This window comes from Phyllopteryx taeniolatus, chromosome 17, assembly GCF_024500385.1.
Source record: "Phyllopteryx taeniolatus isolate TA_2022b chromosome 17, UOR_Ptae_1.2, whole genome shotgun sequence".
Taxonomy (NCBI): domain Eukaryota; kingdom Metazoa; phylum Chordata; class Actinopteri; order Syngnathiformes; family Syngnathidae; genus Phyllopteryx; species Phyllopteryx taeniolatus.
The window spans coordinates 18716474-19293189 of NC_084518.1; the positions used below are offsets into that span (position 1 = coordinate 18716474).

The following is a 576716-nucleotide window of genomic DNA, read 5'->3' on the forward strand; positions in this document are numbered from 1 at the left end:
CACCAATACATTACTTTAGAGTCAAAATAAATTACAAGCAATTTCTAAAAATAACATTTAAAATGTTCTTTTGTCCTACTAAATTTGAGACCACTGCATTTACACTGGTTAATGTTTTTTTTCTCCACTTGAGTGTCAGCTAAAAATGAATCCTGGTACTGTACAAAAACTGTCGTTTTCTTGTGTTCCGAAATACACTTTGAATGTACTGAGACTTTTGTGAGGTCTTTTCGATTAATTTACGGCTTCTCTGCTGTGCGCAACGATTGGAAGTGCAAACAAAACACGACACGCGTCGTCAACAATGCCCAGTTATTGTATTGTACGGTCTTTTTAAGAATTAACTCAGCCGCGGATTCAAAATGGAGGCTGATAAACACACAGGCATTTTTGTTTACAAGCTAATTGCTAAGTGTCATTCAGTAAATTCTTTTTTTCCCCCCAGTGAACTGAATCAAACTTGTTGGTGTTGCAATACAAAATGAGCCACTGAGAACGAGAGTTGGCTAACTCCACTGTGGTAATTCTTAAGTTTATTATCTTTAAATGTATGTTATTTATTATTATTAGTTGTCATCTTTCTTTTCAGATATTTCAACTTAGACCGCTATTTCACTTTGGCGGCAGCCATTATACTTCTAAGTTGGAGACCTCTAAGGCAACCAAGCAATTTTATAACATAGAAGAATGATGTTGTTTCGCAGGAGTGTTTTGGTAAGAAATAACTCCATCGATGAGAGCGACCACTTTGAACAAAGCCTTTTATTTTGGCACCATTGAAAAAAAAGTCCATGGATGTCAGTTTTGGACTGAAGAAAATAAGCTGGATGAAATCAAACATTTAAATTCAAGCGTCCTTCCCTTCTCTATCTTCTTTTGTCTTTTGGGCAGAAAAAAAACCAAAACCAAAAGCTCAAATGTCAAAAGTAGCACACGTTTAACACTCAGCACACTTTAGATGAGAATGCAAAGACCTCAGGCCACACGCACGCACGCACACGTGCACACACACACACACACACACACAGGTTTAATAGTGAGCAACTGTGAAAAGTATTCAAATCAAAACGCTAAAACACAGTGTACCTTTGATTACACACTTGTGGAACAAATTCAAAATACCACATTTCCTCGAATAGTGGCCGCTTATTGCCGAGGTGCTTATATGAAGGAGTCATCCACCAGAGTGGAGGACTCTCGTGAAGACACAAAAGAAATCTTTGTGTTGAAACCAATTGTCACCATCCAATTATTTCAAGCTGTTGTTCCCTCCCTATATATCAGGTTTATTTGTTCAAGTATTATTAAGTAAATAAGGCCATTATTGAAGGAAAGACGGTAAAAATGAGGTGCACATTTTCGATGTTGGGACACGATGAATTCCTGATGGTCTTTGCATTTCGATGGGAGAAAAAGGCAGGAAAAAGGAGGCCATGTTGTGATGATGATGATGGTGATGTGCTTCTTCTTGCCACAAGTGTAAGGCACAGGCACACTTGCTCCTCTGACAAAATGTGCAAGAAACAAGTCGGGGTGACCACAGTTGCAGAACGGATCGCAGTCTAAACAATATCCGCAAAAATGAGCCTTCGGGAGCCGGGAGAGTGGCACAAGTGGGTGGAAAAAAAACAACCAAAAAAAAAAAAAAAAGGTGAAATTTTGGCACAAGAGAAGCTGATTTCACAGTTAAGTCAATTCAATTTTTTGGGTCGGGATTGTTGTTTTCAGCCAGACGGAATGTCGCCCGTAGCTTTGTAATTTGCCGGCACATTCGCTGGGCACGCTCCACATGAGATCAAAATTCCTCAAGCTTTTCGGTTTGTTTTGGGAATTTTCCTATTAATGTTTAATAAATGCTCCTGTATGCAATTAAACCTTTTTTGGGGGATCGGATCAGGAGGAGATCTGAGAGTTGCTGCTTCCAAGTTGGACTGAGCCACACTGGACAAGCAAAGTAGGGATTTATAATGCTGTCAAAGTGCTTAGCAAACGTAGAAGACCAACATGTCCTGCTTTAATGCGGACGCTTTCAAAATGTCAGTGTGCTCGCCATGTGCTAGCATGAGGAATTTCAAAACTGAATTCCCCCTTTTCATATCCAAATGTAAGCTAGCCACGTATCTCACTCTGAGTGCATCATGACATGCTTGAATCTAAAAAAAATCTTTGCGCGCGCTCCAGATTCTACGATGTGCAACCGAAATGAGGAATTTACCTTTTTTTTTAGCAACACATTTGAGATGGCCACCTATTTTTCTCAGGAGAATAACCAATGTCACGGAGTGCTTTATTGTGGACTCTTTCGATTTTACAGCGCTTTTGACATTTTACCATATTTAACAAGAATGAAGAATTCATTCATTCATCTTCCGTTCCGCTTGTCCTCACGAGGGTCACGGGCGTGCTGGAGCCTATCCCAGCTATCGCCGGGCGAGAGGCGAGGTACACCCTGAACTGGTCGCCAGCCAATCGCAGGGCACATATAAACAAACAACCATTTGCACTCACATTCACACCTACGGGCAATTTAGAATCTTCAATTAGCCTACCCTGCATGTTTTTGGGATGTGGGAGGAAACCGGAGTACCCAAAGAAAACCTACACAGGCACGGGGAGAACATGCAAATTCCACAGAGGCGGGGCCGGGATTTTAACCCCGGTCCTCAGAACTGTGAGGCAGATTTGCTAACCAGTCGGTCAGTGTCCCGCCGAATGAAGAATTTTTAAATTAATTAGCTGAATTCATACTCAAATTTGAGTTGGCAACCTTTTTGTCTCAGAGACATATCCAGCATCATGGAATGCTTTAATGCGGACTCTTTTAAAATTTCAGTGTGGTCTCGATGGTCTACTATTAAACAAGGATGCGGAATTTCAAAAGTGAATTCACTATGTTGCGACCCAAATTTGAGAGCGCCGCCTATTTGAGTCAGAGAGCAGCCAAGCCTCATAACGTGCTTTAAAGCATATTCTTTCTTTCAGTTCGCTCTCAAAGCTCGACCAATTTTTTCAAACACAAACTTGAGAGGGCCACCGTCTCAGAGCGCATCCAGCATCATGAAGTGCTTAAATGCAGACTCTGTTTTTACCATTCAACCCCTAAAACATTTGTTTGTATGAAACTATAAATTTGAAAATTCATAGATGACAACAATATTGATATTCCAGCAGTCAGCCAAGACTTGCATTGGGGCGGCCATCTAATACATTTGTTGAGCACCAAATGTTACAGGAAAAACTTTCAATGAATCCAAAATAATTCCAAAGCGAGGATGAGTGACATGAGATTGGGCGGGGCTTGCCGATCACTCTAGTGGTTCTGGTACTAGATCAGCGTCTATTACCTTTCATTGTTCATGTGATAAAACGTTTGTATGGGAGTTTTAGGTCACGCCATTTCAGAGCAATTATTCCTTGTCGATATTCCTGATGGGCCGACTCCGCCCGCATCAATACACATTAAAAAACAAAAAACAAAAACAAAAAAGTCTCAGTCTAGCGAATTGAATTCCCTAACGTAGAAAGCGACGGAATATGATGTAATAAATACAGTGTCCAGAGGCTTTTTTTCCCCCACTTATTTAGAAAAATACGGATCAGGGCCTTAAAGATCAGTCCGGGGACCGTTCCGTTTGAGACTCCATGAGTCAGAATCTCTCGTATCGTCGTGCTCGGTAGTCCTAGAGGCAGATGTTGCTACTGATTTGGCAGGTGGATCCGGTGCCGGCCTGGGAGAGGAAAAGTCTCCCGTTGGGGCAAACGCACACCTCGTAGACCGTCTGCCTGGTGCCGGACGACGAGGCGCTGGAGGACGCCTTACCCTCCGGAAGACGCATCAGGCGGATACGGCGGGCGTCCAAGGAGATCTGGAGGACCAGACGGAGAAGAAGAAGAAGGATGGTGAGCTCGGAAAAGTGAAAGAAACATGGGTAATCTCTATGTCGAGGAGCTTGACAGAAGGTCTACCAAGTTTTCATGACATGCTTTAATGGGGTCTCTCTCAATTTCAGTGCATTCTAAGATTTTGAACAGGAAGAGGGTGGGAAATTTCAAACTGAAATCACTTGCTTTTATACTCACATTTTAGCCAGCCGCCTATTTATCCAAGAGCATCATGAAGTGCTTTAATGCAGACTCTTTCAATTTCAGTGTGCTTGCAACACATTTTGATCAAAAATCAGGAATTTCAAAGTGATTTCATCTTTTTCATACACAGGTTTTAGCCAGTCACATATTTGTCTCAGAGACCATCCAGAGTCATGAAATGCTTTCATGCATTCTCCACATTCTACTATGTTGAACAGAAATGTGGAATTCACATTTTTAGAGACAAATTTGAGCCAACAACTTATTTGTCTCAGAGAAAATCCAGCATCATAACGTGCTTTAATGTGGACTCTTTCAAAATGTCAGTGCACACTTGACGTTCCACCACTTTGAACAGGATAATGGCTTTCACACTCAAATTTTACCTGGCTGCTTATTTGTCTCATGGAGCATCCACCATCATGAATTGCTTTAATGAGGACTATTTCAAAAATTTCAGCGTCTATGATGTGATAACCATTTTGAGCAGGAAGGGGAGGGGGGGGGGGGGGGATTTCAAACTGAATTCACCTTTTGTTAAGATTAGAAAAAAAAAAACGTAAAGAAAAGAAAGTGAAAATGGTGTTTCCTTTGAACCTCAGTTGAGATTTCAACTTGGCCTGTTCATCACATTCTCTCTCCAAAGGCTGGGTTTCTTCTTGATTGTTACCTCGGCCAACCTGTCCGCGGTTCACTGTAATTGCTCTCCAAGCAAAGTCTGCTTCTGGCCGCCCCCGTTGCTCACTTGATTTTTCATTTGCCCCCGCAAAGACGCTGCTGAATCAGTTGACCGGTTTGCTGGCTAAAAAAGCTGTTACTTAAATATATTTTGACTTTTCATATGAAGAAAGAAGAGAGAAATTTGATTCAGTGTTGTTTTTTGGAAACGTTTTCAAAATTGCACTATTTGGAAGTACATTTTGAATGTACATAATCATTTCATGCGAACAGCTTTAGTTCTAATAATAAGAAGAAAATGGTTTAAAAAGCATGAAAGAAATGGGGTGACCCTCAAAAGGATCACAAGTGAGCTCGAGCTTTGCCTGATGGAAAACGAAGTGTGAAAACAAAAAGGAAGTGAATGTATACAAATCAGAGAAAGGTGGTGGACAACAACAACGTTGCTCAAACTCTGCCTCGACTTTCATTTACCGTAAAAATCACTCAAAAGGCCTTGACTAGCCTTGTTTGTACTAGACCTCAAACGTCGCGAGCATAACTTTAGCAATTTAACTAACCAGCTAACAACCGTATGACATTGGCTTACTTTGCCCCCACTTCTCTCGCCAAGTCAGTTGCGCCCTGGTTAACTGAAGAGTCTAAATTGTCCATAGGCGTACATGTGAGTTGTGAATGGTTGTTTGTCTACATATACCCAGGGTTTACCCCTCTTCGCTCGCCAAACGTCAGCTCACAAAACATGCATGTTAGGGTAATTTAAGACTTTTAACTGTGTCCTGGGATCGATGGGTGGCTGGTCCAGGGTGAACCCTGCTTCTCTCGCCCCATGCTTGTCCCAATACTTTTGTGCAACCCCCCTTTTGTCCCTAATGGATTGATGTTCAAAAATGTGCTTATGAAATATGAGGTGTTACGCAATCATCGTTTTTAATCACAAATCAAAATCTTCCTTTGCCTTGTCTTCCCTCTGTCCCCTTTCTGTCTCTAACTCTGTGCTTCATGTACATTTTCCCCCCTCACTCATCTTTTCCATGCCGATCAGCCGACGCTGATAAAAGGATTTCCCTCCCTGGCGCTGCGGCAGTGGCGTGGTGTCAGATCTGTTTCATATCAGCCGAGGAGGATTAATGGAGAAGGGGGTGGGGTTGGGCGGGGGAAATCAAGAAAGTCTTTTAAAAAGTTAGCAGTGTACATTAAGACCTGCTGCTGCTGATATGAACGAAGAAGAGGAAGAGGAGGAGGGTGACCTTGACCCTCACTTTGTTTGCGCCAATTAGAAGTAAGGACTAAATACTAAATGGCACCCCTCATTTGTTTGGGTAAAAGCTGATTATTTACTGCCCTCTGTTGGGTTTGAATGAGTTCATCATAAACCTGATCGATAATAGCGGAAATCCATGAGTAATTTAAACTCACACAAAAAGGTTTGTAATTGCCTATAGATGCCACAAGATGGTGGTAAAGCACTATTATTCTATTCGTCAAACAATATTTTTATATTAGACATGGCTTTTGCCTGTGCACAAACACAGTGAATAATGAAGCATATGTTCCAAGGTAAGACGTGAATATGTGGGGGTTCACTATATTTCTCTATTTAAAAAAAAAAGCTAATATGTACTGCCCCTCTTTGAATGGGCAAAAATTTGATATTCTATGATAATATACTGCCCCCTGTTAAATTGCCAAAGAAGAATAACCTCTGTATTGGCAAAATGCATAGAACATATGGGCCTCTATTGGTTTCTCAAAAAGCCGCGAATGTAATGTACTGTAGCGCACCTCTCCGTCTTTGGACTCCAGTCGCAGCTCATTCCTGCAGATGGCTTGGATGTCCCCGGCCTCAGCCAGGATCTGGATGCCTTTGGGGGCCTCCATGAGCAGGGAGCGGGTAGGTGACTCCAGCCTGGAGAACGAAACAATCAACTCAGTCATCACTGTTTCTAGATATGCGATTCAAGAAAACCAGTGCCGTATGTGGAAAAGCAGCCCCAGAACATAACCTGCTATTCTGTCGGAGGTGCTATGACTGGCTGAGATCAAGCTTTCTGATACTTTCTGAAATTTTATTCTATCCCATTCCGGATGCAGTAAAGCAACCCGAGAACATAATCTATGATCCTGTTGGAGGATCCAGACTGAGATTTCTGACACGGGCACTTTTTGTTCTAGAATGCCTGTGAATGTTTTATGGCTGTTGTTACTCGTGATCCATACTCTTTGGTTCTCATTCTTCTTCCTTTACCTCCCTTTTCACTCACTTTTAGCATGGCACGGCGAACTTGTTAATGCAGAGGGCGCTCAGTTCTTCGACGAGGTTCTCTTTGTCCGCTCAGCCGCGCTCACAAAAGCCCAACGAAAGCAATCAAACTTGCAACAGAGCAGCCCGGATTGCCATTTAACCTGTAATTTGCTCCTGCGCTTATATATTTATAAGCCCGAAGTGTTCCCCGCGTTTGCGTCGGCCTCGGCGGAGGACGGCTGCCAAGGACGAAGGACGCAAATCAGAGAAGAGAGGGAAAGGACGCGGCAAACTCTTCTCATGTGAGTGACGTCTAACCATTTCCGCTGTTTCTTTTCACACGTCCCTGTAGGGCCCCTTATGAGCGTGCGGCATCCAAAGTTATTAACCTTTGATTCAAGAAGCAGATATGAAGTGTTGCAAGCATGATGAAAGCTTATCGATCGTTGAGGGGAAATGAGATTGGAAAAGCGAGAAAACAAAAGTCACGTTCACGTGCGACGGAGCGTGGTCGCAGATACTTACAAAAAGTGCCGATAAAAAAATACAACCCTAAGAGGTGAACTTAATTTGACCTTCTTTAAACTTTTGAAGGCACATGTACACTTGCTGAATGGCAAAATTCACAACAGGTGTTTGATCCACGAATCAAGGGTTCCATTTCTAAGGACGCTGCCCACTTCGACGCCTTTCTGCGACTCATTCAAGTCTTAACTGTATCTCTACTGCGACACGGCGAGGCTCGAGACAGGATGTTCTCTGCTCTCAAGTTGCATCAGCAGGTTGCAGGACAGAGACTGGAAGAGTCACAGAAAGGCATAGAAGCGGACCTCCTTGGGAACAAATTGTGCAAAACGTACTGAAAAACCAACAGTTAAAGGTGAAGTCAAATGTTTAGAGAAGGTCAAATTAAGTTTGTCTCTAAAGGTTACAGTGCACTTCCTGATATGAAACTTGTTGTGAGTTGCGTAATGCCGACCGTTTTGTCCGGAACTCGTCAGTATTCACGGCAGCATCTTGGAACGCAATCAATTTCTCTTCCCTCTTGTTTTGCAAAGTGTGAGATTAAAGTGTTGTCCGCATTTGCAACATTTCTGAACTCTGCTAATCGTTTTTTGTTGTGTTTTCTTTGGCGTGGGCTTGTGTGAATGCTAATAGAGGATGTTGAAGCGAGTGCGGGGGTGACGGGATGAACGCGGTTTCATCACACAGTGAGAGAGAGAGAGAGAGAGAGAGAGAGAGAGAGAGATCCTTGGAAAAGGAATTGAATTGAAAATAAAACCTGTGCATGCATGTGTGTTTGTATGTGTGTTTAATTAATCAATATAATTATGGAACTTAGATGATGGCAGAGGATATGCAATGGGATTTCAATTTGGAAAGCTGCGCAGAATTATAATCAGTAGGTCTTTTTTTTTTTTTTTTTTTTAAATCCGTGTGAACAAAACGCCTAATGAGGAAGCTGCGTTCATTTGTAATCAACAATGCTAGCGGTATATTATAATACCTGTCAAGTGAAAGGGAAGTTTACACCAAAATAAAAAGGACTAATATTGGTAAAATGCAGAGAAACGGCAATGATGGAGCCAGAATGGGCAGAACTAAGATGTGACAACATTGTGGTGACAGTTTGTGGGGCTGCTTTGCTACATCCGGCACATGGTGTCTTGATTCTGCGCGGGGTTAAATGCAATTTCAAACCTATCAAGATATTCTGCAGCGAAATGTGAAGCTCAAAGCGTCGAAAAGTTGTTGTTTTTGGATAACAGGTTTTGCTTTCTTGAAATCTTAAATCTGGGGTTAGGATTAGGTTAGGGGCTTGGGTTTAGGGTTAGGTTAGGGATAGGGGGCTTCCATTTGGCAGTAAAATTGGACCCCCAGTGTCAGTGATGCCAGCAATGCATTCTTCTAATATGACAACTTTTTTTCAGTAATGAGTGATGCAAAGTGTTACTAATTCCAAACAAATAATCAAATCAAAGGTATTTATCCTAATCCAGGGGTCGGTCACCAACCTTTTTGAAACTGAGAGGGGTACTGATTAAAACGAGGGGCTACCAGTTTGATACACACTTTTGAAATAATACATTTGCTCAAATTACCTTTAATAATGTTATTATTGTATGTTATTAATGATAATTAATGGTAATCATTTACCTGAAGACACTGATCATGTTTATGAATTTTCACAATAATTAGGCAACTGATAAATATCACTATTTTAATAAATAATAGGTTATGGTCTGGGGCTGCTTTGCTCCACCCGGCACAGGGTGTCTTAAATTGGTGCAGGGTACAGTGAAAACAGATTGTGTTCCACTTTAGAGGTTGCGCTGTGTTGTAATTGTGCCCTAAAAGTACACGTGACGACTTTGAAGCCCCGCCGCAGTTTGACTTTGAGCATCCTGTTGTTTGGTTGAAGGCCGTGGACGATAAATCGCGCATCCATAATTCAGGACTCCAGGGAGGGCGATCATCATCGCAGGTTGGAGGGGTTTTTTTTTTTTTTTTTTGCGACGCCAAACAAAACAAACCAAAAACAACTCCTTACTTTCTTTTATTGGCTCTCGCCCGCCGCCCCACGCGTCACCGCGCCTTATTGCCTCATAAATATCTGCTTTTTATCTTTAGCTCTGGATTGGCATCCATCACTGCGGGCCCACGCTGCCATTTTACTTGGGGACAAAGTCGTCGCTGTGATGCAAGGACACGCTCAGACGGATGCGTCGCTTCTAAAAGTGACAGCTCCGAGCGATTTAACATAAGAGCCTCCCGAATGGGATCTCTTAATGCCCGACTGCTACCTGGCCCATCAAAGCTGATGAGACTGACAAGTCTTACGAAACATTTACATTACTGACTTTGGACCAGCAAATGTTTATAAACGTCTCAAATCATTTCGGTTAAGTGTCCATCCGTTCAGCCACTCTCGAGGAACTGGAGTCTGTCCCAATTGATGTTCGGCGAGAGAAGCAGAGTACAGCCTGGAGTGGCCCATACGGTTGACAGTGAGGTGGGGTACACCCAGGACTTGGTGAGAGAAGCGGGCTTCCATCGAGACAAACAAGCATTCCTGCCCACATTCACACCTATGGACAATTTAGAGTCTTCATTTACCCTAATTAACTTGGACCTGACAAAGTTCCCTGACACAGTGAAAAAATACTAATAAGGTCTTTGTCATCAAAGGTTCTTTATTCCCCTTACGCTCGCGTTTCCTGGATGGCAAAAAGGCAAGACAAATAAATAAATAAAATAAAACCTTCGCCACTCTTTCTTTTGGCTTTCATCTTTTCTCTCATCTTCATCTTTTGCCGCCTACACTCGCGAGCTCGTCGGCGTGCGCAGTCTTTATGTTCCCGCTCGCCTACTTTTCAAATTCAGATCAAAAGACTGACAGGGATTGAAGCGTACCATTTCTCATACTAAGTACGAGCCACCCAAACAAGGCCAACCTGACACACAGGTCGCCTTTGGACGTGCTGGAAAGTGGTCCAAAGGACTTTGATCCGAGCTTTCTGACAGGACACAGCTGACATTTGGCGAGAGAAGCGGGGTACTTCCTGTCCTGCTGTAAACTTTCTTGGACACCGGGAGCGGAGGAAGACTCACCGCAGCTCCTTGAAGGGCTCGGCCCGCACGTGCGGCGTCTCCACCGACTTGCTGAACACGGCTCCCTGGGCGCCTGGAACAAAAACAACAAAATGCTCAATTTAATATTAGAAATAACTCAAATGTCATTCATTTATCACCCATAGTGCAAGAATGAGTGAAAAATGAGTCCCGTCACACCAGATGTCACATACTGTTAGCGTTAGCATTTTAGCGTGTTTTAAAAAAAAAAAAAAAAAAAAAATCTTCTTCTTCACCGTTTGCCTGCCTCGCACGCACCCCCTCTCTCCACTCACGAAGTTGACAAAATGCAAAAGATAATTCTTATATAAACAATCGGAACTAATTGTTTGAGTGCAAACTCAACTTTCTGTCTCACCGCTTGCAACGCTGGTAGAAAGGTCAAATAATTCACAGGTGCATGGTATTATCATCATAAAACAGCTTTAACGTTTAACTGTAGCGCAGCAGCATAAAAGGAACACGCTCAAGTCTTTTAGGTCTCTTAAAGCTGTGTTGAAAAATAATAAAATAAATCAAACATCCGCATAACAGCTTTTATCCCACGTCGCTCAGCCTGTCAGCCAGAAGTAGTGTATTGTCTTCAAAGTAGCGCTTTTTAGAGACACAATTAAAGCACCTCAATGCTTTTTATTCCAACAGATGGTTGTGGAGCTGATGAAACGTTATCAGAAAGTACACAAACGCACGCACGCGCGTTAACGATCATTTCTGTCACTTGCGAAGGAGTTTCATTAGCGTGGTAGTTCACGTAAAAAAAAAAAAGGCAACAAGTGTTGTACTTTTCGTAATGTGGACACTAAGCGCGCAGGCGAGCGTGAAGAAACAGACGGTGGCGGCTGGCGAAAAGGAGAGGGGCTTGTAAAAGTGCTGTTGTTGTTTCTGAAGGGATTAAAAAGAACAAAGGAATCCTTTGCTTGTGTACAGGACATTTGAAGGATAAAAACTTGTCTTAAAACTTGGATTTTGTTGACACAGGTACGTACTTAGTAGTAGTTCAGGATGATGTAAGAAATACAATCCATGGTGGTTAATTGCGTGAAACGGACCAAGAGAGATGATGTCATTTTAATATATTCACAAAAATGGACATGCCTGCTTTTGCATTTAAACTCGTTTTATGGACAAACACCGTTCACACTCCAAAAGGTTTCGCAATGCTGACGATGAACAAATTTGACTTTACATTGATGTTAAAACAAGAACAATTTGAATGTGAACCAAAGCGAGTAGTTTTACTTTATTACAATTTGATTATACAAACGGGACTTGTATGCTAGTTAGAATGAAGGTTTTATGAGGACAAGGCTGGAAAAATTGTATTTCATTTGCATTATTTCCTTTGAGAACAAAAGGGCGTTAAAGGTAGAACAAAACTTGGACGTCAACTAGCTCAACCTTCCTTTAGATTTAATTTTTTTCCCTGTCTGAGTTAAAAAAAAAATAATAATAATAAATAAATCATCCCTGGAAATATGTTGTCAGCATGAGTGCTGTGTTTGGACGTTGATGGAGGGTGTTTACCGGCATTAAATGTCAAGCATTATTGACACGTTTAGGCCGTCTAAATATTTGGCCGCCGTTGGTTTTTATTTGTATCCCACCGCGTCTCCCGCATTTTCCCTGCCGGCAAAATTCCACAACCCGTGAAGCGCTTTTTTTTTTTTTTTTTTTTTATTACGTGGTCGTGCCGACGCGTTCGCAGGTCAGGTGGGGAGAATGAATGAAGCTATTAAATATGAATGCATATGTGTGTGTGTTTGTGTGTAGTGTGTTTATAGGGCACCAAAGCCCTATATCAATTCTAGCCCGAAGTAGCTCAGCAATGATGAAACGTGACATAGTGAGAGAGAATTAAAAAAAATAATAATAATAATAATCCCCTCCAGGAATAACTGGTGATGCCACGGGTAAACAACCAACAATAAGCTCATTTGTACTCACAGTAAACGATCACAGTGCGGCTCAGCCTCTGACTAGCGAAAGTCGTGGCAAATACCAATGCAGCATGGCAAAGAAGAAAAAAAATACTAGCGCACCGCTAATCCTACAAGGCTAGCTAGCTACATCGGCTAAAATCAAGGCTACTTATCGTTGCTTTCATAGTGGCAAATCAACGACACTTATTAGATTTGGCATTATCTCAATGCAAGTCGAGCAGTAGCTAAACGTGCGAAGAACAGAGAAAAGGAGACTTCAAGAAGACAGTGAAGCATTGCTAACCGCTAATGCTAACAGAAATGTAAAGCAAGGCTGTCACTTGTGTGGAATTGATCAGCTTTTGTGGAATTGATTAAGTCGGGAAGTGGAGCGGCCTCACAGGAAAGCCACACGCTTACTCTGCAAATAATCACAGACTAGACACTGACACTTTACATTTCAAATTCAGAAATAGGAGACAAAATTAATAACCAAAAATGTTTTTTTTTTTTTTTTTTTTTTTTTTTTATAAATTGAGCGTTAATTTCAATTCATAGTCAATCAAGGAAGTGTAGGCAAAGGTCTAGTTTTGGTCCAAGTCTACATGTTGGAAACGTAAAAATTATGACGAAACTGAGAAAATTGACAGAAATCACGTGACTACAAAATTGTACCCGAATTGCAACGAAACCCTCCATAACTAATAATTGAATTAAGTGTTCATTTCCCCTATTGTCGATCAAAAAATAACTAGTCTCATTCCGTAGTTTGTGCACTCTTTTTTTCCCATGAGCCGCACTTTTGAATAATCTTCCCTTTTTTATTTTTGCAGTCAGGCCGGAGGTGAGGCCCCCAGACCTTTGCTAATAAATACACAGCGTACCCCGCCGAGGTGCTTTGCCACTAAGACATGAAATTAGGTAGACTTGTCTGTCATAACAGGACGTACGGAAACGTCTCAAAAACTCATCCCCGAACTGAACGAGAAGTAAGCCCTTTTGCTTTGAATCAGCCGTTTGGGGCAAATAGCGGGGCTTAGCCCCAAATTATTTATCCTATTAGAGCCCTCAGCACGCCATCTGATGTGGCATCCAATTTTTGCCGATTATCCCGAGAATTCACCTTGAAAACGTGGGCACCAGGGAAGAAAGAGAAAAGAGAGACAAGAAGGCGAATAGCTCCGCCGCAAGCCGTCACGTGGCGAACACCTGACAGTTCATCCCGGGCTGGCGCTGAATATAAATCATTTATCCTCGCTCGTATCACTCGGCGACAACTGTGTGTTGACAGCGACAGCAAAGCCAAATGAAAATACATCTTGTAAGAACATTTTCTTTTTTCTTGTCGACAAGTTCTCCCTCACTCTTGTTGCTCCCCTCCGCTCTCTCACATTGAGGCAGCGGCCATTTAATCACATGAGCGCCTCACAGAACCCACCGAGACCACAAAGGGCAATTTAGTAGGATATTGTACGAAAAAAAGGTCACTGTAATTCGGAGTAATTGGGGGGGAAAGCTGTGGTATTTCAAAGCGGTAATAGGAATATTAAAGAGTTCAGTTGCTGGGCCCATTTGAATCTACCAAAGCAGGTAAACAGTATCTCTGCATATATTAATGTGTCTGTTTTCCGCGTAGTAATAAAGATGAATTTACGTAATCTGGAGACGACAATTACCGTTCCGTCAGACCAGTGACTATCAAAGTGTGTAGTGGTACGCGAACGAGTCACTGAATTACATAGAAATCCAATTGTACAACTTTTAAAACTAAAATACAAAATCATACATGTTAGAACGAAGCTTGTAGCTATGCATAAAGCCCGTTTACAAAAAAAGTACTGCAGGCCTATGACAAAAAAAAAAAAAAAAAAAAAAAAAAAAGTTTCATTTTGAAGCAGAGTACAGTGCAGTTCGTTCAGTTGTATTTAACTTTTAAGTACAACACACTTATTTAATCAGTACAGTTTGTTTTTAACATTTATGTATTTTTTTGTAACTTTTATGTGTAAATCACGAGAAATGAATGACTCCACTTTTAATAAAGTGTTTAATAATACTCCCAACATTTACTTTGTAATAATAAAGTAATAAACACCTCTGGGATTCTTAATACATAATTAACAATTGCATGATCTATTAATGAGTCAATGTTTAGTAGAAGGTTCGCAATTGCCTATAGATGCCACAAGATGGCAGTAAAGCACTTTGTTTCTGTCAAAGTTGTGGCCTGACTAAAGGAAGCTCCTGCCTCGACTTCAACATAGTTCCTTTGCAGCAAGATGTAATGTTTGTAATATATTATTTGGCCTAAAAGAAAAAAACGCAAATAGGTGAGTGAATACTGAACCCCGAATATGCGGGGGTTTACTTTATAAACGCCGTTTTTTTTTTTTTGTGTCACTTGCTGCTAGGCGGAATTTACAGGGCTCAATCATGACGTCCTTGTAGGTGAAAAGAACCACCCCCTCCCCAAAATAAAAACAACACCTCAACTACAATGTCACTTAGAAACAACACTATAAGAGCTGTGTCACAAGTCTTTTCATAGATTGCTGCTCTGTAATGTATATGAAATACATATTGATACGAAAAAAGAAAATAGTGCTATTTAAAGGCCTCAACCCTTAAAGTGACGCAGAGGTGTGTATGTGTGTTTTGAATGTGTTTATTTGTGTTGCTTGTGCAGACGTGGCTGTGTGTACATCACTAATCGATGTATTTCGATAATGTCAAGCTGACATTGACACGATGTATCCGATCTGCGTGTTTAAACTGCACTTGGATTGACGGCTTACATCCGATTTTTGCGTTTACGCTGCATTCACTTTGACGGGGTGTATCCAATCTGTGTGTTTATGCTGACCTTTCATTGACTGGTTAGAAGGGCTGCAACGATGACTTGATCAGTAATTAGATTACCAAAGCAAAATCTCTGACACGAAGCTTCGTTCGCAGGGATCATTTTTTTCAACACGGACTAACGTTACTGCAGTCGCACGCACCACTTTGTGAAGAAATAAGTTGGCAAGGAGGAAAGAATCCGGAAAAGACAGAGAATGTCCAAAGTTTGGGATCATTTTACCCTTAACATGACGATTGAGTGCAATTTTTGTAATACGGCCAACCAACTGTAATCGCTCGTACATCGTACATTCAAAGACAAGTTCCCAAAGGGCACGACTCACGCCGATGAACTCAACAACAGTCAGCCAACTCTAAAGACTCATTCGCTGACCCCCACGACACTCGCCAGCTGAGGCTCTGCCTTTTAAAGCCATTCACACTCAAAGTCGCAGATACTACAGTAGAATGTGAGGATGACGACCAAAAGTCAAACCTGCACCTCACATGCACGTTGGATTTAATAATGAAAAAATGCATTTTAATCCAATTAATCGAAGGGATAATCGGTAGAATACTTCTAATTAATTAATTCTAAAATTATTCCACAGCCGCAGCCCGACTGGTTAAATCAGATTTTACGCTTGTACTCTCATTGATGGGGTTTATGTGGTTTGTCTCCACATTTCCCATTAATGACGCAAATCCGAAGTAAAGAATTGTGACTTGTGTCATTTGAGCCATCAAGCCTCATCACAGGCATAATCACTCGCCATCGGCGCCTCAGTCGCCGGCGATCAATGTAGACGACCTGCGGTTACGCATCGGCTTCCTCTTGCCTCGTCTTGCTCTCGTAAACACCGGGAGCCTCTTCCTCTACCCAATCGAGAATCGACAGAACCCACCTCGTCGTCTAATTTCCTCTTTCGCCAGACGATTTCATCGGTAGGGTTTCCAAAAGCGTGATCATGCGCGTTTCTTTTCATCTTCCTGTCCCTCCATCTTCGTATTCTCGCTATCACTCAATCCCTCAACCACACACCACATTATCTTCAATTTCATCAGTCTTTTTCTCCCGCCAACTTTGATTTCCCCCCCCCACACACACACACTCCCACTCCCACTTCATGCATGCCTTTTCATTCTCACTGCTTCTCCTCACTTACTGGCACAATCCGGATAAATCAGAACCTCATGAAGCATGTAAAGCTTCGGAGGGCAGCGGAACCGAAGCAACGTGGAAAAACGCGGGTGGATGCAAACATGAAACATATCCCAGAAGATTCAGAAACATTCATATTCCAATTGAAGTGGTTTTGCTGATCCATAGCAAGGCCATTCGTGGTGGAAGGTAAACAGATTATTACCAACAACTGAGTGGGTGAAGCTGCATTGGTAAAATGAATAATGAAGAAATACAGATTACCGGCTGAGCTGAATAAGCACTGGAGGAATTGTTTTGATTTATTTGTTAATGACTTTCTGGACTGCTCTGTCTTGATTCGCTACAACTACAAAGCTCAACTTACTGTGTATGTCGAACCATGGCAAAAAATACAGCAAACAAAATACCCCAAAGCGACATCTTTCAAATCGACACCTTATTCGCCAGGTAATTGAGTAAATGGCCACTATAAGGGGAATTATCATACGTTTTTGCACTAGTGCTAAAAAAAAACTGGTCTCTAACTAATATACATTGCCTACTTGAAGTGATATTGTAATACATTTGTAAATATGTAAATATTAGCCTTCTGGCTAATTCTGGCTTTTTTAACCATGTGTACTTCATGTGTTTTATGAAATTGCATTGTCCCCTTTCAAAAATAAACTGAAACTGAATATTACACTCCCAAAATTGGGCGACAGGAACTTTCATAGAAATACATAAAAAAGCCAAGAGTACCGATAAAAAGTAATATCTTTCTCAAAAAAATACATTGCCAATGAGCCACTTGGGCCGTTCAAGCCCAGATGGCCGAGTCCAGGAAGTGAATGTATCTTGCAAGGAGATTGATAACCTGACCAACCATCTGTTCCCCCCAAAATTTTCCCGTGGAAGACATTCCTCAGACCATTAAGATCACATCGACCCACCTCTAAGCTCCATCGCCCAAGCTGTCAAAAGATTTCATTCTAACACGCCCGTCGTGCGGTAAATCCTTTACCCCGTTTAAGAGCTGTCAGGGCAACTCTACAAGGTTTACCTTAAAACGTCAGCCGGCATGTGGTATCTGTCTTGGTTTTTACCAGTCTTGGCATAAACCTCATATAAACATGCTGACGAAAGAAAAAAAAAAAAAAAAAAAAAAAAAAGTCAGCCGGCAATGTGCTATTTCGGGCTGGATCTGCGAGAACGTATGATCAAAGCACAGCTGCTACAAAAAGAAGTGACATCTCTGGCTAATGGAAATTTGCAAGAGCAGACACAGGATCATATAATGTATTTAGCAGCATGGTGTTCTTCGCCCAAGCTTATTCTTGCACAGCTACTGCTGTGTTAGTCAGGAGATCTTAAAAAAACAAACAAAAACGGGAAAAAACATTTGTCGCCCACCTTACAAATGTTGATGATTGCCAATATTAACTCATTCCCAGCTGTGAACGTTTATATTCATCAAGCGAAATCCAACCGTTTACTACCACTGACAAATATATTCGTCATGTACATTTTTTTTTTTTTAACCAGTAGGCGTGGAGCAGGGTCTCGCCCGACTTGAGCTGTGAAGTTCAAACTTCCACGTAACAGTAATGACAAACGGCGGCCGGTAGATGGCAGCATTGCATCACTTTGGATTTGAGATCAGCACAGCTTTTGAGTTGAAGATATGGATTAGGGTGAATCTTGGCTTGTCGAGTCGATAACTTAGCTACTCCCCGACATACAAAGATTGTCTCTCAGCCAAGATGTATCACTTCCTCGGACAAACCGTACTACTTTCCTATTTAAAGTGCAAACGTTTTGAATAGATGCGTTAACGGAGGATAGGTTCCTCCCCGAAGTAGAACAGAATAGTTGAATTTGCGACTAGTGAACCATGAACGTGCAGTGGATTACTGTACTGTCTTTTAGACACTGTGACGCAGCATGTGGTTCATCGCCCAAGGTTATTCTCGTTCCAGCGACTGCCGTGTTAGTCGGAAGACTCGGGAGCGATTTAATGTCAGCCGATCAGTTAAGTGTCTGTCTGAACATTAAGCAACCGAGCGATTGGCAGGCATAAAAAGAAAGCAAGGAAAATTGCAAAGCTCCCTATTTCACCTGCGATTAAAACATGATAAAACAGCAGCATTTGATTGAGCAATTAGCATGCCGTTGTCTAACTGTCAGCCGCTAAACGACGTCGTTACGTCCATCATTCCAAAGCAAACGGCGGCGAGCAGGGAAAAGCGCATCGTCGGCGCAAAGCAAAGCTTTTGGTGGTTTGTCATCAGCGTCCACATTTCAGAGATGAAATATTGGAATACCCTTGAAAATGGCATCCCTTTGTTTCTCCACCCCTGGAATGAGGCTTTTCTTAATGGGTTGCCGCCATTAGCCGCCGGAAGCCAGGTTCTGCATGCCAAATTCTACACCACTCCCGAGCTGAAAAAGCAGCAGGTGGCCCAGTGGAGGGGAAATTGGCTGCATCCATCTGGCCCTCAGCTCTAACTCCTTCCATTCGCTGTGAAAAAAAAAATGACATCAATCTGTGATGGGAGCCACAGCTTGGAAGGTGTACGGCTCCCGGGTTTTCTCTTTAGTCCTCACTCAGCATTTTGCGGAAAAAGTTCAGTGACTCTCCTCCATATTCCTTCTCTGCCATGAGAGTGAACCCCATTTATCGCAGAGCATGTATTCCATACCCATCTGCCATAGGAGAAAAGCCACGCTGTAAGTGAGACCGTAGTACAGTGTATAAAAACAATACTTGTTTTAATAATTTACCCCTCCCAAACGCTTTAAACACATTTCAACTTCACTCGTTAATAGACACATTTAAAGTATTTCCTAGCGCCTGTTCTCTCTGTCGTATCGTTGCCCAGAAAAGAGGCACAGCACGCTTGCTTTCGAGCCGTTTATTTGTCAGTCCTATTTGAAATGTACTTATAAACTGGCATAAAACAAAACAACAAGTCATAATTTCATCTAACGAAGGTCAGCTGAATGCAAAATGTCGCGACTGGCTAAAGGAAACGAGCGGAGTTGCTAGGGTAACGAGAAACCTTCAAACAACTGCTACTTCATTATACACACTGAGCAGTCAGCGCATAGATAAACAAACATTTGTCTCCGCTCTGTGGGAACAAAGACCCTTACTAGAGTTTAGTTGAGGACCATCTCTGGCTCTTCTTCGTTTTTAATTACAATGCATTTCTTGTAGTAGACCTCAGTGCTGTGGCACAATGTGGAGCTACACTGAAGGCACGCCACTTCATACTACATATTTATACTGTAAAAGCTCATTAACAAAAAAAAACTATTGCTTCAAAATATAGCAGGACCACAAACAATGAATGGTGATATAGTGGGGGCGAAGACTGAATTCCATCTTTATCCCAGGGAGGATGAAGGTGATGGCGTGGCTCGGTGTACAGCAGACGAGGGTCTTGAACAGCACGAGTCCTCGAGGGTGGATCACTGGAGCTTTTTTCGAGATTGCACATTAGCGTGAAATATGTGGCGGCGGCCAGGCCATCGACTCATTAGGAGCGGGTCAAAGACAGCCGGAGGAGATGCCGTGACCAAAGACGAGATGACTAAATGAGACACGCTCGCTCAAAGAGAAGCTGGCGATGTTTTTTTTGAATGATGGAGTTAGTGTCCGTGACGGTGAACGGAATTGGTGAGTGAGCGGATGGAAGGACACGGTGAGACAAATAGAAAATACAGTGTACAGTTACGGTGCTTAACATATTTATTAGAACACCTGTCATACAAACGAGATTTAATGCAGACCTAAATTTGAGCCGCCAAATTTCATCACCATGCTCTGACCACGTTTTGACCCCAAAAAAATGTTTTTTACGCAATCTAGATTCATCTATTCATTTAGTATACTTGGTTTAAATTCGGTAGCAAACGGGAAAGATCTGTAGGACAACCTGATTTTTGAAGAACCCCCAGAAAAACCCAATTGCCCTAAAAATGGTAACTCCAAACCAAAATGGCTGACTTCCTGTCTACTCATGCTGAACCTGCCTGCCAAACATCATGTTGCTCGGTAAAAGTGCTCCCAGGGGCAACATTTTTTTATTTTGTATTTTTTTGAAGTTCCAGAGGGCGTTACTAAGCCATTTTTTTTAGGGTAGTCACACCTGACAACCTGGTCGACTTCCCATGCATTTTACAGCATGGGTTCTTGAGACTTTTTTGTATAGCTACTTAACCTGGATCTGTCTACCAAATTTCATGTTGCTCTATAAAATTGCCTTTTGGGGCAGAATTTTTTTCCCCAAAAGTGCCAGTGGGTGCTACAAAGCTGCTTTTCAGCAGTCACAGGTGCGACAAACTGGCCTTTCACAGCACCGGTTCTTGAGACCTTTTTTGTACGTCTATGTGTGCTGGACCAGCCTACCGAATTTCATGTTTCTTGGTAAAACTGCTTCCAGGGGCAAATCTTTTTCCGGATGGTGCTCCCGAGCCAATTTTTGGGAGTCACGCCTGAGACAAGCTGGCCGACTTCCTGTGCATTTGACAGCATTGGTTCTTGTGAATGTTTTATATGTCTACTTATGCTGGACCTGGCTGCCAAATTTCATTTTGCTCGGTAAAACTGCCTCCGGCCACTGAATTTTTCAAAGGTTCTGGGATGCGCTACTAAGCTAATTCATCACATAGACTTGCACTTGGATTAATGCAGCTGTACACTTTATGGAGTATGGTAAAAGCCTGAAAGATTATATTTGATCATCAAACATGTAATTTGGGTTATGTTTCTATAATGGTTAATACACCAGTGTGTATTAACCATTATAGAAACATAAAATAAATGAGCTTGGTAATTACAAATGCAATTACCAGACCTTACTACTTTTTGACTGAATTCTCGTCATCCTGTTTGCAATTGTGTGCAAAACAAAAGTCTGAATAAAAATCAGAAAAAAATCCTTTTCACAGAGAGGCAGATACGTACTGAAGTGCGGCAGTAATTCTCCTTTGTGCTGACACGCGCTTATTTAAATGCCCAGCTCAATCAATTCTTCAACTGAATAATCCCACACTTTTCATTATGTATTTCAAAAACAACACGTTGCTCCGTTTCACCGGTGGGCGGCGGGGAAAGAGGGGCTCGGTCGCGAAACAAAAACACGGTGACTATAATTAGAACAGTAATTTGTTTGCATGTAAGCGAAGCACTTTTGATTTCAGATGACACCCAAAAGCCTATTTGATCCATGAATGGGTTACCTTCGAACTCAGCTCTTTGTAAAAGGCAGAATTGTTTGAATACAGCTCATGCGCCTACATTTACAAAGAAGTTACAAATACAGCGAATCACCATACAGTGTTGACACACACACACAAAAATATATAAATATGGTGACAATTAGATGGAGCTGGGGTAAGCTGAGTTTGCATCAACAAGGAAAAATGCGCAGTAAACAAGCGAAGGTGAAGTAAAGCCTCTCTCAAACACAATGCGGATGACCTTGCTGTGTATTAAATGTCAGGAAAACATTTTTAAGTCTCAAGAGTACAAAACCGAGTGTACAACTCAAGTCACAAGTCACTGCAAGCCTAAAATTAAAACGATGCATTTGAAACGAAGACACTAAGAAAAATGGACTCTTCAATTGCTTGTATAGAAATAGTTGTGTCTCAGGAGTGCGAAATCACAAACCCAGTATGTCTACAGCTGCTCTGCGGCCTGAAAAAAATGGATGCTCCGCCATCTAAGCCTCTTTCTTATGACTCCATATGACTACGTTTGAGCCACACAAATATATCCACTTAAAACCTCCGGTAGGGGCTTTTGTCCAGTTGTGACAACGAGGCGCTCTTATGTGGCTATGCCAGCCCGAAGCCTCGGTCCACGTTGTTAGTCAGGTCGGACTCTTCTTTTCCTTTCTTGATGTTTCCAACTTTCTCAGCGTGACATGCGCGCACTGATGGCCGACATTTGCATTTTTGGGGCGTAGGCATAGCTTGCTAGCTAGCCGCATGCCGTAATTGTGTTGGATGGTGGAAAACAGTTCAATGCTATATCGGCACAATTGAGTAATACATAGTTCTCAGTTTTCATCGGGTGCCCCTCAAGCATACAAGAATCCTCCTAATGTTCTCTTCTCTGCGCCTAGACGACTTTCACAGTCACCTTGGAGATCCATCAGTAATGATGCGCCGGCATCGCCGCTGTCGCTGATGATGCCTCCGTGCCGGATGCTATAATGGCATTAGCACACAGTGCGCTCGCCTCCTCCCTCTTGATGGATGCTTCGTCATATGAGGAGGGAGGGGGGTCGTGAAGACAGATCAGTGCAGCTCATGATATCTATGAGAGTGATTCTTCAACTGGGGTCCACGAGCCGTAGCTTGGGGATCCCCAAAAGTCATTTGTAATAAATTATTAAGTCGTACGATTTGGAGAAAGTGCAAACCTACATAGGAGGGGTTAATAAAATATATATCAAGATATTACTCCTCCTGACGTCAGCTTTGGCTCAGTTAAAGCTCTGATAAGGTTGCTACGTACATGAATCTAAATGAATGATAATTACAAACAAAGTTGTCTTTTTTTGTACTAAATGGTGTATTTTTTAGAGTATACTGTTGTCTGTAGCCATAACGCGGTTCACTTTTTAGGGTCTCGCTATTTGGCAGATTTTTTTAAATATGTGTGTATGTGTAAATATATCATGGGCTTTTTCGCCACACCGCGGGATTTTGCACTGATTATTTTTCCAAACAAACTAATGTCACTGCAGACTTGCGTAGCAATTAGTGCGACACAGGAGGAAAGACTGCGAAAAAGACAGAGAATGCAAGATGTATAAAGCTTGAAAATATATAATAAAAGAATATATATATATATATATATATATATATATATATATATATATATATATATATACAGTCGCTACTTTGCAGTTTTTTGTCTAACGGCTGTAATGTTTGCAGATTTTTGAGAAACCTATCCTCCATTATTCGCTGAACAACTCTGTGTAAAAAAGTAAGCTTTAGCACTATATTCACTATAAGTCGCTAGCATAGATAGATCATTGTCGTAAATTAATAACTTTTGGAACAATCAGGTGAAATTGGATAATTTGCCACGGCACACTTTTTGATCTCTCACGGCAAAATAATGCGCCTCTACGAAAAGCCGTTTGAGCATTCATTTAGTTGTATTTCTGAAATTCGCTTGTTAAAATATGATTTTCTTACCTCGTTAAACTTTGAATTTAATACCATAATATTATGATTATCGTGGAAAAATACAACTTTGTTCTTGTATGATTCCAACTTTTTATCCTGATAAAAACGCAGTAAAGATAACTTTTTTCTTGGGGAAAAAAACACAACTTCATTCTCATAACTGCATTTCCTCCCAAAGTTATGAGTTTCTAATCGAAAGATTCCGTTTTATTTTCTAGGAAATAGACATTGGAGGGTCCTTAGAAATTCTTTAAGGACCCACCAGCTTCCCATTTTTCAGGCCAGCCTCGCAAGCCCCCGAGCATGGAAGGCTTGCGGGGGGGGTGGTGGAGGAGGGAGCTCGCCCCCACCCAGAGCCCTGTTTACAATCTAATCGGGCTTTGTGACCACCGGCATTGGGATTTATGTCAGCCATGAAACGAGGCTGGCGGCGGTGTCCTCGAACCCAGCGGCCAGCCATGTGTGAGGCGCACGCGTTCCTTTCCCACCAAACACACAACGAGGCGAGATTCCTTAGCCAGGAAATTGGATATCCTGCTTCGATAAAAGGTACTAAACCCCCATAAAGAGACAGCAGGTCTAAATCGATTGGGTTTACCTTTGCGAGTCTTCGGGCCGAGAGCACAGAAGCCGCTAGATCACAGCCACGTCGAATGTTACTCGTGTACTACAACCACAAACAATAAAAGTGGCGGGAAAAACCCAAAAAGGGGCTATTATGGGGGAGGGGGGGAAGCAAAGAGAGAGGCTGGTTGAGTGAGACAAATAAGTTGCTTCCTGGAACCTAAACATCAATATACACAACACTGCAGAGCAACCATCGAATAATATTAAGCAACGTGATCGCTGTATTACAATATATGTCAAATGAAATGGTAGTTTTACAGTACATGAAATAAAAAGGACAGCGAAAATGCAGCAAAATGGCAGAACTGAGGCCCGCCCCACACTAAGCGACACAGCCGAACGGAACGGACTGACTGTCCGCCACTTGTCTTGTTGCTATTTCCAAAAAATTGGAATCGTCGGCGAATGGCAGCGCTCCCGTTGTCTTGGTTTGCAACAGAGTTCAAACGGGTTCGTCAATATCCCTGTGTGAACTAGTTTTGTTTGGGATGGTAAAAGGTGGATTAAGGATTAATTGGATGATACACCAGTGACCTTGTTTGTTCTTTGGATTGAAAATCCTTTCTTGTAGCTAAAAATGGCCGTTAAGTGCGTATGCAAACATTACCTTGGTTGTCATGGAGAAAAGCTCTGAGAGGCGCACAGATTTGTTGCATTTTCTGTGCCAAAACAAAAAATAAAGACTGGAACTCGGAATAAAATGTGTACTTTCAACAACCGTCAACTAGGGGTTGAACCGATTAGTCGACTAGTTTAAAAGCTTGAAGTCGACTAATCCTTAATTGCATTCCCCCCCCCATCTTGTCTTTCAATTAGACAATTTGCGAAGGACTTTCGACTCAATTCCTCGACTTTGACTGGGCTTTCATCAAATTACAGTCAACTATAAAAACTATTTAGTTCTTCACCCCCTATAGTCAATGAAGACCATTCAACTTCTGATGGAAAATCAGGTATATATATATATATATATATAAATAAAAGCAGTAGTAAATCATCTTTAAGCTCATCCAAGTCTCCGATACATTAAACCTACATTGCACCAAGACTAATAGAATTCCAGAGAACATTTTTACAGAGCAGTCTTTGGAATATCTGAACGGTTGTGCCTTATTATTACGATACCCTGTCACCCTTCAAGCTCCTTAGCGTCCGTGTATAAAGCTAACATGCGGCTCCTAAGAAAAGAAACACACACGCACACACACGCGTTAAGAGCATTGGCCGTCGCCAGGGCTTTGGTCGCTTGACAGGAATCCGTTGCACATTGGCCACGCGCTCCAGATAACGGCGTGAAAGGCGCACCGCCGCCTCTGCACAGTAACTCGGCTGTCTTTTATCGTTTCATTACAGCTTAACGGCGTCCACTCCGGAGGAAGGACAGCGGCGAATAAAACGCGGCAGGACCTTTGACGGATGGCAAATATAAAAAGGAAGACACCTTGTCTCCATGAACTTACAACATGATCACGCCGTTGATGGTACAACAGCAGGAGCCAAACAAGAAAAGGAGGCCTCGCACGGCGGGAATAGCAAAAATCTGCGAGGAACTGAGGCCCCCGCTAAAAAGGTTTACAATTGCCTGTAGATGCCACAATATGGCGAAGAACTACTGTTGTTCGAATGAAACTCCTCAGCTCAGTTGAACGTAGTTGATTGGCACCAAGAGGCCACAAGATGGCGGCAAAGCACTACTCGTCTGATTGAAGCTTCTCAACTCATTTCAACATAGTCCCATGGCACAAATATGCCACAGACCTACGTTTGTCTGAAACAAAACCTCAACTCACTTCAACATAGTTCCTTGGCAGTTATATAGCAGCAAAGCACTACTTTTCTCACAATGAAACTCCTCAACTCATTTCAACATAGTTCCTTGGCACCAAAATGCCACAAGATGACGGCATAGCACTACTTTTCTCTTGCGTAGCTGCTTTAGAGCGGCTCGTAGTCACGACGACCCGGTGGGATATAATCCAGCCACAGAGGCTTTGAGGGGATATACTGTATTTTGCGGCTCAGCCATGAAAGATGCTAGACAAAGTAGCGTCTATTTTTCAGGTCGTGTTTTCAGCAAATTCAGCGGACTCGATTTTTCACGATTTTGAAGCTTCCTTTCATAGACTTTGAAAAAAACAGATGTTTGCAGGGCTCCCCTACAAAACCGATCCTGAAGCCAAGCCCTTGGTGAGAGAAGTCCTACCTGAACACTCCTGGATGGTGGAATCTATGTCTTTCGCAGTCTAAATCCAAGGCCATAGACAGTCGCTCTAATTTGTTTCAGTGACAAGGTGAAGGCCAAGGCAGAGACAAACGCTTTAAGCAACCGGTCCTTTCGGTCGGATCGGTAAATAACCCCATTTGTCAGGTAAATAAACCCCTTGAACCTCAGCATCAAGGTGACTGCTGCTCCCCAGCACTCCATTCCTCCACTCCACTGCGCCTCTCCGCAGGAGTCAAACTTTGAACACGTCCGCCCGCTGCTGATCTCCGAGGGGGAAACACGCCGCATGAGTGAGCAGCGCTTACTTAGGAAACGAGAGCTGATTCAGAAGGTGGTCGGCGCCACTTCGGGGAGAAGTCGCCTCGACACGGGGAAGCGCTTGTACTAAATGTTTCAGGTTTGGACTTAACGACAACAGGGTATTCGCTCCTGGAAGCTTTCGTGTCCTTAGGGTTTTAGCGAGCGTTTCTTTCAAGTGCTTCCGTTCAGTACGGTACCAGAGAAAAAAAAAAAAAAAAAAAAAAAAAAAAAAGAAAATAGCACTGAATTTTGAAGAAACAAAAAAAAAAAACCAAGTAGTTTTATAAAGTGTCTTTAAGGTGTGTAGCCTACTGAGTGATGTGAGTTAGTTTCTCTGCGTGTGAGCGTCTGGGCGTGAGTTGTGGCCTACAGCAGCTCCTCGTGAGTATTCTCATTTTGTATTTGTGTGTTTGACTCATTCAATCAATAAATGGATGAAAGGGCGTCAGCGACTGTCCCCCGGCGAATAGCTGAGGAATTGGAACGAGTTCGGCTGCAAATCGTGAACATTTGCAAATATTTGATACTCCCTTATAATGGCCATGAAAAAATAAGAAATAAGTTGGGCATCATGAAAAAAATAAAGCGAATAAGCAGGGGTTTCGGCAAATAACGGGGGATAGGTAAGCCCATAAAGAATGTCAAAACTTAAAAATTGATTGTAGCTTCAGTAAAAACATTTTTTTTGTATTTTCACTCACAAAGGCAGCACTTCACCAAATTCAGACTTAAACCATTCAGACTGCACTGGGTATTTGCAGGTGTACTATTAGGTCCCGAACATATCTCACCAACCCCCCCCCCCCCCCAAAAAATAAAATCAGTCACCAGTTTCAACATAAAATTGGGGGGTGGCGTCTCAAAGACCCATGCCGGGAATTGAACAGGAAGTTGTTCACTTTAGTTTGAAGCAGCCATTTTGGGCAAATTTCCAAGCTTTCACGAACCCTAAAATACCTGAAAAGGAACATTTTTGCAAGTGCGTGTAGTCCAAGTGAAAATGTATGTTTTCAGAAGCCTGTATCAGATTTTTTATTTTTATTTTTTTTACATCATTTTCAAGTGACAAGTATATATATATTTTTTTTTTTTGTGGGGGGGGGGGGGGGAAGATTACATAGCATTGAGTTGGCCTGGACTGAGTGGTAACCACAGCATTACCCCGTCTGCCCCCGTTGCCTCTCTATTTCCTTATTTAAAGGTCTATGCATTGCTAATGTAACTTATTTACACCTTATTTCATGGTCTATGCCAGAGATTCCGATACCTCAGTTGAACACCCTTCAGGGGGTGCGCGAAATTGGAAATAATGGCGCTCTGGTAGGCAGCACGATGGAGAAGTCTGCCTCACGTTTGATCCCATCCCCAAAACGTGTCTTGGCAGAACTCGAAATTGTCCATTGGTGAGGATGTCAGTGTGAATTTGTCTGTCTGTTACTGCGACCCTAATGAAGACAAGGTCCGTCGAAAATAGTGTGATGGGCAGTATTGTATCACATTGAGAAGATTTATGACTGGTGAGCAGGTCTGGCTCGGCTCCTCTCGCTGAAAGTCAGCTTGGGTCGTCTCCAGTTACCTGCGACCCTAATGAGGACAAGCGCGATAGAACATGAAAGGATGGGCGGTGTCGTATCGCATGGAGTAGATTTAGGCATGATTGACTGCAGACCAATGCGCAACATTTCTCTCGCCAAAAATCATCTACTGCTGATAATTATTCAACACAAATAGTGGAAGTAGTATAAAATCACACACCCAGATAATTTGTTTTCGTTTTCTGCCCATTTCTGAAATTCTGTCTGTAAACCCTTCTGAATGTTTCAGGATTGTGACCTCATAGTCTGCATGCGCCGATCCCCTACAGGAATCGTAACTGGGGAGCTTGGTGATGAAGTGCTGCCTCCACAAGTGAAAATACAACCGATGCGTTTACCGTCCTTCTGGAGGCTCGTTGTTTTGCTTCAAGTCGAAACCGCTCACCTTGTCGCAACCCCTAACCCCACCCCTGTTTGTCATGATCGCAGAAGAGACAGAACCTCCCCCTCAAAACAGGCTGATTTCAGCGAGGCTAAAATTAGAGCGAGACGAAAAGTGCAGCGCAGACATGTTAGTAAGTCACCTGGGAACTAATGTGGTTATTTAAGAAATAAATAAATAAATACATTAATTAATAAACCCTAATAAGACTCCTTGAACAAAAAGCAAAGAGCGGACGTGTTCGCTGCGATTTAAAAGTGGAACAATGCCGCGTCCGTCCCATTATCCTTCCCTCCATCTCCTCTGCCGCCATCTGTGGCTCGCCGACACTTTCCAGCGGGCTGACGCTAACGAAATATGACCGCGAAGGATGTTAAGTGCATGTAGATGAGCGGCCGGAATAACCGCTCTCATCTGTAAACGCGAGGCGCAAATTGTCTCAGGCGACGCCTCGAGGGTGATTCATTCACATTTTTTTTTTTTTGCAAAATACATTTTTACTCAAATATGAGCGCATTACGCTGGTGAAAGGATCGCCGTGACTGATGGGTATTTTTATGCAAAAGATTCAGTGGGCGGAATGACACCACCACTATATGTTGCAATACTATTTTTTTAATATATACACACACACACTCAGACGCAATATACTGTAACCGCAAACAAATGCGCCACATACATTATCCGGAGCAGTTAAGAATCAATATTTACTCAGAGGTCAGAATAATGCTGAATAGTTGAAGATACATGGGCCAGCATTACTGCTTATGAAGGCCCTGGGCAGATTACATTAACATGGCAACACATACAGGCTGAAATCTGATTGGACAAAAAACAAACAAAAAAAAACAAACCAAAAAAATGTTCATCCTCAGTCATCAGTCAGAACAAAACTCTTCGATCCACAACGTCATCCGACGGAAAAAAACGAGGTACGAACCACTCACCCATCACCCGGAGCCTCTCTGCGCCCACCACCACTTCCTGCTCGTCGGCCGAGAACAGAAGCTTGCCCGTCGTGGATTTGACCTCGAACATCTTGCCTCGCGCTTTGAACCCGCTGGATCCTAAACCCAACAAACACAGAAGGGAAATAAATAAATAAATAAATAAATCAGCCTCCAACACAAGTTTCACCGATCAACATAAAATTGGGTTGGCATGTCTATAACAACACAGTAATAATAATAAAGTAAAGTAAGTAACGCTTAGTAATATCTAACATTAGGTAATGTGAATAAAGTAATAATACAGTAATACAGGGCGCATGGAAAAGCCTCAAGGACACATGCTGAAATTGAACAGAAAGTTGGCCATTTTGGACAAAATCCAGGACTTGTACTTTGATAAACCCAAATGAGCCCCAGCTGCTCAAATACTGAAAGAAATAAAAGCCTTATTTTATTTTGACACGGCGAGATGACCAACCCCAAAAAAGTAGTTCTACAAAGGAGTAGAAAACGGCAGCTGATTGACACTCCCAATTGATTCTGTTGCTCTCCATTTGAAAAGGGCAGCGGGGGTGAGCGGGCGGTTGTTGTTCACGTCCCTTCCACACACCGTTTGCGTGTCAGAGTCAAAGGCGCTCGCCGTGCAGGTTAACGCGGAGTGATTTGTAAACCTTGCAGTTTGCCAGACTCTATCAGCCGCGAGAGCGCTACGTCGGCCGTGGATCGAGGCAGCCTGATGGCACACGAAAGGAGCGGCGCAGTATAGCATGAACAATTACAAAGTCCCACGTGAAGTTTTACAAGGAGACGTTGGTGGAAAAAAAACAACAAAGTTGAGTGGTACCTGGACTTAGGAGTTTATTATTTTTTTTTTTGTGACCAAGCTCGGAACTGCGTTCCCCATTGAAATGAATGGAAACGCCATGGATCAGTTTCAGCCTCCCCAAAACGCACCACAATTTTTTTCTTGTAATAAGGAAAACAGCACTCTGTAATATTTCACTTTCTAAAAACAAATAGTAATAACATGATTAAATAGAATGTCAATAATTAAACAGTATATGTATGCTGATTAATTCACTGTGGCTCCTTCTGATGTGTGCGACTGCCACCATCGGGCAGTATATTACAGTCGTGCAGACAAGCGAAAAACTACACACACGAAGATCAGAGAGGAAAACTTTTTGTTGTGTTGTTGCAGTCGGTGTCATCAGCGTTTTGAAAACATTTGACAAGTGAAAGCATCGTTAAGTATATTTTTATTCTCGGGCCATGTCATACCTGTTACGAGTTGCGTGAGCAGCTGGTTGTTGCTGTTGACAATGTTGACAGACACGTTTCGGGACGACTGCAGGTACAGAGGGCGACCCTGCGGGCGAACAATTTTTTTCATTTATTTTTAATAAAAACAAATTCGCATGGAGAGAAAAAAAAAAAAACCTACCAAGTATCATAACCAATTACAGGCACTTCTCCAATTTATCATTTCTCAGCAAAATAGTTGAAAAGACAGTTTGCATCCAGCTAATCTCACATCAAAGTTGTGAATGACCTACACAAAAACAAAACTCGCCAAAATTATCCATTCTTGTATTAGTTGACCTCTTTCACAGCGGCTTGAACGATGGGTTCTATTAACTGGTCCAGTTCTTAACTGGTTTAAAACCAACTTACATTACAGGCACTACTTCGTATGTGTTAGGGATTTTAGTCCAGTAGGAAGGACATCACATGGTGTCCCCCAAGGGTAAATCTTTAGCCCACTGTTATTTAATCTTACATGCTTCGACTTTAAGTCATGCGCAAATATAACAACTACAGTGACATGAAAAAGTCTGCCTGCTTCTCAAATTCTTTTTTTTTTTTTTTTTTTTTTAAATTTAGGCTTGCACATCTTCAGTGTAGCACCACCTGGTAGCGCAACATGCCGGGCAGCACTGAACTCTACTGGAAGTCATGCAGTGTAATTATTAGCAAGCAGAAAAGGCAGAAACGGCGCCTTACTAAGCTCCAGTAATAGTTTTTCCACAGAAGAGAGAGAATATATGCCTGTGAGTATTGTTGTACTGTATGTATGTTGACAGCAAGAGAATGAGAAATAACACTAAAGTGTGCTTTAATAAGTGTTCCCCCCCCCCCCCCCCCCTAATAGGTTTGTGTTTACAGCATGTGGAAGTGGTAAAACTACAGCAAAATTTTTTTTTATATATGGTCTCTCTATATCGCAAATCTTAGGTAGTTCTGGCACGACGGGGGGTTCACTGTAAACGTTTGGCGACCGCCAGCTTTTGATCCACCGTCCCACATCCTCTGCCGTCACCGAGGCAACAGGGCATGTTAGTCCCAACAGGACGTCGTCGTCTCTCCCGAAACATAAAGAAAGTGTGTGTGTGTGTTTGTGTGTCTGCATAGCTTTTATTTTAGGCACAGAGCCTTCATAAAAGTCTGCGGTTACGAAAAAAAACTCATTGAGCTGAGCACATTTGAAGGGGAAAATATGCCCGCAGATGTCAAGTGGAGTGTCATTTCAAGTGCAGCAAGGCCAGAAATAGTTTTTTTTTTTCATCTGTTTATTAATTTTGAGTCTTTGAATATCAAGTTTTTCAATGAAGAATTGATCAAAATTCTGCAATTCAAACGTTTCAATGTGTTAAAGTGTGAGCGGCAGCTGCTTGAGCAAGAACAACAAAAAGGGGATTTTTTTTCTGCTCTAACAGGGAGATATATATATATATATCAGATAACATGTCCCAAAAATTTCAATATTAAGAGGCTACATGTAATAATTTAAAAATACAAATGCCTTGTATTATAAAATCAATAAATGACATAATAAAAAAATGAATATAGGAAATAAAATAGAAAAGTGTAAAAAAACAAATCATATATATAAAAAATATAAATTAGACCACAAATATTTGCACACTACATCTTATATTTTTATATGGATAGATTTTCATAAAAAACAAATTAAATTAATTATAATACATATGATAAAACATGAAATATACAGTACTATACTATTAATTAGGTTGATCAAGTTTGTTTTTCAATTTAATCACATTCAATAGAATGATATAACCTTGATATAACAATGCAAAAAATGACAAGTAGGAAATAATAGAAATATAAAAATCATTTATATTTACATTCATAATTGCAAATTATAGAATGTATAGAAATAAAAATAAACAATGCATTTAATATATTATTATACCTTATTTGTTCTAGATTTAGTAATAACCATTATATTAAAATAAATCAAATATATGAATAGAGGAACTCAAATTAAAAACACAAAACAATGTATATATAATTTAATAATTAAAATTCATTACAGAATGCAATATATAGACAATAACCAATATTTGCATTTTATTTATTTTCATGTGGTAACTTTAATAATGACATAATATAGAATTATTATATTGCTAAAATATAAAAGTATCAATTAACATTTTTATTTATTAATATAAAACTAATGATACAGAAATGTAAAAAAAAAAGGAGACAAATGATTTAATAAATATATAGCGTAAGTTAGTGACTTACTGGTTTGGACTGGATTTCTTTGGCATAAAGAGGCTGAAGGAACTCCGAGTCCCCTTCCAGCTTGAGGCCCTTCTCCGTTATTCTCAGGTTGCCCATGCCGTCCTGCCACGGAAACAAACAAACACACACACACACACACACACACACACACACACACACACATTGGTCATATTGTGTTTAATATTTAACGTACGTCCATATTGTCACTTACGCATTTACACTCTACTCTCAGCTGTCTCTCACACACTGCAGCAAGAAAGGATATTAACCAGCGACTTTATATCCTGCCTTTTTTTTTTTTTTTTACATCACCTGCTGGATCAGTACAAAGATAAGACGGCGTGAAAGTGGAAATATTCTTGCTCCTCCCTCGGGTTCTAAGGGAGCACATGGAGATCAAGGCAGGTGAATCCCGACGTGGCAGAGGACGATTCTCCGTGTATTATATTGCAGAAATGGCTTATTGCCTCCCGATGAGAAAATACCATCTATAGTGGCAGGGGATAGTTAGCTACTCAACTGCAGATGGGGAAGGCACAGGGAAGGTTTCTAAACATAGACGCGTACAACATTGTATGCCGGAGATATGTCAAAATCTACTGCAACGTTTCTCGTTGCTATTTGGTGAAAACCCACACAAGCACAGAGGGGACACTGTTTTGGACGTTGATATTCGTCAACTGGAATCCAACCGTTTACTGCCACCGACGGATATATTCGTCAAGTACGTTTTTCCAACGGGTAGACATGAAGAGGGTCTCGCCCAACTCGTCTGTGAAATTCAGGTTTGTAAACCACAGTCATGATGAACAGATCCCCGTAGATGGCAGCGTTGTATCGCTATGGAATTGAAATCAGGACAGCTTTTGAGTAGAAGATAAAGATTAGGTGTTGAATCTCGGCTTTTCACATCAAAAATGAGGGAGAGAAATGCCAAAACGTTGGAAGACTGACAAGTTCGGGCACCTGACACGCCAACATTGTATGACAATGTCTGGTACAAATGGTATTTGTCGCGATAGGGAGTAGAAAGTGTGTGTCATGATCGTGAGAAGAGATGATGCAGTTTGTGAAGGGAATGAGGAACGCCACTGACGTTCAACTTGAGTCATGCAGTAAGTCAGCGTCACTAACGACACATTTCAAAGTTTTATATCTCTAAATGAATTATTTTGCCATCAAGCCCTTCACCAGTCGTGTTTTTGTCGTTTTTCTAGTTTGATGGGTTACAAAAGTCAAAAACATAAGCGTCAAAGTCACTGTTCTGCTTGACGTGTTTCCTTTCACAAAAAAACTAATTTTCCCGACTTAATAGTCAGAAACCGATATTTACTAAAGAATGGAACAAGTTCAACTTTTTTTCTGGCAAAAGAAGAGGATCAGGGCTTATAGTGTCACAGAACAATTTTTTGGGGGGGGGGGGATCTTGAAAATGCTCTAAAATGGGGAACTCTGCTTTGAAAACAGCTTGAGGTGAATTAGTTAATAAAGTTTCCCCTCCCCACGATGTATCCCAGTAAATAAATAACACTGACGTATGCTAATTAGCTGCATTGTTCAGTTCTCAGTAGTAAAACTTTTTATTTCGCCTTCCAATCCTAACTTTTTTTTTTTTTTTTTTCTTTCTTCTCTTTTGCGTGCACACGGCAAGGCGAGCGGCCATGAATAATTCACCACATGACAACGACTTCTTAGCAGGACACTCAGATGAGCAGCTTTACCTTCTTCTTCAGGGCTGTCTTCTAACGTCAACTTTGATCTTCTGAAAAAGTCTTCACCCTTGTTTGGGCTCCCTTGATGACAACTATGGTTGCCTCCTTGTCTACTCGGCTTTTTATGCCACCTGCCATCCTTTTGCCCGGGGCCCTGCGACTCTTCGTTTTCACGTTCATTCCAACCACAGCTGCGCTCAAATGGGTTGGAATTCAAAGAAATGCAGAAAAAAAGTATACTAAAAGGGTTCATTAAAAAAAATAACTTTCGTTAAAGGCTGTTAGCAAATCTAGGGAGACTTCGGATGGTTCTTTAAAGCAGTTTTCAGTCAGTTCGTCACGAAGTGGACAATAAAAATGATCTCATCTGTCTTACAGCAGCTTCTGATAAGGGCTCATTTACTCGAATTCGCTAGTAGGAGTTTGTCAAAGTACATGCTCTGGAATTCGCTTCAAACCAAAATGGCCGACGACTTGTTCAATTTCGGACATGGGTCCTTGAGACTTTTTTGTGCATCCTGTTATGTGACATTTTAAACGGATACAGGTTTTTGATCTGGGCTAAATTGTGCGAATGTATCAACTCTGGAATTTCCCGAAATGGACGATTTGAGCCAAAACGCCAGACTTCCGGTTCAATATCGGGCATGGTTCCTTGAGACTTTTTCGTGCGTCCTGTTATGCCAGCCAATTTCGTGTTGATCGGTCACACTTGTGTCTGTGTGTACGTATTTGAAAAGACAGCTTCTGCTACAAGGACCGCATCGATCGTTGCCTCCACTGTCACCGCTGATCCTGATGCACGATTGGGAATTTGTGTCTCTCTGTGTGTGTGTGTGTGTGTGTGTGTATACTTGTCGCTGGACTACTCAGATTGATTGGCAACAGACGAGCCACAGCAACATGGACGCTAACGCAGCAGCTCGTATTCCCCCCCATAACCATTCATCATCCTTCTCCTTCGTCTTCCTTTAGATGCCTTCAGAGGTAAGGCGAGGTCTGGTTATCAATAATACAGAGCACTCAGGCTATTATTGAGTGTCTGCGTCGATATGCATCAAGCCCTGGCTAACCCGAGGCGAAAGCAAATATAGACTTCTGAAGGCCTGGGGGGGAAATATCACAATGACTCCCGACATTAAAAATACACCAGTCGACAAAGAACAGAGGATTTTCATAATTCACAATATTGAGATGGAGGCACGGAAACTAACCTAAACAATCGGGGAGCGTTTAATATACAGTGGTACCTTGACATACGAGTGCCCCAACATACAGGTTTTTCGAGCTATGCGGGACATTAATGGATTGATTTTTTGGTTTGGTTGTTTGTTTGTTTGATTTTTTGGCTGGAAGCTTTGGAGCTTTCCATAGCAAGTAAGGTACCATGATGCCCTGGCATGTGGGCAAGTAGAGCCACAGTCACCGATTCACTTACTGAACGAGACAAATGGTCAAACACACAAAAACAAAATGAAAACACTCGCGAGGAGCATGAGGGATACGCTAACAATGAAATAACCAGCCAAACCTCAACTTTGATCAAACCCGTTTGGGATGATGTGCCTCACAGTCAGGAGCTTGGGGTTCTAATCTCTCCGTTCTCAAGTTACCCGACCTACACACACACCCCGAAAAATTCTTCTCAGACTAAAGTCTCTCAGATCGAACGCTACTTCGCTCACCAAAATTCAACTTGCTACAGCTAACAATTGAGCAGAGATGTGAATACAGATAGGAATGTTAAGGGTCATTTTTCCGTTCTACTGCATGTTCAGTGTGTATGCCGCTTTTATCACCAAAGTCAGTTGGGATTTTAGTCTTGCGCCACCTTTTTGCATGGAAGACCTACTTTGGATTCTTCTCTCTCGTCGAGAACTGTGATAAAAATACAAAAAAATGAAAAAAAATCTATTCTCACAATCGAGATCAAAAGGTTTATTTGAGAATAAAAGACTGACTGGATGAGTCACCATCTGCGGCCATCTGTTCAGCAAGAGTTTTGCAAAAAGAAAAAGGGGAACACTTGTTTGTTATAGAATGTCAGTCAAATTGTCTGCTTCTGCCATTAAACCAGAGATGTTCTGTTTGTTTGTAAAGTATACAGTGGACCTCCGATATTTAGCGGCTCATCGTTTGCAGTCGTGTTATAATACAGATTTTCAGCAACTTTTTGTTGTTTTTTAACAGTACACGGACGGGCAAGTCCGAATTTAGAAATGCGCACCACCATCACAACAGCTGTTATTATCTTTTTTTTTTATACTGTTTGTACAATATTTTAGTGTTATCCATTGCTCTTGCTCGCTCTCAATATATTACAAAGTGTGTGTTTAAATGTGTTTGTCTCGTTATAAAAGTGTGTATCCGTCAATGGTATAAAAACATGCCTAGAGTGTATTTATATCTCGTAGATTTCACTTGAGGGGGTGGTCTGGAACGTGACCCCGTGATGGAGGGGGGAAGACTCAACATATATTACTGTATTGTCACATGTATAATATTAGTCAAGAAACCATTTTATTTATTTATTTTTTTTGTAATCAAAGTTAATAATTACAGGAACATCTATGCTAATTTCTATTAGCCAATCAATGTGGTTTTATATTTTAGGTTAGCATTAAGCTAGAGGACTTTGGTTTGGATCACAGGTGACATAGCATATGGCAGCTAACGTAGCAGTCGATATCATTACTCAGTGCTACACGATGGCTATCAGCGGAATTAGCTTTGAGATTGCCGCCTCGCGCCACACCCGAACGGGCCCGACGGAGGTCTTCGCCGTCGTACCGCATCATCCATCAATGAGATGAGAGTCGAAGAGGGGCGAGGGTCGACAGTCTGAGAATGAACGATGGGGCACACAGAGAGACAAACGCGCAGAGGCAGATTAGGGCATAGGGCCCACAAGTCGCGGCCCAAATGAGGAGAGATAAAACAACGGCACGGGTGAGGAGAAGGGGTGTGGGGGGGGGGGGGGGGGCTGTCTCTGTATCACTCTTGCAACCGGCCGATGACAGTCTGTTGCGGTCTTTATCGTCAGTGTACGTAGTGTCGACATGAAGTGGGTAGAAAATATCTCTACACACCCCTTTTCCTGCTCGCCCACCACCGATGATTTTGCGATGCCTGCAACCTGCGGGGGGCACGCTCTCTCTCTTGAATGTTGACCGGTCCCCATGAGGACAAAACACCCCCAAACACACATTGTTGTGAATAAATGGAGCCAAAGTGGAGTGATTATTAAGTCATTACTTTGGCTTAATTGGATGTGCTTATTGTTTTTACGGCTCATCGGCGAGAGAATGGCCGCTGTCGCGGCCACATTAATGTGTTTGTGTGTGTAGATGAAGTCATGCTCAAAACTGCAGCAAAGCCACTTGAGGGAAATCAAAGCCTCCTTCAGGAGCAAGTCAACTTTTTCCGTTAGCCAAACAAAAAAGGAAGCAAGCGTAATTATGAATCTGACGATCGTCTATTTGTGCCGGCCGACCAGTCCATATTTTGCCCCGCTTCTCTCACCGCGACTAGTCAGCTTTCCTCCCACATCGCCAAAACATGCATGTTATGTTCATCGAAGACTAAATTGTCCATGAGAATTAGAGTGAATTTGTCTTAATGTGCCCTATGATTGGTTGGTCAGCCCATGGTGCACCCCGCTTCTCTCACCAAAAGTCAATTAACTGGCCACCAGTACAGGTCGTACCCCATTTCTCTCTGCAAAAAGTTAACTCGAATCGGTTCCAGCCTGCCCATGAACCTGAAGAGGACGCGCAGGACAGAAAATGGATGGCTAATTTTCTTATTGCAATAAGCCCTTGAAGGTATGAAACTTTGGGAAACAAGTTTTTTTTTTTTTTTTTTTTTTAACGAGTTCAATACTATAAAAATCACTGAGCAGAATGTCACAATCTGAGGGAACGCTGAACAAGCTCGTTAGTCCTCATTAAAATCACTTGAATTTCGCATCCTTCACACTTTCAACATAAAATAAAAAGCTCTCTCCTTTATACTGCACCTTGAGTCTCGCTTTGTATGGTGAAATGGAACGTTTCTTTTATTAAAAATACAATTTTGTGCGGCGGCCACTAGAAATGCCTTGGAGGACGGCGCCGCTTCTGCGCCATTTTGCTTTCCACTTTTGCTGGTTTTCTTATGGAAAGGCCGCTAGGAAAAGAAAAGACATCAAAGTGTTTGCGCCAAGCGACCTTACATTCCTCTGATCCACGGGTGGGCAACCTACCGCCTGTGGGCCATATCGGGCCCACAAGAGCATTTGATCTGGTCCACCATGAAATTCCCCCCCAAAATTAAAACGAAACCTCAAAGGAACTGTATTTTTTATTACATATAAGCCCCCAAACCCTGCAACAAATTTATTTTCCTTAGTCAATCCCAGCTGACACTTCGCCAAAAGAAGCGGGGTAAACCCTAGATGGGTGGCCAGTCAATTCTGTATAAAGCTACTCCGAAGCAATCCGTTTCCTACAACATACAACTGGAATCTACGCCAACACACTTTTTATTTATTTATTGATTAAACTGATTTGCAGACTTCTATCATTTGGATTCAGTGGTTGATTACTGGCTGCCTTGTCTTTTGCCTGTATTGCTATTCATGTATTTATGTGTATGTACATATGTATGCATTTGGGTTTCTTGACTGTGAGCTGCGAGATTAATAAAGTATTTATCTATCTCAAACACAATTTCAACGTTTGCAAATTTACTCTGAAAAGCATTTTCAAAGGGTGATTAGTTTTACTTTATTTTCATGTAGTTTGCCGTTAACTTTGCTTCATACTTGAATGACAGGAAAAAAAATGCACATGAAAATTGAATGAAACATTTTCAATGAATGCACATTTTAAAAAAATCCAAAACAAAAAATTCATTTAAAATTTATGGCGATGATTATGAACAAGTTTACTCCAAAATGTACTCTAAAACATGCTTTCAATGTGTTCAGAATTGTTACTCTAAGTTGTATTACTTGCAGTTAACATGTCTTCATACATTTATGACGTGTACAAATAAAATACAAAATTAATGCAAATGAAAAAAATTTAAATGCACATTTTAGAAAATCTAAAAGAAAAAAAGAAAATATTAATGTTAGCATAAATTTCGATTGACACCAAATTGGCCCTGCTTATCGTCTAATAATGCTGCACAACTAACAAAGGCAAAATTCCCTTTACATTATTCCCGACTTTTGAAAACGTGCAAGTCAACCAACATCACCAAACAAAAAGGTACGGCACCGCAGCCTCATTTCAAACTTGTTTTCTTCCGAGGCAATTACATCCAAACAAGCGCGAGGCAGCCGAGTGGAAAATGGAAGAATTCGTTTCATCTCAACGCCACGCTACAAAGTTGTATTTTTCAATGAAATTAAAACAAACACACACACGTGCAAACAATCCAATATTGCCACGGTGACGGGTAATTATTTGTCAAATCCGTGTGTTCCTTATTGTTTTGTATTGAATCACTTTCTGTCGGCTACAATGCGATTGGCTCTTTTTCTCGCTGAATATAGCAAAGTTGCAGAGTCTTCCTTCCTGTAACTGCATGTCTCATTACTGCCTCCATCCCACACAGCAAATTGCACATGAACTCCCCTCCCGGCGTTCCTTTTGACGACATTGCCACTGACCATTTGACCAAAGCTGGGATGAATGAAAAGAAAAATACAAATTAATTGCCTCAAATGAGAGCCACGTAGCTCCAATCTCACCAGCAGCGGGAGATTTAAGGCCGCCGGCTGCCAATTTGCGCAGCTCGCGAGAAAGCTCGGGAGTCCGTCGAGAAAAAAAAAAAAAAAAAAAAGCGTGACTGCTCGACCTTGGCTGCAAATCTGTTATAATTCAATTATTTTACCTGCTATCTTTTGTTTATGCACCACCAAAAGAGTTATGTTTTTATTTTCAGTGCAGCTTTGTCCAGGTTCACTTTTTTTTTTTTTTTTTTTTTTTAAATATATACTACCAGGGGTTAAAATAAAATAAAATGATATAAAGAGTGGGAGAAAACTAGTATAAATAAATAAAAACACTTGATGATGATAAGTAAAATGGCCAACTTCATCAGTCCTGTGATGATAGTTCACTCAATTGTGTGCTGATCGGTGAAACTAGTGTCCGGGCAGTTTTTTTTGTTTGTTTTTGTTTTATGTGTATGCAGAAAGTAAAATGTCAAAAACAAGTTCCATTTCAATCCGATCCAGATTTGGAAAGCAAGTTCAAATCTAACACAAATTGCTGGTTTGTATCTCTTCCCAATGGTATCCAATTTGAAACCAAGTTTGTCATCTGAATGACGAATCAAAAACTCGAATATTAAATTAAGTTGAATTCGAATCTGATCCAGATTGCAAATTTGGCAAAAATTTAAATCCAACACGGAAAATCCCAATAAACGTGCTCAGACATCGGTAGCAAATTTGAACAAAATTTGCCGTGTGCAAGCAGCAAAATCAAATTGAATTTAAATCCAGACTGCACATTTGGCAGCAATATAAATCCAACATGGAAAAAAATCCGTCAAGATACTAATACAAAATGACATATGATTTTAAATTCAGAGCAAAATCATATCGCAAATATCACTCACATTAAAACACAGAAATAACCATGTCAGTAGCATGGAGTTCTGATAGACTTTCTGTTTCTTGCCCTTGACTTTACCATTATCCTCTGAGGCGGAGGAGAGAGAGAGGAGAGAGGGGGAAAAAAAAGGGGGGGGGGGGCGTGCTGCAATCCGATGGGAAATGACAGCTCTCGCTTCTCCTCCTTTCGCCAACAATCCGCCGAGAGGAGCGTTTATCTGCTGACAGCCGCCGACTGCTCTACCACTGAAAAGTGCCGCGGAAAAACACGCCTTATATATACTATCATCATAACAATTGCGAAATGTTTCACGAAAAGGGGAGCTGAGAGCCCAGAGAGAGAAAGGAAGGAATAAGTTGAGTTTTCACCAAAGACCGCTTGTGATTTTGCTAACTGCGTCCAGGCGTTATTTTACGAAAGCAACTTCCTGGTACTCTGGACACCTCAAACTCACAAAATTGATGTCTTTATTGATGATTTGGTATAATTTGTAGACAACCATTTCAGGTAGAATTACACGATCGATCTGACGGAAGTGTGGCACGCTACCGGTTGACGAGGGTAAAGATGGAATTATTGCGACAAAAAAAAACTTGTGACGTGCTAAGAATAAGTGGTCATTTATGAGTCATTATTGTAGGGGAAGGCAAAAATAAAAGGCAAAATTCTTCAGGGAAAAAAAAATAATAATTGTCAGACCAAATATCAGAATTTTCTAGGAAATTAAAACAATTTTCAAAAATGTCAAATTTTCAGGGTATTTGTTTTGTTATTTCGCAGAATGTGAATTTTTCAGCATTTGCTTTCATTTTTTAGATTTTTTTGTTCTGAAAAAAAAGTCAAATTTTCAGAACTTTTTCAGATTTGTTGGAAAATTCTTTTTCTGAAAAGAATTCCCACTTTAAGAACATTTCTGGTAATTTTGGGGGCAATTTCTTTCAGGATATATCGTGGTGCCTTGAGATATGAATTTAATTTGTTCCTTGACCACTCAAAAAAAAATTTCGGAAAGAATATAAAATCGTTCAATATAAAGAAAATCTGTATTTTTGCTTTGTTTTTCAGTGCTCAATATTTTTGGGAAAAAGTTGATTGAAGAAAAAACAACAGCGAATAAAGTCATATTTCAAAAATTGTTAATGTTAGAAAATATACGTTTGAGAAAAAGTTATTGTATGAGTATATTGTAACATGATTACAAAGTTTAGTATTAAGAATAACAACTTTTTTAAAATGATTTTCTCACCCAAAAATATTTTTCAGAAAATAATACATTTTGGGGGCAAAAGTAATATTACATGTATGTTTATGAAAAAAATATATTTGAGAAAAAAAGTCACTCATTCAAGAGTACAGTAAAACTACTAAAAAATATGACTACAAAAAAAAATCAAATAAAAAAAAAAAAATAGATGTACCTTTCTGAAGAACTAATTCTTTTTCAAGGAAAAAAATACGCAATCTTCTGAAGAGAAACCTTTTACAGCAAATTTAAAAAAAAAATAAATTTATGAGCGTTACGGCCTTATACAGTATTTGGAGAAAAACGACGGGTTCATTTGGTTAAAGACAACTTGCTGTCGGCGAAACCGTGCACAAGACTTCCGTCCTGCGTCGAACGAGTGTTTCTTGAAATAAAAAGGCTATTAGCATTCTCGCGCGCTTGCCAGAAGGGAACATCTGCGTCTTCCAAAGTTAGAAGTGCAGCGGGGCAAAAAATAAAGACGAATAGGGAGACGACCTCCCGACTCTCAGGTCTGATCCGCCGGACCATTCGGATGCTTTTGAAGGGTGTCACATTGAGCTGGGAGCTAAAATATTATTTTGCTCAAATATGCAAAAGCCTCTCGCATGCACACGCCATCTGCTCAGCCCACACCGAACATTACGACATTATGCAGTCGCCGCCCTTCGCGCTGCAAGAATACAGCAGCAATTGTTCTCGAAAAATGTCAAATTGTAACCAAAGTGGTTTTTTATACGTGTGCTCATAATTACAAATTTTCTTCTCGTACTTTCTTCTGAGCTAACTTTTCTCTAAAAATGATGAATTTGTCACCTAATGTTATGACTAGTCTCTGTAAATTCAAATTCTTGAAAATCATATGACTACAACTTGGTAGTCAGACCTTATTTTTGAAAAAGAATGAAATGAAAAATTACACAAAAAAAAATGATCATATTACGACTACAAAAAAAGGATCATATTATGACTATGATAATTCATTTCTGACTTTATTCTGATCAAAAATTCTGAATTTATCCTTAAATTTATTTATTTAATTTAAATGTTTTTATCGTCTCATTACCATTTTATTTCTAGAAAATTACGAAAAATTTATCAAATTACTACAAATATATACATTCAGACTTTTTTTCTCGTTGTATGATGACACATTTAAAATTCTATAAATCAGATTACCAAACCTTTATCTTCATTAAATTCTGATTTTATTCTCGTAAAAAAACTAACTTCATCCTTGCAAATCCTTTTTCTCGTACATTACATTTTTTTTCTGGAAAATTACAACAAATCTCATGTTAGTACAGCTTTAAAATCCTTAATCTCAGAATGTTTTTCTCATATTTATAACTAATGTCTGCAAACTCATTTTTTTAAATCATGTTGTTACAACGTTACAGTACATTCATTAAAAAAAATAAATCTATTGTTGTAAACGTATCTTTCCACATATACAATTTCTTTTTTTTAAAAATGCAACAAATTTATCATATTACTACAACTTTATAATTGATAAACCCTGATCTCATTCTTGCAAAATAAATATGACTGTATTCTTATTTTCTCGTAATATTACAACATTTTCTGGAAAATTATGGATGGCGTAATATTCTGACTTTTTTCACATTACCACCTTTTCCAGAATATATCAATAAAAAATTTTTTTTTTGCTGTAAAATCATTCCTTTTCATCTCATACAATTGCAAGTTCTTCCTTGTAAAATTGCTTTTTTTTTTAATAAAATCAAATCAAAATCTATTTTTGCCGTAAAGTCATGCCTTTTTATCTCATACAATTGCAAGTTCTCTAATTATGACTTTTCCATCCTATTACTTCAACTTTATTCTCCTGAACATACATAAATTTTTGTCATTATTACGGCTTTTTTTTTTTTTTTTTAATCATTTACAAAAATGGTATTTTGCACTAGTGTATTATGGATTTATTCTCATTAAATAAAAAAAAATGGATTGATTTTTTGTTTTTTTATTTTTTCCACCAATTGCCTGAATTCTATAAATGGACTGGATTCTGCACATTCAGATACTTCGGAAGTAGCGTAACGTTCCCTCTTCCGCTGGAATCACGTGATTTGAGATTCCACTCTTGTTTTCCGCCTCTGGCTTTCATGCCGTCTCTCCCGCTCACTGTGTCAACTCATCTGTCTCGCCCCTCTGTAAACCACAATGCTCACGATGACTCGCATATTACAAAAGCGCAACACACACAGAACATGCCAACGAACACACGCACCGAACATGCCATCACACACACGGCGATAGTGATGAATAAAACATGAGGTCCACTTCACAGCGGGGCTTTAATATGAGATCTGCATAAATCAGTGGGTACTTTCTCGTGGCACGCGTGAGGCGCTATAACGCTTCAATATGTCGGCCTGCGCGTTTCAAAGGGAGGCAAAAACGTTCGAAACGCATTAGCGACGAGGACGTCGTCGTTTCCGAGCGCCGCTCTCGCCCCAGGTGACGGATGACGAGCTAAAGATCGTGCCTCGTATTTCTTTGCGACAACAAGGCGGCCGTTTCATGGGTGTGTCACGGCTTTTAATCTTTGAAAATTCGTACAACCATGTAATACTCCTGGGGGAGGAGAAAAACAAAAAAGAAAAAAGTTTGTAAGTCGGACTTTTTCTGGGAAAAAAATAAGTCAAAGTATTCGGAATTCGTAGGATAATTTTTCTTTTTTTTTTTTCCCCCAAAGAGGCATCATTTTTCATGGCATTTTTATTTTCAGGAACAGTTTTTATTTAAAATAAAAAAAAAAAAGCCATAACTTTTCAGAAAAAAGTCAATTTTTGAGAAAGAATAAAGTCGTAATATTGCAAGAATACATTTCATTTTTTCAGAAACAAACGGTCACATTTGCAAATTTATTTTAAAGGTAATTTTCTAGAAAAATTCTGAATTTTCCAGGATATTTTTTTTTATAAAATCGAGACAGTTTTCAGTTGAAAGTTGGGGCAAAAATTACATTTCCCTCCTACACCCCCCCCCCCTCCCCCCCTTAAAAAACTTATTTTTCAGGAAAAAGCAAGTAAGTAGTATTTTTTTATTCATTTTTTTTTTTTTTTTAGAAAAAAGGTGCTGTGTTCGGAGAAGAAACATACAGGAAACAAAAATGTAAATTCTCTGTGAGCTGAAAGAAAAGAGAGGGGGCTATTTTGAGGTCGGGCTCGTCATCCGTTCACATTCATTTCAATTGAACCTGCCCCGACGATCATCGCTGGTGCAGTTGCATGAAAAATTATAAATACAATTATGAACTGCTGTAAAACAACATATGTATATTTATAGACTGTATTTGTGTGGCTGAGACTCGCTCGCTTATAAACCGGAAATGCATGTTGCCGTTCAGCTGAGTTGATTGAGTGGGTACCAACCACCAAGTGGGCATGTACTTGAATATTCATTTTGTCAAAAAATGTAGAGGCTATTTACAGAAAACATTTTGACTTATACAAAAATATTCTGATGGAAGGGGATCTTTAAAAGAACAAAAAAATAAATAAAAATGATTTGTTTTCTTTTAGCTACTGTATATGTGCAGCATTTGTAAGCGAGCAAAAACCAACGGGACTTACGATGGTGAAGTTCATGACCTTGAGGATCCAGATGGTGAGCGCCAGGTTGACGAGGATGAGTATCATCAGCAGCAGGACGAAGAAGTAAAGGCAGCGTTTCCTCCAGCCGTAGATTCCCACTTTGTACACTTGCGCTTGTTCTGAACTCTGGACATTGTTCCTATGACTGCACTGTTCTTGGGTCATCTGCCAGGGAGAACAGAACAGGATCAGGATCGATCACGGAAATGACGAATGAAAACAAATATGACAAATTGACTCGACAGGTTCAAAGCCGGAATGATTTTTGGTACTTGTGAGGTGAGCAAAAAAAATTTAAAAAAAAATATTATTATTATTTTTTTTTGCGTGGCTATTGCTATGATACAATATAAGTCATAATTGTGCAATATAAAGAATGTAAAGTTCTGACTTCAATCTCTTAAACGCATAACTATTTTTAGTTTTTTCTCGTAAATATTAAATTCCGACTTTATTCATGTTAATGTAGAAACTTATTTGCGAAAAGTAGAACTTGCTGGTAATTTTATGACTTCAGTCTCAATAAATGTTTTTTTTTTTTTTTTTTTGACTTCGTCTGTCTACTCTTTAAATTGCAACTCTTCCCATCCTGGCCGGCACGACGTGGCCGTAAACTTTGCTCGCGTGATGCACTTAATCGTCGAGTGCTTGACAAAAGTTTCGTTAGCGATCGCATTGACTGATCGTCCCATAAAGCCCGCAAAACGCTTCCGTGGCTCCTCAGCCCTGCCGATGCCATCCGATAGCGATTAATGATGATTCTAATTGTCTAACTACGCCGAAGTGGAGGCGCTTGAAATAAGCGCCTGAATAACTCTGCGGCTAAAATACAACCTCAGTGTTTTTGGCCGTCAAATGGCTTTTGACAAGCAGGCGCGTTAGCGGCTAACTGAAACAAATGGCACAAGACGTGAGGCCCCGGTTGTAGACTAGCTTGCTTGTTTCCATTCCGATTGGACGGCGGATCTTTTGTTTGATGTCTCGGGCTAAAGGACGGGAGGGAAATCACGAAGCGGGAGGGCAAAGCCAGCAAAGAAAATTCTGATTATTCGCACCAGGCTTCAAGCTTGGCAGTCTCATTTCCTGGGATTTAGTTCAACTCGTGTCCCCGCCCCGCCATGAGCTCTTCTTCACTCAAGCCTAATCTATGAGAAGAGGAACAAAGGTGTGGCAACGACTGCAGCGGGCCCTCGGCTGACGACCAAGCCAACATACGGCGTTTCCAGGTTAGCAATTGCGCGGAATGAACTCGTTTGTTCATGTGTGATCCATGAGTTCCCGCAGTACTTGCTTTTTCATTCGACTGTTTCAAGTGCCGTTCATATTTTTCAAATATTTACAGTATAACTTTACGACTGTGCTAGTGCAGGTTAGTGACAGACTACGGCGCATTCTGATTCGGGTTACAGTCGCCACTGCAATACCTTACTTATGAATAATCAAATGAACAACAACCAACATTTCAGACCTGCGAACACTTTCAAGTCAGTACAAATTTTGTTTGCAATTCTGAGTTGGACGCCTTTCAGTTTAGTACGACATTTTGCTACGAGTCATGCCGGCCAGCACTGAAGTCCCCGCAACGCCATCTGAAACCAAGTCGGCTGTAGTAATATCCCAACTAACGCTGACAGTCCGTAATAGGGCGTATAAAAACTTGGAGGCTGTTCACAGTGGGATGGGAAGTGCATATGGATTTCGAAGCAGCTCACCCTCGGCGCCTACAGCTCTTCTAAAGCGAAATAAATAAAGTGTTTATGCCACGAACCCACAAAACGTTCTTGGGGTAGACCTGGAAAAGAACAACCTCGTAAATGCAGGATTTGTAAAACGTTTCACTTTACAGACGACAATCCCCGTTTGCAATGAGCTGTAAAAATGACCATAAACGTAAAAAAGCCAAACACATGCTTTGTTTTCAACGTAAGAAAGACATTTTTATGAAATCCCTGTTGAAGGGAACGGGATGGAATGTTCACGAAAGCCTAATCCGTCAGTCGAGGAACAAAGATGCGGCGACGGCGACTTGGCGGACTATTTAGGAAGCGTTATCGCCGGAAGCGCTAAAAATACTTTCGGCGGCGTTAATCAGATTTAATTGCCGTTTTGTCTCACTCGGTTATTCGGTGTGACATTGTTTTCAAAGGCTCTCCTGAAAAGACAAAAAAATAAAATAAATAAAAAATCCACTGATGGAGCTCCAGTAAAAAGGATCACTGTGCCAAAATCAGCGATGGACGACAGGGGAGGAGAAGCTAATCAGAGGCAAAACAAACTATTGGACCTCGTTCATGCACTGCTGCGACACTTCTTTTTCAACCAACTAGAGACTGGAGAAAAAAAAAAAAAAACAGCAACCCCCCCACCCAAAAAAAAAACAACAACAACAAAACAAGTACAGCTCTTATTACGAGAGAAATGAGCTTCTTACAAAAATGTTATTGGCCGCGTCAGAGTGCCAAACAGCCAAGCAGCTGCCCGATTCAGCCCTTTTATGGACTGCACGTGGACGCCCACCAGCCAGGACCCGCCGCAGCCGACGGCCGCGGCCCCTCGGCAGCCGTACGAATACGAATTGAGCCAATGGTCGAGAGCCAGCGGCGCTTTATATTAGCGCACAATGTGCAGATAAACAAACCATTACAGAAATGATTACAAAGTTTTAGTGGGTGTAAGTTTAAGGTCACGGAACAACACCTCCACCAGCCAAAGAAACTGGATGAGTTTTCACTCCAAGAGTGGCATGCAAAGTTGGGTAAAAAAGTCAATTTGGGTGGGGGGGGCTAATGATTGGTCAAATGCAAGGATTACCCTCATAGACTCTTTCTTGACTGTTTGAAGCAGGAGAGTGATTCTCAGAGCGTGGTACACGTACGCACGGGCCGGTGTCAAGATTCTGTTATGACAACCGTGAGTAAAAATATTGCGGTTTCACAGTATCACGGTAGTGCAATTACCAATCTAAAATGTATTGAAATGTTGGGGTAAATAACTTTTTTTCCCCCCCATTGAACATACATTAGTAAACATGAAAAGACAAGAAACAATATAACTGTTTTCATTCAAATCAAAATGTAGTGCAAGAGTAGAAGTGGTTATTTCTCAGAAAATGAGAAGTTACTACTCTGCTCACGTCCGGTTTGTGAAATAACGGCAGGGTGGAAGCAAACGGATATTAGCCTTGCTATTTGGCTAGTTATCTGACTTGATAGCGAGTCTATCGTATTTATTCCACTAATTGTAGACACGCTAACTCTTGCAGCTGGTTGCAAACGTTCATTTCAAGACAGTGTTATAGTAATATATTAACGTAAAAACAAAAACAAAAAAAAACACGCTCCCTCTAGTGGTACGCAAAAGACTCACTGAATTACATGTTCAAACGCCATACAATGCTAGTGGTATAAAGTTTTGTTTTTTGTATTCACTACAGTAGATTTGTAAAGTATAATTCAGTTCCATTTAACTTTTAAGTCCAATACATTTGCATTTAATCTTTTCGAACTGTTTGTTTTAGGTACCATTTTTATTTAACCATTGTGCACTGGTTAAATAAAAATGGATGGATGATATCGCATCGAGCATCCGCAATTTTTATATGCAATCGATTGGTGACTAGGGACCAGTCCAGTCCAGGGGGAACCCCACATTAATTTAGTGGGCATATGGATTAATCCTGGTATTTGTGCTATATTTAGCTGACCTTTTTATCCCGTATCATATTCAACAGACGAAAAGTGAAACAAAAAAAAAATCTTGCAGAGCGACGCCACTTATTATTTTTGTGTGCTGGAGTTTATTGTGTTGTATTTTTTTGCGACTCAGCCAGAGGCTCCTTCCCTGCGCCAAGCATATGAGTGTTTACGGTTCATGACACAATTATGATTAAGATGTTAGCCTCTCACCGCGAGGTGAATGCGAAGAGGAGCCAAAAAACAAAAACGAAAAAGAGAAAATCAATTTAGCGTCGCTGTCTTTCTGCGAGGAGGATGGTGAGCGGTGTGCCATTGACCTGTCCTCCATGACATTTTAAAAGTATTATTTTTCATTAAAGTGTGAGATTGTCCTGAGGGGGGAGCGGGCAGATATAATAAACGCAACATTTAATTTCACTGTGGCCTTGTGCGATTAATTTTCAGCCACATCTTGATCATTAACAACACCATATAATTGCTTGGAGCCAGACCGATGCTTTCCATGCTCCAAAAAAGCCTTAAATAAAACACTCCTTTAATGCGGCGTGCGCTTGCAACAAAAACATCCACGCGTATCGCTAATTAATCGCCGCTGAATAGTAAACGAGGAGCGGAAAAGAAATTGGGTTTTAAATCATTTTTAAAGGAGGAAAAAGGTAAGTTGACGCATCAATCCCTGAGTGGAAAATGAAGGCAAAAACAAATTATCTTCATATCGCAGGAAATCACTCAATGTTAAATAGAATGTTAGTTCTGCTTCCTTACTTCAGCAAGTAGAGTAAGTAACAAAGAGTGGGGGGGGAAAAAAAGGGAGTAATTGACAGCCTCCTAAAAATGTAAAAAATGCGTGCTCCAGTTAAGAGGCAAGCAGCAGCGTTCTGGACCAATTGTAAACGAGTGAGGAAAGCCTGGCTGACACTAACATAGAGGGCATTAAAATAATCAAGTTTGGTGGTGACAAAAGCATGAATCAACCTCTCACAGTACTTAAAGGAAAGGAAAGGCTTATCCTTAGATGAAAATATCAATTGAAAAAGCTGGATTTGAGAACTGAATTTATCTGTTGATCCATTTTAAAATCACTGTCAATTTTTATCCTCAAATTAGTAACAGTGTGTCTGATATTGGGAGCAAGGGAACTCAAGTCAGGAGGGGCATTAGGGGTACCAATGGGTCCAAGCACTATGATTTTGGTTGTACTTTCATTGCAATTTAAAAGGTTTATAGCCATCCAAGCTTTAATGTCCTTCAGGCAATCCGGCAAGGTCGTTACACAATTAGAGACATTTGGTTTAAGGGGCAGGTAGATTTGGTTATCGTCTACATAAAAGTGGAATGAAATGCCATATTTTTTAAATGATAGCCCCCAAGTGGAGCAGGTACAGGTAGAAGGGGACAGGCCCAAGAATGGAGCCTTGAGGGACTCCGTTTTTCAAGAGGCGCAGCGGACAAGCGATGCTTACCAAGACGAACAGAACCGCTTTTATTGGACAGATAAGACTGCAACCACCGAAGAGGAGTACCACTAATGCCCACACAATGGTCGAGGCGAGAGGAGGATATTGTGGTCCGCTCTGTCGAAGGAAGCTGTAAGGTCTAAGATGAATAAGAATGGCATAGTCCCCAGTGGTAGTCACTGTAAACAAATCATTACAAACTCTTACAAGTGCTGATTCTGTTTCAGATTGGATAACCTTGTGGATGCCACGTAGGTATATATATATATATATATATATTTTAAAAAAAAAGACTGCAGTTGTCAGAGTACAATTTTCTCCAGTATTTTGAAAACTTAAGGGAGTTTAGTAATGGGTTTAAAATTGTTTAAAACTGTAGTATGGAGGTTAGGTTTTTTGAATTAAGGGTTGCACCCCAGCCTGTTTCAGACGTTTTGGTACATCAACTCTGGCAAGAAAAAAAAAAAAAAAGGCAAGAGGTATAACATTCATAAGGGAACTTGAGGGAGGAAGGCAGGATTTTTAGGGTTTACAGCTTCAACAGTTCAGTTCAGAAAGTTAACTTTTTTTTTTTTTTTAAAAAGCCCATACAAATGACTATAATTGTGTTATTTTGTTAGAATGTTTGTCTGCTGCTCACTCGCTAGCTTCTCCCCGTCAATTTATTTCCCGTCTGTTTTGGGGGGGGGGAAAGATTTTTGGAGGTTTCGGAGCCTGGGATACGTCCAACACGTCGTCGTCATGACGGCGGGGTGCCGGTTAAGACTAAGCCTGGCAAACTCACTTCTATTTCCCTCAGATACTCCACTCTAGGTGTCTTTGAATCCAGTCTCACCAAAGTTCAGCGGGAGACACTCCAGTTAAGCGCCACCCGAACGAGGACAAGTGCTTCTAGAAAATGGATGGCTGGATGTTATTACTGTGGGTGACATTTTTGATAAAGTTCATTTGCAGCGGTTGCCTGCAGCTGGCCGCTTTTTAACAAAACGGCGACAATCAGTACGTTTTCTCTCGACATTATTATCAAAGCCGCCGAAGAGCATTGCTAAAGCTACTTGGCGCTCACAAAAACATTTCCCGCACACGCCGCTGATTCGGAATAAACACGAAGAGGACAAAGTTACTCATCCATCAACCGTAAACTTGCATTCTCTCTTTTGTTGCCGCCGGGCCTGCGTTCAAAGCCGTTACCGGCTGACAATTTATTGCTTTCTCATCCTTTTTTTTTTTGCCGTTTTTATTGTTGTTTGAAAAAAATCAAATAAACAGCTCTATGTGGTCTGAAACTCATTAGAGTGTTGACTGTGATTAGGGAGGTGTTTGTTTTTGGTTTTTTTCCTACTGTCTCCAAGTATTAAACACAATGCGAAGGGCCAGTGCGTATGAGAATAAAACCTGTCTTGTTGATGGAAGGCGAGGAAAAAGCTGAATAAAATCCGCCCTGGATACCATTTTGACCAATCAACAAAAATCTTCTTCATCAGACGTTTTGGTTTGAAGCATCTACTTTTGGGGCAAATTCCAAATGAGCCCTAAAAATGAGCAGTTTTGGTGTAGTATAACGCATTACAATCACAGCGCAGTAACAGTGTAATACAACTAATCCATTCGAATAGCAGTAACCAGTAGTTTATTTATGTTCCATTTTGGAAGTCGCTCGCCCAACACTTTTGACCACCCACCGGCGCCAAAGTGTATTTTTAGCCAAGGGGGGCGGTCATGGCGATTGACTCGGGAGGCATGAGGACTTGTCTCCTTACTTTGAAGTTGAAGTGGGCTGAAGTGAGCTTCTAGAACGATCCACACAAGATTTAGAGAACTGCCGTGTCTTCTGCGAGAAGAAAGGTATCCCGGTCTCTCACAACTCCGGCCTTCCTTGATTTCGGGGAAAATCTAATGAAAGGTTCATTTCTTGTACGATATTGTGCAGAAGTCTTAGGCCATCATTCGATCGGGTGTTTTAGCAATGATTATATTCGATTCGGTCAGATCGATTATTGATTAACAGCGTTTTAAGGCACAATGGAGTGCAATACCAAGCTACAACCAGCAGAGGCAGTGTTGGTCTAACTTCATAACATTCAGGAACAATCTCTCATCCCGGTACAAACAATATTTAAAAATGACGATTAATCGATCATCATCATCTTGGAAACTATTTTCCACATTCCACTAATTCCACACTTTTTATAATACAATTCCCAAATTTAAGAAACATTTTACACATTTACCTCCTCCTTACACATTTCTTTACCGATTAAAACCATTCCAACATCAAAATATTCCGCTCTTTCAGGACATGTTAGGACCTACTTGTCACGTTCCAGAAATTGACAAATTTTCAACATTAAAATTCATAAATCAGCGATTTTATATACTGTATTTACCTCCTCCTCCTTACACATTTCTCGATCTAGTCAAACCATTCCAAGTCTCACATTCCGCATTTCAACAATTAAATCGATTCCACAGCATTTCAATTCAGCTTCATAGCATTAACACACTATTTCTACAGAAAGTGCATTGTCTAGTTGTCATTTTCTTTTTCTATCAGTGAAAGAAAAAAAACGATTAAAATTGGAAAGCAGATTTTTGTGGGGGGGAAAAAAAAAAAAAAAAAAAAAAAAAAAAAGACTATTTTAAGGTCATATTGCCCAGTTAAAATAATTTCTTTTGAACAGTCCGTAGCTTTCCCTCTTCAAATGTGAGGCAGACGTGCTAACCACTAGTACACCATGCTGCCCTGTATGTTAGCACAGATGTAAAAAACAAAACTAAAAAACAATCTACTGATTTTTCCCTGAAACCCAACCAAAGGCTTTTTGGAGGTCTGTGCTGTTTTTCCCAATGGTTTATTACAACTCAGCAGAGTCAGTTCATGTCCTTAACATTATTTTTTATGCAAAACACGCAATTCTGGATGAATCTTCAATGCACAAATTCCCCAAGCTGTCTGGCCCGTTTTATCTTCACCGGCGCCATGAATCCCACTCTCGACGTAACCCTCTCTTTAAAAGTCAGATTTTCCTGTTGTTGTATTTGCTTGCGTGCGTGTTCGTTTTTGGAAGCCGCCTGACTGATCATTGGTATGCGCCACGCCGCTTGCTAACCTGCTAAAACAATAACATTTGCGTTAAGTGCCCATCGTTCTGGCTCCACTGTCAAGCCGCCGCTTGATGCAGCAAACAAAGAGTTGTAAACCACGGCAACGCGCAGCCGCCCAAAGGATGAAAGGCCAAAATAACATTTTGATGTGATGAGGTTAGGGAGGGGGGGGAAAAAAAAAAAAAAAAAAGATATGAGTATGTATGACTGTTTAACATCCTCCAAAGGAATCGTCGTGAGCAGGCCTTTCAACATAAAGAATCATTACTATCAAACACGTTGTTGTATGCGCTGTATGTGTTGCTGCTCTGTGTGTTACAGTAGGAGTCATTTGAAGGTTCATTATTGTTATTATTGCAACATCTATGCTAATTTCTATTAGCTCATCAATGGTGTTTCGCATTATATTTTATATTTACTCCGTCTCTTCCGCCAATCTGCGGGAGCCGTGCGGCATTTTGTCACCTCAAGATTGCAAGTAAATTGTAAATTTATTTTTTTTAAGACAGTAACGATTGAAAGCCTGTTTATTTAAAAATGGTTTGCTGTAATGCTTCGGTACAGAAGGAAGCGGTCAGCCATGAAAGTAACTTTCATACAGATTCATTTCTGCCTATTACAATGCTTTGTCAGTTCATTATTTTATTTGTTGCATGACTCATGGCTCTAAGAGCTGTAAAAAAAAAAAAAAAAAAGAGTTTGGGAAGATGATGTAACCACAGTCATTTGCTATAAATTGTGAAGCTTTAAAGCCTTTTTGTCTGGTTGATGACAGTGTAATAAATCAGGGATTTGTTAGCGTATTAAAGTAGCGATTAAACATGATTTTGGGGTGGTGCTGTGTTGAGGTTAGTGCACAATGGTATATGGTAGCAATTTCGGGTATAATATCAACTTGAACAATGTGGTGGTTGGTAACTTAAGCAAGGTTCAGCATTTTTGCTTTTCCATACTGTAATTTGTAAGTAAGATGCAGTCGCGGTATCGCAAACTCAAAGCTGAAAGCACAAACGCTACAACAATGCTGTGAATCAGAATCTGTGTTCTAACATTTTTGTAACTTAGCATACAAGTCGTATTTTTATTTTTTTACAGACACTTCGGCGCAATCAATAATTGCATCCCCCCCCCCCCCGACCCCCAAAAAAACCCAAAACAAAACTCCACTTTAGAGACCTGCGTTTATGCAGTTTTACATTTTTCAGGCTCTACGGTGCAATTGTCATGTACTTTTAATGGCTCTACCTTTCAGTTGAAAGCTTTGCAAAATTGCACCTCTCAAGTGTCATGCTGTGTCGCCTCCAGGGTCGAATGACTGGATTGCCACATTCACCTTTTGCATGTTTTTTTTTTTTTTTTTTTTTAAATAATGCAGCCCCTGAGAGCCCTCCATTTACTCTATTTTTGACATGAAACGTCTCACTTTCTAGCTTAAGGTCACTACTCTGCTCTTTGTCCTCATTAGTAAGATTACTAGTAAGAGCACTAGTGGAACAACTGTCTTATGAGTCGCCCCCCCCCCCCCATAGAGGACACCATATAAGGATTAACTTCAAATACTAACCTTGTTTAATTCTGCCCTTTCAAAAAAAAAGTTGGCAGGGACTTCGGTTGGCAGAGGAGCGAAGACTATGAAAAACACGAAGGGGACGGAGACACGGGGTCGCGGGCTGGAAGGCCGCAACATATTTGGGGACAGGACTAAAAGTGTGTCGAGTGACAGCTGCCGACTGGAACGCTGGGGGTGGGGCGTTCGCTATGTGCCTCGTCTGCTTCAGACCAAGGCCTTTAAAACAATTGTGGGGGGGGGGAAATCAAGACACACAGGAAATCAGAGTGGGTTCTTGTCACCACTCTATAGGCAGAAATCTGCTGGAAATTTTTGGGGGGGATCTTGTCAGAAAAAGGAACATTTTCTTAGCGCTAATGGTAATTAAGGATCATTTCACTGGGAATATTTTGTCAAGTTTAACCAGTGCGGGTTCGATTCGGGACTCTACCTGCAGCAATCTTCTTTAATATAGGGGAATTGTTAATTGTAAAAAAAAAATAATAAGAATAATTAATTAAAGATTGAGTCACAGGGATGTTTCTGCCAAGTTGTGTTGTGATAAACAAGTCAGCAATCTAGCACCATCCAATCAATTTTTTTATTTTTTTAAGCAATAATGCTAATTAAGTATTGACGGACATGACAAGTTGTGTAATGTTAAACTCGTGCTGGTTGTATTCGGCACCCGAGCAGCCACAACTTTTTTCAAAATCCGGGGATTTTTCATTTGAACAAAGCAAAGCTCTGTTTTTTTACGCATATTAAACCAATGCAGGTTCTGCGCTGGCTGTGCTTACCAGTCGGCCACCATGTTTTTGTTTATTGTAACCAGAACAAGGGTATTTTTTAGCGCTAATACGAGTTAAGTATTGCTTTACAGAGATTATTGTGTAAAGTTTTGTCGCGTTAAACCAGTACTGGTTCTCCAATTCAGCATTCTGCCAGCCACAGTTTTTTCATCGTATCTTATTGAACTGAGCATATTTCCGACCCCAGATGCTTCAGATGGGTGAAGTCTTAAATTCTTTAGCGCTAATGCTCATGTAGGATTGCGTCAGAGGGACTATTTGGCCAAACGGTGTCACGTTAGTTCAGATTCTAGTCCGTGCTCTAGCAGCTACAAACTTCTTGACTACCCGGCAATTATTCTTCATATCAGAAGAAGGATCTCATGAAGCTTCATGTGGCTGGAGGCGATGCTTTCTGCACTTGTAGTCAATAATCACGATCCGTCTGAAACCTCCACAAAAAGAAAAGAAAAAGAGGATAATGAGACTTTAACAAGCCTACTCTTGTTTTAACACTTACTGTATGTCTATTCGAAGACAAGTCCACATAATATTGTAAATGAATGACGCAACAAATGTTCACAAACTTTGCCCTTCGTGATCGTCCTGGGCTAGAAAAGGCACATATTCTCTGTCTCAATTAGCTTAATCGAGCGTGGTTTTGGCCACGTCCTGTCTTGGAGGTCCGCGGATATCCTTGTTGTGAATATGGAGATAATGAGAGCAGAATAATGCCAAATCCTGAGGCATCAATTGGGAATTATTAATTATTTTTCACAACAGCTGCATTGGGGCACCTCAATTTTGAAAGAATGTTTTTTGAGAAGAGGTAAAAGGAGGGTTCCGTTGCCAACGAATGAGCCTTTACCCCCCCCCAAAAAAAAAAAAAAAAAACATCAGAAAATGAAGAAAATCTAGAAGTTCTGGAAGACACTGAAGGCTAATAAACTGACTCACAACTCACAAAATAAGAAACAAGGAAAATGAAAGCAGGTTTTTACTGCTGCACCATGGGAGGCGGGCGCTATTGGCAATAAAGAAAAAAGAATGTTGAGACTAGTGAGCAAAAACGAGGATGCACAAAATGATGTGCAAAAGTAAGAATTAAAGCAAGTTTTCAATGTTGTACAACGGGGGGTGGGGGGCGACTTCAGATAACGGTAAAACAATGTACACGCTAGCGAGCGAGCTAAAACAAGGGGGAAATTACGTAAAAGAAACTATGTTCTCAATGAAAGTGCTAACAATTGCATTTACAACACACAAAATAAAAAAAGAGCAAGATTAAAGCTGGTTTTCTTTGTTCACCATGGTAGGCGCTATAAGAGTCAAACTAGAAAAATGTAGAGGCTAGCAAGCAAGCTGAAACCAGGGGAAAATACCATCAGAAAGTGATAGCAAAAGGACTCAAAATGCACAATAAAAGAAACTAGCAAAATTAAAGCACTGTGGTACCATAGGAGGCGCTATTACACATAACGCAAAAAGAATGCACAGGCTAACGAGCAAGCTAATATATGCTTTCTGAATTTTGAAGTCATAATATGAAGAAAATCTATATGTTTTTTAAATGAATTTTGAATACTTTAGACCACATCAAGATTCCAGACTTGAACTCGTCCCAAAAAGCCCCTGGAGCAAATATTGGCTTTCCTCGGTAGGTCACTCGCTGCGCTCCCCGCAGCCAGCAGCCAGCAGCTTTACTCGTCAGCACTCAACCCCGTCTTACTTATTTATAGCAGATTCCCTTTCCCCAGAGAGACGACGCAATTGAAACCAAATGTGTGGCCGGGAGCCACCCCGTCACCCAACCAACCTTCCTCCCCTTCGCTGTACACAAACATGGCTGGAAAATGTGAGCAGTGGACTTCATTTCTTCACAAATCGCAGTAATTAGCTTGGTTTCATGTCTCCAGCCCACCGCACAACATGAGAACCAAGAAACCACAGGAGCTCAAACAAGTCAGAAAACTAACGACGTGTACTAATGGTGGAAGAAAATGATTTCTTTTTAAAAAGGACATCAAATCAGAAACAAGCAAGTTTAAAGCTGTTGGACAGCACGAATCGCTATAATAGACTATATAAGAAACATAGTTAGCGAGTGACAACAAGCTAGAATTTTAGTTAAGTTAAAAATATAAAAATAAAAATCGAATCATTCTGGAAGAAATCAAACACTAACAAAAGGGCTCACAATGCACAAAATAAGAAAGAGCTTAAACAGGTTTCAACTGTTGTACTGAAGGTAAAGCTAAAAATGTAGAGGCTAGCTAGTCAGCTAAATTAAGCATATGACAATGTTATAATATGTAAAGAATACAATATTCCTAACAAAAGGCCTCACAACATACAAAATAAGAAACAAGCTCGTTTAAAGATGTCCCATAGGAGGCGCTATTACAGATGATGGACAGTGTGGTTGAAGGATTGCAAGCAATCTAAAACAAGCGATCAAAATTAATCTGGAACAATACAACTGCGAAGAAAAAGGATGCACAAAATTAAACAATTTCAATTAAAGCAGGTTTTGTTTTAGGTCCCAGAGCGGAACTAAAACTAAGTATTCTATGACTGTTGCAACTTTTCCGTTCGAATCTTCTGGCTAGGAAAGAGTTAAGAGGAATCCAGCTCGGCCCACCTCCACGCCCACGACACTTTCCGAGCAAAAGCAAAACTTACCATGATGCCTGCTGCGCTTTTTCGCTTCCGTCCCGTTTCCTGTCAAGCTTCCACGCAATAATTCGGCTTGGGCTGTTCAAAATAGGACGTGAGCGAAGTGGCGCTCGCTGCAATTCTTTTCACTCTCTTGTCAGCTTTTTCCAATAACACAACGCCTCTTCCCCCCCCCCCCCCCCCCCCGACCCCCGCCTCTTTTCACTCTTTCCTAGACACCCGTGACCCAAACTGTCAGACTTTTTTTTTTTTTTTTTTTCCCTCCTCCCTTGCTGCCGAGTGGAGTTTTTGCAGACTGCCCTCTGCCTTGACTGCCAGATTTAGAAGCCACATGTGCTGGAAAGTTGAAAGGGGCCGAGCTTACTTGCCATACGTCGTCACGGCGACCCCCACACCCTTTTTTGCAATATTATGTCAACTTGTTTTTACACTTGTATGACAGATAACAATGGTCAAATGTAATTTGAAACTGCAGCGTGAAGAAAGTTTAGGTTTTGTTTCACTAATCGAAATGTAAAGGTTTCTTGTTAAATTAGATAGTGGAAAAACATAACATGGTAAAGTGGGTGTTATATGGGAGAATATTTCAAAATGGCAACACGTACGTTCGCAGCAGCTTCCAGCTTTGAGTTTTATTTGTATTTTTCGTACGGTCACCCGCTCCCCAAGTATGTTGTAACTGCACCATACAATGACAATAAAGGATTCTATTGTTTTTAAATCTCCAGATTACAGTCACTCGCTGTGCACAGCATACATTTGGTAAGAGAAGCGGGGTACACTCTGAACTGGCTGCCACTCGATCCCGGGGCACAAATAAACACTGCCGTTCACAACTATGGACAATTTAGAGTCGTCAAAGAGCCTAACCGAATTCCACACAGGTTGGCCTCCAGTATTCAAACCCAGAACCTTTCGACTGTGAGGCAGACGCCCTAACCGCTTGCTCACAAGACAGGAAAACTAGCTTTGGGGTGGAAACTGGATTAAACGTAGCTGGTGAGAAGACACCCACCATCAACTACATAAGAAAGCAGAGTATATATGCTTTATCTCATTTGCATTAGAATGGTAACACAATTTAAGAATGCACATTGTTAGGGGTGCACAGTGAGTCCTGCAGCGGGAGAAGCAGCGCTTTCGAGAATGCAAATTCCCAACAGCGACCGAGGACAAAGGTTCTCCTTCTCCCGTCTCCTTGGAGCTCCCACCCCCTGTGATCCCATTTGCTCCGCCAGACGGATGCTGACGGTTTGGGGGGGGGAGGGGGGCGGGCGTGCTTTGATGCTGCAGCCAGCAGACTCGCTCACTGTGCTTTTGTTGGACAAACAAGGGGAGGAAATGGGGGCTAATTTGAGCTGGAAATTGCTGTTAACTGCAGTCAGTGTGCTAGATGAGCTTCCCTAGTTGAGTCATTGTTGTCCTGTGACCCATTTGGCTTCAGAAGACACCTCGTAAAAGCACTCGCAACAACGCTAATTAACATATTATGCTTTTATTTAAAAAACAAAAAAAATTCTCAATTTAAAACAACAACCAGGTGTCTAGAGCTTGGTTTATGCGTGACGCATGTACATTCTGCGCGGAATCAGGACAACACAACTTTTGCATCATTTATACTGTGCCGCTTGCCCCCGCTGTTAAGCGCTATTCTCCCAGACTGCAGGCGGCAGTGTGGAGCATCTATGGCATATAAACAACACTACACCATAATAGAAATAGAAAACACTATTGTTTCACCCCCTGCTGGTAGGAGCTCTTGCTCGTCTGCCATGTTTTTCTGCACTGGACCGTTCGCGTAGTTCCATATTTTTGGAGGTGCGCGGTGCGGAAAACTTTGGACACGCTTCGTGAACGGGTGTGGTTGCTAAAATGACGGAATTTTGACACGCGGACCTCAAGCATAAACCAAGCTTGACTAATATAGTGGTACCTTGGCTAAGTTTTATTTGTTCGGTGCCCTAGCTCGTAACCCAATTTACCCCGAAAACAAAACAAAACAAAAAAGTTTGTTTTAAAGACAACCGCAAACCAAAAAAATGCCCATTCCTCATTTGCTAAAAATGAGCATAAGAATAGCAAACAGAAGCAGAACAAAGGGCAGCTGAGAGCATTCAGAAGCAACACGGAAAGCTGAGCAGTAGCCAACAAAGTCAGGCTACGTTCAAATCTTGCTAGTGGTTTGCAAACTGCAAACCTTTAATTGCTCCAATTTCATTTTAATTTTTTTTATTTTACTCGACCAATGGTGTATCTGAGGCATAGTCGACAGTCAAGTCAAGTTTAGCCATGGGTCTAAAAAACTGAGACCCCCAAAAAGACATTCAGGATTACATTTTCTCTCATGGAAGCAGCACTTCATCACCAAGACTTTGAAATACATTTGTCAAGTAGTGTAACAGACATGGCCAAACACAAAAACCAGTCCGCCCACCCCCACCACATGGAAAACTTCACCTAGCATTCAAGAATGTTTCGCTTATCACAAGCTAATGCTGTTAGCCAACACTTAGTTCTTTCTGCATCCGACAAAATCTCAATGCAGCTCTGCTTATCTTTTGATTTAGACTGTGTCGTCTGGCCATTACTTGAAAATGCCGTATTACCCCCACCCAGCCGAGCTGCCAAGTCATGGGCGGAGAAACTCAGTGTGGGGGCGGTTTTATGCAAAACAAATTGTGAAAATTGTGATCGGGTATGCACCTTAAGGTATATTTTTAAGGTCATAGTTGGGTGCAGTAAAAGAACAAAATGCACAGTATAAAGGGTTTTTTATACAATTTTGAGTCTTTAATGAACCTAGCCTTTTGGAATGCGGCAGGAAGACAGGACCAGGGACTCTGAACCCAAAACCTCAGAATTGTGAGGCGGATGTGCTAACCACAAGCCAACTGTGCTGCGGGGAAAAGATAGAAAATGACGCATAATAAACTGTAGTAAAGTGTCTACTAACGCGCCGACACAATTACGTAAACATCGTTAGCTGATTTCATGTAGCCTAACACCGTTAGTTAGAAAGTATTTTAATGCACCCACAAGTGGTCAAGAGGACAGACACAACTGCCAATTGCACTTTCAATCGCTTTATTGAACAAATGGTAACAAAAGAAACACAAAACCACCGTCATACACTAGCTGCTAGCGCCACAACTGACGCCCAGGGACTCAACATGCAGACTGGCTAACCTGAGCTAACAACAGCCATTTAAACTCTCATTCGCTGATTCTTATGTCACTCAAAAGGCCAGGCCCTGCAATTTAAAGCCACACACACTCAAAGTCACAGATGCCACCGTTTAGAACGTGAGGATGGTGACCCCATGTGGACAAAACCAATACTTCACATGCATATTTTGTATTGGTATTGTACATAATGCTTTAGAATGTATATAACACTCTGTTTCTACCATACATACTGTATATCCACTGGGTTTGAGTGTCAGGTGCCTAAACCTGTCCGACTTTCTCGCCCTCATAATCGACAAAATCACTGCCTAATCTTTATCTTCTACTCATAAGCTGTGCTGAGCTCAAATCCATAATGATAAAAAATTAATAAGGATCTGCGATATAGCGAGAAAACTTTTTTTTTTTTTTTTTTAAAAGCTGCCGGAAGAATCAGGCTTGCATCTGAAGGAGGGAAATGGCACACACACAAAAAAACTAACAAAAAACACAAGTGGAGTGCAGTTTGAATCCAATACGCAGCTGTGTTTATTCATGATGACATCTGTGCCACACTACATATTCAGCTGCTTTTGGCGAGAAAACCCCCACGACCACCACAAGCAGCAGACCTGTCCGGGCTCCTAATTGGCTGTGAACAATTATTATTATTATTATTTTTTTTAAATGTATTTAAAAAAAAAATTATTTTGGGTATCTGGGGTATAAAGTACTATTCCCGGCGAAAACAAGATTCAGCACATTTGCTGTGTATTTGTGTAGCATCGGCGACACAGGCGGAACACTCGCCCGGAGGGACGCCGAGCGCTGACAGATGAGTGATGGAGAAACAAAACGAGTGTCACTTCGCGTAACTCACGGAACTAGAGCGACTGCAGTGGCGATAATGTGTTCCCCGCGTTACAAAGACGAGCAACAATGCGCTCACCGGGTGACCCACAGGGAAGCGTGGCAACAAAACAAAAATCAATCGGACTAATTAGCGCCTTTCATTTTGATATTGGCGGGCGGGGCATTTAGTACCTGGGCCTTCCGTGGGGGATTTGCCGATCTTAATCCACCATAATATTAACAGCATGCAACTGTGCCATGTACATCAGCTGAAGCAGTTCAGACTCAATATTTATCTAATAACATGAAAAAAACAAAAAAAATACACACCACACTAACCAGAAATAGAGATTATTAACAAAAAGAAGAGAGGGAAGGGAAGGTCCCCAACTAGTAATAGTCACAGTGTGCCTGTGAATATTGTTGTATGCTCTGTTTGTATGTGTTGCTGCTCAGCGTGTGTTTAAGTCGCAGTTTTTTGAAGTTTTTTAGATATTGTGACGTTTATGCTAATTTACGTAAGCCCGTCTATGACGTTTCACATTATATGTTAGTATTAAGCTAGCGGACTTCCGTTTTGGTGTTTAAATATATGATGTTTAATGAAAAAAAAAAAAAAAAAAAAAGCATTAAAACATAAATAAATAAAACAAACTATTTTCGTCAAGTTACAAGCAAGAAGCTAACATAGTCTACATTTTTACCAAGTGATCTTTCCTGTTTTGCTGGGCAAAACAGTCGCGCGGGAAACTGCAGAAAATACGCCGCATTGACCACATTAGTCGAAACGCTAACAAACCACAAAAATTGAAAACAAAAATTTAAATAAAAGCCCAGCGCTAAGGCGTAGCAATGACACGCACTAATGTTAGCATGTGCACTACTTTTAGCACGTGCGCTACTTTGTCTGTTTGGCTACTTTGGTCAAGTGACTAGCAAGAAGCTAACACATCCGTCTTTACTTTGGGCTCCTATTTGTCTCACATCATCCAGTCCCATTAAGTCAAACACACATGCAAGTTAAAACCTCAAATGTTGGCATATATTTTTCACCGAAAAAAAAAAAAAAAAAAAAAAGAAATTCTTAAAGAGAGGAAGAAGATGCAAAAGCAGTTGGGAAAAGAAGCTCAAGTTCGATTCCTGTCCAATTCCAGCGAGAGTGGCCCCATCCACGTAGTTTATTTCCAAAAAGCAAATCGATATTTTCCATTTGGCTGAAAATCACCACCCTCCCCCCTATTGCCCACGCCATACACTTCATGATTTGGAACCAATTATTCCTATAAGTAATGGAGCAATCATGGCACAGCGCTCCAATACCGACGAGTGGATTCCACTAAGCCAGAATGCAAGAGAATGGCTGCGCTGATTTTAGTGCTGGAGTGTGTTGATTTTTTATTTTTAACCTCGTCATGATGGCGAAGTGGGAAGTGCCTGATTTGGAGGCTCAATCTCACGGGAAGTGTACAAAAAAACAAAACAAAAATAAAAACAATACGATGCGTACAATGATAATATATAAAATATATTTTACAGCAGTCTAAAGGACAGAAGCATTATGAATAATAATTACACTATTACTACTACATGTTTTCATTATTGTAATTAGTTTTTAATTGTGGGGTCCTATCGAATTTCAAGGTAAAACACTTTTTTAGCAGTTCAAATGAGAGAAGATTTGGTCTTGTTTGTATATTTAAAAAAAGAAAGTTTCAGTTCATTTTATAACAAAACATTTTGGGATCATTATTTACTATTGTTAGTTATAGTACTAATAATCATTGTTGTTATTGTTATTAGCTGATATTCGATTAAATTGCTCTGTCAATTTTTTCAGCCTTTCACGTTTCTGCTCAATTAAAAAAAAAAAAAAAAAAAATCTTAAAAAAATATGAATACATAGGTTTAGTTAATCATTGAAAGATTAATACTTATTTTTAGATCATTATTTATTAATTTTCGGGTGGAATTCGATCATCTGTCAAGCAACATTTGAAAAAAATATATTTCTTCTCAGTAACTAAAACATGTTAGTACCTGTTATAGCTACACTGTTACTCAGTTTTACAGTACTTATTTTATCCAGTGACCTTGAGTTTTACAAAAGAGCCTAATTAAAAAAAAAAAAAGTGTTATTATAATTATTTAAAGCAATGGACAATAAGCATAAGCATTTAGCTTCATTAGTAGCCACACCTCTCACACCCCTAATCTGTTTTTTCACTGTAATGTGAAAATTCCCCGTTCTGGGAGTAATTTTGTTCATTTGGCTTACTCGCGTCATTATTTTTATTATTAGCGGTGATGATTGAGCCCCGCGAACCCTACCTAGCAACACGTTTGCTGCGACCAGGAAAAGGCTTCTGCTGACATTTCCCCAGCAGGTTTCCGTCTCGCATGAATTTTTGATGAGTCGCAATGTCCTACCTGCTACAGGCGCAACGTAAGCAGAAATCCGCCCTAATTAATCATAACGAGGTTTGTTCCTGGGAAGCGGCCATGTCGACATACCAGGTTAACTCGTTAGAGTCAAGGCTGCCACGGAGTCAAATCCATCATTAAAATGAATGAAGCCAATATGCAATAGGCCGCAGACTCGTTTCGAATTGGCAATGTTTGCCGATACAATATTCAGCATCCTCTAAATACCCGATGAGCTTTCCATTAAAATCTCATTAGCCGGAAAAGTAATGATGATCACAGAAACGGGAACTCAACATCTGTCCTCGAAAGGAGTTTGATTGACATCAGGATCAACATCAAGATCATTTCATTATATTGCTTAAACACAAGACCTGAGCTCTCCATCCATTTATTTTATTATTTAAAAAAATTTTTTTTTTTTAAATAATACAGTTTTGATTAACAACAGAGTCTAGGTCGGCGTATTAAACTCAAGGCTCACGGGCCAGATCGGGCCCTTCACATCATTTATTGTGGTCCAGGAAAGTCAAATTTTTTGGGGGTTGAAAATTTCACTCCCAAGTCCAAGTCTCAAGTCTTTAAGTTTTTTGTCAAATCAAGTCATCAAAACAGTGCTTCAAGTCAACTCGAGTCCAAGTCATGACGACTCGAGTTCCCATGTCTGTTGGCGACGCTACCGATGACCTTGGACAATCCACGTGCTGACAACAACAAAGTGACAGTTGTCCTGTGCGCTTTAAGAGCAGACAGTGCTTCAAATTGAAAGCGACAAGTGTGCGCACGGAGACAAGCCCGGCAGGTTAATGATCGCTGCGCCGCCTCGGGCCCCCCGCCATCTGCCGGGCGTGTAATGGAAACCAGCCCCAGCCCGCCCTTTCCCTCCCTGAGAGGCTCACGAGGTAATTTGGCGACCGGGTGGCCGGGACGACGGGAACATGGGGAGAATGCTGATGGAAAGCCAGAGGTGCGGTGCAGCGCTGCGCGGGTTTGCCGTTAATTATGAGCTGCGGGTGACGGCGACACTAACGAGGGCCGCGGCGGTTGCGCGGCATGATGGGTGGCGGGTATTATACAAGTTTTAACGAGGGGAACAGTGGAGGTGAAGAATGCCCCAAAAAACTGCATGACTTCTAGAATGATTGCTGCCCGCTGAATTAGGCAAGATTCAAATGTTCTTCTATCGCGCTCTCAATACTGCGGTTCATCCTTCATGTAGACTTTCAAATCTACTTCAGTGTTAAAGTATTTTGTTGTTGTTGTTGTTGTTGTTGTATGCTCCGTTTTTACGTGTTGCTGCTTTTTGTGCGTTCAAGTACAAGTTTGAAGGTTTATCATTAATGTAACATCTACGACGATGATCATTTCCGTTAGCCTGTGTATGATGTCTCACATTATATGGTAGCATTGAGCTAGCAGACTTCAAACTTCCTAATGCCGCAACAGTGACTATTTTCAGTTCTTTACAACCAATAAAATGTTTTGATACTCTGTTGTGCGTAATTGAAAAATGTGCATTTCCTCCCCCCCCCCCTCTAAAAAATAAAATCATACTGTTACCGTTGGGAGTTTTGTTCATAAGCATTCAAATTATACTCTTAACCGTTGATGACTTGAAAATAAGGTACAATCAGAGAAAAATCTAGTTTCCATAATAATTTGGAACGCGGTGTATACGCTAGCATTAAGCTAGCAGACTTTCATTGGACATTATATTGTTTAGACTGAACATTTTGATGTTGAAATAAACAACGTCTAATTGTCTTTTGACAGTATGTGTCAGTTTTACAGTAAACTTCCACAAGAAGTGACAAATAAACAGCTGGAAGCAAGCACAAGTTGGCCTTTTATTTGGAGAACTGTGTGAACAAAATTCTTCGTTTCAGTTTACCGACGTGAGGGTTCGGCATGTGCCGATGACATTTTCCGCTTCTTCCGTCCTGGGATGCATCAACATAAACTGCTGCTTCGTTTGATCCATTTTCTTTTCTCTTTTTTCCACTACAGCCTCTTATCCCTTTTCTCCGAGGACCCACAATGCAATCTGTCCGAACCACCCCGACGAAACTGCCTTTTTTTTTCCCGCCTATCCCACTGTGTCTTCATCACTGCGCTCCAATGGAGGACGCCGAAGACAACGGCAGGAATGCGCTGCTCTTCATTTTTGTTCCCGTCAGGGAGTTTAGCCAGAAAGACGGATGATGATTCGCAGCAGACAACATTAGTCGATGAAACAGAGCGAGAGGGCTGACATTAAAGAACTCCCGGCAAATTACATTTCGATGCAGACTAGTGTCCTGCATTGCCACCCTTGGCTTCGCAAATGGGCGACCCCCCGAAAGTGGTGAATTACAGGTGGGTTCCTCGGGGGCCGCCAATAAATCTCTTAAGGCGGGGACTTTAATCACACACACGCCGTTTGGTTGGGCTTTCACCTTGTGGAGATGACTTACAGTTTTTGTGTTTTATGGTGAGTCAGTGCTCCACCCTCACGCAAAAAGAAGTTCATGTTTCGCAATTTACTGTCGTCCAACTATCGAGTGTAGTGTTCAAATTTGGTAGAAATTGGATAAAATCTGTAGGACGGGTTCGTCTTTGAAACAATACCTGACAAGCCTAAAATGAGACTCAAATGGTCTTTTCAAGGCATGTCTATCTTGAGTAAAAGTCTTAAGAAAGCAAAAAAATTATCAGAATAAGTGATTTTATGAGCGTTACTTAGCAAAGTTATAATATTACGTGAAAAAAAAAAAAACTGTTACAAGAATAGAGTCGTGATAGTACAAGGAATGTTTTCATTTTGTAAGAATAAAATGAGAACATTGTGGAAATGAAGCCGTAATTTTCCAAGATAAAGTGGTAAATTAGAGAATCAAGTTAATAATTCTGAAAATAATTAAATAAAAATAATAAAAAAACTATTTCATAAGAAAACTGGAGTAAAATTACAATGAAAATCTTAATTTAGAGAATAAAGGCAAAAGATTCTGAGTCAACTCTGGGAGGAAATTATCTTAACAGAAGATATTCTCTATAAAGTTGCAATTAAAATAAGTCCAAATATTACAAACAAAGTAGATTCACGGCAGAAGTTGATGAGAAAACCGCAGTAAAATTACATTAAAATGGTAATTTAGATAAAACTGAAAGATTACAAAAGTATTTCACGAGTTTTATCTCGTCAAATGAGAATACATTTGTCATTTTTGCGAGGAAAAAGTCATCATTGTATGAGAATAAAAAATACAAATATTTTGGCACAAACACGCTTCTTCCTCCTCTACGCGCTTGTAACCAAACAAAAACTCCTTCCAGCGGCTGAAAAATATTTGTATTAGACTATATGAATAGTAGATACACTGCAATGTTTTATGTAAGAGAAAATCCCATGTAACCCAATTTCCCTCATTTGCATTGCCTCCCCCCTGCCGAGACTTTGCCAATATTCAACGTTGAATAAACGTGCTATCATAGGAAATCGCAAATTAGCATTTTAATGCAATTATTCATTAGCATAGGCTAAGAAAGCAATATAAAACATGGATGGATGAATGTATTCCTGTATGCAGCTGCTTGCTAACTTAAGTCATGTGATCATTCCCTAACAACGCTACAACGCGAGTATTAAAACAGTTCGCCTCAGGCTAACGGGAGCGTAATTAAGCTGTGGGACTCATTTGTGCCGTTTAAAATGTTTGAGTTCGGCCGGCAGGGAGACGACACGCTCCAGTGATTCATACTGTATGCTCGCCGTCACATGATGCGGCATCATCCCCAAAATAAATAAATAAATACAAAGTTAGCAAAGCTGCTAGCCTCCTAGGAAAACCTCCAGCGAGTTCTAAAGTGGCTCTGGATCTCCGACCAGCCTACCTGATCATGCGGAGGAGAAAGTGGGTGTTAGGGATGTATTATGGAAATTTCCCCAATCGTGATGACAATTTGAAAACAATTCCCAATGGAGGCAGATAACATAAGATTGACATGGTTGTTTAATTTCACACTTGGGGTGGGTGGGGGCTCTTCTACAGATCACACGCAAGAAAGCAAGCAAAAGACAGATAGACTGAGGACATAGATTACTGGAACCATGTCCTGTTGACATTTTCACTCAGGGGTGCACTCACTTTTGTTGCCAGCGGATTAGGCAACTGCAGAGCAATGAATTCTTTTCACGGGACAGTAAATTTAGACCGCTATCCAAGCTGTACACTGACTACATTTTAGCAGTGTCTTCCCATCAAAAACATTACGCAAAAGTGAAAGTATGCAAAAAATTGACATCCACCCCCGACCCCCAAAATTGGTTTGCAGTTGGCTATAGATGCCGCAATATGGTCGCAAAGCACCTAAAACAGATAATGGTATTTTGTAGTTATTTATTTATTACGGCATGTAACAGCACATACAGAATAATCAGCAACGCATCGACACCATGCATCTAGCATGTACCCAATCATGAACCTATGTTACATAAACGACTGATTTCAGTAGTTCACTTCATCAACATGAAAAAAATCTTCACGAGGCATTCATAGCATTAGCAAGCATGCTAGCCTAAATAACACGCAAGCAGAAAACTGATGTGACATTTGTGAATAGTCAAATTCACAAATGTATTTGTATACAAGCAATTGAAAATTCAATTTTCCATAACCGTTCCTAAGCTAATGAAACAATGCAACCTTGGCGCAAATTAAACACCCGAGCTAAAGGATCTTCTTGCACGAGCGCTTTGTACTCAACTACACTTTCGAGTCAGTCCAACCCGACTCAAGATCCCGACGAACGCACACACGGAACGGCTTTTCTTTGAACATTTTCTTGACTGATCTAAAAACGCCGGTGAAAAGCAAGGTGAGGAGGAAGCGACGCGTGCAACAAGCGCCGAGATCACAGCTGGGAGCTTGGATCCCGTCGTCCCGGGAAGCGCATGTCAGAGATGTTGTCTTAAGAGCCCAATGAATCATTTATGAGTAAGCAAAGAGAAAGAGCGCGACAGAGGAAAAACACGGCAACAGTTAGTGTGAACAAGCTTTGAAAAAAATGCTTGTGTTCATTTGTTTTGTTATTTTAATAATCATGTTGTATTTAATTTAATGCTCATTTTTAGTCTTTTTTTAAAAAGTTTTTCTTTTACGTAACAATGACAGTGGTTGATTTTGAAACAATAAAGTTGACACATTCCGAAAATTTGTAAAAGTGGCAATTTCATGAGGATTTTTTTCAAAAATATTTCAACAGAAAAAAAATTAAGACATTTTTTAATATTAGAGAAAAACATACAAGACTCTTTTTTTTTTTTTATATAAACAGAAAATGTTTCAATTTCAAGTCAATGTGAAATGTGCTGACATCTTGTGGGACTATGTTGAAGTAAGTTGATGTCCATTAGGACAAAACTAGTGTTTTGCTTCCGCTTTGTGGCATCTTGGTGCCAAAAAAACTATTTTGAAGTGAGCTGAGGCGCTTCCTCTAACAAAAGTAGTGCTTTTCTGCCATTTTGTGAAGTGAGTTGAGCGGCTTCATTAAGAGAAAATTGGTGCTTTGCTAACATTTTGTGGCACCTTGGTGCCAAAGAAGTGAAGTGAGTGGCAGAGATTCATTTAGACAAAAGTAGTGCTCTTCTGCCATTTTGTGGCAACAATCAGAATAGTGCTGAAATGGGATCAGCGGTTAATTCTTCAAAGAGACCGTTTTCTTCGATGAACTCAGAGGAATTTGCACGTAGTTGGTTCAGCCTGAACCGGTTTGCTGTCTAAAGAAGAAATCCACGCAGACTGACAAACAGGATGATTCTCGGGAGGGCTGGGAAGTGCTCGGATCAGGGTCGGGCGTCGATAATGATGATGATGATGATGTCGGGAACCATGATGGACAGCTTATGAATAATGCAGATTTCCATAGGTATTCATTAGTGCGACATGCTTCAGTCGAAGGTTAGGAACAGTTTCGGGAGAGGTCATTTTCTGCTGCCAGTGTGCAAAACGAGGCTCGTAAAAGTCATGCTTGGAGGAGTTTGCCGTGGAAAAACTTGATCAAATGTCATCAATCAATTAATCAATCCAACTTTGATTATACAGCGCTTTTCATACATAAAACGCAACTCAAAGTGCTTTAAAATGTAACTCATTTTTGTTACGGGTCAGACTGTTTCCCTTCGAGGGCTGTTATGAATGCGAAACCATATGAATGTATCGTATTATTACACACAGGATACACATGAAAATGGTTGGATAATTAGTTTTGGAACACAAAGTCAAAAAATATGTGATTTCTAGTTTGCCGATTTCATCTATTGCGGAGGTGGTCCCGAACCTATCCCCGCAATAAACGAGGGATTACTGTAATTGTACACAGTCCAAAAAAAAAAAGTGCACATTCCAATTTATTTTTTTAACAGTGACTGAGTTTTTACTATCAGGGAGGAGGGAAGAAGAAAAAAAAAAAAAAAAAAAAAAAAAGCAAGAACAAGCCAAGAGCCGACGGTTTGGCGAAATTACCGATGATGAATGAAGTTATCAAGCAGGAGGTCTCGGGAACGGAATGGGAGTTAAATGAAGCTGTGACGCTCATACACTCCAACGCAGTGTGGGACAAATAGAGACGCAGTACATCTCAGACAACTTATGGAAGCATCTCCAGCGGCCTCATTACCGATTTCACATGAGCACGCAAGCCCGGGATATGTTGATTTGTTTAATAATTCAACCGCTGCGTTTGCCTCCGCTCAGCACGCAGCTGGTCTGGAAGCAGAAGTGCGTGTAGCGCGCCGCGCAGTGTAGTGTGTGCGGGCAGGCATCTTAGCGGCGCATTTGCAATTAAGCGAATACATCGGGAAACTCAGCTGGAAATCTGCCCGCGCTCAACAATATTTATCTAAACCTACCCTTAGGCATATTTAAAAAACAGCAATAATATATATATTTTTTCAACAAAGGATAAAGAATATATGCCTGTGAGTATTGTGATATTGTCTGTCTACAGGCGTTGCTTCACCATTTGCATTCAAATATTGATATTACTGAATATTACTGTGGTGTTTTCCATTGCATGCTAGCATTAAGCTAGTGGGCGTATTCCTAAGTTGTTTAGTCGTTTTAAATACGCAACGCGTAATTGTCTTTGCGTCATGTTTAGCTTGACAGAAAATGCACCACAGTATTAAACTAAACTAGAATGTCAAATTTATTTTTGTCATACATTATGTAATGGGAACACATTATGCTACATACAATATCAGTGATCAGATCATGTGGCTCAAGGTTACGTTGCACTCGGTTCCAGGTAGCTGTCGAAATGTGTACATTTGTGATCACGAGATGGCGTAGGTTTAGAATAAACAGAATATGTTTCCTCCGTGGTTATGACAGTAATGAGTATAAATATTTTCACAACTATTCTGTGACCTCAGTACAGCTTTTTGCTGATGAAAAACATACATCTACATTGTGGATTTAATGGGGATATTGTTTTTGTTCTAGCGATAAATGGTCAGGACACAGCCATTTCATTTTGGCAATGAAAACAAAAATGAGGCATTTTCGAAAATAATGTATTGGCATTTGCATTTCCATTGAAACATAAGTACAAACATTAGAATAGTAAACTATTTGAAGTGCATATTTGTCATATTTATTTTTCCAATGTCAGTGTATAGCTTTGCCCTTCATGTCCGTCTCTTTCAACGCTTTTCAATTTCAAATTCAAAGTTCTTTTATTTCATGCTCTCAACTTAACTCATTCCCTGCCAGCCTTCCTAGTTAACACTTGACTTCAAAAGCCGTCAATGGCAGTGAATGTGTTAATAATGTTTTGAATCCGTGTTAAACAAAAGCCGGCACTCGATGCCCAATGTCAGAGCAAATCTGATTTTGCACTTCTACATGACTTTTTAAAGGGAAAGGAGTACAAAGTTAGCGTGAAATTGGCTTCTGAGGATATTGGAACCCTAGAAACGTCACCCAAACTTTGTGCATTATTTCGTATCTTTCCTTTCCCAGCCTACATTTGCATCAAAATTACCCGAGGCTTTCTTGAAACAACGTAGCCACTAGCCACCATAAAATACAGTAAAATTGCCTCCGCGCTTCCTCGTGACGCACGAAAAAAAGTACACAATGCGAGCAGCCGATGCACAACATTTTGGTAGACAAACGCTGAGCTTGCTGATATCTTAACTCAAGTTTTAACCAGGCAAAATGAAGATGCAGATATCTGTAACTGGAGTTAAAGATATCTAAAATTCAGTTGCAGATATCTGCAACTGAATTTTAGACATCTGAAATGAGAAACTCCACACGCCTGAATCGTAAACGTGATCTTGGCAAAAAGACGTTGCGGCAATTTGGCGCATATACCGTCGCAGTTCTGTGAATGAAAACTCCAAATATCCAAAATGTAATTACGACTGCTAAGAAAGACGCTGATATCTTCAATTTTCATTCCAAATGATGACTTTTTTTTAAAGCTTTTGTGATAAATCTAACACTTCTAGCTGAGCTTTCAAAGGGAAAAGTGAATAAATGCTTGCATGAAAGGGGCTTTCAAGGATTTTCGGAAGGCTTTTACCATTGGCAAATGAATAGATTTAAACGCAAGCCAGGACCCGACACATAACGTTTTGGTCGAGAAACTATTACGAGCTTTATTCTTCTTCTTGTTAAAATGTTACGTGAAGACGCTTTCTCGGATGATTGACTGCCATAAAAATACAAAGTGCAAGCGGCAGCAGCTCTCTGGAAAGTTCACAGAATTTTCATCTCCAAGCGTTTAGTAAAAAGAAGCGGCACTTCTTCTACAATAGGAACAATCCCGGGGCGGGGGGTGGGGGAAGTGGGGTCTTGAAGATATCCTTCCATGAGCTTTAATTTGGTGAGTCCGTGGCTCTTTAAGGAAAAGGTCAAAATGCTAAATCATTTGCTCCTAGTATGCAACGCGTGGAAGTCGCCGGAGTGGAGTTCCGCTGAGCAATTAATTAGTGTCAGCATATGTACCTATAATAATAAAGCCTCATGGGAGGACTCTTCAGGCGGCCATTATTGTGCAGGAAGGGACATAGGGGGCAGCGCATTAAAATGCCAGAAGGCGTTTTTTTGGTGCTCCTTTGTCGGTCGTCACAGGGGCTATTTTTATCAATGTGTGGAAAAAGGAGGATGTTGAAGAGAAGGTCAGAGGATGGCGAGCAGCTTCTGTTCTGTTCCCACATCAGCTGCCATTATTTCCAGCCCAGACTCACTTGTTTCCCCCCCCTCACTTTCTTTTTGCTTTCTTCACCATCACTGTCAAAACGGAGACAGAGTGAAGTTAAATTCCGCAAAGTTGTCAACTCATGCCAAACTTTCACAAAACTTTGTGTGTGTGTGTGTGTGTGTGTGTGTGCTAAATAACACTCGACGTCTCAATTTTCCGACAACAGAACCGGGCCAAAAAGTGTGCAGACTTGGGAGTTCAACCTACATTTTGTGAAGGGGAAAAGAAGAGAGAAAGAAAAAAAAAAACGGAAATATTCTAACAAAAAAATAAAACACAGAAAAATTCTAACACAAATGGTATTGCTGCCGCGGCATGGTGGACGACTGTTTAGAGCGTCTGCCTCCCAGTTCTGAGGTACGGGGTTCAATCCCCAACCCCGCCTGTGTGGAGTTTGCATGTTCTCCCCGTGCCTGCGTGGGTTTTCTCCGGGCACTCCGGTTTCCTCCCACATCCCAAAAACATGCACGGTAAGTTAATTGACAACTCTAAATTGCCTGTAAGTGTGAATGGTTGTTTGTTTGTATGTGACCTGCGATTGGCTGGCGACCAGTTCAGGGTGTACCCCGCCTCCTGCCCGATGATAGCTGGGATAGGCTCCAGCACGCCCGTGACCCTTGTGAGGATAAGCTGCTCAGAAAATGGATGGATGGATGGTATTACTGCCTGCGTTATACTGCCCCCAGGTGGCCAACGCGCACACACCAGAAGGAGCAGCACAACGTTCACTGAATTGAAGCAAAAATGTCATTACATGAATTTTTTTATTAAAAGAATTTTTTTTTATATATATATATATATATATATATATATATATATATAAAAAAAATTTTTTTTTAATATATTATATTTATATTTTATATTTTCACAGAACTCAATATTCAAAATGCTCCAAAAACGGCTAGCAGTGAACGAGGGAATGAAAACACTCATTGACATTTGAACCAAGAAAAACCCTGAATTATGTTAATGGTGCCGTGTGAAAGCACACTATGTCGAGTTTTGTCTTACAGTGTGAAAGGGGCGTTTGAGGATATTTGGGACGCTGCAAAACTTCGACCAAACTTACTGTAGCTTCATATTTTGCATTTTTTCTCTTCCCAGCCCATAGTCACATCAATATTTACCAAAAGCTTTCTTTCAACAATGTCGTAGGTAAAAGTTTCCTTCCACTTCCATTGAGCAAAGCGTTTTTGATGCACGGGAAAAACAGCGGCGGCTTAGTCGTTTGAACGCTTTTAGGAAGAAGCTGATAAAATATGAAACGGGAGCTCGGGGAAAAAGTATGAAAAAGAAAAAAAAAAGAAAACAAAGAGTCGAATCGCAGAAATACGCTCGCGTGCCGAAACGTCGCCTGAGACGCGGCAAGTAAATATTAAATCCAGGAGATGTGTGTCAGTATTTATGTCCTGCGAGGAGATTCGTGGAAGCTTGCAGTGGAAAAGTTATTACTTTCTCCACCATCAAATATCCCCATACTTAAAATAGATGGAAGTAATGCAGCATTTTACTACAGATGATAGCGTTACTGTACGTGCCTTGCGATAAAGGGTGTAGCCCACTTGCAGTGAACCAGGAACCCAATTCAACCGCCATAGAAAATGGATAGAAAAGGCACGATGCATGCTTCAAGACATTACTAACAGAATTTAAATTCAAATTCAAAGCATTATTAACAATACAAGATGTTGTTTTTTTGTGTGTTTTTAAAAAAAAAAAAAAACATTTTGCGCGTTTTTAGATGGCGAATTCCTAATGAATGCCGTCATGCATTTATAATTCTTCTCATGTCTGGCGAGAAGACATTTGCAATTTCATTTGCTGTTGCTCAGCTAAATGCTCCCAAGGTGTCATCGGGACCACAATGCAGTCAGAGTGCGGTGATTATCTCATCTTTGACAAACAGGAATCAATTAGAGACTTTTGGGTTTTGTTTGGTTTTTGCAGCAATTTGCATATACTGTACGTGTGAATACAACTAGTTTACATTCACTTTTGACAGGACAAACATTTACTTTCTTCGATGGAAACAGGATCAAATCTATCGATGATACAAAGACAGATATAAAATAAGAGATATAAGAGAGCCCTCCACATATACTGCTGGGCCAGTGGCGAGTCCAGCTTTCATTACCATGACGACCGGGGGGCGGATCTTGGGGGTTGCGACTGCACGTGGAAGTGAAGCCCCAACATAGTTCCTTGGCACCAAGATGGCCACAAATGGGCGCCATAGCAATACCATTACCGGCCCGATTACAAAAAAACAGTGAAAAACTGAGTTTTTCAACAAATGACAGAGGATATGTTCATAAAAGAAATTTGAGAATAGGTGAATGCACGATTTGCTAATGGCAGATATGCGGGGAACCATTGTATATGTCTTTTAGGGTCACAAGTTATCCCCCCCCCCCCCAAAAAAAAAAGCAGTAAACACATTTGCAGCAACCAGCATATGCCAAATGTTCTTGCCAGATCAATCTGTCATATTTTTTTACAGCGTGTACGCCATAAAACGAAGCCCGATACATCCACGCTTGCAAATCTAGCAGATGTGACAGATTTGGATATCGTGCCTGCTGGTTTGATTTCAATAAATCCCTTTTTATTTTCTGTTGCCTCGGGAGGCACCTGAGAAATCCCGTTTCGTGCCGTTGTGAGATGACAATACGCTGCAGTGCACTCCGCCTTTGGGTTTATTCACCGGAGAGGCTGTTTCCTGCCCGGTTACGAGGCGGCAACTAATTATTTCGGTGATGTCAAATTGGCCGGCAGCTCGAACGCACGAAAGGCACCAAGCGCAGCGGTTCTATCGCTGCGATATTCACTCTCTGATGATTCAAACCATCATTCCGGAGTGAATTTTATACCCCTGATGGTGCAATAATGGCTATAATTGAGGCAGTTTTATCTCTGCGGGCACTCTGAAGATTAAAAACTGAACGCCTCCGAGTGCAAGTTGAGTAACTACTGTGTTTGTCCCACTGGGAAAGCGGTAAAGAATGGTCCTAAATGATAGAAAATGGTCAAAAGTACAAATTGGCAATAAAAGAGAGCGGAAATTTAGCCTCAGCATGCACTCAATTCATCAGAAGAAAGTGGAAAACTCCAGCGATTGCCATTAAAAATGACCTTTCATACGCTCAACATCTAACAAATGAGGGCGCACATACGAACTCAAGTGTCGAATGAATACTATTCAACACACAACAACGGAGCACTCAAAACACTCGTTGAACCGACTCGTCGAATAGCTCACTGAAAAGATATAATCTTGTTTAAGATACCCTACGAAACCAAGCTGCCATGCTTGTTGTAAACTCTGGGGGAAAAAACATTTTAGGCCGGGTTTGGCACCCCAATGAAAAGAAGCAGAGAAGCGATGGGTTAATTATCCTTCTGTAGTTTAGCCAACTGAAACAAAATGTAATGTTTGTTGTTATAGGAACACCCAACGGTTGTATGTTATTTTACCCTAACGGCAAGCTCTATCTTTGGGTACCGTACCTCTGTAGTTGGTACGCCACAGGACCAAGTCATGGCAATGGAAACAAAAAAATAAACAAAAAAGGCATTCAAATAAAACAAACCCACCCGTTGTTGGAATGAAGATTACAAAAAAAACAGCAGCCCAAATGATTGATGAAGTTATTTTGGTACCCTTGTGTATTGTACCCAACTAAACAAAGCTGTCATGCTTGTTATTTACTGGGCTCTTTTAAAAAAAAAAAACAATAATAAACAAAAATAACCACTTTTTTAACAAACCACTTTTTTTTTTTTTTTTTAACTTTAACAGCGTGAGCCAAACAGCTGTTATTTTGATACCCTATAAACGCTATCATTTTGGTACCATTCCACTGCAGTTGGTATCCCAAAGTGCCTTTTGTAAATGGAAAAACAGGACTCTTTCTGTACCATACCCAGTGTTTGGTACCCTCCTTGAAGTGCAAAACAGTCTGTAATGTAAGCAATCAGCTGCATATCTTCCAAGTGGAATGATTTTTTTAAATTTCTTTTTAAATTTCTTTTATTTATTTATTTATTATTTTTTTAAAATGGTACCACAAAAGAGGGGGAAAAAAAGAAGCTCACCTCAGCGTCCGAGTGTGCTGACTCGGCGTCCGGCGGGCTTTCCCTAATCACCCGAGACGAGGCGGCAGAGCGATCCGGGCGGGCCGCCGCTGAGCTGATCATCCTCTCGGGGGCCACATGGTCATTACGACTCCACCTTCGTCCACCGCCGCTCGTCTCCCGACGTCATCGCTTTGGAGAAAATGAGACGACAGGTGAAGCCGATCAGCAAAAAAACAAAACAAAAGAAATCACAAAGAAGCTCGGCCTCCCCGAGTGCTCATCGGCCTTGGCGGTTTCCGTGTTAAACGACCGTGATTTAGCCAATTGACAACGTTGCAGGCTTCACTCGAATATTAGAAAAAGTACAATGGCAATTAGTCACCAGCAGTGACATTGTTGTGATGACGCTGCTCCGTTTGACTATAAAAAGAAAACGTTGATGCCGCAACTTTATTGGCTTACTGGTGAAAACAAAGTCATGCTGCAGTTTTTTTTTTTTTTCACTAGGCTTTTTTCCCCACCCGTTTTGTGGGTCGCTGTTCTGTACAAACAACAAGTATCAGACATAGAATGACATGTATGTAAAGTGGTACCTTGACTTCAGCATTTAATTACTTCAGTGACCAAGCTTGTAACTCAAGTCATTTTTTTCCCCCCAATAGAAATCAATGGAAATGCCATTAATCTATTCTAGACCCCCACTCCCCCCCCAATTTTTTTTTTAAGCAAAATATCACCTTTCAGTATTGTATTGTACAAAAACATAAGTAAAATGTAAGGAATTAAACAGCTTTGGCATCATGAGTTCATGATTATATTCAATAGGGATTGTGCTGCTCCTTTTGGTGTGCATGTCTTAGGACATTTCCTCCCCCCCCCCCCCCCCAAAGGGTCTTAAAAATCTCCGACCTGTACCGTACCACTAAACACACTGCTGTCAACTGGTCGACAACGACCCCAAAAATAAATACATAAAATAAAATAATACTACGCATTAGGGTTTATTGCTCCGTAACTCTTTCATGTGGGTAGCAAAGGACACTATAATTCAACTTTAACACAAACTTATTTGTCCAATCTGGCATTTTCAAATCTCAATCAGTTAAAATCATGTCAAAAACCTAATTTAGTCAGGTAGTTCAATATAAAAAGTAAAACTCATATTATAGAGATGCACTTCACAAACTCAGTGTGAAATATTTTGTGATTTTTTTTAAATTTTCTTTTATTATTCCAGCTTGCAGCAAACAAAAACCCCAAATTCAACATCTCTACAAACTAGAATATTATGTGACAAACAATCAAGAAACAATGAAAATGATTTTTTAACACATTCACTGCCATTAACGGCTTTAGAAGTCAAATATCCATGTAAACTGGGAAGGCTGGCAGTGAATTTAATGTAAAATTTAGGCAGGAATTTGCCCTCTGAAAAGTATTTTCCCCAAGTGTTTATTGAATGTGTATAATGTATGAGCACTGAAATAAATGTACTTTTCTACCATATTCTAATTTATTATATTATTTTAATTTATTTAAAACTACTGTGTGGTGCAATAAACGTAAAAGTGGCCTAAGGCTGTAACAATCCCCCCCTCTTAGCTTGTGTTGTAAAAAAATAACATTGGATCTATTAGCATTACTCACAAGAGTGAATGCATTAGCATCTTTTGTGTAATTGGCCCAACGGTGAATTTTAACTACTTAGTGATGCTAATTTTTTTTTCCCCCACATTGAACCTTTCCAGATTCCCATTGTCTCCAAAACCTCTCTCAAAACAGCTCCTCGTCATTTTAATTGACGTTTGTAGCTTTCTAAAAGCAACCCCCAACCGACTCAGACTCTGTCCCGCTGTTAGAAACCGATCTCTTGGCTCTTAGTTTATTAATTATTTTGTTTCTACTCTGTATAAAATACTGACACACACACAGCGAGACACACACATGCACGTATGCCGTCGCCTAATTAGAGCTGGAGTGTGAATTAACGAGCAGGTCGGGGCAGGTTAACGAAGGGTGGCGCCGCTCTGCTCCGGGCTGAAATTAAAAACACCGTTTGCGAGCGGGGTCTCGGGTTTGGGTGACTGCTCTTCAAATTAGCATGCGCCGCCACACAGCAAGGAGGAGGAGGAGTCAAATTTCTTGCTTCTGAACTTTACTTGGCCTTCCGTTTTTTTTTTTTTCCACGCTGAGAAAAATAAAATATACACAGTGGGGAGGCGTGAAGACGCCAGAAACGAGGGGGTAATTCTCTGGCTAATTACTAACGAACTGGGTGTGTTTGTGATTTGCATGGCTCTTAGAGATGTCTGACGCTAACTCGCGAGATCATATCGCACACTAAAATACACATCATATTTCAGTGAGTCGTCTATTTCAGGCAGGTGTTTATTTTTATTAGGTGGAACGGTGCAAAAACGGCAACGGAGAGTGGCGCAGTGTCAATTAGAAGGACATTATTATCCTCATAGAATTTATGAACCGAGTCACGACTGTCACCACCAGTTTTTATTTTTTGGGGGGGAGGAGTCTATTTCAGGGAGGCGTTTATTTGTCTCACACTTACTCCGTTACTGCTTGTATTACCTATTTTGTGACCACTATAGTTTAGTAGTTGTTATGATTTCCTGATATTTTAAGAACAAGGAGGTGCCTAATTGAGGGAGGTGTTTATTTTTCCCCACCCAGTGGCAAATAGAAACACTGTGTCTATTGAAGGAAGGCACACTATACAGTTGCTTGCAGTTACTATTTCCTGGTGATGGGAAAAAGGAAGGTGTTCTCTTTTTGAGGAAGGTGTTTATTTTCTCTAAACGCCAATTAATTGAAACACAGCACCTATTAGAGTAGGGACCACTATACACTTACTTGTCATTACTTCCTGATGTTGGGGAAAAGGGTGGTGTCTATTTGAGGGAGACATTTTTTTTTTTTTACCTTATATATTGACTAATTGAAATGTGTCTATGAGAGTAGTGGCCCACGAGTTGAGGAAATACAGAACTGAATATTATTGCAAAACACATTAGCACAAATAAAGGCCTCCTTCCTAATAAATGCCATATCTCAGACGACAGAACGCCGCCGATCATTACTGAAGACGATACATCAGAATCAGAATCATCTTTATTTGCCAAGTATGTCCAAAAAACCCACAAGGAATGTGTCTCCGGTAGTTGGAGCCGCTCTAGTACGACAACAGACAGTCAATTGACAGAGAACACTTTTAAGACAAAGACATTGACAAAAAAAACAGTCACCGAGCAATAAAGGGTTAATAGTTATCTGGTAATGCCAGTACAATGTTTTTTGTTTTTTTTGTGACAATTGTGCAAAAGATGCAGAGTCCTTTAGCACTTAGAGCAGTTCAAATGACTAATATTGCAATAGTCCGGTGCAATGACCATTTTGCAAAGGGCATGATAAACTTTATGGATTTTGAATATCATGCAGTAGCTCCTTAATTCTAATTCATGTTGTCAAAAATATGACTCCAATTGGTAGTCAGCCGATACAATTAGAGGGGAGGCACTGAGACCAACGTTTGCATTTCATGTGCACAAGTGCAGAATGAGTGCAGCGACATGACACCCCGGCCTGCTCTGTCTAATTAACAAGGTAGGCGGCGCCGATCGCGAGCTGGCGGCCATTAGTGTCACTCTTGCTTCAAAATTAATGGAGGCAAGGATGAATGGGGAAAAACTGTAAAGGTAAAGGTTAAGCTTTCTTTCTTTGAGTATCTCCTTCATCTGTTCCCTTTCACACCCTGCCGCTCGCATCTGGAGTACCATACCAGTCATGTTACATTTGACTAGCGTGCATTCATTAGCTGAACGCTTTCTGCCTCCAACAGTAATAACCACGGCGCGTGAAAATGCAAAAATAAATAGCATGCTTTTAGCGATGAGTGGCGAGGCTGCTAGGTAGTCGTTCTCTTGAGACGAATAAACTTTTCCCATCTGAGTTAGTATAAGTGTTCCTGTAATTGATGCCGCGCCCCAGGGTCATCCCGCTTACAAAAAATGCACGCCTCTCTCAAAGAGACACGTGCCTTTTTTCCATCAGAAAGCAACTGTATAGTGGCCGCTCCCCAGTTAGTTACTGGGTGTGTCATGCCGCATACGAAAAATAAACACTTCCCTCAAACACACACCAGCCTTTTCCCACCAGGGGGGAAAAAAACAAACACAAAAACAAACAAAAAACGTTGTGTTTTGATTCACAGACTATATCTTTCGTATAATAGTCTCCCTTGAATTGACGCCGCAAGCCAATTAGTCAGTAGGTGTGTCGTTCCATTTCAGAAAAACAAATACCTCCCTCAAATAGACACCAGCCTTTTCCCACCACGAAACAAACTGTTTTGTCTTGGTTAATAGTCTCTATTTTTTAGTTTAATAGTGTCCCTCGAATTGACGCTGCACCCTAATTTGTCACTGCGTGTGTCGTTACACTTACGAAAAATGACCGCCTCCCTCAAATAGTCACCTGACTTTTCTCTATCATCAGGAAATAGTGCAGCAAGTAACTGTATATTAGCCCCCCCACTAATAGATGCTGCATTTTCATTTGTCGACAGTCAGAGAAAAAATAAACACCTCCCTCAAATACAATCTTTCACTTTGCCATTAAAAACATGGCAGGTGTAATTATTTCAGTTTGTAGGCCGGATTGTAAATGCAACAAAAACTCAATTGCTGAGCCCATTTACAACGCTGTTGCTAACCAAAACAGCAGCACCAACCAGGCATTTAGGACGAATTCAAGAGCAGAAACTTGAATCCGACCCTCGATTAGACGCCACACCACCACTTATTCGCCAGGTGTGTAATCCCTTTCGGATAAATAAACCGTTCCTCCCAACTCCATATTTACGTGACATAACTTGAGATATCCATGTATATTATACGTGTAACATTGTTTCATATTATTCTGCATATTTGTACAAATAAAAGCCTCCCTTCAATAAGCGCCTCTCTCGTGTTTTTATCTTGAGAGGAAGAAATTGAGGCGTCTATTTGAGGCAAGGCGGTGGCGCAAATTTCTTTGAGTGGACGTCGCACCTGGCGACGACGCAGGGCATCCAGCAGTATTTGCTAATGCGAGCACATAAATGGAGAGCAGCGCTAGGCGAGGCGTTTGCCATCACCACACAATGTGATTTTTAAAACATTTTAATAAAATCTCATTACAAATACTAAAAAAAAAAAAAAAAAAAAAAAAGAACAAATTCATGGAGTTCCTATTTTGAAAATTGTCATTTTAAAGTCATATTATTACAGGAAAAGTCCTGAAATTCAATCAAAAATAATTTGCTAAAAAAATGAAAAAATAATCTCAATTGACAATAATTAATGTCTCACCAAGTCATCGAACTGTTATAAAGTCAGAAATCCAATTTAGGAATTTTACGGAAATGAGTTTTAAATTACTTATTTTTTTTTAAACTTAACAAGAAAAGCACTAAAATCCTGAAACTATAATACTATTTTCCCCAGCAAATAGCATAGCAAAATGCTAACGATAATGGGTCATCAACCAGTTATATATTGAAATTATTTCAAGATACTGAGATCAGACTATTCCAAATAAAAAGGGAAAAAAGTAGTACTTTTATTCATCATTTCTTATATTTTTTCATATTCATTTATTTTCATGATTGATGAATGTTGTGTTCTTGCCCTTCCTGGCTGGGACCTCGGGTAATTCCTATTCCTGACGCACTTGCGTCGCGTGTTGCGTTGAGGAGTCGCAGCGTGAATTCAGTCATGGCTTGACCTTTACCGTCAGATGGAGATACGGCCTGAGCAAAAGGTAACATGTCAACATGTCCTCCCCCTTCGCATGCGCGAATGGTCTCGTTGGCCATGCAAAAGGTCTCCAAAGGTCTGTTTACAGGGGGCTAAAAACAGGGGTCAAATCGATGGGCGCTACGGCGGAGACGAGTGAGTCAGATGGGAGGGGAAGAAGAAACCGGTCAAGCTCGTCAGTTCCTAAAGTTGGAAACTTTCCACGGCAATTAACAATAATTTATGGAAATGAACACAAATAGAAGTTACTTTCAGACAGGAATTTACAAAATGTCTCTTAAAAAGAAAACTTCAACATAGTTAGGGATAGTTCTTAAATACATCTGATGCGCCTGAACACATCATCGGCGATGTAGCCTGGTGTCACAAACTGTTCTTTACACCCTATCCCCGAAGGTTGTGGGAACATCACGTGACCAAACCCGAAAAACAAGTCAACGGACTTGCTATGTATTATGTGATAACGAGGACAACAATGGCTCGATGACATGAAAGTATGAACCCAAACTTTCTAAAATTACATTTTTCTTATGGCTGGTGTCTTCGGATAATAGTTAAATACACATCGATATATATCATTTATTTCTACAAATATTATATGATACATGTCAACACGAAACATGGGATATCGTCATCCTTTGTAGCTCTTGAAAATAGATATTGTGGACATTTAAAGTTTTTACGGGTGCTTTTTTTTCTGGTTTCCCTTGCCATTTACCCGAGCCGGAAGGAAACTCTTCACTCTGTTTTGCCAAATGCGGCAGTTTGTCGGTGGCATCCCCCGGTGCCGCATCGTCAGTAGGGGAGTGAGGACACACTAAAACTGCTTTGAGAACCTTGAAAAGTAGAAAAGCGCTATACAAGTCAAAGTCCATTTCAATCTTTTAAAACACACACAAACCTTGACTTGATAATACAGGGCAAAAAAAAAAAAGATAACAGTTGCAGCGAGCAGCGACTCCGAGAAGCACTCGGAATATATTAGACTCATCACCAGACAAAAGCATTAATAAAAAAATTAAAAAAAAGGCATGTTTCGATCATCCATCAAGAATGAAGGTCACTTGTTTTGTGCGACAAGGTGCTATTCATTATGATCATGAGGAGAGTGAAGGGCAGAGCCAGGTGTAAAACAGGTGTCATTCATCGTATTCAGTGATCTCCGCCGTGTAGCTTGGTGGGATAGCTTTGCCCTAAAAAATAAAAAAATAAAAAAATAAATAAATCCAAGCTTCTCAACTCTTGAGTTTGGGAGGTTTGCATTCGCTTTGAAAAGAGGCTAATCCCTGAATCCGGGCTACATTTATCTGCTGGAGAAAGGCCCAGCTGACAAAAAAAAAAAAAAAAAACATTTAAGATGGATGCCTGTGGAGTTGAGGATGCGGAGAGTCTGAGGGTATTAAGAGCGTTATCTGGGATTTGGACGCATCCGGCACGGGCAGGCCGGGGACAGCTTCGAGCGTCGCAAGGTGACACAAAATATATCACGGGAACCCACAGAGGGAAGTGTTGACGAGATAGTCTTCTATCGGGGCAAAAGGCCACTGTCGCAATAGTTGCAACAAGCGTTGGAGCTAATAAAAAACATTTGTAACAATGGGGAGAAGGGTGTTCAGTAGCCAAGCCCAGAGTATAGCAAAAAAAAAAAACGCAGACTATGATCCCGATAAATTTTGATATCATTTCAAACTCAATGTTATCCCTTAAAATAAAAAGGGCTTACAGACTTGATTTGATTTTTTATTATTATTTTTTTTTAAAGTGCACATGTAACGTGCACATGTGACAGACTCACCGTAACTTCCCCTAACAACCCAGGCTAAACTTAGCTCCTTCCCCGACAGAAAAAGCTCGGCAATGATTTGTATGTTTTGACATTGATTCAGTAAGATGGACTCTTGTCGTGCCCATGTGAAATGTGTCACCTCACATTGTGGGGAATAAAATAAAACATGGAGTACACAAAAAAAAAAAAAACAGACAGTTCTGTATAAACAGTGAAAAAGTGCATGTTAACTTAAAAAAAATATTTTTTTCTTCCTGTAAATTGGGATGAAAATAAAAATTCTGCCCGGCACAGCTTACAAAAGACCGTACTTTTTGTCTATTTCCTGCGTTCCGGATATACACGGGAATCCAAAATCCCCCCCAGATGTCAGATTTAAAAGTCGAAGGCGTTGGCTTCATGCCACTGACGCTCGCTTTGGTCACAATTTTGTTGTGTTTTGTTCAAGTGCGGCCATCGTCCAGACGTTGCAAACCGCACACAAAGCGCCCCCTGCTGGCCAGGGGGTGGAATCGATTCGGAGAATTCGCTGAATGTTTATTGAATTTGGGAAGGGAATATTGCGGTGTGTCAATTAATTGATATTTCTGCCGCAGATGACGATTTTTGAATGATGTTTAGGGAAACAATTTATCCAGTGTATCTTGCTTCTCTCAACAAAAGTCAACTGGAAAAGACTTGTTCATAAGTAGACAATTTTTGCAACTTTTTAAATCAAAGCCTGCTAAATTCCCACAAGAACACGTTTTTTAATGAGCTTTTTTTGCCTGTCGATTCTCCCAGAGGCTTCAGGTTTGGTTTATTCACTTCAATTATTTTTGTTTTGCTGCGGTTTCAATAAAGGTGTGAAAATAGCAATCACACAAACTCTACGGCATATTTGGCCAAGAGAGAAGAAATACTGTGAAACTGAGAAGACTGAGAAAGTGACAAAAGCCGTTTCCTTGAAGAGAAATAAAGAGTCAAGAAGCTAGTTGAATGTTCTAAGTCAAGAAAAAGGGTGATTGTGAGTGATGGGGAGTCAAAAACAGACAAGTCGAGGCACAACCAAACTGCTTGAAGGCTTTCTGGATGAAAAGCATCAATAATCCTCATCCTTTTCTCTCACTCTCCTCCTCTTTTTCCTACAACTCGCCATCCTTCATCCCCGGGATGTTTGCCCCCCCCCCCCCAGACTCCTCTGCTTCGGAGGATTTTATCATTCTGGCGTTGCCCCTGGGAACTTATTCCGCTTTAAAATCATTGATGCTGATTACCCCGGGCCTTGTCATATTGATTTTTGAGATTTATTGTCGCTCGACTCCCCCTGCAAAAGGTCCACGGCTCCAGTGTCCCCGAGCTCGTCTTGACAGGGGGACACGCCAAAACTTCATATACACACACACACACAATCTAAAAATAGTCTCCCAAAAAAAAAAAAAGAATCGCATACTTTTGGTATTTTCTCCTCAGGTCCATTATTTGATGTTACAAAGCAACAGGGAGTCTTGGAACTTGTCTAATAAGTTCTGCTCTTGATCTCGCGGTCTCTCAGCGGTGCTATAAATTACCCACAATCCCTCACTCCGGCAAAGCAAATCAAAAGATGACATTGCTGGTGTGGCACTTCTGGTCCAGTCAGGCCCCTGGTTCCCACTTAGCGGTAGGATGTTAAATTTATATGACGTCGCACATATTTCCCGATGGCACCGCTTGGAAACAAACCCATTTGACTAAAAACAAGGCAAACGGCTTAAATGATCATTTGTGCCGTTTTCTCTACCGCCGTAGTTTGAATGTGTGAAGTGTGGACGTCACACTTCAACAGATAAGTTCATTAAAAAAAATAAATAAATAAAAATAAAAATAAAAAAAGTGGTGTAAATTCAGACAATTAACATGATCATTGAGGGACTGGCTAATAAATTGACTTTTGCATTGATCAGATTAATAGCACACAGTCTTTTGACGCTGAAACGAATAGCATGCTACTAGCAGGCTGAGTAATTAGGTTTTGCTAAATTACTCAAAGACAATTTTTATTGATACCTGTGAAAAAATGTTGACAACTCCCTGGACTGGTCGACAGTCAATCCTAGGATACGACTAATTTTGGACAAGAGAAGCCGTCTACAACCTGGACTGGTCAATTGCGGGGCACATACAGACAACCATCGTTCTCGAACACTGTACAAGTCTATAAAAGTCAGGTGTGACGTTTCCACACAAGAAGGTCTAAACTGGGGCATGAGCACGTTGTGTTTAAACTCAGGTGGAAAACGGAAAATGTAAGCTTTATTTTTATTTTTTTTGTAATAACGCTCATTTATATGGGCGCATACGATTTGTGACAACGTGGCTCGTACCGGCGGGGCGCAATGTTTTCCGCTGCTGGCACGCGGCGACTTCACAGATGGTTTGACCGCGAGCTACGAACATGCTGGCATGAATATACAGAAGGAGGGCGAGGAGGACGAAAGGGGGGAAGCCGGAGGCAAATGTCGGACAGCTGCTCAAACAACCATACAAACCCTGCAAACCTGGTACATTATGTGCAAAGATATATAATGCTACGTTAGCTTCTACTGGTAGCCGCCAACTGGCTAGCCGCCGTTACCCTTCTGATCAAAAGATAGGTGGGCATATGAGCGCGTGGCGCTTCACATGTTGACCAGGGGGCAGCAAGGCGGCCTCGTGGTTGGCACATCAACCGCACACCCTGAAACTGAGCTGAAGAGGTTTAACAGGACTTGTTCCGCACGGATGTCAAACTGGTGGCCCGGGGGCCAGATCCGGCCCGCCACATCATTTTATGTGGCCCGCGAAAGCAAATCAAAATTGATCATTGTATTCTGATGTAGTACCATTGCAAACATTTTTTTGTTACTAATCCCCCTTTGAAAATAAATGTAATGGTTGAAAAACATCTTTTTATAGGCTTCTGATTTCAAAACTGGCTATTCATCAATGTGTTGGGTATACTGTATGTAATTACAGTATAGGAGGTAAGCTTTCATTTATATGGGTTCACAGTTCTAGCGGCCCTACGAGGGAAGTCATAACTACGATGTGGCCCGTGACAAAAATGAGTTTGACACCCCTGCTCCTTCTGTGCATCAGTGTTGGTTCCAGACCAATTTTACTGGGGGGCAGGCTAGGGCCATGGGTTTTGTCAGAGGGGCACTAGTTGAAACTGCAAACTGCTACGCAACCTACCTATCTACACAATTAATACCGCTTTTCATGTAGCGCAGCAGTTCCTGCATCGGATGACGACATCGCTATGAAAGAGGCGACAGAAGTTTACTTCCTCGTCGTGAGCATTTAAAGGTTTGGCTGCCAAGTCAGACGCATTAGACAGCTTTACTTTTAAGATCTTTTAAAAGCCATTTTAGCAGCTGTGGCACACATTCAACAAAGTAAAAAAAAGAAAATTAAGGAAAAAAAAAAAAAAAAGTGAATTGAGTCCCGAAAAGCTGCTGACCTAATGGTTCGGAAAAACAAATAAACAGTCATGCGGTGAGGAGGAGGCATAAAAATGAATGAATTCCTCGCAGGGGTCACTTTATGTGTGTTGGCGCCTCGCTATATGTGCGTGCGTGTCAGTTAATGAACACTCCAGAGTTGAGGCAGAAGGCCCAACACTTTTTTTGTTTTGTTTTTTTAACAAGATGGTTTTACAGCACGCCGTGAATCTCAAAGAAAGCCATCAGTGTGTATACAAGCATATGTGCACCCGAGAGATTGCATGTGCATGATTTATAAGTGTCTGTGTGTGTTTGTGGGTGTGTCAGTTTTTACTGTGTGCGATGATGATCTTTCCCAAGCAAAATGGGGTGGGGGGGGGGGGGGGGGGGGGGGGGAGGACAAAATCACCAACCACTCCCCCAAAAAAGCGTGCAGCGCTGTCAAGTTAAGCTGAAACACGATTAGCGGCGACCTCGAGAAGCCCTGAAACAATCATAGCAGGAAGCTGTCAGGAGCTACTTAATACTAACATGCCCGATTAGAATTATTATTTTTTATTTTTTTATTCAGTGCTTTGACAGCTAAGAGGAAAGTGTGCTTTGTCATAATACTAATGGAAGACACAGCAAGGTGAAGGACGTGGTTGGTTAAAGCTGCCTCGCAGTCAAGGGTTTCGGAGTTTGAATCTCGCCATATTTACACGACAATGTAGCGGTACATCGTACAAAAATGTTAAGCAGCCAGCTTTGAATTGGAAAACAGTGGCGTGAGGCATTTTAGTGGCAACGAACTACGTTGAAGTAAGTGGAGGAGCTTCATGTAGTGCTTTGGCACCTATGGGCAAAACATTTTTAGGGAGGAGTCGCCGCCCACGGAATTTTGCTCGTGGGCGAACATGGTATCTCTATATCACCGAGTCAAAAACTAATAGAATGGCAAATAGGAAAGTAGTACAGTGGTGCCTTAAAATGTGTTTGATTCGTTCCATGACCCACTCGTAACTCAAAACACGTGTATCTCAAATCATCTTTCCCCACTGAAATGTATGGTAATGCCATTAATCTTTTCCAAGCACGACTTTTCTATTTGGTCAATTTGCAAATAGTGAATCAGGAATGCAGGAGAACACTGTATTAATATTGGGAATTATACACATTTTGTGGGGAGGGCCAAGCTATTAAAAAGTACATGTTCCGTAACGAATCCCCTTTAATGAGTCTTATTCCACCAATATGGACGATACATATTTACTCTTACAACAGATTCTGGATTTCATCCAAACCATGTTTACTTCAATTTGGACTCTGTTATTTCAGTTATTAATGTGATCTTCATAACAGCACAAAATAACCTTTACTGTAGCGTTTTATTTGTTGTTCTGCTGAGTTCTACTCGCGTTATTTTCCTGTTCGTTCTCCATTTCCCCGCTAATATGATTTGCAGATACATAATGCATTCAATCTTAGTGGCAAATTAATTCCTAATCACCAGATTAAAGTTGTTATGTGCCTTTCATGCTGCTGACCGGCCATGCAAATGACTTGAGAACGTCGTTCATCTGCAAATGATTCGCTGACTTGCAAGGTGCGCAACATGAGGGTCTGCAACAGGTGGGAAGGAGGGGCTCAAAGAGGCCCGCGAGCAAAAAAGGGCCGCATCTTAATGATGGAAATCACTGAAGCGTGATATTCCAAATGAGTGGTCACTGTCTTCGCCAAAATGACTTTGACTTCACCTCTCTTTTCTTGAGTGCCTGAATGTAATGAGATGTGCCTGCGCGTTAGCAGGACCGTGTGGCTAATTACTGAATGCAAAGAGACGCGTCTGTTGTGCACATGCGCATTAGCAGGACCGTGTGGCTAATTACTGAATGCAAAGAGACGCGTCTGTTGTGCGCATGCGGCTAATTACCGAATGGAATGAGACGTGCCTATTGTCCGCATTCGCGTGAGCAGGACCGTGTGGCTAATTACTGAATGCAATGATATGCGCCTGTTGTGCAAATGCGCATTAGCAGGACCGTGTGGCTAATTACTGAATGTAATGAGACACGTCTACATAGAAATTGGGGTTATGAAAACATGAAAAATAATACAATAATAATAATAACAGGCATATACTTATGGATCAATGTTGTCACGTCTCGAGAGTTACTCGATCACTGTGACGGAACGGCTCGGTACACATGATGGGCGGGTCTGTGGCAAAACCGCATCAAAGTACCAGTACCAACTATTGAATATACGGAAATATTACACAACTTTACGTTATTGCACATTTAGAGAATGAGTTTATTTTAACGTCAGATGACGTCTCAGTAGCTTCAAACAAACGGACCCCGGAAACTCGTACGCAACCTAACCTTTCCACCTAAACAAAGGCGGTGCTTATTTCCCTCCAGCCAATCCAAGGTCTGCATTGCCTATGACAACCATTAAGAACCCAATATAAGCAGAGCCGCTTTGATTGATACATTAATGAGTGATGAGAATGAACAAAAATCCAAATTTGCAATGTTATACTTGTTTGTGATCGTTATATAAAATTGTTTGAAAAATATACAAATAATGCAACACACTGTGGTTTACTTCCCTCCAACCACTCAAATTCTGCGCCGACTATGAGAAACCAATACAAACCCCAATATAACTTTGAATAACATTAATCTGTTTAAATTTAACATAAATTTGTTAGCTTTGTTACAATGTATCTCCTTCCTTAATAATGATTTTTAAAAATATATTTTTTTTTATCTCACTGCTGTTCTAATTCATCTCTTTTTGTGTTTTTTTTTTTTTTTTAATATTTATTATTATTTTTTTTTACTTTAGATTACATTGATCAAGTTGAATGCCTCAAAAGCGGGACGATTTGGAGTGCAACAAAAAAGTGAATGATAAAAAGTTTGCGATGATGTGACGATAACCATAGAAGCACAAATGGAACTTGTGACTTGGCTACAATGACCTTAGTACATCAAAGTTCCCTAACTCTTTAAAGATGTTGTTGGGGTCCACGTCTTGGCGCATTCAATAAACAACACTCCGCCCGCACGGCTTCATTAAATCTCCGGAATGAGAGGGTTAATAAGTGCGACTGTTAATTGTGGCCGTGGCGACGGCGGCCGGGCCCGTTTCATCTGCCAGCCGGAGTTCCAATTGTAATTGCTCAATTAAAATTCTGTCGCCGCGCTACGTCGGCCCACATTTTATCGCAACCGCATTACAAGCGCACGAGTGTGGCACGAGGAGATTTTCAATTTAGCGCCATGCCGTTCCTCCGCTTGCTGAATTATAGCAGACAGTAGCACGTTACGGCGCAATTAGAATGTGAAATAAAGATGATTGTCTGGAACATGAGAAGGATATTTTAACTATGGGCACCACTGCTTGAAAGCTAAACGGAATAGGGGGAGCTATCAAATGGCATGCAGCTATAAAGCATCATTGGGTTTAATGGGTCGAGGAACAAGATTCTAAGCATGGTGGAGTCCTATGTCATGTCACAGTTAGCCATCCCACTTCTGACACCGCAGGGGACGTGTTCTCAACATCTGAGGTCTCCTGTCTAAGGTTTTCTCAAACCAGGCAACACCACCAATCATGGATCCGACTTCTGACACCACGTGTCACAGAAATCTCAACTTGTTGCACATGTAAAGCAACATTAGGTTATATGAATTGGGTAAGACGAAGCTAAGAATGGTGGATTGTAAACAATGTCACGGTTAGCGATCCCACTTCTGACACCAGAGGTGTCGTCCCCCTCATCAGATTTGGTGGCCAATTCCACTACATCTCACAAGGACATATTCCAATGGCGCCACCGGTCGCAAGGGTACTGGACAGGTCACAGATCCCACTTCTGACATCATTTATCATGGAGGTCTCACTTTGTTGCAGATATAAATCATCATTGAGTTGAACTGGGGAAGATCATTTTAAGCATGGTGGATTGCTGTAACATGTACTGGTTAGGCATCCCACTTCTGATACCAGAGGGCGAGTGTCCTCAACACAGATTTGGTGGTCATTTCCATCTCGATGGAACGTATGGCACCATGGTCACTTATCCTAAAGGTCATCTCAACTGAGCACTCAACATATCCAATTTCTGACACCATCTCTCTAAAATATAGTGCCCTCAACACAAATTGTGTGTAATAGGCCAATATTTCACTGGCATCTATGGCACTGAGATTACCAGTCCCGAGGCTCTTATGTAGGCTCACTGCAGAGCCCACTTCTGACACCATTTGTCTAATGAGTGGTTCCCATCAAAATGGGGTTTCTGGCATATTCCAATCCATCTCACAGGTATCTATGGCACTGAACTTAACAGTTTGAAGGGTCTTCTTAACTAGGCACACCATGGATCACACTTCTGACACACTTGGTGTGTACAAATTAAAGAAGCACCATCTGATTGGATAGCTATTAAGCGTTGGGATCAAATGCTAAATGCTAAATCCCTTCAACTTTTAAATTTGGACCTAATTTGGGCCTTCTGGTCACGTCAAATCAGTGGACCTCTAATTTCAGTGTCCCCCTGAAAATCCATCAATGGCAAGCGCTGCTCCTCTAGTTATTAACCTCCTGTGCAGGAGTGCCTATTCTGTAACAAGCTCACAACTCACAGCCATGGACTTGCATTTTTAAGAATCCATTACAACCAGCAGAATTTGACGATAAAAGAGTTGTAATGTAAGATGAACCTTGGATGGACTAAATCTAAAGCAAAAATAATAAAAATAAAATAAGAATAATTTCCAATGATCTCAGCAGAACCGGACCCAAAATTTCAAGAAGCTAATGCTGTTAGCTGAGGCTAATCTGCATTCAGCAAAACGTGGCGCAATTCTGCTTAACTTTTGGCTTTGACCTGAATAGTGTTGATAACAAGACTGAAAACAAATGGCAATTGTCTGAAGCCCCCACTGATTAATTGGGGGGGGGCGGGGGGGGGGGGGGTATTACACCAATCTGCCTCACTATTACATCGCAGTGGGCAGGAGTGCAGAAACATTTGCTCAGACAGATACGGAAAGACTGGAAGAGTCACAGAAAGGCACTGAAGAAAAAAGCCACTGAGCTGAGAGTGTCATAGAATGTCATCAGCAGGAGGCAACAGAGAGACTGGAAGAGTCACAGAAAGGCACAGAAGTGGACATCCTGGGAAATTTTCATTGCTCAATTGTGAAGTTTGCAGTGCAGCTCCCTTGTTACAGAGCAGCAAGTTGTGCAAAAAGTGCTGAAACATTGAATAGTTGGGCATTCAAAAGTTTTGAAAAGGTCGACCGAAGTTCACCTGTAAAGGTTATAGCGCATTTTAGGTTCAACATAAAATCTCACCCGAAAGCCCAATAACCCTAGAATTTTGTGAGTAGAGTAATCTTCCTCAAGCCAAATCATATGACTCGAGTCTCCCACCTCTGATGCTGAGATAAGCGTGGTGCTTGAGAAAATCCGGTATCGATGCATGCCAACGATACCGCGCTCGGCGTCCATCTTTAGTTGTCCATTACACGCTGTACAACAAATGGGAAAAGTCTGGCAGTGAGAGAGATGTAAATCTCAAAGCGAGGAGGAGGAAGCAGGACATTGTTTATACAGAGACTGGAGAGCCGAGATCTGGCGGAGCGAGGTCGATCTTTATTTACACAGCGCGATTTACGGCGGCCTCGCGGGCGAGCCGTGTGGCACGGCGAGCCGCATCATTTCAAGCTCGAGTGCCCGCTGTGCCATCAAGTACTCTGACCCCCCGCCACCTCCCCCCTTTAAAGAAAGAGCACAACTGCGGAATACCAACAAAATCTCTTGACCTTTCCCTGCTATGTAGACACACGGCAACCTCTACGCCAACCACCTGCAGTGCTGAAACAACATTCAGAATATGGACTCTTGGATATTTCCCATGCTAGTCAGCTGCTTGGCTTTCACCGGGGGTCTTTGAACACATCACAAAGCAAGGCCAGGCGGGCTGCGCGGTGTTACCGTACGCCGCTGCACTACGTGGGGCATGCTGACAGTTTGCCACTTGGAATGCAACCCAGTCAAAACTGAAACGGCAAAAGAACAGCAGGATGGGAATTTGAATGGTTTTCTGCCCTGAGGGCAGCATGCTGGGATAGTGGTTAGCATGTCTGCTTCACAGTCGAGAGATGCTGGGTCCGAACCGTGGCTCAGTTTGTATGTTCTCCAAGTGCCTGCGTGGGTTCTCTAAGAGTACTCAGACATCCTCCCACATTTTAAAAACATCCACGGTAGGTTCATTGAAGAAGTAAAATTGCCAATCGGTGTGAATGAAGTGACTTGTCATTTGTCAACATGTGCCCTGCAACTGGCTCCAGAGAACCCGCGACCCGAAAGAGGATAAGCACCGTAGAAAATGGATAATTTTTCTCGACTCGTTGGACTGAAGAACTCATAACCTGGAAGGCAACACACTCCAGTCCTGTAGAGGGCGCTACACGTTACACCCAGCCATGGATGGATGGATCCGGGAGAGCACTGCCCACTTGGTCCCAATGCGAGCAGACTGTAACAGTGATAAACTAAGCTATCCAAAAATAACAGTCAAAAGACTAATTTGTTCTTGGTGGGTCACAGCCCCACTTTCCCCCGATGCAAGCAAACTGTGACAGTGCTCGTCCTCTTTAAAATTTAGTGTGATGTCATCCATCCACCCATCCATTTTCTGAGCCGCTTCTCCTCACAAGGGTCGTGGGAGTGCTGGAGCCTATCCCAGCTATCATCGGGCAGGAGGCGGGGTACACCCTCAACTGGTTGCCAGCCAACCGCAGGGCACACATAAACAAACAACCCTTCACACCTACGGGCAATTTAGAGACATCAATTAACCTACCATGCATGTTTTTGGGATGCGGGAGGAAACCGGAGTGCCCGGAGAAAACCCACGCAGGCACGGGGAGAACATGCAAGCTCCACACAGGCAGGGCCGGGGATTGAACCCCGGTCCTCAGAACTGTGAGGCAGACGCTCTAACCAGTTCTCCACCGTGCCGCGTGTGATGTCATGTCTATACTAATAATCAACCTATCAACCCCCTTCTAGCAGACCACTATTTTTTTCTTTAAAAGTCAGATGCACGGTACTATGATAAACAAGCTACAAGAACTTTACTTCGTCTTTCATACAAATATATACTGTGACGATATTGTAAAATATGAAAGTCATATATGGAAATGGATTTCAGAATTTTGTTTTGTTAGGAAGGACCAACAAAGGGACAATTTTGTTAAGTGTGTTTTAATAAGTTTACAGTAAATGTATTTAAAACGTGGGAGGAGTAAAACTGCACGCCAATTTATTTATTTATTTATTTTTTCCCCAGACGGTCTTTCTATGGCGTGTATTTTCGTCTTTCGCCAGTGGCTCTGGAACATATTCCCCGTGATTGTGTGTAGTTTTTGCATTATCTGGCTAACAGGCTTAAGAGGCCTGATCTTGGTGAAGGGCAGCCAACAGACGCTTGGGAAGGTTACAGGAAAATAATAGACGGCAAGGCTCTAATAGAATCTGCACGTCCTCACGTCCGGTCGGACTTCCTCCAAATAAAAACACACAACGGCGGCGTCAAGGGCACCGGTTCGTCCCATCTGAAAGTTAATTTAAGAGTTGAGAGGAAAATGGCGGCGTTAAAATGAAAAGTGCACTGGCGTCTGCGTAGACAAATCAAGGGATGGGTGTGAAGCGATCACCCCCACCACCCCACAGCCCCCGCGGTTTGAGTCGGTGACGAGGCAGGAAGAGACAGACGGAGCCAGCAAACAGCGGGAGATAACGCCTTGCGGGACACCACGAAATCAGAAAATAGGAAAGAAAAATGTATTTTGATGAGGTGGGAAAAAAAAGTTGTCTCATGGGAATGAAGTAGCATTTTTCGAAACAGGCTTTTTTTTTTTTTCAAGTTGCGGTATTTTATGAGAATAAAGTTGTAGCATTACAAGAAAAAAAGTCTTAATAGAATGAAATGGTAATATGAGTAAAAAAAAAAATTCTATATTATATATAGTTTTACATTATCAACAAAAACAAACTATTAATGCTAGAAGAATAAAGCTGAATTTTACATTTTAAAAAGAAAAAAACAATGTTACGAGAAAAAGTTGTCAATTTGTAAGGGTAAAGATGAAATACTATTGGGGAAAAAAGTTGTAATACTACAAGAGAAAAAAAAATCATCCAGATGTTTTTCATGAATAGGAAAAAAATGAATTTTATGGAGATAGTGTAGTATACGAGATAATTTATTTTATTTCTTTTCGGGAAAAATGAATAAAATCAGCATTTTTAAATAAAACAAAATTGGAAATGGATCACGTGCTGTAGTGACGCCTAACGGTACAAACTGAAATGAAAAAGAAGTTGGGGAAAAAAAATAATCATGTTACCAAAAACTTGATCACTTTATAAGACAAAAGTTGCAAATGAGACAATCCCTGCAAACGAATGGACGCTCCTCGCTCATTGTCATGCGGGTTGCGGTAAAGGTCAATGACTGCAGATAAGTCCGAGTTAATAGGTAACCATTGAAAAAACAAAAATCATCACACTGCAGTCAGTTCCTCCTAAGCAAATATTTTGCATCCCTCAACTCATTTATTGAAATGCATAAAATGGATCAGATGAAAGCAGCAGATCCAACAAATGATTTGATTCGAACTTTATAGCAAACAGTAGCTCGGCGTTGGCCTTGACAGTTAAAGTCATGAGTTTAAATCTTTTCGTAAAATATCTATTCATGAAATAATCAATGTTACTGGGGAATAAGAGAAAAATAGGTTTTTGTGAGAATAAAGTTCCAATATTATGAGGAAAAAAAAGTTAAAGTGAAAACAAATTGGCGTATTATCAAAAAAGGAATACTTGAGAGAATAAAGTTAGAATTTTAGGAGAAAAAATTTAATTTTGAGAGAATATAGTTATAATACTACAAAATGGAAGAGTACAAGAAAAAAGAAAAGATTTCTACAATAGTGGCAATATAAGAACAAAAAAATGGTAACGAGAAAAAAACGAGAGAATAAAGTTTATATTATTAAAAATAGATTTAATATTTAATATTTATTACATAGGGAAAAAAAGCTGTAATTTTTTTAGACAAAAGTATGAGAAAAGAAGTTGACCTTCAACATATATTACAGTATAATAAATATATGAAGAAGACTGCTGAGTTCAGTTTGCAGCAGTAATGCTATTTGCTTTTCACAGTGGATAAAAAATATATGCCTGTGTGTATTTTTGTATTGTCTCTCCACATGTGTTACTGCATCGTTTGTGTTCCAATATCCGTTACTAATAAACACTATTCTCGTAAGATTAGGACTTTTTTTTTTTGAGAATTTGGAGACTCCTTTAAAAAAATATGACTTTATTCTTTTGGATTACAATTCCTTTTCTTGCCCATTTACTCCTCTGTAACAATAGACCAGCGACCCTAGTGAGGATAAGCGATACAGAAAATGGATGCATGGACATTGTCAGATTGGTAGATTTCAAGGACATGCTTTCCCTTGAATCCAAGAAAAACATAAAAAAAACATACACTTACATTCACCTTGTGCTGCAGTTTCCAAAGTACAGTACCCCCCCCCCCCCCCCCCCCCCCCCCACCTCCCAGGCTCCTGAGGATTACCCCCCCACCTCCTTCCCATCTGCTGTACACCAGAGCTAAACGTGCGGCTGAGTGTGACTTGCCGGTGTTCCGATTGGCGAGAATCGATCGAACAAGTTCTTGTCGGGAGACGTCTCGCCCGCATCCCGGCGACATAGATCGGACTGGGGGGGGAAAAAAAACCCGTCAAACTGTTAGTGCGAAAAGAGCCGGGAAGAGCCGCATCCAATCGATTTGCGCACGGACGCTGTACCAATGCTCTCGTCTGTTCATTTTCCATGCGGCCCAAGAAGAGCCTCATCATAATTTTTGACATTTTACGAACTGCAGCTCTTTTCAAAAACAAATTGCTATATCCTGTCTAACATGACTTGACAAATACAACAACATAATTAAATAAGACGAGTTGTTGGAAGGATTCCAGTTGAAGAACATTAAACGTCCACAGCAGTGAAAAGACAAAATGGAGGATGTCGTGCGTTCTCGCTCCAGTGTTGCAACTCAGCGGCTCAAACTCCCGGCAGGATGAGTGAATGACAAATGCGGAACCGGAGCAGAGGTGACAGGGTTAGTCACTACTAGTCACTAGCCACTACTCTAGGCTGACGCAGTACGAGCAAAGCGGTGAAAGGGGCGAGCGAATCGTTGTCAATGTCGCCGCCGCCGCAAAAAGGTTCCTTCACGGATCGTTATGCAGCGTCAGGTTTGTTTACTGGAGCTCCGGATGTCTGATAGCAGAGGAAAATGAAATGAATGGAAATGCCATTAATCCGTTCGTCTCACTTCAATAAATGAACAACACAACGCAGCTTCCATTATTTGGTAAAAACATTGACGTTTTACAGCGGGAGCTAAAAAAAATGTCAGCGCTAATTCATATGTAACATTTTTGATTTTTTTTTACCGGGAATTCAGTAAATGCAGTTTGGCTGAGTTACGTCCCGCTACGCTTGGCTGATAAGACTTATCTCGCTTAGCCGGCCGCCTTATGAATGCTAAAGAAGTAGCCTCTGTTTTTTTTTCTCCATCTTCATTCAAAGTCTTCATCAGCAAAATGGTGATGAGCACTTTTCCCCCTTTTTTTTTTTTTTTTTTTTTTTTAATGTTGTTCTAATCGGCCTTGATGCCGAATTAATTAACATGACTTGAACTTTTTGGGAGGATTCTTTCAGGGCAAAAGGTTGGAAGTGGGAGGAAATTAATAAAACATAACTGACGTACTCAGTCTAACTGTGTGGATTGTGGCATATGTAGAGACCAAAAATGCCCACTTGTAGCCCACTGAGGACCACCCCCCATTCACCACCCACTGGTTTTGTTATACCGGGGTCAAGGATAAAACGCAGCAGGGTTTCCACTGAGGAGGCCAAATTACCTTCAAAGATTTTTCATGGCGCATTCAACTGGGACCAACGGTTACAAGAAATCTAGTCCCTAAAACATTAGCGCTATTTTTGCATTTTTATTCATCCAATTTTCAGCTTGTACTGCAGAGAATTTGAATAACAATCCCAATTGTGACAGAGTCCAGACCTCCACCAAGGTCGAAGCCCTGAGCGAACCCTCTACAACGAAAAGCAATAGGAACGTACCATTTCTACTGCGGGGCTGGGGTAACCGTTCCATTACGATTCAAACGATAAAATCTACAGACAAATTTGCACCAAATTAGTGTTAATTTGGGTTTGTTCATCCCTACGTTTGTTAGTTAGCAGGCTACTTCCCGGTTAATGCCTAGCGGCTAAATTTAGCAGTCCAGTTAATCACACAAATAGCCAAAGAAAAATCCAAAGAGAAGTTAGTTCATCGTATGATGAAGTAGGACGTTAGAACGCATCATTTGGATTTGTTAGACCACATGTCTGTTAGTGAGCAAGCTACTTCTTGGTTAGCGCCTAGCAGCTAATGCTAGCGCTCAATCCCCACGTCTTCAGACAACACCACCTGGTGTTATTAAGAGAGTTCTTGGCTAGCATCAGCAAGGAAACATTTGCATTTGAACCCATGTCTTCTTTTAACACGACCTCTGCCCACCTCTTACGAAATATAGTCAAGCTAGAAAGACGAATAAATCTTCTGATTTGTTTGTCAGTGTGTTTGGTAATTAGCAAGCTACTTTCTGGTTAGCGCCTGGCGGTTAAACATTGGCAGTATCTTCTGGAGTAATAAAACTGTACATTTTGTGGTAAACATGACACTACTTTGAAGTAAACATAGTTCAATTATGAATTAGTGTTTTCCGTTTTTCATATTGACTCGGCATAAGAAAACAGAAGTACTTTGTTGGAAGGAAACCTGTAATCTCCACTCCGCGCCTATCCGTCAACACCGTCTGAAGGAAGTCTCGCCCGCCGCAAACTCGAGCAACGCCGCCGCTGTCGCTCACACTGACGAGCTGGCTGAGTCTCTCGGAGCTCGTCCGATTGAAGCCGAAGTAACGAGATGCTGTCTTGTCGCACGGGAGTTTTGAAAAAAAGAGGCTCCGACGGCCTGACACGACTCAAGTGTCAAGGTGTCACCAACATGCTTTTTTTTTTTTTTTTTTTTTCCCAAAAATATTATTGGAAGGAGTGTTGGGGAGTAGCTATTTACATGTAACTTGATTCCAAAATTCAATTACAAAATTTCAGTAATTGTAATCCATTATATTACTGGATGAAAATGTGTAATTACATTACAGTTGCTTTTGGAAATTTCCATGATTACAATTTCAGCTACATTTGGAAAAACAGCCGCAAAAGCGCAGCTATATATATATATTTATTATATATATTTTTTTTTTTATCACTTTCTCCTAAAGATGACGCTTGTGAATTGCTCTCTCCGGTTATGCGTCATTCTGCTGAAGACTCAAACATTACATTTTATTCAAAATATGACTTCTCAGTATTACCTTGATGCGCCACCTTGTGGTGCAATCTATTAGTTTGTCTTAGATTTTGTTTAAAAAAAAAAAAAAAAAAAGCCAGTCGTGTACTAATTACACGGAATCATTTTCAAAATCGGCCTAAACCCCCAGCCCCCCCCCCCCCCCCCCCCGTGTCCAGGCTCGCGGCCATGTTGCTCTTTTGAGGATTTGTCAGCGTATGTCATCAGTCGAGCAGAAACGAGGCCGGAAAGGAGCACGCCACAGATATTCAAGAGAAAAAAAAAGAAAAAAAAACGCAACCTTTTTTTTTTTTTTTTTTCCCTGGCTAAATAAATGATTAAACACGAGCCGGATGTGCAGTGTGATCTAAACTGAGAAGCGAGGGGGCTTGTAAAAAAGAGAATCAGTATTCAACACGGGCTACGGCAATAAAAGCATATGATAATAGAAGCCGTGCAAATAAATGAGCCGCTCGCGATAGCGGCCGGCATTCCGATGACTGATATCGACCGGGCGGCCGGCAGGTGCATGTCGGGAAGCGGCGCAGGGGGCCCTCCGGGGGGAAACTAATTACCGCTGAAGGTGCGACTTTCCCCGCCTCCATCCGGGACCGCATTTTTACAACGCCGTTAAATCATCTGGCGCTGGCTCGCCGCCCGTGATGGAGGGGAAGCTCTTTGCTGCAGATTTAAAGCTCGGGATGGTGCCGAGATGTATATTCACTTTATGGTCATTAGCCCCAAGCCCTGGGAAAAGGCTGCCTTTAGCTTTCCCGCTTTTTGGCAAGGGCCCCAGATTGCACTATAAGAGTTACTATCTCAGTAGCGCCCCCCCTGGAAAGCAGCCCCTGACACAAGTTCGACAGATTGACAAAATTTGGTAGACATCTATCATAACAGGCTGCACGGAAAAGTCTCAAGGACCCATGCTGAAACTTGAACACGACATCCGCCATTATGGTTTGGAGCAGCCATTTTGGGCCCCATTCTAGGCCTCGAAAGTTAAGAAAAAAAAAATTGCTCCCTACACCAGTTTCAGCTCTTGACATGAACTTTGGTAGACATGTCTATCATAACAGGTTGCACGAAAAAGTCTCAAGGGCACATGCCCCAAATCTTCGCCATCTTGGTTTGAAGCTGCCATTCTGGACACATTCCCAAGCAGTCAGGGAATTTGAAATTGAACATTAATTGAAGAGTTTTTAACTGACTTGTGATTTCAAAACTAGTTATCCATCAATTTGTTGTGTATATGTCATAATATGAAGCCATCACGCAATTATATGGGTCCACCGTCATAACGGCCCTCCGAGGGAAACCATAACTACGATGTGGCCCTCGACAAAAATGACCCCGACACCCCTGATTTAGGGAACTGAGCCACGATTGGGAGCGGATATCCTCTGCAGGTGGGCAACGCTACATTGTGAATTCTTTTTGACGAGGTCATCTATGTGGGCGTGGCACGGCATCAAAGGTTGATGATAATATCGAGGAAAATGGGATGAGAGTGCGCCTTCATCAGTGCTTCCAGCTTTAACTATTATTTCTTTATTTTATTCAAGCTCCTCATTAGACACCCATGCTTGTGGCAACAATTTAACACAAATGAGCAGCAGTTGCATAATATTAAGCCGGTGTTGTCAAGTAGGAAATTAGTACAAGGAAAAGATTGATTCATGTACTTTGGTTTTTACTGATGAAAACAAAATGAGAACGAACATAAGAAATATTTATTACAGTGGAAGGTCGAATCCAATTCAACATTGTAATTGAGTGGCTCGGTGACGAAGTGCTGCCTCCACGAGTGAAAATACAACCCATGCTGTCCGGCCTCATTTCTGTTACCATACTAGGGGGGGATCACGTGCACTTCTCACACTCATTTATTTAGACTCATACCCCAAAAAGTACAGTGGTTATAAAGTCTACACACCCCGTTAAAATGCCAGGCTTTTTATAGCCACTGTAGCTGTGCTCGTGGTCGTCGTGGTAATGAAAGTTGTAGTTGGCGTTTTCACGCACTACATTAGATTGCTGCTAGCACGGCTAAAGTTAGATACCGTATTGAAATTACTGGCTGGAACAGGTGAAAAGGAAACAGCCCACTTTGTGAAACATCTCACTGTCAAATGTTCCTTAGATACTTCAGTGCACATTTTTGCGTTTTTTTTTTTTTTTTTTGTTTCTTGCTCAGCCATCGTGTGATAATTGGAAGACAGTGGCCCGAGGAGCCGCCTGGAGACAGAAAGCATATTTTGCCAAGGCTGGACAGCTGAGACAAAAAAACAAAAAAAGACACAGATTGTTCCGGGAGAACACAACTGTTGGCAACCCAAGGCTCGTGGACACATTGGTGCATTGGATCCAACCTTGCAGTTCTGAAAACTAATAAAACTTTCAGCACTAGAGAATTGAGGTAAATTTTGCAAATAACAGCAATAAAGTGAAACAAAATGAACAGCCAAACCATATGAAATCAAAAACAATTATACCAGTAAATAATAGAGTAATAATGAAAAAAAACAACAACTAATTATTAAGAGAGTTCAAAGCAGCTCACAGGTGAGGTAAAACAATTTCATATTTCAGGTGTCGAGAACACAACAGCCCAAAACTGACTCAGTAGCTCCCACTGGAAAGTTAGGAAAAAAAATTGCCCCCCGGACACCAGTTGCAACAATCCACGCGGAATTGGGTGGACATGTCTATCACGACAAGATGCAAGAAAAAGTCTCAACGACCCATGCATAAAAATGAACAGGAAGTCGGCCATTTTGGTTCGAAGCAGCCTTTTTGGGAGAAGCGCTCCATCATAAGGGCCTGCACCCTAGTGGAAATATATGTATTTTAGTGTCAATAGTGTCTCTTGGAAAGTTAGGGGGGGGAAAAAAATAATAATAATAATTTACCAAATCGACAGACAATTGGGTGTAGGCCTATCATAATCGCCAGGATGCACAAGTTTGCAAAAATGAGTGGGCTTTCAGGCAAGTTCACACCCCTACGGAGAACATTTAGATATTTGGCTCGATCCGCCCAGCATCCGTCTTTGAGTTCTGCGGATTTATACATTCAGCAAATATCGACAGGCCAGTTCATGTCGGCAAAGAATACAAATGGAAAGCAAATCCTTGGCTGTCCAAACAACGCTTGACAAGCCAAACAGATGCTAAGTTAGGCGGTTTGGATAAACAATAACAAGCTCCTTGATAATCTCGCAAAAAAAAAAAAAAAAAGTAGGATTTTTTCATTTTTTCCTTTTAATGCCGCTGGAGATAACAGCAAAGAATTCTCCAAAGAAAATTAAAATGCAAAAGATAGGCCTTTTCCGTGCGTCTTTCTGTGTTGTATGGTCTAGTCGTCTCGAATAAAAGGGACGCGGTGAGAAAACAAACACCTTTGGTTGTACAAATCCCGACTTTCATTCGTCCTCTTTGTGGAGGTGATTAATCAGCCGCAGTCTGTCTTTTTCTTCCCACTCCACACGTCGCAAATTACCTAAAAAAAAAAATAAAATAATCCCCCCCCCAAACGCGCCTTGTATCGGTGGATTTACAGCATTTTGCGCCGCCAGTCTTCTCCCCGCCCATCAATTGCGCATTGTCAACACAGCAGGAGTGCTGCCTATTCATTCCGGATGCCGCGTTATTACGGGGGTGGGGGCGCGCGTTTACAACCTTGACAGCATCACGAGACGGGAAGTGAGCTAGCAGCCGCGGCTAACAAGCGAATGTTGTGTGTTCATAAATTCTGACAAACGTGTGAACAGTAACATATTGTAAACACGCCCGAGTTAACTTTTTGCAAGACATTAAGCGGACTGTACGGAAACTAAATGTTATGAATTTGCAAAGGCTAGCCGCTAGTTTGATTGTTGGCATTGAGGTTTGACGCGCAATTAGCTAGGCTAGGCTCAAGTCAAAATGACATCTATGTAGTCTTTGCAAAACTGCTGTAGTGAACAATAATTCTTACTTTTACTAGCTGAGAGAATATGATACACTTCTTCGAAATTTTCATCAACCTAATTTTCTCGTCTGTTGTAGGTCTTAACATGCGCAAAACTCGCCACATTTTTGTGTGTGTGCATAATGGTGGAAAATACATGAATTAGGTATTTTAGGGGGAAAAAGAAAAGGAAAAAAAATAAATAAAAATCAGCACCAGTTTTATCAAGCAACATAAAACCCAACAGGAAGGCGGCCATTTTAATTTGGAGCTACCACGTTGCCGTCGAATTCCAGGGCTCGTATTTCATCGAACTCCTTCAAATCGTCCCAATCAATTAGAAATCATCCTTGACAGATGGCTGACACTAAATTGCCAAGCATTTTTTAATCTCAATCCAATACGTGGCGTCAAAGTTTGATTTCGAGGGCTTCGGCTCGTTACGTTGTTCATGTCCCAAAGTGTGAGTTATACTCACAAAATGTACAAAACAGCTTAAACATGAACATTTCTTCTATTGAACAAAATTGGAACTAAAGAAAATTACAGTGGTAGCTTGACTTACGAGTGCCCCGACTCCAGATTTTTTCAAGTTACGATTACAGTCAATTAACTCTGTGTTGTCAGTCAAAATTCGTGTTACAAGTGAGCTTTAGACAAAGCGCCGATCAAGTGAAGTGGGGGAAAAAAAAATAAAATTTAAATGGAGAACCACAGTCGCTGATACACTTTCAGCTGTTTATTGACCGGGACAAATACTTGAAAGCACCGAACATTCACAATGACAACACTCGCAAGGATCTGCTGTTAACCACAACTCATGCCCAAACGCTCACACACGGGCTAACCAGCCAAGGTCCTTATGTCACGCACTGGGCCACGCCCCTGAAAGGCACACATACAACAATACAGTTGTTGTGACTTTGGTTACAATGTTAATTACACTTGATTAATTGTTCATTTTTTTTTTTTTTTACACTTTAAAAATGACTGGAAATTATTTGGAACATTATCAGTAATCCTAGCGGATTCATATCATTTATAAATAATGACATTGGATATACAGTACATGAGAAAGGTTATGACGATTTTGGATCTGGATTGTTTTTGTGAAAATGTGAAGTTTGAATTTTCCATTGAATATAGCCCAACAAAAAGTCTTAAAGTCTGACACTTTTTCAAATACAATTTTTATTTCCCCATTTTTGTGTTATTTCCTGTCTGAAAATATCCATTTCACGTTTCTGGCTTAATTGTGAGTAACTAGTAAAATAAATGAAATACACAGCAGGTTAATTGGGCCCAAATTGGACATTTTCACATAGGGGTGTAGTCACTTTTGTTGCCAGCCGTTTAGACCTTGTCTGTGTATCAAGGGACAGTACATTTCCACTGTGATACTTGCTGTACATGGACTACTTCACATTATAGCAAAGAGTCATCTTTTCAGTGTTCCTATAAAAATAAAATAAAATATTGGTGTGGAGGTGACGGGTTGGATCTTTCCGTATGCTTGTTAAAAGCTTTTATTCTCCATCATCTCACCTCCCTCAGACGCACTAAACGTCTTTAATTAGAGTTTAGGACTTTATTTCCCCCTCACTCATTTAATTTCAGGTTGTGGCTTCCAATCAAAATTAGGTTGTTTTTTTTTGTTTTTTTTTTCTTTCCCTTTAAAACAGGGATTCTTTAGGGATTTGGTAGCTGGTAGAGGTTACAGGTTCCGGCAGAGTGACTGCAGGCTGAGGCAGCAGGAAGTGAAGGTTTCGGTGTTTTAATGAGCTCCGGCGGAGTGCTTCCACTCATTTTTGGAGAGGCGAGCTTGATCCACTTGGCTCGGAGGAACGGCAGATTGAACACTCGCGCATGCGGACAAACAAATATGTCCCTGTGCTTGGATTCTGTGATTTAAAAAACAAAATTTGTTTTTGCCACAGAGTGGTGCAATTTTGATTTCAGGCCTTGGATTTATCTTGTCATAGGAGCCTTACGCCCAGCTTCCCCACTTTCCCAGATTTGATTTTCCACCAGAAATTTTCAGTTTTCAGTTGAAAGAAAGAAAAACTATCACGGCAACTTTTAGAGAAGCTGCCGTAAATCCAGGCTAAATCAGAAAAAGTTTACTTTCACGCTGTCCAATCTTGACACTAAAAGTCAAGGAGTTGAGAAAATATTGCGTTCAGATGTTTCTACTGTGTGATAATGAAGAGGAAAATTCCCAAAGCCAGCACTAATGTGTATTTGACAAGGGGCTTCTGTATTTTCGCACGCTTAAGAATAAGAGCCTGTTACAGATGTAATATTGTTGGACACAAGAGTCTTCATTTTTCTTCCTCTGAATGTTGCAATTAAAGTGATTAAAGATATTTTCTTCTCAGCTACTTTGTTGTTCCAGAGCAAATGGGTGGATTTAATCAATGCCGCAAAAAAAGACTTTCACCGCTATGGCAATCGCTCCTTTTTTTTTTTTTTTTTTTTTTTTTTTTTTTTTGCAGAATGCTTGGCCACGTCGGCCTCGTATTATTGGAAGCAGGCGCATTTTCGGATCACCTTGGCCATTTCCAAGTTGGTAGCATAACGTTAGAATCATTGGGATATTCGGCACCCGAAGCTCGTGCGTAAAGTTCCACAACTTGCCATAAAACAAAATTGCCACATATTGGGCGCTAGGGCGGTGAGAGATCTGGGAAGAAGATTTTTTTTGTCTTTTAAGTGAAAGCAAGAGAGGCTCGCTCACTCACTCGCGGCACGAGCAGCTGCCACCGCAAGACTTGCTGACATCCCCGAAAGTTGCTTCACATCTGCTTGTCAAATCTCCCGGAATATCAAGACAAATATGACGGGCTCCGAGCTGGTGCATCCGCATATTGGATCCCTCAAAGAGAGAGTAGCCTTTGGTACATCATGTTTTAATAGCGAGCGTACAACCAAATCCATATATCATGACTCTTCAAGTCTAAAAAAAAAAAATGTACATATGCCTGATTTAAAGCCCTTGACGGGCTCATTCAGGCGTGTAACCCCGTGTTAAAATGGGACATTAGCAAAACAAAAACAAAACAACAACTATGAATACCATTTAATCTCCTCATTTGTTCTCAATTCCCTCCTCTGCATTTTCCAAACATTGATCCGAGACATTCCTCTGTCACAATTCATTCCCGTCAGGCTGCTTATTGCTTGGATTAATCGCCTCCTGCAGACTAAACGGCGCGCTCATATTCTCCGTGCGTGCGCTGCGGTTTGTCAAATTAACCGGGCTGTGTTGGTGGAAGAGGGAGGCCGAAAGGGACTGAGAGGGAACCCTATCGATTTTTGATTATGCTAGGCCACAGTCGGCCGAACTACAACACGTTCAGCCACTTGCCGGCATCAATTACATAGCAAACATTACAATGTATGCACGAATTACAGGCATATTAATTTAAAAAAAAACAAAAACAAATGGGAGGTCCAACTGGGACTGGTAAAACTGGAAAAATGATCAAAACTCTGGTGCAAGGAGGAAATACTCAAAGCTGTAAATTATATTTGAAACAAATTGTCCAACTTTCTGTCATTTCTAACCAAAGCTGGTAACGTGTTTAAGGTCAGAAGTACCATGTGCAAGAACCGTTTTGAATTGGAATGATATTTGACACTAAACGGCTGACAAAGTGACTGTGGTTAAATGCCAAACTTTGTCAATTTTAACCAAACCTCTATATTTGCCGTGTCAGATGGCAAACTGCTTGGTAACTAGTAGGCTACAAGACTACTCAGTACAATGAGGTACTAGTAGCTAGAAATGACAACAACAGAAAACACACATACTAATGTTAGCATGCTCTGGCTGTTGCTGTGCTCCGTTGCTTTTTTTCTTGATCTGGACCTTTTGAAAATTTGAGTTGAAGTAGAACATCCAACAACTCTGAACTGAAATGATGCCGACTCAGAATTTTACCCAAGAACTGGAACTCACACATCGAGGTCGGGGTACGCCTCGAGTGACTTGCCGCCTCGTGGTCTTTTAATTCACGCTGAACGACTGTGACTTAAGAAAATAAAAAATCAGGAGGTCATTAGTCAAAATCAGCCATCCGTCGAGCAGGTGGAATATGACCATCCGTCATCCAGTCGATATGACTCCTCGCACGCAGCTGCTGGTTTCTTCAATTGGGGCTCACTCGACCCCTCGGCTTGACGGGAGCCAAGGAGTCGTCTTTTGTGGAGCTCCCAGATAGATCCATTCCATTCGGTAAACACACTAAATTACGCTGCTTGGGGGCGAAAGCACGTAATACTAAACAAGTCTCCCGGCTTACATTTGACTCGCGCGTCTGCATGAGAATGATACGCCGGTGTTATTGTGCCAACGGAGATGGAAATCAAATAATGAATGAATTTTACATCCCGGCTCGCTTGATTTTCTCCACAGCTCGGAGGAGGGAGGGGGGGGGGGGGCACAACTGTGATATACACACAAGCTACAAACACACAAAATAACAGTCGGTAATGTAGTACGGTGGAGTGTCTCCCACAGCTGAAGTGGATGAGCTCCACACAATATGGTGTTATTAGAGGGATTTATGTGCACACACGCATAAAAGCCACAGGAGAGAAAGTGGATGTGTTTGGAAGCTGTGTGGAAGTCACTCTGTGGATTCAAATGGGTTTGACATTGGATTTCGGATTTAGACGGCATGCTTCTAGGTCTGTGCATTTCTGGTTCTGGCGGAGGGTTCGCGCTGCAGTTCATCTTAGAGTCAAGGTTAGGATTGAAAAGTTCGATTCAGATTCAAGCTTAGGGTTTAGGGCTGAGAGGTTTGGTTTAAGGGTTACATTTAGGGTTTAAAATTCAAGGATAAAAGTTCATGGATTAGGGTCTCAGGTGAAAGGGTTAGAGTAAAATGTAGGTTGTTGCGTGTTAGATTTGCATACAAGGGATATAGATTAGGGTTACATTTAAGAACGAGGGTATAGGGGGTAGGGTCGACTGTTTTGTTTGTGTTATTAGAGTGATTGGAAAATATTCTGAATTTCTGTTTCCATGCCAGTCTGGTATTCCGCTGAATAATCTTGCTGTAGCTCTATTTACCAAAATAGAATGATTTGGGTCTTTTCAGACAACAAACACTGGCCGAAGCAGACGAGTGCGTGCAATTTTGCCTCAATTGCTTCAAGACAGTCCAAGTCAGCAAAAAAAAATAAATGTTAGCATCCACTTATATTAACTCTACTACCTTAATTCTCAACATAAAGATAAAATATAGCTACCTCATTTGACAGCGCCAACAAACACTAGAAATGTGAAAGCATCATTGTAATTCACGTTCCACGAGCCAAAAGACTCCAGACGAACAACAATTTGGCTTCTTCGAGTACAATTCCATACTTTCCAGCAGCTGATGGCCAAATAGGTCATTTTTCCGCACCTCGTTCCATGAATTCCGTATTTATTGCGCAAATTGCTCTGCTGAGGTATGAGTTACCCTTAAAGCAACAAGGCCTTGATTTACTGCAATCAATTGCTCATCAGAAAATATTCCCTTACGACAAACATATCAGCGCATATGAGTTGGGAGCAGTTATTAACCAGCGATTCATGTTTCAAACTGGTAACTGCGGGAGTGTAATTCGATGTAAACCAACACCACTGGATCAGTGCCAGTAAAGCCTGGTGGGTACCAATATTGAGCTTGATCCCCGTTTAAGTCTTTTTAAGAAAGTGCAACATGGACAGCTTGTCTTCTTTTTAGGAAACGAATGAACCAATAAAAATATTTCCCTTTAGCGTCTCGCCATTGAGACATTTGTAGTTAAAGGACAAACTGGTCAATTGACATTCTAGCAGCATGAATTGCCGGCGGGTCCAACATGTGACAACAATCTGCAGTATTCTTCATACGGCTGGGACTTGGGGTAGGGTGGTAAGAGAAAAACTTCCAAAACAGCGCTCGAGCTCTGTGGGCAGCTGAGAATAAAATAAAATAAAACAATAAAAAAATCCAAATACATGTTGTGTTACGGTGTTCTTTTAAGTGAAAACAAAGAAACTCATTGTTCAACGCAGCGGGAATCGCAATGAAATGTTGATGAAGCAGCGCTAGCAAACGAGATGCTAGGCTATGAATTATCCACATTGCTGCAGGTTGGAAACTTCGCACGCTGGAGTGTATTTTTCAAAGTTATTTGCAAGTTTAAACCAGGCTACATGCTCACACACACACACACACGACTGAGATCCTCTCATCTACACATAGTGTGTGAGAGAGAGACGATCCTCCCTCATAGAGAACGGCGGAAAAGTTTGTCTGAGAAAGGCGTAAGTATAGTTGGAAACAGCCCGGAATTCAAGGTGTTAGGCATTAACCTTCTCCTCAAACGGGGAATTATCGGATCTCTTCCATATTCCGACAGGCTATAATAGACAGATGGATGATGATAAACTGCCAAGCCTCGTGTGCGTTCATCACACGTTGTGACTGTGGCATGCCGGGAAGATCGGGCTTCGCCGCTGATCATCAAACTTGAAACTTTTCATCATTACGTCGCCGCCAAAATGGATATAGTGAGTAGAAACCACAGTAGTTCATGGATTTTTCATACAGCTTTAAAAGTCTTAAATCTTATCGTGAGTGTATTCTTGCAAATGTGCCATTTTTTTTTTTTTTTTTTTTTTTTTTTTTTTAATTCAAGTCCCTGTGAAGGGAAAATATGTCTTGTAAATTTGACACTACAGAGAAATGTGTTCACATCCCTGCCAAATTTGAATAATGAGAAAAAAAAAACCCTGCAAGATGATTAAATAAGACTTCAAAATGGTGCAAAATCAAGCTGTTCTCGTCACGCTCAACTGTTGCGGGCGTGTCCGGCAAATGCGCTAAAACCACACCCACTACAACCTGGAAAAATTGATTGTACTTCGTCTCGCATCCTTCTTATGCCTACACACAATATTTGAGGCACCAAAGAATAAAAACCGCTGATAGCTTCTGGAGGCTGGAATATATCCCATCGGGCTTTTCCATGCTGAGACAACAAGGCGCTCTAAACCGGCCCCGGCCCACACTATGACTGTCAAGTCTGGCATATTTTAAAGTCCTCCCCGCCTCTTCGCGCTTCTCTTTTTTCACCATTCATAACACATTCATAAGCAATTTATAAACCATTTGCCCTATTAAGTATGATTAATGAAAGACTAACGCAGCTGTTTTTAGCTACCACTTCCAGAAGTACAAGATATGCTTGTGTGTACTTCTAATTAAACTGTGCTTTGGAAAATAAAAGCTCTTCCATTTTAAATGTTATTTCAAATAAGCTGCAGTCGTGTTGAACATCAAAAGACGTACTTAAGGCTTCCTCCGTCACCGCAGCAGATCGCATTAGCAAAATAAAGGCTGGGGCGGGACAAAACACAAATCGGGCTCCTTGTGTTGACAGGCAACAAAAACGACGAAGACAAATCCGCTATTTGGAATCGCCTTGCATTTTCCCCTCCTCGCGTTAAATATTCATGCTGAGCCATTTGTCATTGTTTATGTCGTCGTGTTTTGTTTTCCATTCATGCGCTTGTTTTGCTTGTCGCGTATTAGCTGCATCAATAGCATACAGTGGCGCCCATTTACTGTTATGCTAATTGTATGGCAAATTGTTTATTTGTACTGTATATGTAATTCTGATTCTAATTTGTACATTTTTTTGAGCGCTTATAAAAACTAATGAAACATTGTCCTACACAATACAGTGAACATTTATGTATTTCAGGGGTCCCAAACACAAGCCCCTTAGCTTACTCAGTAGCGCCCCCTGGAAAGTTTGAAAGCTCGACACCAGTTTTACAGATTGATGTGAAATTGGGTGGGCATGTCTCTATTATAAGAGGACACACGAAAAAGTCTCAGGGACACATCACCGATATCGAACAGGAAGTCGGCCATTTTGTTTTGAAGCAGTCATTTTGGCCAAATTCCAAGGCTCGTACCTACACCACCGAATGTGGGCTTGTTAACAGAAAAATTAGTTTTAGTGCTACCATGTTGGGCTGAATTAACTTCTGACGGCTGAAATTGGGAGCGTAAAACGGCGATTTCAGTTTAAAATCCTTCATTCCTGTTCAAAATGGGATCTCAAAGACATTGAAATAGTCCGCATTAAAGCACTTCGTGATACCGGATGGTCTCTCAATGGTCTAATAAAGTTGGTCGGCACTGTATATGTGGATTTTCCTTCTCAGTGCCTTTACAATAGACTCTGCCCAAGTGATTAGCGATATAACTAAGGTGTCTATGATATTCCCGCAGTATTCAACGTGCACACCTTTGCTGGCAATCCATCATTCATGCATCCTTGCATTTTTCTGTCACTGCCACTTGGATGTCTTCCAGTCAACACCTGCTCCTTCCTCTGCCGACCATTAGTTTATTTTATATCAAATGTTTGTTTTTCTTGATCTTTCAGGTTTTTATTTTTTTATTTTTTTATAAATAGTGGCTACAGTCGCAGACTACTGTAAAAGGATTCTGTTTTTCGTTTGGGAAGAGCATTCACTCACACAGACAATTGTTGTTACTAAGATAATTAAATCTCTAGAAATAAATTGACAAAATTAGTAATAGATTTAAAAAAAAAAAAAAAAAATAAAAAATAAAAAAGCGAAACTACTGAAAATTACCAAACGAAAAGCAGGCATGTTTTAGGTTTGTGGTTCAACAGAATTATCCCAAAAATGAAACTAATCTAAATGGCCTGGACAACAGAAACTGATGGTAGTGTTTGTCAATATTGACAAAATCCAGTCACATCAGTTTCAAATCATTTTTGTAATGATTGTGGATTTTTCATTCTTTAACAAAAGGAGTTAAAAGAACACTGTACCTACTGTGAAATAAACAGCAGGCTCAGTAATTCTGCAGCTGCGTTCCTCAATCCAGAACATGTGACGTTGGAGCACTTTCTGGGCAAAAATATCTGTCCTCCTGACATGCTAAAGAGTCTCTGAAATTGTTTGATCGCAGCAATTACCTCAAACTGTTGTGCAATAAAATGACCAACTTAAGATAAGTACCATCATTTCTGTGCAGTTATTTTCATTTGTTGATTTTTTTGTTTTAAAAGAATTTTGTTGAAGCATTAAGGTAGAACAATGCCTGTTAATTTTCATTAAATTGTGATTAATTTAGTCATTTTCAAGTTCATTTTTGTGATTGGGGTATTTTCTTTTACTAACAAAAGGTAATAAAAATGTCAATTTGTGCATGTTATTCTGCACAAAAACAAAAACTCACTTTTGCAAGAATTCCATATCTGCATTTGATAATATTCTCAAATTTGGGAGAAATTTAACTAAAATTCACCATTTTCATCTCAAATAATTTCTCAACCGACAAATCATTCCTTCAACAGAAAACTTGCCCAAAATCCCGCTTCCGAAGCGGTAATAAAATATGTAATAAAAAGGTAATAAAAATGTCAATTTGTGCATGTTATTCTGCACAAAAACAAAAACTCACTTTTGCAAGAATTCCATATCTGCATTTGATAATATTCTCAAATTTGGGAGAAATTTAACTAAAATTCACCATTTTCATCTCAAATAATTTCTCAACCGACAAATCATTCCTTCAACAGAAAACTTGCCCAAAATCCCGCTTCCGAAGCTAATTGGGAGTATTTCAACAAATTCACCAACTGTCAGGTCTCGGCACCAAAATTCCTACTTTAGCCCATGATTAGCGCTATGATTCGTTTGTTTGTGTGAAGCAGCAAGAAAACACAGACAAGAGCTCGGTTGGCGACAAATCGAAAGCAGCACCTCAAAAAAAAAAAATATAATGAATAAAAGCGCTGGACGTCATTTTTGGAAGGCATCTTGAAAGCCAGTCAAGCAAAGCGTTAACGCAAGAGGAGATATTAATAATTAACATTCATTGCTATTCCGCTGCATGTTTCATTCAGTCAGAAGTGGTTTTCAGAACAAAAACTCTTCGAACATGGAGTGAAAATCATGACCGAGTGCAGACAAGACCACAAAAACCTCAGGTGCCGGATGCAGAACAAATCACTTCAAAACGAAGTAACTCTTAGTAATATCAGCTGCTTCAATCTGACAATGTCCTAAACAATGTTCATCTTGTTCAAAATGATGACGACTCGATGTAGACTAGACCACAAAAACCTCAATACAAACAGCTTCCAAAAAAATCCTCTGTTGATCTCAAATACAAGGCAGAATATAAAAAGGAAACCACGACACATTCAATAACTTGATTGACTGCAGACCAGACCCCACCAAACGCAGGTGCCGGATATAGAAAAATTCAAACTAAACGCTTTTTTTTTTTTTTTTAATAAATGTGGAATTTAAAACTCTTCACACCTTAAGTAACTTGCCCGACCGACTGCACACAAGGCCGCAAAAACCTCAGGTGCCGGATGCAGAAAAATCCACTGCAAAACAAAACACCTTTTTTATATATAAAATGCAGGATATGAAATAAAAACTCTTCACACTTGATTGTTAATTAACTTTAGCCACCGCTTGCAGACAAAACCCAAAAATCTCAGGTGCTGGATGCAGAAAACTCCACTGCACAACCAAATGCCTTTTTTTTTTTTTTTTTTTTTTTTAAATGCAGAATTTAAACTTTTCCACACTTGACTGATAAATATCTTTCCCAACAGACTGCAGATAAGACCACAAAAACTTCAGGTGCTCGATGCAGAAACCTCCACTGCATAACCAAATGTTTTTTTTTTTTTTTTTTTTTTTTTTTTTAAATACAGACATTTAACTGAAAGCTCTTCACAGAGGTAGTTAAATACCTTGACTGTCTGCAGATCAGACCACAAAAAAAGGATCTCTGGTGGCAGATGCAAAAACGAACAGTTTTTAGGTTAAATGAAGAATTTTAAATAAAAACTCTTCAGTTGACTGTTAAATAACTTGACCGACTGACTGTAAACCAGACCACAAAAACCTCTTGTGCCGGATGCAGACAAATCAACTGTGAAACCAAACATTTAAAAAAATAAAAAATAAAAAAATAAATTAAAAAAAAAAAACTCTTCACACAGATTAAAATCACCTGACTGCCTTCAGAGCAGACCCCACAAAAACCGAGGTGCAGAAAAATCCAACCAAGTGCCTTGCCGCCCGTGTCAGCTGCCTCTTCCCTCTGTCTGGTGAGCAGAGACGACACAGTGATGCTCATTGCTCCAACTGCTGAATGATGCATAGCAAGCAGGACAGAGCAGCACCAGTCATGCCCAATCACACGGAGCACAAAGTGATGTTTAAGAAGCCCTGAGGTCTACAGACTCAAATCTGACAGACTTTAGAGTGAGTCCAAAAAAAAAAAAAAAAAAAAAGAAAACCTTACCTCTTAGTCCGATGCCAAAAATTGGCTGGGATGAAGCTGCGTGTTTGCGGTTTGATAAACTGAAGTCTAGTTGAAGAAGTCCATCGGGAGAGCGATCATTTCCTCCTCCTCCTCAAATGTGTCCAGTCTGCGAGCTGGAATATTCCTGGTCCGAAATGAGCATCCTTTCAGTCGTCAGAAGATCCAATTTTGCAGCAACATGCTCCGATTCTGGACAGGAGGCAAAACGCACGGCGTTCCGTCAACATCGCTCTCGTTTTTTGTTTTCTTTTAGAAAAATAAAATAATCACTACAGTTCCTCGGGTAGCATCTGGTCTTCCTCTCCGGGCTCCACAAGTCTGCACTGGGAGAGAAAGCGCGTGCGAGGTAGCGAATGCATGCGGGCATGTGTGTGTGTGAAGAAGAGGGCTGGAGTGCAGCAGGAGGCGGCGAGCGCCAAGTGGATCCGGTGAGCGATGAGGAGGATTTCTTAGGGAGATGGAGAGAGAGAGAGAGAGAAAGAGAGAGAGAGCGAGACTGACGGTAGAGATTACATTAACAGAGGCGGCTATGGAAAGCCGCTAGAGCGTTGATTGAAAGAATATGAATACTCTTACTGGCATTGGTCTGAAGAAAAAAAAAAAAAGTGGCATTGAACATCCCTATTCTCTAGTAACATGGAGTTGTCCTAGTATGCAGAAATGTCATGCAGTGGGGGGGGGGGGGATTGTTACTTTTAAGACGACGTCGTTCTACTCGTGCAGATCAGGGATTCTACTAGTGCGCTGAACTGTCTTACTAGTGAGAAGAAACAGGTTTACATAAAGCCAAGTGATATATTTATTTGATATCCATGAGAACCAGCTGAAGATCCATGTACTAGTACACTCTGTCCTCACTAGTAGATACTTACTAGTAGTAATTCTGCACACTAGTAGGACAACTTTGGATGTTTGCATGTTACTAGTGAGTGAGTTTTGTGTGGTCCACCTCTATCAACTGTGTCCCCGTGCGTGCGCGCCCGCACTTGGAAAGCTGGCGCTCTGACGCCACCTCCTCTTGCCAAGGATCCTAAACATCGGTACGAATATTTAAAGAAGCACACTTAAAAAGGGACTGGTGTGCACGCGCGCGCACACACACACACGCACAGACACGCGCGCACCTTAATTGAAGGGAGAAGTGTATCAAGATTGATACTTTTTAAAGCTTAAAGTGATGAAGGACAAAGGTCAAAATCGACTGTGGGCCCAAGTCTACTCTTTTATTAAAACTGGGGGGGGGGGGGAATAAAAATCCAAACCTATGATGTAACATTTCAAAGACACGCTTCTCTGAGCAGCCATCGCTATTATTAGCAGCTTGCTTTTCAGTTGGCCGTCACCAAAGACAAGACCGTTAAAATGGGGGAATAATTCATGCCGACTGGGTTGCTACGCACGTGAATAATCTTTGTGTCAGTCTAGTCATTATTTTTTTCTTTTAATTCAAACTATTGTGGAAACGAATGTTCCATTCGGTATGAACACCCTTTACTGTTTGAAAATGTACAATAGAGATTACTGGGAACAAAAAGGCAGCAAGAATAGTCTGCAGCGTTGTATTTGGCAACTGTACATGAGAATGTCAATACTATGTACTGAATATGCTAATGTGATTATTTTATTTTTTCTAAACTAGAAAAAAAAAAACAATTCTTGAAAAGCAAGGGGAAACTGCCAACGAGCGTTTTGGGGCATTGAAAGAATAAGAAAAAATACTAAATATGCAGGAGTCAATGGTAGCTGCGAATAAATAACTGATAAGCTGTTATGGTCCTCTGTTATGGTCAACTGTAAATTACACTATAAATATATAATTATTACATAATGGAAACTATTAAACCAGGAGCTAACTGAGGAACGGCAAGAAGCAGTTGATCCCCAATCCCAACCTTAACGAAGCGAACTCACGAATGGGCTTTCGGAACATTTGACACCGCTGAAACAAGCGAGGCCGGATTGAGCGGTCGCCGGCATCATTACGACTGCGAAAAGGGAGTCGATAAACAACGCTTTGCAACATGGCAAAATTAATTATGCAAGCGAGCCGAGCCATTGTCGGAGAAAGTCCTCGTTTTAAGCGGCAATCTTGGAGACGCCATACGGGGAACATGCATGTGCTTTTGATACAAGAGGCACTTTCATGCAAAATAGATTTTACATGCGACGCTATAAACGGACAAGCGATTCTCTATAGTTTTTCAGAGCATTGTGTAACTCACTGATGTTACACTCGCACTATGTGCTTCTTTATCAAGCTTTTGTGTAGCATACCGATTTCACACTTTTGTGTAACACAATGTCGCACTCTTACTCTGTGCTTCTTTTTCTGGCTTTTCTGTAGCATACCGCATTTGTGCCTTTTCACAAACTCATTGTGGGTGCTTTTTCAGGCTTTTACACTCACTCACTGTTATTATCAGGCTTGTGTGTAACACTGTTTCCAGGTTTTTGTGTAGCAACTCGATGAGACTCACTCCGTGCATCTTTTTCAGATTTTTATATATATAGCACACCGCAGGACTGCTTTCTCACACTCTTTCGGTGTGCATTTTCAGGCATGTGTGGCACTTTGCAATCACGCATGTCACGGCCGCGCTCTGGGCTTCTTTTTCAGGCTTTTGTGCAGCGCACTGCTATCGCACTGTCGTCACGCTAACTCTGCTCACTTTTTCTGGAATTTGCTTAGCACACTACTCCCTCACAAAGTCCCGCCCTTACTCCATGCTACCTTTACGGGCACTTTTTTCAGAATTCCACCTGGCAGAAATAAACGTGCCTCGTTTATGAAAGGCAAGCAATAAACAACGCTTTGAAGCACCACAAACAAAGCCCGGCTTCAGTGCGGCAGATTCATTATGCATGCAACGCTATGAATCGACGCTGAATGTATGTTCTGCTGACATTTGGGAGGAAGGGAATTATAGTAAAGTGAAATAAGGAAAAAAAAAAAAGTGCATTATTTCACACCCTGCTATAAAGAGATTCCCATTCTTTATGGTTGTACAGAGGATTGCGGAAACGAATCACCGGGACCAGGACCAAAGTTCCCTGATTAATTCATCAGCACGATTCCAGGCTAGACGCTTAAAAGGTCGGCGAAGCATTGATTGCAAACGGGGACGGGCAGTAGTAGCGCACTCCGGGACGGCGGAGTCACTCACCAGCGGTACATTAGCGCCGAGCCTCCCGTCGTACACTGGAGCGACTCCATCAACACGGCCCGGTTTATTTACCGCGCAGACGCCACTCGGGTCAAGTGCGAACACGCCGCCCAAAGAAACTTCTTCAGCTGATTTGCAGGAATCAAGCGTTTGGGTTGGTTAGAAATCAATCGCGGTTGCATGCAAAACCATTAAAAGATGACTCAAAGTATTTTGGGGGGGGGGGGGGGGGGGGGGAAGAAAAAAAGACATGGCAGTAAAATAGGCTGGTCGGTCAATGATTATTTTAATTGATGTATTAATTATAACAGTATAAAATAGATTAGTGTTTTTTTTCTTTTCCTTTTATTATTTAGAAAATTACATGCATGTTTGTGGAATGTGGGAGGAAAGCCGAGTACCCGGAGAAAACCCACGCAGACATGCAAACGCCACAAAGGAAGGCCGGAGCCCGGATTTGAACCCACAACCTCTAAACTGTAAGGCAAATGTTTTGTTTTTGGGGGTGGGGGGGAAAATCAAACCTTTTCTCCTGCAAACCCTTACCTGTTCATGAGGGGTTCATTACCTTCATCATCACGGCCTTTATTAGAGTTTCCGATGAGCCGCCGCATGTGGTCACACGTCATCCAGGGACCCCCCCCCAATCGCCTCAACTGAATTATTTCCACCGTGTCCACAGTAACCAGACAAAAATAAAATAAAATCCCCATAGATTTTTGGTATTCCGCTCAACGAGCAACAGAGCTCCTCCAGCCGCGAGTTCAATCAGGAGGGACAAATAACGCAAACCGATTGGATGGGAGCGGCATGAACAGACGCTGGTGTCGGCTTACCTCGCGATGCCATTTGTTCTTCACGCTATGCAGGCGAAAAAAAAACAACAACAAACAAACAAAAAAATCTAAAGTTCGTGAACAGACTACTACAGGTAGTTGTTTAACGCCAAAAGTGGGAGAAAGTCACAATGGTGGAAAAGGGTCACTGTGGACGATCAGTCACTACAGTTGACAGCAATTCAAAAGCTGCGTTTCTATATACGAGTCTTGATGGAAAAATGATGCATTCAGCCACTACAGTGTACAGAAAATCTAAATCCGGTGGCGAATGATTCAATGCATCAGTCACTACGTTGGACAATTGTTCAAAAGCTGTTATATGCGTGAGTATTAATGTGAAAATTACGCATCAGTTACTGATACTTGTAACCTACAAGTGGAAAATTATTCCAAAGCCACAATGTGAAAGTTGTGCATCAGTCACTACGCTTGTACGTGTTGCCAACGCTTGTGTTCATATATATATAATGTTTAAAGGTTCATAATTACTGCGACAAAGATGCTAGTTTCGTTAGCTTGTCTATGGCGGTTCACATTGTGCATTATTAAGATAGCAGGCTTTTGCAAGATAATGTGGTTTGGTTAAAATACGCAATGCCAAATTCTTTGTTCTGCGTTTACTTTGACAGTGAACTTCTACTGGGAGTGGCAATAAACATTTTTAAGCCAGCAATTGGCCTTTGAGGAATTGACAGAAAAAGTCAAGGTAGCAATGGATTTTACCGAAGGAGTCATCTCTTCTCAAATGTGGAGACTGAAAGGTAAAAAGTCATACCCATAAAATAAATACCCATGTAAAGATACCTGAAAAATCAACCTAAGTTGTACAGTGTTTGTACTTTGTCGCTTCTAAAACGCACATGAACACGGCAGCAGAGTTAGCGCTGCGCTTGTTGGCGAGCAGGATGGATGTAAGAAATGACATCTGAGAACTGCCTCCACTGTGAATAATCACAAGGAATCCAAATGGAAATGTCACACCATTTCCACCCTTCTATCCAAAATTATTCTAACGCCATTAAAAGCCCCATACCCGCTACGTTCAAAAACATCTGGGTTTTTTCGCAAATATAAATTAGCGAGCGGACAAGTCGCCGCCACGGTCAGATGGACGGATGCGGGCCGCTCGTTCTGCCACCTCTCTATTGGAGCGGGTCTCCATTTGCCAGATTTGTGAGGTAGAAAGCGAAGTTAATCAGAACCAGCGAGGCCACGAAAACAGAAAGACACGCGGAAGGAGGAAGAGTTAGATATATGGATCCAGACTCAGGAGAAAGCTGTGTGGTCATCCGCATAGTCTTATCAAGCCCTCAAAAAAAAAAAAAATATATATATATATATATATATAAATAAAATAAATAAATACATTTTTAAAAAAATCTATTTTACCTACCCCCCCCAAAAAAAAAGTAGGACAATGTATCTCACGATTGTTTTTGGCTGCATAAAAGACAGGCTTTCGTCACATACAAACACAAAGCACAAAAACAATGCCCTAATCACAGCACACAAAAACACATGCCATAAAAAAAGAAAATAACACAGCCAAAACAGTCAACAAAAAACTACCAACACAACATACAGCCACAAAAAAAACCAGAAGCCACAAAAACACAGCTGTCAGACAGACAAAAACACATACAACAGTAGAACAGCAAACACAACACAGGCACACAAAGACAACCAAACAAGCCACAAAAACCATCCAACAACACAAAACACACCACAACCAACAAACACCACACATGAAACAAAATACACAGACAAACAACAACAACAACAACAAAAAACAACCAACACACACCCATGACACAAAACACTGACAAAAACAGCACTCAATAAATTTAACAGGAAAAACCAAAAAACAGACAACACACAATACACCATTACATAAAAAACAACCACAGCAACGACAGGTACACAACCAAACATGCAACCTCAAAAACGCAAATACACAGCCAAAAAAACAACTGACAAAAAGACAACACACAACCACACACAAAATTGAGCAATCAGCTTTGAGTGGCGTATAAATCTGTCGCCTGTTAGCTTGTGTCGCTACATGCACCACATGCTGGCCTCTGGAGAGTGATGACGATCTGCTGCCTTTTTTTAGTTTCGCATTTTTCCTCTGAGGCTTTTCATTTGGTGTCTGACAAGTGGCGTCCAATAACAGATGTTCAAAGGGTTTAGCGGCGCACTTTCCGCTCTACTTCTGAGCGCTATCTAAGGGGACAGATGAGTTTTTAAAGCAGAGGTCGAAAGTAGTGACGACTCGTGCCCGCGGGAACTTCCGTGTGGCCTACATTTTCTGAAACGCCCCTAAAAGTGCGACAATTTAGGGGAAAAGCCACCTCAAAAGTCCAATAAAACCAAATGTGATTTGGTTTTTTTCTTAGTTTTTGTGGTTAACTTGTCCAGGGGCGGAAATACGGGGACCTCTGTCGGGATTAACGGGGGACAATATTTTCAGCGCAAATAATCACACGACACAAAAAAATAATGAACTTTGTAACCAACACTTATCGATTTTTAGCAGCATTAATTTGTTGTTGCAGCCCTAGGTGATCGCCTATCAAACAAACCTAGCGGGTTAGGCTCTTCTTTGCTGCCACATCATTGACATTTTGCTCAGCCCTCGTGGGAGCAGCTAGAGGGCATCGCTAACAAGCTAAGCATCAGACGCGCAGAAGAAACAAATGCCCGCTACACGCCAGCCGCTCACCACCACGAAGAGGAAGGAGGCGGACGAGCTCTCTGAAAAATGGGTCTTGCTGGCAGCCCAAAAGTCACAGAGGGAGTCAAGATAATACCAGAGCTAAATGCAAGAGCTGCAAGAAAAGCTGCATTAAATACATTTTTAAACTTTAGCACAAGTAGCATGATCTTACAACAGCTAGCATTTATTAGTTAGCTCACTTATTGGTAGCAAAATCCTATTGGTCATTCCTGGCCTAAAATGTCCCCAAAAAAAATAAAAAAATAAAATACATGGCCCTCAACTCACTTCAACATAGTTCCTTGGTACCAAGATGCCGCAAGATTGCACCGAAGCACAAAAAGCGTGAAAAAGTGAGTTTTTCAGCAAAAAATAAGTTGTTTTTAAAAAAGCCAGGACAACACCATAAATTATTTTCATTTGAAAATGTTTGCTCTCTTAATTAAAAAAAATTGTACATTTTAAAAACCCTAATAATTAATTTTCCCATCAATCTCCAGTTTAAAAAATTTTTTGGGGCGAAAAAAGGAGATGCATGCATTTCCTTCCATCATACATGAACAAAAAGTTGTGAAAATGAGCATTTTAACTGTACGTCATTCCGGAGCACTGTGACTTTGTCGAACTCGTGTCGAGATGTTGTGGTCATTAGCTTTTAAGCATGCGCAAACCCACCTGATTGAAGCCCCTTCAATGAAGTGTTGACTGAGTGCAATCCTCAAGTGCCTTTTGATGTGCAGAAGACAAAGTGCCATCTCGTCAGGCGGCATGACCCCCGCCCGCCTCCGTATAGCAGCAGCAGCTCACGACCCGCTTCTCTCATCTGAAAAATATCCCAGAAAAACCCGTCAACAACAAAGGGGATGAGGGAATTGTCAAAGTGTTGCAGCAGGATTGCAGCGCGAACATTTTCTGTCCATCTGTCCGTCCGCCTCACTTTCGTTAAGCTTTGAAAAGGAATATTTATTATAACTCTGTAGGTCCACCGGAATATTAACCATAAATATTGCTGCTTACTGAATCACTTAGTTGTGAAACTCATCTTCGTGTATTTTGTATGTCTGTATTATATTTTTTTGAATGGCCAAGGCACACAGCTGAAGGAGGACAATGTCAATCAATGGGCACCGAAATATGAAATTACGAAATCATTATTTTTACAAGAAACAAAATCGTAGATTTACCCGAATTAAGTTTTAATATTACAGAAGTTGTCACATTCCAAGAAAAAAAAAAAAAAAAAAAAAAAGGTAATATCACGAGTACTTTTGTAATGTTAAAGAAAAAGGTTATAAAATGATGAAAATAAAGTGTTAGGAATATATTCATGTGAAAAAGTTAATTAAAAAGCAAAAACGTTAAAAAAAGTCAGAACGTTACAAAAAAAGCCATACTGTTGTGAGAAAAAAATTAATCTTGTACAAATTCCTTGTGATGTCAAGAGGACAACAACTTATGTCAGGAAAAAAATAAATAAAAATCACAAGGCAAACGTTACTATAATACATTTGCAGTGTTGGAAGAAAAAAAGATGTGATGAGAATAAATTCATTGTTATGATTAAAAAGTAGTAATGAAGTGTATGAGAAAAGTCAGAAGTTGTGATAAAATTCATAAATGAGAAGTCATATCGTTATGACAGAAGTATTGCTTCAAGCAAAATGTCGGGTATTTGGGTTTTCGTAGTGTTGAAAGCAAAAGTGGAGGACTCGAGCATAGTGAAGCAGGGAGGCAAGACCGGAGTTTAGGTTCAATCTCAAGTCTCCAAAACAAAAAGGCAAACAAGGTATGTGGAAGAATCGAAATTAAATAAAAAAAAATAAAAAATAAAAAAGTCCTAAAAAAACAAAAATCAAGACTCAAATTAACAAAAGAACACAGCGAAACAAATCACTCACCACTTCGAACTACAGGGAATCTTGACGTGACGTAAGGCGACAGCAACAACAACAAACAGACTGAAAGAAAGCAAGGAACTAAATACAAACAAACTGACGAGGCAACGACGCACACCTGGACATGACAAGAGTGGCTGGAGGGAGCTGATTGGTTGACACGAAGAACAGGGCGGATGAGAACAGGTGGAAATGAAAACCTAACGAGTTGATAAGTCGTGCACAAAGGACACAGAAAAACATGGCTGAACATGAAACAAAACTAAATCCAGTGGAAACAAAGTCAACAGAAACGCCGATCGTGACACATAAATTGCAGCGTTACGAGAAACACTTGGAATGCGGCGAGAGAAAAAGACAAATGAGCATGAGAAATCGTAAGAAATGTAACAAAAATTGTTACAAGCATACAGTGTAGCGTTTCGAGAAACAGAGGGGGAAAAAAAAAAACAAAGGTAGGAGAAATTGGAGACCAAAGCGCTACATTCTTATTTTGTAACCTTCCATATTATAGTAGCAACAGCTGTTCTACTGGCTGAATGTTTCTCTCCACTAAAAACAAAGTGACGCGTCTTCCCTCCATTGCCTTTCCCGCAGCACCTCTCGGGGAAGTCGATGACTGGCTGTTTGACCTCGATAGCGAAGCGGCGCTGACCGATAAATCGTCGGGAGCAATGGCGCTTTGCCTTCGCCGGGCCAGATAACGGCTTATGTATGAGGTGGGATGCTTTCGCCTCGGCCGACGGAGACCATCTCGCTCGCGTGACTTGACGTGAATGATAATGACCGGTGAGTTGCGGCGCCGAACTGTCATTTGCACTGTCGCCTTCAGGGACTTTTGGAATTTACTTTCCATTCGATTACCTTTTGTTTTGCCTTCCCTTGTGAAAGTTTAAAAAAAAAAAAAAAAAAGATACAAAATCAGCCCCTGACACCAGTTTCACAGATCAATATGAAATTGGGTGGATACGTCTAGCATATCAGAACGCACCAGAAAAGTCTCAAGGATCAATGACTGAAATTTAACAGGAAGTCATCCATTTTGGTTTGAAGCAGGCATTTTTGGAAAAAAAAATTACGGGACTCGTATTTGGGTGAACTCCAAATGAATTGCATTTTGGGGGTCTCAAAAGGCCGAAAGGTTCAGCAAAGTTTGGAAGTGCGGGTTTGCTGGTGAAAATGTTTGTATGGAACCAAAGTCACACGGTTGGAAAGTTCGGAAAAAATAAAATAATCACCCCCACCACCCACCGGTTCGAAAATTGGGTAGACGTCCTCTTAAGAAAAAGTCTCAAAGGGAAATGCCCGAAATTAAACAGGAAATCGGCCGTTTTAGTTTGAACTAGCCGTCCTTCGACAAATCCCGACAGAGGAATTCACTCATTAAGTATTCTCAGATTTGTTATTAACTTACTTATTGTATTTTTGGAGTGAACAACAATGTTTTGATCTTCTGTTTGTGTCCCTTGCTGTATTCTCCGTTTGTGTGACAAATTTCCAGTGGGGGAGGGCAGCATCCATCCATCATCTTAGCTTCGCTGACAGTTGAGAAGAAGAGTGACACACTCCCATAACTGTGTCATGTTACGCCCGAAGGCGATAGGACACAGACGTGTCATCCTTTTATAGCCGCGGCTACCTTCGTATGATTCTAGCGCTATGGTGTTCGATGCAATGACGGAGGCGTTTTATTGGACGGCGCGAGTAATGAGGCCTAATTGAAGGATGACACCTCCGAGGAAAGGAGGTGTTCGATTGTTTGCTCGTCCGAGTGCTCACGGTCAAACCGGATGATCGGGCGCCTCTAAAGTAACGTTTTCCGGAGATTCCTTTGAAACGATCGTCCGCCGCTATAAACGCACCTTCAGCGTCTGCCTGCATTTATTTGACGGCAGTGAAATTTCCAGATGAAGGGAAGGTTGGGCTTGCAAAACAAGGACAGACTATTTAATCCTGAAGCGTCTTCGAGGGGGAATCAAGGAAATAAGTCTGGATTTGAATGATTTCTGATAGACTTTAAAACATGAGTAGTGAAATTGAGCTCAAAAAAAGTTCTCCAGTAAACCCCAGGTTATATCGCGGTTAACCAATTGTGCTCCAATATATGTTTTTAGTTTTGCCCTTAGCCTATATTGCAAAGCAAAAAAGTATTTGGGGGAATATAAGAATATTTTACTGAATGTCATTTACAAGCTTAATCACCTAGTGCAGGAAGACGAACAATTTTACAGTGTGCTTTTATTCCAAACATATATTTTCTTGTCACATCTTATTAACATTGTTGCCTCAAGCCCATTACTCATGCAGCAGTTACATTATGAACTGAAGCCTCTATTAAAAGGACTTTAGCTACCTTATCTTTTGCGCTAAATTAGAGGAGGCTAAATTGTTCCGTGACGGGACATTTCGCTTCGCTTTACCGATCGCTTGCCGTGTCCTCGCCTGCCTTCATCGCCGCCAGATTCATGAGGAACATAGCGCGCAGAGGAAACGTTTAATCCGTGATGACAGGCGGGAAGACGCATCGGTCCATCTGCTCTCGTGGAGTTATTGGATCTCTACTTTTGCTGCCAGTACGGTTCACACACAAGTGGTTTGGTCAAGCTCTGACTAAAAAAAGGTCAAAATGACCCGAATAGGGTCGCTTCAAGAATCCAGAGAATCTTGCCCATTTTTAGCCATGACTTTTTGTGTGGGTCGACTCGTGATAGACTTCACTGCCGAATTTCCTGATGCTAAAGGAAACTGGCTTCAGGGGCTGAATCTTTGAAAAAATTCCCGGTGTGCACTCCTGAACTGGAAAGAACCTAAAGATTGCTGCTTCGAACCAAAGGGGCCGACATCCATTTTTTTTTTCTGGGCATGACTTCTTAAGACTTTTTTTGTAGGGCTACTCATGATAGACGTGTCTACCAAAAGTCAAGTTTCTGCGTGAAAGTTTTTGAATTATTTTTTTTTAATTCTATCATTATGGTACAGACCCAAAAACGACGAAAATGACCCAAACATGGCTGCTTCAAACCAAAATGGCAGCCTTCTTGTGTCTTTGCAGGCATGGCATCTTGAGACTTTTTTGTGGCTCTACTCATGATAAGACAAAGTTCTGGGGCGCACGTCGCTACTGACCTGGAATTGGCCCAAGTGACCCAAAAAGTGCCCACTTTAAACCAAAATGGTTTCACGTTGCTAGGTAAAACTGGCTTTGTGGGCTGAATTTTCAAACAGTAATGAGCCGAAGTCCTCAAACAGAGACCATATGCCAGGATCTTGGGAAGTGTATTATTGAAACTAATGATGCATGCAGAACCAGTTTCGACTCCAAACCCTGATTGTGAAGCCATTTAATTGCTGTTGATGAACATGATTCAGCAACTTTGTAACAAATCAAAAGTGATTGACTTTGATTTAGTCAGTTTTTGGTCGTGTTTCATACTATACTAGATTATAGTGACCAGGGAGTACAACTAAATATGTTGTGTAAACTGTGCATAACTGAACTATTATTCATGCTTTTTTTTTTTTTTTTTTGTCCGATCGTGAAGTAACCTACATAGTACCGTGGTCCAACAACTCTTTTCATGACAATTAATTCTGATTTGCGTCAGTGCGACTGTCGCTGCCGAGAACAATTTTTCATTACGTTGGAACTAATGTTTGAATTATTCACTGGCGAAAGGCCTGCATTGAAAATGAGAAGATGAACAAGAAGGGAGGTCGTTCAAAGGCTAGACGGGCCATCATAATTCAACGTGGTCCAATTTCAAACAAAAAAAAGAATGTTTCATTTGTCAGTGGAGTCATTTCTCATCGCAAGCCATTACTGAGAGGCGGCATGGGCTAATTGAAAGTTCAGGGAAATTGCAGCATGGTTACGTGTCCGCGGTGAAAAACAATAAAGATAAAGGTAACGTTGAGGTTCTTGTTACATTGATAAGAGATTTGATCTTGTTGAAAATGACTTCCCACCATGCGTCTCGTGTACATCTCAGTCAGCATTAAACCATTGTCTAACTTTGATGCCACGCTCTGCCCACATTAGATTGCATAGGGGGAAAAAGCTTGGAGCGTCGGTCAATGGGCAATGATATCTGCTATCGTTTGGGGTTCGTTTTGGACGAATTCCCTAGTAGGAGATCATCAAAGTACAAGCCCTGGAATTTGCCCAAAAAGGCTGCTTCAAACCGAAATGACCAAGTTCCTCTTCAAATTCAGGCATGGGTTCTTGAGACCCAATTTTGTATCCATCAGTCAAACTGACACGCGGGCAGAATTTTATTTTTATAACTTTCCTGGGGGTGCTACTGAGTGATTTTGAGGGTGTTGTGCTTGGGACCCCTAAAATACATACCGTTTCATCACGATACAAACGGCTGCAGAAAATGGAGTTTTCGGGCATGTAAAGACTTCCAAAAGGCGATTCCTTGAGAGAATATTAATTATAATATAATATTTTTTTATATTAGTGTTTTGAACTGCTTTAAAATAATGGAATTTGCATTGCAAGTATTTACAGTCAATGTGATATGTGGAGAAGGGCATGTTGACTCACTCATGTAAATGGCGGTACCACAGTGAGTGATTCCTAATATTATGATAAAATCACCAGCGCAGGGATGCATGTAAAAATAGGTGAGTTTTCATTCCGATTCGTTAGGGGGACAATTGGACGAATTCCCTAGTAAGAGTTTGCCAAAGTCCAAGCCAAATTTCCCCCAAAATGCTTGCTTCAAACCAAAATAGCTGACTTGCTTTTCAATTCCCAGCAAAGGTCCTTGAGACTTTTTTGTGCGTCTTGTCATGATAGATGTCTCCGCCCAATTTTGTGTGACTCAGTGAAAGTGGAGCACTACTGAGTTTAGGGGGATCCTGTTCGAGTCCCCTGAAATACTTAAAATTTTCACCAGTATACAGTACATGGACTTTAATGGTTAGTCTTTTAATAAATAATCACGCACACTCAAAAACACACACACACCTACTCACACACAGAGACAGACACGCACGCATCCACACACACACCCGCACACACAATCAATTTATTGGAAATCATTAACGGAAGCCAAAATTATTGGTTGGTCCGCATAATTAAAACCCATTTTAATCGAATTTCCATTTAAGGTATTCCTTGATGAGTGGTCTTTGCTTTGCGGCAAATGTTCGGGTCTCCGTGAACGCTTCACCCACCTCGTGTATGTCAATAAGTGATTTGACCTTCTGCTGAGCAATTAACCTCCACTGTCTGCGCTCCTTTAATGTTTATGACCTCACTTTCCTGGGGGGCTAAAAAACTCACACACATAATAGTGAATTATGAATGTTAATACAAAGGTGTGGGGGGGGGGGGGGGGGGGTGCTTTGACCCGCAATTAGGTGGAGCCAAGTGAACTTTATGCAATTATGCAAGCGTCGATTAGCCTACCACGGCTTTCTGTATCAACAGACGTGAATTAATCTGAAGTGGGGTGGGGGTTGTCGGCTTATGTTAGCATGTGTGAGGACGCCAGATCTCCCTGGCGCCTCGCTAAATCATGCATACATCACAGCGGGACAACAGTGGATGCCTTGCCGCGGTGGTCTCCACAATCAAAACAAACAATGTTTCTGCTCTAATAAATTGGACTAAAAGAACAGAATAATTATAAAAGTGAAAATAAAAAAAAAATGTTTCCATTTTCCCCTTAGCAGAACAGAAAGTGTAATTATCGGAGTTCATAGCTGCTATTATTTACACAAAGATTTTAGAGATGAGCCCATTTGAACTCTGTTGCTAACAAAGGCAGCAGCACCTACAGAGGTAGCATCCCCTAGGAAAGTTTGAAAAATTCAGGCCCCAACATAGGGATAACTGATCGATATGGAATTGGGTGGACATGTCGATCATAACAGGACACACGGAAAAGTCGCAAGGACCTATGTCCGAAATGGAACAGGAAGTCGGCCGTTCTGGTTTGAAACAGGCATTATGAGTGAATTCCTTTCAACTTCTCCAAGGGCTTGCTGTTTTTCCATTATTTCCTATCGTAAGCAAAAATGAAAAATAAGAACACAAAAGACCTTTGCTATTGTTATTTCAAATGTCCCAGACACAATATCGGCACTACCGAGTGTCATTTGAATGAATGAATCGAGCCATGCTGCTCAACCTTGCCGGCTTGTTTTGTTTTTGGAGTTTTTGTTTGGCTTTAATCATATTTTTCTGCCTCTGAAATGAAAACGTCAAGTGAAGTTAAAAAAAAAAAAAAAAAAAAAAAAAGCGCCCTCCCTGACTCTTCAAATCCCATCTCTCTCCCTTCGTTGATATTTTCTGTATTTTCCCCAACTCAATATAAATATTCGGGGATTCATATTGTTGTTTCCCATTCTATTGCCAAGCCATTTTTTTTTCTATCAACCAGGCAATCTACCCTATTTCATATTCAGTCTGTGCTGCAAAAAAAAAAAAAAAAAAAAAAAAAAAAAACAGGGTAGGATATTTCTATTATAGCTTGCCATGAACAAGAGGGCCACCATTATAACATCATCCCACTCGAAACGTCATGTCAGAGGCCTCGTTACCTCAATTAGGACACTTTAATGCTACAAAACAATAATTCTTGCACAAATTGCAGGTTTCCGTCTCCAAAAGAACATGGCTTTTCTCCCCCGAGGCGCCGCTATCGTCACAGCAAACAGCGTAAATGAGATTGCAGCTGTCAATCAAGACTCTGAAAGGGAGAAATGTGTTAAAATTTCATCCGTGTATCAGAAAACAGGAAATAAAGTGTGACATATTTCTTCAGGCAAAGATGTATGAATACGCCCCAGCTCGTTAAAGGCATTTCCTGTTTTTTGACGGAAATTTATGAGACTCAAGGTAGAGTTCGATTTCATTGGAAACATGATTTTCATTCGGAAACTGCGGAAAACACATTACACCGAAGGCATCGGTCAGAACGAGAAGCGCTAACAAATGAAAAATGTTTATCCATGAGGAGAATGAGGGCAAATACAGCAAAGTGAAGACTGTGGAGACTAATAAACTGACCTGAGCTAACCTTAGCATCTGTGTATCACTGTCATTTTTTTTTTTAGCAATGTATCCTTCTTCTTCCCCCCCCGCCCGTAACTCATACACACTGTATCCCAGAGGAGCTAGAGGGCAAAGTGCAGCAAAGTGGAGACTGCGGGGTCTAATAAACTAAGCTAAACTAACCTCCATATGCATTTTTATCTCTGTCATTTCTAGCAGTATATCCTCAAATGTAACAATCTGTGGGACGAATGATGTTTTATGTTGTCCGTGAACATTTTATCATAGAGAAGCGAGAGGGCAAAGTGGAGTAAAGAGGAGACTGTGGAAGATAACAACACCGAGCTAAAATAACATCAGTACGCATGTTAATCTGTAATCTGTTCTTAAACGTTAAAATCAGAATGATCAATTGTTTTGCATCACTCGTGAACATTCTATCCAAGAGGAGACTGAGGGCAAAGTGCAGCAAAGTGGAGACTATGTTATATACAGTAAGTAGCCAAACTAACATTAGCATGCACATTAAGCTTATCAATCTCAAGCCTTGCATCTTCAAATGTAATAGCGACCAATCTCTCACCCAATTATGTTCGTGGTTACCTGGACACATTTTATCTGAGAGAAGACTGACGGCAAACTGCAGCAAAGTGGAGACTGTGGCTTTTCTGCACTAAGCTAACATTACCATTTATCTCTGTCCATTCTAGCTGTGTATCCTTAATTGTTACAATGGATTTAATGGGTACAGTAAACAGGCCAAATGTTTTTTTTTTTCTTTTTTTTAAAGCGTATCTTTAAACTATCCATATTATACAAGGAACTATCTCGTGATGTAATTCTACAAACCTTTACAAGCTGCTCCATTTTGCCAGCTTCATGAATAGCGATGATAATATCTCCAATCCAGGCCAGGCTGGCTGCAAAGGGGCCGCGATTAAGACGCCTCCGTGCATTAAATTGATAAGCGTCGGAGGACGGACCCTGGCGTCGTTCCCCAAACGGCGTCCCGAGGCTTAGCAAATATGACTTTTTATTTTATTATTTTTTTTATCTCAGGCGGCACGGTGGACGACTGGTTAGAGCGTCTGCCTCACAGTTCTTCAATCCACGTGCCTGCCTGTATGGAGTTGTTCTCCCCCGTGCCTGCGTGGGTTTTCTCCGGGCATTCCGGTTTCCTCCCACATCCCAAAAACATGCATGGTAGGTTAATTGACAACTGTAGATTGCCCGTAAGCGTGAATGTGAGTGCGTACTGTTGTTTGTTTGTATGTGCCCTGCGATTGGCTGGCAACCAGTTCAGGGTGTACCCCGCCTCCTTCCCGATGACAGGTGGGATAGGATCCAGCACGCTCGCGACCCTCGTGAGGAGAAACGGCTCAGAAAATGGATGGATGGATGGATTTTTTTTTTATCTCCCGGGCGTACTCGGTACCGGTACGAATGCAAAAAGAGCCACGACCTCAACGTAAGCCCACAGGAGATATTCATATATTTCTCCTCTGCTGCTGTGCGGAGAGATTAGTTTTTAAAGCTTTGCCTCACGGAGAAAGGGATGCGCATTTGCTAACACTTTGTCGCGAAATCATACACTCATAACGCAAAACAGTCGTATCGCAAATCATCTATCCCCATTGAAATGAATGTAAATGCCATTAATCCATTCCTGCCCCCCCTCCCAAAAAATACAAAATAAAAATAGCACTCTATAATATTGTAGTTCTATCGCACTAACGCATATTAAGTGAAACATATGGTAATGATAGAATGTGAGGAATTAAACAGTTTTTGACACATTTTTTACTTCAATCCAATGCATATTGTGCTGCTCCTTCTGGTGTGCATGCCTTGGCCACCCGGGGGCAGTATAATACAGACAAAGGAGATGTTACCACAAAGCTACTAAAGATGACAATAGCGGGTGTTTAGGCGTCATTCGTGTTTACATATACAGTATTATCTCTCTCGTCTTTGTCACTCTCTCTCTCTCTCTGTCTATATATATATATATATATATATATATATATATATATATATATATATATTTACCTTTTGTCCGAAGACACCAGTCATAAACAAACACAATTTTATCAAATTCGGCTTCAAACTATCATGTCATCAACCCTTACTCATGCTCGTTAGTGCAACATACACTGGAAGTCCGCTAACCTTTTTTCCGGGTTTGGCCATGTGAACATTCTACATATACCAGATAAGCTACAATACCACTCGTCATTTTTTGTAGAGGACGAAGACTATATGTCAGTAAATGTTGTTATATTGTCTGTCTACATGTGTTGCGCCACCATTTGTGCTGAAATATCCCTTGCTTAAAGGGTTCTAGGATTGTGACGACTGATGCTAATCGTTACCGCGGCTAAACGTAAAGGGATAAAGGGACGGACATAGCACAGAGACCTCAAGCTGGAATAAATAATTTAAACGGCTTTCCATAGCGAGGTGTCTCCACCCCTTTTTGCCTCTCATTACCTGCACCAGTGAAGGTCAGCCTGTCGACTGTGCCCAGGCGTAATCATCATCTTTTAGACAAACAGCCCGAATGTGACATTGGAATTAGCCTCACGTTTGGCTACATAACTCTTAATGTCACATTCAAGCCTTAAATTGCCAAAGAGCCCCTGGATGCTTTACACTTCGACTAGAGAGACCTCAGCTACGGCTACCATTCAAAATCAATAAGGTTCTCGGAGTCAATAATTAAATACACCGGTGCGTTGACTTACGACTTTAATTCGATCCTTGACCAAGGTCATAGATTCGTAACACAATTTATTCAAATTTCATTTCAGCTCAATTTTCCCCATTGAAAGGGGGTTTTAATGAAGAAAAATCACACTTTGTTTAAAAACCTTATAAAATAGGCCAAAAGAGAGTGTAAAGAAATAAACGTCTTTAATGAATTGCAGTTACAGTACGTGTTGATGTGTGGCTTTAGGGGGCGTGGCCTCGTGAGTGACGTCATCAGCTGGAGCAGAGTAGTTCGCTGTGAGCGTCTGAGCGTGAGTTGAGGCTTACAGCAGCGCCTTGCGAGTGTTCTCATTTTTAATTTGTGTGTTTGTTCCATTTAATAAACGGCTGACATTTGTTTGTCATTAGAGTTGTGTCGAAAGTTGAATTTCACAGACAAGCAAGCCTCTTTTCCACGCCCACCTGTTGTGTACTTGACGAAAAAATTGGTCGGTGGCAGTAAGTATTTGAATATTTTTCTCACTTCCCCCTAAAGTCCCTAGAATTCAGCCGAAACTCAAATTTTGGCTCACGCTCAAAAAACCTTGTTGGGGCACTTGTCGCGGTGGTGGTGTTGTATGGCGGCTGCTGTCGCCCGGCATAACAATGCCGTCATTTTAGCACCGTAAAGGTCACTTGCGCTCAGTCCGCTCTGGCCGATGTTCATCATCCCGAGTAAGCGCGACAGGCAGTCATCACGCCACCGATAGAACTCATCTGGTGTCACATGCATTATTCCGCCGGGCTGGCAGCCAAACGCGCTCTCCGGAGGTGGCTGACGGCCTCCGCAGGTCATCACATGCTATTTGGATGCCCGCTGTACATCACACGCAGGTGATGCTTTTTATGCGCTTGACCGAGTCTCGGTGTCGGTCTGACTGATGCCGACCGGAGCCTACCGAGGCACTCGCACGACGGTCAGGCCCAAGTTTTTACAGTTAGTAATCCAACTTTTCCAGGTATTTACATCCGGATCAAGCGAAAAAATAGTGCTGAATGTCTCCGCTCAGATTCCGATTTGAGTGTTTGCCCATGAAGACTACATCAAATCATGGGTTTGACACGGTCTACAAGTGAAGCTTCGGATTTGGGTTCTGCTCGTGAAATCTACATTTGTACCAGTTAGAGGCGTAACCAACATAAAAACCAGAGAGCTGCATAACAGATGAAAAACTGTCAAGATTCAGATTTTGGCTAGGAAGGCTACATTTAATCGAGTTAGAGGTGTAACCGACATAAAACTGAAGGGCTGTCTACGAGTGAAAAACAATCAATTGTGAAGCTTCGGATTTGGGTTTTACCTACATGAATAAAAGTTAGAAGTTCAACAACTATGGAAACAAGACAGCTGTGTAAGGGTATAAAATGAGCAATTGTGAAGGTTCACATTTGGGGATGTAGCTGCAAAGACTCCATTCATACCAAGATGAAAGAAAACATGAAATCCAACGTTCTCGCTACAGGTAAAAAGAAAAATAATAATAAGAATAATTGTGAAGCTTCAGATTTGGGTTTTGCCTCTGAATACAACATTGATACCAGAGGTGTAACCAACACAAAAAACAGAGTGCACGTCCACAGATGGAAAACTGTCAATTGTGAAATTTGGATTTGGGTTTTGACAGAGAATACTAGATTTGTACCAGTAAGAGGTTTCAGTTTTACCCATGAAAACTACTTTCTACACAACTACAATGTTGCGTGCTTCTCTGTTTGAAGGTGTGAAGGCAGAGTTCCCTGCACTGTCTGTCCACGGGCAAGCGCTAGAATGACTAGAAATGTGTTTTAGCTTCCATTTCAAATGTTTATTTCAAAAGATGAACAGTTATTTACACTGCGTACATAGTTGGTCACTTATGGAATCCATTTAGCGTCATATTACCATCATATTTTCAGTGGTAAATGTGTGTTTATAAGACGTAGCGTTCCTTTATATACATATACATATACATATATATATATATATATATATATATATATATATATATATATATACATATATATAATTCTTTTTTTTTCACTTTAATTAAAATAGAAAGACTCAGTTCCTGGGTCACCCTGGACAGGTATTAAGTCTAATGTTAATGAGTGGAAAATGAAATTAAAGTAAGAATATTCTGTCATAACCCGCAAATATAAACAACAGCTGTGTGTTAAAACGAATTCTTCTTTGATGTGGATGTGCCTGATATTCTCTGAACCTTTGGAAAGAGGAGCTTCAGGACGAAAAGCAGAGAAACATAAGTACTGAATCTCAAGACAAAGTTCAGGAGAGACCAATGTTACCAAAAGAAAGAAAGAAAGAGATGAAGTTTTAAATCTTAGATTAGCAGCCTTGGCAAATGGAAAAATGTCATATTTTTTTGTGTTATAAAAGGAGCATTGTACAGGTTATTGGTTACATTCATGGCGGTAAAAAAGTTTTGAATTTTATTTTTTGTTTTCATATATCACAAAAATCTGGCATTTGAACGGGGGTGTGTAGACTTTTTATATGCTCCATATTTTTCGATCATCACCCTTTTCCTCGTGGCAATTGGAAGCGAGTCATTCCTAAAATGTGACAGCCAAGAGTCTGCACGTCTACGGTATCATATGTTGATTTGCTTTCATTTCAAATCCACTCTGGTGCTGCCCGAATACTTGTGGCCCCTAACTGTTCCTCTTGTTATTGTCGCAACTCATGTGGGGGAATCAGTCACACCGTGCTCCGAGAGCGGACCCCTCAATGCATAATAGATGCGAATCTTGCGATATTCGAATACCCCCTTGGTTGGTGCGCGTGTGTGTGTGGAAATTGTCACTCTATCAGAGGATGGGGGCGGGGGTGGGCGAGCGGGCCTCCTCGGGAGAGAAATGCATTATGGATAACGCCACCACCAGTGACTGGGCCTTTGGCTGGAGGACGGTCCTTAAGGGCGACTGACTCTCTTGTTCGGGGCGCATAAAAGATGAATGGGGGCTGATGTAAGGAAATAAGGGGGAATAATAAAGTGGAGGGCGGGATGGATGGCTGCTACGGATGATGAATGTTGGCTTTATATCACGGGACTGACCAAATTCAATGTCGTGTGCCACGACTATGAATAGGAATTACATTTAGTTGACTTTCCAGACAAAAGCTCCCCGTCGAGATTAATTACAATGGTTTGTCCTACTGGCAAACATTTGGCATCATTGCTTTTCTGAAAAGTACAGGAAACGTTTTAAGTCACAACATTCGCAGATGTTAACCATTCTAATATTAAAGGAGCTATAGTTTAATGTTTAATGTTATTATTGTGTGTCTTTATACAGTACAATACTGTTGAGTGCAATTTTTTTCAATGAAAAAATGTTAAACATATTCTTTTGGGTGTTGTTTGGGGGGCTGCATTGTATTATGTATAATTGTATTTCCATTCATTTCAATAGGGAACGATTATTTGAGAGGCATTTTTTGCTATATGTATCTTAAGGCACCACTGTATATTGCATATATGTATATTGTAGCCCACTTTGCCTGTTAGCTACCTCTACTGCCAATGCTACCATGGCTTCCATCCCCATGACAGCCGTGGGCGGAGCTTGGGCACTGCAACCAGGTGTGCGACACCTCGCCGCGAAAATATCAGCCCAGATTGTGAAAAAAAGTGCCTGTGAAGACAATAAAAGTGTTTTTACTCAGGGAGGCAGCACTTCATACATTTGTCAAATTGTGTAAAGGTAGCACTGTACTCAAAAGTTATATTATGAGAAACCTACATGATACTCTTTATTCTCTTTATCGATCCCAGCAAACATTAAAGGAATGTTTCATGCGAGCGTATAATGAAATGACACAGATGGCGACACACATTGTGCAGCGGCCAAATTAGCTGAACGTAATGAAGAAGAATGGTGAAAAAGACGCTAAGTAGCCAAAGAGGCTTTTAGCTTTGTTATTTTTCTTGGTCCAAATTCACTCCTATACATTTATTAGCTGTCATAAACAACATGAATTAAATAGAGTAGAGTATGTACCTGTTTCAACTCATTGCAATGCTAATGGTGGGAAAATGGGCATCAATAAGGAGTACAGTTAAGAAAAAGGCACGGAAACAACAAAGACCGCTAAAGGAAGACAATTTAACATGACATATATCACATCAAAACGTTTACCACTATCAATGTGACCTATAACCTGTACAACTTAATAGGAAAAAAAATGAGAGAGGCAAAGTAAAAATAAACAAAAGCCTACTAGAACATCTGAACTTTATTTGGGGTGAAACAGAGACACTTTAAATGGTGGCAGGTGTGTGCTGAATTCCATTTAACATGAGTTGGAATGTGACAGGTTAATTCTGAACACAGTCACAACGCCAGTTGTAAGAGGGTGTGCGCACTTGTGCAAACACATTAACTCAGTTTATTTTTACTTCCCTTCTCAAAAAGATTTTTTTTTTCACTTAAGTTGTACAGGTCACATTGTTAGCGGACCAAGTTTTTGAAATTACTCATCTTGTTATTTTTACGACAGAAAGAACTAGCACTTGAACAGGGGTGTGTAGACTTTTTACATCTACAGTATTTGAAGGGGGGTAATTGGCTAATGTCATGTCTATAAATCAACAATCGAATGGCCAGCTAGCATCATTCGTGTTGTGTTGTGTGTGTGTGTGTGTGTGTGTGTGTGTGTGTGTGTGGAAAGAAAGTAATTAAGCATGAACAGAACAGACGCGATCAGATTGCGTCCGATCTTGCAAAGCGCCATGGATGCTTTCCAAGCTTTAAATTAGTCACTTGTGCCCTAGTTGTACATTTTTTATAAATTTATTTCCCCAACTTTTTATTTGGCCATCATTTTGGCTCTGTTACAATTAATTTTAGATCCATGAAATTATATTCATTTATTCCCAACAGTCTATTCTTACTTCTTTTTTTTTATCCACGCAAATTTCAGCATTATGTGTTGCAATGTCAGTCTAAAAGAATATTAAGAAAAATATTAATTAAATAATAATAATAATTTTAAAGAATAGTCTTAATTTTACAAGAAATTGTTCTTAATTATTACAAGAATAATAGCATCATTTTACAAGAAAAAAGGTTTTATTGTAAAAGAATGTCTGGAGGAAACTACTACTAAAAAAATAAAGTCTTAGTTTTTTGAGAAAGGTTGTGAAAAAAGTTAATTAAATATAATTTTAGGAGAAAAATGTTTCTCTTTACAAGAAAAAGCATGAATTATTACACAAAAATTAGGTAATTTAAATAGTTGTAATTTTATGGGACATTGTTTTTGATTATTACAAGGTTAAGGGTGACATTTTTCAAAGAAAAAACTTAAATTAGAATGCCACAGATGCGCTAAAATAAACAGAATTACAGAATTAGTCAGTCTTACAAGAAAAAGCTGAACTATTACAAGAATAAAGATGGAATTTTATGAGTAAAAAAGTACAAACTTTTCAAGAAAATTGTAAAAAGAAATGATATTTCTGCATACAGTACTAGGAGACAACTTTAGCATAGTAGTGGGACAACTATAGTACATGTTACTTGCGAAGCAAAACTGCATTTTTTGACATTGCGAATGTAACTGTAGTACTAGTAGCGCACAGTTGTCAACTAGTGCTCAGTTGTGCCTGACGAGTAATGTACTTGCCCCTACTATTAGCCCTACTATGAGCCAAAGTTGTCCAAAAATGTCATACATGTTACAAAAATTTAACTACTGGCTGCATGTAGTTGCACACTAGTAGTGTGTAATGTACGCGTAATGTACTAGTACTAGTATGCTCGAGAAGGATTCAGCGCACTAGTAGAAAGACGAGTGAGGACTTCTAAAATGTCCTTTTTGCCAAAAAAACAAGAGAAGTTCATCCGACCCCCAAAAATTCATGTTGTCATTTCCTCAAACTTGCAGGCCAACCACCGCACCAAAATTCAAAAAGAAAAAAAATCCCAACGCTAACGTGTTCAAGCTCCCGAACGGGGACGTAGCTGTAAGGTCAGGACGGTTTGTTGGATTTCATCGTATTTACCTCTGACTTTACCTGCCAGTTCACAGGCACACACACGCACGAGAGAGCAGACGCGGTAAATGTCAGCTGGCCTGCAGCCAGCAAAAAAAAAAAAAAAAAAAAAAAAGAGAGAGAGAAAAAGTCCCCCCAAAAAAAAAAAGTCTGTTGCTGTTAAAGTGAAGCTAGGCTACTAGTTGCCATCTCCACTTGGCTTGTGCAAGACACAGCGACCTGTACATAAAAGTTCATATTGAGAGATATTAATTCCGTGGAAAAAAAAAAGGTCCTAATTGGATTACCGGCCATTGAAAATTCATAATTGGGAAATTATGATTTTAATTAATATTTCGTGATTAAAACTTTGTTTTCAAAATATTATAACTGCATTATATTTTCTCGTAAAGAACGTTTCCCGTATAATTACAACTTTATTCTCGTAACATGACACCTTTTTCCCCCACAAAATAGGACAAATTAAGTCATATTTTGTAGAGAATACAGTCATATTTTTGTCTTTCTCATAATATTCTGACGTATGACTTAATGCCCCTGGTAGATTTGTTTTAGTGTATTTCCTATTACATGTTTTGAGTTGTATTCCTTGTGGGTTCTTTATGGAAAATGTGCCATTATAAAAGTGAAGCAGGTATGCTCCCAGGCACGCACGGGCCGGCGGAAAGTCTGAAAACACGAAGTAATCGGTAGATTATAGTTGTAAACCCTAAAGAGAGGACGGATGACTCCGTGGAGACGACTCCTCGCCTGGCGCCGAGCTCACACGCTGTGAAATGCGGGAGATATAAAGCTCGGAGGTAACACCTCGGCCAAAAGCACCGTGACCAAAATAAATGGGGCAAAGCTATTTAAAATGACTCCGGCTTGGAGTACGATGACAGCCTCCGGGCTCTCACGCTACCCAAAAAAAAAAAAAACGAGGGAAAACCCTGACCGGAGAGATTAATCAGTAACGCTTTTCCACACAACAATTATATGGGACTTCAGGTGGATGCCGTGCGGAATACAAAACAAGGGAAGAGACAATGCATTTGGAATAAAAATACAGTTGGAGTAGATGGGGAATATTGTTGCGTGGCTTTTCCTTGCAAGTCCCGAGAAAGTTTGTCGTCTAACCCAGGACTGAGTCAACTTTTGAGATCCGGGGCCACATTTGAGTTTTAAAAACAGACAGATGGAAAAACAGGACGAAAGGAAATATGTGTATGGGAAATAATTGTTCACATTTAAATGCTTTTTATTTGGGATTGACAAGTACCCATCGTGGGTATCTGTATCGGGCCGATACCGGCCTTATTTAAAGGTATCGGTTATTCGTAAAGACTGCTCATACCAGCCGCCGATACTTTAGGCAAAAAAAGAAAAAAGAAAAAAAGAACAAAAATCTTACATAGATTAAGTCCTCCTTGTCAATAGTTTGACACATCGGCAAAATAGAAAGAAGTTTGTGTGTGTGATAGATCATTGTGTTCATTGAAATTCTATGCATCGAAAGTACTCGATGCATCGGTACTAATCGGTATCGGTGAGTACTCAAGAGTGAATATTCATACTGGTATCGGTCTGAAAAAATTGGGTTTTGAATATCCCTATTTTCTCTGTGGTGTACCTTGCATCTGTTGCTAAAAGGTCAGCTAGCCTGTGACCATGAAGACGATCAGCGCCATAGAAAATGAATGAAGGGTGGACGAATGCTACTTTTCTATTGATTTTCCTGGAAATGTCGTCTTGTTCTAAACTGCTCGAGGCTGAACACGTCTCGCGTGACGACTTCACTGAACTTCTCTCTTTTAGCGTTGTTGGACCCTAACCCACATCTGCAAAGCTGCCGCACTTCCCCACAGAGGAGCTGTCATTCCGACTCGGTCGAGGTAAGCAACACGTGTCGCCCCGAATCATCCGCGAGGCTCCGAGCCTGACGGAACTCTCGCAGATGTGTCATCAAACCAAACCGCTAATGTTAGCCTTTGTTGCGCGTGACCCCCGCCGTTGTTCGACCAGCAAGGGGTCCTCTGCGGGGCTGCCGGCGGGGGGAGCCGAGTGGAATTATACTTTGATTCGCAGGCACCCAAGGGGAAATTTAAGAAAAAATACATACTGACTACAAAAAGAGAGGTTATTCCAGCCACAGCGAAAATGGAAGAATGCATGCTGACTAACGTCAAACTAACTCCATGTACAGTGCCGTGAAAACGTATTGGCCCCCTTTGCAAATTCTCATATTTTTGCATGGTTTCCCCACTTTAATGTTTAACATCATCAAAAAACAAACAAACAAACAAACAAATTTACAAAAGTCAAGTAAACATAAAGTGCAGTTTTTAAATGGTGATTGTATTTATTAAGGGGGGGAAAAAAATTCTGAACTACCATTTTCTCGAGAAAATCTGTGGTTGTTTTGTAAAATAATTGTTAAAAAGATGTTCCTTATATACTTGTTTTGCATTAAAATAAAGAGACACACTTGTTATTATTATATTAAATACGGTATGATTTAAGTGGTCCGGCCCTTTTGACATGAATTTGGCTGCACGTGGACCCCGAACTGCAATGAGTTTTTACACCCCCCTGCAGTGTACAGGATATATAACAAGTCACAAATTGATTGTGGTCTGCTGTAGAATGAACTCGAACACGTCCTTTTTATAATATAAAAGACATTTAGGTGCTGTGTAACGACTTTGGATTTCTTTCATGCCGAATGGCATGTGAGGCCGCCACACACACGCACGCACGCACGCATGCATGCCCACAAATGGCCGTAGATCCCGCGTTATGTCCTCCCGGCCGAGGAGAGTACACATGTCCGCTAATGACACGTGGGGTCCTACATACTAATGGGGGGCCGGATGGTGAGAGAGTCAAGAACTTGTTAAGTGGATTTTGAATGATGATGAAGGTCGATGCGGGAATTCAATTTGACGTTGAACGCGTGGGGGCAAAAAAAGAGGGTATCTGGAGACGGTTTGATGTGGAGCCCTGTTGAGGGGGATATAACATTCTTGACATTTTCATGTTCGGAAATGATTTTTGGACAGGATTTCGAAGGATTTAGTACAAAAAGGTAAGCGTGTTAGATATGTCTTTGTTACGACTCAAGGGAATTCAAATGTTTCTCATCAAATTACAACTTCATTTCTTTCATAATAATTCAACTTTCATCTCGTAAACATCCATATTTATTCTCACCATTGTTCTATTTTTTTTTTTAGGTCAAATTCCGACTTTATTCCTAGAAATAATCAAGCACTTTTTTCCCCCCTTAAATTAGGACTCTTGTCATCATCTGTGTTTTTGTTGTTTGGATTATATTTAGTTTTGTTTTCTTTTCTTCCGTGTTCATGTTTTGTCTTGTTCGTTAGGTTTCCGTTTCCACCTGTTCTCGTCAGCCCAGTTCCTTGTGTCGACCAATCAGCTCCCTCCAGCTACTTGTGTCTCGTCCAGGTGTGCCTTGCTGTCTCATCAATTTGTTTGTATTTAATTCCCTTCTGGTAAAATATCTGTCATTTCTCATCTCCCTCTTTTATTTTTAAGTCTACCTGCCAGGTTGTCCGTACCCAACGCCGACGCCGCATCCCCGCCCCCGTACGCGCTACATTGATTTTCTTTTACAACCTGTCCCGTAACGGCGCGGTGACACAAGCGCTCTTGTCATTGCAAATGTCAAGCGATCGGCTTGTCTTGTAAAGGTCAGCGGTTTTTTTTTATGGGATGTTCAACATATTTGAAAAAGGATTACTGCCACGTTGTCAGCGCAGTGCACCAAGTATCCGGCGGCACTGCGCCGTAGGCCGTTGCGTTAGATGACTGTAAATGTGTTTATCAGTGTTAAAGTTGATAAACCGTGAGGAATGGAAACATTATGAAGCCACGGTGTAGGAGTCTCCTGTAATATTATTGTTGGTGCTTTACAAACAGCATACAAATTGGCGACTTTCATCTTAAATTTTGTAGTTTTTACTCAGAAATTGAAACGTGTGATATTACAACTGAAAATGACGAAGTCTATTTTTGTACTCATTCAACTTTTTCTTTAGACTTTATTGTCATATGAGCACAACTTTCTTTTCATGATGATTGAGCTTTTTCTTGTAAAGCTACATCTTTATTCTTGTAATATGTTTTTTTACTTGTACAATCATAAAGATTTTTTATATTAATTTAAATATCTGAAGAAATTCAGTATAAAATTTAGTTTTTCCCTTTTTTCCCTTGTACCTCTAACATTTTTCTATAAATAATAAAAAAAAAATTTCCATAAAATGTTTTGTAATAATTCTACTTTTTTTGTTGTAAAGTTATGACTTTTTGTAATAATTACTTTTTTTAAGGCAAAAATTCAACTTGTTGACTATTTGTAAAAATGACAGTTAAAACTTTTTCTTCACAAAAATATATATTTAACTATGACTTTTTTTTATTTTTATAATGTTTTGTCTTGTAAAAAAATTACGTCTTTACCCCTGAAAAAAATATATAACTTTATTCCCATAATAATTCTACTTTTTTTCTCTGGAAATTACAATATTTTTTGTCAAAATAATTCACTTCTTTTTCCTAAGATAGCAACTTTTCCCTCAGATTCGTAAGTCTTAATTTATTATAAAGTAATACACTATGACCTTTTTTCCTCATAAAATGTTGTATTTATTTTTGTAATAATTCAATATTTTTTCTCTTCATATGAATTTTTCCCATATTTTTTACAATTCTGTAAAATTAAAACTTTACTTTCCTAACAATCTCGCACAATTCTGACTTTTCTTGTGATCCTACAGCCTTATTCTCGTAAAATTTGGACTTTTTTTCTCATAAGATTGCGTCTTTCTTCTGATAATAATTCAACTTTTTTTCTTCCCTTTTGCCTTCAAGATAGCGGTTCGTTCTCTTCGCAGATGTCTGCATATATGTTTTTCTTTCTTTTTCTCAAGCTGCTGGCACAACAGCATTCAAATAATGTTTCTCACTAACCCAATATGTGCATTACGAGTAGTAGCGCAATGTAGCACACTCATCAAGTATTTACGCGTGTCACCGGCCCTGCAAAACATCTTGCAAGGACGTGTTAAAAACTAAGAGCGTGTACATTTAAAATTTTATAAATTGCCACGGATGGTGACCTCTTTCTTTATTGTGATAGTGACGAGAAGGCAAACACAAAAAAAGGCAAACAATTCAAGTGAGTAGGCGCAGTGGTTGGGGGAAAAATAAAAAATAAGATACTCGTTTTATTCTCCAAGGACTTCAACACAAAAAGGAAAACAACTTATCTTTACCTGGAGGTATCAGAGTAGGCGCAGTGTTCTGGGGGGGGGGGGGGGGGGGGGGGGGGGGGGGAAATAAATAAATACTTGTTTTATTCTCCAAGGACTTCAACATAAAAAGGAAAAGAACTTATCTTTACCTGGGGGTGTCAACATGTCCATGAGGTCACTTGGGCGTTATTTATTTATCCTCTCGTCACTTTAGCTGGAAAAGCAAAACAACAATACAATTCAAGGATTCCATTTAAGCAAAACATGCTTTAGACCAAGTGAAAAATGTAAAGGAGGAGGAGCGATTGCTCTGTCACACCAAAGAAAATAACAATTAGAAAATGTAGCTGTGTAAATAACACACAGTGGGGCGACTGTCAAGACGGAGGCTAATTGGAGGAGCAAAAACCCGACAACGACAAGGTCTCGGATTCCCGTCGAGCTGACTGTCAGAGCAAAATAATATTCTGTGCCGCTATATTTTTTTGTTTTGTTTTGTTTTGTAAAGCATTTTTGGCTGTGTTGAAGGAGTATACAGGTTGATTGTGTTCATTAATGTTAGATGTGTTATCGCAGTTCCTTAAATCAGCACTATGGCAAAGCTCCACCCAGAAATTCATGATTTGCCTTTTTTTCCTTATCTTAACCTGAACTAAAGCAATCCTGTGCAGTACTGTGAAATTGTGAGACTTTTTTTTTCATAAAATGATGACTTTATTTTTTTATTGTAAAAATAGTACTTCTTGTAAGATTGTGTATTTATTCTCGGAATAATTAAAGTCTTTTCTCGCAAAATTACTTTATTCTTTCATTAATTCAAAAACATTTTTTAAATGTGTTTTAATGTAAAACTTTCTATTAAAATTGCAACTTTATTCTCGTCAAATATTGTCTTTATGAAATAATTATGATTATTTTTTTCTTTTAAAATGATGTCTTTATAATTTTAATAATTAAAGTTCTTTCATTTTTGTTCATAACAGTTTCATTATTTATCTTGACATTATTCCAGTCATTCTCTGTAATTGCCAAGTTGAATTGGCTGGCATGTTGATATAATTCTTTGAGGGAAATACAAACTGTGCTTTTACTGTCGTTATGGCCTCTTAGTTTTTTCTTTGCGCTTTCCTGACTCATATTTTGTCTTCTTATTGATACCTCCTCCACCTTTGTGTTGTGAAAAACTTCGCTCCTGTCCTTTGTATTAAAGAGAAATGTTATTACCGTTTAACAACTCTTACTTTTGCACCTACAGCAGGTTTAAACGAGGCTTTAATAGAAGCCTTGGTGGAGTATTGTCATCCAGCCAAGTCCATATTTATTTGGACTCCACGTGCTCGGAATGCGGGTCCCGGATCCAGCTGAGGAAGCCCAGCAGTTGTTGTTTTTGTTGTTGCTTCTCTTTTCCCCACTGGGCGCATTCGCATCAAGAAACTACAACAACGGAGGGCAAGGCCTCCTCTTGTAGCTCCAGCCTTCCCGCTTCTTTATCATCACTCTGTGCCCAGAATTCCCCGAACGGTTGCCGGCGTAGTGGGAACAGAGTAAGCTCGGGCGCATCGTGACAGTTCGGAATCGGAGGAGAGAACTCCCCCGCGGTCGGCCCTGCACCTGTCAGACGCTCCCTTGACAGCGGGAGGCGTGCGGGCGCCTTTTTACGTATGCGCGTTTGACAGCGCGCAGCTGTAATTAACTCTACGCGCGAACGATTCCCCCCCCCTGCCTCTCATCTGTCTAAGGTGTCAAATGCAAGGCATGGGGGGCCGTCACATCATTTATGTGGCCTGCTAAAACAAATCATGTGCATCTACATCAAGATGACTCTGTTCCGTTTACATTATGGGACAACTTGTAGTTTTCAGCATAGTTTTAATGCCATTATTTTTTTTAAATGTTACTTTTACTCCATTAATTTGACTGAGACTCTGCGCTGCACTTCTATTTGTATCTATTAATTATTGCTTGATCCTATTTATTTATTTTCGCGGGGGGTTGTATGAGAGACTTGTGCCTTGTGCAAAGTGACTCATTGACTGTACATGAAGCATAGCGGAAATATATATTTATCTTACAGACAATGATAAAGAACAGCTATGTCATATGCTGTTACCTGTGTCTGCCTAAAAATGTCCCGATTTCAGTCTACAAGAACGCCACTTCAAACTTGAAAAAACACATTGCAGTATCGCATGTAATTTTTGCCTGGTGAACCTATTGTGTTATTTAGTGTAAACAAAAGTTAGTTGACAACCATTTCTTGTGGTTGCGTTTGCCTTAATTTACTCCATGCTTAATGAAAAAGTTGAATGCTCTGATAGACTGAAAACAAGGATGCACACAACATTCAGAGTCAAGAGTCAAGTGAAAGAGTTTAAACCCAAATAAAAGGACTTTTACAGAGAAACGCAGAAAAAAACAGCAAGAATAGAATGCAGAAGAAAACAATTGGTGGAATATAAACAAGGATGTACACAACATTGTGGCCCGGCCCGACCACGTACCAGAGGCTAATGCAAGTAGAGTTTCAAACCAAATTATAAGGAGAATTATGGAGAAACAAAAAGAACTGAATAAGTAATTTGCCAGACTAAAAACTAGGACGCACACAACATTGTGGGGTGACCACATGTGAGTGTCTACTGGAACGCTAATCGTCATTAAAGACACCGCCTCCCACATCACACAGTATCATCTTTAATACCGCGCAGGGACCTGATTTACAGCATGCATTGTCGGTTCAGGTGGCTGTACTCGGGAGTTTGAAAGCAGGTCGATCGTTTATCCGGCGAGGTGTTGCCGACCCGCGGCGCCTGCTGCGAAGTAGCATAATATTGATCGTATCATTCGCACATTCGCACGCCTCTGCAGGTGCGACGGAGAAAAATAAACTCTGCTACGTGCGTATATTCGGTACCCGTATTAATAAGTACCACCTGTAGTATTATCGAGGCAGGTGAGCTGCTTGCAGCGGCACTCGGAACGTCGCACCCCGAGGCTCGTACTGAACCTCCACTTCCCTGCCCAGCGTGTCTTGCTCAAAACCAGGTTCTGTTGCATCATAGTCAAATATATATTTTTTGTAACAATGCTGCGGTACAGGAAGGAAATACAAGCGCACGGTGTGAGAAGAGATGACAGTTCGGTGATGCTGAGGAATTAAAATGAAAGTGTGTGCGTGTGTGTGACATCACACTGATAAACTTAAAAAAAAAAAGCCTGAAGCAATCCGACTTGTGACTGCGCTGCAATCCATATATGAAATGTGCATTCCCGTTAGCCATTTAGTTTTGAATTCTATGCAAAAAAGAACAGTTTGGGCACAGCTGCTCTTTGATGTCAGAAGGCTGAATTGTTTTCTTTTTTTCAGTCTCTTTCATGCATCACGTTTTGGGCCCAGTTGCTGGCTCTTTTCTTCTTCCCAGGGTTCGTCAATGTTTCGTCATTCAGCCACCTGTCTCCAAATCCTCGCAGTGTGAGCCAAGCAGGAAAAGAATCAATCAAGTGCATGGTGGGCTACAACTAGGTCCATGTAGCTTTTAAAACCAGTGTATTTAAGGATTAGTACTTGGTTCATGTGAGGGTTTAATTATGTATGTGGAGAGCCTATTTACTGTATGTCGCCAGATGATCTACAACGAGGTTTATGTAGAGTTTGAAACTCGGTTCATGTTGGGTTGAGAACTAGTTAATTGTAGGTGGAGGGTAAATGTAGCTCTATGTCCCCACAGTGTCTGCAACTAGGTTTAGCTAGCATTTAGAAATAGGGTGTCGCAGGGTTTACAGCTAAGTTGGTTTGTTGAGTGTCCACAACTATTTTTATGTCAGGTTTAGAGAGGTTTATGTAGGTTATATAACTACAGTAGGTTCATGGGGAGTCTACAACTTGGTTGACTATATTTATTTAAGGTTTAGAACTATGTTCATGTCGGGTGTAGATCTGCAGTATGTCTGCATAGGAATAGAACTACATTTTTGTACGGTTTAGAAATATGGTGCCCTGGGGTCTACAGCTACACCATGTAAGGCCTGGAACTAGTTTTGTGTCATGTCTGGAATACATTTGTATAGGATTTGGAGATTAGGTTAATGTAGGGTCCACATTTAGGTTTATGTGGAGTCCGGAACAAGGTTGATGTAGGGTTTGGAACTCGGTCAGTGTAGGGTCATTTTTCATGTTGATTCTGGAGAGAACTAGATTCTGTATTGTAGTCTTGACAAAATCTATGGTTTAGGAATAGGTATATGAAGGGTCTATTTACTAGGTTCGTATAGGGTCTAGACCTATGAAAATATATGGACTAGGACTAGGTTCATGTTGGTCTAGACCTAGGTTTGTGTAGGTTCTTGGATGAAATATATCAGAAAGCTGCACTCGTAACCCGGTCATGTTTGTGTTGTCTGTTAGCTTTAGCACTTGAGCTGTCCGTGCCTCATGTGCTTGGAAGCCTGAAGAGTCAAGCCCCCAAAGGTCCTTTAGGTTTTGTCAAGATGGTATACATCTGCAGTGTGTGTCAGCAGACGTGGTTGGTTGTGTATATTAAATAGCACCACTATGGGCCACGACGCGGTCAGACACACACGCACTGACATGCACACACGCGAGCATGCGTCAAAAAACAAATGTGCAAGTGCTTATTTAATCTAATCTGTAGCCAATTTAAGCTCCGCCGGACGCGAGGCGAGAGTTACTTGTTAAAAAGTGGATGTGACACATTCTTTAAACACGGCTGGAGGATTTGTCTGGTCGGCTCAGACCTGTTTAAAGGGAGTGCATGCACACAAACTGCTTCTGGCTAAAGACATTGAGATTGGTTACATTACAGTGCTGACTCCCACATAAACCTAGTTCAAGACCCTACAAGAATAGTTTTAGACCCTATAGGAACCGAGGTCTAGACGCTATTTTAATCTAATTCGAAACCCCACATGAAACTAATTATTGACCCTACATAGACATAGATCTAGCCCCTAAAGGAATCTAGTTTTAGACCCTACATAAACTGCATCTATACACTGCATTATCTTAGGCCACCACCCTACATTGATCGAGTTCTAAGCCCTTCATGAACCTAGGTCTAAACCCTTCAAGAACTTATTTCGACACCCCTCATGAACCTTATTTTAGGCCCTACATAAACTTAGTAATAGACCCTATATAAATCAAGTCTGGACCTGACATGAACCTAGTTCTAAATCCAAAATTGACCGGGTTCCAAGCCCCTCATGAACCTATTCTAGACCCAACATGAACTTAGTTCTAAACCCAACATAAACCTAGGTTCAGACCCTGCATGAAACAATTCTAGACCCTTTATGAACCTTATTCTAGACCTTACATGAACGTAGTTCTAAAGCCTACATCAACCTAGTACTAGACCCTACAATACCTCGGTTCTAAACCAAACATGACCCAAGTAGTCTTGACCATTTATGAACCTAATTCTAGACCCTACATGAGCTTAGTTCTATATTCTACATCAACCTAGTACTAGATCCTACAGTAACCTGGTTCTAAACCCAACATGGACCGAGTAGTCCTAGACACTACATGAAACAAGTTCTAAACCCTACATGAACCTAGTCTAGACCCTACATTGACATAGTTCTAAACAAAAACCTAATCGAGAACCAAAATGGACCTAGGTCTAGACTGTACGTAAACCTGCTCTCGACCCTACATGAACCTATGTCTAGACCAGTTTGACTAGACCATATATAAACCTAGTTCTTGATCTTACATCAACCTAATCCAAGACTTTTCATTAACCTAGTCCTGGTCTCTACATAAGCCTCCTCTAGACCATTCATTAACCTTGACTAGACCCTATACAAACCTAGATGTAGACCCTCAATTTAACCCACAACATAACAGGAGGGTTACAAAGTTAGCTTATCCCAGTTATCCACTTTGTCTTCGAAGTGTCCTTCCTTCCTAATATTGAAATATATTCTGTGCTTTCTGGCTGTCTGGGCCCCTCGCATGGCGCCAAGCGTCTTTGCCGTTGTTTGTGTCGAGAGAGCTCGTCACCGCCAAGAGCGATAAATTCCAGTGGTTTGCGGTGGGATTGAAGACCGTATCAGTTAAGGGATGGATAGAGCAGATAGAAAGTGGTTGGAGTTGAGCTGGGAGGAAGCTAACAATTTTCTGCATGAATCAGCAACACTTATCGCAGCAGTCCGGGGGGGGGGGGTAAATATGGAAGGTGATGCATAAAGACATCCTATGATGGTCCTTATCAGAATTGCTAAAACCAGTTAGCCTCAGAATACCTTATTTGAAAACTGTAAACAATATTTGAATTTGTATTATGATTTGGTCTTTCAAAGCATTTTCTAACTTGGACACAATATTTGCCTTTGATCTGTTTATCATGCGTAGCTAACTTGCATCAACCGCACACAAAGCCGATTTTCCACCAACCGCAAGAGAGACCGTCGGATAAATCATGCACTATGGCGCCTCTCGCCACAAAAGCTCTGTTTAAACTTTAATGACCAAACGCAGACATCTACATCATCATGAAAACACAACAGAATAAAACGTTCATTTTTTATGGCTGATACCGCGCCGCAAACTTAAAATGCATGAACGAGTTTAAGAATATGTCCGGTTTATTACCAGTAAAAGTTTTCACAGTGATGTATATTGTTGACATACTTTCCGATTAAGATGTTAAAAATATGTTCTCGCAGTGACGACACCAGCCATAAATCCAAAGTAGAAAACAAACAAGCATAAAACGAAGACAGCGACATCCTCACTCAAACTAAATGGGCGACTCTTCCGGGGTGGACGACTCGACGAGCTATTACTTTTCTCAGCCAAAGCGCGTATCGTTGCCCAAATATTGGACTTTTTGTATGAAGAGATAAAAGGCAAGATAATATACAAAGCAATAATGTGAATAAATTGATCCAATGGCATTGCTTCAAAGACAAGCGCTTACTAAGAAACATTCAATCACATTGTTGAGGGTGCACATTAAAATATCAAAGCTGTCGTTTTTATCAGAAACAATACAAAAACATTTTAGAGAAAATCAAAACTAAATAAAATTCACACCTGAGTTGCATAGTTGTATGTTTGCCAACATTTAGCAAAACCCAAGACAATATAAAAAAAATTGCATTGTAAGTAGCTACGACAACAATTTAGCCGACAATGTGGTGCTTATTCGCTAAACTTGAGGGCCGAATTTAAAAGTTGTACCGTTACTAATTATGAAAATGTTGGCAACACACAAAAATGTAAGTTTACAGTGCATTTGGACATACCATAAGTCGTTACAACGGCAATGTAGCCAACTTTGTAATGTTGTTTTCCACAAAACAAAAGACTATTAAAAGGTTGTACCTTCAGTAGTTCCGATATTTATTTATATTTTTTGCCAAAGTTATTGTGTTGTTTATTTGCAAAACTCAAGACAATTATCAAAATAATTCCTACAGTAAGTAGCTAGGACAACAAAGTGACATTTTAAAAATAATTTTCCACGAATTTTTAGACAACTATAAAAGTCATACCACAAGTAGTTATGACGACAATTTAGCTGACATTGTGGCACAAAACCTAGAGTAAAAAGTTCCTAATTGCGAAAATGTTACCAATATTTTTTGTTGTTTATTCACAAAAGTGAAAAAATGTTTTAAGAAGTTGTAAGTAGTTACAACATTTTAGTAACATTTTTTGCCATTTTACAATGGATTTAGTCGTACCTTAATTCGTTACCACAGCTATTTAGCCAACTTTGTGATGTTGTTTATCGCAAAACTCAAGCCTATTAAAATGTCGTACCGTATGCAGTTGCCAAAATTATTTTACCACCGTTATTGTATTGTTTATTTGTAAAATTCAAAACAATTATTACAATAATTTGTACTGGAAGTTTGTTTGTCTTTCAATATATAACTGGACACCCCAAAAACCTGGATGCTCCAGGTCCGATATTGGGCCTTTTTATAGGAAAACCGCCGTAAAGTTCGAATCAAACTACATTATTGGGCGGAAAACACTATATCAGCGATTGGTACTGTCTTTTCTTGTTCTCCATATACGCAGCAAACTAATGACTGGCTGGTGGAGAGCAGTCAGTTTCCCAGTCAGCCACACAAAAAGCCAGGCCACCCGCATTTTTGATATATGAGGCAATAACCTGTAACGCAATGAAGTCACCTCCAGACCCCGTCATTGAAATAATAATGACTTATAACACTGAAAGTACCATTTGAGTCTCCTTTTTTGTTATTTTACTGCAATATTTGATCGAGAGTGCAGAGGGTTTAAGTGCCAACACCCCACCAAACTCATAATTCAAAATCATTTACTTCAGCCAAGTAGATGGCCGTGTAATTCAAATGTTGATCTTGTCACTGTCGCGGAAATGTCAAATTTAAAAGGATTCACTTAATGGATGTGCCTTGACTCTGCCGTGACAACTTTTCTAATTGAAAATATTCTTAATGCAATAATAAATGACGGACAAAAATTCATCAAGAAACTGAATACATCTCAGATAATTGTTTTGCTAATTGGCTAATGGTTATATAAGTAACTATTGGGAAATGACTCTTTATACAGTATTAACGTAACTTTTAAATGCAAGATGCATCTTTCACAAGTTCCCCTTTCATTTAATAAAAGTTAGCAAAGGAAGCAGCAAGCATCTTACCCTTCTAATGCTAGTGTCCCTTTAGCATCAGTTGCTTTGCATTGCTCCGTTCTCCCTTTCCAAGTAAATCTTTTTATTATTGAGAATATTTTTTTTTAGCTAAGTGGCTATTAGTTTATAGCAGAGTAAATACATTTTAAAAAAAGGCATTTTAAAAAGGTTAGCGATATGCTTTGTCTCGGTCGCCTGCTAAATGGTTCTGCTATAGGAAGTGCTTTGACCTGTTTTGCCGAATTTGGTTGCGCTTGTACGGTATTGTTTTGGGAATTGCCTTGGGGTTTTTTTTGGCGCGAAAACAAAAAAACAAACAAAAAAATGTGACTGTTACTGATATATGATAAAATAAATATATATATATTTTTTTTTTTTAACTGACGCTAATTGTTCGTAGCAGTATAAATTACACTATTACAATTAGCATCCTATCAGAATAATGCTAGCTTTGCTTCCACTTCCCTTATGTCGCTTATATAGTTCCTGGTCCCTGTACTCGCATTCCGCCTCAAACTTTTTCACATATATTATCTGTTTTGTTGTGCAACAGCATGAAAAAGCACCTGCCTGTAATAAACAAGGCACTAATTAGCCGTCACATCCTAGCAGCCGCTGGGCTGCCGCTACATAACGTCAAACTGTAACTCAAAACGTTTGTTTGAAAAAGGCCCAAAAAAAGAAACGTAAATTGATGAAATGCATTATTCATCACTGTTGCCACTACTGCGCTGAATTGAAATTACATGGCGTGCAGCTCATCAAAATTTTAAACGTCATTTGTGATTAGTCGAAACAGTTCATTATGAGGGTGGATAGGCTGAACCAGGCTAACTTTGTGGAAGTTTTATGCTAATTGAGAGAATGTATTAGGATGGAATGGTTAAAGAAAATAAAATGATTTATAAGTTGGAAAAAACACGGTGGAGACTGGTTAGAACGTCAGCCTCACAGTTCTGAGGACCCGGGTTCAATCCCCGGCCCCGCCTGTGTTGAGTTTGCATGTTCTCCCCGTGCCTGTGTGGGTTTTCTCCAGGGACTCCGGTTTCCTCCCACATCCCAAAAATATGCATTGATTGGGGACTCTAAATTGCCCGTAGGCATGACTGTGAGTGCGAATGGTTGTTTGTCTCTATGTGCCCTGCGATTGGCTGGCAACCAGTTCAGGGTGTACCCTGCTTCCTGTCCGTAGACAGCTGGGATAGGCTCCGGCATGCCCGCGATGCGACCCTAGTGAGGAGAAGCGGCTCAGAAAATGGATGGATGGATGGAAAAAAACTAAACATCACAGGCTATAAAACAAGTTGCTCACTGTAATTGTTTAAAATTCTCACGGACGGCAATGCCGTAAGGGCATATGGCAAAAAATAGACTAGGTAAGAGGTCCGAAAAATTTGAATTCAATGACAGAGCATGTGATGGCGAGACATACTAAGGTAAAGGGACTCACAACCAGAGAGAATCAAAAACAGATAACGCATGGGGACACGACAAAAGGTCCGTGTGGTATAACCGTAGAGAACCTAAATTGGGACAGAGGACGGATGTCGGCGGCCAACACGGTGCAAAAACCGACGCCCACACACTGTCACGGTGCCCCCTAAAAAGGCTGACGATTACAATTCAGGACAGGTGCGTCACCGATGTCAACGCCCACCTTTGCTCACCCAGACACTGCAACACAAAGAAAAACAATTGGAAACACAGGGCCATGACAAAAATAACTTGGAAACAAATCGTACAAAGACTAAAACGCCCACTTACGATGAAAAAAGGTGAAAAATGTCATTTACAACCATTTTGTCAAATAATCAAATTTCAACAAAGATGCACTTGTTCTTCTTCTCTTCTAATTCACACTCCTGGATGAACTGCTTATGAGCTGCCATAATTGCCATAATTTCAACACGCGAAAACTTAGCCGCCGGCCTTTATTAAGTGTAAAAAAAAATAGATAAGCTGTATGTAATACAAGAAGCTGCAGAGAAAATGAACACCGCTTAACTTTTTTAATAACAGAATCAAATGAGTTGTACTGAATATGAGAAGAGAATATTTACCTTTAGTGTCTGCTTCCAGCCGTCCTACTTTCCCGCAAAGATGCAATTAGCTACGACCTACTTCGAGAGCGGGAGACATGATGTCTTTTTAAATTGCCGTATTTTTCCCGGCACGCTTGCCAGTCAAAACTGCAGGAGAGGGGGAAAAAAGAACTAGCATATAATGACCCCGCTCTTTCTGGGAGGTTAATGAACAATTAGCACATTTTCGAATGCTTTCATTCATTCAGGCAAATTCATTCAAATTATGGGTAATCAAACTGAAGGGAAACAAAAATAGAAACAAAGTTTAAAACATTGCAATAATCATGTTGATACTTTATGGACTTGTTTTATTTTTGTTTGTCTGCCAGACCTGAAGAGGGTGATGTATTAGTAGGTAAGCGACATGTTTAAACCTACATTATGTTACTATTTTTGAGATGACACAATGCTAATGAAGAGATGACACAATGCTAATGAAGCCTATCAGCTCCTGTAACATCTTGATGTATTTTTCAGTACTTGATTTTTTTTATATTTAGTGGACGCCTGATTCATTTCCTGCGCTGGCCCAATGAAAATGAAAGGACGGAAGACTTTGTATGCAACCATTCTGCGCGTCACAATCCTTCTCCTTATACTTGTTGCAGCACTCATTGCCCAGGTTTTTTTTTTTTTTTTTTTTAACACTCTATGCCAGAAAACTGTCAGAAGACCTTGTACGCCACCATTCCACTATTTCTGCGCGGTTTCCCCCCCAAAAAATGAACTAAAAAGCCAAACACGGTGTCTTGAGAAAAATGTTTGGAATGTGTTTTTTTAAATAAGATAACCTCTTGCTGAAGCAGCATGTGACTCATTATGCGAGGCTATTTCTAACGGCCTGTTCCAGCCTGCAAACACTTGTATGTTCGGGGGTTTCGTTGACGACTCTGAGGTTAACTTTTTACCTTCCTTTGCTAATCCTTGTTCCTGGTGACACTACCGCCATTAAAAGGCTCTCAAAGTGAGGTAGTGAATACGATGAGCCATATCGAGCGTCATCCGCTTTTCCCGGATGCTTGACCTCTCTGGCTTTCATATGACAATCATTAATAAAATTGTCGCCTGGATGCCTTAATCCGCGTGCTGTGATGAGGGCATCGTGTCGAAACTCCGCGGTGGTGCGTTATGATTGAAAGCTCTGGACTGCCGCTCACACGTTTGTTTGCAGATGATCCGGCGTCCTTGCTTTGAACTTGGCACTCGTCAATCAATTGCCCACTCCGGGGTTGTCTCGCAGTCATGGAGGCCAATTGTGTGTTTGTGTGTGTGAGAGAGTGTTTGCGTGTGTGTCTATGAGGTGAAGGCTTGACCAGTAAGTTTTTAGTCACTGATTGATGCCCTGTGAAAAGTTCAGGCAGCAACAGTATGTCCGTTTAAAAATGTGATTTAGTCTCACTGATCACTTAAGGAACAGAAATAACCTCAAGTTTAATTTAAATGTGTTCCGTCAAACCCCTTTAAAATATCGCATTTCACTAAATAGGGCACTTGTTCAAAGATATAATTTGCCTATATGCAATTTTGGCGTAAATTAGATAATGAAAAAATACAACGGAACACCGTAATAAACACTAAGAGTTGTCTTTTTAAGCTTAGAAGAAGAGGAGAAATTGCGTAGACCAGATGCAGAGTACATAAGGCGCTTGGACTAACATTCAAATGTGATCACGAACATATAGTTGTGTACAGTTATTCGGAACACAGCGTACGAAATCACCTCGGGCGATATACTTTACCATGCTGCTTGACACAAGATATTAACATATAAATACATGTAGCCGCCCTGATCACGTAAATTCCAGAAATTGTCATAAATGTGCTGCACGGAACGCAGTGTACAAGATCTTTGCACTAACAGGAAGATCACGTGTGGATGCCTCACTCTGGTAAATTACAGCAGGATATTCCCATAACTGTGCTCCATGGAACATAGTGTACAAGATCTTTAGGCTAACAAACGCAAGGCATCAAAAAAAAAACACTCTTACCTCGGTTATGTCGAGTTAACTCCGCGGCCAACCTGAAGAGCTTTGAGGACGCTCTATTAAAAACTCCCAGATGAGGCATGGAATAGAAAGATAATCAACATTTTCAGTGACGTGAATTGTCGGAAAACAAACGCCTATTTGCTATGCACGGGCACGTCATTTGCCATGGGCGACAAAGACTCCCTGTTTCTGTTGCCTTGGGCCACTATCACATGTTTACGTGACCTCTCGATGCCTGAGACGACATACTTAAAACGGTCCACTGGTTTTAGTGTGTTAAGGGCGATATTAGTGTGGTTCATTGCCACGTTTCCCAGAAACAGCAAAATGGAACATGATGGTCTCCTGCTTTTTAAACTGGTTTAAGATCACAGCAAGGGGTGAGAAATTGGTGAAGGGTGTTTTAAGTATGAAAAGCTACTAAGTAGAAAACTGCCAAAATCAAGGCTTAAAAGTTAATCAAATGTAATTTTATGAGGTTTTAGATTTGAGTTTTTTTTCATTATTTCATACTTAATCCAAAGCTAAGACAATATTTGTTTATTCTTTTCACATAGATAATGTCTCTGTAACCATTAAAAGATGCGATCCGTCGGCCGAACATTCCAGCTACTGATTTTTCGGTAAAAGCAGGCTGACAGACGTCATTCATTACCACGAGCATCTAACACCTGAAAAGTCAACAACGGCCTTGCCTCTCTTCTGACGTCCATTACAGCCGATTGGACTGTCGGTGCAAATGTGTCATGACTAACGCGATGGTGACTCCGAAGCTCATTAGGGGCAGGGGCCATCCATCGTCTTCTAAACAGCTTGTGACAGGCCGGAGTCCGGCGATTCCCCCCCCCCCCCCCCCCCCCCCCCCACACACACTTCCAAGGTGCCTTTGACTGTGTTTGACAGGCGTGGCTACAGTAATCAATGACAGAAGACTCGAAAGCAGATCTGATTGTTGCTGGCCGGCGGACACGGGAAGAAGTGACCAGATGCAAATAAAAACTAGCTCCTCGGAACCTTGGAGGAATTTCTGAATGTCAGAACCGCTAACAACCGATTTAAAGACTTCACGCACAGCGAGCAAGGAGGCCATGTAAGGACTTTGGTCTGTCAAGCTAGAAAACAAGGCTCAAAAGACAACTAAAGACGGGCATACACTAAATACACTAGATAGATACACAGAGTTTAAGTGCAGATTGAATGTACTACTTCCTAGAACAGTAATAGAGTTGCTAAAATCAGATTAGATAGGCTGCAGCTCAACCTAATGACAACAAGCAGTATAGAAAATGGATGAATGGTTGTATTGTAGATTCAAAGGTACTTGACGGCTGCATGAATGTCAGAGTTTGTGTACACCCGCAAATTGGGCTCCTCTCTTCTTCAGCAAAGAGAGGTCACAATGTCAGGCCAGACGTAGCGATCAGAGGGTCAAACATTACAGAGCACAGATCCATTATTGAGATCATGCCGTGGAGGATATTACATGATTAAGATGAGCTGAGATGCAGTGCGGGGTCACGAATGAGTGCACAAGAAGCTGGGTGCTTTAGCCTCATCAGGCCGGAGAAGAGTCCAAACTCCAAATGCAGACTGTGATTATGCACATTCATACTCAAATTTCATTAACTACCTCATTTAAATCAAGTTTTATTGCAAAACAATAAAAAAATTAAAAACACAAAATGAGGTCAAGCCCAGCTGTCCCTAAAGTACCATCAATTCCGGAATCACAAATGTGTCTGGAATGATGATGACGACCAATGGAAATACAAAGCGAAATTATTTGTTAACGCTTGTGCTACATTTAATTCCCTTTAATATATAGTTATACAGTAAATGATTTTAGAGCACCGTAGAGGCCTCTGCTAAGGCAAAACGGTGGCGCATGCATCCTGCCTCACCTATTTCCAGCGTCAGTGACCCCCCCCCCCCCCCCCCCCCCCCCCCCCCCCCCAAGGGTCATCCCACTTGTGACATCATTTTCACAGACCTCCAACAAGTCAAACCTTCAACAGGGATTTGAACGCTGGTTTAGTCGGCTCAACAACCTGAATGGAATCTATTCTTTGGCATGGAAGCCACACCATGTATGTCAGCTGGTCACCTATCCTAATGGTCATCCTACTTCTGACACCATTTTCAACATCACTCCAACAAGCACAAAACAGTAATGCATGTCTTCATGTCTTCATCACATCTCGGCTGGAGTACTGTAATGCATTTTACTTTGGAGTCAGCCAGCCCTCCCTCAAAGTTCTCCAGTTGGTTCAAATTGCTGCTGCTCACCTCTTAAGTGGAACACATCAGAGGGAGCAAATAACTCCTATTCTGGCCTCCTGACACTGGGTGCCTGTGCACTTTAGTTAACCCCCCCCCCACCCACACCCCACCCCCTGAGATCAGAAGATTATGCGATTTGTTTTCAAATCTCTAAATGGTTTCGCCCCGCCTTACCTCTCTGAACCGCTCCTCACAGTTATCCCAGTTGGGACTCTATATTTGTCACAGAAATTCATGTACGTTCAATCTGGATTTGAACTTGGCTGAAACTGTCCGCTTTTTAGCAAGGTAGCTAGATCGTATGCATCCTTGTGCTTCACACATCACCTGCGTCTATCACAGAGAGGTGACCGGTTCTCATTCCACTTCTGACACCATTTGGTACCGAACTCCTGGATTTGAACTCAGTTCAATTGGCTTGGATACATTTACCCTGCACACTGTCCACGCAATCTGGCGTGCTTGCCAGATCGTACGCATCCTAGTGCTTCACCCATTTCCAGATGCCCCAGTTCTGACGCCATTTGTCACTGAACATCTGCCCCAAAATTCCAACTCTCTACAAAATTTTGTGATGTCGTTTTTCCCCCCCCCTGTAACACTGGTACTGGCGGCACGATTTATGACCGGTTAGCACATCCGCCTCACAGTTCTGAGGACCCGGGCTCAAACCCAGCATCACCTGTGTTGAGTGTGCATGTTCTCCCCGTGCCTGTCAAAAATATGCACGGCAGGTTAATTGAAGACTCGAAATTGTCCGTAGGTATGAATGTGAGTGTGAATGGTTGTTTGTTTATTTGTGCCCTGCAATTGGCTGGCAACCAGTTCAGGGTGTACCCGGCCTGGGATAGGCTCCAGCACGCCCGCGACCATAGTGCATAGTAAGGATAAACGGTGTAGAAAATGGATGGATGCATGGACTGCTACTAGCTATCCAACAAACGAACCAACCATAAACTCACCTAGCGATCTCGTAATGATACCATAAAATTAAGTTTTGCGTAACCCGGCAAAGTGCACATAAACCCTTCTCACTATCAGGCTTCGACATGAAAAAAATCCTCCGACTAAACAGTCCACCCACTGTGCCAACATAAGCAATGCTCTGTGTTTATGAGCGTGTCAATGCCCGATGTCGGAACGTGAATCACAATCAAGAACACGTTCGGTAAAAAAAAAAAAATACAATTTTTTTAAATCTATCTCAATCCGAACCCCCTAAAAGTCAGCCATCAGTGCTCGTTGGCGCCTTTTTACGACAGAGAGCAGAAAATAGATCGCAATCTCCAGACATTTACTCACACTGCCGTAAAAAGATGGAGTATTTTAAAGTATTATTCTATCTTAAGTCATTACTTAAAGGGAGGGGTTTCTCCTTAATCAGCCAGCGACATGAATAACTACCGTCCATCCCCCGGTTTCTCCTGACCTTCAGCTCACTTCAAATGATAGATTCTGACACTCGCATGGTACTGACTGCCTGGAGCACTTTAATTAGTCAAACATTTGTTGATAAGAGGCCAAAAAGACCGCAGAAACACAAGAAATTGAAAGAGCCACATTATAGCCAAATTAGCTAAAGATCTACTGTAAATTTTTGCATCCGTCAAATACTGAAATGTAAATATAGAAAAAAAATTAGCACTGTAGCAGCTTGAAGCTTGTATGCTAGCTTTTATGGATGCTGCGTTTTAAAAAATTACTTTGCCGTCCTCAGGTAGGATCGTGCTCTTGTTGCGTTGAACCCATTGATATTGTTTTTTGTTTTGTCCGCATTTGAGATGCCCTGTTTTGTTGGTAGTCCTCGAATGCACCTTGTGCCCCTTCGGAAGTGAAATTGAAAGTATGTTTCTGCTTCTCTCCCGATGGAGCTACAAATAGCCTGTGTAGTCTACTCAGCCACTACAACTTTATTGTCGGACCTAACATTTATTTTTGTCTGTCAATGCCAAAAGGTGAGTTTAATGACTTCATATCTTTTGTGTAAAGCACGATTGTGCATATTTGTATGCCCCAGTTTGTGCTAATGTGTTATGTAGACTAGTATGCTAGCTAATGTTATTGATGAGCCTCATGTGAAGGCGGTTTGTTTTTGTTGATTACTTGAACTACTGAATAAAGTAATTTATTGATCATGGGTTTATGATTGCGTACAAGCCCGATGTATGGTGTTGGTGCTTTATGGTCCTCTCCATTGAAGTGCTTTGCCATCTCATCGCAATTACAAACGCCTCAATGTTAGGAAAGTATTTCTTTGCACTCATAAAATATATGTATGCCCGATGCCCCACTTAATTTTTTTTCAGAATTCATTTTCATGACAAAATTTCAAGGAAGTGTCAATTACTCTCAGATTTTTGCTATTCGCGGTCAGGCTCGGAATAGTGGGGGTCCTCTTTATTATGCGAATAGTGGGGGTCCTCTTTATTATCAGCATTTGCTTTTGGAGTCTTTTTACGATAATAGTTCTTTTGAGATTTAATTGTTTGTAGGGTGAGAAAGCGCAAAGCAGTAATGCCAAAGGTGGGCTCACTATTTAGCATTTTATTTTTGTACTATAATAGTAGATTTATTTGCACCTTACTGAACCGTTATTACGCCTTAATAACCAGTTCATAAAGCATCTATAAAGAATGTATTAGTTAGAGGCTATATGGTTACTGTATAATTGCCTTGTGAATGTTTAGACAGAACACAGGTGGACTTTTTGAGGAATAAAAACATGATTGTGAGCAAAAACACAAAGAAACACACGCGTTTCCTTAGCCACAATTATGGCGACTCCCCGCTAAAACAAACTTGTGCGCAGCATATTTCCAAAGCAATTAGGGAGGTAATTAATGTAGCTGGGCACCTGTAGCACAGGCGCAATCATGAGGGTGGGGGTGAGGCGGGGGCAGTGAAAAATGCAGCAATCAGATTAATCATGCAAAAGGAACAGACCAATTACTCACAAAGCACTCCAGCAACAGGTGATGCTTATCATTAAATTGGAAGGAGATCGTAGACAAGGATTTGCTTCATCACGCAGGACCTTGACGAAGCGACTGTATCGCGGACGGGTGTTTTTCGGGGCGTCGGGGAAGCGTGATGAACGAGCACGCGGGTGACTTTGCAAGGTAACACAACAACATCTGCTCCGACGTACTCGGGATCCGAGCCCGCCGAGTCGGAGAAAGTTAAGTTCTTCGCCCTTCTTCATCATTCAGGACGACTCCGACAAAAGTACCTCTTTTACATTGATCGCTTCTGAACGATCTGTTCGTCTTTGGAGGAAAAAGGTCAGGACGACTAAGGCGCAATGGGAAGAAAAGTCGAACACAGGAGGGTCGAAGCCAGTGGATCGTTTCGCCGATCATCACACTTCTGATACCAATCGTCACCAGTGGCAGCTTTTGTGCCCCAGACTGGAAGTCAAACAGCAGAAACAACTTTACTAATCATTCATAATATGCTATTTATCCTGCCCATATAAAATTATAAATGCATATATTTCGAAATATTTTACACAGTATTGTAATGTGGTGACCACCTGCAGTGGTGGCGCGGCACCCTAGCGCCCTCTACTGGCCATCTGCCACTGTTTGTCACAGAATTTATGATAAGTAGATATCGCAACCTCCATTTGAACCCTGATTCCATGGAAAATCACAAATCATGTGTCCCATAGTACATCCTGCTTCTGACACCATTTGTCTCGGAACTTCAATCTATAGAACACTTAACCTGGATTTCAACCCTGGTCCCTCTTTATGGTTGCCAAATCGCATACAAATTCGAAGGCGTCTCCTAAATCTCTCCCAAAGGGGTTACCTGTTACCTTACCAAGTTTCATCCTACTTCTGACATAATTTGCATCACTTTTCGCCTGGGTCTATTACAAAGGGTCTTCTGTCATAAACCACTGACACCATTTGTTACAGGACTATGATGTGTAGTACCCTCAACATAGATTTTAGCCCGAGTCTTTGTTTTTTTGTTTTGTTTTGTTTTTTTGAAAAGGCCAAAATGAGGTACAGTGGACCCTCTGAACTCAAATGGTTCACCAATCAAAAGCTTTTATCTGATGTGGGTCTGGTTTGTTTAATATCCCAAGACTTTTGATAAATTGTTCCTCAGTAGAGATTACGCACTTCAGTGGGAACAAATTGAAAATGATGTATGAGCAGTTTCAAGCTGGACCAGCGCAAAGCAACGGAGGTGACTGAGATTGATTGATTTCTGGCGTATTTGTTTTCTCTACACAATAACCTCTAGTCCTCGGTTGGCAGTGCCAGTCAAGGTTGGGCGAAAGTTATTATCAGGGTTGTCACAGTTACTTCTGATCCTAAGTGTCATCCCACTTCTGACACCATGTGCCTTGGGATGCCAACAAGTAGTATTCTCAATCCATTCCAATCTTTCCACTGTCTTACCGATCTCCAGTCTGTCTCAAAGCTGTCACTTGTCCCAAGTGTCATCCCACTTCTGATACCACGTGTCACGAAACTTTGCCATGGAGTACCATCAACGCATTTCAACTATTCTACTGCCTCACTGTTTGACTCACCGAGTCTATCACAAAAGAGGTCACCTGTCCCAAGTCTTATCCCACTTCTGACACCATGTGTACATAACTCTAAAAAGTAGTCCTCTCAACCCATTCCAGTCATTCTAGAGCCTCAACTAACTTTAGGGCTGAGGCAGAGTTTTCACCTGCCCCAACTGTCATCCCCCTTCTGACACCACGTGTAACATAACTTTGCCAAACAGTGTTCTAAAGCCAGATTTAACCCAGTCTGTAAACTGAGTTCAAATCCAGGTTGAAAGAATCAAAGAATGGTCTCTTCCTTTGTGTTAGACTTTTGTTATTACAAATAACTGTGGCTTCAAGAGGACCTGAAATGTAAATGCACGCGATAGAACCAGGGGGAAGCCAAGCGAACTGTAACACTACATGACTTTTCTTGCATGCCGCACATTGTCTCTGCGCTGCTGGGTTGCCACCGCCTTTGAATATTGAAATGTTATGCCTGATGAATGGAGAGCCGTGCAGGTACCCGGCAGGACCCTGACACGTGGCTTTGTAATATCGCTGGAGTCACGCGGCGCTAAAAGACGTGCTGTGGACGAGTAATGTGAGGGTGGCTGGCCTTAATGTCGACAATGAAACAGCCACACTTAACGCTAAAGACATGCTGCGGGATTACTGCTTGAATAACCTGAAACAGCTCCAAAATTCCAGGAGAAGTTAAATTTACATGAATAATAGTAGCTACTATTTCAAAAGAAGTGTGTAGTGATTTAGTGTTTTTTCTTTATCTCATGAATAAAAAAAAAATAAAATAAAAAAAGCCCAGACTCATTCAGATCTTTCCTCCTGTTGATTTCTGACATTTGCAGCATGTTTTCTTGTCTCTCCGTAGGACGGGTGGGGGGACAACATGCTTCGTGGGGGTGTTGCCGAGAACCTCGTCTGTGCTCAATTATTCATGTTTGCGATGTGTGTGTGTGTGTGCGATGTGTGTGTGTGCGCGTGCGTGTGTGTTCTCATGAAAATCACAGTGGACCCACATAAATGTTTCACCACCAGCAGCAGCGACTTCTGTCAAAGGACATCAAAGAAAAAAACTTTTGTTTGTCCTGCAGATTTTGGGGACTCGGTGTACTGTGTGCGCACTTCTTTAGCAGCTATTTTAATATTTAAGTGCCACTAACAATGCTGGTAAACTTGGTGTGCAGTTAAAAATAACAAGTCACCCACATTGTGGTATTGTGGTTCCTCAAATAATGCCCCAAAATTTACGCACCCAGTACACTCTCCAGTTGAGGCAATAAAATCCACTACACGAGGAAATACGGTTGATATCGGCAAGCCATGTAAAAAGTCAAATGTAGAGGTCTAACAACAGAGAATAAAGAAAAAATGGAAGGCCTAACTTTAATAAACCTGAATTCTATTCCAAAAGACCCACCTTGTTTAAACTGAGCTTCAAATGCAATTTAATCTTAGCTATATCGTCACCCACATTTTGGTCACTGGTATTTATTTACTCAAATAACCACCAAATAAATGCACGCCACACCTCAAACAGAAACATTTTATGCTCTGCAGTTGAGTAAACAAAATGAAAAATTAAAAAATTAAAAAATAAACACACCGTAAACACCTACATGCTGCATAAAGTGTTGAATGTGGTGGTCTAAAATGGAGAATTTGAAAAATAAACACCTTATTCAAAACTTTGCAAACTGTCTACATAAAGACCTAATATGTTTACACTGAGCCTCTGCACTTGATTTAACAAAATACCCGATAAGAGGTAATATGGTAAAAATCTACATGCTGCGTAAAGTCGAAAATGAAGAATAAATGCCTTACTTGAAGAAACTTTGTAAATTGTCTCCATGAAGACCAAATATATTTCAATTGAGCCTCAAACCTGAGCATTTTTGTAATTTTATTTTCGCTGTGCATTAAGTCACCCTCATTGTGGTTATGCTTTTGCATAGAATACCACATTTCCTTCAATAACACCCCAATACATACATGCCGTACTTCAAATCGACAGCTGATACTCCCTGCAGTTGAGTCAATAATATCTACTGTACAAGGAAATATGATAGTCATCTACAAGTCACATAAAATGTCAAGTGTCAAGCTCTAAAAAAAAAAATAAAAAAAAATACCTTAGTTTAAAATAAACTTCTGTCAACCAAATGACCCAATATGCTTAAACTGTTGCCTCAAACACCGAGCATGACCTTCAGAGTGCTAATTAACATTCTGCTAAATGACGGCTGTAAGTGCTTGCACTCGGAGAGACGGATCGTCAAGGGCAACAGCAGCGTCATGAATTTCGAGAGGAGAGAAACAAAATTCTTTCGCACTCTTTTGAAAGAAACGGTCGGCGTTTTTGCTGCCGCGCGGGACCAACCCGACCTTCCAGCCCGAGACGGAGGGCGCTCGCTCGATGAAATTGGAGCCGGCGAATGGTTTGAATGTGAACGTGTTACAACTCAGCTAACGGGAGCAACGCCTATACACATGATACTAGAGAGAAGTTATGGGATTATAGTTGTAATATTATAACTGTAATGTTTTATGAATATCGTATGATTTTTTAATAGGGTAATATTGGGACTTTTCTCTTATTATTTTCTTCTTTCTTACGACCTATTATGATGTTTTTGTTGTAATTTTACTATTTTTCCCTTATACAAATTAAACTTGTATGGTCATAAAATAAAATGTTCTTTCTTGTATGATTGTAGGTTTTTTTTTTCTAATAATGGCATTTTATTCCAATAAAACTTGAATATTATTTTAATCTTACATTGTTTCTGCAAAAATTAGCGGACAAAAACCTTTTGGTTACAATTTTTTTAATGTAATATTACATCTTTAGTCACTGAAAATTCTGAGAGCTTTTTTTTTTTTTTTTTTCTTGTAATACTATGACTTTATTCTTGTAACCTTTTGTCTTTTTCTCGTAATATTGGTGTATTCTAATGAAATTTAAAAAAAAAACATTTCATGTAATATTTTATTCTGAAGTTCTGATGTGTTGTTCTACACTGTTAACAGGTTTTCGCAATATTTTATATTTCACAGTAAAATACTGTATTGAGAATGTTATTGTGAAATCACCATTCTACTATTATTTCACAATATAATATTGTATAGTATTACTGTAAAATTAGATTTTTTTTTTTCACGGTGGCTGAAATAAAACGATTTACATTCTGATTAAATTGTAGCGACAATGAATTGTGAAGCCACTTGGTTCCCAGTACGCATTGCACCATGCAACGGTGAACTGTCGCAACAATAAGGATGTTAATACTTATCGCTCATATCGTGTTTCTTTTACATGCATGCATGTAGAATGACGGTCCTCCTCTTTTGAGGCTCTGCACGTACTTATTGGCCTGGTCCCTGCTGGTCTTCTCCTCCGTCGTCGTGAGCGGCGGGCCCTCCAGCGGCTTGATAAAGTGCAGTGGCAGTAGACCTTGTCCATGAGGCCCAACATGGCATCTCTGTTGTGGTAGCGGATGCGCTTCAGCTGCCAGGTGGCCTCACAGGCAAAGAGAGCGCACGAGAGAGACAGAGCGAGAGCATTAATGGAGATGAGGTGAAGAGCAACATTTAGCTCACCTAATGGTACATAGTCGCCATTTTATGATGCCTTGTGGGATTGTAAAAGTTCAAACTACCTTAATGAGGCCTGAGATGTAAATATGAGAGGACGAACAACATGTTAGTTGGTGGTGTTAGAATGCCATCTAGTGTACTGAAATAAAACTGCAGCTTTGCATAGTCAATTTGAATTTTGTATTTATATTTGATCTTATTTTCATGATCATTACAATTCTCGTCGTTACAAACCAGTATTTCTTTTTTAGGAATATTACAACTTTATTCTAAAAACATTCTGCTCTATCAAAAAAAAATTACTTTTTCATGTAATCTTTCCATTTTTCATAAAATTGTTTTTATCATAATCAGAGCACACTGTCCTCATTAAAAATGGACTTTATTTTACTCTTCACGATTATATTGTCTATTTGTTCCCAACTGTAGGGAAGTCACGACGTTAATTTGTTGACGAGGCCTGAATGAATGTTTCTCACCACTTTCTTGCACTACAGCGAAACCTCATGCTGGGGGCAATTTTGCAAGGTGATGGAACTTTGGTTTTCATTTCAGCCATTTTGTGCTTACAAGTCGAGGTGCAACAATTCGATGAATCGAGGACTAATTGATTATCGGATTCATCGACAACTATTTTGCAAATGGATTAATGGCTTAAAGATGATGTTCACATATAAATTGTCCTCTAAACAGTAAATATTCTCCTATTTCTGTAGTCCACCATAAAAAGCATACCGATTATCCTTGTGTTTCAATCACAATAAGACATTTGCAAACATCTGCTGTTACTCTGAAAAAAAATGATCAACATTTTTGCCTATTTTCTGACATGTTAAGGACCAAATCAGTAGATGCACTGTCAATTTGAAACAATGTCCTCTTTTTTACTCAGGTGATGGGATTATTATTTTTTATTTTTTTTAAATGGAAAAAAAATGCAAGGCTCTATCTTGTGGACATATTTGTTATTGCTCCCTCTTGGAGGAGGCTGGAACTGATTAATTTTATTTCTATTTATTTCAATGGGAAAAGACGTTTGAGTTATGACAACTCTACTGCCTGAAATTTTGCTACTTTATTCTTGTACTCATATAGTTGTTTTCCTTGTTAAAAAAAAACACTTTTTCTGTTTTTGTGTAATCTTACCACTTGGGATTTTCATCCTTTGCGGGTGTGTCGGGAACAAATCCCCTGGGATAAACGGAGTACACAAAAAGAGAAGCGCTAAGAGTGTCTCGAGTGATTTATTTACAAAAATGATTGCCAAAAACACACACATATTGAACGGGTGGTCTACAGACTGTGTATGACCGTCCTCCTCTTGAGAAGCTGCACGTACTCATTGGCCTGGTCCAGGCTGGTCTTCTTCTCCGTGATGGGCGGCGGGCCCTCCACCAGTTTGACAAAGAAGTGGCAGTAGACTTTGTCCATGATGCCGAACATGCCTCTGCCGTGGTAGCGGATGCGCTTCAGGTACATGCCTTTGCCCGTGTGAGACTCGGCTGCCGGGGCGGCCACACGGGCAAAAGGGAGAGCGCCAGAGAGAAAGCATTAACGGAGATGAGGTGACGAGGAAGGATCCACGGTTCGGTTCGTATCTCGGTTCTGCGGTCACCGTTCTCGGTTCGGAATGATTCCGAGGAAAATCAATGATGTCTTGTATGGTTAGATTCAAAGTGAAATTAACGCAGGGACGTATGATCACAGCATTTCATTGAATTATTATTGTTGTTATTGTCTTATTATTGAAATGATTTGTATGAATCCGAAATACCCATTTGTTCATTCTGTTGATGGCTCAATGCAAATATATCATGTTCAATTAAACAAGTCCAGATTTCACAGAGTAAAGTACATTTGTGACTGAAGATTGAGACATCATCATTATTTCAGTATTCATACTTTTCATGATGTTTGTTTGGTAGTTCACTGTGAGGTTTTTCCAATGCAAATTAGGTAGTCTTATATGATGCACATAGACTGACATGTTTCATAATTCATCCAATAGTGATGTGATTGCTATGTGTATTATTATCTACTGATGATAACATGCGTGAAGGAGCTCAGCTCATGCATACATTTCATTCTCTAAACCGCTTCATCTTTATGTACTTTGTTACCGGCAGCATTGATTAAGACTTCCAGTCAAGTATAGGTGTGTGTGTGTGTGTGTGTGTGTGTGTGTGTGTATGTATGTATATATATATATATATATATATAATGTATAATTATAAAATTACATTTCTCTTCTTGTAAAACTGTGATTTATTTTGTTTTTGTTTAAAAAAAAAAAATATTTGTAATATTACAAATGTCAGTAACTAGTAACTCTGGCAAATATGTTGCCACATTTTTTTTAAATAAAATTATGTATTTTCCCTCTGTAATATTCTTGTAATTTTTGCCATATTTTTCTTGTAACAGTTGTTTTTTTTGTAGAAATATATTTGTTTCCACCTTGTTAAATTACAACAGTCTTGCAATTTTACTATTTCTCCCCAAGAAAATTACAACTTTACTGTCTTATCAATACAGTTCTACTAATGATACACTAGTTCCGTTTATATATAGCTTTCTCCATTAAACCTCTTTCTTATTATTGCCACTGTTCAGTGATTGGCTGGGAGAAATCACACGTTTCTCCTGCCTCACAGCGAGCCGTGTGGTGTGACCAAATAAGGTAACCGCTTATTGGTGTCCCAATACCTTTGTCCTTATTGTGACACTCACCTACGTACAGGTTGGACTTGTACTCCACGTTGTGATTCTTCACTGCCATCTCCTGAGCTTCCAGGAGCACCTGGGACGTAACGTTGGAACTTCAATGAAAATGTGGACATTTGAATTTGCTAAACAACACGTGGAGCTCATCACCGACTTCTCTCATGATCTTGGCCCCTTTTTTGTCGTTGAACTGCAACTGCGCCACGGCCTCGTCGATGCTCATTCCTCGGATCTGCGGAGGGAACCATCACAGGATCAGTGACAGTGGATATAAAAAGTCTACACACCCCTTTTGTGACGTAAAAAAATTTATAAATGAGACCAAGATAAATCATTTAAAAATAAATAAATAAATAAATAAATGTTCCCACGAAATGTTGTTTCTCACCATTTTAGCCAGGTACCACATCTTGTCTTTACTGTACTTGATCTGTCTCCTTGAATGATGGATCTCCTGTATGTAGGAGGGTGACGGCGTGTTTCATATTTGACATTTACAACACAATTTCACGGTGGAAAAGGACATACGGCTGGTCTGCGAGGCTCGCCGGGCAGCTGAGGCGGATAAACAATCTTGTTCCTCCTCTCCCAGTTCTTTGTTTCTAGGGTAGTGCTGGTGTGGAGGCAACACAGCTGCTGAGGACCAACGGCTACTGTCGCCAACCTGGACACACGAATAGAAAAAGGGGCTAAAATGAATATTCAAATCTGAATTAGTTTTAGTTGAATGCATTTATAGCACTAGTTAGGGAGCAAGTGAGCTGGAGGCTATCCCAGCTGCGTTTGAGTGAAAGGAAGGGCACACCCTGGACTGGTCGCCAGTAAATCATACACACAAATACAAAGTGCACCATTGAGGAGGCGCCAGTAAATCATGCACACAAATACAAAGTGCACCATTGAGGAGGAATTAAAGGAAATTTTAATCCGATCTAACCAAGCTCATAAACGATGCAAAATAAACAAACAAAAACCCCAGACTGTATTTACAAATATAACAATACTTCCATCGTATACGGTACTCTACATAAAATTGCTATAATTCCTAAATAGTAAATGCTATAAATGTGTGAAACCGCTGCATTACTTCAATTAATGTTCAAAATGTGTGATAGTGAGTAACAATGTCGATTTGTCCTTCTGATAGCATTGCGTGCAAACATCGCAACATACCTCGGATGAACAAGTCCAAATATACTCCTTATTGACGCAACACCTGTAAATAAATCGTGAATAAAAATCTGATTAAAAGCACTTTATGGACATTTGATATAGTAAATGTTTTATTTTCCATACCGCATCCTGTCATGGTTGCGGCCATTTTGAATAACGTCACCGAATCGCCTTACGGCGGTGTCGTGTTTATAGGTTTTTTTTGGTCGTAACTTTATTGAAACCCTAGTCCAACGATATTTAACGCGTATATAAAAGACATTAGGTATAATCAATAATTCAATAAATACTTATAAATGAAAGAAAACAACCCATTAAAGACGTTACTTAGCTCCAAATGTGTTGTAACCAGGAATGTTTGACGTAGCCTGTCTTCCGTACATGGAAGGTTTTACGACACCGCTTCGACATACGGTCGTTGCTGTGACGCTACGCCAGTCTTTGGGCAACATGTGAGATGAGCTCGATTTTTGTGACTTTCCAAGAGACTTTTATATTCGGCAATCAGTAAAACGCTCATCATCATGCACGAACGGCTCCTTCCCGCATCTCCCAATTGGTACTGCTCCCGCTGCTGTGACGTCAGCTGCGGCGGCTTGCTGGGCGTTGGAGCCAAAAACTTCATCTACTTGATTGACGTGTCTGCAGCCACCTGCAGTACTCAAGGTGAGAGCATGCCCCATAAAACACATTCATATACTACTCTACTATCAACTCCGATTCAGTTGCTATTCTGGTTTGACCCCAGTGCATCTTGTCACTCAATGTTGTCTCTATAAAGACTGTGTAACTGGTTTTTTTTTTACGTTTCATGTTTCAGGTGTTCTTGTGGGCCACAGAGGCTTGGTGTCAGGCGTTTCTTTCTGCCAGGACGCTACGCAGAGTCACATCTGTGCCAGCTCCTCCGGCGATGGAGTCGTCATCTTCTGGGACACGAATGCTAAATCTGTGTTACGGGAGCACGCGTCTCATCAGGTCGGTTCTACCGCTCCGGGTCTAATCCCAGTCCCAGATAACGAGCGCCGTTTCATCCTTAGAGCGCCGTCTCGGCCTTGCACTGGTCCCCGCTGGACAAGAACCTGGTCGTGTCCGGGGACGAGAAGGGGATCGTGATGTGTCACCGGTACAACACGGGAGACACGGCACGCTTCTTCCCCGAACCCAGGACCATCGTCTGCCTCACCTGCTCCCCGCACACCTGGAGTACGGTGGCCGTCGGGTATGAAAAAGGGTTCTCGAAAAAAATACATAACCACAGCTGAAACAAAGTGCCGCTGACATCGAGACTTCCTGCAGGGACTTTAGACCAAACTATCAACAGTTTACAAACTAAAGTTATTTTTTTCCCCCCCTTTTGTCCTCAGGCAAACTACTGTACTTTTTAGTTGAATGCACATTGATACCTTTTCAAAAACAAGTACATAAATGTATGAAAATATTTTTTTTTATTTGTATTTGTATCTAAGACATCACATTGTTTTGGTTTTTGATGATTAGTATTTCATTATATATATATATATATATATATATATATATATATATTACTTTTTGACTTTTTTTAATTACAGTACAATATACCTCACAATTCTTTACAATTAAACTTAAAATTTTTGCACTTTAACTTTTCAAAAAAAATTTTATTTATATTTTCATTTTAATTCTACTACTACTAAAGTACAAAGTACTAGTACTTTAACCATTCATTTTGTTTTATTAAAATGTTTCATTTTACTTCTCCTGGCACCTTTTATTTTTTTATATATACAGTACAGTATACCTCACAGTGTTTTGTTTTTATTATTATTATACTTGAACCATTTTGGTTTTCTCTATTTTAATTTTCTTTACACCCTATCAAGTCTAATGTTAAAAAATATTTTACTTAATAATTTAATTCATAAAAATGTTTTCAGGTTGCATCGCAAGGTTTCTGATTGGCTAAAACGGCAACTAGAATGTTCAAGTATTTTTAGTGCCGCGTGTTGATGTCTTGCATGCTTCGGTCCACGTGAAGCTACAAAGACGGCATGATCGCGCTAATCGACGTGAGCAAGAAGGGGGAGGTGACGCGGCGTCTCCGCGGGCACGACGACGACATCCACTCGCTGGCGTGGTCGCCGCTCGCCAACGAGGACGTTCTCAACTGGAGAGCGGACGCCGGGGACGGTAACGGTGAATCATATCATTTTTAATTTCCTTCCCCCCCCCTAAATGTATGGTGAAATATACTGTATCTTGTGTATGTTCCAGCTTCTAACGGGGTGAATGCAGGAGAGGAGAAGGGCTGCTACCTGGCATCTGGAAGCAAAGACCAGACTGTGAGGGTCTGGAGCACGGCCACAGGAAAAGGTGAGATGTTTCTTCTTCAACCAGCGTTCACGTGTCAAGTGCAGTTTGGCAGCCAGGTGATGAAGCGCTGCCCCCATGAGTGAAAATACAATCGATGCTCGTCTTTATGGCTGCTCACTTTTTTTTTTTTTGCAAGTATTTTGTAACATTACTCGTCGTTGTCGCGTAATTACAACATGGCAATTTTTATACTGTTCTGTAAATGCATGTGGAAGCCGCAAGATGGCAAGCCAAGGACTGCTTTTTGTCCGAATAAAGCTCCTCAACTCACTTCAGCGTCAAGATGGCGCCAAAGCGACCCTGTTATTGCTTTGGCCTGAGCCCAAAAACAGCAAGGTTTTTCAGCAGATAACAGGATAGATTCCAAAAACAAAAAAAACAAACAAAATCTGCAAATAGGTGAATTTGCGAATGCCAAACTGTGAATATCCTGGTGAAAAATAATATAAAATAGTAGTCTATTTTACATATGTTTAACATTTTTGTATTTACTTTAGTAAATCATTTGTTAATTATAATGACACAGTTTTACATCTACAATTAACCTGGCCTGTCTGTCCATTTAAAAAAAAAAAAAAAGGCTGTACAGCCTTTAGTTAAACAGACAGACATACTGTACTTTTCTGATAACCAAGTTGTGGGTGTGTTTTTGGAGGTGTGACCACCTTAAAGCTGCCCTACTTGAAGAGACGAGGCTCCGCCGTCGACCCGACGCTCAAAGAGAGACTCTGGCTCAACGTCCACTGGCCCAAAGGACGACCCGCGCAGCTGGTTTCCAGCTGCTTCAGGTTTGCCCTTCCACATCTCCGCGCCTTCCGCGGAACCGGCGGTTAACGCGCGTGCTCATGCGCAGCGGCGAGCTGGTGATGTGGGACCTGACCCGGACGGGCAAGCAGAAGTGGACCCTGTTCGGCTCGTCCTCCGAGGGCCAGAACCACAGCAGGATCGTGTTCAACACCGCCGCCTTCACGCTGCCGGACGGCCGGGAGCTGCTCGTCAGCACGTCCTTGAACAGAGAGGTGGACATCGCATTTCCGTTTAAAAGAGCGCCAATAAATGCCTGCCTTTTCCCATTAGGAAAAAAAAAATAATAATACTTGTATAGTGGATATAAAAAGTCTTCCCATTCCTTTCGTTTTTGGCCTGTTTATTCCTGTTGAGGTGTTTATATGCAGCATTTTTTTTCTTCTTCTAACCTGATTCAAATCAGACTATTGTGCTCCATGGAAACCAGGCTAGTGTTGGCACAAACCATTTAGACTTTTGCTAGAAAGCAAAACAATGGCAGAAAAAGCCTCCTCGAACAGCTGAGCTTTATTTGTGCCGCTGACTCCCATTTCGCCAAAGTTTGAATGTGATTGGTTACAATGTTGCGTCGGTCCATTTCTATGCAACGTTTCTTTGTATTTTCTCCATAATGCGGCGGTACCTCGACTTCCGAGTGACGTGACTGATGAGCGCTAGATGGTTGCGGAGAACTCAACAATTCTTCAAAAAACAAAACAAAACGAGGCTTCAAGCGGTTAAATGTCCCCCCCCCCCCCCAGTTGAAGTTTACTGCCAAGCTAAACATAAAACGAAGAAAATTACACCTCGTTTATTTCACCAAACCACATTAACCTTGCCTTGTGAAAGTCAGCTAGCTTAATGCTAATACATAACGGAAATGCCATAGATGGGCTAGCATTGATATTGGCCATTGAATTAGTGCATGAAATCATGATGCACAAACGATGTAATTATTTTACATTCTATTAAATTGTTATTACTGTATGTTTTTATAAAGTACAGTATAGTAGAGTCCTATTTCTCTGTTTTTAAACATTGTCATCGTTTTTTTATTTTACGTATTAATTTGACTTTGTTGTCATTCGATGTACTCCACAGGTTAAATGCTGGGACCTGGCCGACCTGGACTGCCGCTGGACGCTGCCCACGCTGGGCGGCTTCGTGTACAGCCTGGCCTTCTCGCCCGTCGCCACCGGCTGCCTGGCGCTGGGCGTGGGGGACAACATGATCCGGGTTTGGAACACGCTGTCCACCCAGAACCAGTACGACGCCCGCTGCTACTGGCAGGGCATCAAGTCCAAGGTCACGGCGGTAAGAAGCCCTTTAGATGTCATTCATTTGTATTCATTTAAAAACACATTCAAATCCTTTTGATTTGATGACAATAATACAGGGTTTCCCCGCATATTCACAATTTGCTTTTCAGATTTTTGGGGGGGGAACGTATCCTCCATTATTAGCGTAAAAAGCTGTAAAACGTCAGATGAAAAGCACGTGCAAGTGGTTATGTTTGTTGATTGCAGCTGGCTTGGCATCCTAAACGCGAGGGAACCTTGTCTTTTGGAACAGACGACGGCAAAGTGGGAATCTACGAAGTCTTCTCCAGCAAGTACGAGTTTGTGAACGAATGTTTTGTGTTATTCAACACACGTCGCATACATTTATTGGTGACTTTGTGGTCTCCTCGCAGGCCGCCTCAGATCTCCAGCACCTACCACAAAAAGACGGTGTACTCGCTGGCCTGGGGACCGCCGCTCCCCCCGATGTCATTTGGTATAAGCGTCTTTCCAACTCCACCACCACCACAACAACAACACAATACAATAATAAAGCCAGTGAGAATTTTTTTTTTTTTTCTCACAGCTCTCTTCAGCCACCATTCTTGTAATTGGCTGCGTAATTGAACCAGCCACGTTCATTTAAGCAGCTTCGGACAGATGGTGTTTTAATGACTCCATCCGTCAAACCCTGGCTCACAAACCCTGAGTGTTGCCATGCCGACCATCTGCCGGGTGGCCTTTAATGGGATAAAAAGAAGCCTTTAATGTCAGCACAGGTCATTTGTCTTATTAAGTGTCTTGAAAGTTTTTAGCTTTTTTTATTTTTTAAATTTTTTAAACACCTGCCAATGCAGTCAATACAGGCATCCGTCTACCTTACGAGTGACTCGACTACAGAGTTTTTCATAATACGGTTCATTGCAAGGCCCATTTATTTAATTGTTTGTTGTCTTGAGTTTCCAGCAACAACAGAGTTTAAGCTTAAGCTTAATATGTTGTGTATTCAACCAAACCACAACAAGTCTGCTAGCTTACTGCTACCACACAATGCAAAATGCCATCGACGGGCTAATGAAACTAACTTGGTAACTTATAACCCTCTAAGCAACAGATATTTGAGCAGAAACTGTGCAGCAACACATGTAGACAGACAAAATAACAATACTCACGGGCATGTATTCTTTATCTTCTGCAAGAAATGACTCATTTTACTGCAGCTTACCTGGTCACTTAGTTGTGACTGTCTTCATGTATTTATGTCTGTGTAATACTGCCTCCTGGTGGCCAAGGCTTGGACACCAGAAGGAGCTGCGCAATCCATGAATTAAAATATGAAATCATAATGCATAAAGTGTTTCATTCTTTAAATTCTATTTGACATTATTACTAGGGCTGCAACTAATCATTCTTTTGGGAATCGATTCATCTGTCAATTATTTTAACGATCAATCGGATAAAAAAAATATTTTGGATTTACATCCCTTTCTCTTCTTCTTCCAAAAACAGGACTTTGTTTCAGATTGATACGAGTGCAGAAAATGCACAAACATAAACTGATGATGATTCAGTTACCGGTTTGGTTCGTAACATGTCCAGGAAATAGACAAAAATGTTGACCATTATTTTCCAAAGTAAAAGCAAATGTTTGTAAATGTCTTATTTTGATTAAACACTATGATAGTCAGTCTGCTTTCATGGAGGACTACATAAATTGGAGAATATTTACTGTTGAAAGACTGAAATTCTGTGGATTTGGACAATTTCAAGATAAACAAGTCCTCTAATCGATTATCAAAACAGAATAGATGATTTGATAATCGATTTCCATAGTTGTTGATTCATCAATTAACACATTCACTGCCATTGACGGCTTCAGAAGTCAAATATCCATGTTAACTGGGAAGGCTGGCAGTGAATGAGTTAATTGTTGCACCTCTAGTTATTACTGAATGTTTTTAAAAATGACTTTTTATGTGTAAATCTTAACATTTTTGTTGGTGTTATTTTGGGGGGGAGGGGGATTGGGGGTCTGGAACGGATTAATGGCATTTCCATGCATTTCAATGGGCAAAGATGATTTGCAATCTGCACGTGGTCAACCCGCCGCTGTCTCTCCCACTGATGCGGTGTATGTGTGACGTTAAGGTGCAGCGGAGGGCAAGGCGTCCCACAGCCTGTACAGCTGCGCCGGCGAGGGCGTCATCCTGCAGCACAACCCGACCCAGCTCAGCGGCGACGCGTGCGACATCGACAAACTCATCCGGCAGACCAACAACATCAAGGTGGGAGCGCACAAAGTGTTGTTGACCTCTTCGGGTTATAGCAAAGTGAACGACAAAAGGGAAGGGAAAAAAATATGAATGTTGACTGGACTAGAACTGCAAACCTGACCTTAAAGTATTTTCATTGTACATCCAGTTGTTACTGGTACTGCTTATTAATGATACGTGTACACCACCTGCCACTTAATTAGGTACAGCAGCACAATCTGCTGATAAGCACATGCCGGCAGATCAGCGACTAAGAAAGGACAAACGCCTTTGCTAAAACAGGGAACAATGTATTACAAATATACTGTTGTCGTAAAAACAGAAATGCTGTGTTTTTAAAATTGAAATATACGGTTAAACTAGTGAAAAATTATTCTCGTACAATTTTGATTTTACTATTTTCTCAGTGATGTTATACTTGAACATTTTCTTTTTGTGTAATAACATTTTTGACATTACAACTCTATACTTCCAATTTTATAGCATTTGCTAAAAATTGGACATTCTTGCAGTATTATGAACACTTTTTCTGGAAAAAATGCAAATATCCCCATAGTCAACTATTTTCCTGTTATATGACTTTTGTTCATGTGACGTTCTCATAAAAAAATGCTTCTACATTTTACTTTCTTCTGACATTATAAATGTATTCTTGTAATGCATTGAGACCCCGACTTAAAAGTGAGTGACCCGAATTTTTAAACTACGAGCCGTCGCGCTGCTGTTTTTTTTTATTTTTAATTTTTTATTTTATTTTATTTTTTACAATTGCTAGATGGTGTCAGCAAACGTCACAACAAGCGGGAGCAGTTTGGCAGATAGTGAACAATTCTTCGAATTAGAGTCAAATTAGACGGGCTAATGAAACTACCAACGGTGTTGTGGTTTTATAACTCTTTAAACAAAGGTTATTTGAACACAAACTTTGCAGCAACACATGTAGACAGACAATATAACAATTCTTTTTTTATCCCGTGCGGAAAAAACGATTAATATTATTGCAATTTACTGAGCAGTCTTATGTGGTGGAAGAATAAAAGTTTGTAAATAGTGACTTGTGTTTTGTTAACAAACAGCACAAGCTGTCTCCTCACACCGACCTCAGCTGGAAACCGGACGGCAAAGCGGTCGCTATCGGCAACGAGGACGGGTAAAGTGAACGGCGAGGCCTGGCTGCTTCCAGTACTGCTCAGCACCACCATCACCCCCTGGCCTCCCCGCAGGTGCATCGACGTCTACCAGGCTCCGTCCCTGAAGCTGCTGTGCAGCATCCAGCAGCACCACAAGGTCATCAACGCGCTGCGATGGCACCCCGACGACAACGCGCCGCCGGAGCTGCACGGCCTGCTGGCCTCGGGCTCCTGCAACGCCATCGTCTACGTGCACGACCTGCGCCAGGTCTTAGGTAATTGGAATTTAGAGGGAATTCTGGGTAGGAAAAGGACATTTTACATGGGAATTAAAAAAAACTTTTTTTTTTAAAACACACACAATATAGTGTGGGTGCAAGTGATACCCCCCCCCCCCCCCCCCAAAAAAAAAAAGTGATAGTTCACTGTCTTGAAGAAGTCCTAAAATTGTGCAAGTGTATCGTTAAGATGCATTACCTAAGAAAAGTTGTAATGTTAATGATAATTCATGTTGCAGAGAACCCTCCGGAAAGCCCGTTGGTGTTGACGGAGCCGTATCGTAGACTTTGCGGCCACACGGCCAAAATCACCGGCCTGGCTTGGAGTCCGCACCACAGCGCCAGATTGGCCAGCGCCTCGTATGACGGGACCGCCCAGGTCAGTGCCGCCGGGTACTGTGGGTAATACAACAGTAGTTGTGTGAGGGTAAACTCATACAAACATTTTATTCCTTTCAAATGTTGTTTTTGTTTGTTTTTTTTTTTTTTAAGAATTTCCCATGGAAACTGATAGTTTCTCATAGTAAAATAACTTTTTCCTTCATATTACTTTTTTTGTAGTAAAATTACAACTTTTCCCTCGTAATACTGTTATTTAACTATCTTCAAATTTTCACATTTTTCCATAAAATAATTTTTTTCCCTCATCACCTTGACTTGTTTTTTTTTTTGTTTGTAATAAATTCTTCCAGAAATGACTTTTTTTCTCTCATTTTATTTTGACATTATCGTATTTTTCACAATTTAGTGACTTTACTGCTCTATTGTATAGTTAAAAAAAAATAAAATTGCAACATTTTTACTGAAAATGTATATCCCAGTATTTTAAAATTGTGTTTGGTATTACCAAAGGAAATTTTAATCCTACTAAAGTAAGTGGAGTAATGCGGTATTTATTTAAATTAATTTTGCGTGTGTGGCGTTCAGGTATGGGATGTACAGCAGGAAGCGGCGCTCTCCAACTACCGGGGTCACGTGGGCTACCTGCTGTGCGTGGACTGGTCCCCCGTGGACCCGGATGTCATCTGGACCGGAGGGAAGGACTTCACCGTGCAGGAGTGGAGAGTCTCCAAGCAGGAGTTCACTACGCCGCCCAAAGGTGACGCTGTGCCAACGCCCTCAAAACCGTGAAAAGCCAGTGGTCCCGCCATTGACGGTGACTTCCTCTCAGGAAAGAAGATGGTGGACCTGAAGGAGAAGGCCAAGCAGAAGAAGAAGAACAAAAAGACAACCGAGGCATCGTCTCCAGGAGTAATCGGCGAGCGCGTTACGGGGGTAACCACGGCGACCAACGGACAGGAAGCCTCGGATGAAGCCGACGAGGACGAGGTCTGCTCTGCGAGCAGTCCTGTGCCTCCACCAGGTGAAAATGGCCCCCGTTCACTTCGTGTTGTTGAACCTTTTGAACCTTATTGCTAACGCGACATTTGTGTGGACTGTCCATTCATTAGCCAGCGGAGCAACTCAAAGGAAAACCACAACTGTAGTGAAGAGCAAAGACAAACAAGGTAAGTTAGACAAAAGTGTGTGTGTGTGTGTGTGTGTGTGACTGTACTGTGGACCCTCGCATACTTGTGGTTCGGCACCCGCAGATTCACCAATTTGCAGATTTATTTTTTTTTGTTTGTTTTTAAATTTTATATTTAAAAAAATTATGTTAGTTTTTTGGGGGGAACCACCCACGAAAACACTTTGGTTTACTCTCTTTTATTTAAAAATGTTTTGGGCTTTAAAATTTTTTTTTAAATTGCATTGCAATTATAATGGACCCGGCCCGGTCCCTATCCCCCACAAATAGTAGCAGGGGTCCACTCAGAATCTGCTTTTATTGGCCAAGTATGTTACAAGACACACAAGGAATTTGTCCCCCGGTGGTTGGAGTCACTCTAGTATCGCAACAAACTGCCACTATGACGAAATAGACGTTTTATTAGGATATAAAAAACACGTGTGTGGTGAGTCATTGAGCAATGAAAGTGTAACCGCTGATATAATGGCCAATGTTACGTGACCGTGTGTAACGTATGTGTAACATGCGTGTTTACGTGCGCAGACTCGAACGTTCTGAAGAGGAAGAAGGCTCGCTCCATCCTGCCCCTCAGCACGTCCATGGACCATCGGCCCAAAGAGGATCTGCTCCAGGATTGCCTCACGATGGCCTCCATCGCGCACGCCGCTGGTGAGCGTCTTGTTGGCGGGATTCGCCTCGTCCTCATCCTCCGAATGCAATCAGAATCTGCGAACAAAGTGCCAAGAGGATGTCGTTTCAACAACGAGACGTTTTTCAGGAGGTGTTTTAACGTTACTTATGGACAGTGTCAAAACAAAGTGAGAAGTAGGGACGGGCAAAAAAACAAAACAAAAAAACCTAATGACTCTGCTAAGTTGATTTAAAAAAAAAATAGATCGACGCAGAATTTCTACCTCGAAGCTCTGCCAGAACCAAATAAAGAAAAATAATTTTCCAGCCTGAAACATGTTTCACACGGACATTTATTGCAGATGGACGCAGTGTTGAGGCACTGATAAACTTTGCCAAAAATGACAGAGGAGTGACTGTAAGTGATTTCTTAAGACACTATTAGATGTGTAATATACATATAACATGATGTATGAGTGAGCGTAATAGTCATTGTTTTTTTTTGTTTTTTTAAACCTAATATGGTAATCGCTAGCGCGCTAATGCTAATTGCGAATGCTAACCGTTCAGCAAAGTCTGATTTTGTTGTTAGTTTAAGAATAGAAGACCAGCCCCCAGAGATGAGAATAAAACTCATGTTAGTAATAAAAAATTAAATACAATTTGCCTGAGGGTGGGGGGGATATTTATTTCGACGAAATATCTATACGATTCGAAAGAGATTAGCTGGTGACAGCTCTAGTGTGAAGCTTACTAACAAACCGGCTTGGCAAAAGTTTTGATTCTCCTCTGCTCTGTTTTGGCACGTTAGCGCCCCCTGCAGGCTGCGTCGCCGGCCAGGGCGAGCACGTCCATCTGGGCCTCTTCTCCGACAGAGCGGCCCTGCGTCGCATGTTCCACGTAGAAGGTGCGTTTGATTTCCACTTCCTCTCGGCTCAGTAAGACAACAAAAACAACAACGACAGTCGGACAATGTTTTTTTTTTTTTTTTTTGGAACATTTCATTCCAGAGGAGGCTCACGTGGAGGGCGGCCACGTGGAGTCGGCCGTCTACCTCCGGCTGTGGAGCGGCGACCTGGAGGGGGCGCTGCAGCTGGCCGCAGAGAGAGGGGAACTGAGCGACCACCTGGTCTCCATGGCTCCCATGGGTGAACGACACTTTGGCCGTCGACTTGTAAAAAGCTGCCGATCGCGCGCAAGTGTGTAACTTTTGGCCTCGGATGCGGTCCTTGCAGCGGGCTACGCGGTGTGGCGCGGCGCCGTGGAGCGCTACGTCAAGCAGCTGTGTCTGCAGGAGCAGCACCTGAAGGCGGCGGCCCACCTGCTGTCCATCAACCAAGTGTACGAGGCCGTACACCTGCTGCGCTCTCACAAGCTCCACAGGTAGATTATTGGCAGCCATTGCAAGGAGCGGTTTGGCGGTCCACTAGCTTAATGATAGCACGCAATGCAAAGCGCCATTGACAGACTAGTGAAACTAGCATCGTTGTTGCAGTAGTTATAATCCTACGAATGTAATTATACACTACTACAATAATGAATTTGTTAAATTGTCATTATGAACCAAAAAAAAAAAGTTTTTTTTTTATTTTATTTTTTTTTTTTTTACAAAGTCTCACTTTCCTATACAGCTCTTGTACTTGATCACATATTTATCATATACCTGTACATAAAATGTGAATATTTGTATTTTGCAGATAAATAGCTTCTTATTTATTTTATACACACATAAAATGAAGACTGCAGATTTTATTCCATTTTAATTTTTAACAGGTTTGTATTACATTTGAATTAGGTTTTTAATATTAACTGTTTCATTTTTAGATTTTATTTTTCTGGTTTTGTAATGTTCATTTCATGAGTTTTCTTACGTTTTATTTACATTTTAGTTTTTTTTGACAGGCTTTACATTATCGTTAGATTTTTTTTTTTTTTTTTTTTCATTTCCTACAGATTTATTACATTCATTGGATTTTTTTTTTCTTGGTTTGATTGATAACACTTGAATTTTAAGTTGGTTTTTTTTTCGTAATTCTTCAAAGGTTTTATTATATACACACAAATGATTGAAAGTTAAATACATTAAACTGTCACTCAATTAAATTAAGCCATAACCATATTAGATATAATCATTACAAATACTTTCAACGTCGCTTTTCAGGGAGGCGATCGCTCTGGCCAAAGCGCGGCTGCCCGAGGACGATCCCGTCATCAAGGAGCTCTACACCAGCTGGGCCGTCATGTTGGAAAAAGACGGACATTTCTCCGCAGCCGCAAAATGGTGTGTTTATTTTATTTTATTTTATTTTATTTTATTTTATTTTATTTTATTTTATTTTATTTTATTTTATTTTATTTTATTTTTATTTTATTTTATTTTATTTTATTTTATTTTCGTCCCCCAGTTACATCGCGGTCGGCGACAGCTTCGACGCAGCCAAGGTGATCGCCCGCAAGAACGACGTGACCTCGCTGAGGACGGCGGCACGTTTGGCGAGCGTGGCGGGCGAGGTCACGCTGGCCCAGTCGCTGGCGCTGCGCTGCGCCAAAGATTTGGCGGCCGCTCGGGACTGGATCACCGCGCAGGAGGTCCTTGCCTCACACCGCAGCCTGCTGGTCGGTGCCTGCGGGCTTTTTTTATATAATAATCATTCCACAGCAAAAGCCGGGCTTAAAAAAAAAAACAAATAAAGTAATGAAATGAAGAAAATATGACTTAATTGAATTTGGTTTTGTAGGTGAAAGGACTACAGTTGGGGTGGTAAGTTTTGAAAGGATATTTGGTTAAAAAACAAGCGAAAAATGAGGTAATAAAAATATTTGAATGAAATCTGAGAAAATAATAAAATACATACAAATATTTTTTAAATGTACGTGGCATGTCCTAAGAGTTCATGTTAAGTACACACACAGTATACCTTAACGTTCAATATTTTAACTTAATAGAAAATAATCAGAAGCACTTTAAAACTATTTTTCGATATTTTAATGACTGCCATAAAAGTAAAACATCCAAAAGTAATGTTTATTTTGAATGTACTGTACATAGTTTGAAAAACATCATAAAAGTCCAATGTGGGAGGGAAAAAATATTTTTTTTAAACTAAAAATATTTATTTCAAAAAGGCACAGCATAATGTTATGTATTTGTGTCATATTTGTTTATGTAAGTTATAATACTAATTATGTATGAGCATATAAAATTGTTTTGTGTAATAAATATTTGTGTAAGTTGTGTAATAATAATAATGACTAAATAAGAGCATTTGAAATAATATACAGAGGTCATAATTATTTTAAATATAAAAAGTAAGTCAAGTTTCATTAACAAAATATGTTGACTTAAGTTCTTTACATTGCAGTGAGCCGATTTGTAATTTTTTAAAAATCTTTAAAAAAAAATTTACATTGAAATCTATCCAATTTACTCACATAAGCACCTCACATATCGTGGTGCCTTCAGTGGCTTGGTTCCGAATGTGAAAAGTCATTGATCATGGTCCACCTTTGACCATGTAGTCTTCAAGCCCATATAGTAAAATGTAATGATAAAATGAAAATTATAATCATTTTAAAATAGTTTCATGAGTGATATGTGTCCATGTCGTTGTGCAGGTTCACAGGCTTCACCTCAGCGTGGCCGAGCTGCTGTGCGCCTCGCTCTCGTTCATCCTCCCTGGGATGCGCGGCGTCGGGCACGCATGGGCGTCGCCGGGCGAGGGCGGCATCCTGGAGTGGGCGCGCGACATCTGGGCCCAACAAATGGGCGTCTCTGGGGCCGACTCGGACGCCGGTCGCAGCAGCCTTAACGCTCTGCTTCTGGAACTCCAGAGCATGGAGAGCCCCACCCCCACCGCCAGCCTCCCCCTCACGCAGGTACCGCTTGGTGGGCCACAGGGAACTAGAGTGGGCCAACTTCAGTTTTGCTATTTTACAGGAGAAGGATCATCATAAGGAGTGATTTTAGTTTTGCGGTTGCCGCTGAATGGCTGCCACAAAACGTTGACTCCAAATCTATCCGTTTTTTATGATAGATGATGAATAACATCCATTCAAAGTAAAAAAAAAAAAAAAAAAAAAAAGTGCTGAGTGCCATAATAAGCTGCTTCCTCTATGTCAAAATTGTAACTAAACATAGATTTAGACGATTCATCTGAGGGATATGCCTTTTCTCTATTCAATCTGTACTTAAAAATAACAAAAATGGAGTTAGCCCACTCGAGTTTTCTAATGGCTGGATTTGACCCATGCTCCCGACGTGGAATGAGTCTATGATGCCCTCTCTTTCAGGTGCTGCTGTGTTTGTCCCGTCATGTGACCCGCGGCGTACTGTCCTGGTTGCTGGACGACGGCAGCGAGCTGGCGAAGGAGCTATGGCTGGCGTCAGCGTGGCTACGGGAGGCCGCCGACTTCCAAGTGTCGGCCGCCCTCTTTGGGATTCTAGCAAATGCCTTGGCGGTGGTCCATTGTAATCTGGATGAAGAAGCCAGAGCCGCTGCCGACAGCCTTCGGGCGTGGGCCGCTTACCACCGTCTGTACGAGTTCTGGTGGCGGCGCCCGGGCAATGATGTCATCAGCAACGGACTCCATCCCGAAGGATCACCGGAAGAAGAAACGAAGACGTCCGGTGAGCTGGACTTCGATGCTTCCTCACTTCTGTCCGAGGCTCACGCCGCCTGCCAGGCCGAGCGGCGGGCGACTGAGGAGTTGCAGGAGCGCCTGGCCGCCATGGTGGCTCTGCACGGACGCAATTTGGCCGCCCACGGAGAGCAAGATGCCGAGGCCGGACAGCAGTGAGTGACTTAAATCAATGGAAATGCCACTGCCAACATATGCGCTCGCATCAAGTTTGCACCCACAAGAAAAATATCGGCCGTACGACAGCTTGTATCTTAAGGCCTTACTGTTATCACCCTGGACCCAAAATACATTTGTATTTTATTACTTGACGGGATAATCACAATACTCTGTTCTAAAAACATAAAACTGTTTCCAACCCTCCAATCTCTTTTCTTCTCCTTCAGGCCTGAAGAAGAGGAGACTTTCCTCTCCTTGACTGCGAAGATGTCCAAACATCAACAACAGCTGACCGACATTCCCGACATCATCAAGGTAACCGGTGCAGGATGAATGGAATCACTTGATTTCACAATTTATTCCTAGTAGTACTAACAGGCTCGTTTTAACAAATCATTATCCTCCTCCTTGGTTCCGTTGTCTAGTCAAATTCTCGTCCAGATGTGGCTGAGTGCTGCCTGGTCCTCCTCCACCTCGGTTCTTCCGTCCCCGAGTGCCTGCGGGGGAACGCCGAAGACCTGCTGCGGAAATACGGAACATGCCGGACGCTGCAGAAGGTCTCCCGACGATTCTTGAACTAAATTGAGACTGTACAGCCTTTGTGTTGGATTAAAATAAAAAGTCATGTCAGAGCTTCCTTTTTGCACACTTAAAAAAATAAGGGAGTATACATTGGAAAATACAAAACAATTTAATGTACAACAGTTTAAAACAAGTCAGAACGTAAAAACAACGGTCACATCTTCACGCCGACAGTAGTTTGGCCCGGACAAAAAACGGACGCATGCGTTTAAAATGTTCTCTCTTAACATCTGGAGAAAAATTCTAAAACATTTTTTATTTCCTTTTTTTGAAAAATGATACATTAGAAATTTACAATGGGTGGTGGGGCCCTACCGGCGTTCACTTTAAAAACTGAGTGATCGCAACTTGGTAAGAAAAACAGGCGCTGGTGTTGTGGTCCCACGCTCGCTAACGACAACAAGCGAACCCAAAACGGAAAAAAAAAAATTGTTGGATTTAAAAGGTTTTTAAAACAAGTGCAAAAAGTGAGAAGCCGGGAGTCAGTGCTTATTGTTGCTCTCCTCCTGGCCTGAGCTGGCGATGCCGTTCTGGGGTTGCGTGGAGCCCGAGCCCAGGCCGTACAAGCGGCCGCAGTACTTGGCGTCGTCGATGTTGTCTTCGAAGAAGAGCTGGGGGAAAGCGGAGGGGGGTGGTCGGTGCTGGTGGTGGTGGTGCAACCCAAGTGCCACCCCCCCAGATGGAAGAGTGTGTTCTACCTCTTTCATCCTGAAGAAAGCCATGCCGGTAAGCAGCGAGTCAGAACCCGCCTGATGCTGCCGCCCGATACGCTTCAGCTCCAGCTGGTCGGCCACTTCCTGTAAGCCGCCCTGAAAACAAACAATAACACAAGTTGCTAATGTTAGCATAGCACCTTTGTTTTTCTTTCGACCAATGACTAATATAGAACGGCCTCCCCTTACTCCCAGGAAGATCAATTTGACTTAATTTTAGGGTAGCAAATTAAAATAAAACATTTTTAGACCACTGAAAGTAACCTAAAATTGTCCTCCCCTATCTATTGAAAAACAGTAAATAATTTCAAATCGACAGTGTAGAAAATGCACAACCAACCCGATTAAGATTTAGTTCGTGGTTTGGTCTGTAAAATGTCAGGAGAAAAGGTAAAAATGTTGATGACTGGTTTGCAAATGTCTTCTTTTGAATAAGTACAACTACAGAAATCTGAGAATATTTACTGTTGGGAGGGTGAAATTCTGAGGATTTTGGACTTCGCTGGCTCTGAACAATTAATTGATTGATTTATTAATTGTGGCACTTTAAAAAAAAAAATTTTTGTTTAGACTGCTGAAGTGAAAGTATAATTGTTTTTTTAATAGGCGTTTAACATTGTGAAACATAACCCTGGTAGACTGTGTGTGTGTTGGGGCACCTTGAGGTTCTTGCAGCTCTTCATCAGGTACTTGACGTCGTAGATGGCGGGGAAGAAGAGGTTGAGGATGTGGAAGAAGTCGTGCTCCTCCTCGGGCAGCCTGGCATCCGTTAGCAGCTTTACCAGGTAGCCGAAGTCGTACCCGCTGGCGGACGAGGAGGAGGAGGAGGTTGTTGTTGTCGTCGTCGTGGCGATGAAAGAAAAAAAAAAAAAAAGCAGATCCCCACCTGTGGAAGGAGAGCCACTTGACGTTGTCGCACAGCACCAGGCCCGACGTCATGAGAAGCTCGGCGAAGTAGAGCGTGTCGATGCCTTCCTCCTCATGCTTCTTGAACTGAAGACCGGAGTTCTGCAGAAGGTCGATCGAGTCCTGAGAGTACATGTCTTCTCTACATGGATGGATGGATGGATTTTCAAATCAAATAAGGAGAGACAGAGGAAAGTGTGTTTTTGCTTCTCCCCCCCCCCCCCCAGTGACTTTTTCACACGTCTGCAAATTGACGTACGTGAGGTTGAACTTGAAGTTGAACTGCCAGGTGGTGGTGCCGTGCGGGTAGTCGCCGTCCTCGTTCATGAAGGTCAGGCCCAGCTGGATGATTTTCAGCAGGTCCACGTTGCAGCGCAGCAGCTGGTACTGGTAGTCCACCGTGCTGCGGAACTCGCCGATCGGCCGCACCACCACGCCGGGGAACTCCGTGTCCTGGGGACGCCGTTGTGAAGGGTAAAAAAAAATAATAATTTTAATAAAAGTCGTCATTACACAGGATCCCACTTAAGGGTCGAATTTATGGGGAATTGAACATAGTCCGTAACCCCCCAGATACAAATCACAATCCATTGTTCATTAAAAAAAATACAAACATCTTTTGTTCACTAAAAGTTGTCCTGTGTACACAAAAAAGTTGAGCATATCAGCCTTTTGTTCACAAAAGTAATAACATGCAAATCAGCTTTTTTTAATTAAAAAGAAAATGATCTAAATCTAAACTTTTGGGTTCACATAAAGTTAAACGATCAAATCAGTCTTGTTCACAATAGTGACGAAAAATGTCCATTAGTTACAAAAAGTATATCAAAGTCTTTGTTCACGAAAAGTTCAAGGAGGAAATTAGTCTTTTGTTCACAAAAGTAAAAGACGCAAATGGAAGTCCTTTGTTCAAAAAAAGTTCAAATGCAAATCAAAGCTCACACACAAAAAAAATAAAGGACTTAAATCAAAGTCCTTTGTGCAAATCCAAGTCTTTGGTTCACAAAACGTTAAAGGGGCATAGCACTCTTTTGTTCTCAAAAAGCAAAAGATTCAAATATGTTCTAAGTTTACAAGTTGGGAAAAAAATGCATTGGTCCCTTTTTCCACAAAAAAAATGAAATGCAGATTAAATTCCATTATTCAGAAAAAGTTAAAAGATGGACTCTGTCATAGAAAGTAAAAAAAAAAAAAAAAAAGATGCAAATCAAAGGTCCTTTGTTCAAAAGTAAAAGATGACAATCAGTTGTTCGTTCACTAAAGTTAAAAAAGGTGTGCAAATTAATCTTTTAATCTCTCTCTCTTAATATTTAAATCAAAAACCTTTGTCACAACAACAAAAGTAATACTGTCCTTTGTTCACAAAAAATCTGAAAACATAACTGTGGACTAAGTACTCATATATAACCTTTGTATCTTGTGAAAATGATTTATTTTTTAGCATACATTACAAAAAAAAAAAAAAACATGACCAACAAAAGAACATTTTTAAGTAAAATGCTTTTACGGCACCCACCGGGCGCGCCTTCCTTACCATGGCGATGAAGTTGTAGCTCTGGACGATCTTTCGGATTTTCTTCATCTCGTCGTCCAAGTTGCTGGCCCACACCTCGCAGATGATCTGACTGGCGTCCGTGAGTGCGGCCGGCATGTTGGCGGCGGCTCACGACAGCGTCGACGATCCCCGCGGCACTCTGGGGGAGCTGCAAATAATATCTGCGGAGTAGGAGGAAAAGGAAAACAAAAAAAGACCTCAGATGTTAAAAGACCTCAGATGAAAAGGAAAACACTGGTGTGTGCAAATTCAAGTCTTCAACTTTCTGAAATGGCACAGACAACGTCAAACTTGAGCCACAATCTCCTACGAAAGCAAACACAGGTAATGTTAGCTGTAAGTAATACCAGAAAATCTAGTTTTGTCTTTCTCAGATGAATATTTTTGGAAAGAGGTTTTAATTCCACCTTAAATTGGCATTATTATGAGACCACCCAGTGCATGTTAAAGTCACAAAACGCTGCAGTCGCTTATAATCACAAGGATTTACTTTGTGGGAGAATTTAGTTGAGGGGGGGAAAAAAATTAAGATTGGAATTTTTTTGTTTGCAGGTCGTGCTCTGAAAGAGTTGCAGACGCTATTTTTGCCTGTCAAATGTATTTAAAAGAAAAATGAAATTAAAGAGAGGATGCTTTTTAACTGTTCAACCCTGTCATGATTTTTAAAATTGGTTTTGAAGTTCTCTTTCTCTCGTTCCTCGGTCTTGACTCCCAAAAGTCTCACAACACGAGTTTTGTTGAGTAAAACGTGCATGCGACGAACGGCTGCCATTTAGCTCATTAACTCTAATTACCATCAATTTTAACAGAGAACATAAAATGGCGTCCGATAACTTTATTTTCCTAATAGTGGTGGTGTTTTTCTTAACCAGTGCGCTTTGCATGATGGGTATGGTGCTTTCAGTTGTTTACAATTACCGGACGAGCTAACACGTTGCTTTGAATTGTGGACCAAAAAAAAAACTAAAACGAAAAAACTAACAAAATAACAAAAAAAAAATACGCAGCAATAATTATCCGTCAATAAACAACAGAAACTTATGATAGTAGTTAATTCAAAACGGGACCGAGTTTAGCACGAAATGCTTCCGTTTTATCGCCAGCGCATCCTCTCGCTACCGACGGCTCCAACGTCATTTGTCGCTAAACGGTTCCGGTTTTTGGACAGCAAAAAAAAAAAAAAAAAAAAAGCTGGAGTAGTAATAAAAAAATAAGGAATAAAAGGCTTTTACCAGAGAATTTCCTCGACGTAACCGTGGTCGAGCTAGCAAAGCGCCGCACCGCACTTCTTCGTGGTTTCCCTCCCGCGGATCGGGTCACTTCCTTCTTTGTGGTGCCTACAGCTTCCGGTTCCTGTGATTACTGCCACCTGCCATCCGGAGGGTGCAAAGCAACGTTTGAAAAAATTGTTTATTATTACAGCGACAGTATTTAAATATTATTATGATTATTTATTAATCAACATGAGAATTGTAATACGATCAAAATTGTGTTTCAAATGAATCAAACCCAAAATGTATCACAATAATTAATATTTTTCTAATATCCATTTTCAAAAGCGCTTATCCTGTTCAGGGTCGCTGACTGCCGGTGATCAAATATTCTAAATTCTCTTCCATATTTCTAAATCTAAAACAAGAAATTCTGCACATTCTTATATTTATATTATATATTACATTTTAATATTTATTATTAAAATCAGTTTTAAAATGTGGAAAAATATATTTTATTTATATTATATAAAATATCTATCGTGTTCATTTCATATCATTAAATGTATTTTTCCATAATGTTCATATTAATATGTAAAATGTATTATTCTGTCATGTTCAGATATGAAATCTTTGCAACAGTTATATTAACATGCAAAATTAACATGCAAACTGTATTGAAACATTTAAAATCTTTCTAGCAAAAATGTGAAATATATATTTTTAAATTTAGATTATATATCATTTATAAAAACATTATACAATATATCAAAATAGATATTACTACAGCTTACAATAAATATATATCTATTTTAAACATATACATAATATAAATACAGGTGTATATATGTATATATATATAGATTTTTTTTTTTTCAATTTACTTAGGAAAAACAATAGCACAGTGGATTTTATTTCAGTTCAGTGGTGAAATAAGAAAATACACAACAAAGCTTTTTCTCTAAAATGTTTTATTTTAAAGCACTTCACATAGATGAATGCAATGCCGCTCCACACATGACCTGACCACGAGGCTTCATTCATATATGACCACCTGAGCTTTGAAATTCTTGAGGGATTTCTTTTGTTTGTTTGTTTCGTTTACAACCTGAATGGGCGCTATTTACCAAGCATCAGTGGTTAATAGTTCTGCAGTGGCAAGTTGATAGTGTAGCTCATACCCCAAAAACATATTTAACACTGTATGACCAAAAAAAAAAAAAAAAAACACACAGGTCTCCTTCTCAGGCGTCAGGCATGTTCGATCTTCTCTGAATGTGTGAGATCTCCAGGATGGGCATCAGGAGTTGGAAGGCGTCCTGGATGTACGACGCGCTGTTGGACGCCTGCGAGAGGGGGAATACAGTTCAGCGTTTTACGAGCCACAAACCCCACCCGTCCTCTTAAATGTGGACACAAACCTCTAAGAAGACTCCTGTTATTAGCGGGTTGAGGACTTCTCCCTTCTCGTTTACCTAGAGAAGAAAATTGAAATGAATCACTTATCGTTGCATATGTACATATCTATCTTTTAATATTGATCATTCTACTCACCCCGGCTGCTGTTAAACAGGCGGTGAACTTCTTGGAAAGCAGCGAGACTTCTTTACACAACACGACAGTTAGCCTGAGCGTGGGAAAAGAAAGAAGACAAATACTTTTAAATGTGTTCATGCGAATGTAATGAAACCTGTGATTTTGTCCTTTCCAACTTCAACTCTTTTAATAATAATATACGGTTTACATGAGATTGTACCTTTTGGCCAAAGGTAACTCGTGAAAAATACTAAGTATTTTTTAATTCCTTGTTATTTACTGGATTTTTGGAATTTGGGTAAAATGGATTTCATTCAGGACTCAACACTTTTGGTTTGTTTGCTAGCAGGTTCTATTATTTATCAATTTTTGGACAAATGAGCAATTTTATGTAATATTCTTAGTTTCCGACAGGGGCTCACTGCACTCCAGTGGAGTAAATGAATGGCGCAATTTTGCTTTTTCAGAAGTGAAGATACCCTTTGCTGACTTTGGAGAAGAATGATGTTTTAATGGTACAGTATATAGAATATATAATCGGAAAAAAAATTAATTTTTTGTGGTTATTTTCTAACCTTCATGTTGTGCAAACAAACTGGAATAAAAAAAAATTGATATGTTATGCCAATGAAAAGACCTGATGTTGGTTAAAATCGTATGCATAAAAAAAAATGACAGACTACGTATGCGGCCAAGAATGGCCCAGAACAAGCTATTACAATGGAAAAAGGCCCGAGGATTAAAATATTTCCATTTTTTAACACATTCACTGCCATTGACGGCTTTAGAAGTCAAATATCCATGTTAAATGGGAAGGCTGGCAGTGAATGAGTTAAGGACAACAATGTATTTATTTTACTGTGACAGGACGTCCGCCTCCACGCCGCCGTTGGAGAGCAGCAGGCTCTCGCCCAACTTGTGGAAAAGCTCAATGGAGCGCGCCGTTAGCTCGGCCAGACTCCTGATGGCGGCGGCATTCACCTCCTGGGGACAAGAAATAGCTAAAAGTAGTACTGGGACCTAAATGAAATGAAATCTAAAGCCTTTGTAATGTATTGTGTTATAACATAACATGCATTATGTGGGACGTATGTGGCTGCGAACCGGTTAGTGGCCAGGTTGAGAATTTTGTAGCAGTTCACATCTTTACTCAGTGCTCCTTCTTATGAAGTCATTTGTTCACAAATAGTAAATATATTTTGTACTTCAAAAAATATTTAAAGTCACTTGGCCTCAAAAACAAAAAAATCCAATCCTTTGACAAAATCCCCAAAAGTCATCTGTCCAAATTGTCCTTTCTTCACAAAAAGGAAAGAAAGATGTTCACAAAAGTTATTCACTTTAAAAAGATTTAAATAGTCAAATGTCCACAAAAACAAAATAATTTCCTGTTTCTACAAAAAGTAAAAACAGATCCCAAAAAAGTCCTCTGTCCACTAAAACATCTGTTTGTTCAAACAAATGGAAAAAATGTGTTGCTAAAAAGTTGTTTTTGACTTTTAAAAAAACCCTCAAATTCAATCATTTGTCCAGAAAGTTGTAGTTTTTTTAAAGGATCCAAATGAAGTCCTTTGTTCACATTTTTAGTTGACAAACCATTCGCAAAAAAATTTAAAAAAATTTAAAAAAGGAAGTCATTAACCAAGAAAATATATAGTGTCGCAATAAGCTAACTCTTTAAAAAAATAGATAAATAAAAATTTTTTTTTTTTTTTTTTGTAAACACTAATAGAATTTAATGCTGCCTAAAATGAGGGATGCTGCATTTCCAAAAAATGTCGTACATTTAAGGCGTAAAGTACTTTGAATGCGCTCCGAATGTTTAAACGCTAGTGAAGCACTTGCGTACTTTGAGCACAAGATGGTGCCGTTACATTCGGGGTGGTTAGTGTGTCCGTACCCCCACTGTGAGTTTGGTCCTTTCGTCCTCGTCGCCCCGGTCGTCGTCCGCCGGTTCGCTCAGGTCCACGATCACACCGCAGGCGTCTTTACAAGCCTGTTAGGGCTCCGAGCCACACGCTATCAACTAACAGTCCAAGGAGGTTGTGAAATCTTCATTTGAGCGTTTATTCCATATCCTTGCCATCCATCTTAAAGTCCGTGTACTAGTACGCTTTTGTCCTCACTAGTAAGACAATTCAGCACACTAGCAGGATATGGACTAAATGCTTAAAGGGTTTCCATACAGGTTTTATATCATGAAATTATGGGCACCTTGCTGAGTTTTTCGGCCGTGGCGGAAACACTGAGACCCTCCAGGGCCTGGGCGAGCTCTGCCTCGAACTCAGAGCCATCTTGGTCTGGAATTACACACAAGAGTAGCCGTGATGCTAACCATGGAACGGGAAATGGAAGTTATGGCGACATTAGAATACGTTGTAACTGCTCAGTACAATGCAAGCCATCCAATTCATTAATTTGACCAAGTAGATGCTAACGGAATTAGCATGTATTTTAAAGCGTAATGAATAAGAGAGAGGATTGCCAATAAATGGTATATTGTTACTTTATTTTAGTTGTATTATGCTTACTTTTACACTTGTATTACTGTATAGCTCAAATTAAGTGACTTTTCAATTTTTTTGTAACGCGAATAGCATGTAGCTCAAAAGCATTGTAGCTAATGACTAGCGACAGTTTGTCTGTTTTGCATCTCTCAGGTGTCTTCATTGGGTCAGTAGTTTTACTTTATTTTAGTTTTATTTTACAGTTGCGAACTTCTATCAGGACTTTTTCAAGTGTAAAAGTCCTTTTAAAAACTGACTTTTATGAAATGTAATTCCTTAATTGAATGAAGGTATGTAATGCATAGAATTGAATCTACCGTAATCTACTGTCCATTAGTCAGTGTGTTCATCATGGTCTGTAGTTTTATTTGGTTTTACTTTACAGTGGTCAATTTATATATATATATATATTTAAAAAAATAATAATTTTTTGAATGTTTAAAATACTTCAGAAATTCTATTTTCATAATTTTTTTAGCTAGTTGAATTAGTTAACTGAATTGATTTCACTTTCCATTACCCGGTGTGTCCGTCATGGTGAGTAGTTTTCCGTTATATTTGTTTGTTAATGCAGTTTGTCTACCTTTAATATTTGCCTGACTGCATAGAACACGACATTCTTTTGAACGTGGACATTTTGAAACGGAAACAACCCGTGCTGGACTTTGAACCTTTCTTCTCGTCCACGTCCTCGTCGTCAAACTCCGTCATGGAGAAAGCGTCCTTGATGAGCTCCAACTCGCCCCTGAGCTTATGCTGCTCATTTCCCGACAGTGTCGTCAACACCGATTTCACCTGTCGGGGGGGAAAATAAAAAAAATAATGAAGAAAAAGTCCTTCCTTTCCTCGCCCTCTCTTCCATCCGACCTTGGACTCGCTTTCCCGAGACAGCAACTCCAGAGCCTCGAGGTGGGCCAGGCCCTGGTATTGGTCAAAGAGCATCCCGTAGTGAGCCACCGCCTTCTTCTCTGAGGCCGACGACTCCTCCGTTCGAAGCTCCTCTCGCTCCTTGGCCTCCCTCAGCACCTGACGAAAAGACGGAAGCGTCAGTCCTTCGGCTCTCGCCGTTCCACCTATCCGCTTTGTTTTGTCCACCTGCGACAGAGTGGCGTTCCTGATCATCAGTCCTTTGGTTTTCTTGAAGCCGGGGTCGCCCTCGGCGATCACGTCCATCGTCTTCTTCCCGATAAACTCCAGCGCGTCCAGGCCGCCGCTGATCACCGTCTTACCCTGCAGGCACGGGACCGTACTGTTACGCGAGACGATCGAGCGCCAGTCCAAGTTTTTATTGAAAACTCAACGCAAATAAAAGTCCTTTGTACAAAATAAAGTTTTCAAAAATAAAAAAGTCCTTTTTAAACAAAAACGTTATCTAAAAAGACAGAAACAGTCCTTTATTTGCTAAAAAGAATGTTTAAAAAAATAAAAATGAAGTACTTCATTTTTTTTTTTTTTTATTTAAAAATAGATTCGAATAGTCCTTTGTCATCAGTTTTTTTTAAAGATCAAGTATTTGTAAACAAAGTTATTATTTTAAAAATCCAAATAAGTCCTTTGTTTCCAAAGTTTTTTCATACGAAAAAGATCCCAAAAATGTTTTATAAAGTCTTGTTCACAATTGTTTTTTAATTGAAAAAGCTAAATGAAATACTTTATTAACGAAAGTATTTTTGATTAAAACAGTTTCAACCTTTGTGAATAAAAAGCAACAAAATAACCAATTAAAGTCCTTGGATTACATAAAAAAAATACAAAAAGACCTTTGTTTACAGTATTTTATTTTATAGTATTTTTTTTCAGTTAACAAAAGTAAAAACAAATCCAAATAAAGTCCTTCGCTCACAATTTTTTTTTATTAAAAAGAGATCCAAAAGTTCGTTGTTAACAAAAAGTTTAATAACAAACATCCAAATAGTCCTTTGCCCAGAAAAATCTTGTAAAAATATATCCCCCCCAAAAATATAGATGTAAAAAAGAAAGCAAATTAATTCAAAAAAAATTTCAAATAAAGTCAATTGTCCACTTTTTTTCCCAAACACTTCCAAACAAAGTCTTCAACTTGAAGTCGTAACTCCACAAGTGAGGCATGTGGCATCCATTTTGTGTCCAAACATGCCCTCGACCACAATGTTGTTGTCTAAAAGGACGCCACGACGGACTTACGGTGTTCTGAACGACGCTGCTGAGCGACGTGAGCATCCCCATGGCGCCGCCCACCGCCGTGGCGCCATCGCTGGCCGCCCGTTCCGTCTCGCCTCCTTTCTGCTCGTCCTCATCCCCGTCTTCCACGTCGGCCGACAGCTCGGTGGGGCTCGGGATGCCCAGCGACGTCTCGGCCTTCTCGATGACTTGGGTCAGCCCCTGGCCTGAAGGACGAATGTGATGTCATAGTACGTGGAGGTTTCTGGGGTTGTTTTTGAGGCGTACTCACCCACAGTGGCCACGGTGGCTGTGGCGGTGGACAGGATGGTTTTGCCCCAGTTGCCCCAGTAACCCCAGCCTCCCTGGGCAACTGCGGACTGACTGGGTGCCTAAAAGACAGGAGCGCAGTCATGCAGTCAAGTGTTTTATTTTGGTAGGTTTCTACTTCCTGTTTTCATTCCATAGAAAGCCAGAGGCAGTTTTGAAAAATCTTTCATTTTTTACATTTGTGAACAAAAGAACTTTATTCAGATCTTTTTAAAAAAAATTCAACATTTTAGATCATTTGTTAAATCAAAAAAATTCGACCAAAGTAAACAGATTCAGATTTGGCTTACTTTTTTGTGAAAAAAGGACTACTTGCAACTTTGTACTTTTTGTGACATTATTAGCCTTTTTTTCTTTTTTTGAACAGAGGAAGATTTGCATCTTTTTTTAAGAACTTTATGTGACTGGATTGGTATTTTTTTTTTTTTTGTGAAGAAATACTTTATTTGGAAGTTCTTGTTAAATTGCTAACAATTTGGATGTTTATTAAATAAAATGTAAACACAGGGCTGTATTTGAACTTTTTCAACCTTTTGTTAACATTTGGATTTTTTTTTCTTTCTATGAACAAAATGACAATTTGTATTTCCTTTTGACCAAAAGACTTCATTTGTATCTATTGCTAAATACAAAAATAGGAAACAAAGAACTTCATTTTTAGATCTTTTTGTAACTCTTTTTTTACATGCAAATAAAAGGATTTAGTTTGGAGTTGTATAGTAAGTAAAAAACAATTGACTATTTGGATTTGTTTTAACCTTTTGTATGTTGTTTGATAAATAAAAAAATGGAGAACAAAGAACAAAATTAAACATTTTTTTTTTACTAACAGATGACTATTTGGATCATTTAGTTTTAATCTTTGTGAATAAAGGCCTTGATTTGAATCATTTTGTTAAATCACAAAAAAATGTGAACATATGGCTTTATTTTAGAACTTTTTTAAAAACTTTGTGAAGAAAATACTCTATTTGGATTCTTTTTCAATTTACTTTCCCCCCCGCATTTTCCCTTCCTTACAAAATGAGTGAACAAAGGGCTATTTGGATTTTTGAAAACAAGTTTTGAGTTTCTTTTCAGAACCATATTGTAAATAAAAATATATTGATTTGGCTCTTCCGTAATTGACGGCTACCTTTGCCGGCTGCCCCTCCAGTTTAGGCGTCTCCTCCGCTTCGGCTTTAGGCTCCGCCCTCCTCCTGGCTTTCCTGGTGGGCGCCACGTCCGTCGACACGTCGGGCGAGGTCGGCGGGGAGCCGTCGGGCGTCTCGGCATCCTGAACCTCGCATGCGCTAGCTTCGCTGTCCGACATGGTCGAGTCGTAGCGCACGCCTGCCGTGAAAAAATAAATCTAAATACCCGGCATCTGTAAAGCTGACGTGTGCAATTAACGAGACAGTGTGGCACATTCCAGGGTTACATTTGATAAACAGGGTGGGCCTAAATTAGGTATACACGTACAGGAAGTAAAATAACTACTACTAATGAATATTATCATTAGTAGTAGTTATAATTCCACACCCAGACTTCCAAACTTCCAACATTGAAGCTTTAATGTCCCTTTGCGGTTTCATCTGAAATGTTCCTTTCCTTTTTCATTTCTTGCCGATGTCCGCCAAATCAACAGGCTCACACTCAGACCTTACAGTATACTTGGGCCCACCCTGTATATTTCACATGATACATATTACTGCAATATAGTATTTCATTTACGAATGTGCGTTTATTTGCATGCTAACCCTGTTGGATAGCTCCCAACGCTGTTAAATGTGTCTTTTGGACCATAACATGACACGCAGTATCTCTATACGTGCAGGTACAAAGTCCCATAAACGATTGTGAACGTTTGTTGAACCTTATCATTTGATGAAAACTATAGAAAGATGACGCCATCAGCCAGCCACGTGAGCAGTTAAACAGTGAACACTATTTGATTTATTTAACACGAATTAAACCAAGTTTCGGCCAGAGTTAATCGAAAACATATTAGGAAAGCTAACGGTTATGTATTAAAGCAGATTTGGTGGCTTTTAATGCATTTAAAAACCACTGGTCATCTTTTTAGGACCATCATTTTGTAAACAACAACTCACCTCGTCTCTTCCTCTCCAACTGTCAAAAGTGCAGATGCTAGCAGTTACGCTAGCCTCCGTGCAAAGTTTCCCTCTTACCAACAACAAAATTATATACGTCCACGGTACTAGTTGGTGAATCGGTATACTCTTATGGTCTTAGAGGGGATAAAGCCTCTAAATGTTCATAATGTTGCTCCTCTTTTTGTCTCCAAGATGGATTAGCCACGTCACGTTCGCGTCTACGCCAACAACGGCTAGGCAACCAAAGGAAATCCGGTAGGACATTTCAAAATAAAGGTTAAGTGATAACGTTTGAACCGAACTTCCGATAGTTGGCGCGAGAGCAGACAGTAAGTGCAATAATTAAGTAAATATCAATACCTAATACATGTCACTATGACTACAATTTATTGTGTAATTTCGAAAAAGGCGACGTTTGTCCGAGTGGATAATCTGACAACAGACCACGCCCACTCACTCGGCTACTATTGGCTACCTGAAGACAGAGGAAGGAAACAACTTCCGTATTTGCCTTGAGAGTTGCAAATGAGTATTATTAGGTAATATAATAAAATGAGTAATATTTAGGTAAATAGAAACACATTATGACCACATATGTACTGTATATGTAAATGCAAATATAACAATAAATTATTGTTTATTTTGGAAAAAACAACCAAGTTTCTCGATGGCTTTACCTGACAACAAGCCACGCCCACTCCGTTTACTCCACAATTTCCTACCTGAACGCGGAAGTCGACGACACGACCCAAGCGAACTCAGGTTGTTTTTTTTAAACTTCTAATGCTGGATTGACGTCAACAAGAGGATTAATGGGTGAAATACCGAGTCATTTTATACATTTACATAATTATTAAGCCTTTAAAATTGGAAATCGTTTGTGTCGGTTGAGGATTTTGATGATAAGGTACAAGTAATCAGTAACTAAGTCATTTACTAGCACATATTTGTGTGCGTGCGTGTGTGTGTGTGTGTCATTTACAGTGGAACCTCCAATTTCCCAAAATGGTCCACAACTGTAGACTTAAATCTGAGTATGCTCCGAAAGTATTCATTCCGAGAATTGTTTTGTTTTTTTCTTTGTCTTTTTCTTTTTTTTTTCTCGTGGGTTCTATATTATCTGAGAAGGGTGATGATAACTATAGACATGGAAGTGGGTCTTACTACGACACCGGACAGGGTCTATCCATGCAGACCACTATGATTAATGAATATAGTTAGTTACATAATCAAATGAAGCACAAATTCATCACCCCAGTGCTAACGTAATGCCAACTCTCAATTTCACATTTGTATTGAAATTTTATTTTAGTTTTAGGTTGGCGGCACGGTGGACGACTGGTTAGAGCGTCTGCCTCACAGTTCTGAGGAGTTTTTATGTTCTCCCCGTGCCCGCGTGGGTTTTCTCCGGGCACTCCGGTTTCCTCCCACATCCCAAAAACATGCATGGTAGGTTAATTGACAACTCTAAATTGCCTGTAGGTGTGACTGTGAGTGCGAATGGTTGTTTGTTTGTATGTGCCCTGCGATTGGCTGGCAACCAGTTCAGGGTGTACCCCGCCTCCTGCCCGATGATAGCTGGGATAGGCTCCAGCACGCCCGCCACCCAAGTGAGGAGAAGCGGCTCAGAAAATGGATGGATGGATGGTTGGAGGTTCCACTGTACATGCGACTACAGTGGCTGATAATGAGGGGTGTAAAAATGTCACCTGACCTGTTTTTGCAGGTTTGGCTCTCGTCGACATGCTAACGGCTAAAACCATCCCCGTGCTACTGCTCCTCTGTGTGCACGCGGTAGATGGCGCAGAGAAACGCTCGGATACGCAGACCGTGTCCGGCAGTGTCGTGCTGAAGGAGGGAACCGATGCACTGATCGAGTGCAACGTGACGGGGGTCCCCAGTGATGTCAGGTGGTACGGTCCTGGTGGACATCTGCTGGTCGAGGTCCCAGGTAGGAGGAAGTCCTCCATTGTGGCTTATCGAGAAAAAACAGCAACTTAACGTGACAGTGATCGCCGTTGTTATGTTACTACTGTTGGGGAAGTGGCTTATCAAGGAAATCGGACAATTTAATACCCTTTTTTTTTTTTTTTTTTTCCTGTTGGCGGGAAGTGGCGTATTGCGGAAACAGGATTTTTTTTTCAAGGCAACTTAATATCTTAGTCATCTGTTGTTTTGTCACTGTGGGTAGGAAGTGGCTTATTGAGGAAAGAGGGTAATTTAGCATCACACGGGTGGGAAGGAGCTTGTCAAGGCAATTGGAATTTCATCTTGTTTGTTTTGTCATAACTGTTGGGGACGTGGCTTATCAAGGAAACAGGGCCACTCAATTTAATTTTGTATGTGGGATGAATGATGTATCTTAACAATACAGATGGCGTTGGCTGTTTTGTCACTTCTGTTGTGAAAAAGACATATCAAAGAAACGGGGCAACTCAAATTCAGTCATATCCGTTGTTTTGTTGATGCAAGCGGCGAAGTGGCTTGGCAAGGAAGCAGGGCAATTTACCATCAGTAATCTCAGTTGTTTTGTCACCTCTTTTGGGGAAGTGGTTTATTGAGAAAACGGAGAATTAAAACTTGTTGTCTTTTCACGGCAGGTGTGACGTGGCTTATTAAAGAAACAGGGCAATGGGCAACTTAAAACCCGTTGTTTTGTCCCTGCATTTGGATTGTGACTTGAGGAAACAGGATAACTTCATTGCTTCATCCCTGCAGGTGGGAAGTGCCTTATCAAGGAAACAGGACAACGTACCGTAGCACTTGTTTTTGTCTGTGCGGTTGGATTGTGACTTGAGGAAACAGGGCAACTTAACACTCAAAACAGGATAACTTCATTGCTTCATCCCTGCAGGTGGGAAGTGGTTTATCGGGGAAACAGGGCCACTTTACAGCAAACCTGTCTCCATTGTTATGTCACTACTATTGGGGAAGTGGCTTATTGGGGAAACCGGGCAATTTCACTGCAGTTGTTAAGTGGCTTATCGAGGAAACGGCAACTTAGCATCCTAGTCATCTTTGCAGGTAGAAATGGCTTTTTGGGTAAACAAGAGTTGTCACTGCAGTTGGATCGTGACTCATCGAGGAAATAGGGCAACTTAACACCTGTCGTTTTGTCTCCACAGGTGGTAAGTGGCTTATCGAGGAGACGGGGGAACTCAACATCACGGCCGTCTCCTTCGAGGACCGCGGCGGCTACACGTGTGTGACGGAGGGTGGCAACTACAGTGTGACCATCCGCGTGGCCTACACCCACAGCGGTCTGGGCGTGTACTACGTGGGCGTGTGCTTGGCCGCCTTCTCCATGACCATGGTCCTCAACATGGCGCTGCTGGGCATGGTCCGAAGCCACCTGAAGAAGACGGAGCGGGCCATCAACGACTTCTTCCGCACTGAGGGCGCCGAGAAGCTCCAGAAGGCCCTGGAGATCGCCCGCCACATCCCCATCATCACGTCGGCCAAGACGCTGGAGCTGGCTAAGGTCACGCAGTACAAGACCAAAGAGTTTGCGCGGCACATGGAGGAGCTGGCCCGCAGCGTCCCGTTGCCACCGCTCTTACTCAACTGCCGCGCCGGCGGCGAGGAGGCGGGTGGCGGCGAGCCTGCAGAGAGTGGGAGGGAGGTACGTGACGACGGGGCGGCCGCAGCGGGGTTGATGGCGGGGGGTGAGCGAGCAAGCGAGGAAGACCACGCGGATGTGTCGGTTCACTCGGCGTGAAGAGGAGGAGGCTCTCGTCAACGAACTTTGATTAACAAGCATACAGTCGTGCCTTGAAATGAATAGAAATGCAATTAATACATTCCAGCGCAACCAAAAAAAAAACACTCACAACGATAAGAAAAGTTGCACTTTTCGGTCATTTTCCTGATCAAAACATACGGTAATAAAATGGCTAGATTGAATGTAAAGAATTAAAGAGTTTGTGCATCATGGTAATTCAATGGGCATTGTGCCGCTCCTTCTGGTGTGCACGCCTTGGCCATGGGGGCAAATTCAACCTCAATTCCAATGAAGTTGGGACGTTGTGTTAAACATAAATAAAAACAGACTACAATGATTTGCAAATCATGTTCAACCTATATTTAATTGAATACTCTACAAAGACAAGATATTTTAATGTCCAAACTGATCAACTTGATTGTTTTTAGCAAATAATCAATAACATAGAACTTTTTGGCTGCAACACGTTCCATAAAAGACCTGTATCCCATTGAAAATGGGTGGCGCATTATGAAGCGTAAAATGCGACAACGGAGACTGCGGACTGTTGGACAGCTGAAGCTGTACATCAAGCAAGAATGGGAAAGAATTCCACCTACAAAGCTTCAACAATGAGTGTCCTCCGTTCCCAAACGTTTATTGAATGTTGTTCAAAGAAAAGGTGATGTAGCACAGCGGTAAACATGACCCTGTCCCATCTTTTTTGGAACGTGTTGCAGCCATACAATTCCAGGTTAATGATTATTTGCTAAAAAAAACAATTTGCATTGATTTGGATTGTATTCTGTTTTTATTTATGTTTAACACGTGCCAACTTCATTGGAATTGGGGTTGTATGATACTTGTGTTCAAATTTAAGTTGAAAGGTTTATAATTACCTTGACATCGGAGCTAGTTTCGTTAGCCCGCTTATGGTGTTTTGTATTGTGTGATAGCATCAAGCTAGCGGACCTACGTAAGTCAACGGTAATGTGGTTTGAATAAATACACAGTTTGTAATTGTCTTTGCTTTGTGTTCAGTTTTACAGGAAACTTGCACCAGGAGTGACAAAAAAATGGCTCAAAGCCTCTTTTTTTTTTGAAGACGTGTTCACTACCTGTCAAACTGCTGTATGTTGTGAAGTTCGCTGCTTCGAGCAAGAGCGCGTAACTCCAAAAGATTGGGAGTTTTTCCTTATAAATATACAACTTGTAGAGGGGAAAAAATACTTCCTTAAAAAGTAAATAAAAAAATAAAATGAAAATAAAAAAGCTCCATACTGGATGTTTTGTGTTCTTGAAAATATGACTTTATTCTTGTAGAATTAGTTGTCCTTTTTTTCTTTCCCCACCAAAAGATTTTTTCAAATGTATTAGGGTAATTTTATAATGTGAAAGCAGACGCTCACACATAAAAAATAAATAAAAGACTAAAAACAACATTGAAAAGACTTTGAGGGCGTCTGTGTTGTGTATCTAATCGACCACAGAGGGCGCTGTGCCATTATGTATCAAAAGTTGAGTTCACGTACTGTAATACACTTTCAATCTGCTTTCCATTCACCTCTTTTTCTGGTAATTCTCCATGAAAAATGCAATATTTGGGGTCCATGTTATTCACTCCTCAAAAGAAAAAACGACTTTTTGTAAGTGAACGTTAACATCGAACACAGCATACCTCGAGGATCCCCTGCGGTTTTGGGAAATGAATGAAAAAAACGATTTACTGTAACCTCTCAAACCTCACTCAACATTTCCGACTGTAATTGGGGACAATTTGCGGTTGCGTTCTCGGACGTCATGGAATTTCTCCTTATTTTCAAGTGCTTGATGCGCACTGTATTTGCACTTTCTGTGCAAAACAAATGGCCTCATATTAGACTTCCGCATTAAGTTGAAGTACAGGCATTTTCTCCGTGCATTATTTGAAAGCTTTTTTTTTTTTGAAGAAGAAGAAGAAAACAAATGTTCCCATACCGGGAGTCGAACCCGGGCCGCCTGGGTGAAAACCAGGAATCCTAACCGCTAGACCATATGGGACCTGTTTGGCACTAGTCATTGAGGGATCTTATGTTCAGTTGTCTGGGGTTTCACGCCCCTGGTAGGGTCACCCATGTCAAAAAGGGTCCTAGATGAGGAGCCAAACAAAGTACGGAGGGTTGCCTCCCACCACCTTCGGGTGGGGGTACGGATCCTGACTGTTGTTTGTGCCGATGTCCCCACCCTTTTTGGAGTCCTTGGAGGGGGTACTGGAGAGCGCTCCTGCTGGGAACTCCATCATTCTGCTGGGGGACTTCAATGCTCACGTGGGCAATGACAGTGAGACCTGGAAGGGCGTGATTGGGAGGAACGACTCCTGAGGCAGCTGATGGGTACCCTCTGGCCAAGTGGAATGCGGCTTTGGTGGTCGCTGAATCAAAAACTCGGGTATGGGAGGAGTTCAGTGAGGCCGTGGAGAAAGACTTCCGGACGGCTTCGAGGAAATTCTGGTCCAGCATGCAGCGTCTCAGGAGGGGGGAAGCAGTTGCACCATCAACACTGTGTATAGTGGGGATTGGACGCTGCTGACCTCGACTCGGAACGTTGTGAGTCAGTGGGGAGTAGTTGAGAATCAGCACCTTCAAATCTGAGACCATGGTCCCCAGTAGGAAAAGGGTGGCTTTAAAAAAAATTCATTTTTACCTCGAGTCGAATCAGTGCTTCTACCTTTCAGTTATTTATTTATTAATTTTTTTTTTTAAATAAAAGTCTCTGTACTTTTACTTATGCACAGAGTGTGAGTACTTCTGTGCCTACCCTGGCTGTTGAGCATCAGGTTGTAGAGCAGCGCAAACGAAATCACAATAACCTTGGGCCTCTGTGTTGTTGACGCTCTCAAAAATAAATAGATAAATAAATAAAATAAAATCCATCCTCCTTCCCCAGACCTGTCGTCTCCGGAGGCGAGCTTATCTAAATAGAATTGATTGACCCCAGAGATCATTCATCACGCCAGGCCCGGCAACACAGAGATTTGAAGGATTTGAATTTTTCCAGCAGATGTCGCGGAGGTGAGCCACACATCGATTGGATTGGAAATAGCTTTTTGCGAGTGTGTGTGTGTGAGAGAGAAAGAACAATGTATGCAAATGAGCTATGCATTATGTAAAATGACATTTATATGAACTCAGGTTTTTTTTCTGTTCTGTTTGCTGTGTCGTCACGCTAAAAAGGAAAGAGGACGAGAACGAGAGCCTAAAGGATGACAGACGATGCGTTTGATGACATTTTCCTTCATTAGCTGAGCAGCTGTGAGTATCTCAGTCACGCGTGTGTGTGTGTGTGTGTCTGTGTGTTTACTCTCCGAATTTGTTGGCCTGATGATCCCATATATATGTCTATATCGTCCTCTGCTTCAGGTTGCACGGTCTTGAACATTGGAGGACAGCCAAATGTTAACATCCCGTTGATTGTTTTGACTTTGCAAGCGTGTGTTTGTTATGCTACGTATGGCTTTGATATAAACTTAATATGTCTCTTGAACAGAGGTGTGCAATTGGTCTGCCCAACAGAGCTTTTCCAGTGATTTATTTCGACCCCACAAGCATGTGATTGTTAAGCCATAGAAAGCTTTGCGAGTGATTTCTTTTGAATGTTATGCACACATAGATTTGTGGGTTTGTGAGTGATTGTTTTGACCTCATGAGTTTATGATTGCTATGTCATGCATATATTTTAGAGAGATTGTTCTGACTCCCAAAGTGTGTGATTGTTATGCTACACACAGCTTGGCGAGTGATGGTTTTGACATTGAGCTTTTGTTTTTGTATTTTTTTTACCTTTGCGAGTGATTGTTTAGGCTTTGCGAGTGTGTGGTTGTTAGTCCACATATAGCTTTAATATGTCTTTTGTCCACTATTATTTCTCACAAGAACTTGTGTGTGATTGTGATGGCACAAATAGCTTTGCCAGTGATTTGTTTCGACTCCACCAGAGTGATTTATATATCACACTTAGCTTTGCAAATGATTGGTTCGACTCCACGAGTGTCTGAGTGTTATGCCAAACGTAGCATTGTCGCACGTAGCTTTACGAGGGATTTGTTTTGACTCCACCAGAGTATGATTGTTTCACCACACATACTGTATCTTTGCAAGTGATTGGTTGGACTCCAAAAGTGAGTGACTGTTATGTCAGGCATATATTTTATAGTCATTGTTTTACCCAACAAGTGTGTTATTGCTTCGAGAGTTATTTGTGTTGACTTTGTGAGTGTGTGGTTGTTATGCCACACATACAGTAGCTTTGCGAGTGATTTTGTTTTAACTACATCAGAGTGCGATTGTTATGCCACACATAGCTTTAATATACATTTACAACTGTAGAAATGGCCATAGCCGTCCACCCCCGCTGTAGATTTCCGCTGAATCCCGTCCTTATCGTCAAGACGACAGTAGATAAGCCAACGAGATTCCGTCCCTTGGCGGGACCGTCAAATGAGATGTCTGGCTTTTTTTGGCGGCTGGGTTAAAGATCGGCTGGTGGCGAGGAGACAGACAGATTGACTGAATTGTAGAACGCATGATAAATATGCAGTCATGAAACTCATGAAATATTCATTGACCTGCCTCCTCCTCCTCCTCCGCTTCCTCCTCCCACTGTGTGCTTTTCTAACACAGGTGAGAAATAACACTTGGATGACACCAATGTAATAACTGTTACTATTCAGGCCTCCATGCAAATGGGGCTGGCAGATCCGCTTGTATTTACATAATTCACTGTCAGAGAGCCAGTCTCAGTATGTTCGGGTTTGCCAAGGCCCAGAATGAGCTGTAACATTCGGTCGAATTTGGGTCACGGCAACTGGCCAGTAAATGAATGTGAGTACATGAACTGCAAGCGTGTTTGATGAATTTATTTCCCAAAGGGTTGACGGAACGATGAGACTGTAATTTCCCCAACTAGGAAGTATAATAATATACATAGAATTCTTCTTAAATTGAATACATTCAGTTTTCCATGTTACAAAAAATCGACACACAACACTCCATAATAACAACAGGGAAAACTTTCTTTCTTTTGAAAGAAATCACGTTGTAGGCCTACATAGGTAAGTATTCAAAACCTTTGCGCAATACTTTTTTTGACGCACCTTTGGGATCAATTACAGCCTCAAATCTTTTTCGATATGATGCTCCAAGCTTGGCACAGCTATCTTGGTTTCTTATGCACACGTTTTTTGTTGTTGTTTTTGTTTTTAATAGGTTTGCAAAACCCTAACAAAAAAACAATTGTCACATTGTCATTATGGTGTGTTCTGTGTAGAATTTTGAGGAAAAAAATGAATTCTATCCATTTTGCAACTAGGTTATAACATTGCAGAATGGAAAAAGGTAAAGTGCTGTAAGTACTTTCTCAATGCACTGCAACCAATACAAAAACCGGAGCGCTGTCTTTGGGTGAAAAACAAACAATTGGGAAGCCAAGAGAAGAGGTAAAAGTCCATTTGTCAGTACTTTAAGAGGTCAGTGTATACAGTGGACACCCACAAATAGCAAAAAAAAAACAATGTAAATAATAGCTGTGGAAAAAAAAATCGGACAAAACGCAAATAAGCGGGTATCGGGTAAAAAACACCCACACACTAGTAAGCGGGGATTGCTGTAAATAACAGGGGATACGCCCCCCCCCCCCCCAAAGAAACTTTGAAAAATTAACAATCTTTTATAATTGCCATGAAAAAAAATATGAAAAAAACGCTAAAAAGGGGATCACATGAAAAAAAGTAAATAAGCAGGGGATTGGATAAAAAAATAAAAAAAAGTGAGTAAGCAGCTTTTCCGCGCATAACAGGTAACAGGTTGTCCAAATAAAATCAGCAAATAATCACACTCCCTTATAATTACTGTGTGTGTGTGTGGGGGGGGGGGGGGGGGGGGGGCAACATGAATAAGCAGGGGTTTAAAAAAATAATCAACGAATAGGTGACTTTGCGAACGCCAAAACCGCAAATATGTGGGGATCCATTGTAAAGCGCCTTTCAGGGACACTTACAGCAATAGTAGAACAGAATAGAATAGAATAGAATAGAATAGAATAGAATAGAATAGAATACATTACAACACAATAGAAAGCATTTATTGTCATTGTATGGTGCAATGAAACTGGGTAGCATATAAACTACACTAGTAGCATCAAACTAGTGTTTTACTAGAATGATCCAAATTAAAGGAAAATACCACCTCCTCGAAATCCAAATATGGTCCTGGCAAGGATGAAACGAGCGTCTCATCTGCCTCGCCGCCTTTGTTTTAGTCGTTTGGAGCAGTCGCCGGCAAACACCATCAATGTGCGTTTGCTCATTTGGCTGCAAACTCAACAGATTGACAAGAGAGCGTTTATAGATGGAAGAAATGGCAGCCGCGCAGGACCAGCAGCTTGCGTAAACAACGGTACGCGAATCCGCCTGATGGAAACGACGTTCAGGCAACTTACTGAATTTATTGAACCGAAAGCTATTTTCTTTATTAGGCACACAATCCACACATGCTCTGATGGAGCTTCGATGCCATTAGCAGTTAAAGTGGGTTTGCCAAGAGAGTCAAATCATCCAAAGGTCAATTTACCATTTAAAATAATAATTTTGAAATTCTTTCAAAATTATGGGAAAAATATTGAAAATTGTTACATAAATGTGTATTTCAATTATTATACACATGAAGCATTTATTCAAATTGACATATTTTTAGCCTAATAGCATAATTGCCTATGTCGTTTAACATACTGTCATGGTATCATAAAAAAGATACTGTTGTCCTTGCTGTAATGACCAACATTTAAAAAAAAAAAGACAGCAGCATAGTAGGCCTACGTTTTCATTAAAAAAATGAGCCGTTTTACTCCTAAAAAGTATATGCAATATTATTGTAATTCACCATAACATTTTCCAGTTTGAACATTAACACTTCACCTAAATGTCAATCAATTTTTTTGTACTGCTTATCCTAGTGAGCATAAGTGGTACAAAAAAATTAATGAATGGTTTGCTATTTAAGTCGATCGTGGGTGAGCTGGAGCCTATTCACTAAAATCAAATTTAAAAAGTGTTGTACTTAGTATATGTTTTAAGACAAACAGTTAAGATTAATGCAAATGCTTTGAACTTAAAAGTGAAAGACCTGTACAATTGAACTGTACTTCGGTAGTAATTATTTCGCATTCCACTAGAGCAGGGGTGTCAAACTCATTTTTGTCACGGGCCACATCGTAGTTATGACTTCCCTCGGAGGGCCTCTACGACTGTGAACCCGTATAAATGAAAGATTACCTCATATACTGCAATTACATACAGTATACACAACACATTGATGGATAACCAGTTGTAAAATCAGAAGCCTATAAAAGTATGTTTTTCAACTATTACATTACTTTTCAAAGGGGGATTAGTAACGAAAAATGCTTGCAAATATCTCAGTGGTATTCCACTAGAACAAAACTAGCAATTTTTATTTGGTTTCGCGGGCCGCATAAAATGATGTGGTGGGCCGGATCTAGCCCCCGGGCGACCAGTTTGACACCAGTACACTAGCGGGAGCCCGCGTGCCACACTTTGAGAATCTCAACCCTAGAAAAACAATAGTTGCTTCAAACCACAATGGCCGCCTTCCTGTTGCGTTTCAGGCATGGGTCCTTGAGACTTCTTCATGCGATAGACGTGTCCACCGAATTCTGTGTCGATTGGTCAAACTGGTGTCAGGGGCTGGTTTTCTGAGAACTCTCGAAATGACCATAATATATTCACACCATGCTCCGCCCACTTTAGATGGCATGGGCAAAGAAAATCTTCACTATTTAGCGTCATCCATCTGTCTAGGATACCTGCTTCTGATTGGTTTTCATTTGGGCATAGCTCCAGTGCGAGCGGCAGAAATAGAATTAATTTCTTTCCATCTTTCAAGAGGGGGGAGTCCTAAAATATATATATTTTCACAAGTATACACACTTTTGAAAAAAATGCGTGCGTTTTGGGCTCCCATAAGTCATTCGGGCATCAATTGGACAGAATTCCCTAGTAGGAGTGAAAGACATCAAATTAAAAATCCTAGTGTAGCATCTTAAATGTCCAAACGAATACATTTACGTACAATTATTATTGCAATGGCATTCTGAGCATGCTTCATATTCTCTCTCCAGTAATTGCTCATTTGCAAACTGAAGCTCTTTTTCTTTTTAACCAAGGACTGAGCTGAAGAATGATTGCCAGTACCTCTGCGAAAGAACTGCAGACGCGTCTTATTGTTCGGCTGAGACTTAATCAAGTGTGTGTGGATCCAGCTTTGATCAGAGCGTGTGTCTTTTGTTTGATTTTTTTTTTTACGTCCACATCAGCTGTCGGACAGGAAGGACAGAATCTTTTCATGTTATTAAATTGCTTTTTTGGCAAACCATCCATGTGGTGAAATTCCCTTTGACAACTCACTCATTACTTTTCTTTAAGAGAGGTGATTTCCAGGTATCTATTTATATCTCTAAATAATGGCATTTTCCCCACTATTCATGAAGTGTGTTTTTTGCCTAACCCTAATCCAGGAAAAATAAAATGCTTACATACTGTATACTAGTGTGTTGTCGCTGTCCAACCAAAAGCATGTACAGTGGGGCCTGCCCTTGAGATACGAGTGACCTGACTTAGGAGTTTTTCGGGATATGCGCAGTCCTTCGGCTGAGATTTTGCTTTGACATGCGAGCAAAAAATTGGCAGCCAACTCACCTGACTTCACAACAAGCAGCGGTTTATTTACTATTTATTGACACTCCCACTTGAAGTTTACTGTCAAACTGAACTAAAACAGATAATTACAAGTTGCGTATTTTAAAACAACCACATAACTTTGCCTTGAAATCAGCTAGATTAATGCTAACGCCAAATGGGAAACGCCATAGACAGGCTAAAGAATAGCATCGGTGTCGTGGTGTTATAACCTTTTAAGCCACGGACGGTGGAGCGCAAACGGCGAAGCAACACATGTAGATGGATAATATAAGAATACTTATAGGCATATATTGAAGCAAATGTTTTTTTATTTCTTTATATTTTATTTAATTATGTCATTAGTATATGATTTATAAAGTACAATATTATAGAGTGCTATTTGTCTAATTAAAAAACAATAACATTTTTTTTTTTAACAATAACATTTTTTCAATATATGCAAGCTCCGTATAATCTTCAACAACATTAAAACAATTAAAAACATACATAATTACATACTTCATTCTGTGTCGTGAGTCTACATGAGTTTCAGTTTTTAAATTGAACTACATGTACTGAAAGAAATAATAATTAAATAACAAATTTCAAACGCCATCAACAATTTCGTACGCTCCTCGAAGGACTCAAATGGTCCCTGTTGTATTGGGTTTCGTTTAGCAGCATTCGGATTTTGTGGCATGTGTGTGTAATACAAAAATAAATACATTGACAATGAGGCACAATCACATGCATCAGTTCACATATTCTCACTCAATTACAAAAACATAATTTTTTTTCCTCATCAACAAAAGAAAAACAACGTGAGCGTACAAAAGCAAAAGAAGAAGCAACGTGATGGATGGCAGCGAGGTGAGGCGAGGCGGTGGAAAGACTCGGGAGATCGACAATAACGAGGCTTTTTACCAACAGCTCGCTGTTTGTTTCTCTTCCAGGTGTTCGCCAGACGCACGCCGAGAGACACCGGCGGCCATGATTTGAACATTAATCACATGAACAACGCGGCACACCGGCGCAGCAGGCCTCGCGTGCTTCTGGATGGCAGGTGGCGGAAAAAGTGAAGCAGGTGCGTCGCAGATATTTTACACGTCTCAGTACCTGAAAAGAGTGACACGCTAATTCCTTCATTTCAAACACAAGGGAGAACTGCTGTGCAAACTTTTCTTGCATCTTTCAACACCTTGACTTTCACTCACAATCAAAAACAGGATTTTGATTTAACTGTGTGTGCGTCGATGTTGGGAAATAACAAAGTTTGTATAAATAGAGTAAAACCAAGCTATTTGCCAGGGATAGGGAGCAAGAATTGCCCCGAATAGCAAAAATCTGTGAATAATCGACAGTTCCCCAACACACAGAATAATCATTATAGCATCAGCACCATGCATCTAACATGGACACAATCATGAACCCATGTTACATAAACAAATGTATTTGATGGTTACATTTTTCAACGGAAACAAGCCACCTTCAAATGAGGCTTATCGTAGTATTAGCTAGCGTATTAGCCTAAATAACACACTAGCACAAAGTGATGTGGCATCACACAGCAAAAAAAAAAAAGGACATCTCAAACTCAGACAAAAAAACGCCATCGAGCCGAATATCAACAATACCCAGATTGCATAAGAATGTGCTACGGTAATTCTTTTTGGCGAGTCTTTTAGCAGATAATAACAATCTGCAAAGGATTTAGGCAAATTTGTGAATGCCACAAAGATGTACATACTTGTCTACTAATTACATGGCATTTTTGTTCATTTTTGTTGTTGTGGTGATGAATTATTGTACAGAATAGTTTTATACATAAATATAAAACTTGAAAACACAAAATTTCACAATAGCTTACTAAATTATGAAATACTAAATTACTGTTTGCACAGGTCTGGATTTTTTCATACATATTTCAACCTAAATCGTATTATTTTTCTCCTGATAACAAAGCATTTTCTTGAATATTGTACTAAATTATTATATATTTTCCCCCATGTATTTCAACCAAAAATGTATTGTATTTTTCTTAATTTAGGATGCAAACACGCACAAACACAACATTTCTAGGTGTGTTTGATATGGTCTGTGTTTTTTTTCCCCCTTCTTTTTTTGCTGCAGTTTTGCCATCGGGGGTAGGTGGGAAGGCATGCAGAACAGCTGCTCGATCGAATTATCACCTCTCTAATCGGGCCTGCCTGCTGCTTTGTAGTTGCCGCAGCTACCCTGAGGTAAACAATTCCCTGGAAAACAAACTTGCATGCCAACAGGAGTTTCACTTTTATGTCCTTGGAATACATTTTTACCATCAAAACAGTCGCGTTGGCAGGAGAACAAATTTTTGGATTGTCCTTCAAGGAATTCATTTACTGTACAACCAAGCTAGAATCCATTTTGATAAAACATCAAGCAGCCCATTCTTCCAATGCCACATCAATCAATGAAAAAGCAAAAAGCCTTACGGTCGTTATATTCACTTCTTCTGTTTGAAAGAGTGTAAAACAACCACCAGAATGTCATTAGTGTAGTTGGTATGCTATAAGAAATTAGTGTGGATAAATAATAGTATATGATAATAATATATTATTTAGTTAATTATTCAGTGAGAATAACTGATAGAAACTGAAAAAAAGTGGACCTAGAACAGAGCCCTGTGGGACTCCAGTATGCAAAACCTGACTTTGAGGGTTGTTGTGATGCACCTTTCCTAGTCATAGTCTCAATAACCCAGAAAAATAATCAATGTACAGGGTACCTTGACTTAAGTGTTTATTTCATTCCTGGAGCATGCTCGTAACTCAAATCAACTTTGCCTGTTGAAAGGAATGGAAATGCTATTAATTTGTTCCAGCCACACCATAAAACAACAATTTTTTTTTAAATAATAAAAATAGCAACAAACCAAAACAGTATTGTTTGTACTGTATAAAACATACAGTAGTAACGTAATAAAATCGAATGGAAATAAATAAATTCATTTTTTTAAATTGCTACATTGTTGCAGTTTGCTAGTGGCAGAGAGGCTGACGCTGACTTGTAAGTCAAATTTTTGCTCACAACACTAACCAAAACAAAACAAAACAAAATGACAAACGGATGGCTCGTATCTCAAAAAACTCATAAGTCAAGCACTCATAAGTCAAGGTACCGCTACATATTATACATGAAATAAAGATATGAATATTTAACAGAAACACAAGGGCAAAACATCTTCTGTCACAGCTATTACAACAAAATCATCCAGGAACACAGCCTGCCAACATTATTATCCATACCTAACATGTAATTGCATCAAATATGTATGATTTGTGCTCGCTTCAATAATAAAAATAAACAGAAGGACACCAAAATCGAAGCTTTATAATTGATGTTCTTGTAAATTATATTTAATAACACTTTGAAGGTTGGCCAAGTGATCAGCTGGTGATGAATAGCTCGCATTGAGGGTCTGCGGCTAATGGCCTTAATGCAGTTTTGAGTGTGTGTTTCACCAATAAGAGCTGCGTTCAGTGTACCTGCACAGTCTTAATGGACTCGGATTAGATGCAATTCGGGAGCCCAAACAAAAACTCAGAAAAACAACGTGATGATGACGCAAGGTTTTTTTTTTGTTGTTTTTTTTTTAAACCGGAGTTGCAATACAATGAAAATAAAATCTTAATTTTGCAATAATATAAATCATAATATTGCAAGAATAAAGTCGAAATGTTACGAGAATGAAAATGGAATTTTATGAAAAAATTCTAAATGAGACAAAAGTCATCTTTTTAATAACAAAAAAAATACAAAAATACAACTTTATTCTCGCAAATTTCCTGTTCTTCTTTGTAATTTTAGAGAAAAAAAGTTTCAATAATATGCAAATATTCATTAAATATTATGAGGATGAAGTTGGAATTTTACAGGGAAACATTAGTAAAATATAAAAAAATCCATAATCTATATACATTAAATATTTAAACTGTATCGATATTACGAGAATTAATTCATCATTTTGCAAAAAAATATATCATTTTAACTTTATTCTCACAAATTTAGAAATATTTACTATTTTGTTTTCTTATGTGCGTGACGGTAAACACTCCAAGAATAGAAAAAATATTATTATATTAAAATATATTAAATATATTAAAATATATAATATTAAAATATTAAGCAAATTTCGAATTTAAAAAAGTCATAATGATAAGCAAATCATGTCGGAAACCTCCTCCTGGAGGCGGAGCCACGGCGTCCTTTTATGGGAAAAAAAGTCTTATTACTACGAGAAATAACATCATTTTACAACTTTTTTCTTGAAAAATATGACTTTATACCTCTAGCACTGCAGCTTTTTTTCCCATGTTTTTTTTAAATATATTTTTTTTAACTTTATTTGAAATTTCCTGTTAGATCCTCATTATCATTCGTAGTCCGAGAGATATTAATTGGGTGATTTTGGTGAAGCAGCATGTGGATTGTTGCTAGTTTTCTTCATAGTCCAAAACAACAGAAGAGCAGGAGCGCAGTCCAAAAACAGCACTATTTTTTATTTCATGCCCCCACGAAAGGTATGAACATTAAAAAAAAAACCCATCAACAACATAACTGTTGAATATGCATAACATAACTGTAAATATGCAACCTGTACTGTATCAACGCATTCATTCCCCATGCGAGGCGCGGGAATTGGTCGATATTAAATTCCCCGGGAAAAAAAATAGCCTTCCTTCTTTTATTTGGTAGAATCAATAACACATGAGACGGAAAGCTAATTCCGCCACTTTTTCATCATAATTATTGACTGCGCTCGCCATCTGTGTTTTATTAGACTCGGCGGAGCTGTTTGAAATGCCGCTATGCAAATGAGGACAAAGTCATGTGACGTGGAAAAAATGGAAAATGGAATTTTACCAGAGCGTGCTGCTACATGTGATCAGATAATGTTTTAATGAAGCTGCATGTGGTTCATTTCCAAGTAAGATAAGATATCCTTTATTGATATCATAATATTCTGAGAATAAACTTTGAATTTTGCGAGAAAAAAACTTATACCACTAAAGGGAGTAAAGTCATCATTTTACAAAAATTACAGCGGAATATTACGAGAACAAAGTTGTCATAGCGCAAGAAACAAAAAGTGGCAATATTTGAAAAAAAGTCACAATTTAAAAAAAACAAAAAAGACAAAATATTACAAGAATAAAAAGAAGTAATATTCCGACAATGACATTGTAATTTCACTTTCAAAAAAAGGTGCCCAGAATAAATCTATAATTTGATGAGAAAAAAGGCATAATATTCTGAGTTATTATACAAGACAATTTTTGGGGAATATTCCAACATTGAAAGTTGGACACAGTATTAGAGCTTTACCTAACTTTTAAAACTAAAGCCTTATGCAACTTTTTTAAATTTACTTTCCTTCCCCCGCGTGCACAGTTTCCCTCTGTCTCCCTTAAAAGCATCATCATCCTCGTCATCCTCATCATCCCCATCACCGTCTCTGCTTCCTCGAAATCTGCTGCGGTGGAGCCTTTTATCGTCATATTCACACAAATGCAGCCGTAGATAAAAAGGGAAAAGGGACTCATTTGCATCTCTGCGCCAGACTTAAACCACAGGAGAGTCTCCAATTATCTCTGTGTTTTCATCATAAAGACAAAAAAAAAGAAAAAAAAAGAAAAAAAAAACTCCTGATAAAAACACCTTAGATAAATTCAAGGAAAAAGCATACACGGAAATGTTGCACCCAAAAAAAATGAAATAGGATTCCAAAAACCTAAACATGACTGTTTTGGTCATGTAAAGTCACACACAAATTGTATAACATTTTTAAACAAATTTTGCAACACTGAATATTTTTTCAGCACTTTAAAAAAACAAAACAAATCAGCTCCTGAGGCCAATGTTAAATAGCAACATGAAATTTGGTAAATGTAAATATGTAAATAATGATTAGAGCCACAAAAAAAGTCTCTAGAAGCCATGCATTAAAACAGACAGCAAGTCTTTCCATTTTGGCTTGAAGCGTCCATTTTAGGGTCATAGGGTCATTTTCCCGGCGTCCTTCAAACACAATTTTTATACAACTCACTTGCTATTAGTTCTACACCACTACTTTACACTACACACCTAATAGAATATATACAAAAGGCAAATCGGTACACACCCAAGCATTTAACTCAGCGTGTCATGCGGAACTGGAAGTGCGAGTGAATAATCCGGGCGAGCTAATCAAGCCAAATTCACTTGAATGAATCAGGCGGTTGGCAGCGGAAGGCGGCGTGACGCACGCAGGTGCACAAACACAATTATTTGCGGGGGGAAAAGGGGGGAAGTCATATCAAACCTGTTGAACTCTGCCGCTTGAATGCAGAAAAAATGACGCGCATGGGCGGAAAAGGCGGCCCCGATAGCAATTCATTATTCTGGGAAATAATGGAAAAAAAAAACGGTGTCGGTGCTAAAAACGGGAACGTGATTGACGTGCGCGAGTATGCGGCACGACGAGTTGTAAGCTCCCAAACGCGATTGTTGTAATGTGAGCAGACGTGCTTCTCGCCTCGCTCCTTGAAGAAACTTTCTAGCATCGTTTCTATGTCGTCTTGCCCTTCCTGCCGCATCCAGACTTTTTATTCAACTGTTTCCATGTTCTGTGTTCTTCCTCCTTTGCTTTTTCTTCATCAAATATTCCGGCGCTACAAAGCATAAAGATCTCAGAGGCGGAATCGTAACATCTCGCTCACTAGGTTAGGGTTTTCGAAATTAGGCTTTGAAGCCTGGGTCAACGTTTCAAAGTAGGATGAGGTTTTTAAATTAGGGTTTTAAATCCAGGTTTCAACCCTGGCTCAGAATTTCAAATCAGGTTATCCAGGGCCTATGTTATGGATTGAATCCAGGGTTAGGGGTAAAGGTCGGCGTTTCAAATTAGGGTTTCAAGCCTGGGTTAGAGTGTCAAGCCATAAATGTTAGGGATGTTCTCACTATTGAGATAGCGTAATTACAGTTCCCTTTTTCTTCCCCTGATGGGCATTTAATTTGGCCTTGCAGCAGCACCAGCAATAACGAAATAAATAAATACTTGGCTGAGCGGCGAGGCAATGTCGGCATTTGTTTGCAAGTGATGGACATTATTCCCCTCTTATTGTTTTATTTTTGCCAGTGAGTGTGTGCCAGCGAGCATGACTTTAATTTGGCCATCACGGCCAGACGTGTGTGTGTGTGTGTGTGTGTGTGTGTGTCGGTGTCATAACGGAAAGGGCGTATCGTTCCCGTCCGTTTAAATGGACGCTGTTGTTTGCTGTCATGTAAAAAGCTTTCTTGTTTAGATGCGTTTGGGTTGTCGTCATAACCCACAATTCTCGATGTGCTGTTTGACTAATGACAGTGTCGAATGTATTTACTCAACTGCAGAGTACCAGGCTTCTATTAAATAAATTAAGGTAGTGGCTCGGCCTTTATTATTAATATTAGCCTGTATTTTAAAATATAATTGCTGTTGTTGCAAAAATGATCTTGCTGCAAATAGTGGCTAGTTACGTATTAACTTGAATTGGGAGAAGGCACTTATTAGGGGTGAGTCCTTCATTTGTTGAAATGCATTATTATTTAAATAGTGGTAAAAAAAAAAAAAAAATGACGCGGTATTCATATACTTGTGTCGCCGACCTCCTTCCTATCATGGTTTGTGGCACGATATTACAGAGCCACGGTGTGACCACCATTTCACAGTCAGCTCCATTTACAGTTATCGCCATGTCGATTTGAAAACGACAGAGTAGCCTCATGATGTGTATAATAATATGTACTGTATATATTCTTTATACAGTAGCTACATTGAATTGGAGTGTCGATACTGGATGACCTTGCCCCTGAAAGCAAAGCTCAAGTGAATGCACATTTCATGCCGTGCTACACTGGCAATATAATGGTGTTACTTGGACACGTTCCTCCCTGTTGTCGGCGCCACGGTCTATTTATTGGGAAAATAACGGCGTTGTGTCGACGGGCTTTCAAAATAATCACCGGGATTAGATTTGGACCCGAGATGCCGAGTTTGCTGTTTTCTGCCACCGCCGTCGCCGGCGGGACGTTTCCATTATTTCCTACGTGGAAATTGAAGCATTACAACACACGCACATCAATATGCTAATACTCAGGAAAAGGCTTGGCGGTTGAGATAAAAGGAGGAGATAAATAAGATTTCAGATTCTCTGTAAGGTTTTTTTTTTTTCATGTGGAAGCAGAACATTCATTTTTGCGTTGAATCTTCCGTAATGCAAAGCGATGTGTTTTGTTTGTTTACGCCGCGATTGTCGGGGTTCAACACGGGGTTATGTCTTCTCAAGACGAAATAGCCTGCTAACGAAACAGTAAGCAGGCTGGCGAGTAGGCAAAGGTGTTAATATCTTCCTGCGATAATCGACATGCAGACTGCCCAAGATTGTACAAACAGTGACTGAAAAGCCACCAAATAATGGAAGAAACACGAGCCACAGTATAACCGAACAATACATGCGGACTGTCGAAATGACGGCCAAATAATCGAAAAACAACGTATGCAATACTGCCTGTGATTGACATGAAGACCACCCGACGATTGCAGACTTGACATTGACTGAAAAGCCGGCAAATGAAGATTCTGCAGCACAGTGCAAACAAATGAATACCGCCGAGACAATGAGCCGAGCGGATCTAACAGGGCAGTGAGCAGTATCCATGGCAACAAGAGTCAACATGTTTCCCGCCCTTTCGCCGGTGCACTAATGACCCATCCGTCCCACTTTATACGTATCTGTTGGGAAAAAAACCCAGGATGAAATTGTGCGGGACGAGCAGCTGCTGAGTGTTCCAGCGCTATAAAAACCTGGAATGTTGACACATTTCTTGTACTAGTATGACTTTATTCTTGTGTAATTGCGATTTTTATTCTTGCAACATTACAACTTGATTCCATAAATGCCTTTTTTTTCTGACCCTTTTTTTGACGTTGTGAGAATCGCAGAGTTTGAAGCGATTTTATATATTTTTTATTTTTATGGGTCTACAGGCAAGTCCGAATTTAGAGTTGTGCATGCATGCTGGGTTGTTTGCTCTGTTTGTATGTGTTGCTGCTTCATGTGTGTTAAAGTAGGTTTCTAATTACCGTAACATCTAGGCTAATTTCTATTAGCCCATCAATGGTGTTTCGCATTATATGTTAGCTTTAAGCTAGCGGACTAGTCAGATGAAACATATCTACTTTTTTATCATGTATCATATAGCGCTGAAATATACTGCGTTTTTTTTTTTTCGTAGTTTTTTTTTTTTTATAATACTATCCAGCCATCCATTTTCTGAGCCACTTATCCTCACAAGGGTCGGGGGAGTGCTGGAGCCTATCCCAGCCATCATCAGGCAGGAGGGCACAGTTAAACAAACAACAATTCGCACTCACATTCACACCTACGGGCAATTTAGAGTTGTCAGTTAACCTACCATGCATGCTTTTGGGATGTGGGAGGAAACCGGAGTGCCCGGAGAAAACCCACGCAGGCACGGGGAGAACATGCAAACTCCACACAGGCGGGGCCGGGGATTGAACCCCGGTCCTCAGAACTGTGAGGCTGACGCTCTAACCAGTCGTTCACCGTGCCGCCTTTTTAAATGCTATTACGATTTTATTTTAGTAACATTAAAACTTTTGTCCGTTGATATTACGTTTTTTTTTGCAGCTAATATTTGTATTATATGTTTGCATTAAGCTTGCGGGCTTTCCTGAAATGAAATAGTTTTATTTCCAGTAAATTATGTTTCAAAACCGGTTGAGGGTTTCCATCTTTTTGGAATGCATTAGGCGCAGTTTGTTTGTTGTGGTCGTTGTGGTGATGTTGATGCAGTACCCCTGCTGTCTGTAGTTTTCACCTCTCTTCCACTTCCACTTTTTTTCGTGCTTTTTGCTCTCCCAAAGCCCCTCCGGCTTCCAATTATCACTCATTTATTCTGTAATCTCTCCATCCAGGCGTAGCCTTGGTCCGCCTCCATATGGCCCAGGGCTGGGGTCGGGGGACGGGGGGGGGGGTGGGGCCAGCTGGCCCTTTCCTACAATGTCCGAACTGGCCAGGTTATACACACGCATGCACATGCGCACACACGAAATTTAGGACAGCGCAGCACATACCTGGCAACCGGTCAAGAACCTGCATAAAGAATGCCAGCGGAGCGAAAGAATACAGGTCTAATTGGACGTGGGCTACCTTCAAAATGACCTGTTTCCACACAGGGTGTACTCGCATTCATGCATGCAATCCCCGTGTTAATAGGAACACTCTAAATTCAACGTAACCGGATGGGACGGTACCATTTTTGATTCACAGGTAAGGAGGGTGGAACGGTTTCATTGCGAATCTAACAGCAAAAAGAGAAACTAATATGTGAAAAAGAATGTGTTTGTGCATTCGTATATTAGAAGGACACTTTTTGGTTCATGGAAAATGATGAGTGGCATGAAGCATGCTCTATTGGGTTGAGATCAGGCGACTAACTTGGCCTTTAAAGAATGTTCAATTTGTTTGCCTTGAAAAAGTCTCGGTGCTTTTGCTTTTGTCTTAGTAAGTGAAAGGCATGCTCGATTGGGTTGAGATCAGGTGACAGACGTGGCCGTTGCAGAATATTCAAATGGTTTGTTCTATTGGGTTAATGCCAGGTGAGCATTTAGGCCATTAAATAATATTCAATTGTTTTGCCTTGAAAACATTTTAAATTGGTTGGTCTTTCTGCCTTCACTTTTGTCCCTAGGAAGTCAAACGCATGCTCGATTGGGTTGTCAACAGACTCTGAAAGGCACAAATAGAAAATACGTCTACAATATCTACGTAGCACATTCACAAAATATTGACTTCAGGATCAACACATCTTTATTGAAGCTTTTGTTTTTAGCCGGTTGAAGTTATGCATTGGCCGACAAATCGGGACATGATCTATCTTACTGCCAATGACGTTTAGAATCAATCTATGCCTGCTTTTTAATGGCTTTTTACGCAAGTACTTTATTTGTAATGGCGCACGATTTCTTCTGTGAAAGTATTATTTTTACATGAGTGGTGGAATGATTTAGTGCATCTTACACCTCCGCAGTCTTCACGTCACTTCGACTGAGGCTCATCTGTATGGAAGCCCATTCGGCGGAGATATGAGCCACTCGTGCACGGGACGATACAGTCCAAATGAATTCATGAATGAGGGATCCCTCCGCCCCCCACCCATACTTCATCTTCCCCTTTATGCATTCATTTTCCCCGGCGGTTTTCTTTTGGCCACGAAAGCCCAGAAAACCAGCAACGCGATCGTTTCCATACTGATCGATGGAGGAGGATCCCCCCCCCCCCCCCCCCCCCCCCCTCCCCCCCCCGGTCTCGGCGCCTTTCATGCAAAAGCGGTGAGACTAGTGAATATGCCTACATGTTGCTGTATGCATTTCATTTTCAAGGGTGATATACTCAGAGAGAGAAGAGATTTCGTCCCACAATGCCTCCCGCGTGTGCTATCCGTCGATATTTATGAGAATCATAGTGTGGTCTCGTGTATATACATTTGTCTAGTGACATTTGAAGACTTTGATTTCAGAGGTTTTGAAAAAGCATACGTTTTCTGCGCCTCGCTGATACTTGATTTTCGCTTACTAGAGCCAAAAGTGAAGACAGAAAGACCCAATAACCAATTTTTGAAAGCAAATAAATGGACTATTCTTTTATGGTCAAGACCTGAACTAAATCCAAAAGAGATTTTTTTTTTTTTTTCAGAGTAAATGTAACAGTATTGTACTTCAAAGTGGAATACAACTGAACTGTACTTAGGAAATATACTGGACTGGATTAAAAAAAAAAAAAAAAAAAAAAGCTGAAACCAGAGTAACATTATTAAGTGTGAACATTTAATTCAGTGATTCCTCGCGTATGGAAGCCTGCCTACCACACTTTGAGAATCACTGCAACCGAGCATGATTTTAATTGGCAAAAGACAAAAAAGAAGAGAGTACAAGCCCCAAACTGAAGAATATTCAAAGGCAAACAAATTGAGTATTTGTCAATAGCCAATTGGTCACCTGACCTCAACCCAGTAGAGAATAATTCCCATTTACTGAAGACAAAAGTGAAGACAGGAAGAGACAATCCACAATCTGCAGAATTTTTGAAAGCAAAGAAATGGAATAATCGTCATTGGCCAAGTCGATTTGATCATTGTTTGATATATAGTTAGTACTTAAATTAGTGAGTAGTAGCGCTAGCTTGCAGCATTACACACAAGCCGCATTACCGATTTCCACGAAACTTTGGAGAGGAGTGGCACGCATCATGACATTTTTGCCGTAGATTAATTTTCACTTTCTGCCATTTCAGTCAATAGTACAGTCCAAATCAAAATGGCGTGACACTTTTTTTTTTCATTTAGCCTTGGCGGAGTTCTGCGCTGTACTGAATGGTTGCCGTCATTGTCCTCCCGCGTGAAAGATTACTGCATATTCAGCCAGATAGAAAGAAGGGGGGAAAAAAAGATTCGATAGCAAGTGTCGGATGAGCGCGGAGCTATAAAGCAAATTCTCCTTCCGCTCAGCACACCAGTCATGGCCGATTTGCCGTGCGAAAGTGTAATTCCTCTGGTGAATTACCACTCCTCGACCTTTCGCGGCATTACTAAAGGGCACTTTCACGCATAAATTTCCCACGGAGTGGCGGCCAGGCTTCTTTATCACCGCCGGAATGGATGCCGAATCACCGCTGGTGTTTCCTTTGAGTCCGTATAAGCCCTAATAAATGCACTATTGTCGCGAAACCTGTTGATTAATGGTGTCGTTTATGCGGGTTTACGGGCCGTTCCACAACCGGAGGACAATTTAGGCAACATTTTTTGAAAAATGGACCATTTACTTTAGAATGTTTTTGTAACGGTTTCCAGACAAATTGGTAATAAACCATCAAATAATTGGATTCGTCCAGCTCAACCATCAAACGATACACATTTTACGTTTTTAAACAATGTCACTGAATAAATCCTTTATAAATGAATAACGAAAGTACATTTGTATTTGAATACTAATTTAATTTTAGTATGAGTTGTTTTTCTCAACAATACATGCTAGTTAATCTAATTTTCCTCACGGGATTAAATATCTATCTATCCATCTATCTATCTATCTATCTATCTATCTATCTATCTATCTATCTATCTAATCTCTTTTAGTTACTTGCTATGCTAATTGGTCATGAACATAGCTGTATAATAAAAAAAGGAATAACTGAAATTAATGTTTTTGTCTGATAGTATAATTATCATGGTTGCATTGTTTTGAGTGACGCACTCCATTACGTCTGAAAATATTGGAAAAAAAATATGAAAGGCATAGCTTGATGATGTCATTCCTACTGAGTCATGTAGCTCACTTTTTTTCCCCTTTCTCAAAATGGCTAAAATAGTAACACGGTTGTGTATGTCAAGAGAACTTCAGAGCATAATTAGTACTATTTAAAAATGTGTCTCTGATCAAATAAATTGTCTTCACAACTACAAGGAAGACATCAACAACAACAAAAATACAAAAAAAGCCAATTTTAAACTTGTTTTGTCTATTATGATATGGGAGAAGAGGGGAAAAACCCCATTTTAGGAGGATACTAAAAAGTTCTTTGATATTGGAATTAATATTTAGGAAACATTTGGAGTGTAATTTACACAAGACGTGCATGTTTCCATATTCTGTCAAAGGATTATTTGAAATTTCATAAGGGGGGGGGGGGGGGGGAGTTGGGGACAGACGATGTCCTCCACTTCTGGAATGCACCAAACATTCAGTTCATTTTGTGAGCATGGCCACACACACAAAAATGTAATTATTTGAAGCGTTTAGGGCTAAAAGTGATGATCATAATGATGATACTAAAAGCCTCTGTACCGGTTGCTGCTCAGGTTGCAATTTAGCGCGTAATGAGTCGGAAGCTGGAGGGAAATGTACACTACGGCCTCCACTCCCAGGAAGGTGTGTAAGTCACCGGCTCGTCGTGGGGGTAATGTTTAATTGGCCCCCATTTATCGACCTTATCTGCAGCGGAACAGAACCAGCGGCAATGCGTCGGCGAACGGCCATCGGGCTCTATTAAAAAACACACAGTTGTATCCCAAACAGCGGTAAGCCACGTTTGTATTGGAAGCCAGTTTATAGCTCGATAGACCTTTTTCGCCATGACGTCACGTACTGCCACAATAGTACAGCGTGACAGCTGAAAAGAAGATGTTACGTGAGGTAAACAGCGGCTGGAATGTACATTTCAAACAGGTGAATTGATTCCGACATGGTGGAAACTCAGATATAGTTAACATGATCGTTGAGGGACTGGCTAATGAGTTTTCTGTTGCTCGGATAAGTGGCACGAATGTGGATGACGTCCAAACCATTTGCTTCCAGTGGTGTCACTAGGCCTATTTTAGGGGGCTGAGACCCCCCTAAAAACTTCTTAAGCCCCCCCCCCCCCTCCAAAAAAAAAAGATTTGGTTTTATGTGTTAATGCCGAAGTTTTATAGTTGAGTAGATGAGAAAATACGATATTTAGTCTAAACTTTTGGAATGTAAACACTCACAGAGATTTATGCATTAATTTGACCTTAAATAATTGGGGTTGTGCCCTCTCTACATTGTATGGCAAAGATGAAAACCTGACCCCTAGCCCCCACTAAACCCCCTGTGATGATCCATCATTGTCTCAAGCTGAAGCCCATTTTCCCCCTCTGACATTCTTAACAAATCCACATTCATAATCGAGGGTCCCTCCAACACGCACGCGAGCGAACGCCTCGCCCCGGTTAATCCAGACCTCTGGACGCTCAGCAGGGAGAAGAAAAAAAAAATCTTTATCGCCGGAACCTCATGGTTGTGACAATTCAATCGGTTCAGTGTCTCCACTGACATGAATTATGGATGAGTCTGGGATCTCTGGGATTTATGACCGCAGGCTTCGGAAGAAAATCATGAAAAAACGAGGAAAGCCTGACCATGATTGACTTGATGGGGAAATGACTGATTGATTGAATGACTGTCTTTGACTCGCATAAATGCCTCGTGCTATTTGAATGGAAAGGCATCAGGCACTGACTGAGCAGCAGGAAACTGGCGGAAAAGATGAGAGCGATCTTTCGCAATAAAAGATTCATGCCGAAGCAAGGAAGTGGGAGAGAAACAGTGGGGAGAAAATGCCCCTCTCTAAACCTAGTACAATCTGGTAGATTATTTTTTTTTAACACAATCATTGTTATTATTATATTTTTTATTTTACATTTTTAGCCATTTATGTGTGCATACTTTGGGCCTTCCACATTCAAATGTTAGCCTATATATTGTAAATAATTATAATCATATGAAAAATAATAAATACTACAGCTGCAGTTGGTGCTAAGAGATGTTTTTTTTGTTATATTTGTTTAAAGTTTTTTTAATTATATTTTAATCAGTGAAGTTCACATTTAATTTGGTTACCACCAACATAGAAAAAAATATATAAATACTCTCTATATTATATATATATATATATATATATATATATTTGGCCTTTTCGACCACCACAAAAGAAAACATACATATATATAACTATAAAATATGATATATTTGTAGTAATATAAACATGAAAATGTTTTAAAGTATAGTTATTAAAATAGTAAAGTATCTTCACCCACACCATTGGCCTTAAAAATAAAATGAAAATTAATTTATGACAATCGTCACAAGTTATCAAGCTGACAGATATTTTTCTTTATTTTTTTGGTACATTTTTCTTTTGGTAGTTTAGAAATATATATATTTTAACCTTTGGGGTTTCATAGTTTTGGCCACCACTGACAAAAACAAAGAAAGATATATTTAAAAAAATAAAACATAGATAATGAAAAGAAATGCTCATGAAAATCTTTACAAGCTATCACGCCACAGTAAGAGGTGGCGCTGTAACATGTAACCATAAATCCATTTTAGCCAATCAGACTTCATTTTCTGGAAAAAAATCCAATATTAATGGGGCATTCTTACGTCTAATAATATAAAATAATGGAAGTTGACTACTACTGAAGTGTTGTGATAATACTACTAAATACGTTGTTAATTAATTAAACCACCCAGGAGAAAACGGTACACCATATGACGTCATTAAAATGCCATACTAGGCAACATATTGCCTCGGGTTTCGGTTTTCCAGAGGTCGTTGAAGTTTTTTTCCCATTGTTGTTTTATTGTGGAAAAACACTACCGGAAGTGACGTCTGCTTCCGAGCGCCTATTACTTTGAAAGCGCTGCGCGTCGGCGTCTTGTCTCAGAGTGAAAGTTGTCCACAGAGGAGAGAGGAAAGGAGGAGGGAAGAGCAGCCAGACAGTCAGCCGGGGCTCGGTCACTTCCTCACGGCCACCGCTGCTACGTTCCCTCGGCTTGTTGTCCTTCTCCCAGCGATGAGACGGAAGGAGAAGCGGCTGCTGCAGTTCGCCGGGCTGCTCATCGCGGCTCTCCTTTTCCTCCCCAACGTCGGTCTGTGGTCCTTGTACCGCGACCGGGTGTTCGACAGACCGGCGGCCACCGCGGCGGACGGACCGGGCGGCGGCCAGCAGACACAGGTGAGAGGGGAGCCGGAAGTCCCATCTTTGTGTGGTTCGTGGCCGAAATCGGGGAACTCTCCATGGTGAACCATGGAACACTTTCACCCACTGGCCACGATATTAGGTACACCTTAAATGTGATCCAATACGAGATTAATGAAGAAAAGTCAGACTTTTTTGCTTCTTTTTTTCGGGGGCGGGGGTAATGTTTGTTGTATAATTTACATACATTTTTATTTACTGGCACCTATTCCAGCTGACATCGGGCAAGAGAAGCGGGGTATCAAATAATTGTCCATTCATTTCTGATAACTGGAACTTGACTTAATGATAAGAGAAGCGGGGTCCACCCTGGGCTGTTATGCATCCATCAATTTTCAGTCGCACTTGTACTCATTAGGTTCTATCCCAGCTGACTTTAGGCGAGAGAAGCGGGGTATCAAATAATTGTCCTTCCATATCTGATACCTGGAGCTTATTCCAGCAAAATTTGGGCAAGATAACTGAGTTCCACCCATTTTCTATACCACGTGTACTTATTAGGGTAGCGTGTAAGCCTGTTGACTTTAGTGAGAGAAGTGTAATATTGAATAATTTCCAGCGATTTTTAATAACTGGAGCCTATTCCATCTGACTTTTGGCGAGAGAATGGTAAATGGACTGCACTTTATCAACAGTGCAATATCGAATAATTTCCACCCATTTTCAATAACTGGAGCCCATCTCAGTTGACTTTTGACAAGAGAAGCGGGGTCATCCATCTATCCATTTTTTTGTATTGCCGGTACTCATAAAGGTAGTGGGTGAACGAGAGCCTTACCCAGCTGACTTGGCGAAAGAAGCAGGGTATATAAATTCCTTCTGTTTTTGATGACCGGAGCCTATCCTGGCAGACTTCTGGTGAGAGAAGTGGGATCTCAAATCATTTTCATTCCATATTTTCAGCTGACTTTTGCCAATAGAATCAGTGTATCAAATAATTTCCATCCATTTTCAATAACTGGAGCCTATCCTGGTTTACTTAAATTAGGCGAGAGAAGTGGGGTTCACCCTTGTCTGGGACAAAACATTAGAAACGGCAGATTATTATAATTTTTTTTAACTAATAAGGAAAAGCAATAATTTCTTTAGTCAATTACTGACTGCTGTTGAACACCCTGGAGCATTAGTTATTGAGCCGTTTACTGTAGCCTGTATGTTTTTAATGACGAATAATGAAAATGCTCCACAAAAAGTGCAGTTTATGAATGTCTTTCCAAATGGGAGTCGGGCGTGACCTTATCCCTAATAACTCTTTTAACGGCGCACATCTCATTTTTATTGAAAGTGTGGAACCAATTTCATTAACTTCCCGGAAAAAGAATTTTTTTCTTTTTCCCCGCTAAAGATTGCCTCGGTGGTCCCTGGTGATTTTTAACTGCCTTCATAGCTAATTTACGTGATATGCCATCACAGCAGAATTGATCCATTTATCAATTGGCAGGTATTCATAAATGAGCTTCTTTTTTTTTTTTTCTTTTCTTTTTTTAGGAACTCGCAGAGATTCCCACAGTTAAATTAAATCTGGGTTTTTTAATTATTTCCGCACAATGGCATGCACTACTTTAATTTGGATCCGTTTAGAACTTTTTTTTTTTTTTTTAACTCCACAGAAACTTCTCCATTGTCATTTAAAGTCAGACAATGATAGTTTGACGGGCTTCCTATGGAAAATGTGATAATGAAATAGTCTGCAAACATGTTGAACTGGAGTGGACTATTTTGTTGCAAAGACAATGTAGCGTTACGTAACAGCGCAATCAACCGTAACAGAGTGCCTGTGAAAATGCATAAAAATACGCTAATTAAACGCATATTGATGATTTGAAAATTCAGCTCAGTGTAATGTGGTGTAGCAGTGTTGCGTAACAGCATGACCTAAGAGTGTAATGTAACATGCCAACGTAACAAGGTAACATAATAGTTGAAGAACATAACAGTACAATGTAGAAATGTATCATAACAGAGCAATGTAATGCAATAGTGTAATCTAATAGAGTGAGGTAACAGTGTGACAGCATGACGTAACATAACAATACGTTGATGTAACAATGTAATAGCGCAATGTAGCAGCGTAATGTAACAGCGTGGCATAAGAGTGTATGGTAACATCGTAACGTAACAGTATAACTGATAAGCGTAACCTAACAGCATAACGTAGCAGCCTAATGTAACAAGGTAATGTAACATTGTAACAATGTAACAGCACAATGTGGCAATGTAATGTAGCAGTGTCATGCAACAGCGTAACATAAGAGTCTATCGTAACAGCGTAACATAAAAGCGTAATGTTATAGCATAATTTAACATATCAGTGCAATGTCGTAGCGCATTGTAGCAGCATAACATAGCACAGTGTAGCAAAGTAATGTAACAGCATGATGCAAGAGCGTAACATAACAGCCTAACATAAGGTAACGTAACAATGTAACGACATAACAGTGCAATGTAACTGCATAACGTGACATCGCAACGTGGGAATTTAACGTCAGAGTTTGACGCAACAGCGAAACGTAATAGCCTAATGTAACAGCCTATAGTGTAACAAGGTAAAGTAACAGTGTAACAACGTCACACCATAATATAGCAGCGCAAAGTAGTAATGTAACATAAGAGTGTAATAATATAAGTGTGACACAATAGCGTAACGCAACAGCGTAATGTGACGGCGTAACGTAAGAACATAACATAACGGTGGAACGTAATGGCGTAACATAACAGCATAACGTAACAGCGTAATGTAATGGTCTAAAGTAAGAACATAACATAACGGTGCAAGGTAACGGCATAACATAACAGCATAATGCAACAGCGTAATGTAACGGTGTAACGTAACGGCGTAACGTAACGGCGTAACGTAACGGTGTAACGTAACGGCGTAACGTAACGGCGTAACATAACAGCATAATGTAACAGCGTAATGTAATGGTGTAAATTAAGAACATAACATAACGGTGCAACGTAACACAACAGCATAACACAATAGCGTAACGGAAACGTGTAACGCAACAGCGTAACACAAATGCATAGCAGTTGGCATAACATAACAGCGCAGTATAGAGTGGCTGTTGCTCAGTTTGTAGAGTGGATCATCCATTGACCGAAGGGTTGGCGATCCAAATCCCGGCTCCAACTGTCCACTGTCGAAGTGTCTTTGGGCAAGGCACTGACCTCTAAGTTGCTGCCAGTGGGCCTGGCAGCACCCAGCATGGCAGCAGCCGCCCATTGGTGTATGAATGCGTGCGCATCTGGATGAATGCGTGGATGAATCTGTAAAACGCTTTGGGCACCGATGGTGTGGATAAAGCGCAACATAAGTGCATGACGCAACAGCAACGCGCAGTGGTTGGTGCAGAAAATGTTGACGTGCTTTTTTGTGATTCAAAGTCGTTTCGAGCAAAGTTTGAGGCAGCTTTTAAAAATGTTGCTTTGCCAATTTGGGAATGCTAAAGGTCAGAGGGGTTCTTGTTACGTTACAATTGTTATTGTCAGTGAAGGGTGTGCCTTTGGTCGTGGCTTGGCCAACATCAACACTCATTTTCTAGTCGGCTGCTAAGATGTTAAAGACATTTAAAAAAATAAAAAAAATAAAAAAAGCCTAATTCAGACGGAAGACTCTGCTCGGTGAAAGCCCCCCCCCCCCTTAGCCCACTCCCCCGGGGGCGACAGCGTATGAACGTAGTTCCTCAGCATTCTATTTCATCTGGCGTATCAGGCCGCGTCTCGTCGCGTTTAATCCGCTCTGATCTCGCTCGGCTGCTTTCCCGCGCTCGCCGTGTCATCTTCGAGTGAAGCAGACGCAAACCAACAAGGGGAAGCAAATGTGCTCTACAAACGGCACTAACAAGAGTTATGTGGGAAAAGGCTGAATGGGATTAGCGTATTGATTTTTAAAAAAACATTTTTTTTTACTAGCTACTCCACTGAAGTCGTACCGGCCCACCGGGATCAGCCAAACACAAGGCGGAGACGCGCCTTTTGTTCCTAATTTGTCTTTTGTTGCGTTGTTTACAGAACGTCAAGCAGAACAAAAGATGAATGGCAGCGATGGGAATCCGCTGTTTAAAAGTAGCCGAGCAGGGAAATTTCAACGTAAAAATGGACATAACGCTTCTATTAAGGAAAAATTTCCCCTGGAAATTCATTGGTTAGTTGTTCAGTTTCCCAAATATACGACGCAAAAAAAAAAAATGGGTAATTTTCTTTGAAAATGTACAATCTTTGGGGTGTTCAAATGTTGAGTTAGCAATGTACATTTTAAGTTCAGGAGCAAGGACCAACACTTTCTTATCTTTTTATTTGTCTGAAGTTTTTGTGCAACTTTTGAAGCTATTCTTTACCCAAAAATGCCAGTTCGAGTTTCAATATAGGCCATATGACCAAATTTTGAGGCCGCGGTAACAAACAACACTTTCTTACATATTTGAAGGACATTTTCCCAGAAAATTTTGGTTGGTTTCCAAACTATATGACCTTTGGAGTGTTCAAATGTTGAGTCACCACTGTATGTTATAATGTCAACGTAAACGACCATCAGTTTTGTACCGTTTGTTTCTGTGGGTTTTGAGGTAGATTTTCCAGGATGCGTGTTTTCGTGTGGCAAACCTTCTCAGAATATTTTGAAATATTTCCATAAAAGAACCAAGACATTTTTATTTACCTTTTTTTTGTGATTTGAAGCCTTGTTTGAAACGTTCACCTCGAATTACACACTTTTGAAGTGTTCATATTTTTAGTTATGAACTTATGACTGCATGTTATTGTTTTAATAGTTGAAGCTGACGTTTTCTTCATTTTTTTTGCGGTCTGAAACTTTTGTATGACTTTTGTGGCACTTTTTACAATTTTTACCCCAAATTTGTCAACCTTTGAAATATTGAATTTTGAGTTTCTACTGGACATTATAATTTTAGTAGCAATGACTGACATGTTTTTACCTTTTTCGTGCAACTTTTGATACAAATCTTTACCCCAACATTTTTACCCCGAAATATAAAGCCTACGGGGTGTTCACATTTTGAGTTACGACTGCACGTCATAATTTCAGTAATAATGGGTGGGGAACGCTTTCTTACCTTTTTCACGGTTTGAAGTTATTACAAATAATTGCGACACATTTTTACCCCATCAATTTTACAACCTTTAGGATATTCAAAGTTTAAGCCAACACTATGTTGTCATTTCTCTTTGAGCTGCAACAATTCATTGAATAACTAATAATTTGATTTAAAAAAAAAAAAAAAAAAAAAAAGATACTAGAAATACTATAGTGGAACGTGAGGGTGGCGACCAAGTGGGAAAAAATAATACCAACACCTAACATGTCCATGTTATTGTGTTTAATTATATAAAAAAGAAATTTGTACTCGATTAATCGATGGTATAATCGGTAGAATACCAGTTTCTAAAAAATATTCAATGGCTGTAGCCCTAATTTCGCTGTGGATGGCCCTAAAAGAGCTCCAAGTGAAATTTCAGCGCTGATTGACTCCCTTGCGCGAGAAGTGGCCGAACGCAAAGTCAGCAGTGGTGGGAGGGGGCGAGGTAATTGCATCTCGAGGGGTCAACGCGGATTTAGCAGCAGGTGAGGAAGCGGTGAGAGTGGTTGTGGAACCAAAGAGCGACCGCTATCTCTCAGTTGGTGGCAGAGAGGAAGCTGAGAAAGCAAAGTATCGAACCCGGCGGGGCATCGAGAGAAGGAACGAGATGCGGCGGTCTTATCGCTCTTACCGTGGGGTTTGGCTCCGTCCCGAACAAATGGCTTTGTTTGCGCCGCCTCTTTTGTCCCCGGCAACAGATGCGAAAGAGATTGCTCACGAGAGGCGGCTGCGAGGTAAACGCTTGATTCTCAGGAAGTCTGCGATGGGAGATCAAGATTTTTCCTGCCTCAAATTGAGACATAATGTGCGTTGAGGATAAAGCTGTAATGTTAGGATAAAAGTGTCATCATATAATAAGAACCATTACCATAAAAACTGTGTACTGTTGTGAGAATAAATGTGTAATATTATGAGGAAAAATATCATCAATTATGAGAATTAAATCACATTACCATGAAAATAAAGGCATAATCGTATATTGTTATAGTACGAGGAAAAGCCCTAATGTTAAAAAAAAAAAGTGTAATATTACCACAGAAAACCCATGCGGTTATGCGAATAAAGCTGTGATATTACAAGAAAAATATCGACTATTATAAGAATAAAGTCATAATATTACCAGAGCAAATGCCATATTGTTGTGATAATAAATCTAGAATATTTCAATAAATAATCATATTATGAAAATAAAAACATCGCATAAAAAAAAAGCTGTAATGTTACAAGAATAAAGCTTTAATATTATGACAAGTATATCATAATATTAAGATAAATACATTTTGTAATATTACCCAAAAAAGCCAGACTGTTGTGAGAATAAAACTGTAATATTCAGAGAAAAGTATAATTTTGTCATCAAAATAAAATCAAAAGATTACCGTAAATATAAAGGCATACTGTTATCTGGTAACATATGACAAAAGCCGTAATATTACAAAAATACAGTCATTATATTGCCACAAAAAAACAAAAAAAAGAGAATGAAGCTGTAATATTACAAGAGAAATCTCTATTATAAGAATAAAGATGCAATATTACAAGAGAAATATCTATTATAAGAATAAAGTCATAATATTACCAGAAGAAATGCCATATTGTTGTGATAGTAAATCTGTTACATTACAATAAATACATCATATTGTTAAAATAAAAACAATATTAGCATAAAATAAACATAGATAAGAAGAAAAATGCACTATTAGGAAATATATACATAAATATAGAAAATTGCCGTAATATTACGAACATAAAATCGTAATCTGACCAGAAACATTGCCATTATGTTGTGAGAAAAAAAATCTGTAATATTACAAGAAAAATTGATGAAAATAAAGTCAGAATATGACCACGAAAAAAAAATATCGTTGCGAATTACACTACTATTACAGGAAAATTGCCATAATATTATACAAATAAAGTTGTAATATTACCAGAAAAAAAGCTATGACCTTATCAGATTAAAGATGTAATATTACGCAAAACATATTTTCGTACTACGAAAATAAAGTTGTCATATTACGTTGTTAAAAGCCATACTGTTATGAGAATGAAGCAGGAATATTACTTAAACAAAGTAGTAATATTATGAAACTAAAGTCATAAAATTACCAACAACGTGCTGTTATGAGACTAAAGTCAAAGTTCAAATTTCGTTGTCCATTTTGACTTCTTTTTCGTTATTGTTCCATGCACTTCTGTGTACAGCATTTATTTGAGCGATCATTAAAAAGGAATGTTTATTTATTTTTTTTCATGCTAGTCAAGACCGTGTTTTATAATTTAGCATTAAAAGTCGCATCAAAAGGCGGCCGTGTGATCTCGAGAGGGAGCTTTCGATTGCAACAGTGTGAAGACGGAGTTATTTATTTTTTTTCTGATGTGTTCCAATCAGTGGCGGCGACACGTCATATGTTCAATTGTCTGAGGGGCACATCCTGCCGATGTTGTTTTGCGAGGTCGCAGCCAGTGAGAGTGAAAAGATGCGTCAGGTTCTTTCCTGGAATTGGTTGACTACTTTCTTGTCGAGGACATCCGCCTCATCATTTTTAATGAGCTCATCGCCGCTCAATCGAAATAAGACCACGGGAGGTCAGCGTTTTCCTTACAACAGTTCGACTAAAGGGGTCGGATTATAGTTTGTTTTCGTGTTTTCTTCCTTGTTTTTCTTCTTTTTCTTTTTTTTTTTTTTTGCTTCATGTGCTAAAATAGAAAGTACATCTTCCTTAGAAAATCAATAAACTGTTGCCTGGAGTTTAATTTGTTCCGTGACCACGCTTCGTCTCTCATATCATCTTTCCTTCCAAACAAAAAAACACCAACAACATTTTTTTTCAAAAAGTAAAATTGCACTCTACAGTATTGTACTTTCTAAAAACATATTGTAATGACATAGTTCATGTTCCAATGCCCTTTGACATCGCGTTATTCCTTCTTGTGTGTGTGCCTTGGGGGCAGTATACATAACATATCAATACACGGAGAAGACGGTCACAACTGCTCAGTAAGTTGCAGTAATATTAGGAGGTTTTCACAGAGCAAAATAAAGTTGTGATGTGAGGGGGGGGAAAAAATCCAACTCAAAAGGGTGAAGTTAAAGTTGTAATTTGACTAAAATCAAGTTGTAATATTGAAGGGGGGAAGAAAAACTCGGCAAAAAATGATTGTTTCAGCAATATTGCGAGAATTTTCATGACAGAAAAATCTGCAATATAGATGAGAACTACTGCAGTATGAAAAGTACTAGAAAAGTGAGGAGAATAAAGTCGGAATGTTACAATGTCAAAAAGTCTTAACATTACAAGAAAAAGTTGTAATATTATGACTTCGAAGAAAAAGTCATGATAGATTTCAGAAATATTGCGAGACTTTTCGTGATAGAAAATTAGATATGTTTAACAAAAAAAAAAAATCTGCGATGTAGGAGTGGACTACTGTAGTATGAACAACTACAACAACAAAAAAAAGTTGCATTGTGAGGACAATAAAGTTTTAATATTAAGAGACAAAAGTCGTCGCATTACTCAGTAAAGTATTTGGGGGGAAATGTTGCAATATTATGAGAAAAATTGAGTATTACAAAAGTAAATCTTGAAAACGTCTTTGTATTGATTGGATTATTTAATTGGATAGACCGCAATTAGTGGTTCTGATTAGCCGCTCAACAGACAGTTATATAACAAACTACATGGCCTTGTTTCTAGTATATTTGTGTTTTTCAGAACCCCAAATCACACTCCGGTGTTGCGTTTAATGCGTTGTGTCGTTCCTATTGCTGCAATGCATTCTGGTCCGTTGACCAGCAGCGTGGCTGCACAAATGACCTTTGACACCTCGACAGCAAACAAATAAAAAACACTATTCATACTATTTGCGGCCTTTTATCGTATTTCCTCGTTATTCAGTGATGATTTTTGTCCTGGGGGGGTTTCGTTGTGGACTGATATGATGCTGGATAAGAGGGAAAATACAAATTGATTTGAAGTCAGTTGAATGCCAGATTAATGTGTCTGCTGTGCATTAGTGCTGAGTGACTTTGTCTTTAAAAAAAATTTTTTTTTTTTTTACACAGACTTACGATTGTTGCCTGCATTTGAGGATGTGTGTGGTTGTGTGTGTGCGTGTGGCACACTGAGCCAGTGGGGAGAAAAAAAAGACAAATTCATGCTCTATATCCTCATGTGCCCCTCTGCCGGTTTCTTCCATCCCCCGCATTCCGCATCCCAATTTGTTTCCCATGCAAATATTTTTAGGGTCCTCTTGAAATTGCTTCATAGCGTTGTCGTTGTGGTTCTTAAGCCAAATGAGCTTTTTGCAGCCATATCCATCCCGGTTTTGAAAATTCAGCCCTCGAAGCCGGTTTAACTTGTCTATCGTGACTGTACGACGGACGACTGGTTAGCACGTCCGCCTCACAGTTCTGCGGTCCAGGGTTCTAATCCGGCCTTCCTGTGTGTGCCCTGGTGAGCCTAGTGAGGACAAACAGTTCAGAGAATGGATGGATGTCTGCCATTTTGGTTTGAAGCAGCTATTTTATGAATACTTTATTGTCCATTTCCAAATGTCCTTCAAAGATAAAGTTGTCTCCACAGATACATCGAAGCATAAATGCACCAAAGCAAAGTTTAACATTAAAAAAAAAAAAAAGTTGGCACCTCGCCTTGATTATTGAGCTTGCCCCCCAGCAATCAAATCAGGTAAAGGACCACATTGGCCACGACAATTACCCGATGAGGAGACCGAGTATTATCGATTACGAATGTTGATTGTGTTTAATGTGTTTGATTAAACTTTTCAATGTTCTTGACCACAGGGGCTAAACCAGATGAGGAAGGGCGCCCAGGTTGGGCAAGACGGCGTGCGGCGCGTGGACTGGCACGACTACGACGCCATCAGGAGGGACGCCGCGAGAGTCGGTGAGGAAAAGCGCACAGAAAAATCATTGTCTGAATGAGAGTTAAAGGAAAAAAATGGAATATTGCATGTCAAAAAATATACTATTTTTGTTGGGAATTTCTTTCAAGAAAGAGAAATTGGTACCAATTGGGGCCCTCAAAAATACGAAAAGAATTCTCTGGATGTTCTATTTCTGCCATTTCCAAGGTTCCTTCAAAGACAAAGTTGTCCTAAAGATTTTGTACCAAGAGTTTACTACCAAGTTGAATCCAGATATAGTACACAGATGGCTTCTCATCATGTCTAAGAAGTCCGACTTTTTTCGTCTTTATTCCAAATTAAACAGGCGGTTGATTTGTTAATAAGATGAAGAATATTTAGCTGCTCAGTTAGCTGGAATGGAATAGAGCTCCTGCAGTTCTTTTAAATGAGAAACTAACTATGATGGATAAATAGTGATGCTAAGTAATTGTCATAGAAAATAATGTCCATCGGGGTGGGTTATGTTTATTTATATATGATCTCTCTGAAAACACGGCCATTTGAACATTAGAAAGAATTTACACCGGTTTTACAAATTGACAGGAAATTCGGTAGACACGTCTAGCACAACAGAATGCATGAAAAAGTCTCAGGGACCCAGGCCTGAAATTGAACAGGAAGTTCGGCATTTTGATATGAAGGAGCCAGTTTGGGACGAAGTCCAAACACAATTCTAACTACATATTTCTTTGACTTTGGTTTAGTCTGAGTTATATGTGATCCGTCCACACGACGCAAAACAAAGCGTTAATTAGAGGAGTTGATCTCTGAAATGAGCTATTAAAACGAGGTCCTCGCTCGCTTCGCCTACTGCGGCAATGCCGACAGATCGTTTCTACTTAATGGAACACGGCGGCTCCGTGTAATTTAATGAACTCAGAGTGTGGATCGGCCTCGCTGCGCGTGCCCTGCTGCCTTTTGCACGCGTTGATGAGAGGCAAAAGGAACACCTCTATTTTTGACACGCCGCTTGAAACGAGCGCATAAAGACGGGACGATTAGGCCTGTTTTGTAGAAGTGTCATTATATCCGTGCATTCCTTCTTTTGTGGTGCTGTTACGAGGAAGTTCACTCGATCTTGTGGGTTCTTTTGCTGTTCTCCCGTAGGAAACGGCGAACAGGGAAAACCTTTTCCCATGTCCGAGGCCGACCGTGTGGACATGGCCTACAGGGAGAACGGCTTCAACATCTACGTCAGCGACCGCATCTCACTCAACCGCTCCCTTCCGGACATCCGCCACCCAAAGTGAGTCGTGTCGGTATCCTCGAGAATATTCCCAAAAAATACACGTAACAAATCATTTGTAACGTGAGACATTTTTAAACCTCATTTCTGAAATGACAGTTTAGCCAGCTCACAGTATCGGCAACATAGTTGTTCGGATTCCGATTGAGTGGTCACTTGTTGCTAGGCAGAATTCATAGGGCCCTTGAAAACGGCCAATCATCAAAATAATTATCAAACTTGGACGCCATGCTCAGGACACATTAGACTTCACGTGAAAAAAAAATCCTCGCTACTTAGCATCGCCCATCTGATAACGGGGTCTCATTTGGGCGGATTCCCGAGTAGGACTTTGTGCTGGAATTTGCCCCAATATGTCCGGCTTCCTGTTCAAGTTTTTCATGCGTCCCGTCATGATTAGCATATCGACCAGATTTTGTTTCGATTGATGAAACTGGTGTTTTCGAGAGGCCGCTACTGAGTGAGTTTTGCGGCGGGGGGCGGGGGGGCGGGGGGTTCCGTTCACTTGGTATTGGTCTGCAAAGAAAAAAAAAAGTGGTTAGTAAAGCAATTGTTTTTCCATTAGTCAGGTAGGAGTTTGATTTTGAAAAAAAAACCTTTCTGCCTTTGCCTCGCAACCGCTATTGACTCAGGTGTGCCACTTCAGGCATTAGGGACACGAGCTAACCCTTTAAAAAAAAATGAGCCAATACAAAATTCACCGGAAAGCTTTTTCAGAAAGAAACACGCTTTTGGTTTGGTTTAATGGGGCTGCCGAAAGGTCACAGATTGCTTGCGAAAAGAAAGCTGCGTTTAAAAAAAAACCAAAACAAAAACATGATTCCTACCTAAGTACGGCTTCATTGCAACAGGTGACACCCAAGCGCCGCTACAGCTACGCATAATCTGCGGTGGCCAACTAGCCACTAAAGCCAGGAAACCCTCAAAACTGCTTTGGCACAGTAAGACAAAATACCCTACGTTAAAAGACAAGCCTTTGAAATGTTTAAAAAGAAAAGATCGTGAACATGGACAACAGCAGTTATTAAGGGCCTCCTCAACAAATTTGCACTATTTTTACTTGCAGAGCACATTGCTGAGGCAAACAAGCCTTTTGCAATTGGGGACGAATCCATTCTGCCTGCTACAAAGTACATTTGCAGCGAACGTTTTGGCGAAGCTGCTGTGAAAAAAGGGAGCCAACGTCCCTCTTTCAGCAAGCAACATAAGAAGAATTGATACAATAGCGGCAGACGCTATAAGATGCAATTATTGAGAATAAATGAGTCACCATGGTACGCGATTCAGATGAATCTAATGATGGCGATACTGCTCATTTTTGTGCGATATATATTTTTTAAGAGAATGTGCATGAGGATTTGTTACGTGTACTATTTTTTTGCCAACCAGCACCACCAAGTCCTTGAACAATTGGGCTTCACATAAGACTTCACAGGTCGTTTTGGGACGGCGTACGCACGAGCAGAGCGCCTGCAATGATTGGACGGCTGTCGGGTCAGACAGCACGGATCAACGAGGTCGCTTTTAAATGTGAATCTTCACACTGCGTCATCCATAGGGAAATGCCGGCGAGCCGAAAAATGTCAGTAATGTCGTAATATGCTCTGGTCATTAGGACAGCAACAGAAAGGTCCACACTTTAGATAGCCTCCAGGTTATTTAAGGCTCACTATGAATTTGTGTCATATACTTTTATGGGTTAGAGAACAGTCCCTTCCAGTCGTATATCAGCTGTAGCTGTTTCATACATGACTTGATCGAAATAAAGTCCTCCTTATTCAACGGGCCTGTGTCTTCATTCACCATTCTCAACATCCACTTGGGGACCCGATCTAATTCACTTCACACAGAAGTTAGATGGCTTTCCAGAGGCAAATCGCTGGCTAGAGTTTTTGAGTTACAAGAGTCTCCGTGGAGATTTCGTTTATAAAAACAGTTGCCACTGGCAGATGTTTTCAGCAACGCTCTTGAAACTTACTTATACCTGTGTGACATTTTTACCTGCTCAACAAACTTATTCCCTCACTTTTGGGGCAAAATAACAGTTTTCAAGTCAAATCAAATTGGTGCTTTCAAAGCCAAACTCGGAGTTATGGGGACAGCGAGTAAAGGGATGTTTCAGAGAGTAGCAGGGATTATAGAAGAGACCGAAGTCGAACCTTCATTCTCCCCAGATGGTGCATGACCTCCTCTCACAGCTTTCAAAAGAGTTGGAGCATTACTTCCCAATCACAAAAGACCCAGGGATGCGAAAGAAATGGATCCGTAAACTGTCCGTGGACAAGCCAGGTGAACCAAACCTATCTCTACTTGAAGAACAGAGGTTGCAAATGATCGTGAAGGACGATCTATTTTTGAGACAACTTCAACATTTTTCATGCATGAAACTAGTCCGGCGGCACGGTGGGCGACTGGTTAGAGCGTCAGCCTCACAGTTCTGAGGACCCGGGTTCAATCCCCGGCCCCACCTGTGTGGAGTTTGCATGTTCTCCCCGTGCCTGCGTGGGTTTTCTCCGGGCACTCCGGTTTCCTCCCACATCCCAAAAACATGCATGAATTGGAGACTCTAAATTGCCCGTAGGCATGACTGTGAGTGCGAATGGTTGTTTGTTCCTATGTGCCCTGCGATTGGCTGGCGACCAGTTCAGGGTGTACCCCGCCTCCTGCCCGATGACAGCTGGGATAGGCTCCAGCACGCCCGCGACCCTAGTGAGGAGAAGCGGCTCACAAAATGGATGGATGGAAACTAGTCCGATGCACAAAAAAGGTTGGGTACCCGGCCCTAAAGTACATACACTTGCCTTTTTAATTAAGATAAATGCGATACTTGCAAAAATGGGTGAGTTTTCCGGCATGTTGAGGTTGAGGTCCTGGAATTCACTGCTGGAATTGGTACGGAAGGAATTGAGTCAGTCAACCCAAAATGATTCAAAAGACTCATTTTCCAATGAAATCACTAACCCTTTTTTGCCGAATCTGGCGCCACCCGCCCCTTTCACACTGCCATAAATCCCTTACCTCCATCTTTTCTCAAAGGACTGCTGTGCGATGATACCGTCGCTTATAAAAAGCTGGACTACCTTGACCTGAAGCGACTCTCATCTGGCTCTGTTGGTGCTCTGCATATATTACAGCCACAACGCAGACACGCCTGACAATGACCGGCTAACGCACCCCCAGACCACCCCCCCCACTCCCCCCCCCCCCCCCCCCCCCCCCCCCCCCATGCGGTGTCTGTTTGATTGGCGTGTTGCTGATGCTACCTTGTGACTGAAACGTTGGCCCGAGGTTTAATTGAACTGCGGAGACATACTGAATGTCAACAAATGCCCTCCGGTGTCTCCTTTGTTACAACCGGCTGTTGGGATTCACCGTGACAAACGGTCGCCTGTCTATCACGCCTCCGTCCTGTCTCAAATGATTTGAATGCAGTCCACATCGCGTGATTAGCAGCTTGCCACCATCACGCGCCAGTTGATCGCTGTACGTGTAACCCGTCACTGGGATGGCTGTGTATTTATCAGAAATCATGACATGACCTTAACCCTAACAAACGTATAACCCATAACTCTTCCCCTAATCATAACCCAACCACTTACCTTAAGCTTACTAACACTAAACCACGAACCCCTAACCTCTAATTCCTAACCCCAACGTTACTAACCCTAACTCCCATATCCCATACCCCAAAGTCTTAACCCCTACGCTTAACCTCAAACTCCAAACCCTCTTTAAGCCCGCCCTCAACCCTATAGCTTCAAGAATTCTTTTGTGTAGTTTGCCGCATTCTTGCGTGTTTTTCCCGATGCACTGGCTCCCTCCAATTGCAAAAACACGGGTAGGTTTATTGAAGACTAAATTGTCCAGAGGCCACCAGTATAGAAAATGGAGGGGTGGATGTTTTCAGTGTTCAATAAGCGTGCCATTGACTCTCTACACACCGATGTCGATCCACGACTGTTGCCCTTAAAGTCCGGCAGGTGTCGGTAGCGTGCATTTCAAATAATCTAACTAAATCAAGAAGAAGATGCATCAGTCGTCAAATGACTCAAAATACCAAAGCTCAAATCAAGGCGCAATTACTCGTAACTCTTCAACCCTGCGAGATACCATGCAAATTTCCGATGTACCAGAAGACTGATGAAATTTTGATGATGAATGGTTTGAATCAGTTAAGAAAATGTACAGTAGACGGAGAAGCGCTCTTCAGCATTCACACAACCAAACTACGATCTACGATTTTGCCAGTGATCAATTCTAATCAGGTTTACAACTTTGTGTGTAGTTGTAAACAGAAGCTGTACGCCGAGAAGCTGCCCAACACCAGCATCATCATCCCGTTCCACAACGAGGGCTGGTCGTCGCTCCTGAGGACCGTCCACAGCGTCCTCAACCGCTCTCCTCCGCAGCTCATCGCCGAGGTCATCCTGGTGGACGACTTCAGCGACAAAGGTACGTCGCGTACCCCCCCCCCCCCATCTTGATACATCGCTCGCCGATTAACAATTTCTGTCACGATCCTTCATTGATGGATGTGTTTACCTCCCGTCTCCACGGTAATGAGATGTTCCGCCGCCTCAGAGTCATTTAACGCACATCAGAGGCTGAAATTAAACCCTCCTGCTGCTCCCAGAAAGAGCCAAGCATGCGACTGTACAGCAGAGGCTACACCCGCGAGAGTTGCAGTTATACGCAGTTTTGGTCCAACTCAGAGTTGTACAACTTAAGTGCTGTCACGTTCATACACAGTCCTATTTTGTAAGACCTAAATAGGATTGCCGACACTTAATGTGACATGGTTGATTTAAATAAAGCAAACATTCCATTAAACCGCACCCCATTAGGCCAGGGCTAATGTGAGCAATGCAATAAACGAGAAGCACGTGGCTCCTCCTCACGTCATTAGACAGGTGTCATTTCCATATCAATAAAAAGCGGTCAAGAAAATGGATGGTTGGATGGATGGAATTTAAAGTACATTTCATTGCTGTCCACATTTTGTGTTTTTCTTTTACAAAATGTAGTTTTTGTTGTGTTTCGGACATTTTTCTTTTTCAATGTGGAGGTACCTGTTTTTCATTGGACGTCGCCAAAGGGATATACATACCATCGGTGTCCCTAAAAAGTTACTTACTTCTTTTATGAGTTTTTCTTTTAACTGAAATGAAGACATTTTGTCTTAGTCATGTTGGTGAATAAAACCTTGGAGATACATGAGTTTGACTGGAAACGTATTGTTACAGACTGAAGGAAATCATGTCTCTCCGATTTTTATTTGATTTCTTTATTTTCTTTTTGGTTTGTTTTGATCAAAAACGGGGACAATGACATTTTGTTGTGTTTTGTGGGGGGGGGAGGAGATACTTCCTTTTCATTCTCGAGACACACAAAAATGGTCAGGTGGGAATGCGAGAACATTACCGAGCTACATTGTCGTGGTTTAACCCCCCCCCTGCGGGCTGTCGGCTGTGATGTTCCCTCTCAGCGCTGCTGCCCTTTGATTAGATCTCATTCCAACTGTAATTAAGCCTCAGACACCCAAGCAAAACGTGAGCTTCAATCGACGCTTCTCTCCGGATGAGAGACTGCCTGAGGAACGTCAGTGGTAGATGGAGGGAGGTTGTGGGAAGGGAGGAGGAGGAGGGTGATGTAATGGTGAAGTGTTTCTGTGCGGAATGCCACGCAAATCAATGCTCCATTCTTGTGAAAGGCTTCCTGTATAAATAGGCAGGTGCTGCGTTATTGAGGAGAGAAGTGTTTTCATGATGGAGCTGGAATCTGCGATGGGCTGGGCTACGCAAACACAACCAATATGAAAGAGTGTACGACGAGGAGGATGACGACAAAGTGTTTTGCTCATCTTTTGTTGGTCGACTTTTTCCACCTTGTTTCACCATGTACCTTTTTTTACCCATTATGCTGTATAAAAGAAAACCTATAATAATTCTGCGAAACTATCAGACTAAAGGTACAAATTAGTCAGCTGCTTCAACTTTGCGGACGCCGTCGGTTTCTACCCTGTTGCCATGGTGACGTCCCCGTAACCGGGCACCGTTTCTGTTTAATTGAGTCGTCGAGTAGACACAGTAAAACATGCGCTAACCTTAACACCTCACCTTGCCTTTTTTGTTTAAACTTGAATTGACCTATTGAGGCCAACATATCCCACAATAGTTGCGCATATCTTGTGTAGAGGAAAGGAGTGGGAATTTTCCAGACTACAGCAACATGAAAATATTTAGTTTTGAGAGGCTGCAATCCTGAGGATTTGTACAATTTAAAGTTAAACAATATCGCTAAACGAAGGATGGATGATCAAAATAGTTGGCTATTAATTTGCTCATCGATTAGTCGTCAATTCATGAATGTAATGTTTTGCGTTATTTCACAAGACTTCAGTATACGTCGCAAGACTTTGACTTACGTCGTAAAACGTCAGTATACGTTGCAAGACTTGAACTTCTTGCTACTTTATCCAAAAATTGCAAATTATGTAATCTGGTTAAAAAGAAACATATAAGAAAATAACATTTTCAAGTGTTGAGTCTAGAATGAAATCCATTTAATACAAATGACGTCATCCGAGCCAGTAAATAGCAAGGAATTAAAAAAATAAAAAAAATAAAATTGAATTGGCCCAAAAGTAGAGGAACAAAGTACTTATTGATCACGGAATAAAAAGCCAATCGGCACAAATATTGTTTGCATGTCATCAAAAAGTAGAGAAGCATTAGAGAGAAGTCGCAGTTTGAGGCCTGGCAGGTGTCTGACAAACACATCTCAGCACTCAGCCTCAATTAGCGTCATCCTCCTCCTGTGCCGAGCGCGGCGAAAACGACAAAGTCGTCGGGCGTCTGCATCGGACGTTTTGACACATGGACAAGCATGTGACGTTCAATTTGAAAACGCTCCGCCCGTATGCATCTGGCACTGCTTGTCTTGTAAGGCCGGGGATTCAAGCGAGAAAGCAGACGCGAAACATCGTGGCAAGCCCGTCGGGAGAGAGCGGCGGGGGGGAAGCAATTGGGCCATCAATCTGCCCGTGGCAGGCCTCCATCATTGGGTAGCTCGTGTGTGAAGTGTGCCACAGCTGAATAAATATACACACGGCTACTGGCAGTGATGAACGATGCACGAAAGGTGTCCAGAATTAACCCCCAAAAGCGCCAGAGAAGACATAGAGGGTCGATTAGGGAACGTCTATGTGACCTCGATTATTTTGGAACTGAATAAAGGAATAAAACTCCTGCTTCGATTAATTAACGCAGAAGCTTTCCAAAGATTGAAAAGATTGAGAATGTACTTTTTTGATCTTCAACCTCCGCCGTCCTTCATAGTCAATTTGAAGCGGAATTATATTTCGACTTGACAAAGATGACTCATCACTGAAAGACTGACGACTGGTCGAAAATGTTGCAATTGAACGGTGGCATCACGTCAGCCATTTTGTATGACAAAGTCCTTCAAAATCTGCCACGTCCAAGTGACTTGACACATAAAAATACTCCCTGAAGATTGGCTGAAATGGAAACGTATGACTGGTTTTAACATTTTTCAGGCGTATTGTCATTTCATCATTCTTTTTGTTTTAGCTGGTTCGCCGCCTTCCTAAAGATAAGACGATAAGACAGATAAGCCTTCTCACGAGGTTTGCTGAAGCCGGGCGGATATGATGAAGTGTCATGGCAAATGTTGAAGTCTCGTGAGATATGCCGAAATCTCGTGGGATATGCTGAAGTCTCGTGGGATATGCTCACGGGTGTCTTAAAAGTCTTGCGATATGTCGAAGTCTCTCGATATGCTGACATCTCACGGATTTGCGGATATGCCGAAGTCTGATGAAAGAAGATGACGTCTTGTGAGGAATGGTGCAGCCTGGCGGCGTACGCTGTAGTCTCGCCGGTAAAGCGAGACATCCACTTTATCTCATGACATTTCAGCACAACTGCAAGACTTCAACAGAACTGTGAGACGTCAGCAAATCCGCAAGACTTTCATGTATCCCGCGAGTTGGGTTGTTGTACAGGCAACTCAAACCTTTTGAACTGACAGCGGAAACCGCTAATTACGATGATTATTTATTAGCGATAATGAAGCAGTCAGCGTATAAAGCACTGCCGTCCCTCTAGGACTGTAAATGACCAATCAGCAGTTGATGAACTGATTTTCACCTCCAAGATGGTTTCATTTGTGTTTTGGGTGAAGGCTTAAATGCTGAGGAAGCTGCTGTCAAGAGCCACTCGGACCGACACTCTGCCACACCGGCCGTGGCGACGGGAGATGATCGTTAGGAGGGTGCGAAAGCGGCGAGAAGACAAAAACAAAAACAGAATGTGGTGCATGTTTATTCATCAGTAAGCGGGAACGCTGTGTGCGTGTGCATGGCAGAGATAATGAGGTAATGGCGCTCGGCACAGTGTGGCGGCAAAGGCGGGAGGGCGGGATGCGACGCTACGTGACATAAGCAGATAATTGAGCTCCGGCGCTTCGGGGAGATGTCAGCGGGTGCCGATCGATGGTAATGTCTTTGTGTAGGGGCGAGGTACTTTACACGCGTGGTAAACAACACCCACCGCGTAGCCCTTGATGACACGTTCCCCTACCTACCTCCGCATTACATTAGAGAAGTAATTCCCAACCAGTGTGCATTAATTAGTCCCAAAATTGGTATTTTGTTGCTCCAAATAATCAGTGGAAAGTACAAACACGGTATTTCAAGTAGCTTTTTCAGTTATCTATACTTTGAGTTTTCATTTTCATGATGACTTTTTATTTTTAGTCCCTGCATTTGAAACTAGATATCCTTAGAGCGGTACCTTGACTTATGAATGCCCCCAATTTACGAGTTATGAGTTTGGGTTAGATTTAGCAAATGTCGTAAAGTTGAATTGAATTGAATTGAACGGCGCAAAGCACTGAGGATTTCCTCGTTTCCTTGTCCACTCCATGCTTGGTTGCTTCTGATGTGTCGATATACGCAATTGCGACAGTTCAGGAGACACAAAGCGGTGACACGCTATACCTTCGAGTGCTGCTTCTTGATTGTGTGACATAGACAAAGTATTGATTTCTTTCAAATGAGATGGAAGTCATGAAGCTGGCTTGTCAAGTCAATCTCCGGACTTCAACCCAATAGAGCATGCTTTTTTTGATTTACTGAAGACAAAAGTGAGGGCACTAAGACCCACAAACTCAAGACTATTGGAGGGATAAATATTTTTTAGGAAGCAAATAAATGAACCACTCCTGTCTTCTTTTTATTTATTTATTTTTGTTCTTGGTTTAACGCCAGCGCCCTGCAGATGAATTCTGAGCTCAATGTTCCCGCGCTGGGTGTCCCGTGTTAATCCCTTTGAGGAAACACGTGCGTCTGCAGGCGGAAAAACATAAATTAGACACAGCGTCTGGTCTCTTCTACATGACGACTGATCAAATTTATTTTGTCGACTGTTTACAAGCCCCGGTAGGTGCTGCTGCTTTGGTTAGTGCAGCGGGGAACTTACCTACCACCCATTTTTAACCAACCTTACTTGCCTACCTTCTTACCCACGTACATGACTACATCCCTCCTGTAGTTTCTTACTTGCCTACTCAAATTCTTGCCACCTACCTGCATTCAGGTCCATAAGTATTGGGGCTTTGACACAATTTTCATCTGTGGCTCAGTTGGTAGAGCAGATCATCCAGTGACCGAAGGGTTGGCGGCTCGAATCCCGACTGTCCGCTGCCGAAGTGTCCTTCGGCAAGAGATGCTTAGTGACCGACGCATCCGCCGGCCGACGTCCTAATAGAGACTAATTTGTTTGCCGACGTTTTCCGCGCCCTCATTAGCGTGATTAATCACCTCCTTGTGTTGGGTAAACACTTTGAGCCGTATTCCAATTTATTCGGGGGGGAAAATGAACTAATCACAATTAAACGCTGATCTCACCACCCCACCTCCCGCGCCCGCTTTCCAGGGTCTCGTCTCACGAGAGAATTAATTTTCCGCTCAGGCTTTGACACTCAGTTTTTTTTCCCCCTTGATTTATAGCGAGGGAACCTTTTTGTCCTTAGAGCTTTGTGTCTGCCGAGCCCTTTTGTCTTTCACGGCAATGTCACTTTTTATAGTGTGGAAGAAGAGTGTCCAACTTCTGGCCTGGGGACATTTGTGGTCCGATGCACTTTTTTTAATGACCGGCCGCATATTCTAATAATAAACTTAAACCAGGCCCACATCAAAAGATAACTTCTTTCAATTGAAAATTATACATATGGTAATCCCTCATTTATCGCAGGGGTTACAGTACATTGCAGAAAACCACAGCGATGGAAAATAATTTTTTGGTATTATTTAAAACAAAAACTAAAAATTACTAGTTTCCAATATGCAATTCAATGTCAGTCAGTGACACTTTAGTGAGGTGCAGGTGTTCTATTTGTTTCCTTGAGATCGCCATCCACACACACTACACGAGCACTCAGCGCACACATTCAAAAGGTGGGTGTGCTCTGCATGAACCCACGCAGACACAGTGTAGACGGGCGATTTCCTGGCTTAATCATGAGGTTCCTGCGGTATGGGCACCACAAAGTAGAATGAGCTAAAAGAGCGACAATGACCTCATCAATGCCTTTCAACTGTAACCTTTCTTTCCTTTCCACAGAGCACCTGAAGGCGGCGCTGGAGGAGTACATGGACCGCCTGCCCAAAGTGCGCATCCTGAGGACCAAGAAGAGGGAAGGTCTGATCCGGACCCGGCTTCTGGGCGCCGCCGCCGCCAAGGCCCAGGTCATCACCTTCCTGGACTCGCACTGCGAGGCCAACATCAACTGGCTGCCTCCGCTACTCGGTGAGGAATGAAATGTAACTTTCTAACCAAAACAACAGCACGGGAGCACATAAACAGAGTAAAAACGAGGTCCCTGTGCTTTCGTTATGTGGTGAATGTGTCTTCAGTTACAACTAGCATTCCATGAGACTCTCATAATGGCGTTTCTCTGAACCGAATTTATTTCGGGTGCTACATTCCAGACCCACCCACAATGGGTGAAAAGCCGCAATATATAGGGACCATAAAAACAAAATATATATATATATATATATATATGTTCTCGTAATATTAGGACTTCTTACCTTTATTCAACTATATTCTTGGAAATAAAATGCTTTAATACTTTTATTTTCTTGTGAAATTTGAATTTTACGGGTTAAAAAATGTATAATTTGTTTCTTGTAATAGTACTTCATTCTAATTAATAAAAACAAAAAATGATTTGGTTAATGTAAATTAAGATCTTAGAAACCTTTAAGCAACTGCTGCTTTACGTACATGAAGCAGCAGCACATTAAACCATTTTTTTTGGTTGTTTTTTTGTTTTTTCATTTTTCTTTTTTTCCTGGCCTGGCCAAGTAGATTTGAAAGCATTGTTATTGTCTTTTCAGACCGAATCGCTCAGAACCGGAAAACGGTGGTTTGCCCGATGATCGACGTAATCGACCACGACAACTTTGGCTACGACGCGCAGGCGGGCGACGCCATGCGCGGCGCCTTCGACTGGGAAATGTACTACAAGCGCATCCCCATCCCCGCTCGACTGCAGAAGGACGACCCCAGCGAACCGTTTGAGTGAGTGATGCAAAGGACCTTCGTATGAATTGAAAGTGCACACAGTAACCTTTCAAATGTGCACTTTTGAGGCTTTTCTGTTTTTCTTTTCTTTTTTTCTTTTTTTTTTAACGATTATCTGGAGCCAAAAAGCAGACAGTTTGACAGCTTTCATTGCCTCGGCACAAACTGCGGATGCCGGCTGACAACGAGACAAGGTCACTCTGATAAAAACGTTGCCTTTTCTGTCCTATTGACGCCTGGGAAATACATCTCTTGATACTAGGGAGCGTGGCTGACATTGCAGCAGTCGTGCAGTGGAGCAGCTGTTAGTATTAAAACGGGAAAAACAATCAAATCTGATTTTTGCACAATTTTTACCCATAAGAAATAATGCAAAAAGAAATATTCAGTTCCCTTCAGTAACAGTTCAACGTCCTTATAATGGTCATAGCAGTTTAAAAACTAATTTGAAATCTAAACACACTGGTTGCAAACCCCAAGCCAATCTTGAGCCCGAATCTAAACACAAATCCTGCCTTGAAACACTTATTTGAAACTGAAACCCTGGCTTGAAATTTCTAATTTGAAAACCTAACCCTGGTTTCAAGCCTTAAGCCAGGCTTGATTTGAAACCCAAACCCTGGTGAGAAGAGCTAATTTGAAACCCAAACCTAGCCTGGAAACACTAACTTGAAAACCAAACCCAAACATTGGATTTTCACCTTTACCCGGGCCTGAAACTCTCATTTGAAACCTAAACCCTAGCTTGGAACCCTAATTGGAAAACCAATCCCTAATTTCAAAACCTTTCTCAAGCTTGAAAAAAGTTGTCAATGCATGCAAAACATTGCATATATTGAAATGTAAAAGCAAAACAATTTCTCCCTAAAGAAAGAATAGAAATCTTCTATAATACCAATACAGTACCTTTAGAGGGATTACCCGTAAAATGCTACACTATTACCAGTCTAAATGTTAGCATTGTGCTACTAACCTGAGGCCTAGTTACGATCAGTGCAGCTAGGAGGCTAACCAGGCTAGCTCCGTCACTGACAACCAATAGGAGCGGTGCTTTGTCGCATCGTTGCGGGGACCCCGGCGGGTTGGAGTGGAGCCCCTCCGGCGGCCGATTGTCGGCGCCAGCTCGTGCCTTTAATTGATTTTCCTCAGGGAGCGCTTTGGCCAGAGCAGAGGGAGTACCTACTGGATGACGTCGACATCCAACTGATGAAACGCATGTAACCATGGTAACTGCGTATGTCTGATATTAAGGGATGCTTTGCTTGTGTCTGTTTATTGGGGATGCACACAATAGACAACCATGAAAAACGGTGAGACAATAATTGGGAAACTTGGCATTTGTTTTTTTTTTCCATTAGTGGAAATTGCATTTACACAAGCTTGGAACCTGAATTTGAAACCCAACCCCTGGTTTCAAATCTAAAGCCAGGTTTGAAACCCTAATTTGGAACCCAAACCCTGACTTTACACCCTAATTTAAAACCCAAACAAACCCTGGTTTGAAAGCCTTATTTGCAAGCCAAAGTCAGGTTGGACAACCAAACTCTGTCTTGAAATCCTAATTTGAAATCCAAACCGTTGGTTTGAAGCTCTACCAGGTTTGAAACCAAAACCTGTTTTGTGAACAAAGGACGTTAATTTTTGTGTTACACTTTCCCTTACATTTCTCACCCATGGCTAATGCTAAACGCTAACGGCAGCATCCTTCGGGGTTGACTCGTGACACGACAAGTTGCGCTTGAGCGACTAGTCCAGGAAGTTGAAGGGACTTTGAAGTGAAGTCGCGGGTGCGCCTGCTTCCCTCACTCGTGCGTCTCAGGTGTAGCGCCGGGCGAAAACAATAGCACGCCGGCGCGAGTGCTAGCTAACGAGGTGTGCGACCCGCAAAAGCTGCGGCGGGTTAATTGCTTCCTGCACTCTTCAAAGCGTCTTCCTATCTGGAGGGAACAGCTCCCCCCCGTAAACACTACACTCCATCTCTTGCCCTCAACCACTATTTTAAGATCTTTTGCCGGAGTGTGTGCTTTTGTACATGGTGAACCCACTCAAGAGGATCAGGATTAAACGCTTTGCAGTGTGTGAGCGTGTGTGTAGGTAATGTGTTTGTGTAATGTGTGTGGCTGTGTGTTTGTGCACATGTGCGTGTGGGTGTGTGTATAATATTTGTGGGGGGTGTTTTTAATGTGTGTGTATTGTGTGCATGTGTGTCAAATTCATGTTTGTGTGTGTGTGTAATGCTTGTGTCTGTAACATATACTGTATATAATGTGTGTGCCTGTAATTTGTGTGTCTGTGTGTGTGTGTGTGTGTTGCAGGTCTCCGGTGATGGCGGGCGGGTTGTTCGCCATTGACAGGAAGTGGTTCTGGGAGCTGGGAGGGTACGACACGGGTTTGGAGATCTGGGGAGGAGAGCAGTACGAGATCTCCTTCAAGGTAAGGAGATACAGTTGTACCTCGACTTACAAGTCAAGTGCCCCAAATTAGGAATTTTATTTTATTTTTTTTATTTTTTTGGGGGGGAGTTAAGAGCTTTAATATGAAAGTGAAATTCTGTCTTGAAACCCTTATTTGAAATCAATACCCTGGTTTCAAACACTAACCCAGGCCTGGAAGCCTAATTTGAAAGTCAAACCCTGTCTTGTATCCCCGTTTTCAAAGTCTAACCCAGGAAAAAAAAAAAAGAAATGATAGTGCGGTGGGGAAATTCCTGATTTTTCCCACGAAAAACATTGGAGTTTTCAAGTAGTCACAACAAATGATGACCTCTGTGTTAAAAGCTCTTTTGAGTTGATCTATCTGCCCGCCATCCCCAATTTCATCAAGCGCTAACATTTAGCTAGTGGCAACTGCGTAGCTCTTAAGTCTACTTACCTGAGCGATATTCAATTTGGCCCGCTATTTTTTTGATGAAGATCCCCATGAGCTGATAGGCTTCTCACTAACATTCTCCTGAGGTGAGGAGATTAGCGGACGCTCATGCTAATCCCTACAAACCCCGAGACACAGTCGCTGGCTCCAAACACAATGGGCTCCATTCAGAGATTTTTGTCGGCGCTGCGGTGATGGGAACATAGCGCCTTACCCGCTCACACCACCAGATAATGTCATTACTTGAAAGCGGCTGAAGAGTCATTCGTAATACTCGATTAGTTAGCCGCTAATAATAGCATCCATCCGCTAATAGTCAGTCGGTATGGTGTCGACTTAAAACGAGTAGACATTTTTGTTTATTAGTGATTACTCGTTGTTGATTTAAAATATATCTACAGAAATGTGCAAGTTTTGTGTGGTTACAATTTTCAGTTTTAAAAAAAATTGTCATTAAAAAATATTTTTATAAAAGAAATGACTGATAGTGACTGCTCGCATCTCGAAAGTCGAGGTACCGCTTTAAAACCTTTGTTGTTGTTCGTATCCGTTGTCGCGGGAGGGCGAGCGTGGTTTGCGAGGGCGACAACTGGAGGCCATTGACGGTCGTTCACGACCTGCCGCCAGCCGCCGCGCTATAATTATTATTATTTTTTAATTAGCACAAGAAGTGACTGGACATTGCGCATACTTGATGTTTTATTCATAGACGGAAACGCAACCAGAGACTAGAGACCCAGTCCGCTTTTTGAGCCCAGAGTTTGTCTTGCAGCTACATCTTTTATTCATGCACCTGTGTGTGCGTGCGTGTGTGTTTGTGTGTGTAATGCAGTGCTAATGTTAACACAGCCATGCCGTTACTGCTTATGCTGAAATCCCATTCACAGCCTGGCTTGAAATCCAAACCCTAACTTGAAGCCCAAACCTCGAGTTGAAAACCAGAACCTAACTTGGAACCCAAACCATAACCCAGTCTTGAAACCCTAATTTTAATCCCTAAACCTGACTTGAAACTTTTTCCTTTTTTTTTAATTCAAACTCTGTTTTAAAACCCAAATTTGAAACCCAAACACACCCCCATCCACAAATAAGTACACAATTTGATTGTTGTAACGTTACTTGTAGTCAAATATCTAGACTAACTATTGTTCTGCTGTGGTTCGCAACCACATTCCCCATGTTCGTTCTGTCCCCCTGTCTGTCCCCTAAAACCCTTTTCGGTCTGGCTGCATTTTCAATAAACATCAGAATAATCAAAATTTATTATTTCAGTATTTCAAACTCCCGTTGCGCAGCAAAACTGTTCCAGCACAAAAGGCATACAGAGCCACCATTTTGCATGGCCATGCAGCTGAACAGGACAGGTAAAAAAAAAAAGAAGAAAAAAAGACACACATACCTTTAATAAACACATTAAAAATAGAAGTCAGATATACTGAGAATAGGAATAAAAGTTAACGTACAATAAGATCTAGTAAAAATACGTAACACATCAGTGTGCAGAAGTTCAGGTCATAAGTGTGCATTGATTACTTTGTTGAGTTCAGGATCACCATGGCATTTGGAATAAATCATTTTTTAAAACCAATAGCCTTAACCCAAACTTCTGTTATTTCAAACCCTAACGCTACCTTCTATTTGAGACCATAACTCAGGTTTGAAACTTTAATTTGAAAGGCTAAACTTGTCTTGAAATGCTCAACCCCAAATCTTTTGTTAAAAACCTCGATGCTAATGCGTGTGTCTCTCTCCGCAGTTGTGGATGTGCGGCGGACGCATGGAGGACATTCCGTGCTCCAGGGTGGGACACATCTACAGGAAGTACGTCCCCTACAAGGTCCCCGGCGGGATCAGCTTAGCGAAGGTAACACAACGCACACCCACGCCAGCGTCCTAAGCCACACGATCACCCGTATCCCGCTCTTCCAGAACCTGAAGCGCGTGGCCGAGGTGTGGATGGACGAGTACACCGAGTACGTGTACCAGCGGCGGCCCGAGTACCGTCACCTGTCGGCGGGCGACATGACGGCGCAGAAGGAGCTGAGGAGCCGCCTGGCGTGCAAGAATTTCAAGTGGTTCATGAGCGAGGTGGCCTGGGATCTGCCAGAGCACTACCCGCCCGTGGAGCCCCCCGCCGCCGCCTGGGGCGAGGTAAACGCTCCAGTGTTGGAGCTTTATTTGGTGCACCCGTGGGAGTGGGAAAGCAAAACAGTGGCGGAAACAGCAGAACAGGAAAGAACGAGTGATGAAACATGTTTGCAATAAGAACAGACACCACGTGGTAAACATGACTCTGGATTGACTGGATTGTTTCAACTTTAGGTAGGGAGGTAGGTTCGATAGGGATGTTGGGGTAGGTAGGGAGGCGGAGTTTGAAGTCGGTAGGTAGAGGTTGGTCGATAACTACTACGTACGTTGTACCACATTGTCGTCGGTATTTTCTCCCTGTTGCCCATCTCCCGACTGACGTCCCGTTTCCTCCGCGTGTTCATCCACAGATCCGGAACGCGGGCAGCGGCATGTGCATGGAGGTCAAACACTTTGTGTCGGGCAGCCCCGTGCGCCTGGAGAACTGCGCCAAAAGCCGCGGCGACGTGGCCTGGAGTCACGGACAGGTGGGCTGCTCAAGTCCACCCGCCTGCGCCGGAATCTCGCTTTGGGATTTGCTGCTAAATTGGCTTTTGGCGCGCAGGTGTTGACGCTGGGTTGGCGAGAGGACATCCGTGTGGGCGACCCGGTGCACACCAGGAAGGTTTGCCTGGACGCCGTCTCCCACAGAAGCCTCGTCACCCTCTACGACTGTCACGGCATGAAGGGAAACCAACTGTGGCGCTACCGAAAGGTATGGAAAACCTTTTGAGCACTCCTTAATATCGAGCTTAAGTTCCGTGTGCTAGTATGCTCTTTGGCCTCACTAGTAAGACAATTCAGCGCAGGACTACAATGATTGCAGTGCTAGATGTTAATTATTGGAATTGTACAGTATGTCACTAGTAGGGATGGGCAAATACCGATAACTTGTATCAGTATTGGGTCGATAGCGGTCTTACTTATAAGTAGCGGGTACTCGTAAAGGCTACTGACACTTAACATACTAGTAGGACAACTAAATGTTACCATTAAGACAAAACTAATAGAGGGCATTTTGGTGCTACTTATAGGGTCCGAGAAGCTACAAGAGGGTGACACAAGCCTATTAGTTAGGCCGAGTCGTGTTACTAGTGCAACAATTGAGACGACAAAGAGCGTACTAGTACATTCTTTTTGGATGAATCCTCAGGATAAGAGCTTGTACCACCCGGTGAGCAACAGCTGCGTAGACAGCAATCCCGGCGAGCGGCGCGTCTTCATGAACACGTGCGACCCGACTTCGCTGAGCCAGCAGTGGCTCTTCGAGAGGACCAACGCCACCGTTCTGGAGCGCTTCAACCGGGGCACGGATTGACCCCGCCCCTGCAAGGTGTTAAAATTCACAGTGAAAACCTCGCAAGGGGCACATTCCAGAGCCACTTCTTCAATCCCATTTGAAGTTTACTGTAAAACTGGCACATAAAATAAGAGAATTATTTTGCCCAACGAAAGTCCCCTAGCTTAATTCTAATATATAATGAGAAACGCCATAGACAGGCTATCCCAAATTAGCATAGATGTTAACGGTAATTATAAATCTTCAAACAACTTTTTTTTTAACACACAGAACAGCACCACATACAAGTACTGGGTCTGGAACGTATCACCCCTCCCCCGCGACATACGGGGGGTTCGCTGTACCTCAGCTTGTTAAGGCACCAATCGGATTTTACCTCATTTTGCCCAGAGGAAAAAAACAGATGGCGAAGAACGAGCTGTTTGACAAACAGTCGAGGAAAAGGCTTCGCGAGGGGGCTGCTCGGTCCACCGGGCGACGATGACGTCCAGAATCCAGTCAGACCACAAGAGCTTGAGACCAGGAAGACGGTATGTAACTGGGCCAGAAAGGGGGACACAATATTTTTAAATGTGTGAAATAAAATTTTCAAAAAAACAATGTTATTCAAATAAATGACCCTGGCACATAAACAGCCTTTTACATGAGTGTACAAATTTCCTCAAATAACTGGCCCCTAATTTCATGGTCAGCTGAGCCCATTTGGACTCAGTCTCGAACCAAAACAGCAGCACCTACTCGGTGTCGGTGTCACTGCTTTGCAGAAATCATAAATCTTGACCATTTTTATGCAAACTTGTGAAAGGTAACATTGGGTTAGAATTTTTTGGGGAGGGCCTACAGTCAAAAATTCCCAGGGGATTAACAGCAGTGTCTGTTCCCAGGTGGTCCCGGAGGGGGCGGTTGGTCCCCGAAGACCCTCCGAAGAAGTTTGCTCTCTTTTAAAGCGCCAGTCCAAATGTTTGGAGAACTCTCTCGGTAAAAGTCTCGGATTTGGACGGACGTGCCGTAGTGTCTTCTTCAATCGCCGCCTTTGGACGCTCTTGCACAGGCTGCCGACTCTTTTCTCAGAGAACACGTTGATAGGACTTTGTATTTTGTATCCAATAAAGATATTGTTGTGTCTACTTGGATCTCAAAACTACTCACATGTACGAGGCTAATGAAGGCAAAAAAACAAACAAACAAAAAACAGTGAGTTTAAAGCGGCTCGGGTGCCCATTTGACCTGGTCCTCCCGTTCCATTTTGATACTTATTTATACAGAACAGTAAATGTAGCATTTTACTGGCAGTGTGAAAGGGGTTACTGGCCTTCGTTATAGCTCAGATGCTATCTTTGAAGCTGTCAAATTCCAATTCCGTTCCATTTCTAAAGACATGGAAAGCTGTCAAGCACACAAACGTACAATTGTTTACGCAAACATACAATGATGCAAACACAATTGGTGACTCAAGCCTGCAATAGATTAAACAAACGTTCACTCAATCATACAATTGTTCACACAAACATACAATTGTTTATGGAAACACAATTGTTAACACAAACATACAATGAATTATTCAAACACACTTGTTCACACAAACATACAATTGTTTACGCAAACATCCAGTTATACAAGCAGATTTGTTTACGCAAACCTGCAATATTTAACACAATTGTGCACACAAACATACAATTGTTTATGCAAACATCCAGTTGTTCACTTAAACATACAATTGTTTACCCAAACAGACAGTTGTTCACACAATCATACAATTTTTTTTTTTTACTCAAACATACAATTGTTTACACAACCGCAATTGTTTATGCAAACATTCAATTATGCAAATTGTTGACTCAAGCATGCACTAGATTACACAAACAATTGTTCACTCAATCATACAATTGTTCACACAAACAGACAATTGTTTACACAAACATACAATAGTTGGCAATCTACTGCAACGCAGCTTATGACAACAACGTTGCGCAATGAGCCACACGCTGCTTCACCGCCAAGTCTCTCCACTGTAATTCTGGAAAATGTGTCCGAGACGAGAGCGTGTCTAAGCGTCCTTGAATTCAAAGGGACCCTGAGCGGCGCGACGGTCCGAGTAATTAGCGCCGCGCCGCCATTAAGCGGCCCGCCGTCACGCGCTGATGGGAAATCACGCGCTCACCGGGGACCCGCTTTGGACGCGTGCGGGTCAAATCCTTTAACACGCCTCGCTGCGTTCAAACGGGGACGGATTGGAGGTGCGCCGCGGGAACGCTTTTAACCAGAACACATTAGCATAAAGTCCGTTTTGAAGTCCGCTCGTCGCTCTCTTTCACAAATTTCTCTCAAACACGATAGAAGTCGTGTTATTTGTATCATTTTAACATTTGTCATGAAAAACGACAAAGGGAACAACTTGTTCAAAGGTTGCAAATACAGCGTGTGCGTTGTGTGTGTTAAAGATGACACACAAGAAAAATATCTAATACTTCAAGATTTATGTCCTAATTGTATAGGGGAAAAGGGGTAATTTTGTGAGAATAAAGTAGCACTATTACAAGAAAAAACTATTGAAAAAGAATAAAGTCATTGTATGAGGAAAAGAAAATATTTTATGCGTAATAGTAAGAAAAAAATCTGAATTTTTACAAGGATAAATTCATAGTAATACGAGAAAAACATTTTTGATTTCCTGTGACTGAAGATAGTTTTACAATATAGCTGAAATGTTAGGAGAAAAAAAATCCTGTACATGGAATTTTCTGAGACTAATAAATAGTACAATATTGCGAAAATAAAGTAAGACTTAATTCGAAATTTTACGAGTAAAAAAAAAAAAAAAAATGAAATTTTGTGTGAACAAATTTAAATTTGTTTTTATTGTCTCAGAATAAAATGATATTACAATGATATCTCATTTTAACAGATCAAAGTTGTTGCGAGAACAAAACTTTTAGTTATGACAATAAAATCCAAATTTTATATAACTACAATCATGACAATATTATGTGGATTTATTTTGTTTGTTTTTAGCTCTACCAAGGCAATGTAATTAAAAAAATTCTTTTAAATGATACTAAACAGATTATCAGCAAGTGTCCATCATGGCATATAGAAACACGCAGTACCACGGAGGCGCTAAGTGCAAAGCTCACGAGACCAAGTGAATGAAAAGTCGTAATTGGGTGCTAATGAACGCTAATTAATGCTAACGAGCAACACGGCTCGTGGCAGCGTACGTCAAGGAAATTCAACGTGACACTTGCAATCAAGGACGGGCTACTTTCAAATACATGACATCCATCTGGTGTATTGAGGGCCATCCTAAATATGGAAATCAATGGATATTATGTGAAACAAGATGGCAAATTAGAAATCTTACAAGAAAAATAGGAATTTTACAACTCCAATTCCAATGAAGTTGGGACGTTGTTAGACAAATAAAAACAGAATACAATGATTTGCAAATCATGTTCAACCTATATTTAATTGAATACACTACAAAGACAAGATCTCTAATGTTCAAACTGATCAACTTGATTGTTTTTAGCAAATAATCATTCACTTTGAATTTTATGGCTGCAACACGTTCCAAAAAAGCTGGGACAGGTGGCAAAAAAGACTGAGAAAGTTGAGGAATGCTCATCAAACACTTGTTTGGAACACCCCCACAGGTGAACAGGCTAATTGGGACTGTTATGGACGCAAAGTTCCAAAGCCGGCATCTGTGATGGTATGGGGCTGTGTTAGTGCCAATGGCGTGGGTAACTTACACATCTGTGAAGGCACCATTAATGCTGAAAGGTACATACAGGTTTTGGAGAAACATATGCTGCCATCCAAGCAATGTCTTTTTCATGGACACCCCTGCGTATTTCAGCAAGACAATGCCAAACCACATTCTGAAAAAATCAAATTAAAAAAAGCCCTGTTATTTTGTAGGTTGTTTTTTTTTGTCAAAATTTTGCCAAAATAAAGTCGTAGTATTTCCATTCCCCCCCACCCCCCATAATATTCCAGACATCAACAAACACAAATACAATTCTTAACTTGGGACTGAGAATAATGTTGCTTGACGAGCCACATGCTGTTTCATCAAGACATTATCTAATTTGCACTGGTAAATTTCCATTACACGGGGAGAACGCTTTTTTCTCAGCCTGACCAAATATCCACTTTACATCAATTTTAATAATAAATCACATCAGCGAAACGATTTCCATCAATATCCGACAAGTTGCTTTCCTTCCTCCACCTGAGCTCCCTCCGAGGTAACCGGCTAACAATTTGTGATGAGGGATTTAATTTCATATTCCGTGTGTATGAGAGCACTGGCGCACCGCCGGGAAATCGGACATCCATTACGGAAGCTGCCGGCATTGCTTGATCCAAATTAAATTCCGTCTGCATATTTTCCGTCGCTTTGTACTTCCCCGTTAAAAAAAAAAAAAACAACCCAAAAAAAAAAAAAGGCAGGAAGAAATCCATAGAAAGCAAACTCTGAACGGAGTTTCACTTGTGTCCTTGGAGAGTAGTGCAAAAAAAGGTAGCACCAGAACAAAAGCAAAAGTTGTTCAAGAGCCCTCGAGATTTTTCCTCCCTGACTCGAATCACAAATGGAACGTGAACGTCTGGCTTTTTTTTTTTTTTTTTTCATTTTTCATTGCAGTCAATTGCAGGGACCTGACAAACTTTCACTTCACATTTGATTACACAATGATGTATTTGATTTGAACCTGCGCGATTTTTGGGCGATATACAGTACGATAGACTTCTTTTACCATGCATAACTTTTCGGCCATTCACGGTAGTTTTATTTTAACGTGCGCAATTTTGGGCCGAGATATGGGTATTTTTATTTTAATCTACAAAACTTTTGGGGAATTTACGGTAGTTTTAGTTCAACGTGTAACTCGTGGTATCTTAGACAAGAGAATTTTCAAAGATTCTCACGGGAGCCTTCTAACATCAATGCAAACGAGTCTTAATAGCAAATCAAAAAAAATCTCCTCCAACACGTTAGGAGAAATAACATGACATCCGTGGATGGACTCGGAGTCAACGTGTCCGATGGATTTGTTGGCGTCAACTCCCACCGAGGGCGATTAGCCCAGAGCTCCCCACGCGATACGATGTATTGATCGCACAGTCCTGACGTGTGGGCGTCTGCACTCTGCTCAGTACTGCAGTACTTTGACAAGATGAGGAAAAATGCTCGTTATGCAGACGAGGAATCCTGCCTCTGAAGAGTTATGCTTCTTTTCAACCAATTTGCCATTGTTGCTCTGCTGCCTTTTCCGGAAAAAAAAAGTCGTTCCCCCTCTCGTTTCCCCAAACTTTAGTGAGCCAAGGCACATATTTTACCTGAGGGAAAAAAAAAAAAAAAAAAAATCACAGCACACCCCCAGAAAAAAAAAAAGTCATAAAAAGTATGTGTACTGAAATAAATTCTCAATTTACTGACAAATGTACTGACTGTGTGTAAAATCTGTGAATGTTTCAATTGAACACAAAGCTAATATACACGCAGAAAGCCACGACTTATTTGTATTATGAATGGCAACAAGTGGTTAATTGTACCCTCAACTATCTCATGAAAGAACAATCCTTGTTCTGTCTGTCACGATACATCACCGGCATAGATAGATGAAGAAAGATACATTATTTGTGGTGAATAAATACTAATTTTCAGACCAGTTAGGTGAAATTGGATGATTTCGTTGGGAATCCCTTTTTTTTTTTTTTTTTTTTTTTTAAGGAAAGTGCAACATTAGCACAGCGCCGTACCTCACTAAAAGCAATGCGCACAGTTCACTTCTATTAGCATCGGCAGGTTGACGCAGGTTAAAAGAATTGAATATCTGGCAGCTGGCGGCCAATAGATCTTCGGCATGTCCGATGTGCCCCGAGCTAATAGAACAAGCTCGCCCAATTCCCCAGACTGTGAAATTAGCATAAGCGAATGTGGCTTAGCAATTCAATGGTGTCATCTCCACTCACAGTCAAAAAGATAGCACAAAGGCTCGCTTTCAAATTACAGGCCCGAATCACTGATTACTGACAAAAACCATACTTATTCATCTTCAGACAAAAATATCCAATTAAAATCTTTGTGACAAGACGCTACAAAGGATTTACAGCTTTCTTTTGGCGTTGTGTCGTCGATTGAAAAATTAGAGAGGTCCGGAACATCATTATGTATAGAATGCCTTCTTATTAACTCGCAAATAATCCCTCCAACGCGTCACAGGTTTAATTAAGACTACTGTAAACAACAAAAAAGTGTGCATGTTGAAATGAATGTACTATTTAAAAAAGAAAAAAGAAAAATTGCACAGATTAAAATGAGACTGCTGTAAAGCCTCCCTACATAGCGCAGGTTAAAACAGGATTGCCATAAATACGACAAAAAAAAATAAAAAATAAAAATAAGACAACACTAAAAGTCCCCTAAAGTTGTGCAAATTCAAATAAAATTACTCTAAATCCTAATAAAATTGCAGAGATTAAAATAAAAATGACCAAAAATTGAAGTTAAAATAACACTGCCATAAAGCCCGCAAATGTTTATCTGGTAAAAATTAAACTACCATAAAATTTAATTGTTCCAGTTAAGATAAAACAAGTGAAAATCTTCCAAAAGTTGTGCAGGTTAAAATAAGATGACCAAAAATCCCATAAAAATTGCAGAGATTAAAATAAGACAATGTAAATCCTCCCAAAATTGCGCAGGTTAAAATAAAATGACCCCAAATCCCCCAAAAGTGTGCAGGTTAAAATAAAATGGCTGTAAATCTCTTCAAAAATCAAAGGGAACAAAAATCCCCAAAGAATTCCACTAGATAAAATAACATTGCCAAAAATCCTGCAAAAATTTAGCAGGTATAAATTAAACCACCATTTAAAAAAAATAAAAAATAGAAAATGGGCAGGTCAAAATTAAAAGTAGCGTAAATCCTTGAAAATTTGTGAAGGTTAAAATAAAATGGCCAAAAATCCTCCCAAAATCCTCCAACAGTTGCGCATGTTAGAATAAAACTACAGTTAGAAAACTGAAATCTTAAAAACACCAAAATTGGCATAAATTAAAATAAGACAACCGTACCAACAAAGTTGTGTCGGTGAGAAAATGAAATGACTATTAATTATTCGAAAGTTGCACACTTAAAAAACATAAATCCCACCAAAGTTGCACACATTCCAAGCATTTGTCAAAATAATCCAGCAGAGCTTCTAGTGAAGAACAATCGGGATTCACTTCTTTGTCATAATAAAAACATTCCTTTTTTCTTTTTTTTTTTATTCATACCTGTGTGCTCACTGCCAAAACGTATCACACGTCTTTCTTCTCTCTGCTTTTCCGTGGAGACGCACCCTCGAGAAACCGCGAGAGAAAAAAGGGAGAGGCTTCCGTGTGCTTTGGCTTTTCAGCTTTGTTACACATCCGCGCAGGTTCACAAGAAGACTGGAATGAAAAGATCCGCATCGCTAGTCTGTATCATATACCGTTACGTTACGACGCGGCGTCCATTTTTTTAAATTTTTTTTATTTCAAGTGATGACATTTGACCTGGAATAAATCATTAAAAAATAAAAAATAAAAAATCTCAACTTTAATAAATAAAAGTATGGCGAGGCTTCAAACTGCCAGCAGTAATTTAGCCAAGAAATGAAAGCTGCTCAAATAAAAAATGTCTACAAGAAAATAAAGGAAAGAGCAACATGAATAGTTTGTCTTCTTTTTAGGAAAGTGGATTATTAATATTGAGCCTTCTTATTGAGATAGTGGAACATTAATATATATTCTTTTAAGGAGAGTCCAATAGTGGTAGTTTGTCTTCTTTTAAGGACAGTGAAACATTATTGGCTTGTCTTATTTTTAGTAAAGAGCAATATCAAGCATGTGTCTTCTTTTTAGGGAAAGTGAAACTCTTGTTTGTCTTCTTTTTAGTGAAGTCTAACATTGACAGTTTGTCTTCAACATGAATAGTTTGTCTCCTTTTTAGTCAACAGCATTGTTAATAGTTTGTCTTGTTTTTAGGACAATGCAACAATAATCGTCTTGTTTGTGGAAAAGTGCCTCATCAAAACCTTGGATTTACTTTATGAAAGTGCAACATTAGCTTGTCTTTTTTTTTTTTTTAGTAAAGTAAAACATTAATAGTTTGTCTATTTTCTAAGAAAGTTAATCATTATTAGTTTGTCTTCTTTTTAGGAAAGTATGTCTTCCTTTATATAAATAGTTTGTTTTATTGTTAGTAAAGTGCAACAGTAATAGTTTGCCTTTGCTGTTTAGGAACATTCGTTTTCTTTTTTTACGAAAATGTAGCATCAATAGTTTGTCTTCTTTTTAAGAATGTGCAACATTGATAGTTTGTCTTTTTAGGAGAAGTCCGACATGACCAGTTTGTTTTAGTGTTAGTCATAGCGTTGCGCTAAAATGTCCAAGCCATAGACACAAACAATTCTTGCGTGCGTGTTCCTGCGATGGAAGGCGCTCTGATTTCCTCCCCCGACTCGTGTTGCCATGTTGTCTTCCAAATAACGCTCCCCTCCCCCCGCTCGCCGACCCCACCGCCCCGTGGCTGAAGAGCATCTGTTTGCTCGGATAAGATTGGCGCGACGTTCCGAGTCTCCCTGTCATCGGGCTCGTTGGAAAAGACGTCGGCGGCGTACGCGCCCGCCGTCGCACGCCGCCCACCGAACCTCCATCCTGCTTCCAGAAACCTGCAGTCACCCAGATAGGAAGTGACAGCTGCACAAATGACTGGTGATTTTTTTTTTTATTTTTTATTATTATTATTATTATTTTTTTTTTTTACATATTTAGTTGTCTTATTACGGCACAGCAGCCACAGGGAGCTGACAGCCAACACAAACATAAACACCGAGGAGACGCTGTCAGCTGTACTTGTTGTTTGCCAACATTTGATTGACTTATTTCTTTATTTTGCTGGCCGACGTCGCAGAGGCACAGCAGTGTCAGTTAGCAGGTAGCGCTCATCTCTTTTTTTCTTTTTCTTTTTCTTTTTAACGCTTCGCTTACCGAGCCTGTTTGGTTAAAAGGCACAGGATAACTCGCAAGAACGACATCATCACCATATTAATGACTATCGTACTGTACAATGATTCCCAAAAGAGATCATCCTGTGACATCTTGGTGCCAGGGAACTATGTTGAAGTGACTTGAGGTGCTTCACTTAGACAAAAGTAGTGTTTTCCCATCATCTTGTGACATCTCGGTGCCAAGGAACCATGTTGAAGTGCGTTGAGATTCTTCATTTAGACAAACGTGTGCTTTGCGGCCATCTTGTGGCATCTCGGTGCCAAAGATCTCGTTTGGAGTGATCTGAGGCGCTTCATTTGAACAAAAGTAGTGTTTTGCTGTTCTCTTTGTAATGTAAGTTATGTGACTTGGCTCAATAAAGGTTTGGAAATACTGCAGTAATGAACACTGGGAAACAACTGAGAGTTATCGTTTGTGTCTATTTTTTGCAAGAAAGTAACCACGACCTTTTGTGTCGCTCAGCCAATTAATATCTTTGCTCTCCTTGCGTCCTGCTCAGCTGTGCCTCGTCTTTTCATTACCACGCATCACGCATGTATTAAGTTCCCCTGTTTCGGCTCAGTTCTTTTGGTCCATTGTTGTGTGTTGTCTGTGTTTTTGTCCTGTATTGATTTTGCTCTTTTTAGTTGTTGTTGTTTGACAATCATCTTATTTGTTTGTTTTTTGCACTCCCACCTTGTCATTGATTTTTTTTTCTTTTCTTTTTTTGTTCCCCACGTTTACAACAAAAAGAGCGCAACTAAGGCTGTATCTCAACGTAAGTGGAAATGTTTTTTTTTTTATGTTAAAAGGAACCCACAAAAGTTCAAGCAACATCCATGATTAGTTTGAAAAACGTGTTTTTGCTTGACATGTAGCCGTAGGTATTTGTGGGTCAGACTGTAAAATTTGGCGGCTTGGTGATGAAGTGCTGCATTAACGAGGGAAAATACAATAATTTGTCGCTTTTTGTCTTCAAACAGCTCTGCCCCAGTCGTCATGGTAACGCAAGCCATACTCGGCGTTGGCCCAGAAGATTGTAAATGTCTCTTAATATTACGACTTAAATAGGAATTGTTAAAATTTTTCCTCTCTAAAATGTACTGTTTCCTCAAAAATATACAACTTTATCCTCAAAATATTACGACTTTAATCGCAACATAACCTCCCTATAAAGCATCATTTTTTTGTGTCTTCCTTTAAGTGACTTTGTGCCTACCAAATAAAAAAACATCTCAAAGACTCGGCGCCTCTGTGGTCCGTGGTGACAGAGCCAAAGGAAGCTGCAGAAACTCAAAAAAAAAACAAAAGATAACTAAAAACAAAACAAAAAAAAACTTTTCTCTGCTCAGTGAGCTTGCTTGAGTGAGAAGCTGTGATATTTATGCAATTTTTCGCTGTGCCAAAAGACTCATTGAACCCACGCCTATGGCAAAAAAAAAAAAAAAAAAAAAAAAACTGCTGACAGACAACGACGATGACTAAAAAGCATGCCGCACTTCCGCCCACGTCAAGCTTCCCCAAACTTTCCCCCTTTGTGTTTTTTTTCTGTTTTTTTTTCTCTTTTCTTTTTAGTTTTCGAGCTTTGTCGTGGCGACGGCCCCCTGCTGGGCGGCGTGGTGGGCGCAGAGCGTGTCGGTTGCGGTTCCGGCTAATGAGAGACGCTTGACAGGCTTGCGCCGAACCGCCGCCGTACATATCCAACAACCTATTTTTGTTTGGATAGCATTAACCTCACTCTCACCCTCTGCTTGACGACACTGCAGGAGACGCAGGTGGGGAAAACAAATAAAAATAAAAAATCAACAAATGCACGTCGTGTTTTGAAGAAAAGGTTAAAACCTGAGTTTGTTCTTGTTTGGCCCGAAGGCTGCCGAGAGGGTGGGCGGATAACACAATACGGTGCGAGTTGACTTTATAGTTCAATTTGCAGCTGACATTTGAAGGCACGCTCGTCTCTGAATGAGCGGTGAAAGCACCCATTTTGTGCTATGAATGGACAAGCTAATCCGTTCGGTCAACTCGAGCTAGCTCATTAAGCAATCTCAGGCGAAAGGGAGTGACGATGAATTTAATTAATTATTGGATTGCAAAGCAACAGTATGGTCCTTTTTCAAGACGATATAAGTACTAGCTGTGTTCCTAAGCGGTAAAAGTCGATTCTTTATGGTATTAAGGCGCAATCGTTATGACAAGCTATCGTACCGTCCGAAACGGTACCGTCCACACTAAACTACCCAACAGGATTACTAATCATATCTAATGGAAACTGTTTGGACATTTTCCAAGACCAGAAAACTACTCGGTAGGTTCCCAAGCTGTAGAAGTCTAATGTTAGGTATTTGTTAGCTAGCTAGCTGCTCATGACTCGAAGATAACGCAACAGCGTATCCTCATGCATTATTTTCATGAACGCCTCCCATCTTCGCTCGTCAACAAGGTATCAAAGCCATGTGTTGTTGGTATGCTCAAAGGTCCCACTTTTGTACTGTCGACACTTCTATTCTGTTGGGTACTTTGGTGTGCATTGTACCATTTGGGAGTGTACAATAGTTTGTCACTGGAGCTGTACTGTGCTTTTGTATCTTTGATACTTCACTTTTAGGAGCATGCCTGTAGCTTTTTTGGTCTAGGAACACGTACAAACGGTTTCCTCGGTCCAATAGTTAACAGGATCGTGTCGATTCTAACTTCTGGGAGTGCAGCGGCTTGTCATTGAGCTGAACCTCATAGGTTTTTGTTTTGTGTACAATTGTCTTTTAAACCTGACCTTTTAAGTTTTTGGTCCTAGGAAAGGTCCAAAGCATTTCCTTGCAGCCTTGTCCATAGATCTTTTTTGTAAATTGGTATAAAGTGTGTGTGTGTGTCTTTTTTTTTTAAGGGGTACAATGACCTTGACATTTAAAAGCAGGAAATGCTCCAAAACAGTTATCTGCAAATTGATGTAGATTTTATCCAAAGGGAAAGACATGGAAAAATGGACTCCGACTGTTTCTGACCATGCAGAAGCTTCGTAATGAGCGCTACTTCAAAGAAATGCGCTCACTGTGTCTTTGTAGACATACGGTGCTGCCGGCAACCCCTTACAAACAACACTCGGGCGGCTGAGGGATGTGCAATTTTCATTTCTTCCTCATTTTCTCAGAGGCTTCTAGAAGGTAGAAAGCAGGAGATTTGGAGCAGCGGCAGTAGAGGGAAAGTAATAAAAGGCTAGGTCGCCGTGCACTCGGAAACGGCTGAACCTCCGAGTGACGCCGCCTCGCTTGAGGATTTTCACATCTTTCATAGAAAAAAAAAATAAACCGGGAGAGCAGAGGATAAACTGATGTCACGGGCATCAGATTGCAGTACAGTGAACCCCGTTTATCACAGGGGATACATTCCAGACCCACGCGCGACGGGTGAAAATCCACGAGATGAAGGCACCATATTTTTACCCTTCCCACATGCTTCCCATATTCCTTATTCCCTGTTCTCACTTTCTCGCTGTCAAGAAATGGGAGACTATCGTATAACATCACTTTGCGAAAGCTAAAAAAGGTTTTCTTGCTCACGCCGTCCTCCAAACAAGTGGCAAAGCTTCAAGCTGTTATTTGTCACTCTCAGTTGAGGCTTCCTGTAAAACTCACACACAACACAATAGGCAAGTCAACTTTGTATATTTAAACACCACAATGTTCATCCAACCATATCATTTCCTCTAATGAAAGTCCATTAGCTTAATGCTAACACATAATGCAAAACTCTCTCGACAGGCTAAAAGACATTAGCATAGACGTTACTGTAATTAAAATCTTTAACGAACTACTACCAACAGCTGAGAGACCAGGTGTGGTGGCGGAGCTATGTAAATTAGCCCCACTGTGATGTCACAATACGGCTAAATTCCTGTTCAGAAATAGGCAGATAGAAGAATGACTTTGTTGTTTAATTTCACACTTGGTGGGTAGGGCGGGCACTCCAGAGGTCAACTCGTTGTATAAAACCGTTTGCAGTATAAAGTCACTTTCTGATCACGTGTAAACCACAGGGTGATTTGCAAATAAAGTTTTGACTGGGCAACAGTCCAACATCCAATCAATCTGCTAGAATTCTGAACCGTCCTCAGATGAGAGCACACCATTTCTTCGCGATACGGCAAGAGGCGAAGAGTGACATTCAGTTGATCCGTTATCTGTGTTCACAGAGTCCGTGGCCTTTACGCTGTCTCGCCGTTCCTCTTCAGCTATTATCTTCGTCCATCCGTTGACCCCTCCGCTGCCGCGCTCAGAAATTGAGTTTTCATTTCATATTTTTCCCCTACGTCCTCCACCGCCCCCCCCCCCCCCCCCACCCCTCGCCAGATCAATAGCCAATTCTGCCGTCTGTCATCTCCACGAATAACCCTTAACCCTGTCAACTTTCAGCACCTGTGAATAAGTAACGTCGCAGCAAGTCAGCAGATTCTGTTTGGAGGGGGATTGCAGTGGGCAAATTTTTGGCAACAACAGCGAAGGCTTTAGAACCCGTACAGAACTCGAAAAGTACGTTTAGTTGTGCAACATATTATCCTTCTGACGAAAGAATCTCCTTTTTGGGGGGGCTACACGTGCCCCGAAACTCAACAACTGTATCTTGGTTTAAATCTAAGTCTGTTTTTTAGGCGTCGCAAATACCACCTCAAAGAAGAAGAAGAAGAAAAAGAAGAAGAAGAAGAAAGAAAAATAGCCCAGACACCAGTTTCCGAGATCGACATGAAATTGCGTGAAATAGGGCAAATGAAAAAGTCTCAATGGCCCAAGCCTGAAATTGAACTGGAAGTCAGTCATTTTGGTCTGAAGAGACCATTTTTGGTTAATTCCAAGGCTTTGACAAACTCCTACTCGGGAATTCAATCACAGGCAACGCAAAATTCCGAAGCTTTCTTTGCTTAAGCCGTCTAATGGGGGTCCGCGGAGCATGGCATCCAACTTTGTCGATCATTCGGAGGATTCGCGCGTAGCAGCCAGTTCTTCATTTGGACTTAGCCACTGACTCCTTCATGTACGTGTATACGTGCATGGCACATATACATTTAGCCCCGTGGGCGTCGTTCGGACCACGGGATGCATCCCCTTATATCTTTGAGCTTTGATGAATAAAAGATGCAAGCTCATCTTGGTCCGCTTTTCTACTGGACATGAAATATTGATACATTTTCCTCCCCTCTTGTAAAGACCAGCAGGTACCACGTGAGATTTGGGTCAAGGGGATCTACTGTGCATCATCTAGCTCTTTGCCATTTCAAAAAATTTTTTTTTTTTTTTAGTAGTATTATTACAAGCCATTTCTCTCCTGCCGGGCATAATTAATCAGCTCAGACTGATGTTTGCATTGTCTGAGAGCCTGAGGAATCGTCTCAAAAGAAAAAGAAGAAAAGTTAATGCCTCAGCACAAAGTCAAAAGAGATGAGAAGCTGAGCTCCAGGGGAGGCATTTATTTTCCTGTATTTCTTATCCACTTTAAAGCCAGACACAAATTTGGCATCATAAAGGCAAGGCTTTGTGTGTTTATGTGTGTGTGTAAAAACAATCAGACCGATGAATAAATCCACTGACCTCCACCTGGAGTTACGATTCCTCTGGGCCCGCAAACTCGGCAGCGTGGCGCAGCTCCTTGTAACGCAGCCGCGGTAAGTGAATTACAATGACAATTAGCATTATTCCGATAACATTAATTAGCCTCTTGATGCTAACAGGACCGCTTGTTTTAGTGTGGTGGTGGGGGAGCTGCCTTTCGCATTTGTGCGAGCAGAAACAAAGCTAATTACATAATCGAAACAACTAGAAAGCTAGTTTAAAGACAGGTTTTGGGTTTCCAATGGGGTTTAAAGCCTGGTTTAGGTTTGATCCAGATTTGGGGTTAGCGAAGTTTGAGTCGCAAAGGTCCAGCCTGGGTTAGGGTTTGTAAACCAGGGTTGTTACGCTTTTAAGAGTTTTAAAATTTAGGGTTGAGGTTTCAAGTTAGAGTTTCAAATTAGGGTTACCGGCCTCGTTATCGGTTTCAGAACAAAAGAGTTGGGGCTCGTGCTTCCAGCGTGGGTTATTGTTAGTGTAAAGCAAAGATGAGGATTTCTCGTATTGTATTTCAAGGCAGTGTTTGGGAATCAAATGAATGTTTCAAGCCTGGGTTATTGTTTCATTGGGTTTCAAATTATGGTTTCAAGACAGGGTTAAGAGTTTCAAATTAGTATTTCAAGCCTGGTATAGGTTTTCATGATCGAGTAAGCGCGAGGGCTAGGTTTTTTTTTTTTCAACTGTCCAGTTCCTCTTGTCAATAAAGATTCCAGTTTAAGCCAGGTCTTGGGTCTCAAATTTCAATTTTAAGGCAGTGACTGGGAAATCAGTACGGTTTCAAACCTGGGTTATGGTTTGAAACCAGGGTTTGGGTTTGAAATCAGATTTTCAAGACCTCGTCAGGGTTGGGGTTTCAAGCCTGATTTAGGATTTCAAGACTAAGAAAAGGTTTGGGTTTCCAACCTTGTTTCGTGTTTTAAGCAATGGTTAAGCTTCCATCCATAGAACTTGTTTCTCATTTCATTTCATTGCCACCAGCTAGCTTCTTCACATAACTCTTCTTTTTGCATCCATTATACATTATATTACTCCATTCTACATTTACTTTTTCCATTCCTGCAGCCTTTTGCCCAGTCCTCCAGGGCAGGTAATGTTTCCACTCCCTGATTTCCAGAAAAAGTAAATATCACTTCAAATGTGAGCTTTTTCAGGAGCTCCGCAGCGCAAAGGTCCGAGCATAAAATATTGAAAACAGCCTATTTCGCATTCACTCGCTGGCCGTCTCCAATGGTGCACTGCTGTGACCAATCTCCAAAACAGATACTTACCAGTCCCACGTATATATATATATATTTTTTTGCATCCGAGTATAGCAGACGATAATATGTTTGATTACACGCTACTCTGCATCGAGTAGCTGCCCAGCGCTACTCCCAAGTCCCTGGCGGGGAGGATTTTATGCCGAACTTTGCTCATCGTAATCAAAATAAATATAAGAATTAAAGGGGAAAGCTAAGACAGGATAATAAAACGGGAATAGTCGCTTCAAATTTGGTGTCAGAAATGGGATCTATCGGCTGACAAACAAATGTGTACGCATTGGATTTTTGACCTCGGCTACCTTAACCACGGTGTGTCTTTTATCATTTAAACATTTACACAGCTCTAGCTTGTTAACTGAATAATCTTGGACCAGTTTGACATGTACACGACATAGTGGAGAGTACGACAACTCCACTGAGATCTCTTCTTATTCATCTCATAGGAGACAACCAGCAATTGCTGGGACAAATTTGGTGTCAGAAGCGGGATCCGGAGACCGCGTTAATGGCTTATCGTCCGAGCTCGGTTCACGGACGCATCTTCCCACGGTGAGATGAATAAAACCTTTCAACCCAAACTTTTCTTTTGCTTGGTTTTGAACTTTTTGTCAGAGAAGCAATTGTGTTCCCGCCGTGTGTGTGTGTGTGTGTGTGTGTGTGTGTGTGTTTGTATATGTGGCCTAAAGCGTCCCCCTGTCTTTGTGTCCGTCCGGTCCATCTGGCTTTTCCCCTCCCCACCTCCAGAGTCTTGTTATCGCGGCCGTTCGGTCAGCCGAGGGTGGCAATAGAAACAGAGTAGATCGCCTATTAGCCTTCTTTCAAACAAAAAGCTAACAAGCAACACGAGCACGCGCTCATGGCGAGAAAACGCTAGCAGTCCAAGTCTTTTTAATGAGCCTTTAAAGAAAAGAAAAGGAAAAATGTAAGCACATATGACGCTATTGATTTTTTTTATTCTGACCAAGTGTTCTGAAAAGCTCGTCAAAATAACCTTGAGTTTCTACAGACGACAGGCGCTTTAATTAAAGGCCGCCATACGCGCGTGTGTGTGTGTGTGATCATTACACGGACGCCTTGAAAGAAGCCGACGGGTAATGAGGACTTTTTCCAACTGTCAAATTTATGGATTATACACGCAGGAGCTGTTTGCGAGGCAGCTTTGCTCGTGTCATGTTCACGTATGAAAATAATGGGAATGGATAATCAACCTATTATATTCTACTCACACTGAAATACGAGTTTTGCGTTAGAAGCGCTTTTTACTCGAGTGGGGGGAAAAAAAACAAATTAGCCTTTGACCCTAGGGTTAATTTCACCCAAAAGTCCATGATCACAAACGTTTCGTGACTAATGTAATGATATGTTACAATGTACTTCACCAGTAGTCCTGTCTTTATGTATAGTTTGTTTGTACGTTCCCTGCCAGAGTGCGGCACGCTTCTCTCGGCAAAAGTCAGCAAGTTAGGCTCCGGCTCACCCGCGACCCTAATCAGCGCGAGTGGTGTAGAGAACGGATGGATGTTTGACAGTCCACGTTGCGCTCCGCTTCTCTCGCCAAAAGTCAGCTGGGGATAAACTCCAGGTTGATCCTAATGAGGACACGCGCAATAGAAAAGGGACGCATGGATGGATGGACATGGACTAAATCATACAATACCAGTGGTGGGAAGGGAACTTGCTTACTGTATTTAAATAAGTTTTTAGGTATCGGGCATTTTTACTCAGGCATTTTTTTTTTCTGATGACTCTTTACTTTTACATTTCAGAACAGATATCTTTACTTTCTACGTCTTACTTTGCCAAAATAGGCTTGTTGCTTTTTTTTTTAACCTCCGATAACGACGACATGACGTGAAAAAGTATAAATGTTTCGTGGCCACCGGGAATCGGTACAATACACAACCAAGTGACTTAGTAAGCTGCAGAAATATTTGTCCTTTTTTGTTTTTTGGCAGAGGATAAAGAATATGTGCCTGTGAGTATTGTTTGATCGTCAGTCTACGTGTGTTTCTGCGCTATTTGTGTTCAACTGTCAGTTGCTTAAAGGGTTTTAAACCGCGCCATAGATGCTATACGTTAGCCCGCGTTAAGCTACTGGACGTTCCTCAGGCAAAGTGATGTGGTTGTTTTGAATACGCAACAGGTAATTCTCTTTGTTGTACTGTTTAGTTTAACTGTAAATTTAAACTCATATATTGAAAAGGTACGATTGTACATGGAAGATATATTTGTTTCTGTTTTGTTATTATCTAAATTAGCTTTTTTTTTGTTACTCAGTTGTTACCCAAAGTTACCTAAGCCATGGGAACACTTTTTTTTTTTTTTTTTTTATGAAAATCGATCCAATTCTTCTTAGCGTGAAATGCAATTCTTTTCTTCTTCTCAGTACGAGCACTCCTGTAAGTTAATAAAAGAGGAAAACCTACGCGTGCAGAGAAGTGTTTTTGTCAAGCCATCAAAACTGGTATTGTTCGTAATTGACAGTAAAAATTCATTTCAGTCTGCATTGTTTTGCTATTACTTACATAAATTCAGGAGTTGAATCAGTACATCTATATGTAGCAGGCTTCTTTTTTTTTTTAACAGGTTTCTGTACTTTCTACCTAAAATACAGAGCGTGTAATATTGCACTAACGTGCCTTTGGACTCGTAAAATGTATTCTATATTAATTATAAGCTCGTATTTTGTTTTTTAATGTGAGGATAAGAACCATGTTCCTCTCTGTGTCGCTCTCTCTCTGGTATTGTTTTACGAGTTGGCTCTGAGACAAAGCAAGATGTCTGCGATGGGTGGGGTCTCCAGTTGCATTAGGCAGATGATAACTGCCTGTTCACGTGTGTCTGCGGTATGTAATATAACCTCATCTAAGGAGAAATCGACACTTCTGAGAGCTTCCATCGGGTAGTAGTGAACTCTCCTTGCATGCAAGTTTTGATTAAATTGTATATCTCATTATTCCCAACGCGCTGGTCCCGTCTCTGGCTTCTACTAGGTTAACGGTTTTCCCTCGACAAACATGCCGTCATGAGTAGAATCAACCGAATCTGTAGCACTTACTGTCAAGGCTGCAGAGATTGCTCAGGAGCAACACCGTTGATAGAAATCCGTTATTAACTTCCCCCTGCTCCACTTTTGTTGTCGTTTCTTTAAATAATTTGTAATTGAATCTCGCACTCAACGGCTTATTTGCTAATTAAAGCACAAAACACAATCACTCCTGACATTTTTATTTCGACATTTTCACTTACGGAGATTAACGTTTTGTGCAGATTTCAATCTGTCGGATTCCCGCTAATTGCGCGCTCCGACGTGGGAGGTTATTAGGATTACATCTTGTGGAAGCGTATGTCTGCAAGGGGGCAAATGAGTGGTCTAGCGGAAATGGCGGAATTTATGCACTCTCAAGATCGGGACTGCAACACAAGCTGTGTTTTCTACCGCGCTCTCCACGGCTGGTCATACATCTGAATGTTACTTCGGGGAGCCATTGTGGTTGAAACAACTTTTCTTCTCAGCAGAATATTATTTTTTTTTTGTGCTAAACTTGGCTCGCATGCAAAGGGACCATTTTGATTTCACTAACCTAGAGTCGACTGTTAGAGGGAACTGAGACGATGTCCCCCAAAAGGTTTATAATTGCTTGGATTTGTGACAGCATGGTGACAAAGCACTACATTCGTCGTCGAAATGAAACTCCTCAACTCACTTCAACATAGTTCCTTGGCACCAAGAAGGAGCCAAAATAATCTTCGTATGATGCGAATTAGCCAAATTGTGACGTCACAATTCAACAAAATTGATTTTCAGAAATAGGCAGTTTTTTGTTTTTTTTTCGAGGGAACTGTATAGGATCTAGGTCTGAACCTTGTGGCACACCGCAGTGAAGACTTCAAGTTTTTAAATTATTATTATTCTACACTCGATGGCCTGGCAGCCACTCTTGAGACCCAGTTACAGTACTTATATACAAGCTATTAAAAAGTCTATTTGACATAATATTTAACCAGAACGTTACATTTTAAAATGCACATTGCTTTAAAATTGCTTGGTGTTTCCGAAAGCCTCAATTAGGCAGCAGATTTGCTCATAATTCTCGGCTCGTCTGCATCCGAGCCCATCCTCTAATCCGCAAAGAAATTGAAAATAGGGATTAGTCGACGTTTACATGCATTTATTCGCGTAGCCCGCAGACTTGTCGAGCACACTTTAGACACCACCAATCCACTGGAAACCGACTGCGTTTCGTCACGTGTTGTAGCGCGACCGCTAGCGAGACAAATGCTAACGAGCGATGCGCCGTTATTAGCGTTCTCCCGCAGAGAGCGAGAGGGTGCGTCATCAGTTTAAACCGCCAAAGTCAAACGCCTGACTTGGGCGTCTCGCATAATAAAGCAAGGGACAAGCGCAATATTTTCGCCAGGATTTAAGAGGTGGGAGGACGTGGGGATCGATCATAAAGTGCGCCTCTGACCCGCCGTGCGACGCCTAATTTCCTGTTCGCATTTCCATTTCCTCAGGTGTTTAATAATGCACTTCAAGCGGACGACGAGAAATGAAATCTTATGCTTTATGTATGTGGGTGTTGGTGTGTACCTGCCGCAGCCGGCGGCAGTTGTTGTGGCTTCTCTCAACTCCGGAGTGGTTTCGAAAAATGTGCATGTGCGAGTGTGCATATTTGTGTGTGTGTGTGTGTGTGTGTATGAGATCGCTCCATCTGAAAAATGCTTCCCCAAACATTATCAGTAATTCCAGAAGGCTCACACACAGCCTCACAGGACTTTATATTTTCAAGTCTAAATAGGCTTTGCCGACTTTCCCGAGAGGTCTTCTGGCATTGCCCGGCATATATTAAGGAAGTTTTAAAGGATTAAATCCCAAAATAGTGGAACATATTTTTTGGGAAGATGACAGTCTTGTGGGCAGCAAAATGACTTAGTGGTTAGCATGTCCACCTTGGAGTTTCGAGGTTCAAATCTTGGCTATCTTTCCCGAAAGGTCTTCTGACATTCTTCAGCATATATTAAGGATATTTTGAAAGAATAAATCCCCAAATAATAGAACATCTAGAAAGAAATTTCCGTTTTAGCACATCTGCGTTACGGTTCTGAGGTTTGGGGTTCGAATATCGGCTCAGACTTCCCCATATGTGTCCAGCATTTATTAAAGACGTTTTGAAGGATTAAATCTCCAAATAGTAGAACATAAAGTAAGGAATTTCCGTTTTAGCACATCTGCCTTTCGCTTTTGAGGTTCGGTGTTTCAATCTTGGCTTAGACAATCCCCAGAGGTCTTCTAGCACATAGAGGGTGTCCCAAACGTCCCACTTCCTCTTCTCGATTTCAATTTAGCTATCATTCAGACACACATGAGGTCGTCAGCATTTGGGCAGGTTAGGCTTTGCAGTTTTTGTGAGCATATCATTCCATTGCCTGGCTCGCCAATTGAAATTGGAGCAGCGTTGCAAAATTGGCACCTGGCGAAAGGTTTTTCTGTCCTCGACTACAGTTCAAGGCCCGTTTGAGATGTCCCACTACCAGTTTCTTGAAAGGGGATCTGTTCTTGACCGCCCACGCAGAACATAGCCTGATATTGCCACTCCTGATGAAAACACCGAGGTCCTAGAGCAGACATTCGAGCAAAGTCGAGGAAATTCTAACAAGGCTGCGCTGGAACTCAGCCTCAACAAAAGCTTGATTCAGAGGATGCTTCGGATAGCGAGCAATAAAGCTTTCATTTTAAAGTTGTTGGAAGGCTAGCTTTTGGAAAACGTGGTTAGGTGACAAAATGTAAACCGAATTTGGTGACGAAATCTTTTAGCAAGAACGAGACCGTATGAAGATGGCGGTACGTACACAATATAAATACACAAAGGAGAAATAATGACAGCACATAAATATTATTTATTTGTACCGGGGGAACGCTTCTTGCCACCTCGCAGAAAGGGTGGATGATTTTTTTTTTTTTTTCACCCAAGGACAACTTACAGTATGTTTTCAGTTGTGTTAGGAATAAATAAGATGGATGCAAGCGGCAAGGGAGCAAGCGGCGAAGCTGAGAATAAAAGTCTGGTTTTTGTTTCAAACTTTTGCCGAGGGTTGTTTTGTCGGAGCTTTGAGATGATGCATAACCTCCGGGTGGCGTTCACACTGATGACCCGACACTTACTTTGGAGCTCCTAGCAGCGCAGCGCCAAGGTGGCGAGTGTGTTGTGGGAGTAAATGAATCAGGAAGTCACTTTTTTCTTTTTTTTTTTTTTTTTCTCCCTGTGGAAGTTGTATTTATTGAGTGTTTTTCATGACCTGCTTTGACATTTGGCGCAGGCTTGTGCCGATACGCAGACCTTTTAGCTTGCTTCCAATCGATAAACCTTCGAATAAAAACATTTTGAATCGTAATATCGAGAGAATTGAATATATTTTTAAGGAAAAAAAAGCGAAAGTATTAAATTGTGGTATGTTTTGGCTATTAAAGGCAGAATATTTTGAGAATAAAGTTGTGTTTTTTTTCCGAAACAAAGAGGTATATTTTCATGATTAATGTCATAATATTCCAAGAACTAAGATAAAAAGTGGTATAGTTTGGCGATTAAAGTCGCAATATTTCGAGAAGAAAATTGCATATTTTCTTTCAGATAGCGGGTCTATATTGTCGAGATAAAAAGTTGTATATTTTCAAGATTAAAGTCTTTTATTTCACATTATACTTTTGTCACAATACCTTAATCACACGCATGATGGGAAATATTTGAAAATGCGAAGAAATGATCATGCGTGGTCTCTTTTAAGGCTTCACCGTAGGTCAACAACAGGGTCTGACCGATTCCTAAGGGATTTAGATTGAATCATAAGAGGTATACATTTCAAACGAATGTTCATCTTCCATTCTGCAATCTTCAATTGAAGGAACGAGGCCCGTGCCTTTTCTATCAAGCTGCCCTTGAGCAAGACACCGAACCTCGTAAAGTGAAAAGTCCCATCGAGGACACCGATAATGATTGCAATTCAGTCCAACCGTTTTACAGACCGCATTATTCCGTGTCCGTTTCTTTTATAGCCCAACAAACTAATTGGATACTAATTGAGCAAGACGTGCCTCGGCGAGGGCGACGCCTAATGACGCGAACGCACAATGCTACAAAGGACTAGCGTTATCGCTCTTTTCTTCCTTTCATTTGCAGAACATTATTACATGGATGCGTCACTCCCCCGAGGAAAAGCTATTAAAGTATAATAATACGGCTTTGCTCGCCGCTTAAAATCTCTCCTGCCAGCACTTTGTCCAGCCCTCCTTTATGACTATGGTGCGCGATGGTGAGAATAATAACCTCGGCCAAAGACTGTGTGGGTTGTTTAGCATTAGCACGCGGAACCATCAGGGCGGCATATGAAAAGAAAATAGAAAGATTGCGCTACGAGGTTAAAGACGTAATCATATGAGAATAAAGGTGGATATTTTTTAGATTATAGTCCTAATAATAGCTTATATTTACGAGATCAAAGTTGCAATACTACTAGAATACTGTCCTGATATTGCAAGAATAAATGTGTACATTTCTAAGAGTTGCATATTTTTTTAGATAAAGTCATACTTTTATGAGAATTAAGTCATATCGTCTCAAGATTCAATTTATATCACTAGATTTGAGTGTTAATGGAAAAGGTTTTCTATTTTTTTAGATTCCAAAAGTTAGATATTTTCGAGAAAGAAATTGCATATTTTCAAGATTAAAGTTGTCAAATGTTTCGATAAAAATTGCATATTGTCATGATGAAGTTATATATTCTCAAATTCAAATTAAAATATCGAATCAATTATTAAAATAATGGAAGAATCATGCTGTTTATGTTTTCAGATCAAAAGTTGTATATTGTTTAGATGAATGTTTTAATATTAGCAGAACAAAGTTGGATATTTTGTTTCGATAATACAATTGTATATTTTCAAGATAAAAAAACATATAAGGTTCCGAGAATTTGAAAGTTGCATCTTTTCGAGATAAAAAGTCACTAATTTTTGCGGATTAAAGTTGTACTATTACAAGAATAAAGGCTTATACTTTTTGAGAAAAAAAAGTTGTATGCTTTGCAGGTAAACTAGTCATATATTGTCACATCAAAAGTGGAATATTTGTAAGAGTAAGGCACCGTGTGACAAGATTTAAACCGTATATTTTCGAGATAAAAATTACTCAGACTTGAATCTCTAAAAAAAATGATTTTTTTGAACATAAAAACAATTTTGTATCTATGAAATATACAACTTTCATTTTCAAACATGTATAACCTAATCATAAAATGACAACTTGAATCTGGCAGTGCATAATAATCGTTGTTTCTTTTACAGGCGGCGCACATTCAAATCCTAACACCGCAAATAGTCTGTATTCCGTCCACGCTGTTCTGTTCCAGTGACCTTTTAGTTTGTCGTAGACAATAATGAGAAGACGTTCCTCGGAAAAGGGTTAGACCATTCTAGAATTAGGTCCAATTAAAAAGAAATGACATATACCGCCATGTCCGAGAGATAAAAACAAAACAGAACTTGACATTTCAGCGAGTCTGTCATTTGAAAAATGCCAAGCTGCCATTCATAATGGGGGCACTTTCTGGCGGGAGCGCGTGGCAGTCATTTTGACTCATTTGCTGCTCGCGAACAAATGGCGCGCATGCATACATAAACGGCACCTTGTAGCCGACGCCGCCTTAAAACTGATAAACACGACACGAACGGCACAAAAGGCCAACGCGTTAGCAGTCCGAGCAGAAGCCATGACACGAAACGCCCGAGTGTTCGCGGAAGTTACAGTCGTCGTTTGGGGATCAGAATTGGTGGTATGTTTAGGGTTTCAACTATGAAAATAGGCAATTATGAATCATTTTGTTCGCAGCAGGGCTTGGTGGCTATCCGCCATCAATATCATGGGGATTCGACTATGCTGGATTCGACTTTGTAATGTAACATTTTTCCCATACAGGTCTGGAGAGGAACACTAACTCTAACCAACACCTCGAGACTGGCCCCATAGGTGGCCCTTAGGTTGGTCTGGTTTCATTTATCACAAAAAGCGCTTCTCTTAATTCGACCAAATTCCAGGTAACTATGTTGTGCGGGTGTGGATTTAATGGCGACTTGCTACGTTAGGTCATACGAAGCTAGAAAGACAGAAGGGCCAAACAAAGTAGGAATAAATAATCACTGATCTTGAGTAAGACCACAAAGAGATCAGTTTTTCTCAAGTGGACAAGATTCTTCTTAGAAGTCGTATCTTCTGTATCGTTATTTTTTTTTTAAAGTTATGTTTCACTGAATCTCGGTCAAGACATTTTCTTTTATTCAGACCAAACTTCGGTCTGAGTTTCTATCAGAGGAAACTTTTGCAGTAGTTTCTCTGAAATGGACAAAACTCTGAATTTTTCTTCACCTTCAGTTTTTCTTCTGTGTTTTAATACGTGACGATCACGTCTCGCAGATTGTACGAGGGTCTGAACCAAAATTTCAGAACCTAAAAACCTTGTAGTCTTGGTCATCATGTTTTGCTCCAGCTACTTTCGTTCATTCAAAACTAGAAAGCCAGAGGGTCAAGGTAGGAATGATGGATTCCCAATTGTGTCAAAGCCTGGCAACAGATCAATCTTTTACTTGCACCTTCAGTTGAGTTCAGGTCTGTTCAGACCATTGGTCCGAAGATCTGAACCGAAGTATCCTCTACGTCCTCTAAGTCCTCTAAGTCTTGGTCCAGACGTCTTTTCGTCAACCCAAACTTGGGTCTGAGTTTCTATCTGAGGCAACTTTCGCAACTGCTACTTAAGTTAAGACGAAACTAGAAAGACAGACTGTGCGAACTAGCTAAGAATGAACAAATCACAATCTTGTCTAAGCCTGGAAACGGATCAGTCATTTCCTTGCACGTCAGTCTAGTTTCACCTTCAATTCTTCTTTGTTTCAAAGGCAAGAAGATCACCTGTCTACCCGCTGATCCGAAGGTCTGAACCAAAGTGCCCTCGACCTAAAGTCGTGTGTTTTAGTCAGACCAGACTTGGGTCTGAGTTTCTGAAACAACTTACCCACCTGCTACATAGTTCATGCAAAAATAGAAAGACAGAAGTTCCGAACATGTTCTCCAAGCCTGGAGAACGATTAGTCTTTTCTTCTCATTTCAACATTCTTCTATCTCGTTTCTGAGAGCCCAATCCATCAGACAATCGCTTTTAGACGGGACCAACTCTACAACGTTGATTGCACTGCGGATTTGTCTGTCGCAATAAAAAGCCAACATGGCCATTTGCGCTCTAATCTGCCACTATTGCGTTTCAATTTTGCCGTAATGATTCTCCCTGCGCTTGGGCACAGCGGGGAAATCCATCAACTCAGATTGGGTGCGTTTTACTGCTTTTATTTGCGACTCCTCTCCAGATGAATTTTGGAAATACGGAAAAAAAGTGATGATCTTTGTGACCTAAGGTGAACTTTCTAGCTATTTTGTGTACCAAGACACCAAGTTGCAGGATTGAAAACAGACAGATAACGAGACACAGCCACACACCTCGCCATTATTTCCTTAAACTGTTCTTTTCCCGCCGTCCTTTACCACACTCAACATTAGCCGTGGCCACCCAGACATCAGACAAGGCGAGTCTTATTGAGCTCAGCTTACCCCAACCCCACCAAGTTCCTTTAAGCCTTGCTCGCTTTTTTTTTTTTTTTTTTTTAACCTACCGAAAGCGTCATCATTAGCCGCGACCCTGCCAGACATCAGAAGCGGGCCTTCGTTAAGACAGGAGATTGGTGTTTGGTTTTTTTAAGGTGGCAGGTACGAGCTGTAAAAAGGTCAAGTATCAAGCGTTCCTTTTGAGTCTAGCACGCGATTGACAAAAGTACTTCAAGGTGCAACGGTGTACTTTTCTTAGCTGTCCTCAGCTGAGGAATAATAACTTGTTCCTGAGACTAGTTAACCCTAATCACTCCTCTTTGGACTCTTTTAATAGCTTCATCCCAAGTACATTTGCTACCGATGCCGCATGCAGTATCCAAATGGTCTGTTTGACCTCCAATTTGGTTTTTTTTAACCCCCATATGAATGCCTGGAAAGAGAATTAATTAAGCCTGTTCCCAGAGTCAAGTTTTGCTATTTTAAACCTGTGTTAAAAGTGCAGGGACTATTTTAAGTCACATTTAAATTAGTTGTGCAAGTTTTTAAGTGCCACTTTTGGCAATAAGTACATTTTAGCCACTTGAGATGGCAGGAATAAATCATGGAAAAAGAAGTATAATGAGCAAAACAAAAACAAAGTTAAAAAAAAAAAAAATTGCAGGCACACCTTTTTCTATTTTGATCCTGAAATTAACAAAAAAATACTTCTGTTTCATTTGTGTATATAAAGATTAAAAAGTGTTTTTTTTTTTTGCATCCAGAAAAACAAATAAAAAGAGAGGTACGTCTTTTTCTCCCATCAATTTGCGAGAAGGCCTCACAAAACCGTGACATCACTTAAGTTGTCTCGGAATCTTAGGCGGGCGGGTGTACACAACTCATAACTTCCTGAAAGGCAATAAACAAAAAGGTTGAGGTGTTGATCCGTTTTTTTAATTTCTTTTTTTTAATAATCCCAATAGACGTGGCATTTCAGTATATTCAGCTCCGTAATATGACTATCGATCACTGTTGAATGTCAAATGTTGGGAAATACACACACAATTATTGTCGTTCTCAGGGGTTTCCATCAGATATGTCGCCAGCGTCCCAAAGTAAAAACGCCAAACATTTCCACGCGCTCCCTGAAGGCATTTTGTAGGTTTCATCAGCACATGCAGTTGATCATTTATCATAACGATAGCTCGTCACCGTGCTTCTTCCTTGGAACTTTTGTACGGAAATGACAGGAGAGCCAAATGAAAGATGGAACATAAATCCCCGCAACTGTTGCGTAGGTTGAATTAATATAAATTCCCCAAAGTTCCGTAGGTTAGAACAAGACTACTGTAAATCCCCCTAAAGTTGTGCAGGTCAAAATGAGAGGACCGTAACTGGCCCCAAATTGCGCAGGCTCAATTAAGACTACCATAAATGCCTCAAATGTTGGCCAGGTTAAAATTAGAAGACCGTAAATTCCCCCCAAATTGTGCTTCTAAAAATAAGACTAACGGAAATGTTGCACAGTTTAAGACTAACCTAAGTACTCCAAAATTGCAAAGGCTAAATTCCCCAAACTTGACAAAATGTACACAAGTTAAAGAATGACGATCAAAAATCCCCCCCAAAAATTACCATAATTCCACCAGAAATTGCGGAGGCTAAAATGAGAATATTAATCCCTCATAAATATGGCAAATTAAAATTAAACGACCGTAGACGCTCTCAAAAGTTGCACAAGCTAAAAAAAAAACAAAAAAAAACACACAAACAAAAACTCCGCCAAAATTGCACATCTTAAAATAAGACTCACATAAATCCTCCAAAGTTGCACAGTTACCGTGAATGTAAGACTGTTGTAAATGCCCACAATAACATTGTGTAGGATCAAATAAAACGACTGTAAACCCCTCAAAGGTTATGGAGGTTAAAATAAGGCTACCCAAAATTCCACCAAAGCAGCACAGGCCAAAATAAGATGGCTGTAAAATCCCACAAAATTGCGCAGCATAAAATAAAAGTCGTACAAAATTACACAGGTTAAAATAAAAGTGCCATAAAACCTACAATAGGACTACTGTAACCCACCCCCCACCCCCCAATTTGCACCGGATAAAAAACGACGATAGAATAGGCCCACCAAATTACAAAGTACATTTGAGCTGTTTGCTAACCAAAACAGCAGGACCTCGGTAAAGGGGTTCCCGACCTTACGTCACGTGAAGATGGACACGTTCCAGTAAACTCCAACACGACTTTGTGTGCCTCGATTCTTGCTGTTCTCGTCTGATTCCGGTATAATAGCCCTCTTTTATATAGTTTTAAAGTCCACTTTCACTTGACATTTTAAACGCACTCAATCGATTGCGGCCACTCTTTCACAGCCCCCCCCCCCCCCCCCGCGCCCCCTCCCTCCCCCCACTCGAAGAGGACCAGGAAGAAAAAAACGGGAGCTCTCAAAGGCTCTTAAAAAGACGGCGGAAAATTGCAAGTGGGGACGAGGCGTGTTTGTGTATGATGTTTCTTTATAGAGATAAACAGAATTATCTGTTATCTCATTCATTGTTTTTATTGCACACACACAAAAAAATACAAAATTCCCGGGCTCGTACTGTTGCGAACTCCTATCAGGTAATATCCCCAAATGAGCCCCAATAGGAAGCAGCTATCCTAAACAGATAGGTGGGGCTAAATTGCTAAGTTTTTTTTTTTTTTTTTTTACATATGCCATCTAAAATGGGCAGAGCATACCGTGAAATTTTCACCATTATTTTGAGGAATTACCATGAAAAAGGGAGTGCGAGGGCCTGGGCGGGGGGGATTTGGAATAGAACGGACTAACTAACCCAGACAGAATTTATCAGGCTATTTTACGAATGAGTTTATTACTTTTTTGTACAAAGGCCAAGTAATTTTTTTTTTTTTTTTTTTTTTTTTAGGAGAGCAAGGCTTTTTAATTTTACAGTGAAATTTCTGTCGCAAAGCCAAAGTCAAAGCCCAAAAAAACGACAACCCAAATGGGCTCCATCCTAACCCCTCACTGACTTCATGTCCTTGTCAGTGCCGAAATGAGGGGGGGGGGGGGGGCGACATTGTTTGGCACGGCGGGGTTTTTGTCACGCCAGTCACAGCTGCATCGTGGCGCCGCTGGGTTACTCGGCTTTCTGCACGCCACAGACAAAAATCCGAAGAACAGAAGACGGGCCTGAGGATCCCCCCTCACCCCCAACCCCGTCCCCCTCTTCTTTTCAGGGTAAAAAAAAAATACAAAATTGTTGCGGCAATATTTTCTATATGACTGTACTGAGCGCAAATGCAGGTTTTGCAATACACAAGATCGTCTGAATAACACAACAGCCGCTGTCAAACGTACGCCAAACACAACAAGCCGCAAATGCACAGATGTTTCATCGAATTCAGTCAGTCGTGAACCACACGCTGCTTCACCAATACATCTGATCATGTGCTCAATTTTGATTTGGATAGTAGTCATTTGTCCTCAGGTTAGTAGTATAACGTTCGGAGAATTAACATTAGTGTTTTGATTCACGGGCTAACAGCCGCATCCCATTGTTTTACGGATAATACGTGTGCTACGTGGACTAGCTTCATCCCGAAAAAGAAAAATCGTAAAATATATCCTTGAAGTCCCTTTGTGCTGTGCTGTGATAGGTGGCCTGTATCTAGGGGGCGTGGCATGCAGAAAGCTCACTTCCGAGTGTTTTGATAACTCTGCAAGCTGCTTTTTCTATTCAAAGCAGGCTCCTCATTAGCAGCACGTCTCCCCGTGGAACTTAATGAGCTTGTTTTGATAACCAAAATGACGACCAAACTTCTAACTTCCACTTTTTCCTTCTGACGTGAATCGAACGAGGGAAAAAGTTGAGAGCGAGCCGCCGCCGCCGCCCCGCTCCACTTCTTCACTCGTGGCTAATGAGCTTGATTCCGAGTGCGAGAGGCAGCGTGGATGTTGAGGGAATTGGACGGCGGACTTTTTCCAAGCCTGGTTCAGTTTCTTCTTTCTGGGGGAGAAAAAAAAAAAAAAAAAAAAACACCCAAAAAAATGTCTGATAATAATCATACTCAAATAATAGCAAATATTAGGCTACTATTCTATTATAATGTTTTATAACTTAAAAATAAAATGTAACATTATACCATTCATTATTGTTTTTATTACTTTTTTTTAATTTGAATGTAATTACAACAGTAATCAAGTAAAAACATGATACATAACACAAGTTCATGTGAAGTTCATATTAACTTTTTAAATAAAATAAAATCTGAATCAATGCACGAACAATATACAGTACCTAGTGTGCCAACCAAGCACATATCTAAAATACACTTGCAATAGCAGCAGTACTGTGTTTAAAAAAAAAAACATGTACTATTAGACATTTTTTAATGAGATTACTTCATTTTTGTAATCATTCTTTAATTTATAGTAAGTATTTTTATTTAAATATATATTGTCAAAAACACTGTATTTGTTCAAGATGCACAAATAAAAAGACGAATAAATCAAAGCAAATACAGTTCATAAAACACACAAAAAACACCCCAAAAAAATACATTTAATATTGTAATTCCAACATTTCTCAAGATTTGTTTTATTTTATACATTTTTCTTCCCATTAAATGAAATAATAATATCAATCATGACGATAAAAGCATGAGAATGAAAAGCTTGCTAATCAATAACGCAGCCCAGTTGAGGGTGGAGTTTAAAGACAAAAAACGCTTATGTGCCATCATCGCTTGGCTGGAGGCCTCGGAAATAGTTCCACCATCCAGCGAGCTCAGAACGACATGCTGTGTCAACGCCAGAGCGTGAAGTTTGCAAGCAGTCGGAGAGGAAGCCGCCTCGGCGGGGGACGGCAGATTGTTTTGCGCCGGCGAACGAGGAAAAGTCGGATTGCCGAGGATGGAAAAATGCAATTAAGATGGGAGAGCCGATTAGAGCGCCGTGATTGATATGATAAGCGACTGTGGCGGCATTTTTGGAAAGACTTTCGGGCTGTAAATCAAATGACAAGGAGGGATGATTAACTGCCACGCTCGGTCTTTTTTCAAGGAAACGGGATCGGCGGGGAAACGCACACATTTCGTTTGGGCTCAACGCAAAACATAAATCATAACAAAAAGAAACATTGACAAGCATTAAGTACACGGATGAAGAACAGATGATCCGACCAAGAACGAAAACAAACAGAAGAACTTAAGAGACCAATACCACCCTTCACAATTGCGGATTGGCTTACGAGAAATATGATGTGTCCTATCGGTTGTGAGGAACCACAAATAACTTTTTCTTCGAGAACGATAGTGTATGTTAATGTCTAGGTTACGCAATGCATCATGGGGTAGCTAAAAGAGCAACCACCAGATGTATTTTTGCTAAAAAAAAATAAAATAAAAAAAAACCACTTACTGGAACCGTAGGAGACATGACAAGGTAGCATGACGTATCCTTGAAGACACAATCACAAACGTGGGAAAATGGATCAGAAGAACAGTCTTCGAGATCAGTAGAGCACAATATACGGTTGTGGAGATGAACAAAGTCTGGCAGACTTCTTGAGGAAATAACTTCGAAGACCAGTGTTCGAGAGGAACAGACTTACAAACGTGGTAGAACAGATCGCAAGAACAGGCTCCGAAACTGGTAGAACACGGTATACGGTTGTGGAGACTTACTGAAATTATGGCAGGTTTCTCGAGGAGACAACTTGGACAAGGTAGACCGAAGTTCCGGAGGAACAGATTCACGAGCATGTTGGAAGAACAGTCTTCCAGGACAGTAGATCGTGGTACACAGTTGTGGAGACTTAACTAGAAACCTGGCAGACTTCGTAAAAGAGCAGACGATCGAGGATAGCGAGAAGACGTGAGTTCCGTGAGAATAAATTCACAGCTCGGAAGAGCGATATTCGAGAAAGTAGTCGGGTTGACTTCACGCTTCGATTCCACAGAAAAGCTGTGAAAATGATGGGTTTATGAACAGGCAGTGCAAAAGTAGCTAATGCCTCACCGGCAGGCCAGGTAATACCTCAGTGCTGACAGGGAAGTCGGACCGGAACCCGTTCTTGGGGAGTGATGACGCAAGCCTACGTAAAGAACGCACGCTGACAAACGGCTTAAAAGACACGCGGTATCATGCCGAAAAGCCCTCGGTGAGACTCACCGATGGCGTCACCCTTTTAAGTTTCCGAAAGGCGCTTGAGTGTGTTTGTGTTCCTCACGTTTCTGGCTGCCATCACAGCTCCTCCAGCTGTAATGTATATTTCATGCTTTGTTGGCGCTTGCAGCATGTTGGGCCTTGGCCTCCATCAAACATTCATCCCCGCCGAAACACATTTCCATATCAAGGGACCTCCGTTCAAGCCCCATCTACTTGGAGCAGGTAAACCCTCCCCTCTTGGTCTCTTTATCGCTTTCTCCGTATGTCTCCCTTCCCACTAACACACAGAACGTTTTGCTCTATTCCTGCTTGTTCTAATCCTGTTAAAAGCCTCTTTTGTTTTTTTTCCTTTTGTGCTTGTTTTTTTTTCTCTCTCTCTCTCTCTCTCTCTCTCTCAATGCCGTACAACTCGGGGGAGGAGTTGCAGGGCAAAGAAAGGATAGGTGGGTCTTGATAACCAACAGCACAAACGAGTAAGCAGTGACGTAGGAGCAAAAGATTTTGCTGCCGGGCTGTGTATTTGGAGAGCCGAAAGGGTCCGGCGGATAAATGGCAGCTTCCAGGACTCGAGATTTTTCAAAGTTCAGTGGAACCACTATGGTGACAAATTCACAGCTAATGTAAGTCACAACATGGCGGGAGTGGGAAAGGTGAACTGCGATGGATGTAGCAGGGGTCGACTGTACTTTAAAAGCGAACAGCCCCAAACCTGAATTTTTCCAATTTCTATGCTTCCAAATATGCGTGAACAGTTTGTTGCCCTTCAAAGTTCACAAAGACGTGCTTGGATGAGTTTGGGATTGAGGGTGGGAAATAATTCAATCGGTCTCATTTTCTTTAGTCCGCCATTCCACCAGTTCCGAGTTCCCACCGCAGGCACGGACACACTCCGCTTACACCGCCAGCCGTCCGCTGTGTGGCTCCCTCTGGCTTCCCCTGCGGTTGGAGATATTTGATAGTTTGGGCGGAGGACACCGCTTGCTGCGGGGGACCAACGTGACCAACAGGAAGCGAGTTTCTCGACAAGTTCTCCGGCGTTATCAGTGCCTCGCCTCTAAAAGGTTCGCTACACCAGCCGACTATGCCAGGTGATAAGACAATACCGGAAGGTTTCCCCCCCCCCCCCGAAGCATATTTCATGTTATGATGTAACTGGAACAAATATCTGTGAATTTCCTCCAGCACGATGATACGGCGAGGTTACGATCCGTGCTCAGCTGCATCAAATCATTCGATATCTCAAGAAGATCTCGACTGCGATGGGAAATTTGCGGTTAGGGATAGTGTCACTACCGAAACCTAAAACCATATCAGAAGCACTGACCTACATTTACAGCCTAAATTCTAATATTTTTGTGGATGAAATTGTGTTAATTCATTCCCGAACAAGACTATTATCTTCATTTTGTAGCGATTCTCTTGGCTGCACTGCTTCCACTCTATGTATATGGATGTTGGAATTTTTTTTTTTTTTTTTTTTTGTCCAATCAGATTTCAGCCTCTGTGTGGCTATGTCAATATAATCTGCCTCATAATAACGTCAGTATTTTTCCATCCTCTAATTGGTTGGTCAGAGCAAAACCTGCGACAGAAAAGTTCAAAGTAAGAAAACACGTCTGTAGTGATGTCCACACTATATATAATACAAAAAAATAATAAAAAATCAGCATTTTTGTTGAGTATGATTTATTTAAATGTTGTATGTTTGTACGAGAAGGCGGCCATTTTACGTCGACACTACTACTGTAAGAAATTGCCATTTTGAGGGGTCGACACGTCCTCGGGATTCCATCGGTTCGTTACCAAACTTGCACGTATCCTAGAGAGACGGACGATGAAATTGCGAAGATTTTTCGCCTGTATTATAGGATGCGGTCTTCAGAGTGTGACGATTCAAATAAATTAGCCCGCGAAGCCAGTTCCGCCTCGTGAAATGCAATTTGGTAGCGGCTCACCTGCCTGACATCTCATGGCAATGTGGCATATTAAAGTTACGTGAGGCGTATTAAGGTTATGTAGTGCATAGTAACGTTACATGTGGGGAAATTACGGTTATGTGAGACATCTTTAGCGTTAACGTGTGGCCTATTAAGCTAACTTTCGAATTTTGGCATAGCAATGTCTCATGACAGACACAATCGACAAACGTTTTGGATTTTATTTGATGGGTGAATAAAAATAGTATTAAAGCAAAATAAAGTAGTTGAGCGGGTTTTCAAGAAGCAGAAGCACAAAGAATTTTTGGGCCACGATTGATACCGGATTTGTGCCAGCACTTTCTGTCAACTCTTCTTCAAGCAGTCAGGGATTATTTTCCTCTTAATATGCAAGGCCACCATTGATTTCCTAAAGCTATTTCAGCTCCCCTGGCCCGCTATCAAAAGATAGCGGAGGTCAAATCAACAGTCGTTACTTTCCAAGTACCAGACTCAAAGCCAGTCCTCCTCAGACTCTGAAGGATTATTAATCATACAGTGTTTCCCCTCATAGTTACGATTCACATTAGACATAAGTAGTGCTTTGCTACCATATTGTAGCGTCTTGGTGCCAAGGAACGATGTTAAAGTGAGTTGAGGAACATCATTTGGACAAAAGTAGTGCTTTGCGACCATCTTGTGGCATCACGAGGCAATTATAAACCTTTTTGAGGGTGGCGTTAATTACTCGCAGATTTTCGGTATTTGCAGCAGGGCTCATTCCCTATTCCTCGCGGGGACCCTAATTTCCATTCGCCCGTCTATGGCGTTTTAAAATGATTTTTTAGCATTAAGTTAGCCAGGACTTTTCAACACAATGATATGGTTTGTTAGAACATTTTGGTGTTTAAATATTGGTTTAGTTCTCTTTTATATGTGTGTCTATGATAATCACGGATGGTTGCCTTAAAAAAAAAAAAAAAAAAAAAAGGCTCATCTCAAGTTGTAAACAAAATACAAAAGATGTGATAGGACACGGAAAGTTGTACAAATGTGTTCAATTTGGCAGCTCGCGCTCACATCCGACACCTGACCGACACGTTTAATCAACTGCTAATCGTCCGGTAATCGAAACAGAGCTGTGCAAACATTAAAGAAAATCAGCTCAAGTGACACATGCCGCATGCCTATTTATAACTCGTCCACATTCTGTAGATGTTTATTGATGTAGTTTCCATGGAAACGTAACTGCAGATGATGCGTGAGCGCTGTAAGGGTTACTGAGTGTCCGTATTTGCAATCTGCTCTTTGTACTCCAGCTCAGTGGCTAGTTATGATTAAAAAAAATATACATTGATAACTATGATACAATATAAATACAACAAGGAAAATATAAATTCTGTCAAATCATTGGTTGGAACTGTAAACCTATGGCCAGCCAAACAAATGTACATATGTGGACGTTTTCACATTGGGGTGTACTCACTTTTGTTGCAAGAAGTTTAGGGTTAGGGTTATTTTGAGGGAACAATCATTTAGGTTTGAAATGATCAATAAAGGCAATTGTAAACATATTTAGGGTGGTGTCTACTATTTGCACATTTTGAATGTAGCAATGGTTCACTGTATACCGCTGACATTGCGTAATATTAATCCACAAATGCATGCAGGTCGTCACCATGTCAAGCCACTTTTTGACATTTCATTTAAATTGATAAATGCTAAGCTACTTTTCCTGGAAGCAAAATCTCATCCATAACCTCCCAACAGCTTTTGGCTGCGGCTAATAATTTCCTGCCGACCATTTTGTGTGAAGGTCAGAACAGCTTGACTTCCTGCTGGAACTTCACCCCCCTTCCTCATCTTGCCATGAATAATAAAATGACATTAATGAAGTGTGAGCATGTGCGCTAGGTTCCACCGCCTTCACATTATGAGGGGAGGTGGGGCGGGGGGGGGGGGGGGGGGAAGTGGACAAATAAATAATTTATGGGTAACGTTAGTAACATCAGCAAGACAAGTTGACCTTATCGTCTCACTTTTGCCAAATTGCGTCACAGTGTTGTGGAAAAAGTATTTGTCCCGCTTCTTTCTTTCTTGCATATTTATCAGACATAAAAAAAAAAAAGAAGTCCATTTTAAAATCTCACACGGACAATTGACAATACTTACAAAAAAAACAAAGTGTCGTCGTCAAACCGTCCCTTCAGGAGATGTCAGAGAGCATCTGTGGTGTTGCTTTGGTTTGTTTGCGCTTTGCTAATGAATTTACCAGAAGGACGTGGGAACAAGACAACACACCCAGTGTTGATCTTGCGAGTAAATATCACACGTGGCGGATTATTATTCCGAGCATTAGCGGGTTTGAGTCAACACGGCCGAGTCAATAGATGAGGACAGAGTGTGAGAGGCAGTGGAGGCAGGATGAATGCCTGCCACCAGATTATCAGCATTCTGTCACCGACAGATGCATGGATGCCATTTTTCTCGACTTGCAAAAAAAATGGATGCAGAGACAAACAAACGCCCTCGGTTAAGCGTTAGTGTCCATCACCGACACAGAAGGGAAAATGGTGGCCAGGAGCTGAAGGGAAAACTATAAGTCACAACTAAGTTATACTTGCACGTTGCAAGAAGTAAGAAAAGTTGTTGTGTACTTTGTACATTTGGGTATATGTCCGAAATGTATGTTTTGTTAAGTGTCATCTTTGCGGAAGTACCAGCGTGACAAATTACTATTTGCTGTTAAATAGGATTCTGATGCTTAGGTCCTGGGCCTGGCAACCCAGATGAGGACCTTGTCCTTGGCGCGTGGGCCAAACCCTGGAATTTGACAAAGACCCAGTGCCTGGCATCACGAGAACCTCTTCGGACCCTGAAGCCTGGTGTCTCGCAGAGGGGCCCAGAGGACTCCATTGGACCGGGACAAGGACCTTGTCCCTGGCAATGCCCCAAAATGACCTTGATGAACACCTCATGCTTGGCGTTCTGGTTGTCAGCCAACTAGAGTAGTGGATAGGTACCATGTCCTTTGTACAACGACCATCCCCTGGAAATTGATGACTTCCTGGGGCCTGGCAGCATTCAAATTTCTTTCGATTCTTGTGCCTGCTGTTTTCCAGAAGGGCCCAGATGACTCCATGGTACTTGACAGCCTAGGCAAGAACCTTGCCCTGGCAACCCCACAAAATGGCCATGATTAACCCATGGTGTCTGCATTCTGGGCCCCGTGGTTGCCCTGAACGTTGGGCCTTGTATCCTCACTCCATTTTTCCTGGCAACCATGATGAGCACCTCGTTCCTCACTATCCCCGAGAATGGTCTTGGCTGACCTCTGGTCCGACCTACCCGATTGCCCCAAACATTTGGTCTTACATCCTCTTCTCAGACCCTTGAGCCTGGCATCCCCCAGAGGGGCCCAGACAACTCCGCTGGGCCTGACAATCTAGACAAGGACCTTGAGACAAGGTCTCTGCCTAGGCCTTGAAAGACCCCTGGTGCCTGGCATCTCAGCCTCCCCTGACTGCCCCTGACGTTGGGCCTTCCATCCTGGGCACCTGGTTTTCAAGACCCCGGATAACTCCAGGTATTGAACTCTGGCCAGCTACCATAATTATGTTTGGTTTTGTTGGCCCTGCGACCCTTCTCTGGTCTAGTTTTAGGATGTCTACAATCAGTCTCTTGCACCAAAAATGATCCATGGGAGGTTCTCCGTATGTTTTAGGGTTAAGTAAGTGCAATTACTTCAATGAATGCGTTCTCAATGACCTCATTTCAAGACGTCTTGACTTGCACACTTGGGACCAATCCGGAGTGGCCATGAAGGGAAGTAGCTGCTAATTCGACATCAGCGCGGCCATTCTGTCTCACCGGCTCGAGAAAATTGGAAGGCGAGCGTTCGTTACTAATCGGCCGGTCGGCTCGGCTGGGCTCGAGGGAAACTGCTGTCAGACCTCACGACAGAGGTCTGCACGCTTCACGTTAAAACGGGGGGAAAAAATCCACTTCACAATAATCACAGGGGTCCTATCAAGTCGATGGCGGCATTCACAGCAAGTGTCTGTCACCGGCACAGCGAGCGATTTTCTTCTCCCGCAACCCATTTCACAGCGAGGGGGAGAAGGCGCGGGAGAGAGGGCGTGGCAAATTGGTGGCGAGTGAAAGGGAAATTTCCCAGGAGGGCCGCGACATATTGTGAAACGCTCCCGCTTTGGAACGTATCCAACAGATTGTCACTCAGCAGAGGGACAATTCCAGAACAATACGGCGTTCGCTCGGGCGGACAAATGGAAAAAATGGCGGGGGCTCCGACGGTACCGCGTAATGTGTGACATTAGATGGCACGGGATGAAGCAGCAGTAGCTAATAGTATGCTGCGAGACCATTGAGTCCTACGGCTTTTCTCTGTATTGACTCCATTGAAGGCGACAAGCTAAAATGCACACTCCACAATCTGATCAGTTACCTTAAAAGGAAGGGCTGGTCAAGCTGCAGGACGCGGGCCAATCGGGAGGGATGTTAGCATCGCGTCTTCAAGCAACTGAGGAAACAAAGTGCACTACTTGGCTGCAAGCAGGCACAGATGCAATATTTGCCACAAAATGCTATATTTTACCAGAAAGAATGCAATGTAATGCGAGAAAATAACATATTCGGGGGGAGTTGGAAGCAAAATTTTTCCCACCAAAATGCCATATTTTGGCATCTTGCCGCCAAAAACATTTGGTCATAACATTAAATGTTTTCCCACAAAATGTAATATTTGATGACAAAAATAAAATGCGATATCGTTCCACAAAATATTTGTTATCGTGTCACAAAACCTACTTTTCCCTCCATAAAATGCCATATTTTGTCAAAGAATGTCACAGTAAAATATTTTGTTTTCAACGTATTTCAACATATTTTACCCCCAAAAAATTCAATAAAATGTCACAAAAGCAATTATGTTGTTACAAAATGCAATGTTTTGTCTCAAATAGTTTTTGCTCACAAAAGTGCATTCACCCACAAATGCAATATTTTACTCAAAAGATCATTACTATTTTGCCACAAAAATGTAATATTTTGTGACACTATGCAATATTTAGGGCAGAAAAAAGATTTTTGTCACAAGAATGCTCCTTTTTCCTTCACAAAATTCCAATATTTAACCACAAAATGCAATATTAAACTAGTAAGTTTCTTTTTGTCTCAAAATGTCATATTTTCTTTGAGAAATGAAATATTTTGCAAAAATGAAAATTTGCTTTAAAAAAAAAATGTCATCACAAAATGCTGTATTTTGTCTCTCCCCCCCCCAAAAAAAAATGCTATAATCTTCCACAAAAAAGGAATATTTTGCAACAAAATGGAACATGTCATATCGTCACAAATGCGTCTTTTCCCCTCTTATGCAATATCTTTCACAAAATACAATACTTTGCCTCAAATAAAGGAATATCTTGCAACAAAATGGAATATTTAGTCAGAAAAAGGCAATATAGTCTTTTATCGGCAAGGCGGTGGAGCCGCTATTTCCCAGAAGGCGCCTGGCTTGAAGCCAGGCGGCGGCATCCATTAGTTTTCGTTTAATGAGATCCGACCAATTAATGTGCGTAAAGAGCGAAAATGGCAGTCAAAGCCAAGCTTAGAAGTGCTCGGACCGCGCGCCACCACCAATTTGAGCTATTAAAACGCTTAAAGCCATCAAAGCTGGGAATAAAAAGTGTCTTTTTTAATGACGTGACATGTTCGTTTACTAATTCAGGGTGTAGAGTTTAAATCCCTGTGTGCTCTGTGTTCAACTGCTCTGGCAGTTGAGGAGGAAATTGTACATATTACAACAACTCATACTACAACACAATGTACAGTAACTACAGTATCCTACACTTACTGTCATACTTTACATCATCATTGCCCAACAAAAAACATGAATGTGTAAATTCTCTTTTTATTTTTACCTGAAAAACAACAAAAATCATTTTTCTTTGGAGTAAAATATTTTCGGGGGGAATGGAACTAGGCAACTAGCGCCTGGTGAAAACGTGGTATTGAAAATAATTACGTTTTGCCACAAAAATGCCATATTTTGTCACAAAAGTGGTATCTGTTACAGAAAGACAATATTGTTGCACAAAATACAATATTTTGTCACATTAACATAACGTCACAGAAATACAATATTTTCCAATACTTTGTTACAGAAAATGCAATATTTGAAGAGTTTTCACACAAATGCAATATTTTTGTCACATACATTGAATATTGTGTCCACTAAAGAAAATATGTTTTTCCCCAAAAACCTATATTTTGCCACACAAAATGCATTATTTGAAGATTTGTCACACAAATTCAATATTTTGTCACAAAATGCAATATTTTGACAAAAATGCAGTATTTTGTCGAAAGAAATATCTAAGCAAAACAGCAAAAGTTTTTAGCAAAATGAATATTTTCACAAAAATGAATATTTTCATCCAGAATAACAATATTCTGTTACCAAAAAATGTAATATTTTGTCAATAAGTAACATTTTGAAACAAGGGAATATTCAGTCACCAAAAAAAATGCAATTTTCAGAGCTAAACAATTTTATTTTATTTTCAGAAAAAAGCTAAATTTGACCACAAAATGCAATATGTGTCATGGTCTGTAATCCCAAAATGAAGAAAATAAATAATGAAAAAACAAATTCAACAATTATTTTTTTGAACATAAGAAATGCATTCCTGTGGAACCAATGTACCATATATGCAAGTATATAAAGACTTTTGTAAGTGTAATATTTTGTTTTTAGCTTGTCAGTTTTCGCATGAGCTTTTGAGAGTCTTGTCTCATTTTCCTGCTTTGGCCTTGCCGCCACTTAACCTTAACTTGTTAGTGCTAAATAAAAAGGCGGCCGATGGTAATTACGGGAGGATGAGGTGAGTGAATGATCATCGGTCAAAGCCCACAACATCGGACAGACTCATCATGGCAAAAAAACAAAAAGCAAAAAAAAGATATCTCTTTGGTTAAATGCATCATTGATTATCCTGCGCGTGTCTATAAAAGAGCGAGTGATGGATTGAGCTGACTCGGCCGATCAATACGACTTTTGTTCCAGTTGCATCGCATACCGCAAAACGACGTCCAAGTGGATATAATATGCCCGTAGATGGGCAAAACAAATCCAAATAAAAGTGCTCCGCTATTGATTTGTTTTGACACTTGCTTCACTGGAGAATTGTCAAATCTAAAATTCAATTTATACAACGGTGCCTCGACTTACAAGTTGAATTGGTTCCGTGGCCACGCTCGTAACTCAAAACACCCGTGTCTCCCATTGAAATGCATGCAAATGCCATTCATCTGTTCCAGGCCCTAAAAAACACGAACAAAACTTAACGTGTTTTTTTAAATTGGGAAAATATTCAATAAGAATACAGTAAAAACATAATTAAGTAGAATTAAAAGAATTAAACCGTTTTTGCATTATGATTTCATGCATTCATTGTGCGTCTTGGCCACCATGGGGCACTATGATACATACAGTCATGCTCAAAAATATTTTTTAACTATCATTTTGACAAGTAATAATTTTTTTCTTGACTGACTGCCATGAAATCAGACTAAACCTTTTCTGTTTTAGCTCAACCAGGATTACCAAAATTATTCCTATTTGCTAAATGCCAGAATAGTGGGAAGGATATCTTTAGACAAATATATATAATTAGACAACACAGTCATGCTTAAAAGTATCGGCACCCTAGGAGTGCGACAGTACGTAATAAATATATGAAGAAGACCGTCACAACAGCTTGGAGAGCTGCAGTAATATTAGTCGTTTTTCACAGAGGATAAAGAATTTATGCCAATGAATATTGTTATTTTGTATGTCTACATGTGTTGCTACACTATTTGTGTTCAAATATTCATTACAAAGACCGCAACATCGACGCTAGTTTCATTAACCTCTTTATGGAGTTTTATATTGTGTGTTAGCATTAAGTTCGTGAACTTCAATAAAGCAAAGTTATGCGCTTTGGTATTTGTGATTCCCCTTTTTTCAATGTTTAGTTTGTTTCAAAATGTAGATGTTAGCCTAAAAATAGAATTTCACGCCAGGCTTAGCGGAGTTTTAGTATTTAAAAAAGAAATGTCATCTTACAAGAAGAAAGGTGCAATTTTGAGAAAAAGGTATAATTTTAGCAGAAAAAAATATATACATTTTAGCTGAATCATTAAAAACAAAATTTACAAGAATCATTTTTTAATTCTTTATTTTTAAATTATATGAGGAATTGTCATTAATTTTACACGGGATGGTCATAATTATACAAAAAGGTATAATTATACAAAAAGACCTATTTGTAAAGTTATAGTCATGCAAAATTATTACATTTCTGAGAATGTAATTGCAATTATACAAGATTAAAGTAGTAATTTTACATGAGTTGTACTTTTTACAAGATAAGCATAATAAATTCAGAATATTATAATCAAAGTCAACATTTTATGAGAATAAAGTTGTAATTTTAATGCAGAAACTCTTGATTTACAAGAAAAAAAAACATTAAAAAAGCTTCATTTTACAAGAAAAAGTTGGAAGTTTCACAAATTAAAGTGTGAATTTCCAGAATAATAAAACCATATTTTTTTTCTGAAAATGACTAATTTTACACAAGTCATAATGACACAAATAGTTGTATTTTCCCACTAAAACATTTATTTTGTATTTTTACAAAACTACTGTGAAGTCACAATGTTACATGAAAAAAGTGGGATTTTCACAAGAACAGTTTTAATATTTTTTTTTTTTTTAAGATAAAGAATGATGTGCACATGGCATAGTACAGTGAAGGTTGGGGGGGGGGGGGGATTATTTTTGAATGATTTTGCATGAAAGCAAGAGGTTAAATGGCCTCCGTCGGCGAATCAAATGAAAAAAAACGGATGCCGCGAGCTCCTGCTGCGGCGTCCGATGAGAAAAGTTTGGCGCTCCCACCAGCCATGTCCAGGGTCACACTATATGTCATTTAATTAGCGAGCACAATAGCGGCGGCGAACGTCGAGCGGGGACGTCGACCGCCTCGCCGCCGTCATCCATCAGGAAACGATGCCGGCGCTTTGTGTCCATCCGTAATCATCCTGCAGACAAAACAATAAGTCATCTGCTTTCTCGGTCGCCTCATCCGCTAAGGTTGCCGCGTTGCTTCCTGTTGCCGTTCAGAGGACGGCCAAAGTGGATAGAAAAAGTCTACACACCCCTGTCCTAATGGACAGGTGATTGTGATGTCAGGTAATACTAAGAAGATCAATCATTTCAAACCTTTTTCTAGCATCAATGTCACATCGAACCTGTGCGGCTCAAACAACTGATTGCTGTACGCGCTCTTATAACTGAGGGTGTGGCTGTGTTCAGAATTAACCAATCACATTCAGGGTGTGGCTCTGTTCAGAATTAACCAATCACATTCCAACTCATGTTAAATTGGAGTCAGCCCCCAAAATGCCCCCAAAAGTCTACTTATCTGTTCAAGTAGGCTTTTCCTGGCATTTTTTTGCTTGACTTTTATCTTCAAAAAATATACATATATACAATTTTTGTCCAAAAAATATAAAATGTTTTGCTTAAGAATACTTGAAAATAATGACTTTTTCCCTCCCCCAAAAACTTTTTTAGGTCAAATACATACAATTATTATTATTATTATTATTGTTGTTATTAGAAGAAAATACTGTCATTTGACATTCTACAACTTTTTATCTTGTAAAATATGCAGCTATTTAAGATATTTGACTCTTTATCTTCAATATATCTAAATTGTATCTAAAAATTACAACTGTTTTGTCAAAAACATATGACTCGTGAAATCTGGCTCAAAATCAATTTATAATGGGAAACGAGGGAAATGGTTAACGACATCTAACGTTGTTTTACTGTTTGATAGGGTGTCTTAGAAGTTGTTGTTTTGTTTTTTTTTTTGCTTCTTCTTCCTCGAACTTGAAGCGCATATCAATAATTAGATCTTTTATCTGGAGCCCACAAAAAAAAATAAAAAATCCTCCCGAGCTAATCTCTTTTCCATATCGTGTCTTTTAGTTTCTGTGTGTTTTGGCTGATACTGCCAGGCGATTACTTTTAATCAGATGAAGCTGGCAGGCTGGCTCATTTGCATTCACCTCTGCCACTACGTGACCGCACCCCCCCCCCCCCGCCCCCGCCCCCCACCCCCCACCCCCCATGCCCACCTTGTCCTCTACTTTGTCGTAGTGGTGATGGTACACAGATTCATAACGCATCCTCTCCTGTCGCAATCCATCCTTTTACTACTATGTCCTGCTCTTTTTCTTAGAGTAATAATAAGAGGGCGCGCCATTAGCGGGACGCAGACAGATCGCAAAGAGCCGTCACCCTTGAGTCGTTGCAGTTCTGTGCAAGTCGTCCATTACCAAAGCAAATTTGTTTCCCCATTGTAAATTATGGGAATGAAAATAACTGGGTGGGGGCAAAAAAAACCTGGTGTTCAAACGGTTAATATTGCGCTGCAGTGTTCGTCTCCTAAAAAGAAAAGTTATTTTCGCTGCTCTTTTCGAAAGAGAAGACAAACTATTGCTGTTGCACTGTTCTAAAATTAAGACAAATGATTGATGTTTTACTTTAGGAAAAATATAATTCACTTTTAATGCTGCACTTTCCTAAAAAGAAGACAAACTAGTGATGTTACACTTTGCAAAAAAAAAAAAGACAAATGACTGACGATGTACTTGCCAAAAAAGAAGGCAAACAATAGGTCTTGCACTTTCCTCAGAAGAAGATTATTAATGCTTGAGTTTCCTGAGAAGAAGACATTTTTGTTGCACTTTTGTAAGATTAAGGCAAATTATTCCTGTTGCACTTCCATAAAAAGAAGACAAACTGCTAATATTGCACTATTACACGTAAAAAAAAGAGACAAATGAGTGATGCTGCCCTTTCCACAAAGAAGGCGGCAAATTATGGAGGTTTTAGTTTCATACAAAGAAGACAAATGATTGATGTCGCACTTTCCTAAAAAGAAGACAAACTATTTATGTTGCACTTACTTAAAAAGACAGTTTCCTAAAAAAAATTTAAAAAAGCAAATGATTGATAGTGCACTTCTTAAAAATAATACAAATAATGGACATTGCACTTTCCTGAAAAGATTGGAGCTGGTTTTTGTTATTAAACATTTATTTTCTATTGCATACATTATTTTGTCTATTTGAGACTCTTCCATTTATTGGACAGTTTGATGCTCGCTTGATTGTTCTTTTTCTTTTTTTGTTCCCCAACTGCCCGCTTGGATCTATTAGCTAAGAACATCCATCATAAACGAGAGTTAATCGTTGCATATGAAAATAATAAGCTCTGTCCTTACGACCCGTAGAAGGGGCTCGGTGGGAGCTTCGCGGGATGTGGTGGGGCGGGGGCGCAGCTAGTGGATGACGGACCCTGCCTATGTGCAAATGGCCGCCGCGGTCTTCATTAGGATTCATCTCCCGGCGGCGAGGAGACGTAGACGCTAATCAAAGACGAGCGACTGGGCAGATTGCAGACCCGACGAGTCGAACAAACGAGCCGATAACGAGCGCTTCCTCCCGGCCATTTCGCATGCAGCTCTTGGTAAAAACCAATGTGGATGTCACTCCCGCTGATTCCTTCACTCAATGTGGAGTGAAGTATTTGAAATAGCGTGCTTCCATCAGGGGCCATGAAACCAGTTAAAAAAGACCTTTGACTGTGACACAAAACGATGTCACAAATTTGGATCGAGGACCTGCTTTACTACAGAATTGTAGATCTCTCTCACTCCAGTATGAGCGATCACCAATTTCATTCTGACTAGTTAGAATTCCTGTCCAAGATATCTTTAATTCACTATCATGATCGCCTATTTTGTTTTATTTCATGGGATCTTTTAGCTTTCTTTTGTTCCATGTTAGTTTTGTCTGACTCGTTAGGTTTTCGTTACCACCTGTTCTCGTTAGCCCTGTTCCTTGTGTCTACCAATCAGCTCCCTCCAGCCACTCGCCTCTTGTCCATGTGTGCCTCGTTGTCTTGTCATTTAGCTTGTGTTTAGTTCTCCGGTTTCTGTTCATCGATGTTGTTGTCACACGTCGCATTTTTAAGGAGCGAATATGTGGCCACATTTTGCATTTGACGTAAAAAAAAGACAAGGAAACACGGACGTGGACAAGCCTGTCGCACAAAAACCGTAAAGCCTCTATTGCAATGGATTTCTTGTCGTATTCCGCAGCCGCTGCTGCCGCGATAAGCCACTTGTTATTGTAATTATAATGATGATAATGGAATATTGTTACCAAAGATCCACTCTTAAACCAGAGTTTGTAGTTGGGTTGCTTTTGTGTTTTGAACCTTTTCTAATTAACGGTGTGCCTACATTGAATCAATGCTTTCGAGATGACAGCTAGTTGCGTTGCGCGCGGTCAAAAGCGCAGCTCTGTTTTTATCATTATAAAAATGCATTTCATAGCCTTTTATTAAAGGAAACAACACCTCCTAACCTGAAAGAATTGAGGCGCTATGTCTGGGGGGGAAAAGAATATTAAATAAAAGAATCACTTGAGCTACACAAAGCAGACAAAAGCGACGGAGTTAACAATGGATGTTAGTGGCATAATTGCCTGTCATTTTTGAATGTTTTGGGAAAACATGAAAAAAAAAAATCTCAACAAACAAGAAAAGTCCAGTTGCCTCAATTCAACTTTTGCGTATTACCAGGACCTGGATGACTGAGAAGCTACACAGACAAAAAGAAAAAAACAAATGGCAAAACCGAACTACATTCCCATAGAGTCTCATTAAAACACTGACACATGAGCCCAAGACAACGCAGTGGTAAACAAAACACAACGTAATGAAAGTGATGTGAAACAACCCAAAAATAAGAGATGTGCTTTTTGATAAATAAAAGCTTTCTGGCATCACGAGAAAAACAACCAATTTCAGCCTCGGAGGAGGTAAAAGTGCTTTCAAGCTCAGGAGTGAATTGCCATCATTTTCGCTAAAAGGTCCGCCGGTCTTGGTTTTGATGCGTCCGTCAACCAAATTGTACGTTCTTATCAATCAGTCAGGCTCGAGTGTAAAATGCATGGACGGCACTTCGGCGGAGGGGGGAGGGATTTAATGGGCCGGAGATGGTCAGTTTAAGGTCGAAGCAAAAAGCGTCCATCCGGCGAACTTAGACGTGGAGGCGCCGAAGCTGCCGTGTTAGTCAAACAAAGTTCCAAAAAATGAGCTCCGTACACCAGTTTCACCAGTCGACACGAAATTGGGTGGATGTGTCTTTCATAAAGGGACACACAAAAACATCTCGAGGAGCCTGTGCTTGAAATTTGACAGGAAGTCGGCCATTTTGATTTGAAGCAGCCATTTTGGGAATTTGCCCAAATGGCAACTTAGCACCCTAAAAGTGGCCGCCCATTCATTTTTCCATAGAAAAAACAAACAGTTACCAATGACTTGTGACGTTTCCCGGTGTTTACGACTTGGAAGTATTCCACAACAGGGTCAAGTAGGGGAGTCTGCTCTGTTCTCTGCGCCTCTTGCAAGAAGATACGATCAAAAGTCATTGGCTTTCGATGTGGTGATGCAGCATGTGGCTCATTACCCAAGGTTTATTTTTTAACACGTTGTAACTGTTAACAACTGCACGTTTATGATCGCTGTGTCATGTTTAGTAGCGATGTGACAGAGGTGTTAAGCAGAAGACCTTGTGTACTGCATTCTGTGCACTTTTTTTCTCGCATTTCTTTCCAGAATTCCACTAAAAATACGATTGCGGAGTGCGAGTAGTCACAGACTGCTCCGTCAATCCCGTATACATTAGTAATATCCATCTTTGGCCTCGACCTGAGCGTGTTGTTATGCTTATTGTGACATGTTGTCATACTTAAAAATTCAACGGGATGCATTATTCAGCATGCTCGCACCTTTTCGCTGTCTTGGTTAAACACTCGAAGCCTGCGCCGCATGGGATTTTATTTAATCCAGAAGAGGGGATGCTCTCATTAGGCATTATTAAGGATTCATTGTTTCCCATCATGCCTTTTCCTCCGGCCTTAACCCGGCAGGCTAAACGTGGAGGTCCATTATCCCTCATTATCATCTCACGCCAGCAGCGTTTATTGTTGCCGCCCTTCGCTCATTTAATCTGTCTTCGACACGGACAATGGGAGTCAAACACAATGGCTCGCCGAGACGGGATTGCAAGCAGGGTGTGCGTTTCTGTTTGTGTGTGTGAGACAGAGCCACAGCGCGTGTTCAGGGAAATGTAGTTGTTACGGGACGTAGTTTGTTGTACAAAGAGAAAACAAAGGGCGTCGGAATCAAGGTTTGCCGCTAACGACGACGAGGTTCCAGCACCTGCTAACGAGAAGGCAGAAGATAGCGCTACAATACGAATGACTGTCTTTATTGTGAGGACGACATGTTGTGTGGCGCAAACGTGCAGTAAACAACGCACGCTTATAACATGTGGCTCACTGCTCAAACTGATATTTTGTACGGCTTGTTCCAAGTGCAGTAACTTCATTGCATGTTTGTGATTAGCTTGATGTTTAGTGTACAAGGCCTTCCGGCTAACATTGTAGCTCCTGTCACGTTAGGACTAAACATCATCGCAAGACATGCTTCACTCAACCGTAAACAATTGTTTGTGATCACAAGTCGGTTCGATGTTCGGTGTACCGAACAAGGTCTTCTCACTAACTTGGAAGCTGGATCCCAAACAGTAATTCACTTGAGGCGAATAATGTTGGTGTAGATTTAGCTGTTAGCATTAGCACTGGCAGCAAAGCTAGTCATTTTGCTGTTATTTGAAATCGTGAACAGGAATCAAATGTGTAAAACCATTCTCGTTTTTCTGATGTACAGTATTTTGTTTGGGTTTATTTCCCGAAATCTTTGAAAGCGTGCGTATCCTGGAAAAATATGCATTATAAGAGTTCCAAACGCGACCCCCCCCCCCCCCCCCAAACTCACTCACAGTATCGGCCTTCTAGAAAGTTTGAAAAAAAATTGCCCGGGACACCAGTTATACGTATCGAGACTAGTGTAAATAGGGTTGATGTATTGATCATTAAAAAAAAGAAAAGTTAACCATTTTGCATTATAAGCAGCAATTTTGGGCGAATCCTAAGGCTCCTAATTTAGAAAGTTAGAAAATATCAGCCCCCAACACCAGTTTCACCGATTGCCACTAAATCGGGTGGACGTGTATATCATAACAGGACGCATGAAAACGTCTCAAGGACCCTTGCCCAAAATTTGACAGGAAGTTGGCAATTTGGGGTTAAAGCAACCATTTTGGAAATTCGCCCAAATAAGCCACGATCAAAAATACTACCCTAAAAGTGGAGCTCCGTTTATTTTTCGATTGACAAAACAATTACCATTGACTTGTACATGTACATGAAGAGTTTTTGTCAGAAATTAAAAACAAACACACTTGTTTGTCACCCACTCTTAAGATCATAGGGAAACAGTCGCAAGACTTAAGATGATTTAAACGTCGCTTTTTGATCTCGTTGTGTGTGCGTTGGCTCGGCGAGGCGGTCGATGATTTATGCATGATCCCCTTTCATGCACTTCCCCTCTTTCCTCAATGTGAAGCGCCGCATTAATATGTGAGTGTTTATATGTTTATGCTCCCTCCGTGTCTTCTCCCGGCCTTGAAATATGCTGGTGGAAATGAAAAAAAAAAAGATCAATCCAATATCGGTAGCGCTTACCATGACTGTACATAATCTGTTAGCAGGACATATGGAACCGAGCATTTAGTAAGTATTGGTCTCAAGATATAAATATCCTTTATTTTTCACGCTTTGATCAAGAGCAAATATGAATTAGATTGAAAGCTGACTTGCTAGCTTTGACTTCTGACTACATGATTTTCCGGCAAGGTCCAAGTAGACCTCAAAAGAGTGATTCGCATACAGGTGCTTCATCACCAAAATGGCAGACATCCTGGGTGCTTTAGGGCATGGCATCTTGAGACTTTTTTGGGGTGGGTCTACAGGTGATAGTTGGGCCGAGCAAATTTAATGTTACTACATGAAATTGGGTTCCGGGGCTGAGTTTTCAAAACAACCTGGGAGAAGCTACAGACCTGAAAATAACCAAAATGACCCTAAAATTGCTGTTTGAAACGAAGTACGAGACTTCCTGTGTCTTTCCAGCCCAGTGTTTTTATGATAAGACATTCATTCATTCATTCATTCATGTGGATAAGTGAAACTGGCTGCAGGGGCTGAATTTTCAGAAACGCACTTGAAGCGACCAATGTGAAAACATCCAAAATGATCCTAAAATAGCCACTTCCAACGAAAATGGCCAATTTTCTGTCTTTTTTTTTTATTTGTGTGTCTACTTATGACAGATGGGCATACCAAATTTCATGTCGTAATGTGCAACCAGTTTCCGGGGCTGAGGTTTCAAAGAAATCACAGGCATCGCCACTAGCCTGGCAATGGCCAAACTTCCAATACAAATGTCAGACTTCCTGTGTGTTGTCAGGCATTAGTTCTTGAGACTTTTCTGTGGCTCTATTCATGATAGACATTGCTATTGAGTTTCTCGGTGCGAAGTGAAACTGTCCAAATCTGCACCTCATCCATAACCATCACCTGCAGTAAAAACAGCAATGACACAGCTCACTGCTAATACCAGCACACGGTTACTGTAGTGCGCTTTCTTTATGGCACCTCTCACTTGGGAGGGATAAAAATCTATGACGTGAAATGAGGATGGACGAGGAAAGTGAGAGTCACGGTGGCGCTAATCGACCCTGGCGGCAATCTATCGATCGCCATGGCAACACCGGGTGACGGGGAGATAAGGAGCCATCACTCTGCCGTCTCGCCACTTCACCTGCCACCTCGGCGCACTCTTCAGTAGAGGTGTTCACTCACACGTAATAGATGGACACCAGTGGTCTCATCCGGGCTCGCAACACTCACCAGTCAATTAACGCTGCAACCGGTCGTTGAGCTAAAGAGCTAAAACAATAGCGCACCTTTCGATGGCAGAATATCAGCGTTAATTCATTCTGGAGAATGCAATTTCTGTCGAAATTGCGTGTGAATGTTGAAGAACCGACGCTGAACTGAAAGTGGAAGTTGGAATGGTTTGAATCAGTCAAGAAATGTGGGAGGAGGTGAATGTGTAAAATATGTCTTCATTTGGGAATTTCATTGTGAAAATGTGGGAATTGTGAAAAATGCGGACCCAACCAACTGACATACCCATCCATCCATAGACTTATATAGTGTACCTACTTAGCTAGCCCAACTCTACCTCCCTCTACCGCGCTACCTACTGACCGACCGGCCTACTTAACTAACTAGAGAGATCAACCTTCCCCTAACTACCTAACAACCCACGGACAAGGCACTCAACCTCTTCTACCTACCTCATGACCAACCTACCTCGACCAAACTCTACCTATTAACCTTCCTACTCATCGATCCATCACAGTTGCAAGGGTTAAACACAGATCGGTCGGTCATTCCGTTGTCGGGGATCGAACCGCAACACATGTTTTCGAGTCGCATCCATGCCGAGCTCTCTTTCCATTAGCCAGATTGGCGTTCGGAGCGCATCTGCGTTTATAGGATCACGCCGGCTTTAATGGACGGGTGAACACCGGGTAGAGCATCTGTGAGGCTGAGTAATGAAGGTACACACACGCACGCACACATGTAACATCCTACCAAGAACAAGCCTTCAGGGGATGACTGGTGGGGAGCGAGCTGAGATGGCGTGCAGATGTCGAGGACTAAACGTCGCCCGAGACGCCCCATCTAGGTCAACATGTAATCCAATGATACTTCCATTATCATTTTATGAGTGTATTCTGGATACAAACGTCCGTGGGTCATTATTAGGCACGCGCTGTTATGTGGGGCGGGATTGGCTGAACTACAGGAAATTGGCGTGACCTTGATAAGCTTTCAGGCAAACTGTCACCATCATAAAGCGTTAACCCTTACATACCGTTAGCCTTAAATGTGTCTCTTTTTTATGGGACAACGGTAACAGTGTTCACAGGAAGGAGAGCTGGATTTCTTTCTCACATCAACAGTTTTTTTTACTCATAACTAACACTTTTTCTCATTTTTTTTTGTTTTTTATCACATCGCAACTGCTCTCGCAAGTCGCAATGTTAGGTTATTTTTCTCCTGAGGACTTCTCACAGCATTTCAACTTTTCAACACATTTTTCTCATAACCGGAAAATGTCTTATTGTCACAACTTTTTTTGTTCCCCTCGCAAAATTAGAACTCCTGACTTTATCGTCAATTTCGTCTCATCGTCGATCAAGGCAACATAGTCAAACGTCTATCCTTTCGAGCCCTTTGCGTTGAGCAAAGTTATTTATTTGTGATTCACAGCACTAATCTGTTCCTGATTAGGATGGCTCACGCGCTGTCGCCCCAACCTGCCGTCTACCAGGCTGAGTTGTGACAATTCAATCTGTTCCGCGTCTTCCGCCATGAATTATAGATGAACCCCCCGCCCCCCATATCTCACGAAAAGCTGAGAATGAGTTGGGGGATTTACGTTGATTGAGCAGCCCTTCACTTTATAACCCGTGTCACCGGGCTTGAGGCGTGGAATCGCGATGCTTTAAAAAAAAACAATGTGAATTGCTGGTGGGTGAGTCACCTGGTGAGCTTGGTTGCCTGTGTCATTGACTGTCGATTGACAGTCAATTACCGGTGTGACTAGTAGTTGAGTGAAACAATAGTGCACCACTAGCGGGCAGTATTTTAGCATGAATTAGTATTAATGGTAACGGGTAATGCAGACGTAAACTTTGGCCTGCGGACATAAAAATGCCAAATAGGCATTTGTTTTGGAAAGGTACTTCCTCCCTGCCTACCATCGGTAGAAGTTGGTTTGGAATCGGAGTATCGGGCGCCATGCTGCGACTCACCGGGTGGGCCTGCTCGTGATTGGCGGCTTAATGGGGGAAGCCATTAGCCGCATCCATGAGCCGTCCTGTGATCAACAATTAGCAAGCATCATTCCACTCCAACACACAATGTCAGGTAAATAAAGCCTATTGATTGGCGGAAAAGGCGCCTTCATGTATAATCTGCCCGAGTGCATCCAGGAAACATTTCCAGAGATCATTAATGGCAATCGAAACAACAGCAACAACAACAAAAATGCTTTTAACACAAGGCCCTGTGATATAAAGTGCACGGTGGATTTAATTTCATGAGTGGAAGATGAGGACGACAACGTGGATTTTTACTGTTAGCATGACAACACAGAAAATACTCCTTTCATGTAAACAAAACAAAAAAATCAGTGATAAAATCTTTTTAAAAATCCAAATCTGGAAAAACGGCCCAATCTGCTATATGTGGAATATCCACATATATGTTTTTACGTCACTTCCGGTCTGCATCTGATGATGATGTCACCCAATATGGCGCCCCTCCCCCCCTTGAGTAATTATTCTGTTTAATTCTAACGCTACAATTGCAATATAAATCAGAGTACCATGTTTTGACTATTGCTGGCACATATAAAGTAGTCTTGCGTTCAACATTTTGGGGCCTAACCCTAACCTTTAGAAAGTCACTTTTCCACATTATGTCTTCTTTTAAAGTGTCATATTAGCAGTCCACGCTTTCAGACGGATGCAGACGTTTCTCCTCTTAGACCGCAAAGACTACACGGGGACGATTGTAATCTCTCCTCCTTGTTCAGTGCTTCACGACTCATTTCGTGCTCGTACAGCAAACCGGGGAAACAAGAGACGGGGAGAAAAATGACAACGGCGAGCAAGCGGAATGAAAACTCTTTAAGAGTAGAGACACGCATGCGGAGAATATGAATGAAGCAGATTTCAGTTGCCGGAGACACAGCACGCAAAGTGTTTGCCATTGATTTGCCGTTGCTTCCATTTTGGACGGGGCAGCGTGTTGGTCTACGCTCGTTGCACAATCTATCGGCCACCAACTGTGCTGTCATTCTTGACACTTTTACCTTCCTATATTTTGTTGCCACGTGACTCGCATTGATTTTTGTTTATTTGTGGTTCAATTTGTGTTTTCCTCCTCACTTGCCCAGCAACCGCCAATTGCGTGCAAGTTATTTGTTAACTAAACGTAATTAAAATTTGCAGGTTTTTCCATCAATCATGACACAATTACATGAACCCTTCATATGACATTCATTGAAGTCAATTAACTCAAGTCAATTATTGGAGTGCATTATAATGGTATTTTGAATTTGGATTATTATTTGAAATATACAGTGTCACAATTTTGTTTATTATAAAATGTTAATATTGCTTTATTTCATTCAAAAAAATTTTAAATGAAATGAGCTGTAGACAATTTTCAGAGTGCATTATAAAAGTTATGGTTGGATTAATTTAAAATGTAGATCATAATTACATGTTATTACAATAATATACAATCCGAATGTTGTTTTATTTGCTCACAAACCCTTAATTAAAAACTGCCACTGAAAAATATAGACCGCTCCAGCAAATCTTTAGTCTTTTGTACTTTATTTTACATACGTATAAATAATCAAAATTATACTTTGTTAGAATATTGTACTATCTGTTCTGTTTTATGTTATTATAGCCACTTTATCATAACTTTTTTCCCAATGTAAAATACAAATGAACTCAATTATTGAAGTGCATAATAAGAGCACTTTGCACTTGGATTACTTTTTAAAACTAGATATAATATTATATAATCTGAATTACAAACAACCTAACGAGGAAAATATTTACATTTTACAACGAGACTATTTCTTTTATTTACTTATTAACCTTTATTTATCCAGATAAGGCAACTAAGAACAGACTTTCATTTGCCATGTGGCCTGGCAGCTAACAGCAGATTAAAACAAAGCAAATATATATCATATTTCTTGAATTTAACCATTCATTTGTACAAATGTTTCCACTGATTTGCCAGGTTCCCACATATGGTTCCTTACGTGAAGCCCCGCGGGCAGTAGGTTGCACAACCCCTGTGGAACCTTTATTTCTTCTTTTGAAATGTTTCATTTATCTTCCAGAAGTCATGATTGTTACGTTTTGTTTTGTTTTTGCTCCCCCTTCCACCCCCACCCCCGCTTCTTCCCGGGCTTGGCTTCTCGCCCTCTAGCGGCAGACAGCCGGCGCCAATTCGGCGTCACAGCTCCGGGCTGACGGGCTCCTTCCGTCCCGCTGTCAGCTTGGTAGTTCCCTCCAGTCGGATACCCCAAAACGAGCCCGGACTCCCGGGGGTAGCCTCTCCTTGGTTCCCCCACCGCCGCGTCCTCCCTACACTTCTTCTTCTTTTTTTCCCTCCCGGAGAAATGAGGCGGAGGGAGAAAAGATTGCTGCAGTTCGCCGGGCTTCTCATAGCGGCTTTCCTCTTCCTACCCAACGTCGGCTTGTGGTCGTTGTACCGTGACCGGCTGTTCGACAACCCGCCGGACGCAGCGTTGGCGGCGGACGGTCCGGGCGTTGGACCGCAGCTCCAGGTGAGGCGGAGGCAGCGCGACCGTGGCGTCGTCGTAACGCGGATGTATATGTTGGTAAATAGACAGACTCGGAGGACTGCCAGTGTTAAGTTTTGGTCAGAGCTACTGATTTTCACCAACATTTAAACCCGCGGGGTGTTTGCGTGTGAGGGAGTTGGGTGTAGCGACGTGGGCCTTTTTTGTTTTGTTTTTAAGAAATAAAGCCGTGTCAGCGTGGCCGGTGAGCGGATCCGGCGACCAGGACGTGTCCGGGGTCCACGTAGCCACCGCTGAGCTAGTAAAGTTGAGTCAACACGAACACGGACTTCCGGAAGTTGCTGGTGGTGCGTTCATAGGTCGACAGTACAATGCAGAATTGGTTCAGGTGTGAGTGTGAAACTTTTTTGGGCGAAGACAACCCCCCTAATTTTTAATTACATTTTCGTTTCATTTAATAAGTCACTCATTTGAGTCAATTATCACAGTGTGTTATAATGGTAGTTTGTGATTTTGATTACTTTTTAAAATAGATAGGATAATAATTACATTTTAGTATAATGTTATATAGTCACAATTATATTTTACTTAGTTATTAAGATTTAATATTTACTTTTTTCCACAAAATAAATGGAAATCCACAAGTCAATTTTCTGCTCTCACTATAAGAGCATTTTCCGCTTTGATAGATTTAACATTACAGTTATTGTTAGCCCAATAACATAATTGCTCAAGTCATTTTTCATTGTTTTTGGACAAGATCAACAACAAAAAATCGCAACAAATTCAGCAAACAAGAGGCCAGTTTCCACAATTCAGTCATTGCGGATTACATTGACCTGCATGACTACACAGACATAAAGCAAAACACAAATTTTTAGCAAGCACATTGGTAGTTTTTATTCACATTTTCACAGTATGTTAAAAATGACTTTGCCAATTATGCCATTAGGCTAATGTGTAATGTAATATTATACAATATATATGTTTTAACATTTTGCTGATTTGCTAGATTAAATGTGTAATATAAAATGAAGTTGACATTTTATAACTGTTGCTTAATAACAAATAACTAAGTGATAAGTTTGCTTCCTTTTTTTTTTTCAGTGTGTTTGACAACAAGCCTGCTAGTTGCCTAATGGGGGCCCCCATTAGGGAGATTTCCAAATACGACATGTCATTGCAGTAGTGTCTACAGGGGTTTCCAGTTGTCGTTGATAGGGAGCAATATCAGCCGTCTCTCGGGGCATACTCGCCACCAGCCAGCAACAGCTCGTAAGGGCCCCATGAGGTGTTTTCCTGACACATTGTTGTTGCATTGCATTTGTTTTGTCTTACGGGGCCAATGTCAGCCGTCTCTCGGGGCCCCAAGGCAATTGCGTCGGTTGTCAGCCTTGTTTTGGCGTCTCTGACCACAACCCCAACTTGGGGCTCATTGTCATAGCAACCTGGCTCGGCCAGACTGTGGTTCACTACAAATGCTAATCAACAATGGCAGTAGTCGACCCGCAGTCCTTAAAGTATCTCAAAGCAAATATCAATGTAGATAGACTGGATTTACATTGATAGACTGGAGTTACATTGCTAGTCCAACTGCCCAATCCTGATTTAATGCATCTACTCTACCTGGTAAGTTTTGCTAAACGTTTTTGTTTTTCATATTGTCTCTCTACAATATATCGCAGATTTATAGCGGGGCGGTCTGGGACGTATCCCAATAAATGGGTTCACTATACACAAAGTGAATGTTTAAACAGTGAAATATGTCAGTTTGAGTTACATTGAACCTCCCCTGAACCCCCCCAAAACAAACCCTGGCCAGCCGACAATAGCAGTTCCTCTTATTCAAATGGGCCAAAATCTTCTCAATAGAGGCTTTCATGGAATGTGTGTGTGTTTGTGGGTGTGTTGGACTGGGTATTTGTGTAGCGGCAGTGTTGCAAACTGGCCTGACTGGAATGATTGTTAGCTTTTTGAGTGAGTTCTTCATAAGAAAATGTTGATAAGTGCAAAATATCTCAAAATATTAATGGGGGTTGAAGCTAATTTGCTGAGTTTGTGAGTCGTCACTTTTTCAGCACCCGTCGCCTCCGGAGTTGACTTGTCTGGATTTGATATCTCGCCTGACAAGCGATGTAATGAATGGGATTAACGGCGCGGAGAGCCTGTTACGTATGAGCAAACAGCACGATAACAGCTGTCGTGCTCTGGAGTCATTTAATAAATCAGTGATTGGGAAGATACAGTGCGTTTACAAAGACCTCTTAGATTAGCGCTGAATCACTCTCTTCTGCCACTCACTATTCATCAATCCGATTGTGTCAATCAATAATGTGAAAGTTCCGTAATGCTGTTTACGTATGCAAGGGTGGTCGACAATTGCCTTTCCTATTGCTTTCTCAGAGGAAAGTGGCCACTGCGTTTTAGAGTGTCACAGAATGTCATAGGCAGGTTGCAACAGAGATCCAGAGAGACTGGAAGGGTCACAGAAAGGCATAGAAGTAGACATCCTTGTAACAACACCTCTTGTGAAGTTTGCCATTGAGTTCCTTGTTAGAGAACAGCAAGTTGTACTGAAATTTCAGAAATTTGAGAATGTAGATTATCTGGTCAGGTTTCGGGTTCTTTCCATGTGAATTATAGGAATTTATGGGGGGAGGGTGCTGACGGACCTTCCCAATCGGAAGCTAATCGGCCACTGGCCAGGGTGTGGGCGGCTGCCAATCGTCTATGGGGGGCAGAGGAGGGTAGACGGGAGTGTCTGAAGCGCGGGCCGGTACCAAATGGCCCACAGACCGGTACCGGTGGTTGGGGGCCACTGCTCTAAAAATGGCTGGCAATATGGGGGACTCTGCTTTGGAAACGTCTGACAGGGATTGAGTTGAGGTACTGTAATGCCCGCGCATGTGGGCCACGAGAGCCATCTATTTTGCATGGATGTCCGCTTATTACAAAACGAAATGTTTATAGTTAATGCTTGATTATGAAACCTGTACAGTCAATTATCCTCAATTCTTAGTTAATTTCCATAAATCCCCTTGGAAACTTTCCAGATTGGATTATTCCCAAAATGGAAAACCACTTCCCGGAAATTAACTGGAAACGTTCCACCCCTTTGCAACTTAAATCAGCTTCCATTATTTTGGGAGGCTGGGTGGTTGCAAGCCCACCGGTGGCTTTTCCGTAGCCGAATGCGATCAGGTCATCGCCCAGTCGAGGGAAGATAAAGTGCGCTCTTGAAAGGGAAGTTGGCAAAGATTCACGGCCCTGTCACGGGCAAATGAGAATCATACACTGGAGGCTGCATTTATGAGCCGCACACTGTTGGCCGCATTGCTGCACATTCATCACTGCGGGGACCTTGTGCGTTTCAGCCACACTCAAGAGATAGATGTACTGTAGAATATTATGTAATTCAGTCATGTTTAATATCTATTATTACTTGATAATCAACAATAATGTAATATTTTTATAACAAAACAAAATTACACTTTTAGATGGATATACTGTTAAAAGAGGGTGGATGGTGCTCGGTGATGGACCATTTGTTTGGGAGGAGACCTCCAATCCAGGCGGACGTCTTTTAATTTTTCACTTTGTCCGGTCAGTTGGAGAGCAAGGTGAAGCCCCTCGGCGTTGCCGGAGTCGCTCGTGTCTGTGTCTGCTTGCCCTGTGATGGATTCCCTACCCCGCAGGCCCAACGCAGATAGCATGTGTTTGACTCGTCTGTCCTCTGGGGGCTCCCTCGGGCTCTTAGCTCGTGCGAGCAGCGGGGAGACGCTTGTCCTTCTGAACAAGACACAGCGCTGTTAGTTTATATCTATGTACTGTATCTCCCAAAAGAGACAACACCCGCCACATTTTTGGTACCTTGGTTTATGAGTGCACCAATTTACCAGTTTTTCAAATGACAAGACATCACTGTAGATATTTTGTTGTTGTTGCTTTGTGTTGTGAGCAAAAATTTGTCTTACTCTTAGTTGAGATTCGCTGTAAAATTAACATGAAACAAAAATAATTGCACTGTGTATTTAAACAAACCACATGTCAGCTAGCTTAATGCTAAGACAAATGCAAAACGCCGTAGATGGGCTAACAGAGCTAGCATCGCTATCGGGGTGGTTATAAATCTTTATAAACGACTGAAATTTTACCATTTTGTTATTTAAAAAATAAATAAATAAATTTTTAAAAAAAGCGACCTTACAAAAATGTTTTGGTGTTGTTTGTGAAAGTGGAATGGATTAATGGCATTTTCATTTATTTCAATGGGGTACATTGTCGTGAGAGATGCGTGATTTGTTTCGAGCATGGTGTGTGATCACGGAACAAACTTATCTCATAAGTCAAGGTGCCACTGTTATGTGTTTGTTGCAGTTTCCAGACATGGGCTCCCTCTGTACCGCAACATGCTGAACTTTTATTTGATTTCATATCTATCTGAGCCTTGTCACACAAAACACATCATATTGCGCACACATTTTGCCCTTTTCATGATTTATAGCAGGGAATATTTTCAGCCCCCTGACAGTGTGAGTGGGCGATCTCTATAGAAAACAAGTCTGTACCCAATGTGTCAGACTGCGATGCCCTTTGTGCGCCCGTCTTTCAGGGCACGGGCGCTCCAGACTTTTTTTCTTGGATCTCCAACAGCAGTCGGGAACGTTTGACCTGCGAGCAGCCTCGTTTTTCCTTCTTGGCATTCCAATAAGGCAAATTTTAAAGTAACTCGTGGTTCTAACTTCCTGTGAAAGTATTCTGGACTCTTGCCAGTGTGTAATACTTGCCCTTGCTCAAACAGCTACAAATAAAGATTGCACTGAACCGCTGTTAATCGATCCCCGATAGGTGAAAATCCACGATATAGAGACCATATTAAAAATAAAAAAAAATCTCAATTGTTTAATCCCTCCCAAATGCTTTAAACACATTTAAACACACTTAAACTTATTAAAACACACTTTTTAAAGTATTCCCGAGCACCTGTTGAAACTGTCAAAATGGGAGCCTAGTAGAACATAATTTGAAGAAATGAAAATAACATGATTCTCTGCACACGGACGCGAAAGATGAACCGCAATATAGCAAGGTTCACTGTGTAAAAACAAACGACAACAAAACCAGAGTGGATTTTCTCGACAGGGTGGGGCGGCAGCATCGGAAATTGAAGGAATCACATCAGCTTCCCATTTTTAATCCTGTGAGGTGAAGAGCAATTAGAGAAAAGTCTCAGAGAAGGATTTAAACTATTAAGTGCGGATTATGATAGGGGAGGTGAGGGTTAGTTTTTCACGCCACAGAGTTTAAACTGCGAAGGTCGCAAGTGAATAAGGTTGAAAATGGAGCAGAAATGACAGATTATCAATAATAATTAAAGTAAATGCCTAGAGCATTTTACCCTGTCACAGTCACCGGCACAATAAAAAATGGACCCATGAGCCATTTTGACCTCCGTCTTTAAAGGAGACATATATTTTTTTCTCCATAATTTAAAAGAGAGGTGCCTTTTTAGAGACATAAGGTATAATTTGATGTAAACAGTATATTATTGATATATTTCAGAGAGCTGAAGTTGGAAATCATAATAAAAAAGACAAAAATCCCCAGCCTTGGAAAGTTTCCCTCCATTTGCATTAATGCAACTAAAATAGTTTCCAAAAAGGATGGGATGTGGACACAAATGGCCAGCATAGAGGCTTGCGGGTTAAGTTTGGGAAACCCCTGTGCTTTTTGTCGTAATTCCAAACCACACTTCTTAACTCCTGTGGTTTTAATGCAAGTGCTTGCTTTGTGTGCACTCTGTCTGCAGTGCTCCTGTTTGAGATAAAGAAACCTAATTAAATCCCTGCTGTTAATCAAAAAACACATTTAGACTATAAATACTCTGCGTCTTCTATTTGCAGATTGTGGCGTCTCTTTGTGAACAACACAAACGAAAATAAATCGTCATTGTTGCTTGGTGACCTTTTTTTTTTTCCTTCTTCTTATCAGTCTCACAAGCTGACAGGCATCAGCCGATGCTAATTAAAGCACAAAATTAATTGAAGTGACAGAATTAATCAAATATGCTAGTGGGGCTCGAAAGCCTCTTTAGCAGTGGCCATCTAAGCCGGCTTTTGCAATGTACCAATGCAAGATGGAGTATGAATTTTAACACGCAAGACTCACTGTCTGCAACCATTTGTCAAAAGCAAGCTCCACTGACGTCGCGACGCATCTTATTATGTTAAGAGGGCAACCTGCATGAGCTGTGTGAACGCGCACTGTCCCGCTTTGGCCAGTTCTATCCTAAAAGCATAGGCAAATAAATCCTGGCTCTACCATTATGCCTCGGATGCGCCACTTGGAATGTATTGCGAAATAGGCTAAAGCTCTAATCAGCATTGTGCAAGGAAAGGATCCATCCGTTTTCTATAGCGCTAGTCCTCATTGAAGTGATGGTAATTGGAGTCTATCCCAGCCTTATAGGGACAAAGAACTTAAAACGAAGAGTGGTATTCCGTTAGGACTGATGTATTTACTGTCGCCCGTAACAACACAGACAAAGAATAATCAAGCATCGACACCATGCATCGAGCATGTACACGATCATGAACTCATGTTACATAAAGGACTGTATTCAGTAGTTCAGTTATTAACAAAACAAAGCACCTTCACATGAGGCTCATCAATAGCTTTAGCTCACGTACTAGTCGAAATTACATGCTTGCACAAACTGATGTGACATCACACAAATATGCAAGTTAGCACTTTACACAAATGGTTTATGTCATTAGACGCACCTTTTGGCGTTTACACACAATAATTAATGTTCGCAAAGTAGACTACCATGGCAATTATTAGCTGCATCACGAGAAAAGTAAAAACATAATAGTACATTAGCTATTACCATTGCTGGTATAGTTGTTTTATACCACCGTTGGCATGTGCTATATTTTACCATTGTTTGTATACAGTTGCTCACTTTCCTTACTATTGCTGGTAGTCTCTATCTGTTGTTCATGGTAAAGCCACCATAAGTAACTTTTTGTCATTTCAGTTATTGATTTGTGAACTATTGTTCTATACTAATGTGCGGGAACAGTAGGTCATAATAAATTTCTGCTCTACCAATGTAAGTCCTGAGTTTCTGGTTATATCTTCTATTGTTTATATCCTGTACGTGAGAAAAGAGGGTGAAGTGAGAAAAGAGGGTGGGATTTAATAAGTTTTTCTTCTTCCCACTCCCTTTCAGGCATGAATGGAAACATTTTCTTCTTCCTCCACTTGCATGTTGGTCTTTTTTTGTTGGCATCCAGTATATGAAACAAGTTATGTAATTGCAAATCTTCTTAGTATTCCTCGTGAAATGCCATTGCCTGAAATAAGTTTCAGTTTCACTCTTGACTGAATAAGCAAACTCGCGAATGCCGATCTGCAAATATGAAGGAATTCACTACCTTAGTTATTCCCCCCCCTTTTTTTTTTTTTTTTTTTTTTAAATACATTGGTAAACTCCCAAAAACACGTATGTTTGGGCACTCATGAATCAAGTTGCAATTTTATTTGTACTTAATCCCATCCCACCAATGGATATGGGGCATCTGTGCGCTAGCTCGGCTGCCAGCCGAGGTGCGTAGATTGCATCTTGAATGTGTTAAGCCTCTAGAAACCCGTGAGACAGAGAGAGGCCTTAAAAGTCATTTGCAAAGTAAACCGGAGCTGCTTGCCGCAGACTTGTATCAGCATGCGAGTGTCAGGTTGCTGGTGGTGGTGGTCCTGATAAAGCACCTCAGGAGGGAAAGGCAGGTGCGAGCAGGTATAAGAGGTGTTTGTTCACAGGCTGACCTTGTTGGAGAGCGTTTCCTTCCCCGGGGTCCTGGCGCCCAACAAGGCGGACGTTGACTCGCCGGCGGCGCGTGCAGAAGCTGCTCAGTATGCCGGTCAGGCCTGTTGCGTTTGCGCTTTGGCCCAGACCATCCAAACGAGAGACAGGTGCAGCGAAGCAAGACAGCCTGCGAGAATTCAGGCTTTTAATTACAGCGGAAGATGCTGGTGACTTATTTGTTTTTAAACTTTTAATATTTAGATGATTAAAAGAATCCCCCGACGCTAAATTGAGGCCTGCTCACAGCGGTTAGCTTCTCGAAGAATGGCTGGTGCAGTGTTGGCGTTGCCCTCTCGGCACCTCGCAAATGGCGAATTGAAACATGGTGTGGAGATTCGAATACTCCCGACGTTAGCCACGCTGGCGAATCAAAATCTCCCGCGTCAAAAACCCTGAAACCCTGAAAGTTGGAAAGTAAGTGAGCGTTTTTGGTGTTTGTGGTTAAGTTGCCGCCGTCTGACTACCGTAGGTAGTCCTTTGGTTTGACAAAAGGTGAGTCATGTAATTTAGACCACTTTGTCCTGCTTTTGAAATCTGTTACAATTATCTGACAGCTCAAGTTAGCCTAATAATTACTCACCACAAAGGTTTTGAAGATTGTTTTTTTATCAACTAAAATGTTTGAACTTGAGAAAATTCTCATATTTCCTGAGCTAGATTACATCCCTAAGATCCTTCTTGAGGATTATTATTTAACAAGTGAATCATCTCAATACTTTTGAAATTGATAATTAACCTTAAACACAGTTTACCATTTCGACCGCTTTTATATCTTGGCGATGAAAAGCCTCATCATCAAAGCACGTGATGTTGTTGCTAACTATACACGTGTGGCTAGAAATGTTTTTTTATACTGCTTAGCCACATTGGCTAAGAGGTTCCAAGACCCAGTGCCAGCCCTACTGGTGCTAGTGAGGAGTCAAAATTACATTTTGTTTTATTTTATAGCTATTCTAGGTATGATTCAAAAGCTTTGGAAGAGCACCTGTTTCTCACCTTGCATCTCTTGAGCTGAAGAAAGCTGAAAACCTTTGACTCAATGCGCTTTTCATCCACATACACACAGCATTTTGTATCACTGAAAAACAGACTTTTTGAGGAAAGATACACCTAGCGTGGATATTTTGCAGAACTGAGTTTTTCGTGTTTTTTTGGTTTTTTTTAGATTATGCAAGTGGAACATGTAAGAAGGATCATATAACTTCGATTCGGGCTTTCCTCCACTGGCTGCCTGTGCACTTTAGAGTTAATTTTTTAGATTTAGCTTTTTGTTTTCAAACCTCAAACCTGTTTTGCCCTTTTACCTTTTTTGAGCTGCTCCATCGCTACACTCCTGCCAGGTGCCTCAGGTCAGCTGACCAAGCTGCTTTTGGAGGTACCAAAGTGGAAGCGGAAGCTCAGAGGGGTAGGAGCTTTTTCTGTCGCTGGTTCCGAACTATGGAATGACCTCCATGTGCACATCAGACAACCTGTCCATTGTTAAAACTCGCCTTAAAACACATTTTTAATCCTTGGCGGTCACCTCAGTGTAAGACTTTAGCCCTTACTTTGGTCATATTTCTTTTGAATGTTTTTTTTTTTAAACTTTATTGCTGATTTATTGTTTGCAAGTTAAGTTCAACTGTGTATTGTTTCATGCTCACTTTTTCCTTATGCACAGCACTTTGTTTGAGCTGCCGTTGTTTTAAAAGTGCTCTATAAAGAAAGTTGAGCTGAGTCCTTGACAGGCTGCGATGGAGACAAAGGTGACTAGTCAGACTATTGACAGCACACAAACAAAAGAAGCAAGTCAGTAATCTATTAGTAATGGATGTGAATTTGACTGGCCTGGTTGCATCATCAGAAGGGTGTGGCGACAGTAGTTGAAAAGCTTCTTTGTGAGCCGCAGCGCTGAACATTGAACTCATTATCTGACCCTGGATATTTTCTGATAAAAGCGGCATTGGATGATTAGTAAAACATTACCTGGGCGACACAGTGGAAGAACCGCTGAACACCGAGCTAAGATATTTCCATTTATCTTCCGTGGCCACTTGACCCTGTGTTTAGTTTATCTTTCAAAAGGTAAATGTGGCAATTTCTGTTATCCTAGTGTTGTCTCTTTTTTTTAATCTGCTCCGACAAATTACAAATCTAATGCATTACTTGCTTGGCACTGGCCGCAAAAAGGTGATAAGGCGAACACCCATTGTGGCTGTTACATCAGTCGAGCATCATGGGAAAGCAAGATGGTCATACGTGGACTTCAACACAACGGCCCTCTAGAAAAGTCCATACTTGTATAATCACTGTACTGTACTGTTTCTTAGCCTTGAAATACACTAAATGCTATAAAAGGCCAGGGTATACAGTATGAAAGCCATATCTTTGCGGTATCGACCCAGTGACGGCTGATTGTACCCCTAAGGTACGATGATAGATGAATCACGACCAAGTTGACACAGGTCGAAATTATTACCGCTGTTTCCGCCAACTGCTAATGTTGGCTTCACTTTGCTCTGGTGCACTTTTTCTTATTAATATTATTATTATTATTACTTTTTTTTGTAATAGCGTTTCCATTGTAAAGTGTCCTGAAATATAAAACCGTATGAGATCCACCGTCCCACATTGAAGTACCCCTGTGGTTGGGAGTCAACTGGAATCCAACCCTTTACTGCCACTGATGAATATATTTCTCAAGTACGTTTTTCATTGGGTAGGTGTGGAAGAGGGTCTCGCCCAGCTCGTCTGTGTAATTCAGGTTTGTAACATCACTGTAAATGACTAACAGAGACATGGCGGCATTGCATCTCTTTGGATTTGAGATCAGCAAAACTTTTAAGTTGAAGATACAGATGGTTGATGGAGGAAATGGTAAATGCTATGTAAAAAAGTGTTGCTTGTTGTAAAGTCACCTACTACTATAGCGATCGTATTTCAGGTTTGCCTTCGCAATTCAAAGCAAAAAATCGGCCGATCGACGGCTTGTATCTCGAAAAACCTTTTAAGTCAGGTCAGTCGTATCTCAAGGCACCATGTATATGACCTCGCCTAAGGAGAAATGGGCAGACACTTCTTAGAAGCAGGCATCAGGTTGTATTTGAACTCTCTCCTTGTATGCAGGTTTTTATATATCTGTATCTCATTTTTGCCAAAGTGCTTGTCCTGTTTCTCGTCTACTTGAGGTTTAAAAAATGTCCTTTTAAAATTGAGTCCTTGACGCTACTGTGTATTAATGTAGGTCGTTATGGTGGAACTCGGAAAGCGAAGTATTTTTTGAGGTGTATATTGTTTGAGAAACCACTGCTTTAAGAGGAAGTTTATACCCAGGCCGTTAGTCTGGTTTTTGTGGTCAAGGATGTTTTGAAGATTGACATGGCAGAAATTGCACCATTTCTTGCTCTGCTAGACCATGGCCTTCCTTCCCTTGTCGAGCTGCTCACAAAAAAACAGCAGTGGATATCACCGTGGGTACTTACCAAGCTCTGATCATTACACGTCAACACACACGTACACGTCTTCTCCTTCCTGCTGCCGCCGCCGCCGCCGCCACGTTTTCGCTGACATTCATTGGTGATGTAAAACAATGCAGGAAAACACAAGCTGTGTGGGCGAAGGTGAATGAAACCAAGCTCAGAATGAATGCTAGCACAGTTGCAGAAATGGTGGGAACAATGTGCCAGCCGTCCGGTTCAGTGTTGTTATTGTTGGTATTCAAATTTTTCATGCCATCCTCAAAGCCTGAGTGGAAATAAGCAGAGATTTTTAACGTTAAGCGAGAGGAATTCTGGAAAATTGACTTAAGTGGTTTTATACAAATAGTTGGGTGCCTGGCAATCTGTCACTTGTGAAAAACTAAACAATCAAATAAATCTTTTGTGAGCTGAAAATATGTCTGCAAGCGAGTCATTTGGAGTTTTGCCAAATTGTCGCGTTGCAATTTAGAGCCCGCCCACCGGACTGCACGGGAGCACAATCATGTAGCCTAAAGCATAAGCAGAGCTTCACTATTGTCACAGATTAGTTTTAAAATTAACAGAGGTAACAGTAAAGGTGCAACAATTAATCGATTAATCAAGAACTACCCCACTTTCAAATTAATCAACAACTATTTTGATAATGCATTAATCGTTGAGAGACTTGTACTTTGGGGGCTTGGTGATTAAGTGCTGCCTCTATGAGAGAAAATACAATTGAAGTTTTTTGTAAATGTCGACAATTACTCGCCAGTTGTGAATCCTATGAGTTGCCTTGGCTCTTCCAACTCTGAAAGGCAGCGCCTTTGTTGACCTTTGTTTTGTCTCAGGCTCTGTCCAATGCCTTCTTTTCACTTTAGTTGGTAACCGGAGGTGGACATTCCGACAGAGTTTCAGCCAAGCTCCTCAATCCCAGAAGGTAACAGTGTAACAAGGATGATTGACACCTCGTCTTAGTCTCTCGTTGGTTGTTTTTTCCTCAGGCGCGGTGGTTTCTTAAAAATCAGATTGGTGTACAAGATGGGGCAGATACGGCTGCAGCCCCCCCCCCCCCCCCCACCTACTGTACTACTGGCAGCTCATCCTAACAGTATTAACAATAATGACAAAAAGCTTTTTTAAATTGCACACTTCCCCTTTTAAAAGGAATATTCGAATAGCCCGGAAGAGAAAATAAACTGGAGAAATTGCCGAACTGTCGTCTGTGGCTCCTTATTTTTTTTATCTTCAACCTGATTAGTCATGTTTGTTGCGGTGTTCTTCACAGGTGAACGATTCGTCACACGGCTTCGAGCTGATGTGTAAATTTACAACATGGGAGCAAGCCAGGGAACACACTTTGTATTTTGTAACCATTGTCTAGACCTCCTTTTGTTTCTCTCATTTGTTCAACTAAGAGTTATCTGGTGGCCCGATTGTTGTTAACAAGCATCCAAAGTAGCTGCTAAACCACTTCCTTCTGCCAGCTCCATTGATTTTGTTCTGCGGTTAGACGAAACACGGTACCCTGGGAGGATGTCCTGGCTTGGGAAGCTGCGCGAGACGATGCTAGCAGGATTAGGACCATGGAGACAACTGGTTTGTGGATCATTACGCAAGCCACATCTGTCCTCTGTCCTCTGCCCCCCACCCCCCACCCCACTCTCCCACCGAGCACCATCACCCCTCCCTCAGTAGCTCCCGGTCGGCCCATGCAAAGCTGGCGGCAATGCGAAGAGATAATGTCCTCCTTACAGACAAGAAAGTCAGGGGACGCTGAGAGAATGATTCGGGGTTTATCGTATTAGAGCAGAGCAGGTGACCAGCCAAAGAAGTTTCAACTGCGGATTGTAGGTGCACAAAGCAGGAGCCTACTGAACTGATTTGGTGGGTTTCAACAGACAACAAAAGGTGTCGCCTCAGCGAGGTACAGTGAACCACCTTTATCGGGTGGGATACATTCCAGAACCACCAACAAAAGGGGAAATCCGGAACATAGAGGGACCATATGAGTATACAACATTTTTCTTGGCTAGTTTTATCCCTTCCCATGTGCTTTTAACACATTTCAGGTAACCACGTTCGTTTCAGACACTGTTTGCAACCACTTCCAGATGTGAATAAAGCATCTTTTACTCCACTGAGTCAATAGGAAATGCTTTCCTTTTTTCATTGATGGCCGCTAAGGTAAACACTGACTCACTGTTATTAGGCAGGGTAGACACGCTACAAGGGGAGCAACATAAAAGTCTCCAAACTGCATCTTTTGCTAGCACGTAGTACAATTCTCTGCAGGCTGAAAGCAGGGAGCCGGCCATCTGTCATGGTCTTTGTCCAGTATCCGTAGTAGCTGTAGAGTCGTGGATAATTACTTGTGTTGGGAGATGAGCGGCTGCGAGGCGGCCCTGCAGCAATGCGCTTCCGGGGAGGTCCCGACCGTGGATGTGGATCCCGGCAGGGGGCGGACAGTTCAAGCTCGGTCGGGGGTGTCAAACTCATTTTTGTGGTGGGCCACATTGTAGGTATGGTTTACCTTGGAGGGCCGTTATGACTGAACTAGGGATGGGCGAGTACCGATACCAGGTGTCGGCATCGGGCCGATACCGGCCTCATTTCAAGGTAGAGGGGGCTTGCGAAGGATGCCGATACCAGCCACAGATACTTAAGGCAAAAAAAAATATATCTGACATAAAGCCCTATTCCGTAGTAGTTGGCACTACACTGCGACCTTTGACACATTGGTGACTCATTCTCTGAGTCAGAAAGAAAGATCGTTATTCATAATTACCTGTCATTGTGTGAATTGAAATTTTATATATCAAAAGTACTAGTCGTCTTGGTATCAGTGAGTACTTAGGAGTGAATACTTGTACTGGTATCAGTCCGAAAACAAGTGGTATTGAACATCCTTACTATGAACCCATAGAAATAGATGATCCCCAAATATTATTGCATAGCTACAACAAATTAACGGATAACTAGTTTTGAAATCAGAAGTCAGTAAAAAATATTTTATAAATTTTCAGTAATATATTTTCAAAAGGGGGATTTGTAAAAAAAAAATAAATAAATAAATAAATGCTTGCAATATCTCGCTCTGCAGTTTTGGTATTTTAGCCAGAGACGTGAAGTCGACGCATATGATTTGCTTTCGCGGGCCACATGAAATGATGCGGCGTGCCGGATCTGGCCCCCGGGCCATGAGTTTGACACCTGTGGATTAGATCCACTGACAAAAACCCCCGGCTGGCTTTTCTCAAACTCTTTCTCTCGTAAAGACGAAGCGAGCAAAGCACTCACACTAGTCAATGTTTTCACAACTCTTTCCGATGTTTTATTCATGTCGGTTTCTCTCCCATTGGCCTCCACCTCAGATCGTATACGGCTGTTTGTTTGTTTTCTTTCTGCTCCCACTTGTCCCAGCGATCACATCTTGTCAATATTTGTCTTTTTTAGTGGTTATTATTTTACCAGACAATGACACCAAAGTATTGCAATGGAATAGACTCGTGGCAGGAAGGTGCAGTCGACCTTAAAGATGAATTTTCCTCCCCCTTCACATTCCTCAACGCATTCAAACAATTCCAACTTTAAACTTTTCAGCTCATTGAGGTGAGATGTGCACAGTTACGGCAATATCCCGCTTTGTTGAGTTGTGACTGAATGTTGGGTTCTGATGTGGCAATTTTTCAAGAAATCTATTGTTTAAAAAAAAAAAAAAAAAAAAAGACGTGCACAAGACAGTAACAGCTTCTGACATCCGAAACAGAAGTTTCTCAACTCCAACCTACGCAACGGATGTTCATGAAACTTCCGTCCTTGCTTCTTGTTGGAACTTGGAAATTAAAAGGAGTTAGGGAATATATGATAGATCTACTGGCAGTTTGGCAAAATCTCTGCCTCAAAAGAGGATTCTGACACCCATGAGGAAGTTTTATTTATCTGCAACCTGCGCGGCTGAAGTTAATCAAACTTAATAGTCAAAGAACATCCATTCATCCATCCATTTTCTGAGCGGCTTCTCCTCACTAGGGTCGCGGGCGTGCTGGAGCCTATCCCAGCTATCATCGGGCAGTAGGCGGGGTACACCCTGAACTGGTTGCCAGCCCATCGCAGGGGCACATATAAACAAACAACCATTCGCACTCACATTCATACCTACGGGCAATTTAGAGTTGTCAATTCACCTACCATGCATGCTTTGGGGATGTGGGAGGAAACCGGAGTGCCCGGAGAAAACAGGCACGGGGAGAACATGCAAACTCCACACAGGCGGGGCCGGGGATTGAATCCCGGTCCTCAGAACTGTGAGGCAGACACTCTAACCAGTCGTTCACCGTGCCGCCTCAAAGAACATCAATGTCTTAAATTGAAATAATGGAGGTTACTTCTAGTCAGAACTCAAGCTTAGCGAGGTGGCGATTAAATACCTATGTGGAGGTTTGGCCACTTGTCAACCTACCTTGCTGATGCTCTTGAATCTGTGGTTAAATAAGATCAATGGCCTTGATTTGATTTAGTGAAAGTCTATCTGTCCTCTTCTAGTTGGAACTCGAGTTTAAAGGCACAGGTGTATAAATGCTAAATCTACATGGAGGTTTGTCCACTTGTCAACCGACCTGGAACCATGAAACCGAGTGGTCAAAGCAGAGCGATGTCTTTAAATTCAATTTGATGAAAGTCTGTCCTCCTTGCTTCAAGGCAAAACTCGAGTTTTTGGAGGTGAACGCCTATTTTTAGACCAAGCAGGTTGGCGGCTTTTGTTTCTGTGTGATGAGCCAGGACAAGAAGAGCAAATGGACATGTCTGCACAGCGTTTGAAAGGTGGAGGACGAGGAACAGGCCGAGCTGGAACGTGAAATGCGGATAATTGCGTCTCTGCGGGTTTAGGCAGAACCGGAGGTCTCCCCCCTGCTCACCTCGAGCGTCTGTCGGTGCTCGGCAGGAGGTCAAGGAAAAAGCGAAAGGTGAGGTAACGACCTCAACGAAGATGGGTCGCAGAGCGTCCTCCGTCAAATGATTTTTTTTTTTACTAAAAGTGGAACCTTTCCTGACTCCCCGCTAATTTTGAAACATTTCACTGTTTAACTGCTGTCTCACCACCCCAAATGTGATTGTTTAATTTGAGTAATTTATGAGGCTGTAGGCCCGGGGTAAACATTTCTCATCATGAATGTATGAGGGTGTCAGGCCACCGGCAATAAAATGAATTTTTAGTGCGGGAAGAAACAAACGTATTGTATTTCTCCTCTCTCCGGCGCATTAGGTGATCATTCATGGATGACAGCGGTATTACCAGAGCATCCAACCTTGAAATATGAAGGACCACTCTAGAAACTTTCTGCGAGCCTAATCATGTCTGGAGAAATAAAAGAAAAAGGGATTGTAACACAGAATTCGAAATGAGGAAATATAAATCGCAGATTTATTTATACTCCTGCTAATACATTACCCCGAAGGTATTTGTGAAGAAAGCTCAAAAAGGCGGCATGTATCTTTGGCATGTATCGCTGTATAATGTCCCGCAACATCTGCTGACAGTCTGAACCGCCGGCGGTGGCACCAATCCCGTCCTGCGCGACTGAATTGCAAACATAATCTGCTGTCGGGCGGATTACCAGCCGACCACAGCAGCATGGAAATGAGGTTAGGCAGCCATCGTTTTCGGAGAGGCTTGTCCTAATCTGAAAATCCCTCCGCACAGGTCAGATAGAGGAAACTCGACGACTGCTCACAGGATGAGATTTCAACTTGCAGATTCAACTTGTATTGTTCTGATACTGTTGAAATACTGCCCCCTTTAAACCTTTACATCTAAATTGAATTTATATTTTTCAGTGAACAAATGTTTGGCGAGTAACAAATTCGTAACAGCTCACTTGGGGAGGGAATCACAGAGACCATTTTGCAATATTCTGCCAACAATACCAATCGACAATCTTGAAATTGTCAAAAAAATACATAAAAGATTTCATGGCAAATCTTTCAAATGATAAGCTTTGACACCTTAACCCGCCCTTATTAGATGGCTTAGTTGTCAGTTACTCGTTGAGTTTTGCTATTTGGGTAGGGCTTGGTCAAAACTCAACTGTATTTTGCCAATAGCCAATGTCAGTTTTCTACTACTTTCAATTTGAAGATTTTGTACTAAATCATGTGAGAACAGACGTTTTCCGTTCCATATCAGCTTAGCTTTAAATTGGAATTCCTCGACTATTCTAATTGCCGTCATCAGGAAAATCTTCTCACCACCGCAAACTCTCCACTCAATGCAGAATTTGACACCCTTTTAATATTCAAGAAGCAGCTCAGTAAGCTGCGACACAGTCGGCGAGCTTGCATGACCGGCCCAAGATGCTGCAAAACCCGTGCCGCAAATTCCAAGACAGTTTTTGTCATCCACGAGGAAGAAGCGAGCTGAGAGGACCTGGTGAAGTGTGACCCCCACCCCTCGTTGCCCGACATCCCCTCAACCCTGCCTCATTAAATTTAATGCTGCCTTTTAGCGAGCCATTTAACCGATGACAAAAGGCCACGTGTCAATCAGTGTTTGCGCAGGAATTCCACACCACAGCGGCTGCATCCAAATGGGAAGAAAAGAAAAAAAATATATATATATAAATTAACCACTAAAATGCCGGGTTTTGTGTTTGTTAATGGTACTAAATCGAATACAGTCAACCAACTTTGCACTTCAGTATTGTTCCTGGACGCCAAGATTGTACATGGCTCCTTCATTTCATTCTTTCCATTCTATTGATCTATTAAAATCTTCGAGTGCTATTTTTCTAATAAAAAAAACGACACAAATGTATAATCTTATTTTTGGTAGGCTGGAACCGATTAATGGCAACGAACGTTGTCACAGAATAGATTAAATTTGTATGTCAAGGCGCCACTTAATTATCATTGTGTAGGGAATAACGGCACACCTTTGTTTGAGTTCTGCAGTAACAAAACGTTATCCATGTTTCTACCAAACGGTTGAGCTGTCATGTGTGGTTCTCGGTGTGCTCAACTAATTGGTCGAGCGGGTAGTTAAACGGTTAACCCACCTGGGAGCGGTCTCTTTCAAAGTGCGGCGAGTTTAAAATAGACAGAAGAAGCGCATGCTGTGATTCAAATGTTCCCCCCCCCCCTTTCTCGCAATCATACCCTCCATCTGCTCCTCCAGATGATTCCGACTTTTTCCCACATTGGTCCTCGCTTACTGTCCGTCTCGCTTCCGATCCGCCGGCCAAGTTCTCCACTAAACACGTGTGTGCATTAGCTAGAAACTTTTTTTTCCTCTTCAGTTCTCCTTGCCTTGCTTTCTCAAGGTTCTTACCGCGCAAGCTACAAAACCCCCCAAGGGAACACGACGGGGTCGACGTGTGCTGAAATTTTAATCAAGAGCAAAAAATGGGGCCAGCGCACAAATCCTTTCTCTCTTTTTTTCTTCAGTATAGAGTACATTTGCACAGATGGTCTCTCTTTGCTTGTCTGGTCCTTTTGTGTGACTCGCCCAATGTGTCCACCTCTGACAAGAGTGGAGGCAAAGCCAAACTGAAATGAACTGAATGTGTTTTCTTGATTTTATTTTATTTGTATTTTTTTTTTTGCGGCTTCTTGGTCACATTGAGAGGCGAGTGAGGGGATGCCGAATAATGGCTGACACGCTCTCCCCTCGCGCAACCGACATTAACACAGTGTTTGTGTGTCATGGTGACCCAGACAGAGCTGTCACGGCATGAAAGGGGACGCGGTAAATAGTCTTTAATTGAAAAACATTTTGGGGCTATTTGTTGGTCCGCGAAATGATTTTAAATCGCACAAATGACGATTCTTTTCCCACAAAAATAGTATTTTGAGTTTTCCTATGGATAGCGCCGTGGTTGAGTGGTTAGGAAGTTTTGCCTCATAGTTCTGAGGTTCCTGATTGGAATCTCAGCTCCAGCCTGCATGGGTTTTCTTTGGGTATTCCAGCTTCCTCCAACATTCCAAAAACATGCTTTGTTATTTGAAGTTATCCACTCGTGTGAACATGAGTTAGCTGTGATTGCCTGGCAACCAGTCCAGGGTGTAGCCCGCATCACGCCCCAAATCAAATTGCCGTGATCCAGCAGTCGGGTTAATAATTCACGCAAATTCATGCCTGCCGGTTGCGTCATTTGTATTTAAAGGGTGGGGCTAATTGCCACTTCCCGTTGAGCTGCTGCTGCTGCTGCTCGAAAATTGAAAAAAAAAAAAGTCTGCCACGGATTCCGACAGCCGAGAAAAGCCTGTTGTGTAGCTAAAAGTTTTCAGTGCTGTATCTGTAGAAAAAAAAAAGATCTAGTTTATTGCAAGCTAGTCTTGGAGTTGTGAATTGGATGTAGCTCAATCAGTTGACGTGATGTTGTGCTTTATTAGACAGCAAACCTGTCGGAAACGTCATGCGTTTGGATTTACTTGCCGTGTTAGTATGATAAATTAGCAACAACAACAAAAATAAGCATTATACTTCAAACAAACTATGGTGTTGAAATAACACGTCGTTAAACTTAAAGCGGTGTGTTACGATGCAAATTTCGCCCCCAAAATTCGCGTTTGCAGTTTTACCGCAACAATTGCAAACATGTTGCACTACGAATGCTATTTTTGGTCGGTTGTAAAAACAAAACAAAACAAAAAAACGCAGATTAGGATTAGGGTGATACATCATTTCACTACAGTTTGAATTTTTGTATAAATGTCACACAAAATTCCTGCAAGGTTACTTTCTGGCAGCTTAAGCACATATAATACACCAATAAAAAGTCTTCTGCCGCAACACACTTGCAAATATGGCCAGGAATTACTTTTTGTATTTGTGCCATTTGTTTCAAAACACAGCATTTGGAATAGGGCGCATTTATTCACAATATTCTTAAAAGTGCTTGATTTCAGGTTTGTTACTTTTTGTACAATATGACATATTTTTTCTTGCGCTTTTCCTTTTCTAGAGTGTTCGCAGACTGCGGAAGGACAATCAAGTGGTCCAAAATGGTCTTAAGAGGAAAGACTGGCACGATTACGACGCAATCAGAAGAGATGCCTCCAGATCTGGTGAGTCTGCTAACAAAATCTACTATTACCGTGTTTGCTCCCGTAATGTAATTTAAACATTGACTCTGAGCCCTCCTGGATCGCCGTTCCCGGGCATCTTATCGGCAAACTCTTGTTTGATTGATTCAGGTAACGGCGAGCAGGGGAAGCCGTTCCCCCTGACGGACGCCGACCAGGTGGACCAGGCCTACAGGGAGAACGGCTTCAATATTTACGTCAGTGACAGGATCTCCCTTAATCGCTCCATCCCCGACATCCGTCATCCCAAGTGAGTCGCAGCTAACTATTATAGCTAATCATCTAACTAATGATATCTAAATATAGTAACTAGCATCTAACTAGATTTCTAGCTTTCTAAATATCCATCTAACTAGCTTTCTTGGCATCTGTATATTTGACTAAATAACTTACTAACTAGCTAAGTATAGTAACTGTGTGTGTGTGTGTGTGTGTGTGCGTGTGTGTGTGTGTGTGTGTGCGCGAGGGGGGCTACTGAGGAGCGACAGGACTGCAGGTTTTTCAATGGCAGCCAAGACTGCAGTAGCAGGTTTTCTCAAAGACTGGCACTCCATCAACTGCAAAGGGGGGGTGGGGGGGGGGGGGGGGGGGGGGGGGGGGGGGGGGGGACTGAATCTCCAGGTGTCTTGAGCGGGATTGAAAATCAGTTTACTGCCGCAGAGACGCTGTTCAGGAAGGTTTGTGCTCGTGTGACCAGTGTTGCGCCCACATACTATGTAGATCTTGCAGCTCGTCATGTACGTCACAGAAGCTACCAACCTTTCCTTTAGGATTCATTGAGATCAGTAATCTCCAGTTTAAGGAGTTAGGATTAATGATTTTATTCCCAATTTACTGAATATCATACTATATTACTTAACAAACTAATGGAACCTGCAGTCTGTCTCTCTGTCCGTCCGTCCGCCCAACTAGTTAACGAACTATGTCATTAACTGGTTTATGAACAAATCTGTCCGTCCAATTGTCTGTCTAACTAATTAATTAATGATCTCACTAACTAGTTAATTAACTATTAACTACCCCGCCTCCTGCCCGATGATAGCTGGGATAGGCTCCAGCACGCCCGCGACCCGCGTGAGGAGAAGCGGCTCAGAAAATGGATGGATGGATGGATCGTTAATGAACTTGTCATTCTGTCTGTCTCACTAACAAACCAACTAATTATGGAGCTTTCACACCAGCTGTTTATCTTTTGAACTAGCTTTGTAAAGGTAAACTCGATATCTAGCTCACTAGCAATTTGTTGAGCTAATTATGTAGCTAATTGACCAGCACTCTAGCTCGCTTTACCAGTCAACATACAAAGTTTTCTATTTAACGACTATCTATTATACATATTGTACAACGAAAAGCAATGCCATGTTTAGTACTGATACTAATAGGGCCATACTTTATTGACATGTTTCTTGTGAGAGCAGATTGTAAAGGAATGTTCATGTTTTTGTTTAGCTGTAAACAGAAGCTGTACAGCGAGAAGCTGCCCACCACCAGCATCATCATCCCGTTCCACAACGAGGGCTGGTCGTCGTTACTGAGGACCGTCCACAGCGTCCTCAACCGCTCGCCACCGCAGCTCATCGCCGAGGTCATCCTGGTGGACGACTTCAGCGACAAAGGTACGGCAAATGAACGACGCCGCAAACGCATTATGTATTTTAAAATGGGGAGTTCCTTTTCAGTCACCCTGTATATTAGAAATGGGACTGTTTGTTTTAATCAATCAGATTTCAAATTCTCCATAATATCAGCATTTTTCCGTCCTCTGGCCTCAAGTTCGACAAGTTCGACTAGCAAAACGCGTCTCTACCGATCTGCACGCAGGAATGCTTTTAATCATCAGCATCTCTGATGTATATGGTGTAATTCATTAACATTTTCTTTGTGACGTTATGGGATCAATTTTGATTCTGAGCTGGTCCACATAAGTATGCGGCACAGTTCTTTTATAGTGAGTTTGTGAAGAAATTGATTGAAATCGGATTTTTATGACGAAAAATGTTTGCGATTTTTTTTTTTTTATCGCCCAGCCCTACCACCTATTTACCAACCTACCTAACCACCTACCCACCTGCCCAACTGCATATATACCTACTACCTACCTACCTGCGCAACTAGATACATACCTTCATACCCAACTAGATGCATACCTAACCAACTAACCAATTGCATTTTTGGATTGGTATTGATGATTTCTATAATTGCTGTTGGTATTAAGAGGTGGATTAAGTGCGGTATATACTAATGTGGTTAGGGAAGTGATTGCAATTAAATCTGCTTGTGCAGCGACAAACGTTTCCGCCCACGTCAGCGTGGAATCGTATCTGGCGATGTTTATACCGGAATATGAATATGTTTTCAAAAGCTATCCTCTTGCCCTCTTCAATCGCCTGCCCTCCCTCCCGCTAGCTTCCTCGCCTACGCTCGCCTGTCACTCAGCCGAACGCAGGCAAACACTGGAAGTCGCCTCCTGTCACCTGGAAGCATTTCAGACAAACTCACTCAGCTCTGTCGCCGCTCATTTTGTCAACCAAAGGGCTAATGAGAAATCTCATTTCGGCTAGTAATGGGCCCAAAGTCGTCAGCGCCTCGGCAAATATGAGACCACAAGCTTGGAGCGAAGCAAAAGCCGAATAATGCTGCAACACAGTTTACTTACATACGTCTATTAAAATTAATTTTCCCCATAGAAATGCCATTAATCCTTTCCGGCAAAAAAAAAACCCACCTCTTTTATGTTACGTGTCTTTAATAAAGGAGAATAGCACTGTATTGTAATAAGACATAATACATAAATAAATTGCTTTTATAAAGTGTAGTTACTGTACTTAATGTAGAATTTATGTGTTGGATGTGCGCCTTTTAGGGGCGTGGGCCTCGGGTTAGAGTTATCCTATAAATATAGATGCCATGTTGTGGCATCTATAGGCACAAGAATAGTGAGTGGAAGATATTTTTTTTTTCCTTTGTGTTTCAAGCCAAAATTGTATTTAATTAAGCTGTGCTAGGCGGCACGGTGGACGACTGGTTAGAGTCTCTGCCTCACAGTTCTGAGGACCGGGGTTCAAATCCCGACCCCGCCTGTGTGGAGTTTGCATGTTCTCCCCGTGCCTGCGTGGGTTTTCTCCGGGCACTCCGGTTTCCTCCCACATCCCAAAAACATGCATTGTAGGTTAATTGACAACTCTAAATTACCCGTAGGTGTGAATGTGAGTACGAAGGGTTGTTTGTTTGTTTGTATGTGCCCTGCGATTGGCTGGCAACCAGTTCAGGGTGTACCCCGCCTCCTGCCCGATGATAGCTGGGATAGGCTCCAGCACGCCCGTGACCCTAGTGACCCTAGTGAGGAGAAGCGGCTCAGAAAATGGATGGATGGATAAACTGTTCTAATCAAATCCAAATTTTGGAATCTTATTAGAATCTGCAGTTATGTGCAATTTGGCGGCTAACCAAATGGGAGGAGGTGTATGAATTGACCTCAAGGCAGGATGGCCAGTCAAAGCCACATGGGGGCAAACCAGTTGGTTACGGCCAGAAATAGAGCAGCGGGAGCGGAATTGGACGTTGAAAACAGTCCGGTCCGCTAATCCGCCTTTCGGGGTCTATGACGAGCTCCAGCCCGGGAGACGACAAGGTCGGCTCACTCGTCATTAGCCTCTAATTGAATTTCCTCAGCCCGTGCGGGGAGCCTGTTCGAGCCTCGCTCTCCCCGCAGGCGGTCTGGGGCGCACGTTGGCCTACCCCGGCATCCTTTCAAGGTGAGCTGAGCTAATGGGCTCGTTTCTCCGCAGAGTCCTCCGCTCGCCATCTGTGCTGCTCCAAGATGGAGACCCGTCCTGGACTGCAGTTGATGAATTTTGACTCTAGGAGCAGACAAACTGTGAAAACAATTCCGTGGACGGTTGAGGCATTTGCTGCTGTTAGGTTTAGCTTGTGTTTTATGTGACTAAAGTCACAATTTTATGATAATTAAGGCATAGTTTGACAGGGATAATGTCGTAGTTGTAATTTTACAGGGGAAAAAAGAAACATTTCTATGACAATGAAGATGTATATTTTAGAACTAAGTGAGACTGCGCCTTTTAATGAAAATACGGTAATTTATGCGCATCATTTTTTTCTGGGAGAAAAAGTACTTGATTTTGTGTGAAAACAAAGATCTAATATTGAGTGGATAAAGTCGTCTATTAACATGAAAAATATGGTAACTCTACGAGAATAAATTCTAGCACGGGAAAAAAATAAAGTTGTAATATTATGAAGGGTAAAAAGCCTTAATTTTACGTGAACAAAGTAATAAATACGTTATATAAATAAAGTCATACATTTATGAAAGTAAATTAGTAATTTTATTTAGAAAATAATAATAATAATAATAATTACTAATATGATTTTTTTTTAAATTTGATATGAATACAATAGTATTTTACGTTAGTATAATTTAAATTTTACGAGAGTAAATTTAATACTTTCTGGGAATACATTAGTAAATTGCGGCAGATGAATCTTGAGTTTACGACTAAGGACATAATATTAAGAGGGGGGGGGGGGGGGGGGGGCCTTCATTTGAATGTTGACAAAGCCGTTATTTGTACTAGCGTTTAAGTTTAACAAGGCGCAAATGTACAACTCCCCGGATAAGATTAAAGCCAAATACTAAGCAGAGCTGCAATGTTGTTAGATGCGCCAGCTCCTGATCGCGGCACTGTTGGCACAAAAACACATTATATAACACTTCATGAGCTAATTTCTTGTGCTGATTCAAAAGCGCCTTCCCAACGCCTGAACGATGCTATTTTCCGTATCTTTTTTTTCTTACTCAAGAGGTGAAGCAACACGCCATCTTGTTTTCGCAACTATTTATTTTTTCTTTCCCTTCCTCTTGCCGATAATTGGTGTGTATTTTGGAAACGAGAGCTGCTCTCCGGGGACACTTGATTAGCACCTGTTAAGTGTCCAAGCTTGTTAGAGGAGAGATGAGGATGGGAAGCCACGTTTGGGTAGAGTTGTCGTTAATAAACTTAGTTAGCATAGGTGGTGCTTCTTAGAATTGGTGTTCATTAGTCTTCTGATACGAATAATGAAAATCCCTGCGTGACAGACGTCCCCCGCACTCAGAAAAAGGTCTGTAATTGCCTATAGATGCCACAAAATCTTGGCAAAACACTACTTTTTTCTAAATGAAGCTCCTCAACTCACTTCAAACAGTTTCTTGGCACCAAGATGCCACAAGATGGCGCCAAAGCAATAAAAGGGGTGTCCTCAACATGCTTAAGACCTCCACCACTTTTATGAAATTTTAGGGTCCTAAACGCAATAGTCCAAAATGTACTCAGTGGTGCCCCCTGTAAAGTTTGAAGAAAAAAACAAAATCAGCCCCTGACACCAGTTTCACTGATCGACAAAGAAATCGGGGGGGACATGTCAGTCATAACAGGATGTGCAAAAAAGTCTCAAAGACCCATGCCTGAAATTTAACAGGAAGTTGGGCATTTTGGTTTGAAGCTGATTTTTGTGTGAATTCTAGGGCTCATATTTTAACAAAGTCCCGCTAGGGAATTCGACTAGCTTTATTGTTATTCTTTCAGTTTAAAATTGAGACGTTAGCACTCCTAATTGTGCATGTAACTCACAGTCTTTCAGTTTAATGTGCTCCATCCTAATACTAAAGAACAATTACAAACGCGTGTTTTAAATACGACGCAATGGGGGATAAAAAAAAAAGAAAGGACGCCGCTGAGCAATGAGATGACAAACGTCTAACCGAGCGTCATTTTATTTAGTTTTAATGCCGTTCCCCGGTGAGCGAAAAGCACACGTTTTGTCAAGCAAGCCCAGCGAATCAGAGAAAGATTGCGAGTGGTGTTTTAATACTACGCACTGGCGCCTCGCCGCTCCCATTTTTTTTTTTCCAATTGTTGAACACAAAATAATTTAGATTAATTGGTAACTCAAGACAGACATTTATTGAGCTAAGCGCATCAAAAACTAAAAAAAAATCATCAATTAGCATTTTGTAGGTTTGAATAAGCAGAATGTTTTTGTGTGTTTTTTCACTACCATTTTTTAATTATGAAGTGTACGACATTTTTGTTTTACCAGAGTTTCTTTGGTTAGTTTTCTAAAGCTGCCGGCCCGGAAGTCATAAGTATACTGTAGGTTATTCCTTTGACGTTCACTCAGGGGAATTCGAATTTACAAAAGAGGAGCATTGATGATCTGTCCCCACGCCTCTTTTGTTATTTTTGCACATAATTCAACAATTCAAAGTGTTGAAAATAGCTTGAGAATAAATCGTGTTAACTCGCTTGGACACTTGAACAAAGAAGTATTGTAAAACTACGCCTCTCCCTCACTCTGCGGGAGCAGTGTGGCATTTTGTTGCCTCAAGATTGAAAGTCTGGATGTAATGCTTTGGTGCAGAAGGAACAGGTCAGCCAAAAATACAATATTGTGTGCAGATTTACTGAGCTTTTTTTAAAATGTGAAATATATATGTATATACTCAATTTTTCCCATTGTTTTCTCAAGTTAGAGTTTTGTTGTTACTAGTATTTGGTTTTTTTTCAAGCTACTGCTACTGGGAGTCACATACGTAGGTTAGTCCTTTGATTCTCACTGAAGGGTATGCACATTTAAAATTTGCATGTGAATACTTTTTAATACAAAATGTGTCCTTTAATTTGTTTTTTTAAGTTTTTTTTTTTTTTTTATATCATTTTACTGAAGCTTCTGTGCCTCACCTGAAGTCACATGGATATGTTAGTCCATTAGTTTACTAATGTCATGTATTATTTGTTGTTTTTCGTCTGACTTGACTTTAAAGGCTATTTTTTTTTCACCCCCAAACGTTTGGTCCAAATGAAGTAGAAATGAATCAGTTTTGCCGTTTAACATACAGTAGCTCAAATTAGTTGTTCTTTTTTCATTCAAGCCTTGACCATTTTAATCCACACTAGCCCTCTCGGCAATGACTTCCTCAAGGACTAATGTGACCCACAGGGGGTTAGTATATTTTTGCAGTGTTTGTCAGCCACACGACACGGAGGGGGGGCTGGGGCGGGGGATGGGGGGGGGGGGGGGGGGGGGGGTTGCGATTTAAGCGACAACAGCAACGTCAGCAGTGCCGTGTAAACAGTGACTAATAGTGACTGTGCTCTGCCTCTGTGAAGTCATTTGAGTTTCTCCTTTTTTCCTAACGCTTGCACTCATTCTCCCATTTTGGTAGCCGTTCACACGCTGTATGTCACACATTTTTAAGTGATTTTTTTTTTTTGTATGGGTTATTACAGTATACAGGCAAGTCTGAATTTAGAGTTGCAGCCCAGCAGCGTAGTACCTCTTTGTACCACCACATCCCAAGCAGCATGGGAGGTCTACTGGAGGGGCTGTAGCGCTGTTGAATTAAAAAAATCCATGTGAACATGGAGGACTGGTAGTGAATGAGTTAAGAGCAGGACGAAGAGGCAGAGAAGGTCCCCCGACTACGCTCTAAAAAATATTCGTTGTTCGGCTCAGAAAATGGATGGATGGAGGTTTTATTTTGTTATGTTGTATGCTCTGTTTAAATGTGTTGCTGCTCAGTGTTTGTTGAAGTAGCACTGGTTTGAAGGTTTGTATTTACCCGTAAACTTCAACTGCAAGCTTGAAGGAAGCATACCTTTCCTCTTATTTGGAGAAGCGCATGAGAGAGAGATTATTTTCCTTTCTTCAAAGTGATGTTATACGTATGATAGTCTCCCATTTCTTCACAGCGACAGTAAGAGCAGCCACTAAGGAATATGTTAAAGGTCATTTTAATGAGTTTGTGTGTTTTAATAAGTTCAAGTGTGTTTTGTTTTGTTTGTGGCATGTGGTAGGGGTAAAAAAAAAAAATGTAAAAAGTCATTTATATGGTCTCTATCAGAGATTTCTGCTGTACTCTTTTCTCGGTTTCATTGTTTACCCCGGCTTGGACTAAGATGCATCTGTTGATTTTTGACTGAATAAAATGCGGATGCCCGTATGGCTTTAGCCAGAGTCATGGGTAATACCCTGAAATTGTCCTCCCCTTTCATCAGAATGCCGCTTTTCATCATGTTAGGCAGTGACTGCGAAGTGCACGTGCACAGCATCTACTCTCATAGGCTCTTAAAGCTGTGTGCATTCCGTGTGAAAGGGCGAAAAGTATCAGGAAAAGGAGAGGGTAAGAGCTTAAAATTCCCTCCAGACTGGCTTATATCATCACAGACTCTCCCTCTGCGTCCTTTTTTTTTTTTGTTAGTATTATTTTTTTTAATGCTTGCAGACAAGCAGCTTCAAAATGCTCCCCAATTGGCAGCCTGCGGGGGGGAAAAAAAGTGCAGAATGTGCGGCATATTTTAGAGGAATAAATTAGCAGTTTGGTTCTTTGGTGGTGCGCCAGTAGGCCTTTGCAGGAAGTAATCCAGCAGGTTGACTAGCAAAAGTGCACCGCTGCTTCAGTGAATTCCGCTGTAAATGGAGGCTAATTGAATCGCCCACCGAAAGGAATCGGCGCCTCTGTTGTTAGTCCAATGAAAAGATGGTTTGGGGATCAACGTCGATTACGCATGAGCAACAGAAGCAACAGATGGAATATTTGTGTGGTGCTTAGTCGTTCACACCTACTGTATTTTTACTCGTACTTGCATTGATTGAAATTCGCCCCCGCCATCAGTTACACGGTAGACCATGTTTATCATAACAGGACGCATGAAAAAAATCTCAAGGACCCGTGCCCATTTTGGTGCGATTTACCGGGTTGGTATTTTGCCAAACTCCTACTAGGGACTTCTTACTTGGCATGTCTATCCTGGGTAGATCCACAAAAAAACCTCCAAAGAGCCCATATCTGAAAAGACAACAGAAGTCAGCCACTTTAGCTTGATGCAGACTTCATGGGGTCATTTTGTCTGATTTCCTTCAAAGACGGACTTCTAAGAGTATTTATCTGATTGCATTTGCTACCAAACTGGAACCATGTATACTAGATAAAGAGACACAAAATTTCAAAGAATATTTTGTGATTTATTGATTTGATTTCATACTCGGACGTGGAGTAGATCAACTGGAACCAATGAACTTGAACTTGTCGATCCAAGCCAGTCTTGGCAGTGGCCCAGTGAATTTTAGAAAAATTCAACCCCCGAAGCCAGTTTCACTGAGCAACATGAAGTTTGGTAGTAATGTGCATCATGAGTAGACCTACGAAAAGGTCTCTTGAACCCATGCTCGAAAAGACTCAGAAGGTCAGCCACTTTGGCTTGAAGTGGACATGATACGGTCATTTTGTCCATTTCCAGGTTGGTAGCATATTTGTATGTTTTGAAAATTCAGACCCTAAAACCATTTTAACTTTGGAGCATGAAATTGAATAGATATAACTATCGTGAGTAGACCCCACAGCAGAGTCTCAAGGACCCATGCCCGAAAAGAGGAACTTGAAGCAGCCATTTTGAGGTGGATTTAGCCATTTCCATCAAAATAACAAAGCATCTCATGTAAGATTAGCTTTTTAAGAGTCTGCATACATGACCCAGGTGGCGATGGTGTCCGAGACCTGGTCATGTCCCGAACACCACACTCTTAATAAAGACTAATGTGTTTCCTGACATGGACCCGCTCTCAATTAGCATGATTTACAGCCTTACCATTTGTCCGTAAACCAGTGAAGCCGTATCCCAATTTATTCTGGGCAAATTAACCATAAATAATTAGACGCTGTAACCTTTCCCTCTCGTTGTCCCCCGATGTGCGAGCATGTAATGAAATGCGCACCGCTTCCTCCAACGCCGCCTGTCAGGGAGAAGGTTATGTGAGATCCAGCCCGTGCACACCTGAGGTTTAGCCCAAATCGATCTCCTAATGGGTTGTCGCTCATGGCCTGACCTATTGGCATCAGCTCTCTGGAGTCATTGCTTTTCTCTGGCAGACTCGTTTGTTCGGAACATGGCATAACAAATGACACCATTATGCAATGATATTGAGGGCATAACTTTCAGATGTTTTGGGGCTAATGTCAGGTAGAGAATCCCAAATAGGGCCTTTAGGATTAAGTATCAGAGGCTTGCGTTTGTTCCTGCTTTGTGGTGATTGATAGGCCAAATAAACCTCCTTTTTTAGTTTCACATTCTCAAAACTCAAAATTTACATGCCACAGAATTCAGTCCCCAAATCCAGTTTCACTTAGCTAACATGAGATTTGTTAGGCACGTCTATCATGAAGCAGACCCACAAAAAAAGTCAAGAAGTCATACCCGAATGGACACAGAAAGGCTGCCATTTTGGTTTGAATCGGTCATTTTAAGGGTATTGGGATCATTTCCAGTGGCCTTTTAAAGCTAACTTTTCTGAGAGGTTGTACCTGATTGAACCACATATTGTGTACAAGACAGGTGGGTGGCACTGAATTGCCAAGATTTTTAGTTCTCACCATTGCGTGCGGGCAGAGCATGGCAGCAAAGTTTGATGACTTCCTATAAACACCAAATTGTATTAACTTCCATTTACGACTGCTTTGTTTTCACACACCAAAGTTTGTTTCAATCCACCTTTAGTACATTTTCCCTGTTTGCGCTGTGAGTTCTTTGTGAACTCTGATGCGGACCAAACCAATCTGAAGCAACAAACTCAGTGCGGTTTGGTCCTGGCTCAAAAACAATCTGACCCCATCAGAGAAAAACATTTTTTGTTGTTGTTGTTGTTTGTTTTTATTCAGCCCTCAAAGCTATTTTCACTTAGACACATGAAATTTGGTAGCCATGTATATCATGAGAAGATCCACAAAAAAAGTCTCAAGAACCAATGCTCGAAAGACACACGAGGTCTGCCATTTTGTTGGGACAGTTTAGGGGGATTTTGGAAATATCCAGGTATCCTTCATAAACAAACTTGTCCTAGGGAGTTTGTCTGATTGCATGGAAATATTCCAATTTTGCAAACTCGGAGAATAGTAATGACGTCGTCCAATTATCTGATTGCGGGATGCTGTGTCGGCAATGTGGACACAGTTTTGACACTATCCTGTCTTTGCTGGGTACTGTCTAAAAGGCGAATTAAAGTTCAGTTCCATTTTTCAGGATCTCTGAAAAGTGAGACATTTGAGGTCAGATTTTATGCACTTTTTGCAATGGATAAATTGAGCTGGCAATAACGTCATCTAATTATCTGATTGGGCGATGCTTTGTCAGACAGTCATTTTCTTTAGTTTTTCAGATTTTATGGAGCCTTATAAAATGTGCCACAATAAACCGAATCGTACCGCTTTGGGGGAACGATACTAGCTATATTTATTTAAAAAAAAAAAAAATAAAAAAAAAAAAGCGACTGAAGAGAAACTAAAAGATGGGTCAAGTCAGAGAAGGCTCGGAAGACGTCGCTGGAGGTTTTGTTGGTTTTGGCTGGTCCCGCTGTCTGTCGGGATCAGCAATGCCTTCTCGAGAGATACACGCTGCCAAGTGACATCAAAACAGACGGGCAGAAGCAGAGAAGCAAGAGAGGCACGGTAACATTAGAGCCAGTGCCCAGATAAAACCAGCCTGTGTGTCATTCTAGCAGCGGTAGTTTATCCTTTAATGGTTTGAAAGGACCGCTGCCTGTCCTCCACCCTGTCCTCTGATATTCAGAATCCAATTAGTAGATGTGTTGCGAGGGTACAGGGCGGGAGGGAAGTAAGGGGGGTGCCGTAGTGACAGTGGGCCATTTGTAAGAACTGCTATCAAGGAGGAACACTGACTGGGGTAATATTTTATTAATGAGGGTTTGTATTCTGCAAATAAGAAGCGCTGTTTTTAGGCCTCGGAGAAAAAAATTGAAGGGAAGTTTGCAAATAACTTTTGGAAGTTGTGAAATAAAAACATGCACTCCATTTGGCCTCAAGGTTTAGTCAATAGTCAATGCTTCAATGCTGATACACACAATAGCAGCGTATACTGCTGTATATGACAACAATAACATCACGTTTGTTGGATTTTTATCTGTGGACTGCGGAGGCATTTCTAGACCCTGTGAGTAAGGAACACGACAGGAAGCAATAGGACAGGACAGAATGGACAGTTAGCAAACCAGGCAGCTTTACACACTAAGTAAGAGAAATAGGAAGTTAGGAAATAGGACAGGACAGGGGCAGTGAGGAGGGCAGTCGTAGACCCTGTGAGGAAGGGAGAAAGCAGGGAGCCAATAGGACAGGGTGTAACTGGGCGGGATGCGGCGGGTAGGAAACAGGAACAGGACAGGGATAGTGAGCCAGGCAGAAATATACCCTGCGAGGAAGGGATGCAACAGGAAGAAAACAGGACCATGGTAGTGAGCCTCGCAGTTCTACACCCTGTGAGGAAGGGCCTCAATGGGTGGCGCATAGGACAGAACAGAACAGGACAGTAGTAATGAGTCAGTTAGAGACCTATCTCACTGGCCTGGAGACTAGTTGGCGACCCGATGGCCACTCAACGTCTAGCCATGGGGCTAGGAAGACGCGGGAAAATCGAACATACTCGATTTCACTGGAGACCTTTTGGAGACTCCTCTATATGCTCATTATAGGGAAAAAGCTTAAAGTAGCTTAATGTCACAAAACTGCAATCAATTGTGACCAAAATTGATGTGGCCATCTCTACAAATGCCCACTTCAACCTCTGAAAATATAATGATTGCTGCAATATTTTGGATTTTATGGACGATAACGCTTTTTCCTCCTTTTAGAGGATTGTCCCGGTGTCTGAGCTCAGGACACGTCGCCCCTGCATTTCAGGGTTCCACAGCAAAAGTAAAGAATAAGGTACTCACTAATAAATTATTAGTGACGTAATATTCTTTTGTTTCTGTCAAACTGTCAAATAAGCAACTTTCAGCACCTGCGGCTTTTTTTCTTTGATTATAATGTTTTTATAATTGTGAGAAGCCAAAATTTAAATCACAATTAAGATCAGATTAATTGCCCAGCCCATATGTTAAACATTTAAATGGTTGTCTGACTTACAAGCTATTAAGCCCGGGTGTCTGCATTAATCAATTACATGTGGAAACCTAGGTGTAACTCTTTGTAGGCGATCAATCAATATTAATAGCTCCGTATTTTAAAAAACACTGCATTAATCAATTACATGTGGAAACCTAGGTGTAACTCTTTGTAGGCGATCAATCAATATTAATAGCTCCGTATTTTAAAAAACACACACATAATATATGTTACATATTTATTTCAAGAATATACTGTATCTAGGCCTATATCAATGACTCCTGGGTGGATTGGTTGTCACCTTGCCTGGAGACGTCTCCCAGACATCTTCCCGGTGAGAGGGCAAGAAATATTTGGGTCTCCCGGGTCCCGGGGTTGCCACGACTGATCAGTCTCTGCAGTTTCGGCGACGTCTACACCAGTGAGATAGTCCTCCAGTCAGTGAGATAGTCCTAGTGCTTCAAACTGTGAGAAAGGGATTCAACCGGTAGCAAGTAGGACAGGACACAACAGGCCAGGGATAGTAGCCAGGCAGTTCCAGACCAACAGGCCAGGGATAGTAGCCAGGCAGTTCCAGACCCTATGACTAAGGGAGGAGACGGTTAGCAAATAGGACAGGGTTTGTGAGCCAGGCAGTTCTATACTCTGTGAGCAAGAGAAGCAAATAGGATAGGACAGGACAGGACAGGACAGGGGGTGTGAGTCAGGCAGTGCTACACCATTCGAGAAAGGGACGCAAGGAGTAGCAAATGAGACAGGACAGATCATGGAAAGAGGCAGACAGGCAGCGGCTGTGCAGTGCCAAGAACCCCTTTAAAGAATTTGAGTGCAAATGAGAGGACAGTCCAGGAAGATAAGAATAATTAGAGTGGCCCCACACCAAGCGACTAATTCCCATCGGCATGTGTCTACAAAGACATACTAGTGAATCAATAATTCTTAATGATCAATAAAGTGACTGTTAAGAGATGCAAGGGAAGCTCACACCAGACCTCGCAACTGCTCCTCCACCGTACAGTGACTCACTTTCGCTTCTCAAAGTGCTTTTATGAGACGAGACAGACCGGAGCAAGCTTGTTCGGGGCCCTTGTAAATGCCCCCTTTATTAAATTAGCAGCAAAAAAAAAAAAAAGACAGAGCGAGTTTGTTTGTTTCACCTCGTCGAAATGACAGATACGGTGCAGAATGAATCACGACCTCCGGATGTGAAGATTTATAGTGCGCGGGGCGAGAAGGATTGATTTGTGTGAAGGCGACAGAAACGAGGACAGCCTAGCATTTAGAGGCCATTTTTTTCCATGATTGATGCTTTTTGAGAGCCAGACAACAATTGGACAAGGCCTGTGTGTTTAAGGGAATTCTGAAATTCCGCGATGAAACTTAAGAATTGGTACGTCACACCCAGCACTGGTGATGACGAGGGTTGTCAAGCGTTAAAAATACCCGGAAAATCTTTTGTACATTTGGGAAGTTAAGCTAGGGAAAATGTTTGTCTGTAGCTTTTTCAGTCCTTCAGTAATCAGCAGTAGGACAGGATTGGTTTCACCAAAAAGACCGGTTTCAGAAAAAAAAAAGAAACAAGCAGGTCAGTGACTTTGGCGCTATTTTCTTGTCTTTTCAGACACCTCAAACCGGAAAGCAATAAAAACAAGTTGAATGCGCCTTTCAATGGATAAATTGCATATTGGAGGATGTTCTTTTTGGCTTCCTGGACCGTTTTGTTGTTTTATTCCCCCCAAAGAATAGCCTCGCATTTACAGGGCTTTTTTTTCCTCCTGATTGATGCTTGTCGCGCTACATTGTTTTATTCACCGCTTAGTTTTCCATTGCCGCTGCTTGAAAAGGGACTAAAAAAGTCAATGTGATCGCTGTCTGGGCTTTCCAAGTGTTGACATCCCACAATGCTCCCTTGTTAGCCACGTAACAGATACATTTCTGATCAAGCGGACTGTTCGTGAATACTGAGCATTCCAAGCCTTGCTCCGTTGCCAGCGGTGTTTATACATGCTTCTGTTTGTTTTTGTTTTGTTTTGTTTTTATGTCTTACACTTGGATTGTTTTCAGTCTCCCTATAGTCCAACGACGGCAGTAAAAAGTAAAAAAAAAAAATCAGCAGATTGCAGAAAAGTTTGTGGGAGGAAGAAAAGTTTGTGGATGAGTTATGATGTGGAAGGCCAAAAGGGGGACATTTTAAGTTTGGAGCAGGTGGTGCTGCCAGATGTCTTATTTAATAGTGACAGTTAACTTTTTTATCTTTTGTAACAGAGTAGTAAGGCGCTATTGAAGGTTTAATTCACCAGAATGATGCTGTTTTGTCTATTTGGTGCTCATATAATTCACCTTTTTTAGGGCTTTCACATCCTCTCTTTATTTGGTAGGCATGTTTATTTTGATTTGAAGATAGTGATTTATGATCATTTTGGCCATTGCCAAGTTTGTAGTGCCCCCAGTATTAAAAATAAATAAATAAATAAACATCCCCTGATGCTAGTTTCACTTAGCAGCATAAAATGTAGTTGCCACCTTTAGACCTGCAAAAAAAGCCTCAATAACCCATGCCCTAAAAGACCCAGGAAATCAGACTTTTTGACTTGAAGCGGCCATTCTAGTCAATAACAGTCAGCATTTCTCTCCCCTGAAGAGCACCTGAAGGCTGCGCTGGATGAGTACATGATCCGCCTGCCCAAAGTGCGCATCCTCAGGAGCAAGAAAAGGGAGGGTCTGATCCGGACCCGTCTGCTGGGCGCCGCCACTGCCAAGGGCGAAGTCATCACCTTCCTGGACTCGCACTGTGAGGCCAACGTCAACTGGCTGCCTCCGTTACTCGGTGAGGAACGCTAAAAAATGGTATGTCTTCCACTGAAATACAAATAAGCATCCACAATTTGTGCTTGTTAGACCGAATCGCCCAGAACCGCAAGACCATCGTGTGCCCGATGATCGATGTGATCGACCACGACGACTTTGGGTACGGGACGCAGACGGGCGACGCAATGCGCGGGGCCTTCGACTGGGAAATGTACTACAAGCGCATTCCCATCCCCGCCCGACTGCAGAACGACGACCCCAGCGAGCCCTTTGAGTGAGTAGCGCTTACTACAACATTCTTGTTCTTCAAGCGTCACGGTATTCGACAACGGTGCTCACACAACTGCTGCGGCTTTCCGCATTAGGATATTTAAATGTGTGGCCAAGGCAGCCCCAGTGTCTAGCGCAGTGACAGTTACTTTCGACACAATGGGGCTTGGTCAGTGAATGTTGGGATTAAGCCTCATACTTATCCACGCTCCACCTCTTTTACGCCAAGATACGATGTTGGAAACCCACAAATTTGCAACTTCAATCCACCGTCCAGCATAAGTACCTTACACACAGGATGGCAAGCTAGGTTTAAAGGGTCAGTGTAAAAAGAGACATTTGGAAAATTGCCGCATCAGAGGTTTAGCGGTAGAGGCATTATTTATGCACCAGTGCCTTTCCCACAAAATTCACCAAAGGGCTTGTTTACACAGCCGCTGCGACTTCCCGCTTTTGGATAATAAAATGTGTGGTGACAGCATGTTGGACAGCGACACAAAGGTGCTTGGCAAGTCACTCTCGAGTGTTAAACTTCGCACTCTGGTTCTTTCTGCATAGCCACTTTCACACTGTCTTCCCAGCTAATTGATACAGCCGGCATTTATTCACCGGTGGTAAAAGATCTGCAAAATGTGACTGTTATAGGAGGTAGTAGTTCCAATACGATATCACATTTACGAGCGCGCCACACATCACTCGTTGACAAATTCAAGTTGATATGTTACTATAACGCTGTCTTGAAATGAACATTTGCAAATAGCTATGAGGGTTAGCGTGTCTACAATTGGGAAATAAATATTGTAGACTCGCTACCGAGGCAGATAACTAGCTAACGGCTAACATCAGCTCGTTTCCGCTCTCGCGAAGACGCGAGGAGCAGAGAAGTAGCTACTCATTTTCGGAGAAATAAATTCTTTTACTTTTGTATTACATTTTGATTTTATTTATAACAATTCAATTGCTTTTCTTCTTAAATTTACTAATGCACCTACAGAGCCCGTTCAATGGAACAAGTTATTTATCCAAACATTTCAAAATATTACATTTTAGAGCTGTAATTGCGATACAGTAATACCACAGTTTTTGCTCATGGTTATCAAACCATCAGAATCCCATGCCTACGCAGCCCCTTTCACACTGGCACCATTCAGCCCGCTTCGCCTTTGATACTACATCGGAAACAGGCTTAGATGGAGTGTGAAAGGTGCTATTGAGGAATATTCAGCGGGAAATATACTAAGGTGGTGCAGGAAGATAAGAAGAAGGAAAAAAAAAGGGAGCTGCATAACGGTCGGAATCAATCCTCATTTCTTGGAATTAGTTGTCTCTTCTTCCCAACGAGATGACCTTCATCAGTGCAAATCCAATTGGAGCTGCAAAGATTTTCATTTTAATTGTGATTGACATTGACGCAAAAGCGGGCTGAGCTAAAAAAAATAATAATAATAATAATACAAAAATAAAACTAGAAAAGAAATATCCATCATGCCCCCCACCTCAATGTCAAATGACCAGAAATAGAAAGCATCAAGTCGGCTGTTTCTAATTAAATCTACACACTGGGTTGGAATAGTCACGGGCCATTGAGTTAAACCCCTTTCCCCCTCAAGTGGGATGACACTTGATACTGAGGAAGCATCCCGCTGAGGGGACTGACATCGGCTCTTCGATATGTCAGACGCTATTGTTTTCCAGATGGGGACCGTTTGTCAAAATAACAGGCGCCGGCTAGCGCGAGACGCTAACGTAGCAGTCTATATCTTGACTCAGCACTCCCAGAAGGACTCAGTGGTTGTGTCAAATGAAAGCGATGCGAGCAATCAATGTCAACCTGAATGTTTTTCGATGGTTTAGGTCTCCAGTGATGGCGGGAGGGCTGTTCGCCATGGACAGGAAGTGGTTCTGGGAGCTGGGAGGGTACGACACGGGTCTGGAGATCTGGGGAGGAGAGCAGTACGAGATCTCCTTCAAGGTAAAAAAAAAGGAAATAGTTTCCTCTAGGCAACAAACTAGTTGGGCCTGAAATAAACTGCTCACTGCCATGTCCCAAAATCAATTATACACCTCAAAATCGCAAGTTCAAAATCATTCCATAACAAATGAAATCACCAAGTCGACTTGTTTTCTACAGCAGCCCGTCCGTCTAGGCGGAAAACAAGTCGTCCACAGATGCTCGTAATGTGTAATAATGTCAAATATATTCAAGCTGATAGGAGAAAAAGGATCCCTGCGAGTGTTCTACATTCAGGATTCGGCTCTTGTTAGAGTCGAAGCCAAGCGACTCCACATCAATCACGCTCACAGCGCCTTATTATTAGATTGAACTTTTGTTTGCCGTTTCAACATGAATTATTCCGTATAAGCGGCGGCGACTCGGTCAGCATGCTAAGAAGTCGTCCCGCCGCTCTACCGGTCGGTCCAGCGAGCTGACAGCGTCGCATCGCTTTGTAATCGAATTGCGCTTTGAACGCGCGCCTTGCTTTTGTCGTCTCACTTAATCAAGCACAAAGGGCCACCCCCACCACCCTGCCCTCGGGGGAGGCTGGCGCGACAGGACGGATGCCGCGGCACGAGGGCAAATGTTGTTTGTCTGCGCCGTACCGGCTTTGTTGTGAATATGAATTGAACTGTCAAATCTGCTCCATTTGGTACTGTCTCTTTATATCTTTATATGGAACTGTCCGCGTGATAGGGACCGAGCCCTGCCGCGAATAGCGGTGGGGGGGGTGAAAAAAGACTATTTGTCTGTAAGTGGTACCTTGACTACGATATTCATTCGTTCCATGACCAAGTTCGTTACTCGATTTACTCCTATGTCAAATTTAACATAACTCAAAACGCTCGGATCTCAAATCTTTCCCTGTTGAAATCAATGAAAAAGTCATTTTTGTGTTGCTGCCCCACTAAAAAACACCACCAAAAAGAAGAATAGCATTCTACAGTATTACATACATACATACAGTCCAAACTTTGTCCCCGGGGGCCATTTGCGGCCCACCGGCCATTTTTTTAGTGGCCTGCAGCATATGCAAAAAAAATAACATTTTGACACGGCCCACAAGGTGATTGAAAAAGTATGCCCTATGCTGAGGTTGAATTTATGTAAATAATCCCAAACATTCCACAATTTTATCTTACTACATTTGCTCTTGTTTTGGTTCTGAACAGTGGTATGCAAAGGAGGCACCCGGACATTCACCTTGGGGTGGTGGGCATCAAAGCGCCCCCCCCCATTGGCATATGTATTTGGCAGGGGCAGATCTTACATCACCACCCACCCCGTACACGATTGGTTTTCGAGGGGGGAAATTTTTTCCATCCACTTGACAATGACTGATGCAGAGTTTCTCCACCCAGGTATGGATGTGCGGCGGCTGCATGGAGGACATCCCGTGCTCCAGGGTGGGCCACATCTACAGGAAGTACGTCCCCTACAAGGTGCCCGGAGGGGTCAGCCTGGCCAGGGTGAGTCTCGCCAATTTTTATCCTCATGACAAACATCCAATGGGCGCAGGTGGCAAAAAGTACTCACATTCTGTACTTAACAGTAAGTAGAAATATAGATACTTGTGTAAAAACGCTGGTACAAGTAGTACTGATCAACTCCTGAAGTCAAAATAAAAAAAATATGGCCTCTAAAATGGACTGAAGTACATGTTTACTTTTATATATTTTCTTAAATTAATTACTGTATGTTTCACATTTTGATGACATGGCATGAAAAGATGCACACAAAATAGTTTCCAAGTATTGAAAAGTCAATTTGACGTATGTCCCCTTCAGGTAATTTTCAGTTAAAGTCCCTGTAAAGTGAAAACTAATGCGTTAACAACCCTGCCAAATACGAATGATTTGAAAAAAATCAAATCATCAAGTATATAAAATGAGGCTTAAAAATCATGAAAAATCAAGCGACCGTCTCCGCTCTCATATGCTGTAGGCATGTCCGTCAAATGCGCTGAAACCAAGCCTCGCTCAACTGTCAAGTGCACAGCCCACGGCTGACAATGAGGCGCTCTCAAGAAAGTGATTGCATTATCGCTTTTCAGTGTTTCTGTCCGTGTCGTGTGTGCACTGCAGACAGCGAGGCACTCTAAAGCGGCTACGCCAGTAGAGTCTCTGAAGGGGAGATGCATACCTCCCTGAGCTTTGTACCAGTCTCCAGTCAGCTAATCCAGCATTTGTGCGGGTCAAGAGATCCACCTTGCCACGTCCTGGAATCTAATCACCATGGCAAGCAAGGGAAAGCGCGGACAAGGGTGGCTTCACCTGGAGTTGAGCTGCAGGCAATGAAGCATGCTATAGGGCTGTGTGGATGTGTGCGTCTCTCCGCGCATGTGTGTGTGTGCACGTGCATGCATGCGCGCGCATGAGCCTTCCAAGGCCGGGGGATTTGTATTCATTCTCCCTCTTATCCCGCCAAGGCTGCCAGGGCATCAGTATGTCTGCTCATGCAGCCAAGGCTGACTTTCCTTGTTTTTTTTTTTGTTTTTTGTTTTTTTTTTAGCACCAGAGTATCCTTGGATGTATGGCTTGCTCTTCGTTGCATTAGAGTCTTTGATGCTGGCAATTGTCAGAGCTTAAAAACGGGTCTGTCGAAAGAAGCCTGCGTCGCTTTTTATCCCCTTGCTTGACTTGAGAAGTTGAGGCAACACCTGAATGGTTTTATTTGGATTATGAAGTGTTTAAAGTCTAGTTTTCTGAGGTGTGGATTAGCACATCCTTTTTGTGTGTGTGTGTGTGTGTGGTGCATTTCATTTATTTTTTTTTTTAATTATATTTTCTTAAGATTTTTATAGTATGATTTAATCCCCTTTACGTTAGAAAAAACTGAATTACGTTTTTAAATTATTTAGTTTTTTTGGGGTAGGATTATTTTAAAGCCCCTTTAAAGTTACAATTTAATTTATTTAGATTTTGATTTTTTTTTATTATTTTGACTTTTTGGGGGGGGTATTGTGATTAAATCCCCTTTACACTTAGAATTTAATTGAATGTTTTTTTATCTTTACTTTGTTGAGGGGGTCATTTAATGTTTTTTACACTTAGAATGTAATAAAAAAATTCAGATTTTTTTTATTTGAGATATTTTTTGTGGTGTGATTTTTATCTACTTTACACTTACAATTTAAATTGATTACATTTTTCAGAATGAGATTTTATTTCTTTTGAGACTGGTTTGTGATATGATTTTGATCGCCTTTACACTTAAAATAAAATGTAAAAAAATTTAGATTTGCATTTTATTTTTTTTTATTATCTTCTTTAAATGGGGTCGCCCACGGGGAGTTGTTTTAGAATATTAGAATGTTTTTATTATTTTTAGATTGATTTATATGTCTAAAAAATATTGGTGTGTAACCCGCATAGCCGTTTTGATCGTTTACAAATTGACTTCAAGTCTGACTCGTCTGCTGCCTCAACAGCTGCTCTGGAAACGGATCGGCGCTAATGGGATAAGAACAACCATTCCTCTTCTTCCAGAACTTGAAACGCGTAGCCGAGGTGTGGATGGATGAGTACGCCGAGTACATCTACCAACGGCGGCCCGAGTACCGCCACCTGTCTGCGGGCGACATAACTGCGCAGAAGGAGGTGCGGAGCCGCCTCGGATGCAAGAGCTTCAAGTGGTTCATGAGCGAAGTGGCTTGGGATCTGCCGCAGCACTACCCGCCCGTGGAGCCCCCCGCTGCCGCCTGGGGCGAGGTATGGTGGTCTTAGCTCCGCTCGACTATACCGTGAATGGCCGTTTATCAGACTCCAATACGTGAAAATCTGCGATATGGAGAGAACATCTAAAACATTTTTTTCAAATAGTTTTACCCCTCCCACATGCTTTAAACACATTTAAGTGTATTAAAACACACTTGAACCTATTGAACACATTTTCCAAAATATTCTTTAGCACCTGTTCGCACTCTCCCGCGGTCAAGAAATAGGACACTCTCGTATTACATCACTTTTTGTGAGCGATTGTTGTTTCCAAATAATAACTGACACATAAAACGAAAGAGATTTAAAACATTGTACATTTAAACACCAAAGTGTTCAACCAAACCATCGGCTGACGAAAGTCCGCTGTCTTAATGCTAACTTATAACGTAAAATGCCATAGACAAGCTAACAGGAAATTAGCATAGAGCTGTTACTGTAATTGCAACCCTTCAAACAAATGCTACTTTAACATAGAACGAGCAGCACCACATATAGACCATAATACTAGCGTAGCATAGCATAGCAGCATAGAGCATAACAGTACTCACAGGCATATATATTCTCACTGCTCTGTAGGAACAATGTTCATGTGCATGTTGTGGCACAACAACATTGAAGGCGTTCAACTCTAAATTCCAACTTGCCTGTATAATGTAAAAAGCCATCAAATTAACGCTAACAAATTGACAATACAGCTTGGTGTGAACGATAAGCCGCGATATAGCACTGTACTCAGATGTGATATGATGCCATTTTCTTACTGTTGCGCGCCTTTGGTGTGTGCGTCGCAGATACGAAACGAGGCGAGCAACTTGTGTATGGATACGAAGCACTTTGTGTCAGGAAGCCCCATCTGCCTGGAAACCTGTGCCAAGGCGCGGGGCGAAGTCAGCTTGAGCCATAGGCAGGTGAGTACAAATAGAAGCTAAATCAACCGCGATTCATTGCTCCAACACACACGCAAACAGGAAAAGTTACAAATGATGTGGTAAATTCTAGTAAAAGTGAAGCAATTAGTTTTTACAGAAAAAAAGTGTCTAACACGGAACGTAAACGTTATGCAATTAGTTGTTCCAACATTGCAAAGCGTTCTGAAATATATGAAGGAAAAGGTGTTCAAAAAGTTAAGCAATTAGCTGCTCCAAAATGGCAACATGTTCTCAGATACCAAAAAGAAGTTGGGAGTTAATTTGTTCCTAAATTGCAATGTGTTCTTAAATAAAAGTGATTAGCTGTTCTAAAATTGGAGCATGTTCGAAAATCCAAAATGTGAAATTTAGAGGAAGCGTTAGGGCTTAGTTATTCCAAAAATCCAACACGGTTGATGTAGCAAGTTGTACAAACAGTAAATTTCATAGTTCCAAATTGCGACATGTTAACAAATCAGAAAATTAAACATGTTGTACCAAAGTGGTTCATTGTTCCAAAATGGCGAACACGTAAAAGATGTATGAAAAGTTAAGGTCGTAATTGTAAAATCTGAACACATTCTGAATTACAAAAAGGAAAAGTTGAGCCGAAAGTTAGATGATTGGTTGTTCCGCACTCTTTACTCCGAAAAATTGTACGAAAAGTGAAATTAGTAGCCCCAAATGTACGTTGTCAAATAAACACTAAACATTTTGTGAAACGTAAGCGATTTGCTATGACAAAATCCAAACTCGTTAAGTAAAGTTTAACGAAAACTTGAGCGATTCCGAAATGGCAATGCATCGAATAGGAAACGCAAAGGTTCTGTGATAGACTTGGCCAAATTTCCCACTAGCACAAATGTAATGACTTCAACAACCTGCATATTGTTTTGAGTTAGGCACAGTCGAATTGCTGATACGTTGTCTTATTGTGGATGCAGTAAATTGTTCCTCAGGTAATTGTATGCTTCTACGTCTAAACACAACACAGTCATACACACTTTCAGCGTTATTAACTTTACACGCTCCCAGAGGAGTGTGTTTGTTGCGAGATGTGTAATCTCAGTTTATAGAACGGCCCTAATGGATTGCGCGTCTGCTTTTGTTTCCCCGGCTGAAACGCAGCGCGCCACAGCTTCTCTTGACACTTTAATTGGTTTCAACTGGCGACGCATTGTTGTTTAATCTATGCCGGCGTCGTTCAGCGAGGAATGCGACTCGCCGCAAATCATGGCAGGAATGTCCGGAAGCCCTCCTTGTCTTGTTTTTTTTCCAAAAAGTCACCACTTTTGGATCCTGGTGAACATTTATGTAGTAGGTGGTCCTATACACAATCCTATAAAAGTCACTTAGTGGAAAGTTTGAAAAAAATTAGCCTCCGACACCAGTTTCACCGATCGGCACGAAATTGGATGGGTTTGTCTGTCATAACAAGACGCACCGTAACAAGACGCACAGAAAAGTCTCAAGGACCCATTCACAAAATTTAGCATGAAGTCGTCTATTTTAGCTTGAAGCTATTTTGGGGGGCAAATTCTTTGGCTTGTACTTTGTACTTCTGCTAGGAAATTCGCTCAATTGAGCGCCCACTGAAACGGAATTTGGGGGAATTTTTTTTCCTGTTACTGGAGAAAAGTACTGTACACTGTATGTATTTTCAGAGTGCTCAACACGACCCCCACGAAATTAACTCGGTAGCACCCCTTAGGTAATGTTTAGGGTTAGTTCTCTATTTTGGCGAATTTCAGGGATCTTATGGTGAATGTCTACTTGGGAATTGTGGATTGTCAATCCATAAATCCACATACTGCCATAGCTAGCGGTTGTTGAGCCCTCACTGTTGTCCTAACCTCGCAGGTGTTCACATTCGGTTGGCGCGAGGACATCCGCGTGGGCGACCCCATGCACACCAAGAAGGTTTGCTTCGACGCCGTCTCGCACAGCAGCCCCGTCACGCTGTACGACTGTCACGGCATGAAGGGAAACCAGCTGTGGCGCTACCGCAAGGTGCGCAGCGCACTCCTCCGCTCGACAATTGTATCTTTGTGATCAAGAGTTGGTGCCCGTTTTGTATGAGTGATTCGGCAGCTTCCGCGGTAATCGAAAGAAAGTTCTGTGAAATTTCTGCCCCACCAGGATAAGAGCTTGTACCACCCGACCAGCAACAGCTGCGTGGACAGCAACGCGACCGAGCGCCGCCTCTTCATGAACACTTGCGACCCCTCCTCGCCCAGCCAGCGTTGGCTCTTCGAGAAGACCAACACCACCGTGCTGGAGGGCTTCAACCGCCAATCGGCCGACTGAACTCGATCTACCGGTACCACCTGCTGCTGCTGTTTACTATCCGTCCGGTCCGGGGGCGTGGTGGGGCTGCCGCCCTCGTGGGCCCACGTTTGATTGATGGGGTTTGACGCCGCCTTGGACAGATGAGTTCCTACTCTTGCCTATTTTTCACCCCTTTCACCGCCTTATTTTTCCTGCCTTTTCGTCACCGCCGTGTTCCTTATCTCGTCTCCGTCCCTTTCACGTCTCACCGCCTCTATCGGCCGTCCGCTGGGCCGTATCACCAAAGTGCTGGTGAAGCCAGGCAGAACCGCTCAGAAAATCATCTGCAGAAGGAATGCACCCCACCTTCACCCCTCTGCCCTCGCTGTCTTTTTTTTTTTTTTTCCCATTTCTTGACTTTCTCGATGTCACCGCGCGCTGGAAAGACCCCCGTCACAGGTGGATGAGCTTGGGGTCGCACCGTCCCGTCCGGTTTGGCCTGTGATTGGCAGGGAACGGGGTGACTGGGTTGGTGGGTGGGGCTCCAGGGTGCGACTTTAATGCACTTGTGATAAACTTGAATGAAATATTAGTGCCTTGTTGAATGTTTTAGGCGTGTGTGTGTGTGTGTGTGTGTGTGTGTGGTGAGAGTGCGTGTTCACAACGGAAAAACTCATTTGACCAAGGGACAGCGAACACACTGCTCCGCAGAATGAATTGAGTAAGAATGTTCCTTTTCCTCATCATGATGTGATTGATGCTCTGCTTGATTTATGTCCCCTGGTCCAAAGTTTATTTATAGAACAGGAAATTTGTTTTGACTTTTCTTTTTTTTTTTTTTCTTTTTTTTTTTCAATTTTGGGAAGCTCAATATGCATTTTCTGGCCTGTTTTATCACTTCCACGTGTTAGTTATTTGGCCTAAGGTGTATTATTCGGTCGATTTTGCACATTGCTCAACTGTTTCCCATTTATTGCATTAACTGCATTAAGCAGCGTCTTTCAAGGCATTTATTGCCAGCCATTTAAGAGCATTTTGACTGGCATTTCAAGACCCACAGAATATTGTGTTCTGTGACATTCCAAGCTTCGAACCTACCAAGAGAAAGAGTAGAATCTCTTCTTTCTCCTCAAAAAAAGTTTGTTTCCACTTGATTCTGTTCTTTAGTCATCAGCAGTAGAACATGGGTCGGTGTCACCAAAAACACTGGTTTCTTACCAAAAAGTGGAGAAGACCCTCTTCCACAGCAACCCGTTAAAAAATGTACTTGACGAATATATACGTCGGAGGCAGTAAACGGTTGGATTACAATTGACTTTTAGTTGTAGAAAATCAAGCTAAACTTTGCTCCTTACTTGCATTTATTTGTTCCTGTCGATAATGTTATGAGTGTGCATTAGCTATTTGTCAGGCTAAGGTTGGTGTTTGTGAATTTATTTCATAGAACTCTGACTGTGGCGATTTTTTTCAAACCTTGCAAGGGGCGCTGCTGTCTGAGTATTTGGGGATTGTGTCAGGGTCCCGTTAAAGTACACAACCTACTGTATATTTTCACCAGGATATACACGCTTCCAAAAATTGGTAAGTTGTCTGGCATGTTGAGACCCCGAAAAATGTAATTAAATCAAAATCAAAACGATGAGTCCAAAATTTGGGAGATAAGTGCTTTTCGTCATTTTCTTTACTCCATGATGTCTCAAAACTGTGCTTAAATTGATATTATGCAAATTTGTCACCATATCAATTAATTTCTTTTTTTGGAGGGGGGAGTTAGTATGAAAACATTTTTTTTTTTTTTATCCTTTTTACTGTGCGATCAAAACAATTCAGCAAAGGAACGAATGCGTTTGTGTCATGTGACCAATTTGTGTGTAGCCAAGTGTACATTTTGTACAGCGTGAATGATGAAATCTTGATGATTATTTTCTACTGATGTTGAGAAAAGTGATTTAAAAAAAAAAAAAAAAGGTTTATTTAGATATTTAAAAAAGTGTACGATGAAGCTGGAATTGAATGATATTTTTGCTGAAATTGTAAAAAGGTATAAAAATAAAAGGTTTCTATATTCAATGAAAAACATCCTTGTTAGAAATGTGTGTGTGGACTTTACACATGCAATTAATATGTTATTTTCGCTGAAAAATATTTTTATCATCTGTCGTCATGGTGGTTTTGTTTAATAAATTGCCAATTATTATACAAGATTTAAAAAATGTTATTCACTGAATATCAATCATCATCAATACCCCTGGTTAATTTGAAACACGGGGGGGAGGGGGGATACTGTTGTCGTTGTGGTGTTTTTTTTGTGTTGTTTTTTTTAATAATATCCCAATTAAGAAGCTTGTGTAATTGTCGGCTTTCTGAAAATTGCGCGTTAATACTCAAGGTGAGGAGGTTAGCGTTGTTAGCTGATGGCTCCCAACCTGTCAGCCAAACATGAACGACATCAAGCATCGTCATCAATCTCATTACTTTGCTGTATTTGCCGGATTGTTTGCAGGCGGCGATGACGGAGCGGAGCGCCGTCTGGACCGCATTCTTGTCTTGCTAACTCGGCTTTCTAATTTCCTCCCCTTGTCACTTGTTATTAGCACTCTGCTGTGACTTTAATCCCCCCCCCCCCCCCCCCACGCCTCCCCGGTGGCACGCCAACACACTTTCCTCCCCGAAATGCGATAAATCGCGTAATCGCTTCGTCGACGAATAGAAGACGTCAGGCGATAGCGTCGGGGCGTCGACGGATTTGAAAGAAATGTCCAAATGTCTTTCTCATCTGGGCTTAAAGTCACAAAAAGAGAAATTAAGTTAAAATTAAGTTTGAAAATGACAGTTTTCCTCAAAGTACTCTTGACTTTATTTTTATAATTGATTTTTTGAATCAAATTTTTTTTTATCATGTTACATACAGTAATCTGAGTAAATTTCTCTTTTTCTTGCATTTTTTTTTCATCGTTATGACTTTTCAGTAATATTGTTCTTGTCAAAAATTTGGTTTCTTTGTAATGTTTTCAATCTCATAACAACGTTTTTTGTTGAAAAAAAGGAAATGTTTATTTAAACTTTTTATTTTTAAAAGAAATCTCGTAAAATAGAGAATTCTTTTTCATTTTAGTAATTTATTCTCATTAAATTAAGTAATCAATTGCAAAAGGGTCATGGTTAAAAGCGTTTTATGTAATGTGATTTTTTTTTCCTGTAAAATTTCCCTTTTTTTCCTCATGAAGTAACTTCATTCTTGTAAAAGTAAAAAAATATATAATTTTTTTTCCCTTATACCACTCGTGAAATTTTAAAATATAATTTTGCTCAGTATTACTACAACTAAATTTTTTTCTCATATTCAGCATTTTTCTTGTAAAAAAAATTATAGTTAACATTTATTTTTATGTATAATTATGCCTTTCTCCTAATAATAGTACTATATTCTTAAATTTAAAAACGTTTTTTATAAAGTTTGTAAACTTTTTACTTTTTTCTGCTAGTCGATTTCTGTCTTGTAAAAAGTTAATTCTTGTTTTAGGAAATCTTTTTTCTCACATATTTTTTTCTTTTAAATTTATGCAACATTTTTCATGATTGTAATTTATTCTTATTTAATATTTTTTCAATCCTCATAATAATAATAAAAATGGATTCACATTGTAATAATAATAATAAATAATAATAATAATGCATTTATTTTGGGCATCTTTCATGTCACTCAAGGTCACTGCAGGATTAAAAGAACAATACAATGTAATGGGGGCGCTTGCAATGTTCCGGAAGGAAGACGGTTGCGTTGTGTGGTGTTTTGTGAAAGGAAGTAAACAAAAACAAGTCAACAGAGAAGTTCAAATGGTTTCCATGAAGACAAGGATGGATGGATAGTTTCGTTTGTAAGTTCTTGATTTTTTTTCCTTTTTTCTTTCTCAATTAACACTTTCACTCCCAGGCCTCCATGTTAACATCCATCCATCCATCCATCTATTTTCTGAGCCGCTTCTCCTCACTAGGGTCGCGGGCGTGCTGGAGCCTTTCCCAGCTGTCATCGGGCAGGAGGCGGGGTACACCCTGAACTGGTTGCCAGCCAATCGCAGGGCACATAGAAGCAAACAACCATTCGCACTCACATTCACACCTACGGGCAATTTAGAGTCTTCAATTAATGCATGTTTTTGGGATGTGGGAGGAAACCGGAGTGCCCGGAGAAAATCCACGCAGGCACGGGGAGAACATGCAAACTCCACACAGGCGGGGCCGGGGATTGAACCCGGGTCCTCAGAACTGTGAGGCTGACGCTGTAACCAGTCATCACCGTGCCGCTCCATGTTAATATGGATATTTGAATTCAACAGCCGTCAATGGCGGTGAATGAGCTAATTTATTTCGTTTCTTTTGTTGGTTAGTAGTTTGTTCAATAGTATCTCGGTAGTTGTTTATTTTCTTGATTTGTTGTTAAAATGTTTAAATATCATTACTGTCACCGATGATTGTAACACTTGAATCTATTATTTGGGCCTTACTTACTTACTAATGCAGCACAGTGGTTTACTAGTAAGGTTTAATTGAGTACCAGTTGGCGAAAAGTGGCACTAGTAGTGGAAAAAAACATTACCCTACTAAGGCACGGTTGTTCAACTAGTGCACCCCTAGTTGTTCTCGTCTCGATTATGTTTCACTTTCTTTGTCCACTACGAGCAATCTGCCTTTCAGCATGAATTATGGGCTAGCACATGGCGTTAGCGTGACGCTAATGTGGCCGTAAATCTACGCGGCGGGAGAACGGCGGCGATAAAGAGACGAAGAACAGCACCGTAACTTTTTAATTCCCCGGAATAATTCAGCCTGAGGCGACATTAAGATGCTGTTTTGATGGTGTTTTTCCTCTTCTGTGCACAAAATAAAAATCCTAATAATGAGCCTCAGCTGGATTGTCACACAGCAAAGAAGCATTTTTAGGGGAAACAAAGCAAGGAAGGATTTCTTTTGATGTTTAAAAAAAATCTTTTAGGGTAACATGGGTACTTAATCATTGTTATTTCTTAAAGCAACATTTTTACTGAGAACAACAGCGTGGAAACCGTTGTGGTGCTACTGGGGATCATCATTTGGAGGAAAAGCTCTCTGAGAAAGTCAGTTATGCTGCAAACAATGATGAACGGCCCCTTGCAGCCCAATTTTCTTATGGCCGATCCACCAAAGCGATTACATTTTCCACCAACATTTGACAGCGTATAGGCAAAGAAGTGTCATAATTTAACGTCGCCTTCTTCAAGTTGGGGCTCATTTGGATGAATTCCCGAGTAGGAGTCCGTGAAAGCCCAAAATGGCTGACTTCCTGTTCCGTTCTATTTATTTATTTGTATATAATGGGTTTCATGCGCGGCACGGTGTACGACTGGTTAGAGCGTCTGCCTCACAGTTCTGAGGACCGGGGTTCAAATCCCGGCCTCGTGTCTGCGTGGGTTTTCTCCGGGCACTCCGGTTTCCTCACACGTCCCAAAAACATGCACGCTAGGTTGATTGAAGACACTAAATTGCCCGTAGGTGTGAATGTGTGCGCGAATGGTTGTTTGTTTCTATGTGCCCTGCAATTGGCTGGCGACCGGTTCGGGGTGTACACCGCCTCGCGCCCCAAGATAGTTGGGATAGGCTCCAGCACGCCCGCGACCCTTGTGAGGATAAAGCGGTATAGAAAATGGATGGATGATTTCATGCTTCTCAGCACTTACAATTGACAATGACAATTATTATTATTATTATTTTTTTTTTTTTAACCTGTGAAAAACTGTTTAAAATGTTTTTTTCTTCATTCATGTAGAAATTATGTCACGGCATTGCCTCTCTTTTCGCATACCTTCGCATACCTAACCAATCAAAACTAAAATTCTATTGCGCTGATGTCATCCCAAACTATTGCTATGACATACTGTAATGCATTCAAAATGTTACGGTACGTTATTTTATTTCTTTTTTTTCTTTAAAGCTTTTAGGCTACTTTCACGCCAACCTTGTTTAGTGCTAGTCTGGTTCAGCGAGTGCATTATAAATTAAACACCTGCTGTGTGTCGTCAAACGTTGTGTGGCATGCAGGGGATGGCGCAAACACACTGAAGAGCTCTTTAGATATGTGACCCAGTTGTTGAAAGCACCTGGAGGGCCAGCGCTCCCTAAACGCATCGCAACATGTGTCAGGCTGCTTGTCGAGAGCTGCCGCGACGCTAACACACTTGACAGTCAACTGCAGATGTGGGGACGCGTGAAAATTCAGCCCCCGCAGCCGGTTTGATTTAGCAACGTGAAATTTGGTAGGCATGTCTGTCATGAATAGACCAACAAAAAAGAAAGGCTCAAAAAGTCACACAGGAAGTCTGCAATTGTAATGACATTTTGGACTCTTCCAGGGTAGGAAATGAAGCCCGAGAAGCCAGTTTCACTTAGCAATGTGAAATTTGCTAGGCATGTACCAGGTGATTGAAAAGTAACTCCCTATTTTTAAGTACTTGTCATTTTATTTCTGAACTATAATTATTACTAGAAATGAACATGAGAGGAAAGTGTATTGCATGGAGTATTATTTGAAATTCGATACGGGCGCCAGCATTAGCCACCAGTTTCTCAAGCCGCCTGGGAACCGCATTAACTGATTTCACAAGGAACTCTTGTGGGATGGAAGACATAACTTCTCGTATTCGCCCGTCAAGTTCTTCCAAAGTCGTTGGTTTGGTAGAATAGACTTGCTCCTTTAATCATGGAACATACACAAAAAATGAGAAAAGTATTACAACATGAATAAATTATAAGTATTTTAAAATAGGGAGTTACTTTTCAATCACCCTGTATGTCAAGAGTAGAACCACGAAGAACTCTTAAGAGACCATCCCTAAGAGGCTGCCATTTTGAGTGGAAGCAGCCATTTTAGCGTCATTTTGGTGTTTTTCAGGAGTCCTTTTTTTAGATTTTGTGCAATCGCTACTAAATTTGATCGGCACTTGACAGTTGGGCAATATTACATTTGCATTTTTGTCATTGAATGTGTGCGGCGCACGGTGTCAGTTTGATGACAAGCCGTGAAACAGAGTTCGGCGTAGCTCCCAAGTGCAACTGATCGTTTCTATTTGCATCGTACCTGTAGTGTGGTACTCTGGGGCTTGCTATGATATGCGGTGTCAGTGTTGATGCCTTTGGATTTCCCACGATGCACTTCTCCCTTCCCCCCTTTTCTCTGGCTTTCTACAGGTGCCTTTGCAGCTGCTGTTCCGATCGTTATGATCACAGAGGACGACGCAATCAGTGCGTTATTATCTTCGACACGTTTTCCTCCTCGCACTGCTGGATCGCTAACAAGAGCGAGTGATTGGCAGGTAGATAAAGCCGTGGCAATAACAAGTGGGAAAACATTTTTTTTTCTTTCACTCCAACTGAAATAACTCGAGAGTTTATTTTCGACTCTTCTTTAAATGAGATCCCGAGGAAGCACCTGGCACTTGCACTTGCGGGGGTTGGCGGGAGGGAGGTTTGGGTTTGGGGTTGGTTTTGCAGTGATGCTAATTGGACCTTTTCTTTGCTGCTCTTGTCATCCAGTGTGGGATGATCAAGGTGTCAATTAGAGCAGATGCGAGGAAACGCAGGCTTAATGACAACAGACTAGCCGCAACGTCAAACATCCGGCAGCTAAAAACAGCGAGGGATTAGCATCACAGTTAAGAAAGTTTATCAAAAGATATTGTTGCGCATGTTAGTCAGCCGAGACTCGGCACAACTTAGCATCAGTGGTGGAAAAAAAACTAAGTACAAATTCTTCATTACTGCGCTTTAGTAGATTTTTCTGGCATCCGTAGTTTATTTGAGTATTGACTTTTGTCAATATTTGAAAACAGAGGTGCCAGCCTAAAAAGCAATAGTCTTATTCTGGAAAAAAAATACCTGTTTTGTATTTTGGGTGTATTTTTTTTTCAATGAGCTGATTTAGCATTCTTTTTCGTTACTCAGTTCACACAATTAGCTATGCTAGTGTAAAAGCCTTAGCCTAAGCTAGCAAGTTCTTGGTTTAAAACAAAAAAAAATAGAAATAGATTTGTTTCCGTTGTGCCTTCATCAATAAGTGATAACTTACTTCAGTCTGTAATGTTTTACTTAAGTAAAGCAGTTCAATCAGTTCTTTTACCACAGTATTTTTTTTAACAAGTATATGTACTTCTACGTAGCTACAGAATGTGACGACTTTTGACACCTCTGATAGGTATGTAGGTAGAAGTGTTAAGTGTCGTCGGTGGTATGCTGGCATAGCTAAACATTTTTGGTAAGGCTGTTCTAGGTAGGGTAGGTACAGTAGGTATACGAAGAAGTTGTGGGTAGGTAGGTATAGGAAGAAGTTGTTCGTAGATCGCTTTGTATTGCCAACATATTGTAGGTAGAGTAGTCGTAAGTAGGATGGTATGAGCAGAAAATAAGTCGACTATGTAGTAGTATAGTCGTAGGTAGGTTGGTATATGAAGGAGTTGTGGCTAGGGTCGTCATAGGTTGGTATAGCCGGAAGTGATAGGTAGTGTAGTCGTAGGTAGGTACGCATTGGTAGAAGTTGTAGATGAGGTTAGTCATAGGCAGAAGTTGTAGGCAGTCTAGTCGTAGGTTGGTGGGAGATGTAGTTGGAGTCGGGCCCTGCACATATGTCAAGGGAGGGAGATAAAGCAGTGCTGTATGGTAACGTAGTGATCAAAGACATTGTTGAGTGTCGTTTTGGCACTAGCGCTCCTTTCTCCTTTCTTTCTTTTTTTTTTTCTCCTTCTCTTCAAGCCCGTAAAAAGTCAAATCTGCACGTGCGGCGCGCTCACCCGGCTCCTCGTTTCCCCGCATCTTCCCAAAGAAATCCTATTAATATCCATTAAAGTTGCCAATGTCACCTTGCTTTGAGGCAGAGACAGATCGAAGGAGATGAATCAAAGGCAGAGACGGTTGCTGAAAAGGAAAGGTAGCGCGAGAGTAGCTCGGGGCGGCTCTCGGCACAACAATGATGAACTGCAGTAGCTGTTTGAACCCCAGACCCGCAATAATCTCTTTAGCCGTGTGACTGGGTAGCTAGCGCGTTCTCCCCCCAATCTTCTTCTTCCTCTTCAAACTGATCTCAGATCAGCGTGCGTATCGCTCGATGGCGTTATCGTCAAATCTCTGCCAGTTGCTTTTATTATCTGCCTGTCCTTTCACTGACGTTTCAATCTCTCCAAGAGTTCATTATTTTTTTTCCCTTCTCTTGTAATTATAACCCACTGTCAGATTCACTGTGGTCCGGCTTTGCGGCGTTGCCATGGCGACTTCATGGCTAGATGTGTCTTGCTTTATCACAGACGCACACGTGCATGTTATGGACTGCGCATCACCAAAGACGAGTTTGATCCAAGGTGCAGCGTGTGCGTGTGCCGTTAAATGTACACTCAATGGGATTCGCTCTTCTAATGGGGTCAAAAGTTTACTTCGCTCACTGTGTCGCCTTTGACGATCTCCTTCCGTAGGTAGAGGTTGATAGAGCAGTTGGATGTGTAGGTGGGTTGGTGGATTAGTTGGGGTTGGTAGTTAGGTTGGTGGTTATTGTATGTGGGTTTGGTAGGTAGGTGTATTTAGGGTTAAAGTAGCTTGGTAAGCTAGGTAGATAAAGTAGATGGCGGTGAGTTGATGTGGTTGGGGTAGGTAGGTGCATGTAGTGGTAGCTGCAGGGATTATAGTAGGTGGGTAAGATATGGAGATAGGTAGACGTAGCAGTTGGTTTCGCTTGATATGCTGTTGTTGAAGCTCGATCGGTCAAAAGCAATTTGAAACGTGTCAATTTGAAGTGAAAAGTGAGTTCCAACTTTTATGTGTCGACCTTCAGCCGGTCACCTCGTTTCATTTCAATCCTTTTCGCCTCACTTTACGGGAGCTCGGTAGGTGGCTAGGTAGCACGCGACCCGGCTGGCCTGGCCGGGTCGCGAGCCAAAACAAACAACAGCGAGGGAGGTGGGGGAAAAAAAAAGCGAGCGCGTTCAACATCATCATCACACATTTTCTTTACAAACTTCAGCTTCTCGGCGGCGCGCGAGGGCGGCTGAGGTTATTTTGCTGCTTTTGTAAAAAGGCAGAAACGATTTAATCATTTGATCGGCAAGAGCCTCAAGCTGCACTTCAACATCACAGCTTTCTATAAATGCATAAAAAATAAAAAAAATAAAAAAGATTTAATATGGTGTCGGCTGAACGCAACGCTTCTTGTTTGTTATCCAATTAGATCAGCGCTTACTTTATTCCAGTTATAAACATCGCCAGGTAGGTAGGCAAGCTTAGAAAGAAGGTAGGCAGGAAGGTAGGTGTTGGTATAGGTAGGTAGGTAAATATGTTATATGTAATGTTCAATCAAATGTGAAATGTTTTGTTCTGGCTAAGCATGAAGTCACAAGTGGCTTTTAATAGCAACAGCACAATTAGCTTGAATTGGCATCAGAAGCTAGCTGCTAACATCTCTCCTCTGCCTATGATGTCGCCGAGCGTGATGCACGAAATTGGCCCGTTGAGCTAGCGTCAATGTGCTAATGGGACATGGCTGCTTCGACTGAATGTGCTGACAATTTCAACCTGGACTGAGTAGCAAACAAACAGTCACACTATAGACAGATTAGTCTTTAATTAACTGAGATTCAAACCCGGACTGCTGACTGCGAGGCAGAGGTGGTAACCACTACTCACTATACTACCAGATTTTGAAACACATATATTTTTAGTTTGGTTATCTTAATAATACGCATTTTTTTTTTTTTTTTTTTATTAATAATACAAAATAACTCGTTTTAGTGGTTGGCATGTCACATATGAATAGCTTTAAATGTAATGGGCTGGTAACCAGTCCAGGGTGTACCCACATTTGTCTCACCAAAAATCAAATGGGATTATCTCCAGCTCACCCATGACCCTAAAAATTACAATATTTTTTTGCTTTAAAAAAATTTAAAACATTTTAAAAAAAGAAAAAACATGGTGCTGGCTGCCAGACGGCCGGGAGGGCGAGCCAGCTTCCTAATGAGGCGGAAAAAGCAGCAGAGGTCTCTCTGAGTGACCCTCACGGAAGAACGCTTTGAGCCGGGCCCATCTGGTCTCCATCAGTCAGACCTGCAGACCCTCACCTGGGATGATCCGTCCACCTGCATGCACTCACAACGAGCGCTGAAAAAATTATGGGAATCGGTTATAAAATGTGGTCTGAGCTTCATCAACATTATAAAAATAAACAGAGTCTGCTTAAAGTAATACCGTACAAACAGTTACTACCCAACTCAAGGCAAAAACATCGCCCGAAAACACGGAAGTTGGGGCACGCCTAAATCAAGGTGCCACCCGAGGGAATTTACTGTAAACTTTCTGGAAATATACCAGGAATTGTCGACGCCTTTGCAACCGTAGTCGGAACAACATCTAAGTAAGCACAATGTTTCAGTAAGAAGGTTTCCCACTTTTTCGGGGAATTCAGATGTCGCGGAGGCTCAGCGCTGTCGTCGGACCGGGAGGATCATTATGGAATCGACGATAAAACGGCTGTCTGACTCACGCTTAAAGGATGTTGTCGCCTTTTAATGTGGCGATTAGCCAGATCACAGCAAGTGGTTCTTCACTTGTTAAATTGATCGTGAACTCTCAGGGCTTATTGTCCTAACAGTTAGGTCTGTGTTCCTTTTCATTAATATCCCATGTAAGATTTACAACTAATTTATTGTGCTACAAATGGGCAAGAACCCTACTGATTGCAGACAACATCTGATAGGTGTCGGAGGAAGCTGGGATCAAATCACGCAATCATGTGTTTCGTTTCATTAATATACCACGTAAGATTCCCAGCTAATCGGTTGTCCTAATTCAAAGCTATAACCCTGAGTTACCCTGAGTCCGAACCTGAGTTTGGACAAGATGGTGGCTAGGGAAGGTGGAATCAAAGGTTATATACGTATAGTATATTACAAGTTTCTTTTCATTAATATACCATGCAAGATTTTTTCAAATTAATCTTCCCCAACATTTTGGGGTCAGTGTATTTAATCAAAGCAAAAACTATACTGATTTTGAATCATATCAGGCACAGGATGGCTGATGAAAGTGGGAGGATGAACTCAACCCTTGAGTGTTAATTTTCATTAATATACCACAACATTTTTAATGAATCTTCCTCAAACTTTCAGGATTTTTGTCTTCTACCTGTATGACAAACACTAAATAAATAATAATAATTAATCATTTTAATGTATTAAATTGTTTTGATGTGCAATTCATAAATTAAAAATATATTATAATTATATTAATTGAACAAATTGTTTTGACAAGCAGTGTATACGTTTTTTAAAAATACAATGAATAATGAATTTATTCAAATATGTTACATGAAGTTGCAATTAGTAAATTTAATTTGAATCATTATTGTAGATTAAATTAAATTGTTAAAAATATCAACACACACAGTACATAAGAAAAAGAAAATACAATAGAAGAATAAGAAAATGCAATACAATAAATTGACTAAAATTGTTTTGACGTGTAGTAAATAAATAATTTGCATAAATTAAATTAATTAAAACTTTAACAAGTAGTAAATTAAATGTAAAAAATGTAATTATAAAACAAATTTAAAAAATTATATATTTTATTTATTTTGACAAACAGTAACAACGACGTACAAACGCAAGTTCCAGAAAACTTGCTAGAGGGGCACTGCATCATCCTAGACATTATGGCATCAAATAAATACAATTTACTTTTTTTTTTAAATAGTTTTTTCTTAATAGTAATTTGGCTATTTTTCCCTGTACTAGCCATTATGCTAAACAAATAATGTAATGACAATGAATGTTTTAATAGTACTGTATTTACCACAGCCTAACGAGCCAATGGCAAAACCACAAAGCCTGACTTTCTTGATTAGCCGCACCTTATGACTCTGAAAACAGTCATTAAACGCCTCCATGATGACCCAGGCTGGTGTTAATGGGCGGAATCAACATTTCGGCCCGGTTTGTCTCATCAGCGGGTCCTCCGTGGTCCAATGCTGCCGCTGACCGTGACTTTCCATTAGTGTGCGTCAAGGCGGTCATTTGCAGGCAAAATAAAAAATTTCTTCCGAAGGGTGTAGCCTTTAAAGAATGCTGCTTTTAAACAATGATCAGTTAGTTATGTGTTCCTTTTCATTAATATCCCATGTGAGATTTTTAGCTAATTGTTTGTCCAACATTACAGCAAAACCCTTTTGATTTTTAATGAGATCTAGCACTAAGTGTCTGAGAAGGCTGGTATCAAATAAGTCAATTATAAGTTCCTTTTCATCATTATACCACGTATGATTTTCAAGTAATCGTCTGAAAATGTTTCACCCCCATTATCTTTGGTCAAAGCAAGACACCTCCTGAGGTGACAGGGGAACGGGGAATCAAATGTTAAATCAAGTGAGATTGCATTCCCTTTCATTAATATACCAGATAAGATTTTCAACTAATCGACTGTCCTCCAACTCTACTGATTTTCAGCGACATCTGGCACAAACTGCCTAAGGAAAGTGGGATTACATCAGTCATTTATGGCTGGTCCTTTTCATTAATGTACCATGCAAGAGTTTCTTTGAATCAGTTGTCCCGCATCAAAGCAAAAACCCTACTGGTACTATGGCACAAGGTAGCTGAGGAAGATGGAATCAAATGTCAAATCAGGCGAGTACTGTACATATTCCTTTTCATTAATATAGACATTTTCAACTTATCTTCCACAAGTTTTCAACATCACCAGCAGGGATCAAATCAGTCACTTATGTGTTCTTTTCATTAATATATGACATTAATATACCAGATTTTCTACTAATGGATTGAAGAATTCTACCAATTTTTGATGACGTCTTGGACAAGGTGAGAAGAAAAAAACAAATTTTCTCTTCGAGGATTTAGCCTGTACAGAATGTTGTTGCTTTTAACCAACAATGACCCGTTAACGTGTTAGTATGAGTTGCGAAGTTGCTGTGAAGCGGTCGTATACACTTTGTGCCCTGAAGTGGAGCTACTTGTCAAGCGGGGTGCCCTCCATGTCACCTCAAATGTGTTTGTAGCCCCTTAAGGCCTGCAAAAGTGTGTAGCAGCCTGCTGTTGTTGTCAGCCAGCTGTTTACATCTAAAGCTCAGGAAATGATGGGTACCCTAGGAATGTTTTGTAAGCGCGGAATTTTTATACTTTGAAGAAATTACCCCCTTAGAAAATGTCCTCATAAGGGAGGACATGGGAAGTGTACCTCTAAGGAAATGTCCTTCTAAGGTGATTTTGTTTACAAAGAAATGCCCTGAATTTTAGCCACAAGGAAAGACTTATGTGTTTCCAAAATGTCCTTATAAGGAAATTACATTTAAAAATAAATTAGAATACATTCAATTATTTCATTACTCACTAAGTTGGTTTTAGTCATATCTTTTTATAGCAAACCTTTGCCGTCACCATAGGTAACCACAGCTCATCCACCTCTAACCTTGCCTGTGGTATACCACAAGGTTCAGTTTTAGGCCCGATTTTATTTTCTATTTATATGGAGCTCCCTCCTGGCCAAATAATTGAGTGCCACAAAATCTTGTTTCATTGCTATATAAATAAAGTTGTTATTAATTATAAATATTTTGACATACATTTCCAACGGGACATGACGACTGTTGAAAAAAGAAACGTTCTGTTGTCACTCTCCGACGGCTGTCAGCAATAACGACACAGACACAGACGTCTTCCTTAAGCACAGACAATTTCACACACGAGAGATTTACATGCCGACAATTTATCGCAGGTCTCTGAGGTGTAAAGGAATACAAAAAAAAAAAAAAGAATGGCTGTCAGCCTTGGAGGGGCTGAAGCGTGTGTGGGAATTTAAAAAAAAAAAAAAAGCCTTTAGACAGAAATAGATATTCGTCTCCTGTGTGTTAAGCGTGTGTACTCCGATTCGGTGAAACAGGCGAGGTAATTCCTCCGCCCCAAATTTAGCTCGGCGGAAAAGTCGCTTGATATGCAAATGGACCAATGAATGTTTCATGGCATCTTGGTGAGGTAGCGAGTGTGTGAGAAGAGAAGCCCAGCACAGCATCAAATATACATCACAATTTTATTTTTTTATTTTACTCCACACGTCGTCTGTGACTTAATGAGGAAGTCGGCATCTTCTCAGAGGCCTAACGAGTGCAACCTCTGCATTGAGGTCGTCGTCAGAGGCGTCTCATTGCGTCGTAAGGACAAGACTAGTAGTCTTGCGTGAATAATTCACCGCTTCAACTGATAAATGAAGCAGTTTTGTACCACAAAAGTCATTCAAAAAGGTAACTGTACACAGTCACATTAGGCTTAGCAGCAAAATCGTATGTAGTGCAGAATTTAGTAGCGCAACGTAAGGAAAAAAATGTTATATAGAGAAACATTTTGAAGAGGAACATTATGTAAAGCAACTTTATGTAGTGTAACATTTTGTAAAATAATGTTATTTAGATTAGATACATTACGTAGCATAACATTATCTAGCGTGTCGTTATGTAGCATAACATTATGTAGCATAACGGTATGTAGCGTAACATTATGTAGCGTAACATTATGTAGCATAACGTTATGCGGCATAATGTTGTGTAGTGTAACATTATGCAGAGCAACGTAATGTAGAGTAACGTTATTCATCGTAACGTTATAGCGTGACGTTATGCAGCGTCACGTTATGTGGAACAATATAACTAACATTATTTAGCTTAACATTATGTGGCATGTCATTTAGGGGTTAGGGTTTCAAATTAGGATTTTAATACAGGGTTGGGGTTTCAAAGTAGGGTTTAAAGCCTGGCTAAGGGTTTCAAGTCTGAGTCGGGGTGTAAAAATAGGGTTTAAAATGTGGCTTTCAAGCCAAGTTTTGGGTTTCAACTGTAAAAAAAAAAAAAAAAAAAAAAAGGTGAGGGTTACGTGAAGTAAAATGACAAAACGGTCTCATGACTTATGACGTCAACATATGCATGATGGGACATTTGTGCTTACTCCACATTTATTGACAGAACTACACCACGGTCCGGATGTGTATGTGAGAAGAGGCCTTCATTTGTACAAATGCTCGTAGTAGTGATGGAGACATTCATTTGGGGTAAGGCATTTATTTATTTAAGTGGCTGATGTACCCAGCAATTAAGCGACTGCACTTATAACCAAACTACTCCAAGTACTTTTGAGATACTTTAGCATTCCGTCTGCACTTTCGAAATATATGACATTTTTATTTTGAAATCAAACTTGTCACTATCGATCGGGTTGGAGCAGGCTAACCGGAATGTTCCTCCCCCTCAGCTACGCCATGGCGAGCATCCCGCCTCATGTTCTGCTCGTTTGGACGAAACGCCATCCATCATACTTAGAAAAACATATTAGCTCATGTTTTTGTGCTCACAAATGAATTATTCAACGGGCTATTGGTTATCTGGACTGGACGCCAGCGAAGACGACGGCTTCTTTTTTGCTCACAATCACTCAAAGCGCTCGCTGTAATCCAATTGTGGTTTTTCGGAGAATTCCATCTGGCGGCATGAAGCGCAAAGACAACTGTACTTGCCCACCATGATTGTTTGAGACGTACAGCACTGTGGAGGGCCTCCAAGTCTGCAGTGTCATAACAACACAAAGTCTGCATTAAAGCTTCAACTTGGTTTCGTGTCATTTTAAATAATATGGGTAATATATAGTGTAACTAACATATGGTATGACTCAAAAGTGTTCAATTTCACTAAACATTCAAAAGAAAATCTGTAAAATCAAAACTGAATGGGTTAACCAGACTCGCTGACGAGTCCACTTTAATACTCGGCAATGACTGTTAGGGCTTGCCTGAGAAAACGGTACACCACTACTGAAAAAATATCAATGATGTCGACTCGTCAATGTCAACTCGATTTCCGAAATATTAGCATTGACTTAAAAATAAAGTCGTGCAACCACTAGTGAATTTGGTTATATTTGTCGTTGCATTTGTCGTTATATTTAATGTTGCATAACATACAGTAGCATAGTGTGGCCTAGAGTAAGCCAACGCAACATAGGGAACAATGCACAGCATAATGTGACGTAACGATGTACCCAACATGACGTATCAGAACGTAACGAGCCTTGATGTAGCGACCGCATCGCGACGCCACATTACGCAATGTAACATGACCTTCCCTAATGTGATGTACCGTAACGCGACGTACCACAACGTGACGTGACACAATACGTAACATAGCCTAATGTAGCGGAATGTTACAGCACAACGTAACAGTGTAACGTAATGCAACAAAACGAAATACTGCAGCACAATGGAATGTAGCACAATGGCGCATAAAGCAACACGATGTGGCGGAACGCAAAGCGACAGAAGGCAACGCGTCATAATGCAACACAACACAACATTACATCACATGACTTAAAGTAACGTGACCTGAAACCAAAACTCAAATGTTCCGCTAACATATATTAAAAGACCAGAAGCTGTAATAATGAAATGTAAGAACAACAGGCAGAGTCGTATTTCAGTTGAGGATTAAGGTGTACAGCAGTGAAAACAAAGAAACAAACACTGTACAGGAGCTTCCCGTGAGGCCCATTCACAGTCCTCTCAGTCTCCTGCTGGTCCGTTGGATGTTAAATCAGCGTGCTGTGAAATGTCATTAAAAAAGGCCGTGCTGGGGTTGACGACAAACGGATTTCCAGAGAAGGTCCTATTCTCTCTCCGTGCCGGTCGCTTTCAGCCTTTGAGGGATTTAGTTTATCCAGTTGATACTGAAGACACACACAACCACGACAAAAAAAATATAGAGAAGAGCTCACAGAGTAAATAGTTACCGAGGCGGCAATAAAATAAATTAGGGATCTGCTCAGGGCTTTCGCAGCCTCACTGCAGCACAGCAGATAGCAAAGCAGCTTGAGATTGAACCCAAGGAAGGAATAGCCGCCAGCATGAAGGCAGGATGGATTGTTTACTGAAGAGATTTTTCTTTTTCTTTGGCTTTTTGTGTTTTTTGTGTGTGTAATACCACCACAGAAGGCTTCCGGTGATGACAAAGTGTGTAATGTACGGTAACATAATGGAGTGCAACGCTATGCAGCAGAACATTATGTAGCAGGACATTATGTAGTGTAACATAATGTGGCGTAGCGTAATGCACAATATAATGTAGTGTAACATAATTCAAAATTATGTAGCGTTACGTTATGTAGCGTAAAGCTATGTAGAGTAACGCTATGTAATTTAACATGTAGGATAACGTAGCGTAATGTAATAGTACATAATGGAGCATAACGTGATGAAGCGTGACCTTATGTAGCAGGATAGTAGTGTCGTGTAGAACAATGGAACGTGGTATAGTCCTATGTAACTGAACATTATGTCGCGTAATGTAACAATGTAGTGAAACACAATGCAAAGTTACGTAGCATAAAGTTATGTTGTGCAATATAATGTAACATAATGTAGTATAATATGTTACGCAATGTAATGTAACATAATAGAGCTTAACATTATGTAGCGCAATGTAATGTCTCGTAATGTTATGTAGTGTAACATTATGTAGCGTAGCATAATGTAGTGTAGTCGAATGAAGCATAACCTATATTAATAACCCTGGGTAGTGTAACGTAAGGTTACATAGTATAGCGTAATATAATTTAACATAATACAGCGTTGTGTAGTGTAACGTTATGTAGTGTAACATTATGTAGCGGCGTATTATGTAGCGCTATTTAATGTTGCGTAACGGAATGTAGCCTAACGGAATGTAACATAACCTAACTTGGCATAATGTAATGTAGCATAACGTAATGTAGCATAACGTAATGTAGCATAACGTAATGCAGTGTAACGTTATGAAGCGTTGCGTAGCGTAACGTAGCAATTTGATGTATAGCTGTGGAACTTCATTAATTCAAATGCCTAGATGTTTTGGTATTGCCTGAAACCCCTTTCTTAAGGTCCAGTAAGATTACTCTGATGACATCCCATTCTTCATTCCCATCAGGAATGTTAAAATGTTACTTCCAATGTCTTCTTAATAAAGGTTTTATGATGGCGATAGTTTCAGATCAACTGAATTTGCATTATCTCCAAGGGGGGAAAATGTTGAATGTCAATTATTCAGGAAGTTAAAAAAATAAATAAAAAAAAAAGGTATGTGATGGTGATGGGCAGACAGACAGCGGCGGTAAACGATTTGGACAATGTCACAAACAATTACTCCCCTCCTGCACTGCGTCCCTGCAGGCAGGTGCTTCTGACCATGGCACGCTTCCACTTTTGCTGCCCGCAGCTCTGATAATGTAATCTCCCCTTTTGATTCATTCATCCTAATACAATTTGCATGAAATAATTATGTAGCTCCACTATCAACACCACTACTGCCGACGTGTTTACCACTGCGTCGAAGAAACTTTCCTCGGGGAAAATCCCAGGACATCATAGCAACCACTAGCTAGTGGCTAGTTCCATGAGCAGAATTACATTTTGTCACAAAGGTCTTGTAATGTATGTTATAATTTTGATACGATTACGTTTGTCCTCGCGTAACCATAAGTAATGTTTCAAAACGTAGCTTAACATAGCGTAACGCAAAGAGAATGAGCATAACATCGCGTAACCTAGCGAAAAGAATTATTTTGTTTACGTAGTGTAACAGAACTAAACATTACGCACCGTAGCATAGTATAACTTAAAAAGTCAAAGCCGTCCAATATACGTTTGAAATCGAAGCCGTGAAAAATTTGATGTAAAGTTATGCAGTGTAGTGTTACTTAGGGTAATGTAATGTTACCTCACGCAGTGTAATGATGCAAAGAAGCATAATATGATAGAGCGGAGTGTAGTGTGAATGTAAAGTGAATGTAGCACAACATAAGTAACACAACTAACTAAACATTATGTACTGTAAGATGACATCACATAAACTCTGTTTGGTGTTCCGCTGCCAAATGTTTAAACTAGAAGCTGTCAAAAAAAGATGTGTTGTGTAACATAGTGTAACATAATTAAACATTACATAGCCAAAACATAACACAAAAATAAATAATAAAAAATGAACATAACATTACATCAAAAATGTTCCACTGGCATACGTTTAAAATAGACACTGTCAAAAATGTTATGTAGTGTCATGTTACGCAGCGTAACATTATGTAGTGTCATGTTACGTAGCGTAGCAACATGTCGCGAGCGTCACTCCGTCTAGTTACTATGTGATGAATCTCTTGACAGGCGGGTGTTGACCGTGTCACGTCAAGCCTCGACGGGTAGCGGACACTCACCCGCCGTCATCCGTCAATGAGCTAGCTTGTGTGTGCGCGCGCGCGTCATCTCATGATGAGCTAGTGTATGTGTGCGCGTGTGTGACAGACAAGGCCTGAGAGGCCCTCCTCGGATGCCCTCCGAGCGACAAAGACAAAGAGACGGGAATCAATGGACACAGATTACAGAATTAGACATGAAGGCAGCGGGAAGGAATGGCGGTACGTTTCATTCGCCGCTATTAGGAGGAGGGGGGTAAAAAAAACGTCAAATATTCTTCGGGTCAGGGCCACCGGAGACCCGCTCAGACAGGCCTTTTGGGTCCTTTTTTTTTTTTTTTTAATTCAAACGCGGCGCTCGCAGGTCGCACGGCAGGTGTCAAAGGTGAGGCGCGAGGGGGGCTTACGGGGATTCCGGGTGCTAATGTCGGGAAACGAGGGAGGCGAGACGACAGCCGAGGTCGGGAGAGCGGATGACTGACAGCCCAGGTGTCCTCTGAGACTGAATATGCTAAAGGCGAAAACGTGGCACTTTTCGCTGCAGTGGCAGGCATTATTGAGCTTTTTTGACCCTCTATGGACACCGTATTCCTCAATATCAGCAAGACTCGTCATATGTAATAAGCTCCATTCATTTGGTTGTCAAGTTGCTTGTTACGACTTTGACATTTAGATATTTTTTTCCCCAGTTCTGACAAGGATAGTGGTAGTAGTAGTTATGGTCAGAAACTCAGCAAACAACATTTGAGAGCTGTGGGCTTAGGGTTCGGTTTATTTTTTTGAAACTTCTGACCATGACTGAGTCTTTTTTTTTTTCCTTTCATTGGAATTTGGCACGCCCACAAATTTCGTGCCTCGGGGAACCGCCGCTCCGTCCACAACTCTGAAATGTTCTTGCTTTTGTTGTGTGTATTTATTTTTTTTTTTTTTTTTCACCTTCTGACCATGCCTAATGCATTAACTTGGGCACGCCGCCAAATTTGGTCCCCTGGCTGACCACTCCTACTACTAGTGTATTTACTACTAGTGTATTTTTTTATTATTTTGAAACTTTTCACCCCTCGAAATTTGGAGCGTTGGTTAACCGCTGCATGCACCCATGCACTCATGTTCGGACTACTATTACTGAACTGTATTTTTTATCTTCTTTGGAAACTTTGCACACTCCAAAATTCGGCACCCAGGTTGACCGCCCCCACGTCCAGAGCCACCACCCTGACCCTGGAACCCTGACCTCTAAGCCTTTGACCTAATACGTCACTCTAATTTATAACGTGGGGTGCAAGAGTTCTTACTTTGAAATGTGGTGTGCCCCCAAAATTTGACAACCAGATTGATAGCTCCCCCCGCTGCACCATCAGGCCACCCATACCAGCCAACTCCACTGTCCAAAAGGAGTCGCAGAGATGGACGATATCCACCTGGAGGCAAAGTATTGTGTCATCACTTTTCATGGTCAAGCTGGCCCAATCAACGCAGCGCTAGCGTTACATCTTCCCCGTGCGATAGGCCGGGTCTCGGCTCAGGAGGACGACCTTGCGTCGGCAAAGGAGGAAAATGGATCAGACCGGAAAAAGAAAGTGGACAGAAGGCAATTCCTGACTCCTCCAAACTCCAGATGTTGGTTCCCGGAGGTCACGGCTGCAGATTTATGAGCCCCGTCGCTGGCCCCAGCACATATTTCACACGAATGAATGCGTTAACGAGGAGTGGCGTTTTTACGATCCCCTTCTTCACGCCGTAGTTTATCTAGCAAGATGGCGATGGAGAAGAGAGGGGGATGTTGATATTTAAAGGTGAGGAGAAAAGGGTGGTGCGTTTGAGAAAATTGGGAAGTCCGACGCATCCTATTTGGAGCTCATAAGTGGAAGGTAAACACACACAAAAAACACGCCAGACTACCACAAATTGTTTTTGGTAGCCTTGACTCATTTTTACATTTCCCCACAAACAAACAAACAAACACAAAAATAATGGAAGCATCTATTGCAAAACCGTTCTAGTCATTGGCCACTCTAAAAAAAGTGGTTGTCTAATTGCATCTGACCATTGCCGAAAACATTCTACAGTCATTGGCCACCCTAAAAAAAGTAGTGATTAATTAGATATGACCAATGCAGGAAATATTCTTGCCTTTTAGCCACTCTAAGAAAGTAATGATTAATTGTATATGACCCTTGCTGAAAATATTATAGTCAAGGCCACTCTAAAAAGTGCTTGAATTTAACAGGCCAATGCAAAAAAATAATAATTCCAGTCATTGGCCACTCATAAATAGTAGGGATTAATTGTATATGACCAATGCAGAAAACATTCTAGTCATTGGCCGCTCTGAAAATGTAAGGATAAATTGTATGTGACCTATTGTTGGAAACATTCTACAGTCATTGGCCACTCTAAAAAGTGTTAAATTTAATCTAGCCAATGTGGAAATTATTTCCAGTCATTGGCCACTCTAAAAAAGTAATGATTAATTAATCATTACTTTATATGACCCTTGCTGAAAATATTATAGTCAAAGTCCACTCTGAAAAGGCCAGTACAGAAAAATGTTCAAGTCATTGGCCACTCAGAAATAGCAGTGATTAATTGTATATGACCAATGCAGAAAACTTACTCGTAATTGGTCACTCCAAAAAAGTAATGATAAATTGTGTGTGACCTCTTCAGTCACTGGCTACTCTAAAGAGTGTTTACCTATATCTGGCCACTGTAAAAAAAAAAAACATTCTAGTCACTGGCCACTCTAAAAAGTGTTAGAATTTTACTGGCCAGTGCAAAAAAACAACAACTGGCTATTCTAATATAGTAGTGATTAATTGTATCTGATCAATACAGAAAAGCGCTTCAAGTCACATTCTTTTGCAGTTTTCCTCATCAAATTTTAGACGTCCAGTTTTCTTGAAGGCAGCAATGAGGCCCTTTGGGTTCTTCATGTGCGACTTACAGGGATTGTCATTCGTGGTCCAGGTGAATACAGAAGGATGAACCAGTCAAAGCTCGCTGTGGACTTCCTTACGGGCCACTGGACATTCATTACTCTCCATTGTCCAAAACAGACAAGAAAAGCCTTGGAAGAGTGTTTCCATCCAATTAAACGTTGTGAAAAATGATGATGGCGGGTGTTAGACTTTAGAAGGCGTGCCGCGTGGAACAGTCATGTTGGCTCATTGATCACCAATGACAAACTGGTATCCCAGAGTGGCCGGATCAATCGCTCATTTAGCCTTCCAAGCGGACACATTGACTGATGAAGACCACTCGCTCACCTGCAGAGAATAAAGACACCGTTCACGTGATGAACGATTTCAACCTTCAACGCACCAAAACCCGCCGGCCCTTTACATCACATGTGATGCTTTTGTGATCGTTCTATTTTCACGCTTGCGCCGCTACTAAAAGTAAATATTGCAATTCCTCTTTATATCCGTCATGTTACGCATTGGACGTCTTTTTATAGCCGTCATTTATTGCACGGGAGGCCTCGTGTTCTGTACTTTATGGTCTGAATACATTATCACGGCTGTCTAACTAATAGCGACGCAGAATAATTCCCATAAACACTAGGCCATATTACACAACAATAAACCTGATTTGATTCTTGATTTGTGCCGCAGTGCTCTCATTTGACCACTAGATGGTAATAAAATGCATACTTGGGCCTTTGGGAGCGTTGTGTGTGTCGCTCACGATAGTTACTCCCAGGAAAGTATTAAGCAGAAGTAAATAAATACATGTTTATTTTAATGGAGAGGAATTAAATGATTTATTTTATTGATTCACTGTTTTAGACTTGATGACGAAATTAAATTACATTTCGTATCTGGCCAGTGCAGAAAATGTTCTCGTCTTTGGCCTCTCTCAAAAAAAGTAGTCACATATTGCATGTGAAAACATTCTACAGACATCGGCCACTCTTAAAAAATGTTTACATACATCAGACTGTTGCAGAAATCATACAGTCATTGATCGCTCAAAAAAAAAAACAACAAAGTGATTAATTGTATCTGACCGATTGATGAAAACAATCTGCAATTATTGGCCACTCTAAAGTGTTAATATGTATCTGACAAATTTCTGAAAACATTCTCGTCACTGAAGCGTCTTTACATTTATCTTGCCAATGTGCAAAATGTTCTAGTTATTGGCCACTCTCAAACAGTAGTGCTTAATTGTCAATTGGTGAAAACATTTTACAGTCATTGACCACTGTAAAAGGTGTTTCAATTCATCTGACCAATGCGGGAAATGTTCTAGTCATTGGTCACTCTAAAAAAGTAATGATTAATTTTATATGGCCAATTGATGAAAACATTCTACAGTTATTGGCCACTCTAAAAAGTGTTTAAATGTATCTGACCTATGTGGAAAATATTCTAGTCATTGGCCACTCTAAAAAAGTAGTTGATGAAAGCATTTTCCAGTCATTGGCCACTCTAAAAAGTGCTTACATTTATCTGATCAATCCAAAAAAAATCTAGTCGTTGGCCTTGCCATAAAAGTAGTGAGTAATTGTATCTGTATTTAAATTTATCTGACCAATGTGGAAAATATTGTACTCATTGGCCACTCTAAAAATGTAGTGATTAATTGCATCTGACCAAATGATGAAAACATTCTACAGTCATTGGCCACGCTAAAAAGTGTTTACATTTATCTGACAATGCAGAAAATTTAGTCATTGGCCATTCTAAAAATTTATTTCTGAATTGTACATGATCATTGCTGAAAATACATTTCCCTCATTTTTCTTCTCAGTGTGTTTTTTTTTGTGTGTTTTTTTTTTTACTATTTATCAGGCTATTTTATTGCAAGCGACTTTCTCCCTTTCATCATTTAACCTCCAGAAAATATCATTTGGCATTCCACCGCGCTCCTTTTGACTGTTAGCAGCACCGTTCGCCGTTGGTGTATTTCGAGGGCCACGCTGCTCTCATACAGACAGTGAAATAATAATAATAATAATAAAAAAGAGATGTGGTATGAAAAGCATATTCAAAACATTCTACAGAAATATGATTGAATCCAGGGGCAGGAAGTCCGGGGTAGTTAAGTCACGGATTTAACCACATAATAATTTCCTACTTGCCTAAATATTTATCCATTTAGGGTGTTTTGATAGCTGTTATTTCCTTGCTCTCTCACATGAACGTCAGGCCAAGATTTTAGGGCATTCAAATGAACCCTTATTCAACCCGTAAAGGAATACCAAAGAAGAAGAGCAAATTATTCCAGAACTTAAAAAAAAAAAAAAAAAAGACTTTCTGGTGACTTTTAGGATTCATATGTTGGAGCACTATGCGTTTTTAATATTGGGGTGTAAACTGGGTCAAGTGGCACACACGCACACAAAAACACACCATCGCCACCTAGTGTTGTGATGGTTTAATGGCATGACATTAGAAGTCATTTCAAATTTTCATTTGACGGTGTCATGGAATCGTGGGTTCATTTTATTGATTTATTTTTTTCTAACGAGGCGCTAATGGGTGAGTTTTAGGGTGTTTGAGTTCAGGACCGGTTTGATGACAATGACAATTAACAATGTGACTTAAATGTTTCCTGTAAAAAAAACAAATATATATATATATATATGTATATATATGCTCTAAAGGCCCCTTTATACACTGCTTGTCTTGCAAAGCCATTGCGATGTAAGCGATTTTGACATTATGATCTTTTATGAGGCATTTCCACAATAACATAAACCACATAGAAAATTCTGCTAATGTTTGCTCTATCATCATCTACTGTCAATCCGTTCTCAAAGCATTTCTTTATGATAGTCTCATCACATCTTGAAGCTCCATTATAGCCTTTATTGGCCTCATTAAGACAATAATCCAATTAGCTTTTCTGCTATGCTACTTTTTTTTTTTTTAATGCTGTCCTCTTCCTGAACTTTCTACATCATCTGAGCACGAGTTTGCATACAAATACAAGGACAGATAAATGATAAGCAAAAGAGCATCATTAAGTGTTCTATTTAAATTGGCTGCTTTGCATGCAGTGTACAAGCAAAACTGAGCAGAAAATCCTTAACATTTAAACCTATTTGACTTAACTATCGTCACGCGCCTTGTTTTAAGTTTTTTTTTTTGGCAAATGCTTCAAATTCAAAAGTGGCTAAAAAGACAAATATTAAAAAATACACAGCCTTGCTTGGCCCTTTTTTCATTTAGTACTCTACCGCCCCCTGTATGGTCAAGGATGGAATCACACCACGGCAGCAACAGAAAGCATGCGTCTTGCGATGCATTTCACACAATGAATATCTTTAAATAAAAAAAGGTCAATAAATGCACGCAATTCTTTAAGAATGAAGTGAGCTGGTCAGAACAATGAATGTAGTTCAATCAGCGTGACTAGCGTAGCTGAGTTAAGCTCGCGTTAACAGGTTGTTTAATTTCATTCTTCATGACCAGTTCGGGCTCATTAAGCGATCAACAGAGCGTTTGTGTGGTTCTAATCGGTCGCAAAAATGCTCTAAATTCGTCCAACGTGTAGTTAAATGTCCCTCGACTGACAACAACGACACTTTTACTGGCCGACGTGTGGAAAACATCGGCGTAATGCGTGGGGAGGTGCAAGGCCAAGACCGGCGTTGCTCACAGCCAATCGCATGGCGACATTCCCTCGCTATGCCCGCCCTCCTCCCAAAATGGACGAATGGTGGCGAAGGAGGGAAACTTCCGTTCCCGACACGCCAGCACGTCCATTGTACAACGCGATCATTACGATTTCAACGGCACGTTTGTTTCCAAGCGCTCAAAAAGTTGTTTCGCCCGTCGAGTTTGATCTTTAGCCACCTCGGCGTCGTTGGAGATTGCTGTCATACGCGACTCGCGGCCCGTTTCTCGGGAATCTCCAGTCCACCTTGCGCTTGTGCTAACTAGCCGGAGCTAGCCGCACGTTAGCCGGCCGCGGTTGGCTTGGTCGAGACGGGAGCATGTTTCCAACTTGCGTCGGAGGAATTCGACTTTAAAACGCACATATTTGGGGAAAGTAGCCCGAATAGCAAATTACCTCACCGGACGCGCACTTTCGAAAGGTGATTTGGTGGGCTGTTATTATTTTTTATTTTTATTTATTTTTTGACCGTCTAAATAATAAAAGCGGTTCCCTCCAGGATGAATGGCTTCAGCACCGAGGAGGACAGCCACGACGGGCCGCCCGCGCCGCCCCTCTACGGCCAGAGCTGCTGCCTGATCGAGGACGGCGAGCGCTGCGGCCGCTCCGCCGGCAACGCCTCCTTCAGCAAGCGCATCCAGAAGAGCATTTCGCAAAAGAAGCTCAAGCTGGACATCGACAAAAGCGTGAGTGACGTTTGCGAAAAGAGGCGAGAAAGAAAAGAAATCAGCCACAATGGGTGCTTTTAAGACCGCTTTGCCCTGCTGGGTTCTCTTCTTCCTACGAGAGCACAGCTGGATGTTAGCCGGTTGATTGACAGCTAACGTTAAAATAACTCGGAAAGTCCCAACTAGATTACTACTTAACTTTTTTATTTTATTTTTATTTTTGCCGCCATGTTTGGTTACGTTTGGTCAAGTGAGTTTAATGAAATGTTGTTTATTCAGGATAATTTATTTTATTTTATTTTTTATTTTTTTTAAAGAAAGCCGAGCCAATGTTAGCCGCGTTAGCTAGCCAAGCTAACAGCCGAGGCAACTTTAGTGCAACTTTCCAACGAGGACATATTGCGTGAAAACTTAAGTGACATTCCTAAACCCTTGTAAAACCTTTTGATTCGTTGCCAGTCTGTTGAGCTTGAAGTGTATTCGGCATGTCCTGATGTTCATTCATCACATGTCCCAACTCCCAAGAATGTAAAGTGCTTTTTGAGGATTACTCATGGGAAAAAAATACAATTACACTACGGATGCACCGACACTTGTAGCGGATCCTGTATGTCTTTACAATACTATCTACTTGTAAAAATGCTGTGATACTGCACACAGATACGAAGGTCATCCTTAGTGGTGGTAAGCTACTTGTGTAGCCAGAGCTGCGGCAGTCTAACCGAAGCGTGGCTGCCATTCTGCGCCTACGGCCCCCTCCGACCACCATCAAACATCCAACCGCATTCATTTCAAGGCAATATGTGTTTTAAGTGTCTTGCACAAGGACGCAATGCATGTTGTGTTGAAAATTTTAGGACCCCTTTTACAAAAAACATTTGTTTTAAAGTATAACGGTGTTGCTTTTTCCGACAAAGGAGTTTGGAGCCTAGAAACGCAAACAGGTGTAGGTACTGTTTACAGTACACTGGTTGTTTTGTTTTTTTCCTACATCAAACGGCCCAAGAATGATTTGCAAACAGTAACGTATGACTCAAATACATTAAGTAACAGGCACCGGATGACTTTGCCTTTTCGAGCTTCGGATAAGGCGAAAATGCACTTGAGAGCCAACTGCATTTCTACGTGGACGGAGATGGGCGTCGGAAAGCTGTATTGAAACATTCAGGGTCCCGTGCAAGACTTGAGAACTACCCGCTCGATGCTTTCCTGACCCGCCAACTTGGAAGAACACGTGCTGCATCACATGCTGGAAGCCATGTCGGAGGAACGCCGTGCACGCTTACACCACCAAGGTCACGGGAGGACAGAGTGAAAGGAACTTTCCAGTGGGCACTCGGCGCGAGTGACCTGATGGCATGTTCGCATGCTTCTATAGTGTGGATTTCCCACTCGCGGGGCTTGTACGCTAAATCCGCAACAGACACGTGCGCATGTGGGTGATTTTTCTTTCTCTTTTTTTAAAGTGCTGATACACTCCAGATAGCCACTGAGCTAAATGTGCAGATTAGTCAGCAGAGAACATTTCTGTTACACAGCTGCTCGGGAATGTTACGCCACAGTGCACTACACTCTAACAGATTATTCCCCCCCCCCCCCCCTTTTTTTTTTTTTTCCCCCTCTTCTATTTTTATAGGTGCGCCACTTGTACATCTGTGACTTCCACAAGAATTTCATCCAGAGCGTGCGCAACAAGAGGAAGAGGAAGACGAGCGACGACGGCGGCGAGTCCCCGGATCACGACGTGGAGGTGCCAGAGGTAAAGTTTTCTCTTGAGCTGCTTTTTTTCACAAAGTGCTACGGTTTGGAGTGGTAAAACCTGATGTATGTTGCCGCGTTGTGTTCTGCACTCAAAAACAAAAAGACGGCTCAACACTAAATTGGCCAGGTGGATGGTTTTGTCTGTATCACTACGTCCAGTCCGGTGTGTATTCATACCTCCATCGGCAACATAAATCTTGTCACTAATGACCAAAGTGAAGGTGAGTTGTGTGATATTCGGGAACACTGACTGCATCTGTCTCCTGCCTTTCCAGGTGGATCTGTTCCAGCTGCAGGTGAACACGTTGCGGCGCTACAAGCGACACTACAAGCTGCAGACCAGGCCCGGCCTCAACAAGGCCCAGCTGGCCGAGGTGACCGCACACTTCACGGCCGCAAAGTCACCAGAACGCAATAAATCCACCACAAATATCTGTACATGTATACTTGAAACAAACTACTGAAATTTCTCATGTATAATACACATTCATCCCCCTGCTCCCTTCCAAAAAAAATTTGCCAAAAGTCGTATTATACCTAGGTAGAAGTAAAACGAAAGCATTTACTAGTACCTGTGCCTACTGTTATGTGAAATTGCCTTTTCAGCACAGACTTGTAACCTGAGCCAAGTTGCCCTCATTATAGGCGTTCCCCACTGTCAACTGTAGTCTTTGTTTACTTTCACATACGCGGTGTCGCGGCTCCCCCTCGGTCAGAATTGTTCACTGAGAGATTGTTAGACTAATTTGCCGCATCGACAGGCGGACTTTTTGCAGCTGTTTGTGAAAACCTCCTGTATTCGGGCCTAGTTGGGGGGGGGGGTCGCCTGTTGCGAACGGCGGATGAATGGCACTGGCAAGTTGAACGTTTCCACAGACTGGTCTACTCGGAGGGGGGGGGGGGGTCACCTCGTGACTTGGGTTTAACGAGCCCCGCACGTCATTAATAAAGCGGCGGTCGAAAGCTGACAACCGCCCACAGCTGTGCCAGCGTCCCCTGTAAAGCTTAGCCATGCTGAGTGTTTGTTTACCTTATATATATATTTCTTTAAGTTTGGCTTTGTCCACTAAGCTTGGGCCGGTTCCTCGCGTGCTGTCGAGCAAGTGTCAGAAACACCTCTCAGTCAGCACCTTAAAATCCCAGCCTACAAAAGGCCAATAAGTTAAATAAACATCCATTCAAGTGATTTATTCAGAACAGAAGGAAATAATTGTGTCCATATCCCAATGACAATAAAGGTTATAGTCACTGGTAAGCAGAGATTGGCCCCTTTCACACTGCCGGTAAATGGCATGTCATGGGGGGGGGGGGGGGGCGGGGGGTCGACAAGGGAGTTTTCCGTGGCAAGTTTATTCATGTAGCCCTTAATCACAAAAAAAGTCTCAAAGGGCTTCACAGGCCCACAGTTCACAAAAACTCAGGAGGATCCCCCCCCCAATTCGGGCAAAACTCAGAGGGGTAGAAACAAGAGGGGGAGAGGAGAAGTGGTAGTAAAACAGGCCAAAATCCCGACGTCGGCGGGTGTGGCAGGGTGAGAGACTAGTTGCATACGCGGTGTAGTTTAACAGCCAGCATAATCTACGCTCTCTTTCGCTGACGCCCACGTCACTCACCAGTACAGTTCCCGCATTTTCAAGCCATCCACACTTAGTCACAGATACTACAGTAGAATATGAGGATGGTGATCTCGAGTGGCCAGAAACATTATCTGCACCTCGCTTGCACATGTTAATGTTTACTAATGTAAGATTGATTTTTATCCCGTTAATCGAATGGATGATCAGTAGAATACTCGATTCTAATAATATTTGCTAGCTGCAGCCCAAGTTGTTTTTAATGCTTCACACCAGATGTCATCTAACACATGTTCTGTGTTAAATACCGCCACTTTTACCGGATTTCTGTGTGGGCGGGGCAAATTAATGTCAACTAACAACAATCGACGGAGCGTGCCCAAGACTGTTAAAACCTTGTCCCGTGTCCTGTGCGTCCGCAGACGGTGAGTCGTCACTTCAGGAACATTCCGGTGAACGAGAAGGAAACGCTGACCTACTTTATTTACATGGTGAAGAGCAGCAAGAGCCGCTTGGACCAGAAGGGCGACGGCGGTGGCAAACCGCTGGACTAAAAAGAAAAAATCCCCCCAAAAAACGCGACCAACCAACATGACAAGATAGCGTCAAACAACCAAAAACTGGATCCTCCCACAACCGCCATTTGGTCTCCTTGGATGACATTTTTTGACACTGTTGCTACCATCCGTGTATCATCCTTTCCTTGTCCCAAGCATTTGCGACTCGAGTGCCAGGACTCACTTGGACTTTGCCTACCGTCCTTCGACTGTTACCGTGTCTTCTGGGACAAATGTGGGAAAACCTGACAGAAAAAGACTCACTCTTCAGCCGACAGAATGACTCCTTTAAACTCGTCGGGAAAGCCACCGTGACGTTCTTTTAAAAATGTCCTCGGTTTGGACCTTAAGGAACCCAGACAGGACTGTTGACATTTTGCATGTGGTCTTTTCCCCACCGAGATGCACACCGTATATTGAGATTGTTAGTGCTAATTGTTAGCACTGACACGCTGAAAGCCCTTGGCCCAGTGTTTAAATAAATCCCTGTACAGAAATGTTTATTGCTAATTGTTAGCAATGACATGCTAAAAGCTCTTAGCCCAGCGTTTAACTCTCTTGCAATGTTGCGGGTCAAATTGACCCATTGTAGTTGCACATTTTGGGGATCTACCCACCCCCCCCCCCCCCCCTCCCTCCATTTCGGCCACTTTTTGAGTAATGTGTCAAATTGACCCAAATTGAATGTGACAGGAGAGTTCAAACAAAACAGTGTACAAAGGTTGTTGGCACTTAAACGCTAAAAGCTCTTGGTCTAGTGTTTAACCCTCCTGTTATGTTGTGGGTCAAATTGACCCATGGTAAAATGTCTTCTTTGAAAAATGGTAAGTGTAGTGTCTTAACTACATATATTTTTTCTTCCTCCGTTTCTGACACTAACTGGGTCAAATTGACCCAGGAACACTGCTTCTGTTCCAGAGAAACCAATGTTACAAGAGGGTTAAATAAAGCCCTGTTTGGGGGTGTCAAACTCATTTTTGGCACGGGCCACATCGTAGTTAAGGTTTCCCACCGAAGACCGTTGGTTATGACCGAAACCATATCCTGTAAATCTATATTCACCTCATGTTACAAATATTTAACAAATTGAAATTAACTAGTTTTAAAATCAGAAGCTAATAAAAACTATTCAGTTGTTATTTTAAAATGGGAACTGGTATCAAAAAATGCTTGCAATTCTCAATATAGATAATTGTGAAAACAATTTGCAATCTCGGTATTTTAGCAAGAAACATGATTTGCTTTCGCGAGCCACTTTAAATGATACGGCAGGCCGGATCTGGCCGGATCTTGAGTTTGACCCCTGTGCTGCACATGAAGCTCTTGACCCAGTGTGTAAATAAACCCTTTAACCAGCAGAGGGCGCTACATAGCTAATGGCTATAATTCACACCTGATTTTATTTATTTTTTTTCTTTTAATTAATTTCTGACACTTTTTGGATAACGGGTCAAATTACCAAACATAATGGGAGGGTTGAATAGAACTGTGATGACTGTTCATCAGCAAATGGCGCCAAGATGCTACGTTATTGTTTGACATGATGATATCTTGGCTAGTTGAGGCTAACAGCTAGCATCCTGCTAGCTCCCCCTTTAAGTTGCTCTTTTCTTTTGTGTTAGTTTTTAAATTGTCAAAACTCAAGCGGCCCGTTCTTTATCGCTCTAAACGCTAAATCCAACACTTGTGTGTTTTTCACCGCATGGCTCCTTGTACACACTTTTTAAGGGCTTTTATTTGGGATTGTTGTTCCCCCCCCACGTTTTCAGTTTTGCTGGTAAGTTTTGTTAGCGTCACGTAGGTAATAACCAGCCGTCTTTATTCACACGTTGGACACAAGGGCCACATTAACCTATAACCGTCGCATTAGGAATGACGCGTATTTAAATATGGCTGCCTACTGCTCCTAATGATGACAATAAATGTACAGGCCTGCACGGGAGTACTTTTACTTTATTTTACACTTTTTTTGTACAGAAATGAACTTGTTGCACACAATAAGCACGTTAACTCCAGCAGTACCTGGACAAGACACTAGGTGACAGTAGCGCTCTCCAAACACTCCTTGTCCCCTCATTTACAGTTATTTTGAAAAGAGGTAAGTAGTTTTGCTTTCAGTTTTATTAATGGAAACTTGACACTAAAACACTTAACAACAGCAGTACAAGTAAACCACCACTAGGTGACAGTATTCTGCAAACACCTTCCTGTCCCCTTCATTTCAAATGGGGTGAGTAATTTAACTTTATTTTGCCTTTTATCTCATTTAATTCTAAATAGTTTGTCTCCTCTGCTTTAGAGATTTGAAAGTATAACTTTTACAAAATATGTCAACAAATTCAATAGACACTTCATAAAATAATATCCATTTATTATATAGCTTCACGTCTAATGTACATTCCCATCCACATTTCGCACAAATAATAATAAAAATACTAATAACAAACAGTTGAAATCGTTATTTTTCTTGTTTGGAAGCGTGTCAAGCTGCGTTTAAAGTGAACAACATTCTAGTGTGTCGATTCAAGCGGACAGTGAGCATGTTGAGGTAGATTGGCATTCTTATTATACAACAAAACGATGAAAATAAACAAAACATCTTAACGTCTTTTGCCGGAGTATGGTTTCACACTCCTTGGAAAATATCAAATGGTGTCATTTAACTTATTTTCTTTTATTCTCTTTTTAAAGTTGTATCCAATTAAATGACGTGACGTTGGGTAACTAACACACAATTGTCACAAATAAATGACCAAGAACTCAAATGTGCCAATACAAACGCAAAACAGGAGGTGAAAACTCCCCAAAAATAAAGAAAATTCTACTAGATCCCCAAATAAAATTGCAAAAGGACAGTACACGTTTTGCAATTACAATTACTTCAAATCCCTCAAAAATTAATAATTTATTTTTAACATAATTTAAACTTTTTTTTTTTTTTTTTTTTTTTTTACCGTGGGAGGTTTGCGACACAACAAGACGGAGGGATAAATATGACACATTTATTCAACAAACAGCAGGAGAGAATATTAACAGTCCTTCAGACGGATGATGCGTTTACGTACAGTCGTACAAGTGGTTTTTTTTTGTGGGTCTTTTGGTGATTTTTTTTTTGTTTCTTTTTCCTGGGGAAATTGGGGAGGGGGGGGGGGGGGTCACTGGTTGAGCTCCAGAGCCCAAACCTGCTGCGGCCACCCGGTCCGGCCCTTCACCTTCTTCTCGGTACCGAACGAGTCCTGTGGCGGATCTTCGTTCTGCGCCAATGGAAGAGAGAGAGAAAAGAGACAAAGTGTATTTAAGTGACAAAATAAGGCACGAACGTCCCGGACACAGTAAATATAATATTTGAAAAAAATGTATTTAGGCTTGTATCATTTAAAATGTGGTTTATAAAGTTTTTTTTTTAATGTTCATTACTGCCTTTATCAGTCCCTTTTACTAACATATATAGGACATTTAATGACTTTATGCCGGGTTTTTTATGCAAATTTCAAGATTTTTTTTATCACTACGTATATTTCTCCAGACGTGGCGTTGTTTACGTTCAATATAGCAACAGAAATTATGTTTAATTATAAACTATTTTTAAAGTTACTACTCTAGAAATATAAATAAAGTAGATATTCTTTTGTCATCCCGAAGGAAATATAAGCAATTCGACATGAAAATGTATTTCTTTTTTAACTCTATTAGTGCACTTTTTAAAATACATTGTTTTTCATTAGTGCGTACACGTGACGAAAAATAATGAAATGAAAATTGAATTAAAACGATAAAATTTTAGGCAATATCTGGACACGCGTGACGGCATCTACATTCGATATTGACCAGAATCTTTTTTTAAAGAATAAAATAACCATTTTCGATTATTTATCATGTTTAAAAAATATCTCTGTCGATATATGCTCCTAATATAATGCATTTCTTTTTAAATAAAAGGAATTGCTAATTTTGTACGTGCATTATATGAATCTTCCCTATATACTATTGGCATTGTTTACACGAGGATAAAGCTAAATACCATACAACTATGTTGCATAAAAGGCAAGCTCCACACTAAAGTATACATCATATCATAGCATATATAAACTAATAATCATTTCAAGTGGTGGTGTTGACTTTTTAAACCAATGCAATGTCCACGCTGTTAATAATAGACTTCCATTCCAAATCTGTTTTAAACGCAAACCTCCACCAAAAAAAAAAAAAAAGCTTATACGTTACAGAATATTAATGACATATTTTCTTGAGAGTGGAGTGTGTGACTGTCCACACTTACCATCTATATCTAAATGTTTAAATGCCTCTTTTACACACTTTTAAAATAACATATTCCAAGTCAAAGTCTGCTTCATTCAAAGTGAACTTCTGTCAAAAAATTAAGAGAATATCAAATTAAAAGGGACTTGTTTTCCTCATGCAGAGTGGAATGCAAACGTCCAACTACGCAAGCCCCAGATTTTCAAATGTTCAAATGCAGATGTGATTTTTAAATATCAGACTTTCATTCAAACTAAAGCAAACCTGCGTTTAAAAGCTGATACATGGGGGAGGGGGGAAAAAAAACAGTTAAAAGTACTTTATGGTTTTCTTGGCTGTGGAGGTAAACGACTCCCTTAAAAAAAAAAAAAAAAAAAAAAGCCTATTTAATGCAACCCTCCATTAAGAATCTGCTAATTTCTAGAAAATCAAATTGATTGTATTTGCTATTATTTCCTTTGGAGCAGACCATTTAAACAATCTATTTTCCTTATCAGACCCCAATTTTGAAATGTACAGTATATCCCAGACCTTATTTTCGAATTCCATTTTAAATGCCAGACTACCCTTTAAGCAAAAAATAAAAATAAAAAAATAATAATAATAATACCCGAGTCAAAGGGGGGGGAAAAAAACAAACGTTAAAAAGTTGCCAATTTAGCGAATATGAAGTCAAATATATTGATAGTAACTTTTCCCAGAGTGGACCTAACCGCGTCTTTAGCTTTTCAGATCCCATCGTCACGTTTTAAGTTTTCAATGGCAGACTCCCATTTCAAATCTGCTGATTTAAGCAAGTCTCCACTCCAAAACGGACCATATAGAAAATATCAAGCGTTATAAAGATGATCATTTCAAAATTTACCACTGCAGGTAAATTTAACACCATGTCAACGTCCTTTTTTTGATCCCGAATTTTTTCCCCATGTACCAAACTCCCTTTCAAAATTAGCCGATTAAAACAAAGCCGCTTTAAAAAGCTGCATGATATCAAACTAAACGTATTTGCTATGATTAACCTCTATCATTTTCCCCCTTTTAACGATGTACCTTAACGCCAGACTCCCATTAGGAATTAAGCGATTTAATGTAAAGCTCCGTTTAAAAGCAAAAACAAAACCAAAAAAAAATGCTCATTCACAGGAGATCCCATTTAATGTACTTGCTGTTGAATTCCGAATTCAAAAGGATTTTGTTTGCCATCCCAGACTGTTATTCCAAATGAATCCATTTCAAGTAGCCCCGCTTTCAAAGGTGATCATTTACAGAATATCAAATGGAACCGAGTTGCCGAAACTTCCTTTGGAGCGGCCCGCGTCAACGTCCACACTTACCGTCTCCCTTTTCCTTTTCAGGTCCCGATTTTCAAATTTCTTAATTTCGGCCTTGAAGCCTTCAGTCTCTCCGGCGTCCTTGGCCAGCACGTCCATCAGGTACGCGATGTAACTTGTGGCCAGGCGCAACGTCTTGATTTTGGACAATTTGGTGTCGGCGGGCACGTTGGGGATGCACTCCCGCAGCTCGGCGAACGCCGTGTTGATGCTCTCCGTCCTCCGGCGCTCCTTCTTGGGCCCCGACGCCCGCCGCTTGGCCATGCCGACCTGCAGGCCCTCCAGGCGGGCGTGGTCGTGCTGCGAAGCGGCGGCGGCGGCGGCGGCCGGCGTCAGCTCCGCGCCGGCCTGGTAGGGCGCCTGGATCTGGAAGTCCGGAGGCACCTCGCCGTGGTTGAGCACCCAGCTCTGGAAGTAGGGCGCGTCCTGGTGGCAGCGCTGCACGAACGGGAAGGGCTCGTGCATGAGGTGGTGGTGGTGGTGGTGGTGGTGCTGGTAGCCCCCGATCAGGTTCATCCTGGCCCGACTTGTCCTGCTGCCGCTCTCGGTTGCCGTCTCGCTTTTCGCGTCGGGGATGGACGACCTCCGCCAGTCATTCACCGCTCGGGTATTTATCCAACATGTCTGATTTTCGATACTAAACGTAGAATTCCACAAAAGCGCCAAGACGATTTTAATTTCCACGGTGATGCTCCACCGGTTGGTCGGAGAAATTTGACCCGGGGGAAGGTGCGAAGGCCCCAGGTTTATAAGGAGTGCGCGTCCGGGAGGCAGCCAATGGGGGGGAGGATGGGCCGGGGGGCGGAGCTTGTTTTTCCTCCCGATTTTGACGTGCCTGCGTTGAACTCGCCGCTTGAATGGAGTCGGCACCGTCTGGTTTTGATGATGAAAATGTACTTGAAAAATGCATTGACCTATCAGTTCTTCGTTTTTTTTGTCGCAACAGGGAGTAATGCCTACATTACTGCAAGTACAAATCTGAAAAAGGCAGTTTCTGTCCTGTTATTACTTAACTTCAAATACAGACGTATAGTCGGCCTAAGCGACCATTTAAAAAAAAAATGAGGCAGAGGTTTTATTCCTAAGAGGTGTACTTAATGTCAATTTAATATCATCCAAAATTATTCCAAGCTTCAATAATGAATTCAATATTTTTTGCCAGAGTTTAAATAATAATTCTACTTATTGTTTCCATGGCTTTATCATTTATTACACATCTTTTTTTCCCAGTTTGGGTTTTTACATTTATTTTATATATATATAACATTTTGAACACTATTCGTGTTAAAAGGTAATTACTCGCTTTGATGAAGTTGTGACTGTGCATTCATTGCACGTGTAGGTTTTGTGCGCATGCGCATTGACTCCTGCTCGTGTCTTGGTCTTATCTCCATCGCGTCGAAAAAGAAAAAGCAACATGATCCCATTTCATTGCGTGACCTTGACGCTATGTTGAAACCATTTAGGGCCCGCGTCTTATCTAAATACGTTCTTAAATCACGCTGGATGTTTTTCTTTTTTTTTTTTTTTTTTTTTTTTTTTCTCATGTATATTCCATAAAAGCAGCTCTCGGCTTACTGTGTTTACACTGCGCCACTTTGCTGCGGATTGGACGCCTTTTCTTTTAAATAATCATCTGTCACTACTCTGTGTCGAGTCGGTGAGGAACTGGACTACGTTTTTTATTTTATTTTTTTGAAGTGAAGTTAAGTTTTGGTGACCACGAATTGTACGCGCTCACTGGTCACTTCATTAGGTACACCTACGCCATGGCAAAGAGCCCGTTTATTTAAGATACCGTTTGATTATTTAACAATAAGCATGTGTGTGGTTTGCTGAGGAAGCTGTTCCTAATATTTTGGCTTTGTTATTTAGCTACATTTACTTATTTTGATAGTTTTAATATGCAGTAATGACACTATGCAGGTGTGCCTAATCTTTTGAGCCTCAGGTGCTCCTGAAAGTAGTCGTTTTTTTTTTTTTTTTTTTTTTAAATCAGTTCAGTAAAACAATAATTGAATGATAAAAACAAATTAAAATAATGGGTTTTGATAACTTTATCCAAATAACATTCTTTATTATAAAAAACATATATCATAACTCAATGACAAACTGTGTAATGTATAAATAAAAAAAAATAATAACATGCATTATAAATCAATGTAAAAATTACAGAAGGATGCCATGAAAAATCAATAAATATAAGAAAAATTATATAAATCATTAATAAATCATATAATCTTGGCACATACCATGTATAAGCATGCAAACAAAAAACTAAGGAAAGCACATAAAAAATAAATCATATACATCATACATTCAAATTTTATGTCAATAAAATCATATGTTAAATAGAAAATAATATACATCATGAAAAAATAAAACTGCCAAATAAAAATATTCTTATTATTATTCACCCTTTTTTTCTTTAATTTATTTTGAACATTTATAAAAAAAAAAAAATAAAAACAAGTAAAATCTAGTAACTTGTGGACAAAAAAACAATTGAAAATATCAACAAATACATAAAAAAAAAATAATAATAAAATAATCATAATAATCAACAGAAACATAGGTGGCCGACTGGTGAGCACAGTCTGACGAAGTGGTTTTAAATCTACACAATCGCACACCGTCATCCAATTTGCAAAACTCTTTCTTGTCACAAATACCAAAATATTCTTAATCCATTCAACAAGACCCTTTTAAAAATAATTATTCCGCAAACGCTCATCATATATCACAATAACAATTTGTGTCGTATTTTTTGACCATCTGGCTCAAGAAAGCCGACGATTATTCCGATGAAAAGCGCCCCGTAAAGTGCACGTGTGCGTCACTAACAAGCTGCAGTTAGTTCTGCTTCCACTTTAACGCACCGTTAACTTAACACGATGACTCCAGTCCTTCTTCTTCCTGAATAAAAAAAACGCACGGCTGCTTTTTTTTTTATTTTCACGATTGCTGCAAATTAGCGAAATGAAGCCTTTCTTCAATCAAAGCCGGCCGGGCTCCACTTAGTTGTTTTCGTAGGCGGTTTTCTTTTTATATCCATAATTTGCCCATAATCGCCTCCTAATGAAGTTAGCGCAACCTTTGTAGCGCCGCGTGTACTTATTATGTTATACTTATGACTGGAAAAATGTCAGCACTCACAGCGGTTATTCCGATGCTAGCGCACTTGCTAATGTTGAATTCTCTTCGTGAATACCCGCATTTAGCTGTCTGTTCAAAATCTGTCCATTTTTACACTTAGTGTGATTTTTGTATGAAAATAATGCTTTTTCTCAAAGAAGTTCTGCAACTCACTTCAACATTGTTCCTGGACACCATGATGCCACAAGATGGCAGCAAAGCACTACTTTCTTCTTCTAAATGAAGCACCACAACTCATTCCGACATAGTTACTTTAAACCCAGATTCCACAAAATGGCGCCAGAGCACTACTTTTGTTGCTTTGGCCTGAGCACAAAAACATTGAAGTGGCGAGTTTTTCATCAAATCATGGAAGAAAGGTTCTCCCAAAAATCGGCAAATACGTGAATTCGCAAATGCAGAACCGAAAATTTGTTTACAGTGTCTCCAAATTTTGCATTTAAAAAAAAAAATGATGTCGAAAATATAAAGACATTTGGGGTTTATTTTAGTCATTAAATAATAATAATAATTAATAATAATAAAAACAATGTTGGAGCCCCACGTTTTTTTAAATGAATTTATTTGATTTGTTTTTAGTATTTAAAAAAACAACACAAAATTAATGTTTTTTATTTACCTGATTAAAAATATTAATATTTTTAAAAAAAAATCTGTGATAAATGCGTTTGGGATGTAAATTGCCAGTTACTCCGATGCTTGCGCACTTCTTAGTGTTGAATTGAAATGAAAACCGGCATCACATTAAACATGTTTTTCAAGGTTAAACATTTTGGAGGTTGCAGAGTAATCCCACTGCACTTTTTGCAAATAAAAACAAAAAAGAAATTGCAAATTCAAAAAAAAAAAAAAAAGCAAACAAATTCAAAAAATGTTTGCAACTCTTTCAAATCCAAAACGTTGTTTCCCCTGTGACGTTTGTCTACGTAAATGACTCTGTCCAACAAAAAGACGTATCTCAAAATGTTGCCAATTTTTCATTTTCAATCCGAACCATAAATATTAAAAACGATATTTTTCAAAGTCTCCAAATTCTGAGGCTTTCGTTGCACTTTTCCTTTTGAATTTGTCATCCGAATGTTCACATTAAGCACGCTTTTTCAGATTTTTCTGGATTCTGGCGAAGTGCGCCGCCGGCGAGCTCCTTCCCCGTCGCTGTCAGCCTGAAGAAGTCCATGCGGCCTCCAGAAAGCAAACCTGACACTGTTGATTAAGACGTCCACTACGCAGACATGAAATACAACCTCCACCCACAAAACAATCTTGCCATCTTTCCCCGAATCGCCTCTTTCAATGTTTTATTCTCTATCCGATTGCATCACCAAATCCTCCCCCCCCCCCCCCCCCGAAAACCTTCTCTTGATCTTCTTTTTGGATTTGATATCAGTCAGTGGAGGTGCTGAAAGGGGCGAGTGCAGCCCCCCCACCCAACACACACACTGATCCCCCAACCCTTTGCTGCATCGCCATGGGAAACAACCTAAATAGGTCGCGGGCAGCCATCTTGGCCGTGTTATGAATTCCCGGCATAATTGTTTGTGTCGTCGTGTCGACTTTTCAATAGACGCCGCTTCCCGCCTCTTCAGAGTGCTTACCCTCAACTTTACATCTCCAAACAAATATTCGGGCCTGCGATCCAAACCGTGTTTACCCACCGCTACAGTACCGGCACGCTAGGCTAATTCAATCTAAGGGCTTCAATTAAACACAGCGGTGGCGGCGGTTAGCTCGTCGTTCTCAGAAAAAGTGGCGGTCACGTCATGGCGGCGGTCTCCCTCAGAAGTATTAAAAAAAAAAACACCCGTCAAGTTTCCGTCCAAACGTCACAATTGTATTATTTCAGACGGGCGAGTCGGTACGGCCAAGACGAGCCGTGGCGCCATTTTGACAGTCTCGGGCGAGTCGACCACTAGGAAAAAAAATTGCATCATCCAGATGTAAAGTCGTAATGGGCCACCCAGCTCCAAATGTTTGCAGATTCACAAATCATTTTTATTAGTTACTTAGCGGGCTAATTTGGAGTTCTTGGACGATTTAGTGGGATTTCAGATGGAAATGTTTTTTTTAAACATTATAAAAAAAGAATTCTTTTTTTTGTTTTTGGATGAAGAAGGACAAAAAACTACAAACTTTCTCCATATCTGCTTTTTGTTGAACATGGAACATGTTGGAAAATTTTGTGACTTTTTTTTTTTTTTTTTCACCCGAATCACAAACAAAAGACATTTTTGTTGCTTTTCAGATTTGGGGGGGGAAGAAAGTGCTTTTTTGTTCGTGTTACCATGTGTTGAATTTCTATATTTTGTTAACCTACTATAGCATAAATGCCTGTCTTTTTGAATTGTATTTATTTATTTATTTATTTATTCTTATTATTTTTTATTATAAACGATTTTGGAAAACGAGAAAAAAAAGACATCAAATTGAACAAGAGTCCAGTTGCCTCGATGAAACTTTTGCGGATTACCATGACATGGATGACTGAAAATCTACACGGACATAAAAAAAAACAACAACATAATTGTAAGCATTTTTATTGCCATTGTGACCGTAAGTTCAAAATGACAAAGGCAATTATGCTATTGGGCTAACGATTTCGTGGGATTGTTTTAATGTCCATTTTCTTTCATCGGCATAGTGAAGTCCAATTTGTATATCTATGGCTTTTATTGGACGGTGACGTGATTGACCGCTCTCAAGCTGTCCTCAAGAGAAACTTAGCGCTTTTTGAACTGCTGCTGATCTGGCAGCTTTAGCGCACCGTTTACTTTTACTGCAGCCACTCCACTCCACTCCACTCCGGGCTATCTCTCACCTTCCCGGGCCCGACCGATTCTTGGCTATCGTTCATATGTATTTCATCCCGCATTGCGTTGATAAGGACTTTGCCGGTCCGGCCGTCCTCTCTGATCCCGCAGGACCCGTCTGCTGTAATTCTGGCCGTCCGCAGCTAATAAAGATAAGAGCCGGACGTCTGGAATGCCGCAGGAAGGTGACACTGAGGAGATGGAGAAAGGAAAAAGACACACCGTGACACTCCGTAAGCAACTTCTCAGCTTTTTGTGGTCATTATCAGGAGTGTAAAACTGGTTGATTTCACTTCGGATGTACGCCAGGGATGAGCAACTCAACAAATTGAGTTGTTCAATAAATTCAAATTTGGTATTATTAGCGATTAAAAAAAAAAAAAAAAACAATTCTTCTTCAGAAGGCAAACTAGTGGAGAGTAAATCAACAGCGTCTCTGCAGGTTGAAGTCAAGTATTGCGCTCCATTTTGCCTCAAAAGTCTTCAATTCAACCAGGAAGTTCGCACAATCGGCAGAATTTGTAACAATGGATTAGTATAGTCGTCTAAAAAGCACATTATTACTTTTTTTTTTTTTTATGCTCACAACACAACAAAACTCATTTTCTTTGTTTTGCTTAAATTCGACAAACCCAACATTTGGACATCTAAAAGTTATTTTTTAAGTTATATGGTATTGAAAAAATGAAAATGTATTTCCTGACGTTTCGTTCAGTCTGTCGCGTCAACCTCAATTTAGTAAAACTTCAAATTAGTGTGAAATTGTCAAAATTGCTCACTTCAAGCGTTTCCTCCATTTATCTTTGCCATAATTACACGTAATATTGCTGATATGAAATTACTAACAATTAATCACGAATGAATTAATCATGTTTGAGGTCAAACGTTATTTGCTAAGGTAAAAAACAAAACTATGTTTTGAGATGTCCGTTTTTATTAACAACTAATCATTAAAAGTGTCTTTAGAGAAAAAAAATAAACTATGAATTGTAAGATTAAAAATCATTACATAACATACATGCCTAAAGGCAATCATTTAGGGGTTTAAAACTATGTTTTAATTTGTCATATTCAATTATTTTATGAACAATTCTATGCATATGTCATACTGGGGTAAAAAACAAGAAATTATACTTTAAAAAATTCCCAAATTTTTAAATCCTCATTATCCCAAATGCAACTAATTCAGGGTTTTAATAAAAAAATATATGATGTATGACTTATGAGCAATTGACCATGAATGCCTCAATTGTGTTCCCAGTAAAAAAAAAAAAAAAAAAAACGATAAAAACCGATACATATGAATATGAAACGTTAAAAAAAATGCATAAAAACTTTATTGTAAATACTTTCATGTATTTAATATTTACCAACATTTGCAAGCATTATTGTTATTGTTGCTCCATGATAATAGATTTTTGTAAAAAGGCAATGTATGCTGAACACGTGGCATGTTTGAGATACAATCAAAGTGACGGCATTTATCGGCGTTGATCTGAGTTTTGTAGCACGTGCTTGCGTATACCACGTCCTCCGTGCCCGGCGGACCACCGGGCGGGCCGGGGATCTAATGATTTCACAGCAGCGGCTTTAACAGGGGGTGGCTGCTCTGTGTCAGACGACCCCGCGAGGATTGCAGCCAGGCTGACAGTCAAAACACGGGCGTAAAGGCTTGACCCCGACCGAACCTCCAGGTGGAGACGCTTCGGGGACCCCGTGTCTCTAAAAGCATTTCGGAGCCTTTTCGACACTCTGCAGGAGCACCCGCTCGTAAGTGCTCACAAATATTGTTATCAGGGCACGGTGGGAGAAAGGCCCACTTGAAATTGTTTTGCCGCCTTTTCGATGGCTTTCCCCAACTCACAATGGCCCTAAATTTGGCAGGCATATTCATTCTGGTGAAAACGTTTGGGCCTTTTTGGCCATTTCTAGGTCGTCGGCGCCGCTGTATCTTTTTGGGGGGAAAATTCAGCCCCCCGAAACCAGTTTCACCGATCAAGATGAAATTTGGTAGACATATCTATCATGAGCAGGCCCACAGAAACGTCTCAAGAAGCCATGCCCAAAAAGATAAAGGAAGGCTGCCATTTTTGGGCAGTTTGGCAGAGACTAGAATCTTTTGGGGGAAAATTCAGCCCCCGACGCCGGTTTCACTTCGCAAAATGGAATTTGGTAGACACGTCCGTCATGAGCAGACCCACCCAAAAAGTCTCAAGAAGCCATGCCCGACAAAAACACAGGAAGGCTGCCATTTTGTTCTGAAGCGGACATTTCAGGGTCATTATGGGCCATTTCCATGACAATTCCGACCTTGAAGCCTGTTTAAGTTAGCAACATGAAATATGGCAGGCATGTTTATCACAAGTCTCAATAAGTCATGCCCAAAAAGATACAGGAAGTATTTTCCTACGTGGCTTCATTTTGGTCTACTGTGAAAAACCTCTGTTTGGTTGAGACTTCAAAATCGTTTTTTTTTTTTTTTCATAAATCACGGGAAGGTATCTAAAAAAAAATTGGATCCCCCCCCCCAAAAAATCCCTGTTTTGGATGAATAAAAATATATGTAAAAATAAGTTACAAATTCTCTGGAAGAACTCCTCCAATGGTTGCATCAGTGCTTTAAGGTTCATCTTATATACGTTTCAGCTCAAACAGTTTCAGATGGAGGGATTTACTTTTATAGTCGACTTGGGTTATATTGTATTTCACTTTGCTTTTGTCTCCACTCAAATGTAAGCACAAAGCAAAAGTATTCTTTGAATTTACTGTGACGTAATCATTCGCCGTATTTAATGTGCTGTCAGAGTAGCCATAAAAGACGCGTTATTGTAGGGTCAAAAATATGATGTTACTTTTTGGTATGCAATCATTGGGTTAGGGTTGGGTAAAAGTGGATCAAATGGAATCTTATTTCTGTCTTTCCCTCCCATGGATAAATAAACCAAAGAGGTCGTTGCCCGTGTAAAAGTCGGATGGCGCATTTCCTCAACGCTATTTATTCAATCAGGAAGAAATGCAGCAACACTCTGGAGGTCATTGTGCTTTGGCCGAACGTAATGGCCCCTAATGGTGGCGCTTGCTAGTTAAAGCGGTCCCGCTTGTTCATTCATACTCGCCACATGTCGCCATCCACGCTCATTAAAGCCCACGAATGGGTCGCAGATGTGCCAATGGGCCATTAGTTTTACCTGAAAGGTGACTTGGAGCAAAACACCAGTTTGAGGGCTTTTGTTTGGCCACCCAAGCTAACAATGTGGACATCTGTTGCTCAATCATCTCATTCGCTGATGAACTTATATGAACAATATGTTGCGAATTTCAGCTTTTTGGTGCTACTTATTCAATTTAACGGATGGTTTGCTGGTCTGGGGAAATAATGCAATGGTCCAAAACGCAGCAATCCACTCCTAAACCTATAAGGAAATTTCATAAAATGGTTGAGTTTGGCCATTAGTGACAGTGTTTTGGAGTTGGAAAATGCAAATATTCAAATTATTTTTTTCTTTAAATGCGCTATCACCGCATTACATCCGATTCCTTCAAATTGACCACCACAAAACATCAATAACAAATCAATATTAGCACTAATGTTTGCGCAGTTTCGCTTAGAAATGTTTCTCCATCGTCTGGGAAAAACAGGAACCTCAAAAGTTTACGACTTTTATGAGTCAGAAGAAAAGTACATCAAAACCAAAACAACAATGGCGGACCCTAGTGGCATCTATGCCAGTCTTTCCCAACCTTTGTTGAGCTGAGATACATATTTTACATTAGCAAAAATGAAAAGAAAAATATACATTATTCATAGTACAAAAATAATTTTCATACTAGATCATTTCCCGCAGCACACCTAATGATCTTTTATGGTACACTGGTTGGGAATCACTTACTGTAGCTATGCTAATATCGGTTTAGCCTGTCAAAGGTGTTTTGCATTCTGTGTTAGCATTAGGCTAGCAGATTCGTTTTGTAAAATGAAATTATATGGTTGGGTGGAACAGTTTGGTATTTAAATATACATTGTTTGATTCTCTTTTGTTCTGTGTGTCAGTTCGGCCTCTTATTCGGAGAACTATGTGAGCGAGAGTCTTCTTTTCCTTACGTCAAAGTGATGTTATACGATGAGCTTATTTCTTGACCGCAAGAGAGTGAGAACAGGCACTCAGAATACTTTAAAAAGTGTGTGTTTTACTATGTTTTAATGTGTTTTAATATGTTAAAGAAATGTTTTAAGTTTTGGAAAGTGCACACTTTTAGTTTTTTTTTTTAAATTTTTTTAACTTGGTTGTTGTCTCGTAAATGCCCCTGACTGATTCCTTTCTGTGCGTTCCAGCCCGAGTTGAAACTCGGTCCTATCTGTAAGCGTCTAAAAATAGCCTCGCCGCTACGGCGATAGCGTCCGATCGGCCTCCGCGGAATGCCGCGACAGGCTTTGCGACTCCGATTGGATGCTTATCACGACCAACGCCGGCTCCGATTGGAGGCTTCTGGCGGCCGTACGCCGCGGTTGGCCGCTGACCTTTGCGGTATCAGCCGCAGGATGCCGTCGCCGGCGTGTGAAGCAGCGGATATTGTCCTCGCACCTGAGCTGTTTTTAACTTCTGTTCCGACATAAGCTGAAACATGCAAAAGTAAAATCCATTCAAAGTGCGTTCATGCTTTAGGTTCGCATTAGCAGTCGCTGTCCTACGAAAAGCAAGTATCTCCAGAACTTTTGAAAGGTTTTTTGGTTTGTCCAAAATGCAACAAGAACAAGCCTTCTTTGCATTTCGCATGAAACCAAACAGCTCAAAATGTGGAGATACATGCTTTTCATTGGACAGTGATGATATGTAAAACATATCTGATGGTGCGCAATAAAAAAAAACAAAAACATGTATCTCCACATTTTATTAGGTTTTTGTTTTCATATGAAAAACAAGACAAAAATGATTCGGGGTTTGGTTAAAAAGGCAAAAAAAAAAAAAAAAAAATCAGTTGCAGTGAAAATTCAAATTTTTTAAAAATGTAATACACAAACAAAAATATGCTTTTCATTGGACAGCGGCAATATGTAAATCATATTTGACAGTGTCCAGTGAAAAGTATATTTCCACATTTTTTAGGTTTATCTTATACAAAATACAATCAAAACAACTTTTCATTGTGTTTCACACAAAAAAAACAAAAACACAAATTGAATATGGCTAGAAAATGGAGATGCATGTTTTACATTGGACGGTAATGAAATGTACAGTAAATTGCAACGAAATCAAGTTTTCTTTCCCTTTTGGCTACAAATTCAATATCCGCGCTGTTGAATCATGAAAAGCATGTTTCTCCAAATTTTGTGAATTTTCTTCTTTTTATCCGAAACGCAGCAAAAAACAGCTCTCTCCGTGTTTCCTCCCTCAAATTTGGACATGGTTTTTCATATCATTTTTTCTCCGTGTTAACATTGGTCATAGCCCGTCGCAGCATCTTATCTTGTTCAACTACTTTGTTTATTCCTCCAAAAAGAAGCCTTTTGCCGAAGAGGGGCGGGGGGGCCGACGCGCATTTCCCAAAGCACATGAAACCGTAGCGTGGGAAGAAACGTACGGCTGATAACGTTGTATATAAATTAGCGTGGATTTCTAGGTTAAAATACTTGTCAAGATAAGAGCGACTCCTTTAAATTACACCTGAGATGGGCCTGGGCGTAGGGTGCCATTCCGCGGCCGCCCACATAAATCTGAGCGTGAGTGCTTTGTGGCTACCCAGGTCACTTGTTCATGTGGGAAAGCAGAGATGAGAGGCTGGGGGTCAATCTGTGCTAAGCCCCGCTGGTGCCAGTGGGTCCCCAACCCCCCCAGACCCCCCCATGACAGTGATGACATCATCAAACGCCGTGTACGAGGATAACGTTTTGTTCAGGTATGTTGTCATGTTTCGTTTTGAAACAAATGGACTGCTACAGGGTGTCGGAGAAATGGAGCGCAAAGAAAGCGTGTGGACGGTCTGAGTGAGCCCGGGTGAAATCATAAATATTACGTAAGCAGATTAGTCAGCAGCATGGAATATTGGACACTGGAATGACTATTAAATACTATATATGCAGGTAGGAACGGAAGCTGTACACGAATTACTGGCAGTATGGTATCAATAGATGGGAAACTACGACAAAGGGCGGCAAGAATAGTCAGCAACACTGAATATTTATTGGCCACTGTCATGAGTCATAAATGCGATGTATGCATATGTGAGGGGCAACTGTACATGAATAAATCCTCCACAAGTAGATTTGAATGTGAATGAAAGTCAGCAGTACTAGTCAGCCGCATTGTCTATCCCCAAACTACACGCATATTCATCTGGCGCGCGTGCGACTGCGGATTGTGTTTGGGAACGACATGCGCGTGTAGAAATGATGTTAACGAAAGTCGGCAGTTTTGGATTTGGCAACTGCGCCTTAGTAAATAGATACTACATGATACATAGTCTGGTGTGAATGACAATTTAGGAGGAGGGGAATCGATACTAATGGGATTCATAAAATACAGCAGCAATACTAGTCAGCAGCATGAACTGGATATAAAGCTATATACAAATCGGTAAGTGTGTGTGTGTGTGTGTGTGTGTGTGTGTGTGTGTGTGTGCTGCAGGGGCTTCTGGGAGCCGGTCGGAGGCGCGATACCGCTACCCCGCCACCATTTTCTCATTCCGCCGGCTTTTGCGTGTCGACTCCGTTCGGCCGTTTGTCCGCTGAGGAAAAACAGACGCCTCCTCTGTTGCCTTCCTCCTCCTCCTCTTCGCTTTCAAACCCCCTACCCCCCACCCCCACTCCACTTTTTTGCCCCTTGGGCTTTATTTTTATGGCAGGGCTTCTATAACATGACCTCAGTTGTGGATTAGATGCCATGTAAAGAATAAAAGTCACAATTTCGCGTCAGGTCTTCACACAAGGTGCAACGATAAACATACGAATGATAATTTACGCCGTCCGGACACGAAATGCTGCGGAGCGTCGGCGCTAATTTTGGCGTTTTCGCATGTGCGGGAGTCGCGCTTCCTGTCGCCAAGTCCGATGAATTAAAGCCCCGACTCCGAATAACCGGAGGCCCCGATGCCGGGAAGGCTTGCGCGCATTCCTTCCAGCAGTGACGCGCAGGTGAATGACGTCAGTGGAAGGGGGGTGGTGGGGGTGGGGTTTAAAGCAACAAAAAACATCGTACATCATCCGCAAGCTTAACACAAAATGACATTATTATAGAATATTATGTACAAGCGCTAAAAACAGCCGGGCTGCGAAAGTTTGCATTTTAAATCAAAATATTTTTCTCCATTCATAAACGTTTTAGATTATTTATTTTATTGTTTATAATTTGGCACTTTATAGTAGTTATTTACACAGTATCTGCATATTCTGAATACAATTTGAATGCATCTTTTGTATGCAATAAAAAACAGTCGATCGAGTTTTGACCCTTGAGTTTTTTAAAATGATACTTGAATTATACTATTTTTATAATGGATTTATTATGATATATGTATTACAAATAAAATACATGCAACCGTATTACTAAAACTAAATTAGCCATCTCGAGGAAGCAAAAAAAAAAAAAGAAGTGAGTTGCATGACTCAGCAGAAATGAGATACCGTCCTGCTGATGGTTAAGCTGGACAGCTCAAATTCTATGACGATTTATTAACTGCTTATCTTGAAAACAAAACCAAAAAAAATTAAATAAATGGCCCATTTTTTTTTCAAAAATGTTGGTGCCCAAATTGTCCTCCAATTCTGCAAAACTCCATCTAACAATAAAGTGAGCTAGTTGGGAAGCTTTAAATGATTAAAAGGAGATTATGGGCTTGGACGGAACATTGCCCATCTTGATCTGATTATCAGTATGAATATTACAAGAAGCATCCATATGACATCATCACAAGGGCTTTTGTTTGATATGTCAACATTTACGGCACTTCCTTTATCAAAATCAAAAATCCATCGGCCAAATTTGAGCGGCATGAACGTGTGGGCTCTCTTCCTGCGTCTGCTTCGTTCTCCGAGTCTCGAGGGCCAAGTATCTGCTTTCATCGACTCGCAGGCTTTTTTGTTTTTTGTTTTTATTTTTTGGTGATATTGCAGCGATCATCTCGTTTAACGTGAGCCACAAAGCGTCTCGCTTGAGGACAGTGGAAGCTGCCGGTGAAACAAGAGAAATGGATTTACGTCGCGCACAGACCAGAAACCACATCCTTTACTACACTCTAATGTTGCCTTTAAAGTCACATTTGATCATACTTCAAACCCACACAAACTCACTTAAACATATAAATGTATGTATATATATATATATATATATATATATATGTGTGTGTGTATGTATAAAACCCCAATTCCAATGAAGTTGGGACGTTGTGTTAAACATAAATATAAACAGAATACAATGATTTGCAAATCATGTTCAACCTCTATTTAATCGAATACACTACAAAGACAAGATATTTCATGTTCAAACTGATAAACTTGATTGTTTTTAGCAAATAATCATTAACTTGGAATTTTATGGCTGTAACACGTTCCAAAAAAAGCTGGCACAGGGTCATGTTTACCGCTGTGCTACATCACCTTTTCTTTCAACAACATTCAATAAACGTTTGGGAACTGAGGACACTAATTTTTGAAGCTTTGTAGGTGGAATTCTTTCCCATTCTTGCTTGACGTACAGCTTCTGCTGTTCAACAGTCCGTTGTCGTATTTTACTCTTCGTAATGCGCCACACATTTTCAACGGGAGACAGGTCTGGACTGCAGGCAGGCAAGTCTAGTACCCGCATTCTTTTACTACGAAGCCACCGCTGTTGTAACACGTGCTGAATGTGGTTTGCCATTGTCTTGCTGAAATAAGCAGGGGCGTCCATGAAAAAGACGTTGCTTGGATGGCAGCATATGTTTCTCCAAAACCTGTATGTACCTTTCAGCATTAATGGTGCCTTCACAGATGTGTAAGTTACCCATGCCATTGGCACTAACACAGCCCCATACCATCACAGATGCTGGCTTTGGAACTTTGCGTCCATAACAGTCCGGATGGTTCTTTTCCTCTTTGGGCCGGAGGACACGACGTCCACAATTTCCCAAAACATTTGAAATGTGCACTCGTCGGACCACGGAACACTTTTCCACTTTTCATCAGTCCATCTTAGATGAGCTCGGGCCCAGAGAAGCCAGCGGCGTTTCTGGGTGTTGTTGAGAAATGGCTTTTGCTTTGCATAGTAGAGTTTCAAGTTGCACTTACGGATGTAGCGCCGACATTGGTTTTCTGAAGTGTTCCTGAGCCCATGTGGATATATCCTTTACACATTGATGTCGGTTTTTGATGCAGTGCCGCCTGAGGGATCGAAGGTCACGGGCATTCAATGTTGGTTTTCGGCCTTGCCGCTTACATGCAGTGATTGCTCTGGATTCTCTGAACCTTTTGATGATATTATGGACCGTAGATGATGAAATCCCAAAATTCTTTGCAATTGTACGTTGAGGATCATTGTCCTTAAACTGTTCGACTATTTTCTCACACACTTGTTCACAAAGGGGTGAACCTCACCCCATCTTTGCTTGTGAATGACTGAGCAATTCAGGGAAGCTCCTTTTCTACCCAATCACGGCACCCACCTGTTCCCAATTAGTCTGTTCACCTGTGGGATGTTCCAAACAGGTGTTTGATGAGCATTCCTCAACTTTCTCAGTCTTTTTTGCCACCTGTCCCAGCTTTTTTGGAACGTGTTGCAGTCATAAAATTCAAAGTTAATGATTATTTGCTAAAAACAATCAAGTTTATCAGTTTGAACATTAAATATCTTGTCTTTGTAGTGTATTCAATTAAATATAGGTTGAACATGATTTGCAAATCATTGTATTCTGTTTTTATTTATGTTTAACACAACGTCCCAACTTCATTGGAATTGGGGTTGTATGTGTGTGTGTAAAGAATAAAAATAAAAAGCAACATTTTCAGTTTACTAAATTAAAAATATTTTGCTTGAAAAAATAATTATTAATAATTATATACAATTATAATTATAAATACATTCATGAATAAATAAGTACATATTAATTTAATTAAAGTAAATCAAAATAAAACAAGCAATTAAAGAAAGTAATAAAATATCAGCATAAAACAAATTAAAAATAATTAATCAAAATAAACACATAAATACAGTATATACTTTAATTAATACTAATAAAATATTCTATATTTTCACAGTGGTAAATAAATTAAAATATCCCATTAATACAAATAAATGAATACATTAAGATATACAAAAAATAATACATTAATTAGAATAAGTTATAAATAATACACGTTAACTGTAAGTCAAGCCATAGTTTCAATGTAATGAACAGTAAATTAAAAGAATAAAAACAGTAAAACAAATGATTAAAAAAATGTATAAATTGAAAGAATAGTCATACATTTGTTAACATAGTGAAATTACATATTTTCTATTTTTGTCAAGGCTTTGAGAAGAATTTTAAAAATAATGACTGCATTAATAATACGGACAATAATGACAGTCACACAGTATGTGCTGCATTTGTAGAGTAGTCTAAAATAAGACATCAAGTGTACATAGAAATCCAACAGAATGGCTTAAAATCATGTATGATAGTTGCAGTATATGTTTGATAAATAGTCTACCCATTCGGGGGAAGGAATTCAGATTATACAGTAAGTATCTTTCTGTGTAAGGTGAGTTTTGATGTTTTTTTTTTTTTTTTTTTCGGGGGGGGGTCATACGTATGTCTTGTTTGAGAAATGTCCTGAAATCACGTGAGACACGTATCCAACTTGTAAACCATTCTGGCCTCTTTTTTCTCTCTCTTTTAAATATACAAGTACCCCGCCCACACTCCCCTCATCCTCCACATCATGTGAGAAACAAGCCCCCGCAGCCCACTGCCGCCCTGACTGACCCCCAAAACAATCTGGGCCAGTAGAGCGCCTTGTTTCACGGCATAATCCGTCTTCAACGTCTGGCTGCCGAATCCTATTTTTACGGCTTGCTTATACATTCCTGCTGCACATGGTTTACATACCGGGGCGGCGGTGGTGGGACAGGAGTGGTGTGGGGGGTTGGGCGTTTGTCCTAAATCAGCTGGCAGCTCGAAGCAGCTGGGATAAGGTGGGAAACTTGTCATCGGGCCCCCCCACCCACCTGCGATAAATGACACCCCGCATTAGTAGATCACAACATTCGGGGTTGACCCATGCGGGCAGATTACATCACGACTGCGGAAATTCAATTTTGACTCCTATGGCTATCAGGCGCCACTAAGGGGGCCCCCCACTTTTGGTTAAATCCCCCCCGCCCCATCCACCACCAACTCCTACAGGTTTCCATTCATGAAATGTTCCCATTCTTGGGGGGCGGGGTGGAGGTCCATCAGTGGTTACCCATCTCTGGGTACCCTCCGTTCTCCAGTACCTCTCCCAGGTGCCCATGAAGAAAAATGTTCCCATCCTCAGAGGGTTCTGAAGATAGAGAGGCCAGGAGAGTCAGGGGGCAACCTAGCCACCGCTTGCCGCTCTTTGCTTGTAACCCGCCGCCTGCCACCTACCCACCGCCTCTCCCCGTTTGCCGTTTGCCGCTCGCCAGCTGCCACTCACCACATTTGTTAGAGAAATGGATTTTCTCTTTTCAAGATTTTCCATTTCAACTCCTTTTGCTCTTGGGCACCATTGGAGGCGGCATGGGGGTCGGGGTTGACCCTGGGTACCCCTCCATCCCTTACAACCCCGCCCGGGTGCCCAGTCATGAAATTTTTCTATCCGTGGAAGTTGGTGTCGGAGATGACGGTAGGGAAATCGTCAGGCCGAGAGGGCGACCCCACAGTATGCTGCCACCCTTCATGTGGAACCTCTACCCCCTGTCTCCCACCACCCCCTCTGGGTTCATTCTACATGAAAGGAGTAGTAGCTCACTAACTAATGAATGGGACTTTCCCCCCTAATTATCGAATTGATGAATTCAATTTTCAGCACTCAGCACCCCCTCTTGGCCCCACCTTGAATGTTTACCCACACCTTGGTAGCCGCCCTGCAACTGTGGTCCTTTTTGGATTTGTCAATTAACTGCTGACCCCCCTCCCCCCCCAAACCCCTTCAGTTTTTACACACCTATGGATATACGCCCCGTCCAATGACCACCCTCTCCGGGTGCCCATTCATGAAAGGCAGCATCTAATGAGCAGTGGGGGGAGTCAGTGATCTCCGCCGGCCGCCGCCCTTCACGGTGGGACAATTTAAAAGCGGCCTGCGTTCCAGGCGAGGACCCGCCACACAAATCCTCTTGTTACCTCCCGTGCCTTTAAAACCTTCTTTCATTCATGTTAACAGCTCATAAATGGCCGCCCACGGCTTCAGCCCATCCAAAATAAGTGCAGGCCCTCAGCTTTTATATTTTTTTCCTAATTACCCCTCAGGATTTTCAGTTTCAATAGCGACGGCTTTAAAAGCGATAATGCTAGCTGCTGGATAAGGCTGACACACCTTAAATCCAAAGAGTTCCAAAAGTCACTGAAATGAAAAGAGCGCGTAAAACACGTTACATGACATATGGCACGGTAAAATGATGCTAAGCGATGCTAAGTTACGTAGCCATGGAGCTTTCTGAACCGTGCAAAAGTGTGAATCTAAGCCAGAAAGTTAACAAGCTAACAAACAATTGGACAAACACAAATATGACTTTTTATCAAGTTTGTTAGTTTCTGTTTTTGATGCCTGAGTCATGATGGAAACATTCCTCCCACCACAAAAATAAAAAATGGTACACTCCTGTTATCTTACAGCACTGGTGTCAAACTCATGGCCCGGGGGCCAGATCCGGCCCGCCGCATTATTTCATGTGGCCCGCGAAAGCAAATCGTATGCGTCGACTTCACGTCTCTTGCTAAAATACCAAAACTGCAGATTAAGATATCGTAAGCATTCCTTTTTTTTTTAAACCAATCCCCCTTTAAAATAAATTGAAAAAAGTATTAATGAAAAAAATTTTTTTACTGACTTATGATTTATAAACTAGTTATCTGTTAATTTTTTGTAACTATGCAATAATATTTGGTTATCATACATTTGTATGGGTTCATCGTAAGGATGTTTACTACCACTTGTTCCACAATAGAAGCGTTACGTCCACCCCAGATTTAAAAAAAATAAAATAAAATTACATTTTAAAAAATGGTACATTCCCATCATTTTACAACATTCTCCATGATCCAGGAAGTAGCCTGCTAGCAAGCCAGCACAAATATGCCACTTGGTGAATTTTTCCTTTCGTTAGATGAATTTATTTTCTGTTTTTGCTGTTCGAGACACAAATAAAATTTTCCCCTAGCTGCAGAGTAAAAAATGGTACAGTCATGCTGTAATGTTTTTGTTCCTAGCCTGTTAGCATTTTCGCCACCTTTCTTAACAAAAGTACTCAGCTCAGCTTCTGTTTCCCCAAAACGCAACTTTTAAAAATTGTTGGTAGAGGGCATTATTGTCTGTATTCGCCGTTTTGAATCATTTCCGCCGCACACCAATACAAATTGGGAGAGTCGTATTATGTCATCATCTCTGAGCCAGGAAGTAGCCTTTAGCTAACACCTACAAATACTGTGATTTTCTTACATTGAAAATAGTATTACGCTAACCAGGAAGTCAGCTAGATGGACGCTATTGTGTAGCTGTATACCTGAAACCAACGTGTCAAAATTTCACCTTGGTTTTGTGCCTTTTGACTTCAAACTAGCCTGTTAGCATTTTCGTCACCTCTTTCTCACCAAAAGCACTTTCCTCAGCAATTTTCAAGCGCTCGCTATTGTATATCACTTCACTCTGTTTATGTTGCCATTCAACTATTCCACACTCCTTTTTCCCTCCCGCAGCAGCAGCTGCTACTCGGCTGACGTAAGGAAAAGAAAAATCGTCGTAATCCGACATCCTCCGTGGGGGAGTCCCGGTCCGGGAGAAGAAGATTTTTTTGTTGCATGCGGAACAAGAAGCGAGGTGAGTTTGTATTTCTTTAAACGTCTTACGAGCCAAAAGGATGTTAGCTCATTAAAGAAAGGGGGGGACCATAAATCTGTCCCCCCGCCTTCACTAGCGCCGCTTCACATCTGGACGCTAGCTTCTCTTCTTCTTCTGCGAGGGATTTATGGGCCACGTCACTATTTGCCGCTGGTACCGCCACCTCTCTCGTTCGGGACCTCGGCCAAGGCCTTAATACCCCGCGCCTCCACCTTCTTCCAGATACTCGTGTGAACGTGTGCTCCGTCCGTCTGCTTGCTGAATTGCGATCTCACTATACACTTAAATTAGCCGTTGGCGGCTTTGCGCAAGCGTTATTCATTTGCAGTCTGGACATGGAGGGCTGAACATGGAGTCAAAAAAGTCAGCTAAACATTGCAATACATTTTCGAAGTTGGTAACAGTGAGCGCACGGTCGCAACGCCCTAACGCTGGCCCCGGTCGTCATAGTAACGAAAGCTGTTCCAGTCATTTGTATGAGACAGAACACCCCACCCCCTCAAAACTGAGTGATTTTACCTCGAGTGTGACAAGTGGATGGTGGTAGGTGGTAAGTATGTTTCTGCTTTTTGTTGAACAACATAAAGTAAAAAGTTTTTCAGATTAAAATGATAATCCAAATTTGGAGATACATGCTTTTTGTTGGACATCCGAAGAAAGTTATTATTATTTTGCATTTTTGTTGGAAAAAATATTTTTGCAAAATTTGGAGAGAGTTTTTAAATAAAAACAGGCTTTTAAATAAAAACCTTGTGTATGAAATGCGCTATATAAAGCTCCCTTTGCCTTGCAAAGAATTTCAAAAATTTATTTTTTCGACCAAAAAACGCTTGTAGTTGTTTTTCTTTTTTATTTGAAAATTGAAGATTAAGTGATATATATAATGTGTATTAACAGTTCACAAAATATGGAGGTACGTGTTTTATGTTGCACAAGCTAAGAAAGAACATTGTATTTATTTCCATTATTTCCTATGGGTGTTTCCCCCCCACCCCCGTAAATCCAAGCAAATGGACACCAAATGTTCGGCAATACAATGTAGCAAGCTCTTTATTCTATTTCCCAGTCAAGACAGACATCAGGAGAGCTAAAACCCCTCCAGAAATCCTCACTGACAAGCGGTAGTTTGTCTTGCGTCCGTGTTTTTAAGCGTGTTCTCCTCACGTGTCGGGCCCTCCCTTCTCCCACGGTCCGAGGCGGCCGATAGATCAGCGCGAGAGCAGCGGCGTGACCGCGGGGGCGCTCATGTACTCGCGTAGTGAAGTCGTGATGTAGTGATGTAGTGAGCCCCCAGGTCGGAATCTCCTGTGTACGTGTAGACAGGAGCTAGCGAGGCCGCGGCCTGACACGCAATGCCAGACGCTTCCAATTACCAACACGACCGTCTCAGGCCGCTTTTTGCCCTTTTGACAAAACCACCAGCAGGGTGATATATACACCCTTTTGAAGCTTTGGGGATACATGCTTCTTTTATTTATATATATATATATATATATATATATATATATATATATATATATATATATATATATATATATATATATATATATATATATATATATATATGTGTGTGTGTGTGTGTGTGCAAAGAAAATTTGCATGCAAATCTGATAAAAAAATAAATAAAAATTATAATAATTTTGGTCAACAAATTTGAATATAGTTGTTTTGGGATTTTCGTGGGGATTAACACAAACAAACTTTTTGTTAGAAAAGGGGAACATTTATTATTATTTTTTTTAATTTTCAGATTTAAAAACTAATTTTGGAGATACATGCTTTTTCTTGAAAAATATTTTTGTTGGTTTTTGGTCAAAACATAAACACTACATTTGCTATACTAATATATCTGAGACGATAAAATGTCTTAGTTTTTTGTATTAAAAATTTTACGAAACGTAATAAAAACGATTTTTGTTGAAAACGCGTTTTGTGTGAAAAAAATAAACATTATTTGGGGATACATACTTTTTGTTGGCCATGTGAAGACAATTTTGTTTTTATGATTATTTTTTGCTGGTACTTTTTTTTTGTTTGACAATGCAAAGTAAAATGTTTTCAGATTTTAAAAAAATGTGCAAAATTTGGAGATACATGCTTTTTGTTGGACATGAAGACACATTTTTTTTTCTGATTAATTATTTTTTGGTGATAGTTTTTGCTTGACAACGTAAAGTAAAATGTTTTTTAAAAAAAAATAAAATAAAATAGGAATATTGAAGCCACTTTGGCTCTTTTAGCCGCTTGTAGCCATTAAGTCACTAGTTTAAAACATTTAATGCCTTGGCGGCGATCTTATCTTTCTAAAATCAGTATTTTTGTGTCCAGTTGCGGTTGCTGCCAGCGTCTCTGTCTCCCGCCAAGAGCAGTTAGCGTGGCGTAGAGCAGATGCGCGTCGCACAAAGGAAGCTTTGCCTTTAATGTTATCACGGCGCTCCCGGCTAATGAAGATAATACGACTACGCCGCATCACAGGGACGCTTTTATTACGTTTCAGGGGCCATCCATCCTCATCTTGACGGATCACTCTGTTTTTTATGATGGTCGACACGGAGTCTGTCGACGATGATGCGACCGCATCTGTTTTGCCCGAGGCGGGCTGGTGGGGGCTCGTTAGCAACATTAGCCTCGGCTAAGTGCTCGCTTATCATCCGGCTTGGGGTGCGTCGTAGGGAGAATAGGCCCTCTATTGTTGCTATGGTAACACTGCATCACTCATTATAGACACCATTTAGAGTGTTAGCGTTGGTGCTAACACACCTTAAATGGAGTCTGGATTGAGCTAACTTAAGTATAGATCTTTTAAATGGAATATTTTGTGTTGTGGTGGAAACAATAAAATCAATATTTTCCCTATTATAATGATAAAATGTTTTACAACTCCTGCACACAAATCTAAACGGTAGCATTAGCAACGATGCTAATGCTATGCAAGAGTAAATATTTTGTCCATAAATTAAATGTTTTTTTCACAATAAGATTTTTTACAAGCACTTCACGCAATTATGCAGAGTAGGGTTAGCAACAATGCTAATGCTAATACTTAAAAAAAGTCAAATTGAGTCAAAAACAAACTGATATTGTAATGTTACACCTCGTGTACGCTAAGATTTTTACACTGTCCAATCTAAACAGATGCTAATGGTAATTCAAAATACAATAAATTGTTGGTAAAAATGAATGTAATTGCTCACTAAAATGGTAACTTTTCATTTCTGTGTCCAAGGCAACCAGTAGTAGTGCATCATTAGCATTAGCATTGGTGCTAATGTTGCTGTTCACATCTGAGTGATTTATGTGTGTTAGCGCTAGCACCAATACTAAAACACTCCAAATGGAGTCCTGTTCAGATTGGTGTACAGTGCTTGTAAAAAAAAAAGTGAGCACTCACTAAAACGATCTTTTTCCTTTTTGTCTCTCAGGGAAGCAGTATTTCTTGTCATATTGCATTTGCATCATCACTAACACTATCGTTCAGATTGTGAGTGCTGCGCTGCACAAAAACAATTTATTTTCATTTCTGTGTACAAGAGAACCAATATTTCTTGTAGTGTAGAATTAGCAATAGCAACAATTCTAATGCTAGTGTTCAGACACCAAAAAAGTGATCACACACTAAAAGGATTAAAAGGCATAATGTAACAATAGGAGTATGTTTCAGAAGGAAACAATGTTTTTAAAAGGCTTAGTATAAGCATTTGTGGTACTGCTAGACTTCATTAGTTGTACGCAGGCAGTGCTTGTAAAAACGTTGTCGCACACGAAGATGAAAAATCTTTATTCCTGTACATCATGTTTTAAAACAAACACATTTTACTAGGGCTAGCGTTTCGTTAGCTGTAGCGAGACTTTAGATGCTTGTAAAAGTGTCGCCCCGCACTAAAATCGTCAATCTTTATTTGAAGACGTGAAGTTATAACAAAAGTGAGTTTTACTGCAAAGCAGAGCGAAGCAAATGCATCTTGTCGGTTTAGCGCTAGCCTTAGCATTAGCATTAGCATTAGCATGACTTCAGAATTTGTATTTTGTTTTATGGAATTACATGCAGTTCCAATAGTTTTGTTTCATCAGCTGTTTTTTATTTTGTATTCATTTTATTATTCGTTAATTTATTATTCATTAATCTATATACTTCATTCATAAGCTTGTTATATTTTATTTTCATATAATTTGTATTTTTTAAAGGAATTCTAGTTTGGTTGCAATTTGTTTTCATTTCTTTTTTTAATGACATTTTTGATATGTTGCAGAATTTGGGTTTTAATCATTTCTCAATTTATTTTTGTTGTGGAATTTTAGGGGAGTTGCATTATTTTGTTTAATAGGTTTTTATTATTTATATTCTTTATTTTTTATATGTATTTATTGAATATTTTAAGTTGAAGGATATACATTATAATGTATCTATTTCATTATTATAATATTCTTAATTGAGTTTTATAAAAAAAAAATTCTCCATTTAATTGTATTGTAATATTTTGGTATGATTATTTTCAGGATTTTATTTATATATTTACTATTAGATGTGGTATTTAGTTGGGTTGCAATTTTTTTAGACATGTTATTTTTGGTTTCTTTATTATTATTATATTTATGACATTTTTGCGCAGTCACAATATTTGTGTTTAAATTATTTCAATATATTTCATATTTGGTGTGGAACTAATGGCGAGTTCCATTTTATGTTTAATGTTTTTATTATTTTTATATTATTTTTATGATATTTATTTATTAGTAGAATTTTAGTTTAGGTGTAATGTTTTTGTTCAATTATTTTTAAGAACTCTAATTTTTGTTTATTTTAAGGATTTTAGTTAGTTCGCAATTTATTTTGTATTAATTCTGTTCTGACATTTTTGGGCAGTTGTAATATTTCTTTTAATTCTTCATTGCTTAAATGACTTTTAGAGCAGTTTTGTTGAACGCATTTTTTTTTTTATTATTTGTATTTATTTTATTGATTTGATTTTTTTTGGATGACTTTGCATGACATTATTACCAATTCAATATTTTACACGAAATTTTAAGACCGATGCAATGTTTTATTGGAGTTTGTATTTCTTTTATTTACTTTTTGTTGTTGTTGCCCTCATTAAAAGCTGCCATTTCAGCCATTTAAAGCCGCAATAAGTAACAGCGCCACGCCTCGCGGAGTGAAAGTGTGTCGTCTCTTTAACGCTCGCTGGAGCGTGTGTGGCAGCTCCCAAACATAAGACCATAAACTCCTTTTTTTTTTCTCTCCCCACTTGTTTTTATCTCATACATTCCTACTCTCTCTCTCGCACTCTGTCTCTGTAAAGCTTGTTTATTTGAAAGTGCTGTAAAAGAAAAAGTTCCAACCTGGTCTGGAGTCATAACCACTCGCAAGCCAAGCCCCTAAAGACCCCAAATCTAAATGGGGGGCTTTGATGTGTCTGTTGTTATTGTTTGTATCAGGGCTTATCAGCCCTCCCACACCAAGAAAAAAAAAAGAAAAAAAACCTTAAACGCACCTCAATCTCAACATGGCATCATTACGCTATTACTCAGTTTGGCCAGCCTTTATTTGGCAATTTTTCCCCAAACTTTCCCCCACATCCTCTCCTTCAGCCATCCATCCATCTGTCTGTCTGTCCATCCATCCATCCATCCATCCATCCAGAGCACCCCCACATGATAAGGATGATGGATGGGGCAGAACCGTGGCTCCAGCCAAGAAGCCCGGCAGCTTCCTCGCAGCTGAAAGATACTGAGAGCGGTGGGGGTTGGCTATTTATTTGGGGAGGCGCGGTGGGGGGGGGGGGGGGGTTAACGTTGAGCTGCCAAATTAAATGAAAGCGTGCGAAAGACAACAGGAAACAAACTAATCAAAATCGATGAAGCTTTTTCTTGAAAGAATGGGAAAAAGTTATTTTTCTGAAGAAACCCACAGTTACTTTTTCGTGTATCATTACGATCTTTTTCCCCCAAATATTTTTGAGACTTTTCCCCCCTAAAATGTAATTTTTCCAAAACAAACAAAAGCCATGCTTTTTTTTTTTTTCTTGTACGATGGATTTTTCTCATTACATTTCGTTTTTTCTAAAGAAAATGCTGAAATGTTTTTACCATTTAAAAAAATAATGGAAAAAAGACAATTTTTGTCTTTTAAACTTATGAAATGAAAATTTTCAAGTCAAATAAAATAATAAATTTTTTATGACTTTTCTCAAAAAATATTTAGGTCAGCGCATGACTTTTTTCTTGTTTAAGTCTGACTTTTTCCCCAAAGTGTTTTTTTTTCCCTCACAAGATTACCACAGTTTTGTTTTTCGAAAACAAAACGAAACAAAAAAACCCAATTTATTTTCTTGAAATTTTGTTTTTCTCTCTCTTCTTCATAACATCTAAAGTTGATTTTTTTGTAAGATTCTGACTTTTTAACATGAGACTTTTTCCGCCTTTGCCCAAAACCGAAACATCTAGTGCAGTGGTCCTCAAACCTTTACACCATGTACCACTTCAAAAAATACTTGCTACTTACTCTCCAAGTAAAATGTAGTCAGCAACTGTAACATCATACACAGTTTGAACATTAACACTGCACTTAAATATAAGAACATTGAAAAAAATAAACCTGTACTGAATTATTTAATTACAATGTATTGCACATAAAAGTTAAATCAAAAATGGGACCTAAATGTATTTTACGTAAAAGTTAAATACAATTGAACTGTACTCAAGAAACGTTTTAAAAAGTTCATGCCACTTGAACATTCATAATTCAGGGTTTCTTTCGGGAGCCACTAGGGGGGGGGGGGGGGGGGGGGGTGTTGTGTACCACACTTTTTGAAAATGTAGATTAATTCAGGTTATGACTTCCTGTCAAGATTTGTATTTTGTCGCTGGTTAGTGTAACCTTTGAGCGTACGAGACGTCGGCATGCAACCTCGCGGTCACGCAAATCTGTTAATGATTTGTTTGTGTTCAGAGAAGACGAATGGAGGAATGTTTTTGATGCCTAATTTTAAGTTTGGACATTTTGTTTTGATTATGAAAGAGAGAAGATAGCATTTCTCACGCATGCACGTTTTAAAGATGGTGGCCCGACTAATGAGAATTGCGATAAGATAATAACGCTCTGTTCTTTTCACATACGATTTTTTTTTTTCCATCGCTGTTTGTTCTAATTTTCCCTCAAATTGTTTTATTTTTTTTCTCTTTGAGTTGTACAGGTTATAGGTCACATTAATTGTGGACAAAGTTTTGAAACTATTTATCACAAAAAGCTACCATTTGAACAGGGGTGTGTAGACTTTTTATACCCACTTCATGGGCAGGTGTACCTCATAAAATGTCCAATACAGAGATGTGTTTTGAAATATGCGTGTGTGTCTGTGAGCTTTTATTTCCCAGAATTCCCGACAAGGTACGCGTCTGTGTGATGATTGAGGTGTGTTTACGGCGGCCGGCTTAAACATTTACTTTTGCGCGCTGAAGGTGAAAAACGCGGCAACCTCTGGACGACTTCACGCCGCCCCGCGCGCAATGCCGACATTTACGAGGAAGAAGCGGCACGTGACGACACACGAACGCATACCGGCCGGACGCTAAATCGCATTTGGTTGGAAAATGGCTGCAGAACGACTTGTGAATACTTCATACGAAGAAACAAATGAACATTTCTCGATTTTTAGTCCAAGCTTTACAATATGCGACAAGCAGAGAGATGTTCTTCACCAAAATTACAAAAAATTGCTCAGTTTTTTTCCCCCGTCGACAAAGTGCTGTACTTTTTTCCTCGAAAAACCTTTCCTAAAAAAAGGCAGTTTCAAAAATATTACTTTTTTCCAAAAAACAAATATTTCCTTTAAAAAATATTTTCCTTAAGAAACATGTTTTGAAAATTTTCATCAATTCATTTTTTTCATTCAGTCATTCATTATTATTATTTTTTAAATTCAACTTTTTCCACCCAAAATCAGCTTTTAAAAATCTGCTTTTTTCAAGACAGATACATTTCTCCCAAAAATGCTACTTTTGTCTTGGGGGGGGAAGTTCAATTAATACTATATAAAAACCAGGCAATTTTTGTCTAAAAATGACGTCCCACCCCAAAAAAAGTTGAATTTGTAATTTCCAAAAAAATGACCTCATCTCATGAGGTTGCATTTTTTTCTCAAAACAATACCATTTTTTTTTTTTTATATTAGTGTCCTTGAATTTCATTATCAGATAACCTTGGGTGTCTTATGTGCATGAACTTGTCTTTGTGAATCTTCAAATTGTCTCTAACGGGAGCATGTGAAAGGAGAAGAGCAGTGGACCTAGAATGGTGCCCTGTGGGACTCTATCCCTGATGAAACCCTGCAGTTCATCCACCCTGACCACTTTTCTGTTCTTCGCCCAACCATAGTCTTCATCATTTATGACAAACGACCAGGAAAGAAAGAATTTGTGGAGATTGTCATGATGTCGCTTAAAACTGTAACGCTGTAAAAAGAGTTCAGCATTTGTCCAAGCGTCAGTCAGAGCCATTGCTAGTCTTATTGGCGCAAGTGATGCGGTTTCCCTCCAACAATGTGCGTGCGTGCCTATGCGCAGTTGTAGAGTGACAGACATGACAGCCTGACTCAGGATTACCTCATTGCAGGCGTGATGCTAGCGGTCTAAAAGTGTGTGTGAGTGTGTGTGCACGTGTGCGTGTGTGCCTGCGTGCGTGTTTTCACTCGCATATGGCCATCCTTACATTTTCTGTACCGCTTATCCTCCCTAGGGTTGCAGGCATGCTGGAGCCTATCCCAGCTAGCTCTCGGCGAGAGGCTGGGTACACCCTGCACTGGTCGCCAGCCAATCGCAGGGCACATATAAATAAACAACCATTCGCGCACACATTCACACCTAGAGGCAATTTAGTCTTCAATTAACCTACCGTGCATGTTTATGGGATCATTGTTGATAATAGAAACATGATATGCCCGTGTGTATGTGTCTATAGTACATAAAAGAATTTAAATGTTTAAAATAAAAGAATGTAAAAATATAGATAAAATGTATATGCATGTATAGAAAAATATAAAAAAAATAATGTGATCAAATAAAAACATGCAACATAATTATGTACAATGTATGGTAATTTTTTTTATATTTGTATATGTTAATATATGCAATATCTACATAAAATACAGAATATATTTGTAAAAATTATGTCATGAAGAAATTAAAAAATAGAATCTTTCTTTTCGGTTTGGATTTAAAAATGTGTTTCTTTTTTTTTTTGCCAGAGATATTATGTACGATATATAAAAAATAATGTGATAAATTTTATAAAATGCAAAATAACAAACTATAAAAATATGATGTATGTTTATATGTGTATTAAATAAAATAAACACAAATTATAATATTTGAAAAACCCAGTAAAAAAATGCAATGATACAAAATATAGGAAATGTGATGTCATCAAATGGTGAAAAACATTGCATGTTAACCTGTAAATACAAACATCTAATTTCCCCGAAAGAGGTCAAAGTGATCCTTTTTCCCGCTCAAAGTCGACGAGGCGAGCGCGCCTGCATGTGGGAAAACGAGATGAAGACTTTGAGGAGGTGACTCGTGATGAACAGATGACAAGACGAGGAGGAAGACGAGACAAGAAAGTCACAAAGGAAAAAAGTTGTGGGAAAAAAGATGAGAGGCGATGAGAGTAATGAGGTGATCTTAACGTCTGACCAAACGCTAACCTTGACTAACGTTATCAGCGACATTATGTCACAACAAAACTGTGGCGTCATTTTTAAAACCCAGATGAGATTCAAGCTGGAATTTTATGCAATAAAATGTTGGATTTTTCGAGAAAAAAAATGGAGATTTGTGACCCAAAAATAGAAAAATAAGAAAAAAATATTTTTGAGGAATTTATTTCTCTTTTAGATTTAAAAACATTGTTTTTTATTATTATTATTCTGCATCTCGTGACCCAAAAAAATGAATGTGCCTAAGAATTTTTGGGGGAAATCTTAGGGACAAAAAGATTTTTTTTTCCAAGAAAAAAAGTTATAATTTTATGAGAAAAGCGTTTTGATATAACAAAATAAATCTTTCAAGAAAAACCCCAGAATAGGACTACAATGAAGTCTTTTTCCCCCCAAGGCCGCAATTTGGTAAGTGAAAACGTCAGAATCTTTTAAGGGGAAAAAAAGAATTTTATATATATATATATATATATATATATATATATATATGGGAAACAGATTTTTTTTGTCATTACGGTAGCAGTATTAAAGCGTGGATATATGTTGTATTGAATGTACTGATTGAAGTTAATCGTGTTTTAAAGCGTAAGTCAGTGGTCGTACAAAAAAAAAAGAAAAAAAGTTTGGATAAAACTTGGAGTCAACTGGAAGGAAAGAAGAAAATGATGGGGCACATGTGTTCAATGTTTATCAAAGAGGAAGATGTCACGGAAATGTTTGGAGATAATTATTGTGATGATAGCGACTCAAGAAAACACAGTCGCTTGTTAAAAAGAGGAAGTGGACTAAAACAAGAAGAAGAGCAAGAGCCACTTCTTGCTGTTTATTTCATTTTCTCTTCACGTCACAGATGAATGATGCTCGTCTTTTTTTTCTTCTCCTTCCTCCTCCGGCACTATCTTCTCCGAGGAACACATTAGGGATTTATCATAACGATGTCCTCAAAATGACTTGATGCTTTTTTTTTTTTTTATTATTATACAAAAGGATACTTTGTAATTGAATAAAAATAACCTTTTTACTTTACAAACATGCCATAATTCAACTATGTTATTAAAAAGAAGAATTCCAATTTTACAATGCAAAGTCCAATTTTTCTAAAAATTTTAAAAAAAAGTTATAATCTTGTGATATATTAGCGTGCATATTTATTTATGTATTTATTTACTTATGTATGTACGCATGTATTTAGTTTTTCGAAAATTTGAATCATATATGGGAAAAATTCTTAAATTAAAAAAGGTTCTTAATTTTTTTTTCAAGAAAATAGTCATGACAAAAACGTTTTTTTTAAATCTTTACAGGAAATAAATTACATTTCTCCAAGATTTAAAAAAAAAAATCATCTTACAAGAAATGAAAGCATTATTTTTTAAGAATGCGGTTGTAATCTTCTGGGATCAATGTTCTTTGTTTTCAAGGGAAAAAAACAAAAAACTAAGCAAAACTAGAGTCTGACGAAAACAAAGTCCTTATTTTAAAGAAAAAAAAATCAGGAATCTTAAAGCAAAAAAAGTAATAATTTTTAGAAAGTCATGAATCTCCCAAAAAAGGCCTAATTTTCAAGAAGAAAAACTCATCTTTCAGTGAAAAGGTCATTATTTACAAGAAAAAAAGAGGAATGTTTCAATTTTAAAAAACTCATAATTTTTCGAAAACAAAATCAGGAATGTCACAGCAAAAAAATTATTTTTTTCAAGAAAAAAAAATCAGGAATCTGGCAATAAAAAGACATAATTGTCAAGTATAAAATCTGGAATTTTACAGTTAAAAAGTGGTCATTTTCAAGAAAAGAACTCAGGAGTCTTACAATAAAAAGGTTATCATTTTCAAGAAAAAGTTATGTGGGAAAAGTAGTATTTTCCAAGCAAAAATTGTCTTTAAGAAAGTGGTATTAAATTTCATTGAAATTAATTCATTCATTAAAATAATTGATTCAAAATAATATTCACAATTTAACAAAAGCTCATCGCACGTGTGTTTTTGATTACTACAAAAAAAAATGTATTCTCCCTTTGTCATTTTTGCGACTTCAGGTCCATTTTGGATTGCAGTGTTGGTATGTGGTTGAGGGGCCCCCTCTCCACATTAATGGCCATTAGGGTCCCCCCGCGGAGCAAGGGAGATAAGGAGGGAATTGAAAAAGTGGAGGAAATAAGAGAAAGAAGCAGGCCTCTTCTTCTCCTCTGCTATCTATCTTCTTTTTCTTTTCTTTTTTTTGTCTCTTTGAGCTTGATTAGCCTGCGTGCTTAAGAGGCTTGTTATCAAGCGACTTCTTCTGACTGATGATGAACACTCACACTGTGTGTGTGTGTGTGTGTGCGTGTGTGTGTGTCCTTGACTGATGTGGAGTCTTGATGCCAGAATGCGGTCAACCGATCGGTCGTGTCGGCGGACCTGAGGGACGCCAACATGCCTGCCGGTCGCTCGACGGCCGTTCTCATGACGACGACTTTTTCTCAAGTCAGGCGACCGCTCCGTTCGCGTTGCACATCAAAATTGTCGTTTTGGGGGAAACCGAGAAAGATTTTAAAAGTGTGACGTTAGAATAGGTGGAGGTAGCCTGACTCGTCGGCAAAAACACAAAAGTATGATAATTGGTGTAATTCACTTTTTTTGAGACACAAATATTTACTTCAGTCATAAGCGCAAACGCTAAACGAAATAGCAAAATTACAATCCCTAAAAAAATCGAAATAAAATATCGGAAACTTCCAATAAAATGTAAACTTAACAAACATACAAAATTCATTTTGATTTTGAGGCAAAAAGATTAGCTATCGCGGATATCTTAAACATCAAATAGCACACCTAAAATTTCAAATGTCATAGTCAAAATTTTCGGAAACGGAAATGTAAATCTTATCACATTTGAAATTACAATACATGAGCTCATTTTGAGGCAGAAAATTGAGTTTTAGCCATTACCTGCTCATGTTACCAACACACCTAAAATGTGAAATTTACAATCCTTCAAAATTCACTATTTTGGGAATCCCCCAAGAAACGTAAAACTTTGCAGAAATATTCAAGTCGTGAGAGTTATTTAGAGATTCAAGTTTTAGTCATTAGCTTAAAGGCTAATTAGCGCCATTCAAAACCGAAATTTTGTCAAAGTCAAGTCGTATGACAATTGCTTACCAAAGTGATAAGGTGGAGTTAATACTAATAAAGCAAAAAAAATAAAAAATCACAACGTTACGCTAGCTGTTGTTACAGCAAAGTGCTAATAGGTGAGCCATCCCCCAAAATGCTAAAATTAGCATCAGCAACTGTGGCTCTCCTTTTACAAAGTATTAAAGTAAAAAGGCAAAAAAGATCCTTGTGAATGAAAACTTTATTGGTATGCTTGCTGTTGTTAGCATGTAGCCAGCTAGCCTTGCCTGTGTTACAGCTAAGTGCTAACAGGTGATCCATCCGAAAAAGGGCTAAAAATAGACGCAAAACTCTTTATCGGAAGCTGGCATTTAGAAGTAAGGCAGAGGACGGCGAGGACATTTGTGTGGTGGGCCATTGGGGGGGGGGGGGGGGGGGGCGTGGGGGGGCTGACAGGGCGGCGTAAACATTCCCAGCCACCCCGGTGATGCATCTGTATGGCTCACTTTTGTTTACAGCCCCAAGAATGTTAAAAATACATGTTACGCACACGCTTCACGTGTGCAAATGTGTGCTTCAAAAGTGGCCTGCTTAAGTGGGGGGGGGGGGGGGGGGGGGGTGTTTGGCCATCCAATGGGCTGCAGATCTGGTGAATTTTGTTGGCTGTTTAGTCTAGCAATCACCATGGTGACAAGGAGTCTAGCGTTAAGGGTTTGAGGGGGGCAGGTGAGGGCGCATGGGGGGCGTGGGTCAGGGTAGTTAGAGGCACTCCGGGTCAACCGGGATTAAATGCCATCCTCTAAACGGATACACTCGGATTTGGGAGGTTTTACAGAAACAAATCGGAATCATACCAGAGGGGGAAAAAAAATAATTATCATTGTAATGTTACATGAAAAGTATAGTCATCAAATTTGTCGTATTTTAGAAAAGAGAATATTCTGGTGGAATCTTGCGAGATTTTTTTTCTAGAAAAAAGTACTAAATGTTTGGGAGAAAAAAAATTCTAGATCAAATAAGGCCCGCCACACATCGCGCGATGAGGTCGAATCCGATCGGACCGGACCGTCGCCCAAAAAAGTCAGTCGGCGACTCACACCCGCACACTGAGCGATTTGATGGATGGACGCCCTTGCCAGGTTAAACGGCGAGCCTGAGTCGGCTTTTGAGGATGCACATACCGTATGTGCATTGGACTTTATCACTTTTAACAAACCATCAAAAGATAGCGCGACGTAAGGAAGACGCAAATTGCTACAGACGGAGGACGTGGCTGAGAATAAAGAGAATCGTGGGGGCATACTGAAAGGCTCAGCTCGTACATCGCCCGCGTACATTTTGGCCACAAGCTTCGCGATTTCATCCACACGTAGGAATTAAAAAGTATTGTTGTACAACACAATGTATGGTTACTTTATTTACTATGTTTGTATGACTTGGCAGCGGCCGCCTGTCTCGCTGCCTTAAACCCTGAAAATGCTTTTTTTTTTTTAGCATGAGGGAAATCTTATGCGCGTTTTAATGGGTGTGGTCTGTGACGTTGGGACGCTGCGCATCGGTGATTCAAATTTTGAATCGCCGCAAAACAAGCGGTCAAGTGGCCGAGTCATCGAAAAAGGGGCGAGCGTTAGCTCAAGTTTGCAGGTTGAAGAAGAAAAAAGAGCAAAAGTTATGAGGAAAAAGTCAAAAGTTTTTCTAGGAAAGTGTCATAATCTAGAAAAAAAAAAAATATTTATCAGAACCTTATGAGAATCAAAGAGATTTTTGAGAGGGGAAAAAAGTCGAGATCAGAAAATCAGAGTCAGAAAAAAATATAATATGAAAGATTTTTAAAACGTTACCTGACCTTGACAATTTTTTTTTTATCATCTCAAACGAAAAGTTGTGCAAAATAAGATGTTAAAATGAAAACAAGAACAACATGTTTTGAGAAAATGTAATTAAAGGTCGAAATGTTGCAAGAAAATATAAATAAGAAAATATGTTTAAAATATTTGGGATGTTTCGGGGTAATTTTTGTGAGGAAAAAGGTCTCATATAAAAAAATGTGAGAATATTATATGAATAAATATTTATTTATTTTTTTAAATAAATTGTCACCTTAAAAGAAAACATTTAATTTTGGGAGGATACATTTTTTTGAAGTCCTATTTTCCAAATTACTTTATTTATTTTTTATTTTTATTTTTTTTTACAAGCCAAGAGTCCTATTATTTCTTTAAATTGTAATCTTACAAAAATAAAGTAGAATTTGCCAAGATTAAAAATGTTCTAGTTTTTCAACACATTTCTGGGGGCCGAATCTTTTTGCAGAAGTGAATCGCATTTAGCCATGGAGCGCTACCGAAACAACACACATACATGCACACACACGCGCATGCGCACACACACACACACGCGCGCACACACACGCACACACTCGGCTGGTCTGGACAGTTTAAGTCGGTGCTGACAGTGAAAGGTAATTCCTGAGGCTTCATTCTTAGCAAAACACACATTCATTGTGAGCTGTCTGCTTACGCGCTCACTTTCACATAAACACCTTTTTTTTTTTTCTTCCACACTTCTTTTTACATATAAAATATCATATTTATATGTTTTGTATTCATGTCACAGGCAACAAAAGGTCAAAAAAGTCAACGAAAACATCACTAAAAACAAGTGTTACGTCTGGGTCTGTGCGTGTATTCTTGTGTTTTTCCCATCGAAAGCAATTCGTCCAAATCCCGAAGGAGCTCAAACGCGCGCTGGCTATCTGAACAAGTCCAACACACACAAGAGTTATAGATCTTATTCACCCTTTCAATGAACCTCGAGATGCACTTAGAGCTTGTTTGCGGGGGTCGTATATCACGACGCTAACAACGCTAACGACCGCGACGCTCCCCCCCCCCCCCCAAAAAAAAATGCCCCTCTCGCTCGATGCTGACCTCCAGTGGACGCACAAACACCCCACACAATTGGCTCGTCAAAAGACTTCATCGTAACATAGAAAAGGGAAGACAACTGTAGAAATTGTACAAAAAGTAGGAAATTGTGGCAATAAACGATGGAATTGCAATACAATGCAAATGAACAGTTTAGGGTGGCCAACCTTTCAAGAAAAAAAAGATGCAGTCTGAGGAGAAAATGACAGTATTTTCTCAGAAAAACATCAAGAAAAAAAGAAAAAAAATGTCATGTCAAGAGTAAAGGTTTTATGTTTTAAGGAAAAAGTTTTTTTTTTTTCAAGAAAAGGTGTTCTTCAAGAAATAAACATTTCTTTGATGAAAAACTCAAACCTTGCAAGAAAAGTGACACTTTTCAAGAAGATGGTACATTTCTTCAAGAAAATACGTTGAGCTTTTCAAGAAAACACATTCATATTTTTCAAGAAAGAGGTCATTTTCAAATGAGGAAAAAAAAAAACTGTATTTGTTCCAGAAAAAAAAGTAACATATATTTTTTGGGTCATATTTTTTGTAGAAAAAAGTAAAACATTTTGCAAAAACAAAATGGGTGATGGTTGGGAGAAAAAAAAAATTGTAAAGTATATATTTTTTCATAATGTTGCAACTTTTTTGGATGAATATTACAACTTGAGTCTTCCACTTTTTTTCTCAGCACTTTGTAGCAATGATTACTTTTTTATTGTAACATTAAAACTTTGGGCTCGCAAAAGACAACTTTTATTGTAAAGCTAGAAAATGTATTAAATTTACTAAATTTTTTGTAATTAATTATTAGATTTGGGCTGCCATAATAATTTGAAAACAATCTTACAACTGATCTTGTAATTTAAAAAAAATGTACAATTGTGTTCTTCTAACGTTTTGACTTCATATTTTTTTCTTTAACGCTGCGACAAAATTGTCACAATACAAAAGATTACGACTTTTTCTTGTAACGTCACATTAGTCTCATAATATCATACATAAAATATCAACTTTTTTAAATTTCGTAAAGTCATAAATTCTCATGAAGTTAAAACTAAATTCTCACAATTATTATTTTTTTTAGCCAAATTCTACCTTTTTTAAGGCTTGTAAAAAGTATACCAGCATTATCAGAATTGTTCTTTTTCTCTTGCAATATTCTAACGTTACTCAACTTATTAAAACTCGTAACGTTACGTTTGTTTTTGTAAAAATGTTAATAAAATAATTTTCATCTTTTTTTTCCGTCATTAAATAACTTTAGATCCAGGTAAATAATTTCAGGATTCCCCCCCCCCCCCCCCCCCCCCCCCCCCACTTTTGCTGACAAGAGTGTATTTGCAGTAATTCTAATGAATGAAAAAGTGCCAAATTTCCATGTCAAAATTAAGGTGTATCTTGTACAGTTAGTATGGAATGAATATATTTCCCTACTGAGTGACAATCTATTTCTGATTGACATGGACGGCGAGATCAGCGGGGGGTCCGATAATTGTTGGCTCGCGTGCCCCTTTGCCCTCAAACCTCGCACTCCCCTACACACACACGCGGACGCGCACACACACACACACACACACGAGCGCGCACACACACACAGTTATCAGACGCTCCCTGCTGCCGTTGTTTTCAGAGGTCAGAGTTGTTTGTTTGCCCGGAGGCCCGCAGCGTGATAGTCGGACTACGCCTGAGCGCCCCACGCATATATCGTACCCCCCACCCAACCCACCTAAGCACTCCCCCCCCCTCCCGCACCATCAGCTCATCTTAATCTGAGCGTTATCAGCTCACTCCCCCGCCCCCCACGAACTCAGAGCTTGTCTTTTTAAAAAGGAACACTTCCCCCAGGAAATGACAGAGAGACTCCGAGGCAGATAGACAACGTCTCTATCTGTCATGGCAGAAGATTGGGGTCACACTATCAGGGGATTTGGGGAGGAGGGGGGGGGGGGGGGGGGGGGCACGGGGTGTCACTCAGGTGGGCTTCACAGGCCTCAGGTTCAAATCCATCCACTGATCCTACAGCAGTGATTCTCAAAATGTGGTATGGGTACTACTAGGGGTACGTGGGCTCCCTCTAGTGGTACGTGAAAGAATCACTGCCTAAGTACAGTTCCGTTGTATTTAACTTTAAAGTTCACGAATCTAGCAGATGGAGCTCTGCTGATTTCAAGGGTTTTGGTGTCAAGTGAGTTCTGCCTAGCAACAAGCGACCAATCAGAGATCATTAACTGTTGATCAACGTTGCCGCGACGGATAGCTAGATCAATGTTTTTATTTCATTATGAATCATATACGATAGATCAGTGATTCTCAAAATGGCGTACTTTATTCTCATACAAGTAAGATTTTGGTCTCTTAAAAATGCAACTTTTTCTCATAAAATAATGTTTTAATTCTACGGGCCTCCTCCTGATATGTGTGCCTTGGCCACCAGGGGCAGTAACATTGATATGATGGTGTAAAATGAAAGAAACTAAGAAGAACTAAGATCCAGTAATATTGGTTGTTTTTCGCAGAGGATAAAGAATGAATGCCTGAGTATTTTTATATTGTGCGTCCACATATGTTGCTGCCGTTTGTGTTCAGATATCCCTTGCTTAAAGGGTTATACCTACCGCATCAATGCTAGTTTCAATTCAATAGCCCGTCTATGCGGTGTGCATTGTGTGTTAGCATTGAGCTAGCGGACTTTCACAAGACAAACCCGTAAGTCGAGGTATCACTGTATTCCTAACACTTGCTTGTAGTTGTACGTGTGGTTTAGTAACATTTAAATACAGGATCAGACCTAAAGGGGAGGGAGAGGGAGTGCGGGGGGGGGGGGGGGGTCAGGGGGCACCGACCACCTGATTAAGCAACACTGAGGAAATGAGACAAGCACGGGGTCTATTTTCTCCAAGAATGGGAATGGATGAAGTGGGTGTTGCAGGTGGGATAAGTTGCGAACGTGTGTGCGCGTGCGCGTGTGTCGAAGTCACAGATATTAAATCAGCTCCTTTTAAGGAGGCACAACAGAAGCCCTGTGCCCCCGCCAACACAACAAAGAGGGCAGCCAGCCAGCAATTAACATTCCTGCCGCTTTTACGAGCTCGCCCGGACACGCCCCTTCACTCACACCCCATTAACGTGGCCCGCATTCGTCCTGGCAAACCATAACTGTCATTGTAATCCCATTAAAACAACAAACCGTGTGTGTGTGTGGGGGGGGGGGGGGGGCTATTGGGTGGAGAAGGACAGGGGCACGGGCAAGCAACATGTGGGTTAATACCATTAATTAGACGCGGCTTAAAACCATGTTGATCTTGTTTATGTTTGGCAAACTACTGTCAGATACTAATTATTATTAAAAAGATCCACTAGAATGTGTAAAAAGCCCCCAATGAAGCTTAGCTAGCCAATCTTTTGACTTTTAGGTCGTTCATACCGCAGGATGAGCCTTGAGTTTTGCGATTTTGTGGACAGTTTTACACTTTTTTTTCCCCACTTTAAATGTGTGTGTTTTTTTTTTTTTTTATAAACAGAAACGTCGTTGTTAACTACTTGTATACCAATTCAAATGGTAACTTTTTTTTTAAAGTCAAAAAGTGTCTCCAAAAACTTAGCTAGCTCATCTTTTGAGTTCTTCGTTTGTATCTTAGGCTAATCTTTGCATTTTTGCGATTTCATGTTTTTTTTTTTAATTGAAATGTTGTTTTTAATCGGAATCTTGTCATTAACTCTTTACATAACAATTAAAACTGATACCGTGTATTGGTAACTTTTTTTTTTAAACAGAACCTAATTATAACTGTATCATCTTGTATCACAAGAACTTCATTGGTATCGCTGGCAAATCCCGACAAATGACTACTTTTTCTAAAAACATCACTGTAAACTCCTTATATAACAATAAAACCAGATATTGTACAATTGTAACTTTTCAAAAAGTCGGAACATCCTTTTAAAGTATCGACAAGAACTACACTAGCTAGTGTTTTGACTACTGTGTACTTTGTATCCTTGCGGTTTCCTTTTTCCCCCCAATTCCGACTGTTCATGAACTCGCACGACTGCTACTGCAGAATATTTTTGCTTTGGACGCATGACTTCATCTTTCTTTCATCACAATTTTCTACATTTGCTTTTAATAGGAACGCCATGCTAAGCTGCTTATGGAACAATTCAAACACAGTTCACTAGAGGGCGCACAGTGGCCCCAAAAATCTGAGGGAGCTTTTTTTTTTTTTTTTTTTTTTTTTTTTACCTCATACATATCTAATGTGATTTTAATGATGTTGTAAACCTTTCTTTTAAACTTGATGCGTCTTTTTTTTTTTTTTTTTAGCAGGACGTTTACATCACAACAGAGGAACATTGTCTGTGTAATGGTCTTCAACATATTCCATTTATTTTGTCTTTAGAAGCACGGCTTCCATGTTTTTGTACAGATGTCAACAAGTGGGCATACACAACGCCACCCCAAAAAAGTTTTATATTTCTGTTTCTAAAGCTAATCTTTACATTGCCCGAATAACAAATGTTTATTAAATTTACCTTATTTCACTTCCATCATTAAAAACAAAACAAAAACAATCATTTGGAACATCATTGATAACTCCTTACATAACCGTTGAAACTTAATCTTAACATTTATTTTCATTGAGAACAGAAGTTCTTTTCGTCTCCTGCATCTGTTCTTAACTACTTTTCATGAAAACAAATGTCAACAAAACAGTTGCAGTTTTTTTTTTTTGTTAGTTTTTTTTTTGTTTTGTCTGCCTTCCAGCCCATGTGAGCTGTTCTTTTTTTTTTTTTTTACATATGGTAAGGTGTTTGAATTAAAACAAAAAGAGTCAGAAAAATTGAGCATACCTGCTGATATTATTTATATTTAGCTGAAAACAACAGTCAAGATACATATTGAGAAATGAAAAAAATAAAAGTACCCATCAATCATTTGGGTAATAATTTAAAGAAAAAATATAATCAAACATGTCATTGCTCGGGATGAAATAATTAATTTTTATTTAGTTATTGTATTTTCACGAGCATGAGGCACACTTAAAAGTGTTAAATTTTCTCCAAAATGGACGGTGCGCCTTATAATGCGGCGGCGCCTTATGTGTGCACCGAGTTCCAAAATCTATAAATGTTGTGTGATGAGCGCTCCGCTTGACTGACTGGGAGCATTTCCTGCCGACACGCTGCTTATCCAGAGGAAAAGCGGACGTGGCTGAGGACCGCATTAAAGGGGGAAGGGTGCGCGTGGAGGCACGCCCCCAGTAGGCATATAGCGCCGGTATGTGCATTGTGCAAAACAACATCGGTTTGTCAATGCTCTTCGATAAAGGAATGCAACCAGCAAGGTTAATTGAATCTTGAGATGCATTAAAAAAGTGTAGTTTATTCGTTTTCGGAGACTTTTATTTTGAAATACAATATCAGATCTTCATCAAACCTCTTTTAGTGGAGTTGCATTCCTTAACCAAAGAGCATTGACATCCGTATTATTGGGAAGTTTTTATTTTGAAGGTGGCTTTCGCCGCGAGTTGGCGACTTATTACCGTAATGAACAAAATTAGGGGCGGCTGGCTTGACCGCAATCGAAAAACTGCACCTACGAATAGACGCGCTTACGAAGCGCAGTTTAAACTGCAAGCTATCAGTTAGGCGGAGGAACAATTCAAGATCAACGAATCCACGGTTCGCAAGTGGAGCATGCAGGAAAACGAGCTTCTGAGGATCCCCCCGGCAACGAGACTGACTCCGACAATGACGAGAGGGAACCCGGCGTGTTTGATGGAGAACTTGCCCAGCTGTTCATTTCGGATACAGAACATGAGGACTTGGATGGATTTGTGGATGAGGATTGATCAAAAAATAAGGTGAGTACGTTCTTAAATACTTCAATTAAGTACAACCAAACTTAGTTTTGCTCCCGCTGCCTTTTTAAAAACATTGTTTTCGCGTGCATGCATGCTACCGTATGTTTTAAGCTAGCGTATGTTTGACCATGCCCAATAATACGGTGCGCCTTATGTATGTGTTAAATACAGAAATAGACCGCGTACGTGAGACTGCGCCTTTTAATACGGTGCGCCCTATGGTCGTGAAAATACGATAGCAAAGGTGCATTTTGTCTTGTGGTACCATCGAGATCCTCAAGGGGGTGACTGAGTGACAGTGTTAGCAGATTAATGACGACAGCTCAATAAATCTGAATTAGAATATAAATGGCTCTATTTACGTGGCACTCGGAAGCCGAGGTATCACTGTATAGGAATTATGGAGTCGGGAATGAGCGAAGGATTCCGAACACAGCCTATGCGCCTTTTACGTAGTGTGGTTTTTCACTCTGAAACGTACCGCTGTTGCTACGCGAAAGTCTTGGTGTGTTTGTTAACCAGCACGATTTCGATGACTCGCTCCTTCATTTCGCGCGCCATCTGACACCACACGCACGCCGAACAGAAGGTGGCGCACACGCAGTCATTGAACATGGAGCCCTGTGGACACACAACATTTGGAAAATCACACTCAAGACATTATTCTTGAGAAAATTGTTGGAATCTTGCGAGAAAAAGGTGGATTTTTTTTCTGGTTAATATGTACAGAAGAAAAGGGGAGAAAGAACAGAATAGAACATTTTTCAAGATAAATGTTTTTTTTGGGGGGGAAAAAAAAGATTACTCCTAGGAGGAGGAAGTAGTATTTGTTTTAAGGAAAAGATAAAATTCCCATTAAAAACCCATATCTTACATTTAAGAAATATTTTACATTATTTGAGCAATTTTTTATTTTTATTTTAAGTAGAAATCTTCTGAGGAAGTTTTTCCCCCACTATTATTTAATGATTCCTCACTAAAAAAAAAAGTCATATATTTCAAGGAAAACAACTTTTTTTTCCAAGAAAGAAAAATGGATTTTGACTAGAAATAAATTTTGTTTTTTGGCACAAAAAAAGCTATATTAGTTAAGTTATAATATTTGATATTTTTCCCACATATTTTACAAGAAAAAAGTCACACAAGGAAAAAGTTTTTTTTTTTCAAGGATGTAAATAATATTTCAAGGAAAAGTTAGACATTTCTATGAAAAAATCAAAAAGTCAACAATGATAAAAAAAAAAAAAGCGAGATCTTTTTTTCAGCAAAAAAAAGTCAAAATCACAAAAGTTATTTATTTCCATGAAAAAGCCATATTTTAAACAAATAAATGAATAAATACAAAAATTAAATAAAGAAAGAAATATACATTTTCAATAAAATGTTCAGACTTTTTGGGCAAAAAAAGTGGGATTATAAAAAACAACAACCACATCTTAGCTGAAAAAGTGTAATTAAAAAAAAACGTACGAGTGACTGAGTTAGTTAGTTCATTATTTTGTTGGTTATAGTGAGACACTGTTTTTTTTTTTAACATATTAATGATTACCTGACAATAACGCATGCTAAAATGGTACTCACTCAATTACCTGTACATAATTTACAGCGTATGTATTACGTACTTACCCGTATGCCGTAGAGTTGGCGCATAGACACCCTCATGGACATGGTGACGGGAGGGACACAGGGGCTCAGCAGTACGTCCACCAGGGGGAGGCAGAGGCACTCGCCGTACTTTTTGGCCGTCATGCAGGCGAAGCAAGGCAAGCACCAGAACGCACAGCAGCCTTTAAGTCAGCAACACACAAATTGTTGGATTTTGGTTTGAACCATCACTGTAACATGACTTTTTTTTCCACACAAAAATGGACAATATCCACCCACAATGACCTGCTTCACCCGTACACTTCCCTCTGACAGTAACCTATATGAACAATTTCAATCAGGTTTCCACGCATTCCACAGCACAGAAACCGCACTAATCGACCTAACCGATAACGGCTGTTGATTGCGGACTCCTTTCCCTACTCATTTTCCTGGACCACCCTTCAGCCTTTGACACAATCTCACATTCAAGTCAACATCTATCAAGAGACTTTCATCTACTGGAATTTCTGGCACTGCACTTTACTGGTTAACCTCATATCTTTCTGACCGCACTCAGTGCATCCAATTAAAATTCTTCACATCAGATCATGCCCCCATTTCCTTTGGTGTTCCGCAAGGGTCCGTCTTTGGTCCAATTATTTTCTAAATCTACATCCTTCCACTTGGTCATATCTTCGCAAATATAACACACTCTCGTTTCAGTCACACAACGCCATAACTCGGTCTGCCTACTTGCACCTGCGCAACATCTCCCGTCTCCTCTACCCTAACAACTCTGCAACTCTGATTCATTCACTTCTCACATTCAGTCTTGATTAGTGCAGTTCACATCTCATTGGCCTACCAAACAAACCCATCTGCAACTTTACAAAAGGTTGAAAACTCTGCCGCCCGCATTCTGACAAGATCCCCTTATACAAGATCCTCCTTTTCACATTGAAAGCCATCAATAAGCTCGCCACTCACTAGCCCACCAACCTCCTCCACATTAACATAGCCACCCGTTCTCTTAGGTCGTCATTCTCAGTTCAACTTGATCCACCTCCCGCCCGTCTGATCGCCATGGCATCGAGAGCCTTCAGCTGCTCAGCCCCTCATCTTCGGAACACTCTCCCACCTCACATTAGGAATTCGGACTCTCATCCCATTCAGAACATTACTCAAAACACATCTCTTTAAACAGCCACATTCTTTACAACTGGTTAGATCATGTATTGCTCATTCTGTATTAGACTACTTTGCTTTATTGTATTGCTCATTTTGTATTTCATTTTATATTGTTCTTTTTGTGGAAGCGTGACCTTCAGTGACATGAAAGGCCCTCAAAATAAAATGCATCATTAATAACATTCATCAACGTGATATGCAGTACAGTGGACCCCCGTGATAAACGGATATGGATATGTTCCAGACCCACCTTCCATAGGTGAAAATCCGCAATATGGACAATATAGTCTATAAATGCAGTATATCGCAGATTTTCACCTATAGCGGGTGGGTCTGGAACATATATCCCAATAAACGGGGGTTCGCTGTATGCTGTAAAAACCTACGGAAAAAAAAAAAAAAAAAAGCTTAAAAAGCCACTGCTGGGGTTCGAACCACGGGCGAACCGCAACGGAGCACTATACATCTTACACATGGGTACGTCGTTGCAGCAGTCGCAGATGCCGCTGCCCCACTTGTTGGACTCTCGGTGAACCATCACGGGCTGAGGCTGGTTGATCACCATCTTGGACGACATGGCGGCTCCTGGGCGGACGACACGTGAGAGAATGCGCTTTGGATTTTGCTTATTTGCAGCCCTTTAAACATGTAATTATATCTTCATTGCTTGTTAAATGCGGGCGTGTGCTGCTTTACATAATACCTAACCTAACCCTCACCCATAACAGCAGGAGTAGAACCAAAAACACTATGTATTTCCTCTGACAAAAAAAAGATGAAATTGTAGACAGGTACGATTGGTAGCGAGAATGATCTAAAAAAAAAATGCTCCACGTTTTAAAATCCAAAGGGTCATATTTTAACGACGTTGGAAATCTACAAGGAAAAGGGATAGTTTTCAAGAAAAAGTCACACATTCACTTAAAAAAAGGGATTGCATGAAAAAAAGTCGGGTTTTTTGGTCGAGAAAATTTGTATTGTATTTTTGTAATTGTATTTTTAAAAGTCTGAATTTTACAAGAAAGTCCCTTTTTTTGGGCGGGGGGGGGGGGGATCAGAATGTTACTGCTTGCCAGAGGAAAATAAAAACACAGTATTCCTCTTATAAAAAATCCAGAGGGAAATGTCTAAAATTTTCAAGGAAATTATGCTTCGAGAGAGAAAAAAAAAAAAAGTCAGACTCAAAGTTGGAAACGTACATGGAAAGATGGATTTTGCAAGAAAATTGTATTTTCCCAAGAAAATGTTCACGTTCTTTTGAGGGGGAAAAAAAAAGTTCGAGTCAGTTAATTTCAGAAAAGTCATCATTTTTCAAGACAAATTTCATATTTAGAGAAAAATTAAGCCATTTGCCAATTTTGAATCAGATGCAGATAGATAGATAGACAGACAGACAGACAGATAAACAGATAGACAGATGTGAAAGCTGACATCATGAAATAGCACATCAATTCAAGTGTAAATAATCGGAACAATGTGTCATCCTAAAAGAGTTATTGTGTGTTACCTGAGCGTGCGACACGTTAGGGAAGGAAAGCGAACGTCTTGTCGGAGCCCGAGTCGCTCCAGAAATAAAAGCCGAGAGGACCGACTGGAGCGACCTGTTGGGCCTGTTGTGTCCCAGCTGAGTACAAATTCAATTTGAATATGTTGTTTACAAAGAGGCGGCACGGTGGGCGACTGGTTAGAGCGTCAGCCTCGCAGTTCTGAGGACCCGGGTTCAATCCTGTGTGGAGTTTGCATGTGCCTGCGTGGGTTTTCTCCGGGCACTCCGGTTTCCTCCCACATCCCAAAAACACGCATTAATTGGAGACTCTAAATTGCCCGTCGGTGTGACTGTGACTGTGACTGTGAATGCGAATGGTTGTTTGTTTGTATGTGCCCTGCGATTGGCTGGCAACCAGTTCAGGGTGTACCCCGCCTCCTGCCCGATGACAGCTGGGATAGGCTCCAGCACGCCCGCGACCCGTGTGAGGAGAAGCGGCTCAGAAAATGGATGCATGGATGGATGTTTACAAAGAGGATGTGATGTCATCACCATCGGGGGGGCAGGGGTCCGCCTGGAAAACAGTTGCCCCACTGAGGTTCGGAAGCATTAGTCGTTAGCTTCATCAACAGTAACGTTTAATGTTTCACATCACATTTGAACAGCATTTGCAGCCTTGCGAGTGCTTCCCATTTTGAAGGAACTACATGCTCGGATTTTATTTGGTTGATTTTGTACAAAAATGATTGAGCAAATTTTCAACAATAATTATTTTGTGGATTTTGTGTAAAAATGATTTAGTATATATATTTCATTTTGAATATTTTGTACAAAAATATTTAATCTATTTCCTTTTTTTTTTTTTTTTTTACAAAACTTATTCTGTCTATTTTGTCTGAAGGTTATTTGGTCTATTTTTTTTGTACAATTATTGGACTTTGTACAGAAATTGTGCAGTGAATTTTGTATGAAAATTATTTAGTGGGTGTGGCACACAAATATTGTTGGGGTGGATTTTGTGCAAATATTTTTGGGGGCTAGAGTTAGTACAAAAAAATAAGTCGTTTTTGCACAAAAATGTGTGGATTTTATTGAAAGAAAAATATTTTGTTCAAAAATTATTTAGTACCTAAAAACAAATGTGGATTTTGTCTGAAAATTATTTTGTGGGTTTTACACAAAGATAATCGAGTGTGTGGTGTATCAAAATCTTTTGATGGATTTATTACAAAATGTTGTTGGTAAGATTTGGTAAAAAAATGTTTAAAAAAAGATGAAGTAGCTTTTTTAAAGACATTCATGGCTTTTGTTAAAAGAAAATTGGAATTTCTAAGAGAATTATTGTGGGGATCTATTAGATTTCATGCAAAAAATAAGTGTACTGGTGCAAAATTTATTTTGCGGCTTTTGTGGGGGAAAAAAAGCCATATCTGTCATAAATGTATTTTGTGGCTTTAATATGAAAATGATTTGATGGATTTTGAAGTATGATTCTGTGGATTTGGTGCAAAAAGTATTTATTACAGAGTGGTATATTTCGACGGAAATCACCAACACATTAGCTAACTGTTACTACTTGTAAAAATAGGGCGGTATCACACCAGTTCTGTTTGCTCTTTTCTTGTCTTGTCACGATCTTTCTGGAAAAAGTGTCCTAAAAAGGAAAAGAACATGCCAAATGCGGAGAGTCACTCCTTTGACGCAAGTGAGGCGCACTGAATACTTTTTTCCTGAAAACTCCAAATTTGAGGCTCTTCAAGGTGCAGGAGTGTACTTCGAGCGTCATGTTATGAAGTCGCGTTCGCAGAAACATTCCAGTAGATGCTTCGCGTGTGATGGCGATGACATCATTTATTTGAACAACCTTGAAATGTCACACTCCAAGTCACCGCCACCCGAAACCAGGAGTAGCAAGGGAGGGGTGGAAATTCCAGAATATTCAAAGATAATCTAAAATGCAATCTAGGTCAATCAGTCATTGTCTTGGCACCTTACACAACATTTCAGTGCATTTATTTTATTGATTTTTTTTTTTGGGGGTGATTTAAAAAAATGCCACATTGTCAATATGCAACATGGTTGCAGTTTGGTTGTAATTGAATGATAATTACCCCACGATACAAAAAGATAATTTTTTTGTGTATTTTGTTTTAATGTGCTTTTGTGGATTTCGTGCAAAAATGATTTAGTGCAATTTGAAAGGTAAATTATTTACTGGCTTTTGCCAAAAATTGAAAGTGAATAATTTTATTTTTTTACAAAGGTTATTCAGTAAATTTTGTGCAAATTAGTATTTAGTGTATTTTGTACAAAAAAGTGTGCGTCAGTTTTGTAGATTTTATACGACAAATGTTTAGTAAGGAAATGTTTTGGGTATTTTTTCATGAATTTTTTTATTATTTATTTAAAAAAAGACTGGAGGAAGACTGTATTTGCAAAAAAGTAAGTAGAAGATTTTGTGTGAAAATTATTGAGTGTGTTTTGTACAAACATTACGTAGAGGATTTTAGATAATTATTTCATGGCTTTAATACGAAAATAATTTTGGGGATTTTATACAATTATTGTATGGATTTTGATAAAGATTCTTTAGCGTATTTTTTTCAAAAATTATTTTGTGGCTTTTGTACAAAAACGTTTAAGTGTATTTTGTGCTAAAATTATTCAGTTGTATATTGTCCAAAAATTAGGTAGTGTATTTTATACGAAAATTAGGCAGTGAGTGGCTTTAATATTTTACACGAAAGTTACTTTGAGTATTTTGTAAAATTGAATGAATGAATAAAAAAATGAATACTGGATTGATTGACTGGATGGATAGTACTGGATTTTGTAAATTAATAAAGAGCAGCTTTCGGCTTTTGTGAAATAATTATTTCACAGATTTTGTAAAAAAATAAAATAAAAAATGAGCATGACAACTATTTTGTGGATTTTTTTCGTGGATTTGGCACAGACATATTTTGACACTTTATGCAACTGGTAATATTTTGCACTGTTGCAGTTTGCTCGAATGGAACTGCAATTACCTTACCTTAGTCGCCACAAGCGTCTAAATTGGGAATTCACGTGTCCGCCCATCCCGTCGCCGGCTGGACTGTAACCTCTCGGTTTACGCCGCAGTTCACTTGTTTGCTTTCTCGTCAGCGCGGGTCAGTAGGTTTGTCCACGAGGCGGCTTTCGGCCTGTTCATGTTGGACCCTGCGGATCCTGATGTGGGTCGAAGGTAACTGAAACACTACGGAGTGAAGTCTGCCAGCAGAAACACGAGATACAAAAGGATACAATAAGAGGAGAAACAGAAGGAAAATGTGATTTCTCAAATAATATAAAACTACAGTATATATATATATATATATTTTTTTTTTTTTAATCTATAATATAGCTTAATATGAATAATAATGTTATTATTATTCATATTATTCATATTAATATGAATACTAATGAAAACATTATATTATCATCTATAGAAATCTTTTTTTATGACGATTATTATTTTTTTATTTAACATTGGACATGTCAGCAAAGGGTTTTGCAACAGCACGACTCACAATTGTTTGTCATCAACGTCTATTAAATAAATGAGTGATTAGAAGTAACGCCGGAACGGGTCGAACCAAGTCATCATTGCCCGAACAATTCACTAATAGTTCATTTTGACCACGTATGTATTCCTTAGCGCCAGTTCTCACCCTCTCATTGGCACAGTTCTTCAAATAAGAGGCACAGTGTGCTTGCTTCAAGCTGTTCATTGGTCACTTCCAGTAGAGGTTTACTGTAAAACTGACACCACAAAAGACAATTTAAGATTGTATATTTAAAGATCAAAATGTTCCAATAAACCATATCATTTCGTCTAAAGAAAATGCACTAGCTTAATGCTAACATTTAATATGACAAACCAAAGACAGGCTGACGGAAGGCTTGGACGTTATGGTAAATAAAAAAACGGAGCGGCAACACATGCAAACATAAACAACAACTTGTCAAACAGCAAATCGTGCTTCTGTCCGACAGTGAAGGGGCCTCTTCTTCCTTTTTCTTTCTATTAACTACGCCACATCTCTTTCAGTAGAGCTCAGTGCTGCCAAGCATGTTGTGACACAACGTGGTACTACACTGAAGGTGTGCAACTGTAAGTTCAGTTGTGTGTTCTGCAAATAACAAAAATCCGTAAGTAATTGACGCCACCTAATAAGGTTTAGAATTGCCTATAGATTCCACAAGATGGCAAAGCACCTTTCTTCAATTAGACAAGGCTACGTCCTGAATAAATAAAGCTATTCCCCTCGGTTCATTCGCCACCAGATGCCACAAGATGGTGCCAAAGCAATATTTTTTAGATTATTCATAGCTTTGGCCTGAGCACAAAAACTGTGAATACGGCTAGGTTACCCCAAAAATGTGCAAATATGGAAATCTGTTCATGCTGAACCGCGAATATGTGGAAGTTCACTGTATAGTAGTAGAAGCTTTTGACTCAAATGTAATAAAACCACAAAGGAACTGTTATAAAACGTCCCCAAAATGGTTAAGCTATAAATGTGGAGTGTGTTTGTGTAGAGAGCAGGGGGGATGGAGGGAGGAGTCAAAAGACGAATAAAATAGCCAAGATTTGCAGCATAGGAGATGAGACGTACAGCTCCCTCTGACCATTCGGTAAAAAGATATATATATATACATGTTATTATGAATATTATTATCATTTTGATGTATATGCTTCACAACTTGCCATTTGCGTGCAGGTGAAGGCACAAAATGGAGGGCAGAATTGACTCCGAAAATGCCCAGACGACCACCGGGACCGGACTCCCTTGCAGACCCTCGGAGGAGCACAGGTGGGCGGCTGACCCTTTCCTCACGGCGGCCCGGCTTCTCCGCGGAACGTACCATGTGGACCTGTGCAGGGGGGACAGAAAAGTTAAAGAGGACAAAAATCATCGCCCCAGAGGTGCTGGTGGGTCGGTGAGGACGGCACGCGGGCAGCCCAGAACGTTAAAGACTCCCAGACTGGCTCCCATTGCTGAGATGTAGTTGGTAGACGGTGTAAGATTTTGGTCATTAAAATGTGTCATATAAAAACCACGTTGCTTTGCTCATTCACAAATCTCCCTGATGGATTTGCAGCAAAATGTGCCAATCTTCTACTATCCCATGCGTTTTAAATGCATCTTGTTGGTTATCATTTACAACCAGACTGCCTTTGTGTGAAAAATAGATTTTCATACAATATCCAACAAAATTTGCATTGGACTTAATAAGTAAACAAATGATTGTCAAGGCTTTGTGGTTGTATACATTATGAATACTATTTCAAATAATTTTAAAATACATATATATATATATATATATATATATATATATATATAATATGTATATAATTTGTATTAAGCCAAATGTTTTAAATGGAAGCCAACGTTTCACCTGTTGGGAGTAGCATGGTAGCATGTTAATACATGCATTGTACAAAGTTATACTTAGAGTTTGTAATTATTTTGCATTTACTGTTTTAAAAAAAAAAACGTGTTTCCGCCCGGTTTCGAACCGGGGACCTTTCGCGTGTGAGGCGAACGTGATAACCACTACACTACGGAAACCCATGCTAACAACAACGCCCAAAGCTAGTTATATAGCATTACCGTGCGCCATGTTTACGTCCTGTCTTCCGTTATGGGCAGTTTCTCAACCTAGAAACATAAAAATAATAAACAATCACGTAATACAATCAAACGTTCGTTATGAATATCGAATGGTCCCCATTTTGTATTTCAGGGGTATTGCTTGTTCGTTCGCTGTAATTAGGTTAACAAGGCCATTGTGCTCTACTGCCGCCTGCTGGGAAAAAGACGCATTGTTGCGTTCCAGAACAAGGTGCCGTAATTTGATAGCCGAATGTAGTTTAATGCCAGTTTAAAAAAATAATCATTGTAAATCGGTAACATCTCGCAGGGGTACCTGTAAATGTCGCCAACATCCCCCGAACTCACGGCTGTGGTGTCCTTAAGCAAGACACTGATACCCCGAAATGCTGCCCGGGCGCTTCAGCTGTCCCCTACTCCAGTGTGTTCCACTAACTTGTGTACGTGTTCACTGTGATTGGTAAAATGCAGAGAACAAATTTCATGTGCATGCATGCATGTTCATGACAATAAAAGGTGATTCTTCTTGTGACCACAACAGTAAAGTGCCAACAGTTATTGTTTTTGTATGATTACAAATAAAATGAAATGCATTTTGAATACAAACTGAATTTAAAAAAAAAAAAGCTACAACATAAAAACTGCATCAAATGGATAAAGTAAATTGTGCCAAGATTCGTATAGCTGATTATGAAAAAAAAAATATTCCACAGAAGAGCAACCAAGAATTTTGGTAAATTTTAGAAAATGTCATCCATTTGTATTAACTATACTGGAAAAATGTGTGGCCCCAGCAATAAACTCAAAAGCATCCCACTATTAACTAATCTAAAACCAAATGAAATGACAAAATGTGCATTGAGCAAAGTTTTATTTTCCCAATACAGAATTGAAAAGGACACCATCTTTGTGAATTTCTCTTTTTTTATTTGTCAAAAAAGCTCCTTTACAGCGCCAAGACGTCCAACCTGTAAAGCCAGCCGACATGTAAAATACCCTTACAATACATTAGAATCAAAACAGGTACCAAAAAGTACAGTAAAATTACACTTCCTTTCAATGGAAATGTTGGGAAGGGAAGAAAAAAAAACAACAAAAAAAACACAAAGGGGAAAATAAAACCTAAAAAATGAAAGAATACAATTAAAAAAAAAACAAAAAAACAAACAAAAAAAAAACATGGAAAAGTTACATTTCTTGATGTTTTCTGTACAAATGGTCTTCTGTCATAAAAGGAGTCGCATCCGTCCAGTCGGGTGTGTTTTGCTGGATCCTGGAGGAGCAAACAACAACACTAACTTTGTCCGAGATGTGGGGAGAGAAAAAAATAAAATAAAAGAAAAATACTGCAAGGCCAGCATATGACGTACCTCATGTGTTAGCATCAGTATGGCTTGTAGGTGCTCTGGTGGCCCCGTCTGGGAGCCTTGCCATAACTGGCGCTGCCCTGGCCTGTCATCACACACACACAAACACCACATCACTTGCGCACAATGTAAGTAGACACCACCACAAAAAAAAAAAAAAAAAAAAAAAAAAAGACAAAAAGTCCCCCGAAAGAATTGCAGTTAATGTCAAAAAAGCTACATTTGTCTTAAAGAAAAAACATTTTAAAAATAAGTAAAAAAAATAATAATAATAAAAAAAAACTACAAAAGGTGGTAAAATGTTACACTTAAAATAACGGATACAATTGTTACCAAAAGTTAAAAAAAGTCGAAAATGTTGCAAATTAAAAACGAAAGTATAAAACAAAAAAATTCAGAAAAAAATAGTGTGCAAAGTTTTAAAGAGCTAAATCCCTAAAAATGACCAAACAATTGTTTTGTTACAGATGAGTTACAAATAATTTACAAAAAAGCAACACATTTAAGATTTTTATAAAAGTACAAAAAGTAATTTTGAAATTTTGAAGAGAGATTAAACTAATAGTTTGAAAAGTTAAAACATTCAAATCAAAAGTAAAAAGTTAAACATTACCTAAAGCAAAAAAACAACAACAATAAAAATGAAAACAAACAGCTGTAAGAAGCTACAAAAAAAGTGTAACGAAATAAAAAAGTTATAGAAAAGGTCTGTTAAACAAAATTAAATTCTGAATAGAAGCAAAAAAAACTTGTGGGGGGGGGAGAATCCTGTCTGACTTCATGGGGTGTACTTACTGTAGTCATAGCCAGGGTATCCATAAAAAAAAAAAAAAAAATCCCGTCCGACTTCATGGGGTGTACTTACTGTAGTCATAGCCAGGGTATCCATTAAAAAAAATTAAAAAAAATCCCGTCCGACTTCATGGTGTGTACTTACTGTAGTCATAGCCAGGGTATCCATAGTAGCCGCCGGAGGGGTAGTCATAGCCGTAGCCACCGTAGCTGCCGTAGCCACTGTAGCCGCCGTAGCCTTGGCTGCCGTATCCCTGGTAGCTCCCGTAGCCGCCGCTCTGGTTCCAGCCCTGGCTCTGACCTGCCGACACGCACACACACAGCCGATTACACACGGAGCAAAGTGACCAATCCGCCCGCAGGCCTCGTTGGATTTGACTACTATTAATGCCTAAACTCAAGGATGACGCCCGACCTCCTCCGCGGCCTCTGCCCCCTCGGCCGCCGTAGCCACTGCCGCTGCTGCCGCGTCCTCCGCCATACTGCTGCTGCTGCTGTTGCTGCTGCTGGTACACCTCCTTGGGCTGGGCGATCTTCAGCTCACACTGCTCGACCACAAAGAACAAAACGTCCATGTTAAACGATACCAAGAGGGAGAGTGCGTGAGGGGGTCCTTCGTTTTTTTAAGAGTGGACCAGTTGAAAAAGACGACTGACCCTTCCACCCTCAATGTTGTGGTACTTCTTCTCCAAGCATTTCTTGACACTGGCTTCCTCTTTGTACGTGATGAAGATGAAGCCCCTCCTCTTCTTCGACTTGGGGTCCAGGGGCAGCTCGATAGTCTCGATCTGCAAGAAAAACAACAACGCGCCTGTGTCTTAATCATTAAATGTCAACGTTCCTAAATCTTTTCAGCTGTGATCGACCATCTATTAAACTGACCCAAAAAAAAAATAATTGCCACTTAAGGAAACCAAATTTAAGACTACTCACAATTTAAAACACGACCACCGAGAGTCTGCAACATGGGATCCATTTTAAACCCACTATATATTAAGTTATTTTGAAACAAACTATGTAAATATGTTGATAATGATAGCAGCTTGTTCTATGAAAAGAACGCTGGCTACGTAAATCGATACCAAACAAAAACAAATGACTTAATTTGGCAACAAGACAGCCTTTCAAGACGTGGCCAGTTGTATTTTGGGGGCTGGTTAAATTTCATAAAGATCTTCAAGCTTCCCCTGATGCTGTCCAACATCAATACAAAAACTTACAAAAATGAATAATAAATCACTGTTTTTAATTTAAACTTTTTTTTTTTAAAAGAAACTGAATAAAATTTAAAAATAAAAGTACCAAAAATGTTATAAATTTAATGAGAGGTGAATAAGTTCCAGAAAATTCCAGAACCAAACCATCCTCCTCCACCCCAAGGCTGCAAATATCCCCGCTTGTCAATCTCCTAACCTCTCCAAAGGCCCCGAAGTATTCCCTGATGCTCTCCTCAGTGGCCTCTGGGTTCAAGCCGCCGACAAAGATCTTCTTGACGGGCTCCTTCTTCATGGCCAGGGCCCGCTTGGGGTCGATCTGGCGACCGTCCAGTTTGTGCTGGTTCTGCTGCAGCACCTGAAACGCCGCACACGGTCAGTACCGAGGCGTACGCAATGACTATTGCGCAATATACTTAACAGTGACCCACTTTGTCCACACTGGCGGCATCTTTGAAGAGCACAAAGCCAAAGCCCCGTGAGCGTCCGCTGGCCGTGTCGATTTTGATGGTACAGTCTGACACCTCGCCAAATTTACTGAAGTAATCCTTGAGGTCCTTCTTGTTCGTCTCCCAGCTCAGGCCACCCACAAACATTTTGCTAAAGAGAAGAGAGGGGGGACTTGTTACTTTCACTAGTTATTTGCAGTAAGCATTGTCCAAATATCAGCACCTATATTCAGCATTTTGCCACATATCGGCATCTATCTTTTTCTGATCTGATGGATGTTGATTAGAGAACTTAAAACTCTGTAAACTTCAAGGAAGCATTTATTTGTTTAACTTTTCAGTTAATTCTGTAAGAGGTGCGGGTTCACTGTTATTAATATTGGATCGGTTCACTTCCCCGCTCAAACCGGTACGCCGATTAAGGCGCACTCACCCAGCATCCTCTTCGCTTTTGCTGGCGTCGATCTTGCCGCCGTCGTCGGCGCCGTGGCTTTCGTCGTCGGCCATCAGCTCGGCCTCGGCGGCGGCGCCGTTCTGGTCCTCGTCGCCGTTCTGCTCCGAAGTCTCCATGAGCAGCATGTCAGCGTCGGCCATCGCGGGGGTGGATCGTTACCTTAGCCTGAGTTGAGAATTGGAGAGAAAGTAAATGAACAGTAGGGCTGTCACTACTCAATATGTTGAGAATCAACGACAATTTATTATTCCAGCGGTTAAGCAGATAATTTTTGGGGCCAAATAATTGTTCCCATCAAATCATTTACCATCGAGAAGGTTGAACTCAGAGGATCTGGACAATTTTAAGTTACAACAATGGCTCTAAGCAACTAATCGTTTATCAAAATGGTTGTCTTAAGGGTAAAGTAGTAAGATGAGTTTGAAATGATAAGTGTTCATGGTTTGGGGGTACAGTTAGGGCTTGAACTTAATTATTCTGCACAAGTCCATTTCTCATGAACCACAATCGTTGTGTATCTTATGGCCATTTTTTAAACTTTCTCACGTTCCTACTGCTTTACAGGGATTAAAGAGCGTCTTCAAAGATGCTCGAGCCATAATTGACTAATAACAAACTAACAGTTTGGGGAGGGCGCTTCCTATTCAAATAAATGCACACTTTTAACTAGACCAACAAAAACATGCGCAATCATCACTTAGCAGTTCAATTCAAAATTATAGACTTTGATGCTTAAATAAAGGCTGTGTAATACAGATATTAAAACGGCCGTGTATTCACTTTGCGACGACGGGAAATGTTTGGTAACAATAAGCTGGTTGCTAACGAGCCGTGCTAACGAACTGCGCTGGGGGGAAACGAGCAAGGCCCGGCCGGCATCCGACCACCCGCAAGCGAAACAAAACATCGCATACCTCGCACGGAAATGAAGTTAAATCACAACGGAAGCGAGTAAGACGTGCATTTAGGTGAAAATTGCAGCTCGAATGCGTGCTAACCATTCATTCGCCATAGGTAATAAGAGCCTCACTGTTAGCCACCTAGCTTCCCGATAGCATCGTCTTTCCGCTCCTCCGGAAAATGTTACTATAGGACGGTAAACATCAAGTTGGAGGGTACCTCGCAGCGTAAATAGCCGCACACCAGCGCGTAATTTCACAAATGGTTACAAATAAGCACTTAAATAGACTAAAACAAGAGCAAAATAATCTTACTTTAAGAAGGGGGGAAAAAAAGAGGGAGACGCCGGAACGCAGCTCAAAATGGACACACCGAATTCGCCGCTAACTCGTGGCAGCTTATATATGACCGGATGTGACCAGGCCGCTGCGCATCCCAACAACAATCCTCCGGATTGGACAGTTGGTGGCGCGCGCCAATAATGCCGCCGCGCCATTGGCCAGAAGGTGGACGGGGTTGCTGTGACGCCATCATGGCGACCGAATGTCCTTCTTATGTTAGCCGCGTCCTGTGTGGAAAGCCGTTTGAGCATTTATTTGATAACTCTCGATATCCAGCTCACTACTAACGTGTTTGTCCTACTAGTCGGGACAAAGAGCGTACTAGTACACGAACCTTGAATTTCATGGATATAAAATAAACGCTTTCCACAAAGCCGTTTGAGCATTCGAAATCCTTGATATCCATCTTAAAGGTCCGAGTACTAGTACAAGACACTGCCCTCACTAGTAAGACAAATCAGCACACTAGTAGAACGACTGTCTCACCAGTAACGCCCCCGCTACTGTAGGGCATGCCTGCACACTAGTAGGACAACACCACGTTACTGCTTTTGCAAAACTGCACTAGCTGACATCTGCACGTTACTTTACAAGTGAAGCGCCAGATGTTAACCAGTATAATTTTGTCACTAGTGTAGCTTACAGTTGTCAACTAGTGCACATTTTTGCCTCACTAGTAGCATTTGTCAGACTAGTGAGGACGAAATATACTAGTATATAGACAATAGCTGACTTAAGGTCTATGTACTATTTTGCCCCCACTAGTAATTCAGCACACTACATGAGTAGAACAAATCCCTGGTAACATTTTTCACAAGCACTTTTGGACTACTTGTTTGCTATTAAACCTCACTAGTTAACTGTGCTGTACTAGTAAAGCTACTAGTCCCAATGAGCACACACACTCCTAGCACAAACATGCCCACTAGTAACATGTAGTTGTCCTACTAGTACTCAAAAGTTCACAGAAATGTCAAAATATTGGCAGCAGTAGAAAAACATTTTAAAAGGTAATGGATTCCCAAGAAACTGTACTCACTCTTACAACACGTCAAACTTATTTGAAATATTGATTTTATTTTACATTAGTGGTTAATTTACACCGTACGCGTTTTTACAACTAGGTTATTTTCTACTGGGGGAATTGCTCCAAGTTTCTTAGTAGTCCATGTAGTTCAGAGCATGGAACTGTCACCTGAGATTGAACAAAATGGATGCATGCTAATCAAAATAATGTATTATTATTATTTTTATTTTTTTTAAACTAAAAAAGTCAACACTTTGGAGCTGAAACGGACGAGTTTATTTCTTTTCACCGACAGTTCTCAATGTTACTTTATTCACAGTTACTAGAGTTTAAAAACACATTTACAGGTAGAATTACTTAAAAGCACTTGAATGTGTCAAGACGTTAAAAAGCAACACAAAAACCTCATTTTAAATCATACACAGTCAACTTATCCTTTAAAGATGCAGAAAATGCACTTAGACTTTAGTTTCTGTTTTCACCCTTCCAATGTTTTGGCAGGGACCTGAAAGTTTCTAGGAGCGGGACTGGCTGACCCAGTGGTACTTGTCCACGCGAGGCCCGGTGAAGGTGAACGTGGCCCGGTAGGAACTGAAACCTTTGGAGCCCAATGGCTGCTGCGTCGTAGGAGGCGGCAGGAAGGAGTCCCCACCGAAGGGCTTCCTCTTGGGGTAGGTGAGCCACGTCTGGGGAGCGCCTGGAGCAAACTCGCTGAACTGGGGGGAGAGAAATCATTCCAAATCCATATTAACTCATTCACTGCCAGCCTTCACAGTTCACGGCTTTTTGACTTCTAAAGCCGTCAATGGCAGTGAATGCGTTAAGGACATTGTTGCAGACTTAAGCGTGGTGGGAAGTACAAATACTAAGTTACTGTACTTTAAGCACATTTTCAGGCATCTGCCAAGGGTGTGGAAAGCTCTCCTTGCCCACATGCGAGGGCATTAGAGCACCTTAATTGGTACATTTCAAATTTCGTGAACCTTTATGGGGAGAAAAACATTCAAGGAGAGATTAAATTCAATTCTAATTTTCCAAACAGATATCACGTGACAGCGATCATTGCTGACAAGTCTGTAGCGTAAAATTTAATAGCGATAATATTTTTCAGAATGACTATAAAAAGCGCTCTACCATGCTTGTATTTCAATAAGGTTGTCGCCAACAGAAAATCACGAGGCTAAATTTAGGTTCATGTGAAAATTCCTTGCCTGCAGTAGTCCTCCAATGTGAAGTTTGCATTTTAGTCAAAAGGTTTAAGTCACAGATTTTCACCAATTTTGGGCAAGTCTGGACCGTAACCCCAGCGATAAGTGTTCACTGTATATAATTGACAGTTAATCAATCATTTGTACATTTCAGAGTCTGTACTGGGATTCAAGCAGTCAAATTAGTACTTCTACCAGTCTTTACCTGTGCCGACTTACCCGGTAGACACTGTTGGGGTTGCTAACAGTTGGGATGGTTTTGGGTTCGGCGCAAAGAGCAGACGGACTGCTGCAGCTGGCATCTACGCCACTGCCACGCTCTTCCTCGTCGTCGTCATCCGAAGAGCTCTCCGAGGGCACATCCAAGCTGGCACGCTCCACGGCGTCGTGGACTCTCCGGGAGAACTGGCGGTCGGCGCGCCGGCTGCCGTCCAGCACAGAGATGCAGAAGGGGGCGCCGTGTTCGCCGTACCTGTCACACACAGGAAAATTACACGTGGGAATAACTTTCGTATGTTCAAGTCTATATCGCTGGCATCGGGCAGGAATGCATCTCCAAAACCAGCACTTTTCAGGAACCCCCCCGCCCCCAAAAAAACATATAAAATAAAAAAAGGCACATTTTAGCCATTATCACATCTTCAAATACAACAAGCAATTTAACATTTTATATTGTTCAATATTTAAAAAAAATAAAATAACATACCCTCATTGGGACAGACCAACTATCGATTTGTGAAATGTTTCGACCCAACGCCAGCAATATAGAAAAAGGTCCACCAACCTGCACGAGACCTCGCCGGGGTCAACCCACACTGTGAGCTCCTGAGGCAGCCCCAGGTCCTCGTAGCGCACTCCGCTCCTCTCACACGCCTTTTGAAGCACTGGATCCTGTAGTTGCACCCGGTTCATTCGCAAACACCTGGAAAACAATGCGTGAATACAGGTACTTTCTACAATTGAAGTTTTTGCATATTTATATATATATATTTATATTTATATATAGCGTTCAGAGAGTTAAAGGAATGCTAAAAATAAACCTAACAATAGTGGAAAAGTGACATTTGTGGGAGTTATATAAAATCCCACATACCCAAAAAGTGCCCAATATCTTTATTTTAAGCTAACATTATCAGGCAAGTTAAAATTAGCTAGCTAAATGACACCTGCTTTAACGTCATTTGAAACCAGCACATAAACCCAGTTTACCCTTTAGCAACAGTCTAATGTCATTGATGCAAGGAAGCAACAACAAGCTCACAGACTTTGACAAAGTTCGACTAGCGTAAAAGCCTACACTGTAGTCGACTTTTAGTAAACTCTTAGACTTGCATGCATTTAGTAAAAGCCTACAAAGTAGTTTACTTTTACCACATTAAAAGATTTTACAACCCAACCCAAAAAGTAGCATTGAAGTGTACCTGTAGGCTTGTCCTTTGGTGGGCACGTTCGGGTGCCAGTGGTTCTTGTAGCTTTCGAACAGTGCGGACGTGAGCGCGGCGGCGAAGCGTTCGCGGCCATCGTTGTCCAGACGTCCGTAGCGCTTGACCAGGCGGGCCACGAAGAACACGGCGGCAGCAATTTCCTCCTTCATAGCCTCGGTTTAAATTAAACGACCTGAAAGGACAAGACTGCTTCTGTGCTAAAACATGGAAACGGGATAAAACCACGTAGGGTGCGCCTACAACAAGTAAAAAAAAAAAAAAAAGTAAAGCACGGCAAAGAGGAATCGCACAGCTCAAGCAAACATATTTGCTGTTGGATCTCCACACAAAAGTCACCCTTCTTGTTAACTAATAAGGTGACAGCACACCTGAAGACACTTAACTTAATTGGCAGCCGTGGAGCTAATCGTCTGATGGGTTAAAAAGCAGGAAATGTTCAAACTTGGATGCCATGTTCTGCCCGCGTGAGCTGGTGTTGTGTAGCCAAGCTTGGCAATTTAGTGGCACCCACCTGTCTAGGACAGGGACCACTTGCCGTTGAGAATCCCCCGCTGCACTGTCAGTTTGAAATAATGCCCTCTTTTTTACATGGATGGAAATTCTATTTTTTTTTTATCCAATTCATCAATTATTTGAAAAATTAACCGGGTGTCCACTCATCAAGTTTACTAAAGCTTTTTCAAGTAAAAAAAAAAAAAAAAATCTACTTCCAAGGTAAAGCGATTTTTTTCAATTTTTCATTTACAATACCAACCTGGAAGCATGATTTAGGGTTCAGCGTCTTGCCCGAGGACACTTCAACAGCAGACAGTCTGAGCTACACAAGGCTTGGTTGGGTAACAAACATTTTGCAACCATTCGTTGGTAAAATGGCCTTTCAAGTTTCACAATCAACACTGCATTAGTTTATTATATTTCAAATCTATATTTGTCAGTATTGCTATTTTCAACTATCCATCAATTTTCTATACCCCTTATCCTCTTTTATTTTTTAACGAATTTTACCCCCGTTTTTCGATACATCAAAACAAGAGGAAAAAAATTCCTGCATTCATTTTTTAATTTTTTTTTTTTTATTTGGAGTGTACATGGATTTCAGTCAATCTTTGACTCATAACAGATGAAAACTAAACCCGCATTCAAAACCTCCACCATAACCCCCATTTAAACAAGCACAAAGTAAAAACCACCAACAATCAGCTGAGCAGAAAGTGCAGTGTTGCATTTTTTCATACATTTTAATGTGGGCTTGATAAAAAAAACATTTTAATGACCTATATAGTATAGTTCTTTTATTCAGTACAGCAAGAGGCGCTTTCAATAGCTACAATTGGGAGGGGGGGGGGGGGGGGGGAGAAGAGCACTTTAAAATAAGTCCAATAAGTGAAACATTTTCTTTTATTTGTAAGATGTAACTTTTAGGGAATGAATGACTGGCGATGAAGTGACACATTTGGTCGTGAAACTGCTCACAAATGTGTGAGCGTTAAATATATCGAAACACTGTATAAAGCCCGAGCGGGAATGAAAGCAATGTCAATCAAATTGTGTTCGACAACAAAATGTGATTTAAAAAAACCAAGAAGCAGCCCACTCGTGAAAATAAAGAAGCGCCAAACAATAACCGTTAAATTAGAAGGCGCAAGCTGTGACAAACATGCACACTAGCTGCACAAGGTTTGGTAAAAAAAAAAAATTACAATTATTCAAATCAAAAGTGAGGATTGTTTTTGTTTTAGTAACAGATGTGTCCTAACAGACAGTTTGTATTGTATTGTGTTGTGTTGAGTTCAAGTCCCACAGCAACTGTCCAATGAAAAGCATGTTAAGCCAAACCTCCAAATGACAACATAGCCATTAAACAATAAAAAAATGAGCCACATAATGGACTACGGATAAATATTTTTTGAGGAAATTAGCAGCATCTTCTTTTCACACTTGTATGAGATTCTTTAAAAATTAGATGCAATTTTTGGAATAATAATGTGGTTACCTTCTTATTATAGTTGTGTGACAATGTCAAAAATGAGATAATATTCATTCATTTCTGAGAAATAGCAATTCCCAGGTCAATTTGACCTAAAATGTTGGACATTAAGTTGAGCAGAAACGTTTCATACCCCCCAAAAAATACTTTGAACTTTTTTTTTTTAAACTCATAACATTATTGCTGTTTCTGAGAAATCAACCTAAAACAATGTTTCTGGGTCAATTTGACCCAGGGTGTCAGAAACTACAATGTTTCTATGCATTTAACTCAAGCAGAATCATTCATCCCAAGAAATTACTTTTGACTATTTAATTTAACGTTTAGAACAGGTCAATTTGACCCACAACATAACATTATTGCCATTTCTGAGAATAGATTAGCGTTAGGATAAGAGGGGTAACCTCTTCCCATAACTTACTTCTTACTCTTAAAATACTTTTGGTTTCAACTTTAAAACGGTTCAGTTTGACCCATAACCTAACAGGAGGGTAAAGAGGCTTGTTTTAATGCTTGTGTAACATGGATTTTAAAAATGAGACGCTAAATTTACTACACCCTTAAGAGAGTGTTTTTACCGTTATAATACAGAGGTTAACTACTTTTTACACTTATTCAGAATGTTTTGTGATGTGGCGACAGTTTGACCCTAAAACAAATTATTTCCATTTCCATTTTTTTTCCAGATGCGGCAACCTTGTTCAAGGTTCCACTATAATTAAAAAATGTTTGCCTTTTTTGTTTGTTTTTTAGCAGAAAAAAAACCAACTTGTGGTTTTGGTTTAAAAGAAAGTGGTACCTGCTTTTCATTGGACAGCCACCATCGTGGTTAGCTAGCAGCATAGTACCACGATCCAAAGACTCATTCTCACAGTATGACAACGACAAAGTTGTGAATTACGTCAACATACTGTAAAATCAGTAAAAACTTTACTCTGACTACACTTCAGTTTTTGATGTTTTACGATGCATTAATGTCATGAACCAAATCTTTAAAATTACAATAAATTTGGTCTGTTTGAGCAAAACGAATTCCCCTGATAAACTGCATCCATCAACAATGCAGGACAATTCATTAAGACGTCATTTGCCATGTGTTTGGCCAAATGAATTAAGCAAGCCAAGGACGACCACTTCTATGCCTTTCTGTGGCTCTTCCAGTCTTTCTGCATCTCTGAGCTTATAGTGTCATCAGCAGGTTGCGACACAGACTAAAAGGGTCCTTTCGAGCAGGAGGGAGGTGGGGGAGAAGAGAAGTGGCAGTAAAACAGGCCAAAATCCAGATGACAGGGGCTTATAGCAAGTTGCAACAGCGATACAGAAAGACTGGAAGAGTCAAAGACTTTTTGGGAGTGATGTAGATGGGTAACACGTTCAAGTAAAACAAACTTTGGCACGTTCGGCCCCCCTTTCCAGCCATGAGCCGCACAAGCCTTTAAAGCACACAGTACATTTAACTGCTGTTTCCAACAGCATCACAGCAAAGGCTTTGGCTCAGATTGACGCTCATGTCAGGCTTTTTCCGCCTCTAGAATCTCCGGCCAATAAACAAATAAAAGTACGGCACTTTACTATCAAGTCATTGAAACAGAAGGACAATTTCCCTCCAGAAGGGAACATTTCAAGCCTCGCAAATGCATGTAACTATATTGTCAGACTTGTATGTCTTCGAAAAAAAGCTGAGGTTGAAACTCACCTGGTCCGCGGCGGTAACCAGGTTCTAACTCCCTCTCTCTCTCTCTCTTCTGCTAAACACCTGCTAAAAGTAGCTGCCTGGTCTCAGTGCTCACGACTGTGGTGAAAACAGAATCAGTCACCCATAAATAAATAGCAAAACCAAAGAAAAAGGACATGAGGTGTTGGATGAGTGAATATGTGGGGAGGTTGGCTGATGCTGTGGTGGAGTTGCTGGTAAAGGAGTGTGAAAATATACTGGTGCCACAACTCTCCCAGTAGTGCTGCTGCTTCTGTCTCCCCCAATTCACTGCACGGCCGACACAGTCCGACAGATTCGTACCGTCCCGACTTGCGTCTCTCGCTTACAACGGGAGCTTCTTCAACTGCTCAAAGGTGATGAAGAACTGAGCTGCCGGTGAAGGAAAACATCCACTGACAGAAAAAGCCCTCATTTTACAGCCTCTTTGTTGCAAACGCAGCCATCTCTTTTCTACTAACCTCCCACGCCGAACCTGCTCTGAAATTTACCCGATTCTCACTTGGCCCGTGCACCACTGCTTCTACAAAGGTTTGTAGAAACAGGGAGTGTCGATTTTGAGTAGGGATGCTTACTGGTTAACAAACGGCTATTTAAAAAAAAAAAAAAAAAAAACGTCCCAATGTTCCTGGGTCAACTACACTCGGTGTGCATTTAACTATCCTAAAATCACAGAAACAAAACATTCATTATACAGTGGTGCCTTGAGATATGAGCTTAATTTGTTCTGTTACCACACGCATAACTCAAAACACTTCTATCCCCGTTTAAATTAACGGAAATGCCAGTCTGTTCCAGGCTCCCCCCCCCAAAAAAATTAAAATAGAACTCTATAATATTGCACTTTATGAAAACAGTAATGACATAAATAGAATGTAAACAGTTAAACAGTTTTTGCCACCTATTATGCTTTAATTCAATGGACATTTTGCTGCTCCTTGTGGTGTACACACCTTGGCCACTTGAAGGCAGTAAAGACAAACATAGCAATAGATCCCATTACAAATTGTATTGGTACGACTTGGCTGCAGTAGACTAATCTCGCTTCGTACCCCGAAAGTTTTTTTTTTTTGCGGAAGCTCGTGCTACAGCATGATATTTTTGATTAGCTGTGACATCTGCGATGTTGCGACGCCGCCCACCCGCGAAACTCCTGGTCTAAATTGTGACAAAAATGCTTCACGAGTGAATGGAGACAATAAACAATGTTGATGTAAAATGCAAAGGATACAATAATGTTCCAAGGCCCCAGCCGCAGCCAGTTGGGCCAGAATCCTTTATAGAGCGCAAAGAAGCCCTCGTTTCTCCACGTCTGCATCACGCCGTCCAGTGTGCCTTTGTACATGGGTGCCCCCGACAGCACGCGCTGGTTCATCATGCGCGTGCGCACCACGTCCACGGGGTTGGAGGCCAGCGCCCCCGCCAGGCCGCATGTGAAACTTGAACTGCGCTCACACACACACACACACACACAAAAATCATGGCATGGCCAAAGTGGTGACAAAAGTACTCACACTCTGTACTTAAGTCGGAGTGGCGATAGTTGTGTAAAACAAAGAGGTAAAAGTACTGATTCAACTCCTGCACTCAAGTTAAAGTAAGAAAGTACAGACTGAAATTTACTTGACACAGCAAGGAGTAGAAAGTACAGATATCCATTTTCAAATGTAATGGTGAAAAGTCAAATGTCTTCAGAAAAATAAAACTCAAGTCAAGTACAGAAACATCCACTTAAGTTCCCAACTCCAACTTCCCCAAACTGTACTGACTAGCAAACAGGCTTACATGAAATGGGTCAAGATGGTGTCGCCCATGACGCCGGATCGAAGGAGGTGCTTCTTTGTGATGTCGTACACGGGAAGTTCAACTCCGACGACGATGGCGGCTCGCTGCGCCGTGGGAATGACACCCTGAGCAACATAAACATACACGCTTTAACAACTAAAATTGTTTTAATAGCTTTCCAACTGGTGCTTACTCACTCTCCACAGGCCTTTGGTGCCCTCTGTCTGGTAGATGTTGATGAAGTTGGATATCATGCTGCCTTGGAGCAGACTGCCCTGCGCCTGCATTCGGATCTACAATCGAAAAAGTTTTCAATTTTAATATTTCGAAACCAGACGTACACGCGCGTTGAGTCCCTGGGAGTCAGTTGTGGCCGTGCAGCTAGTGTATGCATGTGACTACTGCGTGTTTATTTTGTTACCGTTTGTTCAACAAAGCGATTTTTTGAATTATTCCAGTTATTTATATAATCGTTGCAGCCCTAAAACAGTGATTATTTGACCAGGGTTGGACTAAGTTTGGCAGTTGCCGTATCATACGGGGGTGGTGCTGTATCAAAAACAGTTGAAGTCGCTCCTAAAACTGTCGAAGAATTACCACGATATCTTAAGAATTATCGTACAGTGAGAAAACACAACCTTGAGATATAGATATGGTTACATCGCTAGAATCCACTTATTTCCAGTCTTGAATGCATGTAAAACGTTCTGCATGTGTGAAACGTTCTGCATGTGTGAATGATCAGAATCTTACCGCCTCTGCCTCAATTTGACCCAAGAAAAACCCTGCAATATTTTCACGTCTATATGGTGTATTTGTCGAAAAATGGTCACCTTGAGGACGTCCGTGGGATTGGCCAGGGAGGACGACAGAACGCCGGAGACGACGCCGCAGAAGACGTTGATGACCATGGTCTCCTCTGCCAAGGAAAGATACATCAATATGCTGCCAACAATTTGAAACACACACACATATGTGTGTGGGGGCATATGTATGTAGTACAGTATTACTCACCTTCTGGGTGAGTGACAAAAAGCCTCTTCAGGGAGTTATAGGTTCCGATCTTGATGGTCCCATAAGACGCTTGTCTCAAGAGCGCAGGTGAGATCCTGCAACAAGGAGACATATCTTGTCTAGCTATTTAAAGAAGACAATGCCTTTTTTGCTTTACACATTCTATAAAATGAAGCTGTTGTAAGGGGCGGTCACTGAGACACTGCTCACTCCAGCCCCTCTACTGTGTGGCCAACACCGAGTAACTTTTATGTTATGATGAGGTGAACTGCTACTACAAGCTCAGTGTGATCAACAAACCGAGCGGGAAATAGAAGCATTTATTGTTTTTTCACTCGTGGAGTCAGCACTTCATCCATCTAATTAGTTGTCAGTTAGTGTACACAACACAAATACTCCCCACATCCTTGTTGACAAATTCACCGACTACCTTAGGTTTTGGCTTTTAAACACAATAGTTGTTTGAAATCTTGGCTTGAAAATGCAAAGTAATTTACCCCGAGTAGAGCGCCCGGATGCCCTCTTCCTTGCCGATCCTGAACAGGGCATGGAACATGCCTCTGTAGCGCACCTCCGTGTACTGGGACTGACCCTGCACCTGGAGCCGTGTCTTTGTCAGATCGATGGGGAATGTGCCTATGAATAAAAACGCGTAATTCATAATAAGTAAAACAATTCCGTGACACAGCAATCAGTGCATTTCTATATGACCACTATATACATCTATATATATCAAATAAAACCAATTTTTTTTTCATGAAACAAAAAAAACTGATTAAAAAAAAAAAAAAAAAAAAAGATTTATTTGTATTAATTTCCATTAACGCTAAAAATAGGAAGTAATCATGATGAATATTCAAGCCCACTTTGAGATCTACCATTGCACAGTGGCTGCAGGGCAATATTCAAACGCCTTTAATTCCAAATAAAAACTAATTGCCGTGTCACGATCCTTGCTGCGGGGCAGCACCTACCGAATTCTGCGACAATCGAGGCCATCCCGCCGTAGATGAACGGCTTCCAGTTCAGGTTGGCCATCTCCGCCGCGGTGGCTCCGGCAGCTGCCTCCGCCTGCTGCAGCCCGGCCAGGAACAACAGCAAGCCGCCCAGGCACAGGTCCACGCAGCAGCGCTGTGACAGCAGGCGAACAAGCACTGCCAAAATCATGATGCTGGCGAGATCAGCGGCGGCTTCCTCATCAGCATCAGCACCCGAAAGCACACTGCGGCCGGAAACTGACGCCGAACGTCGTCACGACGGCCGCAACGCTACTATTGGCTGTAAACCATGCCAATCAAACGCATACGCGATTCTATTGGAGGAGGGTGCACTTTGTCCAACGACGGTCGAATGTAACAGGAATTTGAAGTAAGCTGTTTTTTTATTAAGCCACATATCTGAAAACAAGAACGCGGAATCTAAATAAATAACTATATGTATATAAATAGGATTACATGTATGGATATACACGCATATAATGCGGCCGGAAAGAGACAGGAAACTTCGTCACATCGGCTGCGTCCCTGCTATTGACCGTCAGCCATGTCAATCAAATGTTTACGCGATTCTATTGGACGACGAGCTTTCCCGAAAGACCGTCGATTGTAACACAAACTAAATATTAGTTTGTTTTTCTATGTAGCCACGAAATGTGAATATATAATAAAATGTATATAATATATACATATTTTTAAAAACGGTCGGAACGAGACGACGTCACGTAGGCAACTTCGCCGCAATTGGCTGTCCCCAGCTGTCAGTCACACGCTACGCGATTCTATTGGAGGACGACGAACGCTCACGAATGACCGTCGAATATTACACGAATTCAAAAGAAGTTCTTTATGAAGTCACATTATCTGACAACGATGCCGCCGAATACATATGAATTATTAACATGGAACCTTATTTCATAAGGTTCTAATTTTTCAACATAATTAGAGGAAACCGCATTGAACGCCGTTGTCGTGCGTTAGCACTTGTCGGCTAACACTTTCTGCGGATTCCAAATACTTCCCCATACAAACAAATTATATTTACGTACCTGGGGCGTGTCGATAAAACTAATTTAAAAAACTGCTACTACACTTGATTTTCCATTATTCAAGACACATGTAGCGTACACTCCGACGGAGCTGAAAAGGAACAACTTGTTGGCCGTCGCGCTGGGCTAGTCTCCATTTAAGATAATGTCAATGACACGGAAGCGACACGGCCTGGATTTCCGGTTTACGCTTTCGAAGTAAAATGACTCACTCGTGCGATGCAAGGTCATGAGAATATGTATTATTATCCAATTGTATTATTCGTTGTGATTCGAGGAATGAAAAAGAGTTGGGGTTATTGTACGAAGTGATGAAGTGACGTGTGAGCGCTGTGTGAGGTGATGGAAATAACAGTTTTCAAAATAAAGGTCTGCTCAACTGGTTTATAGTTTGTATTTTTTTCACCCCATGCTGTCGTCACATACTTTTGGAAATTAAATGAAACGTTAGAGACGGCATTCAATGAATAGTCATTGTGTAGATGCACGACTGACAAAACAGACGAAGCAAATATATGACTTAGTTTAATTTCATTTCAACAATGTCAATAAATCACAAAAGTTACAGCAAAAAGAAAAATGGTTAGGGGAGGAGTTGGAGGTTATGAAGTCATAAAAAACATGGCAAAAGGATACCACAGCAGCAAGAAATAGCACTTTTCCTATAGCGGACGATTATTATTATTATGATGAACCTTCCATATTTCATGCTGTCGTTCACAGAACGTTGTGCAGCAGCTGAGTGAACCTCTTGGAAAGTTGCTGGAACAGCGACATCCCGTTGCTATGGTGACAGAAAGTAATGAGCCAATGATGAGGAGTTATGATGAGTTGACGTGGACATTTGGCACCAACTCTGCCGTGTCAGTCAGACAAACGGCTCCGCACACATTTTTGACACGTCACAATATTAGAGTGTAGGTGTACCTAATAAAGTGACAAAGGCTCACCGAGGTCCGGCCGACGGTCCGCCGCTGCGTTTGCGCTGGCGGCAGAAGAGCTTGGCCGCACGCTGAACGCAGTACACCAGCACGGCCAGTAGGGGGCTCTTCAGAGGCATCTTTAGCCTGGAGCACAAGCTGGAAAAAAAAAAACAACGGGAAAACGCGACTCACCGGGACAAATGCAAGCAGAACGTGCGGCCCATCAGTGCAATGTAATAGTAATAGTTTTATTTAAAGAAGAAAGAAAATCCCTCTGATTATTAAATAGTGTATTTATTTGAATTTATTGAAAAATGTCTGTTCATTGATTTAACATTTTTGTATTTTATATGTACATCAGTTGAATCCATTAAGTCTGTATCGATTGTCGGTCACCCACTCATTTACATTCATCCATTTATTTTTAATATGCACGACGCACTTATTAGTTCCAGTAATACCTATAAAACACCACAAGGTGACAGTATTGCTCAGCATTACGTGACTGTCAAAGGGGGGGGGGAAGTTTTACCTTTATCGAAAAACTTTTTCAATCAAAACCAAACACTTGTTAATTCAAGCAATTGCTACAAGTCTCAGTATCACTTTCTGTTCCTTTGCCATTATGTGACTGTCAAACTGGTGAGTAGTCTTATTTTATTTATTTTATACTTTTATCGTCAAAATTTTGCTTTTTAAAAAAAAAAAAAAAACGCGTACTAATTCCAACAATATTTTAAAAAGTATCAGTATCATTTCCTTTTCCCTAAACACGACGTATCTGTCAAACAAGTGAGTGGTTTTCCTTTATTTCAGTTTTATTATCGAGAAATTAACTTGATTTTAATATAAACATGTTATACACTACACACTTAATAATCCCGCAGTATCTACCTATCTTTTACATATCTGTCCATGTCTGAGTGGTTTTCCTTACTAAATAATGAAAATATTTTCATTTTATAATTTGTTTTTCACCATTTTCATTCATTATTTTAATATACTGTACACCAGTATCACCTCTCATTTATGTCTGTTAAAGGGTGAGTAGTTTTACTTTATTTTAGATGTATTCCCAATTTCTTTTTCATTTTCCTAGATCATTTTTTTTTAAACAATTTTTGTCACCATTTCTCCTCATTGACTTACTTTTAATATAGTATACAAACACCGGTATCAATTCCCGTTACCTCTCCTTTACGTGTCTGTCAAAGTCTGAGTAGTCGTATTTCATTTTTTTTTGTATTACACTTATCTTTACCAGCTTGTGTTCCCCTTCGGAGGTTTTGCTGTCTCAATACCAGTCGGTCGTAATAATAAATACGCCACAAATCACTGGTCAATGCTCAAGCTTTGCTTTCGTCACTTTAGTTCTCAACATCACCTCAACACTGCATCCAATTTTGCTCACCGATTCCTCCTTAGCAATAGCTCCTCCTTGGTGAAATGTTGATGTTGTCAGGATGGAGGCCTGGCCTCGGGGCGTAAACAGAACCTAAAGGGGAACCCAGACCCCTTGCTCACGGCCCGCCGGCCGCAAAAACTGCTGAGGCAGGCGCTTTTTTCAAAAGGTCCTGAAAGGTCCAGCGGCGCTTGGATAACATTGATGCATTGTGTCAAATGTGGCAGGAGCTATTTATGCGTTGTTGTTTTATTTTTTTGGGGGGGGGGGGGGGTTGTTGTTTGTTTGACAATGCAAAATACTCGAAAAAAAAAAAGCTGTCATTGTGAGAGGAACATTTTGAGAAATAATGTTGACATTTTCTGAAAAATAAATACATAAAATAGAAATACTACAAGAATGTAGTTTTTAGAGGGAAATTTTGAAGGATTAAGTGCAAATTTATGAACAAAAAAAACTGAAATACTACATTAATAAAGTTATTTTTACAGGAAATAATGAGAAAAATAAAGTTGGAATTTATGAACAAAACAAAAAAAAAGAATAGTACAAAAACTTGTTTTTAAATTTTGGTTTTAAAAGACAAAAGCTCTTAATCCTAAAGGGGGAAAAAAAGCATAAAATTCTGAGAAAAAGTTTTTATGTAGTTGTACATTTCTGGAATAAAAAAAAATATATATATTTCCCTTAAGAAAGAGAAAGAAAATGTGTCATTATCAGAACACTAAAAACGTGAAATAGTAAAAGATTATGATTTAAATTTAGGGGAAGAAATGCAAATAGGCTCAGCATTTCGATCAAAGTACAACGGAAAATTTTCAAATCACAACTTTACTGTGATGATGTTTTAGCCGAATTAAGACATCAAAATCCCCCCAGAATGCGTTTGTCTTGTAATGTTCAATTCCCCCCCCCCCCCACCCCGTCTTTTCACTGTGACCCTGATCCTCCCGTGTACCAATATCAGCTTTTTGAATGCAAATTCTTCTGATCTCGATGTGGTCGTCGACTACTCGGAGAGTGTGACGCGAGGCCATGAAAATACCACCGTCGGCCGTATCTGTTTGTGTGTGAAGCCGAGTGGAAAATGTCTCTCCTGAGGGCAGGTGGGAGTAAAGTAGGTCTGGCGGGGTTGGACTTTAACTAAGCTTGCTGTTTTTTTCTTTTTTTTATTTTTTTAATGACTACCTGAGACTGGATCCTAGGCGGCGATGTTGGGGAAATAAAAAGCTCCATTTCTCAGAGGGGCTGGATGGCGGCAGGGGTGCACAAGTCGCTCGTGCAGCCAGCGTCCGCATCGCGAGAGGATTGACGGGAGCATGACTCCGGCCGAGGTGAGGCCGCTGGCGACGGGTTCGGTCCTGAGCGTGGCTTCCTGCCTCATCGTGGGCACCAACCTCCTGGTGGCTGCCGCCCTCCTGCGCCTCCTGGCCAAGAGGCGCAGCCAGAGCCGGTGCTTCGTCCTCAACCTGGCACTGGCCGACACCCTGGTGGGCTTGGCCATCACCGGCCTGGCCACCGAGGACTTCGGTACCGACGTCACCTCCGCGGACTACCGCTACGTCCGTCAAGGTTCCAGAAACTTGACATCTCCCGCTCCTGGAAAGAGCCGTTGTTTGATGCGGATGGCCTTTGTGATTTCGCCCTGCACGGCGTCTATTTTGTCCATGTTTCTGATCTCGTTGGACCGCTATGCAGCCATCAAAGTGCCCCTGAGGTACTCCAGTTTCTCCGGAAAGGGGGCAGCGGCCGGGTCCCTGGTGGCTCTTTGGGCTTGTTCGCTCATCGTGGGATTCTCACCAGGTAAAACCAGCGAGTTCGGTGAGTCAGTACATTTACATGCGTAGTCCCGGAGACTTTTATCTGGCATTCATGCGCAGTATGTAAGATTGACGCGGTATAGATGCACAGTACCAAAGAATTTAATTTGGTATACATGTGCAGTTCCTCAGAATTGTACACAGTACCTAAGACCTTTACTTGCTATACCTTTACTTTTATTCAGTCCACATGCACAGTACCTGAGACTTTTATTTGGTATAGTATACATGCGCCTTAACAAAGACTTTTGCACAGCACCAAAAAACCTGTATTTCGTATACTGTACATGCGTAGTGTCTAAGACTTTGATTTGGTATTTTGGATTATCTTCATTTGGTAGCAATTGTCTTGGCTGCACTTGTAACTATAATACAAATGGGATTGTTTCTTTGACCAATCACACGTCCAATTCGTCCTCACAGGGCCAGCTAGCTTGCCTACAATAATGTCAGCATTTCTACGTCCTGTGATTGGTTGGTCGGAGCAAGCAAAGCAAAGTTCCACTGAACGCATCGCTACAAAAAACACGTCTGCACACCATCCACCCGTGATATATTTTATTTGCATGTTTTTGTACAGTATCGATGGTTTGTATAATTGCGACACAATAGTGGGCGATCATGTCGGGTACGTCTTACTCGCGCCGCCACTGAAACACACTGACCGCTAGCGTCTTTCCCTAAATAATGGTGCCCTCGCGTCCACAGTGATGGTCCGCCAGCTGCAAACGGACGGCTTCGGTGGCCTGTGCGCCTTCTTCTCCGTCATCTGCCCGACGGGCATCATCGTCCTGTTCAGCGTGTGCTTCTTCCCCGTCCTCTCTGCGTTCGTCTGCATCTACATGGACATCCTGAAGATTGCCCGCGGCCACCAACGGCAGATCTTCCGCATCGGCCGGGCGGGCTCTCGGACCAGCGACGCCCACCGGGACCCTCCTCGGTGGCCTCGAGCGAGGAGCCGGCGCCGGAGCCACGTCAAGGCCCTGAGGACGGTGGCCCTGCTGGTGGGCTGCTTCCTGACCCTGTGGTGCCCCTTTTTCTTGGTGAGCATCGTGCAGCTGCTGTGTAAAAGCTGCCGGCTCATCGCGGTGTTGGAGAACCACCTGTGGCTTCTGGGCATGTCCAACTCTCTCATCAATCCGCTGGTGTACGCCTGTCGGGAGAGGGAGGTGAGGACGCAGATTGCCGACATGTTTGCGTGCTTGGCGGGAAGGGGGTCGGCTCCCGGACCCGTCTTGGAGGTTTGGGACCTTCAGTCGCACGCGCAGACTTGAACTGGTGGCTCAACCTGGCAATTCCGCATCTCTGGAGTCTATCCTAGCTTACGTTCGACAAGAGAACGGTACAGGAACCGTCATCCAGCCATCCATTTTGAATCAACCTTTTCACCATAACATTACACGTACTTGCAGGTGGCAGAAGCCTTTGCGATTCCCAATGGCAAAACTAGTAAACTCCTACGCAATTTGAAACCGGAACCTTTTGAGCGTGAGACAGACGTACTAACCACATACTTCAACGCGCTACCACCAACAATTGGCTTGCGTATTTCACAGTCCGTACAGTTTGTACAATGTTTGCTTCCTTTCTAACTGATTTGCTCGGCGACTCCAGCTGCCTTAACGGGAGATAACAAACCCAAGGACCCTGCGGTTTATCTAAGGGTTTTCATATGTCTAGTTGATTATTCAGCCATGGAAACGTCCCGGTTCGCTCCAGGCAATAAAACTGCCACCAGGGCCGCGTGGATGAGGCTCGCCTTGGATACATATTGACTTAAGTGTGACCGCAGGCTGCAGTGTCTGCGTAATCTAATCGGGCAAGGCAGGCAATAAGGCCTAATTCGGCGTTACTTGCTCTTTCAGAGAGGTCACGCAGTGCAGTCAAAAAAGGTCCAAATGGGATGTTTTGATGAAGTCAACCCAAATGCCACATATTTATTCACAAAGAAGAATGAACAGAAAAGCAAGCTAATGTCATTTGGTAACAGGAATGCTCTCCATCGTGACAAAATTCTGTTGAACAAGCAAGAAACCGAAACCCTTAAAGCAACAGGTTGATGGAGAATACGATCAACCCTCGTCGATTCACCAACTAACCTACTTACAATTTGGTTTTTTTCTGGAGAACATAACTGAAACTATTTGCTGAAAAATGCAAATCTTACTGCCTAATCGTGTATTTGTGTTTTATTTTCATGGTGACCAGACGTCTATACTCTATAAATCAAATTGTACCTTTAGGCTCTATCATGGCCGCTTTTGGGAAATTGAAACCCATTTAAACAACATGTTTTTTTGGGGGGTTATTTACTGGATTGAATCATACAAGTTGCGTAAAATGGGTTGCGTTCTTAACACTTGAACATTTCAGTTGTTTTATATTTTCAACCAGATTACATTGCCTCAAAATTTAGTGGTGCTCTCAGAGACGAGTGACTCATCAATGCATAATGCCATAGACGTGCTAACGAATGGCATTGATCGTCACAGTGTTATAACCCTTTAAAGCCACGGCTATTTGAAAACATACGGTGGAGCAACACATGGACAGAAAATATAACAAATACTCACAGGCACATTTCCTTTATCCTATGAGAAAAATGATTAATATTACTGCAGTGCACTGAGTCATGTATAGTAGTGGTGAAAGTCTTCTTTGTTTGTGTCTTCATGACTGCATTATACTGCCCCCCGGTGACCGTGTTGCACACACCAGAAGGAGTCGCAATGAAATAATAGCAATGAATAAACTGTTGAAGTATTTACATTCTATTTAATTATTACTACATATTTAATAAAGTACATAATATAGAGTGCTATTTTCCTTATTCAAAAACAAATTCCAAATTTTGTTGTTGGGTTGTTTGGCGAGGCTGGAATGGGTAAATTAATGGGTTTATTTGAGTTACGAGCGTGGTCACAGAATGAATTTAAACTCGTATCTCAAGACACAACTGCACTGACAATATATAAAAATGTCATTTCCGAGTTTGTTTTACAACCTGCGCATTGTGCAAACCATCTGGAATTTGAAGGGTTAAAAATAAATGAATGGATATTTTACAGAGTATTTTTTTTTTGCGTTCGCTGTGTGTGTGTGTGTGCGTGTATGTCAGTTTGTGTTAGCTTCTTCGCCTTTGCCTCGCCATCCTGGCGGGTTCGAAGAACGGGTGCCACAGCGCCTCCTCCAGGGTGATGCGCCGGTCCACGTCGTACTCCAGCATGGAGGTCAGAAGGTCCAACAGCTGCCGCTCGTCCTCGCTACGCCTCGGCAAGCTCTGCCCAAAGCGGACCGGACCAAAGTCACGTCCTGTCTGACTTTCTGACCGACTTCGTGTGTCCAGCATACCTTGAGAGGCTTGCAGTGTTTCCGCACGTATTTGCCCGAGGAGCTGTCCTCGTCCCAGTCCAGATGCCCGTTGAGGACGTAGTGCTGTTTTCTAAACATTTAACGCTATTGAGTGGGGTGTGATGTTTGTACATGCATATTAGTGTGTATCTGTGGTACCCGGTTTGTTTCAGCAGGTGTGGCGGGATGGGTCCCAGGATTTTTTCCATCATGGCCAGGTGTTCTTGACTGTCGTGGGTCTGGAACGACACACAGGAAAATGAATGACCGGCCTTTTCTTGAACAAGAAGGGACTTTAATTCGGATTTTCTATGAGTAGTGTAACGCATTCGAGTCCATTCCTTTGACAAGAAAGGAGCACTGAGTTAGCAGTGTTCGTAGCTAGATAGGTAGCTGGAATTGACCAGTTTTTGTGAACAAATGACTGATTAAGATTCTGAGTGACGTCGTGACAAAAAGGGAGCATTAAGCACTGACTTAGCTTCTCGTGTCAGCCGCTGTTGTTTAAGTGTACTTTGAACCCCTCTTTATCTTCTTGTGCCACGTGATCACATATTCAAAGTCGTTCGACGTAAGCCGTTCGGAGCCTCGAAATCAACAATGTCGGGACCCTCGTCCAAAGGAAGCCCCACAGGAAGTTGTGTGTTCATACCGGGAATAGTGTCTGTCCGAGGTAGTACTCCATGAGAACGCAGGCCAAACTCCAAACGTCGCATGACTGATTCCAGCCTAGATCTGACCACACACACACACACACACACACACACACATAAAATTAAATAAAATAGTGAACAATTCTTCAAAAGAGAGACTTCAAGCTGTTTATTTCCACTTCCAGTTGGAGTTTACTGTCAAACTAAACGTTAAAACAAAGAGACACATATCCAATAGCTTCGCCTTAATAAAGTCTGTTTAGCTTAGTGCTAACAAACAATGCAAAATTCCATAAAATGGCTAATGAATAGCATCTGCGTGACGGTGTTAAAACCCTTGGAGCAACGAATATTTGAACGCAAACGGTGGAGCAACAGATGTAGACAGACAACAATACTCACAGGGATATTTTGTATCCTTAGTGAAAAATTACTACTATTACTTCATTTTACCGAGCCAGTCGTGAAACTCCTTTGTGTGTGTCTCTTTGTCTGTATTACACTTCCCCCATGTAGCACAATGTACATTGAATTGAAGCAAAAAACAATTGTCCAAAAATGTAAATTTTTGCATGCATCCATCCATCCTGTTTTTTAAAGTATATTATGGGGTGTTATTTTTCTTATAAAAACATAACACAAACATGTAATGGTTTTCTTGGGCACGCTGGAACAGATTAACTGCATTTCCATTCATTTCAATGGGGACACATGATTTGAGATGTTTTGAGTTATGAAAGGGTCACAGAACAAATGTATGTGTTTTTTGTTCTGTTTTTGTTTTTTGCACATCTTCATACCGAGTATGATTTCCGGAGCTCTATAGTGGCGCGTTGACACCAGAGATTCGTGGTGCTCATGGTCGAAAATGGCGGTGCCGAAGTCCGCCACCTTGACATCCAGACTCCTGATCTTTCTCTCGTCGCGTTTCTGGCCCACACAAACGTTTTCACTCCAGGTTTTTATTTCAATGTTTAAGGGTGACTATGTGGATGCTTTTACCGTCGCGTCGTTGTACTCCATGTCGTAGTCAGAGCAGACGAACAGGATGTTTTCCGGTTTCAGATCGGTGTGTGTCAGTTTATTGCGATGCAGGACTGCAAAAACACAAAAGAAAATGCCTTAAAAGGGGACATGTTATGGAAAATTGACTTTTTAATAACCTGTATCCATAAATAATTGTGTCTCGAGAGTACCTACCCACTCATCAAGCGTGTAATCAAACAACCAAACACCCTGCATGTGTCTGTGAGCGAGCCGTTCTAAATTTTACTGGATTATGACATCACAGTTAGTCTAATTCACATAATTCCGCCTTGACTCACAGCTGACAGCTTGGAAGATCTGGAAGGCCATGTGTCGGATCTGCTCCACGCTGAACGGCAGGAAGTGGTTTTGTCGCAGGACCTCATAGGTACTGAGTCCCAGCAGCTCAAAGACCAGGCACACATGGCCTTGGTGCTCGAACCAGTCCAACATCCTCACACAGGCACTGGGAAGAAGAAAATAAATCAAATCAGATCTTGTTGGACAGTGGTTCTCTAACTTTTTACACCAAGTACACCCAAAAAATACTCAGCTCTCCAAGTATCGCTATCATGACCAACATTACAATACAGTACTGTATAAGGAAGCGAGTCATGTTGTTATTTTATGTTATAGAGAGCCAAAAACGTCCTAGTAGTCAACTTTCTGGTGGGTTCACAACTTCACATTGAAGCAAAGCTTTGCTAGCTAAATGGGGAAGTTCATGTTGTAAAAAACTGTTTTGCTTAGTTTTTTAAGTTGTGGCGGTCCTCAGGGCTCCTTTCTCGAGCCACCATTGGAATGTTTTTCTTTTTTTTATGATACAATCAAGTGTTCCTCAAAAATGAGAGATTTTAATCCTAAAAAGGATATTTAATAGTAATATAAGCCACTGTAACATTATGCAAAGTCTTAACATTAACACGGTGCTTAAATGTAGAAAAATATAAATAACAATAACAACTTAAATAACGATTCAATTAAAACATATTGCACATAAAAGTTAATTAGGAATTTGACCTAAATTAATGTTAAAAATCAAATAGTTCTTAAAGATTAATTACAAATGTACCACACTTAAAAAGTGAAATACAACTGAACTGCACTTTGACTTATTCTTTCATGCACCACTTAAAGGGAGCCTGCAGACAACAAGTCAACTCACAATCTGTTGTCGTCGTCCAAGGTGTTGATCTCCTCCAGGACGGCGATCTCACACTTGGCTGCCTGCCGGAAGCTTCTGATGTTGCGCACAATCTTCACGGCCACATGCACACCTCTGAAACACATGAGCAAAGACATTCCTGTTGTGCGAGAAACTGATTTCCCACTTCATGAGCCTCTTTGAGGTTTTACACACTTTGCAATGATAAAGTTTTAGTAATGTTGAACAAGGACAGTGGTACCTTTGACCAACGAGTTTAATTCTTTCGTGACCCAGCTCGTAACTCAATTTACAGATCAATCTGTATCTTACCTGTCTCGGTCAATGCACTCCACCACCTTTGCGAAGGCTCCCACTCCCAGTGTGGACACCACCTCATCTGGGAAGGACAGGTCGACATTGATTTATTGACCGACTTTGATTAGCCCAGTGAGGGACATCGGAGGCATAAAGAACAAAAATCCACATACACTGTTCCTTGAGCACGAGGCTGACGTGGTAGAGCAGGTGACCCTCTTCTCCGCCGGCCTGACTCCTCCGAACCTCGTCGTCATCGCTAAGGCGAGTGGACTCGAGCTGGGGTGAAGAAAAGAATGCTACACTATTACTAATGTCAGACAACCTAAAAGTGACTTTTGAATTGCTTATAACTGAGCCCTCGATATACCGCGGTTCATCTTTCGCCCCCCCCCCGCCCCCCGACATCCTGGATTTTTAAGTGATCATTTTGAATGTTTTTTTTTACAGTATACCGCCAAATCCGAATTTAGAGTTGCAAGCCTTCAGTGTTGTACCACCTTATGCTTCCCCTTCCACTATTGTGCTGTGTCCTTATGAATTGTGCTGTGTCTCGTATTCTTCTGTTTTATATTGTAATTTGTATGTTTTACATTCCAAAAATATATTAAGCCATTCACTCAACAGTTTCAGATTTGTTTTGGCTTACAACACAAAGTAAAAAACAATACATATAAATCAACCAAGTGAAGGCTACGAGCTTAAAAAACTCGAACGTTGGAGCACTTGGACATACAGAGTTGTGAGTCTTTGTAGAGCTGTTCTGGTTGTCACTACTGCTGTTCTTTGTCTCAACATGGACTGATTCTCTTTTGGCCTTGTTGTTGTCTACAAGTGAAGACAAATCATGGATCATCTGGCTGTACAGCCACTCAAAAGTTATGACTTGGACAAGAATCATGAGGAAATACCTAACCAAGAACCAAAGTCCTGGTCTTTCCTGCCCATTGTGCTGATGGTTCTGGGTCGCGTCGCCCCGCTTTAGCTCCTCTGTTTGAGACTTAAAGACTTGACACCTGGACGGAACTGAAAAACAAAGAAGACGCTTTTGAGATGGCGAAATGACAAACTTTACTCTCAAGCCTAGTGTCCACCATGCGGTACAGTCCGGTTCAGTGAACCTTTTGTAGCAGTCCATCAGCTCAATGAACGGGCGAAACGTTTCGGAGGGGTCCGTCACTTTATTTGCAGTTTGCTACCAAAAGACAAGAACCATGCTAGCATCATGAACTAACCAATAGAGCAGAAACGGAAAACAAACAAAAAAACAATAACAAATATCTATACAACTGAATTATATCAAGAAACTAACGGAAAACAACATACCTTCTAACATAAGTGGGTAAAAATAAAACTCTCAGAGGGACGTATTTTGGATTTTTTGTTGATTAACCGGCTACTTCCTGGTTAAAGGAAAACAACATAAGATGACAAGACCGTAACCCTTTTGATTTTGGGACAGTGTTAACGGTTAAATGGCAAACAACTTCCAAATAAATAACAATGATAATACAAATTTGAGTTTTTGCCTGTTTGTCAATCCATTTGTTAGCTAGCAGGCTATGTTCTGGTTCACGGAGGATGACGCAAGATTTCAGGATCATACGATTTTATATTTGGGGGACACGGAACAATTATGTATCAATTACGTGTCGACAATTTTTGTGTTTGTCTATTCATTAGCTAAGAAACTTCTTCCTAGTTGAGGAGCACTGGAAGTATGGGACTGCCATTTTGCATTTCTATCCAATTTTGCACAAAATTCGAATGGGCTCTTCCTTGGCAAATGTGGTTTTGTGGAAATCTGGTTCACCATTTTTTTCTCTTGTAATCCTGCTGATTAAAAACCCCCAAAACAACAAATGTCAATCAAAACTAGACCTCTTGCGCATGTGCATGGCTGTGGTCATTCCTGATTTTGATTGGCCATCCTGTCACTTATGTACTTTTGCTTTTAGCCACCTTTTAAAAATGCCTAAATGACCTTTAGCTGTTTTGATTGTCATCTTAACAACATGGTGTCCGCAAGCGTACGGTTTTACTCATGTGGGCCATGGCCAAGGTCGCACTTCTACAAATAGCAGACATGCCATTGGTAGCGAGGGGCCCCTCTCGCCCTTAGTGTCATTTCTTACTCATCTTTTCGTCGCTTCATGCCCAAATCACATTCAAATTCAGACAGGTTACTGATGAGCAATGCTATATGGCAAAACACTTGAGTGTTTGTCAAATTGTCAAAAAAGGTGGGCGCAAGCATAGTGAGTACGTCCGTCCACCTAAATTTACAGTTGAATGTAATAGTAAATTATTGTTTTTGTGAAACGGTGTCCAACTCACTGAATCACGAAATAGTAATTCAATGTTTTATTTATAATTTCAAAATGTAATCTAATTTACTGTAATTTGATTTATTTTTATTTTTATTGGCCTTCATTTTTGTATTTTAACAGTTTATGTATTTTACATTTTTTTTTTATTTCATTTACTTTCAAATCTTTGTTTTTTTTTATTTTAAAATTGTATGCATTTTTCACTTTCCAAATGTAATGTACTTTGCGTATGTTCTTTACACTTCATATATTTTGAATTTTTGAAAAATATATTAGTTTTTTTTTCTAAATTGTATTTCTAAAATTGTACATATATATATATATATATATATATATATATATATAAATATACACACATATGTACATGTGTGTTTGCCATTGATGTGGTTCACAATCAATAGAGCACATACGGTCCCAGCGGCAGCAGTGCTGGACTGTAAATCAGGGGCGAGGAAGACTCTTAGCGCTTGTCAACATGCTTGATTGTTGTCACTCATTTACAGTAATAAGAGCGTGAAAGTCTCAAAGCTGCTGCCGGGGTGTCGAGTGTCGCGAGCGCGAGCATCACGCTGGCCAAGGTGCGGCGCATTCAGCATCTAATGTTTACACTGTTTAAATTGACATTTCCCTTGTTATGATCCTTTTCAATTAGACTGGTATGGCAAACGGCTTTTTTAATGTGTTGGGTTTTTTTCTTCGATAAATATTTTACATCTATTACCTCAGGGATCAATTATAGGCACCCTATAATTCTTCATGAAAAGAATATTGAAGAATATTTACTACTGCTGTTTTATGACAATAGAGATTTCAATTTCTAGGGTTGCCACCAAAGCTTTTGAGTCAAGTCTTGGTCTCTGAAGGGGAGTGGCTAAGAGTGTACAACACGCACTCCGTGTTTTAAACCAATATAGCCGAATGATTATGGTGGTTCCCCTCTGTGACGGGTGATGTATTTATTTTTTTTTCTGGGAGTTTTTGTCACCAAAATAGTTGTATTTTATTTCATATGTATATGAAAATTATGGGAGCAAAGATTTTACAAACTGTTCATCAACAAACTATTATTATATTAATGAAAAAACATTTTTGAAATAAATGTATACATTTACTCAGCAACTTCCATGTATTAAGTAAAAATGTATTTATTTTAAAATTCAACTTTTTAAATTTACATTTATATGTGTAAAAATGTATTTTGGAATTACATTACAAAAGGCCTAAATATTGTCACGTCTAAACTAATTTAACAAGTTGTTAATGAATAACTATTATATTATTTCTATGCCTTAGCTTGTTTGGGGACATTTTCGACAAAATTAGCCTGGCAATTTTACATAGAAATCCAATTACAAAGTTAAAATAAAAATTACTCGACTTTAAAAAATGTTTGGTACGAACCTGAATACGACGAATGCTGAATGAAAGCTGCTATGTTGTGTGTGCTGTTCTTCTCCTTTGGCTCGGTGCTCTTTGGGATCTCCTCCTGTTTTGTTTGTTGAGTCCAGTCCTTTTTCTCCTCTTCCTCTTCCTCCACAAAAGGTGGAACGTGAGTGCTGAATGCCACGCGGCCTGCCAAAAAAGGGAGTACGAAATTGGTGTGACCAGTGCAATAAAACATGGTGTCCTTCGAAAACGCCAGACGTTAGACATTCCCTCGAAACACCGCAGCGGTGGTAAAAGTCACAGCCAGCTGCAGTGAAACGAGACACGGGGAGTAAGGTGGTGGGTGGCGGGTGGAGGGGTGGAAACACCGCTGTCCCCGAATCAGATGGTGACCCAGCACGGGCTCCTCTTTCAACCAAAAAAAACAAAAACAAACACACGGCCTTTCTAATTTTACTAGCAGATAATGGTTTTGTGAAGTAAAGGTACACCGCATTCAATGAGGTGGTATGACTCACACGGTGTTCTTTGACACCTAAAATGTCAAGTTGCGTCAGTGATTTAACGACAAACATGGAAAATAATACAGGATTACATTCACACAAATTTCATGAGTCATGTTATCAGTAAATAAATATCCCAAAATGTCCTCATAGTCAACTTGTTGGTGGCTTGACAATCTAACTTTGAAGCAAACATACAGTAGCTTAGATAGTTAAACGGTGATGAACATGTAAAAAAGTCAAAAGGTTGCCAGTATGAATAGTTTTAAATGTTTAGTATTGAGAATCTGACCCCTGGATTGACTAAATGTAGTGTTTCACTTGGTTTCTGAAGTTACGGTGTTCCTCAGGGCTCCTTTCGAGAGCCACCATTTTAAAATAAATGTCAGTGTTATGGTACAATTAAACTAAAGCTGTTACGGATTGTTTTCAAGTTTCTATCCTAAAGCAGCAACATAACCCGAATTTGTACATACATTTGAACATACTGTAGTCTACCATTAACCTATCCTAACGCAGTAGTAAAGTCACAATTACAATAACTTTAAAATAGACAAATTATGGGAGGCGGTGGTCCTCATGGCACAATTCTCGACACACAGTTTTAAAAAAAAAAATCTGTGATTGCGGTGGATGCATAGTCAAACTAACGCTGTGAAGGTTTTTTTTTAAATTACTGTGTTAACTGCCTGTAATGGAAAGTCAAAGCTTACCAAGCGACAGTTAAAGAATCCACATAGTACAAAGCAACAGCACCACAACTATCACTGTACATTCAGATTGTTGCTCTTCCATTTACAGTAGGTCCTATAGTTGTTGGTAACAAGCATTCCAAACTGACATATCAAGAAGAAAACGTTTTGGACTTGAGTGCAAAGGCTAAAGACACAACACTAATTTTAGCTTTTCTAAATTACACGTGTCTTGTTTTAAGAAAGAAATTGGCACTAATGTAGACTTAAAAACATACCGATATGTACAACAGTTTGTTCAAGCTACTCTAAAAAAACAGACAAATTAAGGTAAGGTGGTGTTCGCCAGGGCTCATTTCTAAGTCCACTCATATTAAAAATAAAAAATAAAAATAAAAAAATAAAAAAACCTTTGCTGCAGTGGCGGCAGTTTGTTAATTATTGATGTGAATAACTACAGCACTTATCAGAAGGTCGCACAAAAAGAAACAACTTAGCAATGTTCCTTTTTCTCAATTGACGTAAGTCAAAACCTATCTTTAGCTTTAGCGACAAGCAAGCAAAGCAACAGCGCCCAATCTAAAAGTCAAGCTAAAATTAACATGACAACACTATGGGCTACACGCAATCCCACTAGCAGCTAGACAGCAGAACAATTTGTAGCAGCTGCTTCATGTTCTTGCAGTGACCCACCAGTGGTGGGTGGGAGTCGTTTTGTGTTATATATCGAAATGGCGATGGTTGCAGAACATAGTGAGGGAACAAGTTGACATATGAAATCCCGCCTAACAACGTGAATCCAGTCACATAACATGTTAATTTAAGTCACAATGAATGGATGAAATGTGCAATTTGGTAATATTGACCTAAATTATTTTTGCGATCAAATGTTTACTGTGGTCATTGTGTCTCGGGCTTGTGTGTCTTTGCTCAGCATAAAAAGACAAAAATCACCTGGCTTTTATCAGCAAGCATTTCTGAAATTGTGAAAAATGAAACTGACCCAAATTCCTCTCTTGAATGTATAGTAAGTTTAAAAATACTGTATACATACAGTAGGTATAATATGTAGAGAATGCATTTTGCAGTATTTTACCAACAACATGAAAAGTATCGCAGTTACCAACAATATCAATAATTTCAGAAACCAATGATATACTGTATCATTGGTTTATGGTCCATAAACGTGAGGGGCAACTACACATTCTAAATCAAGAGCAGTGACAATACTCCAGTCTCGCACGGATCGCTGAGTCCTCTTTCGCGTACAGAGACGTCTCCATCAGAGACTATTGCGCCATTTTTAAAGGGAATGCGAGAACCCGCTTCGATTGGACAGGATTGAAGTCGGCTGTGAGCACGCCCAGACCAGTGCAGATGTCCCACTTTTAAATGTGCTTGGGGTACGCCAGTCCACGAAATTACCAAAAGTGGCTCCGGCCCACCTCCTTGCAGAGTTACGACAAGCGCAGTGCTGAATTTGAGCTAGTCACGAAAATAGAGCCCTTAGACTCTCACAAGAATATGTAGTCTACTCTTTTATTCATCGCTGACATGTTGTCAAAATTATAATAATGATAATGTTGGTTTAATTCGTTAAATATCCAATTAGTTTAAGGCCGTGACACAACTTTAAATTGCAGAAAATGTAAATAAAGTGACTAAAACTAAAACACATTCATTATAAAATAATAAAAAAAGAAGAAAACCAGTCATAAAAAAATATAAAAATCAGCCATTTTCCATCATTGAGTCCCAAAGTAGTGAAAACATAACATTTCTTCCGCATGTTTTCCCGTGCATGATTCATTCATTTAATTAGTGAGAGGAGGTACTTCAATATATCATTAAGTGAAAAGCTTGTTACTCAGCCGCACGTGGAGTTATGTCGTCGTCATGGCGGTCGTCACCGCCGCTCGGATCGACAGACAGCTGTTAAAGCTTTCGGCTGGAATTAGAAGTCCGCTAGACCATCGATCAGGCAGCTACACTGCCAGCCGTTAATATCAGTTGGCCTGCTCCGGAGCTCTGCGATGATCATCGAGGGCCACCTACTGCCTATAACGTCCGCGTCCAGTGCGTAGTTTAGCGGATATGGCTCGTTTTCACATGTACAATCTGCTTTTGCACCCTTGACATTTGATTTTTTCTATAGTTTAGGAACAAGCCTCTCATCCTTTTGGACCTTGAGATCGATCGCGTGGTGTTCCTCAGGGGGACTATGCAGATCTAGAACAACTTTTCTTCGGTTCTTTGTTAGAGTGTCGTCTCAATTGCAGACTTGTGGTACTGAAAATTACTCCCACTTCAACCCGACCACATTGAATTTTTTTATTATTCCCAGAGAGTTCCCAGGTGTCCTAATATCAGTTGTCCGACATCCTTTGATCAAAATACACAAAGCATAGTGTAAGAAATATGTCAGTTCTGTCTCATGCAAATTCAAAGTACAACTTTTGTTACCGTGTTGGTCTGTAGTCTCGGGAACAATGGTAACAGACAGTTAGTTAGTTAGACTAGACTGACAGTTCGTTAGATTGGGGTCCCATAATTAGCCCAATGGAGTACATAACTTTCCTCAGGGTTGGAATTCGGGTAAAGTGTGTCAATGTTTCTTTGTCTATATATGCCCTACAATTGACCGGCTACCAGTCTAGGCTGTACCCCGCTTCTCTCACCCAAAGGGAGCTGGGACAGGCATATAGAAAAGGAATGGGCGAAAGGATCGCCCATGGCAGTCTTTTCATTACCTAGATCCAAAACGGGTCTCCGGGGAGTTTTTATCGGGTTGCCAATTAGCCACACTCTATCTTGTCTTTTTTTTTTTTGTATCAGTAGTTAGTACATCAGGCCAAAAAGGCAAGAGGAATTTAAAATATTGAACTGAAGTCAAAAGAGAGAAGGGAGCTTTTTACTGTGAGTTCAAAAGTTGACAGGGACAACCAGTCTGTCTCGCTTTAACGTGAATCATGGTGACACTGTGTGTGTGTGTGTGTGTGTGTGTGTTGCAGCAGACCATATCTCAGCAGCAGAATCAGAGCCATATCATCCCTCTGTCTCCATCTTTCTCTCTCTGCTGTGATTACTGGAGTAAGAGAGAGCGCTGCGTCGCAGAGAACCAATTTTCCTAATGCACTGGCACACATACACACAGCACCATGGTTATTGATGAGGTAAATGGGGAGGGGGACAACCCGGGGCCACACATATTGCTGGGAAATGGAGAGAGAGAGAGAGAGAGAGAGAGAGAGAGGGAGGGAGAGGGAGATAGCGAGAGGATAGTGGAAGGACAAGCTGGACAAAGAGAGGGACAAGCCGGGCAAGGCAGGAGGACAAAAGGGGGGACGGGATGGAGGCGAGGGAAGAGGACCCCCAGATGTTCTAAGGATGGAACAGGACGTCCAGTTAGAATGAGGGAGCGTGAAAAGGGGGCTCCTTTAGAATCTGTTTTTTTACGAGTGTACAAGAGAGAAAAACGTGCGACAACGTCCAACACGGGACAGAGTAATGCTGCTTTTGTGATTTCTTCCACTTGATGTACCCAGAAGACAGACAGACAAGAAATGTGCTTACGAAGTCACTCTGGAGCAGTCCAAAGGGGGTTCTGTCTACCGTGGGGGACTGAATCTTTAACTGGAGCAGTCAAAGACTGAAGAAGGAAAGGTCTCACAAGTAAGAATCAGCACATCCTAAATGAAGACGTCTGTTCAAAGAGGATGCAACAAACAGAAGACGTCCGTTTCCTTTAAAAGAGTCAGTTTTTAAGCACGCCAGGGAATAAGGAGAAGAGAACAGCTGCCTTGCGAGGTCTAGCCGCCCAGAAAAACTGTCTCTCAACTTTTGATTCTCTACCAGGGAATTTCCACCTCCACAAACATCGCTTGGATGCCAAAAATATCTACCTCAGCCGTGATCCTCGAACGCCAAGTCTGAAATTTTACAGCAAGACCCATGGAAAGCATCTCTTTGAGCTTCTTCATTAACAGGTAGAACACCAGAGGCACTGGGTCTGGGAATACCAGGATCATCTGAAACATCCAGAGGGAGCCAAGACTGGAGACTAACGTTGTCGGCCATTGTAAGACCCTGTAAAAATATTTTCGGCCAGAACACCACAGATGCATTTTTGAAGATTCTAAAACTACCAGGATCATCTCTAGAAGAATCTGGAACTGATTAAACATCCACAAGGAACCAAAACTGGAGGTTTGAGATTTTCTAAAACTGAATTAAATCCATCCCTGTATTTTTTATACCACTGCTCCTGTCCTTGGGCTCTCTCGTTTCCACAGCAAATATCTCCCGAATCCAAATATTTGTCTCGACTAGTTACCCCCTCTAACCCAGAGATCCTGACCCTGAAATCCTTTAACTGGAACAGCTTCTCTTTTTGCCTCTTTGCTTAATTGACATGACATTAAAGACACCTTTTAAGGCTTTAGAACGATCGGGATCATCGAGAAGAATGTGGAAACGCCTACTTACAAGGTGAAACATTTGCAAGGAAGCAAGACCGGAGGTTTAATATCCTCCAGAGGTCATTGGCCCCCACTTGGGCTCATTTCCACCACACATGTTCATTTTCATAGAGGAACATCTCATGAATACAAATAGCTGTCTTTGCTAGTTACGCATTGGCACCCATGAAATCCAAAGGCAAAACCTTCTTTTTTAATGATAGAACACCACAGTCCCATATTTTAAGGATCTAGGACTAAGAGGACCACCACTTGAACAACTTGACTACATTTTAGACTGGTCTCCAGTCAAGTGCAAGAGACATCGAGAGGGGACTGATCCCATGCTAGCTGAGGAAAAGTCCGAGACTTGAACTACTACATCCTTTTCCAAGACCATTCATCCTCCAGTTTCTATTTCGGTTATCTTGTTCAGGTCCACGGTAGAGATTGGCGTCTATCCCACTTGATTTAGGGCAAGAAGCCAGCTATGTGAACTACTACATCATTGCCAGAACCCCTTGACCAAAAATCCTTGGCTCTTCAATTTAGTTTAGATGGAGCAGGTCACACAAAGAGCTACACAATTTAGCCACGGATGATAGCTAACAGCCCAAGCTGGACTTTTTCATCCTGGGTGAACATTCGACACTTGACAACTTTATTTTAAAATAAATCAATAAATCAATAAACTGTTCAACTCTGCGAAATCTGCAATTGAGCGTATTCAATCATCGTTTCCGAGGCAACCGGTGAGCGAGAGTGAGCGGGAGTGCTGCAGCATGGGACTCAGCTGCTTCAAGTCCTGGAAACATGACAGAGCAGGCCTCAAAGGTGACACACACACACACACACACACACACACACTAACAACATATTAATCTCACTCGATCATGTGTGTGCGTGCGTCCTTGAGGTAAAATGCCTGACTCAGGGCTTTTAAAGTTCTGAATTTGACTTTGAAGAGGGGAGAGATGAAGTATGACGGGACCTCGACGTATCGTCATGAATCACTGACAACTGGTGTGCGTGTGTAATGAAATCGTAAAAATGATAAATATACACGAACAAAATAAATACCTAAAACATTAGAATTAGATAAATATCATTAGAATTGAATATGTAATTTCCACATTTGTTATATGAAATATGTCAAATAAATGTTTAGAATACAGAAATGTTCAATTCTGATAGCTATCGATAACAAAATATAATGTATACATTTAAAAGATAATCAAATATGTAAATCACTGAATGAATATCTTTTAAAATAAATCCAAAAATGCCTAAATATAGAAAATATTCATAAGTACATTATTTTGAAAATATGTGGTTAAAAATATAAATGAATTTATAATTTGACAATTTTTAAATAGAAAATGCCTCAGTACAAAAAAAGACATTTGTAAGACACAATATTTTGAATTACTTTTTAATACACTTTAAATATAAATATTAAAATAAGTTATACATTTCAAATATAAAATACATACATGTTCAAATTAAATCAATATAATACATTTGTTACATTAAAAATGCAAAAGCTTAATATAGAAAAGAAATATTCCTAAAATACAATAGAAATTTAACAATTTAAAAAATTAAATATAGAAATAAAAATAGACGAACAAATTGTATTGCATCGATAAAATATTCAGAATGTTTATTTTGTTTAAAAACAGCCATTCAAATAACCACATTTTGGTTGCACACCCAATAAAAAGTGAATCAAAAAAATTTAAACTTGTAAATGAGAATTTATTCTCAATTGCCTTGCCTGGATCAAGGTTAAATAAAAAAAAATAAAAAAAAAATCTCAAGAACCTGCTGTAAATCTATGAACACTGTCTTGACAATAATTGAGATTGTTGGAGCCTCAGCCTCCTACGATCTTATCTTGCACTCCCATAATCTAATTTCCTCGTTAGCTCTCTAAGTAGCCTCTGCTCCGCCACTGATCTTGGCTACTCTGGAGAAGAAAAACAAACAAACAAACAAACAAACCCCCAAAAAACTCACATCTTCTGGACTGGCCAAAAAACATTTGGGATTGGACTTGGCCCTTTACCGCCAACAGCATAAAAAGCATGTTTGGCTTGGTGTGTGCAGGGAACAGAGACGTGTTGGCCAGTCCTGGCTCGTATTTCTTCCTGTCCAACAGCGCCGGCCAGGGAGACGAGTGGCTGAAAAGCCTCAATAAGGGAGTCTGGATCCCTTTCACAGGTACACAAAATGAGCCTTTTAGGATGGATACAACTGAATGTGCTTCATACATTCCTAAGCAACTTTTGTCAGCATGAGCATAGGTTCAACCAGTTCTGCCACAAATCACTAAATTCAGATCAGTCTTTCTACAGGACAACAACACCAACAACAACCGTACGTAGACAGACAATATAACAATATTCAGAGGCGTATATTCTTTATCCTTTGCAAAGAACGATTACTATTACTGCAGCTGACTGAGCAGTTGTGACCATCTCCTTCGTTTATACGCCGGTGAATGTATTACACTGCCCCCCGGTGGCCAAAGCACACACATCAGAAGGAGCATCACAATGAATTGGAGCACAAAATCCTGAACAACAAATTAAATAGAATGTTAAGCATTAAGCAGTTATGTTATTACTCTGCTTTTTAAATACAATACTGTAGAGTGCTATTCTTATGATTTTAAAACATTTAACATTTTTGGGTGATTTTCAGATGGCTGGAACAGCTTAATGGTATTTTCATTCATTTGAGATACAAGTGTTTTGAGTTATGAGCGCTATCACAAACTGTTTTAAACTCCTACGTTTAAAAGGGAGCTTGAAACAGTCCCGAGAACTCCGTTTCCACCACAGGTTTTGCACAGGTTCATGGGTAAATTTTGTAACAGTAAAGATTCAAACAGCATAAGAATGATCGATCATACACACTAAACAGAAGTCATATAGAGGTTTTAAGTACTGCATGCCCACAGTCTTCTGCAAACCATATCGACTTCTTTTTTGTGACTCCTGCTTAGGTGTCTTCGGTCAGCGTTTGGAGGAGACGGTGCTGTACGAGCGTCGCTACGGCGTACGCTCGGTTCCCCTGGTGGTGGAGCAGTGCGTAGCCTTTATACGTGAGCGGGGCCTTCAGGAAGTGGGCTTATTTCGCCAGCCAGGACAGGCCAGCTTGGTGAGGGAGCTGCAGGAGGCCTTCGACGCCGGGGAGAGGCCCTCCTTCGACAGGTCCGGACAGTAAGCCTTCAAATATTTGCTTGAAATTCAGGCAGGCTATTCATTTTGGAACTTTAAAAGAAGCTTTCCGTGTTTGCAGTAACACAGATGTCCACACGGTGGCGTCACTGCTGAAGCTCTACCTGCGACAGCTGCCAGAGCCTCTGGTTCCTTTCAGCCATTACCAGGACTTCTTGCTCAGTGGCCAAAAGCTTTCAAGTGACCGCATGCAGGTGATGGGCTACTCAAAAAATATGAAAAGGGTTTATTAAAAAAGTGTTTTTGTGTGAAAAGTAGAACACTGCAATTCCTTTTCGTGCAATCACAGGGCTTGGGGGAGTTGAGGAATCTTCTTCAGGAGCTACCAGTGGCAAATTTCAACCTACTGAAGTTCATATGCCGGTAAAACCTACCCGAGAAATACCCAACACTAGCATCTAGCTACAGTCCATGACTGTCATTGCAGCCTTTATCAACGGCTTCTGCTTCCGTATAGTAGATATCGTAAAACTACTATGTTCGTATTGCTTGGCCAAGTCGACTACACGCTCATATTTTTACAAGTAGGAGCACTTGTAAATCAAGGCGCCACTGTATTGAATCCTTGCTTCATTTGTGTGCAGGTTTCTCAACGAAGTCCAGAGTCACTCAAAAGGGAACAAGATGAGCTGCCAGAACTTGGCCACAGTCTTTGGACCAAACATTCTGCGGGCCAAAGCAGAGGACCCTCAAACCATCATGGGAGGTATAAGCCAACTCACAAAGCTCACACGGTTTATTTTATGTCAGAAAAATGTTTGATGGATTGTGTTCCAGGTGCATCACTTGTCCAGACGCTGATGTTGGAGCTCATCAGGGAGCACCAGTCCCTGTTCTCCAGAGTCTCGATACCGGTTCCTGTGCCTACAGCCGAAGGGTTTTATGCGTCGCCAGCTGCTCTCAGAAGAACTCATCTGCACCAGCACGCCTGCCTTCGCCAGATGTCACTGCCGCTTATTGCGGAGCAATGCCAGGAGCCGGGACAGAGTACAAGGTACCTTCTAAATTTATGATTGTGAATCCATGCTACCAACCTCCTTTTAATACCGTATGAAGATCCTTAAATCCAGAGCTGGCAAAATTACTCACACGCTTTAGTAAAAGAACAGGCACAAAAAAACTGTGCATCTAGAAATGAGCCCTGAGGAACACCGCAACTTCAGAAACTCAGCAAAACGTGACATTTATTGAATCCAAGTGTCAGTAGTTAGTCACCAATTGCAAACTTTTTGACTCTTTACATCATGGCCGCTAACATTGGCAGCTGGCTATGTTTGCTGTGATGTTAAATGAGAACCAACCACAGTTGACTACTTGGTGGCTCAAGTATTTAGTTTGTATTTAAGAAAAGAAATACAGATAAACATCTCAACAGTTGACTTTACCTGTACATCGTCATTACGTCATGTCATCATCCGTGGAAGTTGAGAGAACAAGTCTATTTTGACAACGCAAGGAGTACAATGTACAGATACCTGCTTTACTTGCTTCCTGCAGCTGTATCTACTCAGCTGCAGCCACATCAGACATGTCTTCAGGCTACAAGAGATTCCTGGGCCATCGCTATACCTCATCACATCCGGAAAACTGCTTCTTCCCGCTACCTTCAAGTCAGCCCCTTCAGAAGCATCACGAGGGAACAACTACTGATCACCACCAGCACCTGACCAGTTGTGGCTCGTCCCCCGCAAATGTCCACAGCTCTGTGGAGCCTAGCTCTGGGCACATGGGCTGGCTAGAGGTCTGGACCAGTCTGGGGCAGGCAGCCGACAGAGGTAGAAATAGTTCTCAATCTGCGGTTGACTTCTTTCTATCCATGTATTTTTTTTATGTCCGCCGTGGGCGAAAAAAAAAAAGCAACCAAGTATTTGTACTTTGTTACTTCCCACCTGTGGCAGGCAGGCATCTGTGGGGTTCTGATGCCATCCAGACTGCAGTGGATGGTGACAGACCTGAAGCGGCCAGTGGGGGCACTAGTGAGGCGCAGGAAGACAGCATCCCATCTGATTATGATAACCTGAACAGAGCGCCTTCTAGTCAGAGCATGGAAGACATCATTGCTGAACATTTAGATGCAAATGGTGAGGGAGACTCTGGCGAAGAATCAGAGGAGGCGTGGCAGACGGTCGATGACCCCTCGTCGTGGTCCTCGTGTGAGGTTTTACCACTGGACAAGAGCAACAGTCCTGAGGGTCGGATTAGTCTTCGCATGTTGCCCAAGACATCAGCCTCAAGTCAAGCAGCAGAAGATGACAAACTCCTTGATGGTGATACAGGAAGTGACCTTAACGGAGAACACCATCTAAACACGCCAACATCTGGCTCGATACTCAGTCCCCTCAGCACGGGGAGCTCGGAGGTGTTCCTTCCATCTGGCCCTCCTGAACTTCCGGGGCCAGAGCCACAGTCGCAGCCTGACGATGCTCACTCGCTCCTGGCCGAGCTTCGGCAGCAGATGGCCCAGCAGAGAACCGAGTACCAGGCCAGGATACACAGGTACACGGTCATGCTAAATGGTGTGCACCTACACTTTGTAACGGTTATATCTACACCATACAGTGCCCAAAGCGCTTTAAAAAAAATCTCACATTCACGCACACATGCTGCTGCCATGCAAGGCGCTGCCAAGCCCACTGGAAGCAAATTAGGGTTCAGTGTTTGGCGATTTTGTTTAGGTTTACTTTCAAAACAGCAGTTCGAAGTGTATGTAGCAGGCCCACCGGCTGTCAATTGCGCACCTCTGGCTGATCGTCAAGGGCGGGTGGGGGATGCCCGGGTGCCACCCCCCACAGAATGCCGCCCCGGGCGGCTGCCCATATCGCAAACCGCCACTGGTGAAGTGTAACAAAAACTCGATCCATACTATACACGCCTCTTTGATATCCACAGCTTCTGCCAAACAAATAAACAAACAAACCATCATAACCTTGGTAGAAACAGCATCAACATTATTTGTAACTGCAAAAAAGTCGGGAAAATGTAGAAATTTTAGCAGAGAGAAAGAAATTTGATGAGAAATCCGATCAACACTACATACAACAAATGTTAATATTCACAAGACCCTTCTCGCACGCCTACCACAGGTTGGAGCGCTGCAACGACTCCCTGGAGCGGCAGGTGGCGGCACTGCGCGACCGCCTGGAACGGCAGAGGCGCAGCCAGAGCGCGGCCGAGGTCAGGATCCGCGACGTGGAGCGGGCCAGGGCCGCTGCGGACCGCCGCAACTTCACGCTTCAGGCGGACATGGAGCTGTTTTTCCGGACGCACAGAAAGATCAAAACGCGGGAACAGACGGATGATGATTATGTTGACGACAGAGGCGGGAAAAGGGAACGCGCCTTAAAGAGCCTGTGAGGACAGAGGGAAAGATGAATTAGGTATACCGTGGATGCTGGATTTACAACATTTTACTGTGATTCTCTAAACTGGAGCTTTTATACACGCAAAACACTCGGGAAGTCTGTATTCAATTGCATGAATGAGCTTTCACAATAAAAGACCGAATACGAACTTTAGCACCTTTGTCTGTGCTATTTGTTGACTTTATTGACGCAATGTTGACCTGAAATTTATTAGGGAACCAACATGCACTACTCTCAGACCTAACACAATTACACAATACACGTGATAAGGTAATAATGTCAAAATGTAAATAGCACAAAGACGAGGACTGTTTCAACAGGAAATTCATTGGTCAATTCATGTATTAAACATCAAAAGCTCAATTTCACTAACTTTTTTTTTTTGAGAAGTGTATTTCCAACTCACTGGACACTTTAGGTGTGGCCAAATCTTACCCCGCCAGCAAATTTGGACATATAAAAGACAAATAGCCCGTTTTGGGTGGTGAGAATGTGACATTTATTCTCAAATTCAGTCAGAGAAGAAAACAAAAATCATATCCAGACACTATGAATCAAAACAAACAAAACGAACACATTTTGAGACACACTTCAGTTCATTTAGAGGAGGGGTGGGCAACATATGGCACGAGGGTCTTATATACAGGCCTGCAAGGGCATTTTCTTCTGGCCATGAAATTCGATTCAATAAACAAACGGAACCTTTCGACACAGATGGTGTAGACAAAAAAGCTTTGCAATTAAGCTGCACTCTTCTCTCTACGATTCGGATTGTGGGTCATTTGAACAAATTCCCCGTGGTTCTCAGTGTGGGACACATTGCACTTTTTTTTTGGTTTTTTTTTAACATTTAAGTACAGTTCAGTTGTATTCAGCTTTTAAGTACAATACATATGCTTTAAATCTTATTGAACTGTTTGTTTTCAAACATTAGTTAGGTACATTTTCATGAAACTTTTATGTGCAGTATCAGTGTCAACCCATGAAACCTTTGTTGGGGCAAATGATTTAAACATTTCCAGGGAGTGTTTTTTTTTTTTTTTGTTCCCCCCTCAGTCTGGCCCTTGGAGGACTTTGCCAACTCTTTTAGACAAGGACAAAAAGACATTTCATATTCACGGCTGCTGTTATTTTTGTCTTTTAAAGAGAAGAACAAAAACTAAACAAAAAAAGAACAGCGACACCACTCGGTCCACTTTAAGTAAAAGTGCAACAACAAAAACAAGTGCTACTAAAATAAAAATAAAAAATACAAAAAAATACAGGCTTCACATATGACAACCGTTTCAAGAATAGCCGGATCAAGCCTTGCTGCTTTGTAGGCTATTTCAATGGCTACAAAACCAAACAGCAAACATACTTCAATTATGTCTTCACTACACATCTAGTCATTAAAACATCTAAATAATAAAAAGGTGGGGAGGAGAGAAAAAAAATAAATAAAAAAATGGTGGAATATCTCCATGTGAGGGAGTCTGCCATTTTCCTGAGACCACCTTTTTGCTACCTCAGTATACTTCAATAACATATATTTGACTGGACCAAGACCATACATGGAATCAGGATGATGAGTATAAAGTGCAATTAAAGAACAGGATTATTCAGTAACTTTTTCAAGTTATTATGGCCACATTATTAAGGGTCACTATTTTACAAATGACAATTACGGCGGTTTAAATAGAGAGTTACAACTGCGCATACTTCGCTACAGCCCGGCTGGGCAAAATTTCGTGCGTAAAGGCCACGTTGGACTCTTTCAAACAGACAGATGCTATTGCATTATTTATAATTAATCATAATTAATTCACTAAATACAATTTAAAATTGTAAATTGGCATATTGTTATTTTATCCATATTTCTGGAATATATATAAACCAATTATTTAATGAGCTAAATGGAATATGAAAACAATAATTTAATCAATACAAAAGTGAACGTAACACCGTTAGTGGAGGAAGTTAACATTTGTTCTGAGGTACAATAAGTGCCCAAATGAAGATATTAAAATACTTAATGAAAAATATAAAATAGAAATAAAAAAAAGAATATCTATGCACACTGAGTCAAAAACATAGTAAGAGTACAAACAACAAAATAATATATATATATTTTTTTTACAGTTTGATGAAGCGGCAACATACACTCCAGTGTCCTTGCATTCTCCATGTATTTTTTTTCCTGAATAAATCATCTGGAAGCCTTTTTTCTTTCTTTTTTTTTTTTTTTTAAGGGTAATGCTGTAAGACGAGTTTTAAAATTATATTGAGTGTTTTAGGACCATAGTTTGGGTTTCAACTATTTCAGCTATTTACTCACAGATTCGCTGATTTATTGGGGGGAATCTATCCACCATTATTTGCTGAAAAACTCTCCTACTGCCTGTTTTTTCTGCTCAGCCCAAAGCATTGACCAAAATTGGGGGGTTTTCAATTCCCATGTCAATAGCAGGGGAACACTGTATTTAGGGTTTAAATGATTCATTAAGGCAATTGGAAACATTTTTAAGAAGGACGTCTACTAGTTGCTTCTTGGTCCATAATGAGAAGGATTATGTTCCAAATTGGAGGTTCCACTGTACATCGGAGCTGCCTTTTTGCGATGGAAGTTAGCGGCTTGAAAGCTGGTAACGTGAAAGGGGGAAACCGTGTGACCTTTCATAGAGCGGTGGCCAATCGTGTAGCTTGACGACGTCTAGAAGCCGGAGGGCGTCAGGATGTTCATGTCGCGCGGCTTGAGCTTGTGCGGGCGAGCTCCCTGGCGCCGCCCGTCCACCGTCGGGATCTCCATCTTGGGCGGGGCGGCAGCCTTCTGGGCGTCGGGGCCGTCGGCCAGCCGGGCGGCCGCCTGCGACTTGTTGCCGTCGGTGGCGCCGGGCTTGTGGGCGCCGCGGTACGCCTGCAGCGCCAAGCCTGCTGGGTGAAAAAAAACAAAAAGGGAGAAGGTGGGTAAAGGAGAAGTTGTGTGGAGCAGTGTCACACTGATACTACTATCGAGCCGCCTTGTGTTCACAAACAGTGGGCAAAGAGCCACGTGCTGCTTCACCAAGTCTCAGGACAATGTGATCGCATGTAGCAGCCTGCTTTGAAAAATGTCCATGAGACATTAGAAAAATAAAAAGGTATACTTTAAAGTCACCTACCCAAAGTCATGCTGGGGCAAAAGACTTAAACGTCTTCCAAATAAACCGAGTCTTGCTCCTCCAGCGCTCGCTGCGTGAAACTGCGTAGCGTCCGTTTGTTTTTATACACAAACATCCAAAATGGCCACCAGTCTGAAGTCAGTCATTAACATCCACCCCCTTCTTTTGTTTGCATTTGGTCCCCCCCCCAGCCCCCACCACCGTCCCTCACTCCATTTATTCATAAACATACAATTGTTTACACAGCGACTTGGAACCTTGGCCAATGAGCCACATGCTGCTTCATCTGGGTGATATCTACTACAGCAGCAGATGCCTTCACAACAACACAGAGCATTATGGAGCGCACGTGGCATCTGTAAAGCTGATTTTTACATTGAAGTTTAAGTGACAGTCGCTGCACCTCGAATCGAGGTCTCCGGGCAGCTGTCATTAACCCTGACTATGACTGACACCACTTTGTTTCCCGGTAGACACCTTGAAAACAACACAAAGCACTCGGGAACTGATGTGGCATCTGTAAAGCTGATGTTTACTTAGTTGTGTTTACCTGCCGCTGAGGGATCGTTGCCCAGATCGGAGGTGGACTTGTGCACGAAGGGCCGCGGTCCAAATACACCCCAGCGCTCCAGCACGCCTCCTCCTCCTCCGTCGCCTCCTACCAGGTCCACGCTGCTGTTGGAGGAGCTCCCGCTGACGTCCGAGCTGGTGCTGCTGAACCAGCTCCTAAACAAAACAAAGCAAAGGTGACCAAGGGTGGTTACATATTAGCCCGGACGGTGAGCGTGTTTGTTTTTTTGGCCGTACCTGCGCTGCTGTTTGGGCGAGCTGTGCGGCGTGGTGGACGGCGTGGACTGGGCCGACGAGTTCTGGCGCTCGTCCCGAGCCTCCAGGCTCTGGATCTGCATTTTCTACACCACAATGAAAATAATGTCACTTTAAACAGGGAAAAAGTCCTAATATTAATGGAATGAAGTTGGAATATATGCTGTAAAGTATCAGTGTCGTCAGTGCATGCGCACACAGCAAGGCAAGCATTTCATAGTTTTTTTTTTTTTCCAGTTTACTCCACAGAATTTGAAAATGTCTTTGAAAACCTAATAAAATTAAAATTTCTCTGCGGATAATCCTTACATTTTTTTAAGCATGGATACCAGCAATTTTCGGGTGCGTATTATACACAATTGCGAAAGTGCGATTTGGGGGGGGGGGGGGGTATTATACTTGAGAGCAAAATTACAGTATGTATTCATATTACAAAAGGAGTATAAGGGTTCGTACTCCAAAATTATATTAAAGTTGTCAAATCAAAATAGTACGAGAATTTCCTGAGAAAAAAAGCTTAATGGAATAGCCATAATATTTCCAATACAAAGAGGTACCAGGGCTAGTAAAAAAACTTTTTTTAAAATGTTAGTTGTAAATGAGAGTAGTACACAATCAAAATACTAAGAAAAACAAGTTGAATTTTTACAAAAATAATATGAAGAGAACACTATTGGAATTTTAGGGGAGGGAAAAAAAAGTCTGAATTTTGCAAAAATAATGTTATGATATCTCTAAAATAGAATCGTATCTTTATGGCGATAAAGCCATGATTAAAACAAGAAAAAGGTATAAATATTGAGATATTTTACATCACATTATTAGCCGATTACATTTTATAGCTGTGTGTAATGTTAAAAACAAGATATCCCAAAATGAACAAAGTTAGGAGTGTTCAAAGAGAATTTTACCGTTTTACACATTTATATTTACTGGTTAACTTCTGTTTATACTTGTATGACAGTTCAGAATGTTCAATTGTTAAACACATTACCTGTACAGCTAATAATGGTTTTACGAGTTTGGACCGTGGAATAAACGATTCAATGTGCAGTCATGGTGGTGATTTTATTGTGACGAAGTGTGCGCATGTGTGCTACCTGGAAGGATTCTGGCATGCGGTGGTGGTGTCTCGTCTCCTCGGCGGTGAGGCCTTTGTGGGGAGTGTAGCTGGTGTCGCTGAGTCCCGCCTTCTGCTCAAACTTGTGCATGCTGTCATGAGTCTGCTCTGTGAGGAGAGGACCAAAAAAGGACTAAGAAAAAAAACAACCTTCAAATGTAACTGCAAAAATATCTTCAAGTGTGCTGGTTGGTGGTGTTGTACTGGTGATGAGAGAGTTGAGGATGAGGGAGGAAGCCTTGGTCTTCACCACACTTGTGGGCCTGGAGGGGGCGCTGTCCAACACAGACTGACACACAGCACCTTCATCCTCCTGGTGGGGAAATGTACCAACCAATTATGACACAGCCATACTATTAATATGACGTCACCTTACGCAGATTTTTAAAAATAAAATAAAATTCTTAATTTTATTTTATTTTTTATATTCAGGGTTTTTTTTCCCCCCCTCCATCATTTGCGGAAACCCTTCTTGTTCCCTTTTTTTTGTTTTTACCCAATCCCCCACCTCACATTTTTTATTTTATTTTTTTTAATCGACCCACCACTTATTCACATTTCGCCCCCGTGGCAATTATAAGGAGCATCAATTAGTTGTGAAATTTTGCTATTCATGGTTAGGCTCGGTCCGTATGGGGGGTTAGGGGTTTGTGTCCCACCTCAGCCAGTTGGTTGAACTTCCTCTCGGGCACGACGGGGCGCCTCCACAGATTTGTAATGTTGATGTCGTGCGGGGGCGTGGACATGGGTGCCTCCAAGTTGTCGTCGTAGCTGAGCGCCCGGCGAGTCATGCCGATGGGGAGCTTCATCCCACCCATCCCGGAACCTTCGAGAGCTGCCGATGCAAAAAAAAAAAAAAAAAAATTTTTTTTTTTAATTTAAAAAAAAAAAAAAAAAAGAAGCAAAAAAACAAAAAGAAAGTCGCCATTTCACAGTAATTCATTAACTTTAGTGCCAGATACTTGCAATTAGTGCTTTCAACTCACCTGGTAAGTCACCTGAACCAGACATGGCTTCTGTACTATTAGGGGCAAAAATTGAGCAGCACCTGTGAGAAAAGGACGGGTAAAAATAAGTACCCGTAATTTCTCGTGTATAATGCACACCCATGTATAATACGCACCCCCAAAGTTGACCTCAAAATTCTGGAAAACCCTTCTGCCAATGTATGATGCATTTTTAGAATACATGACTTTGCTTCTACCCATATGAGCTAAGCGAAGTTTTTTTTTGTATTTTGTTATTTACTTGCTCTTATTTTGAAATTCACAGCCCTACTTTTATTTAGTAAATGAGAAAACACACAGTTGTGCTCATGTTTGATTACCAAGGCAGAATTTGAAAGATGTGTACAATTCTTTAATATAACCATAACGAAATTAATGATGGTTGTTGTCAGTCGTATTTAAAAAAATAAAACAAAAGCCAAAAAACAATATTTCACAAATTCTGCCTGGGTATGTAAACTTATGAGCACAATTGTACATATTTGCAGTCATATGTACTCCTGTGGTATTGGAATGAAAGTGTAGGTTACGCCTTTTTCATAACCTCTAGGTGGCATACTACAATGAAAGTGTACAACTTTTTCATAACCTATAGATGGCGGCATACACTTATAAAATGTGAAAGTCTTTTTCATTTTCTCCTATACCCATGTATAATGTGCACTATTGACTTTTGACAATTTTATGGGGGGGAAAATACGCATTATACATGAGAAATTACGGTATTACAATGAACCCTGCTTTATTGCGAGAATTCACAGAAAATGATCCAGAACTAGTGCGCTGTATTAAAACATCAATCTAACCTGTGATTATAGCAGGAGTAGAGAGCACAAACAGGCAGTGGATGGACTCATTGCGCCCTGCTGTGTTTATGATCTGTGGACAAGGCCGATGGAGAGATTGAGGCTGACGTTACATCAGGTCTGATGGTGAGGGGACACGACAACAAGCGCTCTGGCAATGCATAGAAATTTGTGGGTCAGCCAGCCAGCTAGGCCAAAGGAGAAACAAATGCACAGACAAGAGATCAAATGTCAACAACATAGCATCTTGATGGCGCGCGACCAACAGCAAAAATGCCAATACTCGCCTCAAAATAAATTAACTTGCTATTGCAAAAGGCGAAAGGCTGACGTTAGCAATTTTCAACGACGATCCACTTCGTCGAAGGTCCGACCGTAGCTAACTTGCACGCCAATTATTTTAGCTCAATAAAAAGCTTTAGGTACATGTCACTTACGCCGAATTGAAGAGTGGTAGACAAAATGCCACATGAGGACGTTTTTAATTGGGTTTTAATCACTCATGATGGAAAAATGCGGTAGCGTTGCTCATTCGTGAAATTTCTGAAGGCGGTTCTGCGGCCTAGATAGCGGAACCTATCGATGCTGAATGACAAACAGATGGACAAACAGATGTGGCACTGCTGGCGACGTAACATATTTCGTTCTTACCACGGCGAAAACGGCGACTTCGGGGCGTGTGGCTATAGAGTCCAGCGTGACCCTTCGATGACGACTGGGCAGTTTGCGGAATAGTTGATGATTTGCTCGGCGGCCATTATTCTGACTTACTATGAAAAGGCTTCCGGGATGGACGGGTGAAGTCACTTCAGAATCTCGCGAGAGTTCGTGGCTCTCCTTTAACTTGTATTTTTGTTCTGTTTCCGACTCTTTAGTGCTATTATATAGCAACCATATCCGAACACTTTCTAATTGTATGCGACATGCAATGTACGCCTGATACAAATGGTCTAGTTGTCGACTTTACAGAACAGAATGACTTAATACAAAATGTACGAGCCGAGTGTTGGCCGTTTCCAAGGCGACCAATTGACAAAGACTTAGGACTTAACGCCAAGTAAACAATGCTACTAGCAATAGTAAAGTACCTTCAACTGGATATCAAGGATATGGGATAAACGCTTAATGGTGAACATTTCTCTCGGTTCCGCCCACCTCCAGAGGCAGAGACTCGACATTTGCATGCCGAGAAAGAGCACCTCCCCCCGGCGTCGCTGGCCTCTCTACCCCACCCCCCCGGAGCGACTCCACTAACCGGACTTTCCTCCGGAGTGCTACCCACAGAGGAGGAAGTAACACCGGAGGATTCACCTCTCCTCTCCGGGGGGAAAAAAAGACAAACACTCCCACTTTTTTTTAAACCCTTCCATAACTTCTTGTTTTAAAAACAACTTTTGTATTTTTGATTTGCCCGCATCTCCGCAACGATGTCCGTCCAGAGCAAGAAGACCACCACCACCACCTCCTCTTACCGGACCGTGAACGTGGCCTCACCCGAGCCGGTGAGCGGCGGCACGGTGCTTACCGCGACGACGACCGGGGCGGCCCGCTCGCCTTCCCCGGTGCAGTACGCCGTCAACGGCAACTACAGCACGCTGCGCTACCTGGTGCCGGTGCAGCCGTCAGTGCAGCAGCAGTCGTACGTGCTCGTCCAGCAGCCGGCCGTCATGCAGCAGATGATGTCGCCCGTCTACCTACAGGGCGCCCCCCACTTGAGTGTCAGCAGCCTGGACTCGGAGCTCCTGTTCCAGCAGAACACGGTGAGGTCCTTGAACGCAACTCCTTCACTAATGCCAATTTATAGAAAGTCAGATAGTTGCTGATCTGTTCACGAGGGCGTTTTTGCCACTGTCTTGTGGCATCTTGGTGCCCAGGAACTATGTTGAGGTGAGTTGAGGAGCTTAATTTAGATAAAAGGTAGTGCTTTGCTGCCATCTTGTGGCATCTATCGGCACTGTACTGGCTTCCATTATTGGTACAGTATTTCTGCACACTGGTAAGACAACTTTGGCATACTCGTAGGACAACTACAAGTTACTCATGAGAAAAAAACTGAACTAGCTGACAACCGCGTGCTACTAGTACTACAACTGACATTCTAAAGTTCTACTAGTTAATATCTAGTGCTTTACTGGTAGTACTAGTAGTGCACAGTTGTCAACTAGTGCACAGTCTTGCCTCGCAAGTAACATGTAGTTGTCCTAGCATGCCAAACTTGTCCTACTAGTGTACAGAAATGCCATACAGTAGTGGAAGACAGTAATGTGCACCCAAAATTCTGCGAGTAATTAATCGGAAGGCAGTTGCTATACTCGTGCGCACTTAATTATTTTACTAGTCCACCGAATTGTCACACTACTGACGACAAAGCGTCATTTCCATTCCACACCATTTAGTGACAAATCTGCCCTTTTAAAAGATACGAATGCTCAGTTTTGTTTCACTGATGTAACATTTATGATTGTAGTTTTCCATTAATACGGCTGCATTTACAGTCCAGAATGCTATATGTGCTTAAAAAAATAGACTGTGCAGTGGAACCGCCAAAGTCGGACAAAACTCAAACCGTAATAACCTGAGATGTGAGCAAATCTTATGAGATTGAAGGATTAATGCTGCTACTGAAGGGTACTAGTGCAGGAACTAGTAGTTAAGTGGTTATTTCACCTGTATGAGTCAGGAATGTTAAAATGTTACTTCAACCTTTTTTTTTTTTTTTGGCGGATGGATGGAACAGATTAATTCTCTAAGCAACATTTTTTGCCGATGGGGTAAAATTGCCTTTGTAAAAAAAAAAACTATCCAATCCAATTTTTTGTGTCTTAATTTAGCAATGCTGTGAGTGTGTGGGCGTGTGCATTGTGAGCTGCATGTATCATATTTTTGAAAAGTACTGTGTCATTTGAATTGAGGCATTTGACTGTGTCATCATATTCCACCTCCTTCTTTGCATGCACGGAGGAGATGACAGTTCATGGGTTTTTTTAATTGTATTTTTTTTTATTTTTTTTTTTTTTTGGGGGGGTGTTGCGATGCATGATGCAACAGTGCCTGCCTTGCATGCGCATGGGGCGTCATCTGACCTCCTCTTAACATGCCGCGCCGACTTCTCGCGGCCTATCATGAGCAATCTCGTTCGTCATCATGATGGCTATGAATGACTATCCTTTTTCAGCCCATCCAGCAAATGGGAATTCAACAAAGCGTCGCCCATTTGTCTAGAATGCCTGCTTTTGATTGGGGCTCATTTGGGTGAACTCGAAAATGGCTGCTTCTCACCAAAATGGCCGACTTCCTGTTCCATTTCCGGCATGGTTCTTAGAGACTTTTACGTGTGTTCTGTTATGCTAGACTATAGCCAAGTTTAATAAATGCAGAATTTCGTGTCGCTCGGTGAAACTGTTGTCGGGGGCTAATTTTCCAGGGGACGCGACTGAGTGTTCTAGAATGGAGTTTGGTTGCATTTTCACCCTCCGAGGACACATTGAAGGTCCTGCACATGCTCCCAGATTGACTTGACTAACCTCTTCTACTTCCTGTGCTTTGCTTTCAATTGGACGCTACCATTCTTTCTTTAATGTTTCTTTTTATTTTATTTGTTTTCTCTATACAAGGATTTCCTCCGGATCCTCTTTCATTTTCAATCCCACAAAATTGTTCTCTTGTTTGAGTAACACCAGTCGGAAGTGTCAGCGCAGAAAGCGAGCGAGCGCCACACCCCGCCCACCTGGCTGCCAAGGTGGCACACCTTGAAGTCGAAGAAGATAAAAATTCATTGATTCACATGGTCAGGTCGGCCCCGTCCAGTTTGATTGCAGTGGTCAAAGGTCATATGAGGCGTTGCGCTTGGCTTATGTAAAATATATTAGTGCTCGGAATATACGGGTCATTTCAGGTAGGTTTGGTTTAATACACGTACATTCTAAAACAACAGAAAATAATGTACAAACAAACATTTTAATTAAAAAAAACAACAACTATCCAATCCAGTCGATAAGTAATGTTATAACAAATGTTGTTTATTTGCAAAATATAAGTTTTCAATTTGACTTTTGAGATCTGTTTCAACTGATTTAATAGACTTGATTTCTTTACTACGGTTGAAAACAGATTTGGTAAAGGCTAATTAATCCATGGACACATATTTTGGGTGATGGCACTTTGCAATCATATAATTTGATGCAGGCTGCAACTGTGTCCGCCATTACGAGGTTGATGCAATAAATACATTAAAATAACAAATATTGAAGCTGTCATTTATTAACATTTACATTTATAGAGTAATGATTTTGTTTTGCACTTGCACAGTGTGCAGAATATTTTTTTTGTATCGTATTACAATATATACTGCAATAACTGTCCTGCGGTTATGTTCTTAACATCATTTCCAAAATAAGGAAATTCAGACAAATTGTTCTGTAAGTGATTTTCTATAGGGTGGCGCAAAAATTTTACAGATATTTGGCATAGTCAATCCTTCGCCGTTTCAGTTTTCGGCCTCGGTTTCCTCAATTTCGGTTTTTGGTTTGGCCCAAGAATTTTTATTTCTGTGCGTCACAAAATATAATACAATATTCCGACATTTTTTAATTTTGGACATGTAGTACTTGGGAACATCTCACGCTAAAAATACTTACTCCAAGTAAAGGAACAACAATAGCTTTTTGTGAAAAACGGTCGTCAGTAATGTCGTTACAGTAGTTTTCTGGAAAGACAAGTTCCTATTGTTTTTTTTTTTTTTTTTTTTTTCCTTTTAAGGCGTTGGGCCTCACAAACAGAATGTAAGTCACTTAAACAATGAAACACAAACGTAGCATAGTGCAGGTACTTTTTTTTGTCACGTTATTGACTTCAACTTGCCAGGTGAGGCTGTAAAGCGATGGTGCTAGGACAGTAGTAAAAACGAGGGGGGGGGGGGGGGGGGGGGAAGCTTTAAAAGGCGTTTGAGGCCAGTAACATTCTTCAGCTTCTTGTTGCGCTGCCGCTCAGTGCTCAAAGAGTTGTTATGTAACACCGCGTCGATGGCAACAGCGAGCACTGCTGTTTCATTTGGGCTGTTTTGGACAAAAGGCACGAGGAGAACTTGGTTCAATATTTTCAAAAGCATCCTAGTCTATAGTTGCAGTTTGTTATTGTATTTATGCATCAAACATTGGCCCTGATCAAGCATAGAGCATGGTTCGATTTACATGTACTTGAAAAATTAGTTATCAAAAAATATTTTCTAAAAGCAATTCTTTTGGACAGATACAAGCTCAAGTTGAATTAAATTTAAGACATGGTTTTAGTCCTGTACTGTTTATTTGGTTGGAGACTGCTGTTAATATATATTTATTTATTTTGTTAACCAAAACTGAGGCTAAAGGTGGTTAAATGAATAGTAAAACAATAGCTAAAATGTATAAGAAAATAAAAAAAAGCATCAACCATGAGCACATGGTGTCCTGCAAGGATAGGTTCTTGAACCCTAGTTGCTATTAAAAAATTGCAGCCCAGTATCGCAAATCCGAGTGAAGGCAGGCAAAAAAGGTATTAGTAACCTATAATATAACGTTTGTGATATTACATAAATACACACGGTCCAGAAAAAAACCCACAAATATGTACATTTGCGCAGTAACGTAGCATGCTACCTTTTCATATTTGTACGTGGTACTAGTTTAACTATTTTAACACAAAAATGGATCAAAACCACCGTTTACAGCACAATAGAGTTTTGCAGCCCGATGTTTGAAATGAGAACATTTTGAAATTAAAACAGATAAAACTGTCGTTTTGACTTCTTTTTTCCCAAATTTCTGTCTGAAAGTCTGACACAACAGGGTCTATTACATACAGTAATTGTCAAACAATCGTGCCGTAACTCTAGTGTTGTTTGTAAACGGATCTCCAGAAAAACACCACTACTATGTCCATCCGGCTTGCAAAATATCATTTGGCAACGAAGGCTACTTCTAAGACAGTTTCATCCGTTTTTTTTTTTTTTCCGGATGTTAACCAACTACTGGCCTGTCATGTGTATATTACAGTGTAATGTTACCCCTAACATTGATACCAGTTTATTATGTGCCTGATGGGCCGCCAGTGAACATGGTTTCTCGGTTGGTAAATTTAACTGAAGCGTCGACGTTTACAGCTTTTAGTAGCATCGCCGCGCCAGCCGAATACGCCAGACTGACTTTCCGCAGGTTCCTCAAACAGGAGTACAAAGATGCATTATTTGGGTGTGCGGCGGGGCGGGTTAAAGGACTCTGGCGGCCTCGGCTTTCTATGAACACGGCTCTTTCTTCCTCTTGTCTCAGAGCGTGAGCAGGAACTCGTCCTCAGGGTTCAGCCTGTCCTCCAGTCCCACCAAGAGCCCAGAGCCCAGTGTGGACGAGGAGGAAGAGGATGAGGAGGAGGAGGAGGCAAGGCACACACAAACACACCAGTTTTCGCTTCCCCGCCCGCCACGAAAGCCGCTCGTAATGGTTGAAAATCTCCGAGAAGCAGCTGTCCGTCTGGCAGGCATACGAATATGTGTCTTTTGCCGCAGAAAGGCTTACGCTTTTGTTTGCTTTACTTTGTGTTTAGTAGCTTGAGAAATAAAGAAGTTCAACGTGTCACTTGAAGGGAACATTACATTCTCCCCAGCATAGGAGCATGAACCTGTCACGACAGGTTGTAGTAGGAGTTGAATTTCAATTGGAATTAGCGCTGGAAAACTGATGAGTCATTACTTAATGCCAAAAATCATCACATCCGATTTTAAATTCACGCACACATGCAACAATTTAGATGAGGATGCTTTTTCTAATGCTAATGCTAAGTTAATATGTAGCCTCTTGCTTCGTATTTAAACCAATTTGTTCACAGACTGTTTAGGACCTTGACATTGTTGAAATTGTTGAAATAGGCAATGTCTAAGTAGAAGATGTTTTAAGACCTAAAATCGGAATGTTTTTCCCTCCAGTTCAGTGTTTTCATAGCCTATTACTATTTTAAAAGAATAAAGTACAATAATACTAATCATGTGTAAATAAGGTGCTGGAAAAGCTCAGAAATTGATCTTAAAATTATATAAACTAGTACTGTACTTCCATTTAACATTGGTGTTAAAAATAACCTCTTTTAAAATATTAATATATGTGATTGTTTTTGGGCTAAAATTCCAGTAATAACTTAGTAAAAATATATACTCTATGTAGTACTTTGAAAAATGTTACTGCAACATTTCTTAAAATATTTTGATTGAGCCTATATTTAAATTCTATACGTCCTTGTGGTCTAAAATGTTAATACACAAACAAAAATAAAAATATATATTTGATCGAATAAGTCAAAAGTATAACTGCAAAATTTCAATTGAGACTCCCTAGTATTGTGGTCACATTTAGTCAATATCAGCTTTACAGATGTCATCTCTACCATTCAGTCAGTTTTCAATGCTCCAGACAAACGTTTTTTGGTTTTTTTAAACTAGGAGCACAGTGGCCCGTAACTTTGAATTTTATAAAATAATAACAGAATGAAAACTGAATACAATGATTTGCAAATCATGTTCAGCCTATATTTACACTACAAAGACAAGATATCTAATGACAAGATATCTAATGTTGAAACCGATAAACGTTATTGTTTTTAGCAAATAATCATTAACTTAGAATTTCATGGCTGCAACACGTTCCAAAAAAGCTGGGAGAGGTGGCAAAAAAGACTGAGAAAGTTGAGGAATGCTCACCAAACATCCCACAGGTGAACAGGCTAATTGGGAACAGGTGGGTGCCGTGATTGGGTAGAAAAGGAGCTTCCCTGAATTGCTCAGTCATTCACAAGCAAAGATGGGGCGAGGTTCACCCCTTTGTGAACAAGTGCGTGAGAAAATAGTCGAACAGTTTAAGAACAATGTTCCTCAACGTACAATTGCAAGGTATTTAGGGATTTCATCATCTACGGTCCATAATATCATCAAAAGGTTCAGAGAATCCAGAGCAATCACTGCATGTAAGCGGCAAGGCCGAAAACCAACATTGAATGCCCGTGACCTTCGATCCCTCAGGCGGCACTGCATCAAAAACCGACATCAATGTGTAAAGGATATCACCACATGGGCTCAGCAACACTTCAGAAAACCAATGTCGGCGCTACATCCGTAAGTGCAACTTGAAACTCTACTATGCAAAGCAAAAGCCATTTATCAACAACACCCAGAAACGTCGCCGGCTTCTCTGGGCCCGAGCTCATCTAAGATGGTCTGATGCAAAGTGGAAAAGTGTTCTGTGGTCCGACGAGTCCACATTTCAAATAGTTTTTGGAAATTGTGGACGTCGTATTCCTCCGGGCCAAAGAGGAAAAGAACCATCCGGACTGTTATGGACGCAAAGTTGAAAAGCCAGCATCTGTGACGGTATGGGGCTGTGTTAGTGCCAATGGCATGGGCAACTTACACATCTGTGAAGGCACCATTAATGCTGAAAGGTACATACAGGTTTTGGAGAAACATATGCTGCCATCCAAGCAACGTCTTTTTCATGGACGCCCCTGCTTATTTCAGCAAGACAATGGCAAACCACATTCTGCACGTGTTACAACAGCGGTGGCTTCGTAGTAAAAGAGTGCCTGCCTGCAGTCCAGACCTGTCTCCCATTGAAAATGTGTGGCGCATTATGTAGCGTAAAATACGACAACGGAGACCCCAGACGGTTGAACAGCTGAAGCTGCAAATCAAGCAAGAATGGGAAAGAATTCCACCGACAAAGCTTCAGCAATTAGTGTCCTCAGTTCCCAAACATATATCGAATGTTGTTAAAAGAAAATGTGATGTAACACAGCGGTAAACATGACCCAGACCCATCTTTTTTGGAACGTGTTGCAGCCAAAAAATTCCAAGTTAATGATTATTTGCCAACAACAATAAAGTTTTTCAGTTTGAACCTTAAATATCATGTCTTTGTAGTGTATTCAATTAAATATAGGTCGAACATGATTTGCAAATCATTGTATTCAGTTTTTATTTCTGTTTAACACAACGTCCCAACTTCATTGGAATTGGGGTTGTATCTGACTGTACCTTAATCGTTCTTGTGCTAGTTAGATTAAAACTTAAAACTCGTATGGTAGACTCACTAGACTTTTTATCCGGTACAACATATAATGAAGGAGAAGTTGTACCTTTGATGGAAAGTGTCTTACATTTGGTACCGACAGGAAAAAGTAAAGGAAGCCAGCTAGGGGGAGCGTTTGTGTGCACGCAGACACACCCATCAGCTCAAGAAGCTGAGCTTGTGTTAGTAGCTCAACGTGTGTGTGACGAAGCATTCAAGGGTGTGTTTGTGTGTAGCTCCAAAGGCGTGTCCCGGGGCCACTTCCCACACGTTTTTGCTGTGGGTGGGTACATTCTGTGGAATGTCAACCTGCAGCGTCGCGTATAAGACGGGCGTGGTCACAACTAAAGCTATTAACTGTGTAGGCGCTTACTTACTGATTTACACTTTTTTTTTTCCGTGGAAAGTGACGCACACTTAACTCATTCACTGGCAGCCTTTCCAGTTAACATGGATATTTGACTTCTAAAGCACTCAACGGCAGTGAATGTGTTCATCAAAAGAATGATACCGTAGGTGTGTCGCTGGTTCATGTGAGTGAACTGTCAGCGTAATGTTGACCTCCATATGCAAATAGTCATTGCTTGGTCACTTAGTTCCTCGCTTACCTATGGAAAGACGTTTGAGCATTTATTCGATATCCTTGATATCCAGCTTAAGGTCCATGTATACTAGTAAGCTCTTTTGTTCTCCCTCGTAGGATAACTTTGGCAGACTAGTATGACAAATACACGTTCGTGAGGAAAATTGTCCACTAGTTGACAACTGCATGCTACTAGTAGTATTAGTGACATCTCTAATAGTGGAAGTTGGAGACAGTTTTGCCTCACTAGTAACATGTAGTTGTCCTAGTAGTGTGCAGAAATGTCATTCATTAGTGGAACATTTTTTGTTAGTAAGACGTACCGTAGTCATTCCACTAGTGCCCCTGTGTGGTCCTACTAGTGCCTTGCTTCTCTCAGTCATCTGAGGACAAGCTCTATAGAAAACTGAAGAATGGATAATGTGCATCAAATGCATTCAATGTGTTTAAAATAGCCTGTATGTTATGCTACACCTTACAACCTTCTGCTAGTTAGCTGGCTAGCTTTAGTCTGATTGAATGCTGTTTAGCAGCTTGACGTGCACAGCGAGAGGTGTTAGCTGGCTGTCAACTCGAAGTGGCTACTAGCAGACACGTTTGACGACGCAAGGACGGAAACTTTCCAGCAAGGCGATGATGGGGAGATGATAAGCAACGTTTCACTGGCTTCTCTTGCTCATCTCTGCCTGGGGCTGCTTAGTCAAGATGTTCGTTCTCAGAGCTGCAGGGAATGCGCGGCATTCTCAGCTAATTATAGGCCACCTTCGCGGGGCTGTAGCATTGTGCTCAAGGAGAAATGCCAAAAGGTACTTTGTGTGTTTGTCGAGAAAACAAACTCCTCTGTATGATTTGGATTGTTTGGCATTCAGGTGCTGCTTTAAACTAGTGGCTACTTTGTAACCGTGAAGCTGTCAAGCAGGTAACAGTGCAATCATTTTGAGCGCTGTTAAGCAAGGCACACACATACCGATTTTTTAGCAGATTGACCAATTTTTATTATTATTTTTTTTTTAAATGTCAGATACCCTACACATAACGAGGCAAAACTCGTTTACTGTTCTTATCTGACAATTGCGAGTCGACTCCCTCAAACTAGATCGACCAATCTGTGATCAGCCATTTGTATTTATTTTTGAAATATGTGCTTTTATTTTGAAAATGTTTAAGGTTTGCCCACTAATGTCTCTCCATAATCTTGCTAAACTCACCCGCTAGTTATAGAGGTTATGTTTGTTCAAAACATAACATGTTTTGGCTCATAATAGCGTTATATATACCTTTTTAATAAGTGTGGGAACTTGTATTGTATATACAAAAATGACTCTGGCCGTACAAATGTTCTTTATCAGTCATTTTCTGAACGTTTGCCTTTTCTCCATCTTTAGTCTGCCCGCAGTAAGTGCTCAACCCTATATGAGCATGTTTTTATACCATTTACGACACTTCATTATTTTTTTTAAAGGTCTTTAAGCACACTTTTAAAACAACACAAACGCATTCAAACACAAGGGTTTAACAGAATTGCTCAGTACTACTTGGAGTCTAAAGGAAACCTGGCACGCTGACGCTACAGCGTATTTGCAAAACAAAACTTTATCAGGCAGAAACGCACGACAGTACGTTCAGTTCAAGTTCGATATATGAATGAGTTCAATGAGCTTTCGTTCCCGTTTTTTTCAATGAACGTTTGTTCATTGAACTTGTTCAGCTACAACCATGGTAGTTGCTTTCAGTTTTAGTGTCAAGATAAATACTGACATGCACACGGGCTGTGACTACTGACATGAATTAAACCCTCCCCCAAGGTATGACACCATTACACTATTATTGCCGGACTACAGCTCAGTATTAACTTACAATTTAAGTGTTAGGTGGTATCACTGGTGGAAAGAAGATTATTTTTTTTTTAATTGAATGAAAATGGTGGTTATGGAAGCAGCCAGAAAACCCAGTAATAAAAGCGTGTGTGTGTGTGTGTGTGTGTGTGGGTGGGTGTGCATGAATGGTGATGTTGTCAGTGCGTGACACGGTGCCTCTCAGAGTGTAACCCAAGTGGTTGTTATTGAGAAAGAGTCGGTTCACCACACTGCCTCTTTGTATGAGTCTGTGTTTCTTATAATGTACAGTGATCCCTCGTTTTTCGCGGCGAATGGGGACCAGAACCCCCCCCCCCCCCCCCCGCGAAAGGTGAAAAACCGCGAAGTAGGAATTTACAGACTCTTCTGCTGATGGTGTAGCACATAACCCCATCTCTTATTACGCGGAGTTACCACACGATTTGCAGTTTTGCGGATGTTTGCTTCCTCTTTCTTGATGTATATTCATTCACGCCATAATGGGGTGCCACAGATGCATAACTTCTGCCCTCGTTGATCATATCTAAAAGTTTCACTTTTTCGCTGATGGTCATCATCTTCTTCTTCCTCTTGGGCGCCCCGGAGGAAGCTTTCGCAGGGGCACGGCGCTTAGGCGGCATTGTAAGGGCTTAACTAATCTAAAAAAGTTATCGCTTAAACCAAAAAGGTTATTACGAACACAACAATAAGATACAGTATGCGAGACAGTCAACAGCGTGGACGACGAGACTGGCGAGACACAACAAGGGAAGATGCTGGGTGAGGCTGCGATGATGCGCAGCCAATCAGCTCACGGGATAAATCCACTCGTGCTCTCAATGTCGCGCCGGGAACCAATCACGCGCCTTGTATGAGTGCCCGCGGCATGTACAGAACAGTACAGGCATGTACAAAGCCTCTGAGTCAACTCATCTCTTTGTTTGGCATGCAGGGAAAACTCTCTCGTGCATCAACATGAAACAAATAATGGTTATTCCTCTAAGTTTATTGCTTTTTTTTTTTCCCTTGAAAAAAAATACAATACTATTCACATAAAGTTATGACCTTTGTCCCTAAACGTGTGGACTATTGTTGCACGTTTAGGACTTTTTTTCGGTGACAAAATACATCCACTTGCGCAAGTTTAAAACTTTTCTCCCTTGAAAAAAAATACATGTATTCTCTTCATTTTTTTCCCTCAGAAAATTGATGACTATTCAGTTTCCATTCCTCCCTGATGTTCCTTTTTATTTGGTTTTAAACTCAAGTTCACTTAACATAACTAATTATAATCGTTGAGTTAATGAACAGCCGCGGCAGCTATTTGCAGAAATGCTTTTCTCATCTAGTGAGCTCAGCGGTGCCTTTGGAATTTGGCGTCTGCTGGTTATCTGCACATCGAAAAGCCAGCCAAGCACTTTCTCGTATTGTGTGACAAAGAACGCTGCCACCTCTGTCCCACATGTGACAATGTGGGTCCTAAAATGTACTTAAATTCCACTTATTAAAACACAATTCACAAAATTGGAGCATTGAGTTGTACTGCGAGTTATGTTGGTGCAGTTTTCATCAAGGCTAATACAGCTACAGTGGTACCGAAACTAGATTATTTCCTCACATTCTATTACGTTTTGACATTTATATTTTACAATACAGTGCTATTTTTCTTGATCAAAAACAAAGATTTTTTAAATTTGATTTCCTATACATGTAAATTGAGTTAGAAGCTTAGACAAGGTGCCACGATTTTTAGCGTCCTCGTCTAACTGTTAAGATGGGAACAGTAGACGGTCCGCGACCGGTTTTTGGGCTGGCATTGCTCGCTTTCTGCCCAGGAATGACTGGCGTGCGCCGACACACCCATGTAAATCCCTCACATGCGTTTCAGCCTTAATTGACAGATGTGTCAGATTTGACCGTTTTCCTTATCTCGGAATGCTTTAATTAAAGTCAGGGGATGCGGAGCGTGAAGTACTAGGAGACTCGGAGTGGGAGTCACATTTGATTGCTCAAGAGTTTCTTCTATAACCGTATAATAAAATAGAGGTAGCCTGAAAAATTGGCATTATATAACAAGTTGAGGCCGTTATCTACTGCTAAGCTAAATGTAACACCGTGAAGGTGTTTTTGTCACCGTCGTGCCAATTTCTGATCTTCCCTCGAGTCCTTGTGGAATCTGGCGGAGCGGCTCTGCGTAGCCACAGGTGTTTACGAATCAATGACACCAATGGAAAGACTGACTGATGTATGGATCTAGGTTATTAAAAGAGTAAATCTGGCAAACCGGTCTTTCAGTTCGAAGAACGACAACAAGATAAAAATTAAACATCCGCCCCATTCCCATATCAATCACATATGCGGCGTGCCGAGCAAATGTTGACTTCAGGTGTCTGCTCACAAAAGAGAGAGTGACAGCTGGATGTTTACAGAGTGAAGGTGCGCTCATTTGCACGGCATGACTGCAGATAATAGGTTATGCAGCATTGAGTAGGACTATGTGGGTACAGATAAGAGGTGGCAGTGGACGTGTTTGGCCTTGTGTTGCTTCACACAAAGCGAAGCCGTGGTTGACATCATTTTTAAGAAAATCCATCTCGATTATTTTCTTTTAAGCAGCACTTGATGCCAAGGCTTGCTTATGCTTATACTGTACGTCAAGGCATCCGTGGCACAATGAATCCAGCAGACAAATCCCACGCGCTATCTACATTAGCATCTCCTTGGTGAGAAAAAGTAGTGACTGCAATAAACAACCGGTAAATAACAGCAACTTCAATAATAAACATTAAATCAGTTACTCAAAACTGATCACTCGTATCTGTAGTGGAGGCAGATTTGTTGCTAGATCGATTGTACATGTGTGCCGAATGTCATTTTTTAAATTTATTTAATATTCTTAATAGCCAGCTTAAGGTCCATGTACTAGTACGCCGTTTGTCCTCACTAGTAAGATAATTCACCACACTAGTAGAATGACTAGGGCGCACTCGTAGAATGACTGTCTTAGTTGTAACGTTCTTTCCACAGAATACTTTAACATTCATTGTGTTTAATGACTTCATACCGTTAGTGTAAAGTGCCTGTGCACATATTTGCTTTTGTGATGTCACATCAGTTTGTGCTACCATGTTATTCATGCTAGTATGCTAGCTGAAAACAGTACAGTTCTTAATGTAACATGGGTTCATGATTGTGTACATGCTCGAAGAAAGGCATTTTGATCCTTTCCATTTTAAGTGCTTCTTCTTGTCATCTTGTGGCATCTCTGCGCAATTAGTCATTCATTAAAATGGCATTGTGGTTTTTTTTTCTTCAAAATGTTTTCAATACTCTACAGTAGTTATACAATTTTAACGCAGAAAGCTGTATTGCTGTACAGGTAGGTGCGTGCCCAAGTCAAAAATGTGATCTAGCAGGGCTGTGAACCCTGAACTTTGATATAGTTCGTTGTAATAGGAGCTGTTTCTTCTCGCCAAATAACAAATGCTTGTATTGTGACGCTACCGTTAGCATAGTCCTGCAGCTAAGTTCGACACTGTGCTTCCAGGAGGAGGAGGACGAGGAGGCGGTGGAGGTGGAGGAGGTGGAGGTCATCAACATCATACAGCAGAAGCCGCCGCCGGCTATCGAGAAGATTTCCCGGACGGAGGTGAAGACCGACCTGAGCGAGGCCACAAAGATGGACACGCGCTACTTTGCCGCGCTGCTGGCCGACGTCTACAGGAAGAACTGCGACATCCACTCCTGCATCTCCGAGCACGTGTCCAAGATCAGAGGACAGTAAGTGGAGTGCTCTACTCAGCTGCGTCTTTCTTCGGTCCCTTCCAGACCGCCTGTAATGTTTCCATCTGTTTTCTTCTCAGAGGCGTAACGGTAGAGCCAGCGTATTTGTGCGTTCACACAACCGTTGCGTCTTCACCCATTCAGATAATTAGATACGTGATGATTGGATGAATTGCTTTTAACCCAAATGGGCAAATGACCAGTGAGTGTACTGTGGTCGACCTCAACCCGCCGGCGTCGGTGGCAAGTATGAAAGGGGCTATAGGGGCACGTGTAAAGGAATTTTCGAAAGGCCAGCCAAACGTGAGACATTTGACACCCACTTTTATACGTCACACCAGACACTAGCATCTAATTACTGATTCTGCAATTTTGTGGCATCTCTCAGTGAAAGAGGCGTAATAAAGAACTTGTGGACGGCTATGCGAATTAATTTTCCCCTTATTGGTCAAGGAAATGTCCTGAAATGGTCAGCCTAGTGGAGACATATGCATGTTGTTGTTTTATTATACAATAATCATAATGCAAGTTCCTCTTCATTTCCTTCCCGCATTTTGTGTGACAGGAAAGTGGATCTTGGCATTGATCAAGTGAGTTACCTCCAATGTCATTTAATATACGATATAACACTAACATTAGTTAGACTGAACACATATTAATATCAATAATGTGTGTGTTTAGGGGGACGACGTGGAGGCTCTACTCCCTAAAGGAGCCACTGAACTGACCAAACAGCAAATCCGCTACCTCTTGCAGGTCAGTTTTTAAGAATCATGTACTGAGATTACCGTGTCTTGCAAACTGTCAGCAACTGCGTGTGTGTCCGTAGACACGCCTGACTGCGGATAAGAGCATGCGTCTGTTGCTGTCTACCTTCAGCAGTCTGCGAGAGGAACTCCTCCACATGTCCGAAGACCTGCGAGTAAGACCAGCCACACTTTAGCACTGACCGTTTTTTTTTATTTGCCCTGAAATACTGTATGTGCGGGTGCATGTGCGTGTTCTAGCGTTTGGAGAGCGAGAAGGAGTCTCTGGAGCGAGATCTTGCCTTCAAAGTGGGTCAGGCTCGTCAGTACGATAGCCTCTTGGAAGCGGTCCGCGAAAACAACCGACAGCTTCAGGTAAAAATAAGCCCTAACATCCTAAAGTTGTGTTTACGACAAGCAGAACGGTTCAGTCTGTTACAGTTTGGAAGGGTACACCCTGATCTGAATTGTGTTTCGGGTACGTAGTGTAGAGGCGGGATGCTGATAGACGTTAGCTACAGAAAGTCAGCGGGAGTGCTGGAGCCTATCCCAGCTAGCTTCGGGCAGGAGGCGGGGTACACCCTGAACTGCTTGAAAATAAGAGCAAGTAAATTAAGTAAGTAAAAAAAAAAGATTACGTGTTCGAATAAAGTGCTTAACTTCAGAATAATTATTTGAAAAAAAACTAACAAAATACAGATAATACTTCATGTTTTGATCATATGGGTAGAAAAGCAAAATCATGTATTGTAAAAATGCATCATACATAGGCAGAAGGGTTTTCCAGAATTTTGAGATCAACTTTGGGGGTGCGTATTATACATGGGGGCGCATTATACCCGAGAAATTACGGTAGTTGTTGCGGAAATTACAAACCTTCAAAGAACTGCTATTTTACCACACACGGTGCAGCAACACATGCAACAGAGCATACAACAATGCTCACAGGCATATATTTTTTTCCACTCTGTGGGGTTCACTGGAAATGGAACTCGAGCGCCGGACCGTTCTCAGGGTCCACTGTATTATCTTTAGTTAGACATTATGCAAAGGCATCGACTCCTGACTACTTACCCTGTGCGTCCAGGTGTCTCTGAAGGAAACCACCGCCTCCCAGCGTTCCCTGGAGAGCCAGCTGATGAGCGCCCGCAACACCGACTCAAGCCGCGACTTCCAAATGCGAGAGCTGGAGGGACGCATCAGGGCTCTCGAGAAGGAGAACGCGATGCTCCGACAGAAGGTAGCCGACACCGCCGTTTTAAGTAAGACCTCCTCACTTTAGCCCGAAAGTATCTGAATGTGTTCCTCTTTCCGAACCCCACTTGCAGCAATTAGGCCAATCCAGTAGCACCACGCTGCACATCAAGACCGAGGAGCTGTCGCGTCAGTTCGACGAGCAGCTCTTGACCATGAAACAAGAGAAGGACCAAGAGATCCAGCGGCTGCGGGTCAATCTCCCTCTTAAGGACCAGCACTGTGATACAGTGAACCCCCGTTTAACTTTTATTTATGTTTACATTGTATACAGTAATCCCTCATTTACTGCAGGGGTTACGGTCCAGACCACCCCCCGCAATAGACAAAATCAGCAAAGTAGCGACCATGTATTTGCGGTATTTATACATATTTTAAAGTTATATCACCAAATATCAATACAGTATATGCGTGTGAGGTGCAGATAGTGGATCGCCAACCATACATTCTAAACCATATCCATGTCTGTGAATGTGTGCCATGTCTACTCTGTTAAGTGACGTGGTCGTATGCGGACGTACTGTTGGCCGGCTATTTCCTGGCTATAGCATTGGCCACTGTGGTGTACAGTGACGGCGTCACTTGAGCTTAGCGGCAGGTGTGCTAAGGATGTGCTTTGGATTACTGTATTTTGTTACTGTTGAATAAAGTGATTGAAAGAGCACCTGCTGCTGTTTCCCACCTCCCTCTATCCATACCACTTGTTATGGACTCCAATTCGTTGTAACTTGCGTTGGTAAGCTCTATTCGATCAGTTAATGACGTTTACCTGAGATGTGCAGTAACTGTACTGTACAATAAAAAAAGAAATCAGCAATGCAATAAGTGTACTGCGATATAGCAAGGGACAACTGTATTTAAGAACCAAAATGTTGAATCAAACCATATAATTTAGTTAGCTTAATGCTAACTCATAAAGACCATAGTGGACAATAGCAAGACTATGAACGACTAATTGCGATATAGCGGGGGTTCACTATACATTAGATTGAGAGTGTTTTGTCTCGTTCCGAATGGGAATGCTTACCCGCCGTGCGCTTCTCCCTTCTTGCAGACTCAGATTACGAGGCTCCAGACAGAGATCACCACGGAGAGGTCGTCGTCCGCGTCGGAGAAGACCCTTCAGTTGAAGATCTCGGAGTTGCTCGCCATGCTGGAGCAGCGGCAGACCACCATCACCCGACAGGAGGAGGTCTGTCGCACCACACACACTCATGTAGCATCGCCAGCTTTTTAAGCAACAACGCCCCCCTCCCCCAACATATGGCACACCTCTCCACCCACATCTTTAAAAAAAAAAAGACCAAAACGTTGCAAACATTACCAAACGTTCCATTCACTACCACCCGTTTTCAAAGCAGAGTTCCCCATATTGTCAATCGTTTTAGAGCATTTGTTCTGATCTTCCAAGACCCACAGAATATTGTTCGGTGACAATATGAGCACAGAAGGAATGAGTAGCCTCTCTTTTTTTCACCAGAAAAAAAACCCCATTTGTTTCTACTTCTTTCCATTCTTTAGTAATCAGCAGTCGAACGTGGGTTGGTTTCACCAAGAACACCGGTTTCTGACAAAAAAAGCTGAAAAAACGTGCTTTTTTGTGTGTGTGTGTGTGTGTGTGTGTGTGTGAAAAGAAACACGTCAACCAAACGTTTTTTTTTTGTCCTGCGGCTGTTAGGTCAAGCAAAATGGAGGATCTGCATCCCTTTTATGCCGAAACAGTTTTACTGTGTCACAGTGGAGTTTTTAAGATGCCGCTGTGGTTTCTTACTATTATCATGGATATTCATTGAGAATCAGAGTCGATCAGTCGAACAGAACAAGGTTTCTAGAGGGGAGGGAGAAGACAACAAAAGACAAAGCACTAACTGTAAACAAGATAACAAAAGTAAATCCTTATATATCTAAAACAATGAAAAGCCCATTTAAGATATCATGTTTCATCAATTTAATGTAACCAAAACCTCCAGATCTGATCACCAATACATTTTTAATCTTGCACACCTTGCTACAAAAAAAAAGACCCAAAAAATCCTGATTCGAGTTTCCCATTGACCAAGTCTTCAGTCTACTGGCTGCTAATTGTCTCACACTTGACCTGCCTTCAGGAGATCCGAAAGTTGATGATGGACAAAAATGACAGCTCCAAGACCACCAAGACAATCATCACTAAAAGGTATCCTATGCAACAATATCACACACGACCACTCTGTTCATCAGTACCAAAATCCTGACCTAAACCTTCCATGTGGTTTCTGGCACTGGTTCTGACACTGCAGGTACAGGAACCAGTACCCAATTCTCGGCCTGCTGGGTGACGACTACCAGACGACCTTGAGCTCACCTATCAGCGAAGACAAGACCATCGTCATTGAAAGATCCGGAGAGATTATTAGACGGGTATGTAACATAAAGGCGTTAGCGTGATACTGTAGCATTAGCCACATGCTATATCGTGCAGCATCAGTCTTGAGACACAATCTTACTACCATGATTTTTCAAATGTGTTTAAAGTGCTTAAAAAGTTATTATATGGTCTCTCTATGTCGCAGTTTTTGACTCTTTGTGGGTGGATCTGGTACATATCCCCTGCGATAAACGGGGGGGAAGGTTCCAGATCCACCTGCGAAAGATGAACTGCAAGATGGCGGGTTCCCTGTACAGAAAATGAACTGGCGCCTCTTGGTGGTCAAAAAAGGGTCACTGCAGGCAATTATCCATACACTCTTGTAATGAAGTCATTGATTGCTTCTCCCTCAACAGGAATGAGTGAGCAGTAAGAACAACGTGAGGATCACCCGTGCCGTCCACTCCATCCATTCCGTAGGGTGGCTTTATGTGGGAACACATCTGATGATTTATTTTTATACTACTAATACAACAATTCTGAAAATATTATTTTGCATTGACCAATAATGGGCAAACACTCCCTCACTTTTCCCCCACAAAGCCAGGTGGAATTGTCACTGTAAATATTGAAATGTATATATTTGTGAGGTGGTTTAGAAAAAAAGGGGAGCTCTGCTTTGCTTTTATTTCTTACGCTCGTGTGTAATCGTGTTTTATTTGAGGGAGGAGTGCGGGGATGGAGGTCCTTATGGTTATAGAGTTTTACGATGGTTTTTAAAGCACAATATGATGTCGACTGTTATTTCTTTGCGTGCTCGCTGTGGAGTGAATGCTGTTTGTCCAGTGGGTGCTCATCTACAGCCTGACTAGCATGGGACGCTAACCAATTATCACTCAAATCCGCCTTGCAAAAGACCTTAACTTTGATCACTCAGTCTGACATTTCACAAATGCTCCATGGTAGCTCGCTAATGCTAAACTAATCCACGTTTCCACCGGCAGACAATTCGGCCCGCTATGACTCGGTACTGTAAACACAAACGCGATAGTGTAACTAGCGTGTCGTTATAGCAGTCTCACCTGCCAGTCAAGAAATGCGACAATGTGTCTGGCTCCATCCTTTTGGTACCACTGTACTTGGTAGCACCAACAGGAAGGAGCCAAAAAGTAGTAGCACACAAATTTTGGTATCCTGAGCAACTTTGGACACCGGAAGGGATGGCAATCCTACATATTCCCCGGACGTTGCTTACGATTTTCCATCGAATGCATGCCGTAAGCAACGAATGGTGAATTATTTTGAAATGAGTAGGATCTGTTCAAGGCCTGGAATGTCAGGAATTTGGCCAATTCAGGAGGGTTTTGCCATTTTAGCAATGGAAAATAAAAACTAAATAAAATGACTTACCGTACCGAACCGTAGTGCTCGGTGGAAATAGCGCTACATGCTAACAGTAGGCTAAGCTAAATGAACTGGTTGTAGCTCCAGTAAATCTGCGAATAGAAGATCTGTGTTCATTTTCATGTGTTTGTAAGTTGTTTTGGATGGCTATATTGCATCGTTCACTGCTGTGTTTGGGAATAAAAACAAAACTTCACTTTGTTTCGGTGTGGTTTTTTTTAAATAGTTTTTTATGTGGTTTCTCAAAAATACAGGAATACACTGTAGTGATTTAGACAACAGATGGCGCCATTTCCCCTGCGGGTCACGCAGTGGAGTGTGGAATGAGGTCACGGCAGCTCTGTAGGGCTTGTTGGCTGCCCTGTTGACTGCTTGTCACTACAATCACTGTTCTCCTAAAGTTAAAACCCATCCCGAATGGCTTCTAACGTGTACAATCGAAAGCGACATGTGAGGGATTGGCATGAAAATTGAAGCTCTACCGCATTGTAATCCTTCTCTGCCCTCGTCTCACTTACACGTTTCTGGACCCAATCGATTATGCAGGCCGTTCAACGGTATGTAGGCCTCGTGAATTAATTATGAGCAAGTGACAGTGGAAGGGAGTTAAAAAAAAACAATAATAATAATAATGCACACGCTTACAAATGCTATTTAGCTGTGAGATGGCACAAAAAGAAATGTGGTCCCACAGTGGACCCATACTTATTAAAATATCTTGTGTTGCCATAATATTGTCATATTTTAACTTTATATTCAAACTAAACATTAAAGAGTATTAGACTTGTGTATTTAAAACAACCTAACAATGTTGCCTGCCGGCTTAATGCTAACATATAATGGAAAATGCCATTGACATGCTAATGGTTAGCATCCATAGTCGCCGTTTTAGAAGCAACACACGTGTGAAGACAAATGGTGGAGCAACACATGTAGGCAGACAATTTAACAATACTCGGGCATATTTCTCCACAGAAAATGACTACTATTACAGCATCTTACTCAATCAACGACAGTAGGAGAAGGAAAAGTCCATTCTTTGTGTCTGTATGAATGTATCATACTGCCACCCGGTGGCCAAGGCGTGCACACCAGAAGGAGCAGCACAATGAATTTCAGCATTAAATCATGATGCCCGTTCTTGATATTCTATTTAATTATGTCATGACTTTTTATAAAGTACAATATTATAGAGTGATATTTGTCATTATTAAAAAAACAAACTAAAATGTGTTTTTTTTGGGGGGGTGGTCTAGAATGGATAACTCGCATTTCCTTTCATTTTAGTGGGGAAAGATGATTTGAGATATCAGTGTTTTGAGATACCAATGTTTTGAGTTACGAGCATGGTCACGGAACAAATTAAACAGACTTAAACATATTTTTTTGTTAATCCATATGATCAATATTCCACTAACTTTCTTTTATAGTCAACGATACAAGTTAATGATGTACATTTTAAAAATATTTTTAATGGGTTAGAAGACTTGAGTGTTCTGAACTCCTGTTTCCGACCATAGCCGCCATAACTGAGGTTTTTGCGAATGTATGCCAGAAGTGACGCCATATTGGTTCCCTTCTTCAGACACCAAACTATTTGAGAGTGAATCATGAGCACCTCTGCCAAATAGTGGACTCCATTTTGCCCCAATCGTTTCAAGACACGGCCGATCGACAATCAATTAATTGATTATCAAGCCCATTTTTGTCATGATAGCATTGTTGAAACAACAAATCTAATGGTGACTTTTTCTGACTTTTGTACTGTAAATCCTCACTTTTCTTTTGTTTTAAAAACACTTAACATGGCCTTACATTAACTTGCATACCATTCCACGTGTTCAGTCCTCAACCCGGCCACGTGCAATTTCTTCTCTGGGTGTCGGATGCATTCGTGTAAACCCAATCTCCCTCCGAGGGGCCCGGGGGGAATTTTAGAGCGATGGAGGCAGGAAGAGAAACCGCAACGTCCACATCAAAAGCGTTATTAGCCATAATCAATGCCGCCCGCATTATTGTGAGCGCCCCCACCCCACCCCAACCGTACCCTACACACATACCCTCTAATCAGATCAATATGCTTTATTGGCATAGATCAGGAGCTACCATATTGACATTAGGGAAAGGGGATGTGAAATAAGCATTCAAATGTTTAATACAGTTTTAAAAAAATACGGACTGCCCTGGTTTGGCATTAAAATATAATTAGGATTCTCCCATGACCCATTCAAAGACTTGCATGTTTCTGCGGAATCCTGTGTGAACGTGGTGGACCACAGACAGTTCTCGGGACCGTTTCAAGCGCCCCCCACATGAACACCATCCCTACTGTGCAATAAAAAGTACACATACACATGACTTGGACTATTTTACTGGTTTGAGATTCATAAGACCTACAGGTGCATGTTTCTGCAGGAAGCTGTGAAAATGTGGTGCTCGCTCGACAGTTCCCGCCACGTTGATTCTTGAAATGTGGTACACAGGCTCCCTCTAATGGTACGTGAAAGAATCACTGAATTAAATGTTTAAACGGTGCAAAATGTAACTTTTTTTGGAAAAATACCGTACATTGAGTACAGTACATTTTTAACCTTTAATTGAAATACATTTGAATTGAATCTTTTAGAATTCCTTTTTTAAATTTGAATTGAATTATTATTATTTGAGTACAGTTTAGCATTTTCCTCTTTTAAAGCGCTGTCTTAATATTCAAACTACATAATGTTACAGCAGCACATTAAATGGTTCATTTAAGGTGGTTATTGGTGTCAAATGTTTTAGAATACACGCTGGTAACTCTAAAATACGTTTTAGTAGACGCGGGTCAAATTTGACCAGGAACAGCCTCAGTCCAACCGATACAAAAGAATGACATTTTTAAATACTTTTGCAGGTGAAAAAGCTCCATTAAATAAGCATTCAATGTGCTTGTGTATTGCCACCATTTTGACCCTCCCTCCCCCTTCCAAAGCCTGCCAGGCCTATCGACCCCCTGTTACCCCAGAAACCATGACCTACATGCCCGGGGGGTCAGCAGCCCACTGGAGCTCCCTGTTATATTGTAAGTTACATCAGCATGTTGAGAAAATGTGATTTAGACATCTTTAAAGTGGCTATCGTTGATCGCGCCATTTTCTAGTTATGAAATTACCCCCTTGGTTAAATCAAAGGCTTGAGACATTTAGGATTAAACTTAGAATTCTGTGCGGGGTGATAACAATTGGATAGATTAGCATATAAATGTGTGTTAATTAAAAAAAAAAAAAACTCACCAATTTGTGAGGTCATCTCCTCACGTGCCTCGCAGGTGTGCTCAACAAAAGCACTTCCGCTTTCAACAGCGGCCCCTTCAAAATAAAATTGAACGTGCACACGTTACATTATCAGCAGTGTCAAACAAATTTTTGTCACGGGCCACATTCTAGTCACAGTTTCCCTCAGAGGGCCATTGTGATTGTGAAACCATATAAATGTTTAATCTCCCCATCATATGAATACATATAGAACAAAAACAATTGACGGATAAATAGTTTTGAAATTAGAAGTCAAGGATAAGTTTGTTTAACTAACGTTCAAGTTACTATTAAAAGGGGTTTGGTAACAAAAAATGCTTGCAATATCTCAGTTTTTATTTATTACATACAGATTTTAGCAAGAACGAAAGAATGGAAGTTGATGCACATGATTTGCTTTCACGGGCCACATAAAATAATGTGGCAGGCCAGATCTGCCCCCTCGGGCCTGAAGTTTGACGCGTGCTTTCCACCAATTTCACAACCTTATTTGTTTTATTGGTTACGAAGTAACATTTTAGATCACATGTATTACACTTAATAATCTATTAGTGTCATTAAGAAACAGAATCTCCTCTTTTTTAACGCAGCCCTTCAAAATAAAACTGAATATGCATGCTGTTACATAGTTTTGCAAAATGTTTATGTTTTCACGTTCTATACTGTATGTACATCCTCGACTGGTTGCCAGGAAATTGCAGTTTAAAAGCAACATTTTTATCTTTTTTTATTTGAGCTCTATTCAATTTTGTTTGATTTTAATGTCACTTTTTTTTTTTTTTATTCAACATTCAAATTTTGTTTGATGTGTAATTTGTATTCCATTTTATTCATTAGAATCATCTCTCAATATGATGTCAGAATCATGACAAGATTTGTATTTAGCGCCCACAAAGCATGGCACTGTGATGAAGGAGCGACATTTCAAGCCTCACCAAGTCAAGGAGATCCGACCCATCATCCACCAGGTAAGCTGAGTCCAGTTAGCAGTGTTTCAATTGCATTGATTTTAAGTAGACATATTAAGGATAGGGTGAGAATCTCACCCTATCCTTAATATGTCCGCTCCTCCTCCACATTGACATAAGCCAGTTGAGGCGGCTCGGAAACTCGAAACTAACCTGTATTGAGGAGGTGGCCATGTCTAATGCAAGTGAGTGACTGAAACCTCGATACTATGAACAACCGAGGGCGGAGCTAGGGCGTTGCGACTAGCCGAGGGGCTTCTACTTTGCCGAAGCAGAGCGCAGTGTGGGGAAAAAAGTGACAATAAAAAGCATTTTCACTCACCCAGGCAGCACTTCATACATTTTATACACTTCGGTGCGTGTGGCTATTTGTATGGTAGCTGTTAAAAAATCATTTTTCCACAATATGTCCACATTAACAGACACTATTTGTCAGCTTGCCATGGCTCTGGACCACCTTCAGGGTGCACGGACATCATGTTCATTAACCACCAGCAGCAGCCCTACCGTGTCAAAGTCATCGACTTTGGCCTGACGCACGATGTTGCAGATGCCAGACCGGGCTCGTACATTCAGAGCCGCCCCTACCGGTGATCTACTGGTTGATTCCAAGATTTCTTCTGGCGGTTTCCATGGGGGCCAACTTGACTTTGTCGATTCTCTGTCAGGTCGCCAGAGATCTTGGTGGGCGCGCCGTACAACGAGGCAATCGACATTTGGTTCATGGGCTGCGTGACTGCTTTTTTTGTACATGGGTACGCTGATTTTCCCTGGCAAGAATGACTACGAAATGGTAAAGAAGTCATGTATTTCAAGTTTATGAATACCAAGTCAAAGTCAAGTTTAACCTCGATGTCATCTTTCTTCAGACATCAGAATCTTACCAGCAAGAAACCGGAATTGGCGTCCAGACAGCCAAGAAGTGCAACTTAAGCTCTCTTGACGACCACCTACAAGTACGTAAAGTAAAGTAGTAAAAGCATCTAAAAAGTCTGAAAACAGTGAAAAGATTTAAAAAAAAAAAAAAGGCCTACAAATGGCCAATCTTCCTCACATTGTCTGTATTTTCACACGCGTCGTCTTTACTGACAAGCGAGGGAAGAGATGGGCTCAGGCGCTCATTAATAAAACTTTTATTCTCAGTCAGGAAATGCATTCGAGCCCCGGTGGCTGGAGCTCCTCTCAGACACAGGAAATGGCCGCTTGGCCAATAGCCAATCGTGCTATTTCAAAGGGAAGGGGGGTAGTGGTGGTGGTGGGGGGGGGGGGGGGGGGGGGGGGTGTTCATCCGGAGCCAATCAACCCGGCCTGGTCACTTAATGGATCAGTGTCTCGACTCATCTGCGCATCCACATATCAGCGGCAATTAGAGGGCGCGTGGGTGTGACCGGAGAAGCAGCTGGCAAAGTGTGAAAACGCCACTGAACGGACGCTCAAACCTGTTAGAATTCATTTCAAGACAAAAAAGATTAGAATCTGGTCATGCGCCGAGAATTTAGTCGGAAACTGTACAAAATGTCAAAGCCCAAAATAGAGAGTCCTGATGCTATAACCTGAACAAACCAAGATAAATAATTATACAGTATGTGCTATGAAGAAACGTCCTATAACATCACTTTGAAGAAACAAAAAGACTTGCTCGCACAGTGGTCACAGAGGCAAACCGCTTGTTTCAACTTGTTTTTGTTTTTGAAGTTAAACTGACATGTTAAGCAAGAGAATGAAACATTGTATATTTAAACACCAAGATGTTCAACCAAACTATATCATTTCCGCTAAGAAAATGTGCGAGCTTAATGTGAAATGCCATAGACGGGCTAACAGACATTAGCATCGATGTTAAGGTAATTATGAACCTTTAAACAAAAACAAGCATCAACAATACTCAGCGAAGGTTCCCTATATACTCCACATAGTGATTTGGATTTGCTACTTGTCCTTGTGTGTGAGATGGCCACTTGAGTGCACGTGCATGAAGTGGCTTGTATTCAGTGATGAGAGAGGGTGGGGGTCGAGAGGGAGGAGTGTGAGAGAGAGAGCGAGAGAGAGAGAGAGAGAGAGAGAGAGAGAAAGAGAGCGCATCTAGCCCTCAGAGTCATTCATCTCTGGAGAAGAGAGGTGGACGCTACAACAGGGCAGCAAGAGAGTTCTTTGTAAACAATTTGTGCCTTCCATCTCTTGACTGCTATGCATTTTCTTCTCCTACTTTTTCACCCGCTCCCGACCATGAAACTCGCGCCGCTTCCTCATCTCCGACTTGCTCGCTCGCCAGCATCCTCAGAAGGCACACACGCCGTGTGATTTTGAGAGGAAGAAGAAGGCAGTGGTGGTGGGGGAGGAGGTGACCTCAGGAGGACGCACAGGGATCCCAGCTCCGGGAAGAGGAGGAGGAGGAGGAGGAGGAGGAGGAAGAGTGCACATCCTGCTGATAGAGAGCATCTATGAAGCCTTTCTTTTCCTCCATGCACACGCACACGGACATTTACGATTGATTTTCCCATGAACTATGACAAGGACCTATTCAGCATTCAGCGTCCTGTGAAGTAAGTTACTATAGTTACCACAGACTCGTATAGTAAACATATTAGTTTACGTGAAGATCATTTGCATAAAAGTACAATAAGGACGAGCTGCACGTGTGCAAAATGGATCTCAATCCAATCAGAGGTAAGTGCACCCTTTCCAAAACTAGAGAAGTTTGTATATGCGTGGTGAGGACCAAAAATCAGATGCCCATATGGGTGTTCATACACTTTGTAGGGACAAAAGTTTGCTTAACCAGCCACATCATGGGGGATCCCAAAAATCACATTCTCCTAATGGAAGTGTTAATGTGCAGGTATTCACTCCTTCAGGAGGTCTAACGTCCGCTTACACTCTGGTTACTTCTTGAGGCGGGGGGACCAAAAATCACTGCTCATAATGGAAGATGTGTATGTTTTCTGGTATTAAGTACTGCAGGATGACAAAAGTCCGGTTATACTGGCACATCATGGAGTCGCTTGGCGATACAGGGACCATAAATCAGGAACCCCGTAAGGGAAATTTGTTTCAACGTGTATTCTGGTATTCACCATTGAATGACAACATTCTGGATACAGTGTCTCTTGTGGCATGGTGACCACAAATCACTCAGAATTTAATGGGGACAAATAAAACAGTAAGAATACGGTCCTTTACCTCTTAGCGCACGGAGACCAAAAATCACAGCCCCGATAATTGGAAGTGTGTGTATATATTCTGGTTATAATGTCGGCTTGTAGCGTGGGGACCAAACATCTGGTCGTATTACAGTAACACTATGGTTACCTCTTGAAGCAATGGGGCCGATAACTTGAGTTTTTGTATGTTTTCTGTTTTTTCTCACTAAATCTGGTTGGACAGTCATGTCTTAGTGTCGCTTTTAGCGTTTGGACCAAAAATCTGGTCACATTACAATAATGTCATGGTTACTGCTTTAAGCTTGGGGAGCAAAAATCACGGCCATGGTAACTGAAGCATTTGAATGTTTTGGGGTTTTTGTCACCAAGTCTGGTTACACAATCCCGTCACGGGGACCAAAAATCACGGCCCCCCCATAATGAAAGTGTTGTGTTTTGGGATAAACCATTTCATTGGGACAAATGTCTGGGAACAGAGTCACATCATAGTGTTGGATTCTAGCATGGGGAACAAAAATCTGGTCCTATAACAGTAATATGGTTACTTCTGGGAGCATGGGGACCAAATATCACAACCCCGTTAACTGAAGTTTGTCAATGTAGTCTGTTTTTTTATTTTGTCTTCAGGTGTGGTTACACAGTCTCATCATGGGGACCAAAAATCACACCCAACCTAATGCACATTTGTGTGTGTGTGTGTGTGTGTGTAAACGTGACCAGGATGCGCATGCAGGGTTTGCCATTGATTGTCCTCAAGGTCGGATGCAGAATGTCGATACCCATCTCCGCTGGGGTGGGCCCGCGATGGTGGGCCCGTGCATGATGGGATGTGAGTGATGTTCTGGGCGGGTGTGGGTTAGGAGGGGGAGTGAACGTGGATGATGGAGCGGAGAAGTGGTCGGAGGAATAACCAGCCACGGGATGGGAAGGGAGCTGTGGGGCGGAAGAGGGGATGAGGACAGAGGGAGCAAGGGAGGGGTAGGATGGCCGGACGTTGAAATGAATGAATGGATGAAGGAGAAAGGGAGGGAAGGGATGAATGGATTTATTTTTTTAACGCCACAGCAGAAGCACTAATGCTCCGACTAATGCACTGTACAACCACAGCGCTTCGGAGATATATGATTTGCACGAGAAGACAACTTTACTGAGTTAGATTTGCCTCACAATTCTGTACAAAAGTATTGGGACGCGCCTCTTAATCAATGAATTAATCAATCAGGGCTTTCATGGGCTTCTCCCATCAGGGGCCATTTCCTTCGAGTCCTATGAGCCATACTAAATACCATAACAATGGGGTTTTTCATCAAAGTCGATTGTCTATTTAATTGAAGCACATTTTTTTGTGTCCTAGGAACACCCGGAACATTGACCGGAAATGGCGGCTCCAAACCAAAATGAAAGACTTTCATTGTTGTTTTTTTTTGAGCACGGCTACTGAAACATTTTTTTCTCATAGTAGACAAACCTACTAAGTTTTATGTTGCTAAGTCAAACTGACTTCGGGGGGTGAATGAAAAAAAGAAAAATAAAAATTGCAGGCATGGCTACCAAACTGAAAAAGACAAGAAAATGACCATAAAATGGTGGCTCGATAGCAAAATGGCAGCCTTCTTGTATCCTTTACGGCACGGGTTCTTTTTTGTACGTCTACTCATGATAGACATGTACACCAAATTTCATGTTGCTAAGTGAAACTGGTCTCGGGGGCTGCATTTTCCCCAAATTCCAGGGTGTGCTACCAAGCCAATTTTGGAAGAAACCCCCAAAATAAAGTCCCAAAAGACCAAACCTGCAAATGTTCATAATATATTTTAAAAATTGCTTGTTGTTGCTTCATTCTTTTTATCAATTTATCATGGCCCCCAGAGGACTTTATCAAAACTGAAATGCTTCCCCCACCCCTGAGCTATGGGAACTTCCTCCCCAACTTTCCCTCAGACATCCTTTCATCATATTTATATTTAAAAATCATTAAGAGTGTTGTGATCCTTTGGTCATTGGCTGACCCTTTCCTTCCTGTGACCCCCTGCCCCCCTCCCCTCCTGGTCTTCAGTGTCTATTTCAGTCTGTCCGTCACGGTCAGATTCAGCACATCCGGTATCTCATCAAGTTTATTGTCATCCAATCCTGCTGCTGCTGCTCCCGGGAGGGCATTGAGAAAGGAAAGCCTCTGGGTCTTAGTGCCTAGTGTATACCATGGCCCATATAATATCCATCCATTTTCTGAGCCGCTTCTCCTCACTAGGGTCGCGGGGGTGCTGGAGCCTATCCCAGCTGTCATCGGGCAGGAGGCGGGGTACACCCTGAACTGGTTGCCAGCCAATCGCAGGGCACATAGGAACAAACAACCATTCGCACTCACAGTCATGCCTACGGGCAATTTAGAGTCTCCAATTCATGCATGTTTTTGGGATGTGGGAGGAAACCGGAGTGCCCGGAGAAAACCCACGCAGGCACGGGGAGAACATGCAAACTCCACACAGGCGGGGACGGGGATTGAACCCCGCACCTCAGAACTGTGAGGCTGACGCTCTAACCAGTCGGCCACCGTGCCGCCGGCCCATATAATATATGACAAAATGCTAATGCATGCATGATAATGGGGAGATGGGGGGGGGGGGGGGGGGGGGGGACTTTATGCAATGCTCTCGGTTGCACACCTGCTACACTAGATGGTCCAATGTCGAACATAAGGGCAACGTGTAGGCAGTTCATGTGACCACACCGGTGTGCATTTATCCTAGTAATGTAACCAAAAGAGTGTGGAAAGGTAGGCAATGACAAAAACCTGAAATCACTCATATTTTTCGTGCAGAACCTGGAAACAAATTCCCTTAATGTTCTTATTTGTGGTTTTTAATTGTGAGAAGTCAGTTTCGAGTACGGCGGCCAAAGTTAGCGCCACCGACAGGAAGGACGCAAGAGTTCGGCATTGGTGTGCACTCAACTCGGTGCTCTTCTTACGCATAGTCGTATTCTGCCACAAGATATGGTCTTAAACTCACTTTTTTTTGTTTTTGTTTACACTCGTAAGGCAGCACAATTTCAAAGTGGCGTTCTTATAGGCTGAAATGTGGACATTTTTAGGCAGACACAAATGACAGCACACAGCTGTTCGTTTTCGTGGGCTGTATGTTTGCAGGAATGCGAGACCAGGGAATTGTCGCCTTTTCTGAATGTGAAAAGCTTTTTGCTTTTTGTACAACTTTTAATGTTGAGCAAAAAATATATATATTTTGCCTCTGTGTGGGGCCACCGAGACGCCAAGAAATAAAAAGTAGCGAGCAGAATTTACCTCAATGCAACTGAATAAAAATGTTTCATCTCCACAAAAATACTGAAGTATGAATAAAAAGTATGTTGCCTTAAAACTACTGACAAGTACAATTACTCCACAACGTTACTTATGTAACTGTAATGCGCTACTGCCCACCTCTGCTTCAAACTTTGACTTGAAAAATTAGCTTGAATCCTTAACCCTAACTTGAAACCCTAACTAGCAACCCCAGCATGAAACCCTAAATTGGATTTGAGACTCTAATCCTAACCTGAAACCCCAACCCTGATTCGGAACCTAAACTCTAAATTGCAACTCGAACTTGAAACCCTAACCCTGACTTGAAACTTGAAACCTAATTTGATACCCTAACCCTAAATTGAACCCCTAACCCACCTTGAAACCCTGACTTGAAACTTTAACTTGAATCCCTAACCCTAATTTGCCACCCCCACTTTATTTTGGATCCTCAATCCCTAACCTAATTTGAATGGGGGCCTTCGAAATTGGTGGTTAGTCTCCTCAGGATGTCTTCTTCAACTTGTAAAGTTGATAAATGTGTTGACCTACGGATGCATCACACTTGAACTAATATTCTCTTCTTGGAGATTATACAGTATGTGCGAAGAAGTGCCCCCCCCCCCCCCCCCTCACTTGCAGTAGCTTTTTTTAAAATAGCTTGGTTGCTTGCATGAGGTCATCGCGGAGAGAGCTTGCTCGGTCCATTAAAAAGCCCCATCGACCGTCAGCGGAAGTCAAAGGAAGAAACGCATTTCGACCTTGAGCGAGCATGTTTTTTTCGACGGAGGTAGATAGCCAAATTTGTCATACAAATCTTGGATAGGATTACATGGCTGGTGTACCTAATAAAGTGACCCAAGAGTCCTCAAAAATTGCTTCTGTGGAAATGAGTGGCTCACAGTGCATCCTTTTGTGTGTGTGTGCGTGTGTGTGTGCGCACGCGTGTGTGGTGGTGCACCCGTCCCATCAAACTGATACTCCCCCTGCACCTTGCAACAATGGCCTTGCTCAGGTTACTGCAATATTAACAACAGGGTCTCCGTTAAGGTTTTCCGCAGCCACGTTTTCACTTTTATCACCTCGGTTCAGAGGTGGCAAAAGTTTTTAGAAATTTAGGCTGCTGCTTACATTTAGGCAACTGCGAGCACAAGCCATTTGCTACTGCACACCATATCAAAAACATTTCCCATAGATTTGGAAAAAATGCAAAATTAGCTAGTGATGACGAAAATAAACAAAAACAAAAAAACACATGTATTTTTTGAACGGTAATAGCTGGTGTCATGTAATGTGAGAAGGGAGGCTTGTATGGAAAGCCGTTTGAGCATTTATTCCATTTCCTTGACATCCAGCTTTAGGTCTATGGACTTGTATGCTCTTCGTCATCACTAGTAAGACAATTCAGTCCACGACTAGAACATACTAGTGGTGCTTTTTCCACTACTGCATGACATTTCTGCACACTAGTTAGACAAAGTTGCCGTACTAGTTGCACAACTAAATGAGTGAAATGTAGTGAGGCAAAACTCATCTACGTAGTAGGAGTTAACAGAATTATGTAAACACATCTGGCTGTATTTTTTTTTTAGCTTGCTTGCTAGTTAGTTTGTTAGCTAGCTAGTAAATTACCAGAATTACCATATGTAAAAAGATCCGACTGTGTATTTATTTGGCTTGGTCACCAGTTAGTTAATTAGTTAGCTTGTTAGGTAAATAGTGGCCAGAATTATGTAAAAACATCTGGCTGTATGGTTATTTAGCTTGCTTGCTGGTAAATTAATTTGTTTCTTACTTAGCTTGTTACTAGCACTAGGCCGACTAGTGAAGTGCTGCACCAAAGATTTGTAGTGCAGTGACATTATATAAAGTTCTACTAGTTAATATGTAGCACTTCACTAGTAGGTCTAGACTTGCTTGTATTGCTACTGTAAAGGAGGGTTAGTGCGATGTTTAGCATTTATTGTGTGGTTGGCCAGCATTTTTTGGCTTAACGGCCAAAAGTTCCTCTGAGGCGAGCATCGTCTTTAATGCGAGACTTCCGCCTTTTTCCTTATCTGCTTATCCATTCATCTGGCGCTTTTATTCAATTGACTACTTTGCTGCCCGTGCATTTCCTGCATTTCCCGAGCATCCATGTAACATCTTTACAGCTAATTTATGCAGGGACACAAGGCCTTCTTTGCTGGCCTAAATGCGATCAAAAGCACTGACCGACATTTACAACCTAAATTCTAATATTTGTTTTGTGAAATTATATTAATTTATTCTCGTCTTATTTTTTGTTCCTTTTTTTGTCATTTCATGTATATGTGTCCTGGATTTCGTAGCGTTAGTTTGTTAGTTGGTTAGCTTGTGAGCTATATAGTTTGCAGAATAGCTAGCTAGTTAGCTAGATAATTAGCAGAATTATGCCCAAACATCTAACTGTACAGTTATTCAGCTTGGTCCAAGTTAGCTATAATTAGTCAGCTAGTTTGTAAGTTAGGTTGGTAGCTAAGTAGTTAGCAGAATCACATGAAAACATCTGGCTGTATAGTTATTTACCGAACTCACTGGTTAGTTATTTAGCTAGATAGTTAATCAGCGAGATAGCAGAATTAAAAAAAAAAGCTGACTGTAATTATTTAGCTTGCGTCCTATTTTGTTAGTTTTGTAGTTATCAGAATTATAAAAAAATATCTTATTGTGTAGTTATATTCAGCTTGCTCACAAATTAGATTAGGCAAAAACTTCTGACTGCATTTTGTGACTACAGCTACGTTGTATTAGCACCAGCTCATCAACTAACCAGCATTCTTGTTGTGTGACTTCTGTATTGGCAGGTTTATCTGATGTCCCGTGAGAGTCAGCCTGGTGCTGCCAATCCTGGTGCCAACCATCCTGGTACCGCCAACTGTGGGTCTCTGACATGGACCCCGCTCATTCCTTTAGGATGGAGATGGACGGGCTGGACCTCCAGCAAGTCCCGGTGTTGTCGCTTGACCAGATCCGTGCCATCCGGACCCAAAACGACTACGTGGACCGGCCGGTGGCGCTGGAACTGGCGTCCCAGTCTGGATTTTTCTATGCCCACGACGAACGCCACCCGCATGGAATATACTCGCAGCACCCTCAGCCGCCCCGCCACACTGCCCTGCCCCGCAGCCAAAGTCAGCAGCACACCCACATCTCCCGTCTCAGCCGCTCTAGTACCGTGAGCTCCTCCATGTCCCGGACCAGTGCCGGCTCTGACCAGAGGCTTCTAGCAGGCTTGACACCCTCGCACTCCGGCTTGGCTTCGGTGGTGCGCACCCAACCGAAAGGGGAGCTCAAGCACGATGCTTCCCTGAGCAAAATCCTGGCCGAGGACGAGCTGTGCCGGCACCAGTTCATCTGCGAGCGCTGCGCTCGCTGCAAGTGCCACGAGTGCTGCACCCCGCGCCGACTGCCTTCCTGCTGGGCCTGTGGGCAGCGGTGCCTGTGCTCGGCCGAGAGCATGGTGGAATACGGCACCTGCCTGTGCTGCGTCAAAGGCCTCTTCTACCACTGCTCTGCGCAGGATGACGAGGACAACTGCGCTGACCAGCCGTGCTCCTGCTCCCCGACCCATGCCCTGGCCCGCTGGGGCACCATGGGCCTCCTGGCTGTCTGCCTGCCCTGTCTCTGCTGCTACCCCCCTGCCCGGCTGTGCCTCGCCCTGTGCCGCTGCGCCCATGACCGGGCCACGCGACCCGGCTGCAGGTGCAGCAACACCAACACTGTGTGTCGCAAGATCTCCGCCTCTAACCCCAACCCGGGTCATCCCTCTGTGAGCAAGGCTGTGGAGAAGTCGCTATGACAGACCTGGATTGGTGGCAACAAGACGCCAACCTTACTAGTGCTCACCTACCTTGTATGCATCCACCTGTTCTACAGCTCGGGAGGGACCAAAAGCTTTACTGTGCCTGTTCGCCTTGGAAACTACAAGCTCAACCTGAAGAAGAACTGAACTGAACTCGCCTTCCTTCTTCTGCCTAATCGGGATGTCTAAAACGTATTTATTTATTAACAGACCGGCTACTGACACCCGGACCAGGGACTTGATCAGGAACTCATGGTTCTACCGCAACCAATTACGGGATATAGACGCTTCCACTAAAGGTCTAAAGGCCAAGAAACCAATGATTTAAACATGACGACATTTGCAGCACATCTGGAACAATTTGACACTCACAAAAAAGGGACCACACACTGTCTGAATTGAATCTCAATGCCATTAAGCTCATTTGTATGAGGTGGACTCACAGTACTGCGCAAACGTTGTAGGCCACAGAGGCAGATTGTATTTGGGTTAGGTTGTAGGCAACTTTATGATTCCTGGAGGATCAGACGGTAGATTCTGGGACTTTTAACTAGATCCTCTGCCAAAAGCAATGGGTTCTACGTGCCACCCTCAGAAAATCTCATAGAAATCGCTTCTAACTGAATATGTCCTTGAGAGAAGTCACCGGTGGTATCTTCAGACATGTGCAAGTACATTTGCAGCTCATCTGGAGAACTTTTAACACCCCTCATAAAAGGGACCACACACTGTCTGAATGAAATCTCAATGCCATTAAGCCGATTTATACGAGGTGGACGCAAAATACTGTGCAGAAGTCATGAGCCACCAAGACAAATCATATTTGAGTTAGCTTGCAGGCAACCTGCTTGCACCTGAAGGATCAGATGGTCGATTCAGGGACTTTGAAATGTATCTTCCACTAAAATCTAATGGGTTCAACGTGCCACCTCTCTAGGAAATCTCATAGAAATGCCTTCTAACTAAATCTGTCCTCATACGAAGTCATTGGTGGCAGCCTCACTTCTGTGCAGTACTTTTGCAGCACCTCTGGAACCCTTTGACACCCCAAAAAAAAGGACAGTACTGCGCTGAAGTTGTGGAACACCGAGGTGATTTGTATTTGGGTTAGCTCGTGGGCGACTTCCTGGTTCCTGGTTGTGGGACCTTACCCTCTCTTGAAATGCTTGAAATCTGTCTTTTTTTATAAAGTCACAGTCATTGGTGGTGGCCTCAGACTTTTGCATAGTACATTTGCAGCACCCCTAAAACACATTGATCCCACAAAGGGGGACCACACACTGTCTGAATTCCATTAAGCTCATTTGTTTTAGATGGATGTACGGTACTGCGCCAAAGTCGCTGGCAACCTCCTGGTTCCTGAAGGACCAGATGATGGATTCTGGGAATGTACACAAACTTTTAAGATCTTCCACCCATAAAACAACGGGTTCCGTGCACCACCCCTCTAGAAAAATCTAATAGAAATGACATAATATATACTGTCCATCCATCCATCAATTTTCCGAACACCTTATCCTCACAAGGGTCACGCTACTGCTGGAGTCTATCCCAGCTGTCATCGGGCAGGAGGCGGGGTACACCCTGAACTGGTTGCCAGCCAATCGCAGGGCACATACAAACAAACAACCATTCACACTCACATTCACACCTACGGGCAATTTAGAGTCTTCAATCAACCTACCATGCATGTTTTTGGGATGTGGGAGGAAACCGGAGTGCCCGGAGAAAACCTGGGGGAGAACATGCAAACTCCACACAGGCGGGGCCGGGGATTGAACCCCGGTCCTCAGAACTGTGAGGCAGACGCTCTAACCAGTCGCACAGCGTGCCGCCAATATATAATATATATAATTATAATATATGCCTTGGTGGTAGCCTCAGACTTTTTGCGCAAAAGTTGTGGACCACCTAGGTATAAATTGTAATTGGGTTAGCTTGAAGGTGACTTCCTGGTTCCTGGGGGATCAGATGGTGGATTCTGGGACCATATTCACACTTTTAACTAGATCCTCCACCAAACACCAATGGGTTTTATGGACCACCCCTCTAGAAAATCTCGTAGAAATGCTTGGAATCTGTTGTACAAAATCACAGGCATTGGTGTTGGCCTCAGACGTTTGCGCAGTACCGTACAATGTTTTAAACGGTGGGTTATTCAACAACCGGGTGGGCCGGGTGGGCATTTGTCCATCCAGTCTGTCTGTGTGCGTGTGTGTGTATGTGTGAAGAAAAAGAAGGAGTTGTCTTTTGTCTTATTTTTAGCCTCGCTGCTTAATCTTTGCACTGGTCCGGTCGGGTTTCTCGGTCTGTCGCCAAGCTCCCTGGTTGGGCCGCCGCCCAAACCCCGGTTCCCCTCGCATCTCCTGCCTCCTCTCATTCACCAGTTTATCCTCCTATCCCGCCGGCCGCGCCCGCCTCTCCTCTTTCGCTGGCCGGTGGGCTAAAAGCCTCCCGTCGAGAGTTGATCAGACGGGCAATTATCTCTGTGATTGCTCTTAATGGGCCAGATGAGAACGCAGGACGGAGTTGCGGTGTTTTGGCGGACGGAGAAGAAGGCGGGACGGAGGGAAAAAAAGGATGAGGCTCGGATTTCCAGACGTGTGCATGTGTGTGCATGTTTTCAAGCGAACGTGCGTGTGTGATTTTGGGATACATGGAAACAACACTGACGCGTTAAAACCTTCCTTTGCGATTATATTTTTATATGCAGATATGAGCTAACGGTGTTGAAATTATTATTTTTTTTTACTGCGCTTCCATGACAATAGTTGTCAATTCAGGAACTTTTGGGGCCAGGAAGATCGACAAAAACAATCAAAAAATGATGCACAAGGATTTCGTAGGATAGTGTACAAAATGTCTTTCAGCATAGAGGGCCAAAAACGTTATATTTTGTGGTAAAAAAAAATTAATTAAAAATTATAATAAATACAAGAGTTGAGAAATCATTTTAAAAGCAAATATTACAATAAAAAAGTTGTATTACAAGAATAAAGTTGTAAAAAAAATTAATGCTCCCAAAATAAAGTGGTGATATTACAATTTAAAAAAAGTTGTAATATGACGATTAAAAAGTTGCGATGTTTTGGGAATACAACTGTAATATTATGAATAAAAAGGATCAAAAAAGTTATCTTATGAGAATAAATTATTATAATTCCGTGAATGATGTAATACATTTACATGACAAATGTAATTTTACGAGAATAACGCTTGCTTGCTTATGTTTGTCCTTGTACTATTCCGACGGTATCATATTTATTCTCGTAATGTTTTGACTTCATTTTTGTAAAAGTATCATATTTTTCATGTAATTAAAAAAAAAAATTCTGGTAATGACACAACTTTATTCTCGTAATATGACAACTTTTTAACGTAATATTTGAAATGATTATTATTATTTTTTTTAGATTCTGCTGTGGATTTGCGGTGCATTTTTCTTTCACAACAAATCCTACTAAATTCTTGCAAGACTAGACCAAAAAGTTATGCAAAGTCGTCAAGGAGATCGTTTTGAACTGTTACGTGACTGCTCATGTTCGCGAAGAGCCTTTTATTGGACTGAAAATGAAACTTGAATTTATTTTTGGATGTGCGCCGAGAGGTACGTGTTATATATTTATTTGTTTCACATTGTATGAATCAAACAGATTACATGAAGGGGCATTTCTGTTGTTTATTTTTGGTTTGCATTGGTGGCTAACGTTAGCTTGCTGCCTCAACAGTGGGGGTGGGCAACCTTTTTCTAATCAGGGGCCATTTCAGCCCTCCAAGGGCTACATATATGGATACAAATAGAATAAAGTGAGTCATATTATTATGTATTTTGAGATTTTCTTTTTTTTTTTTTTTTTTTTTTTTTTTTAATAAGTTTCTTTGATGTTTTTCTTTTTTGCATGGTGGGCTGGACCAGATGCCCTTGTGGCTGCCTTAGGTTGCCCACCCCTCATTCACACAGTATAACCACTACACAAGCTTTTGGCACTTGTTTGTTTGTTGTAGAGCAATTTAAGGAGAGGAGAGTATATATATATATATATATATATATATATATATATATATATATATATATAGTCTTTTCGAAAAGTTGATTTTTATTATAATTATTATGATGATACAGTATATGAACAGTGCACGTTTCTTTGCCAATGTGGTGTCATTGGTTATTTATTTACAGGTTAATCGACACCATGGAGTACAGTACGAGATTACGAGCGTGCTTGTTGTTTGTATTTTGGTTGTCGTTGTTTTTCTGGCTATGTGGTGTGGCTGCTGATGACGATCCAATAAAAAGGAGCTTTCCAAACATCAACAAACATCTGTGTCTGTTTTTAACGAGTGGGGAATTTTTTTTTTTAATAAAAAATAAACAATTGTTGGGAAATTACGAGGATGGCGTTGTAAAGTGAGGAGAATAGAGTTGTAATGGTGCAAAAAAAGTTCAGTTTGCTGAAAAGAAACACACGAAAATAAAATCATTTGCTAAAGTAAGGAAGTAAATTAGTCAAAACATACGACGTTGTAGGCTAACGTTACGATTTTAAAAAGTTGTAATGTTACAGTATGAGAAAGAAAGTATTTAAGTTACGATTACTCGAATAAAATCGCAATATTCCAATAAAAAGTTGAGGATAAAGGTTTTAACGGTACAAGAATAAAGCTATACTGTTACGATTTTGAAAAGTTGCAATCTTACTGTATAAAAAAAGTGGTAATGTTACGAGAACATTTTTTTTGTTGTTCTGATAATAGTCGCAATATTACAATGAGGAAAACATGTGATATACAACGAGTAATCGTTTTTTTTAAGTTAAGAAGCAATGACAAAGCGCTCCACATGGAAAAGAAAAAAAAAACGCAACTCAGCAAAAAGTCGTAAAATGCATGAGAATAAAGTCGCAATGTTTTGAAAAAAATAAAAAACACAGACAACGTAACATAAGATCACAAAATTCATTAACGACACATGGCTTTTGACTTACTATACGCCTCGGTAGGCGCTGCTGTTATGGTTAGCAACCGTGTTCCAATTGGGCAACACGAGCTTGTGAGAGCATTCATCTGGTTTACCAAGTCATCAGTGAAGAATGTGCACTGGGGGCCCCCAAAGAGACTCTTCCTATTCTCCAAGTGAACAGACAACCAGCCTTTGACCCCCTCTGTCAGAGCAAGGGACCCCCCCGCCCCCCACCCATCCTCTTGTCCCTCCTGGACCCCCCCCCCTCCCCAAAACAATGCCAACTGCCCGTCAAACGCCCATACAACTGTCAATCAATCATGAAGCTACCCGCAATGTTTACTCTGATGTTTTTTGTCGTTTACAGCTGTCAACACAGTAGTCCAAATGAACAAGGGGTCAGAGTTCAGGGTTGGACGACACGTCGGCATCCTGGGAATTGGGAAAATTACCCAGAAGTCGCAAAGTCTTGCCACTTTTACGGAGCAACGTGAAATTTGGTAAGTATGTTTATCATGAGTAAGAAAGTCTCGAGAAACAGGAAGTCAGCCATTTTGTTTTGAAGCAACTATTAAAGGGTCATTTTCTGGCCATTTCCCGGTCGTAGCATCCCATCATTTCTGCTCTTAAGATTCAGCCCCCGAGGCCTGTTGCATTTAGAAGCGTGACATTTGGAAGGCATGTCTATCATGAGCAAGCCGACAAAAAAGTCTCAAGACGCGCTGGCGGAAAACTTATGGGACTGCGTCCATTTTGGTTTGAAGCAGCCATTTCTGGGTCGTTTTGGCCATTTAGCGTCACAGAAGCGTTTTAAAATTCAGCTCCTGATGATGGTTTCACTTAGAAACACGTCATTTGGTAGAAATCTCTATCATGAGTAGGCCCACCAAAAAGTCTCAAGATGTCATGCCCGAATATCTACAGGAAGTCTGCTATTTGGGTTTGAAGCAGCCATTGTGGCCATTTCTAGCGGACCCCTGTAATTTTTAGAAAACCAGATTCTGAAGCTAGTTTCAGTTAGCAACATGAAATTTGGTAGCCATGTCTATCCTGAGTAGACCCACACAAATATTATCAAGAAGCCATGCTGGAAAATACACAGGAAGTCTGCCATTTTGGATGGAAAGGGCCATTTTGGACCTTTTCAGGGGTTCAACGATGACGTCGTCCTACAGATATGATCAAATTGCCACCAAATTTTAGCCGTGTATACTAAACAGATGGGCGGCGCTTAATTGTGAAAACGTATAGTTTGGGTCATTGCATGTCGGCATAGCAAGGCAGTGAAGTTGGATGACTTGCAATAAAACAAGAAAACAAGTCAGTAGGAGAAAGAACAGATGTTTCACAGGGAGGAGGATGGAGGGTGGGTGATTGAGGGAGGGGGTTGGGGGGTAGGATGGGAATGTTATCTGCAGGGGTCACGCGGTCAGGCGAGAAGTTTCAACTCGCTTCCTGTTCCTGCCGCTGGTATGACAACAACAACAACAACTCCCCTCTGGAATTCAAACACATCCCCTCCCGACCGTACCTCCTTTATTTTTGACGAATTTTCGAAGACGAAAAGTCAAACGTGGAATGTCAGTCAGAGTTGTCGGCTTGTGTTCAAGCATGCAGCTGCTGCGTTCAAGGACGCCGATAAAGCATCTGCTTGCAGCGTGTTCCCACCCTCTTTAAGAGCTCAGCTGAGACGCTTCTGCTTTGTCTTTCTTATACAAGGGAAATAAATAGATGAGAATATGGCGTGGAAAAGAACAGATATGGAACAGTTCCAGTTGTAACCCTTTTTAATAGCAAACTCTTGAAAGGATCGCCAAACTGACACAATGTTGCACCCCCATTGGAAGGCAATTTAGTGTTGCCCATCTGTCTAGGATACCTGCTTCTGATTGGGGCTCATTTGGGCAAATCAATATACAATTTGTATGGTCTTTTGTTTGATGTGTCAGTTTTACTGTGAACTTTAACTGGGAGTGAGAAATGAATAGCTTGAAGCAAGCACGCTTTACCTCTTATTTGGACAACTGTGCGAGCGAGTCTTTTTTTTTTCTTTCCATTTCCTTAAAGTGACGTTATACACGATAGTCCCCCATTTCTTTACAGTGAGAGCATAAGAACAGTCTCAAAGGAATACTTTAAAAATTGTGCTTTACTACTTTAATATGGGAGCTGAAACGTTTTTTTTGTTTTTGTTTGTTTTTTTTATTAAAGGTTATTTTGATGTAGTCTCTCTATAGTGATGCTTGTCTTCATCATTGGAGACTATGCATGAAATAACGTTGAGAATTCAGGCCACTCTCCAGTCATTCGTGGCTGAACCCCTAAAGACGGCCGGCCGGACGGATGCACGAAGACACAGCACTTAACCTCGCGGCAGTGCCATCAGCGGCATTGAGCCATTACGGCTCAGGAAATACGCTGAATTATTCAATCGCTTCCTCTCGCTGCATCCTCTCACACAGGATGCACAATGGAAATCACTGACTCGCTCCCAAACTCACAAGATTGACCTACATTACCAGGCACGTACTGTACAATTAAATAGAGTCATCATTCTGCTGGAACCGTTTTTTTGGTACCTGAAGTGTTCAAAATTCACTTCGTACACATTTTTGTTACCATATTATTATTCTCACTGGCATTCACAACAGGGTGATTTCTCACCCACGTTCACAAGGAAAATTAAAAAAGTGAATTATACTAATAAATCATGAGCGTCCACGTTATAAAAAGTCCACATAATAAAAGAGGCCAAAACAGTTAGAGGTAAACTACACATGGTTCTACTCTTAAAATGTGGACAATAGAAAAATAAGATATTAGTATTTATGAACCAATCAAATGTTTTTCTCAAAATTTTACTTTCAATTTCGATTGTATTTTATTCATATTTTAGTTTTGATTCCATTCTTTAATATTTATTTTACATTTGTATTAATTATTATACTTTAAAATAAATACGTAAAATTAAAATCAAATTAAGAATATTTGTAATTGTATTTCATACATAATTGCACAATTCATGATATTTTATATTATAATAAAAATGTGTGTTCATATTTGTTAAAAATTAAATAAAAATTTTAACCAGATTTAACATATTCATTATGAAAACATGTTTACAGTTAAAATAGAACTATATGTATGAAAAATGATAATAGTAATTTAATTTATATATATATATATATATATATGTAAACAGCTCACTGACAGTGTCAAAACAATGATTAGCAGGATTTATTTTTTTATTTTGATGTTGGAATTTTTTAAAATTTAAATGTAGTTTTAATTTTACATTGCCCTTTTAATATATACTTTTTGTAATTTTATATGGATATTTTCTATTTTTTTTATATTTTTAAACCTTCGAAAAAAAAGTTCTGATTTGATGTAGTTATTTCACTTTTGCTTTACTAAACAAGTGTCAAACTTTAACAACCCAATTGATGAGATTGAGTACGTTATATAGAAAAAGTATAAAAAATATAAAAAGGGGGAATTTTGATGCTATGTGTGACCCATGTGATCCATGGCCAGGGGGCAACGGGAGGGGAGTTTTAAATTTAGCGGTTGCCGCCAGGAAACAGGAAGCCGGTTGTTAAAGGTTAGTGCCTTGCGCGTTGGAAGTCAACTTTTTCCCACACGGATCCAAAGTGGAAACGAGCCACCGGATGGGATGGAGGCCCTCACCAACTCTGGCTAATAATGGCGGCCTCCAGGGACAAGACGACACGGAGCCACAGTGCAGCAGACTTGCACAGTATTAGTTTAGTCCAAAAGGCAATATTTAATCAGTTATCAGTGTAATCCTGTCACGTGTACAGTAATTCTATGGCTCATTATATAGAAGTAGTCTTTTATTAATTAATTAATTTTTTTAAAGGTGGTGACAGTTGGGCCGCTACTTGAGTTCCTTTTAGGAGTATGGCTCCCTCTGCTGGTTTACGGTTATACTACTACGCACTACTAATACTACTACTTCTGCTACTACTACTAAAAATAATAACTATAATTATAATAAAAAAATTAAGTTGAATGTGTGCAAGGTTTTCTTTATTTTAATGTACAATTAATTGAATGTATTTCCATCCTTATTTAAAAATATTGGAATGTTTATTTAAAGATACATTTCATTTAAATTTTTTTTAGCTAACACACGCATTTCAGCCATGAAAAACTATTAAAGCTAATACTTCTAGTACTACTACAATTACTACTCCTACTCCTACTAACAATAATAATAATTGTTAAAGATGTGCAATTAGTTTTTACTTATTTGTACTTTTCATTTTCCATTATGATTTCTTTACTTTATGATTTTTTTTAAATATCACATTTTCATTTTTCTTTCTCGTTTTAAACTGTTAATTGTATTTAGTTACTGATAAACTAGGACACCACTCCCAAACAATCATTCTCATTCTGAATGGCGTTGGCGTGCAATACCACAGTTGGCCGCATAGTGTCAGTATCTGCGCACTGTTTGTGACTGGTAGCGTTGAGACAATTTCAAAACAGAAGCTGCACGTGCTCACCAAATGCAGACATAGTTTGCGAAAGTCAAAATCGCCGAAAAAATAAATACTCAAGTCAACTACAGATACCCGAAAATTCTGCTTACGTGCAGTATTTATAATTTCTTACTTTGCACCACTGTCAACAGCATGTACAATTTGTCACAAATAAGTACAACCCTGACATTTTTGTTAATATTTTAACATATAATTTTATGGGATAACACTGAAGAAGTGACACTTTGTCTGACCCGCTGGCACAAACAAACAAAACGACAAAAGTGAGAACACCCCTAAGTGAAAATGTCAAAATTTGGCCCAGTTAGCCATTTTTAGATAATCGCAATAATTCCTGATGGTAAGAGGGAGGCGTCTATTTGAGGGAGGCACGTAGTCTATTCAAGTGGAGGGTGGTTGGGCAGTGTGGGGGAGGGGGGGAGGGGGGTATTATTTGAGGAAATGCACTGATATAAAATTCACACGGCTGCACTCAGACCCACTGAGCACACAACATGGAGTTCATGCAAGGGTCACTGGGAACTGTATTAATAACCTCTGAACCCCAAGTGGAACACACACACACACACAGACACGATCAATAAAGAGCGCTGAGGGAAGTTAGCTGTCACTCATCGGTGTCAGTGGGGAATCCCTGAAGGCTGTGTGATACCTTCACTGACTCACTGACTTGGCGGCGGTTACCTCCGCCAAGGAAGCCCCAAAACTGCAGCTTCCAGATCTAAGGTGTTTTACCAGTACCTGCTTTTGTATTTTTATGTTGCGTGTTACTTCACGCCATGTCGTAAGGGAGCACATTTTATCCAAGAGGAGACTAAGGGCAAAGTACAGCAAAGTGGAGACTGCGGAGTATAATAGCATCCATTACAGAGCTAAGGCACAACAACAGACTAAAGTTAACATTACCATATGGCATGTGGGTGTTGGTAAGAAACAAATTATATCCAAGAGGAGACTGAGGGCTAAATGCAGCAAAGGGGGGACTGCGGAATATAATGTTGCAGTGTCTTGATCAAGGGGGCTTGACAAATACCTCTTGTTTTTATTGCTCTTTTGTCTTTCCTTGCAGCTGTTGGTAAGAAGACAGATTATTATTATTTTTTTTTATGACAGGAGACTCAGGGCAAATTACAGTCAAGTAGAAACTGTGGATTAAAATCATCTAAAGCCTAGGCACAGCAACAGACTAAAGCTAACATAAGCATATGGCATGTGGCTGTTGGTAAGGAAACAAATGTTACTCAAGAGGAGACTGAGGGCAAAGTGCATCCAATTGGAGACTGTGGAGTACCATGCTGTAGCATCCAGAGCTAAGGCATAACAATAGGAGGGTAAGATAAATTTAGCATGTTACCGGTTTTGGCCTTTCTAACCACCAATAATGTTGAAACAGTGCAGTACGGTCCATTTAAGTACACACTTTACATTTGTGCCTCTGTGTGATAGTTGACAGAGAAACAAAATGGTATCCAAGAAGGAAGCCCGACTCCGCTTGTGATGTTTGGGCTCGGAGGGGGATGCAGTGAGGTGGATTCGAACTTCAATCCTCCTCCACAATCCTTCTGGATTCCGGGGCTCCCTGGCGCAGCGCTGCCAGGAGCCTTCAAAGGCGGGCTGGGCAAACGCGCTAGCTTGATATTCAGATTTGTGTTTGATTTTTTTGTGTGTGTTGCTGGCCTTCCAAATAAAAGCATCCACGGATCAAATGTTGACGCTGTGCTGAAACACGGCCGACACCTTGAGTGAGAAACTTCTTTTATCTGTGCTAAGACCTAGCTGGCTAGCGAAGAATACAAACAACATACAAAAGTGCTTTAGTCGGGATATATATTCACAAGACCTTATCAAGGGCGCTCCAATTTATTCAAATATCATGATTTTTCCAATAAGAAGTATTTGTAGAGGAGAGTGAGGGGAAAGTGCAGCAAATTTGAGACTGTGGAGTATAATCCTGAAGCGTCCAGAGCAAAGGCACTTTACGAAGTACCTGCTTTTGTCTTTTTATTTTGTATATACATCACGGCATGTGACTGTTGATAAGGAAACTCATTGTATGTGAGAGGAGACTGAGGGCAAAATGCAGCAAAGATTAAGATTGAAACGTTTTGGTTTTTTTATCCATTTTTGTTCAACTATCACGCACATTCATGAAAAACTGTAGACCGTTAGAATGCTCGAAGGATTAGTGAAACTCAACTGAAATTTTTACTAACAACAAGGGTTCAAGAATCTATCTTTGCGGGACACCGTTTTTGTTTTTGTTTGTTTTACATAATTTTGTATTCTTTTACTATTTTTAAAGCCATTTAACCATTTTTGGAAAGAAAATGGTTGTACAAGTCAAATTTGTCTCCATCCATATAACAGGGAGGGGGGGGGGGGGGCTGTTTGTCTTAGCGGATGCTCCCTTATTCTGTTTTCCTGCATTTTTCAACAGATGTAAAAAAAAGTGATTGAAATCCCAGCAGACCTCATTACAGCGAGGCCCTCCCGAGACCTTTAAGGTCTTCAAGTAACGATTGAATCATGATTTGTATTAAAGCCCAGCCAGCCAGCCAGCCAGCCAGCCGGCGTCCTCGAGCCTGCGACTCAAATTAGCAGAAATCAAGTGGAAGATATCCAGCCCCGCTTCGAAACGACGAATGAAAAGCTATAACGTTGACTAAAAAGGTGACAGCGTCTCATGGCGCCTTTTCTTTGATTCATTAAAATACGCTTCGGTGGTGTTTGATGCCGAGGATGAAAATCCCAGGAGGGACTTCGGAGTTGTTAATGGAAATTGTTTAGCCTCACAAATATACCCGACATTATTTCCTCATTACACTAGGTTACACTATGTACTTGTACTGTACTTCATTAAACCCATGATGAGGAAAAAAGATGTGAACATATGCTGGAATAAATCAATTAAAATTGAATTATGAAAAAAAGATGATAATGTACATCACAAATTAGGTGACCAATTAGGTGAACTAATTTGTCATAACAAATAACAAGGACTCATTACTGCTACGATTTATAATCAAAAGTAGTTATTCATTCATTCTAGTTGTTTGTATATTTTTAAATGTATATTTATATTTTGGTATGTTTATTTAAATGTTATAATACTGAATTGTGGAATTAAATAATATAATTAACATTATTTTTGCATCGCTTTGATTCAACACTGTTTTACTATTTTTTATAAAATACACATTTTATCATTAATTGTAATAATTTATTGAAACTAATTTCATACTTAGAATTGAGTATTAATTGCCTGTATATTTTTGGGGTGTCATAAAATGAAATAATCTCATCATTAATTGTTATAATGTTTTAATTAATTACATATCTATAATCAATTACACGTGAATTGATTTAATGGTTTTATTATTTTTTTAATTATACAACTACAGTTTTTGGAGAACACAATTAAATTGAATATAAAAAATTGTACATATCATTGATCATGATTTATTATCCATAATAATATTTCATATATATTTTTATATAATTGAAGGAGATGTGCGTGTAACAAGCTACTGCAAATCCAGAAAAAAACTAGTATAAAAAGTAGTATAAAATAATCTTTTGTAGTACTTATTTTTCAATTATTGGTTTTATGTTTTAATAAATATAGATTTTTTTATTATTATTATTATTCTTATTATTATTATTATTATTATACAATGCCCTGCGATTGGCTGGCGACCAGTTCGGGGTGTACCCCGCCTCTTGCCCGAAGATAGCTGGGATAGGCTCCTGCACGCCCGCGACCCCAGTGAGGAGAAGCGGAACAGAAGATGAATTAATTATTATACAATATATTATTTTAACATTTAAGATTGCTTTTATATTAGCATCTATCCGACCATTTGACATTGTACTTGTCCTCATAAGCGATGGCAGGTTGGGCTGAGATTCGCACATAGAACCGCTCGCAGCGAGGCAGACATGCTAGCCCTGTCAACACTTTTTCCACCACCGTTCATGAGTGAAATTGGAAGGTCTTGTGTCTCTCTTTCCATCCTTAATGCTCGTTGACTCTCCACTGCTACTGCCACATCCCTCTTTCAAGAAAACCTCCAGCTCATCGCCGTCTTCTCCTCACGTTCTCCTCTCGCTTCCCAGCTTGTGGGGGAGAGTGAAACGCTTTGAAGGAGGCGTCTATCGATCATCATTGCGAGCCAACCATCCACCTCCAGCCAGTATCGATCGCTCTCGGCTAGCGGAGAGGAGTCGGACAGAAGGTCCGAGGAGGACTCCAGGAGAATGATTAAGAGTTGTCGCAAGAAGCGGTACCCAGGAAGTTAATGAGGCACCCATGACCAACATGTTCTTTATCGAATGTTCCCCCGCTATATCGGCGGTTCATCGTTCGCGCCCTCACGCTAACAGTTTATTGCTGAATTTTTTGCTTTGAGTTGCGAGCCAAAATTGTAGTTACAAGCGAGCTTCAGATATGCCACAATCAGTTAAACACACAACTACAAAATGAAAACACTCGCAAGGAGCAGTGAGAGCAGAGGGAAGAAACAGAGCTCATGCCACTCAGTAGGCCACGCCTCTTAAAGGCACACACCAACACACAAATATTAGTGTGTGTGACTTTTGGCTTTGTTACACTGAAAAAAAATGGTTTCTCTTTACAGTCTCTTATGTTTTTATATTTATATTTTACAATACAGTGCTATGTTTCTTGATCAAACGTAGCAAGGGAACTCTGGCGTAAACCGAGAACACCTATACTGCACTTGGAGATGATGAAGGAGCTGGATGAAGAAACATCTGGCATTTTTTTGCCTTTTTAAAAGGTTTTCACATAAACAGCACTGCCATGGCATGGTGGGTACGAAGTCATCCTGTGAACGTTTTGGGCCGTCGACAATGTGTGAAGGTATTCCTCAATGCCAGGAAGTAAAACACGAGAGACTAATTTCTGGTGCTCCTTCCTTTGAAATGCCAGGGTAGTGCCTGTCTGTAAGGGGATAGCATTTTTCCAGGGTGGGGGTGTGATGCTTAACCTGACATTCACTTCTTCTGTCTCGGCGTGAAGGAGGCTTTAGGTTGCAGAGTGATGACAGCGATACCATTCATTACCTCCAATAAACTGCCACCATGAACCATAGACCACATGGTCTGAGATGGTGATCCTAAAATCCTCAAGAGACTACCAGCAATAAGACTTGAGACATCGAGTTCTTAAAGCTACTTTAACTGATAGCCTGGGATCAACTTCACATCGTTTGCGGGTAGTCAATCCCAGAGGCGGCGAAGCAGAGTGAGCCTCACCATGCGGGTTGGGGGCAGGGGAGAGGGATTAGGACTTTATCTGGTGCTAATGAGAAGCTCAGCTCCAAATCACTACAAATCAATAAGATAAGCTACTAAACAGTCACTGATCTCAGACATTGGATACAATCTGGCGGCCACTTTTCCAACATGTCCCTGGACTTCTACCTTTAATCGGAAAGGCTTCTTCAGTTCTCGGGAGAGATCCTGAAAAGTGCCACCCTTTAAGTTGCCACCTGCAATCATCAAGCCTCCTGCCGCCTAAGTAAGTAAGCTAAGTAAGCTGCTCTTTAGGTACCTAAATAGACTGAGAGGCAAAAGTCAACTAGGCACTTTTTTGGGATTCCGCCATTGTCCAAGGGTTTTCCACAAAGTCACTCCTGAGGCTATTTTTGCCGGTCTCATTACGACTCTTATCCGTTCGGCCGGATCTTTGCGTGAACAGTAACCCCTGGTGGAAACATGGTATTAAACGCACCGAATAAACCCACTTGATGTCATAAAAATCGGGAGGAATGTCAGAGCCTGGCAGTGATCCTGCTTCGCTGTATAAAAGTATGTTCTCTAGATCTTCTGTTACGGCTCTTTGCCTTGCCTTACCTTTGTCTTTGCTCTTTGTCTAACTGATTTGATTTCCGTTGCCACAAAAAAATTACTCTCTTTCGACCAATCAATGGACTATATCCTGAGCTTCCCTTTGCATACCGTAGCACTGTGATTGGTACCCAAATGAAGGGTGCACAAAAGTGGAGATTGTGGACGAAACAGAAACTGTATAAACTGTACTGAAATAGACTGCAAGACTGAAGTGTACCATGCACTTTTTCGGGATTCAGTTGTTGTTTAGGGGCTTTCCAAATCCCAAAACACCTGAAACACTCTTCAACCACCTTTTCTGCCAGTCTACCCTTACAGCTCTGGTCCATTTGGCAGGATCCCTGCACCCCATGGTGAAAACAGGGTTATAAACACAGTGTTAAAAACACAGCGAATAAACATGCTTGATGCAGCAACAGTCAGGAAGCACGTCAGAGCCTGACAGTTTTCCCCAGATGCAACATCTGAAGTGACAGTAAGCGGGAAGCAAACATCTCCTCTTGTCTTTGTTGTCCACCATCGTGGGTAGAAAGCCCCCCCGCACCCTTGAAAAAACAACCCACCCCCCTTCCTGGCACTCTCTTGGGGAAGTTGGGAGCGAGAGAGAGTGTGTCGATGGCGCCTTGATCAAGCCTTAATCCAGAGAGGAAGCGCAACCCCCCTCACATTATCCCCCCTGCCTCCATCTCGTCCCACTTTGGCCTCATCTATGCTAACGGCCTCTGTGCATGCTAAACAGCTGTGATGTCAGAGATGAGGAGACACAGCTCGGGTGACAGACACAGGCCAACTGAGGTTCGAGAACCAAGAGGGGGAGTTGATTGGGTTGCGTTTTACTCGCGTTGTCCAAATCATTTTAAGCTTGTGCTTGCTCGTGATCTTACAAAAGAGTTCTTTTTGGGGGGGAAAGACTTTCCAGCTGTAACCATCACCCTGCCTTTCTCCAAAATTAACACATCTTTCATAAGTCACGCTTCTATGAATATGTAAACACAAAACACACACCAAAAAAAAATGTCCCACTCCCATTCTTTCTCCATGTTAGAAGGAGTCGAAACACAAGTAAGCCTACTGGACAAAACTTAATTTTGGGGCTACCCGGGAAGTGAGGATCACCCTGGACTGTCATGCAGCCCTACATAGCTGACTTTTGGCAAGAGAAGTGGGGTAGACCCTGGACTGCCATCCAGCCCTACCCAGCTCACTTTTGGTGAAAGAAGTAGGATATGACCCTGGAGTGTCAACCATCTATTTTCTACAGTGCTTGTCCTCAGGGTGCTGAATAAATGGAGCCTAACCCAGCTCACCTTTAGTGAGAGAAGCGGAGTCCACCCTGGACTGGTTGCCAGTAAATCAAAGGGCCCATATGGACAAAGAATTAACACTTGCATTCCTAGAAATTTCACTGGAAATGGCACCGCTTACTTTCAACCAAAAATCCAGCGCCCCCTTTAGTAAGGGCTGTCCAATAGCATCTTCTACAGCATTGAATAGAAAGTGCGGTATCCTGGCAAATGGCAGGAGGGGGGGTTAAGAATCTTTCAGATCAGGTACACATAATGGGCCTCGTTAATATTCATAGTTTCTGCGGGTACGGTGAAGGTTAAATTTGACTTACTTTTCAACTCTCATTACTAATACATGACGCCAATAAGAATATTCAAAGCGGACGGGTGACCAAAGGTTGATGAGAAGCGTACCTTTCCTCTGACATTTAAAGCACATTACCATTTCAGCGCACGCCCCCCACCAACAGCACCCCACCTTCCTCCCCTTAAACGCACCAGAATAAATCTGCTATAATCATCATACCTCTCTATCTGTCCATCTATCTGGCTATCTATCTATCTTGCTAGCTTACAGCAGAAGTGCTGCGGTGCATAATGAGGTCTGCAAGCTAGTTGCTAGGTAGCTACATACCTAGCTAATGTTCCTAGTTACAGGAAATAGCTAACTTGCCACCAACCTTGCTCTGATCTTATTTACCAAACTACGCTTTTGTCATCTTTTCTAGCTTGCTCGCTAGCTACCTACTTACAGTACATACAGTGGCGGAGGCTCCTTGCCAGCAAGGCCTTCTCTGCTGGCCTAAGCATGATCAGAAGCACTGGCCTATATTTACAATCAAAATTATTATTTTTTCCATGAAATTGTATTAATTTAGTTCCAACAGTCTATTGTCTTCATTTTGTAGTGTTTCTTTTGGCTGCTCTGCATCCACTATATGTACATGGACGTTAGATTTGTTTTGTGCCACAGTTGTGTGCTGTTATATTGCGTTCCTGTATCATATTGATGGTTTCCATAATTGTGACGTGATAGTGGTGGTATAAAGAGGAGGATTAAATCGGATTAGTCCCCTTTAAGGCCCATGTACCAAATGCATTGCCCACCACTGGATCTATTTAGCTGGCTTGCTACTACTTACCTGTCTTCAATCTAGCTTGTTGGGTAGCTAGCTAATTAGCTACCTTTCTAAATTTACATCTGCCAAACTAAATATCTATCCAAGCATAGAACTGCAATGTAGTCATTCTGAGCTAGCTGGGCTGTTTCTACCTTGCTTGCTAGCTAGCTTGCTAGTTAGCAATGTACCGACCTACCTGGCTACCAACTTATCTACCTGCTGTGTTCCAACATAGCGACAGTATAAAAGGTACTTATGTATTCAACTATTAAACCTCACCACATTATTCTGAGGGCTGCTTGTAGCTAGTTACACTACTAGTTAGATATCTACCTACAGTAGCTTAATGCGTGGATCAGACTACAAGAAAAATTTGGTCTCTCACGATGGCACTATGTCAGACTACTGCCATAAAGTCCTTCCGTGTACAACACACTGACAACACTACACAACATACCGTATATTATGATATCACCGCATCCCGTCTTTTACGTCTCAATGCTACCAGATATAACCCTTACCATAGCAACAAAAACAACAATCTTGGCGAGAGAGACGCTCGTTTTGATTGCAGCACTGCGGCAAAATACATGTGTAGTGTCGTCCCTGGGCGCTCCGGAGAGGACGGTTTGGGCTTTCCAAGGAGAGCTTGAGGTAATGTTCACGTACTGTTAATACAGCTAGCAAGCAGGCAGCATAATGTTATGTAGCTAACTAGATACAGTAGCTAGCTAGTGCTAGCTGCCATAAGTCCACCAACTTCAATTTCATCGTTCCACTCATCTCTCTTTTGCTTTCCCATAATGAGCTGAATAAATATTGACAATGACACCCAAGGGTGTCCCAAGGGTGTCCTAATCACAAAAACATGCATGGTAGGTTAATTGAAGACTCTAAATTGCCCGTAGGCGTGAATGTGAGTGCGGATGGTTGTTTGTTTGTATGTGCCCTGCGATTGGCCGGCAACCAGTTCAGCGTGTACCCCGCCTCCTGCGCGAAGATAGCTGGCATAGGCTCCAGCGCTCCCGTGACCCTTGTGAGGATAAGCGGCTCAGAAAATGGATGGATGGATGGACGACCAAGGGAGGCCGGGGGCCATTGCAAAACACAATCCTATTGGTCGACGTCAAGGTTTTTTTGTTGATATGTCACACTACATGGAATATATCCCAAAAATCAAAAATGCTAGACTTTTCATTTTGGAATCGTAAGGCTTCTCCCACGCCAAATTGTTAATCGTAGATTATTTCACACTGCAAGGAGTTTTGTGGTTCCTGACAAAATATGTCTCGCCCGATCTAGCAAATCGGGCCAGTAATGAGGCGATTCGGGCATAAAATAACCCTCAGAAACCGCCAGCTTGCGACATACCCAGCAACATATAGTATGTCGAGTGTGTGGTTGTGTGAGTGTGTTTCCCAAGTGTATCCGTATGACACACCGCCATGGTCGCTTTAGGTGAACAAACAGGTGACAAAAAGTGGCCGTCGGGAGCCATCAGCATCAGCCGCTAGCTTGACATTTGGCGACGTGTCTATCGCCTGAGGCGGTCGCCGCAGCAACAAGTCTTTGGGTTGACAGCACAGGAGAGGACAGGTGACAGCAGCGAAGAAACACACACACACACACACACACACCTACCTACACGGATACTTGCACACACATCATGTTTAATTTAGTGGTTTGAAGAGACGGACTATGCTTATGCTAATTAAATTCATACTGTGAATTTGTGACTCGTTAACAGAGATTATTATGTGATCCAATACAAGAGCCGTAGGAAAAATTCTGCCTTTTCAAGCAAAGTGGAGACCTCCGCCAAGGCCTTTTTTCCCTCCTCTCATGTTTTTTGTCCTCCTTTTTATAAATTGTTCATGCAGGGGGTCAATATGACCTCTAATATAATTAACTAATACTAGTGATAATGTGGCTGTAGTTTCTGTTCTTAAGGCATTCAATGCAGCATAGTGCTAAAAGTGTTATAATGTAAATGGTAATATTAAATAACTCAAATAATTTCTGTTATGTTTGTTCACAGGTCAATGTGATCAGCTGGATGTTTAATAATAAATCACTCAATCAATCAAAATAAAGGGAAAAAAAAATCAATACACCACAACATTATTACGAACTATTCAGTCAATATGTAGTGCAACACATTTTTTGGGTAATATTGGAAAAACCTTTCAGTCACATACTGCGCCTTGTATGGTTCCAAATTAAACAAATAAATCATTAAATGAAGAAAATAGAATAAGAATAATAAATAACCAGCAGAAAAAGTTTAAAAAGTAAATTTGTCCCCTTTAAAGGTATTTGTTTTCTAGATTTTTTAATTTTAAAACTGGTCAATTGGACCAGCAACAAAACAGGCTTCTTAAGAAACGTGGTTGTAGCTTATAGCCATTCTGTCCGTTTAAGGCCTTCAATGCAGCCCCTTGCACCGGAAAGCGACTAATTTCAGACTAAACTAGCTCTTGGACCGCCGATAAATGCCTCGGACCCCCTCCTGGCCCCACCCTCCTCTCGCCCAAATCCCCTTCTGGCCTGTTTGTCACTTAAACGAACGCTCTCAGACTGACAGGCCGACATTTCCCAGTCTTTAAAACCAAAACGAACGGCCGATAAATTTTTCATCCTCGTTCATCAGTGACCGACGGTCCCTCCCGAAAATTCCTCCTCAGCGTGCGTCCCCCGCGGGCAACTGCTGCACGCTGCTGAAACCCAAGGTTTTCATCCTAAACGGCGGTAAATGGCCCGCCGCACAAATAATGCATAAACAGCTGTTTTGCCCAAGTAAGTTATCCTCTTAAAAGATTCAGAACCCTCTCCCGCTCTCTCTTTGCCGTCCGACAGACTCTCACTCGGTTAATTCATCAATTTCTTATGATAGCAACAGTTTGGCTTGACGCGGACGTTTAAGTACCAATTAGGGGGGAGGGGGGGCCTCACCTCGCAATGTTTTTTCAACCCCCCAAAGCGCCGAGGCCCGTCCTTTCACGCCCGTCAAATCCTTTACCGGCAGGAGTCGCGATTAACTTTTTAGCACCGTCAATTATTTATCCTGGATAATCGTAGATCAAAAAGGCAGAAAAACACACATCAATCAGGGAGGACGTCGAGTAAATCCAAACAAATTAGAGACTTCTCTTACTTTTACGTTCATTTTTAATATTTCCTGGTGTTCCCAGGTGGTCTGGGCATCTGGGAAACTGCTGGTGGACTTTCAAACTTCAAGACACCACAGTCCCGTCCTGGAATTGTGATTAAGTAGGATAGCAGTTGCGAAGGACTTGACTTGAAGTGCTGCCACTTGGCTTGGCAGAAGCGTCTTCGGGCAGACATTTGGTGTCTCTCGAGTCAGCTCAGATGTTCCTGCCAAATGTCTGCACACATGGAACAAGAAGAAGCATCTTTGTAGAGAGAATGAAAGCGTCACTCGTATCTTCTGATCGGAGAGGGAACTCTTTTTTTTTTCGTTCCTTTGAGTTTTTCCCGTCAGGCTCTAAGAAATTCGTCAAACTGTAGGATTTGCTGATCTTGTTAACCAAAGATCGAAGACAGTTGGTGAGTTTGTGATAGGTAAGAATCACCAGAGCCAAGGGGTTGCCAGGCCTGGCTAGAGGGGGAACGTAAGTGTTGCATGCCTGCAGTGATGGATCCAGGCAAAAGTAATCATCTGGCGCACCAGGTGGCTCATCAAGTTTGTAATTCGTCAGGATGTAGGATTCCTTAGCTTGGTGTCCTTAGAAAAAAGGACACGCTACCTCCGCCGTGGGTAAAAGTCATGAGAGACATCTTGTCAGGATGCAGGATTCCTGAACTAAAACCCATGACTCACTGCCCAAAGCCCATATCCCTTTGTGTTGAAAGCAACTGTAATTGTCATCACAAATGTAATTATCCAAATTGGCCAATACACACCCACTGCATGAATGCGCACGTTGGAAACACTTGAACCCCGAGCTGCGAATTTGTGGTATTCGGAAGTTAGTATCAGGGGTGTAACACAGGCAGAACACCCAAGAAATCACTACATCCCTTTGTGTGGAAAGCCATTGTGGCTGCCACGCAGACGACTCCTCTCATCTAATTATTTGAATGCAGGAAACTGCAGCCGTCACTTAAATGCTCACTTATTGATATCCGTAAAGTTTCTAGCGTTTATTGGACTTTTCTATCAATAGCCTTTCACAAGAGTATCAATAGCCGCTTTCATACTGGAATTTTCCTGGCTTTTTCCCGGCTGGCTGTGTGTACTAATGTGGTGTTACGGACAGGATTGAAGTTGGCTCACACATTTGTGGTAGTATGAGAGGCGTTTTTGTCAAACGCGATTGTCCAGCCGCATGAACACGACACGACAATGTCTTGCTTAGTTTGGAAGTTTTACCTTGAACAACAGTCACTCGTATGACTTCTTCGATGGTCCTGCAACATTTGGTCTGGATCCTCTTGGAACTGTACAAAATCCGTACGAAATGGAGGCAGAAAGCTATCCGTCAAGCAAAAATTAGCCTAAAGGCGAGGAAGTTCAGCGCGACCTCCAACCTTCGGGGGGCAAGTGCTTTCCCTTTCCCCAGACACCGCGCTTTTTACGAGTGAATATTTCATCACACTTTTAGAGCACGTACTGTATGTTCAAGGCTAACGCACCACTATAAGTTTTTACCCTCATAAGCCCTTCTTCTTCACCCCCCTTCTGCTCTTTACTTTTACGCTGTTTTTTTGTGCGTTTCATAATTGCGTGAAATATTCATAAAGCTGATTTCATGCTGAGTGGGGAGACAGGGAGCTGGTGTTTTTGTTTGTTTTACCCCCTTCCTCCTCCTCATCCTCCTCTTCTTCCTGTCGGCAGCGTTCTATTTTCCCCGAGTTAAAGCGCGACCAATCAAAAACGCTTTCTTCACAAGGAGTCCGAGACTTTGAAAAAAAGGCGTCCAGAGATTTGCCTTCATTTTCTTACGTGAGACATTTGGTTGCATCAAGGCAATTAGCTCTTTGGTGTCACCCCCAATTATCCCATTCAATGATTGCCTCTTCCCAGATAATAAAGGCCCGTAATTGATTTTTTATCTGGGAGCCTTTTTTCTCTCCTCGTTTTTCCGCCGTCTCAGCCTCATTAGGCGAATCAACAAGCCGCGCCTGTGTAAAATCATTTGTCAAACACTGCTTTTAATTGGACGGGTGGTGCAAATCGGGGGCGTTCGTTGCTTCCCTTTTGTTGCCGCTGAGGCTCCTGAGCTGGGTGGTAGTAGTGGTGGTGGTAGTGGAGGTGGTGGAGGGGTTAAATGAATCATTCATTAGGGTCCACAGAGGAAGAAGAGAAGAGACAGAGGAGGAGGATGTTCAAAGGAGAAACGCTGTTGAGGTTTTTTTTTTTTTTTTCCGCTGGCCCGTTCGAGAGGCAGGAGGTCGGTCGCCCCAGGGGAGCCTGGCCCATCTCCAGCCGAAAGATGGGCGGCGGTGGCGGGTTCTGTGCGGACCCCCCTCCCACATACATCTACCACCTCCCTCCACCCGAGTGTCCCCCGGCTGCTGGGGTCGGCCTCCAGATGTCTCTAATGAAGCCCCCCGGCTGGGCTGAGAAACGCTGCAAAGAGTGTCAAGAAGTGAAGATATTTCAATCTGGCTTGGAAGGAAGCATCAGAATTTGTCAGTGATGCAAATGACCAAATTGTATATACGGGCCGTAGACCTTTGCCAAAGCTAACAAATGTGAACCAAAAAAAACATGGAGCGATTGATTGTAGTTTATGGTAAACGACACAACACTTTTTCATTCTGAGGCAGTAATTAACAACTAACCTATCAAAACCGCATGTCAAATTCTGCTATCCTTTGTTAGTTAGTTCCTTTGCCAGTTCACACCTGTGTTCCATTCCTTCGTTATAGTCCCACATGATGTTCTTTCGTTCCATCGTTATGCTCCTTCTGTTAATTAGTTCCTTTCTTAGTTTCCGCTTCATTCTTTTGTTTACGTTATGATCCATTGCAGTTTCTTTGCTACACTCCATTTCGTTCCTTCGTTGGTGGAACTCCATCGTTATATTCCATTATTTCATTCCCTCGTGACAGTCCTATATTCCTTTGTTACTTTCCTTCAGTAGTGGTGAAAGTAGTTTTTGCGTATACTTGTTAACAAACCAACCAACAATCGTTGTTACGTTCTTTTGTCCCATTCCGCTGTTTTTATCCTTCATTAAGTTCCTTTGTCCCGTTCCTATGTGACGTTTCATCACCGTGTCACCGTTGCGTTCATTCATTATGTTCCTTTGTTACCTTCCTTCCCTGCGTTGTGTCCTTTCGTTATGTTCCATCGTTACGTTCCTGTAATAAGTTCCTTCATTCCATTCCTGTTACATTCCTCTATCACGTTCATTTGTTAGGTTATTACATCACTTTATTCTCATGTCAAACATTTCTTTGTTACGTTCCGTACTTATGCATTTGTGACCTTTCCGTTCTGTCCGTACGTACGCTATGTTCTTTAGTTTTATTTACATGTTATGTTCCTATGGTATGTTCCTTTATTCCGTTCCATCGTTCCATTCTGTCTTTTCATTCTTTTGTTACGTTCATGTTATGTCCATTTGTTTCCTTCCCTTCCCTTTTTTAAGTTCCTTGGTTTCAATCCAATATTCAGTTCATACTTTATGTTCTGTCTTCGTTTTCCTTTGTTTCGTTCCATTCCTTCCTAAGGATCCATTGTTCCATCTGATTGTTCCATTCCTTCCATTAGTTTGTTCAGTTCAGTTGTTCCTTCCCTTACTTCTGTTCTTTAGTATTCCATCTTTACATTCCGTTACTCATGGAAATCGTGGATGTATTTTCAACAAATGAAACAGTTTGTTCCGGGGTAATTGTACTTTGTTCCATTCCTTTGTTTCTTTCCTTCACTTCGTTCGATCCCTTGTCAAGTCGTTGCGTTCCTTCCCTCGTTCATGGCAATCGTCTCAGTACTTTTCTGCACGTCACTGCTAATTACCAAACCAATAAATCATCAAAATAATACTTCGTTAGTATGCTAGTCAGTTGTCAGCCCACGTTAAACGACTCCTGTTGCAATTGACTGAATACATTAAATATGCCGACTTTGGCTCATCATATACATGGTGCATTTAAAATTTTAATACTAGCGGTATTATCTGTGTTAGCTTGTGGTCTCGTCTACGGGGACTTGAGGGCTAATGTGAGCACATGTGTGTGCTAATTAGCTAATTAGGCTAATAGAAATACTTTAAGAGCTTTCCTAATGAGAAGAATTATGGAGGCAGCGGGCGTGTTGGCGGCTCGTTATTAGCCCTGCTTGTTAGAGGGAGGCTGTTGAAGAATCTTCCACTAAAACTTGACTGACGAAAAAGAGTTTAAAATGTCAACATTTATTTTTGTTTTAATGTTATATTTGCATTTCATTTGTATTTAATTTTCAATTTTATTTTGGGTTATTTCATTGAGGCTTTTTGACATTACTATAATTCCTCTTAGTGTAACAATCATATATTTGTGGGGAAATATACTGAAAAATGAAATTCATCACATTATTATTCAATATTAACAAACCACAAGCATGCAATTGTTTATAGTTATTTTAACAGACACTTTAAAGTGAGCACAAACATACAATTGTTTGCGTAACTATATTAAACTTTGCAGTCACAAACATAACATTTTTCAGTCACTTGGAACAGGCCGTTCAAAGATAACCTTGCACCACATGCTGCTTCACCAGGATGATGCGAGCACACAGCATCCTCCGCTGCAGAGTTCGATTCCATCACAGAGGAAAGAAAATCCTTGCGTTTATGTGTCAAAACGTTCCCGACAGTTTTTCCAGCCTCCCGCCAAACTTTATCAGCATCGATCTGACCACAAAACGCCCCCCCACCAAGCCCTCCACCCATTCCGGCCCGGTCCGTGTCGGAATAAGAAGCGTGCGTGTACAGTAGAGTGCACTGAGTGGACGCGGGGGCAGAGCGAAGGCAGAAAAACAAGGGGCCCCTCCATCCATAATTCAGAGGAAGGCTGAAAATGTACAGTGTGTGAGTTGCTTGCTTGGTGGGGGAGATGCACAGCATTAATGGGCTTATCTGCTACACACTAGAAAAAGTGGGGGGGGGGGGGGGGGGGGACACATCTCACCTACACATTTTTACCCTACCTAGTGACAGCGAAATGCATTTCTACAATTTAAAAAGAAAATCAATAATAAAATAATGATACAAAATAAATCCAATGACTCTTTTTCTATTTTTTTTAAATGTAAAAATAACGATAATTTCCTTTCAAATCAGATCTTTTAAAAATTATATTAAAAATGAATAATAATGAATTAGTTCAGCGTTATTGTATTTAATGAAATAGGCTCTCTATATAATTTCAAGACAAGATAAAAATTCAAATTTGTTAAATAAAAACATTATTTCAGAATAATGGTACAAAATAAGAAAAGTATTGTCTTTATTGTTGTTATTATTGAATGATCATGTAAAATGTGAACAATTCTGTGAATTGATTTTGCAATCATACAAAAATATTAAATAGTACAAAATAAATGACTGATGATATTCATACAGTATTTATTATACTTATGTCAATAAAATACAAATACTAAATAAATATAAGTATATGTTGAGTTATCTTAAAAAATCAGTCCACTTTAAAATAAAATGATCAATGACCATAAAACTATTTATTTCACTGTCTAATAATTAAATGGGTGAAAACATTGATTAGTAAGACATTGGATACAATAATAATGACAATAATAATGATAATAATAAAACAATTAATATAATAAAAATCATTAGAATTCTATTATTTAGAATAATGACTGAACATTCTTAAACTTAAAAATGAATAATACATAATATAAATAATTTTGTATTCTTATTATTATCAGTAGTACTGGTAGCATAGTAGTAGTACAGTATTACACAAACTGTAATAAAAGGACTACTACTACAACTAATATTCATAAAGGAATACAATAATAAAAACAAAAACAATAAAAATACTAATAAAAATAAAAAATAGTAAAAAACAATTGTTTTATTTTGTTTATAATTATTATTAGAATTATTTCAAGAAATACAATTACAAAATAACAGTAGCTGACTATTATATATACCTTATACCTCCCAAAAAGTGTATTGCAAGTCAGTCTTCCCATTGGGATGTACAAAGTGGAGGGGCCCATTATATGCAATGAACACTCAAGTATGTCAGCGAGTGTTTTGTTGCTTTTTCCATACACGTGTGCACTCAAATGACACGTCTTCGGGGACCTGTGCTGCTCTATAACCAAGCCCAGAGCAGAACCTGCAATATCTCACTAAATCATTTTCGTAGCAAATTGTGCAAAAAAAAAAAAAAGTCAAATTACATTCAAATCCATTCATTATTTTAGGATAAAGCCCATTGTGCGGAACTGATCATTGCATCTTATAGCAAATTGAGGCAAGGTGGAGTGTGTGCTACTTGGCTAAACTAAATAATTACTAAAACTATTAAGCCTTTGAACATACACCCAAAGAAAGTCAAAGAACAAAAAGTATTAAAGCAGCTAAGTGTGATGACACGCACGCACACGTATATACAGTATTTATATAATAAGACACACAAAGAAGTGCGTGTAGCGCTTGTTCGCGGATGCTCTGGAAGTGGCGGCCTCCTCATTGATTCTCGCTCACTGACTGTCCCACCGGCCTTGTCCTTTAAAAACACGACTTAACGTGTGTGTGTGTGTGTGTGTGTGTGTGTGAGTGCCTCAGCTACTTCCTTACATCATCTGCATGGATGAACTCGGAGCACTAACACAGCCATGATTTCTGTTACCTTGGGAGACCAAGAGTGTGTGTGTGTGTGTTTGTGTATGAGACCAGCTTTGCTTGCAATTTTGGGGTCACGGCGAAGTGTTTTGTTTGTGTTCTCGTATTCTTGCCCGGGCTATTTGTCCTCTCTCTCCCTGTCTCTCTTCAATCCAATCCTCACGAGGACCACAACCATCACATGACCCATGTGGAGGAACAAGACCGCCTTGCTGCCAAGATGAGGTATTTACCCATCAGCATTGTATCTGTGGTTCAAATTTGTTAGCAATTGGATGAAATGTCTAGAATAAGTTCCCTTTTGAAGTGGGAAAAATGACCCGGAAATGGCCGTTTCAAACCAAAATGGCTGACCTCCTGTGTCTTTTTCGGCAGAGACTTTGTGTGTGTGTGTCAAGTTATGATAGACCTGCCTGCCAAATTTCATTTTTCGAAATGAAACTGGCTTCGGGGGCTGAATTTTCCAAAAATTTGCTACAGACTTGGAAATGGGCAAACTGACCTGAAAATGGTCGCCTCGAACCGAATTGTCTTTTCAAGCATGGCTCCTTGAGATTTCTTTGTGGGCCTACTCATGTTAGACAACTACCAAATTGTATGTTTCTCAGTAAAACAGGTCTCAGGGGCAAAATTTTGTAAACATTTGGAGAATTTCTCTGTCTGGTAAAACCCTCAAAATGGTAATCATATGCTTGTGCCCTAATAAAACCTCAAAGTAACTGTTCTTAAATGTTGGTCTGGAAACAATAATTTTGTAGTTTTTGCTGTCTTAGATGCTGTTCCACACGTGGAGTCTTTTCGCACTTGCAGAAAGTGTTTAGTTTAGTTTAGCGCTATGAAAAAATTGCTGTGGCGTAAAAATAGCCTGCTGCAAATCCATTACAGCCTTGTAAATACAGCCATGGAGACAATAAACCTTCTGTTCAATAAGTGTTAAATAATGTAGCGTAACACGTCGTTAAAGCTTAGTCGAGCGGCGGCGGCGCTCCAAACGTTAACTCTGCGGCCTGCCGTCGCCAACACGACCTTCTGCCTCCAGCGCTGAAACGCTCCCTCAAGTATCTCCATTTGTCTTCTTCTTCTGTTACCACCATTCTCCTCCACCTCTAACCCCAGGAGGTTGATTCACGCTGCACCGCGCTGCTTTTTTTGCGTGCTTTTTTTTCCTTTCTTACGTGCCATTGGCTTTGCCATGTTACAGTTCTATCTGCCGCCTCCTGCATCATTTAACAGAAGCCTCCCACGGTGATGACAGCAGACAAGAAGGAAAAGGAGAAGAAGACAAAGAAGACGACGACAACGACAAGTTGAAAAGTCATTCGTGTTCAAAATTCCATGCCGTGCTCCGTTCATGTTAGGTGGCGTAGAAAAAAAGGTTTGCCAATTCAGCGTCACCCATTTATCGAGCTTACCTGCTTCCGATTCGGGCTCATTTTGCCGAATTCCCAAGTACTACGAGCCCTAGATTATGCCCAAATGTCTGGGTGTCATGGGTCTTTGAGACCTTTTCTTTTGCGTTCTGGTATGATAGAAATGTCCGCCTAATTTTGGCCCCGATTTGCTAAGATCCCAAATAGTGCACGCTAAATTGTGTGTTCACTCACTCCAACAGATTGTACATGCCGTGAAAGTGGTGGAGACCCTCGTATTTAAAAGAAGGTTTTGTGCTTTTGGTAGTGTTGATGGTTTCACCGTGGAACATTTGCGAGAGCACTGCAAGTGCAAAATAAGGTTTAAAGTTAGGGAATTGGAAGTGTTAGTGGAAGACAAACAAACATATTACTAATTTATACGCAGAAGAGAAATCTATCGTTCAGCATAAAAGTCCTTTTTTTGTTTGATTTAGCTGGTCCCGAGTGCATGGCAATTGGATGTACAGGTATGTGCCCATCGCCCGTACAAATTGTGTTTAAAAGTTCACATACATCACATGCTAAATTGATCTATTTGCATATAGTCCTCTCGCAACGCGCAAAATGAACTCAGCGGCAATCCTGGTTGGTTAGTCGATCAGATTTCATATCTGTTTGCGTTCTCAATCAAGTTTGTGGCCCGTTTTTGCATGTGCAAACCTTCTGTAAATCAGGCCCTTAATATAAATGGGTGAAATTGGGGTCCAGGGGTGACCCTTCATATAAATTGGTGACATTGGGGTCCAGGGGTGATTATTTTCCAAGTTTCCAGGATGCTACTGAGTGACTTTCATTTGGGAAAGCAACCTTACGTCTGAATCCCATTTTATCCTCTTCCGTGTTTATGTTATGATCTCATCGTCGTCTCATGACTCATCTAAAGTTGATGTCACTTTCGGAAAAACAACTCCAAGTTACACAGGAGGGTTTCGTCAGCCTCCCGATTGGTGCACTGGCAATGAACTGTTATTAATTCCTCCAGCTTTTAGGTTTCGGGGGGGGGGGGGTATATTTCATGTGTCCCTCACACCTCCACAGACACTGCCCAGAGGAGGGTAAGTAATCCCAAATGCTGGTCTTTAAGCATTTATCCTTGTGGGATGTAGTCTAAGGGTGTGTTCACACTTTTTATCTGGTCCAGACATAGATAAGTCACCAGGGGAGGACGGTTCAGATGTCTTACACCGAATCTGTGGACCTAAGTGCACCAGAGTTAACTTGCGAGGCGACCGAGACCATTTCCTTTCACAGAATTTGTTTTAATCGGACCAAACCTGTGTGAATGCAGACTTCTAATTTCGTTCGCTGGTCTGTCTTTGGTCAATGCAGCAAAAGTAAACCGAACTCCACCAGAGTTCGCTTGCAAGCTAACCGAGACAACTTCCGTCCGCAGAGTTTGTTTGAATCGAACTCAATTTCGAATTTGGTTCACTGCTCTGTTTCTTTCTCCATGTAGAGTTCACACTTGAGTGCAAGTAACCCGAACTGCACCAGAGTTCACTTGCAATTGGGCTGAGACCACATCTTCAAGTGGTTTTGTTGGAGTGTTGGTATGATAGTGCTCACACTTGACCAAATGACCTGCCCCAGAGTTGGATTAAACCAAACCTGATTAGTGTGAAAATAGAATTCAATTGAGTCAGTCTCAAAAACCCATGCCTGAAATCAAACATGAAGTCAGCCGTTTTGGTTTGAAGCAACCATTTTATGGCAAATTTTAGGTCTTGTACCTGCTCTAGATGGAACTCCTACTTGCTAATTTGCCAAATGAAACTCTGAATTCATTTGGGGTTTTGTGGGCCTCAACATGCCCTAAAATGCACCAATTCTGGCAAGCCCGTGTATCCTTGTAAAAATGTCATGATTTTAGGGGTACCCACTGGCACCCACTGGAAAGTTGGAAAACATCAGCACCGGTCACAAGTTTCATCAGCATGAATGTCAATCAGTAGTCCTGAAAACACAACAATTTTTGCAAACGCGTGTATCCTGGTGAAAACGCATGCATTTTAAGGTTCCCCAACACAACCTCCTCAAAACTAACGTCGAATTTGGTTCTCTATGCAAATCAAACCGCATTAGAGTTCACTTGCAAGCCAAACAAGGCGACGTGCTCGATTCTGTGCTCTGCCTGTCACGTTTTTTCCCAACACTGTGCCTTGCTCAGGTGCCTTCTGCAACTGTTAAGGCGGCAACCACGGGTTGCCCTCCACCCCCTAGGAGTTAAAAACAGGCAACAACGAGAGAAGAGTGCAGCAGGAAAAAGTATGAAATAGTCGTAGATGAGTCACAAGAAACAGATGAATGAAGTGGAAGGTGGTGGTGGTGGTGTTGCAGGGATGAGGGCGCACCTGGCAAGGGGTCAGTGAAGCACTTTGCACGCATAACCAGGTTAATGGGGATGCGGGCGGGCACCTAGATGGGCCTGATGGGGAAAAGAAGGGAGGGAGGGTTGTTTTTGAGTGAAGCTTTAGTGTAAAGTAGAAGGTGGAAGAAGGAGAGAGCCAAATGGGATGATGGAGGAAGATTTTTTTTTTTTTGTCCGCCTTCCTATTTCCTGCTTCCCCACTGCCTCCCCCCCCCCCCCCCATGCCTGTTTTAATCTGACTAAATAGGATAACCTGCTCTTCATAAAAAATGGATGCCACTTTATTCGATGGGACCCCACCGGCTACGCCCCCCTGAGGCTTAGGGCCGGCCGAGTGTGGGGATCTCCGCTGCCAAAACTCACTGGCCGTAATTAATTACCCGCCGCCGCCGTCCCTGCCAGTACCCCTGTCACGGAGCATCTTCACCCTCCCCTCGCCGCTTCCGCAAATTTCGGAGTGGTGAGATTGAGAGGTGTAAGCAGAAAAACAGAATGGATGGTTGGAGGGGGGTTGGAGGGGCAGGGCGGCTGCTTGCGAGGCACTGCGAGCTTTTTAGCCAATCACGTGGGGGAGTTTGTCAAGCAGGAGATTGCAGTCTGAAATATTAATGTTGAACCCGCTTACGCCGCCCTTCCCCACCACCAAACACCCTCCTCCTCCTCGCTCCTGGAAGGGACACTTGCCCGTCAATATTTCATGAAGCGGACCCAGACACGGGCAGGCGCTGCTGGGCCGCCCGCCCCTTGCACCCCAATCCACCCCCTTAACGGTACACGCATCAGCCACCCTTTTGCCTTTAATGCAGCCAGCGGTGGTGGAGGAAGAAGGGAAGTCGGGTGGTGTAATACGGGTGAGCGAGGTCCTCTCGGGCCTGGCGAAAACTGAAGAGGAGGTGCACTAAAAGTTGCGCGAGGAACTCATTGCGTTTCATGTGAGGTTGCAAGGGTGAGCGGGGAGGGGTGTGGGTGGTGGTAGTGGGTTCTGAGTCTTCAGAAACCCTCGGTGCTTCGGCGCACTACTGCGGAACAAGAGATGCGAGTCGGTCAGGCGTCCGGGGAGCTGAGAGGCCGCTCTGAGCGAGTTTAGCTGCTCTTCATGTCCGAAGTGCGCTAGACGCGAGCGCATAAATGTAGTCGACACTGCAAAAAAAAAAAAAAGAAAAAAAGAAAAAAAACTCAGTCCTGCAGACTTTATTTTACTACAAACTGATGGTTCATAACCCCGGAAGGCCTCAGTGGATGGTGGGGTGTCCAATCCCATAGACCATTGTCAAGAAGGGGGCCAGAAGCAAAGAAAAAAATCTCAAACTTGGATTTACTTTCAATGGGGCACGCGTTTGAATTCAAGTTCAGAAATGCTAACGCTAAAAACAAAACTAAACTAAGCATGGACATACACGCAGATATCAAATATTTATGCATCATTCTTAACTGGTTTTCAACCCAGCGGGATTTGAAAAGTTCACTCAGCAACTGACACAAAATGTTATCTTGACTTGGGCTGCTGTGATATTCTGCTGGACTTTTTATTCGGCTTATGACCTCTGCCAAGGCTTTGAGGCAAAATGTGTTGCTTCGACTTTTGGTCACACACAAATCAGCATCAAGCCACAAAGTCCTATCTCGTACGAAGATATTTCTCCCATGATTCTTTAAAAAACGACGAGATCAAGTTGGTTCGTAACCAGGTTGCAAATCAATGATTTGATTGGGGGCTTTCCTACTCCACAATTTTTGGGTCAATATGTCCTTGTTTGGTGATCAAATATTGACATAAAAAATGCTATAAAGTTTAAAAAAGACAAAGTGGAACAAATCACATCCAATAGTACATTATATTAAAGCTCTTTATATGGTGACACAATGACCAAATATAACCACCATGTACTAGAGTAAAAATCTCAGGATAAAGTTTGGTTACTAGCTATCAAGGTAAAAAAAATCAATCAATCAAAAACATCAATGTGGAACAAACAATTAACGATGATACAGTAACTGAAGCTATTTGCCACAATTCTATCGCCCAGATAATGTTTGAAAAAAAAATCCATGTGCATCATTCACACCGTATCGAGTTGTACCTCATATTAAAGTCCCTGATGAGATGCCGGAAATTGCAAGAAAATGGCGCAGCAGTGTAATATTGTAATGTGTGTATACACTCGGCGAGGTGACACTCGACTGGATAGTGTGTGAACGTGAGTGTGCTTAAGGTGATGGACACTAAGGCTCCCTGAAAGCCCTCCAGAGTCCCGGTCTCTTGAACTTTGAACTCCCCCAGGGCTCTTCGTGTGTCCTGACACCTCAATAATTGATGTGAGGAAGAGGGAACAACTCTCTTTTTCACAGACACACACACCTGCATATACGCACGTCGCCCACAAACTCCTCACACACACACACACACACGCAGACTTATTGATTTTGTTAACGGAGTCGATTATGACATGCAAGACGAGTGGTGAGTAAACACAATTCCTTTTGTATGATCTATCTCACTAGCCGTAGAATGCCCACCGGCCGTAGCATGGCCTACTCGCTGTCGCATTGCCCACCGGCCGTAGCTTTACTTGACTTGTCCACCAGCTGTATGCGCCCCACTGACCTCAGTGGCCAGAACGCCGCCGACCTGCTGTAGCTTCATCCATCGGCCATAACTTCGCTCACTGGCTGTGTCTACATCCCCCGGGCCATATTTGCCCATCCCTGTGTTTTGTTAGTTTGCAACTTTTGGCTCAGGTGTCTCAAGCGATGCTGCCTGATGGGAACGCTTGTCACTTCTTTTTTTCGGTTTTCAAGATGGAGGACACGCTGCGATTTTATAACAAACCAAGTGTGAAATTGAAACGTTCCCCCATCTGGGGCTGATCTTGTAGCTTGCGCTGCCTTGCCAGGGGAATTAAATATGGATTTAAATTCTGGAATAATCAAATAGCCTTAAAAAGTCATCAAATGTTCTTTTGATGTTCTTATACCATATGTATACGCAGGTTGCTAGAAAATGTTACCATGTTAGCATTTTATCCATCCCATGAAGTATAAAATAGCTCCTGACATGACATAATTAGGATTTTTGAATAGCTATCGTTAGCAGCGTGTTAGCGTTTGATCTACCTTGACTGGTTTTGAAATAACCCCTGACAATAATGTCATGGCACAGGAGATTTTCGCAAAATAACTGCAAGCACATTAGCACATCTCCTTGGGCTTTTGCTATTTCTCGATAATCATTTTTGTTTTATCCAAGCTTAGGACCAGCTGTGGTTGGGTATTGGGGCACGAGCTGGCAATTGAACCCATTATTTCCGTCTGAAAAGCAGCTGCATGTACCGCTACCCCACCCGTGCATTTTGACACTCAAAATTTTAGCACTTCATCTTGCAAATCTTTCACTAAAACCACACTCCAACCTGTTTTTTCCTGGATGACGGACCGTTTACACCGAAAGCAATTATGACTCTCCGGGCATCCATTTACAAGTTTTTTTTTTTTTTTTACCTCCCAAAACAAACGTTGTAAATTTATCATGGCGGCAACCATGTCTCCCACCACCCCCCCCACCCCGGAGCCCTTACGCCGACAGACAGGCATCTCTAATCGTATGCATAGGGGAGTTCCTCAGACGGATGGGAAATGTATCAAATATTTACCGTCGGGCGCTAGCTAGCAGTGACACACACACGGCATGAATTTAACATGGACACCGCCAAGACAAAAGGCAGGGCCGCTAGGAGCTAGCTTCCACTAGGCCGGACCACGAGTGCGGGGGGGCCCGCTAAGTCTCCGACTAGGCTTCATCTCGGCCCAGCCTCAAGGCTGCGCCGGTGAGTCATGTGGCAGGCGAGTGCACGCCAGATCCTGGCACGCATGCTTTTATTTCCTGTGTGTGTGTGTGTGTGTGTTTTGCCTTAAATTACGGGTGCTGTTTGTTGAGTGGTCCAGTGGAGCGCACAGTGACAGATGATGTAAATTATTAATTGCTTTCCTGTAGATTAGTGTGGTGGTCCTTGTCCTCCTTCCCTCTCTTCCATCTTTCTCCCTCGGTTACCCTCTTTGTCTCTCTACTTGTTTTATTTTTATGTGTGTGTTGGTTGCCCCTTGTTTCTTGCAACCACCACTCATATATGTCTGATAAAGTTGCTCATACGAGTTCCTCAACTTGAAATGCTCACTCAAAGAAGACCAAAATGTTGATTGCGTAGATTAGGTTTTAAGACCCAAAGACACCAAAAGACACTGAAAACAGACCAAAAAACACAAAGAAAACCAAGAGCGTTGATTGAGAAGATCGGGTTTCAAGAGCTGAAGACACAGAAGAGACCCAAAAGAAAGCAAAAAATAAAAATAAAAATTGAATTGTAAAGATTCAATTCCAAGACCCGAACACACAAAAGAGACCAAAGAGCACAAAAAAAAAACAAAGCTGTTGATTGCAATGTTTTGGTATCGAGACTGAAACACAAGAAGAGACCAAGAAACACGAAGAAAACAAAAAACACTGAGTGCGAAGAAACCGGTTTAAAGACCCAAAAAGAGACCAGGGAACGCGAAGAAAACAAAAAATGTTGATTGCAAAGATTAGGTTTAAAGTCCCAAATAGACAAAAAAGACCCAACAGAGAGAGAAAAAAATGGAGAAAACCAAAAATGTTGTTTGCAAAGATTGGGTGCCATGACCCAAAATGAGATCCAAAAGAGAATATAAAATGTGAAGAAAACCAAAAACATTCATTGCAAAAATTGGGTCTAAAAACCAAAAGAGACAGAAAAGACCCAAAAGAACCAGAAGAAATTGTAGAAAATCAAAAATGTTGTTTGTGTAGATCGTTTATTGAGACTTGAAGAACGAAAGACTCAAAAAGAGACCCAGACGAGACAAAGGAATTTAAAAATACAACAAAAAAAACCTCTGATTGCTCAGATTGGGCTTCAAGATTCAAAGCAATAAAGAAAACGCAAAGACATCTGAAAATGTTGGCCAGTCTATTACCAGGTCATAGACCACTCTACGAGAGCAGACCCGGGCTGTAGACCACTCTACGAAAGACTACCACCTGGCTCATAGACTTTAACAACCGGGCTGTAGACAACTTTATAAAACGTGACCACCCTGGGTCTAGATGATTACAAGAGATGACGGTTATACCTACCACCATAGTCGTAGATCACTCTACAAGAGACGACACTTAACCACCCCCGTCCGTCATAGATCACTCTATGAAAGGCACCCACTTTAACAACTAGGTCGTAGACAATTTTATAAAACGCCAACCTAATCCTACACAACTCTATGAAAGACAACCACTCCATTAAACACCCAGGTTGAAGACCACTACCTGAAAGAGAACCACTGTACCACCTTGGTTGGAAACCCCTCCATGAGAGACAACCACTCTGCATACCAGCCGGATCATAGACCACTCCGCGAAAGACAACCACTCTACCATCCGCCACGTAGACCACTCTGTGAAAGACAACCACTCCATTACCACCCGGGTTGACTCCCGCTCGAGCCAAGCCATTCCTGGATGTCGACTAAGGAATTAAATTGCAGGCGTAAGACCGTCCTGCTAAGTAAATTCATAAAAGTATAAAGAGTATATCAGTGTGGGTGTTTTCCTCCCTCGATAAGAGGGGGTGTGCCCAAAATTCAACCGAAGAACCAAACAATTCTTGGTCACCCGCTGAAATATTGATGACATATTCACGGTGAGGTCATTTCTTTTCTTTCCTTGCGCTCCACATACTGTCAGCAGGTATGTTGTCACACCCTCCATTTTCCTACATATGACCACGCGACGTTTCAGAAAAGGGATGGTGGTGCGTAAGTGCGTGCGAGCCGGCGAGGGGGCCATTTGCAGGCGGGAGAAATGGACACGCTGTGGCACTCAGGAGGGCCGCTCCTGCCTTTCCGTGTGCACCGAGCGGAATCGTCCCCGAGCTGGCAGCTGGGGGGGGGGGGGGGGGGGGGGGCGCAGAAGCGTTGGCTTTTTATGCGTATGAAAGCGAAAGCGAGAGAGATGCGATATGAGTGCAATGAAGACATCTTGCCTCACCCATGGTCATTTTTATGACTGTATTGTTGGAACCCCCCCCCCCCCGCAAAAAAAAGAACAAAAAGATGCATTTTTCGAGGTTTTAGCAAGGATTAATTCTTCCCGAGAAAATTCCGTAACATTCTACACTCTTATAAAGGTGGAATTTTTTTTTCTAGAAAAGAGCCTTGTTTTTCTTGTTCGAAATATATTTTCTTTTTTTTTCATGTCAAATGGCATATTTTATGAAACATTTCATTGAAACATAATGTGATTTTTATTTATAAAACTTTTTCATTTTTTTGGTTTTTAAAATGTTCAACTAATTTCACTGAAGCATTTGATATTGTGGTAATACTCTAGTTTCGGGTGGTGCAGAACTGTACACATACACACGCGCTATCATGCATACAAACACACACACAGACACACACACAAAGCGAATAGACAAGAGGATAGAGACAGAGTGTCCATTGATTCCT

General features: G+C 41.0%; 20 protein-coding genes, 1 long non-coding RNA gene and 2 other non-coding genes across 49 annotated transcripts; 9 read left to right on the forward strand and 14 right to left on the reverse strand.

Moving 5' to 3' along the window:
* Positions 1-744: 744 nt before the first annotated feature.
* sgcd (sarcoglycan, delta (dystrophin-associated glycoprotein)) lies at positions 745-172559 on the reverse strand. Of its 13 annotated transcripts, none has more exons than XM_061750987.1 (15): positions 172426-172559; positions 171049-171202; positions 148280-148344; positions 148152-148179; positions 140387-140509; positions 125897-126044; positions 118479-118688; positions 79639-79809; positions 46560-46745; positions 33392-33493; positions 31121-31208; positions 29837-29956; positions 10622-10694; positions 6550-6673; positions 745-3866 (listed from the first exon to the last, which is right to left on the reverse strand). In XM_061750987.1, exons 8-15 carry the CDS (start codon positions 79738-79740, stop codon positions 3681-3683), a joined length of 981 nt encoding a protein of 326 aa, XP_061606971.1. In that variant the 5' UTR covers positions 79741-79809; positions 118479-118688; positions 125897-126044; positions 140387-140509; positions 148152-148179; positions 148280-148344; positions 171049-171202; positions 172426-172559; the 3' UTR covers positions 745-3680. The 13 variants fall into 13 exon arrangements, with proteins under 13 accessions (XP_061606971.1, XP_061606972.1, XP_061606970.1 ...); XM_061750988.1 differs by having other exon boundaries at positions 171049-171190; positions 172426-172534; XM_061750986.1 differs by lacking the exon at positions 172426-172559 and adding an exon at positions 158851-158979 and having other exon boundaries at positions 171049-172419.
* On the reverse strand, positions 172505-175446 carry mrpl22 (mitochondrial ribosomal protein L22). The gene is made up of 7 exons (XM_061750998.1): positions 175300-175446; positions 175177-175219; positions 174532-174667; positions 174392-174457; positions 174158-174235; positions 174010-174079; positions 172505-172781 (listed from the first exon to the last, which is right to left on the reverse strand). Exons 1-7 carry the CDS (start codon positions 175322-175324, stop codon positions 172573-172575), a joined length of 627 nt encoding a protein of 208 aa, XP_061606982.1. The 5' UTR covers positions 175325-175446; the 3' UTR covers positions 172505-172572.
* A 97-nt stretch (positions 175447-175543) lies between these two features.
* gemin5 (gem (nuclear organelle) associated protein 5) lies at positions 175544-190969 on the forward strand. 2 transcript variants are annotated; one of them, XM_061750980.1, is made up of 27 exons: positions 175544-175842; positions 175997-176151; positions 176214-176395; positions 177191-177348; positions 177427-177525; positions 178181-178313; positions 178379-178544; positions 179413-179625; positions 179838-179923; positions 180005-180087; positions 181740-181876; positions 182941-183014; positions 183088-183269; positions 183512-183651; positions 184200-184371; positions 184444-184635; positions 184724-184780; positions 185326-185451; positions 186224-186319; positions 186423-186560; positions 186648-186795; positions 187574-187693; positions 187818-188028; positions 189028-189288; positions 189703-190205; positions 190437-190524; positions 190635-190969. In XM_061750980.1, the coding sequence occupies exons 1-27, from the start codon at positions 175701-175703 to the stop codon at positions 190788-190790; spliced, it is 4218 nt and encodes a 1405-aa protein (XP_061606964.1). In that variant the 5' UTR covers positions 175544-175700; the 3' UTR covers positions 190791-190969. The 2 variants fall into 2 exon arrangements, with proteins under 2 accessions (XP_061606964.1, XP_061606965.1); XM_061750981.1 differs by having other exon boundaries at positions 175545-175842; positions 177191-177342.
* On the reverse strand, positions 190878-195334 carry cnot8 (CCR4-NOT transcription complex, subunit 8). Its single transcript, XM_061750997.1, has 7 exons — positions 195198-195334; positions 193945-194126; positions 192670-192863; positions 192391-192552; positions 192164-192308; positions 191490-191600; positions 190878-191402 (listed from the first exon to the last, which is right to left on the reverse strand). Exons 2-7 carry the CDS (start codon positions 194059-194061, stop codon positions 191274-191276), a joined length of 858 nt encoding a protein of 285 aa, XP_061606981.1. The 5' UTR covers positions 194062-194126; positions 195198-195334; the 3' UTR covers positions 190878-191273.
* Positions 195335-196129: 795 nt separating this feature from the next.
* fam114a2 (family with sequence similarity 114 member A2) lies at positions 196130-204043 on the reverse strand. Its single transcript, XM_061752365.1, has 13 exons — positions 203782-204043; positions 202824-203020; positions 201651-201750; positions 201383-201585; positions 200315-200449; positions 200087-200245; positions 199891-200014; positions 198927-199012; positions 198613-198708; positions 197572-197696; positions 196731-196803; positions 196598-196651; positions 196130-196522 (listed from the first exon to the last, which is right to left on the reverse strand). Exons 2-13 carry the CDS (start codon positions 202998-203000, stop codon positions 196421-196423), a joined length of 1434 nt encoding a protein of 477 aa, XP_061608349.1. The 5' UTR covers positions 203001-203020; positions 203782-204043; the 3' UTR covers positions 196130-196420.
* Positions 204044-204499: 456 nt separating this feature from the next.
* Positions 204500-208760, forward strand: LOC133467523 (microfibrillar-associated protein 3-like). 3 transcript variants are annotated; one of them, XM_061752473.1, is made up of 3 exons: positions 204500-204546; positions 205511-205735; positions 206910-208760. In XM_061752473.1, the coding sequence occupies exons 2-3, from the start codon at positions 205528-205530 to the stop codon at positions 207500-207502; spliced, it is 801 nt and encodes a 266-aa protein (XP_061608457.1). In that variant the 5' UTR covers positions 204500-204546; positions 205511-205527; the 3' UTR covers positions 207503-208760. The 3 variants fall into 3 exon arrangements, with proteins under 3 accessions (XP_061608457.1, XP_061608454.1, XP_061608455.1); XM_061752470.1 differs by having other exon boundaries at positions 204501-204600; XM_061752471.1 differs by having other exon boundaries at positions 204541-204691.
* Positions 208761-209452: 692 nt separating this feature from the next.
* On the reverse strand, positions 209453-209524 carry trnae-uuc (transfer RNA glutamic acid (anticodon UUC)). Its single transcript has one exon. It is a non-coding gene; the product is annotated as a tRNA-Glu (tRNA).
* A 22994-nt stretch (positions 209525-232518) lies between these two features.
* On the forward strand, positions 232519-263164 carry LOC133467463 (polypeptide N-acetylgalactosaminyltransferase 10-like). 3 transcript variants are annotated; one of them, XM_061752356.1, is made up of 14 exons: positions 232520-232829; positions 242760-242862; positions 243992-244130; positions 248416-248582; positions 254777-254962; positions 255556-255739; positions 258058-258175; positions 260367-260474; positions 260540-260761; positions 261109-261225; positions 261303-261452; positions 261891-262070; positions 262308-262567; positions 262922-263164. In XM_061752356.1, the coding sequence occupies exons 1-12, from the start codon at positions 232668-232670 to the stop codon at positions 262053-262055; spliced, it is 1821 nt and encodes a 606-aa protein (XP_061608340.1). In that variant the 5' UTR covers positions 232520-232667; the 3' UTR covers positions 262056-262070; positions 262308-262567; positions 262922-263164. The 3 variants fall into 3 exon arrangements, with proteins under 3 accessions (XP_061608341.1, XP_061608340.1, XP_061608339.1); XM_061752355.1 differs by having other exon boundaries at positions 262428-262567; XM_061752357.1 differs by lacking the exons at positions 262308-262567; positions 262922-263164 and having other exon boundaries at positions 232519-232829; positions 261772-261900.
* Positions 263165-276612: 13448 nt separating this feature from the next.
* Positions 276613-365661, forward strand: LOC133467270 (polypeptide N-acetylgalactosaminyltransferase 10-like). Of its 2 annotated transcripts, XM_061751957.1 has the most exons (13): positions 276613-276712; positions 278362-278467; positions 338407-338509; positions 338639-338777; positions 339977-340143; positions 354121-354306; positions 354378-354561; positions 356412-356529; positions 357915-358022; positions 360042-360263; positions 361064-361180; positions 363041-363190; positions 363320-365661. In XM_061751957.1, the coding sequence occupies exons 1-13, from the start codon at positions 276621-276623 to the stop codon at positions 363485-363487; spliced, it is 1860 nt and encodes a 619-aa protein (XP_061607941.1). In that variant the 5' UTR covers positions 276613-276620; the 3' UTR covers positions 363488-365661. The 2 variants fall into 2 exon arrangements, with proteins under 2 accessions (XP_061607941.1, XP_061607942.1); XM_061751958.1 differs by lacking the exons at positions 276613-276712; positions 278362-278467 and adding an exon at positions 317816-318163.
* A 24738-nt stretch (positions 365662-390399) lies between these two features.
* sap30l (sap30-like) lies at positions 390400-396851 on the forward strand. Its single transcript, XM_061752089.1, has 5 exons — positions 390400-390775; positions 390854-391040; positions 392659-392781; positions 393059-393157; positions 394780-396851. Exons 2-5 carry the CDS (start codon positions 390855-390857, stop codon positions 394909-394911), a joined length of 540 nt encoding a protein of 179 aa, XP_061608073.1. The 5' UTR covers positions 390400-390775; position 390854; the 3' UTR covers positions 394912-396851.
* Positions 396852-397268: 417 nt separating this feature from the next.
* LOC133467335 (heart- and neural crest derivatives-expressed protein 1-like) lies at positions 397269-401225 on the reverse strand. Its single transcript, XM_061752088.1, has 2 exons — positions 400509-401225; positions 397269-398168 (listed from the first exon to the last, which is right to left on the reverse strand). Exons 1-2 carry the CDS (start codon positions 401019-401021, stop codon positions 398070-398072), a joined length of 612 nt encoding a protein of 203 aa, XP_061608072.1. The 5' UTR covers positions 401022-401225; the 3' UTR covers positions 397269-398069.
* Positions 401226-440589: 39364 nt separating this feature from the next.
* On the reverse strand, positions 440590-446907 carry LOC133467477 (cornifelin homolog B-like). The gene is made up of 4 exons (XM_061752382.1): positions 446371-446907; positions 445335-445448; positions 443715-443875; positions 440590-442709 (listed from the first exon to the last, which is right to left on the reverse strand). The coding sequence occupies exons 2-4, from the start codon at positions 445438-445440 to the stop codon at positions 442578-442580; spliced, it is 399 nt and encodes a 132-aa protein (XP_061608366.1). The 5' UTR covers positions 445441-445448; positions 446371-446907; the 3' UTR covers positions 440590-442577.
* Positions 446908-451873: 4966 nt separating this feature from the next.
* Positions 451874-451946, reverse strand: trnav-cac (transfer RNA valine (anticodon CAC)). Its single transcript has one exon. It is a non-coding gene; the product is annotated as a tRNA-Val (tRNA).
* Positions 451947-452842: 896 nt separating this feature from the next.
* On the reverse strand, positions 452843-457629 carry LOC133467527 (heterogeneous nuclear ribonucleoprotein A/B-like). The gene is made up of 9 exons (XM_061752474.1): positions 457479-457629; positions 456244-456429; positions 455793-455961; positions 455561-455719; positions 454804-454935; positions 454563-454692; positions 454293-454448; positions 453359-453440; positions 452843-453261 (listed from the first exon to the last, which is right to left on the reverse strand). The coding sequence occupies exons 2-8, from the start codon at positions 456402-456404 to the stop codon at positions 453373-453375; spliced, it is 975 nt and encodes a 324-aa protein (XP_061608458.1). The 5' UTR covers positions 456405-456429; positions 457479-457629; the 3' UTR covers positions 452843-453261; positions 453359-453372.
* A 1156-nt stretch (positions 457630-458785) lies between these two features.
* On the reverse strand, positions 458786-461843 carry btg4 (B-cell translocation gene 4). Its single transcript, XM_061752011.1, has 4 exons — positions 461162-461843; positions 460525-460662; positions 459960-460212; positions 458786-459248 (listed from the first exon to the last, which is right to left on the reverse strand). The coding sequence occupies exons 1-4, from the start codon at positions 461332-461334 to the stop codon at positions 459048-459050; spliced, it is 765 nt and encodes a 254-aa protein (XP_061607995.1). The 5' UTR covers positions 461335-461843; the 3' UTR covers positions 458786-459047.
* Positions 461844-462227: 384 nt separating this feature from the next.
* slc25a14 (solute carrier family 25 member 14) lies at positions 462228-469889 on the reverse strand. The gene is made up of 9 exons (XM_061752010.1): positions 469730-469889; positions 468660-468816; positions 468183-468321; positions 467686-467780; positions 467505-467590; positions 466869-466964; positions 466672-466796; positions 466118-466331; positions 462228-465253 (listed from the first exon to the last, which is right to left on the reverse strand). The coding sequence occupies exons 2-9, from the start codon at positions 468721-468723 to the stop codon at positions 465212-465214; spliced, it is 861 nt and encodes a 286-aa protein (XP_061607994.1). The 5' UTR covers positions 468724-468816; positions 469730-469889; the 3' UTR covers positions 462228-465211.
* Positions 469890-470241: 352 nt separating this feature from the next.
* LOC133467267 (uncharacterized) lies at positions 470242-472453 on the reverse strand. 2 transcript variants are annotated; one of them, XR_009785175.1, is made up of 3 exons: positions 472064-472453; positions 470657-470808; positions 470242-470513 (listed from the first exon to the last, which is right to left on the reverse strand). It is a non-coding gene; the product is annotated as an uncharacterized LOC133467267 (long non-coding RNA). The 2 variants fall into 2 exon arrangements; XR_009785174.1 differs by having other exon boundaries at positions 470680-470808; positions 472064-472317.
* A 530-nt stretch (positions 472454-472983) lies between these two features.
* LOC133467538 (glucose-dependent insulinotropic receptor) lies at positions 472984-475392 on the forward strand. The gene is made up of 2 exons (XM_061752503.1): positions 472984-473857; positions 474583-475392. Exons 1-2 carry the CDS (start codon positions 473374-473376, stop codon positions 475146-475148), a joined length of 1050 nt encoding a protein of 349 aa, XP_061608487.1. The 5' UTR covers positions 472984-473373; the 3' UTR covers positions 475149-475392.
* A 386-nt stretch (positions 475393-475778) lies between these two features.
* Positions 475779-484391, reverse strand: LOC133467537 (dual specificity protein kinase CLK2-like). Of its 2 annotated transcripts, XM_061752502.1 has the most exons (14): positions 484098-484391; positions 481488-481561; positions 481278-481392; positions 481103-481194; positions 480540-480645; positions 480382-480448; positions 480070-480183; positions 479204-479370; positions 478881-478975; positions 478679-478808; positions 477878-477960; positions 477385-477464; positions 477226-477316; positions 475779-477154 (listed from the first exon to the last, which is right to left on the reverse strand). In XM_061752502.1, the coding sequence occupies exons 3-14, from the start codon at positions 481312-481314 to the stop codon at positions 476999-477001; spliced, it is 1218 nt and encodes a 405-aa protein (XP_061608486.1). In that variant the 5' UTR covers positions 481315-481392; positions 481488-481561; positions 484098-484391; the 3' UTR covers positions 475779-476998. The 2 variants fall into 2 exon arrangements, with proteins under 2 accessions (XP_061608486.1, XP_061608485.1); XM_061752501.1 differs by lacking the exon at positions 481488-481561 and having other exon boundaries at positions 484098-484390.
* A 6125-nt stretch (positions 484392-490516) lies between these two features.
* LOC133467631 (rho GTPase-activating protein 24-like) lies at positions 490517-496467 on the forward strand. The gene is made up of 10 exons (XM_061752688.1): positions 490517-490568; positions 491844-491957; positions 492745-492952; positions 493041-493173; positions 493269-493342; positions 493564-493685; positions 493757-493973; positions 494477-494754; positions 494878-495475; positions 496063-496467. Exons 1-10 carry the CDS (start codon positions 490517-490519, stop codon positions 496331-496333), a joined length of 2067 nt encoding a protein of 688 aa, XP_061608672.1. The 3' UTR covers positions 496334-496467.
* Positions 496468-496816: 349 nt separating this feature from the next.
* Positions 496817-504346, reverse strand: LOC133466898 (putative monooxygenase p33MONOX). Of its 6 annotated transcripts, none has more exons than XM_061751057.1 (9): positions 504328-504346; positions 503240-503427; positions 502413-502474; positions 502086-502261; positions 501631-501739; positions 501407-501534; positions 500289-500392; positions 500032-500207; positions 496817-499254 (listed from the first exon to the last, which is right to left on the reverse strand). In XM_061751057.1, the coding sequence occupies exons 3-9, from the start codon at positions 502435-502437 to the stop codon at positions 499034-499036; spliced, it is 939 nt and encodes a 312-aa protein (XP_061607041.1). In that variant the 5' UTR covers positions 502438-502474; positions 503240-503427; positions 504328-504346; the 3' UTR covers positions 496817-499033. The 6 variants fall into 6 exon arrangements, with proteins under 6 accessions (XP_061607041.1, XP_061607042.1, XP_061607043.1 ...); XM_061751058.1 differs by having other exon boundaries at positions 503240-503390; positions 504328-504344; XM_061751059.1 differs by lacking the exon at positions 504328-504346 and adding an exon at positions 503891-504162 and having other exon boundaries at positions 503240-503312.
* Positions 504347-504489: 143 nt separating this feature from the next.
* Positions 504490-524470, forward strand: pof1b (POF1B actin binding protein). The gene is made up of 12 exons (XM_061751053.1): positions 504490-504999; positions 518288-518520; positions 519089-519113; positions 519205-519279; positions 519353-519445; positions 519531-519644; positions 520357-520509; positions 520598-520717; positions 521578-521715; positions 522632-522699; positions 522803-522923; positions 523287-524470. Exons 1-12 carry the CDS (start codon positions 504667-504669, stop codon positions 523290-523292), a joined length of 1479 nt encoding a protein of 492 aa, XP_061607037.1. The 5' UTR covers positions 504490-504666; the 3' UTR covers positions 523293-524470.
* A 5450-nt stretch (positions 524471-529920) lies between these two features.
* On the forward strand, positions 529921-542701 carry LOC133467542 (protein sprouty homolog 3). Of its 2 annotated transcripts, none has more exons than XM_061752519.1 (2): positions 529921-531078; positions 537820-542701. In XM_061752519.1, exon 2 carries the CDS (start codon positions 537906-537908, stop codon positions 538812-538814), a length of 909 nt encoding a protein of 302 aa, XP_061608503.1. In that variant the 5' UTR covers positions 529921-531078; positions 537820-537905; the 3' UTR covers positions 538815-542701. The 2 variants fall into 2 exon arrangements, with proteins under 2 accessions (XP_061608503.1, XP_061608502.1); XM_061752518.1 differs by having other exon boundaries at positions 529922-531202.
* The last annotated feature ends 34015 nt before the right edge of the window (positions 542702-576716 follow it).

What these genes read in the sequence shown, in the direction of transcription:
- sgcd (XM_061750982.1), bottom strand. Translation starts at nt 56,524, where the DNA reads ATGTTGCGGCCTTCCAGCCCGCGACCCCGTGTCTCCGTCCCCTTCGTG. An exon ending in AAAGGGCAGAATTAAACAAG is followed by an intron (nt 46,746 to 56,401) that starts GTTAGTATTTGA and finishes TCTCCCTGGCAG; the next exon opens with ATGACCCAAGAACAGTGCAG. An exon ending in AAGAAATCCAGTCCAAACCA is followed by an intron (nt 31,209 to 33,391) that starts GTAAGTCACTAA and finishes GTTCGCCCGCAG; the next exon opens with GGTCGCCCTCTGTACCTGCA.
- mrpl22 (XM_061750998.1), bottom strand. Translation starts at nt 175,324, where the DNA reads ATGGCCGCAACCATGACAGGATGCG. An exon ending in CGCAACCATGACAGGATGCG is followed by an intron (nt 175,220 to 175,299) that starts GTATGGAAAATA and finishes ATTTATTTACAG; the next exon opens with GTGTTGCGTCAATAAGGAGT. An exon ending in GCGAGCCTCGCAGACCAGCC is followed by an intron (nt 174,458 to 174,531) that starts GTATGTCCTTTT and finishes TCCTACATACAG; the next exon opens with GAGATCCATCATTCAAGGAG.
- gemin5 (XM_061750980.1), top strand. Translation starts at nt 175,701, where the DNA reads ATGCACGAACGGCTCCTTCCCGCATCTCCCAATTGGTACTGCTCCCGC. An exon ending in AGCCACCTGCAGTACTCAAG is followed by an intron (nt 175,843 to 175,996) that starts GTGAGAGCATGC and finishes TTCATGTTTCAG; the next exon opens with GTGTTCTTGTGGGCCACAGA. An exon ending in CTCCATCGCGCACGCCGCTG is followed by an intron (nt 185,452 to 186,223) that starts GTGAGCGTCTTG and finishes TTGGCACGTTAG; the next exon opens with CGCCCCCTGCAGGCTGCGTC.
- cnot8 (XM_061750997.1), bottom strand. Translation starts at nt 194,061, where the DNA reads ATGCCGGCCGCACTCACGGACGCCAGTCAGATCATCTGCGAGGTGTGG. An exon ending in GCTACAACTTCATCGCCATG is followed by an intron (nt 192,864 to 193,944) that starts GTAAGGAAGGCG and finishes CGGCGTCCCCAG; the next exon opens with GACACGGAGTTCCCCGGCGT. An exon ending in CTTTCTTCAGGATGAAAGAG is followed by an intron (nt 191,403 to 191,489) that starts GTAGAACACACT and finishes GCTTTCCCCCAG; the next exon opens with CTCTTCTTCGAAGACAACAT.
- fam114a2 (XM_061752365.1), bottom strand. Translation starts at nt 203,000, where the DNA reads ATGTCGGACAGCGAAGCTAGCGCATGCGAGGTTCAGGATGCCGAGACG. An exon ending in GGACCAAACTCACAGTGGGG is followed by an intron (nt 197,697 to 198,612) that starts GTACGGACACAC and finishes TCTTGTCCCCAG; the next exon opens with GAGGTGAATGCCGCCGCCAT. An exon ending in GAGGCGGACGTCCTGTCACA is followed by an intron (nt 196,804 to 197,571) that starts GTAAAATAAATA and finishes TCCCACGCTCAG; the next exon opens with GCTAACTGTCGTGTTGTGTA.
- LOC133467523 (XM_061752470.1), top strand. An exon ending in TCTGCTGGTCGAGGTCCCAG is followed by an intron (nt 205,736 to 206,909) that starts GTAGGAGGAAGT and finishes TTGTCTCCACAG; the next exon opens with GTGGTAAGTGGCTTATCGAG.
- LOC133467463 (XM_061752356.1), top strand. Translation starts at nt 232,668, where the DNA reads ATGAGACGGAAGGAGAAGCGGCTGCTGCAGTTCGCCGGGCTGCTCATC. An exon ending in GGACGACTTCAGCGACAAAG is followed by an intron (nt 248,583 to 254,776) that starts GTACGTCGCGTA and finishes TCCTTTCCACAG; the next exon opens with AGCACCTGAAGGCGGCGCTG. An exon ending in CTGGCTGCCTCCGCTACTCG is followed by an intron (nt 254,963 to 255,555) that starts GTGAGGAATGAA and finishes TTGTCTTTTCAG; the next exon opens with ACCGAATCGCTCAGAACCGG.
- LOC133467270 (XM_061751957.1), top strand. Translation starts at nt 276,621, where the DNA reads ATGAATAAATCCACTGACCTCCACCTGGAGTTACGATTCCTCTGGGCC. An exon ending in CTGGCTGCCTCCGTTACTCG is followed by an intron (nt 354,307 to 354,377) that starts GTGAGGAACGCT and finishes TGTGCTTGTTAG; the next exon opens with ACCGAATCGCCCAGAACCGC. An exon ending in TCAGCTTGAGCCATAGGCAG is followed by an intron (nt 361,181 to 363,040) that starts GTGAGTACAAAT and finishes CTAACCTCGCAG; the next exon opens with GTGTTCACATTCGGTTGGCG.
- sap30l (XM_061752089.1), top strand. Translation starts at nt 390,855, where the DNA reads ATGAATGGCTTCAGCACCGAGGAGGACAGCCACGACGGGCCGCCCGCG. An exon ending in AGCTGGACATCGACAAAAGC is followed by an intron (nt 391,041 to 392,658) that starts GTGAGTGACGTT and finishes CTATTTTTATAG; the next exon opens with GTGCGCCACTTGTACATCTG. An exon ending in ACGACGTGGAGGTGCCAGAG is followed by an intron (nt 392,782 to 393,058) that starts GTAAAGTTTTCT and finishes CTGCCTTTCCAG; the next exon opens with GTGGATCTGTTCCAGCTGCA.
- LOC133467335 (XM_061752088.1), bottom strand. Translation starts at nt 401,021, where the DNA reads ATGAACCTGATCGGGGGCTACCAGCACCACCACCACCACCACCACCAC. An exon ending in TGAAAAGGAAAAGGGAGACG is followed by an intron (nt 398,169 to 400,508) that starts GTAAGTGTGGAC and finishes CCATTGGCGCAG; the next exon opens with AACGAAGATCCGCCACAGGA.
- LOC133467477 (XM_061752382.1), bottom strand. Translation starts at nt 445,440, where the DNA reads ATGTCGTCCAAGATGGTGATCAACCAGCCTCAGCCCGTGATGGTTCAC. An exon ending in CTGCAACGACGTACCCATGT is followed by an intron (nt 443,876 to 445,334) that starts GTAAGATGTATA and finishes GCTGACTTAAAG; the next exon opens with GCTGCTGTGCGTTCTGGTGC. An exon ending in GCCAACTCTACGGCATACGG is followed by an intron (nt 442,710 to 443,714) that starts GTAAGTACGTAA and finishes GTGTGTCCACAG; the next exon opens with GGCTCCATGTTCAATGACTG.
- LOC133467527 (XM_061752474.1), bottom strand. Translation starts at nt 456,404, where the DNA reads ATGGCCGACGCTGACATGCTGCTCATGGAGACTTCGGAGCAGAACGGC. An exon ending in ACTTCGGGGCCTTTGGAGAG is followed by an intron (nt 454,936 to 455,560) that starts GTTAGGAGATTG and finishes TTTTTCTTGCAG; the next exon opens with ATCGAGACTATCGAGCTGCC. An exon ending in GGGCAGAGGCCGCGGAGGAG is followed by an intron (nt 454,449 to 454,562) that starts GTCGGGCGTCAT and finishes GCGTGTCGGCAG; the next exon opens with GTCAGAGCCAGGGCTGGAAC.
- btg4 (XM_061752011.1), bottom strand. Translation starts at nt 461,334, where the DNA reads ATGAAGGAGGAAATTGCTGCCGCCGTGTTCTTCGTGGCCCGCCTGGTC. An exon ending in ACCAAAGGACAAGCCTACAG is followed by an intron (nt 460,663 to 461,161) that starts GTACACTTCAAT and finishes ATTGTTTTCCAG; the next exon opens with GTGTTTGCGAATGAACCGGG. An exon ending in ACCCCAACAGTGTCTACCGG is followed by an intron (nt 459,249 to 459,959) that starts GTAAGTCGGCAC and finishes CTCTCCCCCCAG; the next exon opens with TTCAGCGAGTTTGCTCCAGG.
- slc25a14 (XM_061752010.1), bottom strand. Translation starts at nt 468,723, where the DNA reads ATGGCCAACCTGAACTGGAAGCCGTTCATCTACGGCGGGATGGCCTCG. An exon ending in ATCCCACGGACGTCCTCAAG is followed by an intron (nt 466,965 to 467,504) that starts GTGACCATTTTT and finishes TTTCGATTGTAG; the next exon opens with ATCCGAATGCAGGCGCAGGG. An exon ending in ACCATCTTGACCCATTTCAT is followed by an intron (nt 466,332 to 466,671) that starts GTAAGCCTGTTT and finishes GTGTGAGCGCAG; the next exon opens with TTCAAGTTTCACATGCGGCC.
- LOC133467538 (XM_061752503.1), top strand. Translation starts at nt 473,374, where the DNA reads ATGACTCCGGCCGAGGTGAGGCCGCTGGCGACGGGTTCGGTCCTGAGC. An exon ending in CATCGTGGGATTCTCACCAG is followed by an intron (nt 473,858 to 474,582) that starts GTAAAACCAGCG and finishes TCGCGTCCACAG; the next exon opens with TGATGGTCCGCCAGCTGCAA.
- LOC133467537 (XM_061752502.1), bottom strand. Translation starts at nt 481,314, where the DNA reads ATGGGCAGGAAAGACCAGGACTTTGGTTCTTGGTTAG. An exon ending in TTGGACGACGACAACAGATT is followed by an intron (nt 479,371 to 480,069) that starts GTGAGTTGACTT and finishes TCTTCTTCCCAG; the next exon opens with TGCCTGTGTGAGGATGTTGG. An exon ending in GATCTTCCAAGCTGTCAGCT is followed by an intron (nt 478,976 to 479,203) that starts GTGAGTCAAGGC and finishes GTGTTTTTGCAG; the next exon opens with TCCTGCATCGCAATAAACTG.
- LOC133467631 (XM_061752688.1), top strand. Translation starts at nt 490,517, where the DNA reads ATGGGACTCAGCTGCTTCAAGTCCTGGAAACATGACAGAGCAGGCCTC. An exon ending in CTACTGAAGTTCATATGCCG is followed by an intron (nt 493,343 to 493,563) that starts GTAAAACCTACC and finishes ATTTGTGTGCAG; the next exon opens with GTTTCTCAACGAAGTCCAGA. An exon ending in TACCAGGCCAGGATACACAG is followed by an intron (nt 495,476 to 496,062) that starts GTACACGGTCAT and finishes CGCCTACCACAG; the next exon opens with GTTGGAGCGCTGCAACGACT.
- LOC133466898 (XM_061751057.1), bottom strand. Translation starts at nt 502,437, where the DNA reads ATGTCTGGTTCAGGTGACTTACCAG. An exon ending in GCATGCCAGAATCCTTCCAG is followed by an intron (nt 500,393 to 501,406) that starts GTAGCACACATG and finishes ATTGTGGTGTAG; the next exon opens with AAAATGCAGATCCAGAGCCT. An exon ending in CAACGATCCCTCAGCGGCAG is followed by an intron (nt 499,255 to 500,031) that starts GTAAACACAACT and finishes TTTTTCACCCAG; the next exon opens with CAGGCTTGGCGCTGCAGGCG.
- pof1b (XM_061751053.1), top strand. Translation starts at nt 504,667, where the DNA reads ATGTCCGTCCAGAGCAAGAAGACCACCACCACCACCTCCTCTTACCGG. An exon ending in TCCTGTTCCAGCAGAACACG is followed by an intron (nt 505,000 to 518,287) that starts GTGAGGTCCTTG and finishes CTGTGCTTCCAG; the next exon opens with GAGGAGGAGGACGAGGAGGC. An exon ending in TGGATCTTGGCATTGATCAA is followed by an intron (nt 519,114 to 519,204) that starts GTGAGTTACCTC and finishes GTGTGTGTTTAG; the next exon opens with GGGGACGACGTGGAGGCTCT.
- LOC133467542 (XM_061752519.1), top strand. Translation starts at nt 537,906, where the DNA reads ATGGACCCCGCTCATTCCTTTAGGATGGAGATGGACGGGCTGGACCTC.